Source organism: Argiope bruennichi, chromosome X2, assembly GCF_947563725.1.
Source record: "Argiope bruennichi chromosome X2, qqArgBrue1.1, whole genome shotgun sequence".
In the NCBI taxonomy this organism is placed as follows: domain Eukaryota; kingdom Metazoa; phylum Arthropoda; class Arachnida; order Araneae; family Araneidae; genus Argiope; species Argiope bruennichi.
In genome coordinates, this window is record NC_079163.1 from 51710906 (window position 1) to 52279890 (window position 568985).

General features: G+C 28.4%; 3 protein-coding genes across 4 annotated transcripts; 2 read left to right on the top strand and 1 right to left on the bottom strand.

Annotated features, from left to right (window-relative positions):
* Positions 1 to 49176: 49176 nt before the first annotated feature.
* Positions 49177 to 125114, top strand: LOC129960890 (aromatic-L-amino-acid decarboxylase-like). The gene is made up of 17 exons (XM_056074608.1): positions 49177 to 49246; positions 57651 to 57790; positions 75653 to 75932; positions 88475 to 88588; positions 99315 to 99366; positions 100780 to 100850; positions 108704 to 108838; positions 110519 to 110629; positions 110730 to 110762; positions 111027 to 111188; positions 116446 to 116513; positions 116600 to 116670; positions 119807 to 119826; positions 121709 to 121807; positions 122284 to 122385; positions 122608 to 122829; positions 124687 to 125114. The coding sequence occupies exons 2-17, from the start codon at positions 57651 to 57653 to the stop codon at positions 124963 to 124965; spliced, it is 1959 nt and encodes a 652-aa protein (XP_055930583.1). The 5' UTR covers positions 49177 to 49246; the 3' UTR covers positions 124966 to 125114.
* Positions 125115 to 134321: 9207 nt separating this feature from the next.
* Positions 134322 to 161753, bottom strand: LOC129959776 (uncharacterized). Its single transcript, XM_056072669.1, has 5 exons — positions 161684 to 161753; positions 146092 to 146671; positions 142540 to 142880; positions 140701 to 141109; positions 134322 to 134582 (listed from the first exon to the last, which is right to left on the bottom strand). Exons 1-5 carry the CDS (start codon positions 161694 to 161696, stop codon positions 134435 to 134437), a joined length of 1491 nt encoding a protein of 496 aa, XP_055928644.1. The 5' UTR covers positions 161697 to 161753; the 3' UTR covers positions 134322 to 134434.
* Positions 161754 to 225755: 64002 nt separating this feature from the next.
* Positions 225756 to 472049, top strand: LOC129960603 (potassium voltage-gated channel protein eag-like). Of its 2 annotated transcripts, XM_056074108.1 has the most exons (5): positions 225756 to 226038; positions 370175 to 370408; positions 469691 to 469723; positions 470168 to 470281; positions 470386 to 472049. In XM_056074108.1, exons 1-4 carry the CDS (start codon positions 225960 to 225962, stop codon positions 470185 to 470187), a joined length of 366 nt encoding a protein of 121 aa, XP_055930083.1. In that variant the 5' UTR covers positions 225756 to 225959; the 3' UTR covers positions 470188 to 470281; positions 470386 to 472049. The 2 variants fall into 2 exon arrangements, with proteins under 2 accessions (XP_055930083.1, XP_055930084.1); XM_056074109.1 differs by lacking the exons at positions 469691 to 469723; positions 470168 to 470281.
* The last annotated feature ends 96936 nt before the right edge of the window (positions 472050 to 568985 follow it).

A 568985-nucleotide genomic window follows, 5' to 3' on the forward strand; every position in this document is an offset into this window, starting at 1 on the left:
TTCTGATTGCGTATATTTTCACCTTATAAGATAATTAATTATTTTTTAAAAGAAATATAATTATGTTCATATATATTGATCTCGAATTATAATTATAATTTAATATTTATGTGTTAAAATAATTATAAATATAATTTTAACTATAAAAATATTTTAAAATAATTATTTTTAGCATAAAATCACTAAAATTTTAAAATTTTTGGATTTAAAAAAAAGGCAAATTATTTATTTTAACTCAACGAAGCTGTATTTATATCACTAATTAAAGAGAGCAACTGAAATAAATAAAATTATATCGGCAAATATTCTAAATGTTAATAATCGAAAAGAAAAAGAAGAAAGCAGGTTGTCGCGTGAATCCGCGATCTTTGACGAAGCCGGTAACAACTCAACTTCGTATTGAAATTAAAAAAACAAATAAACTTGGAATTAAAAACTTGATAAAAATGAAAAACGTTGTAATCAGCAGCTGAAAAGATTCTGAACAAATCTTTTGGAAATGCAGTAATTTAAATTTAATATACACATAGAATAACTTGTCTTGTCGTAAAAATAAATGTTATAGTTTATTTTATCAAGGAGAGTAGTTTTTCAATCACAGTAAAAGAACCTGTATACCATAGGCGAGTACACGACATGGCGTCCACGACAGGACTGTGGTTTGAAATTAACGATTCGAAAGGCAAGTGAATTATTTTGACGATAAATTATTTGTTATTAGAAATTTGTCGATACTTTGAAGTAAGAATAACTGTTTTAGAAAAATTATGGACGCTTTAAAGCTTAAACGGAAAACAGTTAAATCTGCATTTACTAGATTATTTAATCAATTAGATGAGTCAGTGAAAATGGAAGTAAACATTGCAGAAGATTTAGATTGTTTGGCAACCTTCCAGCTGCTTGGCGAGAAAAATAATGAACTTTTGCAATTAAATGAAGATATTTTGAATCTTTTGTTGATGTCTGAAGACAAAAAGGAAGACTATATTGAAAAGGAACCTCGTTCAGCAGACGAGTATTCACTGAATTTTAAAAAGATGAGTTTATTAGTGGATCGAAAAATTAATCCCGCTGTTAACGCTGATACATTATCTTCAGTTGGCGGTGAAAAGCGGAAATTCAAGCTGCCTCGTTTGGAACTGAAGAAATTTGGTGGTAAAATTAAAGATTGGCTGCCGTTTTGAGGACAATTCCAAAAAATTGATGAAGACAACGATATCGATGAAACCGACAAGTTTCCATACTTAGTCCAAGCAACCATCTCGAATACCAGAGCGAGGGAATTAGTTGAAAGTTTTCCTCCTACCTCCGGAAATTATTGCAAAGCGATTGACTGTCTGAAATCTAGATTCGGCAGAAATGATTTGTTGGTTGAATATTACGTTAGAGAATTGTTAAAATTGACACTCGCATTTAATCTTAAAGAGAAACATGTTGAATTATCAACTGTTTATGGCCGTCTTGAAACCCAGCTGAGATCATTAGAAACTCTTGGCGTTACTACAGCAAAGTATGCGGCCATGTTATTCCCCCTGGTTGTATTTTGTTTAAGTGAAGAAGTTTTAAGAGCCTGGTGGAGAAATGATAGAGGGGTGAATGGAAAAGATGACACAAAAGAATCTCGATTGGAAAGTTTGATGAAATTTTTGAAGAACGAAGTTGAAAATGAGGACAGGATAGCTCTTGCCATGAAAGGCTTCTCTTTGAAAGAAAATAACAAAAACATCAAGATTAATAGAGACTTGCCGACAGCTGCGGGACTTTTTACAGGAAACCAAAAATCTGTTTTGAAGTGTGTATTTTGTGACAAGAACAATCATGAATCCAAAGAATGTCATGTTGCTCGGAATTTGTATTTAAATGAGAAAATGAAACGATTGAAGAAAAGAGGTTGCTGTTTCTGATGTTTGAGTAACGGTCATATGTCAAAGCTATGCAGGGTCTAAGTGAATTGTGGGAGCTGTGATCAAAGACATCATGCTGTGATGTGCCCTGATAGAAAGACGGTTGAGTCTTCTAACTCTCAAGAAGCAGCGAACAGTTCAATATATTGGCCAGTCCCACTTATTCTACAAGTGTGTTTCTACATACCCTGGTCGTGGTTCTTCGGGAAGAAACACAGGATTTTGCTGTAAGGGCCCTTCATAGACACTGGAAGTCAGAAATCTTATATTACGAAAAAAGCTGCTGAGAAAATGAAGTATCCTGCATTAAAAGAAACAACTCTAATTCATACTTTGTTTGGAGGGATGCAAAATCCTCAGGAACATTCAAAATACAAGATTTTTGTAAGTGATTTTTAAAAAAATTATCATTGCACTTTTAACGCATTTCATCAAGAGAAAATCTGTGCCGAAATTTGTCAGATATTAACCGGATTCTGGTCCAAGGAACTAGAGGATAATAGAATTCATCTAATGGATCAAGAATGTTTACCATCTTGTTCTTCATCCACAATCCATTTGCTTATTGGTGCTGACAATGCAGGAAAATTGATGACTGGAAAAATCCTCAATTTAACTTGTGGATTAACTGCCATTGAGACTTTGCTTGGTTGGACACTTATGGGAAGAGCACCAAGGAGTTCAGACTCTATAAGCATGACAGTGACAAACTTACTTATAAAAGATTGTAATATAAGTGACTTATGGAAGTTAGAAGCCATTGGAATTACTGATCCTGCTAAATCGAAAAAGAAGACTGAAATGCATCATGGTACTTTAGATTATTTTCGAAACGCTTTGACGATTAATGAGGAAGGGAGGTACGAAGTCGCCTTACCTTGGATGTTAGAATCATCCCGGCTCCCTGACAACAGACAAATGGCCGAGAAACGACTTTCTTCTGTTTATAAAAAAACTTGTAGAATCCGAGAAGGTTGGAGTATATGCAAATGTCTTTAAAAAATGGATTGCTGACGGCATCATTGAAGAAATGGAAGATAAAAAAGAGTTAAATGCATATTATCTTCCGCACAGGCCTGTATTTAAAGAGAACAGCCTTACTACGAAAGTGAGGGCAGTTTTCGATATATCCGGACATATAAAGGGTATATCCTCATTGAATGCCTGCTTAGAAAGTAGCAATAATTTAATTGAACTTGTTCCTTCCCTGCTGAATCGTTTCCGGAAATTTCCTGTTGGAATAACATCAGACATTGAGAAGGCATTTCTTCAGATCGGAATCAGAGAGAGGGACAGGGATCATCTGCGATTTTTATGGAAAGCCAAATACAAGGGAATTAAAATCTAAAGACATCGTAGAGTTGAGTTTGGTATCATCTGCAATCCATTCTTTTTAGCGGCAACTTTGAATTACCATCTGGAAAAAGCCCCTGAAGAATTCTTGAATACTGCGGAAATTTTGAAGAATTCATTTTATGTGGATAATTGTGTCTGCAGTTTGAAGAATACAGATGAAGCAAATAAATTTATAGTTGAATCACAAACGTTGATGTCTTTAGGAAAATTCAATCTACGAGGCTGGCAATCAAATGCTTCACTTGAAATTATCGATCAACCCGACAAACACCAAACTGTACCCTTATTGGGCCTAAGCTGGGACCTAAAACAAGATACTCTGTCTTGCATTATAAACTGTCCGAAAGATGAAAACCTGGTTCTTACTAAAAGAGGTTTGCTTTCTTTGGCTCAGAGTATATTTGACCTTTTGAGTATATCTTCTCCCGTAACCATCATTCCAAAGTTTATGCTTCAAGAATCCTGGAATCTTGGATTTAAATGGGATGATGCCCTGCCAGAAGGTCTATCAAAACGATTTTGGAACTTGCTGAAGGGCATAAAGAATCTTTCAGAGGTCAAAATACCTCAGTGAATGAAACTGAGTCAAGGTGAAGAAGAAACCGTCATTCTTCATGTTTTTTGTGATGCAAGCGCTAAAACGTATGCCATTTGTATTTTCCTAAGAGTGGAGGTTCGTGATGAAGTGTTTGTTAGCTGTGTTCATTCTCGAGCTAGAGTCTCGCCTTTAAAGAACTTAACGATTGCATGTCTTCAACTGCTGGCGTGTTGTATTGGTGCTAGACTGAATGCAAGAATTATCGAAGATAGTGTGAAAAATGCAGGTGTATTTGAGGTTACTGTAGTGGATGTGGCTGGTCCATTGTTTCTAAAAGACGGTACCAAAACATGGGTCGCGCTTTTCGCATGCGCTGTATATCGAGCGATCCACCTTGAACTTTTTTCCTCGCTGTCAACGAAAAATTTCATTCTAGCGCTAAGGCGTTTTATTGAAGCGACGTGAACGACCTTCATTAATATACTCGGATAATGGAACAAACTTTCTTGGAACAAGTAGACTATTTCATTGTATTAACTGGCAACAAGTAGTAGGAGAAGGGAAAAAGAAGGAAATCATTTGGAAATTTATATCATCAGCTCCATGGTGGGGAAGATGGTGGGAGCGCCTTATTGCCCTAGTAATAGACCTTCTGAAGAAAGTTCTAGGACGAGCATGCCTGAATTACGAAGCATTAGATACGATTTTATGCGATTGCGAAGACATCGTAAATTCAAGACCGGTTACCTACTTTTCTGAACACGATAATTTGGAACCTATAACACCAGCTTTATTCCTCAGAGAACGTAGAGAAAATTGAATTCCAGATATTGACCACTTGGAACTATCTCCTGAGTATCTTCGCAAGAGGCGGCTGTATAGGTGTAAACTGCAAGATCTCAGAAACCGATTCCGACTGGAATACTTGGGACAGCTGAGGCAACAAACTAAGAAAATGATAAAACCCTACGATTTCAAGGTGGGAGAAGTGGTTATTGTCGAAGTAACCAATCAAAAACGTCTTAATTGGCCTCTGGGGAAAACAACAGAAATATTCCCTGGTAAGGACGGCTCAGTTCGCCTTGTGAAAGTAAAAACGAAGAACGGTGAGTTTCTGAGACCTGTACAGCGTCTCTACGCCCTTGAGGTTCAAATGTCTTCAGTAGAGAATCTAGAATTAAAATTAGAAGACTAGAGGATTCAGTAGAGAAGAGAGCATCTGAAATTGAAGATGAGAAAGAAGAGGCAGTACGACAGCAATATGTTGAACATCTTTAGAAGCTACCAGAATCGGACAAAAGCTCTCTACCAAATCTAAATACGATGAAAACCCATTTCGCCCGTAAGATTCAAGCTCCCAAACGACTGGACCTGTGAACTATTTGGACTAAAGAACATTTTGGGTTTTCTTGAAAAGAAAAATCCAAAAGGTGGGAGTGTCGCGTGAATCCACGATCTTTGACGAAGCCAGTAACAACTCAACTTCATATTGAAATTAAAAAACAAAATAACTTGGAATTAAAAACTTGAAAAAAACTGAAAAACGTTGTAATCAGCAGCTGAACAGCAGCAGCGGAACTATTTTCTTTCGGAAATGCAGTCATTTAAATTTAATATGTATATAGAATAACTTGTCTTGTAGAAATAAATGTTATAGTTTATTTTTTCAAGGAGAGTAGTTTTTCAATCACAGTAAAAGAACCCGTGTACCATAGGCGAGTACACGACACAGGTTTTTAGTTATGGAATGCATTGGCAGATGGTTCAAAATTTTTAGTAATATATGATATGCTTTTTGCGCTTCCTGATTTTCTGAAGAAAAACGAATAGTTTTTGAAGGAAAATGAATTTTTTTTTTTTATCTAGTAAGGTTTCTCTAGTAGATTATAATTTTTGATGAATTTTGACAGATATCAAAATATATCTATCTTGTTCGAAATGTTTTTACGATAATTACAATTATATCTGTTGTATGTAATAAAAAATTAATGAAATATTTTTATGATGGCCGTAATTTAATTAACATTTATCATCATTTAAGTTATATATGTAATTATTATTCCTGATTAAAAATAAAATTATAAATAAAGTATTAAGTGAATGACTATTTATTTTTTAGGAGGATTTAATTTTAAAACCTTAATTTTTGATTGATAAAGAAAATACATATGAATTAAAACTGGCTGCGGTTTTATTTAAGTAATTTTTTAAAAGAAAAGCTAGTGTATATCTTACATTTTTAAAAAAATAAATTGTAATTCAGGTATTAAGAGAAAATTCATTTATTTTCCCATATAAAGATTAGTATCATTCTAATTGAAACAATCTTTAAAATGTTAATATAATTTAAGAATTTCTGATTACATAAAAAAATGTATTCATACTTATAATTATTTTTCTTCTAAAAATTAAATTATAATTCACGAATAGGATTTTTATAGGATAGGATTTTAGGATTTTTCTTAAATCTTTTCACGGAATAACTGATGTAACTTAGCTCTAACATTTGTAATTTTTCGAGAATCTGTAATGTAGTATAAATAAAAAATTCATATATTGCAGTATAGTTAATATTAGGGAAAAAAATTGCCGCTTATATGATTTCGAATGAAATCATATATGCGAAGTGAGTAGTATACATTATTCGAAGTGCACCGTGAAGAAAACATTTGATAGATTTAAAAAATATTTGTTCTTATTCTTTTTAATTCTTTCGTGCCAAGAATTAAATAAGTGTATAAGTCTGTTTTTTATTTTCTATTTTAATACATAGATGGCAGCACGAATGAAGAAATAAACTTTTATCATCTCCTTTGCTCCAAAGATAGCAACCCGAATGCAGAATTTATCTGCCAGAAAACGACTTTTAACAGCTCTCGCCTCCACTACAAATATATTTCCGCAGCAAATGAATGAATGCTTTCGTCTTATTTGAATGCTTTCATGATTTAATGACATAGATGCATTGAAGACGATAGAATTAACGGTATTTTGAAGGTAAAAGTGTCTTTAATTAATAGTATGAAAAAAATTTAATTTTATCTAATATACATAGTATAAAGACAAACATTCTGATTGTGTATATTTTCACCTGATAAGATAATTAGTTATAATTTATTTTTTAAAAGAATCACCAAAAGTTCAAAATTTTTGGATTAAAAGAAAAGGCAAATTATTTATTTTAACTCAACGAAGTTGTATTTATATCGGGAATTAAAGAGAGCAACTGAAATAAATAAAATTATACCGGCAAACATTCTAAATGTTAAAAATCGAAAAGAAAAAGAAGAAAGCAGGTGCTTAGTTATGGAATGCATTGGCAGATGGTTCAAAATTTTTAGTAACATACGATATGCTTTTTGCGCTGCCTGATTTTCTGAAGAAAAACAAAGAGTTTTTGAAGAAAAATGAATTTTTTTATCGATTTTTTTTAAGGTTTCTCTAGAGGATAGTAATTTTTGATGAATTCTGACAGATATCAAAATATATCTATCTTGTTCGAAATGTTTTTACAATAATTACAATTATCTCTGTTGTATGTAATAAAAAATTAATGAAATATTTTTATGATGACCGTAATTTAATTAACATTCATCATCATTTAAGTTATATATGTAATTATTTTTCCTGATTAAAAATAAAATTATAAATCAAGTACTAAGTGAATAAATATTTATTTTTGAGGGGGATTTCATTTTAAAACCTTAATTTTTGATTGATAAAAAAATTACATATAATTTAAAACTGGTTGCAGTTTTATTTAAGTAAATTTTTAAAAGAAAAACGCGTGTATATCTTAAATTTTTAAGAAATAAATTATAATTCAGGTATTAAGAGAAAGTACATTTATTTTTCCATATAAAAAATTAGTATCATTCTAATTGAAACCATCTTTAAAATGTTAATTTAATTTAAGAATTTCTGAATACTTAAAAATGGATTCATTTCATGCTTATAATTATTTTTCTTCTAAAAATTAAATTATAATTCATGAGTTAGGAGAAGAAATATTTATTTTTTGCATAAAAAATGAAAAACATATAAAGTAAAACTATAATTTGTAAATTAAATTTTTGTAAATTGTGGAATGAAAAATTGTAACTTCTAAAATTAATTTGAAATAAATTACAAAAAAAAAAAAAAAAAAAAAAAAAAAAAAAGAACCCGCAGACGCCAGGACCGAACTCGCGTCGCCAGAATGCTAATCCGTCGCTTTACCCACTAGACCCTGAATGGGCGGTAACGATGATACATTATTAGTATATAAGCTATATAAAGAATCTGAGGGTTGTTTGCTTGAAAAAAGCTGGATTTTGTGCTTAAATATTTTCGTGAACTATTTACTAGCCAGTAAATAGTTCACTGCACTTCATGTACTAATGAAGCATTTTTAATTAAAACTCATTCAGAATGTTTTTATACATAAAAAATTTCTGCTACGACAGTGATTATTTACAAATATTTACAGGTTTAAATACATAAAATTCAACATTCACAGGAATAAGAATTCTATAAGAACTTACAATGAACAATTCCTTTTCGTGCCGAGATTACATCTGAAAGTAAGCATAATGACGCCATAAATATAATGGCGTCAGAAAAGAAATAACGTTGCCAAAAAAAAAAAAGGAATTTATAAAGATTAATTATTTTTTTAAAAAAGACAATAATAACATAGAGAGTTAATTTCAAATTATATTGTAAGGCAGCCTTAGCGATGTCTACTCTACTTCAACATCCTCCCACCTTTTGATTATAAATAATAATCAAAACAAAAAATTAAAATGTAGGCTAAATAGTTCAAAATAATTAATAAACGAATTTAATGAAAAAATGTTGTCCATTTATAAGTTCAGTCTTTCTGGGACCTTGAGTCTTCTTCCAACCGTGCTGAGTTTGGTGTCATCTTTAGAGGAAATGTCACACCTCTTTTCCGTTTCCCCTGGTTGAATCTTTAAATCACCTTTCTTTAAATCATAAGGACATTCAGACGATGTTATCGCCAATAGGTAGATTCTTTGAATAAGTCGAAGCAATTCGTGGTTCGATGTTTGCACTTTGACTAGGCGAACTTCTCCATCTTTGCCAAGGAGCAGATCAGAAATCTGCCCCAATGGCCAGTCAATTCGTTTTTTATTATCTTCTCCCACCAAGACAATATCACCGATGGAAACTGTTGGTCTTGACTGCTTCTTGCTTACTCGTTGTATGAGAGTGCCCAAGTATTCAGATCTAAATCGGTTCCTGAAGTTTTTAATTAATGCTTGCCTAATCCTGATCCTCTTAGTTAAAGATTTTTGATCAATAGTGTCAATATCAGGAAGTTTGTATTTTTGGATGTCTTGACGGAACATGGAAGGAGAGATTGGTTTTATAGCTTCATCCTCAATTATGTTAGTCAGCGACCTTGAGTTGATAATACTTTCACAATCTGCCAAAACCGTTGCTGTTTCTTCATAACTTAAACTCGCTCTTCCTAAGACTCTTTTTAGTAAAGCTTTCATTACTCTTATAAGTCTCTCCCGCCAACCGCCTCACCATGCGGCAGTTAGTGGATTGAATTTCCACTCAACAACATTTACAGCTCCTTGTTTCTGTATTCAATTCAATTTTGTTCAATTGTTCTCAATTCAATTTTTTGAAAATGCTGGCTGCTCCTTTGAAGTTTGAACCATTGTCACAGTACACAACTGAGCACCTTCCCCTATGTGCTACAAATCTTCGAAATCCCATTAAAAACGCTTCCGTCGAGGCGTTAGTGATAAGTTCAAAATGAAACGCTCTATAAACGGTGCAAGTAAATAACAGTACCCAGCTTTTCTTATTTTCCTTGAGAAAAAGTGCTCCATCCGTATCAATGCCGGTAATCTGGAACACTGATGTATCTTTTACTCGATTTTCTGGAAGAGGAGGGGCAATCATATCAAAGTTCTTCGAACAAAATCTTTTACCAATAATGTAATTTGCCAGAACTTGTTTCACAGTTTTTCTTCAGTGAAGAATCCAGAACTTTTCTATAAGCAAATTGATAAGTATTTGCACTCCTGCGTGGCAATTTTTTACATGGGAGTAGGTGATCAGTCTTTTCACTTCTTCGTGATTTCCAGGAAGGATATCAGGCTTTCAAAATTCGTCCTTATCTTTTCTATATGTTATTTTAGTTTCCAGCCGAATAATGCCCTGCTCATCTTTAAATGCTTGAAGAGTTTTAAATCGACTGTCATTTTCAGAAATGAAAGATTCTTCTTGAATCATGCGTATTATTTTCACTTCTGCTTCACAGAATTCTGCGGCAACTAATTCTCCACGACTCCGTTCTTTTGGTTTCAAACAATTTTGTTTGAAACGAAGAATCCATGCAACGAGTCGAACAATACTATTATAATTTGAAAAATATTTCTGGTACCAATTCTCTCCTACGTTGACTTCACTATTTGTTAATGTATAAGTAGTTTTTAATTTTTCATTTAGAATCTCTTGTTCATTCCAATGAGGATTCAATGTATTCATCAGATTGTTGAATTCCAATGGATCCTTTATCCATTGAGGACCGTCCCACTATTTTGAGGAAAGCAGATGTTTTGCTTTGTAACCTCTCGAGGGAAAATCTGCTGGGTTTCTTTCTCCTGACACATACCTCCAGGATGTTGTATCTCTATTTTCTCTGATTTCCTGGATGCAATTGCGAACAAATACTGACCAGTTTTCCTCTCTAAATAACCATGCCAAAACAGTGGGAAAATCCCTCCAGAAATATTTTTCGATATTTTTCCATCGAAAGGCTTCAATGATGGAATTTGCCAATCTGATACCAATAACAGCAGCTAAAAGTTCTATCCTTAGAATAGTGGCCCTTCTCAAGGAAGTTACTCGGGACTTGGCAGCTAAAAAAAGCTTCAATTTCGTCCTTACTTTGAATTATCAAATATGCATATGCATATTTGTCACAGGTGAGTCTGCATCTTGGCTTCCATTGACAAAAGTATGGATGGCACAGTTGTTTAGATTTCTTTATTAATTTGAATGTACCTTAGAATTTCTATATCCTTCAAAAGTTTCAGCTCTTGAAACTATTTCAAAAATTCGTATCCTAATAATTAATTAATTGCTTCATCCCAACCAATTCCTGTTTTCCAGGTTTTCTGTAACATATTTTTCGGACAAAGCATGACTGATGAGACGAAGTCAAATAGATCAAACACCTTGTGTTGAGCATGCTTCTTTTCGTCACCTTTTCAGCTGTAGCGGATAGTTACGAGCGAGGATAGAACCTGGGACCTTGTGGTTCTCAGCCGAGGAACAAGACTACAAGACAAAAGTAATACTCCTGGCTCGTAGCTGTTAGCTGGCTTATAAGCTTCACCACACAGCATTTATATCATTTAACCAGTTCATGTCAATTTTTAAAGCGTCGACTTCTTTATTCCAGATCAATCCCAAAACGTGAGTTTCTATTTTACCATAACTTCCATTGCTGTGTCCGTAATATTCTCATTCTTTTAATTCAAATCCCTCTTTTGATATAAGATTTTTTTATTCATGGATAAATGTCTCTAATTCTTCTTTACTTTCTACACTGGTGACAGCATTATCAACGTAAAAACTCTGGACGAGCTATTCCTTAAATGAGTTATCGTACCCCTCACTTTTCTTAATGTGGTAATCAATTACTGACGCCAAAAGGAAGGGGCTGAAATTCACTCCAAACACTACTCTGGCATGGCGGAAATACTTAAATTTCTTTTCCTTCATATTTTCCCACCATAGAAAACGTAAAAATTTCCTGTCTTCTTGAAGAATTCTTATTTGGAAAAATGCTTTTCTGATATCACCTATTACTCCAATCTTTTCTTCTCTGAAACGTAGAAGAAGGCCAGGAATAAGTTCCATCAAATTTAGCCCACATTGCAAGCACTGATTCAAAGATGGATGATTAGGCAGTCTGGCCGATGAATCAAACACGTCGTATTGGAGTCGTACTATTGCTGGATTTTATAACCGGGCTATGAGGTAGATAACTTCCATAATTCGAGATTTCAGCTTGTGGGACTTCTTCTATGATTCCTTCTTCAAGTCAATTCCAAAAAATAGCTTCATATTCTTGATACAAATTCATACTCACAAGTTTTAAAGTTGTGTAATTCAGTCGGCTTTTAGCCAAATTCAAATTATCAGGTAATGGTGATTTGTCATCAGCCCAAGGTTAACAGACTTCGTACCTCCCATCAGCATTGACAGTAACTGTTTCTAAAAATGCTCTCTTGTTTGGAGGTCAATTTCTTGTTTGGACTTTTTCTCAATAGGATCATTGAACCGATTGAATCCAATCTCCACAAATTAGATATATCAGCTTCATTCACAAATAGTGATGTAACTGTCATTGCCGAGTTTTCATTCGATGTATCTCCTTGTGGTACTTTTCCCATCAATGTCCAGCCAAGGATGTTTCAATTGCTACGAGACCAGATGATAACATCCTTTTGTTACCGGTCAGCAGTTTTCCCATAGTATCTGCTTCGAGGAGGATATGAACTGTTCCACTACTGTCACTTATGTCAGACAAAAATATATTATCATCTTCTAATTCTTTTATCCAAGAGCCTTTGTAAACAGGATGGACATTTTCACAAATTTTTTCTTGGTCCAAAATCTCAAAATTACAAGAAAAATTCTCATTTAAATTTCTTAATCGCCTTTTGTAGCAATTATGCAGAATCTCTTTGGTAGAAACTCCACCAAAAAGAGAATGTACCAGTTTTTCTTGGCGCAATAGCAAATATTTCATTTCTTTTGCAACATTTTTAAAAATATATTATTTATGTGAAGCCGAATCTAAAAGTAATCGCACATTTTTCATTATATCTTCCGATATTAGTTTGGCCTTTAAAGTATGAAGAAATACTTTTGTACTTCGTTTATTGAAACTAGACATGTTGACTTTAGTCTCACTTGGCGGATTTTCTCCTTTTTTAAGCTGAGACGTATCTAGTGAGACGATCTTATGACACATCAACGGCACGTGCTTCTTTGAACAAGCCAAACATCTTTAAAAAAAAACTTTACAAGTCTTCGTTGTGTGTCCTTGCAATAAACACGAAAAACAACAACGCTTCTCTTTAGCGATTTTCTATCTTTCAGATAAACTCATTTTTTGAGCCGAAAAGCATTCTGAACTCATATGCTTGCCTTCACACAAAACACATTTCTTGACTACTGCAGTTGACGTAGTTGTCAGCAATCTTACAGCAGTTGGTATTTTATTTCGTAAATGATCAGAAGCACAATTTTTCTTTTTGTATGGTTTACTATCTTGGCTTTTTCTTAAACCAAAACCAGCTACAGCTAAGCTTATTCTTTCTTCACTCTGAACTTCCGTTTTGAGAAATTCCATTAAATGTTAAAGACTATTCTTTGCATCATATTTCGACCTAGAAGAAGCACTGCGATTCCATGCTTTTAAAAATTCAGCGGGAAAACATGATTCTACAATAGGATATAAAATACTTGCATTTACATCAGTAGTAACACCTAATGTTTCCAACGAGCGTAAATACGATTCAAGTTTATCATATAAGAATGTCAATGAAACCTTTTCTTTAGTTTGTACAGATATAATCAATTTTAAAAGTTCTACCAAGTAACTTCTACGTAAACTTCTACCAAGATTTACTCTCTTCCAAAATGAGATTGAAGTCCTTCAATTGCTTTTGAATAATTGGCTCCTGTTGGCGGAAAACTCTCGACCTACTTCTCTCGCACGCGACCCAGCAACTGTGGCTTGGATTAAATATTGAAATTTCTCCTCTGACGGAATTTCTTCATCTTTGTAAATTTGTTCAAACTGACTCCAAAAAGGTAGCCAATCTTTTATATCACCGCGAAATTGTTTAAATTCTAATCTAGCTAATGCCAATTTAAGCTTACAAGTATTCACATCATAATTTAAATTAGGTGAAAGAAACATTTGGGCTAGAATTGTCGCCATTTGTAAATCAAGATCCATTTTAGCTTTCTGGAATTCCAACGCAGTTTTGTTTTCTTCAATTTGCTGCTGTTCTTTCAGCTTCCGATCAGCTATCGTTGTGGTTAAAAGTTCCTGCACAAAATCAGGATTTTCTTTATATTCCTCGCTGTTAAGGATAATTTTCTTTAAATCAGCTACTCTAACGGTTGGCGAAAACGTTTCATTAATTTATTCGCTACAAATTTCAGATCTTCTTTTTTAAATCCTTTTACGGTACTAAACATTTTTATATATTTCAAAATGTCCTGTCGCGGACACCAAAAATGTTAAAGCGTATCAAATCCGTCACTGGCTAACTTAGTTTTCTGATAAATTGCATGCTGACGCCAGTAAATAGTTCACTGCACTCCATGTACTAATGAAGCAGTTTTAATTAAAACTCGTTCAGAATTTAGGTATATATATAAAATTTCTGCTACGGCAGTGATTATTTACAAATATTTATAGATTTAAATGCATAAAATTCAGCATTCACAGGAAAAATAATTCTTTAAGAACTTACAACGATCAATTCCTTTTCGTGCCGAGATTACATCTTAAACTTATACACAGAATTTCTTTATTAGTGCTATTTTTCTTTTCACGCAAACAGCTGTGCCAATGATTAATTATGTTAACTCCTCACACAACTCATCGACGGACCATATTATTTACTCCTCACACCACATACATTTTGTTAATTATCTCTACTGTATTACTCCTCAAAAAACCACGCCATGTTAGATACACACATTTATTACAACACAACACAGAGCAGAGAAACATATACACAATACATTGCGTCACGTGATTGCATTGAGTCACGCGATCAGGCGGGATGGAGAAAAGCGTGCGAGAAAATTAATTTGCCCTATTTGCATTCTTTTCTTAAATTAAAATCATAGTTCTTGGGAGAATTTTTAATTATACACTTAACAAAATATGTGTAGTAATTCAACTATAATAACAAATTTGGGGAGACTCTATAAATAATCAAACCTTTATAAAATGCTGCATAATTTAATGAGAAATTTCAGCCCTATATAAGATTTCTTAAAAAAAAAAAAAAGTCTCGATAGGAAATATTTGTTATAGTTCTTCTTGCATTCGTCTAATCGTATGACTATTTTATAATCTGGAAATAAAGAAAACTGTCAGATTCGAATATTTTATATTAAATTTGTGAAATTTTCGAAATTTTTCTCCTATACATCGACTTCTATGAAGCCTATTATTTTTCAGACTTTTTAAGTGTCTGCAATTATATTCATTTATTCAATTAAACTAATTAAAATTTAATGTTTAACTATGTTTAATTATAAGAATTGATAAAATTTCGCATAAATGTTTTCTTTAAATAATTAAAGAAATTGTATTCTGTTTATGCAGTAATCATGGAAAATAATTATAAGATAAAAATAATATTTTCAATACATTTTTATCTTTCAGATTAACTTCGATGCACTGTAAATCTCAGGCTCTAAACCTACTAAAGTTAAGTATGATTACTTAAATTCGCGCTCGAAATATTACGTATGACGTGCTCTATACAAAAATATAAAGAAAAGAACTTCTGATGGTTCGTAACTTTTTCTGACGAAGTATTAGACAATTTCATTCAATCTTTCAATAGATATGCAAACAATGTTATAAACCTTTATTAAATACCTTGTTTATAGAAAAAAAAAATAATGAACATTAGATTTTGATTGTTATGAATAGCCTTTTAAAACAGCAAAATATATCTGTAACTTAATCAGCAATGAAAAACATACTAAAACAAATATTCTGAATTTGTGCAAGAAGTATTATTTTTAAATCTTTTTAGGAATAAGAATATAACATAATTTTTCAAATATAATTAATTAATAATATAATTAAACATTAAATAATGGTTAAAATCTATTTTTCAGAATTTTTAAATTTAATTTTTAAATTAATTTGCATTTTTTAGAACAATTTTACTATATTTCTTAATAACAATGGAAATCCAGTCGGAAATTTCTATTATATACCTTTGATAATAGATGGCGACACGAAAGCAGAAATCAATTTTTATTTTCCAGTTTTATCTCAAAGATGGCAGCATCTACAAAGAAATAAACTTTTATTTTGTCTTCCTCTTCATAGATGGTAGCACGAAAGAAAGAAAAAACTTTTATTCTCTCTTTTGTCTGATAGATGGCAGCACTAATGAAGGAAACTTTTTATTTTCTATTTTGTTACATAGATGGCAGCACGAATGAAGAAATAAACTTTCATCTTCTCCATTGCTCCAAAGATAGCAGCACGAATGCAGAATTTATCTGCCAGGAAACGAATTTTAACAGTTCTCGCCTCCACTACAAATATATTTCCGCAGCAAATGAATGAATGCTTTCCTATTATTTGAATCTTTCATGATTTAATGACATCGATGCATTGAAGACGATAGAATTAACGGTATTTTGAAAGAAAAAGTGTATCTAATTGATAATGTGAAAAAAAAAAAATTAGTTTCATCCAATATATATATATAGTATAAAGACAAAAATTCTAATTGTGTATAATTTCACCTTATATATATATAATTCCAATTTATATATTTTAAAAACCATTGATATAATGAGTTAAAAGTTTTTATTTAAAATTTTCTCTTTTCCTTTTTCAAATTTTTTATGATAGAATGAAAATTAAAGCAATGTTATTTACTAAATTTATATATGTACAGAATTTTTCCTTTGAATATTCTATTGCAAATTTAAATGACGGAAATTCTGAATAGTTGGAGTAAAATAAGAATAAAAATAGTGCAGAATTGCGCTAACATAGCATTTACATCTAATTAAAGTGGTTCGATTGCAAAAAACTTACCGATTACAGTATATTCTGAAAAAAAACGTATAATAATTATGGTAATGATATCATATTGCCGTCATATTAATATTATTAATTATAACATTTTTCATTATTTTTAATTCAGTCTTTGGCCTTTTCCCCCTAATGAAATGATAGTTATGGTAATGATATCATATTGCCGACATTTTAATATTATTAATTATAAAAATTTTCATTTTTCGTTATTTTTAATTCAGCCTCTAGATTTTTTTCTTAATGAAATGAATATACAGTGTAAAAATATTTTCAAGAAATTCTTTTTTGGAAAATATGTCTATAAAAGTTAATTTTTCTTCTTAAAAAATGCTGCAGTTATATCTATTTAAGTAAGGGATTATATTTAGAGTTTCCAACGTGTAAGAACTAGCAATGAATTAGCTAAGTTTTATAAGAATGAACAGAGTTCACATTTCTTCTCTCTCTCTATTGTGCATTACATTTTTTTCATTTTTTTACCTCTGATTTTAAAAGAAAATCGAAGACGAATATGAATTCTATGAAAAATGATCAGGTTCGAAAGGAAATCTTTCTTCTATCGGATATTGCTTTTATTCCTTCTTATGAATTGGACATTGGACATTTGGAAAAGATCCGTACAGAAATTTATTTCGGATCCGAATTTTAATGGTGTCCTTGTGTTTTTCCAATTCCGCGCCATGATCTCAAATAAACAAACCGATTCGAACCCGATTTTTTTTTTTTTTGCAAGTTTTGTGATTTATTTTTGGCAGCAACTGCAATGCAAATTTGGCTACTATTTAAACTCGCCTCGTATAAGTAATTTTTATTTAGACGGAATATGAAAAGTGGTTTAAGCTTTGCGGTGAAGGCGGAAGAGAAGTTAGCGGTGAGCAACTGGTTTGTTGCTTCGCCATTTTAAGACAGGTTGTTTCAGTTCGTTTAAATGCAAGACGTAAGGATGAATGATTTGAATCTGTTGACCAAGGTCTGGTAATGTTAATTTGAACTTTGATATTGACATTTAACGTATTATTTTGATTGCTCCAGTAATGAGCACATTGACTTTATAATTAATAAAAGTTATTTTAAGGAAACTGCTTTCAACTTTATGCCTCCCCGACATAAAATTTCACTGTCAGCTTTGCTGAAATTTGGGTTAGTTTACTCAGAGGAATAACAATATCGCATAATAGTTATAAAATTAGTAGTTTGAAAATAAGATTATTAAAGGATTTCAAGAGATCTGAGAAAAGCTCAAATTCTCCACAAATTTTTTTTTCCGAAACAGATGTTTCTGCATATTGCGTGAAAAATATCATACGTAGCTATCACGAAAAAAATTTACGTAAAGCTGAATTTTTCTTCATGGGAAATCTTATAATAGGCTTTTTTTTGGTTCCAAGTTTTAACTATGAAGTTTCATATAGATGTTTGATATTCTGTGCTGTATTATAAATTCTCAAAGAACTATAAGCAACATGTTATGGGAGCTATTTCGAAGGGGCATAAAGCAATTTCAACAATTAATTGTAATTAAAAAAATTAGTCAAAGGAAATGTAATCAAGATCTTTTAGTTAACATTAGTAATGTTTATAAGAAAATGTAGAAAGAAACCTTTTTAATTTGGTAATATTACCAATAAATACACTTTAAAAAAATCCATTAATAACGTCATTAGAAGAAATATGTGAAATTAAAAAATAAATGAACATATGCAAGACAAAAAATATGAATTTTTTAAAAATATAAATCCAAAATGCGAGAATAAATATTTCAACTGCGTAGCTTTAAAATTTAAATTGATTAAATGACAAGAACATATAAAGGCAGATGGGAAATAATTTTTCAGTAATCCCATAAAACCATTATTTATCGTAAAATAATACAAATGATTACCATTTCTTGCTGTGAAAGAATTTTCGTGTTACTATTCATGGGGCAAAATCATAAAGAAATAAAGTCTTCCATTCATGAATATTACCAAATTTCATTTATATAATTCATCTATATTACCAAAAATATGAAAAATTGATAACCCTCTTTTATAGTTCTGTTGAAAAAATGATGAAACTTATTTAATAAGACATCTAAAAAATGCAATTTATAACTATTAGAAATTTTACTTTAATAATTTTACGTAGGAAGCCTTCAAAATAATATTCTGCACTCTAGTTTAAAGCATTTTATTGAATCTTCTTTTTTCGGATTCAGATCTTGTTATCTTAGAACTGGCACTCATTATAAAAATTAGATTTATACAAGCATTCAAACTAAGAAAAATTAAGTTCGATGATGTATTACTTAAAAAAATTTTGTAATCGATTTTTACTTACTTCCTGATGTACTTTTGCTCAGGAATTTCAGACTGCTCTGTAATTTGCCTGATTTAATTTAATTATCAGTTACTCGATTAATTTGAACTAAATTTTAATTTTAGGTAAGGGGTGCTTGGGTGCGAGGAGTAACACCTAATAATTTATTTGAGATAAACTGATTTTAACTTCCATAATATTTATAATAGGGATTTGTGAATCGGAGATTAAAAAGTGCAAATGAAATAAAATAATTTCTTTTTTAGTACATTAATAAACGTGTACTTTAAAAGAACTTATTTTCTTCTCACGAACTGATGCAACAACAAACTGGATTTTAGAAAAGGTCTTTAAATGTTAACATTCGCATTTGGTTCTTATATTTTCTGATAGTTCTATACAAGGGCAATATCCACCTGATGTTCTATTCGGATTCCATTCTAATTTTAATTGTTTGGCAGAGAATATTTGCAGACTTCTATTTTGTTCTGAAGTACATACAATTAATCAAAATAATTACATTCAATTAATCAAACGTTCTACCAAAAATTTTGAAAAACTAAGGAGACCACATATGTTGTGAATCGGTGCAATTTTAATACTTTTTATTGGATCTAAAATATCTATTTAAATTTTCTAACTTGTATAGAAAAAAATAAACTAAATTTTGTTTTTAAATTTTTATTCTGGTATGCACTTTATCTTTTTTCGCTAATGGCTGGATACAACAGTAGACAAATTCTCTCAGATGTTCCAGCAAAAATTAAACTTTGATGAATTATACAGTTTTATCATCGGGATTATTTTAGATTAATCATAGTCATCAAGAGGACATTTTGATTCGTGGAAGTTTCTCAAAGCACTCATTGACAATATCTGTTCTGAACCCCAGTATAATTCCACCCGAAACTAGCACCACCATAATGGTGTCGCTCATTGATGTTCTCGTGGTGGTTACGGGTGCCTGGCATTCTCCATAAGAAAGTACGACATGTATCAGACTACAACTAACCCTGTACTTGTCGGAAAACATCACACAAGCCCACTTCGACGATGCATTGCATGTTGTCTACTCCTGGCAGCAGATAATGACAGAAAGTTTCCGTGAGCGGAATACTTCTGACTGGCCTGCGAGCATATAGACCAATATGTCTCAAGCGTCTATACACGGTTTGCCTTGAAACTGCCGTACCCGTAGCTGAAGATAGCTGACAAGACAGGTCTGATACTGTTCTCCGTCTACTTCTTTTCGCATTTACTGCCAAATATATCGATCGTCATTCAGCTTTGTAACTCAGGAGCGACCCGTACTGTAACGTCTACTGATATTTCCATCTTATAATTGTTTCCAAAGCCTAGAGAAGACACTTTGGGTGATTCCAAGTTCCTCATACTTCCATCTCAGTACGCCCCCATTTCAGACGACCGTTAATTTTACCACGCAAAAAATCATCCACATGCTTTCTCTGTGTCTTAACTATTCGGTTATGTCACTGAGCAGCTTACAAAATGCTTGTGAACAATTTTACTTCTTTGCCACCATTTTTAATATACCCCTCTATTACACTCTCGTCACTGTGATGTATTATCGCCGTCATCTGGTGACATGCTGTAATTTGAAAATTATTCTTGAAGATATGTGTCATAATTCGACAGGTGAAACTTTTACTTTAGAGCTCGATTTCCGTGTGATTCCGAATTATCCATAATTTATGGATATGAGCGTACAACGAAAAATTAAAAATATCATATAACTGAGCAGCTTACAAAATGCTTGTGAACAATTTTACTTCTTTGCCACCATTTTTAATATACCCCTCTATTACACTCTCGTCACTGTGATGTATTATCGCCGTCATCTGGTGACATGCTGTAATTTGAAAATTATTCTTGAAGATATGTGTCATAATTCGACAGGTGAAACTTTTACTTTAGAGCTCGATTTCCGTGTGATTCCGAATTATCCATAATTTATGGATATGAGCGTACAACGAAAAATTAAAAATATCATATAACTGATAATTTTAGTATGACTGTAAGATGATATTGTTGTTGTTTCAGATGTTTATTTGCGAATGCACCATTTGGGTTTACACCATTCTGTTACAGTTCCGAAAGCAATAGATATCATACATTTTCAATGTAAATGCTCTGTTTACATCGCTTTTCCTTTCATTTTCCTACGAAATATTTGCGTTCTTTTTCTTTTGATTGGAATAGTTAAAAAATACAATAGGTTCTGAAATTTAATAATTAATAAATTTTTATTCATCATTTTTTTAACAATTTTGAAAAAGGGATTGAATATTAGTTTTTATGCACGCAATAATTTATATAAAATACCAAAAATGGTAGAATAACTACCAAAAATAATTTTTTATATTTAATATTCAATCAAATCCTTACATCTTATTTAAATTCAGACAATATTTTTACTATTGATAATAATTACTAGGGTGATGGAATTACTCGCCAAAATTTTGAGCATACTGCCGAATCGAATTTTGTTCTAAATTCTAACCTCTTTCGGCCTACTCATTCTCATGCAGAAGAAAATATACATAAATTGAAATACCATTCAGCTAAGTTTCACCCTCAAGAAACGAGTGCATTTTTTAAGAGCTGGAAGACATATATACCGTTAACGTTATCAATTGAGCAAATATCTATAATCAATTAATTTAAATATAAAATTGACAGACTATTAGATATGAAGGGCAAAGGTTAGGTTTTTTTTATATATTAAGACGTTTTTTTCTATGATTTATTACTAAGAAATCAGAGCTAGAACTCTTCATATATACTTATTATCTTGATAAATAGAAAAAATTAGCTTTAATTTTTTTTTTTGGCCAGATCGTATTATGTATGCTTATATGTTGCCGTCTATCTGCAACTAGGAATACGATTCTAAATAAGTTTCGCTAAGCTATGAAATCACATATAAAATGAATAAATATTGTGAGTTTAAAATTTTTTATAAATGTTGTCTGTATTTTGCAGATAACTTTTACAGATATGCAGTAGTCTATCTGCCATTCTAACAAAAGTTTAGACTTCAATGGTTCAAACGAAATTAAAATAATTTTGCTAAATTCTCTATTTCAGATCACCACCTTATCTTAACTTGTGATCTCTTTTCACGATTTTTATTAAGTAATATATAGAATAGGCTAATTTGAAAATTTTCTCTAGTCTCTTGAATTCCTTTAAAATTGTTATTTTTCGAACTATTAAAGTTTCTTTAATAATTTTTGCTGATTTGTTAAAGTTACTTTATATTTGTTTCTTAATTATGGTTTATTTGTTAAAACTGATCATGTTAAAAATAAACTTTTGTGCCACATTTAGTTAAAAAATTACGGCTGTTTTCTGTGTTCATCGAATTTAGTTTTTCTTAGTTCGAATTCTTCAATAAATCTACATTTTTTATGCATTTCTCAGTTTTAAGATGACATGACTAGACTTTCTGATAACTTCTTTTTTACAGATTTTATATCTCAAACTTGAAAGAAAGCCTAATTAAATAAGGTGCTCTAAATTTGAGAGAAATAATATCTTGAAAGTTCCCTACTCAAAATTATTAAAGCGTCTAGTGACTTTAAATGGCTTTTTTTAGATGTCTTATTAAATAATTTTCAGTTGAACTGTAAAACAGGGTTATCAATTTTTATTTCATATTTTTTGTAATATAGATGACTTCATGAATGAAAGACTTTATTTCTTTTTAATGATTTTGCCTCATGAATGGTAACACGAAAATTCTATCACAGAAAGAAATGGTAATTACTTGTATTATTTAAAGAGAAATGATTTTTTTATGTGATTACTGAAAAATTATTTCCCATTGGCCTTTATATATTCCTGTCATTCAATCAACTTATATTTTAAAGCTATGCAGTTGAAATATTTTTACTCGCAGTTTGAATTTATATTAAAACAAAATCATATTATATGCCTTGCATATGTTCATTTTTTGACTTCACATGTTTCTTTGAATAAGGTTATAAACGGATTAATTTTTCTAACATGCGTTTATTGGCAATATTGTCTACTTAAATCCATTTTTCGAGTTATTGACGAATTCTAATAAAAAATGTTACGAGAACTGATTTAAACAGGATCAAATAGAACATATCAATTTATCTTAAATATAAGTGAAGTAGAGAACGAATAATGAAATTTTTTATTTCACTTTTTCTGAGCACAGTTCCAATGAAAGTAAATATTCTTCACTAGATAACATAGCAAACAACTGGGAAGTTTTTGATTTTTTTTCTTCTATCTTATGTATTCAGTACGGCCTCATTAGTGTCCTCTGTAGTAGCCATTTCCAATTACCATGCCTGATCCTGAAATAAAATCCTTGGTTACAATTTAAACTCGACAAATAAAAAAAATTAGACTTTTAAAAAAAAAAAATCTTAAACCCCACAACATTTCTGCCGTTTTCTATTTACTATTTATTACTGCTTCAAAAATGCAAGTAGAGTACTGCCTATGAAAGCATGTTGGTGCGATTAATGCTGCGATAGGTCAACTAAAAAATACATATATATTATCTGAGAGCTGAAATATATACTTTTTCGCAGTCGAAATTGGTATAATTTGGTTTGGTTAGTGAATAATTTTGTGTAGATATTGCTTAAAAAGTTGATTTTAAAAATGAATTCTGAAAAGCAAATTCTTTAAAACATCTAACATCTATGGAAAACTAAATTGATATGATTTTTAGAAATAATTAATGGTTATATGCTTTTCATTCATTTAACCGTTACCTCTCGGGCAAATGAAAATACGAGAGAATGTGAACCTTAAAGTTTCGTGAGTGTTTTTTCTCTCTTTACCCAATGTTTTAATTTAAAATTTTTCAATAATTTTTCTGTAATTATATTAGTTAATTAATTTTCATTGGTTTTATGATAGATTTTATTGGCATTAAGTTTTCGTTTGTGCTTTGTGAATACCGGTGTTCCAAAGAAAACAATTTTTAAAAATTGTTTAATGAAAAGTTTAAAACTTATTTTCAACAGAAATATCAAAATAAGTAGGCACAGCTCGGATTTTCTCTGCTGAAGAAGTAACATAGATATAATCGCTAATTGTTATGCTTGTAAATTTTAATCCAAAAATGTTTCATTTTATTTTATGATATGTCAATTATTTGCGAATATATATTTAGAGGGTATCTCAACGCCAGGTTATAAAATTCTAGTAGGGGTAATGTATACTTAAATAACGATACTAGTTCGGAAATGCTTATCAGGCATGTAAGATGGCTTTGCACGTGTGCAGGATTCCCGAGATGTTCTGACGATAATTTTCGTTTCAGCAGGCTATACCAAGATTCAGTGATCATAACCGTTCACGAACTGGGCTTGAAAATATTGTTTGTCAATTGACAATAAGGACCACTCACACATACAATGCTATCATTAATTTTTAAGGCAAATAGATATAATTTTCAAAATTGCATGAATTAAAACTAAAAGATGTAAATATAATTTCTGGAGTATTAAAATGTCTATTATTTTCAGTATCATATAAAAATAGTATAATTTTAAAATATACATTTATTTGAGTGTGCTTTGGTACTCTATAAAGTGATATTATTTCATGTATTTTTATTTTCTTTCAAACGATGTGTACAACTTATACCCAACAATAGCTGAACTAATGTGATAATAGTAGTTTTTGCCATGCTATAATTTCTTAAATTTTTGTTTACTGATACGGAAGAATAAGACAATTTGAAATTAATGATTCGTGAAAAGTATAAAGTTGATATTTTTTTAATACAAAACATAAAAATATTTTCATTCTGATTAATATCAAATGTATCAATGAGTAACTAAATATAAAAATTTAGCTTCAATACGTTGAAGTTATTCTAATGTGTTTCTAAAATGGAAATCTGTTACAAATATTATTAATTACGGTATATATATATATATTATTGAAAGTAAACAAAAATAAGTATAAGCATAATTTTTAGGACTGAAGCTTTAGTATGTTTTTGGTTGTTGTATAGCATCCTGCTTTGAGAGTTTTTAGTCAAACTCTTGCAAATTCTTCAATGTTTTAAAAGAATATTTCTTAGTCAAATTACAATTTTAACAATTTAAAAAAAAGTGTATTGCACGCAGTCCATTATATAAAGGAATCGAAACAAAAACAAACAAAAGAAAACCCGCATAAAGTCATATCGTGATTTATACACCATGAACAAACAAATACTAAGTTATATAATAATTTCAGAATAATATAATTTAAAGAGAAAGAATCAGAAATTCAACAACTGATAATGCAACATAATATTTTTTAAAGTTTATTCATAAAGTTGCTATATCTTAAAAATATTTTTCAAAATTTTTTTTTTTTGTGACAAAGTTTGTATTTTTAATTTTGATATTCTTGATCGACCTAGGTATTATCCAAGGAGACAGAAAATTGAAAATTCTGACTGGGTTTTAAAAAAGCAAGCATAATAGTTGGTAAAACACAGAGAAAAGTGTCTCAAACATAATTTCGACTATTAACTATATCAAATCGAAATAAACATGAAGAAGTCTTTTATCACTTATTTGGGTAATTAAATGCTTATTAGCTGTTGATTGCTTATTATGATTATTTGGAGATAATCCTCAAACACATGGGAAAGAAAGCATCCAAAATTCAATAAATTTTTGACAAATACGATGTTTTGAAATCTTTTAGAATAAGGAAAAGAGGTTGGAAATTTTAATACTTGAACTTATTCGGGGACAGTCTCATCAAATCGACCTGCCAGCTCATTCCCTAAATTTACAAAATATACTTTGAAGCGATTGAGATTTCCAAGACATGATGCAAAATTTTATACAGGGTTAGAATAGATTTGGAGGGTAGATAGAAAAAAGGGATGCGAATAATATTCTTATAGGAAAATCCAGCTAGTTATCCATTTCTTTAGTCATAAATGTAGGGTATCTCGATTAAACTGAAACAATATGTATTGTTTCTAACTTCTACACTACATGAATTTGAAGTCACTTTGTATATGACTCCACTACATGAATTTGAAGTCACTTTGTATATGACTCCACTACATGAATTTGGAGTCACTCTGTATATGACATCTACATCTAATATAGATATGAATTTAATTACAACACTGTTTAGTATTCCTGCTGAAGACGAATTGTCTGGGAATATTTTTTATTTGGTTCCCATTCAACACTCTGACATGATATTTATTTCTAATAGTTAGTTCAGAAGAACTTTTGAGCCAACATATACATCCTATGGGCCAGTATTGTATTAAGAGTAGAGGACTCACTTGCCACTCACTCAAGTTGGAGAATTGACCTGTCTGCCCATGATTGTAACCAATGTCTTCACAGCTGTCCACGTGAACAGAACTTGAATACAACCAATAATACAGCAATGATGCCACAGTTGACGTCAGCAGACCCAAAATTTAGATCATATTTGCTTAATTTATGTGTAGAACAACTTTTTTCATGTTTTACACATGCATATCATTGTCTAAATCGGGGAAATCTTCAATAATTTATTATTTTTTTAAATAAACAATTTGACATGCTTTTTCTCGTTCTCATTCTTTTTTTGTTTTGGAAAAATATGTGTGGTGGAAATTTCTCCATGCAGGATCTTTAATATCATCCCAGTCAAAGCATATGCGTTGACTGTGAAGATGTTCTTCTCAACTTAGACATGAACTATGCACTTTGGATCAGCTGACGTCACCTCTGACGTTATTACTATGTCATTGGTAAATGATCATGCATGCTCTGTTCAATGTGAATACATGTGTGGACACTGGTTAAGAACATTGAATTTTGAAATGGAATGCTGCAATGAAGATTCTTTCAGGAAGCTCTAGGTAAAACTGCGCATGGGTAAGGCCATCTATCATGTCTGGCAAGAATTTCTGTTCCAAAGATTTTTTAAACAAGTTAGTTTAATTTGATTTAGTTATATTAACGTCCCGTTTTAAAGCAACACAAGGGCTATTTTGGAACGGACCTCGTAATTTTGAACCACGGTCAAAGGACGAGGATGACACCTGAGCCGATACCCCCTCTCCAAACTTCCACACCACACCAGCGCGAAGACGTTTGGCCCAGACAGATTTAACGTGCACCTGGCCCTCTTACACGATGGCTCTTCGGGGGAATTGGGCCTCGAAACTGAAACTGTCTGGTTCCGAAGCCGAGACCTTTTAACAAATTAGAGACTATCGCTTTCACTGAAATCGGATGAATTAATAATAATATAATGCATAATGTTTTGGAAAATCCTAACAACGAGAATCGTGTGTCTAAAGGTATAAGAAATAAGAATGAGAAATTAAAAGAAGAGATTGCCAGATCTCGATGGAACTCAAGGAAGAAGAGTTTTATAATCATTAAAATTCCACATTAATTCAAGAATTTTTTTATTTATTTGTGATTGTTTTTTATATGTCATTTTCACTTTTTTAACATAGAAAATCAATAAAGGAAATATAAGTTAGATATAATTTTGTCCTGAAAGAGTTTGCTGATTAAAGTTTTATGCCTAACTTTGGCAATTTTCTTTTATTGCCATCACCACTTGAAATACATTAACTAGTTAACATTCATTCACTTTTTCTTTTGTTTTTAGAAATTATAAGAAGATGCTTTAAGTTTACCGAAATTCCTTTCCTCTGAAACAAAGATTTATAAAAAGTATCTATTTTTGTTTCGGTATGATTTCAATAGCGATAAACTAGCCTAACGAATAGAACAAAAATTATATAAAATCCATTTAAAACCAGATTTATGCGATCCATTTTTTACTTACTAAACCAATATCTGAGAACTTTTTAATGACCCCAAAATGCTAATTTTTATATGAGGCAACTGTGAGCTATACTAAAAACTTTTGACCATTTTGTAAACAATCATTATTATTAGTGATTAATCATTCTCTTAGTTGTATTTCAGATGTTATTTGAGGTTATGTTTCAAAGAATAAAAGAAATTTTGTCACTAACTTATATGCTAGGTAATACAAAAATTGATTAAAAGTACCCTGGTTCATGCAGTCAGGGTCGGCCTTTGGAGTGCGGGGCTCAACTAGAAACAATTTTCAATAGTACCTGGTTCTCGGCACTTTTCCCAAATAATATAAAATGAATTTAATAAAAACATTTTTTAAAAGGCCCATTTATTAGTGTTCTAAGAAATAAAATTTTTTTATTAAAATTGTTTTTTACTTTTTAATTAATTATTATTATGTACATTATAGAATCGTAGAATGAATTAGCAAACAGATAGTATTATTCACATGGAATTAATATTTAAGTAAATTGATAGATTAATTCATAAATAAATTTTGAAAAAATTAAAAATGTGTACAATCATAGAGAATGTAAATGTAATTACAATTTGGCAACTCTACAATATCAAGAAGTGAGTGAGAATTCATTCCATTAATTACTCATTGAGAATTCCGTTACACATTAGAAAGAGAAACAATTGAAGCATGTCAAATGCATGATTTATAAGAATAAATAATTTCCAGATTTAGATAAAAAAAATTTATTATTGTTAAAATGGCTTTGTAGTAAAGAGTTAAATCGTATTATTTTAGACTATCCGAGTTTCTATAAAGAAAAAAAAATAATTACTTTAATGTTTAAAAATTTGCTTTGAAATTCACATGAAACAGAATTTCTATTCATCATTATTATGCCTATGGTATTCAAATTAAGAAAAAAAATCATTCTTAATATTTGAAATATCTTCCTTTCTTTTTTTAATTTATTTATTTTGTCATGAATATCAAATGGTAGCTTCTATTTGTGCATATTTATCAGTAGTCTTCTATTGATTAAATTAAATCATGCTTTTATAAGCAAATAAGGCAAAAAAGCAATACAAAATAATAAAAAGAACTGAACATGACTAATTTGTAGCTGCCGCAAAAACTCGATTTGTCCAAAAATTTGAGTTAAGAAAAACTTTTTCTAAAAATGCAGCAAGAGAAAATGGCAACTTTAAAATTAAATTTGGCCGACAGTGACTCATTCATAATATTTAACAATTTTAATAAATGGTACTTAATGAATAATTAATAATAATTGAAATTAAAAAATAAAATAATATTTATTCATAAAAATTTAATAATTTTATAATGATAATTATAATAAATTTATTTAAATTTAAAAAAAATTCTTTAGAAATTGGACAATGAATAGCAGTGAAATATGAGAGGAAATTCTATGCCTTAAAAAGTTAATTTTCATGCTCGCTGAGGACGTAAAGAACAGCCATACTTAACTGATGAAAGCAACACAAAAATTAAAAAAAAGAAAATAAATTAAAATTTATAGTCTTGGCTTTAAATGAAACAAAATCAATTTGTCGTACAGATGATATTTTAACATTATATTAATACGAAATTCAAGGGGCTACTGACTACACTATTTTTTTTCTCTCTATTTTCTTTTCTTGCAACTACATTTCATTGCACTAAAACTGATGGCTGTAAAAAAGAAATTGAAAGGATTGGTCAAGAAAAATTTTAAAACTTGACAAAATCCTAAAATTAGTTATCTAAAATTATTTTATTTTGAATAAATCTGAGGACATTTTTTGAAACATTCTTTTGTGGGCCCTATTTGAAGCAATCGGTTTGATCGGTTAAAGGTCGGCCTTGACTGCGTGTGTTTCACATGATATTATAGCTTCACAAGAGTCAGGTGAAGTTTCAGAAATTAGACTTTGGGAAAATAAAAACGTGCGCAACTCAAAAATTGAAATAACATTTAAATTCAAGTGAACAATTTTCTTTGAAATTGCATTTTTAAAAACAGGGCGTTAATATAACTAAATTAAACTAAACTTGAAATTGCATTTGTGATTTTTCCCTTTATGCTAGAAAGTGACCACGCTCTTCGAAGAATTGACTTTGAAATCATCCCCATAAAAATGCAATAAGAGAAATAGAAAGTCCTCATACAAACATCTGGGACTTATATACTTTGCTTTTCTACTTTATTACGGACCATGAAACCATCAATGGGAATTGCTACAGCTCATATTGGAAGTGGTAATCTAATGGGATGAATATAATTATTGGGATGAAAACAGTTTATATTTGGCTAATGCTTATAAATATCATCGTCTCAATATCATGTTTATGCTGTTTTTAACTTTAAACTGATACCATTAGACAATTGTGGTGGTATCAAGGGTCGTAAAAGCCTTATGGGAGCATCCAAGTGAAAACAGAGTGAAACATCCTCCTGTAAATTTTATCAGTTGTATGAAGGATACTTAAAAATACATTCACAGCAGATTCCTATTCAAGAAATAATTATTTACCAAAGTTCATGTCCCCATATGTTATAATAAAGATATTTTCTGGCGAGACTGCATTTAACTTTTATATACTTTGTGTCCACTGTAAACACGGCCCAATAGCTAATTTCTAAGCCTTCATAGACAGGCATGTACCGATTAGGAAAAATGCTTTAAATGAATAAAGAATTGTATTTCATATTATTTGAGTCAATAAATGTACTACTAAAAAATTATGGAAGCTAAATATTTGCACAGACTCTCGATTCTGCTATTCACATTTAATAATATTTTTTTTTTGGTATTCTAACAGATACAACAAATAAAATCCATTGTTTTATGAATATAGATGACCGGATATTAGCAAGGTTCATATGCTAATTTAATTCAGGGAAAAATTAACAGCTTTTGTAAAAGTAAAATATTTGTACGAAATTAAAAATGTTATTACAACTTCTTTGTAGGTTTAAATACTTAAAAGAAGTAGATATTCAGATTGTAGCAAAATAAGACAGCTTGCACAGTAATAAAAATGAAAAAAAAAATAATAATTTCATTACAAAATGAAATATTATTTAAAATACGACTGTAAAAAATATTGTAAATGTAAAATAAAAGTAATTTTATTTTAATATATGTTCAAAATGACTTCCTCCCACTGAAATACAAGAAAGCATCTGTGGAACAAATTCTTTTTTTCTAAATATGCCACTTTGTTGGTTTACATATCGTAATAATACGCTCATTGAATTAGTGATTATTCTTTCACAGACTTTATTTTTTAAGTAACGTCAAAGGAAGTAATCTAATTGACTTAATTTTGGAGATCCCTGTGTTCAAATTATCTTGGTCAGGAATATATGTAGCTGAAAAGATTTCCGAGTTAGAGCTCTATCATGTTAAAGCCATATTCTTGAAAATTTCATAGTGAAATAGATTACTCCGAATATTCAGATCACGGTCCAGACAAAATAGCCGTATATTTAGAGAGCTTTAAAGCATAATAAAAGTTTAATTAAAAAAATTCTTCCATATTTTGCACCAAATATTCAGAAGATAATATTCTTTAAAAAGATAATTTAGCAATCGAAAATCATTACTGTTTGCCTTTAAATTCCAGTTTATAAAGATATTCATCGTAAAAGAGCAAATATCAGAGAGATTGAAACATCAGAGATACTTTTACTGATTATTTTTTTTATTCATAAAGGTCTTTCTTATTTATTAAAAACGAAACCTTTTAATGATAAAGATAAAGGAACAGTTAAATTTATCGCGACTGATAAACTTAGTTATATATATATTTTAAATACTCCTTGCATAATGGATAAAAAATTCACCCAAATATAAATACTTTTAAATGTATAACAGATAATCTGTTGACATAAAATGTAGAGTAATACCATTCACATGTCATCAGTAATTTAGTAAGCGATGTGGTGAAGAGATTAAAAAGTTTTTATTCAGAGAATAGTCTAATCAATCGGTGTCAATAAGTGGTAAATAAAAAAAAATTAATTCGAAGAAAGAGCTTTCTTAGTTAGTCACGTTAGTCATTTTTATGATATAGATATGAATATATGGAGAGAAAAATGCCTAATTTACATATTCTGGCTAGTTCTTTTCAAAAATATTTTTCAAATATTTTTGTTTATCAAGTTGTTAATCAATTTGTTATTAACCAAGCTATTGGAAATGATTTACTAAATTATATCAATAAGAATAGTACCGTTGTTAATATATCCTGGTATTCATAGGTCTTTATGCTGTCTTTTCCCGAAAGGAAAAAAAGAGCTATTTGCCCCTTTTGTCACTATCCTTTTTGTCCTTTGTCTCTTGTAGTCAATATGCGAGTTTTCTCTATGCGGAATGCAACAATAGTCCACCATAATATTGAAGTTCCACTTACCTTGATATCTAACTCCATTTTCCTGATATATATCTCCGGGCTTCTTTTTCACACATTTTCATATTACTTTTATGCACTTTGTCATTAAAAAGCTTTCAGATATCTCGACATACGAAAACCTTCCTTTATGTTTGCTTCTTTCAGTAATGAAAATTTGTTGCCAAAGTGTTTAAATCACTCTCCCTTTTTGATATGGCATTGACAGATTGTTTCATCAAGCCGAGTTTAAAATGGAGGCAAGAGGAATCTACTGAGATAAATAAAGTTTTCCTTTATTACATTTGTTTCCAGTTTTTAATGTTTTCCTTTGAAGCCACTCCTTTTTAAATTAGTGATTTTTTTTAATCCCGACAATCTCATTCACTCAAGAAGCAAGGGTACCAGGTGTATCCTGCTTGTTGCCCAAGAAATATGGAAATTACTTTTAGATCACCGCATGTCGTCCTCCACTATCTTCATACTTCAATTTGGTGAGATTCAAGGTAAATTTTCGTAACATTATTTCAGATGCACAGAATGTTCTAATGACACTGAGGCATACTTGTTGCCATTATACAGAAGCAATGCTTTAAGGTTTCTTTTTGACGAATCAATGATAAGCATCTACTCGTTCCCGTTATACTGTATATTATACATCTCAAACACTCCAGAGACATTACTGTTGTAAACCAAACCACTTTCTTAAATGAAAATTATTTTTCTCTGAGTAACATGAGAAAGAGGTACCAGGTGGCAATAAATACTTTTTCATTAGTCTTAAAATTTTGCAGAATGTTTAGAAAGGACCAAATATTTGATTAAAATATTCAGTTTCAACTGAAAGAAGGAATCGGTCTTACTACTGTCTGAAACACCGCGAAAGTCTTCTTAAAGAGTCTTCAGTGTCTTCAGGAATGTCGTCTAGTTTCTCTGTATATTTAGGTAGAGGCATTTCTGAGCTATGAGGAACATGACACAATGACGACAGATAAATTTTTATCTTATTAAATAAATTCTAAACTTATACATTACATGAACAAAAATAGCAGCTGATACTATGATTTTTAGGTTCGCTCCAGATCAAAAGAACCCCAAAATGTAAAGACCTTTTTAACCACATTCGCAATTTTTCTGCACAAGAGTTACAGATGTTTGGTAAAACCTGGACACAAGGTTATACACCAAAATGTGCATTTAATATACTTTACAAAATCTATTATATATTTATTTTATATTTCTTCACTACACATTCCCCACTAATGTAATAAAAGATTCGGGTGAATTAATACAAGCCTTTGCTGTATTTTTGCAAGATAAAATTTTAAATATGAAAACTATAAAATAAAGTGTACTCATCCGCTGCATAGAAAATGTCCGTTACTAATATAAGACCTGGAGAAAAAAAAATTATTCTGCATAGTACACAACCTTTTCACTCAAAGGTCGTATAACAACTAAGCAGAGACCAGGGAATGTGGAATAGGGGAGAGGAACAAAAGGAAGTGCAGAATAGGGGAGAACATAAGGAAGTGACATACGAACAGACGTATTTGCGGTTACGCCTAATGTTTCTGGAATTCGACTCATTATAATCACTGGAGAAGAGCATATTATTGCGAGAAAACTTTTTTTTTTTAATTCGCATTACAGACTACCCTATAAATCTCGAATATTCGCAAATAACGACGACTTATGACACTAAATGCTTTTATCCATTCTTAGTAGTTATAATATAATAAATTCTGGGCCACGAAAATCCAAAATTTTCAATTTGTGGAAATGTGGTAAATGATGAAATTTTTTTGAATATTTTTTCCGAAATATCATCCAGAAATCCATTAGAATCAGCTTTTGGTTTTCAAAGAAAGATGTTTTTGAAATATTACATTATTTAGATTTCATTTAAAGTGTGCTGAATTTTTAAATGTTACAGTTTTTGATTTAATTTTTTTCTCAACAAAACAATTTTATAAATACTATTAAATAAATTATGAAAGGGTTTAAATAGTTTTTTTTTTGTGATGTGATATGTTATGTGGCCACCCCTTTAAATGCAAAATAGAATTCGAAATTTACTTTAATTAAGCATTTATTTTCAACTTTCAGAAATTCTATTGTTTTGTATTAAAAATGCCAGTAAAGTGTTTTTATTTGCCAAAAGTTAAGTGATAAATATACAAGGCATCATTAATTTCATAAATATTTTAAGTAAAAAATGTTTTTATATTTTTACAAAATAACTTTATACTCATAAAACCCAAAAAGTATTTTAATGATGCCTATTAAACATGCCATGTAAAGGGTTACATAAAATGACTAAAAATTGAGACTTATCAAATCTTATAAAACAAAACTCAATACCTAAAATTTTTCCAAAGCAGTAGTAATATAACCTTTTATCAAATAATAATTAAAAAACATCTAAATTTAATGAGGCATCAATGTGCAATTTCAGTTCTTGAGACAGCAGAATTCAAGATTAAAATTGTTTATTTTATTGATTTTTAAACTTCCACAGCTTTGTCAGTTTTAAATTGTAGAAGAATTAAACATTTTTATTTAAAAAGTTAGTTTCTGAAGAATATGTTTGTAAATATGTCAAATAGGACCGAGGTACTATATAAAAATTTGGATTTCGTAGTTTTTCAGTAACAAATTTCCTGATTCAAACAACATAAAATATAAGCTTTCGTTATTTTGCTTTTTTCCCCAATTAAAAGTATATGCCTATCTCAGGGAATTTCAGAAATAATTATTAGGTTATAATTACACTGGACATCTGTGTATGGATTTGATGGAATAATGTTTTCTGATGAATGTTTCCATTGAATTTCTAACTAAACAATACGACTTCAGAGATTTCTTATTTTCAGAATTGATTAGTAATTACTGTTTATATTTAAACACACAATAAATATCTAAAATTCTGTAATTGTTTAAAAACTTTTATCAGATACGCTATTCTTCTGTAGGACAATATTTTCTAAAATAAATAAAGTGACTGAATATTGTGAAACTATAAAACACATGTCTTTTAAATACAGACAATAAAAACAATTAGGTCAATTAATTGAAGATTAGTGTCAATTTAATTGAAAAATTCCGTTGCCTTTTTAAAATGTTATAGAAGGACATATTTTATGTTTTATGCATTTTATAAAATATTTAGATGCTGTCCACATTATGGTTTGTATTAAAGGCAGCACTCTAAGGATTAGATAAAAAAACTTTCTTAATTATTAAATTTTGATTTTTACTGAAAAAATAAAGACAAAATAAAAAGTGCTTACAAAAAGTCAGTAAGGAGAAATCAATAAGAGAAATAAATTCACCGAATGCATATAAAAAGTATTAAATATTTGGGTGCGAAATAATAGAAAGAAAAAAAAAAGACTTAAGTGCGAAGTATTAAGCTACAAAAAACAAAAAAAGGTTTTATTTAATAAGGTAATCCTGCAATTTTAAATCACATTTACTAGTTAACTTTGAGCTATAATTAGCTTGCTTATATGCTGGAAATTAAGTATTGATGTGGAAATTTTCCGATGGATATACAGTGCACCGCATCGTGATTTTTTTTTTCTTTTTTGAAATTCAAAGTTTGAATTCTATACAATGCTGTCATTATGGTTACAGTTTTACTTAAAAAATGTTTAGTCGAATTGAAAAATGTTTACTTGTACCGGAATGAGCATAAAATTTAAATATTTTGTTCAAGAATGTAGATTTCCAATTTAACAAAAATATAGATAGGAAGCAAATGTTTGTTTTCAAATATAAATATGTTAGGTTTAGAATATTATTTAATAATAAAAATTTTATGTCATGCAAAATTTAGATATCCCGGATTAACAGTAAAATTATTAATTTTTCACAAAATAAAAATCTATTGTCAAATATAAAATGCCTGTTGTCATTTTTATAAACAATATACAAATAAAAACCTTTTTAAAATTGAAGTGTGTCCACTAGACCTGTTTTATTTTATGAAATTATTTCATGAGACCCCTTTTATTATTTTTTTATTATGAATTAATTATTTGGAATAAGAGAAATAAAACTTAATAAATCTTAAAGTTATTACTATTTATTTTACTATTTCATTTAAAAGGATTCCAAAAACTTCTGAGTACATTCGGATTTCAAACAGCGAAACGGGTTCTTAGTTCAAGAAATCAGAACAAAAATATTTTATTTTCCATAATTTTAAAATACAATTTTTTTTAAATGATGAATAATATCTGTAACCAATGTTTATTAAATTTTTTAAGTTTGGAATCGCATTTAGTTTTATTTCTCTAACTTCAAAAATAAGCTTAATTATATAAAATAATTAGATGGGTCTAATGAACACATTTCAATTTTGAAATAGCTTTTATTTATATGGTGCAAGAAATTTGTGAATAAAAAAGTAGATTGAGAAGTGATAGCAAATGATATCCCCAACAACAGAGTTTCATTTTGTGAAAAATCGGCAATTTTACTGCTGATCCGGGATACATAAATTTTACGTTTTGCAGATATAATTTTTTTTACTGTTAATTAATATTCTAAACTTTTTAATTAATATTCTAACATTTTTATACTTGAAAACAAAAACGTATTTTCTATTTATGTTTAAATAAATTAAAATCTAATATTTTGACCATAATTCAAACTTTAGGTGAAACCAGGAAATGCAAATATTTTTCAATTTGACTAAATTTTTTTGATAAACATGTGATAATAGAGACAAATTTTTATCTAATTGAAATTTTGAATTTGAAACATCCTAGTGTACAGTGAAAAATGGGATTTTTGGATAATAGAAAACGACGCTTTGTACCATGAAAATTCCATAAAACTCAGATAACAAAAACGAAGCCAAGATAGATATACACAAAGAACAACTTCTGATAACATAAGACGACAGCTAATCTCTTAATAGAAAACGGTTATAGTGCCCAACGTTAACAAAAGAGATCGCTCTGAGAACAACACTCGAAAGACTGAGACTGAATTTCTTCTCGCTTCAGCCTCTATAGGTTTCCTTCAGGGTGTAGTATCAAAAGGAATTCTTCAGAAGCCTCTTTAGATCTTGGTTACTAATAGACGTAGAACCACATTTCCTATATTTACCAGAATAATTATTTTTAAACCAAAGTCGTTATCTAATTGTCAAATATTTGCCAAGTTTGTTGCTAAAATGGAAATAATTGACATGACATCCTTTAAGCATCCGTTAAAAAATCTTATAAATTCTTCTTTCCAGCGATGAAATTAACATGGCAGGGAAATGTTATCACAGTATATGTAACAATATAGATATTACAGAAAGATTTGAAAACCCAGCAATATTGTTGAATATATCATAAATATTCTTTATGCATCATGATATATAATTATAACCAATGAAATTGCATGTTTTTATAAATTAAATTCGTTTGTGAAAAAATAATAGATTTAATCTTTTCTGTTTTTTATTTTTTTAAAATTATAGTTTTATATCCTTATTTCATTCTGTAGTGCTAAAATTTAAATTTACATACCTTATTTTTACTACACAAATAATTCTATAAATATAACCTAAATAATTAAATCTACGATTTATCCCATTCATACTTCTCCCTTTATTTTGCTGCAAAATGATGCAGGTTAAAGTACTCATTAATTAAATATTTTATATATATTTATCACAAAAAAATAAATATAGCTATAAAGCGCACTTTTTAAAAAATTTACTAGTTCTAGGAGACTTGGACGCTTTGAAAATTTATTTCAACAGTATTTCATAAGAGAAGTATTTCAAAATTTACGTACTAAAATCAATTCATTATTATTTTTTTTAATTAATCTTTTCTCATTATATTTTTTGATGGTTAAATAGAATTACTGAGAAAGAGAGAGAGAGAATATTCATGCATAATTTAAATAATTTTTTTTTTTTTTTTTGCGAATTTTCTTATTTGGTCAAATAAATTAACGTGTTCTCTCTAGTTAAAATAACTTTGACACACATTAAAAGCCCACTAACATTTTACATATTAAGTCTTTTCACAAATTTAATAATGTCTTATTAGGCGTTGTCTATTTTGGATCTTATATTAAAAGAGGTTTATGAAATAAGATGAATCTGTGAACCTAATTTTTGAAATTTTTGTTTTGGTATCTCGCTACTATTGTTTGAAACCGGGACAATGCATAGGCTTTATTTTTATTGTTCACTCCCAAAATTTTAAAAATATAATAAAAATCCCTTTCGGCTTTAATATCTTTTTAACGTATCTATAACTTGCATAAATGCTTTTTTGAAGCCAAACCGATTTGCTTCAATACTTTCTTAACTTTCTTTTCAATTCTTATTTCATTACCTATTAAATGATGTATTGAACCCACAGTTCTCTATAAGAATGCATTGAATTTGCATAAGAGAGCGGAGCGAGAAATTCAAAGCGATTTCAAATATATTCATGAATCAAAACAATAATAATCTATTAAATTTCATGGGCTTATTTATTTATCTATTCTCTTAAATTGCATTTCTTGTCCCTTTTTGCAATTCCATACAGTTCGATAAAAAATCTAGTTAGACTATTTTTGAATCGATATATATGAGGCAGGATTTTTATTGATGAATTCCTTTGAACTTTTGAAAAGGGGAGGGAGAAAAGAATTCAGGCGGAGGATTCGAAGTTAAGACGTGGAATTTCCCATCCACCTGTTAGTGGCACGAATGGAGAGCAGGGTTGCCGGTATTCCCCTTTTCTCAGAACATGCGCCAAATTAAAATGCTTGTCCTTTCCTGCCTCGCAGAAAAGCCATCAAACAAAAGCTTTATTGTTTTTCTTTGTTAGAAATGACTATTTATTGACATTTCTTAAGTTTTCACGTATAGCTTAAACAACTTTAATCAATAATTAAAGAAATTTCAAAAGCTTAAATGATGTTTTTATTAATCTATGTATTTTTAAAAAAAATTATTTAGTTGCTAAATGTTTTTTTTTGTGGGTGGGAGGGTAAGTTAGAGCTGAGGAACAATTTTCGCTGTATATTTTATTATTTTTATTCTATTATAAAGTTTTCTTGAAAGAGAGGGATAAAAATTATTATTGAAATATGAAATATAGAAAAATTTCTAATTCGTAAAATCATCAACTTCATGTTTAGTGCTATAATAAACTTTTTTTTAAAATGAAAAGTGATTCTTTTGAATACATTGCTGTTTTATTTTCTGAAATATAACGACGTATTCAATTTTAATTTTCTTCTTTTATATTCTTTTTTTTCTTCTTTTTATTTGTTATCTTTACAAAAAAAAAAAAAAAAAAAAAAAAAACTGTGCTGAAATTGAAAAAAATTGGAAAGTGAAGTAATACAAATTTTAAATTGAATTTTAAAAATAACATTTACAACATTTTCGCGAAGTAAAGGATATTAAAACAATGCTTATTTCTAACAATAATATATTGTTAGAGACCTTAGATAGGGTGATAGGGTAATATTGATTGCTATATTTAGAAGCTGAGATGTTTGACATCAGCTACACATTAAGAAATTTTTATTCACCTCATACTTTATATTTATAAATGTTTTTACTTCGCCTTACTTCAATAAGTTAAAGGAAATGATTTATATCTTCTTCGACAGAGCACATTCTAAATTCATATATATGGTAGTTTCTTTTCAAAAAGATTTAATAAACTTTAATTTCATTAAAAGTAGCTAAATCCTAAAAGTTTTTTGTAATCTTTAATTATTCTTAAATAAAGAGGAAAAGCATAATTTTTAAAATTAATTTTACAGTACTGTTATTTATAAAAATTCACACAGTTTTCAATTAAATAATTTTCTTAAGCCATTACATGAAAAATATTTCTAATATTCTAATTTGTTTTGGAAGCAAATAAATTCAGCCTACGGATACATACTTGTATTTTGAATATATTGTACAATATGTATTGTTCGATGTAGATAAAGTTTCAAGCTGTTAGGAATGTTTCTTACTTTATGATCCGGTGAAAACAGATAATTAGTTAAAATAACAAATAAATTGAATTATCCTTAGTTAAATTTTAGGAATCTTTAAAGAATACTCATGAAGTGATTCAAATTTCATGCAAACATTCATGAAAAAATTCTTTAGAGTGAATAATGTTTAGCTTTATTATTCATAGTAAAGTTAAATAATCATTGTAAACAATAAAAATGAAAAAAAAGCTACTGCTAAATAACATGATCCATGTTAGATGGATTATGGATTTGGTCTTGTGAGATTTCGTACCAATTATTAAAAAAACAAAGCTTCTACTGAAAATAATTGTGGAAAAATTTTATTGTATGCATTTAAAACTTAACAGCAGAGTTGTAGATGGATGTCTAATAAAAATAATAGGAATGAATTGAATGTAAAAGTTGCCTTAAAGTAATATTCAAGTATGAGAAAAAGTTGCCTTAAAGTAATATTCAAGTATGAGAAAAAGTTGCCTAAAAGTAATATTCAAGTATGAGAAAGAGTTGCCTAAAAGTAATATTCAAGTATGAGAAAGAGTTGCCTAAAAGTAATATTCAAGTATGAGAAAGAGTTGCCTAAAAGTAATATTCAAGTATGAGAAAGAGTTGCCTAAAAGTAATATTCAAGTATGAGAAAGAGTTGCCTAAAAGTAATATTCAAGTATGAGAAAGAGTTGCCTAAAAGTAATATTCAAGTATGAGAAAGAGTTGCCTAAAAGTAATATTCAAGTATGAGAAAGAGTTGCTTTAAAGTAATATTCAAATATGAGAAAGAGTTGCCTAAAAGTAATATTCAAGTATGAGAAAGAGTTGCCTAAAAGTAATATTCAAGTATGAGAAAGAGTTGCTTTAAAGTAATATTCAAATATGAGAAAGAGTTGCCTTAAAGTAATATTCAAGTATGAGAAAGAGTTGCCAAGAAGTATATTTTTGTTCAAGAAAAAAAGTAGGAGTTTGGTCGAAAGCGCAGTTATATACCGATAATAAAGAAAGTTCAGTGACTTGAAATGCAATTTTTTAATACTTTTATCAGCAATATTCAAATGCTTATCAGAAGCCATTTTTTTTTTCGAATAAAAATTTACAAAATAAGGCTGAAATTAAAAAAAAAATAAATTTCTGTCGAAATTTTGGGTAGTTTTGTGGTTTTACTCAAAGTTTGGATTTTTTGAGGATTATTCATTGCATTTTTTGTACTTTGCTAACGACATGAAATATATTTTTTTCATTGTTGATTTGAACTTCTAAAATCAGAATTTCAATTTTAATGAAAAATTGATCTTTCATTTCTCCTTCCCTTTTTTTTCTTTCTGAATGCTGATTCAAAATAAATATTTCTGTTTTTTTTAAGCACAATTTTTAATTTTTATTTTAAATGCGCTTTTTTTTTAAAATTCGGAAACGCTTCATATCACGATTATATCAAATTTTTTTAAATGATTTCTTCTGGAGTGTTTTAAGATAATATTTAAAAAATAATATTACAAAATAAAAATCCTATAGATTTTTATCTCCAACGAAAAATTAACCAAGTACGTGTAAATTTAAGTTTCGTAGTAAGTAATCTTTTAGAATTTAAGTTTCTGCAACAAATTTTAAAATACTTGAATAACAAAGGTAAACTTTAAAAGTATTCATATCCAATGATTTATGTTTCTTATAATATGAAAGTTTGAAATACTTTAATTATTAATTCTATAATTATTTAAGTAACATATTTCAAAATTTGTGAACTCCATGATAAATTTTTATTAAGATATTTCAAATTTTTTGGGTCGATTATGACTTTTAATTTCTGAGCAGTTGAATTCTGTTTTTAGGTTCATTCTTTCGGTAATAATATTCATTTTTATTTTTGTATGCCTTATGTTAAAAAGCCATTTTATGCCTTTAAATACTATTTCTTCAAATTCAAAATTCTCGTGAAATCTTCTTGCGAAGAATTTAATAAATTAAAATCTGGTGCATATTTTTTTTCAAAGTTAATGTAGTAATTTATCAATAAATTTTGCAGTTCTTGAACTGCAAAATAAGCAATTTGGTCCTTAAAAAAATGTGCATCTGTTTGATTGCATCATAATGCGAAAAATAAATCTGAAATGTCACATGTCATTTCCATGTCAATAAATGTTATTTGTTTAGTTGAGCAGTATTTGACGATTTGATATAATTAAAGTTTAATTTTTAGATGAAAAACTAGGTAATGTATTTCTTAAGCTGCAAAACAAATCATTTGATAAACTTTTAAGCAAAAAGATTGATCGTTATATATATTTTTAGTAAAAATAAACAAATATCATAAACATTTTTAGATTTTTAACTGAAATATTTTTGTTTCATAGGTGTTATTTCAATCTATTAAAAACAAAAAATTTTGTTAAAAAATTAGAATTTTATAATATTTTTTATAAAATGCGTTCTGAATTTAGTCGTATAGTTAAATACCAGATTTTCACCAAACAATAATCTTTCTAATCATTAACACTGCGGACAAGTAGCGTCATAAAATACATTCAACCCTAAAATTCTTTTTGAAATCTTAGTTACTCAAGATTTAGCAAAATTTATCCATGACAACAGGTAATTTTCCAACGCCTCTCTTAGTAACACCTCTACCAAAGTCACGACTTTCAAAAATAAGTTTTTAGATCTTCAGGACAATATCCTGACCGAATTATCCTCTCTCCGTCCACTTCATTTCGCTGACTTTCCCCCTTTCCTCGGTGTGAAATCCGGCATTACTAGAGCGATAAAGATTTAGCAAAGGGCACATATCCTTCGTCGGTCGCATTTAATGAGGGAGCCGCTTCGGATGCGCCCTGAATGGCGGCGTCTGGAATTCCCCACTTGTTGGAAGAGCCACTTAATAAACACCCACTCCATTGTCCTCTTTCTCACCAGCACCAAAGCAATTTAAGGAGACAATTCACCCCAACCTCCAAGAGGATATTTATTGAGCGGGTCCCCGTTACTTTAGGGACCAGTATTAAAGGCATAATTCAGTCTTATTTGTGCAAATGATAGTTTTTTAATTGAGGTCAGGGTTTATTTGACTAGGGAGTTGAAATATCTTTTATTATAGAGGTGGAAATGAAAATCCAAGGATTATTTGGACTCAACATTTTTGAAAACAGTGGTTAAAATAAATTCCAAAAAAATTTCTTTTTTGGTTTTTACTTTTTTTGCTATTTCTATTGCTATATTTTTTTATTTATATTTTTATTTCTTCTATGTATATTATTTTGTCTCTTTCAGTACAGAAATTGAATGGTAAAAGTTGAATTTCTCACTTCTGAAGGAAGGACGAAAAATAATAAATGGCAATCCATGGTTTCTTTTAAGAGAAACGGAGCAATATTTATTTGAAAATCTGCTGACTTTTAGTGAATATCTTTTAATGAAGTATCTACTGCAGTGGTTCTCACTTCAAAAAAATTCCGCAGATCTTTACCGGTCATAGTCCCTAGAATCTACCATATGCACTCTTTTTTCTTATGTTTATACGTATATAAATGAAATGCCATTTTCCTTGTAAAATAACAGGTGATGAATTATTTCAATGATAGCTTTCTTGTCTTTAGGATAATATGGAAAATATTCGGATTGTAAATTCTTTTTAAAAACTCTTTATTGGATCTGTGACCAGGTAGTGGTCTAGTCCGAATAGAAAGCTTCTTATAAAATATTTTCAAGGATCCTTGAATATACTCAATTTGTTGTAACAGGTAAATTTCGAAACAGAGCGATTTTAACTGACTTTTTGGTGAACAATAGAGTAAAATAATTCAGTAAGTATACGAATTTAATATAATTAAAGCAAACATTTCAAAAAATTAAGTTTTTGACTCCTTTTCTGTTTAAAATATTTTATCATTATCCGTTTCGAAACAACCGTTTTCAGCACAAATGCTTTTACATAAATAAATATACAGTTATATACAGAAATTATACATTTTTCTGTTTAATATAGAATAGTATAAAAATCTTTAATTGATAGGAATTCTGAGAACTATGGCTATGTAATTCCCTTTTTGCAAGGTAGGCGATTTGGAACGAAATAAAATATTATGCTGATTGTAGTTTTCACAGCTGAAAGTTGTTAAAAGTATTTCTGATAGGTTATCGTACAATTCGGAGAAGTTGTGAAATTCAGATACTAAGAATAAATAAAATTTTCAACGGATGCAGCATTCTGACTATAAATATTTGTAAATTCTATGATAGAGAACAAATCGATTTACAATTAAGTCTAATTTAATTAGATCCACATCCCATTCCGAAATTGCATTATAACAATCTTGGAAAGAATCTTGCCAGCTGACGAAGATTTCCTAGAAACACTGTGAATACTTTTTCTCACAGAGATTTTACAATGAAGTAGTGTTTTTGAGAATTTTCACGGAAGTGAAAGCTAGTTGAAAGGCATGGACTGCTGTTGATGTATTTAGGTATCAGATTCATCATATGAAATAAAAATTGTCGAAATCGGTACAGTGGTTGCAGCTGGGGAACTGCCTCTTCCCTTTTTACAATTATTTAAATTTGAAGATCGCTGAAGATGACAAGTGATAATAAGGAAATCTAATTTTAATATTCCTTATTATTTTCCTTACAATAACACGGAAGACTAATTTTCATATCAAAGGCAAATTTTTAGCATAATTTCAACTCAAATATCAATCAGATTTTTGAGATATCTTAAATAGCGCACCTCCTAATTTCATGCAAAGAATTTAAAATCTCTTATAAAGATTTAGATAAAATATTATTGGTTGTAATTTTTAATAGATATATCTAGTGTGAAATATTTCGGTATATTAAAATATATATTATTTTAGTTACCAATACTTTTGTATCCTTTTCATACATATATTGACATTGTTCTTTCATTTTTATTCGTATTTAGGAACATTTTCTGATGGATTAAGCAATTAGTACATATTTTAAATTTTAATTTTTTATTTTTCTTTTAGTTTTATATTTTAAAAATGTATCTAAATTTCAATACACATGATTTCTCATCTGAAGTAAAAATTTAAATAAATTTAACCTATTAAAATGATTCATCAGTTCCATAGCTAGCTTCTCTACTTTTCTATGACATCTATTTGGGAATATTTTGTTGTTTTGATTTTAAAGAGAATCGGTGGAATGCTTGAGATATTTATGGATTCGATGTTATTTCTGAGCTGAATTATAGAATTTAAAATGGGCTTCATTGCTGTTTATAAGTGTAAAGATGTGGTAAATCGATGCACGCATATCATATGACCAAACCAATCAGAGTACACGAAATCTTGCGAAATTTTGTACAATTTTATTACAAATTAAAAAAAAAAATTTATGAAATTTGTTATTTAAACATTATTGTAAAATATTATAGTATCTTTTAGATCAGTGTCCAAATATAATACTTATTATGAGGTTATTTGTAGTGTGTGAATCTTCTTAGCTCAAAAATATTTTGTGTATTGATATTATTTACGTTTCATTGTACTTTAAATCTGTGCACTCCTTAGGAATAAAACTTCGAAGAAATAATAAATATAAAAAAACTTTTAAAAATGCTTTTATCTGAGCATTAGAAAGAAAAAAAATTAACCAAAAATCTGTAATCAAGGCAAAATACCTAAAAGCCTATCTCTCAGATAGAAAATTAAAAAAAAATTGTAATTACCATCGTACTCATATTTTATTTTAATTTTAATACATTGTATATTTGGGTGTTTTTATGTTTCTTATGAAATTCATCGCGGCTTTATCGCATTCTCCTTTTGTTTTCTGTGCTCCAAGCTTTTGTGATTTTTGCTTTAACTTTCCGATTTTAGATAAAAACTACCTCTTTAATATTCTGATGGAAGCGAGTTTTTAAATATATTTTTTTATAATTATAATTTTACATTTCTACTCTTTGTTTTTGATCATATTCATTGTGGTTTAAAAAAGATGTAAAACATTTCAACTTTATAAAGGAATCAAATGCATCCACTTTAGTGCTGTAATAATAAACGTAAACTACTGTATCAAATCTCTGACTTTAGATTCTTAAAAAATTCCTATTTAGATGCAAAATTTGTAAACAAGTTCAAATAAATTAAACTAAGTGAACTATTATTTTTATACTACGCTATAATGGCATAATATGATTCAATACAATAGTAATAAAAGATAAAAATATTATCCTGCAAAAAACAGCTGGATGAGAAGAAAATATGGTGGCTTACGACACACAGAATCCGTGGGAAAATCAGTGAGAGGGTTAAATTGATATTCTAATATTCATTGTGAAGAAATTTATCGCGTATAACCATTATAGTTTTTTTTTTTAAATTATATATTTAATAATTTAATGAAGGAAAAAAAATGTTCTCATTAGTATTATTCATATTCTAAGTATGAGTTTTTTATTACCGTTTAATTTCTTACTTTAATCAGTTTTTATCAAAAATGTGGATGTCAAAATAAAACCATAAGAACATGATATTTTGACCGAAATACTCAAAAATGTTTTTTAGAGTTTTAGAAAGAGTTTTTCAATCACATCTATGATATATTTTAATTTTCAATGAATGGGCAAGAATTTCTTTCTTGTGTGTGCATTGTTTCTTTTTTTTATATAAATTGTTTGACTTTTGATAAAAAAAAAATCCTTTATTCTTACTTTTTATTGCACTAATATAACGATGTTGAGAACCTTTTCATTTTTATTTCTCACTTTTTCGTCTTTAATATATTTCATAATCCATGGTTACTAATATTATGGAACTTAAGAATTAAATGTTTTCAAATTAATATTAAAATTGCTCTTCCTCTGTGAAATTAGTTTAAAGAAGCAAAGGGAAGGCGATGCATCTTTAAACGTGGATTTAGCAAGTTTCTACCATCCAGGTTGATAGATTCTTTTATTCTGTTATTGTAACTAAACTACTTGTTTTGGGAGAGTTGATCTAGAGGTTTTTGGTAACCACTTGAAGTAAAAAAAAAAAAAAAAAAAGAAAAAAAATTATTTGTCGAAAAATAGAGGTAGCATTTTCTTAGCATTGTTAAATGTTTTAAAAAGCATAATGAAAGTGATTTCATGAATTTAAAAATTCAGTTAATAAAAATGACTCTTGAAATAAGTGAAGTATTCATTTTCAATCTGGGCCTGTGAGAGAAAACTAGACTAAAAACTGAAACTATTTTCCCACTTAATTCGCAATGCTTCTAAATTTTGAATTAATACTATCTAGATAATATTAACTTCATTTAACTATTTGATACAGCTTAAATCCACATGTTTCCTGTAAAAGGTACTAAATTTCAAGAAAAGCAAAAATAAACAAATCAAAAATGTTTTAGCACCTCTTTTTTACCGTTTCGATATATGTGGAAATGATTAAGCCAAAAATTAAGAAAGTTTGTGTTCAAAGTTGGTTTTGGAATATACGATAGCATGTACGTTTAGCCTTTTGAGATGCATTTATAAATACATTCACCTTGACCTTTCGAAAATTAGCTTTATATTAATATAAAAAAAGTATTTCTTTCGAAATCTGTAACTCCTGATGAATATGATCGTTTTATTGATAGTCAATTTTGGAGTCAGCCTTTCTGGTCGAACATATTTCACTTGTCTTGTTTCAGAAAACACAGAAATGGAACATCAAGATAAGAAAATAAAACATTTCGAATAAGTTTGGATTTGAATAGACGCGATTTATTTCCCTGGGAAACGCACGTGTGGTTCCTTATCTGGATTAGCACTAATTGGCCAGATGACCATACTTAAAAGGAGGGTCTTCCATTTGGCAATCTGGAGGCACTTAACACTGTGGGAGTTCGTTGATGAAGAATAGCCCGGAATGTAAATTAGCGAGTGTGGGAAAAAGGAATGTCACAGTGGTCACCCAGGAAGAAGCTGAATAATTACAATATGCTTGTTATCTCGTGAGCTCTCATCTATTTGACAATTTCATTTATTTATTCAGCGATAGTAATTTATTTACTAAGCGATACCGATTAAGTTTGAAAATCAGCTTCTTCAAATTATATGCAGCATCTATGAAATATAATTAAAATATAATTACATATAAGATAATTTGTGTCCGGAATTAAAACATGTAACTTATGCTTTCATACGGCTTAACAATATATAACTTAAAATTCATACTTAAAAAAAAAAAAAAACCAGTAACCTAACTAGAAATAGTTTTTTATGTCATACTTTTTTAATAATTTATTTTAGAGCAGAAAAATTGAATACTGGTACAAACTGAAAGCTATTATTCGGCAATAGCTGTCTTTTAAATCAGATGTTATATTACAAAAGAATACTTACATTTACATAAATAGATATAAAAAATATCTTATATTCCTACGTAAATGTGAAAGTTCATTCAGTTTCATTCAAATGCTAAAAATTTTTTATCAAAGTTTTACGCAAAAATTGATCATGTAATATATTTATACCAAAACTGACTCAGTAATTTTATTAAAATTCACTGTGAATAAATAGAATTGATTAAGGTTCGATTAACTATAATAGAATCGGATTGTGATTAACTCCATTCCAGGAATATGTAAATCAAACACAAAAAAGTTAAATAAAATATAAATATAAAAATATCTAAGAGTGATTAAGGCTTCTTGATGATTTTATAGGCAAAAGGAAAGTAATTAAGTTTTCTATTTCATTTTAATTAAAAAATATGTTTCATATTAAGTTAAAATTAATGTCAGACGTGAAACAATACAAAATCTGTTAAAACAAGAAAAAAATTAAAGTATCTTTAAAGTTGAAGGATCTGTGGTGAGGATTCATTAACAGATAACAGGAGCTTATGAATAGTTTTTCCGGTATTGATTGGATTCCTAATCGTTTGCAATGAAATCGCCAAAAGTGGGGGCCCTGGAAATTAGACAATGATCAAAGATTGTATGCCACTCACGTGCATGAGCGTCTCTCTTGCGCCTCTTCAACTCCCGACCCAACCAATCAGCATCGTCGCTGTCGTCAGCATCCGAAGGCAATAAAAAGATTGCGGGTCACTTGGACTCTCTGCTACTTCGACCGCCAACTGACACCACGGGACTCACCACAAGGTAAGTCAAGCATATTGCTGTCACTTAAACTTCCAAAAAATGATCGTAAACCCCAAATTCCGAAGAAAAAATATTAAATTATAAGAATCTGAATTTGTCATTATTTGGCATTTTACAGAATTCATAAATAAGCTTTTATCAAATAAACTTCTCGATTTTTATTCTCTTGAGGTCAGCTTAATTTACTTACATTATAAGCTCATAATTCTTTCTAAGTAGATTTTTTAGAAGAAAGGGACTAATGATTTAATAGAGAAATCGCATTACTTGGAAAATCCTTTACTTATTACATCGTTATAAAATTTATCTACATGTTTTAATCGAAAATATCTTTCTTGAAATTGCTTCACCCTGCAAAATTAATATAGAACTGTTTTTATATAATATCACTCTATGAAAATATATTATTCGATGAATATTTATTTCTTATAAACAAATAAGAATATTGAAAGGAAATTTGTTTGCAGTTTTAAATTTTCATCCTTAAAAATACCCAATAAGAATTTCTATGAGAAAGAGATCTTGAAATATGGAACAATAAAATTCTATTTGAAAACCATATCCCATTTTTTTTCTTTAAAATACCGTTCATATTCTGAGTTAATTTGTTATTTTAGAGAATCTAAAGAAATGGATGTTGTAAACATATTCATCATATATATTATTATATATATTATATTAAGAAATCTGAAGAAAGTATTATAAGAGCTCCGTATGCAACAGGTGGATTCTGATAATCGATAACGAGTACTCTAACTTCCCATTGGCTGAATTCCTGGTTCTGTACAGACATTTTAAACAGGATAAACAGGATTTTTTTTCAGTCAAAGCTTCCAAGATGTCGTTTATTTTGAGCATAATATTGAGATATTAAATCCAAGTAACATATTTTAGAATTTGAAAAAATACAAGTGCAATATAGAGGAAATATTTTTCAAGATATTTACTTACAGCTCATTTTGGAAAATGACTTGCATTATTAAGTCATTTGAACTTAAACACCTTAAATATTTTTTAAAAAAATAGCACGCCTCTGTAATTATTAAAAATAATAATAAAATGTCACCGAAATAAATAATGGTATTAAAAAATGAATAGCTGTCATTACATAGCAAATACTAGGTCTGATTTGCAGGAAGGGAGAAAAATAGAAGATTATTTTGTATTTTTTTATGGGGCACCAACAAACATTTTGAAATAAAGTTAAACTATCGGAGCTTTATTAGAAATTTCATATTAAAATTTAATTTCAAAACATCGGGTTTATTTTCAATAAATAACGAAGAATCAGTTTTAATTTAATATTCAGAGTTTTGTTACTTATTTAGCTAAAAGTAGAATAATCTGAAAACAAAAGTTACTTAGCTATTGAGAGAGATTTAGAAAAAACGGGTGCAGGAAATGAGATTAATTAACGGATGCAGGAAAAAATGAGATATTAATGCTCAACATTTTGTGATGGTCAGCATATATTTAAATTGCAAGAAACAAAGCATATGAATTTTAGAAAATATAAATTGAAAGTGAAGTGGTGGAAATTTTCCGTAAATTTGAAAAAGCATAACTCTTTTTACAATATATCCTACTTAAATAATAATAAGTTATACCTTTATAGTTATATACCTTTCATATTCATTTTTCATTAGATTCAAGAAATATACTCTCCCCGAAATCAAAATTACATTGTTAGCAAAATTGATTTTTAATTATTGCTTAATTATCCTTTCCTATTATTACCTTGTAAATAAGGACTCGTTTTAATAGTTCCACTGCTTAAATTTTTTTTTACGGACATATTACCGTCTACCAATTATGTAATTCATTTGAAGCGCTTAGCAAGCGTTGACCAATTATGTAATGCATTTGAAGCGTAACTATTAGAAGCATTTGACACCTGTTATTAGATACTTTATGATAAAATATTTTATATATTGGTTGACCTTCAACATAGCTGCATGATTTGTTACTTAATGAAACAGGATTTGAAATCCTTCGTATCCATTCCAGCCTGAAGACGGAAACATTTACCTATCTAATTTTTGACAACGCATGCGCCCTATTTGAATAACTTTTATCTTTCTGCGAGTAAGCGGTGCTGCATCTCTGCATTTCAAGAGGAATCACGATTCCTGAATATTACAAGACACTTTTATATTTAAATTTTCAAAGATAGGATATCCAATGAGTGTTTTACATAAGTATAAAATTGCGGTCAACTATTATGAAACTAGCCTTCCTCTCAAATTCTTTGATTTTGTTGTGTCTCTAATTTTCTTCCTCGATTTAGGTTTTCAGTAGAAAATTCGAAATATTTTTGATTATTTTAGTAGATTAATTAATAAGTAGAAAAAACAAATGAGATAGAAAATTGAAAGTCAAAATATGAAGAAATAAAAATACAGAGAGATGTGTACAAAATAAAAATGATCCCATGTCAGTGCTCAGATATTTTGAATCAGAATTACTTTAATTAAACCTGCGCCTTTCTAAGTCGTATTGTTTATTAATACGATTATCTGCTACTAATTTTTTAAATAAAATTATCAAAATTTATTTTATTATTGTATGATTATGTTTCTTATTTCTTTTATGACTTATTCGTTTAAATATGTATGAATTACCGAAACATTAGGCACAGTAAAATGTGGTATATTAACACAATTCACTTGAAAATATCATGTTAATTCTAAATATTATTAAAACTCTAAAAATTATAAAGATTATAAAGCATTTTAAAGTCTTTATATTTTAAAAATAAATATTATATTAAGTTTAATTTGCCAATTTTTTCTTTTAATGTGATGAAGTTACGAACTCTCCCCTTTAATATACTTCTCTGAAAACAAATTTCGGCTATTTCTTATTTATAGTGTTTTTATTTATAGAATTTTCAATATTCAAATATTATATCGGAAAGATAAAAAGTAAAAGATCAGAAATTTGGAAACTATTTTCCTGCCAGTCTTTACTGGAATTAAATATTAATAAAATAAAAATTTTGTTCGAAAAATCATAGTCATTACTGTTAAGATGAACATTAGGTAAACTAAGGGAAATCAATTGTATTGGTAAAATTACGTACAATGAAAGCAGAAGATTGTAAACAGAATCTTTAATGAAAAATGAAAATAATTCCAAATATATTTCGAGTAAGAATGTCTTGAATCAATTTGACATAATCTTTTAGAAATCACAAAGATTTACAATATATAAGTAAGTTTGCGTCTTTTAATATCAAAAATAATTTAAATATGGAGTTTTTTTACAATTTATCATCACTATTTATTCATTTATCATCACTATTTATTCATTTATCATCATTACAATTATTATACAATTATCATCATTATTATTCTATTTTTATGTATTTTTTAAATAAATTGATCGAGTTTAAATAATGCGTATCATATTGGTATAAAATCTTTCAAAAAGGATTGCCACTTGTAACACTACTTTGATTGATTAATGACAAAATACAGAAATAATATTAGACCGAAAAATGAAGCATTAGCATCCAACTACTCAGATAGGTTATTTAATTATCCTAGATCGTCATAATTTCTTAAATTCCTTTTAACTACGATGGAGAATTTTTATTGGTGCATAATCCTGTGGTGTTTTCCAAAGTTATTATATCCTATATTACAATTTAAGAAGAATAATTTATGCTCAACTTTCATTTCTTGATATATAACTTTATACACGTTACATAACATTTCGAATGGTAGGGCGAAATTCGCCTACTTAAAATTGACCTTATTAAAAATCAAGTACCGAAAACTTTCTTTGATGTGAATCTTTATTTTATTTCTAATGTTTTTTATGAGCAGAATCTTTAAGATGTCTTGCAGTTATGATTTTATTTTAAAATTTTGGAGCTTTGATTTTTCATTTTATTGTGTTAGAAAGCTTTTTCCTCGAAGGTGCGACGCAAAATCTAATTTTTAAGCAAAACTCTTTGAGAAATCTACACTGTTTCTATCGTTTATCTCTACTGTTCCAAGATACAAAGCCAAAATACAGTTCATCAAAAAGTCTCCGAAAGCTACTCATTACATTAGAACAAATTATTAGGCATTAAAGATTAAAATGTTTATTTTCTTAGAAAAATGATCGCTATAATTGTACGTAATGTGTTTTATTGAAGCCATCCTTATCCATATTAAATAATTCGGATAATGATAATCAAGCAAACCTCGCATGAAACCAATATTTCAAATAATAAATTACAATTTCGAATACAAGTTAAAAATTTCTAGAATAAATTACTTCGTATACATATATATTTTGATATTACACTGAAAATATCGATGAAAGGAATGAACAGATGAAGTAAAGTCGCATAAAAAAATGAAAGTTTCATTTTTTGATTTATTTCTGTTTTTAATCGTGATAAAGTCAGGTATATTCAATAGTGTAAAATCGTATTATATTTCGTTATATTTCTGCATTATACAAATCAAATATATGAAATTTTTTATACTTCAAAATATTATCTTTTAATTTCAATTAGTTATTTAATTCATATCTTGAAATTACTCAATGGAAACAAGCAGAATTTTGATGCCAATTAATAAAGAAAAAACAGAAACATCTGAACTAAATTTCAGCAATTTATTTCAATAATTTCGAAGATATGCAATGAAATTCCAAATGACTTAGTATTCTGCCATTTTCATACAATTTTTTTAGGGGTAGGGAGGGGAAAAATTATTCCGAAAGAAAATTGCACCGACTCAAAATTAAAACTTGTACTTTTTCTGACGATACCAATTTTATTTTTGTGCAATTTCTTTATCAATTACTATGCATTCTTTAGAAAATCTTAGGCAGACAATTTTTAAATAAGAAAGTTTAAAGCTTTATGATAAGTTAAGCCGCACTTTTTGTTTGTTATAAGCTTAAGCATGAAAACTGAATTTTATTGATAAAGGAAAAGTAACCACATAACTTTTTCAGAAATGGAAAGGAATGATGTGAAAAGATAGGCAAATGAAAAGGCGTATAAACAAAATTTTAATAAACAGCTTTAATTATCATGAATTTGATGCTGTAATTGTAAAGTAATTTAAAAGCAATAATTTAAAGTTTTTAAAAATAATCCTGATTTATAACTGCATAGTATTGAAAGTAATAATTAAATTTTAAAATTAAACATTAATGAAAAAAAAAAAAAAAAAAAAAAACGGAAATTGCAGATGGAACACTCATTTTTTCCCATTTCTGTTTCTGTTAATTTTGGACTTTTGTCTTATTCGATTGAAATTTCAATTTTATTTTCAATAAAAGTGCTTTATGTTTTCAAGATAATTTAGGTTTCAAAGAAACAGAATATCAATAGAGACAGAAAGAAGTGCTCAAAAGCATATGAATTCGAGAATGACGCACTTAGCAGACGTACTCGTTCCTTGGAATCACCCCAATCTGACCCTCTCATTATCCATTCCCCATCCTCTAACCGTGGTATATTCCCAGATGCGTCATTTATTGGAAAATGACAACGAAGGAAAAAAAAAAAAAAAAAAAAATGTTACCGCGCATACTCTCAAAGTAAAGTCCCCTTCTTAATAATAATGACTATGGAAGAAAATTTGCTAATTTTAGAAAGGTGGAAAATAACACATAAGTGAAGTTTTGCATCGTGTGAAAAAATATTTTATCTGTACAAAAATTATAACATTAGGACATGTGACGAAACGGCATTTAAATGAGAAACACCTATGATGCACAAATAAATGAGTATTACTGTACATTTAATTCAGTAATCCATGTTGCAAAAACTATTGAATTTGAAAAGTTACTACCAATAAAAAAAGGAAATAAGAATTAATGTGATGTATATTGAGACAATATAAGCATTTTGCGAGGCTAGGTTTTAGATTGAAAAGCACATTTGATTTGACAGACAACTAACATCATTTATCGCACCATGACAAATGCGATATTTAAGTAATGATCTCAAGCCAATCAGTTCATAAAACAATCAAAACGAAGAATCAGCCTCTGTGAAAATAAGACTTTCTTTCACCCTAGATGACAAAACATTCATCTAACAGACAGTTTTGTGAATTCGAGATTTCCTGTTCCTCTTATTCACTGTATTTTCGTAATTTGTAACATTTTTTTAATTGAAATGTTTAAAAACTTCACATAAGTTACGCTAATACGCTAATTTGTTTCAAATAAATAAAGGAATTATTGATTATACTTGTTTTTCAATTCGCAGTCTATGAGTCGTATGATCAGTTACAAAGTAACCCTAATTTAAGTTCAGTTATCTGTGTTAATTAAGATCACTCTTAAAGCTTTACATTTGATTACAAATAAGTTATTGAACATTTGATTTTAAGAAACGATATCTCAAAAATTCACTGTTTTTCGCTAGATAGGGCAGAAAGAAAAGGTTGCCAAATATTCAAGTTTTAAAAATTTCTTATGAGAGATTCAATCTTCCTTAAACAATTGCTTGGCAGTTTATCCTACACTGCGCAACGGTTCAGAAGTATACTACCCTTTTTGAATTTTTCCAATTAATTTTGAGTAACTGAGTAATAATTTTGAGTAATTACTCACTTATTATAATTTAGATTTAACGAAGAAAAGTTTTTTGGTACAAAAATTTTGTATAAATAATTAATTTTTAATTAATCAACTTTAATTCAAAATTAAGCTCAAAATCTGAATTTTTAATTATTTTCTTCTGGATTGACTCCGCAGATTTATACGGATTTTCTTAATTTTTATTTAAAAATGAACAATGGTACTGTGTATGCTTCAGTCAAATGTTTGTAGTTTTTTTTCTCATTTTTCAATCAAAATAAATATTTCAACAATCATTTTTTTTATTTACGTAACTTATTTGATAATTTGAAGATCCTAGAAAAACTGCACAGATTTCTGTAAGAATGTAAATAATTTTATTGAGCAAATACGATCTATCCACACTCTTCTGAAGAGAATAGAGGTTATAGTTTTCTGTACATTAATCGTACGTACACAATACATTGATTATAGGCATATATTTTTTTGAAACGGTCTCCTGTCGTATCTGACTCCTGTCTTTCTCTTGATGTTTTTTTTAACTTGTGAATTAATGACATTTAAATTAATCAACAGCCTTAATTTCATAGAATTAAGAACTTGTGTATAAGTAGAAAAAATATTTTCATAACTCCGAATAGATGATTAGCATTAATATATTCCTGTTCAGAGCACTACGTTTCAGAAAATGGGAAAAAGAAATGTCTGGTAAAATTGATTATATTCTACCTAAGAATTCTATGATGTATACATTGATTAAATTGAATATGGATGTTTATATTGCTAATATATGCTGTAACTCTGCACCATTACAAACATAATTAATTTGAATAAAAAATGGAGCTGAATTATGATTAAAACAAAGTTTGCTGAAGCTAATTTTGTTGATAATACATCACCCATTTTCTTTTAGCGTTCAGATTCGGAATTTGTATTTTTAAGTGGGATAAAGAATTTAAAAATATATTCAGTGCTATACCAAAAGTTTTTTAAAACCAAAATTCTGTTTCTCTCCTTTTTTTCTGGTATGCGAAATATACAAGGCATTATAAACGCCAAAAAAAAAAAAAAAAAAAAAAAAAATTCAGCCTCAATATTTAGATGAAAGTTCAATTTTCAGACCTCGGCAAGTCAGATTTTTCTTTTTTTATTCTGGAATTATGTCTGTCTGTCAATCTGTCGGTGAGCTAGAGACATGGGATTTTGTAAATCTTCTTTATAGCAAGTAATTGCACGTTTCTTTTAAAGATTCCAGCAAATTTGTGATTGTAGATTTCTATGAAATTTTGGACGAAGTATGTTTTCAGGAAGTTTTCCCGTTCATTTGTCTATGTTCATGACAACAAGGTACCTTAAAATGCAAATAGCTAGTAGATGAAAATTAGTATTTAGTTTTATGATTAGAATTATAGATCTTCGCCAGATTTTGAATCATGTCCCTCAAAGAAGTGAACCTTTGTCAGTTTTAATGTCTGTATGTGTGTATGTCTGTATGGAACACAATAATTCAAAAACGCAATGATTTAGAGAAATGAAATTTGGTATGTGATTATATTACACAAAATATTGCTCCGTATCAAATTTTGGACCTAAACATTGAAAAAGCAATTTTGCGATAGTTTGATTTTAATCTCCCAACATATTTTATGATTGAAAAAATGTAATAAACGTGAGTATAATTGAACAACAAGAACAACAAAAACACTTACCAGAAAAATTTTAAACTTTGGTTATATGAGACAATCGCAGGTATTGTGACTAATTGATTGAAGTTTTGCCACAGAAATCCACTATTTGACTATAATTTTTAGCTTGAATGTTACTTTTTGGTCGAAGTTTAACTGTTATTTTTTTGTCATTTCAGATGATGAACTCCCGTTTTGGCGGTTCTCCCTTAGGTGGGAGGAAACGGGAAGTTGCAGTAGCGGACTCTGGAGCAGCGAGACCAGAGATCCAGCAGAAGACGATGTGTGGACAAGTTAGAAAGCTGCTAGACTTTATCAGGTTAGAATTTATTCTATGAAACATAATCTATATAACAGAAGAGATAATTGACTAACAAGGCGGGTTATAAAATATACGCCCCAAAATCTTTGAGATTTTTCTGATTTAATAATGAAGTTAGTTTTAAAACATGTTCGTTTGTTAGTTTTAATATCAATGCATGCATGATATTCCATCCCACGAAACTGTAACACGTCTTATAGTCAGTGATAATTCAAGTTAGATTTTATGAATAACCAATCATAACTGTGGTTATTAATCGCTTTAAGACCAGATAATTTTTTACTATCCTATGTATACATATACATGCTATTAAAATACCAAATAAAAAACTCCATAAAATGGCTAATTAGCTTTATGTAAAAAAGTTTTTATTTTGAACCAAAAACATTCGTAACGAGAAAACTGATTTTTGATGTTTAAAATTAAATTCTACTTAGATATATAAACTACTAAATGTGAATTAGAATTATTTAAATGATAGTTTAATTAACCATAACAAGACAGCTTGTAGCGTTCAACACGCTTTTAAATGAATTGTCTCTGATTTTAATAAAATAATATTTTGAACAGTTTTACTTAGCATGTTTGCAATGCATCTGGTTTTTAAATATTAAATAGAGTTTATAATTAATAGTATTTAAAATAGAGATGTCTGTTAGCTTTTCTTTTCACCCTAAAATTTTAAACAAACTTTTCCCTAATTTTAATAATAATTTTCGTTTGAATTTAGCAATTCAATGACATATTCATATTTTCAAAAATGCAAAAATAAGGAAATGCCTTAAATTGAACTTTTTGAAATTAAAATTTTTTTATAGTTTTGTTTGTGACATATAATAGTTTTGAATTTTGTTTTAATTTGCTTTTAAAGAATGAAATATATACTGACATTTTTATTTGTTAACAATTATAAAAATTTATTCCAATTAAATGAAAGGCTTTTATGAGATAGATATATGGTGAAAAGTATTTCTGTAGGATTTGAAGGAAAAGAAAATGATAGCTGAAATGGAAACATTCCCGAAATTATCCACTCTTACCGGTTATGGCAACACTGGCGTGACATAAGAAGAATAATGAAATTAATGCTTTTTCTCAATTTTTTTTTATCGAACTCTATAAGCTGTTTTTAATATTCAGTATATTAAACAATGTTTTATAAAATTCTTTATGAATTTTAAACTCCAAAAACAAATAAACAAACAGTTATCAATTAAATAATCTGAGTTTTATTATAATATTAACTATTTGATTCCTCCACCAGCGAAATTTTCTATCAATGGTGCGATGTGGAATCTATGATTGTATCTTTATTCTGCCACGTTTCAAAGTTCCGAATATGTTTGTTTAGAAGTAGTCCAAAGCTAAAACAAGCTGATCTAACAAATCAAATCAAATATGTAGTTTAATTTCTATTTAACTAGGATACTTTCCAACTTTTAGATTCTAAGTTTAAGGAATAAGTATATAGTATAAGGATTAAATTTTAAGCATAAGTTATAAGGAATAAATTTTAAGTATAAGTTAAGGAATAATTTTTTTTTCATGTTCCGTGCTCTCACGACATGAACTCGATTAAATATGACCTATTAGCGTAATCATATCTGTATTGGAAACACTATGCTTGCCTAAAGATTGAGTAATCAAAGTGAATTTCGTCCTTGAGGTCAAAAAAGTTTACAGAGTATTCTCTCTAATCGTGAACTTTGGACGTGGTTGGAGTAAATAAATGTATTTGCGAAATAAAAATAAGGCCACTTTTTTTTTATACAGTCCTACTGTATTTAATATAATTTTGTTTGAATCACTAAGATTTTAAACAAAAAACAACAACAACAATATGTTCCACTCTCTTGCGATCCAAACTGACTGAGTTATAAAACTTTGAATTTCATTATTTTATGTCAATCAACGGCCTCTTGAGAAAGCAACGCACATTGATTGGTGGATCTTTCGCAAAGGGGCCATTGAATTTATTTGAAAAGGGGCCTAAAATTATCTAAAATATGTATATTCAAATCTTGATTATTGGGTCAGTTTTTGTCACAGAAGTATGGAATTTTTTTGTATTGTAGAACGACAATATAAAATTTAGATATTGTTATCTTTCAGCGGTATGTTTATTGACTCAAACAGATAAGATCTGATACATTTCTTCATTTAGAATATTTTTCCACTCGGACGTACAGAACGATTTTTAATTGTTTAAAAATTAACTGTTGGGATATTATTAGAATTGATACCTTGTATGTAAGTTCATTTTGTTTCTATTTTCTCTCGCTGTTTATGAGTTTTTAGATTATATTTTGCATGTTTATCTTTTATTCGTATAGTTAAAAGTAACCAATACATTTTGTTAGAAATTTTTAATATTCTCGCGTCTTTAATAGTTACCCATATTTAAGTTTCAATTTATATCCTGTGCAATTCCAATTTTCCAATATTCAAGAATAAAATCTGTGGTCTAAGTAGGGTTTCTAAATGACGTTATTCTAGCCATAAAGCTTAACATTAGTGCAATTAAAAGAATAAAAGGAAAATGTGTGATTTTCGTATATATAAAACCTGTCGTGGCAAAAATTTTAAATAAAATAATTTCTTTTGAATTTCTCCTCTTTCTGTGTTACCTAATTAATTTAGCGTCAACTGAACGAAGATTTTGTGATTGTACCATATCTCAGGCAAATGAATTTATGTATATATTAATACACATTTTTATTATTATTCTAATGTGATGAAATGTGATGATTTTATGTTCATTTATATTTATATGAAATCAGACCCACGGGATTCAGTAGGTCTGATTTATAAAACGCAAACCACAAATAAAGATTATCACTCAGTATAAAGAATAATATTTTGATTACCAAAATATAAATTAGCATAAATTTCGAATTTCGTAAACCTTTTTTTCAGGGTTTTTTTGTTATGATTTTTAAAAATTTCTCGACATTCTTTCAAGCAAAAAATTGATAAGAGATGCTTTCTCTAAAAAAAAAAAAAAAAAAAAAAAAAAAATTACATTTTTGCCTATCAAACATACTATTTTCATACTGGTAATAAGTATATATGCATGGCATCTTAAAATACTATGGAATTACATCTCAAGTCATTCTGATGACAGTCCTTGTCTTGAAATTTCGCTTAATGAAAACTCCGCCCATCGACGAAAAATGCTGTTGATTCGATTACTTGGAGCGAAGGCGTGGCGATGCGCAACTCAAGATGAGCACAATGTAGCAGAATTCTTCTCTAAGTTTTATTGATGAAGTTCGAAGGAATGAACCTGGTGAACAACTCTCTCTAGGATTTGTTGTGAAGTTCAAGATCGTGGGCGTTGCTTTCTTTTAAGGACCAATGAATAAGTCTTCTTTTAAAACTTAAAGAGGCACCCGATAATGACGTAGGTATGATTTCATGAATGAAAAGAATTTTCTTCATAAATTCCATACCGAACAGATGATGAACGATGATAAGAATCTATAGTATGAGTATTTAATTGTCCATGACGTCATTTTCCTTCTAACCAATGACAAAGCTGATTCCAGCTCAGAGCATGGAACTTGCGTTGTTTGCCCAACTCCTATCACTAGGATTATTGATTTTTATATTCGATATATAGAACATTATTTGACGCTCTATATTTTGAATAGATATTAGATATATTAAAGCAAATTTTTGTCTTACGGAAGCTTTGCATATTTTTATGAACATATAGAAACAGTATAAATATAATTCAAAGTATACACACACACGCATGCACGTACACACACACACACTCACACATATATTTGAAAATCACCCTAACGATGCTTGCTAATTAAATAAAATTAATCACTGTAGAGCGCAACTATTCATTTTCTAGTGTTAGAGCATTAGGGGTGTTTTGCTAAAAATGACTATTTAAGTCAGATGACTCAATAAAAATTCAGACATTGCAATTTCACCAAATGTATACACATTGGCCCAAACAGCTCACAATACAGTTTAATCGATTATTTTTAAAGGATATCATCTCTGTTAAGGTAACTTATACTGATATTTTTTAATTATTAAAACGAATTAAATTAAATATTTAAAAATGCATATACATGTATTTTTTTATACTCTTGCAGGATGCAAAGATAAAAAAAATGCTTCCGTTTTCTAAAAAAAATTATTTTTCTAAGAATATTCTTCCGTCAAGTCCATTTCATTTCCTCTTTAACTTCGCAAAGTATTTTTATAAAATCTCTGATAAAAAACAAATATAATAGAAAATCCTTACTAGATTTACATACACCAGATTAGAGCTGACAATTGTCTAGAAGCCCTGCAGATCTAGAAAACTCCGATTCAGATTCTGCTTTCAGATTTATTTTCGCAGTATTTTTAAAGAAGTATATATTATAAGACTCGTGTACTGAAACTTATACATTAAAATCAAGTTTCATTTAAAATTTGGAACATTATTCATGAAAGATTTTTATTTTCCAAATTTCTCTCTAACGTCATTTCAAATGCCGACTTACAGATTTGAAGATTTTATATTTTTTCACAAGGAATTCAGTTTAGATATGCGTACAGTTTTGAGATAACAGATTTTGATGAATTGGAATTATTGTCATTCGTTGTACAGGAAGGGGGGAGGGACTTATGTACCAGGTGTCAAGCTGTTGGCTTTGGGAAATGAAGGTAGCAGGTTCGAACCTGAAACCACCGAAAACCTATCGTGTAAGAGATCAGTTGCACGCAAAATTCGTTGAAACCAAACGTCCTCTCGTTAGTGTGGTGCGGAAGCTTGGAGAGTGTGGCACCAGCTTAAATGTCTTCCTCCCCCCCCCTACCGACCACATTTGAAAAATCGCGGTCCATCTCGAAATGGCCCTAGAGTTGCTTTAAAAATGGGATATTAATATAACTAAGCTAAATTGAACTGGAGAGGGGAAAGAATTTTTCCAACAATCTTGCCAGTTTCTCTTAGAGTTCTGCCTTTCTTCCTAAGATTATCTTCCTTTCTTCAGAAGTAATCTCATTTTCGTTCAAATCCATTTTAATTAGACCTCAATTACTCTTTTGAAAGTTCTGAAATAGCAATATTTTCAGTTTACTTAGTGAGCTTAAATAAATGTTTGCAATAGAATCGAAGTTTAATGTACATTGAATAGGACTGAAGTTTAATGTTTGCTTAGAAGCTCTGGATTTTGAAATTATTTTCGAAAATTGCTAATAATTCAATAAAATGTAATTCCTCGGCGTTCCTAAAAAATTACTGCATTTAGCAAGGTACCAATGCTGCAAACAGAAAGAGAAGAAATTATTCTTAATTCTGAAAAGAGTCATACTTGAAACAGTGCAATGCATATTTTTAAAAGCTACAAATTCGAGAGAATATTAAATAATGCTTTAGCGTTTTCTTGAAATTTAACACTTTAACCATCATACTTACATCTAATTACAGCTTTTTAAATTTACAAGTTGAAGTCAGATAATTCAAAGACACTAGATAACGATATAAAAATTTAACATAATCTACAAACACCCTATTCTATGGAATTTTGATTGAATCGATAGTACAGCATATTCCTTATATAAAAGCTGTCATCTAACTATATGGCAGAGAAAATACACTCTGAAGATATTTGCAATAGCCCCATCAAAATTAAACACGCTCCGCAGAAAGGCAAAACTGAATGACAGTCGTCTTGATAGCAATAAGGCGGAAGCTAGGATTGAGCCCTAATGACCATCATCGTCCACGATACAATCCCTTCTGTAGGAGGTACATCCAGTCAATAACAGAAAGTAACTCAGCCTCAAATCGTTACTATTCCCACAAGAGAAGCCAGAACCGACTACTGTCCTGGAAGTTTCTCACCCCATGTTTAGGGTACTTCCTGATAAGGAAAATATTTGCAGTAAAAATAAACATTATTTTCATTATTAATTAAATCTAAAAATGGATTAACAAATGAATGTAAGAAAGCTATCAAATTTTAACCTTGCATCAAATATTCTTGTGGTATCAAAAAATTATTTTTCTCTTTGAGAAGATATTTTACACAGAAAAAATTAATTACAAATAACATATAAGTATAATTGTAATTCACAGTAATAGAATTAAAGCTAGATTAATTATTTTCGCACTGAATTGTATCGAATTTATCTTCAGAATTGAAATTTCTTCATCGATGATAGAATTTTAACGCAAAAATTTTCACTGCAAAAGCTGACTCAATGTTCTCGTGCTTCTATTTTCTTTTTAGCTACTATAATGAAAGTTTAAACAAAAAAATTATATATTCGCCTACAAAAGTGATAAAGTTATCTCTTAAATCTCTGTCAGTAATAAGTGTATTACTGATAGGAAATTATCGATGCACCAGTGCACCATCAGGGCATTACTGATAGAAATTTTAAGCATTAATACGTAGTGATACGAAATGACACCACAAGTGCAAAGTAAATTCGGATTATATTGATTATTGCATAATCAGCTATTCTTAGAGACCTTTGCAAATTAAATTTTCAAAATATTTTTAAAAATTGTGATTTCATTTTTTTATATATAAATAGTTTAAAGAATTTACCTTTTAAAAATTTAAATTTTTGTTATTTTCCATTAATTACGAAATAAATAATCTGACTCATTTAAGATTTTTGAGTGACAATGCATTAATGAAGTGAAATTAAAAATGATAACTAGATGTTAAATTTTCTTTTAAATAGTCAATAGAAAAAAAAATAAGGCAACAAAATTTTATCTTAAATTCTTATTTAAGTGATCGAAATTAATCTTAACAAAATATTCAGTAACCTTTCATGGAAAATCTACCTGAAGAATTTAGTTACCCATGGTGCGAAATGAAACACGAAAAATTTCTAGCAACAGTGGAGAAAAAAACTCCCCAAAAATTTCAATTTATAAGCAAATAAAAACTCTGACGCTTTTATTTCTCATATAAGTTGTGCGTGATTTATATAAAGAAAAACTGAATAATTTTCTATTTCAAAATAATTATCATCATAAACTGATAAATCATAAATTTATTTTAAAATTGAAATTAGAAATAATTTGGAAAGATTATAGTGTGTCCAAGTGAAATTTTGAAGATTTTGCTTCAAATATAAGATTACTATATTTTTGGAGATGTCTTAGTCACTCAAGTTTCCTCAATCTTAACTGTAAATATATGAAAAACAATAAATTAATAATATTAATATATAATATTGAATGCAATTGATAAAGCAGCTTAAGTATATTGTCATTATAAAAGTGATAAATTACTTAAAATTTGTAACCTTTAAAGATGCTGGTAGGCGCTTTTCCTCGCGAAGATCTATGCAAGGCCAAACTGCGGCATACAGAGGTTAATAAAACTATTTTCTTATGATTCAATTGTTATCAAATTAAGGCAAGATAAATATCATTTCTGTTTATTTAGGTGTTTAACAATGCTAGTAAGATCTTCTGAACAGCTGGAAAGAGTCACTTCAGAACACATCATTCCAAAAACAACAATGCAGAGAATAATGTAGTGAAATCACTGCCATTAATTTAGCATTCGTAGACTAGATAGACAGTTACATTCCGATCATGATTAGCGTATAGGGTTAACAACTGGGCGCCACTTCAGCTAGATTCACATCTTTTTCTTTTCCTTCAGAAATACAATTTGCACAGAAAAATGTTGCTGTAATCGAGATGGAGCCTCAATTGTTAAAATGTTTTCAAAGGGAAAATATGAATTCTTTGCAGAAGATTATTAGTCACAATTTTCTATAAATGTGTGGTGTGTGTTTTTAGTAATTCTTTGGTTGATTCTATTTTATACATTAGTGTGCTAAATGATGACTGATATATTCAGTTAGTTTTGAATAGCATCATGTCTTAACTGCCATTGCCATGATGGTCATTTATAGTATTTCTATAGAAGTAGTCGTTACAGTAATCAGACGGTGCTTTTCCTTACTATACGCCAGTTATAAAATCATGACAGGATTCTTAATTTCTTGATAGATGGATTGTTTTACAAGTACCTGTTGAATTTCCCATTACATTACCTGATTTAACACATGTTCACTCTTATTTATCGGACTACTTATTCTTTTCTGTGTGATAACACTCTTGTAGACAGTGCAGAGCAATTTCAAGACGATTTCAAAATGTCTGCCTTGATGTCATAAGTAATGAATTGAATCGCGTGCATACAAGCATTTTAGAAAAATACAATTTCGTATAGGTTTCGAAGGTGTTCATATGGAACAAATTTGTTAAACACTTTAATTAATGTTTCATTTAATTTAATGACGGTTAGTAAATGCATTAAGAATCTGCTCTTTTAATAACCTTTTATGATATGTATATTATCCTTGAAAAAAAACAACGAATTACTCGTTCAAGCACCAGTCTGAGATGTGGGAAAATGGCTTAAATCTATAAATTTGCCTTTTAATGTCTGAACAAATTTTATAGACAGAAAAATAAATTTTTTTGTCTTGCTGCTGGATGAGAGAAAAGAAATAATTTTATTCAGTGACCCTTTTTCGCTAAGGGGTACGTATAAAAATTAAATATTTTTCCAATTTTTTTTTTTTTTTTTCCTTAATCTCTTCAGGGACAAAAGTATTTTCAAACATTTGGGTACATTATTTGATTAAATTTTGAAACTAGAAGTATGTGTCTAGTTAAAGAAATAAACGAGTATTCCACTTTTGGGGGGCATCCTGTATACAGTCGAATTTCTATTAGTCGAAAGCATAAATAAGTCGTTGAATATAAATTTCTATATGTGGAAATTGCGATAAATAGAAATACATATTGCAAATTCTTCTCATTTTATCCCCTTCCCGATAGTAAATTTTTTGCTTGATATGTCGTTTTTTAAAATTATCGAGGCACAAGTGTTGGCTTGAATTTGGAAGTTCTCGAATTCGTAGCATATTTTGTCGCTTTATTCTTAACTTTCAGCTCAATATTCGAAATACAGAGATTTGCAATATATGGAGTTTTGACTGTATATTTATGTACATGTTATATTATTTGTATTATGTAATATCGGTGCATGAATTTATTCAGAGTAATAGACCATTGGTATTACCCTATTGAAAATGAAGTTAGTATAATTTTTTATTACTTTTGAATTATACATGTAATGAATCCCGTTAAGTCATTTTTTAATTTATTCACATGCGCATGTAATAAAATTAGACAAATATGCTGAAGGAACTGTTGAATATAATGCACATACGTCGCTATCCTGTTGCAGTCATTTTAATTCATAAACATTTGACTGCCATTTCGATGGAAGAACAATAATAATATTCGATTTATTTAATTGGTGTAGAACATTTGAAATAAAATTTATAAAACAATCAGTCTCTTTTTTAAATAGTATCTATCAAAATTAATGAGGCTCTAAAAGTTTTACAAACGTAAGAATTATAGTTTGCATATTCTCTCAAAGATTTCTTTTGTTAAAAAATATAAATATATTGAATACTCTCCTTCAGAACTAACGAGAAACTAATAGCTTTTTTTGTTTAAGTCCTAGTATTCTAAATCTAGATTTTAATCAATACAATAATACTCTTTTTTTACCCTTTTAGTCAGTTTAACCAAGGCTAGGCGAGGAATAAATAATAGTGGTCATAATAATGATGATAATAAAACAAGGTTGTTGGAGGAAGCGTCGTAAATTTGCATCCGTTGGAGAAAGTATGCGGGTCAGACGCATTCTTGGGTGGCTGGGATAGAGAGTGGGACATCTCCAGCGAATTGGAAAGGACGTGGAAAATGAACTCGGGACGGGGACAGCATTCCTTGACTTTATAAAAGATCAGGCTCAATGCCTTTGACGAACATGACAGCTCCTTCCATCTATTCTCAGCTGCCTTAATTGAAAGGGATAGGCGCTTCGAGAAGGGGATTTTAATTACGTGCCCCGTTGCCAGGAGCAACCACGCTCCTGACGTCATCCAAAGCTGTTGGGAGGCTTTCATTCTTTCGATACCGATTTATTTTTCATATTTACTACTCTCTTTTCTGTCTCTCACTCCCTTCACTTTTTTTCCTTCTTCCCCCTCTTTTTGATGGTCCTCCCCACAAGTACCTACAATCGTTTTCATTTCACCTGATGCATTCGTATTCCACACACTCATATAGTCCATATTGTTCCTGTATGTTCCTGTATTTTTCTTATTTCTTTCGGGTTTTCTTTGTCTGCAAACGAGTGGGAGCTGGTCATTTTTCTTTTTATTTTTCTTATTCTTTTTTTAAAAAAGATTTTTTTTGGTCAGAGGTTAAAAATAATTTGTGTTTCGCCTTCTTTTATTCTTCTCCTGTTTTCTATGCATAAAGAGGGGATGCTAAGTTGTCTTTGTTTTTCGCGAGTCATACGTGGTTACGGAGATAGAAAAACCTTGTTAATTTTCTTCTGATTGAATAATTAAGCTACTTTTTACTCTCATTCTAAGGAATTGTGAATTAACTTAAAATAATATTAAATAATTTATTCCATTTTTTATATATTTATTTAAAAAAAAATCAGTTATTTAGTAGAGGAAGGCATAAAACACGGATTATCATCTACATTTGACAAAAAAAATAAATTTTAAAATCAGAAACTTGGATATTTGAAAAATTTCATTGCTAAACTTTTCAATGAATTGTTTACTTACTCTACATAATTTTTTCCCAGTAATTTGTGAAAAATCAACAATATATAAAAATACGTTTTTAAGTGTAAAATTTTAAATATCTAAATGGGTGTCAAGGATTAAGTATTTTAAATTTTTAAACATAAATGGGCAAAAAGCGGAAAAAAATATAATAAATTACTTTATTAATAGAAATATGATACATTTTAATATAATACACTTCAATGAAGCAACATTTATCATGAAAAAATATTAGAGCTAGATGGCAATCTCTAGAATGCTAATAAAAGATTACTGAATGCTAATTTTTACAAAAGCACTTTAACAAATTTCCATTAAAGTTAACTTCCACATTTTGAGTTAATCTATTCTTCACATAATAAGCATATGGTTTATACTTCTCATTCAAGCAAATTTCCGTTACAAAGTTCTTCATCTTCATTCAGAAAGTTTTTATTTCATAGATACTTAGTGTATGAGGTTTATCTTAAATATGGTAAAAGTTTTCGTCTGACTTTTATTAAAATCATTTTTTAATTGTTCTTTTCAGAATTCAGGAGACCGTTTTAAAGAAAAAGAGGCTGAATAATATTTTTTATTTGTCACCCAGCTAGTATTCCTCTATAATCCATTGGACATCTATCATCCTATATTCATCTATCATCCTATATTCATCTATCATCCTATATTCATCTGTCATCCGTATCCATTATTTTGGGAAATTATAAATATGAATCCAGAAATAAGAAAATGAATTGATTTTAGAGGAAAATAAACCTCAAGATGTGCCCTATTAGACCACATAAATATTTCAGAAATAAAATTTAAATATTAAAATAACCGGAAGAGAATGATTTACAGAAATGTACACATAAAAATGTTCCTTATAAAAGCATGGTGACAGCTACAACAAACAGATAGCACTAATATAATGGCAGCTTAAAAGAGATTTTTTCATTTTATTTCAATTAGGTTGCAATTCTTAATGGAGATTAAACCTATCCATTCCATTTCTGTTGGTTCTTCTAATATATTTATTACTGACTTCGAAATTATATATTTTGCGAATTTCAAAGAAGAAATGTAATCAAATAGACATTTTGCAGACGATTGAATTAGTCTTGATTGTTGTTCCTTAAACATTCTTGTAAAATTAAAATTTACTTTTCATAAATTATTTACAGAATTGTCAAATAATTTAGTAATTTCATTTCCAATTATTCTTACAGTTATTCTTTTATTCTTTTGGCAGTACAATTTATCATGGAATCTTATTGAATAGTTTGCCTTATCAATAAAAGTCGTAAAAAGGACAATTTTTTTATGTAAGAAATAATAAACCTATTGATAAATTCATGATTTTTTTTTTTTAGTACAGAATATTTTTCTGTTTTACCTCGAAAAATCATTCCATCTTTATTTTCTTTTTAGTTTAAACTTTTTGCAATTATTGATAATTTATTGATAAATTATTAGAATATTAAAGCAGAATTTCGCACTAGGTTTCAAATAAAAAACTACAGATAATGTAAATTTTTAAAAAAATGTGTTTAAATGTTTTCAGAGATCAGCTAGTTTGACTGAATATTTCCATTAAATCTCTTATGCATAAACTTCAGGTTCACGATTCTGAAAAGTAATTTTAAGCATAAAATTGTAATAAACATTAGAACCAGTATTTTTAATAACTTTACATTTGTTCCACTTATTGTGTAAATGAGCTTTAATGGAATCAAGTTCCTTGATATCGAAGTCATGGGACTTTGTTGTCTAACGTCAAATAATTGTCCAGGTAATCTATTTCCTATTCCACATCGTCTTTCGTGGTACAGTACATTAACTTTCTTATTTCTCACATAAACTGCTTAAGCAATAAATAAAATTTTACTTTTTCTTACAAAAGTAGAAGAAGGTTATGTATGATTGCATATTTGTTAAAATAATGAAACGGTTTAAATTTCTATGTAATGAAATATATTGTTGAAAATTATGCAAAAATGTATTTTTAAAAATTGAAGTCTTTAAAAAGATGACGTTTTGCATTTTCAAAAGGGGTGAAAATAATTTTTGTGATATAATATTTTAGAAATTTTAGCTGGAAGACGCCAAGAAATCTATTAATTTTTAAACACTGTTCCAAAATAGCTCTAGTTCAAACTGCCCAGGTAGTAGAGTGCTAATATACACGCTGACACGCCTTGTTAGTAGAGATTGAATTTTTTTTTAAAATTATAATCTCTGTTGAGTTAATGAACGGTGAAAGAAGATAAATCAAAATAGCATGAGATGGTATTTTCAATACATGAGTCACAAAATTAGGTTTAACTATTTTAGTGAATAAATTTACATGTTCGTATGATATATTTTAAGCATCCTATTTCATTTCCAATTTAGAATGCACTGAGAATCGTTCAAATTCTCCTTGTAACGCTAAAAGCATTTCTTTTTCTGTTTGAAGTAATTATTTATTTTTTTTAGATCTTTTTAAAAAATTTTGCTACTTATTATACTAAATTTTAATTAATTTATTTTTTATTATTTCTGAGGTTTTATATAATTTATTTGGTATTATTTTATATCTCCAGTTGATTTACCTGGTTTTATGAGCATTATTAGAGCAACTCTGATCTAAATAAAATTGCTATTACTTTCTAATTATAATATATTTAGTTAATTTTTTTATTTAATTATTCTGAAATTTCAATTCATTTTTAAAAATTAGCTCTTAAATGTGAATATCAGTGTGCAGAAGAGCATTTTATGTCTGAAATAGTAGAGTATACAGAACGATGTAGATAGATAAATTTCTTTCCGCATTTTCAAAATTAATGCATTTAATAACAGAAGATGCTCAAGAGGAAGCTTGAAAAGTGTTTTCGTCCAGCATTTAATTTTTTATTTTGCATTATAAGCTAATAAAATGCACTATACAACTTCAAAATTATGTAAGGAACAGCAACATAACAACTTTCTTTATGTAAACATTTTGGAAAAAATATAAACATTGTAAACAAAGGAACAAAACGCAAGACGCTAATGGCATGTACATCTGTTATGTATTGATAATAGAGTGGGGACACTCAGTTATCAACTGAGATTCCTCTACTAATGCAATCAACATATTCTGTTAATTAAAAGAAAACTACTCCTAATTTAATGTGATATTATCTTATTAAGTTAGATAGTGCTGTTTACAAACTTAATCAAACAAAAAAATTTAATGAAATAAATAATGCAAGCAGATCAGATTAGATCATCAATATATTTTGCTGTTCGTGAAAAATTTCTGCAAATGACATTTGTCAAAGATTACACCTAACACAATAATAAAATTTCTCAAAAGAAAAAATGGATTAGTATTACTTAAAGTGGTATTACTATGACACATAGCTACATCAGAGTTTTAGTGCCATGTTGTCAATCACCCTCAAATCAAATACATTTCAAGCATGACTTTTGAAATAAATTTCAAAAATGTGAAATTAACAGGCACTCAAATAATATTTGAAGAGTTACTATGGAAACTATGCGAATGATTGTCCTTTAAGATATGATTAGATTATAATAAAAGATTAATCAGACAATCATAAAGATTAGGAAAAATGTTTTCAGCTATTAGATAAATAATTTCCAATTCCTTTTTTTTTTCTTACATTTTTTTTGTGCAAAAAAATTATAATAAATAAATAAATAAATAAAATAAACTCTAGTTTTTAATGTGCATAATTTATCCTTTTTTTCGATATTTCTTTTGAAATAATATGCTGCCATAATGCACATAGAATCACATATCATCACCCGACGTAATGTCGTTCAATAACGGCTCTCTTAAGGACTTGGACTCTCTTAAGGAGTTGAGGGAAGTTCCCTCAAACTTGGAAAATAAAGCGAAAGTTGTACTGCTTCCTAACCTACCGATGGGATTTGAACTGACGAATGATCCGAGTCAACAGCTGACAGATTTCAACCATGTATGACCTTGATCATTCTAGTCTCTTTGTACTTCAGTCAATTGATAGCTTTGCTCTCGTTTTTTTAACTCGTCAGGAAAGCACGCTATGAATGGAAGGATTCTTTGCTCCCTCTTGATGCTATTGTGAGCGATGCCGGATTGCTTAAAGCTCCCTGTTTAATATGCCCTATTTTAAGTATGGTGAAGCTTCATGTTTTGGGTATACGTCTTAGTGACGAGTGACACTTTCATCAATTTTATATATTACATGTGCTTTTACTAGCCTGAAAATCCAAAATATAAATTTCAATTACCACAAACTTGGTTGTATTAAATAATCAAAAAACGCTGTTAACTAATACTGATATTCCTGTATTATATATTGCAGAAACTTTTACTACCCTGGAATCTCAAAATATTAGTTCCAGTTACCTCAACTTGGTTGCCTGAACTATTTATTGAAATTGAATAACCCTTTCGTTGGTTATTTATTTTTCACTAACAATAAAGTAGTCGAAAAACGCTATTTCTAAAACTAAAAAACTTGCAGTCTCACTGCCCAACTCTCGTCTGCCAATAATGGCGGGAAAGCATCACGTGATTAATGACGTAACGCAACATGGCGCCATACGGGATACGAGATCTGTCAGCGCTTCCCACACTAATAATGAATAAAATCATATTTTTACTCCTTAACTGTTTGTCTTCTTTACCATCTAATTAGATGACAACTTCTATTTTGGGAATTCCTATCGTAATGATTCAATTACCAGTTCATAGAACATTTGGATTATGTTAAAGTTTTATATCTAATTATAACATCTTAGAATGATGGAGTGTTAGTTTATCCGTTTCAGCAGCGATAGATCGATGTTTAAGGGTTTAATTAAAAAGAGAGTGTCATACATTAGAAATAAATATAATTTTAGTTTCCAATACATACCTTTGCTTAATATTAAATGAAATGAAGAGGATAAAAATGTTAATTAATTGTCTGATTTTCCCTTCCTTTTGATTCTGACATTAAGTCAACAGAATTTTAAATTCAAACTCAATAAATTTTATAAATATACAAAAATATTGTATTGATTTTGCTGATATGATGAATATTTATCATTCATTTTAGAAATCGGAAAAGTTATCCGAGTTATAAATGTTATCACATAATTTGGACTAAATATCAAAAAGCAATATTTAAATTAACTCGTAAGCTTTTCGTACCATAAAGCTTTTGATCATACAGTTTCAAAGTGAGATGGACATATGCAAATCATTGTACCTTCTTATTTCAGAAAAATCAGGCCGCATTCATGTAAATTTTCAGAGCAGATCTTAGCAATAATTATTTTCCTTCTCATCCAGGCTTTATCTTTAGTCTTAATTTTCACTTCCCGTATTTTCAATCAAACTTAAATATGGCCTGATTTATTCAGAGAAAACAATTCTGATGATTTACGTAGAACACACTATAGTACTAACATTTGTGTTTCATTGCTTAAATGGAAGGATATTAATGTTCTTTTGATGATTCATCACAATGTTTGAATGTCTAGAAAAATATACTTTTCTCTATAACATAACGCCAAGATATTTTTTTGGTGTCTTGTTACTTAAGAATTAAATTTTAATTTAAAATATTCTATCTATGATCAAAAAAGGTTATTAATCATAGCTAATTTAAACTCGCTAGTTTTGATTATAAAATTTCTAAAGCCGATGATCATTTGGAAGTTTTTGAACTTCAAATGTTATTCTGATTGTAAATAAAAGTAAAGGAAATGCGAATTTAAATCGCATTTCTCATATTCTCAAGTCAGTTTAGATCTCATGATCCTGATACGCTAATTATAGCATTAGAAGACTTAACTTGTTTCTCAAAGGTATCTATAATGTTAATTTACGTCTAAAGGTAAATCGAATGAGTTTTATCCATTTTTACTGGTTCTAAAGTACAAAAAAAGCAGGAAGCAACCCCAATTTCTGGAAAAATATCTAACATAGAAAAATATTCATCAGATACCTTATGACTTAGTTAGGGGCTGGTTGACCAGAAGTTTTACTTTGAACAACCTGACCTATGATCCTTTTTCTTGAAATAGCACAGATGCAATATATATTCGATGTTTAAAGGACGTGAACTCAGAATTTGAATTATGATGCTAGTGACGAAACTTTAGTTGTTTTCAAAGGCATATTCTATGGCAATAGTTCAAATTCTTATTTGTACTAAAATGAAATATGCAAACATTATTCTTTTTGTAAACTATTGATATAATATAAATTAAGCGATAGTATTAAAATATGTGACATAGAATTTAGCGATAGAGTGTATCCAAATATATGAACTTCCATTCTTACGGAAAAAAGATTTTGTGGAAGATTTTAGTATTTTAATCAAATTGAACCAAACAGTTCTGTTATAAAACATGCAATCAAGAGACGTTAATTATTGTATTGAAATATGCGAAGTTAAGTAAAAGCGTTTGACAAGCGGTCAATATGACATCAATTTTGCTAATAAGTATTTAAAAAATGAATGAATTACTTTCAAAATAATTACCGAAAATGGGCTGAAATTCGTTAGGGGAAAGTGGAAACGTGATTGAAAGGAAAGAAAAAAAAATAAAAAAACTTTTATTAGCACAGCTTTAATTTGCCCTTTTTGAAGCTTTTTTTTTTTTAAATCATGGAAACATTCGTTTTTGCAAGATACGTTTTAGTATATTTTACTAAGATTTACAATTTTGATTAACCTTCCCTCTGACTTATAGAAATATTAATATCTTAAAAGCCACATATATTCTTTATTTTGGAACAGCATAGCTAAATACGGCTCTTGTGCCACAAAGTACTAAATAGCTACTAATTTTAGTTAATATGAGGTCTCATAAAAAATTACAACAAATTTAAATTATCAGGAGATATTTCTGATTAATAAAAATAATTGAAATAGAAAATCTAAAAAAGACCGAATATATTTGTGCATTTGATTATATATATATGTTATCGTTAAAATGGCTATGTACTGCTTGTCTAAGCAATAATTGGGACAAAGAATTTCTAATTTTTTTCTCTAACGAAATATGATTTTTAACAGTCTTGAATGCTTTTACTCAATACTAAAAAGAGCATGATGCCAGAATTTATTTAATATGGGACATTTGTGCTCAGATAGAAAAACAAACGTTGTTGATGAAGCAGATGATCTGTTGTTTAGAATGACAAATGTTTAGTCAGTTAAATAAACATAGTTGCAAAATCTCTTGCAGCCCTGCTTGCCCAAGGACGGAAGCGGAGAAATCGGAGAGGCGGCAAGACTCGCCGAAAAAGCAATCGCGGGGCTGTGCAATGGACACCGCCGAGTTCCGGAAGCGAGGCCGCGAGATGGTGGACTACATAGCCGACTACTTGGAATCCATTTCCCAGCGGCGAGTCACGCCCAATGTCGAGCCGGGATACCTCCGAAAACTTATACCGAGCGCTGCGCCCAAGAAAGGAGAAGACTGGGATGATATCATGAAAGATGTGGAAAAACACATCATGCCCGGGGTAAGTTTCTAGTTATTTGAAATTCATTTTTAAATGAAGATAAAATGAATTAATATATTGAAAGATTGATTATCTGAATTTCTTTGTATTCTGGTTAGATGGCGCTTTCATTAGCACTGTGTTGTTATTTTCGAAATGTTTTCTGGGAATATGTTGTTATTTCCCTTCAACTAAGAGCCCACAAAAAACTTAGGATATTTATGGATTCCACGTAATTTTTGTTTCGAAATTAATGAATATGAATAATTTAATTTTAGTTCGTAAGTTTAAATTAGAAGCAAGTCTAAAATACAGGCAAATGAATCGAGTGATTCAAGACCTGAAAATGGGTATTTTATGGTAACGGATAAGAGTAAGCAATATTGATATAAAATTGATTAATAGCACTTAGCTTTCCAAATAAGATTGTCTTCTACTTCATAAGCAAAAATAAATGTAGATAACAAGTAAAACTTTTCTATAGCTGCTGCTTTCCCACTTAATCTGCATACAAGTTAATGATAAATTGGCGCATCTATAGAATTCGAATGATATATATTTTAAAAATATCATAGCTCTTGAATATGATAGACTATGCTATCTCACAAATGATATGGCATTTGACATGGATTAAAGTTTAAATAAAAATCGCAATTATGTAATAGAATAAAGCATTATTCTATTACTTACCAAATTCATTATCAGGTATTCACTATCAATGCGTCACATTTTTTCTGGATCTTTAAATAACAATAATTAAATAATTCATTTTAAACAATTCTTCAATGCATTTTCGACAAAAAAAATCAGGGAAAATAATTTTTTTCCCAAATACTTCATGAATTCTTGAATTAGAAATCTGTTGCTACTATTTTAGACAAAATATAAATGCTTTTTTTTTCGAATTTTACTCAGTTTCTTCAGTTGAAATTGGACAGTTGTATTTCACATTCCCATTGCTTTTCAGAAATATTCAATATATTTAGCTTGAAGAATTTTTTTCTTTGTTTCGGATACTCTAAACATTTAACATTTTTCTTTTATATGTAACAGTAATTAGGCATATTAATTGTTTTGATGCTGTTCTTTTATAATATAAATATTTATTTGAGAAGAGAATAAGTTTAATTTGAGTTTAATTAGTTTTTATTTTCAAGAGATTTTCATCATCAATCTATATTTACTAAATCTTAACCTATTAAAAAGCAACGAATGCTCAGAACAAGTAAAAAGCTCTGAATTTTCTTTTTGGCTGCATTAGTCATTTTCCCTTTTGTTATTGTATATAACGAATAATTCAAATGATAAAGATCAATTGTAATACATGAATTATGTTATCAGCATTAGGAGAATGAAAAATATCGATGGAGAGGAGAAAAGATGGAAAGAAATTATAACTCTCCTATGAATTAAACAGAATCCTATTTCCTCGAGGTAGCAGGAAAGTTAATGTTTTTCACTTAGCTACCAGGAAACATAAAAATGCATTTAAAAAAAATCCACTAATGGAAGTGGTCTCCCAGAAACTTTCTCGCACACTCATCAATAAAGATCTTATCCCTCCTCCACCTCATAAAATGATAGATCTTGAGTAAAACCACGAATACTTTGCATGTCATTGGTGAACGATAATTATGAAATATAGATCCTTGGCATGAATCTGTATTTTGGACATCTTTTTGGACATCGATTTCATTAATTTAAGTCATTTATGGATTATTGTGTTTACATGGATGTTAAATCTTCAGACCGACAGATGGCCAACTCTTTGACAGATTTGGTTTAAAATTTGTTAAGTGTCTATAATTAGATGCTAAACCTGTGTATTATTTCATCCACAAGCTCTGTATGTTTTTTAGTTACCGAGTTCACTTTTACTCACTCGAACAACGAGACAGACAGACTTCCTGCGATTAGATTCCGTTCAGAATATGATTGAAATCTGTAAATTTATCGTGAGTCCATATATTATATTTTATCCGTCTAGCTGAAAACGTTTTCTGTTTATCGTGTTCACAGAGAGATAGACAGACAGACTGGCCTATTGTCAAAAATATAGTTCTCGAACTCGGAAAGATTTGAAATGTTTTCGTAAAATTTCCGAGTTCGAATTTTTTGTCGATTGCAATTCTTCTTTACTTGGCATACGAGAAAGTAATAAACACAAATCAAAGGTAAAGCCATTACCTCTTAGAATCCTTTGATTCAATAGGCACTTACATTCATATCACTATTAGTTGAAAATTAATCACTTTTGTGTTTTCTAAAGTTAAGAGAAGAACTTTGAAAGATAAATAGAGGCTCATATTAATAATACGCATCAAAAGAGATACAAAAAGTAACAACAAATAGCTTGATAGCTAATATTTTCTTGTTATACAGAATTAACGAGATTCAGTTTCGGTGAGAAGTCTTGGATATAATTCATTTAAATTAAATGTGATAGTACTATGCTCTTTGCCGGTGCTGGATATTTTAGTTTCTGCGAGTCTTACTAGCCTTTTTCGAATAGATATCTGTCACAAATGGCGATTTATCATCAAATTTAGAATTTTTAAAAAGTTGTAGCTGATTTCTTTTTAATGCTATCATCACTCTCATAGAAGAGCGGGTTTCTGCAAGTTTAATGTCTGAAGTTTGTAAAAAAAGAAAGCGACAGAAATGTATTGTGGAGATCATATGATTGCGTTTAATATCTAGAAATATCAATTATGTATATCACATATATTTCTTGTATGCGACGTATGCAAAGAGGATGTATTGTAATCGCCAAAATATTCGAACTCTTGATTGACGAAACTTCACGTTTCAGATATCCCTGAGTTTGAGAAACACATTTTTGGAATTATATCTGTCTATGAACACGATAACTCCAAGCTTTAAGCTGTACGTTTCAGATATCCCTGAGTCTGAAAAACACATTTTTGGGATTATATCTGTCTATGAACACGATAACTCAAAGCTTTAAGCTGTACGTTTCATATATCCCTGAGTCTGAAAAACACATTTTTGGGGTTATATCTGTCTATGAACACGATAACTCCAAGCTTTGAGCTGTAGATTTCTATCAAATTTTGAACGAAATCAATTCCGAGGAAGTTCTCTCTCCGGTTATCCAAGAATAAGACAATATGATAACTACAAAATGTAAAGAACTAGATCGATAAAATTTGGTGCACAAGTTAAACATCTAAAATGTAGATCTTATCGAATTTGAAACCAAATACATCAAAGATTTGACCATCAGTCGATCGGTATTTCTGCATGAATGTAAACGCGATAATTCAAAAAGGTAAAAACTTAATTATATAAAATTTGGTTCACAATTTTAATTTCCAAAATATAGATTAACAAAAAGTACTAAAGGTTGCATGCTAGATTCACATAAAAGACTGATATTTTTACCTATTGTCTGCCAATACCTTGCAATTAATATACAAGTTTTCTTTCTTATACTACGAAGCGCATAACTCTAATGTATGGGAATCAGAAAATAAAAATCTGAGCTCTCATGGCATTCACGGCATTGCCTATAAAGGTTCCCAATTTTATGCGGAGGGAGAGAGAAAGAAATAATACCCTTATTATGGGAGAAATATTTGTCGAAATAACTATCTGAATTAAAATTTATGACTAAATTGCCCAAACTTTTACCCAAAATGTTGGCATATAAAATATTTTATACAGTTTAGTAATTGTGAACTTATATTTGGATTTGAATGTTTTAAAAAACCCGTTAATCCAGCAAACTGCTCTTATTAAGTTTCTTCAACAAAGAATTTGGTTATGACTAATTTTTAGGAAATTTTGTATTATCAGCTTTGGAGCTATTGGTTAACAGTTCTTCAAGCAAATTTTAATTTAATTTTGATGATTGAGTTCATAGAATGTTAACTGTAAGAATCTATTGCTTTTTAAGTTTGTAAAGATCAAATAAATTAGAATAAACATTTGATTTACAGGTATGGATTTGTCCTTAATAAATCCATTCATTATTACTAGATGAAGGAAAAGTTTAATATTCAGAATGTGTGTAGTGATGCTAGAATTCAAAGAATAGTATCCAGTCAACATTTATCCTAGTATTGCGAAACTAGAAATTTTGGATATATGTATTAACCCACAACCCCATGGTCATGCACAAACGATAATAATTTGGAGAGCTTCATTACGTTTTGGTTTTCTAAGTAATTTCTCTTATTTTCCTTGTCAAAAAAGTCCAGAATTAAAAAAAAGTAAATGCACCTTAGAAAAGTCTGATATGGATGAACTATAGACAGCTGAAGTGACATTACACTTATACAAATATACATTTAAATTATAAATGATTCAAGCCATCAGAAATTTTCAACCAACAAATAATTTGCATAAGAATTTCCGTTTAGTGTTTGTAGTATATGAGTAAATAAACTTGTCATTCTTTGTGGAGTTACATATAAAAGAAATTATACTTTCATAGCTGAAGAAATCAAAACAGATTCATTTGCAGGCTATTTATTAGTGAAAAAAGCAGAAAGTTAGGTTTGAATTGTTAATTCATTCAGATTACGATGTTATAAAAGTATAAAAGAATTCATTTACGTCGTTAAGCAATTAATTTAAAACATTTAAACATAACTAAAATAAGCGTCGTTAGCTTAGAATTCTAGTTAAATATAACTAAACTAAATAATCACGGAGACATGCTTTCAAGCTTCAAAATGCAGATTACTCAGACTTAGTACAATCCTATACTAGAATTCTTACTGAAAACTTCATTCATCATTAACATAATCGACATTTCATTATGTATGAAGATGCTGTTATCTATAGAGTTACTATTGCAAAAATCTTTAAAAAGGCAACCTAAAAAAATAATTTATAATCAGATTCTAAGAATAATCTAGCATTTAATATGTCAATAAATGATTTAGCTTTTTGATTAGAGAAATTATGCAGTCTCATTGCTTATTTAAATTATTTGTTTCAGAGCTGGAAGAATCATGCAAACATTTCATCTGAAGACCTTTGTCTTTGCAATATAAAAAAAGATAATCGCGTCTTCCTTTTTTTTCTTTCCGAGTATTAAAATAAAGTTGAATTTTGAAGTATTTATCTTGATGCAAATTATCTTATACTAATCTTTATAACCCTTTCCGTTTTCTTGAATAGAAACATTTATTTTTTCTAGTTGCTTTGAAATGTCAGTTTCAATCTCATTTTTATGTGCAGTTAGTTTTTGTTGCTTTTTAACTCTGCTTTCATATTATTGTAAATTTATGAGGTATGCCTGGATGTATTGTAAAATTATGAGATATATCTGACTGTAATTTTAAATCATTTTAATTTTAATTGTTTGTAGTTTTGATATTATCACTTTCAATGTAACTTTACACAGAAATTTCAGAAGTTCGAAACAGGGCTTCAGGTCATTTCTTGATCTGCCTTTCGTCACCTCCAACGGTTTCGCTTTCACTGCATCTTAAATCTAAAATCTAGTACCTTTTATCGCAGATTTCAACATGAGAAAAAGTCATAAGGGTGAATTGAGATGTATCCATATAAGGTGAATGGGGATGGATCCGTATCAGGCGATCAGGAGAACGGGATGGATTTATATGCAATGGTCAGAAGAATGGAGGTGAATCTATCATTCAGAGGTGATAATATCAAAATTATCCCAAAGTGATCCCATTATGACCCATCAGGTGATCATATCATACAGAGCTATGTCAAAAACATCCTTGCAAACATTGCATTATTGGCTAGGACCTTGTCTTTGTGAAGACGGTATGATTTGTTTTCAGTCGTCTTCTTCGTACTTCGTCGCGCAGAGTAGTCAGGGCACTTGTGTGATATTTTTGATTGACTGAAAAATTTTGAGTGTCAAAAAATGTCAAACTTGATTAATTTGGACATGGATGGTCACCAAGTTCTTCTTGATTCTATTTGAACTTTTTAAATCAGCCAAAAATTTATACAGGTGACAAGCACTTGTTGCAACAGTGAATGAGCTTTGTTCCAAATGCAGATTTTACAGATTGCGAATACAGATTTTTTTCTTAATTATTCCAAATTCTCTGAATCGGCGTTTTCCTTCACGTACATTGAATTAAAAAAAAAGTGCATCGATTAGATTTTTTTTATAAAATTTGTGGTGCTATCAATGTAATTTAAAACAGTTGTACCAACAACAATGACCATCATTTCCTTGTGAAAGATGATAGGAAAAAATTAAAATAAACTACAGAAGGGAACTTTAGGCTTTGTTTTTATATATAATAACCATTTTATATGCTTTTGCTTGGTCACACGTGGGCTTTTTCATTAAGTTTTCTAATTCAAGCCAGATACCGTGAAGCACGTTCTATAACACTATACATGTTATGCAAATATTATCTTAATATTTCCGAATTGATTGTTGTGACCTCATTTTAACGATATTTGTGGTAGAATTTGTCTCAAAGTATCCTTTGCGTGAAAGAGATAACGAACTAAAGAAACTCAGAGAATACTTCGCGTGGTACTGCAATGTAATAATGCATGGACTCTACCCGTGTTATTATAGAAAGTCACGTAGGATAATTATTACATACTCAGAAAGCACTTCACGCTTCCTTCTGAACTATGTTCAAAATTGTCTTTCCATCACTGTTTCTAAAGAAACTATAATAATTTTTAATCAGTACAATTTTTTGAGTAACTTAGCATTGTGATTTTATTAAATTATTTTAAAGACATATATGTTGAAAGGAATTTTCGGAACATAAAAGGTATATTTATTGATAATAGGTAAGATATCTTGATTATAAAGCTCTATTAATTAATAAGATGAAAGAAATATTCATATTTAAGTAATTGATATGTACGAAAAGCTTTCACTAGATTTTACTACTTTCAAGCTTTAGAGTTAAATGGGTGTGGTCATTCCTTTCAGTTACGTATACATACACTAATTTAAATTAGAGGAGTTTTAAAGTAGTCTTAAGCACACATAAAGATTTTACAAAATGTAATATAAACTTAATGTAAGGAGCTCGAAATTGAAATCAACATATGATTATCTTTTACCACACATTCTATATATATAAATAACTACTTCAATAAAATAGCTTCATATTATCAAATAATTAAAAACAATTTGTATTATAAGACAGTTTCCTCACAATGAATAACAATACATGCAGGGTATTTTAACCCTACTGTTATTATTAGTGAAGGGCTCTAATAAAAGAACGTAGTTACAGAGGAAAAGTTAACTAACTATTCAAAAGATTTTTATAATTTTTATTATACAGGAGAAGCCATTCTAATTTTGTATTCATAAATGGTAAAAATTGCAATAACATCGTTTTAAAAAAGAAAGAAAGAAAGTATTGTTTGTCTAATTCAATTTTTTTGAAATATTTTCTTGACCATTTTATCTTTCAACATGCTGATATTAAACTAGAATAAACTTTTAAATTAAGTATTTTACAAATACCAATTTTATAACATTTCATGTTTTTCTTTTAATAAATCTCTTTCTTATCATCGAATGCTTATTTTGTGGAGTGATTGATATTCCCGATATTATTGGTTTTCGTGCTCGTTACGAGCGCCCTTTTTTATGGCAAATGTCGTTTCGTATATCTTAATGGCATCATAAATGTTGTTGTCAATGCCATGATAATCTTTCACCTACCAAGAATAGCTGTGACACTGCATATCGCTTATTATTAAAGAGTAATTTCTAAAATGCCCTTTTAATCCACAACTATTTCCTTTTTTTTTATGAATAAGCTTGAAATTTTTAATTCATAAATATTTCTTTAATTCTTTTTCTTTTATAATGACAAATTGATTTTAATCATTTTTTTTATTTCATTCTTGATATATGTTATTTTAAGGATCAACAACAACTAATTAGATGAATTGTGTCATGAAATTGCAAATATGGTCTTCCTCCGAAAGGAAATATTTGATAAAATAAGATTTTTTGTCACATCTTTCCAAATTGAAATTAAAGCAAAGAAACTGTATTCGAAGCGTTTTTGTCGTATATTTCAATATGCTATTTATGATAGCAAGTAATAAAGAGGCGTGCGAATTTTATTTTGTTTTAAAGATGACTAGTACTATAGTATTTTGTTTATGACCAGATTCGTAAGAATTTGTGCGCTAAATAATTCTATTGAAAGTGTGGTGAAATAATTTCAGCAAAATTGTTTTGGAATTTAAAAGTATATTTATTTATTTTACGGAGAAAAAAAATCGAATCAAATTTAAATCAGATTTTAGTGTCTTTTATTCGTGTCTTTAGTCTTTAGATTTAGTGTCTTTAGCGTCTTTTCCTCGTTCAAGAGAAGGTGATGATGCTTTAGTTATAAGGTGTTGATGAGGTACTGGGGGCATCACGATTAAGACCTGAGTCACACTTTCAAGCTTAGTGGTCGAAATATTTTTCTTACGCTTTACAACTGACTTTCTCTTACTAAATGAAATCTAAAAGGCTCTCCTTGCATTAATATCTAAGGAAGAACAACTTCAAGCGTGATCTCCATCTCTTCCAGAACTAAAATAATTAAGAAAAATAAACCTCAAACTTATCTCAACAGCATCAGTATCAGCTGTATATTACTGAACTATGCTAGGGATGTTATCAGACTATTACTGTGCTATCCAATTGAGTCTCAGATTATAAATTTAAGGTCTGCGCCAAAGAATCAGGATGGCCCATTCTGAGGATATCTTGATTTTTAGGAGCATTTTAGGTTGTATTAGAGCCGATTTCGTAAAGTTTTCCTATTGCCAATGATAAAAGAAATTAAGTGAGCCTAAAAGCTTTAAAGAGACATGTTTGTGAAAAAAAATGGAAGTGACTATTTTTACAATTATTCAACACAATTTATAAAAGTGGTGTTTTATTTTAGGATAAGTTATTTTTATGAACTCTTGATAAATATTGGTCTCCGAAAAATTCTTAAAAGAAATTAAATCAGTTATATAATTGCCTATTAACGAAATACTAATAATTTGTTCTAAATGTAAATAATTTTCAAAACCACTTTTGATTCAGATGATACAATTTTTAAAATTTTTTTAAAGAAAAAAAAAATGCTTATTTTCATTCAATTATGCACGTAAGAATATTATAAATTTCGCTTTATAGAACTAGGACAAAAGTGAGCATGCACTGAATTTAAAGAAAAATAATTAGTTGTTAAAATATATGGTTTTAAATCTTTAAGTATTAAAATATCTCATATATCAAATATTTCCTTCTGCTAAACTATTCTTCTGTTCCATTTTTTATATTATATGTGCAGATGATCATAAATATGAATTCCTGATGAAATGCTCACCTGTCATAGCTTTTGAGCAAAATATTATCCGTTTTGAAATAATGCCTGCAACTCTATGAGATGGGCTCCTCCTACCATAATTTGAAGGATCTCATCGAACACTTGTGCGGAATTGGATACTTGTGAACTTTTCATCCATATATTCAAGAACGCATGGAGAAAGTGCAAACATGAATTCCCCTGTATTTTCTTGAGAAACATCTTGTACCAGATTTTAGACCGTATATTCAAATAGCTTAAGATTTTAAGAAAAGGGTTAAAGCCAAATTTAGATTAGAAACTCACCAGAAAAATTTAATAAATTCAAATGGAAAAGAAACCAAGTTAATGAGTTCTGATAATGACTGCTCCTTCATATTTTAGGACATGCAGATACTAAATTCTAAGTAATTGGTTTTTCCTTTTATAAAAAGCACAATTATTGCAATTCGCTTAATAAATTCACGATCATCAATCCTTAGCCTTGTCTGATAAGAAAAATAGTTATTTAATTTTGATGTAAGATAATTACGATAACAAAAATAGCTTTCTCATTTTGATTTTAAAATTAAGAGGCACAAAGGCAAAAATCTTAGCCATGTCTTTTCCTGATTTTATAACAGTAATTGTAGTTAGAGATAACATTTCATTTTATCTTTGTACTATTATATCACGTCTTTCTTTTCTTCTTGTTGTGGAAGTTAACTGTTTCTTTTGTAATTTTTATCCTTTTTAACAATATCAACTCAGTCTAGCAAAAAAAGTAATATAATATTCAATTGATGTAAGATTATTATGGAATTTTGTCACAAGTCTTTGAATGTGTTTTTCAGAAGGCTGTAGGCGCAGGCACAGTATTATTATTCATTTACTAAATGTAAGATATCCGTTGAAGTAAACAATATGTCAAACAATTGTATATATCTCTTGTTCAACTATTATATCATCAATTAACAACATAAATAAAAGATTTCAAATTTTAATTAGTTTATACAAACATAGAATTTTCTCATTTATCTGAATTTCCCATTATTTCCTGGTGCTACTGATAAAACCGGCTGACAGAACTGAAAATGGCACTTATATTTATGTCAGATAGTGTTGTTGATGTTTCTATGCATTCTCTTTTAACAAATACAGTAGCTAAAATATTATGCCTCAAATATTTTCAAAAAAAAATTATTGGGGAAGTATTAATGCTTCTTCATCAATTTAGACATCTGTTCGCATCAGTTACATCATGTTTCAAATTTTAGTATATCGTCCTTAAGTCGCATTAGTAATGCGGATGTATTCAATCGCGCTGGAAGTAACATTCTTAACAAACTCCTATTTTAAGTCCAGATAAGCAATCAGTAAATATTTTCAAAGGTCAAATTGATCTACTCGCCAATAAACTGCTGTACGTACTTTACGGCGGTTGATAAATATTGGCCAGTAAATTAAAAAGGTCACAATGGTGCGCTGTTGCCAACCGGAGAATGTAAATTGCCAAGTAGTTACAATTATAAGAAATGATTAAATCATTATTTATGAAAAAATATCATGATAATATAAAAAAAATGTAATTTCAATAGATGAAAAATCGTTTTATTGTTTAAAAGAATTAAATCTTCAATAATTGATAAGATTCTGCGTCTGTATTTATTCATACGAGTTGCGAAACTTTGATGTATATTATAAAGTTTATGTAGCAGTTATTCAATTTATATACTTATTATTTTGCACACTATAGTTTGTTTGAAGTTTCAGGAAAAGGAATAATGTTATCGTTAATGACTCAAAACTAGTATAGATACAATATAAAACACTGAATAGATTTCAAACAAATAGAAACTATGAATAATTCTGAGGAAACATGTGAAATATAAGAAATGCCGCAATTTACCGAAACATGAGTCTTTTGAGCATGAGTTTTCTTAGCTTGCGTGCATTTATTTTGAAAGTTTAAGTAAACTATCAGTGTCTGATGAAGTTTCAGTTATCTAATCAGAGAGTTGCTGGTTCGAAACGAAATTCTATTGTGCATAGATTAGTATATGCTGAGTCTCTTTTGGGCCAAAAACCATCGTATTAGTATTTAGTGGAGGTTTCTAGGGTTGCCGATTGGGGTGTGATACGCTTCATCTGAGCAAATCTCAGAACTAAGTAATTCATCCTTATCTAGCTGTTGCATAACAGCAAAATGTAATGTAAAAATAAATAATAATACTAAATGGAAGATTCGTCTAGTAAAATATTCTAAATCCAGTATAATAGCTTCTGAACACCATAACATAATTTAAATAGTCTAGGAGAAGAAAGCATGTAGTTAATTAAGGTGTACGTACACACTAGAAGATTTTTTTTTAAATTTTAACTTTTAAAATCCAGTTTTTTCGCAGTAGGTCATTAATATATGTTTTAACTCAATGTTTTAAAAAACCATATTACACTAATTATTAATTAATTAAATAATATTTAATGAGCTAATTAGTATATTTTTTGAAACATGATATCTTAAATTCTAATTTGTACAGACACACAATTCTAGTTGGAAATTATGCCACATATTAGTCTTCATGTTGTCTGCCTGAATCAAGTCATGAAAATATACAGTTTTTTTTAAACAATTTTTTCATAAACGTTGAATAGAAAAAACAAGATTTTTTCTGTAATTTTAACATTTAAATAACTATTAAAAATTTCTATAAATATAACTTTGATTGAGACATAAAACATCCGCTATTTCATACAGATTATTTTGATATATAAAAAATTGTATTTGGTTAATTTCTTGTTGAGTTATGATTATTTGAATGAAGCAACATAGTGGAGAAATATCATTCTTCATAAAATGTGCTTTAAATAAACCGTAACTAGAGTTTTTAATGAAAGCACCTCAAGAAAAATTATTTTAACTCGAGAAATATTTCAAATATTGACAACATCTTGGTATCGTTTGAAAGCTAAAGGATCAGAGAACATTATTAACCAATAAAAAAAATATTCGATATTCTGAACGATTTTCGAAGTTTCAAGTGTGTACATACACCTTAATCTCAAATTTTTTATATATGGTTGAATTAAGCAGAAGTATAATAACGTATAGTATTGTAAATTTATATAAAAAGAAACTTGGTATTTGAGAATTTGTATTTTTAGTTCAAGTAATGCTGTTAGAAAAACCGGTTTCAGTCGTCAGTGTATCAAATGTAAATATAATATGAGTATTAATGTTCACTAAAATTATAATTAAAGAATATATTTGTTCTCCCGTAGGTCACCCACTGGCAACATCCTCGATTTCATGCCTATTTTCCTGCAGGAAATGCTTATCCTTCAATACTTGCTGATATGCTTTCTGATGCTATTGGATGTGTAGGATTTTCTTGGGTAAGAATCCATCTTTATTTTAAATATCAACTTGCAGTAATGAATATTTTCTGAAATTTCATCACATGGAATATTTTTTTAACAAAGAAAATATGCTTATTACATCTGTTTCCCTCTCACTGTTAGATGAACTTAGATACATCTTGCGGAAATACACTTTCATAGAAAAAACTATTTTTAAGTTAAAATTGTTTATCAAATATATGAAAAAAATCTAAATCACTTTATGCAGGGAAGCAGAAGTTAATATTGTGATGAATTTCTTTGATGAATAAAGAATTCGAAATAAATTTAATTCCATATCTTATTAATTCATTGGTGTATATTTATGCATATGACACTTATGAGCACAAATCCGATTCAAATGAATTGAAATCGATAAAATACTGGTAAGTGAATATGTTCTTCATGATTAATAATTGATTTAAGTATACTCCAAGAACCATTGCTATTCAAAGCACCATGAATAATGGTAAGTTCAAAAATATTTTTTATCTTTTATTTTTGATGGAAAAATAATTCGTTCAAGAAAATTCTGATATATGGTATGTAAATGGAATATATTTGTTGAATCACTATAGTATTAATTTTTTTAATAAATAAAAGAAACAGTGCAAAAAATAAGTGTCATGCAATTTTGTTAATATATTTTTCAGGGACTAATAAGCCTGAAAACTGATTGGTTTAGGTGTTATGTAACATAACTAATGATTTGTTTCGTTTTAATAAAACTAGCTCATATGAGAAAAACTGGAAGAAATCCAGTAATATCTTAATGTCAGGCGGTAGTTCCATTCTATTGTTAAGCAGAAATAACTTTCGCAATGAATAAATAAATCACGAGATGAATAAAATTATATCTTAATGAAATATAATATGGTGATTTATTTGCAAATTGTATATCCACCATCCTTTGAGTTAAAAATTAAGTAAAAAAGAAGTTTTTGCACATTATTCAATAGCTGATAATAATTCCCTTTTTATAACTATTTCGATTAAAGTTATTAAATGCCTTTTACTCTAGAATATCTCATGAGAAAAAAAATATTTTTTATTCAGTAATTTTTACTTCGGATTTCGCATATATAGTTAGAAATATGTTTCAAAAAATGTAAAATTTTAATATCTACTCTAGAATATTCAACAAATTTTGATAAAATTGCCAATATGATTTTATTGTTGGTTGAAAATGCATATTACAAGGGGTGTTCAAATGAAAAGATACGAAATGATACTGTGGGTATAAATGAAGATTTTATTCAAAATATACACCATAGGCCTGAGCACAACGATCCCATTGATTATTGAGCCAAAGGATTCCTTGTTCGCAGAATTCTTGTGGCCGTAACGAGACCCAGTTCTTCCCAGCGTCCTTGAGTTAGCCGTCTGAGTTGAAGCGCTTCCATTTCAGATGTTTGTTCAGGGGACTAAACACATAAAAATCGCAGGGTGACATATCCGGGCTATAGGGTGGATGGTCTAGCTTCTCCCACTTGAACTTGACCAGTTTAGCGTGTGTGACCCTGTAGACGTGTGGACGCGCGTTATCATGGAACAGAACCACACCCACCATGAGTAGCCCCGGTCTTTTGTTCTTAATGGATCTGCGTAGTCTTCTGGGTGTATCACAGTACACATCGCAATTAATGGTTCTTCTGCACTCGAAGAATTCAACAAGTAGCGGACCTTGGACAGCGCTCTTTATAAGAGCATCTGCTCTCTCTTGCGCATGCGGACTCCCGCGCATGCTCCGATCTACGCCGGAGACTCCAATCGCATCCCTAGATGTCTCGCTACGTTCTTCCATTGCTGCATACGCAAATATGTTAACGGTTACGTTGTTTCGGCGTTTCGTACCTTTTCATTTGAAAACCTCTTGTAAGTCTAAATTTTGTTGTATTAAGGGTTTCCGTTATGTGCAATAGACATTTAAAAATATCTCATTAAAAAAGTTTTGAAATATTACAAAGAAATAACTTTTCCACTTCAGAGAACTAATGAATAAGTTTTGCAGCACAATAAAATAAAATTTTGAGTATTGCGATTTTATACTATGGGCTTGAAAATTATTAAAGAAATAGTTTTTGAATCTAAATTCGCCAACATTTAACTTTGCAACATATATCGTATTTATTTGCAGGAACAAGAAAAATACATTACTGTTCGTGTCTCAGTACATTCTCAATGTCATTATTCGTTGGATAAAAAGAAGTTAAATTATACTCGAATATAATTTATTGATCTGAATATCAAGTTTACCTCGTAAAAATAAAGCTTTTCAAATAGAATTTTTCTGCAAGAATAAGCAGAATTTCACTTTTGCTTTTGAAAAATTCTTCCATAAGAGACATATATGAAGATTTCTAATGTATTCAACTACTCAAAGTTATATGATGAAAAAATCTGAAAAAACTTGGGAGCTTGGTATTTTACCATGCAGATTGAAAAACCGAATCTAGTATGTTTGAGCATTAGTAATGATTCAAGTGGTCAAGGAAACAAACCAGTAGTCATTCGCAATTGCAATTGTTATTCGTATTGTGGACATGCTGTGCGGGAAATTATGAAATGGATTTTACAGCTTTATCTCTGCAAATTCACCTGTTGCTCAGTTTGTTCACCTGTTGCATAACAGAGCCTCTCGATGATTCGTAAAACATTATCTGTGTTGTTTGATTAAACATAAGCTTACGTATCTGAATATTGGTTAATTGATTATGGAGATTCTTTAACTGACCCAAATCCCTTTTCCTCAGTGCTGAAATTAACACGGACGATTGCCGAGTCTGGACAAAAGAGAATCTTCAAACTATCAATGCAAAAGGCTTGCATTTAAAAAATCAAAGTGTGATTTTATGGCTACATTAGTCATTTGGTCTCATTTATTTGAAGAGGTAACTGCAAGTGAAATTCAAATATCTTTTGTCACAGAATATTGGTATCATGATAAAATGAAAGGTTATTTAATCTTAGATCTCGAATAACGTCATTACTTTCAGAAGGTCATTTTCATGTAACATGTCCCTGTTTTATACAACTTTTAAGATAGCATTTGCACATACTTATATAATATCAGTAGAAATATCCAATTAGTTTGGTCCCTTGCTAATCTTATATCATTTTACGTGCTTATTGTAGGATAGAAGGTAGCATACAAAACCTGAAGATCTAAAAGCTAGCATTAAGTCATTTTCTGAACATTCTGGCATACATAATGCGTCTAACGTTTTCAGTAAATTGAACAAATTGAAGGGGGTGGGGGTATATGAAGCATTGATAGTTCAACATGTGAAGCATTTATACGAATAATCATATTGTTTCTTTCATAAATCTATGACAACACCACTTATTGATGGATTCTTGTACTATTTTTCTATTTAATAAATAACAGTAACAAGTATATTATTTGCCTCATCAATACTACAAATTTTATTTTATTGGAAACACTAGAGCACATTCGAGTGCTCTCAAATGCCAACATTATTTCTCATTAGTCCTGTATATTATTGTATTTCTTGTATTTATATAATTCCAGTGGAAATATTTAAATGTCTTCAGAATTTAAGAAAAATTTTTGCATTAAAAATAACTATATAGAAATGACATAGAATTATATTTGTTACTAGAAACTTCAGCCATTCCTGCGTTTTCCTTATTTCATCGCGAAATTCCACGTTTCAGAAAACATTTTCATATATCCTGGAAAAAGGAAATGATATATGTTCATTTTTATAATTTGATGAATGAAAGCACATTTCAAAAAGATTTGGGATCTATAACAGATAAAAATATAAAGATCATTTGAAATTGATCGCATTTGCACTGCACCAAACCATTCAACTGAATTTGAATTTAATTTAACTGAAATGATTTTGACAGTTTTTCTGGGAGCTATGTTTGACGACAGTATATTTAATAAAGCAGGGAAATTTTTTCTCGCTCCATTTTCGCATCGAAATGAAGTGACCGTATTATATTGAAAGATGTCAATCATCACTTAAATGTGAAATTATAGAATTTATGATGAGCTGATTCTTTATTTATGATATGCTTTAAGGAAGGGAGAAGAAGACCGAGAAGCAAATTTTCTCTTTATTTTCACTTATCCTGATAAATGATTTGGAGCTTTCCAAAATTTTTTTTATGTACAATTCATAATTCATTAATAATTTAATGCCTTTCTCAATGTCAATTTTATTTCCAATAATTCTGATCAAAACTGTCAAAATTTTTATATTGTACATTGAGAATAAGCCTTTTATATCTTTTAACTGTTAATTTATTCAACTGACTATTTCTCAAAGTTTTCACTTTCGTTTTGTATATAATACAGAATTGTTTTATAACTTAATTCGATATATACATTAGTTAATATAATATCAAACTATGAAACAAATCATAACTATGAGACTATTATGGTAAACATGCATGACTGAGTATTAGATGGTGTTTCAAAAAGAATACGACATCGATATAATATCTATTAAATAATAGAACTAGTGATGATTCGAAATATGATCCTCTCTTCCATTATATAGCTTTCACAAATTGTATTCATAAGGAAAATGACACAGATTATGATTTAATTAGTGTAATTTATTTCTCTCCTTCAGGAACGCAATTTTCAGATACTTTATGATTTTGAGTTGGGATACGAGTTGTTATTGTCCTCCCAAGAGATTTCCAGATCTGTGCTATGAGGTTTAAGTCTGGAGATCTGCCTGGCAAATACTTCTGACGAATACTTTCATTTTTCAGAAATTCGTCGTAGAAATGAGTTCTAAGCTAAATAGCATTTGTTTCCATAAAAATGAAGTCAGAGGCAACTGCACTCCAGGAAGGATGAACATAAAATTCGAAGATCTCATCCCTATTAATCACAGCAATCACGTAGCCCAACCAAAACATATATATCCATGCTTACATTCAACAGGATTCATTCTTAAAATATTAATCTACTTTGTCATGGTCATTCTTTGTCGGATGGTGAAGAGGCAATATTTCTTCTTCGCTATCTCCAGTTGAACATATTTTGAGAACAAACAGTTAGTCTCAACTAGGAATGGCCAGTGATCAGAAATGTCAAAATAACCGTTGTTTCCTAGACGATTATCTTTTGCCATGTTAAATGGGTTATTCTGCTCCCAGAAATAAGCAGAGACAAAAATACAGACTTTTTGCAGCATGGATCTCTCTTCTGTGGCTACATACAGGTCAAGAAATTGTTACAATTTTGTTACGCCTCGTTTTTATGGAAAAATATTTACTTCAGCAGCTGCCATTGGAGGTATTGTTTCCATTCCAAGGATTTGATACCTTTAAACTGTTATAATAAGGTGAATTCATCATTGGCCGGTTAATACGGTACAAAATGACTATTTGAACTGTCACCAGTTTAATTTGAAAACGAAAAGTTCATATATTGTCTTTTCAAAATTAATTGAACAAATATAAAAAACATTTATTCAATTTAACTTATCCAATTTCAAAAAAATAATGACTATTGATTTCAAAAGAAATCTGAAATGGTAATTTATCATCTATGATGTATCATTGCTGTTTAATGTGTTTATCGTATTAATTATTTTGATAAATTATTATTTAGTCAATTTTGCTCTTCAGAATGCAAAATTATGTAATCACGGGCATTGTGCATTAAAAATTATAGTACACATCTAACTCTTAAATGGTTAAAATTGTGATTGCAAATTATGTCTTACTTATATTGATGGTTGAATAAAACCTTGCGCTAAGAGTGAAAATGTATAACTGTCTATAATAAGATCGAGTTTTGCAGAAGAATAAAAATGAAATAGTTATTAAATAGATTAATATTACTTTCGTGCAAATATTTTCTCCTTTTTCTTTGGATTACGCAAACTGTGTGCTTGCTGATATGGAATATTTTTTTTAATATTTAGGTTTGAATTTTCACGTAGAAATTAAAACTGTACTTTTCCTGTAAGCTCCTATTTAACTTCTACCCTTTTATTTCTAAAATTGGTGTCACCATTCTATCTATTTTCAATTGACATCGAACTTTATTGAAGATTATACAAAACTTGTTGAGTGATCAGCTTGAGTTGTCAACTTATTGAGTGAAACTTGTTATTATAGTAGTCATTATTTTCTCCCAACTTAATCATTAACTCTGACGTGAATGATGAACTTCATTATATGTCGAAAAGTGACCCGACTTACCTGGTTCTTTTTCATCAGAATATTTTGGCGCAGTATGGTTTATTGATGCATTGTAATTTTCTTTATTTAAAATTTTTAACAGAAGTGTTATATTTATTAATCACTTTAATACTATGAGTTTGTAAGGAAGTGTCATTTTTCACGCATAAGTGAGTCTTAATGAAATAATGTATGTATTTTACATTTAAATATAATTTAACGTATTTCGTATCAATACATTGAGTATTGAGAATGATTGTATAACAAGAAAACAATTTGAACGAGTTTTATCTGAATTTTATAATAAAATCCCGTCATAAACCTGAAAGTTTTCATCATATTTGTTAGAGGAGAATAATTGGGGCATAGCTTTCTAAAGTACGAAGTCATATTGCTTCAAAGTCATTTCAAAAAAGAAATTACCTTCAGCACTTACTAAAAAGAATCTCAAAAGAAGATCATCTCGAAAATTTTGATAAATTTCAATAAGTTTCAGAAGTGTTGGCTTGGAATTATTTCGGGAACTAAATATCTTTGAGTCTTAAAAATAATGCAAAATATTGATTGGTCAAATAACCCGAAGCTTTGAAAATTTTTCTTCTAAAAAAATTCACCCTTTTCAGAGGAGAAAAACGGTTAACTTGAGAGTATTTTCTTGGTTTTTCTTTTTTAGATATATGAAAATCTGATGTATTTAATGATGACTCAGAATTTAAGTTGTGATAAAAATGTGACTTATTGATGTTTTCAGTCTAACCAACATATATCAAACATGGTAAGAAATTAAGCAATAAAACTTTATCCAGAAGGTGGATCATTCTTTAGCATAAATTGGAGGAAAAACTTAGAATCCTTCCGGGTGACAGGAAGATAAAAGTGCAATATTTACTCATAGCAAAAAATGTCACTAACAGAGCATTAAAACACAAAATTGCCTAAACATTCTGTATATCCGATCTGTCGGTCGATACATTATATTAACTGCATTGATTAATAACTCATCAAATAAACCAATATTAGACCCTATATATGTCTTAGGTCAGTAGGGGATTTTTGTCTGTCGCTTCGATGATCAAGAACCAAGAGACGGTGTTAGATACAAACAGGATACTTCTGTTGGTTTAAACACAAAATATTACTTAATTATGAGGCTCTAGGCCAATCAGTGAAACAATCTTTCCAATATTCCTTGAGTCTGAACAAAACAGTAGTGGAAGTTCCCCATACAATTATCCTTGAGCCTGAACAAACGAGAAGGTAAAATTCCTCATGCAATGATCCTTGAGTCTGAATAAAATAAAAGGCAAAATTCCCCCATACAATGAAATAATAAAGGAATCAATGATTAGCAATATTTTATGCAACTTTATAGGAATTTTGGAGGAAAATTTCAGAAAAACTGATATATTTGTTATATTAACCTTTTATCCCAACTTGATTTTGCAATAGGTTTTCTCTATAGATATTTGTTCCGTTTTAAAAGGTGTGATTGAACTATAGATGACCATGTGCAAGAAAAATATAGAAAATCTAGATCAGAGGTTCCTCATTTTAGTTCTGGTTACATTATGTAAACTCATTTAATTATTGCATCCATTTCGAATTGGTCTTGCTTTATTAGCTATAATAAACTGTAACCGATTACTTATTGGGGAATAATCATGAAATGAATTATCAGTATATACCATGAAATTTATTGTAACTAGTTATTTACTCCCATAAATAATAGATTTCCAATCATTAAAATGTAAGACATCACTTTTATTTTAGTGCTAATACATAAATAAACTGATATAGATTTTTCATTTTTTAAAATTTAAAATCATGCGCAATCAGCTGTCTCATTGAAAATTAGAAATAAAAATAATAATTAGAAATAATCTCTTCTGATAAAAATAAAAGCAAATTCATCTAATATCTTGAAAATTATGAAAATGAATTGCCTTAAAATTCCTGAATTAGTCATTTTTAAATATTAATTTGCTTTTTCTGATATATGTAACAAAATTAATTTTTATATTTTCAGTCATCTAATTTATATTTCATGCTAACCACAATACTTGAAAAGCACTTAACAAGAAGAACTGCTCATTGGCAATACAAATTTTAAAAGTAATTTATTTTCCGGCTTGAATAGTTTGTTTAGATTTATGTTTTGAATTAAAATCTAAGACAACTTTTTTCAAATGCGTTTTGATTATACGTGCTCCTATAAACAGGTTTCAAATCACCAGACAGCTTTGTTATATCCTTATGTTAAATTTAATTATATATTTTTGATTCTTAATGTAAATAAAAGGGACGAAAATAAGAAATTACAAGAGCAATATAATTCATACTAAAAACTAAAATTTAGCTTTCATTATATAATTAAATTAATATATCAAAAACATTCGGAGACACTTAACTTAACCCTTTAAGGGGCCATTTTTTTCTAGTCATATTATGTTAAAATATCTTTAGGCTTGAAATTAGAATAAGAAAAGGGATTCATTTAGCTTATTAGATAAATTTAATTTGATTAATTAATTAATTTGGTTAATTAATAATTAAGTAACAAATCAAGATACATCATTTGGTCTGAGATAAAGAACTGAAGCATCTAAGTTTCTGACTTACTAAAAACATTTGTCAGAACTTATGCCAACATACATAATTTCATAGAAAGATTGATAAATTTGGTGGGAAGCATACTCCCCACGGCCCTAGAAAGGGTTAAAAGGTATGGAAAAAGTTTCAAAAGCAATAATATAGAATTTCATTTCATAGTTATTTGTTCTTTTGCAGTATTAAAATGTTATAAAGATTCAAATCTGAAGTATTTATTTAATGCAGTTATATAGTTGTTGATATACAGTCAAGAATTTTGCTTAGAGATAGTTTTAAATCTTAAAGAAATTCTGATCTTTCGTCGCAATTAAAGGATTTTTGTTAGTGGTTTATTTTAGAATTGGGAATTAGAATTGAATAAATGTGAAAGATATTAAATAGAAATGTACAGATTGTCGATGTACTCATAAATGTGAAAAGCAACGTAATTTAATAGAATGATTTTTTTTTGTGCGGAAACTATATTTTACTCAACTGATGCTTAACTATGTATTCACTAATATTACTCTATATTCAGAGGAAAACATCTTTTGTTTCACCGATGATTTTTTTTAAGTACCTAGTGTTAAAAATATTAATAATAAATCTAGTTCGTTGAAAAAATACCTCATTTAAATCTTCAATAACGAAACAGCTTTCCTCCTCGTTAAATAAGTGCCTGATCTCCTGAAACCATCCGAACAGTCGTTAAAGAGTTAATAGATGGTATTACTTGCATTTTTTTCTCTGCGATTTTGTATATTTATCTACTTGATTTGGAATGAACATATCAATTTTATAATAACCATATCTAATTATTGTATTATACTAAAATTAAGCAGAAATTGAACATATTTCACAAAATTGCTTAAATACTGATAGGATGATATCAATGACAAGAAATGTTTTGAATTTTCATTAAATATTATATAAATGTGATCGATCAAACGATTTAGATCAGAAATGAAATTCTGAGTATTAATGAATTATTAGCTTATTACATAAGCTAATAATTATAATTAATATTACATAAGCTAATAATTATAATTAATATTACATAAGCTAATATTTTTCTGTTTGGAAATAATGCTCATCTATTTAAAATCAGGTCTTAATTGATAACAAATGATCCGCATTCTTGACCAAACAAAATTTATCTTCTTGATTTCTCATGTATTCTTTGAGGAAACAAAGAAACAGGTTACTAATTTTCCGAAGAAATATCCGTTGATTTTTATGAAATGATAAATGTATACATGACAAGCTATGCTGATATGCTCCAGACATATATGTTATGCTAACATATATGTTAGGTCAGTTATGCTAACATATATGCCAGACATGCTAACATATATGTGAGGTTAATGTGATTAAACAGCTATTATGGATAATAACCGATTAAAATGTTAAAGTTTTGAATATTTTTATTTTCTGGAGAGGTTCATAAATCCCTGAAGATTATTCCAATTATCAACAAAATTATTGTCATTTACCGTCGCTTAACAAACAATACCAAGAGTATCAATTTTTCAAAGTTCTACAAGAGTAAGCTCGTGCAAGATACAAGTAAAAACTTGTGTAATTTTTAACAAATAATGAAAAAATATCTCTGCTTTTTTTTCACATCAGGCAAGAAAGTATGCTGTGGTGCTCATACGAGACGTGAAAAAAATCTGAAATATTAATTATCGTTTGCTAAAAATTCTACTCTTTTGCTCTTGTAAAACTCTGAAAATTGAGAAAGGAAATGTTGCGTTCCAAGCGATGACATCCTTAAATTTCATAATTTAAGTTATTGTTAGATTTACTACATTGTGTTTGATAAATAATATAAAAAGAAAGAGAAAGGGTGAAAAAAGTTTCTTGAAATATTTTGATAAACCAAACTGTTTTCGCATTAATCATCAGCTGGGAAAAACTGGACAGAAGAATAAAATATTGTTTTCAACTTTTTTAGGCTGCAAGTCCTGCGTGCACAGAGTTAGAAACAATCATGCTGGACTGGCTAGGTATGTTTTCTCCCATTTTTATTCAAAATATTTAGGTTTATTTTACAAATTTCAATTAAGGTTAAATCAAAAAGAGGAAGCAATATATTTTAAAAATGAGTTTCAGTAATTATTTATTATTATACTAAACATTTCTCTAATATATTTTTAAAAAGAATACTTTGTTACTTGTAAGAGGTTTTAGAGCTTTTAAATATGCGTTGCTTTATGTTTTGCGTGCTTTTGCAGTCCAGTTTATTGCTTATTTAACAGTTAAAGAAGATTTTACACAATCATGTGAAACTATTAGCAAGCAACATATACCATTGGTATACTCTTTACGTAAGGAACTAGAGAATGCATTTAAGAAACCTTTGACTCAAGTCTTATTCTTCAATTATTAATCTCAATTTGTCTTCTTTTTTTAAAGATTTAATGAATAATAAAACGAATAAAAATCTATCACCTAGATATTGAAATTATATTCAGTCATTCAAATAAAATTAATCGCAATCAATAACTACTGAGGAGGAATTATTAAAATAATTTTAAAATTATAAAATATATAAATATTATATAAAAATATAAAAAATATTTAAATTATAATTAGAATCTGGGAAAATATTGTTATCAAAACCTAAAATTTGGCAAAGTATTTAATGCATCGAAAACCAAAGTAACTATTGCTGATTAAGGTTTTAAAAAATTCTATAGCAGTTCAGTTAGGTATGTAAGCGACGATTCTACGAATGCCTTAATTTATAATTCAAGAAATCAGAATCGACATTTTTCATTCTAAATTTTAAAGCCATGCAGATGATACAATTTAAAGCTAAAATTATCGGTCCTGAGAGTGAATAAATTAAATTGTGCAATGCTTGAAATTTTGGTATTTTTTTACTTTATCGGTTTGAAAAAGAAAAATACACATTTTGATCAGTTCTTTTTAGTTTATTACGTTTTCATTCATTTTGTATTAGATAAGATTTAGTTAAGTATTATTGTAAAGACATAGTGGTAATATTTGTGAATTGGCTTCTATTCAAATTTATAGACAGTATTTTTAAATTAAGACGTGTTCAAAGAAAAATAACATATGTATATGCTGTTTTTTTTCTTATTAGAAAATGCGAAATTATTTTGTAAGTATTTTTATATTTTTGTAGAGTTTTTCCGTTTGCTTTCATAAAATATCTTTTAACTGAAATTTTTTTCTTCCTTTTCAACTTAAATGTGTTCAAAACTAAAAAAAAAAAAAAAAATCGGTTGAAAGAATTTATTACTGAAATATGTACTGCTGTTTATTTTGTTAAAAAAATCCCCTCTCCCTTTCATTACAACCAAAACAGTTTGTCATTGTGAATACAAAAGAACTGAAATAGAGTTTGCATGTTAAATCAATTAAAAGTTATATCTACATTCAATCTTTTACAGGAAAAATGATTGGTCTCCCTGAGGACTTTCTTTGTTTATCAGACAAAAGCAAAGGAGGCGGTGTAATCCAGGTATGTTCTTTCACAATCCAAGAATTCAGATGCTTATTTTTCTAAGTCTTCATCAAAAATAATTTTAGAATGTCTCTTATCGCGAATGGCCAACTTTACTGAATTGTAAAAAAGAAAGCTAGCGAAAAAGAAAATATGATGCAAAATAAAATGCCGTAAGGTCAACTCAAATATTCAGATTTTTATTTTCTGAAATGCGTTAAATCATTTCATGTCAGCATAAATTTTTTTTGAATTAGAAATTAGTTGCATCTTTAAAGTTTTCATTTAAATCTAAAACAGTTGTATTCCGAATGACAAAATCAGAAGTTACAGCATATAATGAATGGCGAAAAAGAATTTCATAAGAAACTTTACCTATGTCACCTAATAGTATTATACGGTTTAAAGTAAAGTACCATTGCTTCAAGAATGTTTCTCCCTCCCCTCCCTTACTGCTCCATGACGTGAATATGAATGCATTTTGAATCTCTTTTTAGTTTAATTTAGTTTAACATTTCACAGTGCGGAATTTCTCGAGGATAGAGTTCTACAGGTAAAGAAATGAGCTCGTTTTCATGAAATATTTATACATATAACTTGGGAATTCAGAAGGGAATATACTAACGCATTTCTAAATTATCTTGTTTTGAAAGTACATGTAGCAATTCTATCATTAGTATCGGAAATGAAATAATGTATTCATTTAATACCAGCATAGACATGCAACTATTGGAAAGTGTAACTTTAATCAATATGTCTGATGAAATGTTATACATAAGACTAATAATAAATCAAGAAAATATATCTGATGAAATCAGTTATCTACCATGGTGCTGAATGGAAGCTCAGAAATTCGTTTAGATTGAACACCTCCTCATATTCCCGTGTCTGCAACTAATATGCATACTGAATGGTTGAATGAATATGACAACATCTCTTTTAACCCTTTAAAGGGCCATTTTTTTTTCTAGTCATATTATGTTAAAATATTTTTGGGCTTGAAATTAGAATAAGAAAAGGGATTCATTTAGCTTATTAGATAAATTTAATTTGATTAATTAATTAATTTGGTTAATTAATAATTAAGTGACAAATCAAGACACATCATTTTGTCTGAGATAAAGAACTGAAGCATCTAAGTTTCTGACTTACTAAAAAAATTTGTCAGAATTTATGCCAACCTACATAATTTCATACAAAGATTGATAAATTTGGAGGGAAGCATACTTCCCACGGCCCTAAAAAGGGTTAATAAGCACCACAAAAAACTTTACAGAGTTGTTTGCTAGTATGCCTAAGAATGAAAACTGTACCCCTCTATGAAACGAAAATTTTTGTATGGTAATGCGGATATTAATAGGTACGTGAAAAAAATGATATAAGGCTTGATAAATTATGAAATGAAAATAAACTATAGCTACCAGCACAATAAATAACTCTTTACAATAATTTCAAAAACAATAAAAATACTTTTAAAGAAAAAAAAATTAACAATAGGAAGAAAAGAAATCAAGGTAATATTAAAAATAATACTAAAACATACTGAAATTAAAAAAAAAAGTCAGAAAAGGTAAAAAAAAAAAAGTTATTTACATACACATACACAAAAAAAATGTATTCTCAAAAGCACTATTTTCACATACGTTTTGAAGATTAATCATTCATTACTAATAAAACTGTTCAGCTCAAAATCGTATTTCCTTAGTCTGAGTGGATAAAAAAGAATTATCGATAATCATCTTCTATTAAGAGAAAAGAGTTAGATTTATTTTAAAAGAAGAGAGAGTTGGAGGACTTTTGGAGAGCGAAATTTAACATTTAGGATTTATTAGTCTGTAGAGGTTGTTGACGCAGCTCTCTTCCGATCATTCTTGTGTGAAATTCGATGCCGTTTTTTCTACCTGTCATGAGATTGTGAGAATATACTCAGTGGCGTAAGGAAGTGCTGTTCCAATTCAATCTGATACAAAGTATCAGATTGATTAAGTAAAAGTATCAGGTACACAAAAATGCCTGATACACAAAATTGACGAAAAGTATCATTCTCAATTTTCAGGTATCGGTTTTAGACACTTTTGATACCGATTGGTAAGCTACTTGACATCATTTATTTTCAATGAAGTGAGACAATATAAATATGGTACAAAGTATTGGATCGATATAGCCGAGTTCGCCTTCTTGACATTGCGCTATACATTCATACATATACATGGCATACCACTGAAGAATCCCTGACTACTGCTATACTAACTATATCAGAAAAGCCTTTCTTGTCAAATCCAAGGCCGTCACTTCTTCCGAAGAAGTGAAATCCCAATCACGAATCATATTCGTATCAGTATCAGCTACAAATATCGGCTATGTTTGGATGATATTGTATCAATCTAATAAAAAGTATCAAGGCTATATAGAAATCAACACAATGCAAAGTATCAAGATGATACTTGTATGAACATAATATGAAGTATGAAGGTGATACTTGTATCAACATAAGACGAAGTATTAATGTGGCATATGTATCAAAAGGATACGAAGTATCAATGCGATACTTTGGATCCTTACAGTATCACGCAATCCTAGTCCGTTCCTTGTGCTTCAGTGAAATTATAAGCATAAATTTTCCACCTACCTTTATATATTATTTCTTACCATTGCCTAGAATAAAAGTTATTTTAGCACATTTTCTTATCTTTTTCTTGCGATGTTTATGAGAGTTATTATTATGATGCAAGATTTACGAGATTTTTGATGAATGAATAAAGGCTTTAAACAATTTTTTTATTCGAAACAACATAATTTGGTATTTGAACATAAATACAAAATTTTCGGAATATAAAGATATAAAAAACTAACTAACTAACTAAATTTGAAAAGCCTTTCTTGGACAATTGACTCACTACAAGAGCAAAAAAAGAATTTCGTTTTATTTTTGACATTGCTTTGAGCAGTTGTGCAAGATATTAGATGTATAGAGTAAAAGAAATTAAACATCCTTTCACATATTTTTAAAATACATGTATATTTTAAAATAAAACACAAATAAAAAGTCTAAGAAATCGGAAGTACTCTAATCTGCCTCTCATTTGCTTCCAAATAAAAATTTCAGCTGAACGCGATATCAAATATTATTGAGCCCATGTGTTATACAGCCATTCTTTCTTGGAAGCGCCAATTCCACTAAATATTTTTTTACAATAATTCAATTTTCCTTATCCACTGACTTTTTTCTTTTACTTTCTCCACTATTAAAATAACATATTTTAAATAGAAACTGGATAGTGGACAGAAAAATAAATTTTTTTCAAATATTATTACTGGAAAGAGTGGTAATGCATATAAAAAACAATGGAATAACTAAAAATGTATGGAACATTTCCCTCGGATGTAAGTAATAACTATACGCAAAGTTAAATATACGCAACAATTGAAAATGTACAAAGCATTTAAAGCTTTATAATATAACAAAGAAAATAATATATTTGTTTAGAAAAGAGCGTTTTATTTTTGCTTCGTTTCTTTTAAAATTCACTATCTTAGTGTTGTGACTTATAGCACTATCAAGCCCGCTGACAGTTATCTGTCAGCGATTTAAGCCGAGTGAGCGTCTCTTGCTTTTTCAGTAGCGCCAACTAGGACCAAGAGTACGACTTAGCTACTTTATGCGTCACATTTGCTTGTACAGCCCCTTTTTACTGGGGGTCAGATTCATACACCTCACAGAGAAAACACAGAAGAACAACCATGCCCGAACCGGGACTCGAACCCAGGACGCCCAGATCACGGGGAAGAGGCGCTATCCCTACGCTAGGACGCCGGCATGATTTTTGTGTATTGATCACATGCAAAACTTCACTTATAGAACTCATTAATGTTCCGAATTTTCTTGTTTACATATACACAGAGAAGCACACAAGGATACTAAATTTTAAGCCTTTTTCTCGGAGTCAAAAAATCTATAATGTAGGAAATCTTCAAAGGCTTATCGTCCAATTTATTAACAAAAACAATAGTTTCAGTGTGTTTATTTAATATTTAAAAAATAAAAGGATCTCTCGCCTCAAGTTTTATTTTCCCCTTCAACTCCAGAAAAAAAAAAAAAACCCATTATCCTGTCTTCTAACTTTGATAAATTGCGTTTTTAATAATAATATTCCGAGAACTTGAACATTAAAAATAGTTTTTTGATGGGTAGGGAAAACAGAATTAAATATTTCGGAACTAGTTTGTACTATTTTAAGATCTGGTAAATACTTTCTATCAGATTACTTAAAGTTCACATTCCCCATTGCCACATTAGTATGGGAAGTAGAAAATAGTCGCCTTGCCTGCCCCCGCTGTCATCGATCGGCAGCTGAGAGCGCTATTCCAGGAATTTCTAATCGAAGTTTATTAAATTCCTCTCAGCAACGACAATTGTGGTGCGCGAATGGTGCTGTTAAAATCGTCTAGATCTTAAATAAAGACTTTTTTCTCCATCCTAAAAATTTCTTTTATTATTCTCAGGTTATGATTCGCAACATCTTATGAAAAAGTGGAACAGCTTTCTTATAATATATACGACTGTTTAATTATGCATACATCCGAATAAATTTGTTTAAACTGCATAATTAGAAGCTAATATTTACAGTTACATCATAATGTTTCAGAAAATATAATTTTTTTTGTTACGTATCTTTATTAACTGATTGCTTTTAAAATATCGGTTTTAAAAGCCTTATTTTTTGGAAATATGAATTCTCGACAACTAAAATACTTTCTTACAATATATAAGACAGTTTAATTTTATATACCTGGGAATAAATATGTTCAAATTATGTGATTAAAGGTTAACTTCTGCAGCAGAATTAACATGTTTCAGAATATATATAAGGAATTCGTGTTACATTACTGATGGCATGTAAAGCATATGCTTAAAGTTTTAATTTTTGGTCATATGAACTCTCATAAAGATGCTTAGATAAATAAACTGAGTTTAAGCTCTGAAAATGTTAATATTATTGAGTTTGTCATTTATTTAACATTTTCAATGTCAAACTGACAAACATCTCGCAATCAGGCACATTCCGTTAATTCATCGCAATGGAAGTAATTGATTACTGTTTGATAACAATGAATGTAATGCTTTATTTTTCATTAAAATTCATTATCACGAAATTGAGAATGGAAGGCTTAATATTATATTTAAATTTTATAGTGAATTTGTTTTTGAAAGAAAATTTTCTACGTCTGTATTAATGCATTTCTTAAAAAGAATAATAAAAATTCTGGTATTCGGTATTGGATTTAAAAAAAAAAAATCACAAGATAAGAAATGCTATTCATTTCAAAAAGTCAACACTATAATTATAATTTTTGGTGTTACATCTATAAGATTACATAGACTTTAATATTATTGATTTACACATTTTGTAGCTATGCAAGCATGGTGTTCCACAAGCAAATAATGCAACATTTATAGAAATTTATTGATTAACCCTTTCTAGGGCTGTGGGAAGTATGCTTCCCACCAAATTTATCAATCTTTGTAGGAAATTATGTAGGTTGGCATCAGTTCTGACAAATTTTTTTAGAAAGACAGAAACTTAGATGCTTCAGTTCTTTATCTTACACAAAATGATGTGTCTTGATTTGTTACTTAATTATTAATTAACCAAATTAATTAATTAATCAAATTAAATTTATCTAATATGCTAAATGAATCCTTTTTCTTATTCTAATTTCAAGCCTAAAAATATTTAAACATAATATGACTAGAAAAAAATGGCCTTTTAAAGGGTTAGAAAAAGAATTGGCAAGCAGCAGTGAAAGGTTTTGAGTATTCTGCACTTTCAATATACATTACTTAAATCAAATGCCATACAGTCAAAAGATGCAGATATTTGTTAGTGCTTCTTAAAGAAGCTAGATGATAAGAAACATTTCTCTATGATTTCTTTTCGAAATCTAAGTAACATTGCATGGTTAGTACATAAATGCTGCTCGAGGATTTTCAACTGTTGAAAATCTTTGGAAATATGAGGCAGGGAAATAATAACAACTCTCAATAAATCTTTGAAATTGATAGCCTATATGCATAATTCTGCTCCACTTTGTTAAAATTTGACATTTGCAGTGCTTTTATGATAAATAGATGAAAAATCCTGCTGTAAATAATCAACATGTAGCTCTATGGAAAAATCTTTTCTTTGCACTCAAGAATGATGCATTAATTTTTGAAACTGAGAATATTCCGAAGAACAACATGAGATGAAGAAAATTCACTTCAAATGCAAATGTGTCATTCATTTTATCTAATATAGAAAAGTATATCCTTTTGTTGTTGAGAGATCACTTCTTGCCAGTCTCTTTTGGAACGTAGCCAACCTTGCTTTTCACGTAGCATTCAATATTTTTTTCACGGAATACTGTCTGTAGCTAGCTTCATTTTTTTTTTGTAATGCTGAATATTTACGTGTCCCTAATGATCATTGTTCATTTAGTAAGCTAAAAATTCAAATCCTGGCAAAATTCACTTACTTTTCAAAACCTTACAAAATTTACTTATAAAATGCATACTTATAAAATATAAATTTTTATACAACTCCTCACTCACGTAAACCATTTTTAACGAAGTATTCTTCATACACCAGCATTCAATTTTCCAGGACATAAACTGACCGAGTTATAAAGCTTTGAATTTATTATTTTAGACCAATCATTGGATGCTATGAGAAGAGGGACTTTGTTTCTTATACGATTATTCTTAAAACATTTGTAAAAATGGTCTACAGTCGTCTAAAACAGAAATATTTAAATTTAAAAAAATTCTATTTCAGAAAAGTAGAGATTAATTTGTTTAAAATGTTAGTGCATCAAAAACTTTCACTAAATATAATTAACAGGATCGAGATACTATATAAAACCGTAGATTTCGTAATTTTTCAACTGTGCATATATTGGCTCAAACTTTACAGAATATAATTTCTTGCATCATTCAAGACATTTTTCCAATTGGAAATTATGATTTTCTCTGAAGGTTTAAAAATTAGCTATTCGACACAAGTAAAGGGGATACACTATATTTTTTTAATCTATTTTTTTATATTTTATCGTTACGTAAAATATAAAAAAAATGTATAATTTTTAAATGGTTTGGCGGACTGTGAAGTGAGTAGCAAAAATTTTCTACTGATAAAATCACTCAAATGCTGTCTTCCTCTCAAAAGGAATTTGTTAAATGCACAGATGCTTTTTGAAAATAATTTTGTAGAATTTAATATTACTTAGTGATAAATACTAGCCTTTTCTAGACAGAAAAATGGAAGAGAATTTTAGGAGGAGTTAGCAATTTTCATGGGGACAATTTTATGTACTGTATTATATTCACTCGTGAAAACATCATGATGTATATTGGTTTGACATGAGTTTAAAAAGTGCATTGCATTTCTTCGGGAAATGTTACGCCATAAAGTTTGTCTTTTACACAATTGGAAAACAGTATTTTATCGTCGTTTTGTAACATATTTGATTTTCTAAGTCTCAATTATAAGAAGAATTCAAAATACCATTTTAAATATTTTTTTTTCTTCGAAACTCGAAGCTTAAGAAGAAATTTAATAGCAGGTGAACACAATTTCTTTAACTTCTTAAATTGTATATAAATAATGGACTTTTAAGTAAATAAATTGAAATATAAGTAAATAAGTAACTAATTAAGTAAATAATTTATAACTATGATAAAATTTTTGATAAATATAACCAATTGTGGATTTAATAATACAGAAATTCACCAAAATATATGAAATTCTTTATAATCTGTTACCAATCTAAATTTGACGCTATTATTTATTATGTTTTTGCTAAGTTTATCTTCATGTTAATTGCATTTTTAGGGTTCAGCAAGTGACTGCATTCTTGTGAATTTGCTTGCTGCTCGCCATTCCGCCATAAAAGCGTTGAAGCAAGAGAAACCTTTTGTAGAAGAAGGGACGCTTCTATCATCTCTCATGGCATACTGTTCAAAAGAAGTATGTGGAATACTTTTATTTTCAGCAATTAATCTTTGAAGCCTTAGTTTTAATTTCTCAATATTGTCATATTATTAGTATAATTGTTACTAATACAATTTCTTATAAGGCCGTTTGTAACTTCACGAAATGACAATTAGAGTAATTTTTATTTTTCATCTATTTTATTATTTTAGGTACAGTTAGTCACAATGATTAGAGTTATAAATTTTTTAAAAACATTTTATGTATTCACTGTTTTTTTATGTATCGGTTGAACATAGTTTAAACAGCTTCACGTGGCTTTTCAGATCAGCAGTGAAGTCATTTTCTTAAAAAATTGAAACAACAATAATATAGCTACTTTGAAATCCATATTTCTTTATTCCCTGTTTCAAAGGTGTACAAATGTAGATATAATCTTAAAAATGAGTACAGTTTGCTCACATATGTTTGCTGTTTTATACTGAGGAAACTGCAATTTCACACAAGGGTTTTAAAAGCATTATTGACTATATAATGTCTAATATTTTTTTAAAAAGTTTGTGACAAAAAATACTTTATAATGCATTATATTATATTTATATTGCATGCATATTGATAGAGGATGGTTAGCTCGATTAGCCTTTTTCCCTGTTAATTGACTATAGTTCAAAATAACGAGGTCCATCAAAAATGGCTTTTCAGGTCGCGGTGGCCTGATGGTAAGGTCTCGGCTTGCGAGCCGTAGGGTTTCAGGTTCAAGACCCAATTCCACCGAAGAACCGTCATGTTAGGGGGTCTGTTGCACGTTAAATCCGTCATGCCAAACGTCCTTCCGCTGGCGTGGTATGGTGTGGAGAAGGGGGTGCCAGCTCAGGTGTCATCGTCGTCATCGTCATCTGACCGCGGTTCAAAATGACGAGGTCCGTCCCACAATAGCCCTAGTGTTGCTTTACAACGGCACATTAATATAACTAAACTAAACAAAAATGACTTTTCAATCGCATCCAAAGCTTCAAATCTCACACTTCATATTTTTTAAAACTTTAGCTGTGTATATTGCTACGATAAAAGTAAGCAATATTTTAAAATAAGATTCAGTATAGTTTTAAATATAAATTTTTGAATAAAATTAAATAATTAAACTGTAATTGTTTGAGCAAATTTCTTTATTAAAAAGAATGTAATAAATTAAATTTCTTTAATTAATTAATTAAAGTTATTTAAAATAAATTTTATATTGGGAAAAATGTAAGCGATACAAAATACACCTCTATGCGGTTTTGTGTTGTTCCCCTTCATGTTGCTATTGCGATGGAGATTTGAACGACGACCTTCTTACGACCTTCTTGGTTGTTTCACTAAACTACCTCTTTTTCAGTGACCTTTAGGGAAGAATGAAACGAATGATTCATGCTTTGCTGCCAAATTTCATTCTTTGTTCCTTTTATCATCTTTTGTTCAGTCCAAATTTCATCCTTTGATCAATGATCGTTACCTAATATCATCTCTCCTTTACTGAACTCCGGGTTTCAAATCCTATAATTCCTGTAACGACTTTCCTTTCATCGAATAATAATAATAATAATAATTATAATATTAGAAACGTATTCTCAAATGAATGCAGCAAGGAATTCGCATTTCTAAAGGAAAACTTGTAAATCTAAAAACTCGCATTTATTTATAATTCCAACCCATAATTTTATTTGTTTTTTTCAGGCTCATTCCAGCGTGGAAAAAGCTGCTATGATAGGTTTTGTTAAACTTCGAATTCTTGATACAGATGAGAAGTTTCAATTACGTGGTGAAACGTTAGCGAAAGCTATGGAGGTACGTCTATTACTACCTACATCTTTAGTATTTTTTTATGAATAAAAAATTAGTAATTTTGTTGAAAATTTGTATTAATACCTGCATTTTTTTTTCACAGGAGGATCGAAATATGGGATTAAAGCCATTTTTTGTGAGTTGCTTTTTTTTTTTTGAAACTATCTGTTTTAATGTTCAAGAGGCTTTAAGAATTTGAATTTTTTGATGATTAGAATATTTTCTCTATATTTCATATACGAGAAAGTAAAAAGATTAAACTAAATATTACGGTATATAGATATCTAGAAACGGTATATAGAAAATAGTACGGTATAGACTATAGATACGGTATATAGAAAATTCTGCATCTTTATGAGTGTAATGTAAGAAATTTCTTCTCTGCAACATCGTTTAACAGGTAGCTGCTACCTTGGGTACGACATCCTGTTGTTCTTTTGACCCGATCTCCGAAATCGGTCCTGTTTGTGAGAAGTTCGGGGTGTGGCTTCACGTTGATGCGGCGTACGCGGGCAGTGCCTTAATTTGCCCTGAATTTCAACACCTTTTAAGAGGAATTGAAGTAAGTGCTCAGTAATAATTTCTATTTATTTATTTTCCCAAAGAATTTTAATTTAAAACATGAAATGTGCAACTAAGTACCTTAAGGGGACCCTGTACCCAAAAACTTTTTTGCACAATTTCCTATACATTTTTTGAATTTTGTCATAGATAGTTGTAAACTGAGCGGAAACGGAAATTTCTAAAATATTTTTCAGTTTCAAAAGTTATAAATTTAAATATTTTAAATTAAAAAATATTAATTCTTTTTAAAATGTTTCTTCTCGTACAATTTTAAATATTTTTTCAGGAAATTTTTTTAAAGGGTAATATATTTAACAGAATAAGGGATCGAATTTTTGATATCTGTATCAGTTTCTAAGAAAAAAAAAATAGTTGATAAAAATTTTTTTTTTGGAAAATATGTGATTTTTTTACTTTGGACATTTTTGGAAAAAATTCTAACCAAAGCTTTTACAAATCCGTCCCTAATTCTATTAAGCATGAATTTAAGAGTGATCAGAAGAAATTTCATGCAATTACAATAAAATGTGATTGACTTTTAACATTTTGCAGTAGACTGAATTTTCGAAAAAAGCAGACTGAGATAAACAGTTTTAAAGTTTTCAACACAGTAAAATTATAATAAAAACATTCCATATCAAGCCGTTTTTTTCTCAGAGAAATAATGTGACATTTGTAATTCCTAATATTTCAATTTTATTGACATGTATTATTATCATATTTATCAATGACCATTATCATATGTATTGATTATTAGAAAAATTAGAAAATTTTCACTTTTTTTTATTCGATAAATATTTTTTCATCAAAATATTTATTAAATGACCTGCAGTTCTGTTTATCAAATATCTATTAATACACAACAAAAATTATAGACTATTTGATTGAAATTCAAAAGAAATTAGTCATTTTGAAGATGATTATACTAATCAGTGAGAAATTCAATCGAAAAGAAAAACGAAAGCAGTAAAACTATAATCAAACATTTATTCGTTACAGTATCAAATAACTCTCTTGCTTTTTATTTCATTGAAGAAATTAAGCAGCTTGGCTACTTGCACATGAAATATGTTTGATGTAAACACTGGTAGTGCGCTTGGCACCTGATATCGGGTTAGACAAAATAATTCCATATCTCACTAAATACTTGTCCAATTGTTTTTGAAATTTTCATATTAATAAATCAAATGTTCAAATAATTTGGCAGTTCTATAACTCGAATACTTACTATCGCATCTTCACAAAATGAATGTTGATGGAAATGACTGCTGTTCGTTCTTGGAATCAAAAATTTCCATTATTTTTGCGCATACGTCAGGATACGTTTATTTAGTCAAAGGAGGAGATATCTATATTTAATGGTAAAGTGAATTCGGATTATTCGGGAATTTTAGAAGCGTAAAAACTGTGGGTAACTCGTAATATTGTTAGAAAAGATACTAATTCACAATAAGATACTTTAGATCAATTTTTATTCACAGTAAGACGCCTAAACATTAAATATGATGAATAAATATAAGATTTATGTTCTTAAAATTTGGTAATTCACATTTTTGCAAACTAATAATTTTTTTATATATTGAATTACTTTTTAAAAATTTGTTATTGGATTTTTTGATAACATTTTGATATTAACAGTGATAGATAATTTCGGTCACATTTAATGATTCATAATATATTCTTCGTGCCACTCCTGAAAACTTTTTTTTCTACTTGAACTAGCCATATAAGCAATCAATACGCAATTTTGAGTTTAAAAAAATAGTAAAGTCAGAAACAACACGATACCCTTGGGATAAAAAGTGTTTTATGGGGCGAAAATCAAGATAAAATAATGATGAATTCCGAAAATATGTTCATCCTTTCGAGTCTCACCCCTTAGTGAAGTTGTATCGTAGTAAAGTGATAGTCTAGGGATACTGAAACGAGCAGTTCAAGGAATAGGTCTATTCAAATCGATAAACTGATTTACGAAGTAAAACCTCTGACTCAAAACATCCATCAACAAACATCGAAATATTTTCATTATGAAAACAAGATTTCTCCATAATTTTCTATAAGTGTATCAAATTAAGTTTCCCAATTCGCAGTAGTTCACGAGATATATTTAACTTTATTTACTAAAAATTCCGGCTGCAAAGAGTCAAATTGCTTATGTCCGTATGATAAGTAGATATCAGTTTGAAAAAAAAATCATTTTTTTCGCTGACATTAAGGAAAACTAATTAAATTAAGAGTAATTGAGCATAATCATTAATAAGAATATTCATTTTTATACTCTGAGGTGACAACAGTCATGAGATAGCGATAAACAGATATACATATAATAATAGTATCGCATGCAAAATGCATAAATAGGCAGACCATTTGCAGGGTTTTTGTTTGTATTCACATGATTCATGTGAAAAAGTTTCTGACGACTGGAATTAGTAGACTTTGAACGCGGAATGGTAATTGGAGCTAAACGCAAGGGACATTTTATTCCAAAAATCGTTAGGGAATTCAACATTCTGAGATGCATAGTGTCAGAATGTGCAGAGAATTGCTAAGTTCTGACATAATATCACACCTTGGACAACGCAATGGCCGACTGTCTGCACTTAATGACCGATGGCAATAATGTATGCGTAGAATTATCAGTGTTAACAGAGAAGCAATACTGGGTGAAATAACTGCAAGAATCCATGTGGGACGTATGGTGGACGTGTCCGTTAGGATAGTGCTGCGAAATTTGGCTTTAACGGGATCTGTCAGCAGAAGTGGATTCGATTGCCTTTACTAACAATATAACGTCACCTGCAATGCCTCTCTTAGGCCCGCGACGTATTAGTTTTACTCTAGACGACTGGAAAACCGTGGCTTGTTCGATTGCGGTTGTTAAGATCTGATGGTAGATTTCGAGCGTGCCGCAGACCCCATGGACCCAAGTTGTCGACAAGGCTCTGTGGTGGCTATATAATGGTGCTACTGTTTACACATGGAATAGACTGGGTCCTCTAATACAACTGAACCGAAAATTGACTGGAAATGATTATATTTAGCTACTTGCAGCTATTCATGGGCTTCATGTACCCAATTAACGACGGAGATTTTATGGTCACCTAGATCGCCCCACATGAATCCCATAGAGCATTTATGGGACATAATCAAGAGGATAGTTCGACACAAAGTCCTGCATCGGCAACACTTTAGCAATTATGGACATCTATCGAGGCAGTATGGTTCAGTATTTCTGTAGGGAGCTTCCAACGACTTATTTAGTCTATACTACGTCGGTACTTCGCTGGGCAAAAAAGGAGTTCCAAATGGGTATTAGGAGGTATCCTATGACCTTATTCACCTCTTTGCATTCTAAATAATTTAGGATTTTTTTAAATTAAAAATTTGAGTATTTCATTGTTTCCTAAAATATTTTATAATCCAATCTCTATAAGTCATCACGCTTCAAAGGTATTTCATTAATAATCAGAATTTTTTTATTTGTGAATGAAATGCTTTTATTTACTGCTTTTAAACAAAATTTCAGTTCATTGAAACGATTTAACATATCGACATTTTAAACCAATGAATATATCAGATTTTATTGAAAAGAGAGAATTTTATATTACCGGAGAAGCTAATTTTAATCGGATAAGAAATTTGTTAAACTGAATATTTTTTATCAATAAAAATATTGCACATTTGATTTAAAATAGAGTTCAGAAGTATTTTAATTGGATTAAAGAATCCGGAAATATTAAATATTTAAAATATTTTTATAGTGAAATTATATTATTATGATTCTAAATTATGAAATAAGAAAATTAATATGATGTTACCTGGCCAAAGGAATTACTTGTGGGTGATAATCATTGCATTTTTTGTGTTATATTTAAAAAAAAATGCAAAATTTTTTTAATTGTTTGTAAATTTATTTCATTATTTTGTGCAGTAAAATTGTTATCTATAGATATTTTAGATGGAAAAAAAAGCATAAAAATTTTCGAGACAACATCAAAATAATTCGTGACTGATTGAAAAATTGTTGGTCCGGAACCATATGACCTCTCGGAATTTTCGTCAGAAGTGTATTAAAATCTATTTGTAGACGCATATCCTGATAAGAAATTGGTGCAGCTTAAAAAACCAAAAAGACGCATTGGAAAAATGTGGAAATAGTAGATAATGTTAATTAATTTGTTTAATAAGTCTATCAATTTGAATAAACCTATGCCCTTGAGTTATTTTCATTAATACAAGTTTTGTGAAGACGTGACAGTCAATTATAAGTCATAGAGGAGTCCTTTATTTGTTATTGACGACTCTACATTTCAAACAGCTGGCAAATGTGAAGTTGCACTTGCAACTGCTATTATGAAACTGAATGGATAGACTTTCATCATCATAGAAAATTTTCATGACGAACGCGAAACTGTGACTCATATTTATTTAAATGGAAGAAAAATCATTTTTTATTTTCAATAGTAGCAATAGATAAATTACAGAAGTACATTCCATTATTGAATACAACAGAGTATTACCCTCCTGAGATAGGGAGGGAAATACAAAATTCGTTTTATTTCTTAGATGATTTGTTGCAATATTGGTACAGATGTTCGGTGATCGCCCTTAACGAAACAGATTGTTTATGAATATTTCATCACCATTTTTGTTATTAATGGGCTTTAATAATGGCTTGAAGTGATGCTCTCAGATAGTTTTCATAGAATTATTCAAAACATTTTGAAAAGATTTGATTACTTACATTGATATTAGGAAAGCATGTATTAAAATAAAATGTTGGATGAGCTTACAGATTTTTCCCTTTAAGTATTTGAAAAATCAAATTGGAGTGCCAACGATAAAAACAAGCAAAAAATTCGTACTCCACTTATCATTTTTAAATACTTTATTATTTAATATACGCAAAACGTGTTTAGGAATCTGAGAAATTCAAGAGAATATAAAGTCCCTGTAGGTTGATCGAAAATCTTTTGCACGATTTTCAAACATTTTCATTTTTGTCATTTTCAATATTGCCATCCTCATTTCTCAATTGAAATATTTTCATTCATTTCATTTTGAACCAGAGAGATTAAATTATTTGTTTTAGAAAGATTTGGTAGGGAATACAAGCAATAGACGGAAATCTGGAGTAAGAAAAATTTCACGAATGGTTTTTCTTAAATATTATTTTTAAATTATCTAATCAAGAAATGGTTGCACATTTTCCTTCATCGAATAATTGATAGTATTTTTTAAATACTTCTTTTCAGTATGCAATGTCATTTAACATGAATCCAAATAAATGGATGTTGGTCAATTTTGATTGCTCCACTATGTGGTAAGTATGAAATCCTAAGCTTCAAATATGTTCAAATCACCTGAAATGATACCGAATTTTATAATTAGATATGACGATTATTTTAGGGTAAAGGATCGTTTTAAACTCACCCAAGCTCTCGTCGTTGATCCGTTGTATTTACAGCACAGCTTTTCAGGTAAGTAATCGAGTTGAATTTTAAGAAGTATAAAATGGAACGAAATTAAATAGAACGAGCTAAGGTCTAAATACTAAAGCTAATACGAGCTAAGATATACTAAAGAGAGAATTTAAACATTTTTAATGATATTCAGAAAAGTGCCGCATTTTTCAATTTGAATTAAAAAAAATAATTGGATTTCAAAAATGAATTCCAAAGTTTGAATTTTGTTTGAAGTAAAACTTTATAAGTCAATTCTCAAACGGTTGAATAGTGGAAGATTCTAGAAATGATGGGAATGAAGATAGATTTTTTCCTTGGCGTGCAGAATTAATACCCAGGAAATTTCTGAATTTCTGCTGTCAGATGAAGTTACTTTGGTGGAGTAATTGTTTTCAAATATTCAGTATATCATCGTCGTTTCAGAAGTAAATAGTTCTGTCTGAATTATGAGTGTAGCAGCCATACCCTAGGAAAAGCAATATTCTTAGATGTCCCATCTTGTGTAAAAAAGTTGACTGCACGAGGTGCTTGTCACGTAACAATTCAGCGCTAATTCTCTGCCGTCCTATTGTTGCATAGGTCTCAATAATAATAGAAGCTATTTTCATTGCGGAATCAATAACTTCCTAGAAGAAAAATGGGTCATTATTACAGAGCTGCAGTGTGTCAGGCATTGTTTTTAGAAATGGTGGAGCAAGATGGAACGACACTGTAAATCGCTGCGCGTGTGCAAAAGGCTGCTACATTGAATATTTGGATAAAATCTTATCCTTAATCAATCCCACACGACAAACATGGCCAAATATATCTATTTGGTATCGGGTTTTGATGTACTTTAAAGCCATAGTGTATCGTGACTAACTGTATTATTAGCAACAATGAACGATATTATTGGAAAAGGTGCATCTGCTATAACACCATAAATGCTTCTTCGTCTGACAGCTATAATTCAAAATGAAGGATGAGGCTCTAAACCTTCGTAAGCTGTTATAAGATATAGGATTTTATAGGATAAGATGTAAGCTCAACATAACATCTTATCCTATAAAATCCTTCATTCCATCAACTGTAAAACCATCAGTAGGTATAAATAATAGACTATATTTCCAAAGAAATGTAGTTTCATGACACACAAAAAAAACCTGTTTTTGTTTCCGCTTTTTCAGTACAAATGGAATCTTTTTGCTTTCATTTGTTTACAAATTATTGAATTTTAGAGTTTTTCCTGACTTTTGGATAATCCTGTAGTTTGTTAAGAAAATACAGCAATAGGCAGAATGCTTAAAAAATTAAATATATGTGACTGAAAAAAAATTGTTTTAAACTATTTATTAATAACGGGTTCAAGAAGTACAAAAATATACGAACGATTTTAAATCAAAACAAAAGAATATTGCTATCCCAATAATTTACCTCTTAAAATAATGACTATTATTAGCAAATTATAATTTTTCAGTGCTTTTGCTACTTTTATTGGTGTGTTTATATTACTTTGACTGCTAAATTTAATGTTATACGACAATTTTTCATATTTGTTTAAAACGCATTCAACTAATTTTTAAAAAATTTAAATCTGAAATATGAAAGTTTCGAATACATTGTTCTGTTACTGGATATTTTGTTACAATGGTAGAATTAAATGCGAATAATTCTAAATAATGTGAAACCTATGAGTAAAAGGGGATATTAAAAAACATGACAAATTGAAAGATAAAAAAATAATGAACTTGCGTAACGATAGAAATAGTTGAGATTTCTTATACATTTTAATCACAAATAGAGCATGGTTTTTATAATTTTTTACTTGAGAATGTTGCTAAGGTGTATTGCATTTAATATTAAACCAAGAAAAGATTTTCAAACTTCTAAAAACAAATAATAAAATGCACAGGATTTCCAATATATCTGTCAGTGTCGGCATCTGCATCCTCCCGACAGTGAGGTTAGTGTGTAGCATTATGGAAAATAGATGTATATGGAGAAATAAATGTGATAGTATGGGTATTGAAAACAGGTAATGAATAGGAATTTGAAAAATTTAATAAAAACAATTTTTAAATAGTTACTTTAATAATCCGAAAGCACGGAATTATAAAAGTATGTATTAAAATTCGAAAAACTCGAAATGTATTCTATTCTAATTATTTTCAATTTCTTAATGAACTTTATTGTTATTTTTTATTATAAAACATCATGGAGTTTTGAAGTCATTTTTTTCTTCAATTTCACCAACAAGCTGTGCATTCGTATGATATTAAAATGCAACCAAATTAAATGATAAATCAATAATCTAACTCTTAAAATAATAAAACAGTGTGTTATTATCGAAATTAAGTGAGTGTATGTAGCTAAATTAAATAATAAATAAATAATCTAGCTCATAAAATATTAAAACAGTGTGTTATTATCGAAACTATATAAGAGTAAAACATTTCGAACGGCTAAAACATTAAGTGGGTGAATATCGATTGCAGAATTCCATCTTTACAAATATGAAAGTAAAATTTATATTTAGCATTGATTTTCAAAGTAATACTTTGAAAATCAATATTTTTAATATATTTATTTTCAATATATTAAAAATCAGTTTAAATAAAAGTGTGTAACAGAATAATAATTCAAACAATGCAGATTTGATTTACTACAATTAGCTGCTGTTACGTTAAAAAAATCAGTACTTTCATTACATTTTTTTTATCCATGTTCGAATACGAATTTTGAGTTTTCAACATTTTTAAACGTTATCTTCTATTATCTTTGAAAAGACTCATCTTTCTAAATTATTCGTTAATTACTGCTTACTATTTTTTATTTTAAAGAAATATTGTGCTCCCACTTGAGTCCCAGTATCCATTGCAATAGTATAATTCTTTTTTAATGCCGCATGAAATCGCACGGGAAAAGTCTAAACTACTGGGTAACTTTAAGTACCACGAATTTCTCTAACCCTATAATGTATTAATCAACACAACTAAAAATTATTGCGTTATTATTGTTAAACAAACAGAAGAACTATAAGCCCACATTTCCGTTAGTTTATATAATATGGAAATATGAACGATTTTGACAGTTATTTTGAAGCAACCTTTGTATTTAATATGTATATATTTCATAAATTATTTGTTCTTATAATTTTGATTTTATATTACAGATAAGTCCATTGACTATCGGGTAAGTAATTAATTGTTCCATATTTCTTTTTGTAATGAAAATTAAAAGTGAGGTAAATAAAGAATAAAGAATTCTATAATTTTTGTATTCTTATTGCATAAGAAAGTATATTAAATATAATTTCTTATTAATTTTTTCCGATAAAGGAGGTAGGATATTAAAAGGAAGGATTTACGAAACAAAATGCTTTGACATAATATGACATTTATGTAAGAATCAAAATTGCCCCCCCCCCATCAATTCCTAATGGATTAAGGAATGTATAAGAAATGGTCTTGCGCTTGGTCTAATACATTCTCACTTGGGTTTTAAACATTATACTTGAATTAACTCCGACCTGTGGATTTGTCTTTGCGCAACAAGTATTAACTCTTTTCCTTTTTAAAAATGTCTCGAAATCCTTCACAGTTTTAATAATGCCCATATTCCTGATTATGCACATAATATATCGCAACAAAAATAAGAAGTGATTCTTCAATATCTTTGAGGGTGAGTATTTAATATTTATATTTTTTATTTATTTCATTTTCTTTGTAAGTCTGTTAAGTCTTAATATAGACAAGAGCAATTTCTACATCTTAAGTGTTTTGTTTTACTGCTATCTAATTAAAACATCTTCAGTTTCGGGAGCATAGTCCTACTGATGCAATAAAGAATCTATAAAATATTGAGGTGCATTGTAGTTTATATAATTTTTATATTGCATTATAGTATTCTTATATAGTTTAATTTTAATTTAGAAGTTTAAGGAACGGTAATTCAATACCTGCACGCTCGATAAGGGGTGATCTGAAAATCACATGAATTTGCATTATTTATGCGACACAAGGGATTCTGCTGAATTGAAATCCTCAAATAGCTGCTGCTACATTAATATTTAAAGAATATTAAAGAATGCCGAATAAAAAGATTAAAAAAACCGCTTACAAATATATAAAGAATAGCTTCCATAAGCTGAACTGATTAGTTCTGCCTATTAGTTCTAGAAATATGATTTCCATTTTTAAGAATCTTGGGCCGCATTATTCAAATTCGGTGCCGGATAAATGAAATATATAATCATATCTATTTTTTGCATTTATTTCATACTAGCCGCCTTTGGCGACAAGTCGGTTCGCCAATCTTAATGCATGTTAAAATTTTAATAATTAAATATTTTATAGAACTCCCATTTTAATTGCTTCTTCATTAAAATATTTAAAACTTCAAATTTTAATAGTCATAAATTCACTCATAATATTATAAAGGCCTTCAGCCATAACGTAATATGTATCTCTCCAATTTTCTATTAGCTCCCGTAGAATTTATGCTTTAATTTAAAGTGGAAATGATTAAACTGCAATAAATATAATAATTTTTACTGAAACGAAGCATTTTTTTTAATATGAATACTGAAAACAGAGTCGCTGAGTATTTAAACCTTATGGGCACTAAAGAATATTTTTCTTAATTTATACAATATCTCAAGAAGTTTTCAACAAAATTTTCTCAGATTCATCATGAACAGATCCATTAATTAACAATGTTTAGTTTTAAATGCAACAAAACTTAAGAAAATAAACAGAATCCTTTGAAATAATCTGCCAAAAATTTCTTAAGCCTATCCTCTTTAGCGTGGAAAAAAAAAACTGAAGCCTTACTGATTTGGCGGTGGGGAAATGAAAAGATTTTTTTTGGCGGGAAAGTTAGTTTTTAATTAAAATTCTAATTCAAAATTGAAAAAAAGGAAAGCGTTTAATTAATAAATAAGTTTATATTTTTCCATTTTGATAAAATAATCATTAAATTTAAACAAATTTTTAAGATAATTGCTGTTTTTTCAAATGAAATCTATTATTAAAACAAAATGGTGCCTTTAAATTTTAATTCACATTTACTGTAGCATTGGGGTATTCCTCTGAGTCGTCGTTTCCGATCACTGAAGTTGTGGTTTGTAATCCGAAAATACGGAGTCGAAGGTCTACAGAAATATATACGTGAGGTAAATATCTGATTTATTACTCTATATTAAAATATATATTTGAATATCAAAACTTATATAATTTTCCAGAGCATAGACAGGACTTCATATTCATTCAAATATCTACAAGGCGTCTATTCTAATAGCGACTCAACTGCTAATAATTTAATAATTACAAGATAGGCATATTATATCAACTGCTAATAATTACAAGATAGGCCTAACCTGTATGTTTCATTGGAAAGGAAAAAATATTGGTGGAGTATTGTCTCTATAATAATACAACATCGTTGATTTTTTCTAGGAAGATTTCTACAACATTTTTAAATGCTTTGATAATATCATAATTTTGAAATAATTGATTTAGAGATGCCATAATTATAATTTTGAGAATAAAAATAGCATTGAAATTGCTGGATCTATCACAGCTTCAAATGTAAATTTTTATCTGAATTTTTCGAAACCAGCTTCAAATTTTATCTTTATTTTTTTTCCAGCACGTACGCTTAGCCAAGAAATTCGAGAGTCTAATCCGAAAAGATGACAGATTCATTGTCGCAAATCAAGTTCATTTTGGTTTAGTTTGCTTTAGATTGAAGGTAATTTCTTTCATGTTCCCCACCATCTCCTTTTTATTGAAGAAAGATTTAATTCTTAAAAAGATTTTAATACTTTTACCTTTATTTATTTATTTTGAAAATGTCTCCAAATTTTTCTAAAAGTGTATTTATTTGCCTGTTTGATTTTTAAAGGCAACATTTAGAAATTTTAATTGTATACAAGCTGAAAGGTCTATCGTAATGCATAGATTTTTATTTCAGGGCTCAAACAGTTTAAACCAGAAGCTTTTGTCTTCAATCAACGCATCGGGTAAACTGCATATGGTTCCAGCATCACTGAGTGGAAACTATGTGATAAGATTCTGTGTTTGTGCTCAACACGCTACTGATGCCGACATCATCCACGCCTGGGATGTCATAACAATGTTCACAGAGGAGATACTGGAGCTCATGAAAGTAGATATGACCAAAGAGGAAACTGTTGTAAGACATTCTCTTTTACTGATAATTTGTTTTTTATAACTGTCTTTATTATTTTTATTGTTGTAGGTACAGTTATTATTCAGTTCTACAGCCTTTATTTATAGTCATCGATATGTATATATTCCTAGCTTCTCTTTACATGGATTTGCATGACACGAGAGAGGCTAATTTCTATATTTATTAATATGAAGAAATCCAACTCTTACTTTTAGTCAAAAGAAGTCGTGCTATTCACTATCCTTTGAATATCCTTTAAAACCATTTCTGATGAGAAATTCATTTTTAAAGTATACATTACCTCTCAAATCAACAGCGAAGAAGCGCGGATTTGGAAATGTTTCTTTGGTTCAAATGTCTTGATCATGTTTGTCAGTATGACCTATATATAGTTTGTTTCATTCTTTTCTGATCGTTAATAAGTCAAGTCATATTCTATAGTGAAAGAATGAAGATCAATTCGCAGTAACTACAACTTAAATTTTGACTGGTGTAATATGAAGTGATTTTCACTTTATGAGTGTAAGCATATATCTCCACATTAGTATAGTTATTCAAGGACTAATTTGAATTCTTGGAAGCACATAAAACAATGCAAACCCAAAAGCTTACAATACGTCTCTTTCTTTCAGAATTGTAATATTCGCATGCGGTATCTCTGTATCCGTGTATAATAAATTCCGGCGGAAAGTGAATATTCAATTTTATATTCATATACATTTTAACTCAAATGCTATTTTAGTCACTAGCCTTGTAACTTAAAGAAAAATATGCATTTTCTAGGGGAGGGTTTTTTTATAGACCTGTTTCATTGCTATTAAGCCTTTCTAGGATTAATGCTTCGCTTCAAAAATCTCAAATTATCTTTGAAAATATCACACGCTTAAAGTTATTGAACAAGGGTAGAAATATTACAGTCATATAAGTTTTGCTGTACCAAGGATGTCAAACTCGCGTCCAAGACGAGCATCTTAGCAACTCAATAAATTGTTTCAAAATCAAAAGTATTGTAGCATCAATACGGAAAAAAGGTGAAATTTATCAGGGATTCAAGATTCATCATATGTAGACATCAAGAAGTATAATGCAAAAAGGTAATAAAGATGGAACATAATTGAAATTTATAAAAAAAAATCAGTTTTATAAGATCGTGAGAATTAAATTAACAACAGTTCTTTGTTTTGTAAGCTATACATTAAGTATATTTAGAAGAATTACTTACATTCACGTTGGGTGAATTTTAAAATTAATTACTAAAAACAAGATATATCCTGCAAAAAGGAAAACGATAGCAGAAAAGAGATGCTAAGTGTTACAACTGTAACCTAAGGATCTGCAAATATCTTATGCAAGGTTATAGGAAATAGATATTTTAATTTGTAAAAAATGAGCATAACTTTATTAAACGCAAAGCACAGAGACAAACACGAACACAAGCAACACCACACAAATAGAAATACGCAGAAGCATCTTTCACATCGGATATTATACAATGACGTAATGACAGACCAATCAGATCGCCCCATAACATCCCTTCAACTTATCTTCGTCGTAAGGGCTGTGACGTCACAGTTGCGATTCAAGAGAAATAATGCAATGGCGTCACAACACTAAGAATCAGGGGGGAAATAACAATTTCATCGCTATCCTAGCACTTTTTGTTGTATTTTTCAAATAAATCCGTTTCTCTTTTTTATATACATCTCGCGGCCGCATTTGTTTCTCTGTCCCACATAGCATTTGAGTTTGAATCAATGGCACAACAAGACTTCATTCTCACATATCATTAATGCATGCATTTCTTGAAAAAAATGCTAATTTGTTTTTTAAAAAATGTTCCTTGCCTTTTTAACTTTTTAGCCAGAAGAAGAGGAGGAGGAGGAAGAAGAGGAAGAGATAGAAGAAGAGGAAGAAGAAAAAGAAATCAAAGAAAATGTCGAAGAATCTGTAGATGAAGTCTTCCTCCTCGAGCGTAAGCGTAAGCACAGCCTGAAATACAAGAGAAGTTTTTTCGTTCGCATGGTTTCTGATCCGAAGTTGTACAATCCAAAGATTGTTCGTGCTCTCTCCTCAACTGACAGTCGCAGACACACCAGTGATCCAGTGGATAGTGAAACTGGAGTCATCACTCCCGTTTAAAATCAAACAGGATTTGATATACAAGAATGTCATCGTTAGCTTCAGAAATGAAATGTTGTTTGCCTGCCGAGATCGCAAGGGTACTTCCCTTCTAAATGGAATTTTTCACTTTCCTGCAAAAATTAAAATTGATACGATACCTAAACCTGAAATGTAAATGCATTTATAAATATAAAAACAGAAAATTTACTTTCGCGCGAAACAAATATTTATATCTAGTTACCATTGTCAGTCAGGAGTTTCGCATGTATTATTGATTGGATCTTAAAACTAATAAAATCCTCTCTATAATATAAAAGCCTATATATATATATATATATATATATATATATATATATATATATATATATATATATATATATATATATATATATATAATTTATTTTTAAAAGTCGCTTCCGTATACATATTACCCTCTAAAGTATATTTCATAATAGTTAATAATAATATTACGAGATTGTTTCAGCGATATTTTGGTATTTAGTATATCAATAATACTAGTACTAAAAGTATTTCTTCTTATAAAAAGAGTGGCATATTAATAAAATAAATTATTTATATATGCATTGTTTGCCACCTAGCTATTGAAGGAATAATAAAATTAAGGGAAATTAATTAATGACAACTGCTAAACAAGGCTTCGTATTAAAAGTACATTTTAGACTCAAAATGTACTTTTAAACAAAATCTAATATTCTTAAATTTAAGTCCTAGTTATAAACGAATACTGGAGTAAAGCTCCAATTCGCAACATATTAAAAAAAAAATTTAGTTCGCATTTTTATACATAAAGTAAAAACAAACAAACAAACAAAACAAAAAAAAAAAAAAACCAAAAAGGGCAATTAGAAAGTTAACTGCTAAATATAATATAAAAGTCTTTTTGCTCCATTTTACTAATATAAGCAAAGAATGCGTCACATATTATAATTCTAAATGTTGAAGCTAGGAAAATTTTTCTAAAATTTCTGTATTACTACTATAAAATTGCTGCTAATATTTATTCTTTAAACAAACCTTAATTGTTGCGAATGCTACGATAGCAACTAATTAAGAATGGCTTTAACCATCAAAACTATCTACATATTTATTAAGCAAAAAAACAGTTTGCAGGAAGTGAAAATTCCACCTTTGGAATAAGTAAAAAAAATGATGAAATACTGCTTGAAGCTTAAAACTCTGAAGCTGGCTTTGATATTGTTAATGTTTTCAATTTTCATTGTTTCCCCTTCCCCTCCCTGAAAAGTTAACAAAGTTGATACAATCGCATTATCTCTCATTGATTATATTATTTCGTCACAATTCGCTGCAAGAATCAAAATTACTTTTTTCTTTATTTCGCATATATTCAGTTCCTCAGATAGTTAATGAAATTTCAGTTTGAGCTACTTAATACTTGTAATATGAATTCATAATTCGAAATCGCTATTTAATTTAACTCCAAATAATAGAAATTTAAGTTAAATTAAGAGTTTACATCTATTTATTTTTCAGCATCATTTATCTGCTGTGCTTCTTGATTTTGGCACATTAAGTTATTTTAATCACATTTCTAGTAATTCCACCAGTAAACCATAAACTTCAAGTTTTGCCTTTAGCTCACACACATTTTATAGATGTTCAATTCTCTAGAATGTATGAAAATAATTTATGGAAATGTGAATCACTACTTTCATCTTACTAGACTTAATTTAATGTATAACTATGTTTCTTCAATGGTTCGTATGAGTGACTTAAGAGATCAGAAATAATTTAATCTTTAAAAAATTGTGATATACCCTATAGATAAGAATATATGTTAACTTTAAAGATGTAAGTTTATGAAAAATATATATATACTTTTTGTAATCATGAATATTAGAAGGCATTAAAATCTTGCCTAAATTAAATATGTATTTATTGTGCACTATCTAAAGATATTCCACTACGCACTGTAACTTTTACCTCGCTGTACAATGTTTTGATATAGAGACTTGTAAAATTTATAGTGACATTTTACTGTAAAATTTACAAAGCTTTATATTTATAAATAGAATTTAAAAAAATATTATTTATCAACAAAGAAAAAAAATTCTAAATAAAATGCAAAATAAGCAATTAAAAAAAGGATTCCTAAAATATTACGTGTACAGAGAATAAATATAAATTTATTTAATATGGAATGAGAGATAAATCAAAATTGTTATAACGTGAAAGCTTTCTGGCTTTATCACGTTACTTTAGTCAGGTAGTGTTTTTTTCCTGTCACACTGAAAACTGGAACTTTCAAAAGAGAAATATTTCACCTCTATGTGTGTATTCATGTTTTCATGTATAAAAGAATAAAGGTAAATGCAAACGCTCCTATTTCTCCTCTTTCTTGCTTTCCGTTGTTGCACATTTGATTTACTCATCACATTCGCTGATTATTTGCTATTTGGGGTAAATATCTATCGATGCAAAAGGAAATGGTTCAAAGTTAGTAATACTGATTTAATTTCATGTGACTTCAAATTCACTTGATAAAGTAATTACATATATCGTATAAACCACCCGCTTTTAAAAGTAGTGTTATGAATCTATGAACGAAATTTTATTCTTGAGGCGCAGTATTACTATGGATTGAAAAGTAAAAGCGGAAAAATGACGTAATTTTCTGTCCCTCAAACAACGGTATTGGTTTCCCGAGAAAGTTTTCTCGTATATTCATTAAAAACGGAGCGGTATTATTCCATTCTTCACGCATAAAACTGAGGACTTTCAGTAAGGCCGCGAATGCTTTACATGATATTCGCGAATAATAGATACTAAATATAGATTATGTCATGCATTATCATTTTTACCGAATCTATCGCACGATCTTGGAGAGTAATCCATGGCATGAGTTCATGCACAAGTACTCGAAGACCGAATAGCATTTTGGACGATTTTTTCTCGACCAACTGAAACCAAGAATTGACATAGAACTACAATTTTAGTCAAAATATCGCGTACCGAATTTTTATTTAAATTATAGCGTTTTTGAATTATCGCGTCTAAGTACATTCCAAAATATACTCAGAAAGACTGTAAACCCCTTGACAAATTTGAACAGAGATGTACTTTAGATTTTTGTGTATTAAATTTTATCCGTCTTGTTCTTTTCATTTTATAGTTATCATATTTACTTGTATTCGCACAGACGGATAGTCAGACTTTCCCTGAATGGATTTCGTTCAAACTTTAATAGAAGTTTACGAATTTGATACAAAGATCAACTATAAATATATCAAACTTCTCTCTTCTCGTTAAAGATATTTTTGAGTTATCGTGTTCCTAAACAGCAGCGGTAAATATTATATTAAGAAGACTAGGCAGCTGCCTAGGGCTGCTTAACTGACAGGGGATCACTTTCTTTCTTTCGCCACAGAATATCCCCGAACTTGGAATCTCTAGGATTCCCTGTCGGTTGAAAGGATATACGTGGGAGTATTTATTAAGATAAAAGAAATACACATAAAAAAATCAATATACACAAAAAAAGACAAAAAATATCAATATACACATAAAATATCAACAGTACACATAAAAAGTAACTATATACAATATTATAATGATGAGGGAGGTGTTCGGTGGGGAGTATGAGTAGATGAAATCTATTGAAGGTAATATATTCTGGAGAAGAGCTTGGTTGAGAAATGAAAAGAAAATTTATACTGGGCTTGGGTCTGGAGAAATCAATTCTTCGTTCTCTTGCAGGAACCGCACAAGATTTCTAATTTTTACCTTGGACATCTTGTTTCTCATAACGTTGGTCCACCAGATATTTTCTAGGTCGTGGATGGGTTTTTTGAGATGAAAAGATGTGGTGAGAGGGCAACTAGTGGATTAATGAAGGGGATCGCCTACTTCGCCGCAGCCACATTGATCAGATCCTTTAATATGGAATCTCTTGAAATATGAAGGGAAAGGGCCATGGCCAGTTGCAAAGATAATGTCAAGCCTATTCCAAGATGATGGGTTAAAGGACACTTTCGAGATGATTTGATGGATGTTTCTGCCAGTTGAGCCATTATCCCATTCTTCTTGCCATCGCTGTAGGCTCAATTCATTTACAATATGCAGTCAGGTCTATAAAAATATAATTAACCTAGTCTAATTGTAAGAGAAAAGTTGATATGAGTAACCAAGTAAAGTAGCCTAGTTGCCAAAAAAGATTTCATCCATTAGTAAAAATAATGATACTATTGAGAGTCTTTCAAGTATAATCAGGCAAGTTTTTATTTATTTCATTATGAACATAATAATTAAATTACAGATTTTATATATACTAAGAGTCTGACTGAATAACACTGTTATAAGCGCCAACGTCTCCAATTATGAGTCTTTATAAATAAATAAATGAATAAAAATATACGTTTCAGTTTATTTGTTAAAATAAAAAAAAAAGTTAACCTAAAATAAATCATTAATACATTGTCAGAATAAAAATGCACTGAAGTGTGCAATTAAATTAGCCAATTTATTAAAAGAAGGGCCTTCATTATGCGTGCTCCCTAGGCCCACCAAATTCTTCAATCCGTTACTGACAGACAGACATAATTCCAAAAATGTGTTTTTCGGGTTTAGGAAGGGCTAAGGTCTAAAATGTAGAGATTCGTCAAAGTTTGACGAATTCGAATTTTTGGCAATTACAATGTTTTTTTTTTTTTTTTTTTTTTTGTATATTTCGTATATGACAAAGTAATAATGCAAGCACTATTTTTAAGTTGTCAGATGGACAATGCTTTAAAATATAGTAAGCTTGAAAAGTATCTAGTAGCCTAAGTATTTCAAAAAAGAGTACACAAAGATTGCAAGTGGAAAAGTTTTCAAAACTTGCTAAACATTTTTTTTATGACTTCCAACCATTTTTGCATTTGGAAGTTGCAACGTTAGCCATTCTTGTTCTTAATCGATTGAATTGCATTTATTTTCTTTTAAATATTTTTTAATTTCCGTTACTCACGTGTTATGAAAGCTACATTTAATTCTTATAATCCAAGGATTCTCTTAACTACGGAGTAAAACCCCCGGGGGGCACCCGGAAATGAGGATGAGATGCTTCTGGTATGGTGGTTGGATCTCGCCACCCTGGAGGGTACACTAATAGGTGGGGGATCTGACTCCTCTCATCGATGACGGGACGTACTTCCTTCGGGGAGGATTGTACCGTGGCCGGTGACGGCCCTTAGGACTCAACCACAGTTCCCGCCAATGTTGCTGTTGCGGCGGTCCGGTCATTCAGTTTTATGGTTTAAATCCGTGTGCCTTCGTATCGGGTCGGAGAGTTAGATGGTTGACTTAACTACGGAGTAAGACACCGAATTTGGTCGCAGAGAGCTTTGATACCATCATGAAACTTCACACTTTTTCAGACCTTTTAATATTTATCTATTAAAATCAAATAAGGAAATCATCTTGATCATTCAATTTAAAAAAAATAGCTGAATGATTATTTTAAATAAATGTATGAATTCACATGAATTCAAAAATATTCATACAAAAATGTACACATACAATACATTCAACACAATGTATACATGCATTCAGTATAAATTCAAAGTGAGAGCCTTTTCTAAAATTGAATTTCATTCAAATCACTCACTTAGCTCAATTTTCTCATTTGCGAAAGGAATTACTTTCCTGATAGTATAGTGGTTTGTACGATGTTGCATTATGCTGGCTATTTCAGGAAAGTTGAAATAATCTTTGGCTTCTTTCAAAAAGTAAGAAGTTAATCTACTTAAGGAAAGTGTTCAGAATAAGGTACGAGATAAGTTTGTCATCGAAATAGCCTTGATTTTAATTTCCAAAAACCGAAACTTTCCAATTTTTTATATGTAATCTTTATATGATCAAATTTTCTGCAAGGGCATTATTATAAAAGTCTGAACTTCTGCATCTTTAAAATTGAGCTGAGTTATGCTTAATTGAAAAAGATTGGAATAATATATTGCATTAGAAATCGAGAATCTCAAGAATTGGAAATGAAGGCGATAGTACATAAAAAAGTCATGAGAATTATACTTAGATTCGAAATGCATTTAAAAATATTGTGTATTTTCACATTTAGGAATTCAGGTTTGTAATTGAAAATTATTTTTGAACTTGATTATGATTATTTGAACTTGACTGAAATTAATTATTGAAAATGGAATTTTATTACGCTTAGGTATTTAAAAGACCATCGTATACAATCAGAAAATATTTAAAACTAATACATAAAGTAATGAAAACATTCATATTTCCTGCAAAAAATGCCTTTTTAATATAAATAGCTATTCTATTTCCGTACAATTTTATGTTCGATTCAAGTTGAATAATATAATGCGATTAGCAAAAAATTATAAAAAACATTGCTGAAGTGTAGTAATTAAAAAGCTAATTTAAAAATTTCATAAAACGTTTGAAGATATTACGTTTGCAGTGCCAAAAGTTTGAAGATGTGGTGATAAATATTAGATTGGATCTCCCAATCCTGTTTAAGCTTACTAATCTCAAATTTTTCTAAACTTTAATCCGTGATTCTCAAGAAATCGAGCCCGAACTAGATGTGGAATGCTGGAAAAACGAGAAAAATTCAATACATTGAAAAAATAAAGAAATGAAATAAAAAAAAAAAATAGAAACAATAAGACATTTAATTTTCTAAGAAATTCAATAGGAAAAAGTGATTAATGATGTATTTTATTATTTTTTCGATTAGGTTAAAACATCTTTAATTTTATTACATTTTTTAATAATTATTAAGTTTCTGCAGCAAATGTATTGAAATGAGAAGAATTAATTTTCAATAAAAAAATAAAGTAAGCAACGATTTCTTTACAGACCCAGTCTTAAAAGTTCTTGGCATATTTGTATATGAAGCTTGATTATTCCTCTTTTAATTTGTAATATCGGCCTAAAATATCCCAACACTTTCATTGATATGTGTTTTCATTCATAAATTTTAATAATAAGAATTTGACAATCAATCCGCATTATAAAATATTGATAGAAGTTTGAAAAGTTACACATTCGCAAAACAAAAATGTGAAAAATAAGATTTTTTTTCAGCTTTAGTGTTTTAAATCGAATTAGCTTAAAACAAACTTTTAAATCACCAAAACTTAAATTTTTGCAGAAATTAGGTTTATTTCATATTTATCAAGTATTAACTATTTATAGGTAATATAAAGTCGATCTAACGTTTATAGCGACTTTTGAAATTCCTCTTAAATAATGTCGGTCGTCGATCATTTACATGTCATGCTATTAGGAGGGGAAAAAGACTCTCATGATCAAAAACTAAAATGATCAATATTTCAAGATATAATAAGAGTAATTTGATCAAAATTTATACCTAGCCTCTTATAAAATAATACTATCATTGAAATTTTGAATTTTCTATACATGTCATGTTTCCAAAAATTATACATAAGGTTCTTTGTTGAATGTCGTTATTCTTAGGTAATTTAATCTTATATATCTGTATATATATCAGGTGGTTATAAAAAATTATCCCTATGACCTTAAATGTGACCTTAATTATCACACCTTTCACAGGAATGGAATAAAATTTTGGTTCAAGGTATTTTGAGGTATGTGCTCAAGAATTATAAGAAAAACAACAGTTAAATTCTAACAGTTATGGTTACAGTGACAACGGACCTGTAGCACGAAAATCATCAGCGTTAGACAGACTAAGAAAAAAAGAGAAAACAACTAATAACAGCAGAGAAGCAACAGAAAGCAAAACATTTTATTGTTTTCACAAATTTTCTACTTGACCTGCTTCAACCACGATGACACTTTGCGTGCGACAGAAGGTACCTAGAACTAAAACATGTACCATGCTGAAAGGAATTTGTTGAACTTCACGTCTCTGGTAAGACACACTACAGTTGTTTTCTTTTTTCTTCTGTCTAGCCGTGGTGATTTTTGGTCAGCAGGTACCGTTCTAACAATATTTATTGTTTTTTTGCTGTGGATAAAACATTCCAAAAAAATGGTGTTGGCATTTGAAAATTTTGGAATTTTGTCACTGTAATCACAACTGTTAAAGTTTAACTGTTGTTTTTCATATAATTCTTGAGCGTATACCTCAAAATTTTTTGAACGAAAATTTTATTCCGGCCCTGTGAACGATATGATAGTTACAGTGTCATATATCGGGATAGTTTTTTTTCATAATCCCCTGCTATTTTCAACTGAAAACTTCACGCTCTGCTATCCTTTGAAATTACTATAAAAAAATCAGCTTAGCATCAGAAGACAAAGGATAGGAATTATTGTCCAGTTCCAAGAGGTAAGCCCTTTCTAAATCCATGGCTCTGACTTTTAGGATTGTGTCATGAAATATAACATGACGATGCATATAGGTAAATTAGAGCTTTCATACGTGTATAATAGCTTTTTCCAAAATACAGTATTTTCAGGTAAAATTTGAATATAAATGTACATTGAAATGTATATTCATTAGCAAGAATAAATGATGGTGATATTTTAACAACTTACTAGCATATATGGATTTTTAAATCTGATTTTGCAGCAATGTATAATAGTAGAATAACTTATGTTTGAAGCTCCATTACTTTTTAAGGCATGCAGGATCTTTTTTAAGATTTAAGCAAAAGGCATGCAAACGAACAATTATTGAATTTTTTTAAAAGTAATTCCAGGTCATTATTCCTAATATTTGAGAACTTTCTGTCCAGTTTCCTTTTTAGAGATGTCTCAGTAAAATATTTTGTTTCCAAATTGCTGGTATTGAGAGGTTATTTGTTAATTATTCTATGTGATAAACTCCATGATTTGATGTTTTTGAATAAAAAGATAGCCCTTTTCTGTTATCTAATGCATTAAATAATGCACTGTAAATTTTGGAACAATAGAATTTATACAGTTAACAGGAAGATTTCACATGACATATTTTGGATTTCCATGAAACTTAGTCCTTAAAATTTACTCATGAAAATACATTGTAAATTGGAAACACATTAAAATATAAACTTTAATATTTCGATTGAAGCATCCACAAATATTGTATTTTCAATAATTCGACAATGAATTTATATATTAAAATTCTGAATCTGGAATTTAATGTTTATATGGAACATAATTTTTCCCTCCCCCCCCCGAATAAAATATTTTCTTAGCTTAAAAATATCTTATGGTTGATATTTTATATTAAATAAGAAATAAAAATTTAAAAATTAAAAAAATTCTATGTAAGATTTTTGTTTTTGTCTTAATTCAAATCAATAAAACATACAATTTTTGAGTTTTAAATACTCTTTATTTTAATGTTGAATATACATTTATGAAATTTAGGCATTCAGATATGATAAAATATGAATTACAATTATGATCTGGAGATAAGAAAAAAAGCTTTATCAAATCACTTATATTTATCATTAAGTTTATGTCCGAGTGAAAGTTGAATAATTGAACTGAAAAAAATGAGGTAAAAGTATTATTAGTAGATGATTCATGATTTTGCTATTGATGTGCCATTTTTGATTGGTTCATCAAACGACTTTCTATAGGCATCGCAGCGAAATTCTTGGCATTTATCTTTTCGCACAGCAAAAATAAGCTTCTTTACTCCAAGAAATTCAGCAATTTTGTCATCCAATCTGAAAAGAAAGAAAAAAAAATATTTTTATAGATGGTAATGCATATTTCTTTTAGATACAACAGATGGCAATAAACATGATGTCCATTACAATCGTAGACTGGTTGCTAATTTATTAACTATTAGAGGTGAAAATGGATTCAATGCCATACAGATTTATACAAATTATCTTTTACGTTGCTTCAACCAATAGATGTAATGCTGAAAAAATTAAGAAATCTATACTTCTATACAATCCTCGGATATTACTATTTATATTTACTAAAATATTCTTGGTATACCACCATTTTAAACAAAAATACTTTCACTTTTCTGAAATCAAAAAACACCGAGTTACAGAGTTTGGGATTTGTTTACCTATCTAGAACACCTTGGGAAAAAAGACTTACTTTTATTAAAGTATTCACTGAAATGGCCCAAAATCTTCTAAGTTAGTGATATTCAAAGTTTCGTAATTCGGTCTGTGATGATCCCACTATTAGAACTAGTTTTATTTAAAACGTTAGTGTACGAAGGATATTTTACTAAACGGGAATAATAGATAGAGGGACTGTACAAGAAATTTGCACTTCGTAATTTTTTTCAGCCCTACATTTATTATCTCAAGCAAAATGAATTATAATTCTACCGATAATTTAAACTATTTCTCAAATTAGAAGTATATGCCTATTTCCAAGGATGCAGACATTAGCTATTGGGTAGAAAAAAAGAGTGGATACTTTATATATTAATATACTTTTAATGGTAAAGAAATTCTTTGGAAAGGAAAGAATGATTCATATAATATTAGATAAAAATGAACTTATAAATTCTATGCAATTGATTTTTTTTGATTAAAATTCACTGTTTTTATGAAGAAATAAATTATTTGAGTTTTCCTTTCTTCATGAATACTTTTGCTTCCTGTAGAGTTTGGACATTTTATTTCATGATTATAAAAATATTGTACATTTTCACCTTTAATCTAAAATTGCTCATGCAAAGATAATTAAGTTATAAAGTTACGATTAAACAATAAATATGTCCCGATTCGTTAGAAAGCGATTTCTTTTTATGAAAGTATTTAAATTGCAAATGCCTGCATTTATTTTAGTTTAAATTACAGCAAATATTTTATTTTTTTAGGATATCTCTATATGTATTATATCATACGGTAGAAGGGCATTGACTTAAATATCACTTGTAATTCTACCTAATAAAATGCTCTCAAAATAAGTATCAAAAATTAATATTAAAAAAACATTAAAATTATGGAAACTTTATTTAAACTACATCCTCTTTATTCAAAATTAGGAAAAACATCAGTGGGAAAAAAGGGAAAAAATTCATATCGTTTTTCTGTAAAACGTGATATTATGCTTAAAGAGAATTGAGAATTGTGCATTGTGCCCTAATCTTAAGGTAATTCTTCGGCAAATTAATACATAGATTTTAATATAAAAATCTATAAGACATTTATAAATATATAAGAAAATAATTAATTTACTTTAACTAATATTTATTTATAACTTATAAATATAAGAGATATAGAGCTCAAATATACATTTAGCCGATTCAAATCACATTTTAATTTACTACTTGCAATCACTCGGGAGTGGTATACTCAAAAGATCCTCGCATACCCTCTAATAAAGATGTTATCCCCCCCCTCCCCGCATAAAACTGTGGCTCTTGGGTATGGTAACAAATGCCTTGTTTAGCATTGACGAACGATAGTTACGAAATTTTCCGAGAATAATATTTTTACTGAATCTATCGTGAAGTGTTTTTCTTTCTTTTTGGCATTTAATCACTAGCAAAAGGTTAATACGCAAGAATGAGAAAACCGAATATGGTTTTGGATGCTTTTCCCTGATCAATTGGAGCCAAAAACTGATGCAGAACTACAATTGTAGTTGGAAGGTGCATACGTGCATCCAAAAGCATCGGTATGCAGATGGTCAAGCCCTTGACAAATTTCCTTCCAAATTTGATATCTATGCTTTAGATTCTGAATTTATATAGCACATTTTATCCATCTAGCACTTTCGTTTTGTAGTTATTGTTTTACATTGTATTTGGAGGTAGACTTTCTATGAATGCATTTCGCTCAAAATGAGATAGAAATCTACACATTTGACGGAAAGACTATATTAAATTAAAGTTTACGCATCTAGCACAAAATGTTTTTGAGTTATAGTGTTCAAAGATAGATATACTAGATGAAATTAATAAAAAATGTATTTTTTAAAACTCAGATAGACTTGTAACATGATTCGTCAAAATCTCGAGCTTGAATGTTTCGACGATTACTATACTTTCTCTTTGTATATTTCGCATAATAGAAAATCAAAATGCTCTTAAATTCTAAGTGAAAGATTTTGACAATAAATTCTAAGCCTGATTACTATTTATTTACAGATGCAAAATTGAAATTATGATATTGAATTAAGATTTGATCTTAAAGTCAGCTAGGATAAAATTTAAAATTGTTTATTTTTCGATATGTTTATACAGTGCCGTATATTTATACCATGACAACAATTACAACGCAATTTTCTGAAACGTAAATGCTAAGATCGTAATATTTACCCATTTCAAGACATCTGTAATTTCATAGTGAAGAATTTTCTATACTAATCCAAGCATTATAGGTGCGAATTTTCTTACGTAAATAGCAAAAATATAATATTGCACTTGCAGAAATTTCTATGTATTTAATATGCCGTAAAGAATTGCACTTGATTTTCCATTGGGCCTTGGGTGAACTGTGTTGTCGAATTGATCAATAATATTGGGCTTTGCAGTCGATGCTAAATAGCCTCCATTACGAGTGACTGCGTCCACCACCGTTTGAAAAGCTTCACCCGTCATCGGCGATGAACAGAGAGAACAACACCATCATTATGCCTATTATATAGGGTAATTAGAATTTGTTAAAGGAAGACAATCTACCCATCTATTTATGCCTATGAACGATAACGTCAACCTTATTTCTAATATAACGTCATAACCTTATGCAGCTAATAACCATAAACTGAGTGTTTCTTGATCTCACTAGTTTTTCTTTCTTTTTTTTACTTGTAATAAAGTTATGCTTATTGAATTTTTAGTTTTTCTATTGTGATGCTCTCGAATTCTGTTAATGACTTACAAGTGCAAATTAGTTGCAACGTGCTGTTGGTAAAAGGATTTTTAATGGGACTCTAGGGAAATTCTTCAAATAGCAGAGCTTCAAGAGTGTTTGAATTAATATGAATGGTGAGGTTTTTTTTCTTTTCAAGAAAACAAATAGTTAATTATAAGGACTAGAAACTTGACGTTTCGTCACTTCTTATGAGTTGTACCATTTCCGTAGAACGATCTGAAGATTAATGAGTGTAGAAAGTTTAGAAGAAAAATGACCACCACGCATTGTCATTGTCAGCTGTTTGCCTACTTATAAAATATGAGCTAAAATATTGTTAAAGATTTGCATCCTTTGAATGGAGATTGCAAGAGTATTCGAATCCACTACTGAAGCCAGGATAGCAACCCTCTGAAATGCTTTCCTTAATATTCTTTTACATGCGTAAAGGCTAGAAAATATGCTCATTTTCAATATAGTTATACTTCTACCGTCAAAACGAGACAGCAAGCAGTGGCATACTTGACAATGAAATTGCGTACCAACTAATCTACCTCCACGGTATGATAATGACGCAATTCAGACGTAGCAACTCAATAATAAGTTAAGTTTATTTTAGTTATATTCAAGTCTCTTTTTAGAGCAACCCTAGGGCTATTTTGGAACGGATCTCGTAATTTTGAACCGCTGTCAGATATCGTGGACGACATCTGAGCTGGCACCCCCTCTCCAAATTTCCGCACCACACCAACGGAGAGGGTATTTGGCCCCGGCGGATTTAACGTGCACCAGACCCGCTTATGCAACGGTTCTTTCATTGAATCGGGTCTCGAACCCTCCTATCCCGAAGACGATACCTTACCACTACTTTCTCGCTATCCTAACTCAATAAGGAATGTGTGTCGAAAAAAAAAAACACGGAAATCTCTCGCTTCCGAATATGACCATCTGCAATAAAGATGTTTCAAAGAAGCTGAAAATGTACAAAATGCTTTAATTACAGAGATGGGGTTTTCTTTTTTTATCGATCCAGCAGATCTGGAGAAATTAATAAATAATTGCAAAAAACCAAGGAAGATCCAAATTTCCAAATATCCGAATTTAATTTGAAACCAAGTTCAAACTTTGTGGAACAGATAAATCGTCTTCTTTCCTGACTGGGGCTTCGTTCTCAGACAATAGCTATAGAAATTGTGATCGACAATGCGATTGCAGATATATCATGCAAAGGAAGATGGTTTTTCTAGGATTATAAATCATTCTGGATTTGAAAGTATTCTTATCTGAGGATTCTACACCTATACAGGGAGAAGGAAATATTCTACTGCTTATGTACGCTTAAGATGGGATAGGCGAACTCTTCTGCTTATATATATTTTATATTGACCGATTATGTCTAGAAGTTAAATATTGGATAGATTGATGGATGGAAGCTAATTATAGTTTAACAATAAAATGGTAAATTTCTTATGAGATATTTAACTAATAAATTATTCCTAGAAGCTTATTTAGTGGGCAAACTTTACATCATAAAAGATAATGTTACGTATAATCTAGAGTATCTAATTATACTATGGTAACGTAGACACAGACAATAATGGGACATGTACATTCCATTAATCTTTTAAAATTTAATAATTTTTCGATTGTTTAAAAAGCTGTGAGAAACTAATTTTTTTGGAGATAGGAGGGTGCAAACCTTGACTCAAAAATCATTTGATAAAAAAAAAAAAAAAAATTCGAACAAATTTGTCTAATTTAGATTCTGTTTTCTTCACTTGCATAGAAAAATAAGGAAAAAAAGTGCTAAAAAAATTAAGTCAGAAGGTTAAAATGCTCAAACATTAGTTAAATGATAAAAGTCGGAAAAGGTTTTCAGCTTAGAAAATGCATCACATGAAATTAAAATGTCTGTTAATTGTAATAATGAAAAAAACCTATCAGGGCATCCTATAAAGGAATCGTTAAAACTTCAACTAGATGTATTTTGAAATGCCTCACATGAATATATTGTGTCCAGACCCTGTAGAATCTCTTGTCAGATCCAAATACGTTTTGAGCAATATTGCTAATTATTTTCATGTATTTTATTAAAAATTGCATGTCTGACTGATTTAAAAGGCATCCTTCCCAGTAGAAAGAGATAAGGCAAAAAGATAAAATGTGTGTGAACTAATAATGGACTAGAGTTTATGCCTCAATATTTCTTAGACAATTAAAAAAAAACGGGTTCAAATTTCAACATACAAATTCTTATTCAGGGGGGGGGGAGCATATCCTTTCTACTGGACAGCTGATAATCCCGAATTAAATTTTTCTTGATCTTGCCGTTTTTTTTTTTTTTTTTTTTTTTTTTTTTTTTTTTTTTTAAATATTTTCAAAAAAGTTATTGAAGTTTTACATTTTCTCACTAAAATCAAGATAATGTCTTTTAGAACTGATGGCCAAAATTTTAAGTTGTACTTCAGTATCTACAACACTTTTTGTATCAAAGATGTATGTACATAAGCGACAATCAAAGGCCCAATCACAAGAATAGACATGAACGGAATCCTAGATTGTTACTTAACATCACTGACAGCCGTTTTTTCATAGCAAGGTGTTGAATTATTTCATCTACTTATATTTAATATATGATTGGTAGCATCGATTGAGGACTAAGGTGCATTATTGTTAAGAACCTTATTGCTGGAATTCCTATGGAAGCAGTAAGTTTTCGAAAAATGCCAGCCCTCTTTGAAATTATACGCTAACCTTACACTGATAACATGAAACAAAAACTACTATTTATGGGTTCAGTTTTGAGCTAGTATTCTAATATTTCAGCAAAGAAACGCTTATCAGTAATACGGTTTAGAAAATAGTTTGCTTACTGTGATGTTTTTTTCTCATTTTAATACATAATTTGCATGCATTTATACATTATTATTCAAAAGATGTTTGTTGTAGTGTACTCTACATTCCCTAAATGTTTTGCCGTGAATTAATTGTGAAAATTATCAAAAATACTCACGAGGACGCAATCTTGTAGTAAAACTTCTGAACTATTGAAGATGATTCTTGTTTACCATTTGTGACTACTTCGCAGAATATTCGATTCATACACCGTGGATCCTCTAGAGCTGTCATGTTATAAGTAGAGATGATGTCAAGAGCAGGATTTATAAACTTCACACTACGTTTGCGTCTCCTTCCAGTAGCAACAGCAGTAGTGACAGGGATCGTTACAACAGTAGGGACGAGTGAAGCAAGTAGAAGACCTAAAGGCAATAGTCCTAAGGCAAATGCAAGAGGACCATATTTAGAACCTTTCCTTTTATCTGGATAAGGATAAACGCCAGCATATTTTTCATCTATAGGACCTTCATAGTCGTACCCTGAAGGTGCATAATAGTCAGTTTTAGTTGGATAACCAGGGCCACCTAAAAATAAATTGGATTAGCTAATGACTTTGAAAACTACATTTTGTGTTTAAGTCATTGAGTGGAACTGATATTTTGTGTAGTATGTGCAGTATATGATTAACTGCGATTTTTTGAGTTATTATGAAATTTGGAAATAAGGTTTAAAAAGAAGTTGTTATAGTTTTATTATAAATTTTTTAACCTTCCATTGGGCGCAACTAGTCTGTGAGATGAAGTCACATATATTGAGTACTCATATATACTCAAATACTCATACTAAATATACTCAAATGTAAGTGAAAAGTTCTGTTTAATATGTTTTTTTTAACATACATTCAAAAATTGCATTAATTGAGCACATTAATCTCTTAGATGAATTGCGCCCGATCGTGTTAGGATTTGCATTGCACCCGACGGAAGGTTAAATTTTATCATCATAAAGTTTTAATTTTTCTATAGAAGAAATAAAGTTTTGAGGTAGTAAGACGAATTCCATTCTATATAATGAGTTGAACTTTTATATTGTTCAAATAAAAGATATTTCAGACCAGAAAGTTCTTTCACACTATCATTCCTGTTTATGACAAAACACATACGTTCAGTTTGTGTTCTCCGTTCATTCATGTCTATATACCTTTTATGAACAATCTTTCTTTTGCCATGAATTCAATTAAATACTGCTAAATCATATAAGGTAAAATTTACATTACTCATGGATGACACTCATTCACCATTTTATTCCTTGTTAGATCGATTTCTTGATGCGTAACGCACTGTTACACAACTTTATTTTATACATAATAATTAAATTACTCAATGCGTATTAATAGTTCGTCATCAAACAGTTTTTTTTACAAAAATAGTGTATATTCAACTGTTGGGGAAATATAAGGGATTGAACTTTGCTTGAAATTTTTAAGACTTTTAGCATTTTTTTCTGTGCATCAAATGTTGTACTATTAATCAAGTCTTATGACATGGAGTGCATTTTATTCAAAGAATTAATACCACTAATAAATAATATATTTTGAAATACAAGATTATTCTCAACATTTTGTCTATAAATAAAAAAAATATTTCCATGATTCTTGAAAATTTAAGCTTTTTTCTTTATCATATATCGTAAGAATTTAAGAAACATGACAGATGAAAAAGAAAAGAAAAAAAATCAATGCTGTTAGTTTGAAACATCCGCTCGAATACGGATCAAAACAAAAGCAGCAAAGAATTCCAATTCTATAAAACTTTCCTTTTGATACTGCAAGTTTTAATAATTTAAAAGTATTGAATATTTTCAGAATTATTTTCTTGATATTCCAATTATCTAAGTAGCTAAAATTCTGAAATTTTGAAAGCCTAAGTTATTTTATTCGAATAATTGATAAATGAAAAAAAATTATTTTTTCAATCAAATTATAATTTAATATGTGATAACTCAAAGTCTTTACCATAGCCGTCATCGCTGTAATATGATGTATCGGGTTCTCCATAATTCTTATGAGGTGAATAATGAGAGTAATAATCAGGAGAACTAGGAGCATAATTCGGATTTCCATGACTACCTCCTTTTAAGAGATCTTTAGCCTTGGAGAAAAATCCATCAGGATCTGATGCTGATGGTAGGAGACCTAGTGGATCTTTTGTTTCTTTCATTTTTGGGTAGTAGTACTGATATTGCCTTTTGGGGGGTTTGTAAGAAGGTCTTCCATTGTCTGGAGAATAATCATAATCTTGATAAAAATTATCCATATAATCGCTGTCATCGGTATCAAAATATTCTGCTGGTTTTCTGGAATAAAAATTGAGAAAATTTAGTTATTCAATTTGCAGTGCACAAAGATAGTTATTTACTAATAAAATTGAGTCTGACAAGGACAAAACTGATGAGAAGGATTGAAATTATTTCGCAGCATCAAAATAGTGTTGACTATTCACATGACTAAAGTAACTGTCCTTGACGTTTAACATATGCTTTTGTCCTTACAGTCGACGGAGATAAGCTGCTTCCACTTCAATCTGCAGGAAAAACACATTTTTCTTCCCGAAAGGAATGCGACATGTAATGATTTTTAAAAATACTCGAATGCTATAAATACGCTTTGACGAGTTGAAGACATTCAACTTCAGAAAGACGAATTCATAAGCTGAAATAGATAATAGTATAAAACGAATGTTGGGTCTCTGTGAATTAATAGGTTTGTAATAATAAATGCGAATCCGATGAAACAATGTATTCTTTTATATTTCCGTAATTAATGTTTTCAGTTACATGCTATAAAGGAGCGAAATATAGCCAGATTTGGCAAATTTTGAATCTTATTTTCCTAATTTGTAAACAAACGCGAGTAGACTACTCAAAACTTTCTGATATACTCGCTAATGATGTACTTTGTATTATTAATCGCCTGCCATTTATGAACAACAGTTATGAAAGAGTCTATCAGCGTGAGATCTTGGGCAATTTTTTTGACGATTAATCACTGAATGCGATTAATACATAAGCATCAGATTACCGAATTTGTATTTTGGGCACTTTATTCCGACTGATTGGAGCCAAACTTTGACATAGAAATACAACTGTAATAGCAAAATCACAATACAAATTTTATATATTTAAATGAAGGCGTTTCTGAGCTTCGCGTTTACATGCATATGAAAGTACATATCGACACAGTCAACCATTGATGGATTTGGTTACAAATTGGAAACATGCCTACACTTTCGATGTTAAATCTGTGCCCTAAATTTTATTTATCTAGCTGTTTTCGTTTTGTAGTTATTGAGTTAACTTATATTATGACAATTAAGATACATACAGACAGACTTTCTGTGAATAGATTTCGCAAAAAATTTGGCAGAATACACAAATTTGGAGTAGACCATTTTCAAAATTTCATCTATCTAACTCAATGTGGTTTTGAGTTATCGTGTTCACAGACAGACAGACCGATGAACAGTCATAATGCCACAAATGCGGTTTTCGGATTCTATGAGCCTGAAGAGGGGATATTCATCAAAATCTCGAGTTTCAATTTTTTGACGATTATGATTTTCTTTTCATCTACGAAAAAGTAAACATCGATTCGTCTTTTATTTCACAATTCTAACTTCACATCCTCTATGTTATAAGAGTCGGTATATAGTGGTCTCATACGTTAAAAATTTGTTCAGATGTCCGGTTAGCGTAATTATATTTAATCACAAATGTATTAATAAATATCAGAAAGTTCTTGTTGAACAAAGGAAGAACTTTGATACTTTAAATTTAGAATATATAAACTGTCCCAAAAAAGTGGATACAAGTTTCCATTTCCTTAAATATTGCACCTAGGCATATACTTCTGATTACAAAGTTTTATTAAATAAAATGAAATATTCCATGAAAACAATTTGAATTCTATTCAAGTTGATAGTGAAAAAGACCTCTTTACTCTGAGGAATTTTGTTTCTCTACTACTGTTGCTGTTAATGTACTTTATAATATAGAAAAAGTATCAGTATTCTTCTGCTGATTGCATTAGAATTATACAATGAAAAGCATTTTTTTAATTATCGTCTAAATTTATTGTTTCTAAACTTCTTTGATTATCAGCGGTCTTGATATATCCAGACAGTTTTCTTTGGTACCCAGTGAAAGAAATGTAACAACTCTGCAAAATAGTCAATAGCTTTCGTACAACTTAAATAAAAATTAAGAAAGTCTATTTTAAGCTATATAAAAAGTATTCAAACGATTTTAATAAATATAATGATCAGTTGATGGCCCATTGGTCACTTCCTATTTTCTCAAATTGTAGACTTTAAATCGACGCAGTTATCTTTTATGAAAACAATAAAGGAAAAGCCGTTTCACACAAAAAGGAAATAAAGAATGGTATTCAAATTAGTTAAGCTTTATCACTTAAGTATATTACTCCTTTCTTATAGAAAACCAACATTCAGCTAATTTTACATCATGAATTTTGTTTTAATGAATTATCAAAAGATAATTCAGATTTTTTTCCTTCTTCTGCAGCAGTGAATGCAGGTGGAGTAGCAATATCAAATAAATTTTGAAACTGCAAGATTACTGATGTTAAGGTTTTGGAATTATATATCTCACTCCAGATGATAAGATCTGATAAGACTTCTGCAAAAATTTCGCGCCTTACGAAATTTATATAAAAATTCATTAAAATTCATAACGGTTTTTTCGATGCTCCTATATGGAAGTCGTGACTGCCTAGGATGCCGCAGTGCACATGTACACTTTTGAGAATACTTTGCAGTGCATTATCACAATTATTATGTGGAACTTTATTATGCAGTGTATTGCCGTAAAAATATCTTCCTAATAATGATTTTTTTTAGACTTAAACGCAACTTTAATGTAAATATTCTAAACCAGAAAATTTAAATATTCGTATTAATTAAAATGCATACATTTCAACATATTCGAATGAAATTCTACTTAAAATTGTGCTTTGACTGTATGGTATGGCAAATATTTTAAAGAAATTCTACGAGCTTTGTTCTGTTTCTTGTTTAAACTTATTTAAAACAAATGATCAATTTTGAGTATTTATTTGACCATTTAAACATCGATTTTCCTCCATTTTGAAATGAACCCAGTTTAAAATTTCCTCTGTATACACAAGTAATCAACGTGCATATTGAATTAATCAACTTAATTTCTGATTTGTATCTATCTGTTTACTTGAACAGCAAAATCAAATACCGACACAGCTGTTTAAAATAAATTCTTATCTCGTTATGATTTATAATTTTGCATTCAAATTCAAAATAAAACTTAAAATAGATTATTGGATATTTTGGTGTTAAATCCTCAAGAATATTTAGTCATGTACAGAAATTTTAAAACAGTGCTGGCAACAATTTATACATAAGATTTAACAAATTTATCTTTTGCAAGTTTATCAGTTTGATTTATCAATTACTATAATCACATTTATTTATCCCTAACATAGACAAAATTGAAAAAAGTGAGAAAGAAAAAGTACCTTGTTGTTTGCTTTCTTCTTTCCTCTTTCTTTGTGGTTTGTCCCGTAATTTTGTTTTTCTGCAAAGGTCGGGAAGTTTGTCTTTGATAAGCTTCTGGTCTCTTTGTTTGATAACTCTGAGCTGATGGAAAAATAACTTTTTCAGCAGGCCGATTAGGAAGAGATGCACTGAACTGATTGTATTCAATCTTATGTGGGCTTGTCTCTGAAGCATGAAGCACTTTATTCTTATGAGGATTGTAAGTTGGTGAAAATTGTGTAGGAAGGGGCGTAATATAATGTCCAACAGGTGAAACAGTCTCTTTGTAAGCATTATATGAATGATGAGGATGAAGAGTAGAAGCTTCCACTAATGGCTTTTTCTGATGAGGAGGAGGTAGAAATGTATGGTTTTCCTTTGTAGCCTTCTTATGACTGGTATAGTTAGGATCCAGAAGGATATTCCAAGGAATGTGACTTATACCATTGTTTTTGTGACTGCTGAATTGTTTTTCTTTTTCTGTTCCCATTGTTAAACTTGTCATCACAAGCAAAATGAGCAATACCAATCCAGCTTGAAAACGTATGGACATTCTGAAAGCTGAAGAATTTGTCTGCATGAGTAAACATTCAGATATTAACATAAAAAATTTCTTTATAAAGAATTAAAATTTCATAAAATAATATACAAAGAATTTCAAGTTTTAAGAAGCGTTGCTTGCATTAGTAAGTAAGAATTAAAGATGCATTTAAATTCATATTTAGTGTTAGTAGTATGAAACTCTGTTACAACTGATGATACTCTTAAAAAATGGCATCTTTAAAGCTGAATTACTTAGATTTTCTTTATTATTTTTAACATTATTTTTCTGGTATTCTATGGTGAATAATTTTCGGGGCAAATTATTACAGTTGAACTAAGAACTAATTACTTTAAATACTGAAATTTGCCGAATTTCTTTTTGAAGAAATTAAAAGAAAAAATCTAGATTTAAATGTTTTCCCTTCTAAATAGTATTATATTAATAGAATACAATAAATCTATTAATAGAATACAATTAACACAGTCCTGTGCATGAATAGTAGTTCATATGCAGTTACAAAATTAGATCATTACCTCGGATCTTTTATTTCTGTAAAATATTCTTTAAAATTTTTAGCTTACATTTTTTTGCTCTTCAGAAATGTAAGGGATTTTTTTTGTTAAATTTTGTTGTAGACCAGTTTTCCAATTTCTTAATTTTTATACTAGTCTTTTTTTTTTTTAAAAAAAAAAAGCTGAATAGACATAAATAATTCTGTTTTTCACATACAAGGGGAAAATGCACGTACAATTTTCATAAACAAAACAAAAAAAATGGAAAAGCTACCTTTTATTATTCCTATATTTCAAAAATATATATATAAAATAAGAAGAAAAAGACTTCTAAAAATTACTTAATCTTTCAAAATTATTTTAAATAATTTTTTAGATACGAAGAGATCAACAAAATATAACTTGCCAAGGAAACGCACTTTCTATTATCGACAAAGCTTGGATTTTCATTAAATATCTAACAAACAACTTAAAAATAATAGATTACTCTAAATAATCTTTGAGAAGGTAAATGAAAAGTTATGGTATCACATCTTTAAGACTAGAAGAATTAGTCAATAAACTATATTACTGCATTCAATTTTCATACTTCATAGCAAATGCGATAATATTTTACGAAAATTAGATTGATTTCTCAAAACTGCATTGAAAATAGAATCTCAAAATCTGACAAATAATGATTAGAATATTCATCACAATCATCATTGAAAGTGACCATCTTTCAAGAGATTTTAGATCATCCATTAAACTGATGGAAATAAATTTTATGAAGGAAATTTTATAAAATCTTATGAAAAAAAAGGACTGTAACAAATGTAATATTCAACAGATAAATGATTCTGGCAATAAAATAAGGATTATGATTTGGATAGAAATAATTAAACTGTTAAAAATTGAATTACACTAAGATGAAATTAATTATAATAAAAATAGCTATTAAAGAAATGTAAACACCATTTAAAAGAAAGTATTGTTAATTAATATGTACCAAAAAATACATAAAGCTGACATAGAAAAGGAAATGGAAGAATTGTTAGGCAGGTCAGAATTTATGTGCATGCTTTTATATAAAGCAGAAGTGAATATGTATTAAAAATGGAAGTTAATGAAGATATGGCAGAAAAAAATGTATTAGTTTTACTTTATTAAACAGCATAAAAACTCGTTCAAAACATTTGGCGATAACTTTTTTTTTAAGAATATATGACAAAAATACGATATTATAAAATCGTTTTTGTCTAATAAAGATTCTGACTGCACAAATTTTTATTTCTGACTTTTAGTAAATATTATTATGTCAAAAAATAGAAATATTTTAATGAGTTTTAAAAGAAATGCTATTTAGATCAAATCAGGTATAAAATCTGGAATTAAATTTTGAACCCTTAATTAAAAAAATTTGATAGATTTTTTTTTATTCATCTCCTTAAATTCAATATTTTTTTTTAATTTTGAAATTTTGTACAAAAGGATATTTCTGATTACAATAACTCTCTTGATATTTTTAATGAAATTAATTAGTTAAATTATAATTAATATATTTAGATTCGCCTGATATGTAACGGTAACTGATGATGACTTTCAGAAAATATTTATTTCTAGCTCCATAATAAGTATAAGTATGAATCGCAAATCATAGACATGGAAGTACTAAATAATTAAAATAAATGTATTTCTAACTTTAGGAGCATTAATTAAAGAGTATCATTTAAAACTATATAATTTCGTTTTGGCTACAATAATTTTATTAATAGAAGAATTCAAAAGAAATTATTTAATCATAGATATTTCTCTTTCCTTAATTTTAAGTAAATCTTGATCAATAAATTAGTTAAATTCTTCAAGAGAATGTTTATTTACAAATCTTGCTGATTAAGAAATAATTAGAATTGGCTTTCTAGATTAATATAAGTATCACGCGAGGTGCTTTAAAAATATGTAGCACACACACATTTTTTCATCTCATTCCCCTTTATATAATTTCAGTGTACCATTTATTTACACATAATATAAATACGCTTTAAGTAGTTCTTTCCATGATGGGACAATTTACTACATCGCTTAATTTCAATTTCCTGTGATGCACAAAGAGACTGTTAAAGCTCGTTGAAAAGAAAAACGAAATACCTGTTGCTGAAGCGGAAATTTTTGTTACCTCGAACTTGGTCGAGTGCCTTCATCTCTCGTCTTTAGGAAACCCTTTTCTTGCTATGCGCATTAGACCGAAAATACATATAAAAGATTTCACGAAATAGATCGTGATGACCCTCCTAATGCGTTTTACACAAAAGTGGTTAAAAGACCAGCATTATTTCTAAAAAATATATTTTTGTGGCTTTCGAAGCATGGTGTTCCGTTTTAGTTTTAACCGAATCTTTTGAATGTATCTAAGGCATTTGTTCGGAACTTGTAACAAAAAGGCATGTTCTTTATTTGCGTTGAATACTTAAGAAGAGAGAAAATACTCTCGGTGATTTTCTGCAGTGGTCAGAATTATGTCAAAAGAAACCCAGGAAAGAAGGTATAAGAATTAATTACTGGACCACTAAGGCCATTTGGAAAATAATACGAATGGATGAACAGCAAAGTTGGAATTAACTGTAACTTTTCTGTAAAATTTAATCCATTAAGACATGTCAAATCCGTTGTGTTCCCATCCTAGGTGAAAGAATGATTTAAATAAACAATAAAAACTTCATATTTTTAAAATTTGATTGCAAAGGCCTTCGAGCCGAAAATTCTGTTCAATATTACTGGTCGTAGCATCATTTAATAATATTACGGTATTTGTTTACACGCAGGTTCAAAATACATGTTTGGGTATATTACAATGAATATGGTCGGCGTTGTGGCATAGAGGTAGCACGTCTTCCCCGTGATCTGGGCGTCCCGGGTTCGAGTCCCGGTTCGGGCATGGTTGTTCTTCTTTTGTGTTCTATCTGTGAGGTGTATGAATGTGTCCCCCCTGTAAAAAGGGGTTGTGCAAGCGAATGTGACGCATGAAATAGCTAAGTCGTACTCTTGGCTCTTGTTGGCTCTATTGAAAAAACAAGAGACGCTCATTCGTCTTAAATCGCTGACAGAAAGCTGTTAGCGGGCTTGTAAAGTGCTATAAATCACAACAATAATGAATGAATACAAGATTCCTTTTAGTGATATATATTCACAAATGCTACTGTCAAGAAGTATTTAAAATTAGCATATACGATTGTTAATATAATGTTAATGGAGATTCTTACTTATTATATAGCTGATATTTAGCTTGACACTGACACAAACCCTGATCTTCTATATTTGCTTTCAACACGTTAGCATAATTAGAATATACGATTGTTAATATAATCAGTTAATGGAGATTCTTACTTATTATATAGCTGATATTTAGCTTGACATTGACACAAACCCTGATCTTCTATATTTGCTTTCAACACGTTTTCGCCATATTTGTCAGCACCGGAAAAAAAATCAATAAATAAATTTCTTCCACGTGATATTTTAAACGTAGTTTTATTTCGATCTAAAAAAATCTAGAATTTAAATTTGAAAATGATAGGTGGGAAAAATCTTTGAAATCAAAATATCTGAATAAGGCTCCATACATAGTTTCTAACTTTTATCTAAATCAATCCAATCATGTTTCAAAAAGTGATTTTTAGTCTGTATTTTTTTTATCAGAAAGTATAGATCATAATGAATTAAATTTCAGTTTGCTAAAAATTGAAAAAGATATCTTTATAAAGATTGAATTAAATATTTTCTGGATTATATTGAATATTATATTAGACTGCATGTAATTCAGCCTCTTTCAATTTAAATATATCAAAGAAAAACTTTTTTACACGCAAGACAAATCCAAGCGTAAAATCTCCTTTCCGAAATATGCGCATATAATTAACCTTGCAATGCTCGATATTTTTTATAGTTTTTAACCTCTGCTGTATAAATAATCTGTACAAATAAAGAAACAAAATGTAGAAATTATTTTACAAATTTTTAAATAGATATGCGTTCTGAATCAAAATTAAATTGAGGAAATGCAATCATTGAATCAAAATTTTCTATAAAAATTTGCATACATCAAATCAAAAATATAATAATTTTTCTTAAGTTCAGAAGTATTAAACTTTAAAAAGACAAAAATGTAAGTAATTCAAATAGGCTGCAATTTTATAGGCAGAGGTTAATAAAATTTTACTATGGTAATTTTTCCTCATTTGAAAAATATTTATTCTTATTTGCAAATCTATTTTAATTCAAATCTATATATATATAATATATAATCATATGTAAATTTTCTTATTTCAGGCATTAGTAGAAATAAACAGCAAATACTTTTATGCATTTCGCTTGAACATGTGAATCGCTCAGCATAAAGTTATGAAATTTAAGAGTAAGTGCAATAATCAATGACTGCCCGTTTATTTAACATATGACTTAAATAATTTAAAATCAAGATATTACTTAAACTAATTTAGGTTGTATATTTAATTTAAGGATTAACATACCAAAATGAATATCTGAACAAATTAATATTATCTCTTCAATGTTTGTTTATATACAACGAAATTTTTTTTTTCTTATTTCAATGTTCTGCTTATGTTTCAAATTGTTATATTCTCAAACTTCTCCTTATGTTTTTTTTATTATTTTTAATCTGAAATAAAAATAACGTTACTAACCTTTTAGTCCAAATAGTTTAATACTTCACAAAAAGAGAGAAAAAATCCACAAATACGATTTGAAAACGATCGGAAAAAACATCTGTTCGAAAAAGAAAACTGTTTCAATCTGCGAAAAAAAAGTTTTTTTTTCGCTGTTCCATAGACCAATATCCATATAAAGAAGTTTCATATGAGCAATTTATTAGGTTATTTTTCGTCCTTTTTCCTCTTGTTTCCTTTTTGATGGTGGGTGTTTCCAAAGCATCGAGTTTTCAATAAATGCAAAAGAGAAACGTTCTTTATAAATATTTGAAAGGCACAGTGTTGTTTCATAATTGTAGAAAAGAAGTTCTTAGAAAATAAACAGTTTTTCAATTGTAATTTTGTCAGAGTGTCTCAAATATCCCATTGTTTTTATATAGGTCGCGAAAACGAAAATAATTAAGTAGACAATATTCATCCATCTCTCACCTATTGTATTATAGGTATCGTGGGTGAAATTCAAGTGATGCCTGTTATTCCTCAAGGATCTGGAATATAATAAACTATAAAATAAGAAAAATTTCAGTATTCATGAGATTGGAGCAATTATGCATTTGACAAGCGTGATAAGAGAAATTAAAATCGTTAACCAATTCGTATTGGTTCAAAAATTTCGAAAATATATCTTATCAGAACAAAGCTTCTGTTATCAAAAAATTGTATGACGGGAAGAGTAGTATCGAAAACCAGCGCGAGTGATCTTAATATTCAAATAATTTAATAACATTAAAACCTTTTTGAGGACAAACGTTGGCAATACGAATCTACAAATTGCCATTTGTAAATCAGTAAAGAAAATTTACGTTCAAGAAAAGGCACTCGCCAATACCCATAATATTGATTTCATGATTTCCTAAAATTAATAACAATTACTTAAAGGTGAAAAGTTACACCTGTCTTACTGCACTTTATATTATCATATTATATATAATATGTAATCAGAATAAGATAAGTCATAGTTCTGGTATTTTTTTTTATATACAATCATTGATCCCAATATATGCTCCTCTCATGTAGAGCAGCTTAAACAATTAATGATGCTATATAATTAATGATGCTTTAGCCACTAAATTAGGATGATGATAAGCAAAGTAAATGGAAAAAATTTCTTCGTTTCTTTTTAGTTTGGATTTGATGTTTGTAGATACAATAATGTTTAGAAAAATCAATGAGTATGTTCTTTTCTGTGCACTATTGCATTAAGGCACTTCTCTAATTAATTAAAGCACAATTCCAATAATCCTAAACGGTGCCCATATTACTATTAATCAGTTTACGCCTAAGTGGTTTTAAATAAAAGCTGATCGTCACGAGTCTACTCACTAAATGGAATGAGTGGTCATTTCTTTAATGCATGATACTATTCGTTTCAATATCTCAAGACTGCCACTTCCCTACGATTCTACCTCGGTAAGGAGTGGGACGTGGAAGCAGCAGCGCACTTCCTGAATTCTACATCATTTTTTGACCTTAATATTCATCCCATTAGATACTTTTTTGCTCAGTTTTTTTCCCCCACGTGTATTGAGTGCCGTGCTATGTTCAAACGTACTATTTTAATTCAAAATTGCGTATTGATTGCTTATATGGCTAGTTCAAGTGGCAAAAAAGCTTTTAAGAGTGGGATGAAGATTATTTTATGTAATAACTTTAAATATGACTGAGATTATCAACCGTTGTTAATCTGAAAATGTTATCGAAAAATTCAAAAATAATTGTTTTAACATAAAAAATTATCATTTTATAAGAAAATGATTTACCAGATTTTAAGAACGGAAATCTTTAATTCATTTAACAAAATTTACTGTTTAGGCTCCTTATTGGAAATAAAAATTTGCTCTAAAGTATTTTATTGTGAGTTAGTATCTTTTTCCGAAAGCACTACGAGTTATCAGCAGTTTCTACGGCTTCAAAATCCACTAATCCTTAGAGTTAAATGTAAACATTTCCTTTCATCCTTCCTCTCTCACCATTTGACTAAATGAAATCATCCTGACACTTTTTCGAATCCGAGAATGAAAAATACTTATTTCACTTGTATGCTTCATGTTTATAAGAAAATATTGTAACTTTTTCCCTCTTCAAATGATGTATTAATTTTAGAACTTCGTAAAGACGAATATATTTGAAAACAATATACTGTCTTAATATTTTCAGACCTTAATTTTCACTTAATTCAATAATTTCATAACATTTTGTTTTCATTCGAGCAAACCCGCTTGTCATTTTATTAAAATACTGACTTCAAAATTACATAAAATTAGTAATAAATAATAATAATTTGGAAGTTTAAAAAATAGAAAATCAAAATTTTAAAAATTCTACTTTTTAGGGCGCTAATAAAAGAAAGTTTCCCAAAACTAATTTCATTAATTATTTTCAAAACGTGAAAATTGAACGCCGAAATTGATAAGGCAATAATTTAGTTTATTTTTAAATCTCTGCTTATGTCTGGTATTGTCATTTTTAAAGTTTAATATCTGCTTTAAAACTTAGAAAGTTTATTAAACATTGTAACTTTATGAAATGAACTGAAAATAATATTAGTTTCGCAAAATGTTGGTTGCAATTAACAATTCATGAAATGCATATGTTATACGCATAATTGCTAACATATTACATTAAGTGTATGTTTATATGTTCATGAACAGTATTTAAACTTTGGTGACGGTTTTTTTAAAACCATAATGTTCTGATCATAATATGTCGCTAAATGACAATACCAAAATAAATAGAAATTATCTCAAAAATTACTTTTCGGAATGAAGTATAAAACATTAATCAGCGGAATTTGTTAATTAAACAAAAATTACATTTCGAAATGAAGTATTAAATATTAATCAGCGGAATTTGTTTTCCCAAAACTTGCTTGTATATTCACAAATAAAATTTTATATATTCAACCACATGGCAGGGTTGAATACAGTTACGAAATAATCTATTAGGTTGCTATCTTTGGCGATTTTTTTAATGATTAATAGTTGCGATGCGGATAATTTCATATACTTTAGTCATTGCGTCTACATGCTTGTGAAAGTACAGACAAACAGACGGTCAACCTCTTTACAAATTTGGTGCCCAATTTGATTAATATTTGTACTTTGGATGTTAAATCTGTGTGTCTGACTTTATTAATTTATCCCTCTTCATTTTGTAGATATCTTGTTTATATTCAGACAGCCGAACAGACAAGACATACACTGTTTGAATTTCGATCAAAATTTAATAGAAATCTAAAAATTTGGTGTATATGTGATGCTTTATCTTTATAGCTCCATGTGTTTTTGAGTAATCATGGTGCGGGGCAAATAGGCACATAAACGTGCAGACAGACAGTCTTAATTCCAAAAGAGTTTTGTTTGGATGCATGGAGGTCTGAAAAGTGGAGATTCGTCAAAATCTCGAATTCGAATTTTTCGACAATTACAAGACTTTCTCTTTCAATTACTAGAAGATAAAATGCACAGTTATTTGTATATTCTTAAAATTTTGAGCACCGAAATCATTTTTACTAATCTTTTCCATTATTATTTTCTTTCGTCAGAAGTAGGGGTATTAATAGAAGGGATGACGACATTTAATTTTCATGCCAAAATGAGTAAGCATCATAAGCAAATATACGGAGTGGTTTTGAAATAATATCCAATTAAATATTAAAAAGTACTTTTTTTTACATCCCTAATGCCATTGAACATTTTTAAACTCCTTAGAAAAACATTTAACAATTTTTTTTTTTGGTTTCTATCTTGAGACAAATTACTCCCCCTTCCCCGCCTCCTCCATAGTAAAAGAGTGACAGTAAATTAAACTTTAATTTAAGCATGGAAGTATTCTCAAAAGTGAATTTCATTATAAATTCATATAAATGATCACTCCCTTCCCTTTCCAAGTATTCCTCTACCCCCTGACCCCAAATCGATCACTCACTTTCTGGTGGTATTCTATAATCGATCGCCAATGCGAAAATCGCTTATAGTAGGTAGGTCTGGAGTGGAAGACTATATATTCAACCCATTCTAATTCCCATTAAATAATTTCCACTGTGTCATTTGGAATAGACTTTCTTAGATAATGAGTGAAGAAAAGCTTGGGTTCATAAAATGGACTTGCAATGTGCGCTAGCAAAACATTGGAATGAAGCTGGAGTGGATTTATAGGGAATAATAAGTTTTAGTGATTCTGGAGGAAAAGTAGGAAAGAGCTTTTCACCTTTTTCAAAACTTGGAAATACAAGATCAGTAGTTTCTTTTATCACAAGAAAGACAATTCTTATCTTTACTTGCTTGAGTTAAAACTTATCATCATTCATGGAATAATATCATTGGATAGCAGAGAAACTAGCCTTGAACAAATAAGCTGTGTTTCCTTTGAAATATGGATTTGCCACTTCTTATCTTTTCTCATTAGAAACAAATTTAAATATTGTATGAGGAGAGAGACATCGGATAGCGGAGAAATAAGATTTCATATGGGTATATAGATTTCTCTCTTAGAGGTTTAGGGTTTCAATAACAATTTTCATAATAATTCCGTAATAAGTTTCTACTTAAAAATCAAGAACCTTTTCTTATAAATTTGAAAATTTTTGTAATTAATCATGTTAAAATTTATGGTTCAATTTATGTTTCTTTGAAATTAAGATTTTCTGAAATATTTGGCATGAGTATTGAAGACTCCTAAGTATATTTTTAGATTTTTCATCAACTTTCCCCATAACACTGTTAAAAATACGTGAAAAAAATCTTATAGAAATAGTCAAAGAAAGTGCATTTTTAGTGCATGTACGCAAATGCCATAGCACAGAAGTGTCAGGAAACCCTTGAAATTAGTAGTCAAAAAGAGTGTAAAAACTATTTTAAATTATTTATTCTGCAAAATATTAGGACTTTCAGAGTTTATTTATTACTATACTTTACAAGTAAGAGAATTCAATATGAATAACAGTCTATAATAGGCATAAAAACACATTATTCCTAATGTTTTTAGCCAATATTCCTGGTATTCTCGGATTTACGTAAACAATGTTATTTTTCATTTATCTGCAATGTTAATAGAGGCTGCTTTATTAGTTTATTAGAAACAGGTATATACAAACTTTAAGATCAAAACATTAGCCAAACTGCAAGTATAAAGTTAACTAGTACAAGTGTAACATTACTTATGCATGAATAGCTTATTTTTGGGGTGGTGGAAGGATGATATTAAGGAATATATAACATTTAAGATCCATATGTTATAAGAGTGACTTTTTTTCTACTTGGGAGAAAGTTTTTAAGTTCTTTTTACTAGTGTTTTAATCATTGTTTACTTGATTCATGAGTAAGATATGATTTTGAAACGAAGGATATAGCAAGTCATAAAACATGTCATTATTCACAAGAATGAACTTTTTGGGAAGTATTCTCATTCACAATAAAACTCACACAATAAATTTATTTTTATTAACAATATCTGATTTCATTGACAATGTCATCATGAAATTTATGAAGAGAAAAAACCTCGGCAAGAGTGGCCTCGGTATAACTTTTCCATATGCTCTACAATAATGGTCTTATCCCCCTCCTTCAGCATAAAAACTAGAGGGTTTGGTCAAGACTCGAATGCTTTGCATGGCATTGGTGAACAATAATTACGAAATATAGATCTTCGGCGTGAATCGATCATTCTTACTGAATTCATCCTATGAATATGTATTTTGGACGTGTGTTTTCAGACCAACTGAAGCCACAGTTTGACACGGAGCTACACTTGTTGTCACAAGATGGCACACCGAATTGATTGATTTAAATTACTGCATTTATGAATTGTTGCGTTAATATGTATAGAAAATTATAGATTGATAGACGATCAATTATTTGACAGATTTAATTTAAAATTTGGTAAAAGTCTGCATTTTTGATGCTAAAACTGTTTACCAAATTTTATCTATTTGCTCTTTTTGTAGTTATCTAGTTCCCTTGTATTCGGGCAGCAAGACAGACTTCCTCTTAGTAGATTTCATTCAAAATTTGATAGAAATATTCAATTTTGGTGTTAAGGCTTTACTTCGAATTTCATTCTTTTAGCTTATAACATTTTTGAGTTATCCTGTTTACAGAAAAAAATACCGCCAAAAATGATTTTTTCGAGCTTTAGGTCCTCTAAAACATGAAAATTCGTAAAAATCTTGAATGCAACTTTTTTTTAAACAATTACAATTTCTATAAAACTTCGTATACTAAAAAGTAATAATATATATTTTATCAATGTCCTTTCTCTAGTCAAGTCAAATTTTTTTTAATTCTGTGATTTCATCAGGTTTTCTAAACCTTTGTTAAGTAAATAATAAGCGATAAAAGCTATTTAGAACGATAAAATAATGTCATACTTTATTTTTATTGGACTTTCTCTTTTGACAAAACACTAAGTTCTAGGTTCTAGTTCATTCTGTGGTAGAATAGTTGCAAAAAATATTCGATTTGATAAATGCTGTAATGGTTCATAAATTAACCATCAAACATGAAAGTGTAAATATTCTAAGATGTATATCACAGTGAAACTCGGTGAACTACAGCTTTATATTTTTGTAATTGTAATTAAAAAGAGCTCATTTAAAAACCGCTAATAATTAGACTTTACCCTATATAACGTTAAATACCAAATCCCTTTTCTAAGTACTTCTCATAAATTCCAAAAATGCTTGAGGCTCCATAAAAAAAGTTACTATCGGGAATCACTGGATGAACCTTATGGTATAGATTAAATGGAGTTATAGAAGTTATCGGTGTGTCCCATAACGGCCAACATGTGGTTTTGTGAAATCTCTTCTTAAAATAACGATTTGCAGAAGAAAATGGAAATTGCAATTCCATCTTTACAAAAAAAAAAAAAAAAATATCTTTTGACCAGTTGTGGGTTGTCTTCTCTCAATCGGAATAAACCATTATATATTTGATATAATAATGTGGCAAAGGAATAAAACTATCGACAGGTAGATTAGAGATTCCATAAATTATCTATGAGAGAGGAGCAAATGCAATGACTTAACTCCATAAATATTCAATGATTCAGTCCGTGTCTGGAAAAAAATGTTTTGGTACAGCTTCTTTTTTCTAATTGCTTTAAGGAAGCTTACAACAATCGGAAGTTATAATAACTATTATTTTGAAATAGCTTTATTCATCCATTAACTTAACATTCAGGAAAAAATAACTGAGTATTCTACTTACTCACATTTCTTTTTTAAAATTCTAATACACGTTTATATTTATTGTGCTTGCTTGATTCTCAGTTTTAAAAACTAATAATTTTCTAAATTATTTTACTCTATAATGTACATCCTTGTTACTCTAGATTTTGAGTAATCACCGTACTGAGACATTATTTTACAAAATTAATATTTTCATATTTTTTTTATGAATTAAAATATTCGATAAATGTGGAAGAACACGAAATTTTTCGGCTTCTGAAATAAATAAAAATCTTTCAAATATTCGATGTGTGTAAAATTTTAAGTCAGAAGAGTATAATTTTGAATTATATTGAATTTTTTTCAAAAAGTTATTTTAGTTAAACTGAAAATTTTGAATTTGATAATAGTTCAAAAATATAATGGAATAATTTAGTTTAAAATTACAATTTGTCTTGTCCTGTAATACAGATTTATGAAAAAATTAATAAAGGGTTTTTATAAATTTAGAAAAGAAAATTATAATTCTATGCTCATGAATGTTAGTCGACTTTTAAGGATTTATTCATTGCATTTTAAAGATTTAATTTATTATTCACTTTCTTTAATAGCTGAAAATAAGTTACAGCTATTGTATTGTTTTCGTAATATAATCCTGATATAAAAGAATTTACTCAAGAAGAAATAATATTTATTATATAGCAAAAGTTTATTGATTCTGATTATATATGTGTACATGAAGAATGTTAGTTTAATATAATTCTCCATAAGGCTTGATTATGTCCAATTCATATATCACAGAAATAGAGTATTACAACAGCTTTAATCAATATATGCAAAGAATATATGGAAAATCTGCATAGAAAATTTTGGTACAAGCTGATTGAAAACTTTTATTACACCTTCAAACTTCGCGCAATTCTTTGGTAATCATTAATCAAGTAATTGTGTGATATTTGGCGATAATTCTTGAAGCAACGCGATATGTGAATCACAAATTTATCTCTTTCCAGTACAGAATATTTGGCTTAAAACAGATCTTAGAAATCCAAAACGTATTTCTAAGAAGTCTTCGTATTTGAGAAGATGATGCAAAACATGCAGCCAGACATGAAAGAGGTTAACAAAGTGAAGCAAGTTTCAAGTTATATTTTTTACCTGTTTTAAAAGATTGATAGTTGCTAATAATATTTGACATTAAAATAAAAATGTATTTATTGAAATGCTTTAACTTGCTTGATTTCAATTTCATTCAGATTTATTCTGTTTATAGTTATCAATTATTCTTAGCAGTTTCGAACTTTATTATGGTGTTATCCGATTTTTTTTACTTATTTCTGCTTTATGGGAGAATTTTTATTTTTTAATGAAAGTTCTTAAACTATGAGAAATCTGAATTTATAATTTTTAATGTATTTTATATTCTTCAAAATCAAAGTTAACGTATTGCAATTAATGACATGCATAATTCATCCCTATAATATTTAATTCCATACTTCACATCAGTTTCATTTTTGCATTTTTAAAAAAGTTAATTTTAAACAATTCACTGACGAATTAATAAAATATTTTGCTTATTACCACTTGATTTGAAGTAGACAACGTTTAAACAAAAAATTTAATGAAACAATAAAAGTTCCTTAAATTATCTATCTTCATTTAATATTAAGATAAAAATTAATTGTTTAAGACAATTTTCTAAAAAATTTTCTTAAATAATTCTCACTGCAACCTCTTTTTTCAGATTTTCATACCTACTGTTGAAAAATACAAAATTATGCAGTTTAATTTTGATACATATAATTTAATAAATTTTCATATCTTTCAATTAAGTGTCTATTTAGTTTTAAAAATCTCTGTGAAGGATAATAATGATATTGCGATTGATGAATTGATACAATATTGACACATCGTATGTTTTACTTTCTATAAATGCTTCATTTTAATACGTTTTTATGAACTCACTTTTTGCTCTGTCTGGGGCAAATTTTACTGCCAATTTTAAATTAAATTCCCGGTGAGCTAGAGATTCGAAATTTTAAATATAGAAACTTTAGAATTGGTTGGGAATGCAATATTAAATCGCTTTCTTGTCTGTCTGCTCATTTGTTTGTTCGGTACAAATTTTTCAATCAATTAAAATCTTTAATTACTGACAGATGGCGCCATGCCAAGTCATTAGCTCATTTTGAAGTTAGTTTAAACCGATTGCAATTTCACACACACAAGACTAAAAAAAAAGAAAACATTTATTTAAATAATTTTTAAAAATATGCTACATTTTTAAAACAGTCCAAAAAGTATAAAATAATTTCTCCTAGCTTGAAACAAAATTCTAAACCCATACTGTCCTGAAAATTTGTATAAAGCTATAAATCTGTATAGGGCTAAAAGAAAATATTTTATACATTTAGTTTTTAAAAACACGGCATATTACAATTTTTATTTAAATAATTATTTTTGTCTTTATATAAATGTAATTTTAAGATCTACTTTTTGTTGAATGATGTTAAATTATTAACAAATTGTTTACCCTCCGTAATATATACTATAGCTTTAAACACACTTTATCATTGCTAAGAATATCTTTAAGATAAACAATCTAATAAAACTAAGGTAAATGAATAGCTTTTTTAAGGTACTTACCAAAAATATCCATCTTTTACAAAATCCAGTAGTTATATGAAAACCAACTGGCTTTTTCAATTTGTCTTTAAATATTTCTTAGATTATCCACATAATGCTACCAGAATTCGATGTCACCAGCAGCAAGAAAACATTGCTCTGAACTGACAGATAACTCTTAAAATTGTTTCCAAGTCAATTTTGTTCTGAATGACGCAACATGTCTTTCTACAAAACTCGCTCCGTTGGTTTTATTCATCCGTTGGTTTTCAAAAGATCTTTTCTTTGCGGAAAGGTATATGTCTCCCTCTTGTGATTTCCGTGTTTACGGGAGCGAAAAATGAGATCTTCTTCGAATCGAGAAGAGGTCAAACTGAACTAGTGGAACGAAATATAACGCATCTAGGAATACGAGACAACACTGTGCTGGGATCTAAATTGGACGCAGACATTAACCCAGCATTGCGTAATAACTTATATTTAAATCCCTTTCATTTTTGCCTCTTTACTATTTATTTCGAACAGTTGGTTTTTAAAACTATTATTACTTGCTATTTTTGTTTTGGAATAAAAAAATAGTTTTTGGTGCAGAAGTTTTTAATAAAAATTCATGTTGATTTATATTTGAAATTTCTTAATATTTAATATTCTTACTGATTTTCTTATTGTCGTAGATACAGATTCACACAACGTTTGCCGATAAAGGAAAATTAATACTAAAAGAAAATATTTCCATGCATATTTGAAAAATTCACAGAAAATAGTTAGTTCGATGATATTTTTATGATATTTGATGCATCTCGAGACGAAAAAAAAATGATAAATGTTTTCAGTGTATTTTTTAATAAGATTTTAAAGTTTGACTTTAATCCAAAAAAAAAAAGGCCATAAAGAAGTTTCATTCTGTACCCTTATATAGCAGTAACTTTTGAAGATAAAAAATTCTTATATTTTAAATTGAAAATAAGATATAAAAGTTTAATTTTTTTTAAAATTTGAAAACATTGGCATAATTTATTAGCCTAAAATCTTAATTGGATTCTTAATAAGCATGAAAAATTGCTCTAATCCTCGCTTTCTGAAAGAATTATCGTTTTTTTTTTTTTTCTTCTTTTTTTCTGTTTTATGTAAGGTGGTTTAAGTATGAATCTCTCAAACTCATATGGTTAGAACCAGATCTTTTGTCTTTTCTCATTTTTGTGAATTTTAACGGAATTAATAATTTTTTAGTAATTGGAGGATTTGCATGCTGATTTGTGTTTTTCTTGACCAGGGTGTATTAATAATTATTAATGCCTAAAAACATCAATATTTCTAATTTTTATTTCTGAAACTCATTAGCTTTAGATCGACTCGTATGTTATCAAAATGCCTTTCAGAAAAATATGTAATATCATCTTTTCAAGAAAGATAAGTGGTAGCTCTGCGGTGAGTCTGAGTAATATTAGTTCATTCAATGACCTTGAAGGTTTTATTTTAATGTTGAATTAGAATATTATCATTCTTACATTGTGCTCAAGAAAATTTTAACGTATTCAAATTCCTTAGAAAAATGATTGTTCGTTTGAGTTGTGGAGTTAACAGCATCTAAAGCAATAATTAATATTTATGCTTTTTTATTTCATTGATTTGAGAGTTTGATTATCAACAAAAATAATAATAAGTAATTAAAAGAGTAAAAGAAAGATCACGTAAGAATACGTGCATTAGATAGGCTTCAAAGAAAATCTGTTCAGAAATATTTCATGTGCCTTCATGTACAATACAAAATGGTAAATGAGAAAGATGGAACAAAATTTTGGCACTTTCGAAATTTGCAAAAATCTATAAAAGTTATAGCCGGAGATTGGAAACAGCGTATACTCTTGTAAACATTTTTATTAGACTGGTTGTATGTTTGCAACAATGCAATTTTATAATCCATTAGACTTCACATCCCAATGTGCTAGTGTCTAAAAATTGTGTATACATGAATGTTTTAGGTGACAAATATTTTTTTTATATTGGAAGAACCTACTTATTTATTAAGCGATTTATTTAATCAAATTTCCTATAAATTGCGCCACCTGTTTGTGAATTTGTGAAAAAATAATCCCATAATTAAAAAGTTGTAAGTAATCCCATAATTGAAAAGTTGTAAGTAAAGTAATTTGAAAAAAGTCTAATGCTTAGATTATTAATATGTTTTTAAAAACTGTTTTTTAATTAAACTTATTTCTACCTCCTCTCTCCTTGTTAATTTCTTAGTTAATTTTAATCAAGAATCATCTTAATATGGCCACAATGAATTTAGCTTAGTAATTATTATTGACTTTATTTTATCTTTATTCCACTTATTGCATATCATTCACTGAACTAAATATTTATCATTGATCTAAATTTGAACATCTAACCATTACTTTTCAGTACTCAAGAAAAAATACTGTTGTACTCAATGTAATATTTTTATATATTTAAGTGTTTATTACATAAAATTACAATATTATTTAGAAAAACCTTAGTTTTAGAAATTTATTTTATTGTAACTAAATTCTGGGCTGGAATTTCTTTTGTAATTATTTCATAGTGAAAATTTTTTAAAAATATTCAATAAAAAATTGTTCTACAATAAAAACTACACAATAAAAAAAAGCAATTATTGGTTTGAAATAATGAAAAACAACGCATGGTTAAATATTTTAGAGCTAATAAAGTAATTTCAGTTTCGTAATAACATAAACATGTAGTGTTACGAATTGTTTCCGAAATTTTTTAAAAATATTGTTTATATAACGAAAAGAGATACCCGGGATCAAATTTGTGCAATGATAATTTGATCATTTTAAGGTGATGTATAAGTTATTTTTGTAAACTTATAATGCTCGGAAATAACTGTGAAAAATAACAAAAACACTTAAAAAATGCACATATTCCCTCCAAGAAGAATATTTATGACATATTTAGTAATTCTAGATTCAATGCTTTGTAGAGAGCCTATAGATACACATATTCACTTTTATTATTTTTAGTGACAAATTTCTTTGGTTCGAGACTCGATTATCGTGAACACTGAGTATATTATTCATAGGTCTTTAATTTTGAATAGATGCTCTATTTTTAGGACATTACAGTAAGAAGATCAGTATGCAAATTAAATTATGCATTTGTACTATCTAATCAAGCTGATTATTTTACCATAAACTACTATCTGACCAAAAGAAGCTTGTGAATCAGATTATCATTGATTTAAAAATTATTACTTATAAACAACGAATAAGTTGGAAACTATGTATAGAATTATAAATTTAGATGAAACAATAAGTTTCATTTTTGCGAATTTTTGTTTACTTTATATAAGTGGAACGAAAATAATCTTTAAGTTTCTTATTTCAACAATAGATGGCAGCACAAATGATTAGAAAAAAAGGCAATGTCCAAACTTGTTGAAGTCGATCAGACTGGTCTTTTTCTGGGAGGAAAAAAAATGCAAAGCAGTATTTGGTAATACAGATTTTTTATTGACCTCCTGTCAAAATCTGACGTTTTTCTGTAAGCTCATATTCATTGTAAAATTCTTCATTTGAGTCGACGAAAAGTAAAAATTTTCTCTTTAACGTTTAGAGATACATTATTGCTAAATAAGCACTTATTTATTTCCCGAATATATTTTTACAAAAATTTCACTTTTATTTTAACTGATTTTATAAATACGCAGACTATATATCTTATCATGAATTGTTTAAAAAAATCTGAGCCATTAGATCTTAAAATAACATTTATTTCATAAATAGATCCGATTGAAAATTTTCGTATAAAATTAGCTATTATTAAATATTTTGTTTTTATTAGCAGATTTTGCAATTTTCAAGCCTAAATTTTGAAATGGAAATTTTTTGTCATTTAAATTTCATTTAAAATTCGAAAACTTTTGAAGAAAATCAGTAGTGCATCTATGGATAGCTATATCGTTAAAATAAAACTATGGTGAAAGTATGTTAAGAATTTTATCACTTTTTTCGAATCACTATTTTAACACGTGGTTTACAAAATACGATTTGGGCATGCTGATATTCATTAATGTTGGTGGAGAAAGAGGAAATAATTGTCATAGCTTTTAGGATTACACTTTTCAGCACATCATCAGCGTGTAAAACTAGCTGCGATTGGTCAAATACACATACGCGTAATGTTGAAAGCGAACTAAAAGGTGGGGTAGACAGTTAGTATTTCAATTCTGTATCCTATAGATGAGTGTTCGGTTTTACTTCAAATAGAAATATTTTTTTTTAAAATTCAGATACAGAAGCGTATGGTTTAATTAGGAATATGAGAATGGTCTATTGTGCAAGCACAAACCTTTTATATATTTCCCTAATTGTCTACAGAACCGATCTGCTTATTATTTGTATTGTTTTAGATACAGCTTGTTTGGAAAGTCTCTGACTATGGCTGTCTTAATAGAAAGAGGTTTTTCTATGTCCAAATATGAAAATTGCTTTCCTCTTTGAAAGGGCATTTATCATTTCGTTGTGAGGTGCACAAACCTTTAAGAAGTTGGATCTTTTTTGAAGTTGTGTGCGCATTTACATTTGTTAAAGTTACCTGCCTATATCTTTTGTAGTTTGTATGTCACATTTCTGACAAAATTAAAATCAAATTTCCAACGCTGGGGCTATAATTTCTTACATTGTTACTCTTAGATGAATCACTTGGACACATATTCTAGTACTTTTTGTGGAAGCTTTTTCATCTAACCAGGAGATATTTTGTCACATATATGAGTAATGCTTATCATAAAGAATTGAAGAGATAATTACAAAAATATCAATTTAAAAGTGTTTTCTATGCGTAATGAGAAAAATTGGAACTTAATTATTTATAAAGGTACTTGAAGTTAGACTAATGAAAAATTCCAAATATGGAGAGCGAAGGAGTTGAATAATCGAGTATCAATGACGAATGAATATATACCATTTATTTATGATTTGGATGCTACAGAAAAGAAACGGTTGAATGAGAGGATCAAGTACAAAGGTCTCAATTGTGCATTTCAGAGATACCTGAGATATAGATGCCCGAGAAATTTGAAAACTTGTCTTTAGAGAGAGAGAGAGAGAGCGCATGCGCATTACCTTCTGAGTTTTCTGTTCAGCAGTAATATCAGTGAGTTTATTTATTAATTGCTCATTACAACCAACTTCATTCCTAATTTAAATATTCTGTGCTAATTTATTTTTAAAAATCAATAATATGCCTATTACATTTATTAAGTAATAGGCATATTATTGATTCAGATCAAGTTACATTTGTAACATTCAGATCAAGTTACATTTGTGATAAACATTTAAAAATATGGTTACGTAAATAGATAACTAAAAAAGTTCAATTGCATTGCAAAGCCGAATTGTATCATTAAGAAGTTGTTAATTCACATCTAGGTGAGGAGTTGCTTATTTTCACTCATTCCTCATGGAATTGAAAAAAATGTAGTGAAATGAGAAATCGGATATAATTTCTGCATTCAAAGATACATGAAAAGCATATATAAAGGAGCGGTCATTTACAACAGTAGTAGAATTTTCATTTCGGGTGAAAAATCGAATAAAATGAAGTCTGTTTTTGAAATCTCTTTGAGATAATAGGTTGTTGATGTAGAGATTTTAGAAAATCATGATTTTTTTTCTCCAGTATTTTTATTTTTCTTGTTAGTGGGATATGTTTTCATATTTCCTTTTTCCTCTTTGGTATAATGTTTTTTAAAATCAACATATTAAATCTCTATGATGTTTCAAAAAGTCTCAAAATCGGGAACTTTAAAGTTGAGATTCTTTGAGCCCTAACTGATTGGTAAAACTAATCCTTCTTTCATATTTGAAAAATAAGAGAATTCAGTAGTCAAAACTAAAGAATCAGTTGATTTTATAACACTAGATGGTGTACATACACCTATAATAGCATCAATGTTATTCCCGAAAACTGATATCGCAGAATTAAAGTTTAATTTAATTTTTTGATGGTTCAGCCGGTTGGTTGCGTTTCGTTGAAAATATATAACACGATATGCATTTCCGTGGAAATTTTGTGTATGTCTGAATGTCATGCTGATTAACTGCCTGATTATGGAATAAATAAACTTTTATTTCATTTTATTTTCTTTAGTTAATTTTCCACTTCTCAACACTGTACAGATGACATATGGACGTAAGACCCTATTGACAGCAAAATCATCTAGCGCCTATATTGTAACCAATTATAAAAATACCCAAGAATTGAATAAATCACTCGATTTTGTCTTGTGAGTTGACTTAGTATATTTTCTTAATTGATTTAGGATTTTGTCTGATCAGGATGTTGGATTTCTTCTTATTTATTTAAGATTTATTCTTTATTGATTTAGGAAAAAAAGATTAAATAAGAAATTTGATTGAGATTTATATAAATGCGTTGATTGTTTCAGATATCACTTTATTATGAAGTATTGTAGAGTACACTGGTTTAAAATGCTTTGTGGTATTGTACGAAATATTTAATCAAAAAATATTGTAGTTATTTTGTAACATTTTACTTTGATTTCTCCAGTTACTATGAAATCTAAAGGTTTGTGACTGTGACCAAAGTACATTGCCTTTCAGATTACTTTTTTCTCATTTTGTGAAAATGTATCTAAGTAATAAAATTTCATTTCATTATTTCTTATATAATTGTTTAAAAGGTGATTTTTATATTTTCTTGTCTTATGAAATTTCATTCATACGTTATTCTATTAGATATTGACATTTATAGTTCAAGGATACCGCCATGAAGCATGTTTTGAATATCGCCAAGGAATACCCCTCTGTTTCCGCTACTTATGTTTTGAAATGCCAGTCGATCACTAATTTGCAAGGGTAATTGTCGATAGTAGCACATAATTATTTTTTGAATTTTTTTTCCATATTTGGCCACATAATTTAAATTTAATATGCTTTAATTTCAAAATAGTTGCGTTCTTCCAAGATCACTGTAAGTCGAAGAAAATCCTTCGATCGTCACTATGTAGCTACTCAGGAACTAAAGAGTAAATCTATTATATTATATTGATATCTTATTTGTCTTAACACATGCTAAGAATTTTGAAAGCAGCACGATTGTGATAACTATTATCATTTTGGCAAAATTTGAATTGCCGCCTTCTCCTTTGAAGCCCCCTCAATTCTATACTTGGATCAATTTTATACAGATCTTTTACTTTTAACCGCGCATTCACAATGCTGTATATAAAACTCTGCACTTAATCGTTCATGCTGCCATCTATTGAGGTAGTGAAGAAACTAATATCTCAGTTTATTTTTCCGTATCACTGAATCCTATGCTGCTATACATATACCTTGCTCTCACTTTCCATAATTTGGTAATTAATTAATTCTTATGAATTCAATATTTTTCTCTAACTTATTTCTGTCTTGATATTATTTTCATCCAGATTTTTGCTTTCATGAGTTTTTTTGTTTATAGTGATGATTATCAGTTTAACGTGATGTTGTTAATCGCATTTTAAAATATTGTAACGATGATAAAATATTTCATCTATAATTTTATATATTTTATTTTCATATTCACATAGTTTCTTGAAAATGCATGTGAATTGCAATGCCTATGATATATGTCAATATCATGATTGCTATCAGAGGTATATTTCTAGATATATATCTAAATTCCAGAGATATAAAAGTTCCATTAATCGAATTAAAATTCTTGCTTAATAAAAGTTCCATTAATCGAATTAAAATTCTTGCTTAATAAAAGTTCCATTAATCGAATTAAAATTCTTGCTTACTCTTTTGAACGACATACTGTTCAAACGTTAAAAAGTTTCACCACAATGTGTTAGAGTCTTAAAATTGAAAGTAATCAGAATACTCAAAATTTGTTTTTCAACATCAAATCATATAATTTAAGGAAAAGATTTTAGTATTAAATTTTTTAAAAAATTCAAATTTTGCATCTGTTAAATATATAAAGACAATTTCTGTAAAAGAAATCTCACCTTGAATCTGCAGACTAAAAAGTCTTTCCTTTCAAAGGAAGTTCCAGGAAAGCTAAATTATCAAAAGAAGATATATCTTATCGCCACAGGTGAGGATTTATTTCATGATCACGTTTTGACGATAAAGTTCGCTTTTTGCGAATTGTAACTTGAAAATATGGCGTTAGGTTGTTAAGTCTAATTAGTGATTTCATTCTCAAAATATGTTACACTATTCTTAAATAACAAAATAAGTTATACATTGCCAGTGACTATTCACAGATAATTTTGACAAACATTCATTGAAGAAATTTAAGTTTCTGAAAACTTTTTGAACTCATTCTGAAAATAGCGCACTGTGTATTTCTAACACTTCTATTTTAGGAAACTAATTTTCAAACGCTTAGTTTTGTAACTTTGTTGGAACAAATAATTCTCTGTGAACTGTCATCTTTTTTTTTTTTTTTTTCTTCTAAACACCTGAAGTAGATATTACTTCATTAATCTATGATAGTCTTATATCATTAGTTTTAGAATTCATGGCGTAAATTGAATTATTAAAATACTATTTTATATAGTATTTTAATAATTCAATTTACATTAATCGACAGAAATAAACATATCAACAATAAAGAAGTTAATATAATGTCAATATGCTTTAATATCAATTTTTATAATTTTTAAAAATTTATTTTATTCATAAAAGGCCTGGGTATGAAAATTGCTTTCCCGGACCACTTCACATTTATTTCCTAGAGAGTTACCCGATAATTCTGGGATGTATGTGACTAAAAGCGTGAAATTTTGAATTTGTCATTTAAAATTATCTGTTGTTAGGTAATAAGAAAATGAATTGGGGCTTAAACAAAGAGATAAAAGTGCTTTAATTTTTTTCGTAATCTCAATTTCTTAGTTTCTGTATGTGTGTATTTCTTTTGTCCTTCTTTTCCAGAGGTCAATCGCATTTCGAAAACAGGAGCTTTTAATTTTCCCACAATATCAATTGCTTTTCTTTCTATGCCTCTTATATTCGTCTCTTTCTGAAGTTTAAATTATACTTCTGACAAGAGAGTTTAATCTTTACCTTTAAAGATTATTTATTTTAGTAACAAGTAATATTAATATCCAAAAAATGTTCAATTTAGATGCAGCATTAAAAAAAATGGAAAATAAAATCGAACAAATTTTATGTCTTCATTTCTAAGCAGTTGAATAAACGAAAAAGCAAGCTTTCTAATAATAGATCCACATCTGATACAAGAGTGAAACAGGCAATCTTATAATGCCAGAAATAATAAGTTCGGTGGAAAGCAGAAAAAGAGTTTTCCCACCCGGAACGAAATAGCAAGTAATTTTAGGAACAGTATTATCATTTAGGTGACATTCTTTGTCTTACACTTTTATAGGTAGGCACGTCGGTATTAAGTAAAATTTATCTGAGAAAGACTCGTGATCGATGAGAAAACTCATGCATTCTGAAGGCATTTTGTAAATAGACAATGGCTGCTTGTGGTAAGATTTTAATATTATATATTAAGCATCGATTCCTCGTATTCGTACAATTATGGTGTGCATGCAGATGCAAAAAAAAAAAAAAAAAAAAGAAAAAAAAAAAAAAAAAAAAAAGCACATGCTTTGGAGACAAGAGGGTGGAAATTTAAAGAAGAATTTGTTCCTAACAGAGAATAGTATGGTCATAATTATGATTTTTTAGCAATGGTGTAACCTGTATCGGTACATACGTATATGCACACATAGCTTATAAGAAATAATCACAAATTCGACGCCTCATTCCTTCATTTTGTATTTGATTCATGTTACTATAAATAAGCTTATGTCTGCAGTTGTGCTTTGAAAATTCTTCTTTACTTTCTAGTATACGAAGTACAGAAGAAGTACTGTTAATCATTAAAAAATTCGAAATCGAGTTTTAACGAATCTCCATATTTCAGACCTCTCCGAATTAGAAAAACACATTTTGGCATTATGTCTATCTGTATATATGATAACTCAAAAATGTTTTGACTTAGACGGATAAAATATGGTATATATATTAACGATCAAATTTGTAGATTTCTATGAAATCTTGAACGAAATCCATTTATAGAAAGTCTGCCTGTCTAGCTGTTCAATTACAAGTGAACTCAATAACACCAAAACGTAAAGAGCTAGGGAGATATAATTTGTTACACAGGTTTAGCATATAAAATACAGATTCTTGTTAAATTTTGAGTCAAATCTGCCAAAGGGTTGAACATATGTCAGTCCTTTCTTTCGCATGCTTGTAAACACAAAAAGGAATAAAAGGAATAACTTTAATCAATGAAGTTCGGTATGTTATCTAATGACTATAACGATTTTGTGTCAAATTTCGGTTTCATTCCGTCGATAAAAAGGCTTTAAAAATACTTATTCGCTAGATAGAATCATTAAAAATTTTAGATTCACGCCAAAGAACTATATTTCATAACACTTTCGAATTCGCTAAAGCCTTGCAAAGCATTTACGGTCTTGCCAAAGTTTCATTATTTTATGCAGGGAGAGAGATAAAACCTTAATTGGAGACTATTCGAAAAGGTTTCGTTGGAAAGTTTCTTTCATGCTTCATTCATGCGAATTTTTTTAAAAAAAATTGTTCTCCGTTTTATATGTTACAGTATTTCATTCACACGAGAAACTAAGTAGCAGCTTCTGTTCAGTGGATAGAGTATCAGTACCAAAATTCATAATTCTAATTACATATCTATGAAGAAATATGATAGTTATGGATCACATGATGACAATAAGTAAAAATGTGATATATAACTCGTATCCTAAAAGTGGTAGATACTGCATTTCCTCATTTTGAGATAATTCAATGTAGAAATACGTAATGAAACTATAATAAAATGGGTTTGCATAATGTTTCATTTTTTATTCATGTGTGCACTTAAAAATGATAGACTAACAAAAAAGTTATTTAAAAGTGGATGAAACAAAAAGTTATGAGAAGTTCCGCTGACACCGTTTCTGATGTCATGCTTTAATATAACCACCGTTAAATATTGTGGGATACGTCTGAAAATAGCCTTGTTTTTTTCAAACGGAGCTTTTAACCAAACTAATACATTCTTGGCCTATAGTATTTTAGATATTATACAAATTTAATTCTCAAACTACGCATTTATGGAATGCTTTAGACACCATTGCAATTGAAAGTGTGGTTTTTCCTAAAATATGAAATTATATATTGCAGATTTAACTAAAGAAATGTTATTTTACCGTCCGAAAGTTTGTTGAATGGGAGCAATCTTTTTTAGCTACGGGATAAAATGTTAGTACTTCTTAAAAGTAATGAATAATGATATAGGAAAATATTACATATAACATTTTAGAAAATGAGTATACCATTGGATTTTTCCTATATTATTATGGTGTAAGATCTTGAAGATAGATCTTTGTGAAGATAGATCTTTTTTTACAGTGGTAAACTCGATATCTTTTTCTTTCACCGAAACTTCTTTTAAGAAAATATGTTTACATAATGATTGAAATCTATATAAAAAAAATTCTCAATATTTTAATTTGAAATCTTTCCCATATAGTGAAAGTTAAGTATGAGATGGAAGGTATAGTAGAATGCTGGAAATGAATTATTTGACTGAAATGGCATTCTTTGTCTTGGATGAATTGTATTGTATTTTCCGTTTTGAAATCACTCGAAATTTTCTTCAGCGGCATGTTATAACTACGCATTTCTAATTGGTTTAAATATTAAATAATGCAAACAAATTTAAATTTTATTACTTTTATCTCAATTCTGTTAAATCATCAGTAATTATTGAAGACAATCATAAATAAATTACGGTACAAAATGTTTTTAATCTCTAAAACGTCACTTTAATTTATGTTCAAAAATGTTATTAATGATTTAATGAATAAATACATATATTTTTGATTAATAATTGGGAGCAAAAAACGAAAATTTTATGTCGAATAATTTATGCATGTATCCATATATCCACAACAATATGAACTTTAAAATTATTAATAAACAAAATTCAACCCTTGTTTGGCTCTTTATTTATTTTAAAGAATAATGCGTTCTTGAGCCTTATTTTGGAATAAAGAAAGAACTCTGATATTCCTGAACAAGAAACAGTTTCTTTTGAAATTACATTCATAAAATAACTCTAACAAAAAAGACACACGATATAATACATAAGAAAAGAGGGAAAGTTCGGCCCCAGAAATAAAAATTTTATTTCCAATTTTGAAACCATCTTTCGGTTTCAGTTCTGAATTTGCTATACGCATAAGGAAGAAAGATATCAAAAATTAACAAACAAAAACACTGAAATATAAATAAAAAATTGAATTAGATGTTTTCATGAAATAAATGAAGATAACAAATATTTTGCAGTTTCATTTATTTTTTTTTTGAAAAATGGATCGTTTCTAAAATTTTGATACTTTTAATCCTCTAATAATGGACAGATCCCCTTTTTATAATTTTTTATTTGCTTGAATATTACTTTTATGAATTTTAATCGGTATTCGTATGCAGTGCCAATATATTCCATCAAATTGTATGGAGTAATTGCCCATGGTAAGAAAGCATCAAATTAAGATAATACAAATAAGTTAAACTAATGCAATATAGAATCAATAGATACATAAATATATATTTCTTTACATATGTTCTTTCAGAGTGAGTAGATGTTTCTATTTAACCTCTAAACCATCGAACTTGGGCGCCATACGGTCATTCAATTACTGCGCTTCAAGTTTATTTATTGAAACTAAATAATTCAAAGGTGTTATAATTCAATTAAAAATTACATGTAGTGCTCAAGCTAATAATGCTTTAAATATTGTACGAATTCTTAATTGAATTAATAGAACTGAAACATTTCCGAAGCGAAAGGTTTCAACTAAATAGATAATAAAAATAAAGCATTTAAAGGATTAATAGACAATCTGCTGATTCTAAGTCAACAAACATTATAAGATAATTACCGAAACATCTTGTTTTGAAACTACCACCAAACTAATAACTTTACTGAATATTTTGAGGGGGAAAAAGAAACAGCAATTCTTTTTCAAAATAATTTGCAGCATTTCAAAGGAGACTCATACCACCATTGATTCTAACGATGTATATTAAAACATCGTTCAAGTCAATGGTCAATAGAGAGCATAAATGGTCAATAAAATACATGAATGGTCAATAAAGAGCATAACATTTCCCAAATTATATCGCTCGTTTAACCGTGGTATTTTCGCTTATATAGTTATAGCTGACGATGAACTAAGATGAATGAATGAATTTCGATTCAGTTTTTTCCTCAATATTAGTTAAGTTTCAATAACAAGTGATGCAAGGAGTGTCGGTTTTGCTGTCGTTGATTTGATAAACGAATTCCAGATTTCATTCCAGATGGAAATTCATTCTGTATGAACTGGTGGAATTTACTCCATTATATTTAGCTAGGATAGCTAAGATTAATGCCAGACCTCTCTGTTGCAACAAAAAAATCTTTATTCAAAATTGAACATTCAGTAGACAAATAAATAGTAAACAGACTCTACGCAGATATAGCACAGATACTTCGTAGATGTTACATAAAAACATGTGGAAATGTATAAACTATACGATAATGATAGTTGAAATTGTCACCAAGATCTCTGCTTACCAGGAACAGACTACAACAAGCTGCTACATTGGTTAGTAAAACCTACCATCCACACATACCATCTATATTAATTGATCTATCTGCACGTTTTGATACAATAAGTGAGTTATTTCTAGAACTCGGGTAGGATGACGTTCCAGACTGAATGGTAAGATGAGGAGGACAACATGAGGATCGAAATTTCTTTCTCCAAACTTCCACACAACATTAATGTGAAAGATACACGTATGCATTGAAGTGTGTTTAACTTCTAAACAAGCCCACTTTCTGACAATTTCATAATGTAGTTGTAAAATTTCATTCCATTAATAATTGATCTTCATAAAAATTTTCTAATGAACTTGACATTTTTAATAAACTTTAAGGAATTTAAGCTTAATTTTTTGTTTGTTTTTGTTTTTGTAATTTTTTAAAAATTTTTTGTGCATTTTTTAATGCTCTTAGATTTATGTTACCGAAATTTTTAAATTATTTGTTCATAAGGTTTAATGTGATTTTCTGTAATGTGTGTGTAAAAAGTATATTTAAAAGTTAATTCATAGTTATTGACAAATTTAAAGTGCCAAATAAAACGTTAAATAAAAATGATTAATTTCTCAATTGACTTTGTTAAATATTATTTCAAAATTATATTTCTTACGTGAACTGTGATTTATGCGAAATAGATACAATAAATTCGTCGGCTAAAGAAAGTATTTCCTTTTTTTATTGTTACCAAAAGTTCAAAAAAATCAGGAGTTTGCGCTTGCAAATCACGTTTCTCGATTGCTTATCTTATCTTCCAGCAAACCATCGTTCTTCTCTTGCTTCAAAAACTATTGTTAGCTTCGATCCATCATTTTTAAAGGATGACTGGGAATAAATGATAAATATCTGGGATAAAAATAGGAAAAATAAATCTATTAACCAGCTGAGATATATTCCGATAAAATATTCCTCTTCCAAAATCTTAAAGTTTTTGCATAAATAATGCTTTGTAAGATGCTTTCTCTAGAAAAGAACTTCAGAGTGAAATTTAGATTCTGTCTCTGGCATTTTCATTTGCAGTTAGAAAATTTCCATACCTTGGAAGAATTCTATCGGTAAATTGAATTCATTTATAAAATTTCCACATTGAGCCATCCTTCGTGCTTCTTTTAGTCTTATCTTAAGATTGATTATCAATTGGTACAATTCCAGTATGATTGGTATGTGATATATTTCTTAAATCGTCGAATCTGTTATAAATGCTTTAGAATCAGAACTTTTAAAACTTTAAAAGTAGCATCCTGAGGTTGTGGTAATGGGGGTGACTGGCTGTAATTAAAAAAATATATCCGGAGATTTCATCTATGCAAGAAAACGTTTACCTCGATCCAGATGTGCATGAAAGTAGGAAAACAGAGAAGATAAGGAATCATTTATGAATAACAATCATTAAGAAAACCGGTTAAGCTTAGTTATTTCTATTATTTAATTGAATTTTTAAAAAAATCGAAATGAATTTTCTAAATCGCTTTTCTTTACTAATATTTTAAATTGTGGTTGTTATCAGGATTTTAAAAAAGCCACAATTCCACTTGTGATTTGGATTTAAAGTGTAAGAATCGTTGCAAATTTTTGGTATTTGGGACCAATGTTTCTTTATTAATTTCAGAATTACTCTCTTATAATGAATTTTAGAATTATTAATAATGAATATCAGAATTTGCCTGAAGCTGTTAAATTTGAATATTTTTCAAGGATGGCGTATTGTTTTTGTAATAACAAAATGTTCTCTTTCGTTTTTAAATTGCAATTTTTAGGTTGGATTTATGAATTTATTTCTTAACTCAAACTACCTATAATGTTATTCCACGTGCATTTTAAAGAAAGTTCTCAACTATTTCTAAAGCATCGTTTTCATTGATTGAAGTAAGAAGAAGCAATATAATATAAATGAAAGATTTAACAGTCATTTCTTCATTTACATGTAATTTCATCGTTTATCATATTTTCCTTCAAGAACACCGATTAAATAAACTTAACCATTACAAACTAAAGACATCTAATTTGATTTTAATTTTGGTGTCTTTTTAAAATATTTTTTAAAGATTTTATAAAACTGCCTATACTGCTGATTTAAAACATGGCATTGATGAAAGACATATATCAGAGAAAGGTTATGGATTTTATCCACTGGTTGAACCAGCATTGATCTAAATCTGGTAGGACAAGATGCCCTTTATCATTAAGTGTTAGGGGTGACTGCTGGAAGTTTTCCTACAAAAATGTGGACTGGTGCTACATCTCTGCCCCATGTGATATATAAAGGTTTCAAGGTCTTCTTGATCAACAAAATATAACCATCTTCGATCTTAATTATGAACACTATAATTCATGGAATAGGCTAAATATGCAAGATCAAAAAGTATTTTAGCCATTATGAGGAAGCATCTCATCGAAGACTGAATTCGTAATTTTTTAATATTTAAGATGCTTGAAAGAAATAATAAAATAAAACCAGCAGGATTGATCTTCCCGGAACTTTCCCTCATATTCTTTAATAAATATACTTCGTTATTATTAACCGTATGCCATTGGGCATCAATATTTACGAAACAGCTTGTTAGTGTGATCTTTGGAGATAAATCGCTGCGATTCAATAGATACAAAAGTACAATTGAATATGTATATGTGCGATTAAAATCAAATTTTGACTCAAAACTGCAATTGTAGTCAAAAAATTACATACCAAATTTCAAATATTTAAGCCTTCCCGTTTTTGTATTATGACTTTGGCATGCTTGTGAAAGTACTGACTGATAGGTGGTCAATCCTTTCATGGATTTGGCTCCAAACTGATACATATCTACACTTTAGATCTTAAATCTGTGTTTCAAATTTTATCCATCTAGCTATCTATGTTATGTAGGTGTCGTGTGAAATTTTAATGGGACAGCCGGGCAAACAGATTTCCTCTAAATGATTTTCGTTCAAACTTTGATAGCAATCTATAAATATAGTGTTGTCCATACGCTAAATTTCACCCATCTATACATATACTGAATTTCATCGTTAGAGTTATCATGTTCACACACATATTTGAAAAGTGTGTTTTACGGATTTACGGAGTCTGAAGCATGAGGATTCATCAAAACCTCGAATCCAATTTTTTTTTATTTTTTTTTAAGACTGCAATATTTTTCCTTTTGTATATTTCGTAGACGAAAAAGTAAAAAAAATAATTAATTCCTGGATTAACCCTTTAATCAAAACATAGTTGAAAGTACTTGAATCATTTTGATGTTCTTTTTTTTCAATACGAATAGACCATCAAACAAAAATTTTTCCAAAGGCACTTTCCCTCATTGATTTAATTGCAATCGAAATTTGAAAGTGATTTAATATATCTACAAAATTTTATGTTAAACGATTTCGAAGATATTTCTGCAAAACATTAAAAAAAATCCAAATGAAATTTCAATAATTTTACTATCCTCCTTGTAGTTTAATTATACATTATTTCTATTTATCCAATTAATCCCTTGAATAATTCACAAGTTTCCTTTTATAAACAGAGTAGTTTGATGTCTCTTAAGACTGTTTCTAGGCATCTTTGAAAATTCGATATTGTTAAAATCGTTGGCAAAGTCATTAATTCATTAAAGAGTAAGTGTGCCTCTTTTCTCCTACCTATAATTTAATGAACAAAAAGTCAATAAATTTCATTTAAAAGGTGAAGCATCTTGCCTTTCGCTGGATCAAATTTCTATCTAGAAGACTTTTAAGCATCCTTGTGCCCATTTCGGCGATGCATTAGTGATTTTTGTTGATCGGTATGGAAATATAATACACCTTCCCTAATTACTCCGGAGCAAAATGCATTATTCTTTTAAAAGAACGCAAATTGTTGGATGCAATTTTTGTCGTAAAAACCAATCTATGCGGAGCGCCCAAGGTAACTCGGTTTGGGTTGTTTTCTGTTTTTTCAGGCAACTAATGACATTTTTAATGTTAACTTCAGCATACGAAGCAGAATAATTAATCGATACATCCTGCTTAAGAGACTAATCGATGGAGATGAGTTCTTAACTAAAACAAAATTATTGCGTTTTAAATTCCCATTGTGAAAAATATTTACAATTGCGATTCATTTGCTTCAGCTAAATGGAAACGGTTTAAACAGTATGGGAATTCTTAAATTGCTTTGCGAGTTTTTGTTAATCTAGCTGAAAATTGAGCTCAGTCCATTGAATGAAGAAAATTGGAAAATAAATTATTTGAGTTTTTAACATGACTGAATCGTTTATGGCACACATTTGCATTTCTGTGAAATTGGAAATGAAGTTAGAAATTCTATGATATTCGATTGTTTGATTAAGGAAGAGTTCTTAAATACAAGTGAGAGCGTTTTAGAATGTAATAAAATTATCTATCGAATTACAGTGCGTTAATTCGATAGAGAATTAATCCTATTCACTATTTGAAATTGATATTTTGATAAGAACTGCCGGCAGTTCTTATCAAAAGACAGATACAAATGAGAATACTATACATTCTTTTAAAATTCTATGTGGAATAGCATAGCATAAATTCTGTAGAATGGAATCAGATATCCTGCTACTTTATAGACAAAATTAATACAAATAAGTTTGGGGAATATATAATAAAATCTCAATTTAACTGAATGATTGGGGTGTTCTTTAAAATATAAGATGCCTTATAAACAATAAAACAGAATATTACATTTAAAATTGTACTGTATAATTTAAATATGAATTATTTTATGTACATGACATGTAAGTATGAAATATTCTTCGCAACGATGAATTAGAGGGGTGAAATGAAAACTCAAGTAGTTAAATTTTGTCAATTTAATTCAACTTCCTTTATCAAGGGTTTATTATATGCTGGCATTTCTTCTTCTAATGAGATCGATTGTAGATTTAATCGACACTTAAAGGAATCCCTATCGGGAATTTTTCTAGTTTGCAATGCGAAGTTTTTTTAGAAATCAGATTAGAATACAGAAAAGAATGCATTTGTGTCTTAAGTATAATAATTTAACAAATTATAAAGAGAATCATATTAATCTAATCATAATGTATTTATTTTTCTTTCTTTAAACTTGCTCCTTTAATTTTGAAATGGAATCGTTTATTATTTACCTTTTTATTGATAACTCTTTGATATAACTCAAGATTAATTCATATTGAAATATTTGAGTAAATGGGAGATATTTTAAATATTAAAATAGATTTCATTCATAGAATTCCATTACCACATACAAATCTGATAACCGGTAAGGTATTGCTATCTTCTGAAAATTTAAAATTTCAAAGAAGGTCACTTTCTAGTAAAATAAAATGGAGGAATTAGAAGAAATGGTTGTTTCTAAAGCAAAAGCAAATACAAAATGTATATTTACGACGAAAGATAAGTAATTTTAATACTATAACAACTGTAAAATAAAAATAACCAATTTCCGAATATCTTTTTTTTTTCCATATTATTCTTATTTTTGGTAGTTATTACTTATTTTCGGTTTTTGAAGGTAGAAATTACTATTATAAACATTAAGGAAAGTAAAATTAAAAAAAGCAGTGAAACCTAATATAAGGATACTGTAGATATAAAAAAGCATTAATTTGTCATTATGTAAATGAAAGTATAAAATAAAATTTATCGCAATATTAAGGTTTAAATAAATTAGCGAATTCTCAAAATTCTGGGAGAACAATATTTGCATTTATAAAAAACAGTATTAGCTTAAAAATGTTAAGTTTAAAACTTTTTCAGAAACGCTGACTTATGAGAAAGGTAACGGATATAAAAACTTTAATACTTATAAAATGTTATACTGATAAAAAACCAATTGTAAGGAATTGTAAATAAAATTGTGAGCAATAATTAATCATTTAGTCAATCTTTAACCCTTTAAAGGGCCAATTTTTTTCTAGTCATATTATGTTAAAATATTTTTAGGCTTGAAATTAGAATAAGAAAAGGGATTCATTTAGCTTATTAGATAAATTTAATTTGATTAATTAATTAATTTGGTTAATTAATAACGACAGAACCAGATTAATTAATAACCCAGAAACGACAAGATTTGAGTAGGAGTTCGAATCAAAATGACTCCACTTTTCTATTCCATTTATTTGTTACTCCCAGTTGTTGTTGTTACCAGTGTCAATTGCTCATTTATGCTGAATACATTCCTGTCATTCCCAATTCTTTTGCTTATAGTTAAAACAACTCTTCTAAATCAAAAGATTCAGTCTTTTACCATTACTAGAAATGTCTTTATATGTTCTGAGAATCAGTATATGAAACTAGAGCATACAATTGAAGTAATAAGCTATCATAAGTGTATGGATAATTTGTGGAATTTGCTGAGAACTTGTAATGGAAAGAGAAGTTCCATTTTTCATGCATAAAGGGTACTAATAGAAGTTTAAATAAGAATTATTTGAAGATATTTGTATAAAATCTTTAATTTACTTTAAATTATTGTCCTTTCAGTTTTTGGGACGAAATTAATAATGTAATCCTTTTTAAATAGCTGCTGTAAAAATTAAAATATTAGTAGAAAGAGTAAGTTCTAATGTTTATTTTATATAAACGCGTTTTAAAGGTATTATCCAAGAATAACTATAATATATTCACAGTATAACATTTATGCAAACCGAATGAAATTTATTTATAAATTTTATATTGAAGCTTTTTTTGTTATCTTCAAATTAATTGTTTCATTGTTCATGCAAATATTGATAAATATATAGGATGATCATAAAAGAAATTCGCTGTTTAGACAATTTAGCAGAAATGCAACTACCAATCGTTGGGTCGATATCAAACTTTGCACACATTAATATGAGCTCTTATCTATTCAATGTAAACTCTCAACTATTGTACAATAAAAATAAGTTTGAATCTTACTATAGAGGGCCTTTTTATAATTATATACATAAAAAGAATCCTAATGTTGAAAAACACATCTAAAAAAAACATAATCCACCGTTTAATTGAGCCTTGTTATATTACCTATAATATTTCCTATTACAAATTTGTGTGATTTGAAGTCATTGCACCCTGTACTAAATCACAGACCCTGTGGCGACTATATATAATCTGATGCTTCCTCTTAGTTCTGAAATTACAATCTTTTCCAGTTATATTACATCCTATAAACATTCCTATAAAGAGAAATTAAACTGTGTCAAGATAGCAGAACGTGTTAACTAGCTAGAGAAAGTATGCAACTAATTGCTCAGTCAACAAGCAAAATGTTGATGTAGTAAATTTGTTCCCATATTTCAATATGGGGAAGTGTGCCATATTGTGTCAGAGAAGTTGAATCGAGGGACTGAGAATAGCAAAATTTTAGAAGCACACATGTCGTTTCCATGACATATTATTTCATTCTCGATAGAAAGAACAACGAAGAAATAAGGCAAACTCAGTACTGCATTAATTGAATTCCTTGACATCTGTCAGCAGCTCTTGTTAGTGACTAATCGTTAATGAATAAAATGATTTATTTCGATATCTTTCAAATTGTAAGTCAAGTTTAAATCATCATTCATAATCATAATCAAACTTACATCATTATTGAAAAGTCGTGTTATATCATCGGATGCAATTTTCCGATTAAAAATTGGAGAAGAGAGATTAATTTATGAATATGAATAAGATGGAAATAAGAGAAATTGATATAATTTGAAACTTTCCATCTTGTACATTTCTACCTCAGACAAATGTTTAATTCTATTTAGTTCTCGAGCTAAAATTTACTTTAAATAGAAAATGTTTGAATTTAATTATTAGTTTTTAATGTTTTTCCAATGAAAGAAACAAATAATGAATTTGAAAATACCACTAGTTTTCAGTAATAGCTATTAAATAGACTGTTGATGAATGGAATGCCAAGTATACATAACTAAGGTTAATCTATTCATTGTTGTTCAGAAGTAGAATTATTTTTCATAAAAAATAAAACAATAAATATCTAAATGATGAAATAAGCAAATTATTTACCGAAAAAAAAATGTTGCTTATAATGCCACTAAAAATCGTTTGATGACAAAGCTTTAACGAGCACGCAAACTTAAGGCATCATGAATCAAATTTGTAAGAGCACAATGCAGAACACTTAAAATACGATACATGTTACGATATGATACATGATGTTATTATATATTTAACAAAGTCATCATAAATCTACTTTTATTTCTAAATATTTCCAATTGAAAAAGAACAAGTTTACAAGTTTGAGCGATATTAATGAGGTTGATCTTTTTTATTTATTGAAATAGTTATTTTTTCCTCAAGATTTGAGGAGATTTTGAAATTTGAAAAATTTTACAGAAATTTGTTTGATTGATTAAGAAATAATATTTATTCGGACTGGAAGAGGAAGAAAATTGATTTATTTTGATTTTATTTGAAATATGTTTATAACAAAAGCCATCATGGCTTCAAACATCATGAGAAATTCAACTTCTCACAACAAAGTCACAGCGTAAGGTCAGGAAATTGCGACTATTCATAAGATCTTCGGCAAATCTTAAGATATTAGGTTTTTAAAATGCCTCATGTTCAACACTGGCAACCAAATGATTCTACCCTATATTATTAGAGTGGTTTCTATATGAAAGCAAAAAAGTTTTTTTTCAAATTTTCAATAGGACATATTGTTATTATATACTAATGATAATTTCTGTAATTTTTTCGAACTTTAAAATTTCTCAGGTCGCTACCAAATCTGAAATTTTTTTAATCTTGGGGAAGTTAGAACTGAATTAGCATTATAAATAAACAAATATTATTTATGAAATATTTCAATCCAGTTTCGATTTGTTACGCATGATACAAAGCTAAAAGGAACTACAGTTTGTAGTTATACTTCATTTAAAGCACTAAAGCAAATTTTGAAAATACGAATATTTGTTTTTAAAGTGCTTTACTAAGAAAAATAAGCATTGCTTTTGTTCTTCATCTTTCATAGAAAATTAGTAATGTTATTTAATCAATACCTCTTCAACTTTTGCTATATCATCTGCGGCTCTTAATGAGCCAATAAATTTTTTAACTTTAATAGAATTTCTATTTTACAACTTTTTGCAGACATTCTGTTGGTACAACCAAATTTAAAAATACCTCATTGTATTAGTGTATATAAAATCATACAGAACATTTTGAAAGGACTACATTTGAATGCATTCGGAAGTGTTTCAAAAGTTCATACTTTCCTTCTGTTTTTCAAACCCTCACTACTTTCCTTTGAAATTCATGAGAAACTTAGTCAGCAAAAAATAAAGAGGAAGGAGCATTTTTGATAGGTTCCAAAAATGTCCACGAATCTTGCTTATTGTACTTTTAGAAATTTCATAATTGATAATTTCATGCATTTTATGTTGTTTTAAAAGCCGTAAACCATTTCTTGGGGTAAACTAAGCCGTGTATTTTAAATTAACTGTCTAAATAAGATTATTTCACAAGAATGAGCGAATATACCGAATTCCAGATTCTTTTTCGAACGGCAGCGAAATGCTCTAAAATGTTCTTTCTACTTCTTTTTTGGGGAATGCATTACAAGAAGAATTTTATCCTTCCTCACCTCCTTTCAAATCAATTACATCCGGGTTACATCCAGTTACCTTTCAAATCAATTACATCCGAGAGAATAAGTATTTTTTCAAATAGCATTTATTTATTTATTTTCTTCAAGTTCTTTTTTTCTAAATGAGTCCCTTTTTTCAATAGACTTCTTCCTTCAAAAATTTTAACCTGCATTTTATCAAGTCGTCCTTTTTGCCTTCGAAAAATTAAGAAAAATCTGGGATTTTGATCATATAAAAGGTATTAACATAAGCAAGATCAGATTATTTACAACCAGTTTCCAGTTACGTTTTGAGCGTTTGATTTTAGTTTTTTGCTCTTTTTGAATGTTTTCCTTTTTGAATTATTTCTTCTAAAATGTTTTCCAATGTTATTTACGACATAACTTTTATAATTTAAAGGTAATCTTCGCTTTTTTTTCTAATAAGCACCACTTACCTAGCAATGTGATATGCTATATCTTGAATATTTAGGTTTAATTCATTTTTTTAATTAAAAAATTGCTGAGAATTTCTCTTTCAACTGGCAACTTGATTTATCGTAGTCATCTGTGAAGCAAGCAATATATCTTTAGATACCTTTGTTAAAACTTCATCCCATATTACTTGATGCCATTAATAATAATATCATATGCTAGAACATTAAATTCAAAATTGCATTACAGTTTCAAACTACTTCAGTATGAAAATATTTAAAATAACCTTTGATTATGTTTACTGTGACTGAAACACAAAACATGACCAAAAACACTCAAATAAATTGATCTGTTCGAATGTAAAGGAATGTAACTGTGACATGCACCAGTATGTCTGGATATGAAACACCGTCTCAATATAAAAATTGACTATAAGTTGTAAAAGAAAAGAGACAATGAAAAAAAGCGTAGTGTGCTCTTCCATATTACATTCATTAATTGTTACTGATTGTTATTTATATATCCTCTAGTTTGATATGAGATTTATTCAAATCTTGAAAAATTTCTAAATTTTACAAAATTTGAAAGTTTAGTACCGACCTCTAAAACATATTTTTGAAAATAGGAATTTTTTATGGAAGCCATTTTTTTTCTATGTAACAAAATGAAGAGAACCATCAAAATTTGAAAAATAGATTTTGAGGTCACGCTATATCTATTTTACTGGAATTTTTTATTCAATCCGATGCTGATATCCAGGTGTTATGAAATAAATGAAAATACCTGTAAATTAAAGTGACATTTTTGAATGCGCTTCTAAAGCTTTAAAATATAATAATAGCCACTAATTTTTTTATAAATAGCAATGTATATATTCTGGTAGTATGTGTTAACTTTATTGAAGTTTTGTAATTCTTGGATTTTTTTCAAAAGCGTAAAATGTCGGACCTCGCAGATTTTCAAAGTGGTCAAACTGTAAGACTCCGTCTAGCTGGAGCAACTGTGACCTAAACATCCCAACTTTTAGGTATTTCTAGAAGTACGGTGTCTAAAGTCATGGTAGCATACATAAAGCGCGGCAGGACAAACTCGGCAAAGCAAAATAGTGGGAAGAAACAGAAACTCAATGAAAGAGACCGGCGGGTATCGAAGCGGATTGTAATGTCTAAAAAGCGAAAAATCTTCTGCAAAAGTGACCGGAGAGCTCAGTACCCATCTGGATTCTCCAGTGCCATTGATTACAGTTAGAAGGCACCTTCATAAAAAGAACATTCATGGCTGAGCAGCTATTCCCAAGCCACTAGTTAATGGTAAACTGGTCCAACCACAAATGTTAATGGTACACGTCGTCTACAGTAGTGTCATATTCGCAAAACCTGGTCGATTGATAAGTGGAAGAAAGTAATATGGTCTGACGAATCATGTTTCACACTTTTCCCTACAACGGGACTGGTGCACGTTTGGAAGACACCTGCACAAGTGTATCCTTCCAAATGTCAAGCATGGAGGTGGATCTGTCATGATAAGGGCAGGCATGCCGTGGTTTTCTGCTGGACCAATCGTAACCGTGAAAGGAAGGATTACTGGGGAGAAATATAGAGAAATTTTAGCTGACCAGGTGCATTCTATAATGAAAACTTTGTTCCCTGCAAGAGATGGAATTTTCCAGGATGATAATGCACATATTTATGCAGCGACACATGTCCAATCATGGTTTGATGAACAGGAGGATGAAGATAAATATCTCCTTGAACCGCATAGTCACTTGACCTCAATAAAATTGAACCGTTATTGTCCATTTTAGAGCGTTAAATACGGAATCGATATTCTCCACCGGCATCTCTCCCAGAACTTTCACAATATCTACAGGAAAAATGGTACAATACTGCTCTGAACACTATTCAGCAATTGTATGAATCGATTCCTAGGCGAATCCAAACTATATTACATGCCAAAGGCGGTCATACACCGTACTAATAAAGGGTTATTTATAAATCTAAGGTGTTTCCATCATTTTGATAACCACCTGTATCAAAATAATGGAAACACCTTAGCAAACAAAGAGTTGCTGCCTCAAAAAATCCTGTAAACGGAGAGGTATATTTCCCTCCGTATATATGTACAATGTACGTTTATCTAAATGCAATGGCTGCACTTTATATAGCGGCCAATTTTAGGTTAAAAAAATTCTTTTTCAAATTTCGCCGTTTTCTTAGAAGTTACAGCATGATATAGATTTACTGATTTGTGTTTTACCCTATTTGTTCATTGTATTAACCTAGAAAATCAATGACAGGCTCAGTTATAAAGAAATATGCACCTTTTTTTTACATCATCGCGTCATATGCGCAAGCATGCTAGCATCTTGACCGAGCAATTTTCAGGCAAATGTAGCTAATTCGCACTTTTTAACCTGCTCTATGAAAGTGCTGAGGAGACATTTTTCTGAAGAAAGCTCCACTAACCACAATTTAAGTTATGTTTGGATCTTCAAATCTGAATTCTTGTGAATTTCATTTCTGAGAATACTTCAAAAGAAAATAAAATACTTAAGTCACGAAAACGTGAAAAATTTGTCAGAATTCTTTTAAATATTCTTTATGGCTTTCTGAGCTGTCGTTTTCTTATTTCTGAATCCCTCTCCAAGGAATGGCTTAGGGCATTCAAAGTGCCATTGGAAATAGTAAGAAAGTCTGCCTTGAAGACTGAGAGAGACACATCATATAATGGCTCTTCATAGTTTTGTATAAAAACATAGTATTATAGAGTTTGTTTTTTAGCTTCAGGGAGAAGGAGAAAAAAAGTGTTAGCACGATGCAGTTTTCTCTTTAAAATATTATTTATTGACATGCAATACAGTTTTGTCTTTAATTGCATATATTTTCGATAAAAATGTAGAGAACTTGATGGAATATATAGATGGCAAATGTGATTAATCGGTTATTATTAACACTAATTTAAAAGCTCAATTAGTATCAATAATTCTTGCTTGTTATTAATTTCAACCACGGTTAATATTAATAGTCAATTAATCATATGTAAATACATATATATTATATAATTATAGTTATATTATGTATTACATCGAATATACAATAAGTATATTAATAATAACCTTTTGCATAAATTTTTGTATTTAGTAATACTTTTAAACATTCGAAAGGATATAAACATTTAATTTTCCACTTCTGCTTTTGTCAAAAGGATTTTTGTTAATAAAATTGACACAAACCAAATATATTAAAAATTTTCTTGAAAAAAATTTAAAAAATTTGTTGATCATCTCATAGAAAAAAATTGCTCTACGCTTTTCTTTAATAAGACCGTATTATAAATTCTCATTTTTAATATTTATTGATTCTACTTTCCAAATTTTTGACAAAATTATATTTCTATCATGATTAATAAAAAAATTGCAGATAAATGCAATTAATTTAAATAAAAGAAAAATATCTGACAAAAATGCATTCATTGTTATTAACCCAGTATTAGAATACAATAATTATAAATTTTAATTTTTCAGATATTGGAGTTCTAAAGCTTATGACTGTATTATAAAATACAGTTTACATTATTCTAATTTGAAACTCATAATTTGTGTAAACTGAATTTGAATTTATAACCTTTTTACACAAGCTAAAGTAGTTCACTAAAAATCATAAAATGTTAAAAACTTTAAATACCCTACATTTTATATATATATGTATAATATTGTATTTTGTAACTTATCTGTATTCAGTTATACGTTTAACGTCGACAAAATGATCATTGAAAACCGCATACGAAAATTTTGTTCCAAGAAATAGGTCTGCATGTTTATGCAGTGAAAGCTGTACAATAATAAGCTTCAAATTTTCATTTCACATATTTAAACGATATGGAATGTGAATGTTCTTTGAAATGATGTCTTGAAATTATGCACCTATTTCTATTTAATTTCATTGAATTATTAGAAAGAGGATTTCCATCACTTCAAAAAGCATTCGCAAAAATGGGTCCAGTGAGTCCAATTACGAAAGATTACACTCGCACGCAAATACCACATATAGCCTTTTTCTAAAATTTATGGCATTTATAATGCCACATTAACGTCACCAAAAAGCGTCATAACATTCATTCTCCTCTCACCTGAGTTCAAAATGTGATTGAAAGTTTGTATTTGTGTTGAACGGTTCATGACATCGTATCTAGTTTATTCGCCATCATGAAACATTTCGTTTTCCAGGCAAAATACTACATTTTTTTGCATGCGCTATTCGTGAGAGAATTCCAAGAACCAATGAAATCGGCCCAAGTGGAGACGCAGATTGGAGCTGACAGAGAAATCGTTGATTACTGCCAGAGAAGGTCGGCTATAGGGCGGGGTTGAAAAGACGGATAAATAGTCCCTAGGCACTTTCCATCATTTTCTTTTTCATAAAGGCTGACCTACTTTTCATGCTGGTCACATGACCGTCGTTATCGTTTTAGAACGCACCGTCATTTAAAGAGTTCAGTTGGCCATTCGTCCTTCTCAAGTCTGATTATATTAATGAGTGACCATTACGGCGAGAGATTTTTATGGGAGATGATCGCTGTTAAAGAGGAGATTCGGATAAGATGGCGTTTTATATCTAGAAAGATTGCTGAAATATTTTAAAAGATGTCAATAATTATTGTATGGTAATTTTTGAATCTAAATTTCGAGAATTTTCTGCCGTATGTTTAGTGTTTTAAATAATTTTTACCCCTAAATCTATATAAATAATCTGTGTCTAAATAACCCATATTATGTTCTTCAGAAATGGGCCATGCCCCATGCAGGGTAACATACATTTGTTTGGGCGTCACAGAAACATTGGTAGTGATTGTTAGCTTTAGCTTCTTCGGTACTAACGAAGGAAAGCAATGAAGAAAATCATCTTAAATTGAGATGTTTCATTGAAACCTTAAATATAACTAACTATATTTTTTTTACAAATTGTAAGTTAATATTCCGTTTTTTTTCTATTCTGTTTTCCTACTACTATGTGCATTTGGGATATCAGAGAAAATTTCCTTGTGGTTGGTGTTGTGACATATTTTAGGGACCACCAATGACTCATGAAATGAAAAAAAATTCACAAGCTCCATTCGATATAAATTCGGTAAATAAAAACATTTATTACCAAACGACTTTTTATATGCAGGGAAAGAATCAGAAGATATAATGGAAGAAAGTATCTTAGTAATTTCAGATGATAGAAAATTTTTTATACATATATTCAACCATTCAAAATTAAATATTTCTAACAATAAAATGAAATTTCATCTGAATAATTGGAATTCAGAGGCATTTTAAAGAAGAATTGGTATCCCAACTTTATGTTTATACTTTATAATAAATATGTAAATTGTAGAAATCGTTGGAATCATCAGCCGAACAGGTGAATTTTAAGATAACACCAGAAATACTAATTTATTTATGGCAAAAAAAAATTATAGAGATGAAATATATTTTGGTGGTTTAAATATACGCCTTATTTTGATTACATATTTTGAAATATACGCCTTTATATACGTCGTGAAATCATAATTCTTGATATTTGTATTAAGTACTTTGAATACCATGCATTCTAAATATAATTATAGGTAAAGTCACAAACTTTTCAATATTTTGAAAATTGGAGTTCTGACGAGAGAAGATACTCTCCTGTAATATTTAAAATTCTTCTGTAGAGCACACTCTTTTAAACTCAGTGTTACATTATATAAAAGAGAACCATTAACCGTCAAAGTTCATTATCCATTTTTCCATTCCATTCCATAACAGAAAATGCCTGGATCTTTACATGGGATATTAAAATGAGATAAACTCCATATGTGTCTAATTGATAGTTGTTTTTGTTATACGCTATCGTTGCAGATAAGCTATTCACGGGTTCATAATTTTTTATAGAATAAATGTTTCTAAATTTTATTACCAAAGTAAATTTCACTGCTTTATCTTCCATATTACCAAATTTATCTAGATATTGAAATCGTAAGATAATATTGCTTATCATTACAAAGCTATCTCAAAATTGTCAAATAATTTGATTATTATCAAATTGTAACTAAATGATTAAGTTAAATTAGTATTAAAATTTCTTGAGGGCTTAAAATTACGAAGTTCATTCCATAATAGTCCTAGTGTTACTTCAAGAAAGGACTTTAATATAACTAAATTGACAGAAAAAAATACTGATTCTTTAATTATATACTTTTTAGTAAATATTTTACGCTTCATAAAATATATCTATAAATACACAAAAACATCGAAATTCTGCAATGATATCTTTAATATAAATTCTATATTCCTTAAGACATTTTCTGGAAAACAAAACTAGAACGGAAATCCTCTCCAGCAGCGCTAGTAAAGCTGCTATATTTTATGGACTGAAATAAAATTTAACTTCATTGTTTACTTGAATATTTTATTTATTACTACCATGTTTCATATACGAGCAAAGAAACTTGAAAACTTCATAATCGCTTTGTTTTGTATGAAAATATATGATAGAAAAATTAGTGGGATTTGCAAACTTTTGCAGAGAAATCTAGAATACATCTGTAAAAATAAGCATAAATTGAAATTAATGTGAGAAAAGATGCACTACAAGAGTTTAGAAAGAATGAAATTCTCAACTTTCAAAACAAATCAAACTGGCATAAAATAATTTGTCACTGTTTTTCATACACCGGACATTAGGTCATTTGTCAACTCTGGGAAAAATTTATTCCATAAAAAGTAGTTGGAAGAACTACTTCTTTATTCTTGGCTTCTTTAAGAATAAAGTCACCACTGCCATTGAAACGATGTTTTAAAAGATTTTTCATGTCTCGAAGCACATTTTCTGCGTTTTAACTTACAAGAACTGTAGTAGATAAAATGTCAACGCATTATTTGCTGTTGTTTAAAGCTTTATTATTTGTTTTGAAAATAGTTAAATGCTATGTGATTTTGATTTTTAATGTAATCTAAATATATCTTGATCTCATATAAAATATTTTGGAAAGATAGTTCTAATGGTTCTATAATAATCTTCGATCACTATAGAGATCGAAGAAAAACGAAAATAATTTGTTCATATAAGAACTTGGATAAAATGTTGGTATACTTTCACATAAAAAACAAGATAAAAAGTTGTAAAAAACTTTCAAAAAGTTAAGATGCTAAGTACAAGAGAGACAAATGAAGATATATTATACAAATGATTGAAGTTTGCGATCGAAGTGATAAAGGGAAAGATATGAAAAGGTAAGAAGCAAATAAGAAGGGTATATTGCTTAACATGGTATTTAAGTACACGCTTATTGATATTTAAAAAAAGAGTGTATAATATTTATTGATATTTATATATACGCTTTCACATGATAGTAAGTTAATATGAAATCAAGTTTTAAAAAATGAAGTAAGTCCAATACCAGAAGGAAAACATTTTAAGGGACTATTGATTGCAGAATTTCAGAATTATTTATTAAAAGGTGCAGAGCAAGTTCTTGACTTTTGCATTTATTCGTAAGATACGAGACATTTTCAGAGCTTCTGAGTGGCACACCTTTATCGTTCATGCTCAACATTTTACTGACTGTATAAGGAGTACAGAATGTTTATATAATCATATACATAATTTTCCTGGGATTGGAGGAGATTGGTTTGCAGCTCAAATGAACTTTGAACATATTCTAGAACTGTATGCATATCAACGTACAAATTTTGATAGTTGTTTCGACAAAAAAATGTTCACAGGTAAATCTTACTTCTTTATGTGCCGATGGTTACCGTTAAATTTAGTATTACATCTGTTTGTTATATTTTTCAACGGCATAACATCATAACTCATGATATTAGTAATTATAATAGCTCATTTAACCCTATTGTATTCCTAACTCTCTAAAGGCATATGAATATATTAAGTCTTGTAGATATTCACGCTTCGCTACCTGTCTTGTACAGTATTCATTGATGATTATGTTATAAATTAGATGAATAATCGCATAAAATTTTTTTGGAATTTCTGGTCAGATAAAGTCATCATTCTTTTTTCCTAGTTTTGAAAGTCTTTGGGACTTTTTGTAGGAAAACCTGTGATCTCTTTTCATTTCTATGCAAATGCCAAATAATGATTAATCTTTTCCTTACATGTAGTATAGATGCTATACCAAATTTTTTCCTTTACTTTGCACGTTGGTTTCAGGACCAGTTCTAATACATGATTAGAATTTCAATCTTTCCTCAAATCGATGAGTTTCTTTTCCAATAATCTTGAAAATGGTTTTACTCTGTCGCCTTACTGTGGCATCCTATGTGTTGGGAAAGTAAAGAATAGGAAAAGGGAAAACAGCAGACATTCAAAAGGGACCACAAATTTTGTCCCTATAATTGAAAATAGGGATATCCCATATCTTGGTTAAAATTTTCGGTTTAGAAAAATTATTTCGTGATTTATTCCCGGAAATAATTTTCAACCTAAAAGTTAATTTTACGACAGAGGCTGCTCTTGTATTGTGAAAGCGGATTATTTGCAACTTGCATTGCACTGTATAATGATGCAATTCAACCTAACTTAAAAATTTCTTTTTTAAAATTTGGTTTGAAAAACTTAATTATTAGGTAATAAAAGTAATAATTATATACTTAAAATAATATAGATAAATTTGTGGGGAAAGGCAACGACCTGCATAAAATGAAATATATTTATTAAGATTAAAGGACAAAACATTACTAAATTCACATAAAACATAAAAATATACATGAGCGTGAGCTGCACCTCTTACAGTTTCACTGCCCAATTCTCGTCTGCTAATAATGGAGGGAAAGCAATCATATGATTAATGACGCAGCATGGACAACATGGCGCCATACAGAATATGAGATCTGTTAGCAGTTCCCATAAATTTCAAAAAGGAAATTATGACCAATAAATTACTAACTTTCAATTAATTTTGATAACAATTGAATTAATTTTTTTTACTAATACGAGAATAAGTAATGGTAGAAATTTATAGCAACCTACGGAACTGCTGTTGAATCATAAAATAATCCGCGAAGTAACAGGTTAATGTATACACATGTAGTGATGTTGGTTTCATATTTATTTAAGAGAAATATTTTCAATATTTTTAAAATTGAATTTTATTTATCATGCATAGATCTTCATTATTTATTTATTTCTGAATTTAAGGCCCGCGAACAATTTTTTCGCAAAGGAATGAATAACGTTTAGAATATATCTTCTAGCATTTGCGGAGCTGAATTCTTGACAGCACCTTCTTCCTTTCACAAATCATGTAGCAGGAACTATTTATTCTGTTGAATACTTGCAGTATAAAATCGGGGCTGAGTTAAGACATGGAGAGGTTTTTATTTCTCTCAACGATTACAGATAGACCATTTTCCTCCTTAATACCCTTGAAATTTAAAAGCTCTAAAAGGAAAATAGCAACAGATTTTTTGATGAATTTAAAAATACAAAAATAATTTAATGATGTATTTTTGATTTGAAAACAGTGGGAATGATGACACCAAAAATTTCTTGAATATTCTCTAGTAAATGTCCTTGCGTATTTTTACCTATATGCCATTGATGAACAATAGCTTTACGAAAGAATCTATTAGAGAACAATCTCTGGCAATTAATCAATGAAATGCGATTAATATAGAATTATTAGAGCACCTAATGTGTATTTTGACGAATTTTTTCCTGGCCGATTTATATCGGAATTTGACAATGAAGTACAATTGTAATCGCAATACCACCTGCCAAATTTCATACATTTAGGTCATTGCGTTTTTGAGTTGTCGTGTTTACAAGATTTTGAAAGTACAGACCAACAGATGATAAACTCCTAGACAGATTTGGTTTAAAATTTGATACACATCTACATTTTAGATTTTAATTCTGTGTTCCAATTTCTACCCATCTAGCTCTGTTGGATTTATCGCTTTCGAGTTAAGTTCTTTTCGAATAACTGGGCAGACAGACTTCCTCAGAATAGATTTCGTTCAAAATTTTATAAAAATCTACAAATTTTGAGTGAAAACCATGAACCAAATTTCATCAATTTATCTTAAAAATTTTGGAGTTATTAGGTTCACAAACTGATACAAAAGTTAGTGAAAGACTGAATGTGACATAATAATGATTTATTTGCAAAGGTTATAGGAATAAAGGGCGACTACTCTAGTCGTGACACATAAGCTAATTTCCAAGTCGTGAGAGACAAGTATGTAAATATTATTAAATGATGTTAATAAATGTGTTCATACTTTTTAATTCAATAAATGTAATTCGAAAAATATTAGGAAATTTCAATTTTTATAATTTTTTTTCTGGTCGTGCTAGTCATATTTTATAAAATATTTTTGACACATTAATAATTTTAAAAAGTTAGATTCTTCTATAATAAAAACTGGCTGCTGAATGAAAGTTTTGTATTTTGTTATTTGAGGCCAATAAACGATCTTTGCGTGAAATTGTTAGGCATTCATTTGTGCGTCTTCCCTCGAGGCAGTTATTGGAAGAGTCTCAGATCATTTAAAATAATTATTCAGTTGAAAGCTTCATAATGCAGCCAAGTTTAGTCACACAGGAGTGGTGCTTTGTTTTGTTTAATATCTGGGGCTTTATTTTCAAAAGTGCCCTAAAATTTCAAGCATATTTTGCTAAACAGGACAAGTAGTACTGGGAAACTGTAGTTTCCAATTATATAAAACATATGTGATTTTTGAAGCGATAGATAAGAAAAGTGTTAATTTGGAATTCATTGAAACACTGTTATATATCTATTTGCATTTTTAGTTAAATTTTACCTTAATTATGGACTGAAACCAGAATTATATCTTGTAATACCAAAAGTTTTGTTTACTTTCCAGACAACTGTTAAAATGCTCCATTATAATAGTCGAATAAATTCAGGAATACGAAAGATCTAACTCTGAATGTTATTTAAAAAGTTAGCTTCCCAAGAAAATTAGCAATTTGTAACTAAATTAGCATTGCGTTTTTAATTTTTCTCTTATTTTCTAAGATATATTTAAAGTTAGGATCTGATATTCAAATGATATATGAAGACTTCAAACTTTTTAGTGAATCGTATGCAGGTTCGCAACATTATTTCTGATTTATTATCCTAAATTATTTATTTTCTAACTATGCAGTAACAGTATATGGAACAGATTATTAAAGTAATGACAACAGTCTCAACAAGGAGATACATGGACGATAAATGAGCAGGTAATGGAATGTTTATGGCAGTAATTCCTTGTCCTCAAGTACATACGACTAAAATATTCTAAACACAGAGAAGGAAATATATAGCATTTTTAATTGTTTTAGAAACTAGATTTTCAAAATAATGGTATAATGTTCGGTTTTAGATTTTATAGTACGCATTAAAAGTTTAACCTTAAGAATAATTGAAATCAAGCTTTTAATATTCACTCTATTTTAAATCAGTTTTCATATGTATTAAAATTATGCATTTGAAATTATGTTTGAAATAATAACACAGATTTTTTTTTCATCTATCGAATTTATAAATGAATACGAAAATAGATATGCCAAAAATAAAACGCACGAGACATTTAGTTTTTACCATCGAGTAAAATTATCATTGAGTATTTGATTATTGCTGCTTAGTTGAAATGTACAATTTTCCATTGATAACAACAAGTTCTGTATTGTTTATGGATTACAGAGCCGACAAACAAACAGACGGACATAGCGAGAGAGCGAATTAATATTGCATTGCTATTCAGTTCTGAACTGTGTTTAAGATTTCAAATCTCTAGATCATCGAGAAGCTTAAAATAAAGTACGTAATTTCACCTAGGAGAGGGAGCAGAAAGCAAAAGAATAAATATGTGTTATTAAAAAGGAACTGAGAGTTGTTTGTGGGATACAGATACTGACATCCATATCCGGTGCGCATAATGTTCAATTTAGGTGTCATGCCGAAAGAAATAGTACCGGTAGTTCGGTGAGGGACATAATCCTGTTCTAGACACAATAAACACGGAATAGAAGTCAAAAGCCACTGATAAGGTGACCTTCAGATGTAGTAAAGAATGCACATAGGCACCAATAAGAAGTGATGACATAAGTGAAATAATTATCCCTTATGCAGGACAAGGATTTCAGCAAGCGTATTATTTAAGCTTTGTTGAAGTCTATGAAAAATGTATCTACGTCCTTGGATACTTATATTAAGAAATAAATTACCACTACTTATTTATGGTTTTTAATAATTTTTCTTGAATAAATTCATTTTTTGAATTTCTCTCGCAGAAATTAATACCAATAAATCTGTAGATATTTTTAATTTCAAAGCAAATGTATAGTTTGTGGAGCTTATTTTTAAATTTTTGTCTTACAGTATGATCACATTTATAATGTTTTGTATATAATATGTGTGATCATACATAACATAACAGATAAATTTTTATTCAAATTTATTAATGCTCCAAAGAATATATATACATAATTCTAAATTGTATAGTTTTTGATAAGAAGAGATAATGTGCTGTCTGATTTCATTAATGCGTGGTGGCATTAATGAAAAATAAAGTTAAACATTAAAAAATATCCAATTAATTCAAACCTTCGGGGAAAAATTGGGAATGTTAAAATGTGTGCTTGATGACCGGCGTAAAGTGAAAAGATTTTCAAGACTTTGTTATGGAAGAATAAGAGAAAATGAGCTAAAGAGCTGTTGTGCCAACTGATCTCCATTTTTTGGGGGTTAATTTAGTCGTGTTCCAACTGCTTTTAAATATGCTATAAAAAATGCTTTTTCGAGTACACAAAATGCATCTATCGAACAACTAAGACATTTAAGCTTCACACTTCTTGCAAAACTAATTTATCTGTATACTAATCACCTTATAGACAGTTTCATACTTTTTTTTTATTGTATCATCCATTTATAGTAACGGACGAAGATTGGCGATTTCGGAATGCATAAAATCAACAAGTCTTACCATGAATTTAATTTACTAAGTGTTCAGCAAAGCTGTTAAATATTGTTGAAGAATCTGTTTAATTTCTGTAATATGGATTTAGTACACTGCCTAATCATCACAGATGCATATGCATTTTTCAAAATCTAATTTACAAGCATATTTTAAATAAGTTGCTAGTCACTACTTATTTACGCATCTTAAGAAAAAAGGAAATTCTTGAAAGAATTTTTAAATAACAAAATTTCAATTTTTTTATAGAGACTTAAATACTGTTTTTATTTTAGATCAAAAGTATTTGAGTTTCAGATTTAATAGACCGAGTTCTAGAGCATGGTTACCTGCTAAAAGCAAGGAAATTTCCTGAATAAATAAAAAATAAGACTTATTTTTAAAACAATGGATCCATTGTATGATAGAGTGCAGTATTTTAGTGAAGTTATAATATATGTTAGAGAAACCCAACATTCAAAGAAAAATTTTAAATTATTTTTCAAAACGAAGATATAATTTCATTCAAATACACGCCATAACCCAAAAGATATGAGCTTGTTCCTGACTGGCAGATTACCCTAATGAGTATAATTTTGTAAATTTATACCATTTCATTGTTCATGGATTTGAATAAAGTGCCATCCAAAACATTTGAATATTAACGATTGAAAAAATACAATAATTATCTTAAAATAATAAAGAATCATATTAGAAATTATGTGCAAACTTTCTTCCGTCTGCAGTGAGAACAATAGGTTCTTCCATCATCTACTTGAAATCATATGCATGATATTCATTATCTTGCAGTATTGGGAGTTTTACTGTTATCCTTACCTGTATATTGATTTATGATTGGTGCTTAAAAGGTTTCTTGTTCAGCAGAAGATTCTTTAATTAATGCTTTTCCGCTGAAATTTATGTTCGCTCTATCCTATGAATATTCTGAAACGAATGTTTATTTAGAATTTTCATTACCCTTTTCACTCGTGTAGTAAGCACATTCTTTTATCACTAGGAAAATATTGCATTAGCAACTGCTTTTCATTAAAAGAGTTTAAGAACAATTTGTAAACTGAAAATATTGCTGAATTTTGAAGTATAGTTATAAATTGCTAAAAATGGTTTTTCAAATATATAATAAAACTTTATACTAAATTTTTAACTTAAACTTTGAGTACTAATATTTTGTTGACTTTAAAATAGTTAAGAAGCTATAAGCCAACCTTACAGAGCTTTTTTTGAAAATACTAAGGATGTCATTTCTCTAAATTTCTTGACAAGATAAAGAAATCTGCATCATATTTCGGATTCCAAAAACTTCTTTATTTATAGCTAATTCCTTTTGATTACTTGGCATAAAACATTGTATATACCCTTAGTGATGTCCTTTTTAACCTCAAATATTGTAGAGTTACGAATGAAATGTATTTATGCAATGTTTTATTATATTAGACTTTAAATCACGATTTTAGAGAAATCTGAAACATTATAAGGTGAGAAAAGTTTTATCTTCTTTTTCAAGTTACTGAAAACAAAAGTCCAACATCATTTCAACAATACGCAGGATTTTTACAAGGTTTGTTTGAAAAGAATTCATTCGACCTCTATTCATAAAAATATTTTTGCATTGAGATATAACAATTTTGCATTAATTTCTGTCAAAGTAGTCCATTTTAATTGCCCTACATTTCTCACAATGCTTTTTTTCATTTGGGATGGAATTCAGCTTGCGATGGCATTCTTTCAATGTCTTAAATATGTCACATTCCCGTTCATAAATCGGCTTCATAAGCGGAAGGCTTGAAGAGTTTTTTTATATTTATGAAGGGAAAAGAGAGAAATATTTAAAATTACATAAAATTACTTAATTACATGAAATAAAATTCAGAAAGGTAGAATTTACTTTACAACATATGAGATCTGAAAATTTCAATAGCAAAATTATTATAGACTTAGCACTTTTTTTTTCTCGATGGAATGCCATTTAGTAGATGGAGAAGAGTGATCAAACTGGAGTTAGCCCTTTCAGAATATTTTCATTTTGGAAAAATCCAGAAGTGCATAAAGCTATGTCGAGAGAGTAGGGAAGATGACGAAACAAAAGTATATTGCATTAGATCCAAAAACTTTGTACCAAATGTGTATGATAGGCGAGTGCAAGATCCAATTCTCCAGTTAAAATAGGGTAAGCGGATCCAGTGCTGATGTTCTTTGATCGTGATTCAACGATTCTGCAACAACGGAGCCATCATTTTGTCAATGACCATATCATGTCTGTTTGCTGAGTGCTTACCTGAACGTGCTTCATTTTTCAAGGACATGGGCCAATTTTTGAAGTTGTTTTACTTCTTTATTTGCGTGGTATCCACTGCTTCATTCCCGTCATCTTTTCAGACCTCGGGGATCATTTCTGCTTGGACAGTGCCAATCTTTACACATAAGTTTGTGCGCTACCGTTGTTCAAGCTTTTCAGTCTCCTTTTCAAAAATAAAAATTCGACGGCATTCAGTTACACTCCCTAAATCATCAGCTGTCTGATTGAAAATGATAATTATTGCAGGCATGAAAATTGAAGCATGCACATTAGGGTGGCATTCATCCCTACATCATATCATGCCTTCTGAGGTTTACATATTTATACACAAAATATTATGGACGGGTACTTTTTGAAGATATCCCGAATTCTTGAGTTCCTTCAACAATAATAAATCTGTGGAACTCAAATGTGGTAAAAAGCATAAGAGGGTTAGAAGAATAATTATAAATATGATGATTAAGTCCTTCACATATCAGCACTTGGGTAGAAATAAATCTGTAGTAGCTTAGTATTCCGATAGTTGTATCAGCCGAGGGCAAAAAAAAAAAAACTTTGTTGGTAAAATATCTTAACAGTCTATAAGGAAAAATTAAGTATAAGCTGGATTTAAAATAATTGTAGAAAAGAGGTAGAAAACATCATTTGGCCAAAATAGTTTATTATATTTTGTATTCAGGCAGCAAAATAATAATAATAATTTGTTTTAATTTTTTTACCTCCATGACAATGATAATTTTTCTTACTAGATTGTGTATATAGCTATCATGGCACAGAATAAGCGAAATATCTGCATATTATTTGCTGAATCAATGAGTTTAATTCTAGCCATCTTTGATGTTGACAACTTTTGGGGGTTCAAAATATTTCTTCTTTCCATATGTTGCTGCTCTAAAATTTTTATGCATTGTAGAATTGCTTTTTGATTGCATTTTAAGCAAATTTTAGAGGATAATATAATTTACTGTGAATGAGTTTCTCTAATTAAAAAATATTAAATTAAAAGTAAAAAAAAAAAAAACGTTTACACAAACGTTATTTAAAATGTCATCTATTTGAAGAGGTAAGAGACGCGCTAGGATAGAACCTGTTACCTTTTGGTTAGCAGTTCAGTAACAATCCGATTTTGCCAAAACAGCTGTTCGGGCAGAAGCGCTGTTACTGGCTTATATGCAATTCACCACATATTCATGGTAAATGCAGATGGAAAAATATAAACAATCAAAAACGGTGAAATAAAAGTTGGCTCAAGAATTAAAATATAGCTCACACAGGCTATAATACACAAAAGTGTGAGAAGTAAAGTTTTTGAGCCAGATTTTATTGTTAGTTTCCCATTTTAACTATTATAGGTATTTAAAAGACAACTTACTCAAGAAATGAGAAAAAGCTAGTATCCCCAGCATGAGTTTCTTAACAATTGTTATTAATAAATTATTAATAGTAAATGTTTCTAGCATATGACATGCTCCATCTTCAGCTGTTATTTTGATGCGAAATAATTGAAATAACAAACACAGGAAAATCAGAATGTCAAAATTCTTTAAAAAGGTAAATGAATGCAAAATTAAATTCTTCTGATGAATCACTGGGGTGAAATTTTCCAACCTTAAGAGATTTCAGGCTTCCGGTCAGCATGTGATCTCGTGAGGTTTTCTGAATTAATTAATGCTAAGCAATGAGCATGAAGTGTGCAGATTCTAAGCAGAAGATAATGGTAGATTTCTCTCTACTCAATGCGAACTATAATGTCAATCATTTTAGGAATTCTAAATCTAAAGTTTTTACGTGGAAAGATCGTTCATAATTAATACATTTTTAATGCTAAACCTAATGATAAAATTGCCTTGATAATTTTATAATAATTAAAAATTATTATCTTTAAGAGAGAAGTTAAAATATTTTTCAGAAGAGCCTAGGGTGACTGCAAAACATTTTGTTCTTAAATGATTATCTGAAAATTTAGATTTATAAGTTTGAAAAATATTTTCTCAGCAGAAAAAACAAATATATAATATAAATGCTCAAAATATATTGTGCTTAAAATGTATATATTTTTTACATTTTTCATATTATCTTAAAAAAAATAAAATCTTAATAAAAATTCACTATTAAAAATAAAATTCATAATTTTGAGGTACACTCATGTTGTGGAAGCGTAAACTACTTTCGACATCACACAAATAGCAATTCTTGAAATTTACTTTTTCTGACTTCAGTGTGAGTACAGAATAAAAGGAAAGCAAAGCATCTTCTCATTATCAATAATACATATAACACCCGTGATAGGAAAGTTTCATACACCTCTGTCAAACGTGATTGGAGGACAAATCACCGCAAAAAGAATAAAAAACTAGAACCTCTGACCTGGCGCAGTCGATTGCAGGCCAGATTCTTTTGGAAGACAATCAGTATCAACTTCGTAACCAATCCGAAGATGAGATTCGGATTTCTATTGAACTGCGATCCAGGGTTGATTCCTTTCCATCGTTCGGAGTACTTTGGAGATGAACTCTGGCCCCATTAGTACTGATTAGGCCCAAGAAAGAAATCTTAGTATTGAGAAGGATAGGTTTATTTGTCTTTTGCGTTGCGGGTTGCCCAAATACCTATTGAACAGGCATTTATTAGCTGCGCTTCGAAGAAAGAATTCCTCCCTCCCCTTTCAACTTGCAAGCTGCCGCTTGGAAAGATCTGCTTGGCGGAGAAAGATAAGCGTTGTGGATTGTATATCGTAAATGGGGCATATTAATGATGGGATGATGTAAATATAAGAGAAAAAGTATGCTCTGATATCATGAATATTTTGTTCAATGAATTGTTACATAGTAAGTGTTTAATGGCTTCATTTCACAAGCCATTTCAAATATAAGCTGCATTAACTCATCTTACAAAACCAATTTGGCATGGTAAATTAAAAGTAGAAGTCAATTTTCTTTCATGTTGTTTCCAAAAATTATTTACTGAAACCTAGTTTCCTAGAATAATTGCTTTAAAATTGTTTAATTTTTCATTAAAAATTTACCGATAACATTTTTAACATTCGGGAAATATGTATAGTTGGCAGATATTGTCATTTAACTTTTAGTTCCAAAGCTAAATTTAAAACTTTACCTTCGTTATGTAATCATAAATGGTTTTAATAAAGAAATTTGTTTAGCTTCGTCAAATAAAGCCTTGAAAAACCACAGTTCTAAGAGATTTGAAAGCGTCTATAAATATAACAAAGGAGGATTGTCGATTTTAGATTGTCGCCTAGACTAGACCGTATAGTCATCTTAATTCTGTTAGATATTTGTGCTATAAAATAAACAAATGCCTCAACGATATAAATGCGATTTGTGGAATCATTTTTTAGAGAAAGCGCTATATGGCTGAAGTTAGAGAATAGGTATTTACAGTTATAAATCATCAATTAAGTTTTGAAACAAGACTGATATTCTTTGTGTTGATTTAAATAAAAGTGAAATGAATTATATTAATTAGATATAGGTTAAAGCAGTTTTTTTTCAGAAAATGGTAAATTTCAAAAATTATAATGATCTTAACATGCCAAATTTTATTGACAATCTCAAGCTAGAAAATAACATTAGTAAAGGATAAACAAAATTTCAAACTTACCTATTGTCCTTTATGGTTAAATTAATCATATTTACTTTTATAAGATTTCGCATACATCCATGGCTCCAAATACACACTGTATTTTCATTAAATTTAGAGCATGTTTTATAAATATATTGGGACAGGAAAAAAATTAAATTCTTGAGAATACTAAATTTATTTTGTAAATCCTTAAATAAGGCATGAATCATATATTTTTAGAAACTGTTCATTAAAAATGGAATATACATTATGAAATAATAATCAGAGTATGGAATTCTGATTATTACTATAAAATTTTTTCTTATTACAGAGCAAAACTTTTATTACATCTGATTCCATTTGTTCTGATTTGCAATTCAATTGAAATTTATAGATGCAGAAGAAGCAGATGCAAATTGGCGCAGTACAAAACAGGCGTACGCTTAGATATATTTTTCTAGAATATTTTTAAATGCATTTTTCCAAAAAGAATAGAACTTATAATAAAAAGGGAAATATCTCTAAAATTTCTTTTTAAATACAATGAATAAGCAGATATTTCTTAGATAAAAATAATCTCTTTTTAAAGAAATCGGAGAATGAATTTAAAACCTGAAGGAAGACATAATGAACTTATTGTAGAAAAATCTTTACTGGATTTCTTCCTACAAAGAAACTGCGAAAAATGGCTATTTTAGAAATGTTTCGTTATTTGCATGTCAGAAATTGTATGAATAGCAGTAAAATATTTTTATTACATATAGACAACTACAAATTGGGAGTTTTTAATTATTAGAGTAGATCAATATTAAAAATTATTAAAATTATTTGATATCAACTATGGTTGATATCACCCAAAATAAAAACTTCAGAGTGATATGAAAAGAAGAAACACATTCGGTGCAATTCTAATTTTCTTGCCTGGAAGATCCAAAAACGACTTGGTATTTTTCTAGCGAATAACCAAAATTATTTTTAAAATGCAGTGTAACGTTTCTATCAATTTCTCAGAAATTTGTAATAACTATATTTAATGTATTTGGACGTAAGCCAAATCCATTAAATTATTTTATTGAATGATAATTCTAATCAATATATCACAAGATTTGATGCACATTTCTATGAAATTTTCCAGATCTTGATGATTATTAACTAAAAGATTTTTCATTTTGAAAAACAAGTTGAAGTAATTTTAGATAATTTGTGTTATAAATAATGAAATGTTAATCAAGTAATTATGGAAAAAATTTTAACTTTAAAAAAATTAACAAATGAAGATATTAATCTTCTAATCTTAAAGAAAGCAAGAATTTGAGTAAAATAGTTTTTAGAATTTTTTTCTTTAATTGAATTATTTAATAGATACTTAAACGGAATTTATAAAGAATGCGATTTTCATATTATAAGGGGGAAACGATATTTTGCTACATTTAAATCTAAAAATTTTTAAAGCTTCCATTTTATTAAACATTTGGTACACATTACAGAATGTGCCAGAAAAAATTTATTAGTGAGCCAAAAGCTAGTAGCTATGGAAGAAAAATTTTAAATTAATATGTATCCAGAATACGATATACATATTTTTGTGTTTTACTTGAAAACGTATGGAAATAAGATTTTTGAAAGAGGCAGTATCATCAAATAAAAATATAAAAGCATCTTATAATTTTTTGTCAAATTTAAAGTCCATCAAAACCTAAAGCAAATTTCAAAACTACATTAAATTTTTCAAAATTTTATGGGATGTATACTTATGAATCTACTTTTTTCGAGTAAATAAAGAAAACATTTTGTACAATTTAAAAATAAAAAATATGGGTTTATTTAAAATATTTTCCATCTGTAACTACGGCACTAGTCTATTTGTTAAGTGAAAAAAAAACGGCTTTTCTGAAAGAAATATATTTAAAGTATTTTTGACTGTTTTTGAAATACGCGCAAGAATATTACCATGTTGTAAAAAAAAGCTACTCGTATATTATGGGATATTCAGCTTCAATATTTTTTAAAGTTCTCCACAAAGAATAATCTCTACAAGTTTGTATATGCAAAAATGTTTCCGATTCTCCTTCAAAATTTTTCCAAATAAATTTAAAATGTATTCGATGGAACATGTTAAAAGTTCCTTTTTGCTAGTTATTTTTGAATCAATTACGTTAACATAAATTTCCAAGAAATTTCTAACTTTTCTTTTGCTGTTTTATTTGGAAAAAGTAACAGAATGAAACTGGTTTAAATAAGGCTTGCAAAAGTTATACAAAAGTCGATGTTTTGATGTAAAAATAATTGTTTATACATTAAACAGATGTACTAAGTATAAATTGTTGAAGGTTGTTTAATATTTCCCAAATATAGATTAATTTGTATGCTAGTAACATTCTCACGATATGTATTAAATGAAGTCGTGTTCATATTTCTCCGTCTTCTAATATAAGGAGGAAAAAAATCTTCACAGAAATTTATCATTTAGAAAATGAGATGGTGGAAAAAAAGTGCTAGAAATACCTTCTTAGGAGTCCTTATAATTACTAACAGCATTCATCTAACTTTGTTTCAACTTATGTAAAGCTTAAATAAACCTGCTAGAGTAATTTCTTCGAAACTTCGACCCATACTCTCTAATAAATGTACTTGTGGCTTATTAATCGCATGCCATTGGGGACCATTAACCATTGCCACTCCTAATTGAGAGCTAACTTTTGCAATTAATTGCTGGGATGCGGTTAATACACAAAAACCAAATATTGAATGTGTACTTTAGAGTCATTTCTCGAAGCGATTAAAATAAAAATTTGGCACAGAATTACAATTATGATCACAATATCATATATCAAACATATATCAATATCATATATCTCCTATATATATCATATATCAATAGCAGACAGACTGTCAACTCCTTGACGGATTTAGTTTTCGAATTTGATGCATATCTACACTCAAGATGTTAAATCTGCATACCAAATTGTATCCGTCTATCTCTCTTCGTTTTGTAGATATCGCGATAACTTATATTCTGATAGCCAGATAGACAGACTTCCTCTGAATGGATTTCGCTCAAAATTTGACGAAAATCTGAAAATTTCGTTTAAATATAGCACATCAAAATTCATTCATCTATCAAAACATTATTTTTGAGTTATTCTGTTTACAGTCAGACAGATGGACAGTCCTAATTCTATGAATGTGGTTTTCGGATTCTGGGAGGTCTGAAACATCTGGATTCGTCAAAATCCCGATTCCAAATTCTTTAATAATTTTAGTGCTTATTCATAGTATATTTCTTATGCGAGTAGGTAGAAATATTAGGGAGTCTGAGTTCAGAAAACTGGTTGTCTCATTTTAGGCCTCTTCAGAAGCATTGGGTTTGCTCTTGTAGAGTCAGGAGTAGCTGAAAATCAGTGGGAGCAAGGATGGAATAAAGGATTATCTATTGGTTCCAGATCTTTTCTTCAACCTTTATCTTCGTACAGTCGTGTCTGCCGGCCTAACCTTTTATTTTGAATGTGATGAACAACCTTATTATTTACGAATGATACTTTTTTCTTCTTCAAACAAAATCCAAATAGCCACAATATGCTCCGGAATCTATCTCCTGACCACTGGGAAAGTCATAGAAGATTGTCCCATGGTGTCCCACTAGAAAAACAATAAGACTTTCTAGTGAGCCAATGTGTTTCTTGCGACTTTTAATCCCTTTCATCGGGCAAACGCCAGCTGGATTGCAAAGCTTAATGTCCATGGTAGTTCCATTTCCCATAACAGGCTTATATGTGATTGAAAAATACACAGCATTCTTCCCTGTTCAATGTTTATTGGCAAATATGAAAGCTCTTGTCCATCATTGAGTATGCCAATTGATGTAAAACCAATTTATCGAGTTGTTATCGATATCCAAGCTCATTTAGGTCCTGATATGCACATCTGGGAGTCATCCCGAGGAGGTAGGAGATTCTTGAGTTGAAATCGATGGCTGATCCTCGAATAATCGAATTATTCCCCCTTAGTTTCTTCACGTGCTCTTACAACCCGTGTCTGGTCTTGGCCCGATGCATCGCTGCCTATGGACCTTTTAAACCAGTTTTCGACTATTAGTGCATTTTCTATGAGCTTTTTAAGATCGAATTTATCGCAGTTTCAACAATGGTAATATTATGTCTTGATTTCCCAAAGACAAAATTACGTGACGAATTTTGAATTTTTTTAATAGATAATTTATACGTCTCGTATTACACCTAAAAGTAACAAACAATTAACGAAATTAACTCACTAATAGAATACACTCTAATGTTACCAAAATAATGTGATTATGCCCGCTATGCTATGAATGCGACTATTGAAACGCATCTGGCACCATTTATCATTTCTCGCAAAACTTTTTTCCCACCATAAAAACCTTTACCATTTCAAATTGGAGGGATATGAGAGTTTTATTAAAGAAAGTGTTTTTATAAGCTTTTTGAGTTTGGTAAGTCCTGTTTTGAATTTGATTTGAATATATTTACTGTCTTAAATTAAGATTTCCTTTAACACGTTCGCTGTTGTGTGATCGCCTCTTATTCACTCCTACTAAATAATTAATGTACATCTATCTAAATAGATAACCCATTTTCTACTACAGTTAAGAGATAGCGGAAACGAAGTCATCTAATTAGATAAATGATCCGAATCTCAGTCTTAAGCCATGGTAGTGAACGCGTTTGTACTCTTTGTATTGATTATCTCAATTTATCTTCGAATTAAAAATTTTTAAGTCATATTCTTGGTAAAAGGCATCTATTCTAGAGAGAGGAAAACAGATTCTGCTTTTTTAAAATGCTAATACTTATATAAGTATATATTTGAAATCAATATTTCGAATATTATAAAAATTCTTATGCATGGTGTAGTTTTATATTATTAAGTTTGAACGAAAATAAAAGTGCAAGTTTGAATATAATAAACTCATCAGTAAGAAAGTGTAATATTCATTAGATATTCAATGAAAATGTCTTTGGTCGATTTATTTAGTGCGCTCACTCAAGAAGCCTTACTTATCGTTTCTCAGAATTATTTTCTCCAATTTTATGGAACTATATGTCAGTCAGTTCATTTGTTAAGGTCAAGAAACCTTTCCTATATGGAGTCTTGTATTATTTTCTACAGTTTTTTAGGATTATATGTCGTACAATTTATGTATTTTGCTTCAAGAACCCTTTTATACATTCTTCTTCAAGCATTTCATACAGCAAGCACTCGGTATTACTTTTTCTGTAGTTTTTTAGGACAGTGATTTAATGTTCTAGTTTTATAATGCTCAAATGCTTCCAAAGCTGTATTTAACAATAAAATATGTATTATAAAATCCTTAATAGAAGTTTATAACAGTTATTTCAGAGCTGGACATTATATTAATGTAGATAATCAACATAATTAACCCTTTCAATACTAATTTTTTTATAAAAAAATTACATTCATTTGAATGTCTTAAATATTTCATCAGTTTTGAAAGGGTGACTGATTGGTAAACACAGTTGAAATAAAGAATTAAACTGGAATTTGAGAGAAAGATGTCAACTGTTTTAAATATCGATATCTTCAATCCAGCCCATATATACAAATGCATATTATTCTTTTTAAGTGCGATTTCACCAATGTGATGAAGCATAAATATTTATAATTAATAATAAATAAGATAAGTATGAGTTTTCAATTTCTATTCGCGTAAATACCACATTTGTATTTTTCTGTATTCTTGTCTTTGTTTCACCCTGAACAATAAAAGATATAAAAATTGATTTCATATTTAAAACAAACAAGAGTTTTAACAGGCTAGAAATAACCTGCAATGGGAATTTAAAAATTTTATAGTTATTTGTAGTGCCCTAAAATAAGGTATGAGCACATATGAAACTATAATTTTTCTTAATGGCTTCATTCAAATTCAAGTCCACATACAGATTTGATTTTTTTTCTTGCGATAAAAACTAAAAGAATAAAACTATTCGTAATTTAACTTATTTGAGAAGTGAAGCATGAGGGCTTTGAGAAGAATTGATTTATTGATTGAGACCCTTTCTGTGATACTTTTTACAAAATAAGATTCGTACAATGACCTCGAAGGAAAGACTGAATTGAATTCGTGTAAATCAAAGACTCAACGCCATTGAGTGAGTCTCTGACTCACGTAATCCTCATTCCGAGTTGAAAAGGCAATGATTCATTTTATGTGTAATTTGACATACGTAGAAGAGAATTAAACATTTTTAACATCAAATAGTCCACTTTATTATATTTAGAGAAATGTTAAAATATCCTTTTACTTAAATTTATAAAAAATAATTGCATTATCTGAAAACAATAGTATCTTTTAAAATTAGGGTCCAATGTAGATCAATTCTATATGCACATTGAACCATAAAAAAATAGAATGATTAAAAGCGATAACTTAAGCATAAACCTTAACAAGACAAATTACTGTGTTTTTCTGTGGTAAATTTGGTATAAAGATAAACCACCAGGTTGCCAAAAATTGATAATTCGTATATACATTATGATCGAGATACGATTTTGGGAATTGCAGTAAAAACTGTGGAAAATTCTGACTTTAGTACGCAATAAACAATTGCTAAACGCAGAGTCCCTAAGAGCAGTAAAATTTAAAATCCTGAAAAATATTCGAATTCATGTTATATGTAAACTGCATATCTTAACTTCTTACTGCACTGTCTAAAAACTGCATATGACTCAGATGGAACCCTATTTCAAATGATACAAACGAAAATGACAACGTAACATTGAAAATCATGCAATTGAAATGTAAGCATGTTTACCCTTTTCATTTAATCATTTATAAAATAATTTATTTAAAAGGTCCGATAAGTAAAAGATTTATGGGTTATTATTTATCAGTTTTCCCCAGGTGGATTGGATTTTAATTTTCCCGTGATCTGAAGATGTAAAACATTGCGATCAATAACTTAAAAACGAATTTGAATTAATTTTCTTATGGAAACTACATTCGCTTTTTAATGTGCTTAGACAAATACAGACGCTTCATAATCACATCAATGAGTGATCTTTCATGTTTTTTTTTTTTTCGTTTCATTTTTTGAAAAAAAAATTTTTTTTTTGATCAAATCTTTCAAGGGGAGTTTTATATTATTTAGATTCAAAATAGACTAAGAAATTTATTTATTAGAGAAAACTCATTTACCAAATTCAAATATTCATTAGAATATTTCTCTCAGAGCCCATTAACAGCGTTTCATTAAAAATATTTCATTTGTGTTCCATAATTTGAAAACGGATAAATTAGATTTTTCTTAATTTTTTATGGAAACTTCGTTTGCTTTTTCTGTAAACAAGACTTTTTCTGCATTGTTTTTCTGAGATATACAAGAATAGATGCTTCGTAATAGGTATAGTCAATGTTACACTGGGGTATTTATTGAGTCTTTTCACAATTTATATTTAATCAAATCTTTTAAGCATAGTTAAAATAATTTAGAAGCAAAATAAAGTAAAGCCAATAAATAAAATTTGAGTAAATATAATTATATAATTTATTATAAGGCCCTTTTTAGAATAGCTTTGTTTTACTGCAAAATCAAGAATCTTGATGAAAATGGAGATTTTTAAATAGATTTGAAAGTATTTGACTCAGTGTCTCATAAGTGATAAGTGAAAGTCTGTCCCTTAAGAGAATATCACAAGACAAATATCCGAATCGAAGTTTCTACCTTCATTCTGTATTGAAAAACGGAAACCTGCAAAGTGATATGAGCATTATGCGTTAAAATGATGGTTAAGGCTCTCATAAACTATCCACAATTAGTGGTGAACTATGGTGTAGATGACATTATCATAATTGAAATTAATATCTTGGAAAATGATGATTATAAATGATTGAAAATAATGTGATCTACTACGTATATATACAAATCATCCTGAGTATATTCATCCTCACGAAGCTTTCTAGAAAGAACAAATCGTTAGACAAGTATACTAGGTATACAACCCGATTATAAAGATGCCTTTAGATTCATAACTATCAAAACTTTTTGCCAAATGTCTGATCTACTTCAGGAGGATACATTTCAAAAGGAACCACTATTGATTCAGATGTTGCATTTAAATATATGTTTTAAAATTATTCTGATATTTATTATATTGCTTAAAAATGGAAGACAACCATTTTAAGAAAAAATCGCGTTGTTCGATGAAAATAACGGTTGCAGGAGTCAATCAAAAAGCCGTTCCGCTGTATTTGCTATCGGCATTGCACAAATTGCTTGTGCTCTTGAATTTTATCTTTCAGATACGGAACTAAAAAATAAATTACCGAATTTGTCTGCTTTTTAATTAGAACATTCAGTAACTAAGCGATTGAATTATCAGTGAATTTTAACAAGATCGGTAAGTAATATACACCAAAAGTAGAACAAGAAAGTGCAGTTTTAGTCTCGCCACAGGCTTGTTTCAATTTTTAAAATGCAGTTTCGAAATCAAATATTAACGAATAAGGCTGGGGTAAACATAGCTAAAAATTAAAATCTATGAATAGCATACTCTATTGTTATTTAATGATTTACACAATATGCCTGTCATTTGCAAAAGTTGACCTAATTAGTTACTCTTTTAAAAATACATAATGATTGAAATAAATTTATAGTTTAAGTCATAATTAAGTTAAATCTTAATTTTTTAAATTTTTTTGTAAAAATTTAGTTTTATAGCCTCTTTTATTCACTTTTATTTTTAGATGACAATCAGAAGAGTAGTATTTATTTCCTGCTTAACATTTAGTTTTGTCATCAATACAATCTCAAAATTTGATTAAATGATATTTCTATTTATAGTATCAAATGCCAATCATTAAATGAAAATATTAGTAATTAATTATTTAGTGACAACAAAAGATATTTCCTCATTTTGTAAGTTAAAATATAATATATAATAATTACATATATATAATATGGTTTCCCAAAAATGAAACGAAAGTTTATTTCTCTAAATGTTACACCTAGACATATGCTGAAAATTACAAAATTTTAATAGATGAATTGAGCAATTGCGTGAAAAAACTTTTAGTATCTGTGAAGATTAATAGTAAAAGTTAATAAATTGAATTTTCATAAGGTTATCATAGCACAAAAGGGTTAATTAGAAAATTTTCTTTTATAGCTCATTCTGAAATTGGAAAATCCTCCGCGCTTGTGCACATACGCCAAGAAACGTTTTTCTTTAAAAACGGAGTGAAAGCAGATGTTTATATTTAGCAATAGGTGAACTCCGATTAATCGCGGGAGTAGGATTCTTAATAACCGCTTTTCTTTCTGCCTACCATCCTTCAGTGAAATAAAATCGTCGAAAAGTACTATTCTCAGGATTTCAGCATTTTCTATAGCTTCATCATTATTGGAGAAGAAACAACGATTAGTTAAAAATTCATCCGAATGCCTCGCATTGCTCGCAAACAGAAAAGATAAATTTTGGACAAAGTATGTTAATCGATTTCCATATGTATTCTTTTTTAAATATATGTGAATCGCACTTGTACATGGAACTGTCTGTGCATTTATTTTCATTTCATTTTTAGATGATTTTAAATTATTTGAATGGCTGCCAATAAAAACGAATGCTTGCTCGAGAACGGAAGTTCATTGACATAAAATAATGTAATTTTAAGGTCATAAATTGGCTAGTTTTAGTCTCAGAAGATATAAGCTTTTCTGTTTAAACTGTTAGAGTATCAAAAATTTTTTATTTCATATGACTAATAGGACAAAAAAGATTGTATGAAAATATAAACTTCGTAATTATGTGCAACAATATATATATTGATTTAAACTGTATATAACTTAATACTTTACGTCATAAAAAAGTATTTTCTTTACAGTAAATATCTATCGATCTTGAGTTTAGATTTTAAAGTTTCTGAGGGTAATAAATTTTCCGATTATTGAGCCTTAACCCTCAATCTTGATTCTTACTTCAAGATTCTGATATGTAAAGGGTTTCTCCTTGAATTACGCTTTTAAAGGTTTAAAAACTTAATTAGCTTAAAGTAACGTAAAAAGTGTGGCAGGTTTGATCATCTGTAGAAATCTTGCAGTGTAACTCATTCACAGTATCAGAACTTGCAAAATGCTATTTGAAACAAAAAGTACAGACAATTTGACGCATTCACTTCAGGTAAGCTCAGAACAGTGCAAATCAATGTTAACCATGTCTTGAGAGCCCACTCCCATGTGTTAGGGATTACTTGTGAACGGGTATAAACACTGCGACTTCTAATGGCCTGATACCTGCAAATTCCACACTCACCACTTCTACTGAACATAGTCTCTATATTCAGCCTCAAAGCTCTTAAAATTTACCAGATCAAACTGGGAAAAGCCAAAGCTGCAAACGATAATCTTCATTCTACTATAAATCTCTAAGCATCTGATTCTTATTCGAAACTCTAAGTTAAAAACAACCAAATACAAGAAATGCCCAAATAATGGAATATCTTTAGCTCATTATAAAACAAAGCAGCAGCCATTATTCCCAACAGGAAACTTCAAGCAGTCTTGGTTTCCTACTAACAGAACAGGGCAGCTGTGAAAACTCAAATATGACTACAGCCGATTACTTTCATCTTACATCTCTCCATAGTCAAGTATTCAAGAAGCATGGCTGAAAATCCAAGAAATTATTATATTTTTTTCTCAGAGAAAAGATCTTTGTGGGGATGGACCTCAATAATCGCAATACCTCAACATAGCTCTTCACCAACAACAGATCAAATGCCTCCCCAAACTTCAATCACAACACCTCAAAAGGCAGGCCAAACCTCTCCACTGCAAATATTCGTAGAGATTAATAAATAGAAGTCTTACAAGAGTCTTCTCTCAGCGATTATCATGTCATCAAAATCTTAATGGATTCATATTTGAAAATTTGTATCTCTACCAAATACAAAACATTTCCTGGTAACCAATGACAATTCCTCAAAAACAAAAATGTTCATTATCACAATAGTGGAGCTTATAACAAATCCTATCTTACAATGATACAAAATTTTATTCTAGCTCCCGATACGCAAAACTTAGAAGGAGAAATAAACGAATGTAAACGCTGAGATGAACACAAAGGGCATCTCAAGATGATAGAAGTGCTCGCTTCAAAAATAATAAGCATGAACAGGCAAAATACATTCGAAGAATTCGGGTTGGAAATCTCATTGCCCAACCTTATTGAAACCCCTTATTGTTTCGTGGGAAAATAGGCACTCCAATCTATGATGCGACGCAATGTCTTTTTACCGTATCATGTCATTTGATACCGCCAGCGAACAATATGAACCAATATGGTTCCGGAAGTAGTCGTTACGATTAGATCAAGAAGAAAATTTGCGATATGCTTAATCTACTCAAAAAAGAGTCCTGTCTTTACCTCCCCCTTCCCAGCTTTCATTTAAATCTGTTTAGTTTCTAATTTGGTTTTTCGTATTTCCTCTCCCAGGGGAGTGTAGTACCTCCGACCCAATATTAAAATTTTGAATAACAGATCATCGCTCATTTTCATCATCTTCTTGCTCTTGCTATTGGAGAGATTAGCCTAATATCAAGATTTCATCTTTGATCTTCATCCCATCATCAATTCAGAGGTGATGGTAATTTAGACTAGCCTTATTCACTTACAGAATTATATTTCAAGATAAACTGTATTTCACCTTTTTTAAATTTAAACTTTTCCTATCATCAAATTCTTCTTAAAAACAATTTTTAACTCTCTGTAAACTATATATGTCTGATTTGGTTTTGATTTTACTCATGGGATATTTTTTGCCAATAAAGTATTGTTATTTTATTACTAATTTTCATTATTTGTTTTTTATGTATGTAAATATGTTTAAATGTTTTTTTTTTGCTCAGTTACTTCAATAATTAGTTGTTTTATTTTGTGTTTTATTTTTTCTGTATTTCTCTTTATTTCATTTTATTATTTTCATTTCAGCTTTATTTTAAGCTTTATTTTTTGTTTTTCTCTTTAAATCATATTTTTCATTTTAACTTTTATGCAATTTTGATTTTTTAAAATCATTTTCTGGTTTTTATTCATTGTTTTTGTCCTTTATGAGTTATAAAGCTTTTTAACGTGTACCTAAGCATTTCCTTTTCATTTCATTTGATTAATTAATTAATTATGAATCAAATCTAATTGAATTCTGATGAAATCCCAGTTCACTACAATAGTTAAAGTGAAACAGCAAGCCATGTACATTAAAAGATTGGAGATCTAATTGCGTAATTCTGCAAATGCTTTCTTTTCTTTTTTCTTTATTTTTTCATATTTCGCTTTGCAAATATTTTTTATTCTCATCTTATAGTTTGCGCTTTTATGTTTTTATTTTGTGACTGTTTTTGTCATGTGCTTTAGTGTAATTTTGTATCTTCAAAGTTCTTATTACTAACATGCTTCTATTAAATTTTCTAACACATGAGGGCTGTCTAGTCTAAAAGACTAGATACCGATAAAACTTTTAATTTTTTTTTATTTATTGCTTGATTGAAACAATTGATTTTTGACAACAGTAAGCTGGCGACGATCAAGAGAGATGATCACCCACAGGAGGTGTGATTTGTCTTCCACTTCATGCTCGTGACACTACTTAAATAACCTCGAAGTTATAGTTACAGGACCATAGAATGCTATTATGATATCTCAAATAATTTAGAAATTAACTATCGGACCATGACATAATCGGCACCCTATATATGACCGAATGTACGAAAAAAAATCCTTCTAAATTCTTTTTTTATAGTTTTTTAATCATTAAACATTCGGCATACCTAACTTTTCAAGACTAACGGAATACTGCTTGAAGAATTCATTTCAATATTATTTTGGCCCACGTCAGCTCAGTCTTTTTGAAAACTCAGTTATATATAAATGAAACACAAACTCTTGGACTGTATCACCTTTTCTTTATTTTTTACCACACTCTGTGTCTCTATTCACACACACTAAAAAGGGTTATACCATTTCACCACTTGGTGGAGTTACAAAATTAGTAGGTGGAGCGTTCCGCTGACTTATTGGCGCCAACATACCGCCACCTTTTAAATATCATTTAAAAATCTCAGAACATTACAGAAATAAATACTTAACAATTATCTTGCACAGAATACAAAATATATTACATTTTTAAAATAAAATTGAACATTGTATGCAAAACATTTCGGAAAAGAAAAGATATGCGATATTTCAATATGACAACTTGAATATGCATTATATACCATTTTAAATACTAAATACAATAATTAATTATACCAGATACACACTGATTTTATTCACATGGTAATAAACAAATCTTTGAAATTGCTCTTTTCGTGACCTCTTGTGGAGTTTCTATAAGTATTACTCTGATTTTGCCGTCTTATCCATAAATTAAATTTTGTGTTCTTCCTATTGTCCACTGGCAAGGGGGAAGATTATCATCTTTTAAAACAACCATAGAATCTTTTGAAACATTTTGTTTCTCAAACTGCCATTTGTGTCTGGTTTGCAAATTATTTAAGTAATCTAATTTCCATTTTTTCCAAATTATTTGAATCATTTTGTTCAATCTTTGCCATTCAGATAAAAGGTTGTCTTTTCTCTCTGAATAATCTGGATCAGGAATACTATTTATATGGCGACCAATTAGAAAATGGCCAGTGGTCAAAATTTCAAAATTGTTTGGATCATATGAGAAAGGTGTCAGTGGGCGACTGACACCTCGAATACCTTCAATTTCAATAAAAATAGTTAAAAACTGTTCCATTGTTAAACGCGCATTACCATCAATTCTCTTTAAATGGTATTTAAAATATTTAACACCTTCCTCCCATAAGCCACCGCAGTTAGGTGACCTTGGTGGACTAAGTTTGACTAAAGTTAACTTGGCCAACTGCAGTTCCTTGGTGGTTAAAGGCCCTGACATTTTGTTCGAGTTTCTCAAATTATTTATAAATCTGAAAATAAAGGTTAAAACTTTAATTATTTTATAAAACTTATTTGACACACTGAGTTCTATTAAAGTAAAGTTTGAGCTCTATTAAATAAAGTTTCTCGGAAGAAACGTCCATATTCTGCACAGAACTGTCCAATGGATCATGGATATCGTCGCAATTACCAGGAAATTTCACAACCAGTTCTTGGAGAAAGGTTGGACCAAACCACCATAAGTCACTTTTTTGCATTCTCGTTGGATCAAGTCTCCTTGAAATGACGGGGATTGTTCGGGAGGAACGGGATTTTATTCGGAAGGAACATGATGCCAATGATTCATTTCTGTGGATTCTTGAATAATAGCCACTCTGTTTGCAACAATGTTTTTAAGTTTCGTGACTCTTTTCTCATCCACGAAATCACGATTATAGAATCCGATTAATAGAAGACTGATGCAATATCCATTTTTAATGCATTTTTCACCTTATGCATCAATTTGGTGAGTAGAACGGCACTGCATAACTCTAAACGAGGTATAGTTACCTGCTTGATTGGTGACACACGAGATTTACTCGCGACTAGTTTCATTTTCACTTCACCCACTGAATTGACTGTTCTGGCGCAGATTGCAACACCATACGCCTTTTTAGAAGAATCATAGAATCCATGAAGCTCAGTCACTTCCGCGTTTGGAATAATAATACATTTTTCGATGTTAATGCCGTTTAAGTTTGTTTAAGATGTTATAAACTCATGCCATTCACCAGATTCTTTTCGCGGGAAGCATTTCACCCCAATCAATCTTGAGCAACCGCAATTGTTGCATGAAGATTTTTGCCTTAGTGATCACTGGCCTAAGTAACCCAAGTGGATCAAAAAATCTGTGGATAATGGATAAGACCGACCTTTTGGTAGGTTGGGCATTTTTCTGTATATCTACTTTAAAGATAAAGCAGTCAGTTATAGCCTTCCAGGCAATCCCTAAAGACTTAATTTCATCCGTAGATGAGAACTCATATTCGTTCTCCGTAGATGGAATAAGCTCAGAAGTATTCCCACACCACTTGTGCAATGACATCTAGACGGTTTTTAGAATGTCAACAAGTTGATGTTGCAAAGTTTTTGTCTCTTCCAATGTACTCGCTCCACTTAAAACGTCGTCAATATAAAAGTCATGACACAATACTAATGCAGCACCTGGAAAATTTGTTCCCTCGTCGATAGAAATTTGTGTACGTCTTCTCATAGCTAGATATGGAGCACTAATCGTTCCGTAGGTAACCCTATTTATCTGATACGTTTTAACGGGTTCATTAACTCCCTATTTCCATAAAATTCTCTGGAAGTTTCATTGACTCTCATCTATATTAGTCATATGGTACATCTGACGAATATCTGCAATAAATGCAAATATATGCTTTCTGAATCTAACAATGTAAATAGATCTTGAATCACTACGCCGTTATACTGAATTGAGTTGAGCGATTTTCCTCTAGTAGTCAAGGTGGACGCATTAAACACGGTTCATAGTTTGTCGTTTTTTGAGGCCTGTAGATGCCATGATGAGGCATGTAATATATCACTTCAGGTTCAATACTTTCGTCTTGTATCTCGCTCATGTGGCCTAACTCCTTATACTCCTTCAGAAAGTCAGAAAACAGTTTCAGATATTTCTGGTCTCTAGACTGGCGAGTCCACAGCAATTCGAGTCGTTTTAGAGCAATATCCCTTGAATTCCCTAGATATGACCAGTGCTCTTTAAATGGCATCGCCGCAGTATATTTTCCTGTCTCATCTCTTCTATGTGTTCGCGCATAATGTTCCTCACAAATAGCATTCTCTTTACTTTCAGGTAATTCATTACCTCAATCTCCCAAAATTTTCTTAAGTTTGAATTTAATTCTTCTGCCCCACATATTAAACCACAATAGTTAGAATTCAATTTATCTGAACTCGAAACGCTACCTCCTACAACATATCCAAATACAGAGTCCTGTAACTTCAAATTCTCATTTTTACCATTTCATTTTCCCGGCTTTATTATTTCATAAAAGTATTCAGCGCCAATAAAAATATCTATTTTTCCAGGGATATTAAAATTAGGATCCGCAAGGTCAATTGATTCTGGAATCAGTAAACGCGTATTTATCATCTTATTCGGTATTAAATCCGTCATTTTTGATACCACTAACATCGAAATATTTCTTTCTAAACTTCTATTCTTATTAGCCACAGTTGCTGTAACTCTGCGATTAACTACTGTGAGGTATTATTAATAAAGGAAATAGATTGATTTATTTTTTCACTTTTGAGTTGTAGCCTCTGCATACAATTCTGACTCATGAGGCATCTCTGTGAGCCGTTATTCAAAAGACACCTTACTTCCTGCCATTGCGAACATCTATCTTTTATTAAACATCTTACAGTAGACAAAACTACATTTTGATTTACGATTAGATTTGTTGCAACGAAAGACGTACTCCATTTATTGGGGGAAACCGAACCTTGATCCGAATTTTCTCCCTCCAATTGCGAATTATTTATGACTTCAGCGGTTTTTATATTCGAAGACGAAACATTTTTTGCTTCTTTCGAAAAATGTATTAATTTATTCTGAGCTTTGCCACATAAACAATTTCTATACGAACACTTTTTAACGCTGCTATTAGACGATAAACATTTGAAGCAGGCGTTTTTATTTTTCATACCTCAACGCGTTCAAGAACCGAAAGTCTCTTAAATTGAGAACAAGCATACAATGGATGATTCTCACTCTTTAGGCATAAATCAGAATTTTTATTTTTCACCTCATTGAAAAATACTTTTCATGCTGGTTTAAATATATTGCTATAATTTTGCCTTTTTTTCGTCTCATTTATGATTTTGCTTTTGGACGCAAAATACAAACCGCATTCTTTTCCTAATTCGAGGGGTGTAAACCACTTTTGGTTTTGTCTAATATTGATATGAGTTACTGTTTCTTTGTCTAGCGTTTGGAATAATTTATCCGAAACTATCAACTGTAGGGTCTCGAAATCTGTTACACCTCTTAATTTTAAATAATATTCAAAACTCTTCATTAAGCGTGACGAGAATTGCACATGACTTTCGTTATCTCTAGAAGCATTTCTAAAATTCTCTAAAACTGCTTGTGCTGTTGGTTCGAATTCTCTTAAAAGAATGTATTTAATTTCGTCATAATTATTTAAATCTTTCTCAGCAGTATAAGTTAGAATATTAGAAGCTCTTTCCCCTAATAAATTTAATAAAATCTCTGCTTTAAACATCTCGGGTACCTTTTTAGTACTAAATACTTTCTCTAACGAAGTAAAAAAGAAACCCAGTCCTGAGCTTTGTTCGGTGTTTTAATACACAAGATTCTCAAGACTTTAATACGCTATCCAGTGACTCTTCTGGTTCGGTTTTACACTCTACATTAACGGAAGTCTGAGTACTATTTTCATTAGCCCTTAATTGTACTGATTGTAATTCTATTTTAGTTCTCTCTAATCTAAAACGCTCTAGTTCTATTTCACTATCCTGATCGGATTTTTGATTTCTATTCCCTATTACTCGATCTACAGCATCTTTAACAACTTCGTTGTAATTTTTGAACACATCACTTTCCTCAATTAAACGCTTTATTTCACTCGAGACCAGTTATCAACAACATAATTCTCATTCTTGGTATTTTCACACCAAGTTCGTCATCATCGACGATATCAGCTCTAATAAATCGCACACATTTCAAATATTGAATCATTATTCAAACGCATAGTCATCTCCGCGAATTGGCCCATGTTTTGGCCCATGATAGCTCAGTTTTTAGAAAACTCAATCACATATAAATCAAGCACAAACTCTTGGACTGTATCACCAGTGCTTTATTTTTCACCACACTCTCTGTCGTACTCACACACACTAAAAAGGGTTATGTCATTTCACCACTTGGTGGCACTACAAAATCAGTAGGTGGAGTGGTCTGCTGAATTATTGGCGCCAACAAATATTATTCTAAAATAATTTTGATGTTTGAATAACATTAAATATTTTAATAATTTGCTGATATTCTAATTTTAACTCTCTTCTTTTTCTATTTGCTTTTTTGACAATGCTAAACAAATTCTTAAAAAATGTCACAGATTATCATAACGTTGAAAAATTTTATGTACATTATTTAACATGATTTGTCTCATGTTTGCGAAATTGAAATTTTTTGATTGTCTCCTGGCCTTCTGATAGACTTGAATTTCCAATTTTCTATACATTCTTTATTTTCAATGGCAGTACTCTATCTTAATATTTATAGTTTATAAACTAATTTAATTAAATTTTGATTCCATACGAACAGTGTCAATTTGTTGAGACAAAATGAATTTTAAGATGGTAAAATATTTATAATAATGAAATGCAAAACGAATCTAAGTCTGAAAAATAGAAAATTAAACAAATAAATTTTTTAAGTGCATTAATAAAAGTGTATTTTTAAAAGCTATATTTATTATGACATAATAATGTCTTATCATTAACCAAAGGCATGAGAATATCAGCTGGTATGATATGTAACGTCATTTCTGTTTTATTTTAGTCATATCTTCATTGTAACACATTTTTTCAAAAGAGTAGAAATAATGTTATAAGGATAACAGCAGTAGATGGAATCCAGAACATATTTTCACCTCTCTTTCTTTTCGTTATATATGGCGCTACAAAATGAAATAAATTTAATACTTTTTAAACTTTGAAATCCTCCGTAAGACTGGCGCCCAAGGCATATATTTATCTTGTTCCCACTACCATTCCCTGACCGCTGTGGGCAATTTTGAATCTAATTGATTGCCACTATATATCTTTGGCACTACTCGAACGTTTGAAATTTGGACTTAGGGTGATTCCAATATTTGCGTATTGATTGAGATTTATAGTTTTTCTTTAATCTTTTTGTTAAACTTTTTCTTAAGATAGAAACTTGAGAAAACAATGAAATTTATAAAATATTATTTGTATTCCAAAATGACATTGTTTTTACTTTGGTTTTTCAACACAAAACGAGCAATAATTGCATTTTATTGATTAGTTCTGGAAACTCGTATATATAGCGGGAACCATTAACACTAAAGAATTCAACTTCTACTTTTAATTCAATTACTTCTGACTCGAAATGGTAAAATTTTTTATGCATTCGAGGCAAATTAATTCGGAGAGTTTGCATTGAAATTTGTGCTATGTTATGGGAGAAAAATGAGTTCATGTGCATTTCAATTTGAAGATAATTTTTTTAAATGGACCGAAATTATAAATAATTATGGAAGCCATTTTGAAAAGTCATCGAATTTTGTTTGATTTTGATGCGAGATTCGCTATTTCTAAATAATAAGCAGTATTTAAATACTTTTAAAACAACTGGGTTTTTATATAATAGGGGAAAGAAACATAGTTGAAAATAAAGCTTAAAGATGAAATATTAATTAAAGATAAACATAGAGAAATAAAATGAGTTTATTAGAAAAAAAATTGGTAAAATGTTTTAAGTAAAAATTTTTTAAAAAAATAAATTGACCGAATAAGCTTGTCGAGTGGATATACTGAGGGAGCAGTCCCTCAGTATATCCACCTAAGAAGGCCTTGTCCATAATTAAGACAAGGGTAGCAAAACGTTCTTCGCTTCTGATCCTTTTCTAGCAGTAAAATGTTTTCGCAATCTCATTTATATCCAAACTTTTTTTATCACTACTCTATGTAAAAGGAAGAGAAGATATAAAAATGAAGTATTAATAATAGATAGATGAAGCAAAATATTATTTCATATACTTCTGCATTTTTTATTAAAACTTGCTGAAGACTTTTACATTTAGAGGACTTTTTTATTCTTTTATTTAAGAAAAAAGAATTTAAAAGAAGCGCTTTGTGTTCGATCTTCAACGACTCAGAAATTCTATTATATTATCCTTAGAAGGCTTTGACCCATAGTTTAATACATTTTATCTAGTATTGCAATCCGATTTTTTTTCTTTGGGTGGGAAAAATATGCAAAACGTGTTCATTATCAGTGGTTTTTGAAAGATACAAATCGAACCACAAATAGATTGTATATATATATATATTTCTACATAACAATAAAATAAACTTTTGATATGGATTTTTTTCAAAGGAATCTTATAAAACAAACGCACAAAATTTGTTAAAAGAAAAAAAATACTTGTAAAAATAAAAAATAAAATAAAATACAATATAATTGGTCGTTTTCAGAGAAATGTGCCATTATGTACTAAGCAGATAAATGTCATATGTTTTAATTTGAAAATATTTGTTCTTATCAATTATTAATTAATTATTAATTAAATTAATTTTTAATTAAATGGTCACATATAGAGGTTAGCTGTTTTGATTGTGGCCAACAACTATTTTCTAAATTTCTGGAGATAGGTGTATACTTCCAGTAGCAAAGCTACACTTAATAACTTAAAGAATTATCTTTCATATTGTTTTAGTCAATAAACGGACTGCTTCAAAAATTACAAAGGTAGAAATCTTATACAGACCCACGTTTTTACTAATTTTTATTAAAATATTTATGACATTTTAACGTTTTAAACAAAAATTATTTATTCTTCTGTGACCAAAATTGACTGAGTTACGAAAATTTGAATTTCAATATTTTAGAAAATTTTAAACCATTACAGCAGTCCCGAGGAAGATCCGCTAATCAACGGGCAATGCTTGTTCAAGACAGCTATTCGTTGATTTAAAATAATTCCAGGCTTTATAACTCGGACAATTCTAGTCTCTGAAATGTGGAGCTTTCTTTACTGTATAAAAATTTAGACTTTCGTAATAATACAAAATAATATATTCTGTCATAATAATACACGCTAATACAAAATATAATTCTTTGTATCATTTAGAATATTTTTTAAAAATTTGAAATATATACTTGTCTCTAACGGCGTAGAAATTAGCCATAGAATGGCCACTCTCTATACGATGTACGCAGAGACTATAATAGAAATCCTTTTTTCTGTAATATAGTGTCATATTAATGTGTAAAAAAATGTTTATTTCTCTTAATTAGGGTATTGTGGTTTCATTACATTTTATATAAATAAAAAAATAACTATGGATGTTATTTAACGTGTACTACACAATGATTCATATCTATATGCCTTGCCTTTTTTTTTACTTTGTCTTAAATTCTTAATTGAATATTATTATTTATAAGATTGTTGGATTGAAGAAGGAAACATATTTTTGTAGAGAATTATTAATCAAACATTGCTCTTTTTCTTTAATTAATTTTAATTATGAATTATTTTCCCCATTTTCCCCTAAGTCATTTATACTAATTTATAAAACTTGCGTTGAAAAATAAAAATAAAACATCAAGGTTGTGGTGATAGATTTTCCTTCGTATTTCTAGTGAAGAACGTGTAAGAATCTTAGTTTAAAAAGCCCTGGTTTTTTCTATAAAACGTCGCTTTTCCTCCTCCTTTAGACGGGACCAATGAAACGTTTCTCTCACTGACCGATTGTTGGCGACGCAGTTGGCGGTGGTCGTGCGAGTTGCGGCAAACCTTGGCGGCGTGTAAAGAAGCTCGTCTATGTGTCGGAATTCGTCCAGAGTCGGTATTCTAATTGGATTATAAGGAGGCCGTTCTCAGTCAGCATGGCCGCGTCGGATCGCAAGATTCGGCACGTGTGGGGTGTAAGACGAGAGAGGACACCCGAGGCATAGCAATGCAGAGTTGCTTGAAAGAATTAACATCGGAGGAGATTTTCGGCGGGTGAATTTTGACTGCGAACGAACAGCAGGGATCGTAATGACAAGATGCCTGGGGGACGGAGAGGACTCGTTGCTCCACAGAACACTTTTCTGGAGAATATCATACGACGGTATAATGCCCTATGTAAGTGCACACCTTTGCTCTCTTTATTACAACTCCATTCCTAAATGCATGTCCAGCTATCTGCAAAGCCGGGAGTCGATGATAAAGTGCGCAAAATAGCCTTTAAAAATAAGATGCACCGCTAAAATGGTAACGACGAAGGAATTTTGGTATGTTCCTTGCGTGCATTGACAGAGAATTAGCAAACAAATCCTATAGAGAGCCGTAGAAAGACGAATTTTGGAAATGGATAGATTTTGGCTAAATTTAGATCATAGCAGCTAAAAATAGACTCTTTTCTGCATATTTATTCCGGAATTTCAAATATTTTTAACTCATGGGGCAGTGAACGGCGAGGAAATGGGGAATATGAATCGGGGTCATTGTTAGAAAGGAACGAAATATACCCAAATATGAATTTTTAAAATTATTTTTAAGGAAAAAGGAAATATTCTGTTATTTTTTCTGAGATAAATATTAAGTTGGTTTATTTCAATTTAGAATTATAATGCAATGCGTACATTTATCTGTGTACTCTTTATACTCTCATAGAAGTATTAAGTATCTAAAATTAACATAAAAATACCGGTAAATGATTAGACTGCAGATGTAAAATTATTTCCCTAGTAGAATGCCGAACACAAATTCAGAATTTGTGAATAATATAATATTCTTTTCATTATTTTAATGAAAAGCATTAATGAAATATATGCAAATTTATTTTAAACTTTAGCTTTCCATGGAAGATTTGACATTTAAATATTCACATCATTGCATCAGAGCATAGAATAACCTGTCAGAAATTAGCATCTCCTTATTAGAGCACAGAAAGCAATGAAATTAAATATACGACGTTCATGATTATTTTCAGCCCAAGTATTGAAAATTTTGCATTCCTACAACACGGACATTTTATGATAGGTATTGTAGTTGTTTAGCTAATATTTAGTTTCTCACTTTTTCTTTATTTTTATATGAATAGTAGAAACTGTTTCAAAAGTGGTTTTATTAATGATTTTGTATATTAATTCATCCTGCTAAATATATATATTTTTTAATTCTACTTATTCTGATGAGTGTATCATCCCAGTTATTCTTTACATTAATATCAGTACTTGCTCAGAAGAGTTTATTTTGGAAGCAAACAGAAAAAATAGCATTTTAAAACAGTTTATGATTTCGTTTAGATGATTTTTAGCGTTTCTTGCAAGACATATTTTGAGATAAATGCCATGTAGATAACTTAATGTACGTTAATTAACTCGTTAGTTACTTAACTAATATCCCTACTTAGTAATTTTATTTTATTAAATATAGTCGATTATATATTTTAGTAAAATTGATAAAATTTTTAAAACTAAACAATAGTAATGTTTGCCATCAAACTAAAGAAATGTATATTTCAATTCACATCCTTAAACCAACTGCTTATTCGACATTTTACATTTTTGAATTCAAATTGTTTTAGGTGGAAGTATCAATAAATAAAAATGATTCTGAGTTTTATGATGAATATACATGATCTATTTTTAAGCGGAAGCTCTTGATGAAGTAGAGTTGATTAAGCATCTATATACGAAATAATTAATATAAAACTTTAGTCTGTGAGTTTTGTTTTATCTCACGAATTTTATTTTTAATAAAATATATATGAGACAAGGAAAAGTTAAAAGAAAAGCTATAAAAATAGTGTTATTTGGTATCATTCGAGGCTATTATGCTTGGTACCTTTGTTACTTCAATAAATAACGCTTCCCGTCTCGGGGTTATATTTTGAGGCTTTCATTTGCTTTAAAAAAGTGATCCGAATTCTGTAAGATTCCTCAGAGCTAGAACTTTAAAAAAATTATAAATATAAAAGACAAAAAAACATTTCATAGCTCTGAATTAATAGACTTATCTAGTGTGTCCATTAAAAAATTAAAATTTTATTTTATCGGGTAGGAAAAATAATCATGGAATGGTTTATGGAATGTTCGAAAAAATTACGTGAAATTGTCTTCAAATCCGCTTTAGCTTTATAAAGAATCATTTTTCAATTTTAAATAGTATATTGCCATTTGTAAAGAATTGTTCGATTTGTAATAATAAATTGAATTATTCTATATTTATTTCTCTTTGGCTTGACTAATACAAAATATGTAGACTTTAAAAAAAGGACAGTTCTTATTTTTATATTACTTACTTTTCTTTCTATATTTTATTCTCAAATAATGAATGAAAAGAAGATTGAATTTTGTAAATTAAGTTTATTTACAGGATAATTAATAATGCAAAAAAGGTACTTCTTTTATTAAATATATCAGAGCATGATGAAATAAGAAGCAAGTTCTTAATTAATTATTTCGAAAATCTATTACTGTGTTTAATCAACACTTCTATTCGAGATAATGAAAATAAATGCATAAATTTATTTCACTTTACTTAATTAAGTTGTGAATCTGAACTATATTTTTACTTAAATGTCTATTTGAATTTAGATATCAGAAAGAAATAATCTTAATATCTGAATGAAATGAAATTGATTTGCTAAATATTATATCGTCTTTTCACTAGGCTGTTAAGAAGACATTTAATTAAACAGTTTTAATACTTATGTTAGTTTTTTTTCTCCTCTCTATCATATATATCGTGTGTGCTGATGAAAAGATCTACACAATATTAGAACATCTTTGTATCGGAAACTCCTGCTGCCGTTATGTCGGATATATATATATACATATATATGGGATGCATAGAAAAGTTATTAAAATATTTGCATTCAAAGTTTTATTAGACTTTTGTGTTTTCCCCACCTTTTTTTTGCACATTTAATTTTTACTTGATTGCATTTCATTTTTTTTCCTCCATTACACAGGTTTAATTAGAGTTCAGATTTTTTCTTGGGATTTTTTATTTTTATTTCTATAGTACTTTTGAATGTTAATTTTGTTTTTATCTGGTCGTTTATACTTTTGATATATATAATTCATTTGTTTGCTTATTTTAAAGCTTTGATAATACAATTTATAAAATGAGAAATGAAGGTTTCAAGAGAAGAAAGGTTAATTTTTTAGATTTTCATTCTTTGGCTACAACCGCCTCGTAATAGAATAGTCAATGCTGCTGTTGAAAGATGAACACAGTTTTTAAAAACTGTGATGAATTTTCATTTCATATTCCGATGTGAAGCAGAATTCGTACGCATACTTTACGATTTGAAACCTTTTTTTTTCCATTTATGAAATTCACTAAACATAAATTGAAATCTTTTTATGTAACTTTTGACTAACATGCCTAAAACAAAAATTTGTAACACGAACTTGATCCTTAACTATAGAAAAGCGTCGTTAATGAATTTCTTTCTTTATTTCAACTTTGGACTAATTTTTTTTATTTGCTTTTAGGCAAATATTATCGTGAAAATTGAAATTCTGCATTTCATTCATTTTATATTCGTGTATTTTCTTCAGGGAAATTTCCGGTAACGATCTGTTAAAACATACCTTTTTCATCAGCATACTTATATGTGAATGAAAATTTTAATTAAAAAAAACAGCTCATTTCAATAATTAATCTTCTGTTTGTATTTATTTTTTATTTAAATTTTTTAAGTTTCTTCTGTAATTACTTAATGAATATATGAATATATCTATCTCCTATGATAAGTGCACAATTCCTTGCTGCTTTAGCTGTTTCTAGGGTCAACAAATTACCTAATGTTTATGATAATATCCTTTCCGATGAAATCAATCATAATTTCAACAATTTAACTGTTTCTCAGGGTAATTCCGTTAGCAAAATAAAAAAAAAATATTGATATTTTTCTCTTATAAAAGATATTAAAGTCCCTTCCTTGTTTTAAGGTCAGTGAATTTTCTTTAGAACCGTACACCTTAACTTTCAATTTTAGATGATGAAAAAAATGGAAACCTTTGTTTTTCATTTCAGTAACGTAATTTACTGGATACCCTGTATTTCAGGAAATCCTTGCTAAATTCTGGAAACTTGCCAAGCTATATCTAGCCTCAAATGCAATTTCTTCACTCATCATTTCTGAATATCACGATAGCTTTGAACTCTTAAGAAAATATTTATTTAGACATAAGAATACAAAATTTTAATTTTCACAAAGAAGAAAAATTATTTTTATAAATTTAAGAGGCAAATCCTTTAGTCAAATCTTTGAAATTTTTTTTATTAATGAATGTTTTCTTAATTCATTTCATTTCTATAACTTTGAATGACACACATTAACGGAAACCTATATTATTTTTTATTAAAATGTTTTTTTATATCCTTTATTTCGAAAAGGCTTCGTCTTGGGTAGGGATTTAGGAGCACGAATTCTTAATATCTTTAAAAAGATGAAAAATGTATAATTTTCATGAAATATAAATAAAAATAAATTATTTTTAATTATTCTCTGATTAACTTGTCACTCTTTGCATCTTCTAAAAATAATTTTCAAATTGTATGATGATTATATGGTTAATTAATTCGATCTCCTTTTTCATAATTCATAAAATACTTAATTATTTTATGAGATTCATTTATATGCCCCTTTTGGGAATTATCATACATGATATCTACTTGTTCTAAACTTTCAAATTAACCAAAAATGTGAAACTCAAGAAGACTAGCTAGATACTTGCTACTGTCTGTTGAGTTTGTTGTACTCCTGTTCGATGATAATATCCTTGTTAAAAATTTTATCGCATCTTTCTATTTCTGTTTTCGCATTTTTAATATTTCGAAAGGACAAATAGATTTTGTTCTGTTTTTATAAATTTATAAACAACGCATGAATAGACATTTATATAAATAATGTTTATTAATTATAGATAAAAAAATCCGTGTTTAGGAAATTTTTGGTATTTATTTAAATATAAGATTACTTTTTAAACTGGATCTTTAAGATCGAATTAAACATGACACTTTAGTTAATGTTAGTTTTATTTACTAGCTCAAATTTATTGAATTTAATAAGTGTCGTAGAAAAATTATAAATTGCTGTGTAGTTATTTGAAAACTAAAATTGCTGGCTAATTTTCATCAAAAATAATTACTAAGAGTTTCATTACTTAATTACCTGTTTAGAAAGTGAAGTATTAGCGTGCTTAGAAATTTGCCGTCTGTTATTGATCACATCGAAAAAAGGATTCCTTATTCATTCAGTAACGCCTTTTCTGATTTTGTTAGAATTAAATTTTCTTTCAAAACTTCTTTTCAGGGTAATTATTTTGAAATTAGAGTTCTTTGAATCAAACTTCCATTTAACTCAAAATGAAATACATTTTAATTACACCTTAAAAACAGCCTATTTCGTGGAAAACAAGAATTAATTTAATTTTCTTGTAATTTTCTTACGATAAAAGTTGTTTTTACTCCAATTTAAAGATAACTAACGCTTTCTTTTAGAGAATATCTATTTCCTTTCGTCTAATTAGAAAAATTATACCAATCTATTTTAAAGAGAGAAACTGCACCTCTAAAATGATAAAAGTATAATAACAGGTGTCGAGTGATGATTAAAGATTTTTATTTCATTCATAATGAAAATATAAATACAACAACTCAACTTAGTTAAAATGATAATTGTTCATTTAGCCTTACAGAATAGATTAGTACAAATATGTATCACACATTCCCATCATAACTATAAATTTAAACAGTTTCAATAAATTATGCACTCTTTCATAAATAATCTTGTTTTCTCATCAACTGGCAATTTTTTAAAACAGAAAGGATGCGCTATTAATATGCAAGGTGGTCGCATAGTCTTTCCCTATTTAAAAAAAAAATATTCTAAAAAAATATTACATTTAGGTATTATATGTCTGTTTCAACATGCTGTAAAGACGTTTATAAACTTTTTAATAAGACCACATATGTTAGTAAATTCCAGTGTGAATACTCTTGGTAATTCAAACAATGCCGAGCGGTATTCCTCTTTTAGCCATATATTTCCTATTTAATTTCAAAATATTTCGACTGTCACACTAAACACAGCATCTGTGATGCAAACTTTGAATGTATCAGTATTTCAACTGTCGTTGCAAACATTCTGTGCTTTATGTAATCCCAAAATTGTTATTGAATAATTAAGACCGATTTGAATTTATGGAACCAAACAGCCCATTGAACTTTTTCCTTCGTTGGCTGCATTTTCATAGCACAGGAAAGTGAAAGCACTATTTCTGCATTAGTTAAACTAAATGTTGGATTTTAAAAAAACCCCAAGAAAACTATTATTCAATAATAAAAAAGCTTTACAGTATTTTATTCAATGGTTCCTACGTAATCACTATTTATAATCAGGAAAAATTTTGTGACCGGCCTGAATTACTGTGATCCAAGTATATCGGGAATATTGAAATGCAACAAGACAGATCAATTTGTTGTTCTGTATTTATTATATCTCCTTTAAATAATACCATCTAATTGCGATGCAATTATGCCAAAATTTTTCAGATTTTTAGAAATATTTTTCAAAATATGCTTCAAATTCGTTTTCGTGAAAACCCTTCAGAACATTTTTATTGTATTAACCGATTGAAAACGGTTCAATTTCGGAATTAGGTCGTATAATGACATACCTGGTCAATACAAACATTATAAAGCCGCATGTGAAGAATTTTTTTTACAAAATATTCACGAATGATAAAGGCAATGTGAGAAGGTCTGTTATGATGATACAAAAACCATGAATTATTTTCCCACAATTCAAGTTGTTTTGATATATGAATTATTCAATAATGTCTCTGACTGCTGAAAGACAATTACTAATTCTCTGATGAGATCGACAATCGATGATTGGATGGTTTACCAGAGCGTGTTTCATTTGTGACAGATCTTATCACGCAAATACTGTTTTTGATAAATAGTCATTGCTATAGGGTTTTTTTTAATAACATTTCAAATATATTTGTTGCAGAAATTGCATTGAGAGCAGCAATTCTAACGTATATTTTTGGCACAATAACTTAGCTATTTTGAAAATCAGACATATTGAAATTTATTTCCAGAGGGTAATAGGAAATCAATAACTGAATGATGTTAGATGTTGATATAATTCCTGAAAACATTTAATAAAAGTTCGCTAACGATTTCTATTATGTATGAATATTTAAATGAAGTATTCTTGATGCTTTTTTTCTGTCGCAATAGTATGTCGTATTCTAACCTCATTGCATTTTTCAGCAAATAGGTATATAGCATTGGTTTTAAAAATTCTTTTAAAAATTAATACTAGAATTTCTTATAAATATCTTCTAATTAGTGAGTTTTTTTTAAAAAAAATTAATAGCTTTTATATGTTTGACTTTGGTATTAAATAGTCCTTATTTGTATGAATGAATCAATTTGTATAGTTTAAATATTAACATTGAAATTTCAATTAGTTTCCTTGCATCCTTTACATTTATTTATTTCAGTTATCTAGTTGATACTAAACAATAAAATAAATCGTGAAGTACTGGATCAAAATCAATAGCAACACATGCACTGCTTGATGTGAATATTTATAGACGATCTGAAATAATTTTCCATGGAAATGTAGAATGTGCTCATTCATTCAAGTTTTCATTGCATAACACCCTTCCTTCTCTGCATTTTAATTACGATATCAAATCTGTTTTAAACCAGTTTTGAAAATAGGCAATATTTTCCCTAACTGTAGTTGAAATTATTTAATTTTAGACCACAAATAAAGTCAAAACAACAATTTGGCTTTGAAAATATTTCATTTTAATGATTTATTTATAATTTGCAAACTTTTTTGACTCGTTACAAAAATTCTTATTAATGCACTTTGGAATATCCTAGAGAGAGCACCTATATAAGAGATAGCCTTACAGCACAGATTAACTGATTATATGAGAATACTTAGTAACGAGTTACAAAACTATTGAATATCGTAACATATTTCGAAATAAAGTATTTCGGAGACACTGTATTTAACTTTTATCTAAATTTTCCCTATTTACAAATTATTTTTAAAGAACTTAACAGCTGTATGAAAAAATCTTGTATTGCATTTATTTCTTGATGAATTTGAGATATCACTGTCACTATTCAAAAATTCTGATGTATAATCTTAATATTGCTTTTCTGATGATTACATGAAATATCAATCTCTCCTTCAGACACTTTATGTTGAGCAATTTGATCTTATATTTTTAATTAACGCCCTTGAGTTAATTTCTATGTTTTCAACAGATAAGCATTATCGACCATATTGCGTACTTTAAGATCAAATGTATACAAAAATGCGCAGATGTGAATGTTTGGTTTCAAACTTGTGTAGTTTACCTATTGGTTTCTTATGGTAATAATATGCTGCATTTTGCACAAAAATTCTTGAGAGGTATACCGAAAATAAATCGACACAAAAAGAACATTTTATGATTTTTATCCAAACCTTCGGGATATTTGTAAAAAGGTAGATTAAATTATGAAATAATAAACTAATCTTTTCTTCTTCTGAAAATTACACTTTTAAAATAATTATTTCAAAATTTGTCGTTTAGTATTTTTCCATTAACTTAACACATTTGGCGAATGATCTGAATGAATGAAACTAATATTTTTAGTTGTAAATCACTTTTGTACCTATACATACATGTATGTACAAAATATGTAGCTATATATAATTAGTATAGCTAATTTAATAAAATATTAATCACATTTTTGATTATGATGAATTTAATTAAAAATAGAGTTAGAAATTATTTAATATATGTGCAATATTTTATGCATTCCGTTGCATAATTTTTAATTTTCAGCAAACAAAAGTGGTAATAATGCATTGTTTCAGTACAGCCGCTTACAGAACAATCCATACCTTCAAAAACAATTTATATTTTTCTACTGACTATCGCAAAATTTTTTGAATTCAGCAATAACAGTGGTTTGGTTGATCTGCTCTTGCAGATTATTTATTTATAAATAATGGCAGTGAATACATAAGAATCTCGAAAAATACCTCTTCCATTGCAGGTTCTTTCAAATGCTCAATAATAATTCAAACTAAATTATTAAAATTACAATGCGATTTATTAATCCATTTGAAGGAAAATTTGTAAAAGTTAATTTGTTGGGCATTGGATTTAAGATTACGCAATGCATTATCTTTGATTTACTATAATTCACTTTCCATACTTACAGATATAGTTCAGTTCACTTGAATTTTATATGAGATACAATGCGTATAAATGAACATCTTGAGTCGATTGAACAATGCAGTTTATTTCCTTTGTGCTGATATTTTTCAATAAATATATCATATCGGAAACATGGCATGTCATAGCATTTGTTTATAAAATAACAAAAATGAAATCAGTTGGTGAAAGATTAAAATTCACAAATACTAATGCATGCAAAGATGTTCAGCAATGTAAGAGTAAACTAACAATTTAAATACTGAAAGTCATCAACTAATTATTTTATCCAAAAGCAGCACAAAAATAGAATAGTTTTGCTATAGAAAGCATACAAAAGTTCCATTAACGTGTATTAAAGGAACTGAAAGTCTTGCACAGGGTTGATTTTACAGTTATGTTCATTAAATGCATTTTATAATAATATCATTAACTTCGTTCTTAATTAATGCATTAATCAATAAAATAATTAGAATAATCTAATAAAATAGTGAGTAAGAAAAAAATCGCGTGACTGTGGATTTATGAATAATGTAACGTATGCATTGCATCTCGAATACATTAAATCTTAGACGCATAAAATCAATACTAAAAGGAAGTAAAGCTACTCAACAGAGATGAGTCCATTCCTAGACGTTATTTATTTGCTTTATGAAACTCAGACTAAGCATAAATGATTTAAAAATTCCTTTGCAACAATGTTTTCAATTATGGCCTGAGAGAGATAATGTATTTCTGAAATTTGCTGATACTTATTCTATTATTATTAAATGCAGTTGTTTTCGAAGCAGAATCTTCAGGAAGAGTACCTATTGTTTAATTTCGGATGGATGAAAGTAGAAAATTATAATTTTGATGGTTAAATAGATTCTGAAATTTTTCATAATTTCTGCTTTCATATAATTGATAGATTTTGCATTCATTCCTTTTGATAACAATTTATGACTGAGATAGCATTATTTCAAATTAATATCATCACATTAAGTCACAAAGTTTTTAATGACTGTATTTCCAAATTTCGAAACTATTCCCATTTTGCCTGGTTTAAGGCATTTTCTGCACATTTGTGACTTAATACTAAAAGTTTTGTCAAACAAATAACAAATTAATTATCGATAACTAAGGATTTGATATAGAGAACTCATTTCAATTTTTTTCATACAACTTCTCTGAACTCAAATCCAAATCATAAATATTAAAAAGAATAAATTCATTTATTTATCACAGAAATTTGAATAGAATGGATACTTTGCAATACTTCTAAGGATCATGTAATTGTTTATAATTGGTTAATTGATAATAGCTTAATGAAAACATTAATTCATTCCAGATTTAGCGCACATATCTTGTTAATAAATAAGGTGATTTGTGTTTAATTATGATACATTTTTTTGCTTCGAATGCTTAAAAAACACTGTGTAATAATCAGCATTTATTATTATTTGTGTTTTTATTAATTAGAAATGTGTACAGAATGACTTTCAAGAATTAGACTATACTTAAAGTGATATATGGTTCAAAAGAATAGAAACTGCATAGAAGAGACTTCAGTAATCTGTTTCTGATTATAAATAGGAAATGCTATGAATTTTCTTATAATATGACAAAGCAAGTTTAATCTGAACGAATGTATCATTGCTATGATAGAGAGAAAAAATAAAATAAAAATGGCAATCATCAGGACATCTGTAATATTAATAAAAATGATATAAATTAAATTAAATTAATTAATTTCAAAAATAATTCAGTGAATTCAAAGTGATAAACGCACTGAATATCAAGAGACTTGAATAATTATCATAGAGAAAATTCAGCAATATATTCATGAATGAGCTATTTCTACAACTCTTTCACACATTTAATAATTACTATTATTATTTATAAGTTAATTGCGTGTCATATTTGACAAAGTACGCATTCCTTAAGTGAAATATTGCATCAATAACCAAAGCCAAAGTGAATCGTATGTTAACCACTTAACATCTAATTAAATATAAGCAAAACGAAATGAATATGTTTAAGAATCTCAGGTACATTTTACTTTCTTACATGAATTGAAATTACAATAAATACTCAAAATAAAATGCAAAATAGGATGATAAATGAATTGTTAGTTCAACGCATTAAGACTTTGATTGGATTTGATCATAGTTGTGCAGAAGTAATAAAAGAAAGTGTGGTGAAATGGATCTTCAAAAAGAAAGCACGAAGCTTATATATATATATATATATAAGAAAAAATGTCATTTAATTATAGAAAATATAAATACGACATCTGTAAAATTAAATGCCATAAGTATCAAAATTTTCTTTTTATATTAATTGTAACCTTTCAGACATATCATTCGTTTGATACTTGGATAAAAATAATACCTCACGGAAATGAACAAAATCAGTCGCTGCATTGAAAGTGTTAAAATCTTCAGATCAAAATTGATGGAACAGCAAACGAATTATATGCAAAACACGTTATGAATGTGCTTGAAAAACTTTATAATATATTTAGATCGAATAAAAAAAAAAGAATAATGTTTTACTTAAACTTCAGCAGAATTGATTTTCAAAGTTGCATAATTTCAGAAGCTCATTTAATATGCAGCAAACATTCAAGTCGAATCTTGAGAGGAAACTTTTCGAGCACAAAAGAAATTCCAGACTTTCAGCTGATCAATTAAGACGCATCAATATCGCTATCTTTTTATAAAAGAAATCATTGCAGCATTATGTTAGAAATTTCATTATATGCACAAATATAAGTTTGATTAAAAATATTTCTGATTAATCAGGATTCCATCAATGAAAGTTAATTTCATGAAATCTTCTGTCATGCTAAAGTTGTGAAATATATTAAGGCGCCAGTGATTTGTTGAATTTTATTTGGGAGACGTAGAATAATGCAGACAAAGATGAATTAGATTCTCTTATAATATTGATGCAAATATTTACTAGATTTTGCAATTTTTTTTACAGGAAGTTCCTGCTCGCATAAGTTTTGAAGTTACTTCTTGAGAAATAAAAATAAAGGAAATGAATCTTAAATCAGAAAGTCTCAGAAAAAGTTAAAGCTTTTCTATCTTGTTTCCTTTCAGAGACAATTTATAATATGATATGATAAAATTTAACCGCTTGGGTACTGATGCAGACTTAAATATAGCTGCAGAAAACAACGGTATCTTTTCTTCACATTTCAAAGAGCAAATAAGATTTGAATGAAATTTTAAAAAGAGTCATTCATAGTTACTAAACCATTTATTAATGATGTGAATTATTTAAATATATTTTTATTATTATTGAGAGATTCCATGTGTTATTATTTGAAAGGTTTGCCCTAAATCATTCCTCCTACCGGGAACATCACAGAAGAGAACATCCTTGGTAGATAAATTAATGGTTAGATCGAGTTATTTCCACTCCAGTGACAGGATTTACCTCTTTAGAGAGGAATTTTATCATTGCAGATTATTGCTCGTCTTAGTTCTCGTCTCCGAGCTATCGTGGTGACTATTTCTCTTGGTATTTTGTCAGAACGGAAGTTAATCCACCTCGATTACGTTATGATATTACAACCTAGTGTTATGAGTACAAGTTATTGAAAGCAGGTCTTAGTACATTAGTTTTATGGAACGTTACTGCCATTGCATTCTAATTCGCATGCATCACTTAAATGAGTCTCAGTGTTAGGATGTTTGTAGTCTAAATCCCAATATATTAGTTTTCCAAGTTTATGGCTATTGCAAACTTTACCAAGTGTTCTTGCTCATTTTTGTTTTTCTGACTAATCCATTTTTCTAAGATAGTAGAATAAAATACTGGTTTGTTTAAATCTTTCACAGGAATATCTTTGATCACTCGTTTTGTTAGTAATAAATTAGCAAAATTCCACGAATTACTCAAAGATTCTTCGTTCTTCAAATTTATAAAAAATAATGCTTATAATTTACAATAGCGAGGGTTTCAAACGTTTATTTCCTAAATTTATCTTCAATTTATTCATTTTTTATAAATAAAAAACTTTGTAGTAAATTGAAAGATTTTTTTTCATTATTTTCTAATATATTTAAAACACCTTTTCACATACAGCTAGGAAATGAACATGATAAACTCATTAAATTATGAAACAGTTTTCTGAAAACAGGCCTTAATACTACAAAACTGTATACTTTTATAATGTACACTTTTACTGTACTGTATAAAATACTGTATACTTTTATGATAAAGTGAAACAAAATTATACCATCAAGTAAGTGGTGTTATAAAATGTACACAAACATAAATGTAGACTTAAAAGATTTAAAGATATTCACAAAAAAATCACAGAATAAAATAAAAAGATGACCTTTGCGATTTCCCTTTCCACAATAAAAGAATCTTCAATTTCAGTGCAAGTCATTTTCATCCAGAATTTCTAAGGTTATGATTCTGAGTAAAACCCCTTTGGCGAACCCTTACTTGTTATCTGATTACGTATTGATTGGAGGAGAAATATCACCATCAGGGGTGGTAAAAAATGTTCATATCTCACGTAAAAAGCTTGATCCTGGATTAATACACTGCACGCAAGGTTCACTCTCTTCAGATTCCAAGTCACGTTTCCAGAAACTCCAGCACGATATGTCCGATCCAGCCATAATCTCAAAATCCGAAATCGAGCCTAAAAATCACTTCCCACGTCGTCTTTTTTTCCACATCTCTTTTAAAATGCTTTCAATAGAAAGTCTCAAACGTTGACCAGACAGTATGGACTGAAATTTGTCCTTTTTATTTGGTTTGAATGTAGAATACGTTTGCTATTTTTAGCTCTATAGAGAAGAATAAAGATTGCCGAGCTCCTCTTTCTCAATATAGATATCCTTATTCGTTTTTCCTGTTTTGAAAAGCGTTAATGCATTGGAACAGGTGCAGTGCTTCGAATATTTATTCACTGCCATATTACTTCGGAAAAGGTTTAGAAGTTTCTTTTATAAATTTCATACTAGTACTTATCGTCGAGCATAGCGTGAAATTGAATGATACTGGGCTTTCTAAAACTTCTTTTTGTTATAGTTGAAAACATAAAGTTTTGATTTTTGAAGATTGCTGAAAGCGAAAATGGTAAAGGAATATTCATGTCATTTTTTATGCATTTGGCTCGAAAAATTATCCCTAAAAATGTTTTTATTTTTCTTTATTTTGCGTTTCATGTTTTCATATCTTTCATATTCAGTGAAATAGAAAATCTATGGTGTTGTTTATTTTGAAATGTCTTGTACTTCTGTAAAATATTTGGTTAAAAGACAAGTTTATTATACTCATGAAGAGAAAAAGAATACTGAAATTTTTTTAAAAAAAAATGTATAACTGTCATAACTTTTTGCTGCTATGCTTGTGGCTGATGCCTGAAAATTCACATTTCAATGAATAGTAATTTTTTTAAAATTAAAATTAATAGCAAATTCAGATTTTGATAAAATAATAACATTAGAAATTCTTTGAAATAATTTTGATTTTGATTAAATTTGAATTTCAAAAATTTAATTCAATAAAAGCTTTTAATTTGTGATTCGTTAATGAAATATTTATAATATCAGAATTGGATTTATTTATGTAGGACAAATTTCAAATCAAAATTAGCTGATTTATATAAAAAATTTGATTATAAAAATATTATTTTAATCAAAAGAAAAAAAAATATCAAGAAATAATCTTAAAGTCAAGGAGAAAATTTATATATTTAATATAATTATAAGCAATATATAAATTTATGCTAATTATTTGTTAACTTATTGATTTGTATAAGCAGACTTACAGGTTTAGTTAAGGTGCATTTATTATGGTTTTTGATTCACCTTTCTAAAATTTGCTTATCACCTTCTTTCGAAAATTGTTAACTGTTAAAGATATTAACTGTTTAATTATTAATAATAAATGATTAATAACTGCTGATATTAACTGTTTAAAACATTTCCACAAAAAAAATTGTCAACCTCATGTGGAAGAATATATCACAAAATAACTTTGTACCCATTTACAGATGATTCTCAAGAAATTTTGAATTTTGACCCGCAGCTTAGAAAATTATATTATTATTGATAAAATAATTTTTTTAGATTTCTATAAATAATTAATTAAATGTACAGTTATTTAGTTGACAACAATCTATCATAAATAATATAATGTGTATTTCAAAATGCGGATCTATTTTTGTAAGAAGTATAATTCCAAAATGAAGAACTCGTGAAGGATATTATGTTCCGGAAGCAATTTCTTCGCTTTTAGAATGTATTTGTCCTTCCAATATCAAAACGTATCACATTTTTCTCTAAAAAGTAACAGAAAAATTTTAACATAATTTATGAATAATATCTATTTGCATTTTTGTCCATTTTATGAACTTTTTCATTTTTCTACGAATTTCGATTTAAAAATGTTTCTGATTTCAAAAATTAGCATTTTCAGATCTAAACTATTACGAATAAGATAAGTTATTTTTAATTAGATCCTGAAGATATATTATTTTTATTTTACTTACTATATACCTTCACTTACTGTACTTGCTTTACTTTCAAAACCCTTATGGGATTATTTGTATTAAATTACATGAGCGACTTTTCTTTTTATCAGTTTCTTGAATAAGAGATGAGTTTATTTTTATACGAGGGAATTTAATCGCTTCGCATCATTTATGCCAACAAAATGTTTTTTAGTAACAAACTTCCCTATGTTAAATAATCTTTTCGGTTATATGTTCAGTTTATTTAAATGTATTTAATTACTTCTCAGAAGAAGAATTAAAACCCATGCCTTTGCTTGTTTGCTTGTTTATAATGTAAAAATGATCATAATTTTAAGTTCTTGTATGAATTTGGATACGAAATATTAATATTTCTCATTCTTTAATAGTGAAATAAACTAATAATTAAATTTAGAAAAATCCTACCATTTTTATTAGTATTTTGAAAAATGGCATATTTATAAAAATAACTTTTTTTTCTTGCAAATACACACAGATATATTAATGAATACGAAATAATAATCACTAAATTTTACGAAAAACCATTATAACCAATATAACCTGAGAACCGCATTCAATTCTATTTTTAGAAACATAAATTAACAGATATTGCATTTCAGAAATTATGCAATCAAATGTTAAAAGATTTTAAGGACATTTTTTTGGTTTAAAGTTTCTTGCTTATGTGTTTTTTGCTTAAATAAAAGTTTAAATGAAGAACTTGTCCTTTGAAATACAACATCAATAACAAGAAAAAAAAATTGCAATAAGAATTTTTCTTTAAAAATTTTTTAATACTTTAGTAATTTTAAATAAGTTTTCTATATATAAAAAAAAGGCTAGAAGCTTAATTTCAGGAAATATGTTTAAATTTAGATGCATTGCAATGAAAAATTAACAATATTTCAGTCTTTTATGCCTTACTGCTTCAACAACAAAAAAAATTATTTTTGAGAATTTTTTATATTTTATTTTTACTAGTATTTTCTTATTAATCTGCTGAGACAATGCATAGCGGAATGGTATATGAATAAGATATGCTTTTCATAATGCTCACATTAAATATTGATTGTGAAAAACCCATTTTCGCAAAATTTTCGCTTATGCATAAACAGTTCATAACGGAACACTAATTTGTCTGGAAATATTTCCCGAGACAAATACACTGATTCTAGCAAGTTCTTATTATTAGACGTCATATACAATACATACATCCCACTACAATTACAATGCATACCCTGAACAATTATGGCCAGATTGTCCAATTGACTTCAGATCTAACAACGCCCTCTAATACTGACACAGACATATATTAATTTTAAAATAATTACAAATTGACAAAACTTCTAAATGGATACTTCCGAGTTTTTTTTTCCTTGCGCGACTTCTATTTGTGAATATGTATATGCGTTTTGTTCTTCTTTTTCATTTCCTTTTGTCTTGTTTCCTTTTTTTCGGTGTTTATTATTATTATATGTATATGCATTAATTATATAAATTTTATAAAATATTTTTTAATAAATGATTATAACACTGTATTTCCTTCAGCTAGATATCTATTTTAGCACAAAATATTCATTAGTTTGTTCACTACTTAAGTGTCTATGTATTACTGCTTTTGAACTTTTTATATTTATTTATAGGTAACATTATTTTACATTGTGTAAGGTTTTGAAAATGACCAAAATATTACACTAAACATTTTAAAACCCAATCAACATATATTAATGATTTCAATTGAAACTTGATTTGCTTTTTAATTTTACCTTTGAAAAAATACATCTGATTTAAGCACACTGATCTTTAAGATCTAATTGGGTCATTAAGCTTAATTGAAGTTGCATTCATTACATGTTATGAAAAATTACTATTTCCTTAAAACTTTATTATTATTATTTTTACAGTAATTCAACAGTAATTGAAAATTGTATTGGCTTTGAAAAATTATTTGATTCTTAAACAATATACTATTTTTTTTAGATGTTTCATATGAGCTTTCTACATCATCTTCGTTTTATCCTGCAGTATGCGATAAAATTAACATGTTTGATTTAAATTCTTTCACTAATTTTATTAAAATTCATTTTTTATTAGTATTTTGTAGAATACATATTGTTGTATACATGGCTCAAAATTCAGGTCTTGTAAAAACATAACACAAATTAAATGAAAATAGAAACTCATTATATAATTTTCACTAATATTCAAAAAGTCATTTAGAGCTTTCGTGGAATAATTACAAAAAAGATCATGACTCAAAAAGCTGTAAAGGGCCAACATTTGAGAACTATGTCGGTATGTGTAAAACATTTAGGCTGCAAAGAAAAAAAGAATGAATGGAATTAAAAAAATACACTACATTAAAACCTCAAAAAAATGTATCGATTGTTTTATGTTTTCATGGGCTATAAGTATAATTTATTTCATTCAAAATACAAATCTATAGGTATACTCTTCAGATTTATGTGGATGTAAATTTTCCCATTTTTTCATTAAGGTAATTGAATCGCTAAATATAGTCTTGAATGTTTTTTCAATTTATATCTTGATAGATTTTAACAAAGACAACAGTACGACAATTTGTAACGCAAAATATCAAACTTCGTTTCTAAATATTGAAAAAATACGAGGAATAGTTAAAATTCAAAAAAGATTTTATACAAGACATATATGTTTTTATATTTAGTTTTATGATCGAAATTCATCCCTCATAAAAAGAGTTATCAAGCAAAATAGGACAGTGGACCAGTGGATTATTAGTGGCTTTAATCAGTCAGAAAACATCTTAGTGTATTATAGAAAATTTGAAAGTAGGATTATTATCAACTTCAAGTAGGGGGGGGGGAGGACCCAATTTGTGCAAGAGGGTAATTATTCTGCAAAATAGAAATAAAGTTTCTAAATAATACAAGGATTTTTATTGTCAAATATCAATTTTAATGAAAATAAATCATTGCATGCAATGAAATGTACAAATTTACACCAACGATATTGACTCAAGAATCTTCCCAATAAGAAAACATGTTGTATCATTGATAGTACCCTAGAATAAGGTGAATTCTTCAACAAAACTCTCAGTAACCAAAGAAAAACCAAACGATTTAAATATAACAAAAAATACTTCCTAAAGAATACAGTAATTTTTGATAAATTTTTAGAGCATCTACCATTAATTTATTAGCTGGGCTTCTGGAAATGGAATATATTTTATCACAGTTCATTCAGGTCATAAGACAATTTGTTTTGTTATATATTTCTTTATTTGTATATTTTATTGAGATTTTTCGTAGGGAAATGTATGCTGTAAGATTTATAACAGTAGAAAGGGATCATGTTTGAATGAGATTAGTTATTCTTAAACAAAATAGTTATTATATATACCTCATAGTTATTCTTAAACAAAATGAAAATACAACTTCAGAGTTTCATTAAAAGTATTCGAAAGACATTACAATTAATTTTTTTAGTAAACATGCACTATTGAAGAAGTCATGTTTCTTTTATTTGCTCCCCAAAAACTTTTAACAAATGAAACATAACCTTCTTCTTAAAAAAATGTGACGATTAAATTATGATATATAATGATATTCCTGCTATTAAATTAAACGAAATGCGAATGTCTGATGTGGAATTCGCAAATCCTTTAAGACGATATTTTGAAACTACCCAAAGCAATTTTCTTTGTCCTGGTTTCCAATTTCAATTTCGAAACGATAATCCATCGCTTCGAAAGTTGCCTTCCTTCATTTATTGTAATAAATATGGCTTAAGTTTCTGCTGCTGAAGTGATAAAGTCTCACGATTTTGGTAAAGCCCAAACCGTTAGTTAGAACAGATTTTAGTCGCTGAAATTTAAAGAACCAAATTCAGGAGATAGCTAATGCGAATCGTTCCTTATCTGGCTTCTTTCCAAATGCCTTACGTGCGCTACATTACTTCTAAAATTATTTGGAAAGCATTAGCGGAAGATTCGACCTCACACTAATTTAAAACAAAAAACGGTATTTTTCACTGAAAGAGTATCAATTGATAAGAAAGAAACGTATGAAAAATTACCAACAAAATAATGTGGAGTGTTTAAAAGTTTGTACAATATTTTGCTTATTTGTCCTTCACAGCCGTTTTATGTCTATTTATAGTCTTCTACGAACTCATACAAATGTGCGTGTGTGATGAATTCAAGGATAGCTAATGACAATGCTTGCCTAGGTTTTTTTTTTTTTTTTTTTTTTTTTTTGCTAAAAGGGCTAATATATGACTTTTAATTGATTTATACAGATCATGATCTTTATGTAGGCCAATGGCGATAGCACCTGCTTGTAGAAAGCTGCAAATAAACTCTTGAATTCGTCAAAAATAAAAAAGAAAGGGAGACGCCCGACTATTTGTCACTTGGAAGATTTATTTACTGATACAAAAAAGGGCAACTAATAACATTGTAATGTTGGTAAATTATTGATTGTGTTCCTGAACGAAAATCCATCGGTCTACATTGTTTCATTCTCTATTTTCGATATCAGTTCGATTATATATATACATATATATATTTTGTATTCCTACTGTAAAAGATATAAAGCTATTTTCTTAATATAACTCATAACGGTTCAAGAATTATTATGTGAAAAAATAAAGGACAAAGCAATTTACTAAGTATAATACTGATCTGTTGTGAATCATAGAGCTAAAATATGAAGATCGATCGGGTGAAAAGCAATGCTGATTCTAAAACTTTCACAATAATAGCCTGCATTATGGCAATGGTCCTTTCGCAAACCGGCAAACAGCAGGTTTGATTCTCCTCTTCTGCAATCACGTTAACTGCATCCTCTAGTCTAGTGTATCGCTGGTTTATATTAGCATCAAGTCTTCTATACCCGTAATCGAGGTGAACTTTCAAACATAATACATATTTTTATGTTTGCACAGGATAAAAAAAAAAAAAAATCAAAATTTTGTAAGTCAGCCGTTCTTGGTCATAACAAAGTGAATTTTTTTGTATTCACAAATTAATGCTTCAAAATGTCTCTTTAAAATTGTATGACTGATAGGACAGGGGGCACTGAAATGTACACATTGCAATACGCAAAGCAAAAACTAATCCAAGCAAATTTTATCTTTGTTTAACTTTGCTGAATTCATGCTCCAATCACCTAAAATGAAAATTAATTATAAGCAGTTTATCGTTAAAAAAATCGTTTTTTTAAGCAGAACAAATTTTTTTTTCTGTTAAAATGAATATTTAAAAAAAAACAAAGATTTCCCAGCTTTTTTTCATTGCTAACTATAAATGTAGACTTACATGGTTATACGACCAATGTGACTTCGACATAAACCACTGTGGAAACTGGAAAGATATTTAATAAATTCACTTCAATGTTTTTCTCGCTTTTTTAAAACCAAGATGTATGCGGTTATGTGTATTTATTACTTAACTTCATTAAGTCCCTGAAGGTGAACAAAATATTTTATATTATTTCATTCACATTTTTTATTATTATATATTTTATCCACATTATCTATTATTTCAAAACTTTTGTATGTTTTAAGCATTCTTAATTTTTGTATATTACATGGGGTTTTTTTGTACTGTTAAAATGTTTTTAAATAAGTCAAAATCAGTAATTTTCTAAAGAAACTTATTTGCATTATATAAGATTTCAATTATCAACTTATCTCAAAAGAAATTTCAGAAAGAAAAGGTAATCGAAAGCAGGTAATTGAATTTAGAATAATTCCATTCGTTTTCTTTAAAAGTATTTTTTTAACATTTGCAGATAAGTGAAATTTGAATTGATATTAAAATACACAATAGAAAGTGCCAAGTGAATAACAACAAAGTTTAATCTTTCCCTTGAGATTTCTAAAGCATTTTCAAAGTAACTATAAGCACGCGACTGAAAAAAAAATATCTAAATGAAGACAAAATATAAAATTTTAGATAAATTTAGGCATTTATTTTCATGACATTTTTGTATAGGATTCTGCTGTTTTTTAATGTATATAAATATATTCGGGATGGATATTTTTTAAATGTCATTAAATACTTATATTTCTGGATTTTTACCTAACAAATTTTAAAAAAAATACCTGTGAAATAATTAAAAGCCAAAAGTGTTTTGTAAATTAATATATATATTCTTTTTAAATTTTTAAAAATTTCTTTTGCAGAATATATTGAGATATTATTATACGAATTTTGAACAACAAATATGCATTGTATTTAAATACTTGAGACCTATTACAAGAAGATTTTACCAAAATTTAGAATTTGTGAAATTAGCATTTAAAGTTACTTTATTAAAATATAAACACAAATACAATATCCAAAGACAGAACGCAAAAATAAAATTCAGATGGTTTGATAAGGAAAATTTTTCAGAAATTAAAATTACTAAACAAAAATATTTTCGATAATTTCACAAAATATGAATTTTTTCAACATTTTATTCATCTACTTTGAATAAATGCTGGGAAATAGTTTTAATTCATTGACGCATTAATACCATATACTCATAGTTGTGTTTAATAAAGACACATTTCTTCGTTTCTCCAACGGATGCCAAGTTGCGATTGCCATATTTTTTATTTACTGCATAGGATTCGATGATTCTAATTAATCAATAAAATAGTTGCATTTTTTCAATTTATATTAGTTCCCAATGATAATTAAATATGAAGAAAAAAGAAGTACCGTTGCTATTGAAACTGGATCTGCATGAAAATCAAAATGTTGAAGTATACTCGAAAATGACTAAAGAATTTAAGAAATAAACTAAAGAAGTTTTAGCAATAAAGTTACTAAAGTAATAAATAACTTTGAAACATTATTGAAGCAGCCATAAAACCATATATTATGACCAAGTAGTCGACATATGTCATCATAAAAGGATAATAACCTGACCTTTTTTTGTGGTACGTTTTTTTCTTCTTTTTGTCTATTTTTTATATAGCCAAGCAGAGGTTTCTCCTCCTTAATTGAAAATGGCATTTTACGTGGTCGTAAAAATTACCAGAGCTTGCCACCAAAATAACTACATGAATGCTTTTAACATGTCAGAACGTAAAAAAACATTTTGAAACACTCTGCGAAACATTTTGATAAAAAACAAAAAATATATTTTTCTACTAAACAATGCCTTTTCGATTTTAATTTTGACGATATCTAAAGTGGTATAATTGTCTATACAGAAAAATATCCTTAACCTTAAAAAAAGCAACAAGATTCTAGAGATAGATTAGTAATTTTAGATAGAGTTCTGATGGTGATAGCGATATTTGAGCGAATATTTTATCTTCTTTCGCACCTTACCAAAATCAAATTAGTTACTCCATTTTAAGATTAAGTTGCACAAAACCTACAAGAAGATGGAATTTTGCCCTCCACTACTCAAAATGCTATTTAGAGGTTAGTATTAACGGAAACGTCTTTCAGAATGAGTACATTACGTGCATATTTGGAACTTTATATTGCTGCATTTTAATTTAGGATTTGATAAATTTTTACCTTGCTTAGTATTTAAACTTTGATTTTTTTTAAAATGAAAACTAAACAAACTATTGAACAAACAATTTTTTATCCAAATGCGAAGTAGAATTTTGATATAAACTTGATGATAATTTTAAGAGGATTTTCGCTCATTTCTTTTTGAGATTCAGTTGATTCAGTTTAAGATGATTCAGTTTCGCGAAAAAAATAAAACAGATAATTATATTTAAAAAAATATAGTGAAATTCGTTTTTAAATTTTTTTAAATGATACTTTTTACTCGAAATATGTTAGCACCAAGCCTGAAAATCACAATTCTATAAAAACTTATTTATCTATCATAAAATTTTCTAGTTTTATCTTTAAGCAATTATCTATCATATTATAATTTGTTATAAAGATCTTAATCTTGAAAATATATTCTGTATTAATAGTTGTCAATGTATCGGCTGTTATTTTTAATATTAAACAATAATAATAATATTCTGTATGTTCAGCTTAGAAATAAATGTTTTAAATAAGCTCACCGAATTTTCTCCATCCTTTAAAACATGGTATATTTTTCCACATTTCCGTTAACTAAACATTTTCCTGAAACTATTTCCGCACATTTGCATTTAAATTCCTTTTGAAACTCTGATGTATCAAACTGAAGAATATGCATGATACAAGATAAATCCATTGGTGGTTATTCTGTGTCTTAGAAAACATTTTCTGTATAAATATACGCAGTTGTGAGCAGTTCTCAAGAGAGCGATATATGGCGAAGAAGTTGTAGGCAAAATGTTGTCCATGAAATATAAAAACGGTCTTTCGAGAGCGTTCCCGGGACAGTTTTCAGATTAAGTACTGCACTGCAAAATTGCCACACTGTAGAAGGGGATCCAAATGGAATTTTATAGGTAAAGCTTCCCAATTTTATCGCTTCCTTCGAAAATTTGTGTGATGTTGTAGTCTGATGCGTGCTTATTAAGTTTGCTAAGTATTCATGCCAAACATATTTATTTTAAGTTATTCAAAAAGCGAAGTCCCAGTACTTATTATGGCTTGAATCGTTTACTGTCGTTTTAAAACTTGTCATGTTAAATTTTACACAAAAGATAAATAGCCTAATAATCTAACGATATGGCACAATATTTACATGATATTGTTAAATATTTACTTTCCTGTACAATGCTTAATTATGTTTTTCAATATTTGATGTACTTTTCAATAATTTCACGATATTGTTCTATATTTGCAACATTATACACAATCTCCTTAATATTGTTCAGTATTTGCTGTACTATTCAATAATTTCACGATATTGTTCTATATTTGCAACATTATACACAATTTCCTTAATATTGTTCAGTATTTGCTGTACTATTCAATAATTTCACGATATTGTTCTATATTGCAACATTATACACAATCTCCTTAATATTGTTCAGTATTTGCTGTACTATTCAATAATTTCACGATATTGTTCTATATTTGCAACATTGCACAAAATTTCCTTAATATTGTTCAATATTTGCAATCTTGTAAGAGTATTAAAAAAATTTTGTAGAAAATCTTGAGCTACTTTGATAAGTTTTTGATGCATGAAATTGAAACTTCTTAGCATATATATTTTATGTTGTAGACTGGATTATATTCCACATTTTCTAAAAATCTAATTTTTATACATAATCTTTTATTTTTAATCCAATGAAGTAAAGTGTAAGGAATTTTACTTTATATTTATGTTGCAAGTGTAGCAAATAATTTAAAAAAATACTAATAATAAAGAAGTTGGTTAGTATTAAAAGAGCTCAAAAATTATTTACACTAGTTGTCCGATTTTTCTGAAAAAAATGTGTTCAGATGCTTTTTTAAAATCTTTTCTCGCGCATGAGCTGCATTTATAGGTTATAAACACATATGAATCATATGAAGTCGTTAAGATTAGCAATACAACTTCGAAAAATATTTTCCATGGATGCATGCATTTTAAAAATAAAAGTATAATGTTTTTAATGACAAAATATAATTAAAAAAGCTTATTCATAAGAAGCAAACGCATTTTACCTATGGGTTTGTTTAATATTTTAAAATTTCGCCTAAGAACCGTGAAATTATTAATGTAGATCTTTAACTTAAAGTTACGAAGAACTGAGAAAAAAATTACCTTTTAAAATAATTATCTGAATTCTCACACAAAACAGCATTGAATTTTGAAACATTAAATACACACTTATCAATTTTTTTAGTTCTTAGAGCGAACGGAATTAAAACTATTCCATCAGGTCATAGAATCAGATTGAGCTCAATCATATTGTATAAACAGATATCATAAGTACTTAGATCCATACAATCCAAATTGATATTTCGTCTAGAATATCGAATTATATTTTGGATTTTGATCTAAGATATAAATTACTGTAATTATTTTAATCATAGTTTGAAGGGTTGGATGTTTAAATAAAACTACTCGCTTTTATGGTTCCTTCTTTTAAACGTCTATTGCAAGCAAAACAAAAACTGGATATGTTTTACTGTGTTTAAACGGTTGTATTGAAACTTAGTATAAGTATTTGCTTTATTATTGTTGTTTACTGTAGTACGTATTATCACATTTAATGCTTTTGTTATTTAATAACAATGTAGTATTATCACATCTATTGCTTTTGTTATTTAATAACAATGTAGTATTATCACATTTACTGCTTTTGTTATTTAATAACAATGTAGTAATATCTTTAAACCATAATGCAACTCTAAAGAATTTTGGCTAATTATCTCGGTGAGAATGCGTTTCTTTAAACATATATAATTTAAAATTAATTTAAAACATTGTTCTAACATCTCTCTTTACATCTGTATTATTAACTATTATAATGAATTCTGTGCTTAGTTAATTTTATAAAAAGCATTTGATAATGTTTCTGGTGTAAATTTTATAAAGAACCATTTTATGTTTCTATTTGATTAAAATTACATAAATATGTGCTCTAAAGAAAAAATTTCATTAAGTATTTTAAGTGCATTAAATTATTTAATGTTTCTAATGTTTCTTTATGTTAATATGTAATTAATTTCTTATTGTTAATATATGATTCTTAATGTTTCTTATGTTAATATATAATTAATTAATTAATGTTAATATATAATTAATTAATTAATGTTAATATATATTTCTTAACATTTCTGATGTTTCTTTGTACTAAAATGTTCTAACACCATCTTACAATCTGAAGACGTATTCTTTGTTTTTGAATGTAAAAGCTCAATAAATTTTCTTAAACTGAAAATAATTTTTTTCGCCTCATGTTAACTTTTCAAAATTAGTAAACGCCTTACTCTTATTTTGATCTATATTAATTAACCATCATTGCAAACTGACATAATATTTCAAGAACTGATGAAAAACTCGAATCGCAACAGATAGCTCTAACTGGTATCATTTTCTCTCGGCATTAAAACATACATTCAACTATCAATGTCATGTGTCAAAAATGTAATAGAAGCTGGGAAAACAATTTCCGGATTAGGGCTTTTCATCGGGATATGATAAAATCATTTATCACTTCAACTTCGAACATATTACAGCTTTTGATCAAGGAAGAATTGATTGATTCGAGGGTCTAGATATAGAAATTTTACGCTGTTCACATAGATTATGGGTTCCACTAGACAAATGGGAAGAGTACAGTGATGTTTTCAACAATGTTTTCGCAGGAATATTTTTAACAGCGTAGACCTCTTTGGATCGATATGTACGAAGGCCACTTTAACCGATTCACCTACTGTGAAAATTTCGAATAAGGGCAAGTTCACTAAAGAGGGTTTTATTGCATTCAAAGTGGTTTTTTAGGTCAACTTCCGTTATTAATCAATCCTGTACTTTTAATACCATTTTCAAAACTTGACCTATTATTCCCTGAGCAAACTTGCAGATTGATTTGAATGGGCGTTTGTACAGCAGAGTAACTGTATTGAAAGCAATGGAGATTAAAAATGTCTTCTCGCCATTTCCTACATAAAATGCATCCGACAATTCTGTATAGTTTGACTACAATAAATCTAATAAGACTATTATCAGTGCTTATTTATTGTTGCTTATTATTTATAATATTAAACTTCAAGAAGTTTTGATGCTTGCTATTATTTTCTTCCTAGGGAAAGATTCAGAAATCTTCGTTAAGATTTTTCATTATATAATTAAAACGTCGGAAGGAAATTTTTATGTACTCTCTAGTATCATTTAAAACAATTAAACAAATTCGAAATGGTAATAACTTTCTGTAAATCTGTACGAGTTGCTTTTCCGAAACTTCCTCGCATACTCTCTAAAAATGTATCAATGTATTTTTAACTGTACGCTATTGGCGAACAATAGCTACGAAAGAGCTTATTAGAATAGATCTTTCGTGATTTTTTGGTGATTAATCGTTGAGATACAGTTATTACGCAAGATCTAGAAACTAGATTTGTTCCAAATTTAATAAATATCTAAATTTTAGATGAAAGATTTGCGAAACATCTTATCCATATATCTCTATTTTTTTTTCTAGTTATCGTGTTAACGTATATTCGAACAACCGGACAGGTAGACTTTCTGCGAATGGATTTCGTTCAAAATAGTGAAAGAAATCTACAAATTTGGAGTAAGAACCATATACCAAATTTTATCTGCCTAACCGTTTATGAGGATCAAGTTCACTGATCAAGTTCACAATTCTAAAAATATGTTGTTCAGTGTGTTTTATACCTAGGCCTGAAACATGTAGATTCTTCAGAATCTCATGTTCAAAGTTTATGAGAACTGCAATACTTTCTCTTTGTTTTACTTCGTACGCGAGAAAGTAAAAACGAATTTGAGCCCAAAACGCAGAAAAATTAGTTCTTTTTGTATACGTAATAATGACCCTATGTGATTTCCTTTGATCACACAGGTTAACATCCAAAGTCTATTTTGAGGCAGACATTGTGAAGCATGTTCACAACCTTGATGTGTTTTCGATCGCATCTACACATTCTATATGTGTCAAATTAAATCCTTTGAAATTATATCCAATGTCTATGCTTCATTGGGATATAGTATAGATTGTCTATGCCTAAACGTCTTTGAATACTGACAACGAACTGATATTATGCTTAACGAATGTTTTACATGGTAATGAAATGAATTACAGCAAGAATACTGCATGTATGACGAAGGAAAGTCATATAGAGCAATTATTAAGTTAAGGAACAAAATGTTAAGCTTCCAAAAATTAGTTTGTTTAAATTTTTTCTCCGCATTGTTGTTTACAAGAAATTTATAGCCATTTCTAATCCATTCAATACAACAATTTGTTATACTAAAAAAAAACACCTTTTTTTGTTACGATTATAAAATTTAATCAAAGATAATGATGGTAGCATTTTTTGTTTAGAATGAAATGTTAGGGTGTAATTTCTATAAGGAAGGATTATTAAGGATTAAATTATATCATCGATGAATAATTACTCCAAAAGATTCTGCATTAAGAGTGCTTTCCTTCCAAAAGATTATTCAATATCTCTTCCTTTTGGAATTGAAATATTGCATTTATTTCTAATATTTCAATTCCGAATTTCCAATATTTCCAAAATTTTCACCAAATTAAAATTTCAAAATTAAATTGCATCCGTACTTATGCTCTATAATTTTTATCCCCGATTTTTTTTAATTATTTCGTATGAGAGTATCTATGAATAATAAATTTAATAAAAATTAAAAAAATTAAAAATAATAAATTTAATAATGTTAGATCCATATTTTTACATGCGTTGCTTAATTTCATCCTGGGACATTTTTTTAAATTTTGCGTCTGAGAATATTAATGATGTATTAATAAATCTACTACATACTAATAATACCAAAAATTAATGTTTAATAAAAGTAATGAAATACTCAAGATCTTTAAACCTTTTTTTTATTTCATTTAAAACACAAATGCCCTTTTATTATGCTTGGAATGATAAATACTTATTTTCAGATGGAAATTTTAATATTTCAAACAGAAGCTTTAACGAAGAAGAAGAAGCTTCTTCTTTAACAGAAGAACATAAGCTTCAAACAGAAGTCTTTTAAAGCTATAAAAATGTCCTTTCACCACAGGCTAATAAATATGGTTAGCACTTTATTAAACTATTCTTAATATTAATTTTTTGGTGTAAAGACCTCATATGTGAACTTTGAATTTATTAAATCGAGCAAAACTTATTAAACAAATTTAGGTGTAGAAATTGTGAATGATTTTATCTCCTATGTAAATATATCTGAAGATATTTTTAGTAAATGATATTTTCTTTGGTACTTTAAAATATAATCAATTGAAGAAATATACAGACATAATTATTCGCATATTACTATATTTCTGAGCTTAAAATTTTGATTAGTATTTTTTTATATCTAAGATAAGATGCTTTTAATATTTATTTAATACTGCTATATCCTTTTTTTTATTTACATGTAGTTTAAAATATATTTTTCACTCTTTATTTAAGTCTGGTTTTGTTTCAAAAATTTTATATATAAGTATTATTTAGATTTTAAAAAATGGAATTAAGTTTATCAGATTTCTCTATAGGTAACTGTAGTTGATTACATCCACAATTATATTTTAAAACATCATGAATTAAAAAGAAATATAGAGGGATTATTTCCCATATAGTTCGTAGTTTTAAAGACTGATGGTTAGTATTTTAGAAATAATAGAATACAATGCTTTTTTATCTCTAGAATTCCTTATTAAGGTAGGTATAGGTTAAAATAAATTTTTATATTTTATTTGACTCGAGAATAATTTTAAAATTCTAAGCATAAGTTTTAACCATTTTTTTTGAAATAATATAACTTTAAAATAGTTATTCTGTATGGAAACACAACATAAGTTTAAATTCAAAAAAAAAAAAATTTGAACGGAACTTTATAAATATTGATTGTCCTTGAGAGTAATTTTTTTACTTTAATTTTTAAAGTTATTTACTATTTTTTTTTTTTTTCAATTGAGCAACAAGTTGAAATCAAGTCCAAATTCGGGTAGTGTGGAACAGAAAGAAAGAGGAAAAGTAAAAAAAAAAGTAGAAGAAAGGGAAAAAACATAATTACCCATCATGAGTGTAATGACTAACTATTACTGAAGGACTGGCTTTTCAGATAGCTGTTAGCAGGTTAATGTTGCGTCAAGTGTGATAGCTGTATACTTTCAGAAGTGATTTGATTGCACATTAATGAACTTTTATCAGTAGCTTTTAGGAGCTGGAAAACGATGTAAGTCCTGAGCGCTTCTATTTATTTCTGTCTTCGTGAAATACGAGGGTGTTGGGAAGATATTTCATACCATAAGAATTTATGGAATGATCCCACAGTAAATATTTCTTGTTATTTCGTAGGAAAGTTTACTTATTTGTATCATAATGTCACCACTCCAATTATTGGAAATAACTTATCACTGTTGCTTGGAACGTCATAGAAGACTTTCAATCATTATACGGTTTGGAACGTTTTTTTTTAAAATATAAGCACGAAAGTATTCGCAATTTTTGATGAATGCATTGCTTTATGTAAAAAATATACGTTGACGTAATGCAAAAAGATTTCAAATTAAATTGTTTGGAAATTGTGAATTGTAGATATCAATGCTTACATGTATGCTTAAAAATTATCTTTCTGTAAATGATATCAAATAAAAAAAAATTCATTTCAAGTAAATATTTAAATTAATTTGGTTTATTTTGTTTTTCAAAAGTGCAATATGATTAGAATAAGAGTTTAAATTTATTTTTGGAAAAACTGTTTTCACTTATAAAATACGATTTATTTATGTACATCTTTCAACTGTTTTTGTTATTATAAAAAGTATAACTCAAAAAATATACCCAAACAAATTCGACTTTTGGAATCTCGGATAATCAAAATCTCAAATATCCTTTCCAGGTGAAGATACAAAGGAATTTCTCAACTCATTCGAAAATAAGATCTCAAATCACTTCTGACTAGCCTTAAGATCAAAATCCTGATTTTTCTTCATTGGCATTCAATCTAGTTTTCACATATGTGATAATATAACGGAACATGGAATAAAATTATCAGAAGATGATTAAAGATCCGACAGATCTACAGATTAGCTACACGAGAATATAATTCTGATGATCCGCGAAAGGAACAATAACAAGTGACAACAGAGGGACTAAATCGGCTGATACAGTATCTATATTTTAGGAAAAGTTAAACTGAATATCAAAAAATCGTATGTTTTAGCCATAAATGTATGTATAAGTATATCACATTCTGCTAATTTAAAAAGGAATAAATCTGCTGATACAATATCTATATTTAAGCAAAAGTTCAACAGAATATCAAAAAAATCGTATGTTTAGCCATAAATGTATTATATAAGTATGTCACATTTTGCTAATTTAAAAAGGAATAAAGGGATGTAAGGGTTTCACACAAACGAAAAATCAATAAAAATAGGCAATATATAAATTATTAATAGGACAAAAAACAAAAGAACAAAATGTTTTCCACTGAATACAGTAAAATTGCATTTTGTATACATTATTTTGAATTCGAAAAATAACACTAAATAAAAACATGCATGTACAACTACAATTATACTGAGGATATATTTTAAAGGTCAAGACTGAAAAGAAAAAGATTAAAATATTTTTTGGTTATTCCTCGTAAATTGGATTATTTTTCAGGAAATGTTAACAATACTTAAGTTTTAATGTATTTGTATTCGAATGAAAAATGTAGGCGAGATTAAAAATAATAGAAACAATCGTTGGCTTATTTTTTTGCATAGATTTTGCATATTCTTTTATAGTAAACTAGCAATCATGAATATGACTCCTCAATGTTTATAAAATAAATTAATTTCGTATGGTGCATTTTTAAATATATTTAGCGTGATAGCAATAAAAATAGTTGAAATTTCAAAATAATCTGGTTTGAAACACGAATGATTCATCATAAATGAGTTAAATACTATTTTAAATGCACGGCAAAATCATGCAGCTTAACATTGTTAAATACAAAAAAAAAAAAAAAAAATTAATCGAGAATAAATAAAATTATAGGAATGAAGTTAGATCGTAAATTGGTTAATTAGTAGAATCCCTTTTAATTAGCCATTATTAATAATAATCATTAATTAGTTACATAGTATATCTTATATAAATTATTGGATAATGGTGTGAATAAATATAAAAAAAACTAACTAAATAATTGGATCATTAGTATAAAAGATCTTATTCTAATTCAATATCATTATCTAAAAATATCTTAATCGGGCAAAGTAAATGTTGAATTAAAAAAAAATTAAACAAAATGCAAAATTATTCTTATAATCATCTATATTTACAATCAGCTTATTATGACAATATTTCTAACCATTTTTACTGAAAGCTTTTCAATAAATTAATGGCAAATAATTTGAAAGGATTTCTTCCACGTAGGTAGAATAAGCTGCATTTTTTCTACATTTTCATAACACCCGTATTCTTCATGAAATACTTATTCAAGACCATTGAGTATTTTATTAAACTAGAGCCAAAAAAGGAAATAGAAGGCATTTTTATTAATAATCCTAATGAGTTTGGGAAAAATCGCCATTTAAAGTTGTAAAAAATAACATTATATAAACAAATTAAAATAGTTTTCCAAATGCATTTCAAACAGAAAGATTTAATGCTAACTATTCATTCTGAGTATGATATCTCACTTCGCTAACAAAGAACCAACTATAAATATTCACACTTAAATACTGTTTCGTATAAACCCCAGACTTTCCTTTGTGCCTACTCCGATTATTCAAACTATTTAACTGAATTAAAAACTTTCTCCCTTTGAACTAAATGTGTATTATTACCTTGAACTACATTTCATCAAAGTTTCGAGTACTGTTTTAAATTAACTTTACTCCGAAATGTTGATAGGTTGCGATGTCACTATCCCCATTACATGGTAAATAGAATACTGCACGTCTTCGTATCGATTATGAGTACATCTAAAAACATTTAGAAATACTTTAAAAAAATTATTTTTTTAAAAATTTTAGAAATTGTTTTAAAAAAAATTAAAATTTTTCAGGCGAAGTAATTTTTATCTTATTAATTTCTAATTGTTACATTAAAATATATTTGGAATAAAACTCGTATTATTTTAAAATTCCTTTTAAAAACAAATTTTTGAGAACAAATTTGGTATGTCTGCTCAGAATCTTTTAAAAAATTTCATGTTTTTCTGAATTTAAATTGATATTAAATGTCTGAAAGGACTCTAAATATAAAATGCACATCCAGTCTCCTTTTAATGTTTAATAGAAATTTTTATTGCAAATTTTATAGAACCTGGAACACACTTCAAAAATATATAAATATTTACGCTTCTAAACCCAGTGATCATTTATTTAATTTAACAATACATTTTATAATACTTTTTTAGTCACCTATAAACATGTATTTTGGAGGTGAAGCTTTAGAAAAGAAAGTTCAAATATTGAGCATTTCTTGCTTATTTCAGCGTTCACCGTCCCTTTAAAATAAAGTTAATTATTTTCTCATAAGAGCATTATAATTTCTTTAAAAGTAAGATTTTTTTGCAAATCATATTTTTCTCATATTTATTATCAGCTATGGAGTCATTCTTAGAAACATTGAACTTTGTTGGACAACAGCTTGCAACTTTTAAGATCAATGCAACATATACATTAAATTTCTATATTGTACTAGAAAATTTTAGCAGAAAATTTGAATAATCATTAGTTCTCCATAGTGGTATTTTGATGCAATTTGTGGTTCTCAGTCGTTTTCATCCATACAGAAAACTAATCCTCTACCATTAGACAAAAAATCCCCTAAATATTTTTAGATATGGTATTTTTGCTAAATAGATACAAATTCTTCAATATGCATATACATTAGTTTTTTACATTGCGCTAGAAAATTTTAGCAGCAAATTTGAATAATCATTAGTTCTTCTCAATAGTATTTGAGGCAATTTGTGGCCATACAGAAAATTAATATGCAGCCTTTAGACAAAAAAATTCCTTCAATATTTTTGGATATAATATTTTGACTAAAGAAATACTAACTCTTCAAAAATATGCATATATTTATTATGAAAATAACATTTTTCTATTTCATAAATTAACAATCCCCTAATCGTTTTATTCAATAATATCTCTTAATCATGGAACGAGAATACAGCACCTAAATTAGGAAACTATATTCCAGCCAACTATTTTATCGTTCGAGAGTTGGTTCATTAATTATGCAACTACAAGTGCTAATTACTCTTTTAAAATTGAAATCTGTTTCTAAGTGCTTTTCTTCAACCCCGCTGCTAATCAGCTTATTATATTTAAGAAGACGACATGTTTGCCGAATGTTTTTATTTTCTGGAAACTTAATTAAAAGATCGTAAATTTAAAATTATGTAGACTTTGCGATGAAAAAAAATTGCATGATTTCCTTCAACTAACAAAATAAAAATTTTTGAAAAGACATCTATTTAAAAGATTTTTTTCTTTTGCTCTTGAGACAATGTTTAAAATAATTAGTTTTGCTTTGTCCTCATTTCAATATATTAAAGAGAAATAATATTTTGATATGCTTAATTCAAGATAGCAAGAAAGAAAAAAAATGATTTAAAATTTAATGTTTGCTTTCTACAGAATGACTGAGCTGGTATCTATTATTTGTTTTATTGAGAAGAATAAAGAATTGTTTTCAATGATTCTTGCTATTTTCACCATAATATTTGTATTTATATAAAGAAAATGAAATTAATCTCGAATTATCGGTCTGGATTCTGGGACATAGGATATCAGACTTTTATAAGTTCGAAAAGTATTTATAAGCTTTTTTTAGACTAATTTTTTTCTCATTCAAATGGTATCGGTAGTAGTGAAATACTATTTTCAATTAATTTCAGTTCTGCATTTTATGTTGGTTTAGTGTCCACCTTTCTAATTCACATATTTACATTAGCATTATACGTATGTGTCAGCGTTTGTGATTATATGTAATTTTAAATATTTATGTCACTGAGGAAAAGAAAAATAATTTTTTATTGTTGTTGCTCCAGTGAGATATTATTGTTTGAAAAAAAACTTTTCTATGCATCTCCTGGTATTATATTTACATCACTACTCTGAGTAAAGTATATCATGTAGGTAATATGTTCACATATAAAAAATTCTGGTTTGTAATTTTTTCCGTCCTGACTTTTTTTTGTTTATATTCTTTGACTTGAAACACAACGGAAGAGCACATCAGTATTTTTTAATTCCAAATGAAAGGGTTTTTAGGTTCCAAGAAAGATTTATTGGAAAGTTTCTCGTGATTTTCTTTTTATTCTACGAGAGTCTTTCTTTATATCTCCGAAGACAGTATGCTTCTTTTCTAAAAAATTTGTTAGGTTTGAAAATGTTACATCAGCATTTTGTATAAACTGAAAGTACTGAATGGACATACCAAAATTCCTCCCTGTCTCCTTTTAATTTATACAATATAATTTAAAATCTGTAATTACTATTTCTGATTTTCGCATATTTTGATTTAACTCACACAAGCTTCTTAAAAACATTCTAATATGTTGAAATTAATTGTACACACATATCTTCACTTCATTCCATATAAGTTTTTTTTCTAAAGGGTAGTGTTTGTACTTCAGTATCAGATACTTTTTCTATGCATACAGACTATTAAAAATGTTGAATCACTCAAATTTTAGATTTTCATTTCCCTCTTGTTTCTAATATGTGGGATTTCTAATGAACCCGTAGATAATTTTTTTGTGATATGCGGTTTTATCTGCAGTAAAACAAAAATAGATACATACCTGACTTTGAAACAACCTGAAACGGTGAAAATAATTTTTTTCTTGCAGAATTTTTTGTGCAAAATCACTGTTTAAAGAATATACTCTAATTCTTTCTAACTACGGGTTAAAGTAATGTGACATATTACATTATTAATTTATTAAAATTTCCTTATAGATAGTAGAAATACGAAACAATGAAATTTTAACTACCCTTTTACTTTATTGAAATAAAGGAAATTTCTATATTACTTTTTAAGAAAAGCTTTAGATTATACTTTAGAGTTTAAAAAAAATCAAAAATATCCTACACACAACGCATGTACTAAATTCTGAAAATTAACATAATTTTAAATTAATAAAATCTGTTGAATAAACTGGAATTTGTACTACATAAATTTTTGTTCAGCAATCTAAAGATCATCTTATGCAAAATAGATAAATATTTCAAGTTAAAATATTTTATCAATCTAAGAAATTTATTAGTTTGTGCTATATTCGAAGACAATGTTATCAGTGTATGACTAATGTTAGAACAGTGAAATGTAATGTAACTGCACAATAATTTTTAGTAAAATTTACTCAAAATATATTTAAAATCTCGAGTTCATATTTTTTTCTATTTCCATGCAATAACATCAAAGTGATAGGGAAGAAAAAAAAAATCTCGAAAATGTAGAAACGGTTAATCTTTTTTCTCTAATGTTTTTTTTTATATGTGGCAACCGTACAATTCCAAAAAAAAATGCCTTTTAAGTTTGATGTTGTCGGCACTGAATAAAAACTGCTTTAAATGGCTGCAAAATTTCAGTAAATCATATGGGTAATTATTAATAAATGCTTTGTGAGAATTAGATAATTTTTCTGAATTTAAGCTTTGAAGAAGAGTCACTTGAATATTGTAAAAAGAAGTTATAGAGCTGATTTGACTCATTGAGGAAAAAATCATGTTGAAAGGATAAATTTTACCTTTGTCTTGTTTCTTGCTGATATATGTAATTTTACAAATTATACTGAAAAATAGCAAACCTTTTACTGTATAAAAGGAGATTTTGTACTTAAATTATATGCCTCTTAAAAGGCTATTTTTCAGACCAAAAAACTTATTTCTGTACTCTGGAAAGAGAATATATTTATGAAATTGGAACATTTAGGTTAAATGAAAAGTGGAACTAGATTTTTTTTCGTGGCAAAATTTATCAAACACAATGATTATCTGATTTCACGTTTTCGAGCTATTCTATGATGTCAGGAAAACATCCTTGTCCAATTTCCCTAGTTTTATGATTGAATATCCTACTGATGTATTACAATTGTTTGAAAGTAATAGATAAAAAGAATTGAAATCAACTAAGTGTGAAATTATTATTGGTTTGGATTTATGTGTTCCGCACAACGGGTGACCTTCTGTGAAAATATCTACGAGTCACAATTGGTTAGTTGACAGACCACATTTCCCAAATTAATCCAAGCTTTTACGAAATAATTGGAGGTAATTCATCATGCCTTTTGGTACTTTTTTGGTAAACTTTCGATTACCTTTACATTTTACCACATTTGAAAACAATTAGGGAAGAATGCTGGAGGCTGGATCGAATCGGATTTTCAGAATATGCACGAATTTTATTTTCAGAGGCTACATAAAGTGATACAATTATATGAACAGAAAACTAAAATAAAAGAAAAATAAATTTTCAACATAATTGAATAATTCGCATACTTGAAATTTCTTTGAAGTAGTTTTTTTTCCTTGCCCGGAAAATAATTTTTAAATAAGAACGCCAATTTTATTAGTAAATCATTGTTTTACAGCTCAACGACAGTATAAACTTAATGAATTTTGTTTAACCAAATGTGAATGCAAAAATTTTAGTCACCTTTTAAGAAAAAAAAGTTATCTTAAATTTAAAAAAAAAAAGTGCAACGAAAATAAAATGTACGGTAAGTATTGATTTTTTTTTTGTAAAATTGTCCTGATCTATAAAATTACTACAAAAACTACAGAAAATAAATACTTTTGAATTTTTAAGGCATTAATAATTTTAAATGAATTATTTAAAAAGCGTTATTTTTCAAATTTTTTTTACTAACTCTAGGATAACGGTATCTTAAAAGCAATCTTTTCTTTAATTTATTTTGTTCAAATGTAAATATTTGGATGACTTACCTATGAAATTTTACTTGTTTCGTTGTTCTTAATTTACTCTATTGGAGTTCTTCCATTCCAAAGTTATGTTTTCATTATTTTTGGTTGATTACAATAAAATTTTAAGGATTCATTTTCCTTCTTTTTATAAAACTAATTATTATTACTTCAAATATTTTATTATAAAATGTTACAAAAACACATTTAAACATTGTGATTGTTAGATAAATAATTTTTTATTATGAAAAGATATCAAAAGCGGAATAAAATAATTACTTTTAAAAGTCAAAGCTGAATGTTTTTTTTTCGCTGTGAAAATTTCTTTCACTCTTTGTGCTTCGCTTGCAATAATGCTGCAACTGTGCATATTTTGATATTTTTTTATTTTATCAGTTTTCAACATCCATAAATTCTGCCTATTTTTTTAAATTTCTGAAAATTAATGGACTTCATACTCAGTTATCACAAAGAAAATAATATATTATCAACAGTAATGACTATCGATAAGGTTCATTAGCACAGGAATATCAAAGCTTCAGGTTGCAAAGAAGAGCATAAAATATCTGTAATAGCAGTCATGATCTCTTCTCAATGTCATTCAGTTCTCAACGCGCAATATCATTACGGAAGCGAGGCAATTTATCAAGCTCTTGTAGCAATACAGTTTCCAGCTCTTGTATATATATCCTTGATTGATATAATGAGTTGTAGTTTTCCTCCCAAAACCATCACAGATATATTAAGTAGAGTTTAGTTTGGGAGATCTTGCTTGCCAACTATTGTAACAAATATTATTTTCGAAATAAAACTGTTTAAACAAATTATTATTATGGACGGCAAATTATTATTATTTTATAATGGACGGCAAGTCGTGTTCTATGGGAATACGAATTGTCATTCCATGAAAACTGATAAACAAACTGGAGATATTCAGTTTCCACGGATTACTCTCAGAAACGTCAACAGTACTGCCCTGTTTACTTATATAAACGTGATTAGTTTATTCACCCTTTAAATAACTGAAAGATCATTTAATAGAGGATAATTTATATTTGAAAAAGATATTTTGAAAGATAAACAGAGAAATTGCGAGAAAAAATTGCTGTATATATTTTAGAAGCAACTGAATTTACTTAGATTTTCGGATACCTGTTTTAAGTTCTATTACTATTTATGTTTAAAATTTTAAAATATAAAAATTTATCTATATACAATAATAATGTAATGTACTCCTTTTATAAATATTTCCATTGAATATAGCTAGAAAATAAATAAATAAATAAAAAATTATTCAACATTATGCTATCTCCGTATGCAAAATGAAAGAAAATAAATTTGATTTTTTTCATCACCTGGTTTCAATTCTATTAAAGGAGATTTCTTTTTACCTTTGGTAAGAAAATAATATTTCTTTTAATCCATCACTTCCTTCCCTTTGAAAAAAATAATTTCGAAGCGGAGATGATAAATACGAGATGAACGATTTAACTCAATCTCCTGAAATGAAAGACTTCTTTTTCGTAACGAATTCGCTGATAAACAAAAACCTACGGATTCGCATCGAATTTTCAAATTATTTTGAAATCTCTTACTGCAGAGATAATGAAAACTTCATCTTTCCCATTGGCAATTTTTACATTAGAAATCCATTTACGAAGATTATCTTGTTTTCAAATTTGATTGAGAATCCGTGAAATGAAGAATTACAAATGCATTCGTATATTTATTCAATTCAGTTTCATTTGGGGGAATTTTTAAATAGTTTTCCCCTTAATTTTGTTGAAGCTCTCAGGATATTTCCTGCTTTTCTTGTTAAAGGAAGATAATTTTCAAAATATTATAGGAAGTTTAATCTCGGAGCGTAGGAAAATGTTATTGCATTGATTATTTCCAACTACTTTTGATTATTTGTTAATTGATAAAAAAAGATGAATTTGCCATAGATTGTTTAGATTGGAAAAGAAACTAGTTTAATGCTACATAAATATATTTTGACTAAATTTGAAAAAAAGTTTTTTTTTAGTTAAATTTTTATGCTGAATAAGCATTAACTTCGCCGACAAAAAGATAATTCAGATTATAAAAATTAAAATTTTAAACTTTATTTTTAAAGTTAGAGTAATACAATTTTTATATCAATTTATGAAGGCTTAAAGTCTATAAAATTAAATGGATGTATTAGAAAATACAGTTATAAAAAATAAGTCTATTAATTAAATTTTAGTATCAAAGCAAATATTAAGTCCTTAAATTATTGTTTAAAAGTTCAAAATAAGAATTCCATTAGATTACATTATAAATTATAAATCTCTCGAATATTTTAAGCTATATATTGTAAAAATTTTATATATTAAATAATTAATGGTTATTTTCAATTTTCTATAAGCGTGTGACACCATTCTTAAACATATGGTGCCATATATTTCCATGAAGTTGACATTCATCATTTTAGAAAAAATAGCGTTTTTTTACATTCGAACAAATTAGTAATTTCATATACATAAGCAATCAATAAAAAGTAGTGCTTAATTAAGATTATTAGGAAAGAAAATATATTTGCACTAGATATTATAAAGAGATAATTGTTTGAATATGTGCTTCCAAAATGATACAATTAATATCCAAAAATAGCATACAAATTATAGAATTGCATGTATGATGTAAAAAAAATTATATATATCTTGCTTTATAATGATGAAATAAAAAGAATTTTTGATTCTAAAATTAGAATACAAGTGTAGGACAAAAAAAAATAGTTGAAATGCAAAACATTTATTTTAACTCTAAAAGTTAGAGCAATCCGCAAAAAAATTCAAATCAAATGTCAAAAAATCCAAACAAATTTCAAAATGTTTTTAAGAGCTGAAGAATTTTTTTGGTCACCAGCTAGACTTTAATGTCCCGGAAGTAGCAAATAAAAATAATTCCTCTCCTTTAAAGTCTTTTCAAATATACTTGAAACACAATAAAAGCGTTCTCTATCGGGAAAGCACTTGAGTCTCTTCTGTTTGAAACGTGTATTCGTCATCAATTTTTGCTCCAAGGCTTTCGAAGACTGTTTGATTTATGTAGTTCCCAACCATCTCTCCAACAATCTTATCGTTCCGATGCTCATGTTAAGCGATCGATTAGTTAAGAGCTCTCATGCTAGTGTGCTTTAGAGCATTAAAATGCATTTTACGCTCCCGTAACCTCTCTTTCTACTAAGTTTGCAATAATACTTCCAGTAAGTAACTTTTTATTTCTTTAGCTACGGTATTGAATGAACACACATCAATAATTCTGCACAGGCAAGAATTCGCAGCTTATAAGATGATCAGTCATTTACTGGGTTTAATTGCTTGGGGTTATTTGGAGAGGCTTCTGCATCCAATTGCAATGGTGCGGTTAGTTGGTTGCGAGAATAAAATTACTCAAGGACGCTTAGGCAAGACAAATAACACCTAACCTTTAAATTTGCATCCGGTTTTAAGGAGAATTTCAAAAGCAGCAAGGAATTCAAGTTATCTTAGTAATTAATTACCGATGAATAGTTAGGTTAACAAATTTTTGAATTCACTGTAAAGTAAGGGTGTTAAATCAAATTCCTGGGATGGTTTAAGCCACGAATATTAAGATTAATAATTAAAGTACTTGGCAAAGAATACAGAAACGATTATCAGTTTGCGATAAGGCCCTCTAAAGGGGGAATCCAAAATTATAAATAGAAGGGAAGCGCTGTAAAAACATGATAAAAATAGGGAAATTCTAATATTTTTGACTAAAATATGAAAAAAGTTCAGTAAATGGAAAAAGTCAAATGTTACTTTTTGAAAAAAAAGTAAATATAGATAAGAATAAATGCCTTTTATTTCACCCAGCAATTTCATCATTTAAAACATCATTTTATCTAACTTTTATAGTTTCACGATTAGAAGGACAACACTTCAAGGAAGTATAAGTGAATAAGAAATATTTAATATGCACAAAAAATTCATATAAATGATTGGATTGTTTTTTTTTTTTTTTTTTTTTGGCGAATTCTGTGGCCAATTAAATAAAAAGATATTTGAGTCAGCAAGATCAAAACCTTTTTAAGAATGGTTTAGACCTTGCATATTTTAAAATTGCAGGTTTTTCAGATCAATTTAACATGCTGTAACATAAAGCTTCAAGTTTATATGATCAATATAATTAAAACTTTATTTCAAAACAGTTTTTAGAGATGTTATTTTACTAGTATAATAAGCAGCAGAACTTTTTATAATCTCGAGAAAATAGTTTGTTCAAAAACACATGACAATTGGCCGCACAGGTGATTAACCAAAATTTATTTTAATTGGAAAAAATTGATGGGTAGTGAAAATATTAAAATAATGTATTGCCATCAAGAATACAAAAGAGGGCAAAATTTCAAATCTCTAGCACATCAGGCAGTTAGTGAAAAAAATCGATTCCACAATTCTATCTTAACAAACATGGACGAGCCTAGTTAAATTATTATAGAAATAGATATCAGCATTATGAAATAATTCTGTTTAGTTTTATTTTCATCCAAAAGGACATAAAAATGATAACATTATTTCAATAATTAACTGTTTCATCTTAATTTCTAGTTACTAAAAGTCAATAAACAAAATCTGTATGTTGGAATTTGCTTAGAAACATACATGCCACAACACAGATCAATATATTAATGACACATATAATAATAGAGAAAAACCTATCGAAGCTATTTCCTAGAGAAACAATAGAATGCACCATTCACTTGTGGTTGATGTAATTGATAACAGCTTCGGTTTATGTTTGTTGATATTGAGAGAAATCCGTCTGTTTACATTTAAATTATCCGTCTCTAAGCAGTAATAACTGAAAGTGTTATCCTTCGCTCTTTTTTTTTCTCGTTAATAATAACAAAATAATTTGTTTGCTTAAAAAAATGTCAGTTTCTAGCTATTGAAGGATCTATGTACTTATAGCTATACTGTTTATTCTAAATATTTTCAATAAAAAGAATCCCAAGCGATAAGTCATATCACTGACTCTCCGACCCGCCCGAAGGCACACGGATAAATACTACTGATTGACTGGATCGCCGCTACAGCAACACTGGCGGGAACTGTGGTTGAGTCCTAAGGGCCATCACCGGCCACGGTACAACCTTTCCTGAAGGAAGTATGTCCCGTCATCGATAGGAGGAGCCAGATCCCCCACCTTTTTTTCAGTACCCACCAGGGTGGCGAGATCCTACCACCATACCGGAAGCATCTCATCCTCTTTTCGAGGAGCCCCCCGGGGACTATCCCACGCGATAAGTCCAAAGTAAAAATTTTATGGATTGAGAAGAACAAACAGAATGTAATTTGAATACCAATATAAAATAGCGGCAATGATTTCCACGCAACTTTCTAGATTTAAATAAAAGTGGTATGGTTCCTCTCTCCACATAAAATTGTGAACCTTGAACAAGGCTATGAACACCAGAAGAGCTCGTATTTTAATTTTCAAAGTCCCTTAAACAAGAATTTTGTGTTTCATAATACAGTAAAGAAAGCCGAGTATTTTTTTTTTTACTCTTGTTTTAAGACGGTGTAAAATTTACTCCGGGACTGAATTGCAATGTTAATAATAACATCACATTCCAAATTTCAGATTACTGAAATCAATCGCGTCTCACCGCATGCGAAAGTACAGACCGACACACGGTCAGCTACTGACGGAGTTGGTTCAAAATTTGATATGAATCGGCATTTTAGATTCTAAACCCATGTATCAAATTTTATTCATTTGACTGTTATCCCCCTGTACTTATCGTATTCACTTGTATTAGGACAGCCGGACAAACACCGGACAATTTCTCTTAAAATTCAGTAGGAATCTACAAATTTGGTGTAAAGATTCTGTACCAAATTTTACGCATATGGCTTAAAACTTTTTTGAGTTATCACATTCACAGACAAACAGAATTCAGTGCCACTAGAAAGCAACATTTCATTTTCAACAAAACTATAGTCATGCAAATATCATTACAAAATACAATACAATAAATAACATAAGATTTGAGTTGACACTATAAAAACAAAATATATTACTTTATATATAGCCAGCAGATGGGATCAAAGGAGCGCAAGCATATTCAATTCATACCAATTCGCCGTCTTTCAATACATAATAAATGAATAAAATACTGAAGGAGAATAATAAATTTGTTATTCAGTATTGTTGAAAAGTTGATTTTTTATTGTTGAAAAAGATAATAAGAAAATCTCTTTTCTTCCCTTGTCTTTCTAAGGATCATTCTAAAAATTCTCAAATGGTTTCAACTTTAAACAAATGCATTTTTTAGGATACTGTAATTCAGTTTCATTTTAATTGAAGAACAAAAATGATGAGAAAATGGTTAAGGAATAAAAATTTAAATATCAAAAAAATGATAAAAGGTGCATATGTACAATAGAAAAGATGAGAAGCATATTATATAATGCAAAAAACACTCTTTATTAATTTATCTGAACCTGTTAGCCTCAATGAACAGAATAAATTTACATTTTTGAATAAGTTGAGGAAACGAAAATTTACAATACTGATAAAGGAGTAGTTGGTATACATATTTAAATTAAAAAAAGAGAAAAAGCTTATTCTGTCGAATTTATCAAGTATATAAAAATAATTTGAACAAAATTACTTAAAAAATATTTAATTTTATTATATACATGAAATTACGAGAACTACAGATTTTCAAATAGAGAAGAAAACATAAAAATTGGAAATAGAAGTGAAGCTGTTAAAAAGATATTTTCCAGAAAAAATGGTAAGTATTTCCCCCTTATGAATAGACATTTGAATATGAAATGTGTTCATAACAATACCTTACTAAAAGTTGTTTTTTTAAAGAGTTTTTTCTTCTGAATTTTAAATATGACATAGGAATATATAGAAAAATACAAAATTGCGTATTATTTGCTTTTAAAACGGGTATACAGGGATTAAATTCAGACTTAACTGAGACAGCATGAATTCTTTGCTATGTATTTAGAATAATCTACCCTGTTTTATGGACAACAGTTCTCTTAATACTAAGTATTTCAATTTAACAAAATTAGTTAACAATTCAGATTTTAATACAAACGAAAGATGGCAAAATATATTTATTCGTAGCAATATTACCAAATATTTTTTTCTATTATCATTACTTAACACTATAAAGAAGTAGCAATGCATTATTAGACGATTAGAATTTTATAATGTAATAGCGATGTATTCGGTTTCTTTGATAAATTATAAAGTAATGTATTGCCTCATTTTCATGTTTTCGACTAGAAAATATATATACACTAAGCATTACAGGTAAAAACGCTTTATTTTTACGGCTTGGTAAATATCGATGTTTAAGACTTCCTTGAATTCGAAAATACATGGGAAGGACAATATTTATGCCTATGAAAATAAACGCAGAAACTTAAGAAAAGGAAATAATTATATTATTGTGTATAGTCTTCAACCAACGTATAATCCTTAGCGAAAAGGGTAAATACTTTAAGGTAGGTCGATAAAGGTAGATTAGGTACTTTTTCGACAAGAATTCATGATTTTCCGCCCAGTGAAGATATTCACTTGGCGGAGTTACAACATTTTTGTTTAAGTAACACTTATTTATCTTTGTAACAACCTTTTTTTGACGGAGTAACAATTATTTTAATTATCGTGGTATAGTTAAAAGTTATTTTAAAGCTAGTGGGAGTGATTTTGCCGAAATTTTCTCACATCCTCTTTATTAAATATACTTAATGTATTATTAGTCGCATACCATTGGTCAACAGTAGTTATGCACGATAAAGTAAAAAAAAAAAGAAGTAGAAGAAGAAGAAGAAGAAAAAAAAAAAAAAAAAGGAAAATCACAAAGAAAACCGATATCATTGAAGAGATAATTTTAGAGTTTTAAGATGGCATACAATCCATTTTCATCTGATTGTAATTTTCATTCCCGTTCTTAGAAAACATCAGAATTATGAAATCATTAAGCAACGACAAACTCCCAATTCAAAAGATAATTTTAGGCAACTTTAGATAATTTTTATTTTTATTTTTGCATAACGTCTAGAAATAATAATTATTTACTACGATTATTTGGCTAGATAATTACGTGGAAATGAACGAGAAAGTATAAGAGAGAACATTACTGATTTTTTATAATTAATATTTGATCAATTTTTTTTGTTGTATGTTGTGACAAATGCATCAATTTGTTTACCTCAGTTGATATTAGTTTATTTTCTTTAGATACTTCAAAAAGTTTTATAAATCAGGTATATATTGCATTTAATGACTACCTGTTTTGTAATATTCTTTCTATTAATATAGCTTCACTAACGACTTTTAAAAGGGATCAACTGACGATTTTCGGAATCCTTTTTGTCTCTAATATTTGTCTACTTTCTGAATTGAATTTCATGACGTTTTATTCGCTAAATTAATTGTTTTTTTGCAACTACATTAATTGCCAAATTGAGAAAAAAAAATTTAGATTTTTTCTTTAATTTGAAATTAACCTGGAAAAACAGAATAAAATTATTTTCCACCCTCCAAAAGCAAAATTAAAGCGTGAAAATTATGGAATTCTATCTTGATAAGTTCACAAAACTTAGTTATGTGTAATCGCTGATTATTTATGACGGTTTAAATCTCATTTTATAAAAATATACAAAACTGTATTATATATGAAATATTTTTTATTAAAAATTGTACAATGATCATGGTTTTTTTACAGCCAAATTTAAATAATCTCTATCATTTTGAAGCCGTTAAAGTATGTTCTAGAAACACGCAAAATTTCGTTAGTTATTTGCTATATTTAGATTTAATACGGGCGTGGAAATATCTGCTGAGAAATCTAAATTTATCACATCAGTTGGTTCTCTAATTTAAATATAAATTTTATTCTAATTTAAATCCATTTAATCTACCAAAGTAGCAACCGTGATAAATTCCATCTTCGGAGGAGTCCACTGTATATGCCAGAGTAGGCGGTTCTGGTTCAAAAGTTTCAACGGAAATAATCGTGCTAAATCTAGGCAAGAGCTTGAAGACTAAGTAAAGTAAACGATGAGAAAATGGTTCGATTAATCTAGAATTAGCTATTGATTTCGACTGTAAAACTCTTCGAACACCTCGGGGTAACTCTCAGAGGTGGGCGGAAACACCTGAATGCAGTTGAATATCGAAAATATCTCTATAAATTGGTTCCGCATCAACTGACAGATTTGCCAATTTACAAACGAATTCTGATTTTCCTATTAGTGTAGGAAATGGGGGGAAATGATTCATTTCTTGATGGCATAATCACCTTTGATGAGAGTCGAATCCTCTATTGATATATTAAGGTGAGCCAAAAAATAAAATCATATTTTTTATTTTCATATACCGTGAAATAATTAGCAATTGGTGATAAATATGTTGAGCCATCCCCCCCCTAATAAATTGATTGATGACCGATGATCATATAGTGGAAGAAATTATTTGTCATAAAAAGTGCTAAAAATTGATTGTTTTACGTTAATTAAAATTTTTTTAAACTTCTCGATGTTTGCTTATTACAGCATCAACTCAACTTATTAACAAGAATAAAATTTATTTTATCACAATCAATCTATAACTTCCGTCACACATTTCTTCCCAGGTCAACTAAAAAATTACTTTGGTATATAAGTTTTTGTTTCCAATCATCGCTATAATTTTCATGCGTCATCTTATTGATTGATTACTATAGTTCGATGTATATGCAAAGCAAAAGATTATTCAAGTCTAAAAAACTTTATTTTTTATTTATAGTAGCGTATTACAAAGCTAAGCTCCAAAGCTAGAGCATTATTTGTAAGCGAAGAAGGAATAGCAAGAACAAAGAGTAACAAAAATTAAAAGGTCCTTATGAAAACACTATAATTTTTGCAATAGCTTCACGTGTTTGGATTTTTTGCATTACATTTTAGTCTTTCTCCTTACAAGAAAATATTAACTCCGAACATTATGGGCAACAGCGCCGTTTCTGATTTCTGTCCCATAAATTTCCATTATGCTGACTGATAAAAAATAGCCTTTGGACTTTAAGGCACTGAGTAGAAATATGTAGTGACCCCCACTCCCTTCTTAAATTAATTTTTTATAGCTTCCAGAGTGTGAATTCTCAATGAAAAGAAAAATCAGAATATCAATTACGAATCAACTTAATTATTAAAATAAAGTATATATATATATATATATATACTTTAAGATTAAACAAAGCATTGTGATAAAGGATTTTAAAAAATGAAAGAAATCGCCAGTAATAGCAGTCGAAATATTCCGAAATGACTACGAACTGAAAATTTTGGTTATTTTTTCGTTGTTGTTAACGTACTGACTTTTAAAATTCGTCTAATAGATGATTTCAAAATAGTTTTTTTTTTAATTTTTTATTTTAGGGCCATCTGAGTACATCGCCATTACTAACCACCTAAAACATTTCAGGCTCGTGGATAGCAAATACTTCAAAACATTTTACTGATTTTATGTGAATTGAAGTAATGAGGACATTTTTTTTATTCGTATTATGTGTTTTTTGTTCAACATAGGGTTACATATCTATAATGCTCTGGTTTTCTCGAAAAGTATCATCGGAAGAGGTGAAGCAACAAAATGCCATGAAAAAATTTAAAACACAAAGTTGTTTCAATAACTAAACTACTTTTAAAGATGCCTTACTTTTTTCTTGCTTTCCTGCCATTCGGTCTTTGCTAACAAATGATATTCCAGTTTATTTTTGATGTTTAACCTTCTATAGTTAATGTGTTATTATAAGAAAAGAAAATAAATAAGGTTGATACTTTTTTAGATACTCTATTTAGGTGCTGCCCTGTAAGAGGATAAAATGAATTGCCAGATGCAGAATGACCTCACAAGTAGGTTCTGCAATCTGTTTGGTGCTATCACAGCAGAATTATCATTATTGAGTTTCTTCCAGGGGATGGCCAACTAACCCTAAGTATATTGTGACTATTTTGTGAATATTCAAGAGATTTTTTATCAGAAAAGGATATTGTATGTGAACAGCAAGGGCGTTCTTTATCTCCATGATAAAGCAAAGAAGACAACGATTCAGGAATCATTAAGCTTCTAGTTCACCTTCTATATTCTTTAAACCTTACTTTCGCTGACTTTTACCTATTCTTATCTCTACAAAATCATTTGAACAAAAGCAAAGCTGAATACTTCTAAAGAGGCAAAAAAAATGATGCCATCAATTTTCTCTCAACTACTCGAAAACTCCCGATTTTCTTGAACGAGCTTTCTAAAAATTAAAACAGAGATGTTTAAATATTATAAATAAGATTGGGGAGGATAAAAAAGCATTTCTTTATTGTTTTTTTCACCATTTTTCCCCCCAAGGAATAAATGTTTGGTAAGAATTCGCTTTCCATCTTATATTTTGTACAACTTATGCTTCGTTTATCATTCCAGAAAACTGAACTTTGGTATAAACACTTTTTTTAATGAAAACTTAATGGACAAAATAGTATATTAACGAAGACACTAATATGACACTTTTGTGAATATAAATTTCGCAAAATATCAATATAAATGTTTGCACTTTTTCAGTCTATTCGTGGTTTATGTAATAACCCATTAAGGATTTGTGGTAAATCATTCGTTCATAGTGGAGTAGATTTAGAAAGAATAATCCAAATATATTAAAATAGTGATTACTGTCTCAATATTACTTGAAGTCAAGTTCCTATATGTCATAATTACATGCTATCGATAAATGTAGCTTGTAGATAAAATCTAAAATAACTTAGCATTTCACATGGATAGTTCTTTAAAAAAATAATAACTTAATTGAAATAAATTAATTCTATTTAATTCTATAGTTCTCCAATTAGAAATCCTTGTACTTTTTGAAATCTCATACAGTCATCCACTGCAGATTTAAGACGATCGCTATATAGGTAGTGGGCTGACTCAGATGTTATGTGAGTTATCATATTAAAATGGTAATCACGGCTACAACATTGCGTGACTTAAGCTTTCTTGCTAATGTCATAACCACAAATGCGCATATGGGTAAAGGAGAAAAAACACAGGAAAGTCCCTATATCGATCCCCTCGGGAAGTTCTAGTAACATTGATCCAATTAGATGCTCCGCCATTTACTACTACATCTCACAGCGAATGGCACGATATTTTTTTCAGGACTTCGCCTTCTAAGTTATCAATCAGGCGACCTGCGATGGCGTGTAACAAAAAGTTTTACTCCTTGGAAAGAAGGGTTATCCAATGATAATCCTTTGGGATTGCCCAGAAGGCTTTTCAACTCTTCTTAATCTTCCTGACGTATCTCTTCAAAAGTTTTGTTGAAGTTGACTGAAATAGTTTTGCGTGCAAATGGAGCTCTTAGTAAAATTTGAGGCATGCGGGAAGAAAACGAGACAGAAAAAAAGTTTCGAGTTAGTTTGGAAATTAATCTCCTCTTGCCAAATGTGAGTAGAATTAAGAAAGCTCGATGAGTTATCTTCTTCGAGGGGAATGAGGAATTATAGGTCATATGGAAATCAATCTGAGATTCGTAGAAACTTTTCGAAAAATGGAATCTTAGAATGAATTCTAACGACAGCTTAGATTTGGGTGACATATGTGTGATAAAGTTATGAATAATGAAATTACTTGCGTATATCATGGGCAAAGAGCATTTCAGCATTTAAGAATTTGCTTACAAAATTTGGATTAATGTTCACAAGATCAGGAATACGAACTCTGTCTCAGTCTTTCAGAACACTAGTACTTATAATTGCTTCAGCCTCAATTTTAGAATCTCAAAGTTCCTCCATATCAGCTTGGATAGCTCTACATGTATTTTTTTCTTGCCTAAAAAGTGGGTAGAGAAATTTTGCGATAAGTTGGCATTATCGCAAAATTAAGAATTGGATTATTAAGAATTTGCAAATATTCTTAACAATTATTCATTATTCGTTAATTTCTATACTACTTAAACGACAAAATATAATATTCAATAACACATTTTATATTCGATAAATTTATATTTAATAGCATTCATAAACAAATAATGGACGACATTTCAAATTGTTTTGAGCACGAAATAATTTGCTGCATGTCTACTGTTATCTCAATACGATATATTTTATTTATATCTCAATAATCAATTAAATAGTGTGAGAATAAAGACATTTTAAATAATTTTAAAACTCATGAAAGAAAATGCTAAAATTTTAATTACAACTATATAACGAGATATGGTTGTAAGCTATTTTATCAACAACAAATAATAGTTGTTGTGCTATTAAATAATTAACAGTCATATGACTTTCCGAAAAATGCTTGATTTTTTAAATAAAAAAAGTGAAAATGGATAGAGATAATCTGTTTGAATTTCTTTCTTGAAAGGGGTTTTGAGTTTCATTTTGTGTAAAAAGTACTATTAGAGGCAGAAAAAAAAAATAAGATCTACCTTAATTTTTTGAACCTTATTTTATGAAATGTAAAATGACATAATTTCTTTTGATAATCATTGAGTTCACATCATCTAAAATAATAAATATAATAAAATAAAATACTTTTATATTACTTTAAAATAAACGCAAGTTGCATTACTGTCATTTATTCTATGCTTTGATTTACAAATGAAAAATCACTATATGGAAAATTAAATTAATTTTCTCTAAAACTTTCAGCAATAGCTTTTAGCCTCATATCTATACGAAAAGTAGATAAAGTGCAAAGCGCAAAGAAATACAATTTATATTGATAAAAAGCATATTCATGTATTGCATTAATTTAATTCGTTTTAGCAAACAAATTAAATAGCCCTACATATTTTTCTGTCTTCTGGCAAATCGTTTTTTAGCATGTAGGTACATTAAAATACCGAAATATGACATAGTAGCAAAGTTAATACAATTCGTTGGAATGTTGCAAATCGAATCTGCAGTTTCTGAATAAACGCGACCATTTCCCTCAGTTTCAAAATGGTATGCGTCACTTATCTCAATTCGCATCAAAACTACAAAGAAACTTTGTAAGACATCATCCCGAATGTCGCGTGAGACCGTGTTCACAGCTGAATGAATACCTTCAGATGCAGCTGCATTTAAGTAGCCTAAATCAGCTTCGCCATTCCTTACGATGTCCCTTTAACGGACGTAGATGAACCATAAGCTGTAACTCACGTGACAATATCTCTTTATCTATGGCGTTGCCAACTATCTTTGACGCCTCAGAGTGTACTAAAAGGCGCATAACTATCCGTCCCATGTAGTCTAAGAAACGAATAAATGTCAATGTCATTAGGGGAACTGTGAGGAATTGATCGGGTGCCAATAAATTCCTACAATGAGCGATAAGATGGTTCCTTTCTTTCAAATATCAAAAGTTAGCCGATCATTTTTTTTTAGCTCATGTATTTTTTTATGCTCTTTCATTCTTTCCAGTTTTAAGGTACACTAAAAAAGGAAGTCTATTTTACTTTGTATTCTTACGAAGTTGGAATCAGACTTAAAATAAGGAGGCATTAGAGTTTTAGGTAAGGATTATTTAAAATTCAGGCTATGCATAACTATATACGAATGAATTCTTAGAATTTTGGGTTGAAATAAACTATATATGACCCCAAGTTGAGTCTTGTAAAGCGATATAGGGGTCATGGGAAGTTTTAGAGAATTTGTTTCCTTTTGATTTTTTTCAGTGTTTTGGGGCCCAAAATTGTAAAGAAATTCTCAGTTGCATACCATAATTCACCAAAAAATTACATAATAATTACTTTCTTAATATTTTAATAATTAATACCTCTTTTTGGATTTTTTTTGTTTTGCAACTTTGTGGTACAAAAAAGTTTTTCAGATGAAATTGGATGTCGAAACGAATGTAAGATTTTTTAAAATTTTGGTATGATTATTTATTTTTTTACACTTTTCGGTTATTGCAGATGCATTAATATTTTATTAATGCAAAATATATATAATGTAGGCATTAAGAGATACATTCTTGTTCTGGTAGTTATGCTCAATAGTGATATCACTTCATCAACTGTGGAAAATAAGTGAAGTCCAAATAAATTTGAACTTGGAATTCATTTTTTATAGTTTATGATTCTGACATTTTATATAGTTCCATTCGTATATAAACTCATTTATAAATAAATTTGCTTGGGTTCATGTTTATCAATAAATGGAAGCTTTTGTTACATAAGAAGAATTCCATCATCTATCTTTAATATTTTTAATCCAAAAATAGTTTTTGAAACTTTATAAATGAATTTCCTGTGAGACACTTTTCCTACATTGATTATTTTTCAGATTTTTTTCCCTTTTGGAAATATAGGTGAGTTATTAGCGTTATAAGTAACTACATGTCGAGAATGATGAAAATATAAAAATTACTATTAATTATCCATTATTTTGTCATGCGCTGTCTCATATGAAGTGCACATGCTGCTTCAAATAGAATTTCAGATTTACGAAACGTATTCCACATGTGTTTGCTTGTTATTTTAATTACGGATAAAATGTTTTATAATAATAAATTCATTTATTATAATAAGCATAATATTAAAAAATTCTTGATTCGTATTTTCAAACACATCAAGGGTATGCTGAACACATTTTGAAAGATTTCAAAATACACGTTTTTAATGAAAATATTAAATTTATATAATAAGATTTCTTAAACTGCTTTCGATCATCCAAATTATGTACAGATGAAACTGTCAAACACTAACTTTCCTACTATTTAAATTATATATTTTTAAATTATACTTATTAATTTCGTATGTCTAAATCCTACAAATGGATCCTCATTGTGTTAATGACATGTTTTCGATTCTCAGTTATAATTTTAAATAGAATTCATTATTTATGCTTTATTTTGAATGCTGTCTTGATAAATTCTATGCAAAAGAACCGATTATAAGAATTTTTCTAAACTTTAAATTTTATTTAATATCTTAATATAGCTTGATGAATTATTTTCGTTTAACATAAAAGAAAATCGTTTAATATCTGATATTCTGCTTCAATAAAGTCATTAGTATTTATTTTCTCATAAGTAGATAATAAGAAATTTTGTCTGATTCATTTTTACTCACCAGATGACTTAAAAAATAGCTTCTTTGACATCATATATTGATATTAATCAAAGGAGAACATATGATTTTTCCATCGGTTTACAATAACTTTATTATGTATCCATCGAGGCAGAAGAATTTTATAAAATGCTTTTCATGCAAGTTAGATATGACAGAAAGAATTAAAATCGATATTAATATCGTGAAATAAACTTTTATTAAATTAGAAAAAAATTAAGGAAAACAACTAACTGACGTATATATTTTTGTATAATAAACTACCCAAAGATAAATAATCAGTTTTTCTCAGTAACCTCTTGTCTTCAAAACGTTTATTAAGAATCATTTCATATTCACAAAGCTTGTTTTAGAAATTCTTGAAAAAAAAATGTTTGTTTTATATTTTAATTCTAAAACACAAATACTGATAAAAATTCTGTTTTGGAGTTGAAATTGATTATTACAAAAAAAAGCAGCTGAATTTAAAAGCCGGAAAAAAAAACAATTTCCTTATAACTAATATAAATTGCATCGATTGGGATGAAACTATTTGTTTTTACTAGTATCATAGTCAAATTCTGAATTATAATGCTCAAAATTCTTTTGTCGTCTGCAACATTATCATTTATCAGAATCAGGTATCAGTCACACTAAGGAAGTTTTCATTCTGGTCTGAAAGTTTCAGAGTGAATTAATCTATTTTTAAAAATCGTCGAGAGTTATTGTTTCTATATCAACAATTTTTAATGTTTAATAAAGAAGTTAATTAAGCATTGTGAATTGCAACTTTCAGGCAAAAGTAAATAAAATAATTTAAAATATCGACGATATTTTCATTCAATAGGATTTCCAGCACTAAAGAAAATAAATTTTTTCTGCAAATGGAAATAAATTTTTTAATTAGCAAAAATTAACTTTTGTGAAACCTTTACGAATCGGCTTCGTTTACTACCTTCTTTAAGTTTCATGGTATATTAGCAGGAAAAATTTGAAAATTAAATCTATTAAATAGTTTCGTTTCTGTAGAATACAAATTATGAGGAGTTGTTATTTTTATTTAAAACTGTCACTAAAAAATATTGGTAGATCCTCATGTAACATGCATATATATATATACTAGAAATCGGACAAATTTTATCAAATATTTTAACGATTTATATAAACACCTCGCTGACATTCAATATTTGATTTCATACTATTGTTTGAAAATAAATTTTTTCTTAATGACATAAGAATTTCAACTTAATCAATTTTTCTAAATAAAAAATTGAATTGAGCAAAAACTATGAAGTAAATTTGTTTTCCTAATTCAATTTCTGCTACAAAAGTATTTAATATGTTGTTAAAGACCTCTGAAGACGATTTTTTATCCACAATAAATCTTTGAACAATATAAACGTTTAAAGATGATAAAAAAATGAGATGAAAATCAGGATAATTGGTGAATTTTGGAAGAAAATTCATTTAGAAATTTGCTCCACATAATCCTTATCCACCTGATATGGCACCGTGTGATTCCCACAGTTGAAAGTATCTCTTTGTAATCATTATTTGTCTATTGAATCGGCAAAAATATTACTTATTAATCCTGAAATGTTTCAGTAAAACAACTTTAAAGTAAGTTTCGGTAATCTGAAAACTATTAACAGAAATACATTACAGGAGGAAAAAATTACTTTGAAATAGATGCAATGAATTACCGAATAATACATTAATATATTTTGTCCGAAAATAATATACCTATACTATAATCTATCTATAGATCTATAAAATCTATGCTTGAAAACTCTGAGATGCTGACTGATAATATTTATTTTATTAAAATGAGGATAATTATTGTGGACAGTCTAGTAAGTTTTTTAAAAAAATACAGAAAAGAATTAAAAAGGATATTATTTTTTTAAAATTGTTCCGAAGTTCCTAAACGTATCTTCAATTATTAAACGTGGTAAAACAATTTGCAGCGATTGTTAATTAAAATTGGGTGAAGTATGGACTTTAATTAGTTCGGGATTATTCATCTACAAAGTCTCGTTTGTTTAGTCTTTCTCCCGTTTAATCAACTCTTTACCTAGTCTGGAGCTATTAAAAATGTTCAACAAATTTCGCAATTTTGGACGAATAAATTATTAACAAATTTCAATAACTGTGGATATTTCAAATTAAAAATATTACTTTCAACGCATTTTAAAACAATTTTTACTGAATTTTACGCACAGTATAACAAGAAGAAACACAGAATAAAATCGTTATTTTCATTGTAAGAAAGGAATAGTGATTAACTCTGTTTGTATGATCACATTTATTTCAGCAGGTTAAATTACTCTTTTAGTCTTCTCTCATTTTATAACTTTTTGTATAAATTAAACTAAAATATATTATTCAAATAGAAAAAATACATTTTTTATTTTTATTTTCCATAACGCTTTATTTACTTTCCATAACTCTTCATTTATTTTTTCCGATAGCTCTTAATGTTTACAGTTAAAATCTCTTTCTTTGTTTTGGAGAAAATTTTACCGCTATAAATAATTTCCTTATGAATGAATACAAATTAAGACAGAATTTTCTTATTAATTTAATTGCAAATATTGCTGTTTTATTCTCTATTTTTAACTGCATATCATTAATGATAACACAAAGGGTGTCATTTGTTCGTAAAATAAAATTTTGCATAGTTTGCCAATAAAAACAGAAATACGTGAAATATCATCATTTTTTTATTAATAAATAACTTTTTATGTGGGAAGCATATTGAAATGGTTTTTCAACCATGAACAATAAAAAAGTAAATTAACGATGTCATTAAAATTTACACATTTTAATATATTAATAAAAGTCTTTAAAACGCTCTAAGAAATTGCACATTATCATTATTTCTGACATTTTTTCTTTCAATAGTTTATGATATCATACCGCCGTTACTGATTACGTGATTATTTTTATCAGTACAACTCCTTTTTTGTTCATTTTTCTGCACATCTTATATCTCAACGATCTTCTTCACAAATTGCCATATTTTTATTACCTATAATGTAAACCTATTTATGAGACAAGATATATTTATATAATTACAGCGCAATTTTTTCTTAATAACGTCATTACACCGTGGAGCGTATGCATATAGATATTATCACTTTGCAAGATGATAGCATTCCAAAGCAAAATGAGAATTATAAGATTGCTTTATGTATTGTGGCCATGCAGTCGTTAAAATCCTGATTATCCTCCAGAAATTACTTCAATATTCAAAATTTATTTTCTGCAGATCATTGAAATAAAGACGAATGTTCATATATGAAGGATTTGCCCCATTTCTTTGCGTCCTACAAATAAAGAAATCAATTGAGATCGTTTGACTTTTACTTTTTCTTATCAATAAATATTTTATTTGAGCAGTTATTTTTACTACAGAAAACATTCTTTTCATTTGCGGTAATATTATATATATATATATATATATATATATATATATATATATATATATATATATATATATATATATATATATATATATATATAGTGTGTGAGTTAGACATTAAATAAAAAAATATGACTCTTTAATCTCTAATAATTAAAATGCCCTATTTAATAGATAAATTATGATGCTTAGTGTCTTATTTGGATTTCAGAAATAATTTTTAAAAAATCATTTAATAAGTGTTGATATTTAGGATACTGACCTCACAAATTTTATAATGCTCAGTTAGATTGATTATAAAAACATTTCTGTTTTGATGTTACTTTAAAACTATTCAAAAATGAGTTTTTAAAATTTTTTAACCATGATCAGATGGCAATTTATCAGAGAATAAATTCCTCTAGCTTCAACAACACACCATAGTAGAGATATTTTTGTGGTGCTTCTATCTTTACGTACACAGCGAACCTTTGAAGAAAAGGAGCCTCAAACCCATGCCTCTTCGTTCCTGACTTTCTCCACTTTTTTTTTGTCGTAGCATTAGAAAGGACATTTATAAAATATCTTTATTTAATGAAAAATATTTTAATTATTATCAATTAAAAATTCAGTATTTTCTCAGTTCAAAGACAATTAATTATTTTAAATAAATATAAATCATTTTTCGCTTCATGACATTTTCATTTTATGTAAATGCAAAGCATCATTTTTATGCAAAGCAACGCTAAATTTTCTTTTCTCTCATTCTATCAAAATAAAATATTTAAAATTAATTATCCTTGTTAAAATCTTTATTAAAATCCTTATTAAAAACTTAAAAACCTTATTTAAAACCAAATGAGTAAGCTTTTATTTCATTTCGTCTAGGGGAAACCCCTTTCGAAACTCAAAAAGAATGCAGAAATAGAAATCTTACTAAATCATAATTAAAATTGTAGAATTGTAGGTATCCAATTAAGAACTAATAAATGAAATAATTTTTAAAATAAATCAAGCAATTTAAAATAGCATTTTTTCTCCAATTTCATAAGCATGTACAATCTTTATACCCTTTGGAATTATGCTCTATTAATTAAAAGTAAACAGTAAATTCTTTTAATAATAATTGCAGTAAAATTATGAGTTTTCGTGAATTTTTCATCTAAATAAATTGCTTACAATATAAAAATAAAGCTGCTTCCTTTAATTCAAAAAATTATTTTCACGTCATGGTGTAGTATTATGACAGAATAAAAGCCTTATTCTTGTGTATCAATGCCAATTATATTACAGATAACTACCATAAAATTCGGAGCTTCAAAGTGCACAGTTTTTCTCTGGCACAGTGCGATAATTATAGAAATTTTTTAAACAAAAATGTATTCTGGAGTTTGATTTCATTTCAAAAATATTTGAAATAAGAGACATTAGAAAATGTCAACATAATTTGAAAAACCAGCAATACAGGTGAAAAATATTAAAAAACAATTTATTCTAAAAAGAGAAAAGAAAGGTTGGGATTTACCAAACACTCGGAACTCTATTTCCGAAAATAAGACCCTTTCCCCCCCAAAAAAAAAAGAAGAAAAGAAAGAGAAGAAAAGAAATGTCGAGTCGGCACATCCTTCAGATGCGTTAAACAAGTAGTTTATAACAATCACCATGCAAACAAACTTCTAAAGATCTCTCGGATAAAAGCAAGCACTTCAAATTAATAGGTTTTATTATAAAACGTACTGAAAAGAAGTCAAGATAATGTCGAAGAAAGTTGAGAGGATAAAGCTTCCAAAAAGAAAACGCCCTCGGTTAATGATGCTTAATAGTGACGACAAAGAAAACATTATTTAATACTTATTAATATGTCCCAGTTTTTGTGAAAGCTGATTTTATAGTGAAGTTTCTTTTAACTAAAAAATAAAATAACAGGTCATTTTTTTAAATTTCTTTATTCCTATTTGTCCTATTGTATTTATTTATTTATTTTTATATATAACACTTATGTTATATATAAAATTCTAATTAATCAATGTTTAATTCTACATTAATCAATTAACATTCAAATCAAACTACAGAATTGATCATATAGTCTGAAACCTCATAACAGAAAAATATTTTATGTTTGATTCGCTTCTCTTTATATTATTTTAAGAATTTAATTATAGCAATAATAACGTGCACTCAAAAAATACATATTTAACATTGTTTCAAAGAGCGTGCGATTGAAGCAATAACTACAGCAATTATATGCATTGTTGTAAAGCTTGTAAAATATTCTAAAAATTTATAAAAATTACAGTAAAGACTGTAAAGATGTAAAATTATGATAGAAAGCTAATATTTATTTCTTTAATTTTTTTTAAAGTAAAAAGGTTATCTATGGAGTAAATAATATGTTCTGACATTATTGAAAGAAAATGGCAAAGTTCGATTACTATTTTAATTAAAAATCTAACTAAAGTTTAAAAATAACTTTATTACTAGAATTTACTAACTAAAAAATGTCTGCCAAATTTGTAGCTTTAGATCGAAGGGTATGCCTTGTAGATCGTTTTGAACGATTTTTGAGTCAAACATATCGCATGACACTTTATATAGTTTACAAATAGAATCCAACAACTAAATATATTCATACGAAAATATTAAGCTTTATTTATGATCAAACAGCAACTGAATTTTTTCCTTTATAAATAAGAAAACATTCCCTAACCAACCGTTTAAATTGGAAGTATGTTTGCCTAAAAATCTAAAAGCATATTGTTACTTTAGGAATCTTTATAAGAGTTTGTTTATATATGCATTGATTTAGTGAGAGAATCACCAAGATTCATCTTCGAGATTCAGATATAATTTGGTCACATTAAACACACAATTTTCTTGAAAATATCATAAAAACAAGAATTGCAATTTTAAAATAACGCATTATAATGAATTTAATTCTAAATTAATTCCTTTTTTTAGAATGAATGAAATATTTTGTACGATAGAAATAGGTTTTGTGCACCTTAATGCATTTTTAACAATAAATTCTAAATAATGATCATTTTAAAGTTGAGGAAAAAGGAATCAATTATCAAAATTGTTGAGGAGAATGTAAAACAAATAGTATAATTATTCATTCGGTGGTTAATATTTACTTTTTCAATAATACAATATTTAAAATTTAAAATGAAATAAAAATATATTCCCTACGAACACCGAAAGTAAAATAATAAAGAATATGAAGAAAACTTATAATAAAATAAAAGTAAATTTATACTTTGTATCAAATTAAGTTTTTTTTCTGTTAAAAGCCGAGTCTATATTTATTCGTCGTTATTGAAACAAGTTAGATGCTTATCATACATCTTCATACTTATCTTCTACACATTTCCTTAGCAAAAAAACTTATTTTATCTACACTTAATAGACTTTCTTTTAAAACTTACTTTATTTTGATGTTTCCAAATAGAAGTTTATGAAAATTGTGCTGGATATATCCTTTAAAAACTAAGAAATAATTCTTTTTAATAATTAATAATTCTTTTAAAAAAGGAATTCATTATCACTGGAACACCATTAAAGAAACCTGTCTATTGTATTATCTTGGATTATCATCTGAAAAGCTGTCAAATATTCAACACGTTGTAGAAAAATCAATAAAACAAGCATAATACTGGAAGCCTTAATTTTATCTTCTTTGAAATTTCAGGCATTATTTTTTAAAGCCTGCAGAAGTTATTAATCAACACGCTTCCTATAACTTCTTTTAATCCATGAAAATTCCTCAATTGTTAAAGCAATCCGGTTAACACAAAGCACCATCCCTTAGTTTCTGAAGTCTTTTAGATTCCAGCTTTTCTTTTCATGGATATTTTATTGCTGATAACAATTTACACATTATAAGCTTGTCAGTTAAGGCTAATTTAATTCATTTCATTATTATAGCTTATTTCTGGTTTTATTCGGAAACAAATTCTAATTTTTATCTTGGGAATAGCGCTTCTTCAGCGACGAACGACTGAAAATATTTTTATTTTTGTAGCAGTAGTACAGTCATTCTTAGTTGATTGCCAAAAGAGAAATGCTTAGTAATTTATTTTTTGCATTAAATTTGGATATGCGAATGAACTTATTTTATTTCTTTTTATAGCCGAGAAAGATAAAATGCATCTGTTTAATAGATGTTTCATACTTTTATATTTCTTTAATGTTACAGTTTAGATTGGATATTGAGTCTTGATACTTGTAAAAAATATTAAGTGACTAAGATTAAATGTAACTAAATTGTATTTTGCTGACAAAATAAAACTCATTCAAAGATTATTGCTATGTTAACAATTGTTGACTTGATACTAATAGTTAAAAATTGAGTCTATATATATATATCATTTAAAAAATAACAGACTGTCTAATTATAGGGCAATATTTTTTTAAATATCATATCAAAATATCACAGCTTATGATTAAATATCATATGAAGGTATGTGTGTTATTTAAATATATGACACTTTTAAATGCTCTATTCCATTGCTCTTCAGTAACATTATTATTCGCTTAATAGATTTGAAATTTTTTATTGAATTAAATATGACTTAACATTTTCAGAGTGTGTATTAAAACTCTGTGTTATTTTAACTTTAATTATTTCAAATCGAAAGATGTTTAATATTTTGTAATTATCAGGCATTTTAGTTTTAAAAAAATTGTTATTCATTAAAAACTGTTTAAAACTAGGTCAAATTTCTCCTTGTGTTTTAATAGCAATTTTAGCTATGTTTTTGGAAAAATTGTGCATTAATATTAAAATAAAATTACTATCGATTATTAAAGGTTCAAAAGTACATTTTATTATGTTTAATCGATACAAAACCATCTCAATATGCAATGGATCGTTACTCTGTAATATCATTAATAAAGTTTCATAATACGACCCCACTTTTATGGTCGGGATTTCCGATATCAGCGTTAAAATAAATGAAATTATGAAATAAAAGAAAAAATATTCGGTTATTTTACATAGCATTTTCCTCTACTATAATAAAAAAATATTTTATCATGCTTACGAATATGATGGAAAACTAAAATATGATGGAAATCCTAAATTTGGATGTTTTCAAGAGAACAACAAGTACAAAATGAATTTGCGATTTCTTCATTTAAAATAGAACGATTAAATCATTAAGGAATACATTCTAGGGATTTAATTTTCTTCAAAACTTAAATTTGTTTAAATTGAATTAATGCTCTAATTATTTTTCAAAAATCAGGAACACTTGTTAAATAAAATCTGCATTGACAAATTTCGTATTGATGTTAGATTTCTCGAAGAGCTTAAATCATATATTTGATATCAAAAATATTTATATTGAATACTGAAAATTCTATCGAAATATATGAGAATAACATACTTAAATAGATCTCAAATAATATATCTAACTAAATAGAAATAACTGTACTGAATTTTGAGATTTTGCATGTATACAAATTAAATGAAAGGTATATTTTATAAATTCATTTAAAAAAAATCTAGTACCTCTTATTTACATTAAAGAAATAAGACACAAAAATGGAATTTACGACATTAAAGTAAGGAATAAAAAATCATGAATCCGATAAGTTTTAAAATGAAAATTCCCTAGATTCTTGAGGAATTTTGAAAACTTACTTTTTATTAAAATTGTAACAAATTAAAATAAATTTCAAAAAATCTTTATAGAACAAATAATTACAAATGTCTGCTAAAATTTATCATAAAAGCATTCTATCGCTGATGCAGTGAAATACATTCTCGCAGTCTTCAGCATATAATTTCCAATCTTTGAGATTATTTCCATTAAAATTATTCTAAAACGTTCTTTCTCTCAGTTTCCGCTTTCAGAAATGAAGTTTCTGAAATCAAATTATGAATTTGCATACATAAGCATTACTGCAAGATCATTTCCTGTATTAAAAGATGTGCTGACGCGAGTCTGTATGCAAATCCGACCTTAAAGTTCCTTTTACCCGTTTGATCCACTTTATCTCTTATCCATCCATTCATTTTCAGGAATACTTAATCAGCAACATATTAATTTCAAAGTGCCGTATTCATTCAAATTTTTATTTTCAAAATGTTCAAATATGGCCTGAGGACAAATCAATCCATTTTAGATATTTTTGTTGCATGATTGATATACTTCTTATAATTTACTGGTAATCAATCAATGTAATAATGTAATATCGTAAGAATTTGTGATCGATTTCGAATCTCAGTTATACTGTTTTATTAAATTGTTCGTTTAAATTAAAAATTTAATTATTAAATTATTAGTCTGAAATAAAGTTTTTTCAACATATGTTGACCTGGAAGATGAAAAATTTAGTTTTGGGGAATGTAGAAAAAAAAGAAAATTATTGTAACATTGTTTAAAATCAAACTGGTACTTTTGTAGAAAGAAAATGATTCAGAAAGATGCAGACTATATAAAGCCCAAGAAAGGGCCTTAATGCGAATTTATCATTATTTTGAGCAATTTTTTTCGAAGGGCTGTATTATACTGCCAGTAAATATCGCTCATTTGTTCGTTATTTGCAAATTTTATGGACCAAAAGCATGATTCTCTCTTAAATAAATCCATCTCAAATTATTGATAAAAAACGCTATTTAAAAATATTATAAAATTAATTTTAAACATAAAATAATCTTTATTAAAAGGGGTTAAATTCTTTCTTTATTTTCGGGTAAATTGGTTTTTATTAAACAGATGTCACTGACCTGAAAATATGGAAGAAGTTAACTAACAACTTTGTCAAAAAGACACGGTGTAAATTATTGTATTCAACAGTTAATGTAAAAATCAGCTTATTTTGAGGAGATAGTGAACATAACTAACAATGTTAAAAAAGCAGCAATGATATAAAAAAATAAATGAAAGCATCCATGAGGAAGTTAATTGTCCAGAAATGTTTAAAAATAAATATTCTCGCGAAAGTTCAAAATATGTATCAAAGAAGAAAAAAAAATTAACAATGTCTAATAACATATCTTTTAAAAGGAAAAATATCATCTGCTTATTTGTGGATAAATAGTTGTCAATCAATAAAGTAGCGCTGCCCTGAAAATATGCCAAAAATTTACTGATTTCCTTTTCAAAAAGAAACCGAACAAATGATATTGTTCAGTAGTTAATATGAACAGTTAATCCATTTTGAGATGATGGGCAGCATAATTCACGTTGTTGGAAAGTAACAGTAATAAAAATAAAAGTGAAACCAATAATGGTTAGAAAGTAACAATAATGAAAAATGAAAGTGGAAATCAATAATGATTAGAAAGAATAATAACAAATTAAAGTGAAATAATCTGTGATAAGATTGCTAACAACCAGAAACTATTAAAAATCAATATACTCATTAAGCGCTGAAAATGGGTATCAAAAAGGAAAATGATAAAAAATGACCACTAAAATATTATGATCATACTCACAGAAAAATGTAAGCAATTTTAAACTTAATATTAAAATACTCTAAATATTATTTCTCGAGTAAATCAGAAACTATATTATTTTCCTTTCAAAGCAACGTTTCCTACATTGCAGTTGCCGATTTGTATCCCAATATAATTGCGCAGTCCATGATCCCTACAACAAATCTGTTTTTGGAAAATATCACTACATTGAACTTAGTAAATAACATAATAGATGAAAGTTTTCATCATTTCTTCTGATATAAGCAAATAGTTTAAAATAAGAAAGCATAAAAATGCATAATAGAAATTTTCTTCGTCTTACTTTCCATATTTTTCGATCCTGTATTTAATGATGTGAAAGACAATAAAAAATATTTTTTTCTTATGAAATTAGTATTTTTCCTTGTGATGTATTATTTGTTTTATTTTAGAGTTTGCAAGGCTGGTAAAAATTTTTCATTTTGCTTATTTCCTTTTAGAGTAGAAATAGTTTTTTACTATTATGCAAGGCATTCAATTACATTGTTCCGCGTATATCAGCCATATATAAATGTCTGAAAATATTTAAATAAATCATATTGTTTTTGCTAAACCCAGAATACATTGGAAATTGTTTTGCTTTATATTTATAAAATATCTGATTCATTTTCGCTTGTTGCAACAATTGTATCACTGTATTTATAAAGAAATGCAAAAGAAGCAAAATAATCTTCTACAACATTAAATTATAAGCTTTATTAAATAAAAATAATCAATAAATCTACTTGAAAATCCATACCGCAAATCAGAAAATGATGAAGAATTTTATTTAAATTGAAAAAGATATTTAATCAACATCTTTTTTTTAATCAAATATATTTCTAAAGAAATCTCAGAATAAGTTGTCTATTTCTAATAACGAATTATTAAAAAGCATATATGGAATAGAATTTGCATGGAACTAGTAATTAATTTATATTTACAATTGTTTAAAAAACAGATAAATTTCATAAATTCTCAGTGTTACAGATAATTTTCTTTTTCAAATAAAAATAATGATGAGTTATGCAAGTTTTAAACAATAAGTAAATGAGAGTAATAAATAAAAGTAATCCGTAGTAAGTGAGTAAATAAGTAATCCGTATTTCTTTATTTTCAAGAGTCTCTTATATTCATCAAACTCTTTAAGGAGAAACATTTTAAAAATATTCTGTCATTTTATCTTTTCAAACTAATTGTCTTCTTTTGAACTCCGAAAGTATGAATGGTGTAGAAAATTTTATATTGGCGTCAGAGATGATTTATGAATCGTATTATGTTCGTTGAAAGAAAGTATTTGTTCTCGTTTTAGAAAGAAGCTGCTTCTTTATATAAACTTATTTACTTTTGAAAAGTAGTTGATGTCCTAACTATACGATTCCAAAAACTTCTCATAGATTTTTATGCAAATTAATGCCTGTAGAAGTCCCAACATACCTACTGCTTTTGTAACGCGCCTCCCGCCTTCTGACAGATTGATAATAGCCATTCTTTTTCTCTGTCAGTTACTTTAGTTCATTGCTTCTTCCCTGACATTCCGGGTTTTTATTAATGCCAATCATTTTCCCAAACTCGCCCTACTTTTTTCAGGGTCTTGCTGCTTTTATACTTACAGAAATTTCCTTTCTATTTTTAAAGATGTTATCATGTGTTGTGTTGTGATGTATCCGTAAATGAAAAGAATAATCAGTTTTCAAAAGTATTTGACTGTTTAGGAAAAATAACTATTCTAGTGAATTAGTTCATTATAGTATATATATCTACACTAGTGGCCAAAATAGCGATAATCTTTTGGAAAAATGTATTTCTGAGGTTTGATAGCTTTCAAAAACATCTATTTTTGAGATACTAGTATAATCTACAATACCTAATAACATGTTCAATTTATACTTGCAAAGCATACTTGAAAATTGCCACACTGTTTGAATACATCGTATATATTGCAAAAAGATAATATTTGTGACTTAACACCACATGCAAAGATAATGGACTCTTGATTTTGAATATGGGCATCTTTATTTAGCAAGTAAGTGTAATGTCAGGTGAATTTCAATGCCATCCTGAAGAGCAACTGCTTAGTACAAAATTTAATTTCGAATAACTAAGCAGTTGCAAAAAAAAAGATAAAAGAGCTGAAATCATTATAAGTCATCGTTATAGGTTCATTATCACCCTGCGTTATAAGTTCATTACCAATTTAGTGTAAAAATTATTTTTTTCAGCATCCTTAACATATACGTTTTTATTATATTATATATATATATATATATATATATATATATATATATATTGAGAGTTAAAAATACTTTTGAGCACCATTCACTTACGGATGGCTATATTTCATAAATTTTTATATGAATACTAGCCCCCTTCGGTCATCAGCCGTTTTCTGACCATATTTATAGTATTAATTTAGCCGTGTCAACAAAGTTTGATGAATTACATCTTATCATAACAAATGAAAGTAATGGCTCACATTATTTTCATAATAAATATAGAGTATTCTGACGGCTTGGAGAAAGTTATCCATTTGTTGAGGCTGGATTTGTAATATCTCGAAATCGAAAGAGCGGTGACTGACAACAGTATTGATGAATTATTTACGGGAAATGACATTTTTCATATAAAGCAAAAATTAACGAAATCGCTATAATGATTGGGGCGGGGGGGGGGAGGCTCTACGAAGGATTTTTCTTATAGAGTGTGTACAGTGGCTTAGTATTTTTGAAATTACTCTCGCAAACGGAGAGATTGGTTTGCAGACTCGTTGATGATATTTCAAAGGTTTATAATTTTTCATATAAAACATACGTTTGCAAAATCGGATCAGTACTTGGAGCTAGTTTTTTTTACTTATTTTTTGGGTTGCCTATTATTTTAAATATAAAGTTAAATCGGCACATTCCTTTCCCCACGAATACAAAAAGATGTTTCACTCCAAAAGAATTAATATACAACATGCAGTTTGTGCCGTGGATAGGGAGTCAACCAAATCATGACCCTCTGGTCCCCCATATCCTGTTGCAATTAGAGTACAAAGACTTGAAGTATGTTGCGAAAAGACATAGCAAATCTGAGTCACCACTGCCAGTCTTTCAAGAAACATCTATAAACTATTGAATGAAATTTTCAGAAGATAATATTTTAAAATTGGAGCATATTTTTCTATTCTAAATGATAATGAGAGCATTTTACACTATGAAAACATAATAATTCATCATTATTTTAATGCTAATAAAACGTTTACTTTACAAATAAAGTGTGGAATTTATATACAAAATAAACATTTTTATGTTCTTTTTTCACTCTTCGTAAATGAATGTTGAAATCTAGGTAATTTAGAAACCCAGATTAAGAAGCATTATTATGAATTGTTTTGGCACAGTACGCGAGTTGTTAAAAAAAATAAACAGACATTCTCCGAAAATATTATATATTTGCGTTTCTTTCTGTAATTTCATACAAAACTTTTGTTATGTTTTCACAATTCCTTTTCTGAGTTAACTTCTATATTGAATATAGCTTTGAATTGAACATTTTTGTATTAATCATTTTTCTAGTGTAAAATTTGATAATAAAAGTAAATTAAATTGCGTGTATTAATCGAATAAGAAAATGAAATAATTTATAGAAAAATTGAAAAAAAAAATTGGAAATCTTTATAAAATAAAACAATTTACTGACACAAAAGATATTGATCTGCTTTTGTTACAATATTTAATATGCACACATGCAATTTATATTTCTAAACTGTTTTTAACGCTTTAAAATTTGAATTTCTCTTACAGAATACTCATTTACATACTGAGTAATTATTATGGTTATTAATCAAAAATAATTAAATCCAGATGAATACACAATTAAATATAATTTGCACCTGTAAGATACATTTTGATTATATAAGGATGAAAATTATAACTCATAATGGAAAGTTAGAATTTCAGAAATCTATAAACAAATTAGTTTAATTTTTTTGAATAAATGTATTTCTTTTTATTTTTTAAATAAATGTTTTTTCTTTATTATTACCCTCTGTTTAATGCATTCACATAATTATTTACTGGATTCTAATATTAAATCGACTGTATTAACCACTGATAATGAAATTTAACTGAAATCAATGAATTGCTCCTTTATATATCTCCTTGATAAAAATCTCTGAATGAAAATAAAATTTAAAAAAAAAACTCTCGACCATCATTAAAGAGAAATCCCAGTTTACTTTTATCCGTAATCGAAACCTTTTGCTGAAAATTTCATCTGAATGCATTCTTAAGTCCAATACTGAGCCTAGTGAATCAGCAACAGGACACAGGATTTCGATACTATTTCCCCGTAAATATAAAAAGTGTTTTATCATTTCACTCACACAAAGGACACTTTCAACTGAGGTTTATTATATGTTTTTTTTTATTACTTTAACCGCGTCAGCAGCAAAATGGAATATATATATATATATATAGTTTCAGCTCTGGAGAAGTGGAGATGGATTTGATTACATTTTCAGGCAGAATTTTCTGTATCCTTTTCTGAATGCAGAAAAGTCCATTGGCTGGAATATTCTGGATAATTTCCAAAACTATTACTACATTTTCGAATGTGCGAGAAGTATTATTCCAAAAGGAAAAGAAAAACTGATTTTTCTTTCAAAAGCATTCTTGTGAATATTGTGTGTGTTTTTTTCCTTTCTTTCGTTTACAAGTCGTTAGGGAACCATTTGGTTGTAAAACATTTTATTGTTTCATTCAAACAAGAGAGGTGGTAGTTTGGAATGTGGTCAGAAAAAGAAACTACTGACACCCATTTGGAAAAAGACATGATTTTTTATTGCCATCATATCCGTGAAATATAAGAAATGGGACTAGGGTGACTTTAAGAAAGGCAGTAAAGAAGCTTATAGATTTAAAAGGAATTAACTATGAAAATTCACTCAGGATTAATTTTTAAGAAAATATTTCGAAGTCTTTTTGAAGATAATATATTTTTAGGGTGTATTAAAAGAACTCTCATAAATATCTTTAAATTTCAGTCATTTTGTGATGTTAATAAAAAACGTGGATTGTAAGTGGTTAAATTTAAAAGCAAAAGTGTGGATCTCACTAGGTCTTTAAGGTTGCTGATATAAAAATTAAAATCCGAAAGATGTAATTATTTTATACAAAATAAATATATTTCTGAATAATCAAAGTAAGATTTAACTTCATTATATAAATAAACTTCCATAAATAAAATAACGTTATAAATTATGTTATGTATTTTCAGGGTTAAAAGTGCGATAGATTTTTAACCCTGTTATATTTCATTTTTGACTCTTGAATGACAAATAAAAAGTCTAGACGAACTCAAGGATTTGTAATAAATTTCCAAGAAAACTTTAAAATTAATAATCTTTCTGAAATTTTTCCTAGAGTTTCAATCCACGTATCGCAGTTTTCTTTCAAAGTTATTGCTTTGACATATATTGGACATATATTGGAACCCAGACATATATTGGGACATTCATTAGGGTTCTCCGCTATATTTTGAAATGCATCTTTGATTTCTCACGCAAACAGCTGGGTATATTGGCATTTTTCTATAAATTAATTTTGCTAAATTGCTTATATAAAATTATATTCATCTGTAATTTAATTAAAATTTTATTCAATTAGTTCCATTTAGGGAAGTAAAAAATATATAAGATATTATGGGATTTATTATATTATGTATGCATTATTATATTATATATAAATATAATACAGAAAAATATATTATATATTGAAAATATAAAGGGAAAAAATAGAAAAATTCACTTCCTAACCTTGATACACTCTCCATTTTGGTTATATTAAGTTGATTCTCTATTAATGATGACGTTAATAGGGAGCTGGCGACAAAAGTACATACCATGAAATATACTCTATTGGAAGCCTTAGTATTTTTGTTTAAATGATTCTTAAGAAGATGACAGAGCAGTGACTGATTTAGATTTTTATGAACATCGAAAATCAGTTTCAATGATATTGTGTACAAACGCGGTTTGCTGGTCAGTCTGGAGTCGTAATAGATAAATAAATACAAATGCATCTTCACATGGGTTTTAAAATAAAATTTAAAAAAAAAACCTCCAGGAGTTATCTCCTTGAAACTTTCTCGAATAGTCTCTAATTAAATACACCCTTGTATAAAATTATGGAATTTGGGTAAGGCCACAAATACCTTCATACCATTGGTGAAATATTTACGTAACCTAGATCTTTGGCCTGAATCTAACATTTTTACTGAATCTGTCACGAGAATATGTATTTTGGACCCTAGTTGGCTGCCGATTGACACCAAAATTCGACACAAAACTAGAATAACATACCGAATTTCAATTATTTAAGTCATTGCGTTTATATGCAATAGAAAAATTTTCAAAAGTACAGACCGACAGTTTGTCAACCGTTTGGCGGATTTAATTTCAACTTTCATAAGTATCTATATTTTAGATAATGCACCTGTGTACCGAATTTTATTTAACTAGCTCTTGGCATTTTGTAGTTTACCGAGCTCATTTGTACGCAAACAGCTAGACATACGCCTTGTAAATAGATTTCGCTGTAAATTTGATACTATTCTATAAATGTGTAAAGTATATATACCAAAATTTCATCGGTTTAACTTATGAAGTCTTTGATTTAACATAGACAGACATAATGCCAAGAATGGTTTTTTCTTACAGGATGAGGTTTTGAAATGTGGAGATCTCGAGTTCGAATTTTTTAATGAGTACAATACCTTATCTATACTTCGTATAAGAGAAAATAATTAACTAAAATAAATCATTAATATATCAAAAATACTCTGGAATGTGAAACTAAATTAACCAGTTTATTATAAGGAGGATTTCATTATGTACCCTGCTTAGATCTGAAAAATACCTAAATCTGTAAACAAACAAAAATTATTAAATACTGAAATGAAACATTCTGCAATAACTTGTTTCAGTTTCAAATCCGCTTGTATTTATAAAATATCATAAAATTTTAATGAAAGTAAAGGAAATAAATTTAAAGAAATAATCTAAAAGGGGATTTTATTTTATTTGAATGAACTCTAAACGAACATCCCATAAACGGCAGTCTTTTAATACGACTTCGTCGTTGCCGTTATAAAATTTTTCTAACATAATTGTTTATAGAACTTACCAGCTCATGTCTTGCAATGAAATTTGAAAAAATCACATAATGCGAAATGTGTTATTCATGTTTTGAGATGCAATTTGTTGAGATTTCAAAATGCCAAATGCTTTGGTCATGTTTTTAGATGAGTAGAAGTCAAATAATTGTTGTCCTTACATTTAGCTACAGAAAATACCTGAAAATCTACAAATTTATGAGTAAACTGTTTAATAAAGGATACGTGTTTCTGTTTTATTTATAAACTACATTCTACCCCTAATATTACAGAACAAATACGAGAAGCTATCAAAATGTATCCGATTTAGCTCTCTACCATCAAATATTAAATATAAATAGTGAAGATATTTGGCCGATACTGATAATAAATCTTCCCACACATGCCCCGAAACTACAACGTCATTGCTCCCATCACTTCTATATAGAAGAATTTTGAAAAATATTTGCACTGTGCAGTCGTCACATTTGTTATGGCAAGGAATTCAAGATAATTATCTACGAATTTAAATATTCTTTTGATCACATCCCTAATTTACTCTTTGAGAATTATCTTTAGTTTTCAGAAATGCGAAATAAAATGCTGCAAAGCAACTAGTAAAAAATTAATGGAATGTTGCAATAAAATTTTATAACATTAAATAAATACAATGTGGATCACGTAATAGTTAAAATATTTCATTGACTCAAAAGTAAAAATTTTAAATATAACGTCATAAATATTATAATGAAGTGAAATATAGTAGATGAATAGAATTCTGAACAGGCATTACCGCAATTTATTTTGAAAGTTTTAAAATTTTATTGCTGATGTAAGCATTCATGAGTTCTGTATATATCTCTTATAGTATACTTTTATAATATTTTTCATATTCTTTTCTTTTTATTGAACTCAGTAAAACATATTCGCAAAGACAAACATAAAACAATGTTAAATATAAGAGAATAAATTCATTTTAAGATAACCTTCTTAGCTGTCAAAATAAATTTCTTGTGATTCTTAAATTAGCAAATTAAGCGAGTAGTACTTTTTAAAGAATCATCCGAAAAGAAAATAGTTCTTTTAAGAAAGATATTACTTTCCTTTCTTAAGGATAAATCGAGGCGAAAAATCTTGATACTTAGTTACTTTTACGACACCAAGGTGGCTCCTTTTCTCGAAAAATTCAACTCATCAAATAAATTATACAATGTTTTAAAAGAAATTCATTTCCTTAATGGTATTATCCGTAATCTACGTGATTCATAGCTGCTAAAACGTCACTTACACTTAGAATAAAATTTTTAAAATGTTATATGATGCATTTTACTAATTTTTTTTCTGAAATTGATAACCAAGCCAAATAGCATGGAAAGAAAAAATATAGAAGAGGACTAACATACTTATTTTTAATCTTTGAGAAATGCATAATCTCTAGCTGGAATGAAAAAAAAACAGTTTTAATATTGTCACTGCATGTGTAATATAAATATCAGACGAAAGAAAAAGCCGATTGCGTTTTAAAGTTGTGTAATATGTTATTAACCAACATTAGAGGCAATATTTTTTATATGAAATAGGGGGTTAGTTTTGCAGCCATTTAGAATAATTGTAAAAAGTTAGTACAAACTGAGTTTTAAGAATAAATAATATAGTTAATTATGATTTTAATTATTGATATTTACAGCAAAACTTACAAGAAACATAATTATAGTATTTAAATAAAGAAGACTGGACATTTAACAAATATTTTTTAATACATTATATCTTGAAACAGAGCTCCTTGTGCAGGAATACGTCTATCCACAAACAAGACATTATTTATAACTAAATTTCTTACATGCAACAAATTTTGTTTTGTAATATAATTTTGAAAGTACGTGAGAAAATGCCGTAACGTATAAATGGATTGAAAAAAGAATAAGAAATTTATTCCTTCATGCAAAACATAATACAAAAAAATCAGCAAATAATTAGAACTTTCAGACTCTAAAATATGTACAAAAAGTATGTGAAAAAGTACAAAAATATGTATGTACTATAAACAATCAAACTGTATGAAATATGATTTCTATGTTGCTTGCCAGAAGAAGTTAAATGAATTAAATTTTCTTATCTTTTTTTCCTCCGGATATATTATAAGTCTTAAGATAACTTCTAAGACTCATTAAATTTTCAACTGATGTTTCTTCAATTTTAAGCATTCTCAATTTCATTTTACAGAGATGGCTATTATACTCGAGGTTCAACAGACAATTTCTAAATTATTAGAAATAAGCAAGTATTTCTAGTCAGAAAGTTCCTTTAAGCAACTTAAAGAATTATATTTTATGTTATTAGAGTCAATAAATTTACAGCTGAAAAAATAATAAAGCCTAAATTTTATTACAGTTTCCCATTCGCATGAGTCATATTTAGTACAATAACTTTGGCATTCTCGCAGTTCCACTCCTTTCGAGTTGATCGAGTTAAAATTAAATTTCATTATTAATTATTCATTGTTTCATTATTCGTTAATTTCATTATTTTAATCCTGTCAACGGCTGCTTCGAGGAAGCGCTATTCTCTGATTGAAGGACCTTCGTCAAGCGATCATTGAATTGGTCAGTAATAATTGAAAATGTTGATATTTAAAACTCCTTCCATCAACTTTTGTAGAAAAAGTGTGAAACTTTTCTTGCTTAAAATGTTAGAATGCCAAAAATATTCTACAAAATATGACTAATAAGGTCAAAAAAATGTATAAAAATTTAGAGTTTTCAATTCTTTCAGCAGTGCATTTTGTGAATCAAATAGTATAAAATATATTTTTTTTCGTCATTGAAAGCAATTTCCCAGCTGGTAATATAATCTCAGACAAAGTAGATATGACTATTGGGCGACGATTAGAGTAGGCATCCTGTGAATAATAGCTATAATAATAATGAAACTAGATAATAGTATAATATATAATATAATGAAACTAGAATCATATAAAAAATAAACAGGGTTGTACCATTTCAAGCAGCAGGATAGGCATGCATGCAGACATTCAATTTACACTTTATCGATTTTCTTTTATAAAAATTTGATTTTCTCCGATGTAAGTACTTTTTTTAATGAAACAACCAATATAATGATGTGATTATTATAAATTCGTATCCCTAAAGTACTATATCATGAAGAAAAAAGAAAGTAATTCATACATGAACGCCAGAAGGAGAAAAAAATATAGTTTATATTAACCTTACACTATGTCATTAAATATATGAATTGGTATCCGATTTATAATCAGTAATATCTTGCGCTAATAATACTTGGAAAAATACCACTTTATGATATTCTAGTAGTTGAATATAATTGAATACAACTCTATATTTTATGATAATCGTTATATTTCGACATAATTAAGTTTCTAGCGTTTAAATCGATATTAAGTCTAATAAAATTTCATACAGTACTATGTAATAACAAATTTTTCTTCTGTTTAATAAAAATATTCAAGTGAAATTTGTTTATATTATGGTTAGAGTCCCTCATTATCCCATATTATCCCTCAACTGTGATATAAGATATTCGTGGCAGTTTTGAGTATAAGACAGGAAGATCAGATTCGACAGAAGACGTGTATTGTGTACAGGCTAGATGACGTTAAATCAGTCGAAAATTAAACACCCTCCGGTTAGCTGTGGCGCATAAGTTTGGAGAGGAGATACTGGGTTAAATATCGTTCTTGTTATCCAGTCCCGAATCAAAATTATGATGTCCTTTCCTAAAAACCTTATGTTATTTCTAAACGAAAGATGAATATAACGGAATTCATTTGAATGCTGGAATACAGTATATGGTAGCTGTCTAAAAATTGTCTGAGCGTGTTATGTTTACTTTTAAAAAATCTTAAAAGGAAATAAAAATATATCTAATCAGTAAAAGAATTAAACATTCCAAAGAGCAAATATAGAATGCCACAGGAAACACTTAAAAATTTCTCGCTTCTCTGCTTATTTTGAATTGCTTAGATTAGGAATGTAGTTTTTAAAAAGACATGGTCCTTTTCTCTACAGAACCCCTTTGACCTTTTAACAATGACGAAAATTCATTTCAACTTAATGGTTTTCAGCCAAAAAGGTAAACAAGGTTTCTGTTGGTTTCTTTTTTTTTTCAAGCATTAAGTACAACTTGCCTTTCAAGATGGAAATTTATTAACTCGCCGGTGGACTTCCAGAAAGAACTCCTTCCTATTCTTTTTATTGTCTGTGCACACATGACAATGATGGATTGACTTGAGCTGCTGATGTTTTTAGCGACAAACTATTCCCCGTTACTGAAATATTAAATGCAACGAAATCTTGTTAATTTCAATTAATCTTTTTAAATCATCAGATGCCATCTGGTTACAGATGGTTTTCTTTCGGGAGAATAAAAGAATGTTTCCCAATTAAACTGGAGGTGATGTTTAGAAAAAAAATGCTTTGTAATTTACCTGATTTTTTTTTTTTTTTTTGAAATTTTTTGCCAAAGTTTTTAATGAATGGTATTTAGAAGCAAAAGTCCTGAAATATCAAAGTTGAAAAATATTATTTTTTGTTCATATTTTTTTCTGAAATGGATTTCGGGAAAGAAAACAATTATCATTATCTGTTTTTTTAAATGCTTGGAATAATTTTTTGCGCCAATATCATTTTTTTCTGTGGAAATAAATAACTTCGGATATGCAGTAAGAAAAATTAGTCAAGACTTAAGGATAATTACACAGTGTAGTATAGAACTGTTTAATAAAGTACACTAATTTAAACGTCAACAAAGATTAATCTCATCGTAGAATATCCATTCATGCATAATATTATATTATAAACAATTTGTTTATTGGCAATCTCCCTGCAGATGTTTCTAGTAATGCATTTCTTTTCAAGAAATATCACCCTTATAAAAAATTGCACAAATCACTTATCACTTTATAAACAACCTTAAAAATTTAGTAAATTATTTTCTCTTAAAAATTATTTTAATTTCCAAATATTTTATCTACTGCTATACTAATAACTATGAATCGTTATAACTATTTTTTTCACTGAAAATGGATACTACGTATATCAACTAACTTTCAACTTAATTGACGTTAGCCGTTCCAAAATCGCACTCAAGTTTAACTGAGCTCAATTGCAAATAATTTATGAATAATGCGCTCTAGTTTCCTGTAACTCATAGCACATCTATGAAGAAGCGTAATGTTAAGAATGTAATAAAAAATGTTTTTCTTAATTCGTAACCATGAAATCAAATCTATATAATACACACTTAAAATATTTAGTTTTCATACTTTTAATTGAAAAAAAGGGATTATGAATAGTACAAGAATATTATTTGAATTTTAAATGCACACATTTGAAATCAAATTCAAGGAAAATATTACCTAATTATTTCGCTAAAAATAATAAATGTTAAAATACATGCTCATGTAATAATAACAGAGCTAAGAATTATTGTTTTAATCTTGAAATATGTATTTTAGTTCTATTAGAGTTGAAATTCAAATATACAAACCATCCAGTCTCCATTAAACTTTTATCAAAATACAATAGTGTAATCCGAAAATATATGCTCAACTTAAATAATTATTTCATAAACTATTTATAACATAAAACATAATTACTTTACTCAAATTAAATAATTAAATAATTTAGTATAAGAATCCATGTAATGGGAAATATTACTGAATATACTATTAAGACACGGAGGTAACACTGAGTTCAATAACCATCATCGCGTCTCACCTTTTTAATTTCTACATAGATTCAGAGTACTCAAAGTGTGTAAAATTTGGCAATAGTCCGAGAAATGAGCATCGTATATACTTCATTGACTATGCCCAGAACAGTAACCCACCTTCATGAGTTTTTTGTCTGCTGAAAGAGAGCTCATATCGGTATGAGAATTGTCTAATTGAAAAAGAATACGACACAAACAAAATAATATGCTAATTAGCATTTGCTAATCAGATGAGCACTTCTTTTAATTAACAAAATTCTACATTTTTTATTTCAGTTATATCTTTTGATGAACGTGTTTTAATGTTTTTATGTAAGCATTTTTCTGGGTATGCTTATTTTTTTTTTTGGAACATCTTGAATAAAATGTGTTCAGTCACAAGAGGAAATTTTTACTCTGAATTCTCACAACTAAAATAAAGTCAGAAAAATTTATATTTATCTAATCATGAGAATGTTAAAAGAACTTTTGATTATTTCTCTCTCCTATCCCCCAAAATAAATTCCCTTTTGGCCACTAATTATTCTGAAGAGTTTCTCTCGTGCCTTAAAGAGCCAAGAAAAATTCTTTTTGTCTTCTTTTATATTTAATATCTTTCTAGAAGACTATATAATTAATAATTCTAATTAATTTTAATATTATAATTACTATTTTACTAAAAAGAACAAACGAATTACTCATATATCTATAAATTACTGCTCAATCAATATCCCCTTTTAGTTGAAAAATTATGTCAAAAATATACTTGCTTTACATTTTTATTCTGAATATTTAGCTAAAACACGTGATTTTCGAATTGATTTTTACTCATTTATTTTAGTTTTACGGAAATTTCAAGAATTTAAACACCGTCATTAATTTATGGAACATTTTAGTAATAACACTATGCATGTTTAAGAAAAGAAGTATTAAAGAGGTTGCTATAATGGTAGATACAGATACTATAGACTTTTTACTGATATTACGTATCATATTTATTACATCAAATATACCAATAAGAACTATTAAGCAATAAGTTTTCTAAAACTCAAAGTAACGTCAGGGGATTTATTGCCTTTCTTTTACTATGAATAAAAACTTCCATTAAGTATGATAGCTATAAATTTATCTTTTATTTTATTTACTTAATAATGATTTCTATCACTTCATATCGAGGCTAAATATTTATTGAAATCTTCATTATTTAGTAAAATCTCTAGTCTTGCATGATAAATTAATTTTAGGAGTTTTATTTAATTTCTTATTTATCGAAATTTCATTAAAAACAGAAACGGTTTTCACGGTATCAAAATATGATGGAATAAGCATCAAAAGAATTTAAAAAAAGACTATAATCACGGAGAAAAAATGCTTAGAGTAGTTTTATGGGCATTTGAAATTATTTAATTTTCAAACGATTTTTTTCCTATGCCTTTCTTTTATCAAATTTCAAATTCAGTCGTTATGAGGATTAATATGTGTGAAAATATTATTTTCTACGTCTGTACATTGAGCAATTAAATGCCTGTCATATTAATTTTAGTGTATTAATTTGTTAAAAAATTAAAATGAAAAGAAAAAATGTTTTAATGAATTTAAGTTAAATTCATATTTTATTTGCTATCAAGATAAAAATAACTGAATAAAAAAAAAAATTCTGAAAAAATTCATTCATAAAAAACTACAAATTATTTTCCTTGGATCGATTAATATCACAGTAGAAAAATTTATTTATATGAAATACTTTTACTTTTAACAGAATAAAATAGTTATTTATCCTGTTTATGCGTATTGTTTTAGTTTATTTCCACATAGTTTATTCCTTACTGTCCCTGTATCATGCAACGATAAATTATTTTGTGAGTAGCATGAACTCTCATGCATGAGAGTCACTATATGTATTAAAAAGTGCATGAAGCCTCTTGTATCAGAATTATTTCTGTTTTTTGTGATTATAATGTAATGTAATCTAGTATACGCTTCTTACTACATATTTGTGTGCATTTTAAACAGGTATAAAGTAAAATGCAGTTGAATTTATACATTTTAATAGAATTAATTTAATTGATAATTCTTTTTTGAATTCTATAATTAGTGTGCAAAAGATAACAAATGAAGCAACATATTTGAAATAGATCCGATTTTATATTTTAAAACTTCAAAAAGAAAATGAAATGTAGATAAAATACTAATTGGAAATCTCAATGATTTATTGATTTTTTTAAAGAAATATGTGATAAAATATTTTCTTTAATATATTTCGAGTCTTAAAATAAAAACCCAGAGTAGGGATGATAACGTAATTAGATTCAATTTTATCATTCAAAAAATGAGAGAAAACAAAAAGTTAAATGTACATCTAAAAACAGCTGAATCATAAAAAAATTTATAAACATTTGTGGAATATGAATGAAGAAATCTGTGATATGACCTTTGGAAAGAACATTTTGATCGAGAATTGAATAAAAACAATCCAAATTGCTGAGTTATAATTACTTGGTCAATTCTGCTATATTTTAATATTTCGAATTTTGTTTCAATGCTGTTTTTAATTTTAATTCTCTTATAAAAACATCTCGTAAATAATGGCTTAATAGATGTCCGTTATATTTTCATTACTATTTATGCCTTTGGTTTACAGTTGTTTCCATATATTTTATTTTAAAAGTTTATGTCTCTTTTATTTCGTCATTTTAGAATTAACTTTTTATCAGAATTTAAAGCCGACCTAGGCAAAAAGCAGACTAAAGTGTTTTGTACAAAATATTAATGCCAGCCTTTTCATTCCCATGATGATCCATTGAAAGGAAATTGTTCCATATCGAACAATGATTATTTTCCCATCTAGATTATTGACTGAATTTCACCATCATGCCTATAGAACTCCTCTTTAATAATCCGAAAGATAACGGATCCATTATTCCGTTGATGAAGGTAACAGCCATCAAAGAAGATTAATGAAATGTGAATTTGTTTCAGTGTTCTTCAAATATACAGAATATACCAGGAAGTTGTTTTCATATTTTTATATTGAGATTACATTTTTCATTTACATTTTGTAATATATTATACATAATATATAAGTTCAAGTGGTACAAAATGGCATTTCCGAATTTTCGTATTCAGTTTCCAGGCGGACATTTTACCCTATAAAATATCCATAGTATGATGTACTGTCGATATCTTTATTGTTGCATATCGCGTATATCAAAGGAAGCCAAAATTTTATTACCATTTATTCAGATTCTGCTACCACATTACAAAGATATTTTCCCACTAAGTTAATAAAGGTAACAATGAGTGAAGAAAACATCGTTTTCTTCTTAATAACACTGCATGTGCTTAGTTTTCACCCAACAAATATTGCAGCTTAGTAATCCATTCGCGATAGTCTATCTGATTGGATAGGAATATCAAATGTATGAATAAAAGTGACCATTCTTACATCTTCCAGAATTCTTTGGAGTGTTAAACATATTTAGTCTATCATTGTTGAATGTATTCGCTTTTCACTGTTTCTCGACTTTTCTTCCAAAGACCTTCGTGTTGAATTGAGGAATTTGTTGTAGTCCTAATAATACATATCGAATTCTCTGATACATCGTGGCATAAATTTATCGTCAAAAATGTAAAAGAATCGTTTTTTTTCTTCAATACAAATAACTTAAGAGGGATAAGCAGTTGATAATTTCTTCTCATAAATAAAACTTTTGGGGAAAAATTTGCAAGATGAATAAAAGCAAATTCTAAGAGCATCAAGTTGACTTGTTCCCAGTATAGAAAATTTCGAGCTTTTGTATTCTGCTGCTTATATTTTATGAAGAGTTTGAAAATATACATTATAATTCTTGACATTTTATGAACAAAAGGTAAAAAAAAAGTATTAAGAAAGAATAACTAAGACATATATATCTATGTTACGCATATATGTATAGTAAAAAAATATCTGTGCAACAAATCTCAGAACAAAGTTGTGGTTGCAACAATGATAACCAGAAAACTTGATAAGACAGTGAGTCAAATGACATTTCTGTAATAGTAGCAGCACTTGCTACGGTAAATTTTATGTTATCGCAAGTATGGTGAGAAATTACGTAAATATTCAGCCTTTAAGCAATCTAGCGATAAATCCAATGTTTCCAAATGTTAATACGGTGATGCCACTAGACACACACTGTCTTATCGATTAGCAAGTCCTATTGGCATAACATTATTCTATGATGTTTCGGGGTTCTAAAGAGCTTATTCCAGAAGGGTTTTTTTTTTTGTCTAAGTAAGCAAATCCTAAATCTATTTCTGAACTGCTTATAAGGCTTCACACATGTTTATTAGTAATAGCAACTAATGGTTATAGATGACTGTACAGGCTTAGTTAAAAATAATGAACTGTTAGCCGAGTCATATATTTTTTATTATTAATTTACCATTTATTTTTGTTATTAGTTTATTTAAATCAATAAAAATAATATATAGATAGCGCAGAAAATGGGGTTCTATATATTTTCTTTCATGTATGGTAATTTAGAACAGATTATTTTCATAGATAAATTTGAACTGTAGTTGCCAAAATCGATATCACTGTACCATTTTCACCATTTAATTTCTTTATTCATAGATTTAAAGGCCCGATTCGTAAAATTAAAACACTCATAAATTAAATTAAATATAATTACCTTCTGCGAAATATTAATTTACAAAGTAAATATGAAATAATTTTCACTACTAAAATGAATTAAAATCTCCGCTTTTTACTATTAAGATTGCAACATCCAATATAATTTACTGTGGATTTTTATTGTAGATAGAATATTTCTCTGTTTATACAATTTCAACGAATTATTCACTGAAATCTTAAGATAAAAATTATGCAAATGTAGTAGAGCTCTCCTAATAAATAATGAAAAATTCCAAGTATTTATGTATATCATACCACTTGGGAAGTATTAGGAATTCCATGAAATACGTGAAGCAAAGGAAAATGAAGGCGAAAGGAAAGCTTTGTTAAGTAAACAGAAAAGAAATAGTGACCGCAGGGAAGATTTACAATCAAGCAACGTTAGATAAAGGTAAAAGGAAATGGTGCTTTCTTACTAATGCAGTCATTCGGGTAACCACTGTAACTCATTTTTATGTTTTTTGTGCTTGTCAACATTTCCAAAGTACCCTTGCTTTTTCTGCATCAAAGAAAATGCAAATAGCTTTTATTATGTATGTACGACTTTTTACAATACTTAGAAGAAATAAATTAATCATTTTATTCATTTCCCAAACAGAATGCCGTTCTCATAATGGGCATTTGAATCATATATCCACAAAATGGTGCTTTATTTATTGGATCATAAAGCATTTTTAATAAAATTTATTAATTTTATGTAGCTTAAACATTCAGAAGCCAATTTAAAATGGCCCTGTGTAAATATAATTTTTTTTCTTTCTTAAAATTTATTTTAAATGTTTTTTCGATAATAAATTAAGTATTTACAAAAGCTGATATTAATAATATAACAATTTTAGGAAAGTAAATATCTTATGATGTTTTATCATTTTCAATTGTTTCATTGATCATCATAATTAAATGGAGATATTTATAATTTTCTATGAACATAAAAGAAACAGTTTTGCAATGATAAAGAATTCAGAGTGTAGAAAAAAGAAAATATACTTGTCTCATATATTATGTTCAGTTTATATATAAATTCGTCTTAAAGTAAGGAATTCAGAGTGTAGAGAAAAGAAAATATACTTGTCTCATATATTATGTTCAGTTTATATATAAACTCGTCTTAAAGTATAAAGTTTTTGAACTAACTATATAAAGGGTTTAACATCAAATTATAAACTTCATCTCCTGTTAGAATCTCTAGAAGAGAGATATATTTTAAATGGATTTTTTAAATAAGCGCCGAATAGGACGACTGTTTTTAATTAAAAAAATGAAATATTTACCATAATGAAAACTTTTACTGGTATTTTACAAACATTTCTATCAATTTAGCAGACGACTGTTTTGTTATTTCACTTAAATATGGAAACACTTTACACTTAAATTGAATTTCAAAACAGATGGCAGAAGAAATTAAAAATGTTGCATGCTAAAGAGCGTCTTTCTTTACAATTGCTTTGAATTACATTAAGAAAAGGTAAACTCGTTTTATTCAGCTAATCAAAAGATCAGTTAGAAAAGAAAGTGGTGCCATTTTATTCATTTATACGATAACGTTTACTTCGGAAGGAAATATTATTAAAAGGAGACTGTGGGAAAAGAGCAAAATCACATTTTTACATTTATCGTAAGACAACGAAGAAGAAAAGTTAAAATAGTTTCTTTAAAAATAAATCAAATAAATGAATGAAAATAAATCATTGTCACAATTGAAAAAGCTTACAAAAACAGAATGAGTTGGAAGCTAAAAAATTTTAAAATAAGAAGAATGTTTTGGAAAGGAAAAATAGATATCAAAAACGGATGGTATGCCGCTTTTAGAATGTTGCATTCAGAAACAATTAAAAATTTCCACCCGGGAAAAACTGGAGCATGTTATTCAGCAAAAGCGCTTTACTTAAGAAACTCAATTCCAATGGCTGATGACTTATTTCAAGGAAAGAGTAAAATATCGACGATTAAGCTAGCAAGAATTGAAAGATACTTTTCATCATATTCTAAATTCCATTGTTAATTTCTTAGATGGTTACTTGGTTTGATATTAAGTGGATAAAGAGCCCCTTTTGGTCCAATCTGTGCCAAACATACGGTTCAATTTTCTGGAATTATAAATAAGAAACTGTATTAAAAAGGGTTCTACTTAAAATTGTTTAAATAGATATGTTTTTGCTAAAAAAAACCTGAATGTTGAAACCTTCCTTGAATAGTTTTGTAGAAATGTACCATCGGCTGTACCATATATTTGTGATTAAATTTTATCACTTCAATAAATGAATTTTTTTAATTAATTACATATCATCTTTCATACTGATTATCCGATTTCTACAATTCTGATTTCTGGTGGATTTTATACTCAAAAGTTTGAATAGTAAAATATAATGCAATAATATAATTTTACAATAATTGAATGCTAAAAGATTCAATGAAATATATTAATCTATTTTGTTTGAAAACTTTGATTTGCAAATTAAATAATTCTGATTTATAAGGTATTTTCTGAATACCAGGAAAATGTAACATAAAAACTAGTTGAAATGAAACTCAGATATTACATGCAGAATCATAATTATATTCAATCGTTCAGAATTGAACGATTGATATGCAATTTGTCGAATGTGAAAAATGCATATTCGATAGATTTGTTTAATTGTAAACACTTCCCGGAAAGCAAATGCTGCAAATTCTTCTTATTTAATGGATTCCATACTTAATCATATACACAGCTGAAGAATGACCCGTCATAAGTTTTTCTTTTCTTTTGCATACAGACAATCAATCAAAAGCTTATTCAAAAAAAAAAAATTGCACAGAAATCCATATTACACCATTTTGTTTCCATATTAGTTTTGCTAATATTCATGTAAGCGAATATTTATAATGCATTGTTAGTTTTATACCAGAAATATTTTTTCTTATGTTTAAGGAAAGATATACACATCTCATACACAAATTCTCAATATACACAAACAAATATTCTCATAAGAAAGATAAATAGAGGATATATAAAATATAGCGTAAAAATGTAGAAATGACCATATAACTGGCATACATGTTTATCGGGATTCAAATTCTATCGAAGTATGCATTCTTTTGTAATTGCACTAAAATGTCGACAACTAAACTAATAATTTTGAGATATATTAGATATAAAGGTGGCCCTTGTTCTTTCGGCAAGTTTTCTGTAAAATGATTTTTTTTTTTTAAGAATCAGAAACAATCTATCACGTTGTGCCGATTCGTAAATACTGATGCTTCAGTCAGCCATAAAAACATCCATGATATTTAAAAGCCAACACCATTCTGTTAATATAGATCAAATTAATCTTACTTCAATCATTAATACTTATTCCATGTCTCAATAAATGATGAAACAAATAAAGTATTGAAAATCTATATAATAATATATGCATGAATTCCTTCTTTAGGTAATTCGCTCATCTTTAATTCCCGTCTATTTGTTACAGGACATTTTAAATCATTTTAGGCAAGATAAAATAAAATGTTATAAGAATAGATAAAGATCTCAAAGATGCATTTGTTGTTTTTCTCATTGTACTCACATAAACAAAGAAGGAATCAACTAATAACTCTATTACAGATTTGCTTTCCAGGGAGTTAAAAAATTGTGTTTAAAGAAATAAAATGTCAAATCAAATATTTATTCTTGATTTTTAATTCAATATTTAATAGCAGAGATTCCCGCCTTGTAGAGCGGGTTCACGTAGGAAGAATGAGAAATAACAAAAACATGAGAAAGTATAGCAAAAATCTCAAAAATCTACCCATGTCCTTCTCAAAATTGGAAAAGATGCATAAAACTAAACTTAATATAAATAAAAGTTATTAGGGTTATGTGCGTGCGTGTGTGTATGTGTGCGCGCGCGCGCGTGCGCGATTTCCCCATCTCTTTCTAAACAATTGCGCTGAAATGAGCCAAATTTTGCACATTTGATGTATAAAAAAAAGAAGACTAATACTATGAACTTCGAAATATAAAATTAATTAATTAAAAATTCTATTAATAAAAAATTAGTTAAATATTCGATGAATTAAAAACTAAGCAACGTTTCGTTTTTCTTGCACTTTTTTTTTCGCTATCTTTTTAAACTTTCGCGTTATTTTAATACGTCTTTTGACAAAGCTGTTATTGGTTTGAAAGTAATGATTTAAACATATTTAAAAACAAGCTAAATCAATTAGTCACATTCATAAATATTTCATCTACTTCAGCATTTGTGAAAAATTTTTGCAGCACTAATGCAATAAATATTGATAATTTATAGGGAAAATTAGTTAACGGCATTTGTAAATAATCGCTTGGTTCAATTGATATTCTAATTATAATTAAAGAAACGTTTTAGGTCAGAAAGGATTTTGTATGTTATAATATTTTATATAAAAGGGATTTTTAAGTTAAAATTTATACATGAAAGGATTTAACTCCGAGCACAGTTGAGTATATCATTTAGTATAAAAATAGATGTCAAAAATGTTAAGTGTTAAAAGTAGGTGAATCAATGCGATTAGTAATAAAGACCAACGATATGTGACTATCCACAACAGAAAGTTCAACTTCTTCAGTTACAACAAAAATAAGATATTAGACTTCTATGATTGGTTAGAGGAATATTTATTTCAAATTGTATAGCTTCATTCGTCTGAATTTGTAAAATGTGGTTGGATTACCTATCAGTAGGAGCGAAATCTACATTGTCCATTATGAGTTTAAATATGAGATAATACATTTATAATCCATTTAACTGAATACTTTTCTAACAGCTAGGAGTAATGATATAGAATTAAATGAGCTATTGATACAGCATTATGAAAATATCAAAAGAAGTAATTTAGATACTATTTGGAGGAGACTAAAAGATTCAGAATACTTGCTCTGTACACTTAACTTGGAACATATATATATATTAACTGGTCACCACACTAGACGCAATTTTCATTCTTTTTCAATAGGCCATTTTTCTAAGCCTTCTTTTTCAGCGTGAGCCAGAGTTGATAATATGAGAGTATAATTTCATATATCATGATATAATCGCAAACTATCTCATGGCACTTGAGAGAGCGGATCTTTTTTGAAATCTTTGGCTTTTTGCAAAGTTGTTCAATTTCTGAACCTGCCGATTGTGAGAAAGTGGCTGGTAAGTTGCGTGATTATAAGAAGAACATTATCCCATTTGCCTAGAATCGCACCATGATATGTAAATATCAGATTTATCACCCACGGATGTTTTTTCTTAATATTGTAAAGGAGTCATTAAAAGCTTTTTATACTACATGAGTGACAGCGATATGGAGTTTGAAGCACAAACTTTCGACAGCAGCATCAGTGAAACATTGGGAGTTTTCCAAAATGTTCCCCATTCAATACAATGTCAGTCCTGGATTCAAGAAAACAGCATAACTTTCAGCATCTGCAAGTCCATACAAAAATGATGAAGACATGAATATTACTTGGCATATCAATTGATTATTCAATGTCGTCCTTCTTTTACATGAAGTTTACTATCATTTCTTTCTTTGCAAAATCGTATTCTTTTATTATTATATTTCTTACCTCTCTTCCAAATTCTAAGCATCAATTCTGAATCACCTTTATAATGGTGAAAAATAAACATTTGCTCACGAACTCTTGTCTTTAGAATGTGATAGTTTTTCTTTCAAGAAAATATACCTGTCTGCGACATAAAGTCTCTGAGTCATTTCCTCCCTGAGGCAATGATTGTTGTTGGTGGAAAATTCTTGAGGATACCAAGAATATATGAAATAAATTTGATAGCAAATATTTATGAAATAATGGTGCCATGAAATTTCAAAGAATAAAAATGTTTGAGCATTTTCTAATATTATGCAAGCTTCATTGTATGAATTAAACTCAAGGAAAGATATTAAACTTTGTTTATAAGCAACCTCTGTCTTTTTATTAGTTAAGAAGCATGAAATATAAGTACATTTTTTAATGATTTATTTTAAAATTCAGTTATTCGTTATATAAATTTTTCCCATGGGTTGCTTGAAATATGTTTTATACATTGGTAGGTTAAAAATAAAATATCTCAGTACTTACTTCTTTTATCACACATAGATAAATATTTGTTCTTTTATCATCACTAAAAATCAACAAAGAAGTCTTTTTTAAGAATAGAAAAGTGTAAGTTTATACCTTTCTGAATCCATATCCATATAACAAATAAATTGCATTTTTAATAAATACGTGAGAAAGTCTTTGATTTAATTGCAGTTTCTATGGGTTTAGAAGATTAGATTTTAATTAAATAGATTGTGAGATTTAATTCCGATTTTCCTATTCAAATGCGTCACATTTCCTCCTATGGTCGCATTCAATAGAATTGTCTCTTTATTTCGAATCCAAAAGAAATAAGTGAATTAACTTTTCCTTCTTCATTCCGGTATGATATGTAGAAAAGATTAATGTAACACTGGAAAGTAAATCATCTCGTCGCTTAGAAGTGCTAATGTAGATGTCAAGACCATTATTCCACTTGGAAAATATTTCATTCATCGCTATCTCTAAAGACTGATGAAGAGTTTTAGTTTTTGTGGAGCTCCTTATGGGAACCTGATACATGTATTTTTCTATACATAGCATGCTGAAAAAATTCTCAATTGTACATTTAATTTTTTATAAAATATTGCTAGCCTTCCGATTATCCTTTATATTGCAATTTTCATCATTTTTTTATTTTTATTTTTATTATTTTTTCAGATAAAATTTTACAAATATCCATTAAATGTTTTGGAATTTAAAATGACTGCACTTTTTAAGGAAAAAATTATACGCATCTTTTTAAATTAAGATCTTGTAAAACTGAAATTGACTTTCAGGTTTATTGACTTTCAGCTTTTTATGCATGGAAAACAGATAATCAAGTACACAAATATGCATGCAGAAATTTATTTTCCTTAAAACGCATCTTTTAAAAAGTATTTTAATAACCTTTTTCTATAAACTTTATAGATTACATTTAAAACTATTTGAATTTTGAAAAATATGCTAAATCTGATTATGTAGCGTTTCAATCTTCATAAATTACAGTTTTTGATTAATGCTAACTATAACAAGAAATTAACTTTTTCAACTCTAATAAATTTTTACTAATGTGGTAATAAATTAATTTTATATTTATTTGATTTCTGAAATGGAAGATTGGTAGAAATTTTTCAGATATAGATGACATATGAGCAGTAACATGAATTCAAAAGCTTCATTAATCGCCGAATAGTATCATGCAAAGTATTCAAAAGAGATATGACCAACACAATATATTTCTAAGGGAAATCACTTTAGCTTATCAAGCATACATAAATCATTTGCTAGATAAGCTTCCATCCAAAATGCGGATGTTAAAAAAAACAGTTATGTGTCTAATCTATGTCTTAATGCTTCAGGACTGTAAATTATCGATTAACACTTTAAGAAACTCCAACTTACAACGAGCATTTTCAACTGGAAAAAGAAAATGAAATTGACCCAAAACGAAATTCTCATTACAAGTTTTTGCATTTCCAAGTTTGTTGGATATTTTGCAAATTTAAAAGTCAGCTTTATTTCAAGAGGGTTTGGGGGGGGGGGAGTTTATGGTTTCAACAGCACATACTATTTACTAAATCTTTATTCAATTTATCGATTAAGTTGGTTGCAGACGTCACAAACTAGGGAAAGACGCATTCGATTTTATTTTTCTTTTCTTGCAGACAATTTACTTTTCGGAATTACCAGGACTTCTTTGGTGCTTCATTAAACGTACTAATCAAAATAATTATCCAAATATTTTGAAGTTGCTATTGCAGGTGCCTTAGTCAAGAGATGTATTTTTCTTGAAAATGAAAATTCATTACCCAGATAAATTTGAAAAGTTAAAAAGATTAAATTTTTATGTTAATTATCAAGAAGCAAGCTGATTTTTATTTTTGAATTAAAAATTTCAATGTAATTAAGAAGTTAAATTTTCCATTGACTTTGCATGAGGTAAAATAAATACCAAGTATGATTTTCCTTGTCTTCATTAAGGGACAATTTTGTATGTTGATAGATTCATTAAAAATAGTAATATAATAATTAAGTGCGATACATGAAACAGGAACTTAATTTTTCAAGTAAAATTTTAACAGTTTTTAAATTACTGTTTGGGATTTAAAAGATTTTTTTCTCAAAAGCGAAATTAATGAGGTTATTTTTTTTAAAAATAAGTTTAATATTTTTTAAATGATTTGTCTAAATAATGAATTAATGATTTACTGGCATTGCGTCACATTTTATAAATTCGGAAATAATTAGCATTATTATTAAAGTTTTAAAATAAAAATACTTTTAATTATTAAAATTGATAGAAAAATATCATAAATAGTTGATATTTACCTTATAAAGATCCGATTAGTTTTTTCAACAAGATACGCTATTTAATTGCTGAATCTCAAATTTCAAAAATTCTCAACAGGATCTCAAATTTAATTACAGGATTTCAACTTTTAATGATAAAAAGAATTCTCCATGGATTGTAGAAAGTTAGTTTCTGTTTTATTATTAATAGATTGCAACTCTTTTGTTTATAACTTATGTTTAGGATAAAAATGTAGCAATAGATTAAAATTCTGTGCGCGTACATTTGGCCATATATTAGAATACTGAAAATCAGTCAGTTTTTTTTAATTTTTTTTTTTTTTTTTTTTTTTTTTGTCTGAATATGAAATGCTTTTAGATTATACATCCTTCGCAGTGTTTCTTTATATATTGGGCATTCGAAGCTTTCCATTCCATCTAATTTTTTTTATTTGATCATCTTTCAGCATCGAAACTTAAATTCAAATTTATCGAATGAACATATATCATACTTATAGCATGTCATATCTATGGAAATTCAAGTATAAAATGAAAAAAATTATTTCATTTCTTATTTTCTAATTAGATGACATTACTATTTTTGTAATGTGTTGTCATTTTGATTTATCGTACGATTTAGATGTTTAAAATATCGGATCAATTCAATGGATGATTTAATTTTAGTTCATAAATAGAAAAATACGAACATATGATGCACATACAGTGCATCTGAAATTTTGTTAAGTTATTAATGAAATTGTTAACAGGACAGGCTTAGTCAGCAGAAAAGAAATCTCCATGAAAGGTTTTTTCGACTACTAATCTATAGGTTTTATTAAAAGCTTCGAGAAAAGAGAAATAAAATCGGGTGTAAGTAAAACCTTAATTGCCAGAGTTTCAAGAAAGAATTTGTCATATAAGTACTGAAAAATTTTATTTTTCGCTCAAAGAAAAGAATATATATTTCTGCCATTTTTTAAATCAACCCCTTTAATATTATATCGTGTTTATTTCAGAGTTTCCTTTGAATATACAAATTAGTTTAATTCCATTCATCAAAATATTCAAAATCTTAGGAAATAATTTTAACATGTACTTATTATGTACTTATTATTCTCATGTATGTAGAATGTACTTATTATTCATTATGTAGTTACTCAACATGTACTTATTATTCTCATTTATGTAATTCTTCATAAATTAGGATGTGCATACAATCAAAGCGAATTTAAAACATTAAACAACAAGAAATATTCATTAAAAGTTTCTGTAAGTTGTAACTGTTGCGTGCAGATTATTAAAGCAACTAAAAACATGAAATAATTATTGCTGGCTTTTAAAATTGATAGTTATTGCGTGTATGTTATTAGGAAGGCTACTTCTTTTAAAAATGGCTTAAAAATGAAGATAGTGGAGAAAAGATTTCTGCACTATTTAGTTGAAATTTATTACAATATAAAATTATTCCTTTGTGGAAGCAATAAATGTTTCCAACGAAAACCGATACATTTCTTTCTATTCCGTGTAGAAAATAATCAAAAACATATTTACTTGAAGTAAAAATTATTAATTATGTTTTAAGGAACATTAGCTGATCTTTTTCATGTATTTTCTTAGTGGATATTATTTCCTTTTCTATTAACTTTGACAAATAAAGCGACACATTTCCATGGCCAAATTAATTTTGATCCATTCCTTTTTCATCCTTCAATTTAATTTGTATACTCTAAAATGCTTTGAAAATGAAGTAAAAAAAGGCAATTAACGCCTTGGAATAAGTCTTCGATCCTTTAATACGGTCATTTCCCTTCCCGTTTCTCTATCCAGCTAATGGTTCCTGAGGTTTCAAGTTATTTCTCATTTAGGAGGAAACATTCCAGTTTATTTTCGACGACGCCAAGGTTAGAAAGTTTGTTTTGAAAAGACTAAATGGGTAGAAATAAAAATAGGGAATCGACTAAATTAGCGACGAAAACACTTATTTCATTTCGTAGATTACAGGAACTCGCGAAGCTAGTTACGAGCTGGAATGTAAAGGAGAAATCGCTCCGCTTGAATAGGAAATGGGAGTTAATGAGTTTTCGTAGAAGAAACGTAGAATGTACTAGCATTTAAAGCTGCTTCAAATGAGCTATCGTTGACTTTGAATGGCTGAAATGCTGGTTTCCTTTTCGCCGCCACTTTTCAATGCCACTCAAAAGAGATAAAGTATAAGCCAATAAAATATATCCGTTTAAATTAATTGAGAATGCAATGCTCGCGTAAAATGTTCTGCTTTGAATTTTGGCAAAATATATAAAAAAGAGCAAGAATTCCAGAAATGCAATGATAGTTTCATTTTGGTGAGAAATATGAATTTTTAATTAAAGTTTGTTTTATTCTTGTCCTTAGGATCGTCAAAGATTTATGCTTGAATTTATGGCATTTATGTTTGAATTAACAAAGCAACGACATAATTATACCACAACTATATAATCGTCCTTTTTATTCTTAAAATCTTCTCTTAATTCCAGAAAAAAATCAGTTATAATAAGAAAACGGGAATTATCTATCCAATGTTAGTAATTTATATCCTCAAATATACCATCATGTATCAGCCAAGGCGATATGTACCAACATGAACGATATATTTAGTAATAAAACATTAAAAATAATAAGATTAATATATTGTTTTGAAACAATAAGATTTAAAACAATAGATTTATTAATTCAATGCTCATTATTTTTTCATTGATTAGTACAATATACTTTTTTTTATTAAATTGTACTAATCAATGATATTGTGACATGTTCAGAATTTGCATTTAAAACAAACACAAGAATGAGCATTTTTCAATAATTAATAATAAATATGATAAAATATTTTAAATATGCAGCATATTTTAAGAATTTTTGTGACTAAATATATTAAAATATCCAGCAGCTTAAATTTTAATTTTTACTCAGCAGTATTTAAAAAAATATATTAAAGTTTGAAAAATATATTAAAATTTTATAGTAAAATTTGAAAAAAATATATTAAAATCAATGTAATAAACTATAAATCAATTGCATTTAAATTTATCTTTTGTTAAAATTAAGATTTTTCTGAACTAAATCAGTGAGATCAGACCTAAAAATAATTTTAAAATATGATTGATGGCATTTTCAGTAAGGAAAAACATGATATATCTTTCTTAATAAATTTATTGAAAATGCAATGCTAAAAATACATATTTTTGATGATATTTTTTGAAGTGCTTCACAATGATAAAGATTTAAAAATTTACAAAAGTAACTCAACTAAATAAAATGCAGTGTCTATTTCCGGTATATTTCTATTAAAGCGTTGTAAGCTGCATTCAATTTATGTCTCTCGAAATTGTTATTATTAAGTCAGTGCATTAAGTTTCATTGGGATTAGTGTGTTGAAAACATTTTAAAAAGGGATAAATCAATAAAAATAGAGAACAATGAAGGATTCCAGCTTCTGTACACAATTATTTGAAGCTTTTCTATTTTTTACCTCACGCATAATATTATCCTTGATATAACTTCTGATTTATGGCACAACTAAATAAAATATTAGATTTATTGTTATGGATATAATGAAAAACATTTTTTTCATAAATATTTGTACATTTACTCATAGATTGATTCAAAATTCTGAACAATTGCTAACGAATAATGCATAATAAATGTATTAAAAAGCATTTTTTACAAAGTGCTTTAATAAGTGTACGAAAAGTAAATATTTTAATATTTTCTACTTTTCAGTCTTTTATTTATAATTCATAATTATAAAAATAATGTATCAAGTAACCATTTTTTTCCCTCAGATACACCACTATGTTGTGCAATGATTACGGAATCAATTTTTGATTGAATTGATCAATTAACTGATAATTAAGTTCAGAAAATACTAATTTATTTTCAGCAAAAGCACACTAGTGTAATAAATTTGGAGACTCTAATACACAAGGAAGTGAATGAAAATCGGTTGCAAAATTTCAACTTCACAAAAATGATAAATCAATTTAAATAAAAGTTCGTAAAAAGTAAAGCTATGCAACCAGCTTAATTTAAGATGGACTACTTTTTTAAAGAAAAGTAATGGTAGTTAAGTGCTTTACGATGCTCAAGTTTATTTTTGGAAATACATTTTTACAACTGAGTGGAAAAATTCTACTTATTTGAAGACCCTCAGTGGCTTTCTAGAACAAATCAGGAATATAAGAGGATCACCAAATTTAGATCAAAATCTATCTTATATGTAGACTTTATTGATTTACGGTCTTTCTTCGATATTCAGACATCATCACTTTAATATAATATGGAATTCCGGATAATGAGGTGCTCTCTCAGATTTAACAGTCATCTTGCTACGCTTCAATATTATGATCCTCCATAATCCTTCTCAAATAGATTCAAGAAAGGTCATTATTCAAGGAAATTAAACCCAATCATTTGTAATAATACTTTTTTTAGAATAAAGGTTTTCAAAGGATTGGATCTTTTCAGCTTACTTGGTTTTCAGAGAATTGAGATCAACGTTGAAATTCAACAGGCATCAATCGCATATACTGCGATTTTAATGGGCTTCTAGGTAATGATCGATTCTGATGAATTGTGGGAGTAATCTGACGAATTATGTGAGTAATGGAGTCAATCATGAGATGTCACAGTTAGAAGACAAGACTGTACGTCTCATTTAACAACTAACTGTACTTTGTCTTAATTTGCTCTGTGACTTATGTTCTTTTCTCTTCCATTATAAAAAAGATGAGTTCCGGAACTAATTTGTTTACTGAATTTATCTGTATGAAGCGGCTTTAATTTGAATTATATTTTTTGTTTACGTTTTATGAAAAGATCATAAGACTTAAAGAAAGGAATTAATTTAAATTTCAAGAATCATATCAATATCTCATAAAATGGTTTGTGTGGTAGAAAAAAATTACATTAAACCTCCAAATAAGTCTTTTTGAAATTTACTGTATGTATATTTCAAATCCAATTAACTGCCTTTAATAATTTTTGAGGAAAAAATAGTTACCAAATGTAATTTTTTGTGTATCGTACATCAGACCGATCGAGAGATTCATCAAGTGTACATTACATCTGCTATCGATTTTTCAATATCCTTAAATTGTTTTTAAGGAAGAGGAGCATTGACTCAGAGGTTCGTCAATTTTAGGTACTCAGAGACACTAAATCAATTTTCTATAGTATTCGTATTAACTTGAAACTGAATGTTAATCTGTGAATCCATTTGATCTTCTTCCGATAATGCAACCATTATTTTTTCGTTTAATTGATTTAAATTTTAGATCTGAAGTAAAAAAGAATTTCTTGCATAAAATATCGAACCTTTAATATAGCTTTTTTTTTACCAGGATGTAATAAATTATCAACGATTGTTTGGTTATCAGTTTGAGCATTTCATTAATTGTGCACAACACATTGAGTTGATAAAAGATTCACAATCAGGTTCCATTAAGCATTGGAAAATTAAATACATCGCCATAAACTAAACTGTTGTCATTTATTAAATTGTCGTCTTGAAAGTGTATTTCTATTTATGTAATAGAAGATTTCCACTATACTTGTGTTGTAGATTTAAATTTTATGTACCATGCAATCATTTGCTCTATATTGAAATGAAAATTCTAATAACATAACTTTCCAGTTAGCTTTAAATTATACAACATTTCTAAAATGTTCGATATTTTGAATGCTGTAAAACATAGTGAAGATAATATAATAATATTGCAAGGTATTTTGCCTTTATAGGTTCAATATCATACAAATTTACAAAAAACTTTATTTATTGAATTAAAAATCAAAAAAAAGTTATTAATCACCATTTTTATTTATTTTTAATGATTGTTTAAAAGTACAATGATACTTTTCGAACGTCTTGTATATACATTGAATAATATTGCATTTAATGTTCGTTATTTCATTCAATATAGCATAATGGAAATAGATGTGTTGAGCGTTTCATGTCACGAATTTATTCTTTATTGAATTCTCATATAATTGAAATAAGTACGCACTTCACGGAAGAGAAAGTTTTCTGTCTGGACAAAGAGAAATAACACGGAATATCATAAAAAAATCAAAGCTTTTCAATAAACTCGAACAAGGGGTATTCAGGGTTCTGTGATTTTCTTTCGACAGACAAATGACGCTGATATCATCCATGGGTCATAGACACGACGGCGGACATGCATTCCGTGGAATAACTCTGCAGGGGAAAATCTTTCCCAAAGGATTATTTTCACGTTTCTTGAAAAATATACTATTTTAGACTTTAAAAATACATGCCAAAATTTTATTGAATCAATTGATAGAAACGAAATATCTTTAAGGGATTATCTTGCGCAATAAATAGCAGACTCTTCACAAATTTGCAAGTCATTTACAAAGGGCATTGTGTAAATGACTTATTCATTTACACAATGTCCTTTGTGTAAATGACTTATTCATTTACACATTTCCCTTTGTGTAAATGACTTATTCATTTACACATGATTACGCTAAAATAACATCCGTGGCTAAATCAATGTAAACTAACTTATGCAAAAATAAAATCACAAATTTCTCTAAGAGGTTAAAATATAAAGATACATATGTTGAATTGGAGTATAAAAAGACAATTACATGTGCAACGAAAACTTATTAATGAAATTTCTTCGGTTATCATACAACTTTATAAGGAAATCAGTTAGATTTCACAGTGGTTTGCTTATTGTAATTAAACATAGAAAAATATGAATCATAGAGCAGATCATGGGGACATTATAAGGCTATAATAAATATAATTGTGTTAAATTCCGAGATTTTTTTTTACTGTTTATATTTCCGATACACTTTCAATCGCATGTTATGAATGAGGGATAAGTAAATAGATCTAACAAAAATTGATTCACATCAATGTTCTGATTCATCAAAATCGAATCATCCATAACACACGATTTATACTCCTCAAACCAGTTATACACTATGCTGCGAAGATAGAACCAGTGTATAGAACTATGTTGCAAAGACTTAGCTTCGACGACGCAAACCAGAAGAGAGGATGAAATCCTTCACTGTACAACGATTCCATTCTTTCGGTCTGAGAGTTATGAAAGGGCCAAGGGATTTTTATTGAAAGTACTGGAGATTCCTCCTTTTCACAGATTTATTGGTCTGGGATGCGTTTTTTTTTATCATCGTTGGGAGAAAAAGACGAAGTCAAATTTTGTTTCTATGCATTTAAGTATCTTATAGAAGACATAGAAATATACTGTCGTTTAAAGTATTCTCAATTTCTGTAGTTTGAATTATGTGGTTAGAGATAAATGATTGGTGATACAATGAGATTACTGTATTCAATCATGAGAAATTAAGACATGGAAAATTTTTTTCTCCTACTTCGTGGTCTGTACTGAAATGGTGAAGTTACAATAATATTTGGATATTACGCGATATTTCTTTACTTATAATATAATACATAGTCTCTTGCAAAAGTGTGATTAAACACAAAACACAAGAATTTTATGTTACCTTCTTTTAGATACCTTATCTTTTTTTCCTTATTCCCTTTTTTTACCTTATTTATTTTTTCAAAACTAATTTTCAACTATTTTATATCATCTATTTAGCAGGGGGAAAATAATGAAAAAGAGAAGAAGAAGAAAAAAGCAACCACGAAAAGTTTTGTCAATTTATAGAAGAAAAATTAATTAACACATTCAATCCTTAAAGTTGTTTCTATTTTTTCGGATTAATGTTGGCATATATACAAAGAACACAAATTGCAGTTTCTGACACATTTTTAAATATTTTCTTTGCGCCTTGACTTAAACATACATGAATTGCACTATTTACAGAAGCACAGCTTTAAGATTCTGTTGAGGAATCTAAAAGTAAAGAATCTAAATATTTTACATAAACATAGTGGTCACTTTTTGCATATTATTCATAGGCTTTCTACTTGCACAAAAATTTAAATACAATTTCTTTGGGCTAAAAAGGCTTATAACATTTGAAATACGACTTTAGAAAGGATAGAAATTACTATCTAACTGAAGCGAGTTTCATTTTCCCAGAATTAATGGATTTCTAACGATATCTTAAAATGATGATGTGTGGATTATTTTTGAATCAATTTTTTAAGATGTCAAGACTTTTCCAATAGGCATTTGTTACCGAAAATAAGAAAGTTTACAATAAGAGGATAAGAAATACGATTAAAATTTCTTTTCATGAAGTGTACCTCACGCATACTATTTCGATTATACAAAAAATTTGTACTCATTAAACAAAGTAACAGTCCGGCTTTTCATATTTTTTTTATACTGTTGTAAGGGCAATTTTGAATATATTATCAACATGATCGTTATAAATATTAATTATTTACAAGTTATTGTGTATTATCGAAATTATTTTGTGTATAAGGGCAGCTATGAATGAGAAAGCATTAATAATTTTTCGGCCATCTAAATACGGCAATATATAATATTATCTGAAAGTTTACTTTTATCTGTCTTGAATCCGATGTATTAAATTTATTTATCTTTATTTTACAGTAATAATGTATTTAAAATATAAAATAAAAATTTTGGAGAAGATCTTTCCAAAATTAATTTTATAATTCGATCAATATTACATTCGGTTGAAAGATATGCTTATGTTAGTCCTACTATAGCATCTTTTAAACTACAAACATTTTAGAATCGTATTTTATATCTCATTCTGCTATTAAATAATAACTTTTGTATAAATATGCGTTAACGCAGGTAATAATTTTGTTCGCGCAAAACTTCTAGACAGAATCTAGTGCTGATCACAGCAAAAAAAAAAGTGCAGTTCACTTCTAACTACTTGGTGTATGTATTGAATGTTAATTCGATTGACGTAAAAATACCAGCATAATTCATGAAGCTGGGATTGCTCTTGATAAGTAATGAATTAAGTTTATCTGAATATTTCATGATTATTTTTTCACTTACCAGAATATAACGAATTTCCGGAAAAATTAACACCTGAACGAAAGCGGGAAGAGCAAAATGTAGTATTTTCTATTATAATTTTTTGGAAGATACTCTTATTCCAATTTTGTAGCGTATTTCAAAATATCAATTGTAGAATTGGTGCAAAAACCTTTCATAAAAAATAAATGCTTGTATAAAAAGCACCATTTCTTTAATTCAGATATAACTGCTGGGTAACAAAATAACAAAGATTTTCAACTCTAAGATATATTTCATACTTTCCCAAAACAATATCTGTCGTTAATCTTTACCTTAAATGTAAAAAAAATACCCTACAACGCAACTGTTACTTAAAAAATTGTATTCCTTTTTTATTCTGAGAACTCCAAATATTTGAAAAAAAATATACTACCAATAAAATCACCGAAATGCACCATAAAAATAGTACCCAACCCCAGAGCATATTCTGGTGATTTCCTAGACGCAAACATCTAGCTATTTGAAATATTTTCTTTTCTTTCTCTGGCCTTCCACATAGCCGCAACACAATTTGTCTTAGAGTCCTGAAACAATTCTAGAGCCCACTTAAAAGCACTTTCTAAAAATCTTTATTATAGCCGCAGCGTAACGGCCAGCATTTCAGTTTGGAAGCTCTAGCCGTTTACATCATGGAATTCCAACTGCACAAAAGCGAATGATTGAACGTTAAGGGAAAATTATTTTTAGTTACTGAGCATTTTCAAGTCTGAATGTTTGGCTTCAAAGCATCCTTTTGCGGATTTTCTCCAAGTTCTCAATCAATAGTTTGTTGTCCATTACTTTCTCAGTTTCGAGGACCATCAGTTCACCGTTAATGTCGGATCAGTATTATTTTGGGGGATAATATTGGCTGAGTTCTTTTACTGAATCGCCAGAAGGAGGTCAAGTGTGGTGTGTGCTGATAACTTTCTTTTTCTGTTCCTGTTTCTTTTTTTTTTGTTTCTAAGTCCTTCACTTCAGCAGAATTCTTCTTTCTTCCTTCAGTTCGCCTATTGTACGGCCTCTGATTTCATTTGTGCATTTATTTCCTCTCGAGGAAACCATCCACAACCGAATAGGATTAGCTCAATTATGTTTCTGCAGAAATATTTACGACTTTTTTTTCCCTCTAATACTTTTGAACGAGTTTGTTCTTCCAAAGAAGTGAGCAAGAGGAAATGTCGGATGTTTTGCAATTCCTAACAAAACACTAAACATTCTTTTCTAACAATTATTACATCATGTGCCAGAATGATGTTGTATCGGATCAGTGTTGTTTACAAAAGGACGTTGGAAACAAATGGAGATATGTAAAAACTTCTAAATTAGTTGCCAGTGAAATTTAATTCCTACTGATTTAATTTGACATTTTATTTAACATTTTTGGCGTAATAAATAATGAATTGAAATTTTATATAAAATCTTTTTTTGAAAAGTAGTTATATCATTTGTTTTCCTGAAATCTGTTTTTGTCAATTATGTTCCCTAATTAATACATGTAAAATTAATACTAAAAACAATATTTGAGGGATCTCTGACATATCATGATATTTAAAAAAAATATAGCATTAAGACACCAGTTTCATTTCAATACTTTTTTCTAGCTACTGCTGATTAAATATGTCGTATTAAGTTGAATCTGTCAAATTATCAAATGAATAAACACAATATCATACATAGCTTTGTTATTCTAGTATATATCCACAAAATTCAGTGTGATCATGATATTCAAAAATTTGATTATGTTTATATCAGCTATTATTTATATCCACTCCTAATGTTAATTTATTTGCCTATTAATTAATACAGTATTAATATTATTTGTTTTGTTAAAAGAAAAAAAATGGAATCAGATAGCATTATTCATAAAAAAAAGTTAATATTTGCTCTGTTAGTCTAGACAGAATATTTCAAAGATTATGATAATGGCATTTAGATAAGGCTCAGGTCTAATAAAAAATAATAGTTTCTCCGGAATATTTTTTAGATTTTTGAAATATTGATTAATGCAATAATTTCTAATTTAGGGAGAAAAAATTATATCTTGCATGAGTTTTAAGCACAAAAAAAATCGATAATAATATATTTCTTAATATTTTCATTATTTCCATCTCTATGAAAAAGAATAAGAAAGAAAATTACGTTTTAGTGTCATTCTATTCCGACAAAAATGGCATTTTAAAGCTTCAATGAAACATTATTTCTCCCTAGCTGTAATTAAACTACAATTTAAATAGTGATTTTGAAAGGTTTAATAATTCTTTTTTTGTACTGTGTTATATGATACTGTTCTTAAAAACATTAAAATTTTCTTATATATGATTTTATCGACATAGTAGAGTAATTGAAAATAGTACAGATTAAAAAGAACCGATAGATTTGGAACTCCTTTGTACGCAGTTTCTCTGGTTACTTAAAAATCTGAAAATTCAAATTTAAGAGAAGTGCAAGTTGACAAAAAAAAGGCTTTATGTTTATATATAAAATTTAGAAAAAAGTTCTGAAAATTACTTAAAACATTGCTGTCATTTTAGAATAATACAAACTTAATTTATTCTAATTAACATTAGAATGAACGTTAGTGTAATATTGGAATTGCTATTTTAACTTTGCAATATGAGGCACACTATATCTTCTTATTAAGAGAGGAAAAGTTTAACTTAAGGTATAAAATAATCTATTCTTGTAATCCTTTCTTATTCTATACGCCTATAAAATTACATTTTCCACAGCATTTTTTTTTTTTACAAATATCAAAAATCCATATAGTTTATGTATAATATTTTCCCTGAAGAATATATATGAAAGTACCAAACATATTTTAGATATCAATTTATCTTATGCAAAGCTGCATGATCTAATAATAAAAACATATTTTCTATCTGTTAGAGTTAAAAAACATTTGTATCTTCAAATACTGCTTCGCCTTAATGCCTGCAATACATTTTCTGTTTATGTGTGTCGTAACATGGAAAGAAGCTACGACTTTGAAAGATATTTAGAATAATGTTATTTCATAGAATTTACATGGAATTTAATAACATGCAACATGTTGCTTAATAACTTATATTAAAGAACGTTCTATGTTTTGAACTTCTATATATTAATACTGATGATTTCTTCTGATATGTTTTCGACTTAATCAAAAATTAAAAGCTGAAACTCATTATATATCATAATAAAATTCGTTGGAGTTTTTCAAAAATCAATCCTTTCTTAATACATGACAAAATATTAAAGTTTTTGACTCAATATTAAAGAATGCAAGGAATACAAGTCTAAATTTTTGATTTTATTTTGAAGTAAAGACGTGAGAATTTTCCACTCTAAGCATATGATACATTTTAAAATAATTTCTCTAATTTTTCTGTAAATAAATTTCTCTAATTTTTATGGAATAATTTTACTTACATTGGGTTTCGAATTTCAAGGCTAGACCAGCACATCTTAAATAGCTTATTTTCGCGAACTTTAATGTCTAAAATTTAACAATATTTGAGATTTAAACAGTCAAGAAAATCATTTTGACTTAAAATGTATCATTAAAATTTGTCAAAAAATGATTTTCGTTTAAATTCTTATTGGGCTATGCAAATTATTTATCTTCATATTCATTTTTTTCACCTTTTTTTCACGTAAAATTTTTCTGCGATATGCATTAGTACCGATAATAGAATGCAAATAAAAAAAATTAAAAAGACTTAATCTAGATTTCATTTTTGACAGTCACGACTGCTTCTTTTTGCGTATCAAGTTTTTGAATTTATTTCCTTTTTTTCCTGTACTGGAGAATTTTCCCATCACCGTGACAACACAATCCATTCAAAATTTTTCTTGCTGTGAACTTCTTGTGTAAAATCAGCACTTTCTTGCTAAACATGGATAGTGTCATGTTCCTAACGTAACTCTTTTCAATTCTTTCCTAATCATGAAGAAAGCCATTTGTTCAAATATACTTGTTGGACATAACCTTGACTTTATAAATTCAATAACTGAAACGTCAACCTTTTGTGAGAAGAAAGTTATTTTGATACTCAAATTACTTAAAATGCAAAAATACTTAGAGCCCGCAATGTCGCAGTTTTCAGAAATTTTCTTTTGAACATTATATCCAAACTTTTTCAATTCAAATATTTTAGCTTACTTACCTAAAATACTTTTGGTAATTATTTTAACCTTGAATTTTGTAATTATTTTTAAAATTGTCTCCAGCTTTGGCTGTCCTACTTTTAAATGCCAGCTCTATTTAATTTTTACAATGACTTAATGGCATGTTTATAATAATTCTGAACACTTTTCTTAAGATCATGAAAGCACTTTAAGATAAATATCATTTTCATCAGATATTGTGTTCTGAGCATGATTTTGCAGAAAACCTTCTTATTCATTAATGTGAACATATTTTCACCATAATCAAAAAATTTCAGCTGGCATTTTAAAGTTTGAAACAAAAGTACAGAATAAAAATATATAAATATAACTTTAGGAAACAATGTATTCCGAAGAATTTTTATTTCCGAAATGTATATCCATCAACCCTCTTACAATCTAAATTAACTCTAAAGTGCTTAAAGAAAGGAGAAAAATAATTGACTCAATTATATAAAATTGCATTGTTAAAACCTAAAAATTGTTTACAAAGACTATTTAGTACAAACATTAAAAAAAAAGTAACATTAAACAAAAACGGAAATTGAAATTACTCTAACTGGTTGAGTGTATTGATGGAAAGATACATTTACGTAAATAAGAAAACGCAAATAAAAAAATCAAAGCATACATATACAAAAATGGAAGTAAGTTATTTAGATTGGAAAAATTCTATCATAAAAGCTCGAACACTGCACCTTTTGTAATATACTTTTCAGAAAGATTTCGCATAAAGAATACCAAATAACTATACTAAGCCCACGTAAATACTATTATTGTTCTAAAAATTAATTTCTTTCCGTGAGTTGTCACCAATTGCTATCCCTTTTATCTGCTTAACCCAAAGCTAAAACTTACATTGCGAGTCATCAATTGCTATCCCTTTTATCCGCTTAACCCAAAGTTAAAACTTACATTGCGAGTGTATAGTGCTATCCTGAGGAAGCTTGGGCATTTATTATAATTTCGTTATCACTGTAGTGTATTTGATAAACATTAAAAGTAGTCTTGAAAGTAAAAGAAATCTCTTTTTTGTAAATATAAATTTTATGTCTTTTTGTTCGCAAGTTCTACAAGAAATACGTGACTTTCTTGAACTGCATGAAAAAACGTTATAAAAATCAAAATACTTCAGTTCTTCTCCACGAAAATAGAATACAACATTCTCTGAAACAGAAAAGTTAAAACAAAGAAACGCTCATAGTCTTTGTATTTTTAAGTCATGATTTATAAATTTAATACATTTAAGTGGCCTAAATTCATAATAATTGTGACCTAAAATCACCAGTTAAATTACACCAGCACCAAATCCCCAAGCACATCAACTATAACTGGAAAAAACAAGCTTTTTTTCAGTTTTTATTTATTTTGATATAAAAAGTAAATATTTTTAGAAGAAAACTAGCTCAAATATGAGATCTTAGGAAAACTATAGGTATGGAAAATGAAATAATTGTGTCGACTGCACAATTCCTGAATTAGGCGTAAAATTAGGTTCAAAATGGAAGTGTGTTGATCGTCTTTGGTAATATAAATGAAAGGCAAAGTTTCAACACTAGAAACTGTAATTTGAAAATTACACGTTCTCTTCATACTAACTTGTCTTTTATATCTGCTCTGAAACTGCATGATATCTATAGAAAATACTGATGCGAGCATTCCATTTGAATGCATTATCTTTGCTTGCTGCAGTTTTATGGCTGTTTTGAAAATATTGGTTTTCTGCGACAATTTAGCATGTGCTGGGTGTTGCTGTTTTGAAATTGTGATCAGAATTGGATGTTTTCGATTTAACACTACATATGTTTCGTGACCTAACTGGATATCTCACGTTGTATTGTTACAAATGCTTAAAAATAAATTACGAGACAAAATTTTGTTTTTTAAAAAGTTAATTCATATGAATTCTTGATTTTAACAAACTGTATAAAATATTGAGGCTCACAGTTTTATTATTTTCTATACATTGGAATTGACAAGACCAAAAGAAAAGCATAATATTAAATGTCATAGATAATGTAAGAGAAAGCTTTGCTCAAATGTACTGGAAAAATAGAATTTCCGATGACAGACATTCCCGAAAAACAGTTTTTTTTCCCAGCGTTTTTTTTTTCTTTTTCTTTTTCCTATTAAACTAAATAGCTTTTTAACTCAGGCACAACCTCAGAGCTGCACGCATAGATTTCACAGACGAAAGCAAAGTGTGCGTGATCTGCTGGTGGTCGAAATAATTATCTTGCCCATCGTGTATTCTAAACCAATTTTTAAAAAAACTACTTCTTTTTCCTTGTGTGTGTTCATTTTTTTAATGATTATTCTTCAAAATAAAAGTAGAGCAGCGCAGAAGACAATTTATAAGGGCGCGTCTTTTCCTACTTTTTATGTGGCATTTCGAGCGTGTTTTTTTTTTTTTTTTTTTTTTTTTTTCTGGAAATGGTAACAGTTTTACTTCAAGTTTTTTGCAGTAACTGCAAACTGTAGTGTCGCAATTCAATCAAAATAATTTGTTTTCTTACAGTACTCCGTCAGATGAGCATGGTATTGAACAATACATATTTGTAATTAATAACTTTAGAATTCTTTACTTAGAAATTTTACAGCTTTTAAACTTTTTCAAGATACTACATAAAATTGTTGAAACGTTAAAAGTGCAATTAGTTAACCCTTTAAAGGGCCATTTTTTTCTAGTCATATTATGTTAAAATATTTTTAGGCTTGAAATTAGAATAAGAAAAGGGATTCATTTAGCTTATTAGATAAATTTAATTTGATTAATTACTTTGGTTAATTAATAATTAAGTAACAAATCAAGACACATCATTTCGATTGAGATAAAGAACTGAAGTATCTAAATTTCTGTCTTTCTAAAAAAGTTTGTCAGAACTCATGTCAACCTACAAAATTTCATACAAAGATTGATAAATTTGGTGGGAAGCATACTTCCCACGGCCTAAGAAAGGGTTAAACTAAAAAATGAATGTATGTATATAAAATTGAAGAACTTTTATTTTAATAAGCCATGTTTAAAATTAAAATCTTTCCAAATATTTAAATAGTTAGTGGTAGCATTCAGCACTTTCAAAAGGGGGATAAATGGGAGAAAATAGAAAGTTTCCACAATCCTGAGATTTGGGGTTATCGAGAAAAAAATCTGTCTTCATATATAGCAATTTAAATCAATATAAACAAATAAGTTCATTGCAAGTATTATGAGAGCTACTTAAAATTGAAAAAAATAATAAGAATTTTCGAATAATAGAATTTATTGTAACCAATTAATCAAAATATAAAAAAATTGATCGTTTCAAGTTATCAAAGTGACTCATTGAATGATGAAATGTCTAACTTGTCTAATGATATTTCAAAGAATGATATCCATAGTACACATACATTGTAACATGTTTAACAGTGATAAGAAGGCTTGTTTCATAATCTTGCTTGTTTCTGCATATTTGCTTTTATCTGAAAAAATTATCTTTCAGTTATTTAACATTCTTGTAAAAAATTACAAGAATGTTCTAATTAATTTAATGAGAATGTGCCAATGAGAAATGTCACTTAAATATTAATGAAACACTTCAAATTATGTATACAAATATATTTTGACACTATTCAATATAAAATGGAGTTTCTCACTCTTTTGAATAGAGAAAAGAAAATTAAAGATTTCTAAGTAATACAAGAAAAAATTAAGTATCCAAATATCCTATATATTATACAACATCACATTCGGTATGTGTGACATCACATTACACCGTTCTAATGACAAATGTATCTTCTATTATGATTCGGAAAATTCCGCAGTTTTGAAAAGAACTGTGTTCATAAAGAATCAAAAATGTTTCACACACTGAAAAAAGCATTAATTGAAAAATGCAAATGTAATAAAAAGAAAATACTATCAAATATTAACAGACAAATCACACACACACACACACACACACACACACACACACACACACACACACACACACACACACACACACACACACACACACACACACACACACACACACACACACACACACACACACACACACACACACACACACACACACACACACACACACACACACACACACACACACACACACACACACACACTTCCAGTTATTGAATACAGAAGTAGTTGGCTAAGAGTTTTATTTGTTTAATCTAAGTGGAAATGATTTTTTTGAAATAATGGGGTTTGTTGACATTCATAATATTTACTTTATTTGTTTACAAGCTTGCTCAAAGTTTGTAATATTTTCATCAGATTTTCTTTCAGATCTCCATAAAAGATTGTATGATATCTTAGAAATATAAAATATTTTCTTAGATATTATATGTATAAATCCTTTACAATTTTAATACATATTTAAACCTTCTACCGATAAAATTACTGTTATTTTATCAATATTTAAAAAGGAAACGAATCAAATTTCGAAACACTTATTGTTTACTTTACTACTTTGAATTCTTATTTGCAAAGTATTGTTTTCAAAACACCTAAACAGCATACTGCATTTTTTCTTAAAGAATAAGATATTCATATGATTAATTTAAATAGATTCATCAATAATTAGGAAAGAAATATTCATAATGAAAATATACGAAACATATCAAATCAAATTTTAAATAACTTTAAACAACTTAAATAATTTTATGTGTCTTGATTTTCTTGGATATAAACTTCAAATTTTATTGTTTATTACTCAATAATATGGCAACGACTAAGAATATATCCATAAATACTTATTATTTGACTATCGGTTTTTTATACGATATTTTTCCTCGAATGATTTGAGTATTTAAACAGCTCAAATTTCTTCTTTTCAATTAAACATATTTTAATAAACACTTGTCCAAAGTTATAGTTTAAGCTTTAAACTAATGGAAATCTTGAAATATTAATAGTAATATTTGGTTTAAGATAGCTATCGACCTTACCCTTTATATGAATTGTTTAATAACACTATTATTAAAAAGAGAACAAAAAAAATGAAATGCTTAACTATGCTCCAAAGAAACAGAAGCTCGTTTAAAAAGTAATAAAGTTTGCCCTCTTTCATATTTTAGTTTCTCTTTAAAAAAATGCTTGTGAAGCTTCAGCAACGTTTTGTTATAAGGCATTTTAAAACCGGATTTGCTTTACAGTTTCCTTAATGTTCAGGATTTACGTGAATGTAAAACGCTAGCGGTGAAGGTTTTCAGGAAAAAGTGGATTAAAACTCCTCGTCACATAAGTATGTGCTTTATTTTATGATAATTATGCAGCATCATTTCTAACCTTTTATGCATAATTTTTTTCAAATATTTCCTTTCTTCTATTTAAGTCAACAGATATAAAGGGAGAGAGTGTGCTTTCGAGTAATTAAACGTTGGACATAAATCTTTTTTGAAAGGAGTTTCTTTATGAAGGTTAATAAGAGACCCAAACTTTGAAAATGTGTTTTTACTGTAAGATTGTTTTTTAAAGAAGTGGGTTGCATTTGTGTGTAACATTACCGCCGAATTCACTTTTTCATAATAAAAGAAAGCTTCAAATGCTGATGAATGGAACAAGAGTAAAAAAAATTCATAGAAATTTATAATTTTCAAAATCATGTTTTGCCTCGTTTATGAAGCTCTAACATCTTAGATGTTAGAATTAAACGTAATCAGAGGAACTTTGGCTTTAATATTTAGTCTAGATTCTTGCGATTTTAAATTACTGCATAAAGTAAGTGGCAATAAGACAAAAGTGCACGAATCAAATGTAAAATGAAAGTATGAAATCTTCTATTTGATAATATGGAAATTGTGCTGCATTTGCTTGTAACGTTACCGCTGAATTCACTTTTTTCTGCCTAAAAAAGTAAATTAAATTTTAAATTTTGATGAATGCAAGAAGAATAAAAAAACTTCTTTCATAGAAATTTATAATTTTAAAAGTCACATTTTGCTTTACTTTATGAAGCTTTAATATTTTAAAAGTTAGAATTAAACGTAATCAGAGGAACTTTGGCTTTATTATCTAATATAGATTCTTGCAGCTTTAAATTACTATATAAAAGATGTGGCAATAAAATGATCCAACACAAAACTGCACGAATAAAATGTAAAATGAAAGAATGATATCTCTAGAATGTCCCGGCATGCTTAGAAATAGCTTGCTTATACATCTAATGAATATATATATGTTGTTGGAAAATAAGACTTCTTCGAAATTGAAGTGCAACTTTCTTTTCAGTCTAAAAGGATCTCGTTCTCAAGTGAAATTTCCCTCTAACTCAAAATTGGATCACTTGAATAAAAAATCTCTTAAATTGTAAAAGTAAAGCTAAATGGATTCAAATGTGTAAGATTAAAATAGGTTATAATATACTACAATGTAGCTGTTGCTATCCCCCCCTATCCTTTTTTTTATCAATCCCTTCGCAGAGAAACAACGCAGTTCGCCAATCTATGGCTATTCCTCGTTAGAAGAATAAATAATAAAGTTTTGAGTATCAAAGAAAGCCCGTTATTGTTCTAGTCTTTCTCAGAAGATTTCTCACAACTTGAATAGCAAAATAACCCATTTCACTGAAACTGGAAGTATACTTTATACTCTACGAAAGTGGCTGAAAGCTAATAGAAAACTTAACCCATGATGTTTTTTTTTTCTTCCTTTTTTCCCCCTTTAGAATTCCTAACATTTCTGCTAGTCGTAATGGGAAAATAATTATCCTACAGACTTTTAGTAACAAAGTGAATATATTAATATTATAAATAAGTGTAATTTAAATAAGAATGCCACAAACTTATTCGTACAAATAAAAATCCTTTTATGCACTGTTTTTTAGTTTTGAAACAAAGATTTAATATTAAAGTATATACTTAAGTATTTGAAAGGTAGTTAATTAAATTCAAAATCTGATTTTTATTGAATTTTTTAGTCTTCGTGATATTTTCAGAAGAAAGCTGTCTCTGCAGAATAGTTTCGTATATAAATCAGAAACTCGATTTTACGTATTTTTAGGCAATGAAACTTAGATCATTCGTATTTGAAGGTATAATAGAAAAATTTAATTTTTTCAAAAGTCTGAATTAAAAAAAAACTACATATAAAAATTAATAAAGTAAAAGGAAAAAGGCAAATTTTGACTAAAAATGAAAGTAAAGATTTATTTTTAACATTTTACGGTTTTAATATGTAATATAAAGTTAATAAAGATCAAGTAATAATTTTAACATAAAATTCATAACGATTTTAATCAAAATTTCAATAAATTTAAAAATAATTATTTCAATATGTAAATAAGTTATTTTAATAAATAAGCAATATACATCCCTTTGTATATAAAAATCGTAGAATTAAATTTCAAATTATTCAATGCGCTCCACACCGAATAAGTTAAAAGAATTTTTATTTATTTATTTGATTGATTTATTGGAAAATACAATAATATAAACTACGAGTGAATGAAAAGTTTTAAGAAATTATTGACCTAAATTACTGAGAACCAAAATTTAATAATTAACGAAAAAAAATATTTTGTTTTGTTTTGTCATTTAATAAACTAAAAGAAAGTGATTTATAAATTATATATTAACGTTGCGTTATTTAGAAATTCAAGGATCAGAAAAAATTATAGTTTTTCATTGCACTTAATTTAGCGTAATTATATTAAATAACCTACAATATTTACAGATTCAAATTTATAAAGTTCCAATTAGCCAAGTTTCAAAAGTACTGAGATGGGAATATTCTTCTGCATTGGTTGTCCACACAAAAATGCATAAACTAAAAACAACCAAGAAAAATTTCTGAAATTTCCATTTTATTATTTAATTAATTAATCTTATTAAAATGTCCATAATTTTGTTATCAAAGAAAAGTAAGAACAAAAAATAAAATAAAATATGCCAAAGAAATGGTGCATTTTCAATTATAAAGCGACCTTCCATTACTTTATGAAATTCATTAATATCAGCGAGACTGTATATAATGATACTATGACAATTAATATATTTAATATTGGTATGAAAATATTATACGAAAAAAATTATGTGGAAATGATAGTTTCATAATGATTTTTTCACTCATTTAGGCACTTGCATAGCTACATTCTATTATTATCAGCTTTATAAATACAATATCAGTTGATTAGCATTGATATTTTAAATTTATATTCGACAAGGCAGTATTTCAGGATTACGTTCTTCATATGTTCTACTTTATAATCAGATATCTATTTCTACAGATACATGTATTAGTACCAAATCTCAAAAAAGGTTTTTTTTTTAATGTCAAATTATAATTCTGTAACCAAATCGTTTTTCACCAAACAAATTTTTTTAAAGCTCATGTATGCAGCAATAAAGCTTGAATCTGAATATCAATATATTTAAAGCATATTGAACAAACTTTTCTACATAAAATTAAAGATTTTTGTGGGACCGATTGCGTTGTTAATTCCCTTATGTATATTCGTAAATTATTATTTAGATATGAAGAATAATTATTTTTATACCAATAAAATTGCTTTCTATATTTTAAAAATGTTTATTCTCTTACTGGTATGCTTTCTTTTTATGAGTAAATTTTAAAAATTCGTTCTTCGTCAAATAATTATTTGACGATAGATCGTCATCAAATAATCATTTAGAATCGCGAGACCTGTTTCCAACAGGTAAAACTTTTTCTGAAGAACCATTCTTTAAATTTCCACTCCATTACAGTATAAAGATATTTAAATACTACAAATCTCATGTTTACCAGTCTTCATACTACAAGAAAACTCACATAGAATGCAAGTCCTAGCCAGCTACATTCCAGGAAACACTGTGACCGGAAAATACGTCATTTTTCCCCCGACAAATATTACAAGCTCTGTTGCCATACATCATGCGCTTCAAGAATCTTTAAGCTTGATAAAACAGGAACTGAATATAGCTATACAATATCATGTTATGTAGCATTTATTATTAATGAAAGACGGTATATTTTTTGTTGCGTTTGTAAGCTTGATTTATGGATTTAGTTTCATACCACACATGGGTTTCACATTTTACCACAAACACTTCCTGATATTTACTAACTATTCCACTAAAGATAACAATCTTTTTAATGTTTCACTGAAAGTTTCTTTTGTTAAAAAACTTACCTGTCTGTGATTAGTTTTCTGCTTTTCAAGCATGACTCGTTTGTCAATTTAACATTACCAAAACTATCACTCTGAAAATCGTGGTAAAATTCTTAATATCTGTTGCCAGGAAGACCTACATAGTTTGCCCTCTTTCTGTCCGTACGTGACGAGCAGACCTATTAGTTCATCGACTTATGAAAATTATGGCGTCTACACGTTTTATATTCACTCATGTCACACAGTTTTTGTCTGTGTTGGTATTAACGTAATGAAATGCAGCATTAAGAATTATTAAGGGCACTTGTATGTGAAATGAAAAAATAAGTATAGTTCCAAAAGCAAAACGCCGAAAATACAAATCAATGTGGATTTAGTAAGTAATAATTTATTTAAAACTAGCTGCCTTTGGTGACGAATTCTTTTTCCAGGTATATTGGCTGTGTTTACTTTCAATAAAATCTCTTACGATCGATATAAAATTATGCATATATTTTCGCATATATAAGAATATTTTCTTACGCATTGCGTGTTTCAGAAATGTAAAAATCGTGTTATGTTAATTACCTCGTACTTGTTCTATTCATTCTGAACCGTCCTAGTGAAATTAAGTCCCATGACGTCATAGTGCTATTAAAAACGTAGCTGTTGTGTTCATCTATCTGATAACTTTTTCAGTACTGTAACTTTACTTTTCTTATTTCTGATGTAAGATAATAAACAGAAAAATAAGATAATCACAGATATTAAACAGAGACCTTCCTTAACTTTCAAAAATGAAAAAAAAAAAAAATCCTGCGATTGAATATTTTATGATACGATGAAAATTGTTTGCATTTCAGTGAAACAGTGAAATTTTTTAATAAAAATTAAACAATATTTTTTAATTCATAAATTTAGAAAAAAAATTGATGTAATTTAAATTTTTGCTATTAAAAAGACAATCTTTCAAATGTTAAATTGTTGTGAAACCAATTTTGAGCAATAATAAAATTTTGGAGAGTTAATGCGTGAAAATGCCAAAGTCTCAATTTTTAATTAAAAATTTTAAAACGTCGCTCCGTATTGCTCATTCCCAGTCTCCAAGGTATTTCTGGATCAAGTCTGGTAGCTCTTGGTCAAGCGGTCTGTCCTGCAAGGTTCCAGCACACATACACGCATTTTCTGTTTTGTTATAAGTAGAATTGCTGATCTTGGAAAATCTTGTACAGATTAAGCATAATATCTCGCAAGTAATAATTTTTCATTTCTACATAAAGGCAATAATTTAAAATTTATTTATTGAGAAATAAATTATTAAAAGTGACGATCTTACATAGAAAAAAGTAAATTTATTTCCAAACGTAAAAAAATACATTATGGTGGGAAAATAAAATATCGCAGGCATCTGGCTAAATGCAATGTAAGAAACAGAAATTTTTTATCAGTCACACTAGAGAAAGAGCAACTACGAATAGAATATATTGAGTAGTCTGGTAAATGAAAACCCATTTTCCGCTTACATCATATACTAGTTACTACTTATAAAAGACATGAAAGTCGGAGAAGTAAGAGAACCCTATACATGTTATCGACAACTTTAGCTCCCTGACGTTTCATGCGGAATAATTCGTTACATACCAGCTTCAAGAGGCAACGTTTGTTATGGTGTATTCATCTACATATGTACAAGTTCGCAGTTTTGTTGAGATAAATGGTTATGGCAAGATTATGGATACTTAGTCACGTTAACTAGTTAATCGTGCCGTTGGTAAAATATTTAGAAGGAATTGCTCTAACAAAGGTTAATTTTGCATTTAGCCTACCACACTACATTTCGATTCAAGTGATCATAATACTTTGTAGTTTATTCTAATTGCGAAACAATTGTTGCATATGACCTTTCGCTTTCAAAGTGCCTTCGTTTGTATCCATAACTAATATTTTCTTAGTTAACAAGGATTAATTTTAGATATTTATTCGTAAACACTCAAATTAATGTGAAACTTTTGGAGTGTAAACACTGAACCGAGTAAGTTTAGTTTTGAAATAACATTTGGAAAAGCACAGCCCACTTAAAATGCGAGCCATCATTACAAAATACCTAGTAAGGCGTCATTTCAACTTACATAAATTGCGAAATTTACGTTAGATAGATATTTTCAGATAGCTTCTTTCGTATTCACTATTAATATTTTCTGCGTTAATTATGGTACATGTTGAGTGCGTATTTGTAAGCAGTAATTGATCAGTATTTCTGTCAAACTATTCAAACTTTTGAAAGTGTATTGTGCTCTTAAAACACGAGCCATCAACATAAAGCATCTAATATGTTATTTCAAGCTCTAAACAAACGAAATACAGTTACAACTAATAATTATTACGATTTTTAATAGCGAAAGGAAATATTAAGTACAACATCAAAGATAGAAATACTTCAAGAATGTCAAATTGAAAACGAATCACAAGCCAAACAGTCTAATAAGATATTTTCCAATAAGATGCTATTTCACGCACTAAATAAATGAAATATAGTTACAATTAATGATTATTACGATTTTTAATGCTGAAACGAAAAGTACAACATCAATGATAAAAAATACTTCAAGGATGTCAAATTCAAAAGGAATCACAAGCCAAATAAATAGTCTGTAGTTTCAAAATTAAAATCTATGCCGTTATGAAAAACAAAAATGTAATCTTATTATGAAAAAAAAAATATTATTGAAAAAATAAGTACACTCTGATAATAATCATCTTGAAATCTGATATCTGTTATTTATAATAAACTTTTCGCCATTGTAGGAAATTTCAGAAATGCTGGCAAATAACTATTTTCGAAACACTCTTACAAATCTTAGTTATTTCGTATCCTATAGATAAAATGTTTTTAAGAACATAGAATAACTCATAAAAATAGATATTTTTAAATTCTTCTTGAAAATTATTTTACAGACAATTTCCCGGCGTTTCTGAGTCTGATTCGCTAACATTTGAAAATCTTCACTGAAATTTGCCTTCAAACTGAAACCACGCTGAATATTAATTTTCTTTCTTATAATATCACTAGGCTTCGATTTCACGTTTCTAAAATCCTGTAAATCCTTGTGTGCCAAAAATCTATAATTTGTTTCCGTATTATAATGTAGTTTCCTGCTATAAGCCACAGTTCAAATTTCTTAAGAAGATTTAAATTTTTTCGAGTAACTTTGATATGATGCAGAATCAAATAAACATGATTAATAAATATAAGCAAATCCTAAATTTTAAATTTAATAATTAATGATGTAAATTCAGGTGAAATCAAAGTTATATGCCAAGCGGAACTACACTAATGTACACAGCAGAATTACATGTAAAGTGCAACCACGTGACAACAAAATGCATGTTATCAAATGCAGGTTTACAGGTACTAAACAAGCATGAATGAGCTCCTTGATATATTTTAAAATTTAGCCTGAAGAAAGAAATATATATTCATTAAACTTTCAAGCTTAATCATTTATAATAGCTGACTTGCAATGATACTCGCTATATAGTCTGGAAATTTGCCAACTATTGCTGTGACTTAGACCACGTGGTCTAGAGTAAATGGATATTTCCATTTAAAAAGTTCTGATAATGAAGCAGGAATCAGACAGTTTCTTTTGGTCAAAGGAACCCGAAGCACCTAAGCAACATTTGAGATAAAAATCTGACTTGGCTCTAATATATAGCAGTAAGTAACATTCCTCGAGGATTGTTCAAGAGGAAAGAGTAACCATTTGTATTTCGCTTAGAGGAAAACCAATCAAACCTCCAAACCCAGGTCAATCGAAATGGCCATCTTATTTTGAATTAGACGCATATTGGGCTACCAGCTTTAATAATGTTGTTTGAGAGCCTGTATTGAAAATACAATTCCCTACATTCTCCTTTGACTGATGTTTCTCATCAGTGATATGACTTAACATATTATGTCACTGATGGACACGAATTGAATATCCTTCTCTACTTAGAAAATTGATTTAAAGAGTTTAAGAGTTTATAAACCATAACATGTTTGAGATGCGTCGTATTAGTTTGTTTCAATATGATACGCTGTATTGTACGTCGTCATATAATTTATTACATAATAAATTATTTTGTCTAATTATGAGTCAGACGTGGTTGGCACGAAAGGCTTGTTAACCCCTCCATATCAAAACAAAGCTAAAAACAAGCATAAAAAAGTATAATAAAGATGTTACGGTTTTAGGTAAAGGCATTTTAAAGTTTATTTTTAGACAGAAAAATCAAATTATTGTCATTATAAACTGAAAGCTATGAATTGTATAAGATGACTTTATATTTGTTGCTGACTTCCATGGCGTTAATTGAAGATTATAAAATATTTTTTTAATTTAAAAAATATTAGTGTTATCCTTCTAATATTTGTCATCGATATAGGCTAAATACATATTAAAATACTGAATGCCAATAAGTTACATTTTTGAGTATTTTAATCTCAGATTATTTATAAAAAAAAGGCAAAGGCAGAAGTTATTTCAGTTAGTATCATTTTGCATTAATTCATTTGCCTGATGAGATTAAGAAATATAAACATAGCTGATTTGATTTTGAATGTAATGCTAAAATGTAATGCTACATTATTTCTTTCTATATCTTCCGAGTAAGAAGTATCTGACCTACAAAATACAAATAAAGTCATGAAGTGATATTGCGTCATCATTTTGGGGCTTTACTTAAGTAATTTGAAACGGAACTCGCAATTTTGAATCATAATAAGAAGTATCGCTAAAATTTGAAATATCTCTAAACTTTTACGGCATATTATAAAAAAGCCGGTGTACATGAAGATCTCCTGTACCCTAAATCCGTCAAGGTCAATTGTCCCTCGTTGTTGTGGCATAAACGTTTAGAATTAAGTTTGATTTAGCAGTCGACCTCGTAAACCGGACAAGATTAAAATTTGCTAAATCCATTCCAATTAATCGAGGAAGCGATTCAAAATCGGACGTAAATATAATTAAATTACGATAGCCTTGTGGAAGATGTTCAAGATTTCACTCAAATGAAATAAATTTAAAAACTTATAAAAATAACTAGCCGAGGAACGTCAGTATATTAAACTTTTATTTAATTTTACTCGTTTTGCTTGTATACATAGAATTTTATTAGGACGTTTTCAAACTTCCTTTTGTCTTGGTTTCGCAATTTTATACGCTTGCGTGTTTTTGGTGACTATACACTATTTTAATATATTTGGAGCTTCATTATCATCTGTCAGTGAATTTTGTAAAAGTTATTTTAAGATCCCAAAATGTACATAATAATGAATTATAAATTAAAAGCTAGAAAGTCGAAAATAATAAAAATATTTGCTCATGTTTTAAATATTAATAAAAATGCATTTTTAAAATCTACCTTTATTAAATTTATTTTTAAATACAACATTAAGTGACTGTAAGCTTCTCTTCGATCTATAGGTTTCGTAAATAATATTTTAAAAATAATTAGATGCAAGGCATTATGTGTACTAAAAATATTTTACTTCTCTCGGATGAAAATCATGAGCATGGGTTAATACTATATACTTCTTTGAAATGGAACGTGGTATTAATTTTACAACTATTTCAAAAATATTAAGTTATTTAATAACTTATTCGAACATTTTTCTTCAACTATTCAAAAGCAATTAAATGGAAAATATGACTGTTTTAGAATAAAATTGTATGAAAATAAAAAGATATGTATAAAAATTAATTGAAACCGAACTTTCACGACATTTTTTATTGATGCATTTTCATACAACTACCGCAATGTATTTAAACGCATTATGAGCAATAAATATATAGAAAAAATTTCCAATAATGGTTTTTGTATCTAAAAGAAACACATAAATATCTTGAAAATATATCATAGCGCCTCTACATACAGTGTATGAAATTATTTCTTCTATAAAACAAATATGAAGAATTATTGATATATACAAAATAACATTAACTATACAATATAACATAGCTAATTTTTTAACTACCAAATATGACTAAGATATTTTATTCTTTGATAAAGTCTCAAAATTCTAGTAAAAAGCATTTTTGATAAATTTATCAACAAAATTTGAATTTTAGAAATTCTGCGTCTAAGTATTATCTGCTAACCTCGATACTCAAACACAAGGAAGTTGTTCAACGTGATATAAAGCCAGCATAGTCCAACCCGTATTATGTAAATAGACAGGAAGAGGAACATTTTATGTCCGAACTGCACGATATAAAGCGTTCTGTTAGAAATATTGCCTTTTTTTTTAGGAAGTTATTTGAAAAGGTAGTAGATGCTTTAAACTAGAAGCTTTTCCTCTTCCGGTATTGCGTATCGGAGGACGCCAGAGAATACAAATAATGAAATAACCTAATTTTTGCTCACTTACATGAAAAGGAAAAATTAAAATAACTGGGTAGTTAAAAAAGAATTTTTTCTTCTAAAGATACTAAAAAAATAAGATCTACCCATTTCTTTCGAAAAGACTTCACCGACAGCATTATGCCAATTTAATTTTCATCTCACGTTTCGTACTTCCTCTGTTTTATTCGAGATTATGGTCGAAAAAATTGTATTTCTCCGTATTTTCATGATGTGATTCTCGACCTTTTTTTATTATCATTTTCTTCTGCTTTTCGTCTTTCTTCGAAATAGCACATATATCTTGGATAATCCATTTTACATTACTTTCTTTAACCATCTGGAATTATCTAGAAATTTTTTTCTTGGGGCCAGTTATTTTACTTTATTTTAGGGCGCCTTTTGGAAATTTACCATAAAAAATAGTAAAAAATATGATTTTTTTTGGAGAATTTATGATATAGAAACAACTGATTATCATCCTGATACAGAGCAGTTCTTAAATGTAATGTGTCAAATTCTTCATTTACACGTATCATTTCTTTAAATTCTTATTGATCTAAATTTCTTTACCCGATAACCAGAGAAAATTAAATTCCATGAACATCTGAATAACACTTTGGTGTATTTAAAGTAAATTATTCATTTGAATAGAATTTAACAGAAATAAGATAGAAAACAACAATCGCTGATTTTTGAAATCAGTATTTAAAAACGCAGTTAAGGATAAAATGTATGGATGAGGCCATTCGTAGTTTTCTGCATACTATTAAAATAAGTTGTCTCTGGTTATTGCCAAAATGATAATAAAATTGAAATGTAGAAAGCAACAAAAATAGAGACCATAAATGAATCCACAATAATATCTGTTTTTTTTAACAGTTGGCTGCTTAAATGTAATTCTGCTTAATTCATCTAAACATTTTTGTATATATGTTTTCGATTAAATATGAATAACACTTATTTTTCTTCATACTTGCAGCTAAGAATTCACTGTAGCAAGCATTTATTTCCATCTCCCCCATAAAAGTATATATTTTAAGTTATTATTTGAATTATAATTTTAATTTATGTTTTTAAATTATAAATAAAAATTCTTAACAGCCACTTTAGATGTTTAGTACGCCACTAAGATTAAAAAAATAATAAAAAAACATAGACGAAAATGTATAACTGAAATTTGAATAAAGCCATTTATTATTCGTATTTCATTCCTACTACTTATTTGATCCTTTTATTATAATAAATATCACATTTTTAAATTTCGAAATACATTTTATTCATTTATTCAAATATCTAACTTTATTAAAAATGGTTTTCAACTAGAGATTTTAAATTTAAAACTACATCTTTCATTAGAAAGATTCAGAAAATTCACGTATCATAATTTCTGCAAATTTAACAATTGCTATAGCTTAAATATTTTATTTACAACTAATTTCATTATTCTCGATTCATGAAAATTGAAATAAAATTCAAATTAAGTCAACATAAGTTGAGAAACTCGCATTGTTTAACTTTAAGCAGATAGGGGATTAATTTTTTTAAGAAAAATATTTTTTTAAACACGCATGCAAGTAAAAAACATTTTATATATTTCTTTAATGAATACATATTTTGTGCAGATCACATTTGTATGGATATAAAAGATTATAATGATAGAATTTGCAAAGAGTTTCTTTGTCTATAGATTTTTAGGGAACATCTCAATAACTTTTCAATTTTTATAGTCATCAAACTTGAACATGTTGATAAAATCAGATTTATATTCAATAATTAGATTTTAATAAACTACACAATGATTCTTGAATTCTTAAAATGTGAATTCCCCAAAATATACAAAAAAAAAAAAAAAAAAAAAAAAAAAAAAAAAAAAATCCGCTTTATACCAGCATTTTCCAAAATCCCATTTTTTTAACTGAAATACTTCATATAATTTAGTCACCACTTGCATATTCAGATCTGTTAAAAAAATTAATCATCAAAGCTTTTGTTTTAGTGTTAGTAATTATAATTACGAAAGTTTTACATGTTTCTTCATTCTACTTCAATTAAATGCTTGGGAATGAAGGATAAAGCACGTTTTGACGTCATTTTCTTAATAATATGAAATCATTTTTTATACAAATGTATTTGTGATTCTAAGTTCTTAACGCTAAGTTCGATATTTCGCCATTTAGCATTCTAGATAGACAATATATCTAACGTCCATTGACATTAAACCTAGAAATCATTTTTTAAATGGAGAAATTTTTTAATAGGAGAAGAATATATTTCGAGGCTAAAAATTTACTGTTTTCTTCTTGTTTTGATTCATAAAGCATTGGAATGAATTTTACAGAATTTTCATTATTGCTACCAGTTGACACAGTACATTTCGAAATTCCGAACCTATCACATTTAGACGATTTCACTTTAAAAAGGGGTTAAAGTGTTAAAAAAAAAAATCTTATTCATTGCCTATTAATTTTTTGTTAGACATGTATTTTATGGAAATATTCTTCGTGTTAATTTTTATTTCCCCCCCCCTTTTTTTTTATCATACTACTATTTAATTTTTATTCGAAATTTGTGTAACGTGTCTAATATTATTTAATAAAAATAAAATATCTTTTTCTTCATCTTCCATCTTACCCGTATTCTAACGCAATCTAAACTAACTAGCACATGCATAAAAGCGGAGAAGGTTCTTCATATCTGAAAATAGATGTTTTCAAGAAGTTTATATTAGAAAAAAATAGCTTCAAATCGACTTGAACTACTTTTGTTTACACTCTTCAAATAAACTACTTTTTGTATCAATAATTCTTTGAAAAATAAATTTTATGGCCTTTTTTCTATACATTTTTTTTTAAATTAAGAAATCAGATTAATTTAAATGTCGAGAAATTCCACAAGTAAAAATAAAGGAGGAAGAAAAAGTATTACGCACACTAACAACTTGTAGTTCATTTCTCCTACTTTTGCGTCACAACGCAGTGAAATGTGTTTTACAGATACACAATATACTGAATTCGGATGTGCATACATTCTGTAGTTAACACCCAGCTTCCTTATTTGAGGTAAGTTAACCCCCCCCCCCCAGCTAAGCCGTTTTTTTTTTTTTTTTTTTTTTCTTCTTCTTCTTCCCAGCGTGGCAATATATTTCCCCACACCACTAAACATATTTCGACTGGCATATATCATCCTTTTTCTAGATTTTGAGATCTAAGTGTTGTCATTATTTTTGTGGTTCATTAATGGAATAATGCAAGAAAATAAAAAAATAAAAAAAAGCTTATTTCTTGAGGTTTTTAATACTTCTTTTAAAAAAATTAATACATTTCTATAAAAACGGACTTGCTGAGATTTTCTATCGACTTTTCCATTATTTTTCAAAAACAAAAAAATGTAAGATTATTATTTTAGGAAATAAATGTCAATTCACATTAATAATAGTGTTTGTGTTTATAACATAATTCGTAACATTTTACTTTAATACATGTCTTGAATCAATTTGCATTTGCAAAAATGGCCATAAAAAGATTTTAAGAAACTTAAAATGCATTATCAATTATTTTAATATATTCTTTTTAGAAATAATTTCTTTATATTTATAATTCACTATGAGAACGAATTCTACAGCAACATCACGACATTCTTGTGACAATTATCGCATTCTTATCAAATCAACCTCCTGTTAATTTAAAAAATTATTTACTCTTTTCTAAATATTTTTGCTTAAGAATATAAATTGTTACATGTCAAATTATTTGAAACTTATTATTTTATCCACTTTAATTTATCCATAATAAATTCTTGTCCAATTGCAAGTCATATCACTTTTGTCGCACTTCATATTTTATCTTAAAATATCTTATATACAGGTTGATACTCGAGAACGGACACTAAAATATTGGATTATTAAATTCAAATTAGATATAGTTAATTTTTTTATTTATATTAATAAATCAAAAGGAATAATTCCGAAGTTGCTCCCTTAAAATATATGTAATCGCTTATAGAATTTAATCATAGCAAGTTTTAATACTCACGTTATTGAAAATTACAATACAATTACAAAGCTTTTATAAATATGCATGCAGGTTATCAGAACATTTTATATTTCTCGATATTGTTTGTCACAATAAAACCTAATTTCATTTCAAAAGGGTTTATTTCAAATTAATTGAATTGCTCACATAATGATTCATGCGAATTTCACTATTTTAATTTTTAACTACATAATAATGCAAAATTTTAATTTGCAAAGTTTAACTGTTGCTTTATTTTAATTATTAATTGTTATGAGTTTCAAAGTTTCTCAAAGTTATAACTTCGAGATAATATGAATTTCGAAATTAGTATCCAAATATAATTATTCCTTAAATATGATTCAAATAATGAATCCAAATAAGGTTAAATATAGCTAATTGAAGAAGAATTCAGATTCTCAAAATAGTGTCTGTAAAGAAAAAAAATTCCCCAAGTCATTTTTTCTTTAATTAGAGTTTCTAAAAAAATAAGTCATGACAAAATTCCTGAGAGTTTTTTTTTTTTTTTAAAAAAAACTTCTTGCTGTTATTGTTGCATCTAATCCATAGCTTAATAAACTTTATTGCATTTACTTGTTACTGTATCTGTTGTCCACATTTCTGTTGTTTAGGAATGCTTTTATAAAATGTCATGACTTATGGTCCTTTATATGAAGCTCAATAAATGTTGAATGCATTGCGATTTTATTCATAATGAAAATGTCAGAATATCACAGTTTAAGCCTCTTTAATTGGAGTTTAGCTCGCTTATGGTCCATTATTGTATTATTCGAAGCATAAAGGCTTGAGAATATAGTGATTTAAGCCACTTTAAATGAGATTTAACAGGCTTGTGATTTTCATCGCATTATGTGTTATAAAGTGAAGGGATAACAAGGCTTTGGATTATCTGAAAGTGGTTTCATGGTACATGTTAAAGATGTAAATACTCCATCAACATGAAATTTGCGTTATTATTTACTGCCAGGCGAAGTTTTATCCTTTATTTGAATTCCATACCTAGCTTGCTGACAAGCTCCTGAAATATTAAAACATCAATAATGATGACAGTTATTATTCTGTTTGTGTTGGGAAAAATATTTTATTTTCCCAAAAATTTAAAATGTAAAGCTTAGGAATATGTGGAATTAGTAATTTTAACTTTAAAGTGTGAAGTAAAACCAAGCACTAAATGTCTTCTATTTATTTAGGAGCGCTTTGCTTTATAGCAAAAGTCAGTAATTGTCTTTGGTCATTCCGTATTTTTATATTTACATCCAAAACTGCCAGCATTATATTTTCAAAAGTATGTTACTAAATCTGTAACCGTTGGTAAGGGCTTTTTTTTATATAAATCTCAGTCTAATTATAATCGCTATAACATAAATGCAGCATATATGAGGCAATCCAAATATAATTGCAAGTCAGCAAATTGGAATGATTTATGTGTTGCACTGCGTATTAATTGAGTTTGGTTGAGGTAACGATAATTTTAAGTACTAGTATTAAACATATTAATCTTTCCACGCTGAGAAATATTTATCATTCAAATTTAAAAGATCTTTTTTTTAACTGGATAATTAATTAAGGTTAATGGCAAAATAAAGATATATAAAATATGAACTTTTAATTACTTTTTGGAGTGACATTAGTAACAGTAGCATAGTAACAGTAATAAGCATAGTAATTGAATTCAAAATAATCATTCACAAATTCGCATTTGAATAGGAAAAGAATTTCTTCGCTCTTAAAGAATAATCTCAATTTCTAAAGTGAGAATCGGTTAAAAATAGCACATTAAGATAAAATATAACATTATCCCAATTATAATAATTGAATTCCAAATAATAACTCTTCTTCTTAATGAATTCTGCTTTAGGCATTTGACTACGAAGTAAATTATTTCTTCCTTACACAAAAATCTCATTAACTAGGTTTGAAATAGTACTCCATGAATAAAATGGGAATTATATTTTATCATAACATATAGTAACAATTTGTCTTTAAAGGATGTGAATCATTCGACTTTTAAAAATTTGTTGAATTTAAAGAAATTACGTTATTTAATACGTACAATGTTATACATCTGTAAGAGAAAAATTATTACGAAATAAAATATATTTGTAATAATTGAATTTATGCCATTATTTTTTAATCCAAGTCGTTTCTGATTGTTTTCCTCTCATTTTATGTGTGAATTTATCAAAACTTTAATTCAAAGGATATCCAGAGAAGTTAAAACTTTCGTTCAAAAGAAAAATATCGTTTTTCATGAGGAAATTTATTCAACTATTATTCAAATGCATGTAAAACATTTCAACTTATAATTTAATACAGTTTCAAAATTCACTAGTTAAGCTAATTCACAAAATTCACTAGTTAACACTAGTTCACAAAATTCACTAGTTAACATTACTAATTTATTACTACTAATAAAACCCAAGATTTACTACATAATATACCAATTAAATTAATCCTCTGTTTGAAATATTATTTGACTACTATTTTACTTAACTACAATTTATTTGTCTTTATGATTGGTATTCCAGTCAGAGGGTAAATTAAAAATTTCTTTTATATCATACTTAAAGATTTGGAATACTTTCTGATAAGATAAGTTACTATTAACTTATCTAATCTGTAACTGTTGATTTTTGAAAGTATTAGATAAATTATATTTATTTAGATCAATAATATTGTAAATGTATAAATTCACACATATTTTTTATTCCACAGTGTTTATATTATTTCTCCCAAAAATAAAGAGCTAAAATGAGCTTAAACATTATTTACTTGTAACATTTTATAACCATTATATTGTCAAATAAGCAGTGCATTATATAAGCAGTTTACGAGTTATTTGAAAAACATTTTATAAACTTAAACATATGTTTTTATTTTTAAGTCTTCGTTTGAACTATGTAATCAAAAATGAAATTCATATGAAATTCTTTCATTCTATACAAGATTTTTTTTTATCGTGGAATAAAAGAAAACTTAATACGAAATATTTTATTTGGCGTTTTTTCATACTTTTCCTACTTCAAATAATGATCTATTAAAATATTAATTACAAAATAATTGACAGTATTATATTTCGAATTCATTCGCAAGAATGAAATTTATACTTATTAAAAACCTTCAATTAATGACCGAAAAAATTATGTTACATATTTTCAGCGATTAAGTTTACAGCCTGTACTTTGAAAATCCTAAATCAAGGCAGTAGTTCCAAGGTGAGCAGGGAACGCATGAGCGTGAATCATTTTACAACTAATCCGGTAGGCATCAAACACCCAACAATACTAAATGAAGTAAATTATGAAGTAATCAGCCAACATAAAACATGGTCCATCCTTTAAATAACTCCTAAACTTCATCCTGCATGCTAACTAGCAGATAAATATCAGACAACCAATCTTCGACCTCTAAACAGGCACGTACTAATTACTATGCGGTGATTTTTACATGCTTGAGCGGCAAGAGGCCACAAAAATTGATAGCTCCAATAAGTCCTCATTAGGACGAACTTCGAATCAGAAATGTTAGGATGCACACGTAAAAAACAGGGGACAGTAATGAGAGGGAGATAAGCTGTTTTTTGGAGCAAAGCGTGACTGTTAAGACTCCTGTTTTATATGCAGCACACGTATTTGCAAAAGAGGGCACACCCAGAAAATCAGTTTGCAAAAGCTCAAAATCATCACTTCGAAATTGTATGGATGTTTGGTGGGTGTTATTCAAATTGGTTGTCTCTGTCTTTAAATTTAGAATCGTGGTGAATAGGTATTTTGCGATTGCACTCATGGGAATGCATTTCACGGTTCTATTTTTGAGTTTCGCAATAGGAATAAATAACAGTTTTCAAATGAAAGAGCTGTTAGCGAGTTAAATATTACGCGGATTGGGTCATGATTTATTCTTTTTGTTTATAAGAGATGGAAAGAGAGAGAGTTTAGGTATTTATTTACGTCTAAAAACGGATGACTATAATATGTTATTCCATAAATTCATTTTGAAAAAAATTATATGCATTTTTTAAAAAATTAAATCATAAAATGATAATTAATGTAAAATGAGATTTTATATGTAAAAAGATGACAAAAAAGTCAAAATTAGATCAACAGAAATATAATAGCATATTACCGTTTTCAGCTTAGTAAAATATATTATTTTACTTTTCAAGCATGAGATTAATTATATTGCATAGATATAGTGTACATAAAAATGCTTGTTTTATCATCGCAATGCGAGTCAGTATAAATTATAGTCACTAAAACACTGAAATATTTTGTAAAATTTACTTAACAATTTAAAATATTAAGACTAGAGAATAAATTGTGCGGAAAAAAAAGTGATGCAACAGAAAAACCTATTTTTTTGGTTTGTGTGAATTTAAAGAGGTTTAAACTTAATTTTTGTGCAATAATATCTTTGGGGTACTTTGTAAAAAACGTTGCAGATTAATTTTTAATCAAAAATCATAAAAAAGTTAGAAAATCCCATTCTTAATTATTACTCAAGGCATAACTATCTACCCAAGTTGTCGATCTATAACTGTTAATATGTAATGTAAAACGTTTTGAATTATTTTCTTTTTGTCGTAATTTACAGAGTATGCAAGCCTATTAGTATTATCATAAAATATACATTTTAAAACTCATATGTTGCCAACCTTATTTTTTATACTCAATTTTAAACTCTGCTGCAACGTTATGTGGTTAGATTTGAAACACATTTTTGAATTTCGTCACTTGATAATTTTGATTCTATAATAAATAAGAGGAATTGTGTTTATTGAAGATCTCGTGAACTTTCAGAAAATGAGAAGAAAAGTGCAGAGAAGTTTACAACAATGTCGATGTTAAATTTCAAACTACATTTATTAAGACTATCTCAATTTTCTTCCTTGTGTTTATTATACTAGTATTGCTCTGGTATAACCTCTTAACTACCCTCAATTCGACGATACGTTACTTATTCAACAAATTAAACTAGAAAGTGCATTCTTCCTTGTTTTACCAATCATCAAAATAACTTTGAATGATACTTTTTACATTATTATGTGAAAGTCATTAAATAAAGAAATTTTACAGAGCAAAAGACAAGTATTCACTTTTGCTTGAATCCAAAATTTGTTTAATTAAATAGAAGATTCAATTATTTTTTTTTAAATTTAAAGGTAGTAATTAAACCAAATTTTTAAAAAAAGTAATGTTCTCAAATAAACAACAACTTCCAAATTAACAACTAAACTTTTAATTGAGAATGCATTTATATGTTAAATCAAACGGAAGATCTCAAAATCGAATACAAAGTTACACGTTGAAAATCGCCTGAAAACTTTAAAAGTTTCGGTGAATTTCTGCAAAGTTTTTGAACAGAACCCTTGCATTGTATATGTACCTGAGACGAATAGCCTGTCTAAAATGTAAATATTGCTGCATCGGTTAAGCATCAGGGAGCGAACAATCCGAAAACTGTTACTTTTAAGAAAATTGCTTGTTTTATAATCAGTAGTCAATACTATCTCTGACATAAAAAATTAAAAAAATGTTACATCTGAATTTTTCTAAAATGACTTACCTAAATTCCCCTTCAAGGCCTAATCATGGCATTGCAAGTGAAAGTTTCGAAACTTAGCTTTGTACACTTTAACCTTTACAGTTGTAAGCTGAAAAAATTTATTATTTAATCAATTTTATGCATAATACTATGAAAATAATAAGTTATATATTTATTCTTTACTTATTAAACTACTTTCTTTTTTATTTTAATTAGATTTAAAAATTGTCCTTGAGATTGATTTCATTGTTAAAAAACAACACCTCTTTTCATCACTTATATTTTTGACAAAAAGATATCCGTTTACAGAAATTCATTTTTTTAAAGCTAATATGTTTCATTCTGTTTAGAAAATAGTTAAGGGAAACTCTCTTTCGAGGATATTTAGATGAAAAAGTTAGATTCGTCTTAATTTTAAGAAAATATCAGAAGTATAAATAAAAGAAAAAAAATCACAAGTAGTGAACAGCCTTGCTCTTAATATTGCGAGATGAAATTCTCAATAACTTTAAACATAAATTTATGACATCTTTTGCCTTTCATATTTGAAATTAATACAAGTAATTATTTAAATTTCCACGCAATACATTGATTTAAAAATGGTTAAATATTAGAAAAATGGAGGAAAAATTTATTTAAAAAATGATTACTGAAAAACTGCTGCAAAACCTTTTAAAGTTTATAGAGTCAGTGAAGGTAAAGGGCAACGAATTTCGTAGGTCTTCTTATTTTCTTCGATTTAAAATGTTTTTATGAGAAGTAGAATAAGTCAATAGTTAATAGTAGTGTCTATTTTCTAGAAGATCCATTAAGCCATATGTTGTGTGTGTGTTGTGACTTATGGCGTTTTACAAGCCCGCTGCCAGTTACCTGTCTGCAATTTAAGCCGAGTCAGAGTCTTGTTTTTTTTTACAGTAGTGCCTACTAAGGCAGTTTATAGTAGTGCCTACTAAGAGTACGACTTAGCTACTCACGCGTCACAATTGGTTGTGGCGGGGAGGACTTCAGGGCGGTTTTACGAAGCGGACTTCATTCATGCATTTCATCCACAGATCGTAATTTAGACCTGAATCAGAGAACGATCACCTCTGAACCAATACCCCCAGTGGTATTCCTCTCGACAGGGAGGGCTTTATGACCACGACAGATTTATACGTGCGCTAGCCACCACACACAGAGAGAGTCTTCGCCGGCGGGATTTGAACTCACAACCTAAGGGATGCGAGTCCAACGCCCTACCAACCTGGCTATCCCGGCCCTTTCAGCCATATGTACATTCCTACATTAGCTTATTAATTAAGTGGTGCAGCGTAGTTCATAATTACGTGGAGCCTGGAGTTACTCCAATTAGCCTGGAGACTCTGCGATAACAGGAAACACCTATTTTGACTTCTGATCATAATAAATTTATTTAAATAGAATATATTTAAAATAAGAAAATGCAGTTTCTAGCTTTAAAATTTATTTTACCTCTAAGTTCACACCCACCTAAAATTACTGCTGTTTTCTTACTGTTTTTCAATAAATGCATTATATTTCATGAAATACTACATATAAAATGTCATACCACCTTCAATTTGGAGCTATTTATAATCATTCTAGTCCAGCCTTTATAAAAAACAGAAATTTCTTAAAATTATAAGACATAGTTATTAAAAGAAGCAAATATATTATAAACTTATTTTAAAATGAATAAGGACTATGAGTTCAATTCAGTAGTAGAAAATAGAGCTTCCATTTCGAATAGTATGTTCAATTTCCAATTCACCTCATTTATCTCACGTATTTACTCCTCTCGAAAAAATCTACTTAACGATAGGATCTGGTATAATATATTTATCTAAATCTCAGCAATCGTAAACTATCAATAATCTTCAAAACTAATTTTGATTTAGTCAAGGAGGTACTTTTAAAATTTGTCACATTTGATCTTTGTCAGTTCCATCAGTCCGTCAGACGGGCAAATAATAGTAATTTATTCCGATACATTCAACATAACCGATCAAAATATAAATATTTGATAAAAATTCAACCCTCGATAGCTCGACATGTCACTTTCTTCATCTCCACAACCTCTATTTCTTATTGAAAAGAGTCAAAATCATCATATGATTATTCATTTATACACACATTTTTTTCGTCCTTGAGATCAGTTTCGTATTTTTCTCTATACTTAACATCAATCAGTATCAAATAATTATTAATCCGTGGAAAATATGTATCTAGATCACAGTGTGGATTATTGAAAAATATCAATTGTTAATTTGACATAACGTATTAAACACTGTTGGTGGGTAGAATATCCCGTGCTCCTAGACTTAACATAACTTCCAAAAATATAACAAAGTATTCAAAATGCTGCAAAAAATGGATTTTTATTAAATTAAACACCTTTTAATAACTACCCTACGGTGAAATAAGAACGATATCATGTTTTTCTGACGTAAACCTAAAAGTGAAAATTGAATCAGATAGACTCGTAAATGCTTCAGATTCAAGGAATCTATGACTTTGCATCTTATCTTGCAAAGGGAATGAATAATGAAACTTAATAAAACTTTGTTTTCATTTTTTCAAAGACCGTTGCAGCTACATTAAAAATTACAAAGTAACACTGCAAAAAGCTAGAAAATGTTATTCGTTTTCTTCTAGAGTGTCTTAACTCACTCAAGATGAGCAGTATACCATGTGTGCAAAGATATTTAATTGCAATAATATTGAACTGTAAATTTTGGCTTCTGGGGATGGTCTCCAAATAACTGCACTGTCTTGAATTAAAGAAAACACATTTCGCAACTCGCTAAGACTTCAGCAGTCGGTACTATAGTTACCGTTCTAAATTATTCCCTGTATCCAATTACCCTAATTGACCTTAAACCTTAAAATATATGCCAAAAAATTCAATTTCTGAAGTGTTATTTTCACTAAAATTGTTTAAGAACATTCTAACTCCTATTTCCAGAACAATTAATTAAGATTAAACTGAAATTCTAATAAATATTGCAGAAATAAAAGAAACAGTGATAAAGTAATTTTCAGTATTAAATAATTTAAAAGTGCCAAGCTTTAATGAACGAGATGTTTCCTGAAGAAGTGCTGCAAAATCCTTTGAATTTAAAAGCTACAAAGGATATTTCAAAAGATTCAGTTTTCCGATTATATTCTCCGAGAATGCCGACATGCTTTCTAACCAGCGTTTCTTTTTATTGAAATTGGTATAAATCACAAAGGGATACTTCAGACAATAAGCCTCTTATTTGTCTTCAATTAACTTTGATGTTATGATAAATTAAAAATTTATAGTCATTATATTTTCTCTTTAGGAGCATATGTAATATGAATATCCTAATGGGGATATAATATGAAATATCTTTTTGATGTTTTAAAGATTTAACTTCGCTCTTTGCGGTGATTTCTATTTATATCATTATAGTTTTTCATTTTTAGATTTATATTTCATAATTCAATAATTTGATGACAAATTATTTGTGTGCTCTCTATTTAGCTTGTAAAAGGAAAAGCTTTTAGTTCTCAAGATGAACAAAAGGTCATAATAAATCGATTGCTCAAACAAATAATGCATATTATATTTTGTAAGATATTTATTCTTCATCGGGAGTGTAAACATTTCTAGCTTTTACATCGATTGAAAACTGTAGAAATGTTTATGAAGATAAATAGCTGCACATTAAACATTTATCTTACTTGCTAGATCTTTTATACAGATATATTAGAATGTAGTATACGTGCTTTTATATAGCAAAGGAAATTCAATTACATTTTTATTTATACAATAAAATGCTCCAAATTTCCAAAATAAATTTCATAATTTTCAATATAGTATATAAATTTAGGAACAAACAAGTTTTTGAGCAACTTTATTTTAGTTATATATTTACTAGAAATATACCTAATTTTAAAATATATCAAAAATGTGAACATGTATTTTAATGATAGGCACTTGAATCACGCTTCTCAATGTTTATGTTATTATGAAATAGTTATTTTCTTAAAATATAATTTGGTTTCTTTTTAAATTTCCTAATGTCTGACATTGTTTTTTCTCTTTTGCTGTAAAATATGTAAATGTTTTGGCGTATCATTTGGCCAGCAAGCTAACTACAGAAAGAACAAAAATTCTACATTAATACTTGCCTTAAAAGTGCATGTCCTTGAGCTTTATTTATTGCCATTTCAAATGCTAGTTCAGTCTCATGGGCCAAGCACATACAAAAAAGAAAGCGTGCCATTTGTTGTCATAGGAATATGCGGAAAGATCACATTTGCTGACGCAGTAGTAGTTAATGTCGTTGATTCCGCCACATTTGGCACATGTTTCAAGAACTATGAATTAGACTTGGCTGAGATCACATAGCACTGAACACTGGATCGTCAGTATACACAATTCCATAGGTCTCAGTGGATTTTTGCTGTAGAACCAAATATTGCATCTTATCTTTCATTTAAAATAATGTTGCAGCAGTAATTAATAAAAGGGAACATATTTGTTTTTACTAATATTTCAGAAGTAAAAAATATACAAGATAGAACATGAAAGCCTGCCTTTTAATACAAAAAGGAAATCATATTTTATAGACTCGAAAGTCACGTTAATCAACATGGCATATGATTACACAAAGCCATTTTTCAAATGTAATGGCAATAGTATATTATTTTAGTTTCATAAATTTTATTGTTGTATTTTAAGGAACTTATTTTAATTTCAGGAGAGAAAGGGACTCATTTCATTCGATTATGTCAATAGAAATGTACTTATGTGCTGAAAAAAATAGAAAACTTTCGGAAGGGAAACAGACTTATTAAATTAAATAAAGTTATATTAAAGTCCAGTTCGAAATCAACACTAGGACGATTTAAGGACGAACCTGTAATTTTAAGACCCGGTCAGATGATGAGGACGGCATCGAAGCTGTAATCTCCAACCACCCATATCACTCCGGTAGGAGGACGTTTGGACCACGACTTCATATTTAGCGTACACCAGGCTCGCTTACATGGCGAATCTTTAGAGGAATCAGGTCTCGAACCTGTAGCTGTCCGGCCCAGCGGCCGAGATCTTACCACTAGGCCACCGTGGTTTCCAAGTTAAATACAACTATATATAAAAGGAATTGTATGTGATGATCCGGTATTTATCTTTTCAATAAAATTGTTGTATTTGCATTCATTGACATGGAAATCTTTGAATGCTTTCCTGAAAATTCTTTCTGTTATGTCGGAGGCTAGAAGGATTATTTAAACTTCAGGGCGTAGAATGCTTCATAGAAAACAATTTTAAATAAATTTTACTGTATGTTTTTCACAATTATAGAAAATAAATTTGAAATCTGCATCATAATTTCGGGTTTTTTTTCCTCTAATTACTCTTCCAAATTCGAATGGGCTGTAATATTTCTTTATTGTTGATGTAAATACAATCAATGGGTAATTATAGTTTCAAATATTGCAAATTTCACAATCAAGGTCACTTAATCAATGGAACTAGAACTTTCCCTAACACGACTTAGAATTATAAAAGAATTTTAAGATTAACAAATCTATCACTATCTGAAACAGACAGAATTTTAATCTACTTTTGCTAACTAATATTAAAACGTGAAGCACTTTCATTCAAACAACTTTCAAGCCATACAATCGAGAGAAAAATAAACAATGAGCTTGCTACTTCATGCTGTTTTCCAATTGTTGGTTTCTATTGTGAAATATTTGACTTCTGTTGTACTTAATTTATTGCTTCAGAGAACACGAAAAGATTAATTGGGAACATTTACCTGAAGTCTCTTTGACAGGCCTTCTAGTTAAGAGTTACACACCGTTATAAATCAACATTATTAATGCTCCCGTTTATATTCTAAATCAACATTGGCAGACATAAATCCTTTAGACAATGAGTTAATTTGTGTATCAAATGCTGAAATGGGTTACTCTCAAATGAAAGGATATTGTTAATTTGATATATTCAAGAAGCGAAAATAAATAAAAATTCTTGAACAGATGATAAAAATAGTCAGCATTTTGCCTAAAGATACTATATCTGAAATGTGCCTCTTTTAATTAAGAATTGTAATAGAGGATTACGGAATTTAAAAGGAGCAGTTGTTTTTATTTGTATATCTTAATTTGATTAAAATGTAATTAAATTTTACCTTTAGTCTGAAATTTTATACACAGTATTTTCTAATGAATGGAACATATATACGTTTGAGAAATTCGCATGTTCTAAAGAATTAATTCAATAAACTTGAATTAAATAAAATTATACAAATTTATGTGGAGGCAACTAGACGAATTCTGATTAAATATTGAAACTTCCTGTTAAATAGAATATCTTGAAGCTCACAAATAAGGTTTTAAGTTCTAAAAATACTTCATTCGTTTACAATTCTAATTTCGACTCGATGTCATGCTATGTATGTGCTAAAATTCAATTATCTATGTGCAACCTCAGATTATCGTAAAATGTAATCTTAAAAAAATTTTTGATATGGCTTTCATAATGCATTTATTAAGAAAAAGGGAATACAAAGTTTATTTCAATTAGTTTTATGGAGGACTTTTAAGATCTGAACTTTTATTCTATCTTTTTAGTTTTAAGTGGATTAATTATTATATAGATTACGATTTAAGTGATTCTTTAATTTTTTAGAATAAATTCAGAATAGATATCAATACATAAGTACAAAATTTTAAAATAATCTTGTAATCTTTTACAAATATGGAGAGATTTCTTTAAAATAATATATTTTCAAATTAACACTAATGAATAAAAAAAAAGTGCAGATTTGAAGAAACTGAATTTTTTTTTTATAAAAGTGGTATTAAGATGTTACTTTGCTTTGAATTATTGATATTCCAGTTTTATTAAAAATATTTTTCTTATTAGTTGTTTCCGTCGTTATTTTCAACTTATTTTATTTCTTGAGTAAGTGAGAAAACTAGTTACTTTTAATTACAGAAATAAACTTTTTTTGCATCTTAAGCAAAACACTGTCATGAAGTCATAATATCTGGACATGATAAATTCCTTACGTTTCATTTCCGAAACTGAGCAAAAATATCAATCAATTTCAGAAAAAAAATTCTTTCTTCAATTTAATAACTAGGGGAATGTATGAAAAGTTTCTAGTTTATTACAATGAAAAATTTTTAATATCAGTACCTCGTGCATTTTATTTCCATATATATACATATTAAAAGATAAATAAATTTTTACAAAAATTAAACAGAATTAAATAATTTTAATTTTAATATAGCCGACTTGCATAAAAACATCTAAACAGGAAAAAAAAATGCACAAAAAATATTTCTTATCCTAACATTTCTATAATATACAGAATCATGAGCAATAAAACATCAAGAATTTGTCCGATTCTTTTCTACTTCGAGTTGTCTCAAACTGATTAAAATGCTAAGATTTTCGATCTTTTTATGCAAATACAAGGTTAAAATCTGACTCCAACTTTTATTACTTACCAACCTTTAAATGTGATGTCCGAGGGTGATTAATGCATCGAAATATTGTATTTTCAAGCTTATATGATTATCATTTATTCATCCTTACATACACTATATCATAATTTATAAATAAAATTATTTAAAATTTATAAGTAAATAACAAATAAAATAATAATTTGCAAATAGCTAATATTCTAATCTATTTGTCAGTTTAATCAATACACCAAATTCCTAAAAAGATTTTATTAGAGAAAAAAAACTAGTTACGGTACTAAACATAGAACACACAAATCAAGAACTCATCAAAATCGTTAATGGCCGTTGCCAAAACTAAATTAAATTTGCTGCTTATAATAAAATTGATAATATATTTGGGTTCGAATGTCAAATTTGGATGTAGTGTGACTGCGATATTTGCCGTAGCAATCGGGTTCGAATGTCGAGATAGGAACTCGTTACTCAAGTTTTAAGAAAAAGGCTGGTGTTTTTAACAATGGAATAATAAACAAACTATGACTGATATTTCGGCCAAAAGCCATATCATGCTGAAAGCACCGTTCTCGTTCGACTAGTATTTCAGTTATTCTTGACGGCGATTAATAAGTGAACCGGCGGATGTTTTAAGGTTTTTATTGCCGTTTAAGCATATTTAGGACAAATATTCCAGGTGGTCTTGGCTAGTATCGCCTTTGTTCTAAGAATTTTTTGTGGAATATTTAAAAAAAATAATATATGCAAAGTCTTTTGTTTACTATAACAAAGGATTTCAAGTAAATAGTTAAGTAGTGGTGATAGTTAATTGCTATTAAATCAAATATAATATCAAAGCAGTAGGTTTATCATTAGCATAATATTTTGTATTGGATTCTTGAAACAAATGTTAAAGACAAATGTGTAGTGGCAAAAATTATCGTTCTTCTTCTATCGATGATTTTTAATTTCTTATCGATTTAGCTTTGTTTAGTCAAAATTGCATTATTCTTCATACAAAAAACTTAAACAACTTCCTAGAAGCTCAAATTCATAAGAATTCGAAATTAAGATTTAAAATTCTGTGTCTAGTCACTATTTTTATTGTGTTGTTAATAAATTCAACGAAGCACATCTTTCCTATCTGTAACTGGCCATACTTTTTTACTTTGAAAATTTTTAAAAATGCTTCAAGTTCAGATAAAGCTATCGAAAATGGTAAGCTCATTTTTATTTTATTTAAAAGTTGTTTCTATTTTTTCGCTTATACAGCCTACTATTGCAATTTTGCCCTCAAGCAATTCTTGAAGTAAAGTTTTTTCTCCTTGTAAAAAGCTTCTCTAATGAATGCAAGAATGTTGAATAAGACTATGCGAGTTATTGATTTAATCCATAAAGGCGAAACTGCATAGAAACAGAGTAAATTGAATTGAAATACCTTTGGTACTGTAAAGAATTTCCTGCTGTTTATTCATCCTGAATAAATTTACTAGAAATGATTATAGCTTTGGACTGCTGTCTGATACATCATTTATTATCTAATCAATACTTAGTGTTGTTTTCACTATACCCTTTCAAAACTACAGTGGATTTCTCGATATGTTATTTACGCATTCGCGTGAAAAGGGGATTTTTTTAAAAATAAAATCATCTTTTTTGCTAATTTTTTTTGAAAGAAGCATATATATCTCCATCCTCTGATTCTTTTAAATATTCACTCTGACGCAGGACTCGTTAGGAATTCTGAAAATTAATTCTGAAACAGAGGATCGCAACTCTAGTTAAAGCTCATCTAAACCGTTTCTTAACACAGTAAAACTAGATTTCATAGGAGGAGGTATCTATATACTGTTTCAGTTTGAGATCGCATGCATATAAATATTTAAAAAGGTATCATGAGGGCATTATATTTCATTTAATTTGTCCGATTTTCATCATATAAATACAATATAATTATATTATACATTTTGAGTATTAACTTAATATTCTTTGTTTTAACCTTCATGATACGTCACTAGTTTTTGTACAAATGGCATTCATATTATTTATTGCTGCATATCATTATACTTACATAATAATGTCTCTACCATTTTTTTAAGATTATAAATACATTCCAGTCTTAACAAAAAAATGTCTTTAAAACAATTGCTACGCTTAGAATGCAAGATTTTCACATATGAAAATTATTATTTGGTATATATAAACTGAGAATATTGCCAAATTTTTGAATAATTGAAGCATGAAACTAGTGGACTCTGAATATTGTTAGAATGTTTCAGTGTATAAAAAGGATTGGATTCTTTCTCAAGCAAACGTAGAGTCAAATTTAAAAAAATTGTTAAATTCCTTCTTGATTAAACCCCTAGCCTGTCGATTGCATCTAAATGATGCAATCGCTACAAATTCACATTACTTAATGCAGAAATCTTTAACAAGTAACATACTGGAATCAATGAATCGGAAATGAATTACTTTCTTTCATTTAATTCAGGCTCATTATTCTTTTAATCAGGAAATATAAAATATTTAATTTATATTTTTAAAACTGACAATTTTTTAACACTTTTACTAGTGCACTAGAATGTATTTTTTAATTTAAAATTTATTCAATTTTAATTGAATAAAAATTTATTTAATAATAATTAAAATTCATTTCCATTTTAAAACATTTATATTAAAGAAAGCTATTGTATCTCGTAATAATTTCTTTTTTGAACTTCTTGCCAGATGGCGCCATGTATGAAGAATCAAATTTAAATATACGGATTAAGGAATAATTATGTTCTGAATATTTTTAAACAGGGTTTTGGCATCAACAATTCAAACTAATATATGGAGAAACTAGTTAAAAATGGATAGCAAAATTCCATTTTTACAGACATGAAAAAACAAGTCAAGTTAAATAAAAGAATATATGAAGAAACGATCAATTTAAAATAAATTTTAAAAACTAAACTAAGTGTATTCCGCTTCTTCAAGAATATAAGGGATTCATTTCATGGCAAGTCTCTGCTTCGGGACTATGTAGTATGAAAATCAATTTCACAGACGAACGTGCTACGATTACCGGCCTGCTGCATGTTAAATACATAGAGATTACATTATACTTTTGGTGGTGTGGACTGAAAGTTCGATGAGGGTTATGCTGGCTGAGGTGTGAATCTCATCGTCTGACCTCAGTTCACTCTTTTCGCTCGGGGTTAGTAAAAACTTCCAAGAGGTGCATTCAATTCTTTTTTCTTATAAATACTCTTAAATGTGATTTTCGCCCATTCCGTCTTCATTCAGAGTTGCTGCGTTGATGCGTCATTTTGTAATAAAATTCAAATATGCTTGCAATGAAAAAATAATTCAAAAGGGGGTATGATCGTGTCCCTTTAGAATAAATATCGCCTAAATCGGGCAATAAAATATTTTTTAGTGTTTGTATACGAAAAATTTTTTTGGATGGATCAAATCGTGATCTGAACACAAACAGCATTTTAAAAAACTAAAAAAAGTGGGATTTTTATTTCATTCAAGTTTTTGTAAGAATTTGTTCTAGTGCTATATTAAATGTGGTTTCCAAACATATGCACTTAAAAATGTAACTTTCGTTTGTTTCAACACATACAGCACGTCTGAATACTTGTTAAAATTAGCTGCTCATATTGTTAATTCGAAAGATATTGTTAAAACTTCTTTATTGTCAATACTGATGCATATTGAAAGGGTTGTCTCAAAGTAACCCTCGAGTAACTTCAAAGCAAACTAAAAACAACACATTTCTTTGTACAGTACAAATAATGTAATGTTATAAAAGTGCATTTATTTCGCAGTACAATGTTGATACTTCATTATTTTTGATAAACTTAGTTACTTATTATTTAAGCTCAGAAGTTGGTTGTCTCTGACTTTAATCAAATGAGACTTTCTTATCGCTGTCAGTCAAGACTTCAAAGTCATAAAATTGGTCCAAATCGCCTTATCTCGACTAAGGAATGTACTGCTAACTGAAAATATTAACTGGAAAGCATAAATAATTTGTAATTTCACAATTTCGAATATATTTTGTATAAATATATCTTTAAAATAATTCAAGCAACTCTGAAATCACTGGAAATGTATTTTCATAAGATATCTTTTGATAAATTGAGGAAGCTCTTTTAATTGATATTGATTGAAAAAGTTCGTTAGTTATCAAAAAGTTTACTTAATACGCTGTTACGATAGAAAGAAAATTGATTGAAATGATGAATTCATAAATTTTGAGTATATTCATCTGCAAAAAGCTTTCAGAAAGAAAAAAAGATTACAAGGAAATGAAATTATAAAAAAAATCAGAATGAAACTTATTTGAGAAAATATGAATGAGTAGTGTCAAATATAATTTAAAAAACATTAGGCTTCATTTTCTCCTTTTCTGCTCCATTGCTGATAGATTTATCTGACGTAAAAACATATTTTTTGAAGTATAATGTTGACTTACTTTCTCTTATGAGTGATTTCTTGACTTCTATCAAAATATATCATAATAGTTTCCAACAAGTTTTAAAAAATTAATCCAGTATTTTAGTAAAAACCATTTTTTAATTTATTTTTGTTGCTATTTTCTAATTTTTATAGAAACTTCGATTCTATATGAAGAACGATACTCTTAAGGAAATTAATACTTAGCAGAACTTTAAATATTAAGATTTCTAACTATCTTTCAAAAATATTTCCAAATATAATGCATTCATCTTTCAAATATTATTCAAATTTCAGAAGCAACTATAAAATTAATAATTCACAAATGATTGAAATTGCTTTCAAGTGAAATCTAGAATTAAAACACTTTTTTTTTTTATCATGAAGACCGATTTTAGTGGTAATTCGGCAATTGAAGGCTCCATTTAGTTGAGCAATTTACGGAAGAATGTGTTATACAAGATAAGGAAATTTCTCAAATTAATGACTTTCAAATACTCCTGCTCAGATAAAAGCGGTTTTTAGTCGAGGCGCCACACTTTTTCACACAGAAGTAAACAATATTTCTATTGATCATGTTATTTCATAATATTTGTTTCCAAATTACTTGTGTGTAATGTTGTTAAAGATTTTTGAATTACCCTGCAGTTGAAATATAAATGTGACGCAGAAAATATATTTATTGATAAATATCTCTATACAAAATTAAAGTATTCTTCAAAATCGATACCATGATATAAGATTCGATAGAAATTCTTTTCGAAATTGGCAAATTTATGTGATATATTTGCGACATGTAATAAATTATTTTACTGAAAGTAATAACCGAACCCTTTTGTGAAGTCATCATAAATTTCTTTTATTTTCTCTTGGGTAAGTCCACTACGATGGCCTAGTACTAATGACTCGGTTTCTAGACTAAAGGTTTGCAAATCCGAGACCCGATTCCACTAACGATCCGTCGTGTATGCGGATTTGGTACCTGTTAAATCTGCCGTCGTTGGTTAGATACTTTTCCGCTGGTTTAATGCAAAAGTTTTCTTGTGTACAGCCGACCAACTCGCCACCACTGAACGAAGCAGTATCGACAGGATTTGTTGTGGCCGTAATGCGAATGTCTGGAGGGAGAAGTGCCAGGTCAGGTGTTGACCTCGTTGTCTGACCAGGGTTCAAAGTTACCAGATCCGCCCTAAAATGGCCTTCTTTCTACTTCGAAACAAGGCGTTGATATAACTTAAATGAACACCACTATGATTTTCTTGGCAAAAATAATAAAATGCTTCATCTTTCACTAAGAAAAGTCTGAGAAAATCATTTATATTTGTTAGTTTGATTTTCTACGATGGCGAACTCTCCTATATTCAGAATATAAATTTTTATTTTACAAAATAGTACTATTAATTGATCCAACATAATTATTTTAGTTTACGAAACAAGCATTACAACGTAGCGTTGAAATACAATCGAATACAGTATAGCTTTTAAAATAGCTCAGCTTTAATAATGTAAAAATTATTTAAACATAGCTTCAAGGGATTTCCTATTCTTGAACTAAAATATTTAATAGTAACCTTGTTTCAATTGTTGGATGAGTGATATTTCAAAACGTAAAATCTGAAGGAGCGTGACTTTCATAATCCCGAAAAGTTTGACTGAATCAGTTATTGACTTTACATTAACTATACGATATGTATTAGCATTTGAAAGGACTTTACGCCATTGCATCGCGACGTAATTTACGAATACGTTTAGCCAATACGGAGAAGTTGGAAAGCAGCATTGATAGAATGAAGTACTTACATCTGACAGAAATTTGAATATGAATGCCTTCCGTGTTATTTAGATGTATTTGCTTCTATGGAAACTTATCTACAGTTTGCCTGCTTTGATTTGATAATGACTATTTAGTACGATCCTAGAAAGGAAGTCAAAACACTTTTCCTTTTGTGTTTAATGAAAGAAGAATGCAGAAATATTTTAAGTGACTTATCTGTATGCATCTTTAGATCATCAAAAGGATGAAAATATCTCAATTTTATTTTTTCTTAGTGAACAAATCTTTCAAAAACTCTTTTGTTGTTATATATAAGATAGGTATTTTAGGAGAAACTCCAGAATAGTAGGACTTTATTAACATATTTTACTGAAAGTTTCAGTTTATATGTGAAAGTTTTAGTTTAAAGTATCAGTTTATATGTGAAATTTTAAAAAAAATTGAGACAAAAATAGCTAAGTATGTATCTATAAAATAGTTTTTCGAATTATTCTGCATTCAATTATTTAAAATAAATTTCATGGGTGATGATTATTCCAAAATAATTAGTTTAAATATAACAGCTTATGTGTAGCAGAACTAATGTAATAACAATGCCACAATGTTTACAAGCTTCAGGATTGTAAAAAATGGATATACTCAAAAATTTCGATTTCAAAAATAACTTGAATTTTACCAAGAACTCGATGATTATATTTCCTTCTCAATTTTAGAATAACTTTCTGTTGCACTATTAGTATGTAACAGATAATCAGTTTATCTCATTCATTTCAAGACAGTTTTTATTTGTAAAGGATTTATGCATTCTTTTAATTTTGAATATTTTCAAGCTCCTTAAAGAATTTATTTAATTATATCATATTTATTAAAAAATCTTAAAGCTAATATTCATAGTTTCATAGTTTTTTTTATGCAATTTATAAAACATTTTTGAAAATCATTTTAAAGTTTGTATTCCATTTTATTGGTTATCGCTAACTAATCTCGATTTAATTATAGCGTAATATAAATGGTTAATACAATAAGGAAATATGCAACCTTTTAAAAAAGTTCTTTTTAGTTAAACTAAAAGGAACCATTGTTAATTATTTAATAATATTTACTCCAGAAAAATGCTTTGCATCGAAATAAAATAAATGGTAAGCTGAAATGAACGATAAGTAAAAATTCTTTATGTAATAAATCAATATGAAACCTTACTCATAGAGGGAAATAAAAAAATATGCTATCGGAAAATATTATTTTTAGTGTGCATTTTTTCTATCCCAGAGTTTATTTAACTAGGTATATTTAACATTTACCATATGCAAAACCACTAAATGAAGCATCAAATATTATTTTGCAGCTGTCTTGGTAACGATTACCAGATATCTAATGTTTATTAAACAAACTGAGCCATAACTAAGTGCATGTTTTTTTTCCTCTCTAGCCGATTGCAGTTTCCTGCTGGCCAATGCCCAAATTGTGGACTATCCTATTGTCTACTGTTCCGAATCGTTTTGCAAGATTTCTGGTTTCAATCGAGCCGAAGTTATGCAAAAATCGTGCCGTTGTACTTTCATGTACGGGGAGCTGACGAATGAGAGTGCCATTAACAAAATTGAACAGTGCCTAGAAACACAAACTCAAAATCAATTTGAAATTCTTCTTTATAGGAAAAATGGTAAGTTGATATTTTATGGACATTTTGATTTCTTCATTTCATTTCTATTATTCCACTAATCAAAATCTCGATTTATATTTATTTTAATAATTGTTTTCTGCATATTTATGTCAATGATTACTAAAAAAAAATCAGAAGCGTCATTAATTATTCTCAAAATGGTGACGAGATTATGAGTTATTTTTCCAATGAAATTCATTAGTGATACATTCATATTAACAAACAAATGTGGAAAATGGATAAGAATTTAAAAATATATATAGTTTGTTTCTTTAAAATTCATGCTGCCAAATAAAAAAAAAATTGCATTATTAAATTCATAAAACATATCTTTAAATCATCGAAATGGTGATGAGATTATATGAGTTATTTTTTTCAATGAACTTAATAAGTGATAAGTCATATTAAAAAATAAGAGTGAAAAAAAATTCTGAAAAAATTATCATTTGTTTCTTTAAAATTCATGCCGAAAAATAAGAAATTTTTGCGTTATTAAATTCATAAAACTATAAGATTTTAAATCATCAAAATGATGTAAATGATGTATAAAATCAATTCATATGATATCGCAATAACATGGCAAAAGTAATTGCTCTTGCCATCTAAATATGTGGATAAATGTTGATGATATAACACACTGCACCAGTGCCTATCAATTAGCATCTTCTTCTGCATTTATATTTTTATAAAAATTTTATAGTACAAAAATACATTAGTCTAATCGTCTGCAATGCATATATATATATATATTCAAAGAAAAGAACCCAAAATTATTAAAACTATGGATTTCAAAATAATCTTATTTATTTTTTAATAGTTCTTTCAATCATAAACGTTTTTAACATACCTGAATACTCATTTATAAACTAACTTTATAAAAATAAGACGAAATCAATTTTTATAATTTTAAAAATTTACAAATTATCTATTTAAACAACGCAGATTAAATTCTTAGATTATGCTTAATAATACTAATGAGCATGAATGATTCTTATATAAATGGAAAACCAAAATAAATTAGACATATAATTAAAATCGAAATTTGTTTGTAATGTAAGAACTACAATTATACTACTAAATAAAACATGAAGCAAAAATTATACAGCTATTTCAAACTACAAAAGAGTTGTTCAGAACATTATGGAACAGTAAGAACATTTTCATTTGAAGATTCACAACAAATTTCTAGTTCTAAATGCGTAGCATATATAAAAAGATTTTATTGGAAAGAATTCAAACTGATAACCGAAAAAAAAATCACTGTTGAAGTTCAAAAATTTACTTCCTTCGTCAAAATTAAATAGATTATTAAAGAATTTGATCATTTGAAACCTCCAAGAGATTTTTTGTTCTCCTTTAATTACACATTTCTAGATGGTCTTCCTTGACATTCTCTATTTGTTATATCTTGAAATTTACCCTCAAAGGTGGGAAAAAATTGCAATTATTTTAGATCAAACTGAATATGATAAATGTTTTGCCTTTAATTGCTAATCATATAAATTTAATAAAAATGTTTTATATAAAATTATAATTTTTCAATTTCTTAGTTCATACTTAATTTTATCACAATTATTGGTGTGAAGAACTTAAATTAAATTTTCCCCAAAGTCTCTTAAGTGACCCACGCGAACGGAGTCAAAATTTTGATTAAACTCATCGATTAACTAAAAATAAAGTGTTGATAATTACAGAATTTTATACTGTGAGCATAAATACACTAGTGTAAAAGTTTTTAAAACTCTGACGTATTAGGAAATGAGTAAAAAAATTGATAAGAAATTTCCGTCGTTACACATAATACAAGCTACATAAAAATGGATTATACTTCATATTACACTAGCATAGCTTGTTAACAAATAAAGATTAAATCTCTTCATTTTTTTCGTAAATTAATCTGTAATGTATGTTCAAGGAAAAAAAACGCTTGAATAAATCATAATAAATAAATGATTTTCTTCAGTACTGATCTGCATTTTCGAGAGAAAAAATTTTATTATTTCAAGAACATTTCAGAATTCTACTTTTTATTATATAAAACTTAAATCAATAAAGTATATAATGATCTATTAAGATAATTTACTCATCCTTTGGTCCTTACTGTGGCTTAAAAACTTTTTCTTGACGCGATACTAAACTTCGAGGAAAGAAAAGATGGTTCAGCCGCCAAATCGGCGATTGATTTCAACATCTGTTCACCCAGAAATTCTTCAGGTGAAAGCGCGCTTTCAAATCGATTGTCCACAGTATGCTTTGTAGTCAAGGTAGTCCTTCACCCATAGGCATGCAAAGGATGAAACTACTTAAATGTCTTTATCGCACGCTATAACAGGACAGTCTCATGGAGATTCTACTAGATTCATCAAAATGCAGCTAGGAATGTACAACTGTCAAGGATGTTCAAACTCTCAGAAAGAGCGTTACAGAATTCGTTAATGATACGTTTAAATCTGAATAACGAGAATTATTATTAACCGAATAAAACTATATGAATAATTTAGGGCTAAGCTTGTATTTTTAATGACAAGTAAAAAAGAAAACTCTTTTCGACCTAAATTACCTTAGCCTATTTATAACATTTTAAATTTCCTTGGAACATAAAGGGGAGGAATCTCCAAATAGTATTTTAGACTTGATGGACATAGTCAAAATTGCTAGGCAGCAGTTTGGAGTCTCTAATTTGTTATTCTCGTAGAAGTATCATTGGGTGTTATTTAAATAGTTCTAAATTATTTTAAAAATTATGGAAATTTCTTCTTCTACATCAATTACTGATTTTATAACTTTATTCTTTTTTTTAGCTTCAGACAATAAAATGAGTAATATGTGATTATAATTGTGACATATTTTAAATATATTTCTTTTAAAAGTTTATTCATATGTTTTATAGAGTCTTGTCTCCAATTTCAGTAGAAAATTGCATTTTTTAACCTTTTAACAAGGAAACAGCTTATTTCGACGTTAAATAATAAGTATATAATCTTCTTAAACCACTCAAATCGTTATCATGAGGATAACTTAAATCTGATCATTTTACCAGAAATACTTGTAAAACTGTATTACTTCGCATACCATGCGATTCTAAAAAAATTTTCAGTACATTTCTTGAAATTTTGTTAACTATTTAATCCATACTTAAATACTTTCTTTAATATATATATTTAAAATTAACAGGTTCAAATTTTGAAACATATAAAGCATTTCTGGACAATTTACTCTCTGAAACACAAGAAATTATCCTCTCTTAAATAAAAAAAAAAATGTTTAATCGGTAAATATTCTAATAATATATTTAATAATGATTATATTTAATCATAAAGAAATCACATATTTTGAAGATTAAGATGAATATTTTTAATCATTTTCTGACAGAAAAAATATCTGAAAAATTATGCCAAGGAATTTACTTCTCTATTCAGTTTGAATCAATATACATGGTGTATTTTAGAATATAAATAACAGAAATTATACGAATAAAGCTTTTGAAAAAAAAATATTTTCAAAACCATTATTGATAAACTGCTTGTTAACGAAACATTAAAATAAAGAATTCACGATTTAAAATAAAGAAATCACGATTTCAGATTCACGATTTAAAATAAAGAAATCATGATATCAGATTCACTATTTAAAATAAAGAAATCATGATTTCAGACGATTTTTTTCTTCTTCTCCAAAGACTATCATACCTTTAAAAAGGGAGCCGTAAAGTAAAATTTAATTGCTCTTTTAATTGCTAAAAACACGATATGAAAGCTTCCAATTTATCTTTCTAATAAAAAGTGATACTAAAAACATTCTCCCTTTACAAAATGTAAAACTGAACACTAAAAAAAACGTTAGATACAAGGAAAAACAAGGGGAAAATATCTATTTCATTTTAAAATTCCCATGCTGATTATAAAAATATGTACAATCATTTATAAATCTACTTACGCTTCTGAAATTTAGAAATAAAAATCTTATATTTAATTCAACATTATTAAATCTTTAAAAACTTTTTCGTTCGAAAAAAGAACACAAATCAATCGCTTTATATATACAAAGCCATAGATTCTATAAGCCCGCCGAATTCTATGCAATAGTCAAGACCCGACTTCCACTTTGGACGAAACTCGAGAATTAATTAAAACCGGAACTATATTTAGTGATGCTGTTTTTATTTTTCCTTTTAGCTTTTGCTAAAAGGTTTCCCACTTAAATGTAGAAATGCTTTGAATGAAATATGAATTAATTTCTTTGTTATAAAGGTTCATAATTGAGAGTTCAAACTTTAACGCTCCCAATTTGTAGGTTTTCAGTGCATATCCGTAATGAATTCAGAGTAGTTTTTTTTCTTTTTGGCAACGAGTTGTATTCAGAATCGTGTTATCATAATTAGACAACAGCGTCAAAGAGTCAGAATTTCGAGTTTTAACGGAGGTCAATTACTACAGTCCAGATTGTAAGCTATTAGGGTAGTAGTAAAGCTATTTGGGTTTTCTATTTGTAATTATAATCGGTTCTTAGCAAATAATCAATATATTAAACAGATGATGGGGGAAAAACGATTTAATCAGAAAGATTAGTCGAAATAAGAAAAAAATATCTTACTGAAATATTTCACTATAGAAAAAATTTTGAAGGTAATTGACCTTAAATTATGCTATTTATATATCTTCCAACACTTAGTAAAAACTTCGAACAAATTCATGTTATCTAAGTTTATAGAGGAGTATTTTTATTTTAATATTATATAACTCAAAACATAATTGAAATATGTTTTTATTTTACATCAAGAACTTACGAATAAATTATGATAAATACTATACGTCACTTCTCTATATTTTCTTATTGTTTATATTGAATATGTTTAAATAAAGTTTGAACGTTTATTTATTGACTGTAAAGATAACAACTATGTAACATTCAGCTGCAAATTTGAGTAAAAATGAGCATCTTCCCAATCAATAACGAAAAATCAAGTGAATATTTTCAAGATCCTAAACAAGTTGTTTAACCAGTTAACTATTTCGAACTGTTCGGGAAATATGTATCTAAATTTTCATAAATATATATATAAAATAAATATTATATAAATATAATAAATAATTAATTATAAATATATAATTAAACGATTATTATATAAATATAATAATTGTCATTGAATTACCTAGCCATAACTCAAAATGTTGTACTTTTCCAATGACGAGTACACTTGTCAAAAACAGTTAACATCCTACATGTATGATGTTAGTTAACATCATACTCAGTAAACAATTGATTTAATTAAATCAATTAAATAATGCAATCAATAATTACAATTTAATCATTTAAATATACTTGAAAAATATATTCTTCTAATAAAGATGGTTAACATTTTAATTATCGTGCTCGTATTTATACATATCAAATTATCTGTTCTATAAATTAAGACTCCATTCATTTCACAGTAATTTTATGCATAAGCTATACATAATACACAAACACTCAACCTTTCTATGGATTCCTAGTCGAATCAGTAGAACAGTACCTTTCAGAGACGGAAGGTGTCATCCAATTAGTTGACACCTCTCAATCCGTTCCAATCCGATCTGAGAGATCGGATCCACTGATAAGAGAGAAAATAAAACAGTTAAGAAGTTAAAGTACTTTCAATGTGGTCGATTCCATTTTTATTCTGGTTCTTTCCTTTTTATTTCAAAAAAATACTTCCTTCAAAATGCATTTTTATGACTTGAATCAAATATATCAGATATAAATTATAATTCTTAAAATCATCGTTTAGTATATTTCATGAAATATAATTTTTTATTTAAATAGAATTGGATCCATGATATATTTTTTTCTTATTTGAATTTCCTCACACATCTTTTTAGAGCTGTTAATGTGAGTGATAGATTGTTTTTAAAATCAAAAAGATTTTAAAAAATATTAATTTAAAAAAATTAAATGAGCATTAAATGGATATGAATGCATTGGACTAATTTTGGGTTACAACAATTAATAACAATATTAAGTTTATTAGAATTTTTTAGCAAAGCAAAAGTAATTTTCAATTACTTCATAGAACAGACAAATTCTTCGCTTTTAAACTTAAAAAAATGCATTAAAATCTTTTCTTTTCTTATGAATAAGTTTAGTACAAAATTTTGCCGGTAAACTTTTTGCTGATCATACAAAATTGTACTAGTATATCCTATATAGGTATAGATAAATTGTTAATTTCTAAATTTTAATGGCAAAGGCATAAAATCAGCAACTCGTTTAAAAATTATCCTTAAAATAATCAATTTACAACATGCAAAACGAAAGTCTAGAAAAATAAAAATAGAGGACAGATCAAAAATGAAATGATATTCAACTTCAAATAACTCTTGTTGCACTCAATTCAAATGTATTTCTTTCTAGCGCCAGTACTTTGCGAGCGAATATTATATGACTCTCCGTATCAAAATAGTGTAACATAAATTGGCTATCAAGTTCCAACTCTATCAAATATAACCGCAAGTTTTTCCTGCGATGATACTGTCTATCTCAATTTTATCGCTGTAATATTAGTATTCCTATGATGGAATATCTTATTACTGGTGCTCTAGAATTCCGTAGCTTCCGGTAGAGACGCAATAATAAGTTACTATATATAGCTTTAGTTAGCATTTTTGCTGATAAGTTTCGTATATTTCTCTGAAGTATATCGATGCAAAGAGTTCATTTTCTAAAAAGAAACAAACATAGATGTTTATGGATGAACTATGGAGGAAATGAATGTTCATTTCTTAGATTAGTTATGTCTTAGGGATATTTCCATACGTATTAGTCTTTTTTATTCAAACTTTTGCTTCTATGCTTTTATTCTGTCATGTTAAGGGAAAGGTTATAAACAATTAAAACTTTTGAATAAATGTCTGTGTCTTGTTTGTGGTACTACAGTTGTTATTAAAGGAATATTATTTTTTCTGAAGAAAAATTATAAATTTTACAGATTTAAAAAAAATCAAATTAACTGATATAAAATATTATATTTGATAGTAAAAAATTAATAAAAAATCAATGATTTGAAATGGGTTTGTTTTTATTTCGTTAACATAAAGGAAAAGCGTTTTTCTGAATGAATAATTATTTCTTTTGCTATTTTTTTTGTTTGTTTTTACCTTCGATTCAATAATAATAGAGTAAAAATTTAATTTTTAGGTATATCATATAGTTTCAAAACCCTCTCCACATCAAAATGATAGTAATTGGATTCATTATCCATTTATACACTTTTCTCATAGTTGTAAAACGTTGCAAAAATTAGTGTTACGTCATTAATATTGACAGTCTATCTTTTATGTCTTTGATTAGGCTAATTAAAAAAAAAATTAAATTTCATTGCAGTCATTCTCTGATGAAAAAGCTTCTAACACGAATATAAGAAATCTATAACAATATAATGTTATGATACACTTACGAAAACATTATCAAATTACACATATTATCAAATTTCAAGCTATTGATAAGTATCTTTAAAACTCAATTAATTGGCTTTCAACTTAAGAAATTTTACTGAGGCACTACTTTTTTCTTACTAGTCCTTGTAAAAGAATTTTATAGCGCATATTTATTTTTTTTAATTTTTACTACCATAATTATTTATCAATAGCATTCAATACCGTGACGAACATTTTATAATACTTAGAAATGCATCTGATTTCTTTTGCATCATTTTTGTTACTTTTGCAATTCATCCTCCTTTCTTCTCCTCTTTTTATTATTTTCTATTCACTCCTATGATTTCTTACATTTGCGACAAAACAGTAGTATAAAGAGGGGGAAATGACAAATCAAAAAAATTATTCAAAGTGTCTTCAATAGTACTGTCCATAAAATGGAGAATGTATTATGTAATTAATGCATCTTCTGGTCTTGCTATTTGTATTCTGCTTCATACACGTGTAGGTAAATGTAAAGTGTAACATTAGTGTTACTAATTTGTCTTCTCTGCTTATAAAAAGATGGATAAAATATCTCTAAATTTACAAAATCTCGCGTGAAATAGCAGTGTTTAAAGAAAGAACCGATTCTATTTCATTTGTCATTGGCTTTACCTAGAGACATTTAAAAAAATAACACTATAAACTTTATCAGCTAACGGCTACAAATTTTTGAATTATACTTAATATCTTATTTCAATGATTATACCTAATTAGCTATATAACTAAATTTTAATTGTTCAGTAAGAACAAAAAAATGCTTTCAAGATATATTTATCAGACTATTCAATCGGTAAAAAATAACGGCAAAAATGCAAACCGCCAATGACCAGATTGTGAATTGTCTTTTTTTTTCTATTCATTGTTGACAGGAAGTTTACCCTGTAACATACAGAGGAAAAAAATATTGTGAATTAGTTTATATCTCTTACTACGCTTGATCTCAACTCAATAAGTTATTTGAAAAATAACGCACTAGGAAAGATGCCAAATTTGATTCTTTTCATCCATGGAATGAATTTTATTGAGGCTTTGACCTTAATGGTAATTTTATGGCATGAATCGTATCTTCAATATACGCCTGATGTAGGAGACTTTGCTGTATATTTTCTCAATAAAAAATTTCTTTTCTTCCTTCTCTAAACAACGAAACTGTTAAGAAGGCATTAATATTAGCATAAATATATCTGACTAAATGGTAAAAGTTTAGAAATAGAAAATAATGACATCATGCAGATGTTCTAGTTTGACTTTGAGAAGAATGGCATTTCATCAAAAGTATTTGGTAAAAAAAATAATTATTTTAAATGTGAATATTTAGTTCAAGAGCCTGTCTGATTCACTACTTATTAAATGAATAAACTACTAAATTAATTGATCCTATACTTAGGCCCTTAATTTTAGAATAGTACATATAACTGAAAAACTGATTACTATGCCTTAGTTGATTGATTTGATTTCCTCGTATAAACGATGATTTTATCAACTTTCTCTACAATAAATATAACGATTTTTTAAATAAAATGTAATTGAAAAAAATGCTTATTAATAATATTTAATAGATTAAATTTGAAAACATTTAAAAATTGACGATAGGTCTAAGAATCTGTTATTCTAAACATATATTTCACACATTTTTAGAAAAACTCTAATAGATTTTTTTTTTTTTGACACGACGCGACGTCTGCGAATGTCGTATTAGTTTTTTTATTCTTGCCTCTGGCATAAACTATTAAGCTTCCGCTACGAAATATTGATTCCGCTACTTTCCCGTTTAGAAAGAGAAGCAAGTTAAAAACTGTGTTAAAATTTTAATCTTATCATGATTTCTGAGTACTAAAATATTCCTTTTCCCCTCTTAATTTTACGACTAAAGTATAATTTTTTTTTTTTTTTTTTGAAAACTTAAATGAAATGAATGATTCTGAAGAAACTTAAAACTGAAAGTACGAAATATATATTCAGACAGACAGAGGAGAAAATTAAGATAATTTCCTCAATTTATAATACAGAGAATGTTTTAATGCTAGTGATATTTGGTACTAGGAAAATTAATTAAATTATTTTATTAAAAATCATACCCTTTTATTAGCGCCGTTATTAAATATCCTGCCTTATTGAATGTTTTTTCAAGAATTTATTTTCTAGAATTTTTTTTAATTGTTATTAATGCTATTGAACTTTTCATCAGTCAGATATGTATTAGAAAAAAAACCTTCTGAGACAAGACATTTTCTTAGATTCTATTACTAGTCAAAAGTTTAAAAAATCTTATACCTCAAAATAAAAATATTTTAAACAGTAAATAAACATTTAAATTAAATAATAAAAATAAACATTTTATCGATATAATTAATTTATATTTTAAAGTTTTGTTGTAATAAAAATGTTAACCTGACTTAAAATGAACCATTTTATTAAATCTCAATCCTGGATGTGACTGCAACACCATCGAAATATTATATTCCTAATTCCCTCTTCCTAATTTGAAGTATCTAACTAAGTAACACTTAATATATTATTAACGATGCACCAAATGTAATATTTGCACTAAATACAATAATAGATATATATTTTAGTTGACTTTATATTGAATATACTGAATTTTACACCAACTCCACCACTTTATCATATCAGCTCACTGAGTCACTTTTTCCAACAAAATTAAATGTTTTAACCCGCAGAACGAAAGAATGATCTATTAGTTATTATTAAATTGCAATCCTGAAAAAAAATTATTATAATTTTTTAATAAATGTTTTTATATTAATTTTTCAGCTCTCTATTTTATTTATTGGTACATTAAAATTTTAAATTTGATGTTGACATATTACATTATCTATTAGTAAAGACTTAATTCCTTATTCTAAGGTTTGTTTCAGATATCTAATTTGCCAAAATACAAATGAATTAAAATAAAATTAAACTTGATTAAAAATATTTTTAAAAACCATAATTTTAATAAAGTACTAAAAAGTAAAAAAAAAATATATATATTTTCTGCTTTTTAGTCGCCAATTTATAATATATTTTTAGAAACATTATGGAATCTTGACAAGAATTTTTTTCTCAAATTTAACTATTAAGAAATCGAATTTGATTAAATGAAACGATTAATTAATAATTAAATTCCAAGAAAATTCAATGTTTTCGAAAACACAAATGCCCAAAATTTCAAAACTGTGGTATATGAGGAAGTGGGAGAAAATCGATTATAGAATTCCATCTAAATAATCGTGAAATAATTCAGGATAAATAAAATTATTCAGAAATAAGGAAATCATAGCTTTATGAATTAGCTTTCTCTTTATGAATAAAAGTAAAATTTTCCAGAAAAAAAAATTTTTTTTTTTTGCTCTAGTCCAATTAAATATGTTTCGCATCACAACTAAAGGAAAATGTAGAAACAAGAATTGCCAAATTAAATTTCCATTCCAGACAATGTCTATTCAACATCAATTCAAGGCTGACGAATAATCAAAGGGCTGTCATTTCGATACTTTCATAATAGTACACTCGTATGAAATCTCGGTATTAGAGAATCGCAATATCAGTTATATATTCATTTTTGGAAGGAAGAAATTCATGATAATGAAACTAGATTGTTTTTAGATTTATATTAATTAACAGTTAATAAGGAGAATATGCTGAGAATATAAAGTAGCATTGCATGACTTTATATTTTTTAACAAAAAGGGCATAAATAAATTTAAATAAGAGTAAATGGCTCATTGAAAGCAAGAAAAAGCAACTAATTAAATAAAAAAAATTGATAAAATTATTTTTCAAAAACAATTTGTTTAGTTAAAACTTCCTTCATATTTAAACTGTGATAAAAAATGTATTAATAAATGTAGTATGATTCCCTATGCTGCTCTCTTTCCCTCGTCTGCAGATGGCAGTAGTGTTACGACTAGAGAGGAAGCATGCAAGTGAGGCAAACGGGTGTAAGTAGACGCTTGGAGCGGAAAGTGTGAGGCGTCAAAGTTGATGGAGCATGTGTTAATCAGGAATTTTATTCTCAAAACCTTGTAATAGTAGACATTCCATGTCCGCACAAAGGGCAACCAGCCCTATACTTTTATTCTTTTCTTCATGTTCGTGTAGTCCTGTGTCCGTCCATTAGAATGTAAGAAAGACAAACGTGTAGTCTTCTTTTGATTGACAGCAACCCATGGAACACTACCTTACATAAACAATTAAATTTTTCAAAATTTAAAAAAAAGACAGAAAAATAAATATTGGTTACTACAAATAAAAATGTTAAAAATTGAAGAAAAGTTTAAAAAGATAAATATTGGTTGTTATGTCTCAACTCTCTATTCTAAAATAATAAACTTTACCTATATTGTTTAAAAAGCTATAGAACAATAGGACAAAATGAAACATTATTAATATATATGGTATAGGGAAACATTTGAATTATTGAAGGGATTTTCAATTTTGTGTATAATTGAAGAGATTTTATTATCAACACACAAAGAAAAAAACTTATCAAAATGTCTCAAAGGGTCACACAAAAATTTCTTTGCTCAGATTTCTGTTTGAATACTAAGTATACTCTTTTTTTTAGAGAAAGAAAGAGAGAGAGAGAGAGATTTTGAACATCTGTTTGTGCTCTATCTCATTTTTAAAACTTATTTCTTATTAAAAAGAAAAATTTATGCTGAAAATTTTCTTTGTTTCCTTAAGCATTTATTCAAAATTCTAGAAATATTTATCAAAATCAGAAATTTTATAGTTAAATAGTTTCAATTTCGTTAATAACAGATGTCTAAACCTCGAAATGCCGTAAAAATTTTGGAATTGACGTTTAATTTATTCATACGAACAGACGAAGAAAATTCAGTATGCAGATTTGCCATCTAAATAGTAAATTCTCACCGGATTTAAAACCGAATCAGTTTAGACTTGACCGTCTGTTGGTTCTTCTGTAAAAATGCTAAATTTATGCCAAAGATCTTTCGCAACTCTTGATCGGAGTTAATACGCAAGTACCGGTTTTCTATGCTATACCAAGAAGCAAACAATTATCATGAGTAGGACTCTGAAAATAAATAGTTGAGCACTCGTGGCATTCACGGGCTTGTCAAAAATTCGCAATTTTAGACAGGGGAAGGGGGTAACACTTTCATTAGAACTTTTGTATAACACGAGCCACTGCATAGTATTTTGACATTTCTCCAACAACATGGTTTTGATGCAATAAAAACTAACTGGTTGCAATGATAAGAGCTGAATGTTCCTAACAAACATACAATCAGCAAAGGAAAATAAAGTTTGCACCAGAAATGAAACCAAAAAATCAGATCAATTGTACGATTTGTGTTCCAAAATTGCGACAACTCTTGTACAGCACGCAATTTTAGCTGCTTGGCTTATATATAACACGATTCAAAGTATTCTGACATTCTCCTTACAACATAGATTTTATACACTACAAGACGAAGTGGCTGTGGTAAAGGAGATGAATGTTTTTAAATAAAATACAAGCCATCAAGGAAAACAAAGCTTGTTTCAGAAATGAAACCATAATAAGCAGAGCCATCGTACCATTCTTAAAGCTCGGGAGGAAAGGCATCGATGAGGGTTACAAACAAAAGTACAAACTTCCAAGGTTACAAAGTTCTATTATTTTTCTAAAAGGAAAACAGGCTTGAAAATTGTATTTTATCAGTAATCAATTGTGGAAAACAGCAGTTATTTGCTGGAAGGAGAAAGCGGAAACCTCGTTTCGCAAAGAAGGCAATAATGAAGTCTGTTTTCCCCAGACTTAACTGTCTTAACATGACCAGCTTGGGAAGTATGCCATTAATTGACTTTAGCAGATTGCAAGCAAATCTACCTCACATGGTTGAAGTTCCAGAATTCTTTAATCGATCATTCTTCAAATTGTAAAAAAGGAAAATCATCAAAATCTATATTAAGCAAGAATTTGGCAGGTTTTTGCCAAAAAATTTGTTATAAGAAACAAGAATAAAATACGAAAGTTTCTGAACGTTTCTCTTTGTACTTCAAAATCTGTAATCCTATATAAATTAAAGATTTCAAAACAAAAAGAGTGGTCCTAATAAGAAAAATTCAGGTTTATTAGAGAAGAGTTCAAATATTATAGTAGAAAGAAAATAGTTCGTAGTCAAATATAGATTATTTTTAACTATTAAAAAGTTAAGTGAAATACACAAATTTTTCATATAAATTAACCAAATAAAAACATCTGGTGAAATTAAAATTTTCCTCTACTTTTATTAAGCTTATTTCATGTTTGTAAAGCAATTTTATGATTGATTTTTCCTTCACTTAAATGCCATACAAAAATTGCTAAATTACATTTCAGGTGTTGCATTTTATAACCATATCACTAAATAGCTAATTAAGATATCCAAGTTTCCAAATCTGGAAAATTAGATCAAGACAATTAATAAAATAAATTACCTTTTCTAAATTATTGATATTTGGTATCTTCTTCAAAATAAGTTTTTTTCCCTTCTAAATAATTGGTTTACAGCAATTTTACCTTCATAGATATATTTTTAACTCTTAGCGCATTAGTTAATTGACGTATGCGTTTAATAGTTAATAAATTAAGGGATATGACGGAAAATTTAACAAAAAAATCAATAATAACAATCAGCAGCCGTTGAGATTAATTAGGCATCTTAAGGAGATTTAATCTGAAACAGAATTTTTTTTCCAGCATGAAATACAGTTAAAGAGAAAGTTTTTTCGATTACCCGACAGTTAACATTGTGATAAATGGGGGTTTTGTTATAACTTATTTATAAGTTTTGGGATATTGAGCATTGATGGCAATTGTTATCATCTTGCTCTTCAGTAATTTTTACAGTTCACATTTATTGAACATTGTAACTATAATTTAATTATTACACAATGGCAATAAAACTATTACGCGAGGAACTGTCCGCCTGTCTACCTCATTGTTCTTGCTTTTAAATTATTTTCTTTCCCATATTCTAATATACTTAGCGCTAATGCTTTGGACTTTTACAAATTTCTGCACTCTGAATAAGAGTTCTTCAATTCCAGCTAGTTCGTTTTGTAGAAAATTAGAAACTATAGGCTAGTAATTCACTGTGTCATTTTTAAGCTAATATTTTTTGTTTTACATTTCTTGTAAATTACTTTTGTAATAAATTCAAATCTTAAAATATTCTAATGTATTTAAGACAGAAAAATCCCAACATTTCAAATATTATATTTAGATTCCTAAAAATGATTTTTAAAAATATAAGCACTTTTATTGCACTTTATTTAAGTGAGTTTTAAAATTCTATTTTGTATTCCACTCATAAAATATTATCTATGTGTTATAACCAAATTCAATTATATATTGTCTAAGAAAAAAAAATCAAAATGGTCTATTTTTTGATTCAAAGTAAATAAATTCAATCGTCTTTTTGGAACAATGAATTTTTAATGTAAATTTCAAAATTTCTAAAAGCAATTTCTTTTATATTACTTAATCCATACTTTTGGAGACGAATTAAATGCATTTGATTGATTTCTCAAATAAAAACATTAGAGAACTGGAAATTTAACGATAATTTATATTTTATTAATGCAAAATATAGCTCTTAGGTCACAGAACGCTAACTAATCATTTATATGAATTTCCGTTCAATAAAATGAAGTCAAATGCAAAGGGTTTATGGATACGCTCTTCAACTGATCCTGCTTGCCATTTCAAATTATAAAATCAGAATTCTAATGAAATTCCCCCATATTAGGTTTTAAATTCCAGTTATTAAAAGAATTATATATGCGTCAATTGGAATATTTTGAAATTCGATGCTAAAGCAATTTCGTATATATTTCCTTTAGCAATATTTTTAAGTTACAGATAGCTATGCAATATCCTTATTGAAGTTATTTGATGATACTCTACGAAAAAATCGGTACTATTGACGAAACCAGTTTCGAGTGCGAATTCACTTTGTGTTTGCTTTTCTGGAAATTCTTATATTTACTTGTTTATGCAGATAAAGAGATGATATAGATATTAAATGAATTAATAGAAATAATGAATTCTGAATTGTCTATAAAATTGTCTATTGATCTACAGAAAATGGCATGAGTACTGTATATGAATATGATAAATTAAAATATTTAATTTAATTGATTAAATTAATTTAAATAATTAATAAGATAATTTTTTTAAATGTGGCTTCATTATCTGATTAGTTTCAAACTTTTCCCGCAGATTAATTTTTCTATCCCTTATAAGATTTTATTAGGTGGCCTTCATGTTTCCATTTTTTTAACTTTGCAATCCGAAAGTTTTACAATAATGCAGATTTAAAAAAATTTAAAACAAAGATTAGTTTTATACAATTCGTAAGATTTGAAATTAAAAAGAGATACGAAATGTCTTATGCCTATAAAATGTAATATTATGTATGAAATGAAAATAATTGTAGTTTTGTTAAGCATTTGCATTTAAAATTGGTATTAAATTCTCAAATGCACATAACTGCATTTGATACCTCATACCAACAGAAGTAACTATCTATATTACAATATTTATTTTATTCATTGTTGATAGTATTAAAGCTTATGAAAATCAAGTCTTTTCCACAATTTATAAGAAATTTTGATTTCTTGGTATTAAGTTTCGTATCAATAAAAAATAAAATATTTTAAATATCCTGTTAAATATTCTTAAAGCCTCATTTCTTGAACATCATTTTTTGCACCTGATTCAACTTGAAGGCTAGAGACTAATTTTATAACTTTTGCAAAAAGTTACTCACAAATTTTGACACTTATACATTTTTGTTTTTATTAGTGTTAACAAAAATTGTGAATATGATATTATATTGCCATTTGCAGATTTTTTTTCTAGTAAGCACTACCAACCAATTTCTTCAATATGGAATAGATTATATTTATTTCAATGGTACAACATCCCCATTGAATTTAAATCGATATTCAATATAAGAAAAATATATTATCTTCAATTGCTAGAAAAAGAAATAATCAAAAATGTTAAATTTTTATTCAAACTCGGGATAAGTTCTTAACATCCAAATACCTTCTTTTCGTTCCAAATGTATTCAGATGATACAATAAAACTCTTTGATCTTTTATAATTACGCACTTTTCTATTGACGTCTCCTGCATCCAAAATCTATTCTTTAGGGCTTTTTCGGCGCATAGGTAGTTGAAGAGTTCATCCGTAGAGCCCATGTTTTGGGAGACTAAATATCCATGAGCAATAAAAAAAGTCGTATTCTTCAGAGAAAGCATGTAACATTTCTCTCTGTTACTCTTCATCACTCTTTATTTCCTTCTTTACTTCTTTGGTGCTATAAAAACTTCTCTCTGGCTTTATTTCTTTGCCTTTCTTCCGTACTTCAAGGATGCTGTGTGAGAGGTTGTTATCATTCAGTCCAAGTGATGCTTGAATTCTTTATTGGAAATATTCAGATTTTAAGTTGCATTTCTTGTTTGGTTTGGTCACATCAAATTCATTTGTTCATTCTTCATTTATTTTAACTTTCTTTCAGAATCTAATAAAAGCATCAAAACTGAATAGTTATTTACTAAAACATCTAAAAGCTATAATATCTATTATGAGTAAAATTAAAATGTCAAAAATTATATAGTGAAACATTCCAAATTTCACTAACTTCAATTCGATATGGTAAATATAACTTCAATTCGATATGGTAAATATAACTTCAATTCGATATGGTAAATATAACTTCAATTCGATATGGTAAATATAACTTCAATTCGATATGGTAAATATAACTTCAATTCGATATGGTAAATATAGCTTCAATTCGATATGGTAAATATAGCTTCAATTCGATATGGTAAATATAGCTTCAATTCGATATGGTAAATATAGCTTCAATTCGATATGGTAAATATAGCTTCAATTCGATATGGTAAATATAGCTTCAATTCGATATGGTAAATATAGCTTCAATTCGATATGGTAAATATAGCTTCAATTCGATATGGTAAATATAGCTTCAATTCGATATGGTAAATATAGCTTCAATTCGATATGGTAAATATAGCTTCAATTCGATATGGTAAATATAGCTTCAATTCGATATGGTAAATATAGCTTCAATTCGATATGGTAAATATAGCTTCAATTCGATATGGTAAATATAGCTTCAATTCGATATGGTAAATATAGCTTCAATTCGATATGGTAAAAGTTATAATAAAGGAAGAAAAATATACAGCAACAATTGAAATGTAGTGTATGAAATCTTTTTAAAGGAAGGTGTTCCGTGATTTTAATTAGATAACAAGTCTTTAGATTTAGATACTATGAATTAAACATTTTAATAAAAAATTAATAATTATTACGCTGTTTTAAAATAAACAGCAACTTTTGTTTCCATTAATATATATCCCTATGTATATCTTCAGATCGGAAACTATTTTGAAATCTATTTACTATGGTAATTTCATAACAACTAAAGATAATGAAGATTATGTTTCGGAAGTTTTTGTTTTTGTCTATAAGGTGCTTAGATTGTACATGAAACAGATACCTAAAATAGGCTGTTGAAATCAATTTAACTATTATTTCGAACTAGAGAAATAGTCTAGTAAGCATTTATAAGATTTGCTGATCCGCATAAAAAGTAAAGCACAAAAAAGAATAAAAGGACTTTAAAGAAGTCAAATTATGTGCAGTTGAATATCAAGTAATATGAGCTCTTACATTTGTCAGGTCTGTGTTATCACGTAAAATAATCGTCTACAAATACAATCATAGAATATACTTGTAAATAATTATAATTTAATCTTAATGTATTCATAATAATATTTTAAGCATTTTAGAATCAAAATATTCATTAACGGAAAGTGAATAATTTGAGGTGTGTCGCGCTCTATGCTGTTTCAGTTTATTTGCAGTGGATATATATAATACATTTTAAATGATATTTTAATCGAGCCTCGGACATTTCTCATAAATGTGATATCAGACGTAGAAACGCTGGACTAGCAGAACTTAGAAATATATAATGGATTAGACAGCAATAATGGAAAACAAACCCGAAGTTTTCGTGACATTAATGTCATTGAATTGCGTGCTGGAATGCATTCTTTTTTAGCTCCATTTTTCTAATACATTCTGCCATTCCGTTTCTTGTCGGACTGCTCCAGATAATTACTTTTCTTCAAGAAAATAGATTATTTACCTAAACCGCCGTAACGGAAGAAATCGTTGCAGTTATTTTCTCTTTCAATGGAAGAAGCTTATAAATTCGTTGTTTGTTTGAAGGATTTGTGTAAGTGCTGGAAGACGAATTTTTGTCTTTTATTCTGTAAATTCTACACTTCTGTACAATAAAATAGAGTAAACGATTCCTCAAATAAACTAAAGGTGTTGAAATACTTAGAGAAATTTACTCAACCAATTTACCAATAAGCATTTAATTTAGCAATTTATTTATTCAAATGAAATAGTAATAGATAAATAATTTAATTTATTCGTATTATATCGTCTTTGTGATAAACTTTCTTTGAATGCCTTTCTTGCGACTTTATTTTAATTCCATTGTATAAAATATTGCAGTTATCCTTTTCTCTTGAACGCAGAATAATTTATGCTAAATATACTTCATCTAAATCTATTGCAATGAAATGTAAAACATAGAAATATATTTTTCTCACCTGTACTTTAGAATAAACGACAATTCAATCCAATCATCGACAGTCAGAATGAAGCAATTATCATCAAATTTGATGCTAGCATGCATTTTAAGCATACGAATTCAAGAAAAAAAAATTTAAAAAACTGTCTTTATCAGAAAATGAATCGGCTTATCAACTAAATTTCCAAAATATGACGGTGACTCAATTTCAAAATGCAGTAAAATACGACTTTCAGCAACAAAAAAAGACCCTTCAATTTTTCAAACATTTCTAAAGATCTTGTATCTAAAAATAAACCAAAAACAGTAAACTGAAATTCATTAGTTTTACAGATACCCCCCCCCCCAAAAAAAAAAAAATCATTAAATCACGTTCTAATGGAGCGAAGGAATAAATGACAATATTGTTTGCTGAAATTGAAATGTTTTATTACGTTGTTTCGTATAATGAATGAAAGAATATTATCGAAATAAAATTACGTACATGTTTATGATTTTGAACAATGCGAAAATATAATATTGCATTAAGACTGTTCTTTATTCGCTGAAGTTTAGCTGAGAAGCTTCATCGCTGTGCTTGACATGCTGTTTCCCTTGCCTTAAGAAATGAAATACATAGATTTTGAAAAAGTTCGAGTATATTAATTTTAAAAATCAGGTGAAATAATCAAAGCAGTCAAAGATTTACGCTAGCAAAACTACAAAAATTGTCTCTATATTAATCTAATGAAAATAATTTTAAAACTACACTATTATACATGTAATAAAATATAGAAATATTTAATTTAATTATTTTCGACTTTTCAGTCTTTAATTTAAAACTCATTATTTTAATATTATCGAATCTTGAAATCAACTTTTCTCAAATTATCCATTAGATGGCACCACTGAAATAGAATAGAATTTAATTTACTAATGATCACTTTAATATAAGATGTGCAACAATTAAAATGTGTAAATGTATAAAATTTCAATGTTTTATCGTATTAGAAAGAAAGTGAAATCACAATTACAAAATTTCATTTTTAGAATCTTGAAGCAAAAGAGTCAGTCAATTTAAATAAAATTACGTGGTTCTCTTTTATTTGAAATATATTGATCTTTTTGAACTTTGCTTTGCCTTTCTGATCATTTGAATCCTCAAGAAGTAGAAATATATCAGGATATAAAAAATATATACTTGAAAAATGCTACTTTATTGCCTGCAATCTCAGTAAAATTTAAGTCAAAACAAAGCAAATTAAAATGAGACATGCAGAAAATATATAAATAAGTTTACAAAATGTATATAATTGAGAAGTACTAATGGAATAATATCAAGAAGTATCCTCGTTAGAAGAGGAAAATATTTCATTCTTTTATATTCAAAATAAAAGAGTAACATGCCTTTTCTGGGCAAACAACTGCATTTTTCTCCGAAATTATTACCAAATCCATACAGAAATCCTTAGTTGAAATTAATTAAACAAAATCAGCAGGAAGAATAACAAAAAGAGCTTAATAAAGCAAAACGAAATATAATTGATTCAAAAAATATAAAAACTTAAACAGAATTTGCTTATTTTAAGAAAAAAGCTTTCGAAAGATGTGTCACCCTTTATTTAAATAATCTCGTTTCATTTATACAAACGAATCTTTCATACAATTTTATTATGTTTTGTTTCTTGTTTGTAAAACTGGAATTTTGCAATCGATTTTTCATTCACTTCCTTGTATGGTAGATGTTTGAACTCTTGTGTTCAAACTCTTGTATAAAATGTTCAAACTCTTGATGTTTGAACTCTTGTGTTCAAACTCTTGTATAAAATGTTCAAACTCTTGATGTTTGAACTCTTGTGTTCAAACTCTTGTATAAAATGTTTGAACTCTTGATGTTTCAACTCTTGTTTCTCTATGACCATACACATTTTCATGCTTACAGAATTTAATTGTTGGTTAGTCATTTGATAAAACTAAAATTTGATTCCGTGAGAGTGAAATCACCAGAAAATGAATGCTAAAATGTTAATTATAAGGTCCCGCAATGTTTATATTAATAAATTACAATTTTAAAACTAAAATCAAGTAAATAATTTTTTAAATTTTATTTAAAAAGTGTCGAATTAAAAGTTTATATTTAATTTTTTTTTTATTCTGCACTTGTTACCTCAGGCGAGCGGCTAGTTTGCCGGGAATATTGAATCGTGTATTTTAAGTGTCTTGAATTAAAGTCGATTTATTTTAATTGTCTTGCGTTCTTTTTATTCTGTACACGTAGCTTTCTAATGGAGATAGTCTCATAGCATTATAGCTCTATTAAAAACGCAAAATATCCTTTTCAACTGTTTCCCAAACTTCGAGATTTTATAACTTCACTTTTTTTTTATTTGTCTTGTAAACTGTGCAGGTATTGTTTAAAATCACTTTTCGTTTTCAATAATAGAATATAGCGGGCTATAAAATATTTGATGAAAAAATGAAACGATTTGAATTTCAGAGAAACTATGTAACCTATTGTTGGAAATAAGGAAAAGAATATTTTAAACCATTTCCAAAACTCAGGAAAAATGTAAGCGAATATTAAATTTGTTGTCAGAAAAAAAAATATTTTTTTTTAAATTAGGAAACAGTATAAAATGTATTTTTATGCAATAATATTTTTTAAAGTTATCGTGGTAAAACGCAAAATTTAACTTGATTTTTAATTGATTAAAATTTTAAAAAATTAGTACGAAATGCATATTTTTATTGTCAAAGATATGTGTGCCAAATTTGGAGCTGTAGGTAAAAAAGTCGGGTTTGTAGAATGCAACACACACACACACACACACACACACACACACACACTGACATTCATCATTATTGTTAGTAGAGATTCAGTTCTTCACTCCAACACAATCCTTTGTAATTTTGGAAGTAAGATACCTAGATAAATCGTAATGCCTGTCATAGGGAAAGAAAGAAAACAAAATTAAAAAGTAATTTAGTAAAATTCCCTACATATATTTTTAAAATATAAAATAAATATATGAGAAAAATAAGATATAAACTTTTAACTTAATTTATCAAAGTACAGTTTCAGAAAAGTTGCACATTATTATTTTTTCTATTTTTAATATTGCCGTACACAAGTTAGAACTAAAAGTGGTCCATATTGTGAGGGTCAAAAGTAAAAATGTTGGGAATGGGAAAATAACTATTTACACTAGCCATATTAAAACTCTCACTGGCGATTTCTGCATTCTCTCTTGAACTACTTAGAGGATTACCAATTACTTTCACATTCGCTAAATTAAAAAGCATTTTTCATTTGACAAAAGTGAAACACGGTAGGGGCGTTTTATTTTGGAAGGGAGCTCTAATATTAGGAGGGAAAATTGAATTTTAGGCACTATTGGAAAAGGTTTTTGTGGATCGTAAAAGTTTAAATTAGATTAATGTCCCGATTTAAAACTATTCTCTGTCTGTTATTTCGTAAATTTGAATTCCGATCTGCCTACCAAAATTAATCTAGAAACGGCAATTCAGTCTACAAATATCCGCATCGCATCAACGCTTGATAATTCACAATAAGCTGACTAAATTAGTGTGAAACCAAGCTGGCATATACAGCAAATATTTGGCAGAATCGGAGCTCGAAATCGTGACCTTATCAAGGCCACAAAGGTCACTGAATATCGGAAATGAGCTAGTCACACTGTGTTTAAAGTGTATAACTACTGCAATACATTTGGTATACACTCTGATTGTAGCCCGATTGATAATTTCTATACAATTAGAGAGAGGTTTCCAAAATAAAAAGTGTTTTTAAGGCTGTAAAGTATTAATTTTGTTTTTTGAGTCAATAAATACATTGTTGAAAGAAATTATTTATAAATTTTTTCAGTGATCCGCTCTTATTAATCTTATTTAGTAAAATATTCTTGACATTAACATTTTAAACTAAAAATATCCTGCTCTCATTTATCTAAAATTAATATAGTTTTGAAGCTATGTGTAACAGTTTTAGACCATTTCAGTGATCTTGTGGTAACTATCGTCGTATAATGAAATTCTATGCACCCTGAATCGGTCGATGATTCACCTAAGAGAATAGATATCAAATTATCATAAATTTTCAGTTTTAATCGCACACTAGTAAGACTTTTCTTTAAAATAATTTCATTTAAATTATTAGTGTGTTATGAGTATTAGACTAATTATGCTTAATAAAAATAGGAAACTTCATAAAAATTCAGAAACGACGTTTTTTTACAGCAATGCATGTATTGACTCAAACAATAGATAAAATAAAGCTTTAAGTCGTTTAGAGCATTTTTCCAACATGAAGTATATAACTCTCTAAAATTTAATCAGTAGCAATAGTCTCCTCAAAATTATCTCTTTTACTCTCTATTAAAGATGTCATTCCCCTCTTTCCACATAAAACTGGGGTTCTTGCGTAAAGCCACGATTGCTTTGTATAGCATTGGGGAATACTAGTTACGAAATATTAATCTTTTTGTTGAATCTAATATTCTAATGTGTGACCTTTGTCGATTTTTTGGCGATTAATCCCTGGCATGCGATTAACACACAATACCTCACCACTGAATTTGTATTTGAACACTTTTTTCCCGATCGACTGAAATCAAAATCTGACATTAAACTATAATTGTAGTCACAAGATCAAATACCAAATTTCATTTAAGTTGCGCTTTGAGTTATCCTTTTTACATGCATTCGAAAGTACTGACGGTAATTTTTTGACTGATTTAGTTCAAAATTTGATATGTCTACATTTTTATGCTAAACTTGTGCACCAAATTGTCTTTATCTAGAACTATACGTTTTATATTTATACCCTTGTACTCTTACTGGTGGGCAGACAGACTTCCTCTGAATGGATTTCGTTCAAAATTGAATGGAAATCTAAAACTGTGGTGTGAATTTCATCCGTCAAGCTCAAACAAATTTTGAGTTATCGTGTTCAAGCTCAAAGAAATGTTGAATTATCGTGTTCACTGATAAACACACATAATTCCAATAATGCGTTTTTCGGATTAAAGAAAATCTGAAATATGGAGATCTCAAGATCTCCAGATCGAAGTTCTTGAGGATTACAATGTTATTTATGTACATCGTATCCAGGAGAGGCAAAATTATTTATAGAAACATTACAGTGGGTGTCATTACATTAGCTTGTAAAAATATTACAGGCTATTTTGTAAGATATCATAGGATATTTCTTTTATGTTTTACTAACTATTGCTTTGGGCTTTTTGCCTAAAATTTAAACTAACTTCGAAAATTCTCAAGTACTATTCAACTGATTCGATACAGGAAATAAATGATACAAGTAATCTCAATTTTTTTATTAATCGTATATATTTTTCGTGTAATGCAATAAGGCCCTTCATGTTCACGTGATATGATGCGTCAAGGGAACAACGACACTTTCATTTATATCCAGTAAGTCTCCTGAAATAGGTAAAGGAATGCCCCATTGCAGTAAAATGTCCAACCAGTTAGAAATTTAATAGCATTCATAATCACATAACTTTGACTTGATTTGATTTAATTTATTACAAAATTTCCAAATTCTGATAAGTCATTCAATTGTGCAGGATTCAAATTTAAAAAAAAGCACATTTCTTTTGTAGTAGCCCTTCTTATATTTTCGTGTTCTAACCAATAATACCATTTTATCCTCCAAACTGTACAATCATGATTTTATCTCTTTCCATCTAAAAAAAATCGTATTTTATTTTACGTTTCATTTTTTATTTCATAAACGGTATTTCGTTGCTCTATTCTACTAAAACTCATTCATAGGAACTAGTCAAAGAATCTTACATTATCTATTATTCGGATGTCTAGTCTTGTACTCGTACATTTAGGATTAATGATGCTTCCTTCTTGGAAAAACGAAGCGATGTTCTTTGTTTTCCAAGAAGTTAAAAAAAAAAGTTTGCCTAAAGGCACGTGAAGTAGGTGCTTGCATTTTTTTTAAAGGTCAAGCATTTTTATTCGATGTGAGAATTGATTTTTCTGAGGTAAAATATAAAAAAAAGAAACTGAACGTTTTACGTGAAGGTATTTTGGTACGAAAGAATAAAAAACTGAAATTTATTCACCCTAAAAATTATTCATATTCTTTTTTTTTATCCTTTGAATATGCGGACTTCCTTCTAATATCAAATGGATTATGTTCTTTTTACAAATAGCTATAGAAAAAATACAAAATTAACAAAAGAATGTGCACATAAATTGTCTCTTTATGCCATATTTCTACATTTGCGATTAAATTGCCGACATTTAGTGGAAAAACCTAAAGTGATTTAGGATAGACCCGCCCTTAAAATGTTGAACAAAAATATTGTAAAGTAATAAATATATTGTAAAATCTGCGTTTTAGTGAGACACGGATTTTTTAGTGTGTGTGTGTGTGTGTGTGTGATATGCATTGTAAAACATATGTGGACCTGTATTTTTTGCTTCTTTTTTAGAGATTATGAAAACGAGAGCAGAAAGATGCACTTATTATTTTTATAATGAATGACCTAAAAATATTTATTTCATGTCGATTAAAAAAACAATTTAAATGCTTTAAGCAATTTTTTCACATATTAAAGCTTATTCTACGGATGGAATATATTTCTAAAGCAAATGGATAACAAATGTAAAAAAATAGGATTATTCTTTTTTTTAAAAAAGGAATTATAAATTGAAAATGGCATTAGAACATGTATCTTGAAAATTCACTCATTTGTTTTATTAGATTAGCATTCAGTTTGAAACAATTTATTAGTGCGCATTGTTATCTTGAATCTGTACCTCAAGTTCCCTATTTCTCTAATTCAGACATCACGAGAGCGGGAGGATATTTGTCACCTCACATAAAGTGCACTAGTTCTCTAAACGATCCACCATTTTGTGCACCAAGCCGTGCACAAGGTGGTGGATTGTTTAGAGAGTTAGTGCTTCGAACAGCCATCCTCAAAGCCAAGATGCTGTCGCTCGGCCACTCTCATAATAAATGCAAGAACATTTATGTCATAATATTTGCTCTTATTATCTAAGCAATGTAATGACGTCTGAAACTTTAAAAGGTAACTACTTAAATATTTTATATCCTCTTGGGTATAGAATTTAAAACAGGAATTAAATCGGGAACTTTTTTTCTCAAATAGTACACGTTGATAGGAATATATATATATATATATATATATATATATATATATATATATATATATATATATATATATATATATTAGCTTCGATTTAAGCTTAACAATTTTGGTAATATATTTAGGTTTATAAGGTCATAAATACACTTCAAAATTATCTTTAAAAGCTGTATACCAAATTAAGAAAAGAACCTCGTTTTTCTTTTCTTTTTTGGAAATTATATACCCCCATGCATCTTAAATTTCGATGTTTTACTTCATGAAAATTTTAAAAAGTGACCTATCAAGTAGTTATTTATTTGTGTACAATCTTTGACTACAGAACGTTACCATGTGGGTTGAGTTATATGGTATTGTTAGTAAAAGGGTTTTGAAAAAATTTACCTAATTCCAAATTGCGCGTCAAGTTTTCGATAATCGCAAGTGATCAGATAATAATTATTCAGCCTTCTTTACATTCTGTAAGTTTAGTTTAATTATATTAACGTCCCCTTATAAAGCAACACTAGGGCTATTTTTGGGACGGATCTGGTAATTTTGAACCGCGATCAGATGACGAGGACGATACCTGAGCTGGCACCCCCTCTCCACACCACACCAGCGAGAGGATGTTTGGCATGACGGATTTAACGTGCAACAGATCCCTTTACACAACGGGTCTTCGGTGGAATCGGATCTCGAACCTGAAACCCTACGGCTCACAAGCAGGAGACCTTACCACCAGGCAACCGCGGCCTTTACATTCTGAAAGATCTTTTCAATCTTAAAAATGTTACTTCAAGAACTCTTATAATAAATAAATGAATAAAGGTATAAGTTAAGATCTGAATTTGTAAATAAGTTGACGCTATTTCACTGATGAGTAACATTTTGGAGTAAAACCAAGAACAACTATCTTTACTTCAAGGGGAATTTAAGGAATTTCATAAAATAAGAATAACAACTTTTTTATTTTCAATAGATAATAATTATTTCTATTTACATTCTTCTTTCTGAATGCTTGCCTTCAACTATAAAATTTTCATTCTGACAGTTAACCTTAATATGTTAAGCTCAGATTCTTAGTCTCCCAAACTGACTTCAATAAAAACAAAATTTTCTTGGTTATCTCGAAATATATTTAGACTTTTTGTCCGAAAGTCCTTCGCTTATTTGCTTATTCACCAAAGCTAAATTATGTAAAAGACTTTTTCCCAATTCTTTACATTGTTAACTTCGGGCAGACATTTTGACTAAAAAGGTCAAGGAAACGCCCAGCTTATCAAAAGAACGATTGCCTTTTTCAATTTATTGACAACTATATTAGCAAATGCGAATTTGAATTGGGGAGCACGCAAGCTAATTTTTTGATCATCTTATATTCGCTTTCCTATTCAAAGTAAATAAAGTATTCAAAGTAAGTTCGATTTCCTTTCCAAACGTAAGAAATATACTCATATAAAATTACCATAGCAAATGGTCTAAAATAGAAATAAACTTTGTACTATTCATATTTTACTTTTATGCATAAATAAAATTCTGTTTAAATAAATATATGGAATATAGTAAATACATAATAAAACAAAACATCTATCAAAATAAATAAAAAAAAAATGCTCTAACAATAATTTAAGCTTTAAAAGATCAACTTATGAAAAACGATATTCCTTTAAACTTGATATGTTTTTATTTCAGTCTATGAGTAATGTCATCTTTCAATTTCCTGTGGGAACCATCAAGAGCATTTATAAATAGAAATAACTTGTCAAATAGATCCGATAGATTCATTCAATTATTTTTGTAACACATATATTAACATATATTACACATATGCAGATTGCCATGCAGATTGTGGTCACTTTTTTTTTTATTCCACTTGTTCTACAAAGAATTAGATCTTGTATATTTTAGTTTATATTAATTATTAATACCCGATTCTATTCTTATTATCTTGAATAGTTTTATTTTTATGATGCATCTTTTTCAAGGAATCTTTGCCTTTATTTAACATCAATTCATTGATCATTACACAGAAAAAAAAAGATTGAACATCGCTATGATATACTCTGTCCTAAAGAACAATATTCTATTGGAATTTTTTAAATAATTCCTCCCCTTTTTGTTCTTGCGCGCGCGTGTGTGTGTGCGTTTGTATTGAAATTAGGTGTCCGCCTTATTTTTTTTTCTTTTAATTTTTATTTCCTTAATTTGTGTTCATTACTTTGTATTTTCTTTATATTTGTGTAGTATATATAATTTTTTTTGCATATGTGGCAGTTCTCTTTAATAAGTTTTGCATATATAAATCGGTGTTAATTTCTAAATGGGTAAATTTTAGACAGAATTTTAATTAATAATTGCTTTGATTTGCCTTTATAAGTTGGGGATGTTTTCAAAAGAATTTTACATTTAATTTACATACATTCTATCAATTATTTCTCAAGCAAAAAAGTACTACACAAACCAGGCTTCTTAAAAAGCAAATACTGTCTAGCTGGAACTATATATTAGCATGATTTGATGAGAAAACAGGCTATTTTAACATTCTGAAAAAAATTTCATTTAGAGCGATGCAAATCACGAATTATACGACACAAATAAAATGGATAATAGGACACAAATATTACAAAATTGTGAGCTTTTGCTAGTAACTTTAATAATTTTGGTAAAGTTTAATGTCATTAATTTTAGGAGAAAGAAAATTCGTTCAAAGCATGCAATTATTATGATTTATAAAACTATATTTGAATGAGTTTTTGAACACAGTTTCTTCAGTGAACTGAAGTGCTGGCAGGGTTAACGAGAAAAGAGGAGCACGTGCACTAGAAGTAGAATAATTCTTGATGTCCATCTATCAACAAAAAAATTATTTTAGAAAAGTTATCGTTTTATATTAAAGATATTGCAAATTAGTTATTTCATGTATGTTACAAACGTTTATTATAAAAAAAACTGCTTTCAATATTAATAATCAAAACATAATGTTACGACATGAAATATGCAAACTATGCATTAAATTCCTGTAATATTTTTAGAATTCTAGATTATATTTCGCTTCTTTTATTATTATACGTTTGTATTTATTTTGACTTGTTAAATAATCAATTCAAATTTTCAGTATACTAGAAATATGAGATTTAGTACAGTTAGTTATGTACTTTTTAATATTTTAAGAACTTAATTATCATTATATCTATTAATTTTAATTAAATTTAATTACCAAAAACGTCATCTTCCAGTGAAAAAAATCGAATAGAAGAATTCACAATATTTATAACGATAAATTATGTAATATATTTCACTATTAAATGTAGAAAAAAATAATTGAATTTTTATTGAGTCATTAAAAGCAGAAAGTAATTTTATATCAGAAATCAGAGTTCAGAACAAAAATATAAAACCAAGATGCCCTGAAAACAGTCCAATAAAGGAGTTCAACTAAATAAAAAGAAAATTCCTACACATTCATTAAAAATTAAAGACTCTAATTAATGTAATTTAAATTCTAATTTATAACATTTCAGCTCCTCTCGATTTTACGTTTTTATTTTGATATCTATAGTTTTAATTAATAATTTCTCATATTTAAATAACATATTCTACTTTTCAAAGCGATAATAAATGTGTTTATAAAATTTTTATTTAAATAAATTTTAACTTATGATGAATAATTTTAAGAAACGGTACTAAATTAGTTTTGTTGGCTAAATAATAAAAAGTTAATATTAAAGCTTCAAATGCTTGAATAAATTTTTTTTTCTTTCATAAATTCTACAACTTTAGTTTATAGTAATAATAATATATTTTAATGACATAAATTTAAATTACAAACTATGTATTGAAATTGGTTTGGCATTTTTTTTAGAAAAATGTTATAAGCGGTATGAAAAACAAATTTTCTCATCGTACAATCTAAAAAAACTTATCAGTATCCATTATCATTGAAATAAGTCTACAGCTCTAAGAAATGCACTTCAATACAAAAAAAAGTGGAGGTCTTTTTAAAAGTTAACTTTTGTATTTGTATTTTGAATATTTTACTTGATCATGCTTCTTCAATTGTTTTATATCATCTACTGTATGTTTCTGTTACTATGTGAGCAATTTTGTTTCATTTTTGCTTTTGTTTGTGTATCTACTTGTTTCCCCTCATTTTTCTTTCTTTGCATTTGTGCCTGCGTCCTTATATTTGAAATTTATTCTTCTGTGAATTGTGTACTGACTTGCATCTGTAAGCCTTGTGGTATACCTGTTGGCACACAAAGAGTTTATACATCGAGAACCAAAAAAAAAAAAAAAAAAAAATCAGTGATCCAACACGTATTTAACGAATATTTTCTAAGTATTATAAAATCTTTTCATATGAACTTGTAATTTGATTTTAAGACTTTCGATGATCAAAAATGTGTTTAATTTAAAGAATATTAGTAACTCAAAGCCCATGTTGATCATTATAGATAATTTCATCCAATGCTTAACAAAATGTGAATATTAGAGCAGATAACACCAAAGTTATGCTGTGAAGTTGGCGAAACACAGTATCGTTTGCAGCTGTGGTAAATTTTTCGGACAATTCCTCTATTGTTGAGCGTGCAGAAAAACACTGAAAACTGTTGAACATTAAGTCCAGTACTTTGAAAAACTAATATAAAATACTTTTCATTTTCGTTTACAATAATCCAAACAATAATTTTAATATTTTTAGATTGAAATTTATTAACTGCTTGAGATAAAACATATTTCATGTAAACTTATCTAAAACTATGGATTAAATTTAAATTTTTATAAGCACATAATTTTACTAATAAATTAAATTAAAAAATAACCCTGGAGATTTCATTTAATTTCAATCTTCAGAGAGTTTTTCTAAAAAAAACTTATATTTTCTAACGAAAGGCTATGAATTAAGTGTAAGGCTAAACTTTAAAACACTGCTTCAACATTCTAAGAAAAAGCTCTACAGTCTGATACGTACAAGCCATTGTTGAATTGACAAAATTTATATAAATTCGAAACGTAATAAGGTATTATTTCCATATAAACACACTATCAATTTAAATACAGTTAATAACAAAGTAAATTTTGTTGTGATTGAAAGTAGCCTATAAAATTAATTTCGATAATAGCTCGCAAATAGTAACAAATTTAAATCCACAAATAAATAGGACTAACTGCACAAGATATTCTTCCTTAAAATGTTTGTTTTTTTAAGATATCATCCAACTTTTTGATAAAATTTTTTTTAATATTTTATGAAAAAGTAGGATGATACCCTTAAAAATGTGCCTACTATTATCTGTTACAGAAATGTACCTACTATTATTTTTTTGATATCAGCAAATTTTCATTAAATGCATTCTTCATTAAAATGCTTGTTTTTTCAAGGATATCCTAATTTTTGATCAAAAAATTATATTAACATTTACTGTAACTGAAAAAAGAATAGAAGATATATTTTCGTAAGTTCTTGAAATTAGAATTACAAAATGTATGAAGGTCATGGTGGCATTAACTAACTTCATAATCATGAAGTAAATTCCCCTCTTCCCGCAGTTGCATGTATTATGCTCTTCTATGATATCACCTTTTTTTCCTCATTAAAATTAACTGTTTAGTTCAAAACTCAATATAAGTAATCTCAAGATTTATTCAGGTACATTTACACACTAACTTATAAATTTCTGACAGTTTGAACTAATTTTTTTTTCATTTTTCCATCGTGATTTTCAAACGATTTTATGAAAGTTAAGGAGAGTCATTTTCTTAAAAGACCTCTTTCCAATTCAAGATTCTTTTTTTAATGGTAACAAATGATAATTCCTCTAACTTCACACTTTGAAAGCACCCTTCACAAATCGCTCTATTCTTCTCGATGTTTAAGGAGAAATCCTCATTTCAAATGCAAATGATAATCTCATTTGAAAGTACAATTTCCAAGACTTGTTTAAGACTAGAAATAAACTTTTGTTTCGGTTTATCGTCTTTTAATGCTCCGATTTCTTAAATGTATAACAAAATTTAAATGCTTCTGTTGGCATTTTGAAGTTTGACTTAACGATAGAAATTGGACTTTCATGTAAATTCTACCTCAGGTGACTGTTTATCAAAGTGCTTTTACATTTATTCTGGAAATGTAATTGGTTAGTTGATGTAGAAGGCCAAATCATGACTCGTTTAATTAGGATTTATTATATCAATGGAAATTAATTTATTTTGTTTGTACATAACAAATGAAAAATTCATTTTCTTCCGTTTAAAGCGTCTTCAACAATAAACTAATTAACTGTGTGCCATCAAATCTCTGTCTGGGAGAGTTGGACTTAAAGCTATCAGAAACGAAATCATGAAGATATGAAAAATGTGGATAAATTAATCTTTAAAAATGAAATCATTTCATTTATTTATTGTGGCATTTCTATTATCATTGCATTAAAATATATTACCCTATCTTATCTTATTCTATCTTATCACCTTATCTTATTCTTATGCAATCACCCTTATTTATCTTATCAGTCAAATTTCATTTTAAAAATTCATACTTCTGAGGTTAAAACTGATATAGAAACTTTAATATTAGTATTTTAAAAGATTTTGGAACATAACAGTGATCGTCTCCAGAAAGAACCTTCAGTTAACTCTCGACATTTCCTCTAGGCATTTCTTTAAGACAACCTTTCATTCTCTAAAATTATATTTCAAAGCTTGGTTAATTTTGATCGCAGAATAGTGAAAATGTTAGTGTGTCAAGAATATTTTGCTAAATATGATTAATAAAACCGGAGGACAGTTTAAAAATTATTTTTTCTGCCGAACATTTATTGATTCAAAACAATATATTATAATTTTTTACTTCCTATTCAATATTTTTCCAGTTGGACCTGCATACGTGATTCGTACGGCTTAGAAAATTAGTTGCTGGACCAAGATTATAGCAAAAAGTCTACATATGAATTAAATAACACTAAATATGTTTTGATATTAATTGGTTAGAAATATAAAATTCGTTGAAAGTGCGAATAAAAAATTATTTTATTGAAAGTTATTGTTTATTTAGTTGCATATGTTCTGTGTTTTATAATATATTATTTAAGGATTTATTATAAAACGTGAGGAGCATTGGGCTCAAAATAATAAAAGGTAAATAAATTGCTAATTTTTTAATACTGAATGGATTTTAAGTACATCACAGCCAGCTACAAACAAATGATATTTAGAGATATTTTAACAGCATAAATTATCTCTGCTGAATTTTATTTCAAACCTTTTATTCATATATTTCTATCAATAAAAATCTGTTATTTACAAAATTCACAACAAATTCAATCCGCAGCCTTATTTTCTCCAATTTCTTGCACCAAAATTTACTTCAAAAAAATGTTTTCGAATTATATTTTTGCTTTCATATAGCAAAACAGAATTGGTTATTTAAAAAAATGAGGAAAATAGAAAAACCCATTTCGTTGTTCGACTTCTTTTAAACCCCTATGCCTTCTTCTATTCATTCTCTTTCCACCTATGTTTTTGAACATGTTTGAATTATTATTTCGAAAATTATGATAAGAAAAGAAATCAAAAAGTTTCAACCTTAATTAACCTCAGATGTTCCTTCCAGATTTCAAATATTCCCCCTGTACTGTCTTTCAAATTCTTGACAACAAATCCATTCTTCAGACTCCAATTTCGTCTCGGAACACAAAGTGTTTCTTAATTCTTCATTACCTTCGACTAAGGCTTTCGTGACACTAGTGTGTCGAAAGTGCTATAAATCACTTTGAACACTTCTGGGACTCAGTAGCCAGGTAATGGTTACTTCTCTGCATAGATACTTGAGAGACTCTTTTCTCTCTCACTTACCCAATTACGGTATAAAATACTAGCACGCAAATGCAATAGACTTCAGGAAGCCCAATAACTCTAGCAGTTAATATACGGCAAGCAATTTATGACCGTAATGGCAGGCGATTGGAATTGTTCCTGCTGAGGATCATTTTGATACGAGGATCAGCATACTGCGCTTCTCCCGACACTCTAAGATCTTGTCCTTAATAACATTGAAAGACCTGTAATGCCTTTCTTTGGGAACGCCATTTGTTCGGAGATCAACTGGGATAGTTCTCATGGCCTATTTAAAAGTTTTGAAGTCTGGCTTAACTTTGTATTTTGTGATAAATATCTTCTCAAAGAAGGTTACAAACATGTAGAGTATGATGGTTTTGCATTGCAAATCGAAATGGAATTAATATCATATAAAATAATTGTCCATTTTAACCGTGCCCAATAGCTAATTTACAAACCCTTAGAACTAGGCATTATATTATCAGCTAGAAAAATGCTTTAAATGTACTAAAAAATTATACTTTCTATAGGTTTGAATCAATAAATATACTTATGAAAAGTCGGAAAACAACTTTGTATTTTGTGATAAATATTTTCTCAAAGAAAGTTACAAACATGTAGAGTATGATGTTTTTGCATTGCAAATCGAAATGGAATTAATATCATATAAAATAATTGTCTATTTTAACCGTGCCCAATAGCTAATTTACAAACCCTTAGATCTAAGCATTATACTATCAGCTAGAAAAATGCTTTAAATGTTCTAAAAAATTATACTTTCTATAGGTTTGAATCAATAAATATACTTATGAAAAGTCGGAAAACAACTTTGTATTTTGTGATAAATATTTTCTCAAAGAAAGTTACAAACATGTAGAGTATGATGTTTTTGCATTGCAAATCGAAATGGAATTAATATCATATAAAATAATTGTCTATTTTAACCGTGCCCAATAGCTAATTTACAAACCCTTAGATCTAAGCATTATACTATCAGCTAGAAAAATGCTTTAAATATTCTAAAAATTTATACTTTCTATAGGTTTGAATCAATAAATATACTTATGAAAAGTCGGAAAACAACTTTGTATTTTGTGATAAATATTTTCTCAAAGAAAGTTACAAACATGTAGAGTATGATGTTTTTGCATTGCAAATCGAAATGGAATTAATATCATATAAAATAATTGTCCATTTTAACCGTACCCAATAGCTAATTTACAAACCCTTAGAACTAGGCATTATATTATCAGCTAGAAAAATGCTTTAAATGTTCTAAAAAATTATACTTTCTATAGGTTTGAATCAATAAATATACTTATGAAAAGTCGGAAAACAACTTTGTATTTTGTGATAAATATTTTCTCAAAGAAAGTTACAAACATGTAGAGTATGATGTTTTTGCATTGCAAATCGAAATGGAATTAATATCATATAAAATAATTGTCTATTTTAACCGTGCCCAATAGCTAATTTACAAACCCTTAGATCTAAGCATTATACTATCAGCTAGAAAAATGCTTTAAATATTCTAAAAATTTATACTTTCTATAGGTTTGAATCAATAAATATACTTATGAAAAGTCGGAAAACAACTTTGTATTTTGTGATAAATATTTTCTCAAAGAAAGTTACAAACATGTAGAGTATGATGTTTTTGCATTGCAAATCGAAATGGAATTAATATCATATAAAATAATTGTCCATTTTAACCGTACCCAATAGCTAATTTACAAACCCTTAGAACTAGGCATTATATTATCAGCTAGAAAAATGCTTTAAATGTTCTAAAAAATTATACTTTCTATAGGTTTGAATCAATAAATATACTTATGAAAAGTCGGAAAACAACTTTGTATTTTGTGATAAATATTTTCTCAAAGAAAGTTACAAACATGTAGAGTATGATGTTTTTGCATTGCAAATCGAAATGGAATTAATATCATATAAAATAATTGTCTATTTTAACCGTGCCCAATAGCTAATTTACAAACCCTTAGATCTAGGCATTATACTATCAGCTAGAAAAATGCTTTAAATGTTCTAAAAAATTATACTTTCTATAGGTTTGAATCAATAAATATACTTATGAAAAGTCGGAAAACAACTTTGTATTTTGTGATAAATATTTTCTCAAAGAAGGTTACAAACATGTATAGTATGATGTTTTTGCATTGCAAATAGAAATGGAATTAATATCATATAAAATAATTGTCCATTTTAACCGTGCTCAATAGCTAATTTACAAACCCTTAGATCTAGGCATTATACTATCAGCTAGAAAAATGCTTTAAATGTTCTAAAAAATTATACTTTCTATAGGTTTGAATCAATAAATATACTTATGAAAAGTCGGAAAACAACTTTGTATTTTGTGATAAATATTTTCTCAAAGAAGGTTACAAACATGTATAGTATGATGTTTTTGCATTGCAAATCGAAATGGAATTAATATCATATAAAATAATTGTCTATTTTAACCGTGCCCAATAGCTAATTTACAAACCCTTAGATCTAAGCATTATACTATCAGCTAGAAAAATGCTTTAAATATTCTAAAAATTTATACTTTCTATAGGTTTGAATCAATAAATATACTTATGAAAAGTCGGAAAACAACTTTGTATTTTGTGATAAATATTTTCTCAAAGAAAGTTACAAACATGTAGAGTATGATGTTTTTGCATTGCAAATCGAAATGGAATTAATATCATATAAAATAATTGTCCATTTTAACCGTACCCAATAGCTAATTTACAAACCCTTAGAACTAGGCATTATATTATCAGCTAGAAAAATGCTTTAAATGTTCTAAAAAATTATACTTTCTATAGGTTTGAATCAATAAATATACTTATGAAAAGTCGGAAAACAACTTTGTATTTTGTGATAAATATTTTCTCAAAGAAAGTTACAAACATGTAGAGTATGATGTTTTTGCATTGCAAATCGAAATGGAATTAATATCATATAAAATAATTGTCTATTTTAACCGTGCCCAATAGCTAATTTACAAACCCTTAGATCTAAGCATTATACTATCAGCTAGAAAAATGCTTTAAATATTCTAAAAATTTATACTTTCTATAGGTTTGAATCAATAAATATACTTATGAAAAGTCGGAAAACAACTTTGTATTTTGTGATAAATATTTTCTCAAAGAAAGTTACAAACATGTAGAGTATGATGTTTTTGCATTGCAAATCGAAATGGAATTAATATCATATAAAATAATTGTCCATTTTAACCGTACCCAATAGCTAATTTACAAACCCTTAGAACTAGGCATTATATTATCAGCTAGAAAAATGCTTTAAATGTTCTAAAAAATTATACTTTCTATAGGTTTGAATCAATAAATATACTTATGAAAAGTCGGAAAACAACTTTGTATTTTGTGATAAATATTTTCTCAAAGAAAGTTACAAACATGTAGAGTATGATGTTTTTGCATTGCAAATCGAAATGGAATTAATATCATATAAAATAATTGTCTATTTTAACCGTGCCCAATAGCTAATTTACAAACCCTTAGATCTAGGCATTATACTATCAGCTAGAAAAATGCTTTAAATGTTCTAAAAAATTATACTTTCTATAGGTTTGAATCAATAAATATACTTATGAAAAGTCGGAAAACAACTTTGTATTTTGTGATAAATATTTTCTCAAAGAAGGTTACAAACATGTATAGTATGATGTTTTTGCATTGCAAATAGAAATGGAATTAATATCATATAAAATAATTGTCCATTTTAACCGTGCTCAATAGCTAATTTACAAACCCTTAGATCTAGGCATTATACTATCAGCTAGAAAAATGCTTTAAATGTTCTAAAAAATTATACTTTCTATAGGTTTGAATCAATAAATATACTTATGAAAAGTCGGAAAACAACTTTGTATTTTGTGATAAATATTTTCTCAAAGAAGGTTACAAACATGTATAGTATGATGTTTTTGCATTGCAAATCGAAATGGAATTAATATCATATAAAATAATTGTCTATTTTAACCGTGCCCAATAGCTAATTTACAAACCCTTAGATCTAGGCATTATACTATCAGCTAGAAAAAAGCTTTAAATGTTATAAAAAATTATACTTTCTATAAGTTTGAATCAATAAATATACTTATGAAAAGTCGGAAAACAACTTTGTATTTTGTGATAAACATTTTTTCAAAGAAAGTTACAAACATGTAGAGTATGATGTTTTTGCATTGCAAATCGAAATGGAATTAATATCATATAAAATAATTGTCTATTTTAACCGTGCCCAATAGCTAATTTACAAACCCTTAGATCTAAGCATTATACTATCAGCTAGAAAAATGCTTTAAATGTTCTAAAAATTTATACTTTCTATAGGTTTGAATCAATAAATATACTTATGAAAAGTCGGAAAACAAAGCCAAATCCTAGCTACTTAGAACATTATCAAAAATTTTTTGTCATCATATAATTAAGAAAGATTAAGTGAAATCTATACTTTTTGGAGGTCGCGGTGGCCTGCCACAAGGTCTCGACTTCGGAACTGGAAGGTTTCAGGTTCGAGGCTAGATTCTACCAAAAATCCGTCGTGTAAGCGGATCCGTCGAGGCCAAACGTCCTCCTGATGGTGTGGTGTGGAAGTTTGGAGAGAGGATGCCAGATCAGGTGTCGTCCTCATCATCTAACAATGGTTCAAAATTATTATAACCCTAGTGTTGCTTTAAAGCGGGACATTAATATAACTACACTATATTTTTTTTGGAATAAATAGTCAAATTGCAATCACTTTTTTATTCCTTTTCCGAAAAAGATTAGTTGAAAACTTTTTAAAAAATTTTTGTGGAAACAAAACTTGTGAATATGGAACTGTAATCATCCTAGTATAAAATCACGGCAAATCATTTCAGTTAAATCAATCAAATCTTTTGATTATTTTATAATTTATAATATAACTTTGAACTGCTTATGTTTAAAAGCTTATATATATTATAAATTGTTTTCCTCATTCTAGCTGATCACTTTAAAAAAGTAAATGGCAGTAATTTTTTTAAATTTTCAAAGGTATGAAAGTTTATATGTGGCAATATTTCGATAAGCTGACTTATCATGTTGATAAGACTTGTGTAAAATGCTGAACTCTGTAGGCAACTGTAAACTATAAATCTTTGTGATAGTTTTACGTCTTTGCAAAATTTTGTAAAAAAATATATTAAGTTTGCCGCTCTAGCCTGGATTTTGTTATTGTCAATGTCGCAGGTTGGCACAATGTACATCAAAAATGCATTTTCAGTTAACTCGTGCCATAAATTTTCCTACTAAAATTATTGATCATAACGTAGCTAAGAAAACAGATGGAGGTTTTCTTATGATAACTGAAGTGAACGTTGATATTTATATATGACCTTAGATAAAACTTTAATGTATGATAATAAAAGCACATTTTAAGCTACTTATTCATATCATACATTATACTTTAAAAAATAGCTACGTAAGTATATAAAAAATCATAAAAGCGTATGCGTGTCTGTAACTCTGTGCTTGCTGTTAAAGGAGACAAGCTATACTTTCAGTGTCATTTATAACTTCAAATCATCTTTTTATAACAACAATTCGAGCTGCATTACTGTCAATTTATGTATCTTCACATTTTGAAACACACATAAAAAGAATTTGAATACAGCGCTTGTAGAATAACAATGTTATTCTTTCAGAATTTTGTAATATTAATATAAATAACGATATCATTTCTTCCATTCACTATAAATCTTGGTTAGGTTTTAGAGTTTAATGTCTTTAAAAACTGAAATATATTTTCGATAATTCTTATTTCGATTTCAATTTTCAGGTACGTTTAAACAGAAATCAATTATGTTTTTACTTTCTTTAAAATATCTTACATTTTATTTCATAATTGTAATTAAGATTCATTACTATTGATGTACTGAGAGAATTTTATTTTTTTATCTGTTTCTACAGAATTTTGATTTCAATAATTTTTGATTAATAAAAAGAAATGAATAAAATATGTAAATTGCTAATGAAGAGCAGTAACCCTGCTTATTAGATTAATTTTTTTGTGAAGTAAACTTTTTTTAAGAAGACGTGTTGTAGAGAATTTTAAATAATCATATTTTCCTAATATAAAGTTAAATGAGCAAAAATCTTAACCCTTAACAGTCTTAAGAACTTCTGAGGTGACAGAAATGCTTTGTTGTCTATGCCATTAATAAAAATCTGATATCCAATGGGATTAACATAAAATAAATAAAAAGAGGTTAAATAATTGTAAGTCTTAATTTATTAAGTAGTGGTGGTTAAATATAACTTCGATATTGTAGCCATATGGCTAGAATACAAAGCAATTTTAATAAAAGGATTTTTTTTTTAAAGTCATTGTTTATTCGAACTGCCGTCCTAAATTTGCCATCTTTAAACATTAATATCCTTTGTTCAACTGTCAATCTCTCTCTCTCTTTTTAGAACACAAGTTAGTATCTAAATGGTTAAAATCTGCAAGAAAAGGTTTAAATAATTGGATGCTAGAATAGTCGAGAAAATATATTTCAAAAAGGCAGTCTTACATGAAAGCATTACGTAAGAAAAATTATCACTAATTGCAACAGCAAGGATGTTCAATGCTTAATATCTTAGTCAGTTTTTAGACATTAAGAGTGACTTGGTTAATAGTTATGCTATAATGAATCCCAATGGACAAGTTTGTAGTGGCCATGATGCCATCAAGTATCCTCTTAAATTTTCCTGGCAATCGATCAGATATACATTAAAATCATTCCCTAACTAATTCTAACTATCAATGTCAATAATGTCCTGATAAACTGAATTCTGTTTCCGTGACGCAGAAATAGCTGTTTCGAGTCGCGATTTCTTTAAAAATCCACAACGTACCTTGGTCTATGAACTAAAAATCTATCAATAGGTGTGGCGTGGAAATTTGAAAGTATGCATACTCAAGTGGGGTTCGCAAAAAACATTTAAATTACGAAAACCACACCCCAAAAACTCATTAGAGTTTTAAAACGAGACGTTAATCTTATAACAACAGAATGCAAAGTATATAAACCATTTCTAAACATTGATTAAATTAATAAAGGTGCGCCAAGTTGGGATGTTTTGAAAGAAAGAGATTAGCTCTGTTCTGATTGTGCTTAAGACAGTCCTTAAATAGATGTAATCTCATCGTAGTCTCACTGATTTGAATGTTGAATAGTTTTCAAACGAAATGAAAATTCATGCATGCTTCTAGAACTCATTAAAAATAGTCTCTTGTGCATTCTTAAGAACTTAACACCTATTCTTTGGACTCGTAAATTAATCTTGATGAAACTGAAGCAACTACAACAAAAACATTAAGGCGAAGAAAGGTATTAGTTTTCTTGGATTGCAATCTCGTTTGATTTTGGAACATGCTTTTAATTACTTTTTATGTACTAATCCTTTATTCGAAAACGTAGGTTTTTGTTAAGAGTCAATGGTATTTTATTTAGTGCTGAAAACTGTACTACAGTTTCGCTTTAGTAACGTGAAGATATTGCTTCAGATATATCAATTTTTTTCAGGTGTGTGCCTATACTTTAGTTAAGAAATCTGATATGATTACAGTCTTTCAGCATTAAACTTATGAAAAGGAGTATTACTTAAAAAAAAAAAAAAAAAACTTTTGAAATTCTAACTTGAGGGCGCATTAAGTAATTTTAAAAGTTAATAAAATTTGAATGTAGAAACCGTTATAAACATGTAGCTTTTAAAAATGAAAGCGCAAAAATCTTGCATCAAGTGTTTGAAAGCATTTGTGCATTTTAATCAAATATTATATGCAGAAAGTTCTTTTTTTCATTTATTTCTGAATGTTTACTACATTCTAGTGTTCCAATTATTAATTGAATTAATACATGTGAATCATTTCTGAAAACAGAAATAAAATAATTTTTACATTAATTTTTGTGTTACTCAAAATTCGGTAATAACTAATTTCAAATTCAGAAATTAAATCCTTTTTTTTTAAAAATGACTGATAGTTTGGTTTTGAGAGTTCTGGATTCTTTTTGCATAAAATCCATCTTGAGAATGCTTTTTTTCCTTTTCAAGTAACATGAAAAGTAAACATTCAAACTTTTATTTTAATTCAAATAAATCTCATATACAAACTGTCCTTCAAGGAGTCTTTGTTTTTTTATTAAAGTATTTCATTTAATATAATCTAAATTTTATATCAGAGTGTATTTGTTCTTGGTTGTTATTACGTTTGAAAAAATATTAAGTTTGTTCTTGTTTGTTAAAAAAAAAACTGTTTACTTGTTCACAATAATATAAAGTTTTGGGTTCTTTAATACAAATTTTAAAAGAATTTGCAATTTTACATCCTAAAAAAGCAGTTTAAACAAAAATCTCGCTTTTTTTTACTTTGTTAAACAATGAACCTTTTTATAATTCTTTGTAAAACAAAATAGTGACTGAAGTTCTTCATTACATTTCTGTCATTCAAAATTCTATAAAGGACGATTAGCCTTTTCATTTTTTTCTTATCTAAAAGTCTTTCTAAGTTTTGATCACTTAAGTATTTTATTTTTCTTATCTTTTTCCATTAGTACTTGTTTATTCAACATAAAAAGCAATTCCTCAAAATGCCAGGTACTTGCGATCAAAATGAGTATTCGGTTCTCCTTTGAAAACGTTGCTTTTTAAATATTGTCTTTAGTCTTGAAACATATTTAAAGTTCGTTTCGCGGTTCAAGTTGAGATATTCCTTTTTCAAGGATTTGCAAACTCGTACTCGTATTTCTTTAGAGATACTTGAAGTAGGGTGATTTTATTTGTGGATAAGAAAAACTCTTATTCTTTTTGTCAGGAATCGAAAACTTTCTACTCGAGAAAATCTCCGACTTGTTTATGTACGTTTCTGAAACTTGTCGAAGGCTGTTTCCAAAAAATTGTGGATAGTATTCTTTTTGAGTTAATGTGTATAAATTAAATATACACAATTTGTCCGAAAATTTATTTAAACATATAAACATATTTTGAAAATTTATCCTAATTTTCATTTTTCTTATGTACAGTTGCAGTATTATTGTGGTAATCAGTGCAGAAACATTTGTAAAAAGTTCATTTTAGTTTTTGAACATAGGGGTTGATATTTTACATTATTTGTATATAAAAACTTGAGCTATTTTAAACAAGCAGTATTTTAAGTAAGCAAAGCGATAAATCAAAATGCTTCATAAATGAAATGAATTGCGTTGTATATTCAATGCTGCAATTACGCCATCCATAAAATTATATTAAAAAACTAAGACACGATTTCATGAAGGTCTAAAGGAAGAGGGTTAATTAATCTAAAGCTGTCGCATAAAAATGTGAAATCCTAATAAGAAATTATATTTATTCCAAAGTGTCGGCTACTTTTCTTTTTCTTTCTACATGCATAAAACCAGAATCAATCAACTGTATGAAAAAAATCTGTAATTTCAGAGAATTTTCGAAAGTATGATATATTTTTTTCTGACGTAGCTTTTAATTAGATAGGTCAATATATTAAAAGAAAGCTAAAGACTTTAAAATTTACAGCATTAAAGACAAATTTACAGTATAAGTTGCACTAAAAGTAATATTTACATTGATTCAGTAATATTAGGTGCTTTCATGTATTTTGATAATTTTTTTTTACTTTAAAAAGGCATTTATTGAGAAACATTGATACAATAAATATCAATCAAAATATCTTCCATCATTTTCTACAACTTTTTCCCCTTTTCCTCCAATAAGTCTTGCAGTCTAATGTCTTCAAATTCTTTTGGTCCTCCATGCAGTTTTTTGTCATTAACATCGAAATCACCCCTCTTAATTGTTAGTTGTTGCTCCGACAATTGGGATATAACTGAGAACCATCACCATAAATTTCTAAAATTATGGTGATGATCTTGGTCTGTTGATCTTCTGCAGCATATTTCTTCTAATCAAAGAAAAAAAAAGCAGTGAATGTCGAAAATGCAATTTGGAGAGTTCCATGATTGGGTTCTCTATACACAGAATAACTCAATAATACTAAATAAAAAAATTTCAAAATGATAACAATAAAGAAATAACAAATTGGTAAAACCTAAAACCATTGTCGTTTATATAGATACTTCGTGTGTTTATCAATAGATGTCGCTGATTAAAATGCATGCAAACACCTAATATTAACAAGGCTATATATAGTCAATTCAACTTTCATTTTTTAAATTTAAAATCCCGAACTTTTTACGAATTAAATTTTTTTCAAACTATATTGCATATTAAAATGTAGTTTTAAACAAGACAAATAAAAAAAAAATTCCTGGGAAAATAAAGCAAGATGATTTCATATATACGTAATGATATTTAATAATCGCTTAGCAAATAAATATTTTATCATGGAAAATATCATTTGTAATATTCTCAGTCAATAGTACCTGAAATTTTGCTGTGGTGCATCTCATAAAGAATTGGGTTTCTTCATATTTTATTGGCACATTTTATTTCGTTATCTTTTGCTTTTATATTGGAAGAATTTATGAATATGCATATTTTGCAAACTACGTTAATTAACTAAGTTTAGAAAGCAGAAACACTCTCAATAAATATGGAAACGCATATTTATTCAGTCAGTGGTAATAACTCCGTTGTTTTAAACATCATATGAATAAATACGATGAGATTAAGTGAAATAATTTTCACTCCATTAACAAAAAGATAGAAGAATATTAAGCTGCTTTTATGATAGACGTGGCTTATGCTCCAATTATTTTTATCCATCAGTGTCGACCTTAATTAAAGAGAATTTCTAAAACACACAATATTAATAGAAAGTCAGTGGTGTTAAGGATGCCATTTTTAGATACTATAGAAGAAAAAACATTAGAAAATTAAATGAAATAATTCCAACTCGTTGACAGGCTTAAAACCGAATAGGCCATTTCTCTAGCAAAAATCGATAGAAAACAAGAGAGACATTTACTTTACAAACAAAAACGGTCTTTCTACAATCTTCCTGGCATTTTCTCAGGATTTATGAATGATGAATTGTTTCTTAAAGCTTCTACTGCATATTAAATCAGTCTTGGGCGCGTCGCTGTCGTTCTTTTACGATATGTTGAGAGCTAAAAATAAATTTAACCACAAAAAGAACAAACTGAACGTTTCATTTTTCAAATGTCGCCCTTTTTTCCCCATTTGAAGAGAATATTCTCTTAAACAATGAAGATTTTAAAAAGGTTTAATCTTCAACCTCGTGTAACACTTTTTGAAGTCGCTGTCATTGATAATAATTCGAAAAATAATAAAAAAATTTGTACAAACTCAATCCTTTCTATTCATTGTGTCTTCATGAAATATTTAAGCATTTTTGTTTAGTGTTTGTACAGTTATTTGATCTGGGATATCTTTCTAGTTGTTGTCGTGTAAAGCATTCTGAATTTATTAGATCAATCATCTGTAGTTAACAATACGACATATACTTGTTTAAAATTCTGTTTTTTTTTTTTTTTTTTTAATTTGCTTTAATAAAAGCTTGTATTAGAAATCTTTCACATAGATAAGCGTTGAATGCTAATACTTAAGAATCTTTAAAAGGTTTCTTTCATTAAGTCCAGGAATCTGTAAGAAGGTAATTCAAATACTTTCATCTATAATTTCAAGGTTTTTTTGAAAAAATAATATATTTTGGTTTCGAACCATTAATTATTTAATCATAATATTTTCATTGGAAACATTGGTACAAACAATAAAAATTTATCCAACTTTCAGTATCACGTAGTTTTGAAATATGAATGTGAAAAATGTTATCATATCACATACAATCCGAAAAACTTTGGTAATTGCATATCTATTTAATAAAAGATAAATTTAATAAAAGACCAGTAATTATTTATAAATATTTGTCTCAGTTTTATTATAGAAGAGCATTAGATTTCAATTTTTAAATGCAGGATTTTTTTTAAATTGATTTAAAATGTTTTTGAATTTTATTTCTTGAATAAATCACAGGAAATGTATGACTTACAGGTAAAAAATAGTTTCTTTTCAAATAATAACTGGGTTTCAGTTCAGTATAAAATATTTGCGAAGAGTAATAAAAATAGATTTAAATACCTTACTTTTTATGTAACTTTTAATTCTACATTTGCAAAATAAATTATGGCATTCTCAATCGTACAAACAATTCTAAAAGAATATGCATTAAAAAAGGTAAAATATCATTTTTTTCCATCAGCACGTGTGCTGCCACGTATATATTGCAAATTGGTTGAATATTTTTAGTATGAATGCCTTTGGCAACTGCTGGTATTAGAGCATAACTCTTATTCCTGTAATATTTTAGAAAAAAAAAATTGGATATACTGCTTATAGTCATCACTCGTAATTTAAGAATTTAAAAATTGACAAAAAAGGCATTTATGGGTAATTTTCTTCATTCATAAAATTACTTTTGTTCATGCAGTTCTTGAGATCGCTAGAAGAAACAGTGTGTGCATATTTCAGTATATGGCGCTTACATTTTGAATAAGTTTATTTCAAGTACATAAGCTATTATTACTAGAAATGAAATTTGTACATTTTAAGTGGAAAACAGAAATTAGTTGGAGGGTAATTTCTTCTGAGTGTTGAAAAATATGAGAAATTTACATATTATTGCGTCAAGCAATTAAAGCTTTCACTTTTTATCTTAAGAGTAAGCACAACATAATGCTAGAAATTTGAACAAGTTTAAAATCAAAGTACTATTCGTTTCAGTATCCCAAGATTTCCACTTTTTGACGATTTTACTTCGCCTAGGGATGGGATACAAAAGGATGAGCGCATTTTCAGAATTCGATCTTGATTTCCGCCCGATCTTGATTTCCGATATTTTTCGTGAATATTTTCCATGTGTATATAAGAGTCCTGTCGTTTCTTACCGTACTATTTTAACTCAAAATTGCGTATTATTTGCTTATATGGTTAATTGCTTATTATTTGCTTATATGGTTAATTGCGTATTATTTGCTTATATGGTTAATTGCGTATTATTTGCTTATATGGTTAATTGCGTATTATTTGCTTATATGGTTAATTGCGTATTATTTGCTTATATGGTTAATTGCGTATTATTTGCTTATATGGTTAATTGCGTATTATTTGCTTATATGGTTAATTGCGTATTATTTGCTTATATGGTTAAATGGCAAACAAGCTTTCAGAAGTGGCATGAAAATTATTTTATATATATAATATCATTAAATGTGGCCGAGATTATTTACTGTTGTTAATATCAAAATGTTATGAAAAAATTCAATAACAAAAGTGTTTAACATAAAAAATTATTATTTTGTAAAAAGATAATTATCAAATTTCTAGAACAGAAATCCTCCATTTATTCATCATAATTTAATGTTTAGGTCCTTACAATAAATAAAAATTGCTCTAAAGCCTTTTATTGTGAATTTTTCCGACAATATTAAAAGTTATCCTCAGTTTTAACGCCTCCTAAGCACGTGTATGATCTGAGCTCTCCCTATTGTTAAATGTAAGCATGTTCACCTTTTTTCTTTCCCTTCACCCCTACTTTGACCAAATAAACGCATCTTGACACATGCTTAAAAGCGCGGAGTGTTTTCGAATCCGTGAATGAACAGTATATTACTTATACTAATAATTATATTTTATGGAAAAATATAGCCATACAGTATGACTAACAAACCTTATCTGTTACAATTTAGAAACACGCTTTCTATATAAGTATGTCCAACAACAATTTACCCTAAAAGTCTTGAAGTGATGAGGATCAAAAGAAACGACTCATAGTCTTTCATGCATTTGACAACTGATATATGCATCATTAAAACATTGGAAAATTCTTTTTGTTATTAAATTATTACTACAAATTTTTGTAATATTTTCGAGGGTTTCACATCTTTAAAATGCACTCAAAAGTGTAATCACATAAATTGATCTCGTGCTTGAAATGAAATCTCGATTTTTGAATTTTCCCTTTAATTTCTCAAAGTGAACTCAGAAATTGAAAAATGAACTGAAATACATGTCTATTCTGTAATGGAAGTTGTTTCGTCAGTCTCCCAGAAATAAGAGCGAGCCTAAAAAATTTAAGCCGCTTGGCTTCAGAATAATTTTCAAAAACATGTCACGTTTTATTAAAAGTGGTATTCATAAATGTTTTGAATAGATACGAATAAAAAATTTTGTAAAACTTAAGGTTATAACCTAATTGCAATTGCAGACTGCTCAATCACTTATAGCTGGATTTTTTATAGTGTTCGCATAATAGAAAATCTCGCTAAAACCCCAAAAAGTTTGGAATTTTTAAAGCTTATGAAAGAATATATAATCCTAATAAAAGTTGGAATTATTGAAAAATAAAGCGTCATAGATAGAAAATTACTGAATTGATGCTAAAAACAGGTTTTCCTTTTTAACTAAAGCAAAAAATTGGATATGGGTTAGAAAAAAATAAAATCTAGATGTTATCTATATATCTCAAAATTATCAAGCACGTTCTGTGAATCTTTGAAATAGCAGGTTTTAAATATACCTTAAATTGTAACTCAGCAAAATAGCTCTTATAAATACCTTTATTTCTATATTGATGGATTTTTCTTTCTATCTTAGACATATTTACTGCAATGGAGGATTGAAATGAAATTTATTTTCGTCCTATAAATCAGAAAACCTCGTAAAAAATGCCTCTAAGCTTTTTAGCAGAATCTTGACATTGATCCTTGGAGCGTCATCCTACAATTCAATGATGCGTTTAGAATCAAAGATACTTCAAGCTTTTACTTCAGAAAAATTCAAAATATTCTTTTTTTAAAAAAAGATTTTTGCGAGAAACCTTTTACCCATAGAAGTAAAGGAGTGACATTTGACTTCCTTGTGAGCATATACATGCACATTTTTTGATAATTTTGAAGGAAAAAAACTTCTGTAAAAGTTATAATCCAGAAAGATGATAAAATCCAGAAGATATCTAATTTAGCTAATTAATGGTAAATTCTGTTTGACAGGCAGAAAAGGCGGAAACTGTGACAGATAACAAATAAAAATAATAAAATCATTATTTTGAAGGAATTAGATGAAACGTAATCAGTTAAGCTGAAGTAAATTAAACAAGAATGATGCTGAGGTAAATTAAACAAGAATAATGAATTTAAAGTACAAAACAAAATTTATTAAATAAGTAGAAGAAAACAAAATATAAAAAAGACAGGACTACCCGGAAGGATCTCTGAAATTTTTTGTTGTACTGCATTAAGAAGTTTTTCAAAAAATTTCATATTATAATTAAATTTTGATTTAAATAATTAAAAGAAGGATAAACTATTTTTTTAGTGTTTAGATAAGATGATCCGAAAGTAAAAATAAGGTTATAAAACTCGCTCATATATTGAATAAAATTGGATGAAGTCCAATATTTACAACAAATTCTTTAACAAATAACAAAGAGCTATAATGGACAAGAGTATATAAAAATATTAATCTTAAGTTCCAATTTATATATCTCTACCTGTACTTTAAATGTTATGTAAGTTTATTCAGATTTATTTTTACAATTATTTTGAAGTAACTTATGTTTTATTGTTGGTGTTAAAAAGCATATCTACAGATTCTGTGGAGGATTTGAATATAGGTGTTGCTCAAACATGTGTGTGAACTCCTGGAGGAGCAGAGTATTGATCACATAGCATTATATAAAATAGGGTCATCATTTAGTAACTCAAGATAAGAAATGTTTCTATTTTGTTTTAGAGTGCATAAAACACATAAAAACACTTATATAAACTTATATATTTCACATGATTTTGCACTTACATAACGTTATAAATTTCACAATTTAAAATGACGATTTAAGTTTGAGAAGATCAAGTTAGTTCAAGTTTTGAAGTTTCAGTTTTTCAAAATTAACTAGGGAAATTGAATATTATTCAATATCCGAAGACTCTATTAGTCTACTTGTATTGTAAGACTAATTTTCTGGAAAGTAGGATTTTCGAGTGACAACTTATGATTCTCCAAAAACTTCTGTAGATAATTCAAGTACTATTTATTATTCGTTTAAATTAATAAATATTGTTCAACGATTCCCATTATTTTATAAAATTAACTTTCTATATATTTAAAATAAACGGTAAAACCAAATAAACGGTTTCCCAGCCAAGACCACTAGTCCACTCTCGATCATTTTTCTTTTATATATAAGTTCATAATCCCAGATGGATATGTTCTTAGTGGTCGCCTACCTTCCGTTATTCTCCAGTTTTGAAATAAATCGCGAAAACACTAATTCTCTTTGAGAAAAATATTGACATAAACCCCATCCACCGTTTTTGTTGGGGTTTTTTTTTCGTATGAAACTTGGGACCTCTATATATGCTCACTTGTTCTCTAATTTCGAGAAATATCACACAATAAAAAGTTGAGAGTCCCCAACGTCAATATTTTTCAAATAATAATTAACCAGAATCATGTATGTTTTATTGTGCAAGTGCAGTCTAAAATATTATTTTCTTTAAGAAAAAATTTAGTTCAACAAAATCGGTTCACAGGATTAAATTAATCCTTTTAATATGACAGGGAAGCAATTTATTGCTGAAAAAGACTTTTGTAATTACAAAAACAACAAAGACATAGGGAATTGTATTTTAGTTCAAAAGAATCCTTCCCTTCCATCACCGCATCATTCTGGTTTCTCCTATAGGTATTCCATTCACTGGAGACAAATAAAACCAAACTGGATGTTCGTTTGGAGAAAGTTCATAACATTCTCTCTGAACGTGTACTAAAACGAAACATTCCGTACGAGTCATGATATAAAGAGAAAAAGATAGCCTCTTGGTTTTCACGATACACTAAGGCTAAGACTATCATGTGAGCTTCTTTCGCCTTTCCTTGTCAGTCTTAATTTGTGGGAAAAGGATTTTATTGTTTTGAAGGGGGAACTTGGATCCCTCCTTTCCTTCTAATCAAAGTTAGAAAGACTGTTCGAACCATTCAAGAAGAATGAAAGGAGTCGATGCTATTCCAAACATTTCGTGCCAGTTTGCATCGGACTTAGTAAAGAAGAGAACAAACGAAACATTTCACTTGGGATCTCGAAAAGGATAATAGTTCCGCAATCGAAAGGTACTAAATTGATTTTATTTTCTTGTTAGCATCACAATCTATTTTCACTGCTTTCAAAATATTTTGAGATGTTGAGCATTTCTGATAGTTATTTCTAACCAGCGGGAGTGGACCCTCAGAAACTTTCGCACCTGTTCAATAATAAATATACGTCAGTATTATTAACCATTGGCGAACAATAATTACGAAAGAGCCTATTAGCGTGCGATCATCGACGATCAATCGCAAGCACCGGAACATCAAAAATGTATTTTGACTCATTTTTTCTAAGCGATTGAAATCAAAATTTGACACACAATTACAATTGTGGTAACAAAATCCCATACCAAATTTCATGTTTAATCATCGAATTTTTTTATTTGTTTTGTTTGCATGCTTATGAAAGTACAAACCGAAGGATAATCAATCTCTTAACAAATTTGTTTCCTTTGAGACATATTTACATTTTAGATATTAAATCAGCGTATATTGTATCCATCTAACTTTCTTTGTTTTGTAGTTATTGTTTTCAGTTGTATTCGGATATTCAAATAAACAAACTTTCTCTGAATGGATTTCATTCAAAATTTGACAGAAATTTATAAATTTGGAGTTAAGTCCATGTAACAAATTTCATCTATCTAGTTCAAACTTTCGAATTCTCATTTCTACAAATATCCAGACAGACGGAAAGATGAACATAATTCTAAGCACGTATTTTTCGTACTCAGGGTGTGAAACGTGAAGGTCTCAAGTTTGAATTTTTTGATGATTGTAAATATATATATGTAATACTTCGTTATATATATATATATATATATATATATATATATATATATATATATATATATATATATATATATATATATACTTTGAAATATACTAAGAATATACGAATATATATACTTCATATTTTTATATATAATACTTCGTATACGAGAAAGTAAAAATGTCTTTGAATTGTTTGTCTGTGCTGAGAGTTTTTATTTTTAAATTCTAATAATATCGTAAAATGTTGATTCATAATTACACAATGATAAGCATCGTGTATCAAAGGCTTTCAAAATGCTCATTAATTGCTTGAAAGTCATCAAAAATTCACTGTAATTAATTACATGTTTATTTTCATTTGGCATACACATGCTCTTGTGTCTTACTTGTTACATAAAATGTTTTCTCCAAATCTACAAGCACTTTGAATAACTATTACATGAATAAACGATAACATTCATCAAAGTTTCCTGACTCACATTAACTAATGCAAATATATAATCTTTCCCGCTGTTGAAAGCATTCGAATTGTCAACTGCGATTACCCAGATATTTCTGGTAATACAGACATATGGACTAGCAAACATTTCTGAACATATCAATTGGTATTTGGACGCGTTCTCTTTCAAGGACTGCTTTAAACTTGTCAATAGATTATAAATCTGGACTATAACCATCAGGAGCTTACAATCGTGTTGAGATATAATCCTTATGCTCTATGTATCCTCATGAAAAGAATTATGATAGTACGACACCTGGTGAGCGTATATGGAGAAAAATTTCATGTATGCTAATCATTTGTTTAACATAATAACATTAGCATGGAGTTTCGAATCGTAATTGTTATTAATGAATTAAGTAATTTGAGTAATGAAACTGTGATTCATTTTAAAATGCCATATAATTTTGAAACACCCTGTAAAATGAATTATAAAAACATAACTTGGTCAAATATAAACAGTTGTATCGTCGCACAACCAGCGAAAACTGTGCTACTATCATTGATTTTTGAATATCATCGATTCAATCTGAAAAATAATTTCCATGCATCTTATTTGGAAAATTCGTAGAAGGTAAAGCTCTAGTGCATTATTCTGTGTAGTACGAGCTGAATGTATACATTATAACTTATATCTTTTTCCTGGATTTAGTTAAGACCACGAACTAATATATATAAAATATAATGTTTTCCTATATGTAGTTATAAAGACTAAAATTTATTTTTATAGATTCAAGTTTGTTGTAATGAGCATCCGTTTCTATCAAAATATATAAACGTAACCTCTTAGAATAATTAAATCTAAGTCAACAAACACAATTTCAAAATACAATTTGTGTAAAGATTATACTTTGATTATTTTTATCACATCATAATCCATACATTTCTAAAATTTATCACCTAAAAATCTCTAAAATAGCAGAACTTTTGAAGTTAGAAACTATTACTTGAATTTTATGTAATATAATCTATCACTTGAAGGTTTAGAATACAAGAAGTTAATTTTTGGCAGTTTTTTAGAAGTAAACAATTTAGATAAATCATTACGTTGGCCTATCCAGATTTCGCTCCAATCAAATTATGTTTCCTACAACGTTTACACTGCTCAAATCATCTGTATCGAAAGTAAGGATTAAGCATAGATTTGGGCTAGGAAAATTAACCGCCGTTAACCGTGCAACCACTAACCGTGGCTACTCTCCAAATTTGCAGACTCCCAATTTGCGTCATGTAATATCTGAAGCACCTTTATTGAGAAATGCAATTTAAGTTAGATGCTGCAACGCGATATTCTGTCCGCAGATTGCCCCATTTGACATCTAAAAGCACTTTGAATAAATTTAGAATACCGTTTATTTTAATAGGGAATGTGTAAACCATACTCCTCCTGTCTCCTTCGATCTGCTCCCTATAACATTACATAAAAGCGTTCTTAACGTAGAGTGCTGTAATACAAGCTGAAAATTAAGAATATACATTGCGCCTAATAATGTTTTAAGCTTTCAAATTTACTTGAAGAATAGCTTTCAATTTAATTAAATTTTTAAGATTTATTTAATCCAAACACATATTTTCTGTGGAGATTACTTGTTTATTATGTTAATTAGAGCACTGGAATTTCGCATTATTTCCAAATAATTATGGATTTTACAAAAAAGTGGAAAAAAGTTATTAAAAGTCGTAGCTCTAATTTGCTTACAATGCTTTTTTAACAGTGTATAATGCATGCTGACAATACATAATTCTTTTTTTAATTGGTTTAATTAAGCAATTCCTCTGAGAATGAATAAAAAAGATTTGGAGGAGGAAACTCTGATAAAAAAAATATAAATAAATAATTCACATCTTTTATCACTTTGCAATTCTTAGTAAAACTTGCGATAATTATCAGTTTCATCAGTATCTCATTTTCAAACGAGAAATTCCTCTAATTTAAAGGCCATTCAAAAATGATTCTCGAAGTTGTGACTCTATATTCTCTCATAATCAATATAACCTCTTCACTTAAAAAGTAAAGTTTATAATTCTGAAATTTTAAACAAGAATATCAGGTGTTGCATCGAAATAAATCTTTAAAAATGTCATCCAGAAACAAATACCTTCATGGTAACATGAACTAAATATGAAACGGAACATAATTTTTGGCGAATACTGCAGAACTCGGTTAGTTTTGGTAGTAAAAGAATGGAGCTTTTTATATTTAAATTGTGTATCAAGAATATTTTGCTAAATATATTTAATATGATCATAAAAATTTAAAATGTCATTACATTTCCAGCAGTACACTTATTGACTCAAATATCAAAAAAAAATAATTTTTTTATATTATTTAGAACATTTTCCAATCGGAATCGGTATATTTTTAACAATTTAGAAAGTAGCATTTCGGCACCGATTAGAGTAAACATCCTGTATAACAGACATAAATAAGAAACGTCCCTTCATCCTCTTAGTTTAGAATCACTTGTACGAATATTTAAATATTTCAATCAAAAATATGTGATAAATTTGAAAAATCTCGCTATATTTGTTTAATTATTATTTATCTTAAAAGTAAACAGATATTTGTTGGTGCTGAGACAGGAAATAATGTATTCATTTACCGGTGCAAATGCTAATTAATAGCCAACTTTATATTATTCAACTTAAATGAGTAGCTTAAGGAGCAATAGTTAGTTTCTTATTTCATTTCTCAAAAGGCATAATTGAGACAATTTAAAGAAAATAGTTTCCGTTTCCTTTGAAAGAGTGTGTATTAACATTTTTCTTGCCATTTACTAATCGCCTTGCTCGTGGATAAGTTTTTTCTTGTTTTACTCTATATCCCTCATAATTCCTCTTCAAATAATGAGTGCAGTACAAATATTGACCATTTACGGAAAAACTTTCTGCCACTTTCTACTATCTCCTTCATAATCCTGCTTGAAACAATGAATGTAGTGCAATAACTGAAAGTATTTAGTGCAAAAAGCATTGTCCTAAATTTTCTTTCTCAGAAAAAAACAGGATCATAGACAAAAAATGGGTTTCGCATAATAATAGTTCGACATTAAATGAACGATTCAGTCCAAGGTCCCTTCAGTTTCAGTGCCAATAGCATTGTCAATGGGCGTTGGCCGACCATTGGTAATAGCTATGTTAGAATTCTAGGACATTACAAATGTCTGTCCTGATTTGGTCTTTAGTGAGAGTTTGATAGATACTGTAAGATAAGAAACTGATAAAAGATAAGGAAAAAAATTGGGGTGACATTAAATATGCTGTTTAATGAATCTGATGTGCATGTTGATTTTATGATAATTCTATGTTGATTTTATGATAATACAAAATCATTAAGAATATTTCCCTGAAATGGAACTAATAATAAATATTAATGAGGTGAGTGAAAATGGTTTGAAGAAAAGTTACCCAAAAAATTAGTAGATGAAAAGATGGAACTATGCTTATATAATTAATGACTTTCTTCTCAATTAAGTCGGAAACGTCTAAGATTTATTGTTAAAATGCTTCTTTCCTTATGTGCCGTGCGATTATAAGGTCTCTCTTAAACTGTAATATCCTGTCATGCAATCATGAAAATGTAATTCTTCAGAAAAGGAAGGAAAATTAAATATGATATAGAAAGAGGAAAAAAAGATTTATCTCAAGGTTCTAGAAAAGATAATCATATTGCATCTGATGTCCTCATATCTATCTTTCCTGCCATATTTGCTGTGCTGTATGTAACATAAACATTTTCTTAATAACTGAAGTGTGAGAAAAGATGTTTGTTTGTCTAGAAAAATCCGTATATTTTTAGTACTTTTATTTTTATAAGTTAGAATATGAGAATTTTTTTAGTATGATATAATTCAAATTGGTTTAATGGAGAAAATTCTTGGGGTATTCCCAAATAGTTGGCAAACGTTAACTGCACACATAATCTAACTGGATATTACCTTACAATGTGTTATATTGCTACTTCCTATTTCATTTTGAAAATATGACTGCATTCTAAAATTAGATTGATTTTACACATTTATCGGGTACCATGTGGGCATGAATTGATTCTTTAAAAATAAATCTAAGGAGTATACAATTCGAGATATTTCAGCGAAATATATTAATACATATTCTTTTTGTCTTAAAATATATTTTAGTATTGGCGTTTTAAGAAATACTTTATAAGCTTCAAATCAGCATTTGTTTTCTTATAGGACGATTTCCTTGTAAAGTCTACACTGGAAATCTGTTAGTTTTCTCTTAAAAAATTCGAACACATTTGAGTTAAACTATTAGCCTATTCTGTATTTAATTTCAAAAATATAAAGTTTCCTTTTTTTATTTGCTAACAATTTATTTCTTTTTTTTTATTTGTTTTCGATCAGTGAAAAGAATGTTTCATGTAGGATGGTTATAATAATTAATGTAGCCTTACTCAGACTCATGTAGAGCACTTTCTAATTAACATACTTCATTGAAACTTGGTTTATGCGTCACCTGGGCCATATTAAAAAATATTTCAAAATAATAATAGTAGAACTAGCTTCAGCTTTGATCCCTAGATGGCTCTTTTCGTGCATTGTAGAAAGGTTGTTATGCAATTTTTAAAATGTTTAAAAATGCTAGTAGTTAGTGCCGAATCATTCTTCACCATGCCTTTAGAAAAGAAAGATTGATATTTACTGGTCAAATCGTTTTATCAGAACTACAGCATTGGTTTAACTGCACTACGAGAATATCGATGTTTGAAAATATTGAGGAAAGCGCGGAATTCCATGTTTAAGAATGGTTTGAAAAAAAAAAATGATTATTAAATTTGGAGGCTTGGGAGTTCGAATGTGTTGCCAGGAAGAGGACGGATTGCAGGTGAAAATAGGGAAGAAGTCAATATTGTTAAGGTTAAAAGACCATTCGGTTCTGTAATATTCTTAGACAGGTGTTCGAGCATCGTCATGTGCATGTGAAAGGTTCAGCAATCCCTTTTAAAGTGGTGCAAGATCCAATTGATGCCAAAGTCTCTCAAGTCCAGGAACAACGCATTGATTTTGCTCACCGGCTACTGGCCAGAATAACCGTTGATAGTGCATGGCCTTGGAGAATTGTGGTCAAATGATGTATATTTTACTCTGGAAGAGGCAATGAATATTCAGAACTGTATGGGTTCTAATTAAGCTAGCAATCTTTTCATTTTGATTACATTACTCTATGGTGCGGTTTTAATGTTGATTTTATTCCTTGTTTCTTTACTCTATGAAGAGAACACTCCTAAAAAGTCTAAAAGTGTTCCCTCAAGGGTGCTCGTAATTGAACAGCGAAATAGCAGATAACCATTGCTTCCTTACAAGAACACGAATTTTAAGGACTACTGCCTTCATGCAAGATGTTGCAGCACCCCCTGTTGCCCGACAGATGAAGGAAATGCTTAGACCCCACTTAAGAGATGATTCGGTAATTTCGATACATTTTCTGACTGCATGTAATCCTCTTTCTGGAGAAATGAATTCCTGTGATTTCTGGAAATAGAAATTCTAGAAATGTCATGTGACTGGAGAAATCAGAGTAATCTACCTAAATTGAAATCAAGAAAAGATGCTGTCTTACTGCAGTCCTTAAATAAACATTTCACGTTATTGTTGAACACAATGTAGCACGTTTTGAACACGTAATGGGTGTAAATGAAATTCACATTGAACAAATGATATAATAAAATGATTTTAATTTGGTCATCTTGTTCTTTATGTGCCATCGTTTCACCGGTGATCAAAATCTGAAATAAATTTTTAATGTAGATTTCTTTTCTACATGTCCCAAATAACGCATAACACAATTAGTCACCAAAAATGGTCTTTAGATAAATCTCGCGCTAGGACCACTGCAATTATTGCCATCCTGTATTTCACAGATAGTTTTAACCACATTTTACTCTTCCGAAAATATTACTTCAAAGTACAATGAATTACAATTTCAAAAACTGCTCAAACCAAATATCTTAAACAGTTCAATATAAATAACATAAATGTACTATTTTAAATTCGCAAATCTCCACTTTCTGTTTGGGACAAATTACTTCGAGTAACGATTTTTCTAAGGGGGAAAACCTTTAAATATTATAATTCACTCAACAACTTCGCTTACAAATCTAATAGCGTTTATCACATAAGGAGATAATTTAGGTACTACGTCTTTCATAATTATCAAAAAATATTATTTGCCAGTCTAGTAGAAGAAATACTTTTAATTGCATATTAAAGATCAAAATAAAATAACAAAAACAAAAATAAGCTATTTCACAGTACCTTTAAATTACGGTAGAATAAAATTATTAAACTGTCTTTAAACTGAAATTTAGATAAAATTACAAGAAAGTGTTTTTATATTTTAAAGTCCTGAAGAGAAAAGATAGTAGTTCCATTCTTTCAATTCTCATTTATACTCTTATCACACACTTAACGATAAAACAGGATGGGAGAGTAAAGCTATCAGCAGGATGTTTAAAATTTCTCACAGATTAGCTCGGTGAAGGTAAGAAATTTCAATGACTTAATGACATGAGATGTACTATTCCACATACAAAGGGAAGAAATCGGCTGAAACAATACATGTAAGGGTATTAAGGAAAATTCTTGCATTTTATTGTTTACATTCTTCTTAAAAATAGCAATAATTATGCCTCATTATTAGGGCTTGAAAGAAAACAGTTTTACAGAATTATATATTCAAGTTTTAAGTAAAAATATAAAATCTTCCATCATTGACGCATATTGAAAATTTGCTAGTGAATAACTAAAAAATATCTATAAATAAAGCGTACTTTCATCCAATGTAAAAAATTACACCCATTGCTTTTTTACCTTTCTGTTGTCAAACGTATACGTAGTTGGATTTCCTGAAACTAGAAACTTTCTTCGATTTCTTTCGCCATAGTTCCAGACATATTGATTGTTTCTTTTTCCATGTATACATCTTAGGAGGTTATAAGAACATTTTAAGATTACTTAAGACATCAGGAGCCTTATGTAAATTATTATTTTCATATTTTGAAATGTTTGTTATAATTTCTTTATTTATAAAATATTTAGCACTTAATTATCTTAATTTGCTGAAATTTATACGTTTAACATTTTTATAACATTCCTTAAGCCAAAGGAAAATACTAAAAAGGCATTGCGTTTATTTATTCTTTATAATATAGTCAAAGAAGCTTTTAATTTCAACCATCAAAGGCGGGCACAGCATTTAATTGGGAGCTGAATTTGTTAGATCTCTATAAAAATTTATTACCTAACATCTGTTTCGTCTTTCATTTATTAAGAACTTTTGAGCTTTTATATATTCATTTTTTATCTTTTTAATTAAGTGAAAATAATTTTTATAAACATAAATATCAAAGTTAATGTTGGAAACAGCGATGAAATAGGATATTTTAAAAACATTACCAAAGATATGAATTTATTTATAGCATCATGAATTAAAAATAAAACGAATCCAAATTTTAACAATTTTTTTACTACGCTTAGAAATAACGTGTAAACGATTTTTTAACTTTTTCATCTTAAAAGTAGGTGTTATGCTGATTTTACAAAATTATTTAACATCGTTTTGACTTTATGGTTAAAATGAACTATATTTTTCACAAGCAATAGGTTATAAATCCATGTTACGTGAACATGTCGCCAATTTTGTTATTGTTAAAATAATCTCAATAAAAATGTTTAAAATATCATCCCACATACCCATTCCCAACTAAGATCTAACAGCGTTGCCTGAGTAAATGAGACTTTATCTTCCAGAAGAAATCATGTTCTTCTTTTTAGTATAACTCGTTATCTCTAAGATACCAAAACAGCCCACTCTTCCTGCTGTACCCTACAGTATAGTGAGAACTACAATCTGCAGAAAATAATAAAATATCCTTAGCGAGATGGGTAACATTATATTAAAAGAAATTTCTTCATTCAATAGTTGTTGACAGGTTTTCGTTATATAATATATTCAATAAAAATTTAGGTTAGACTTGCACTTATTCGTGTGTTTATTTATTGAGTAAAATTGGGTTTCTTTTTTACATTTTTAACATGATTAGAGTATTTAAAATAAAGTGAATTTCAGTAACTTCTCGCAGTTAATTATGAGTAGTACAGTAATCATCTGAACAACGAAGATTCATAAAAGAAGACAAATGTTTTTCAGAAAGTTAAAATCCATTTATACTATTTTAATGAGTTTATAAACAATGGGACACATAAATTTGTTAAAGATATAGATCAAAGGTATGCAATTAATGTATAAATCTATGATAAATGTTTCTTCGTAATTTATTGCTATTCTTTACATTTCCACAGAAATCGAGTATTCTTGTTTGTCATTGTTCACGTGTAATTCCAATAATGAGATAAAAATTTTCAAAGGTTTAGATATCAATAAAAAACCCATATTTTTAAGTTCTTATCATAACTATTTATAGAAGATAGTAAAAAATTGTTTTATTTATTTGTATTTTTAGTCATTTTGCTTTACTTATCAAATGAAATTTAATGATTACGCTGTCGTTGTGCAATAACATACATTTCAATCTTCTGGACATAATGTATATAAAAAACCTTCAATTTTCTAATTCATATGCTATTGTCATATGACAATGAAGCTGGCAAATATTATTGTTATATAAATCTTCTATATCTTAACCCAAGCATGCAAGAATCCTGATGAGTTATCCTTCCTGATGCTGATTCTGTTATCTTAATATCAGGCTTTGGATTTTTTCTTTAATCTATATAAAATAACATTGTTTTGATAGACCAAAATCTCACATTGAATCCTTGAGCTCTCCTTCAGAGAGCTGTTGTAATGTTAATAATCTTACTTCTTATACAGTTAAATTCAGGCTCCTTATATCTTTTTTATTTTATTCAACGAAAAAAATATCGGGCAATTATGAAAAAATTGGCTTAGAATTATCCTCAATGTGTTGCAAAATTATCTTTCTGATTTCAAATTACGGTACTTCCACTTTTTTTTTACAATTAGGGCCTTCATTGCTCATAAGACAAAACAATCATCATGGTAAGCAGCAGGCTCTCTCCATACCACTGGGGAACTAAATTTAAAACTTCCCTTGTGCCCTTTATTCACTGCCATAAACGCTCTACGCAATTTTTAATCACTGTAAAATTTAGAATATGCATTATTTCAAAAATTAAAGACAGTTAGACAAAATTAAAATCAGTTTTGAAATCAGCAGCCACAATAAAATCTAAAATTGTTGAAGATTCCTTGGTAAATGAAAAAATTTATTTTTCATCAGTGTTACTTTGCTATTTTATTTCGACAAATGTATTCCTTAGATGTATTTAAATTTTCAAAATTATTAAATTTCGACAATACGAAATTATTTTTATTAATGGAGTCAATGAGAATTTGATAAACATAATGTATAATTTGAATTTTGTTAAGTAAATCCCTAATGATAACTTTAAGGGCATTTTTGCTATTTCAAATCTTTGATAATATAGTTCGAGCATTTACCATAACACTATTATCAAGACTTTTGATATTTTCTTTATGGAAATGAACTCAGATTGGAGAAAAATATCTTTAAAACGCTTTTTTTATAAAAATTAGACAAAATTAATTAGTCATTGCTTCATGTGTTCATTTTGAGTATCAAAATAAACATAAGCCGCCTACAAAAGGCGCATCTGTTTTTGCCTGAAAAATAATGTTCACATTAAACCTCCCTTTAGCTTAATATTTATATGGAGTTTAGTAATATCTGGTAAGAAAACAATGCATGCAATAAGTCGTCATTTTGTTGAATTTTCTTAAGAGTTTTAGGAGTTTCAAATCTAAAAAAAAATCTATACTAAATTGACCTTTAGGGTTATCTTATACAGCAACAAGACGTTGAATTTGTTAATAAACAGTATACAGAAAAGTTTCCCAAAGCATCCTGAAATGTTTTGGCATGCTCGACGTCATAAAGAAAATTGAAATACATTTTTAACTATGTCAAATTATTGCAAAATATAAGAATTTTTTTTTGAAAAAAAGTCTCTTCTTGACATAAACTTTAAGCAAACTGTACTTATTATGTTTCAATACTTCTTTTCTTCCTTCTTTCTTATGAGCTTAATTGAAAACAGGGTTGTTGTTTTTATTTTCAAAAGACTGAGAAGAGCCTTTTTTTTTTTACGATCTCTTAAAATATCTCAACTTTTATTCGTCAAATCAATTATCTAAACAAACAATAAAAAAAAATTAATAAAGGATTATCTCATTTTGTCCCCCATTATAAAATGTCTACCAACTCAATATTCTTTTTTTTCCACAAACGAGTTTATTTTATACCTTTTTCATCAATTATTTTCTTGCCGATGAGTGTATAAAAATATTTTTTGCCGTTATATGTACGATAATTATTAAATTATTGAAAAAATTGACAATCTAAATTATTCGATTATTTGTTGTTAAAAAAATAAGTCATTAGTGTCAATTCACCTAGTATTGTCCAAAAAGTATTTCTTGAATCAAAAAAAGTTTAACGTAATTGTTTTCAGAAATTTGAAATGATGCATTAATTATTTTCATATGTGTATCTAACGGGCTCTTAAATTTTGTAAAAGAATATTATCTAAAATGCACATTTTCAAATTATTTTTAAGAAATTAGAGCAAATACTCAAATTGTTATCAACTCATTAGTTTACTTTTTATTAATTTATATACTTTCTGGAGGAAAGAACTTTTCCAAGTTTCAATTTATATTATTGTAAATCAAGAGCATTACAATTATAACTTTAAGTCTGGAAACAAAACTAATTTCATTTAAAGAAAATAAACAGTTTCCTAAATTAATCCTTTATTTCATTTAAGAGAATTTTTACTTCTTGTAATAAATTAAAACGTTTAAACTGTTTTCTTTAAAAGCAAGATTTTTGCTGATTAAACCAGCGAAATAGTAATAACATCTATAAGCAGGTGAAGTCAGTGCAGGCCAGTCATGTAACTTAATAAGGTTTCAGCGACTAGTGGGTTGCTTCCTTTTTTTCTTCAAAGGTCCCGAAATTTAATTAACATTCTCCAAGAGTGTTAATTAAAATAAAGATAGGAGGCTTTGTGTAAGAAAGATGCTTTGCAAACTGTATCACAAAAGAATATTTTTTTATCATCTTTTCCACTAAACTTGCTTACCAGAAGTATCCATTTGGGAGATATGTGTTTCTTACAATAGAAGACATTATTAAAAATATTTTTCTTTATCTCAAATACTAAGTAAATTATATGTTTTTGTATAAATCTTATCTGTAAAAAGAATTGATTTTTCCTTGAGAATGCTTCAGATTTTGTAATTCTGCATGAACTATAAATTAACTAAATCATTTCTGAAATTTTTTATAAATTTTGATATTCAGGTAACTTACTGAATCCCCTTTTACTCAACATATTACACTGCTAGAATTTTTTAACCCTCCATATTCAGGCAATTTCAGACATTTTTTTTGATGTGGTGGTTATGAATATGCTTAGATACTTCGCCAACGGAGAGAATTGTTACCTATATAAAGCTCTAAATTTTATAAAATTCAACATTAAACTAATCCAAAATAATTATTTTCCATCAATTCACAATAAAGACCATAAAATTGTATGGAATAAAGGAAATGGGATATCTGTTTCCCAATGAAAGCGGTTAAAGTTTGGAATTCAATCTTATTATATCATATTGAAATTGAGTTTTGAAATAAGACATAATATATGAGTATTGTTTGTTTTTATTCTTGTAATCATAATAATATTAACTTTCCATATTTTTATTGCCATAAAAAGTCGAATTAAAAACTATTGTCTACTTTCTGCAACATTTAAATACAAGCAATCAGTGATCGTGTACTCTGTGTATTAAAGATCAATTTAACTCATTTGTTCAGTCGTCTTCTGATCTTATGAAGAAAAAAAATTCAAATTTTTATTAATTAGATTTTTTTAAATTTATTTCTGATACAACAGATTTGCTCTCTTCGTTAATTTAATGCAGGAATGTTGAATTAACACATAAATAATACTTTAGTTTTGAGATCTTGAGTTTGTAATTTATAAGTTGTGTATCAAACGAAAAAAAAATCTTTTATCTTATAAATGGTTAAAATTAAGTTGGTACTCTTGAAACAGATATCAACAAGTATTCATTTCATTGAATCAGACTATCGAATGATGAATTAAAAGTAAGATTTTTCAATAACTTTTCAACTAGATTCTTTTTAAACATATTCCTATCGAAATGGTTTCGATGACATAAATTCGGAGGATTTTTGTATATCTTCTCCGTTCTTAGAACACAAAACCACCCTTTGTTCAAAATTATATAATAATAATAATGCTTTGTCCTTGTTATCATGTGAACATGATAACTAGGGTAATTTTTGAGTAATTGGGAGGAATCCCCCCCCCCGAGTTCGTAGAAAGTCTATCAGTGTCAAAAAGAGTGAAAACCGGCGAGATGAATTTTTTAATTTCCTATAAGTCATGTTACAGGGAATTACATATCCCTACAGCTCTCATATGATTAAATATAGAAAGCTAAATTAGAGTAATTGTCCTAACAAACAACTTTTAATTTGAACTGAGAAAGGATTTTTAGTCCGTAGCATAGATTACATTTTAACCTGTATATATTACCTCTTGTTAAAAAGCTATCATCAATTGTATTCCCTTCCGTTCTCTTTCATCTTCATAATTTTAACCCTTAGAATATTATAGGACGAAACGGTGAAAGGGGGTAAAATCTTTATTTCCTACTATTTCTTAACAAAAAAATTCTCCTTTGTTTTCCAGCTTGTTGACAAATAATTTTGTTTCAAAGCTTTAATGAGCCATTTAATACCAAATTTTCAAAGAAACTATCAAATGAAATTCCTGCAAAATACTTAAATTTACAATTTAAACCAGAAATAGAAGAGAGATTAATAACTTTTTTCTTGATTTCTCGAACGATTTTCTCGTTATTTTGGATTGATTCGCTTGTGTTTTGTATGCTAACCTTCCCAATGCATTCTTTAAATTACAGTGCTAATATAACTCGAATTAGGTAATGGAGTCTTGCTATAGATTGATGAAATAAAGCATTTTAATCATAGAAAATGAGATACAAAATAGTAGAAGAGTGGTTAAAGAAGTATATACACTCAAAGGAAAACAATGCAAATGAGCAAAATTTAAGCTCCCTGGTTAAAGAAACGAATTTACCACCACTACCTTTCCAACATTCCTATAAATAAAGACCTCTTTGTAAAGAAAAAGAACAAAAAAAATATTTATTTTTGTTTTGTTATTATACATTGCATCTTCCTGTTTACCATATCAAATGCTTGGGCTTATTATAATACTCTGAAGCCTGATATATCAATGCGCTAGGGAAGTTTGTTGAGTGGGACGCAACTTATGTATTACTCTCGTCTTCTTATTATAGAGATCCAAAGTGATGAGATCCACCCTAGAATAACCTTCGTATAATTCTAAGCAGCATATTTACCTAACTAATTTAAATTAAAATAATCTGAAGCTTGTGTGTGCACATTTCAGTGGCTTTCTTTGCAGTTTGAAGAAAAATTGCATTAAAAAGATCCTGTTTATTATTTTTTGACATAAAATAACTTTGGAAATGAGCTTAAAGATGAATTCTTTATTTGAAGGATGATATGATAAAAATGTTCGTAATTACTGATAATCAGAGTCGTATGATATTAAGGAAGTAATTTATCAATTTCGCAAATAACTTGGATGATGCACGAGCCTTGTTTGAAAAATCTCAAATCGGAGTTTTACAAGTTCGGAAATAGAATCGAAACATCGAATGTACACTGTGAACTAGAGGCTGTTATATTAAATTTGTCGAAACCTATTTTTCTTCCCTTGGTGTCAAGGTTTGGTGAGGAGTTGCTTCGTTAAAAATAGTTATAATTAATCCAATGAGATCCATTCCAAATAGTAAACTGAAACTCAATTAAACCGGCGGAAAACAACCCTCGAGTAATTTCAAATTGGAAGAGTAATCTAACAACTCAATCTGTTTTCCTACATGTTGGTTGCATTGTCTGATGGCAAGGATTCAACTTCGAGATCTGAGGGTACAAGGGTTAGGCCCTCAGGCCTTAGAAGCCTAGAGGTTATTTCATAAAAAATTAACCGTGTAATTAGACCGATTACTTGCTAAATCATATGCCGAAGTTTAAACGTCCTACCGCTTTTGTGACATGGAAGAAGCACAAACTTAGATGTCTTTGCCATCAAAAATACCGAGCTTTGCTCATTTGCTAACTGCATTAAAATTTAGATTTAGTTTATAGTTTTATCAAATAGATTTATTTTATTTCAATGGACCAAATTCATATAATAAAATGATTTTCAAACTTTGAGCCCAGAATTCTTTTTTTTAAATATCAATGTGTTTCTCTTTCCGAAGTTATAATCTGCATGAGACATATATGTTGAAGTATCTTGTATCAAGTTATATATGTTACATAATTATATTTTAATATTTATAATTTGAACATTGATTCACATTGCCTTTTTAAAAGTTAAACTCACATCATTTAAAAATCTTTTTCAATTTTCCTTTTTAGAAGAAAACTGTTATAAGACGTGACGTAGCTATTTATTTCTTTTCAATCGCCAAAGTTTCTGAATTTCTTCAACTTCTTTTTTGTATTCTTGTGTGAGCTCAATAGCATCGAGCAATTCCCTAGGATTCTTGGGACTTTTCTCGAATAGATCTATACTGCCAAGATTCCGATGCATTAGTTTCAATTACGAACCAATCCGCAAATATCTGGTGTAAAAATTGAGTGTAGCTTTTTCTTTTGTGGCGACCTAAAGACTTGGCTTGAAAAGAGCCGAAAAAGAATTATAGATATCTTTTCTATTGAAGTATCCCGTCTTATATTTGGACGTTAATTAACTGCTTTTGAGATGTAAAGAACATGCCGTTTCTTCTTCATTGAGAGAGGAAAAAATGTAGTGGTTTGAAACGATTCCAGAAACTATCCACCAGGAAAATATTTTCAACTTAAAAGGGCTTATCTTTTCCTATTTTATTACTTTTCTTTATCTAGATAAAGCGGCTTGCTCTAAAATAAATTTTATAGATTTAGATACTTAACTTTTAAGCTTCAAAGACTAACTAAAAATGCAAAATTCTTTAACCTGATATAATGAATATTTTGATATTTATATGTTGTAATTTTTATTCTTTCAACTTTATTTCCATGCAAGTTTTTTTTTCCTTAAGATAATTTTCTTAACGAAATTTAAGATATATAGATAAAAAAATTTTGTTGCTGTTATAGTTTAAAATTAAAATCAAATTCTGATAGGAAACGCTATTTTTGATATTTATTACCTATTCTGCATATACTATTTTTTAATATTTATTTATAATAAGAGGGAAATGTCTTTAATTTCAAATTATTTCTATCCATTTCTTGTCATATCATTGTTATTTTTCAGCAATTTCTCCCCAATCCCTATGTCCTATCTCTTTATAAGTAAGGAAGGTTTCCTTTTTCAGACCTTTTGCCAAAAACACCCCGAAAATCTCTGTGTGATTTATATTTAGAGATTAATTAGGCCATTTTATTCGCTAAACATTTTTTCTTCTCTTAGATAACATTTTTCTCTGGTTAATACTTAATGCAGAATACTTACCATTTACAATGTCGCAATGGCAAAATAACTTTTCCCCCTGCTTTTTGCTGTACTTACTTGGCTTCTTTTCGTAGAACATGTGTTCATCATAATTCATGAGGAAATATGTCAGTTCCCCTTAGTTTTTATGAATAACTGCATCAATTTTTGCTGTCAGCAGAGTAAAATTGTGAATATTTTTGAGTGAATTATTTAAACTTATATCGATGTGGTTTAATAACTTGGTTGCACAAATATATTTAAATATTTACATATATCTTTTACAGTTATATTTTAAATATTATGGGCAGCAACAATAAAACGAAACAAAGGAAATCGAAATTATTCGAATCGATATATATTGAAATTCGGTTTTTAAAGCAATTCACAATTACTGAGTATTATCTGAATGGTGTTTTCTAATTTTTTAAGCTTTCATTTAATTTGTAATATTTCAGGTTTATAAAGATGAAATTTTTAATCTATTTTTCACTCTTTTCCTAATGAATTAGAGCCTTCAATTTTGTAGATTCATATGTTCTCAATGCCAATTCGTAAATTAAATATTTTCGGAGCTTAATTATCAGTTAATCATTGTTTAAGTTAAATGTTTCTTCCATGCTAGGACACCCCGCCCCCGACAGTGGCGATAGTCTTTATTTTTTAAGATAATTCATGTTACAATGATATTTTATAAAACGGCTGGGAATTCAGCCGTTTGATATTAGAGTATTGCAGTGGAAATGATGATGAATAAAAAGTCTCCAAAGATTGGGTCCGACAAAAGGAAAGATTTAATTTAAATACAATTTATTACGAGGAAATAGAATTGAACACATGATGAACTATTTACAGATATGACGGCGAAAACTTATAAAAACATAAACGGTCATTACAGGACCTGAGACCAATACCGAACCAAAACATCTTACAAAAATAACGACACGTATTTATCTCGTGTCTTAATTCTAAAGTTTTTATATTAGCTACAGTTGCTAGGTTACATAAATATCAGATGCGATACCGACTAAATAGTTAAATGTTTAATGTCACGTGAAGTGATTTATTCATACCAATGACGCACAAAAGCAGGTTCAAAATGCATTGCATCATTTTTTTTCAATAAAGTACGGGAGACAAAATAAATTTGGAATTTATAACCTTAATGCCGAAATTTTCTAACAATTCATACTTCACTTTAGTGCTCAGATTATCAATGACATTATTCCCCATCAATAGTTTGAAATTCATATCACACATTTTACAATTAGAGTATACTGCCGTTAAAATCTTTATCAAAATACTGGTAGTTGGGCTCCAAAAAATAATAGCTCCAAAAATTTTAAAGATTAGTGAGGAAATCAAATTAATATTCATTTTTCTGTTAAATATGTACTCAGAAATGCTACTTGAAGACTATAGAGGAAATTGTTGGCAGCACCCCATAACATGCTGCATGGAAGTAAGCTGTCATTTTCTGCTGGAATGTACAACAGTATGCGTCGTTACCAGTAGATGCATAGATATCTACCTTATGTATGAACTTGCAAACGAAAAAGGGATAAACAGCCTTTAGGTTGTACAGTGTAAGTTTCCCAACTAATCAAGATGCTGAATCGGCAAATGTATTGCTGAAAAGAGATCTTTCAGCTTCGGTAGAATAGATAATCCTCCACTTTAAATACATGCATTTTCTGTAAATAGAATGGATAGAGTTTTTCATCATATAAAATATACCTAAGATTGAGCTTCTCAGATCCATCTTAAGTAAACCAGTTCTTATACTCGTAGATGAATTTCTTTGAATTGCACAAAGGACAGATTCTTACACTCGAAGAGTTTTAGAAAATTTCGCTTAGCCTATATTATGTTTGTTAGCACTGAAAAAATTATTTCACAAAGTGACCAATACACATCTCCGAACGTTCACTGATTCGGCTTGGGAAGCATTAATCGCACAATCTGAGCAGTTCGTCCATATTCGTTAGCAATCTCATCGATCAAATGGATATCTGAAATTTTCCGATTCGTGCAGAAATACATGCTTTGCAACTCCCACTGGAAATTGACACCTAATCTCAATGCAAGAAGTTATCGACAGTCCTGAGCAGTTCATAAACGCAGTGTATCTGAACATATTCTGTAGTAAAAATTTATCATTTTGGCTCCCTTTACAACTGGGCTGATATTTTACGAGCACCCTGTATAATTTAACTTTGATATAAATTAAACATATTATTCTCAGGACAACAAATCGTTCATTTTAACATCCTCAGTTTTCAAATAAAAATATTTTGATGATACAAATACGAAAATAACTAACCAAACTAAATATACGGTTACTGGAAATTTTCTGATATTTCATTTACATTCAATTGTTGATTGTGCACGTTTGATTATATAGCTTACAAATTAAACATTTACACTCCATGTATAAATATTAGTAAAATATAATTTGCACTGCTTATTTACATACTCTTTTCGGTTTTTCTCAAAGGATAAATAACTTTTAAAACATCATTTGTGTCCGATGTAATTAAATAATAAATATATGATAACAATTATTGCTTCACATTGTTTGAAACCAGAAACTAGGTTCCGCCTATCCAAATATGGCTCCGCCCAATAGCTAACCGTCATATAATTTATTCATATTATTAATTATTCCTTATAACACTAAAATATTTGAGAATCTTTTCGTATTTACGTAGTCACAAAATTTTAAGAAGGGACTACTTACATGAAATTGCTATTAAGATGCAAACGAGTGAAAAATAAAATTTATGAAAATACAGATGGTAATTATATCTTATATACTCTAGGGAAATAATGTTTACAAAAGTGTCTCGTACAATGAAGAAAATAATTTAACTTCTTTTTTGAGAGGATAAAGATCAGAGATAAATTCAAATACAGCAACAGAAGGCTTAATATTTAAAAATTAATCTTACTAATATATGTGGAATTAAATAATTTAATTAATATACAAAATATGGAGAGATAAATTTAATTGTTGAAAAAGATATTAAGATATTAAAATAAGATATTAAAAGTAGTTTTCTATTGTTAAAACTATTTGGTAACATCCATCGTATGATAACCTTTTTTTTCTGTTTCCATGCAAAAGTATATATATAAATAATAGATATTTTTTTAAGTCGGTCATTAAATTTTGAAACAACTTGTTGTTCCTAGAAGAAAATAAATCCTTTGATTTAAGAAAAGACCTAAATAAATAATATAGATATATCATCATCACTTCAAATTCTACGCTTCTGGATTCATGAAATAGTCGATTTAGCTTTTTATTTATTTCAATCACGCTGTGACATCTAACTCTTTGCCGGTGTGGAAAAGACATTTATCTTTATGTTTACGCTCCAAGATAATTTAGAGTTTCTTCTGGAATCCACTCGGTACTCAATCCCTTATGAGCTGTTAGTTATCCCCGATCTTCAATCATGAGATAAAGACAAATATATCGGCTAAGAAAAAAGATTATTTTTAGTCTTTTGCCAATGTATTGTCTGGAGGAAAATATTCTCACTGATTTAAGCATTAAACATAAAATTCCTGTATGAGACTTAAATAAATTAGTTTGTCATTGAGCAAGAATATATTAAATGCATGAATTATACTTTTATTAAAAGAATTATTGAACTTTTCACAATAAAAGATACAAAAGCCGTATTAGTAGTTTCCCTCAACGTTGAAGTGTGATTCGGTTATGTTATTCCCTGCAATTTGTTTCATTTCTCTTTCCTGTTGTAGTCTGCTACTGATTTTCTAGAATAGTAACTAATAAGCAAAGGCAAGAATGGTGGAATTATTCAAATAAGTTTCACCAATTATAAATGGTTGTCACTTCCTTCTGAACAAAAAGAATCTAATAGAAAGGAAATTTTCTATTAAATTGAAACTTAATAATTTCCTGCCTGCGTAATAATTTCTTTATGGAGCTTCCACTTTCCATTGATAACATCCAAGAGATGGCTTATTTCACTGCTGGTACTTTGAAGCAAACTTACTGTCATTGACATGAGCAATATAGTCCCATGCATGTTCTACATGTGGATATCTAAATTTTCTAAAATAACATCATGCGTCTTCATTTCATTGAAATATATCGATAAGTGTAACATAAAGTCTCCTTTGCCTGTATAATAATGAATGAGTTAAAAATATACATAAAGAATGCATCGCTTGGTAGTGAAATGAATGAATTCTTCGTTGATGCCAGGTTGGTAAAAGGAAGTCATACTGTGCAATTATTACGTTTGGCTTTGAATTGAAAAACTCCAGATGATATATGTAATAATATAAATAATAACATGATACGTAATTTAAATGGTATGTCATTAATTTGCACAAAACCGAGCATTCCTTATTACATAGCTATTGAAAATTTCAGCCTTATTTTTTAAAATTATTTATGGAAATTTGTTTGAATTATAAAATTAGCTTTAAAATATTAACTGGAAATTCCTGTGTGTGCCATTTATCAAAACAAATTAAGATTATATCAATTAATATTCACAAAAACAATTTGAAATAAAAATAATTAAATTGAAATACTTTTAAATTTAAATTTTATATTTAGAGGTTCAGTTTTTTTTCCTTCCCATTGTTTACTAGGAAATTTCAGCCGTTTGCCATTGGTGCAATCACTTTAAATTATGCTTGTCTCGATCATTTCAGTCTATAAAATTAATTTGTGGTAATACAATAAATCAAGAGAGTTAATAGAGGAATTGGAGATCCGTATTGTTAGCATACAGAGGGAAGGCGCTACTTGTGAAGCAATTGTGCTACTCATTATGAAAAATTTAATAACCCAACAACTACAAAAATAAGTTTTGTTCCTATAATAACTGAGGGAATAAAAGGATAATAGTTTATGGAAAAGGCGAGAGTAGACCTTATTTTCTTTGGAGTGGGGGTTACAGCCATTTTGACAGAAATATCTTCTCTCTTCTAACTAGGCTTGTATGGGTCTCATATTCCGTTTTCAAATGACTTCTGCCCTGAAATATTGAATCATTATATGCGACTAGATACATTCTTAATATAAAAAATAGGAACGATCGTTTTGATCGCAATCTAAAGGAAGTCAGGTCATAACTGTCAAAGACATGAAACCAAGTACAAAAGATTCTTGTTTCCCTGGCAAAACCTCAGTCATTACTACTTAGAAAATACTGATATCGTCTTGTTGAGTATATTTAAAACTGAAAAATGTTTTTTGTAAAAATAATAATGAAGCACTATTAAATAAAATCTAGTTTTTCCTTTCAAACTACAAACTTCATTACTACAAAAGAGTATAATTTTTTTAAAAAGCTAAATATTTTGAGTTTGATTATAACTTTGATCACTATATTTTTGTTCCTTTTTCTTTTATATTCCTTAAAAAAAGTCTCTTGGTCATCCGTTAAAAGTTAAGGAATTTCAAATTGCAACACAAATAAAAATATTTTTTTTGATAATACACAATGCTATTTGTAATCAAAGAATATAAATTTATTATGTTATGAAAGCACGATTTTGATGGAATAATATCTATCCAAACCTCATTTTTTGTATTATTCGAATAATTATTCTGATTGAGATATTGCATAATTTATTTTGTCTTAGATTTCTTCTTCAGCATTAAGGTATAGGATTATTTTATCTTTTAGGTTAGAAAGACGTTACAAATAATTTTTCTGAGAGAATGTTTAAAAAAAACTAAATTTTTCTACTTGACTAAATTATGCTTTTTTTTATGATATTGTGTTTATTTTTAACTTTATTAAACCATGTTTAAGAAATTACTGTTTTCTCATTTTCTTTTCCCCTTTATTAATTTACAACTTTAAGATTAGATTTATTCTCAAAACTTGCTAAAATGACATATTTTGAATTAAAAAAAAAAAACTTCTGCAAATTAATTGAGATTTTTTTTGGCTTTATTATTTGAGTAACTAATGTTTTATTTCTACAAGTAAAAATCCATTTTAAAGTCCTAAGTGGCATTCAAATCATCAATTATTCGAAATGATTCCATATTCCATTAAATTTCACGTTTTATTGTTCTTAATCTGACCTAAGATTATATCAATCTGTCGTGACATCGCTTAAGCCTTTATGCATAGTACAGAAAAAATACTCTAATTATTGTTTGTTGGACTCGTTGTTTTTATAGAACACTACAAAGCTATTGCACAAAAAGGTAACATACTATTACTTGACACATTTGATCAATAAATTCTACCTAAATTTTCAACTCTACAAACAGAAAAAAAATTAGGTAATATGAAATTTCATTCATTAAATCATTTTAAATTTATTACATCATTTTAATGAGTATTATTTAATGACTCATTTATTACATCATTTTAATGAGTATTATTTAATGACTCATTTATTACATCATTTTAATGAAATTTATTTATTTACTCACTCATTTTAATGATGGTATGAATGCAGAAGTCTCGTTTTGTAAATTGCTTATGGTGTCGAATTTCTCATGCAATAAATGTCCCAAGATGGAATATACAAATATTTATTTCAACAAATGATGAATACAACATACAATTCCCTCCGTTACACTGACAGATAAAATTTTAATATAAATTTGCAAAACGTTATGTGATTCGATTTTCTGTGTATATTATATGCTAGGATGTGATCATAACATGTTGCCAGTGTAAGCTAAATATTTAACAAATCATTATATATTTTTAATAAATGATTACATATTTAAAATAATTTTATATCATGTTGATCAATCCTATATATCATACATACATAATGCGTAATTGTTCATATATAACGTATTGAAAGAGACGATATTGTCACCAGCGGAATATTTAACTTCTAGATTTTGATGAATTTCCTCAATTTAAAACCTTTAATTAATCAGTAAATATCTTTTTAAGGACTATACCTGCCTTTCTGTATGTATTCATTAACAGAGATAAGGGCAAAATTTCTCAAACAGAAAAAGAAAGATCAACATATGACCTTTACACCGAAACTGTAAATTTGTATTAAATTTTTGATAACGGAACACGAGGGTGAAGAGCTCGAAACCTAGTTCCATCAATAATTAGCCATAGGTTTTAGAGCCCTTTAAATAACGTCTTCCCCTTCGTTGATGTGGAATTTTGAAAGAGGAGATTCCACTCCAGTGTTGTCTGCATAATCTGATGCTAATTCAAAAGTGATAGGTCGTTTCTAAAATAAATCGCTTGTATCTTTTAAACGAGTAGTTTATCTAGCTGAACTAAACTAAATCCTTTATGATGCCTCATAAATTCTTTAACCACAGAAAAACACATGCCACACATGATGAAAGATGTCTATGTTCTTAAATTTCTCTTCCGCTGTATAAAACAACGGCCCTAGAATGAAATAACAGCAATTTTTATAACAATCGATCAAGATGAACTATTTTAATGTATAGCGCACTAGAGAAGAAACAAAAAGAATGTTTTCGTCCATTTCATGGGTAGTGAAAATCGAAAATGTTCGCTTGTCTGCGGGCAGGAGAATGTGGCTAGAAACAGGTATTCTAAGATCGATGATGAGGGAAGACCACGTGTGCAAACACAGCACATGATCAATAACTTGAGCATCCTCACGGATCACAGCTCTAGAATAAAAAGGATTAATCAAGAATGCGAAGAAAATAATCGGACTTAACTCGCTTCTCTCGTGGAAAAATACAATCAATTTTATCGTCCGGCAACTACAACAAAAAGAAATTTCAGATGAGCTATAAAAAATTGCATTTAAATAAATATATTTCCAGCAGTTTGAATGTTTCTTCTGCTATGAAAGGGGAATGTTTGCGTGCTTTTTTATCAAAGGGGTATCAGACTCGAGAATGTAAAGCTCGTAATATTGAATGGGATCGATATATCAAAAAGATTGAATATTAAATTGAAAATTATTTTAGTTTTGTTTGTATAAATATATTTTATTAATAAACCTCTTTCATTTTCTGATGTGTTGCTTTCTTAAGATAAACAGCTAGCCATCATTTTGGTACTCGGTAGAGTATACATATATATATTCGTTTATTTATTTACTAAGCAATTTTATTAAATTTTTTGCTCTTGTGTTCTAGTAAATTTTAAGGAATTTTTTTAATTCGGATTTTGAATCATTTTGGAGTTGAGGTTATGAATTATCTAAAGTGAATGGTATATAAGACTAAAAATCACCTTTTCAAATATTTTAATTTTAAAAAATGTAAATGATATATTTTATATCTCAGTATATAAATAGTTACAAAATTTAAATTTATACTTTTCTAAATATTTGTAGTGCCCATATAATAATAAATATTATGTTTAGTTATTTTTCAATTTAGCTCATAAAAATGACCTGTTAAATATGAACATTTAATTTAAGCAATATTAAATTAATGTTAATATCGGATTAAGATTACGTCTATTTTTATGTTTAATTTATAAATAATTATGAAATAAATCTAATTATATATTCAGGCAATAAAACTTATTTAGCACAAATATTTTCTCTATCGATTCAATTAACACTACTAATGTTGTTTGTGGAGTTAAACAAGGAATATAATCATTTACATGAATATGTTTCTCTTTAAAAGCCTACTCTTCTTATGCTGCATATTTATTTTGCTGCTTATTACCTCAAATATTTATTTTGAAAACCAAATTTTAAAATAAGCTTTTTGTTGACAATTGTTTTGAAAGCATTAGTGTTCTTTAAACAGAAAATTCAAGGTATAATCATTCAGTCCTCTTCTCCTATTTCAATTCAAAAGAAATACTTATCAAATATTTGTTGATGTTTTTTATTATTTACGAAAAAGATTCAAATCTCCCAAAAAAAATTTCAGTTCTGTTCCCTATCTGCATCGTTTCGAATTCTCTAGTCAGATTTCTTTTTTAGAAGCATTTTTGACTATTGTTTAAGTTTATCATTATTTAGCTATTTTTTACTTATTATTATTTAGTTATATTTAATCAAATTATAAAGGTCAAAATCTATGAAGCTGGATAAAAGGCATCTATATTGAATTTGGTATTTCAAAAATTCTAAATTTTTTTAATCGTATCCTTCTGAAGCGATTTATAAAATAAATGATAACTATTGGGAAAATTTCATGAACATCTGTTGTTGTTTTTAAAATACAAAATGAAAAATGAAGAGGAAGGTCATTCTACCCATTTTTTTTCAGTTGCGTAAAGTGTTTTTAGTATAGATGTCATGAGAAAATTTTAGATCTCCATTTTGGAAGATTTTACGTATGAATGAGAATTTTCCCATTTTCCATGAGATTTTCCAATTCTTATTTATATGAAACTTATTTTTAAAATTTCTGAGTCTTTGAAACCTAGAGGAAAATACTTTTTCCATTTAGCATGAAAAATTCTGAAACTTCTGAAAAATTCTGAAAAACAGAAAAAAAAACTTCAAATTAATTATTTAAAAAAAATTTTTTAGCTATCTATAAAAAGAAGCAAAGCTTCTTTTATTTATGAATAATTGTCTTCATATACAATGTTTTAAAAAATTATCAATTGAATGAATTCAAATCTCTTATTTAAATTTTAGTTTATTTTGAATTTCCAATAGAAATTCAGCATTTTAGTAATTTGCCTTATGGTTAAATTCCCTGAATAGTCATAGAGCTCTGATAAAATTATCAGATTTTTTTTTATGCTTGAATACTCTAGAACTTCCACAGTTGAATATTCCAATACTTTTTTCGGAGAATATAATAGTCGCTTTTTTACTTCACAAATATAATGACAGTACATTGCAGAATTTACCAGAAATAATAAAATCGCACGTCTAAAGCTTTGAATTGTAAAACTCCAGCTGATATATGTAATAATATAAATAATATGATACGTAATTTAAATGGTATATCATTAATTTGCACAAAACCGAGCATTCTTTACTATATAGCTATTGAAAATGTCAGCTTTATTTTTTAAAATTATTTATGGAAATTTGTTTGAATTATAAAATTAGATTTAAAATATTAACTGGAAATTCCTGTGTGTGTCATTTATCAAAACAAATTAAGATTAAGTCAAGTAATATTCACAAAAACAATTTGAAATAAAAATCATTAAATTGAAATAATTTTAAATTTTAATTGGACTTTACAGTTGCTTTAAATCTAAAGGCCTGAATCTACAATATTTTGAAGAATAAAACTGCACTCTCTTCAGTATTTCTGTAAGCAGACATTTAAGTAGTTTGACTCGCTTCTAATTATAAGAGTATGAAGCATAGAAAAATACCAAAAGTGAAGAAAAAATTAAAGAACATCCTTTCCTCTTATTTGAAATAGCATGATAATGTTTTAGGATTAATTCATCTGTCTTTATGTATTTTTAAAAAAGTTTACTCTTAATTATAGCAGTGATAATGTGCACACACAAAAATAAATGCATTTAATATTACTGCAATGTGAATTGATCTAGAAACATTTATTAAAACAAAATAAGCATTATGGTAAAATATACTTACAAATTATTTTGAAAACTTTCTCAAAATTAGAATAAAACACTCTACATTACTAAAACTGGTGTCACAGAAATATTATTTAAAATTTAAGCTTTTAAAATACTGTGAAATTATTTTGTACAAAAAGGAAAATATATAAAAAAAATATTTTTTAGTAAAAATAGAAAAAAAATGTTTGGAGGGAAAATTTGTATTAACTTCTAATTTAAAAAATTTAGGGAGCAATTATTACTCTGAAAGCAACTGCTTTCCGTATTTGATAGCTGTATGTCTAGCCATCTTCCCTTTAGAACGTTTTCCACGAATTTAATCCACGCATGTTTAACTTCGCAGATAGTATGGCAACCGGTGAACATTTGATGTTAATTAATTGTAATAATACCGAACGTTTTCCTAGAAGAGTAATTGAACAGAAATTGATGGTCTTCGTTTCATAATAAGAGTTACGTTATATTTTCATTATTAAAGAATGTTTCCTCCATTTCAAGAAAAAAATATTTCTTAGTACATTCCACTATAATTTTTGTAATATTTTAATTTCTTCATTGCACTAAATTTAATCTTAATTAGTATCAAATTTATTTTGCTTCAACTCTGCTGATATTTTCTTACTTCATTATTAATGTCCTCTTATTAATTATTTATAATTATATCTATCATTTTCATTCCATATTTTTTTAATTTATGGACACGTAGTTTTTGTTAGTGAAAATCAACAATTATTATTTCCCGTTTCTTTATTATTTGTGCAACAATAATTTATTCCTATTATTTCCCATTTTGATTTTATATTTGTGTTAATTTCTTTTATTATTACTATATTGTAACTATTCTTTTATCTCTATTTTTCTCTTTAATGCTTATAATATAAAAGAATGCATTACATAATGCCATTCAGAAAGTTCTTTCTTATTATATAAAAAGCTTAATTATCTCGGAACCATGATTTTAAATACTGTTCTTCAAAGATGCAGAGATGAGAAAAAGGCAGGGGAAGGTTTATTTACTCAACTTTATAAACAGAAATTTTTAAAAGCTATTTATTTTAGAGTTGTAAGTACTTGAGGATGTTAAGTCAAAATCACATTAAGAGCAATTTAGACCAAACTGATACTGGATAGTTGTTTAAACACTATAATCATAAAGAAAATATACACTTTCTATATTTTGACCTTAAACATTTGCGTTCTATCACACATATATACAAAAGAAATCCCTACATTATTCCAATGTTTTTATTTTGAATTGTTATTATACGATATTTTACCCTTGAAATCTTTCCAGAATCGGGAAATCTAAAAGTCTTTGAATATAAATCCAATCGAAAGTTTGGCCGCATCTTCAAACTTCAAAACAAACATGTTGTCCCTTTTTCCACAAATTCCACACTCTCTTAGACCACAGCTCTCTCATCCAAACATTCATGTCTTGTCTTTTAGCTTGAGGTTTGTTCCTAGGATTTTTCCTCCGTCACAAAATCCGTATAACTCCAAGCCTTTCTATTGCTTTATTCTTTTCAACACTTTTTCTGGTTAAAACATACTTCCTCCGTCATTTTTTTCCAATACCAAACACCTTGCTTTACTAAGCGAAAAAGGGAAATTGAATTGGTATACTTTTCCAACATTCCTTACGAGTAAAATCCGGATAGAAAGAAAAAAAGGTAAATCTGTGAAGAAAACACTGTGAAGTAAGTTCCTCTCTTTTTTTGGCTCAGTCCATGAAGAAAAACTTGTAACCATAAAGAATAAAAGAAAAGGAAATGTGATGTTTCTAAAAGAATTTCTTTTCCATTTTTGTAGCTGATTTTTCTTTCCTTATTACTTATAAAAGTAGTTTTCTTAGAAAGTAAAAAACCATAAAACTACCTCACTCTTAATGATGTTTCACATATAGCACCATTACGTTTAATAACAATTTTTTTGAAAAAAAAAAGTATAGACACAGCTTTTTCTATAAAAATATTGCTTGTTATTAAAATGCAACTTTCATACTTTTTAGTTGATTAACTTTTAGATATGACTCGCATTATTAATTTGAGTGAATAAAAAATATACTTTTTAATGCATTTTCTCTGTAAGCAGATAAATTTAAAATAATAATTTATAGGGCGTAACGACTTTTATTTTATTTAAATTATGTTTATATATTATAAAAATATTTTCCAGCAGTGAATTCATAGAATTTTATGTTTTCATTTTCTTTTTTTTCCTCTATTCTTTATATTCCAAGAACCATAAAGAAAATCCTTAGTTGTTTAGTAGGTATAAAAAGTTTCAAAGGTTATCCAATTGTTAGGATATAACATATTTTAAGTTTAATGACATACATTAGAGATAAATATATTAATAAGAAAGTAAGCACTTAAAATAGAAATAATTTACATTTCTGAATAATTCTCAGAATAACACATCAATCAAACGGTGGAGATTTTTCATCAAAATATGGTGATGATTTAGTCGAAGGAAAGAACTCGCACTGTTTGATACAAAGATTTTATGAAATGAGATAAAAAGTAATTCTAAAATAGTTTTACATGTCATATAAAAAGTATTTTCTTCAATCAAATGAAATGCTTTTAAATTTTTTTTTTAGATACGAAGAAAATGTTTAATTGTGCTGTGCAGTTGTAAAAGAAACAAAAATAAACATTATATTGACAACAGGAAAACTCGAAATTTTTGGGAGCCAATACGAAAATATGACTTTGAATTAATAATTTTCGTCTATATCAAATTTCACTAAACATAACTGGGAATATGTAAAAAAACATCGCAAATTGGAGATTATTTTTCTTGTGGGCTTTTTTGCCATAAAATTTAAATAGTAGCTCTTTAAAATCCATATTTTTACTTCTTCGTATACTAATTATAAAATGAGTCGGTGTTTTTGATTCTTGAATTTTTTGAACTAATAATAACAATGTTTTTTTTTTTTTTCATTGCGTTGCTTCTTATATCAAATATTATATTCACAAACAATGATTGAAACCTTGACCTTTCTTGTTTCAGGTTTTGAAGGAAATATCTCGCAAGCTCCTTATAATTCCCAAATAATCGAAATGTGATCGCACTGAGTTAAACGTTAAAAACACTAATATGTCTATAAGTGGCAGAAAAGCTATATTTCTACTACTTTTAGTAAATATTTGTATGTCTGTCCTGCGCACACTAAATATTTTTCAAACGCACGAAACAATAATAAAGGCTAGTTTTCTAGATTTTAGTTAAATTATTAAATCATAAAATATTTGAATAACTGAGCCGAACTGGTATTGAATTAAAATAGTTTTAGATAAAAATGGTTCAAATGGCTTTTAACATCTTATTTAAATTTCAAAGTGATTCCATATAATGTATTTAAGAATACGTCACTAGCATCCGTTCGTTGGAAATTTTATTGTACTTTAAAAGGTTGATATATTTTATTATATAACTCTGATGTTTTACACATAATATGATCAAAAAATCTTACATATAAATACTTAAATCGTAAAGCTGTAAATCATATAACACTTTATTAAAAAAGATATAAAAAATGCTTTTTTTAAATATGTATTTCTTGTCCTCAGTATATCACAAGTGATCCCAGGTTTATTCCGATCTCTTCAAACAGCTTTATGATTTAAGTATTCTTATGATAATTCGTTACTTTTTTTAAAAAAAATATAAATATAAACATATGAATTAATTTGGATTAATATTCAGAGAATTTTCCAGTGATAAATTATTGACGTTTGCTACGAATATATGTGAAGTTTAAAAAAAATTATTGAGACATAACAAAAACTTCAGCTCAAAAATATATACCAAATATCTGTTGGATATATAAATAATTCATTTACTCCATAAGCAAAAAATAAACCTAATACAATGACCCACGTGATTTTAACATAAAAACGTTTTTTAAAGAGTTTCAAGCAAAAAAGAGCAACATATTTTCTCATAATAAAACTCGTCTGCCTTTTTGATTTATAAAAAAAAATTATTATTCGTGAAGTTATTTTTTTTTCTTATGTAGTATATCTAATCTGTAAAATCTTCTTATTCATTCAGTTAACCTTCGCAAATGTATCTCTGATATGAAGAAAAAAGTGTAAGATAAAAGATTTCTAAAGTTTTGCATTAAACTTAAGAAAACTTTAGAAAACACTTGTTTCGATTCATGGGAATGCATTTAAGTTCTCTTTCTAAGACTCTTTCACAGGATGAAGTGAAGATATAAAAAATGATTCTATCATTCATGAAGTTGACACAAGATCCTGACATGGCAGGAAAATCCATTAATCACAAATTTTGGTTTTTGGACGTTCTTATCTTCTCAATGAAGGAGCTTTTGGTTTTATAGAAGGAAAACTGAAGCATAGGAGATCATTCTTTACTGAGAATTTAAGTGTAGTGATGAGATGTGCTATGGTTCGAAAATCATTAGCACCGAGAGTTGTTTTTTCTGCATATTAAATCTTTTCTAAATTATTCAAAAATTTAAACATTTTCTGAGTGTCTTTCTGCATATTAAATCTTTTCTAAATTATTCAAAAATTTAAACATTTTCTGAGTGTCTTTCTGCATATTAAATCTTTTCTAATTTATTTAAGAATTTAAAAGTATTCATTAATTTTGCTCACGACACCTTGTAATGGAAAATCAACAAAAAATTAAACTAGTATAACAAGTATTTTATGAGAAGATTTAAACAATTTGTGTTTCAATTTCGTTTGCATACAAGGGTTAAAAAGATTTATTTCCTCACAAACTGCTATCAAATGAAATTCTTTTTATGAAAATTGCATAATAGCAAACGTCCCTGTTTCAACGGTATTATTCACAATTTTAATACATTTATTCATTCGTTTGCTTATTTTCTAATTTCAACCTTCACATTTCAGAATGTCATATTAAATTATTTAATGGTCCTATATGCTGGGAACAATTTCAAACTTGGAATCATGATATTTGAATTTAAAATTACTAAAAATTAAGTAAATGTATATTAGTTAGAAAAGGTTCAGGAGGCTTCATAGCAATTTTCTCTGTACTTTTTAATTTTCTCCGTGCTTTTTAGCATAAAAAATAGATCTTGTCCTTCATTCTTTCTTTTCCGAATATCATTTAGAGACATTAGATAAGTAATAATATTCATTTTGGAGCCGATGATATTGTTACAAATCTGTCAATATTGCTTGTATTTGTCTTGAAATATTTCAGACAGATCTGAAGTACTCAGATTTTGGCGAAGAATCGAGCAACTTACGTATATTTTATATTAAAGGTGGCATTTCCAGTGATCTGGCGACTTTTTGGAGAGATTTGGCGAAAAATAGATATTTCTGGAAGGCTCAAATAAATTATTTTGCACTATTGTATTATTATTTTAATTGCTTTTAAACAATAATGAATATCAATAATGAAACTTTAGCTTTTATGATACTTCTTGAATTTCAAAATGCAGTTCGAATGAATTACCTTGCTTTTTCAAAAATTCTGTTAGCATTATAATTATTTGTTTTAAACTAAGCTTAGATAGAAAAAAAATCTCTTTGAACTACTTAATAACAAACATGCCTTTATTTTTTGTAATGAAAAGATATATGCGGCTGTTATATACGAGGAAAGGTTTTAAATAAACCATCCATGGAGTTTGTCCAAGTACATTAAAAAAATATAATTGTATAATTCTTCTAGTTTTGTATCTTAAAGTTTTGTTTTACAAGCTTTATATAAAAAACTGTCATCGCATGAGCAGTAAAGAAATTAAAATTATGACTGAAAGATGTGCATTATATTTCATGTTTCAAAAAGTAACATTACTTCCTTAAAATTGGTTAGAAAAATTACACATTATGCGTTGAAATTTAGCTTTATCTAGGAAAAAAGGCATCTCGATTAATTTTGGTTACAGAAGTATTTCCTTTTTTTTATTATCATTTTACTCGTTTTATATTTACATGCTTTTTTAAAAACTTTTGTTTGTAAAAAAGAAATTTCATGATCGATTTTTTATTCACTTCTTGATGTTAGATTTTTCAAATTTCATACGCTTTTATTTTATCGATGACAATACACTACTTCAGTATTTTCAGAAATTACCAATTAATTGATTCATTTAAATACATTTTATACCATATGTATGGCGTCACTTAGTAGTGAATTTGATTTTAAAAAATCTTAATATTAATTAAGATTTCATAAAATTAATAGTTATGGATCATAAATTAGAGGCATCGAAGTCAAAATTTATTAAAATAAACAATTCTACTTTTCAATAAAATTCTTAATGTGTTTTCAAAGCATATTTTTATAAAATTTATTTTATTTCTTCAAACATATTTTAAATTTTTAATAATGCAGCATCCTTTTCAAACATTTTTACAAAAAATGTCATCAAATCGGAGATTTTTAAATCATTTTATCTCTTTCTTCAGTGTAAAAGAGTGATCTGTGTTTCATATTTAATATAATTCTTTAGTTGAATTAATATTTTTAGTTATGAGAGCTGAATCACCGCGCACTAGCTTCTAAATTAAACCATCACTAATCATCAATGTTTTTGCACTTTATCCATCAATGATGTTGCACTGCAAATTCTCTTATCCTCATTAGCAACTAAGCCTTTTGGCATTCTCGGCTTTATGATTGGAGGGTCGAATGTCGATTCCCCGGAAAATCCACAATGTGTCTGATAAATTTGCAGTGTAAAAATGTTCTTTCACTACTGTGGATCAAATTTAGATAATGAGGTTTCGGCTTAGGTAATGCTAAGATAATAAAAGATAATAGTCTGATCAAGTTTAAAAATTATAAGGTTCGTCCCAACATAGTTCTCGTATTGCCTCAAAATGGTGTGTTAATCTAAATAAACTGTTAAAATTTTCTAGAATCTCAAATATTCTTTTAGTTTTTATTCAGAGATATTTTACAATAAAAACACTTTATACATTCAAAATTTGCTTATGCTTATTTAATTTTTCATATTCTGATTGAATTTTTCCCATTTAATCAATCTGGAACTTTCTATTTTCCAAAATTATTCTATATTTTAGAAGAACATTTTTTTCTTACAATGAAATAAAAATGTCCTCTAAACTAGATCCAATCGAGATCATTTCTTTACATGGGATAATTCAACGCGATGTTCACGCGTCTTTTCCAATCACATTTGAAAAACATTATCGGAAATGTATTAATTCTTTAAAGATAATTTGTGTATGAAAAGTTTCGAAAATATTGAAAAGCTCTTCATCTAATAAAGCTATGAATGAATACTGATAGCGAAAAATAAATAATTCTAAGTTAAATGTCCTAAACTTAATTTGCAAACCAAATGACCGGAAACTTTGGCTTATTAAAATCTATTCACTGCAAGAAAAGAATACTTGCACGGAAACAACTTTTACAGACCTACGGATTCAATAATGACTTATTTCTCTTAACACAGTGACTACCAAATCTATTTTGAAGAAAGCTGTCAATCACGAGTAGTCAATGATTACACGGTAAAGAATTTTTGCTATCAACACGGTAAAGAATTTTTGCAATTTCGTTCCTGATTTGCAACTAAACACTATCTCCAATGTTCATAAGAAATTTACTATTTTTAAAAATGACAACCCTTTTCTTTCTAATATAATAAACTCGAAACAGCATAAATAAATTCGTGATAAATCTAGAATTCCTGAGTTTTTTCAAAGCAAATTTACCAGGAATTTCCTAATTGTTTATTATCAACTAATAGATGAATGTTACCTACATATTATGTTTATTTCATTCCTTACTTTACAGAATGTTTATCAGAAATTTCTCATATAAGATAACAATTTTAAACTTAAAGAATCCATTCGGATTAGCATTTGATAGATAACCCACTAGGTTCATTCACTTAAATCTTTCATTTTTTTACATTTCTCTTTCACTCTAATGCAAATGCTTAAGAAAAAATATTTATTGTTATATTTTCTTGTGAAATGGCTGATCATCTAAATCTGAATCCACGAAATCTATTCATACTATATGCAGTTATTCGATGCATCAATTGTTCTTATGACTTGGTTGCAAAAATGTGGCGTTTTTAATTCTCTTTCCGGTAATTTTTCACTTCTACGTATTGAAATTCTCTTTATTTTTTAAAACCGTTCTCTTGTTTCATTATGCTATGTTTTCGAATATTAAAACCGTTCTGCTGGTACTTTTTCCAAGTGAAACAGTTAATATTTTCAAAATATTTTTGAACCAAGCAAGTTTTCTAGTAAAATCTTTATTCTGAAAAAGTCTGATAAAATAAAATAGATTTGAAAAGCATAAAAACAGTGCATTTATTATACGTATGAAATTATAATTTTACTTTTTGTATCTCTAATTAGAGAAAACTAATTCTAAAGTAATGAAAAAATCAAGAGGTTGCTCGTATGGATATACAAAACAACGCAACAGTTTGCATAGAAAATTTGGGATAGTGAAGATACTTTGCCGTCTTAAGCTTAAAAATAATCCGTTTTGATTAAAATATGTTAAAAACTTACTATTTTCTTTATTTTTTAAATGTTATTTTTATCCTTATTTGTTAAAAAACAGTTGCTGTCAGTAATCCGATAGATATCTGACTAAATACCTGCAGAATTAATGGATGTTCACGAAAGCGCACTTTATGCTTATTGCGTATTTATGTTTATTTCACAAACCATACAAAATTCAGTGAGGAATATTGCCAGATATAACAAATATTACAAAATGTAATTCCAAAATCTGAGAAGCTACCTATTGTTTACGTTATATCTGACCCCACTCCCTTGCTGAAAGTGCCGGACTATTAGAAAGGTCGTATTGGCGCAGTGCAGTATTATTCAGAAACTAATTTATTGTCAGACCCCCCCCCATAAGTACATGAGATGCTATTTACAATGTTTTATATTGAATGTAAACATCTTTACTTCTTATTATAATGATTACATTTTGTGGTCTTTTCTTTCTTTCTCTCAGTCTAGGACTCCTTACTATTGTGACCGTTAATTATAAATAATCTATTTGAAAAGGAAGGGAATTATTTTCAATCAATTAACTACATTAATCAATTAATACATTAATGAATAATGTATTAATTGGTTTAGGATTGCCTAAAATGAAAATGTTTATCCAATCTTTCTAAAATTTCATTTATCAGGCATTTTGAATCACGTTTGTATCTTCTATTAGTTTGTTTGGTATGTAGCGAGTTTCGTAACAGGCAAAATTGATTTAAATTAAGTGTGCTTTAATATTTATTCCCTTCATGAGGTTTGCTACAGTAATCCTTTTATGGCATAAAATGTTTCTTGGAAATCCTATTCAGATGAATAAGTTAATTGCTCATCCTATTTACCAACTTCCCGGGAGGAGGAGGAATTATCTCTACTCGTTTATTTATATGCATTGCTCATTCGTTATCGTAGGCACTTACTTATCCCCTTATTTAGATATTTCGTACTATCTACGAAATAAATGACCATAAATGGCATGGGTTTTCGATAAATTATTTAATCATTTCAATAATGAGATATGCGGACTAGCTTTGCGGCTTATATTGCATTCTTCATTCAGTTATTTAAATAATATTGTTAAATAACATTGTGTAAGAGTTGCTTTTTAACTAAACATCTAAATATGATTATCACTAAACATGGTTAATATCGAAAGTGCAGTCATATTTGGTTTTCGTTCTATTGTCCATTTTTACAATGTTTCTCTTCTAGGTTTAAGATATTTCTTGTATTGCCTCGTAACGTTAGTATACTTATCCTTTAGTATACTTATTGTTATTATTATGTATTGATATTAAGAAACAGTGGATATCACCCAAATATATATTGCAAGCATCAACAATCACATAAAACTTTCTTATATATAAACTAGTATTCTTTACCTTAGTTTGTTAATTTCTAGCATTTCCGAAGTATTCGAAATATTTTGAATTCACGTAAAATATTTACCTGCCTTCTCTTGATCCAGTGTAATCAATGTCCAAATATTATCAGAATATGTAACCCAATTTGCAGAAGGAAGGTGTCAATGTCACGGGACTGCGAAAGATAAAGAGCAGTTAAATGGTGAAATATATGCTTAAACTTTTTATGTGACTGATAAGTTGTATTATACGATTTTGTTACATTCACTTGCCACCTTCCCTCCCTCCAGGGGTACCCCAAACACGGGGATGAAAGGTACTGTATATCAGGAAAGCATATTGATGGTGCTGTTACCTGGTTAACGGATTTATCGCCAATGAAGGTAACGAGATTGTACCACTTTTTAAAGGGTCGTCACATATGCCCTTGTAGTGAAAGCTATCAAGCATCGGCACAAAGCATGAATTTGTCATTCGCAACGACTGGGTTTTTCTGTCACCATGAGCACTTCTGCTGGTTCTATATCATCTTCAAAAACTAATATCAAATGCCCGTTATTTCTTTACGTATCAGCTATCTTCTCTCGCATATAATTGAAAAATCTTATTTCCATTTGTCTATTCCTACGCAAATTGCCAATAATATAAATGGAAATAATATTTCTATTCTCTTTCACATGTTCGCCATTTTGTATTCTGAAAATTTGCTATTGTTTTTGGCTATGTTATTCTAAGTCAATTTTCCTAAAAATTCCATTGGCAACGATGGTATTCAAATATTTTGACAGGGCATTCACAAAAATATTGATTTCTTCTTTTTTTTTGTAATTATATATACTTTTTTTTCCTTTTATATTGAATGACTTTTATCAATAATCAAGAGAACGTCGTCTAATTCCCCAATACCATTTCTCCGTTTAAGATAAATGCTTCCTTATTTCACTAAATTTGCTCAATATAAATATTAGTTGGATTTTTTTCATATTCATTCCACGTAATTTTTATCATGAACATTTCATTTTCTTAATTTTTTAGGTTAATGTCAATAAACTGAGGGAGAAGATGAACCTAAGTTTTCAATTTTACAAATCCTCAAGGAAGAAATATCTGAAAATATACGTTATAAAGTTGGTATATGAAAATATATTCTAGAAAATATGTAGATAAAAACGCTAGATAAATATGTAGAAAAGAAATTGTAGCGAACTCGGATTACGTGGGAGTCGTCTAGTACGCTCAATTATTGATATTAGAATAAATTTTTGTTTGAAATACAAGAATGTTTGTTTTTATTTGAAAATAATTGTATAAGCGTGAATTTATAGACTTTTTGTAAACAAAAAAACATCTTTCTGTACCAATAAAAACTAAAGAAACACATTTCTTTCAAATTTTAGACATTTTCTCATAAATCAATATTTATTTTAACAAATTACCGAAAAGTAGTTAATGTACTTATAAATAAATATGCTGATTAGGATTCGCGTCCTTTAACTTTTTAAGCATTGTAGTATCATGAACCATCAATATATTGAATCCAGTTTGGTTTTACCCTCATTTTTCAATTCATATTGCTACATATTTCTAAATGAGATTTGCATTTATATGGTATGTTTTTAGCCACATGTAATGTGCTTGATGGGTTTGAGCTCAAAATTACACTTAATAAGATACATTATTTTATATTTACTTTTAATTACTACTTGTACTCCAAAGAGAAAAGCAGCAAAGTAGAAAAGCACGCCGTGATCATAATAGATAGAATTTGAAGTGATTCCTTGTCTGCTAGAAAGATTAAACTTTAAATTGCCGTCCGAGCGAGATTTCATTGTACCTTAATCTTATGGTTTTGTCCACCTTCATTATTAAAATTTAAGAATGCAAGAACTTTTCTCTTGTCAAATTGCCCCCCCCCCTTCAGTATATAGTTTTGTGTAATTAACGTCCCTTTTTTAGCTGTTTGAGGGATATTTTGAAGCAAACCTTGTAATTTTTAGTCGCACAACAAGAACATGTCATTATTAGGCTTTTTAAATTTTAACATGATGCAAGAAACTCAACTATCAAATTTTTTGTCCACCACTCTTATAAAAAGCAGTTATTTAAGAAAATTGGGTTTCGAATATACAACCCTCGAATCCCGAATCTGATGCTTCGACGCTATACCACAACGAAGAAATTTTCATTTAAGAATAAAGTTAAATTTGAGAAATATTTTGATCTATTTGATCTCTTCTATACACTTTTATATCAAAATTTCTTAGTTCTTCATTACCATTCATTTCATACCTACATTTATTCTAAAACAAACATTTTGACAGGGCATTCTCAAAAAGATTGATTTTTTTAAATTCTATATACTTTTTTTTTCCTTTTATATTGAATGAATTTTATAAATAATCAAGCGAACGTCGTCTAATTCTCCAATACTATTTCTCCGTTTAAGATAAATGCTTCCTTATTTCACTAAATTTACTCAATATAAATATTAGTTGGATTTTTTTTATATTCATTCGTAATTTTTCATCATGACGATTTCATTTTCTTAATTTTTCAGGTTAATGTCAATAAACTGAGGGAGAAGATGAACCTAAGTTTTCAATTTTACAAATTCTCAAGAAAGAAATATCTGAAAATATACGTTATAAAATATACGCTAGAAAATATGTAGATAAAAACGCTAGATAAATATGTAGAAAAAAATTGTAACGAACTCGGATTACGTGCGAGTCGTCTAGTTCGCTCAGTTATTGATATTAGAATAAATATTTATTTGTTTGAAATACAAGAATGTTGTTTGCAGTTCCCAAGTAGGAATTCCTCCTATTCAGAAATTTGAATACATACAAATTCTCTCGGCTGAAGGACCACTGAACATATGTTTGGTCTAAGTTCTCTAAAATCTGTTTGAGGTCAAACTGTTCGCTCACATTTATGGTTAGGTAAATTCTAGTACCAATTATAAAATTCCCTCACTTTTGTCATGCATTACCTTCTACACTCAATCATTCGATCGCCAGAGTCTCCTTTCACATGTGGATCGCCCCTGTAAAAGATCTGTAAGAACTATTAACATTTTTCTTACCAACGAGAGTCAATTGAAAAAAAATAGTTTATGTACATTATAGGGTTATTTTTAAATTACAAAGTTCGACGATATATTTTTGATACTATTTAATAATAATTTACGTAAAACTGTTTTTATTTGAAAATAATTGTATAAGCGTGAATTTATAGACTTTTTGTAAACAAAAAAACATCTTTCTGTACCAATAAAAGCTAAAGAAACACATTTCTTTCAAATTTTAGACATTTTCTCATAAATCAATATTTATTTTAACAAATTACCGAAAAGTAGTTAATGTACTTATAAATAAATATGCTGATTAGGATTCGCGTCCTTTAACTTTTTAAGTATTGTAGTATCATGAACCATCAATATATTGAATCCAGTTTGGTTTTACCCTCATTTTTCAATTCATATTGCTACATATTTCTAAATGAGATTTGCATTTATATGGTATGTTTTTAGCCACATGTAATGTGCTTGATGGGTTTGAGCTCAAAATTACACTTAATAAGATACATTATTTTATATTTACTTTTAATTACTACTTGTACTCCAAAGAGAAAGCAGCAAAGTAGAAAAGCACGCCGTGATCATAATAGATAGAATTTGAAGTGATTCCTTGTCTGCTAGAAAGATTAAACTTTAAATTGCCGTCCGAGCGAGATTTCATTGTACCTTATTCTCCTTCCTTACTTCCGTACCTTACCTCCTTCAGAATATAGTTTAGTGTAATTAAATTTACGTCCCTTTTTGTAGCTATTTGAGGGATATTTTGAAGCGGACCTTGTAATTTTTAGTCACACAACAAGAACATATCATTATTAGGCTTTTTAATTTTTAACATGATGGAAGAAACTCACCTATCAAATTTCTTGTGCACCAGACTCTTATAAAAGGCAGTCGTTTGGGAAAATTCAGTTTCGAATATACAACCCTCGAATCCCGAATCTGAGGCTTCGACGCTATACCAAAACGAAGAGATTTTCATTTAAGAATAAAGTTTAATTTGAGAAATATTTTGATATGTTTGATCTATCTTCTATGCACTTTGATATCCAAATTTCTGAGTTCTTCATTACCATTCTGTTTTCTTTCTAAAATAAAATTTCTAATCTCCCAAATCATAGCATCTATTATTTTCATAGTTCCTGTCTGCATAAATTTAAGAATACAAGTATATTTCTTAAATTATTCCTGCAATAATTGCTTTGCTTATGCACCAATACATAACTGAAGCATTCCTATCCAAACTCTCCACAAGTTACTCTTATTCTTCATTCTGCTGGTTTTAGTCTTTTTCGCTTTTTCAAATTGGTGATTTAAAATCTCAGTTAATCTTATTCATCCAACAGATGATAGATCTTTCCTATCTTTTGTTCAAATAATAGTTATCTATCTATATACGTGAGATAAAATATCAAATAGATAATTTCGCAAAAGCTATTTTTTGTTGCTGGGCTATTAATTTGTTACTATACTTTTAAATACAACTTTATGCGCAACTACTTGTAGTTAAGACCCACCCAGATTATATTTAAGGATGTCTCATATTTAGAGGTCTTCTTCAGTGTTTTTCAACAATTTACATGATAAAAAGACATTTAAAAAACATTCTTCGTTTTCTTCTTATGGAGACATTCAAACGTATTGTTTGCCACTTTCATATTTTATTTCAATCGAAAATTCGTTTCAAAACATGAAAAAAACTTGTTTTGATTATTTTTTACTTCCTTGTATACGAAATATTCAAAGAAAAAGCATTGTTGATCCTTGAAAATTTGAATTTCGGATTTTTTTAAATTTCTACATTTTAGACCTTCTTAGCCTGAAAAACGCATTTTAGAAATTGTGTTCTATCTGTAAATATAAGAAGTAAGAAAATTAATTGAAATAGAGCAATGAAATATCGTATATGTTCCTAACACCAAATTTTAGGCAAAAAAACATCTGAGGAAAGTCTGTTCTTATGCATCTGAAGACAACTCAAAAATGCAAAGAGCTACATTAATAAAATTCAGCGCATAGTTTTACTATCAGAAAAGTAGATATGAACTAAAATTTAAACAAAATCCGACTTCGGTGTGACAAAGTGTATTTTTTACTGCTCGTGAGCCTGATAACTCAATAAAGTGAAGGCATAAATAAATGAAGTATGTCTTTGCGACTCAAATTCTAGTCACGTAGTGTGAAGTGATTAAAATTGTAGGCATATGTTAAAATCTGTACTCAATCAGGTGAAAGAAAGAGATCGCTGCAAATTTCATGTGAAAGTGGTCTTCGCTTGCGGACTTTGTCATGACATTCGATGGTTTATCATTTCTTTCCCCAGTCCCTGTGATGTATTCAAGGAATGTAGACTTTTATTAAGAGAACCAAAAGTAGGGCAATATTACTGTCGAAATATACAAAAATATTGATGGGAGAACATTCTCGCTCATTAGATGCTATATCCAAGAAAAAGTTTTCAATTATTTTTTTAGCTTTTATTTGGTTTTCTATATTTTACTAAATACAATTATTAATCTTTCAATTCCGATTTATTTATATATCTATTATGTAAACGCTTCTGTTCTGAATATGCACGAAATCAGTTTTCGAACGGAAACCTATTATTTCGTACGAGAACCTAAGCGAGCAAATCTACTCTCCAGAATTTCAAATCACAATAACGTGAGAACATTTGACCTTCAATAGATAACGCATCATACACAGATATATGCACGGTTCACTGATGAAATTCTTGCGCTTTTAACGTTGATGAAATTCAAAAATTAGAACTAAAATTATAAATCTAAAATTTTATACACGAAGATAAATCAAAGGAAATAAGCAAAATATTATGTATCAAATAAAATTAATCATCCTTTAAAAAAAGCAATAATGAAAATTTTTTACTATTAAGTATGCATCTATGAAAAAAAGGAAAAATAACTTATTTTTCTCAACTTCGAATTTCCATTTGAAGAAGTGATATAATATTCAAAAGGTGATTTTCTGAAATGAATTAGAATATTAGGTTATAACAGTAAAATAAAAATGTGGTTCATTTTTGTGTGTGTGTGTTTTTTTTTGTTTTTTTTGATAAATGAAAAATATTTCGAGTATTTAACTGCGTCACATCATAGAAGAAAAAAAATATTCTGCTTTTAATGGGGAAAAATTAATACTTTTGATAAGTTTTATGTTTAAAAATTACATTTCCTACCTTCAGGGAGTAAAAGATACTACTAATTCAGTTATATTACAAATAATGTGATTTCGAAGGTTCTACTAGGTCTTTTTTTAAGTCACTAGAGGATTTTTTTTTAACTACTCATGATTTTTTCCTTCTTTATATTGCATTTTATTGTTCAATTTATCTTTATAATAATGTACTATAATCTATATTTATATAAAAAAAATATGTGCCATATTACACTATATACAGAGAATGGAATAGCCACTCTAATCATGGCCCTACAGAAAAAGTACCACTCTTTTGAGACCAAACTTGATCTAGATACGAGGTTTTCAATATCCCTATTTTAGTCCATTTCAGACCATTTCAATGACCGCCTCAAGGAAGATCTGTCAATCAAAGTACTGTATTTCCTCGAGGAGAAAAGCTGAATGGACTAAACTAAAGAAATTCAAAGCTCTATAACTCAACCGGTTATAGTTGCAGAAAAGTGGAACACTTCTTGGTTTCATATAAGAAAAATGGTCAAGAATACCTTGCTGAGTATGAATAATAGCATAGAGGGACTGAATAAAAATTTATATTTCGTAATTTTTTCATATATAATATGCTGACTAAAAAAATATTTATATTATTTACATTTTTTCAAGCTGAAAGTATATGGCTATCTCTAAAGTTTTAGAAATTAGCCATTGGCTCCTGATTTGAGTGGACACTCTGTGTTTCTTTATCATTCTTAACTAACTATTTACTTCAATTTATAGATTACATTTTTATCAGCATATCATCCATTGAAATATATTCCGCTTCAAATTATTTATTTGTAATACGTCTGTCTCTTTAAATGTTTCATGAAACATACTCTGATTTATAAGATAAAATATTTTTATAAGAAGTCCATATACTGAAAAATCAAAAATACATTCAATAAAAAAATTTTGGAATCTAGCCATTCGTATAAAAAGTTTTAAGTCACACCGCAGGGGCCATCTAAAGTAAAGCGACGAGAAGCTTCCAATATGGTGTTTGATTCTCATTTTAACCTGATGGGAATAAAATGGTGTGGGTTTGAGCTACTCTCTACCGATGAGGGGACGTGCCTCCCTACTGTAGAAATTGCACCCTGACTGGTGATACCCCTTAGGATTCAGCCAGTTCCCGCCTATTGCTCTCGCAGCGTTCAGATCATTCAGTATGCCTTCGGATGGAGCGGGAGAGCGCAATTATGCTTATGAAATTGTAATAAAGATTAGTCGTTCCGATAAATATTTTCTGTTTTTATATTAAAGTTAAAGCAAGCATTTTTCTCTCTTAGTATTGATCAAATGTTTAGATAAACCAATGATTTTAAAGATAACAATTCTGACACCGAAACTCTATTTAAATTTAATTATTCATTTCATCAACCAGTAAAGAGGTTTTTTCACAGCTATTAGCAATGTTTTTCCTTTATAATACTATTGCCAGGGAATTGTCAGGTACGGGAGGGGCGTAACGAATGTGAGAAATTAAGTCATAATTACGAGTAAAAACAGTTGATTTGAGGAATGTAGCTTCAGTTCCTTAGGTTTAAAAAACAACGAATAGGATACAAAAATAAGCTGAGGAGACTAGTTATACATAATTCTCCTCTGACTGCATTTACATTATATACTGTACAATATTTTATATACAGTAATAGAACAACCTAGGATACACTTTTGAAGAAGGCAAAGGATAAATATTTAATAGCTTTAACGCACTGTACGGCAAATAATTGCAAATCAGCTTAGTTTATCTAAGCTCCTTAAATTACTCCTTTAACTGGCTTAAGACTTTTAATCATCTCAATTTACTGTATTAACTTTTAGAAAAATCCTAATGAAAGCAATCATTTCTCTCGTCATGAACTCTAGAAATACTTTAATGGAAACTTGCATTAAGTTCTACATATACGTCTGTAAAAACATCGTCTAGACATATTTCGTAACCAGTTGACAATGGTGTAGAATTTCGATTTCACGGCTTGTGGTTTATGGCTAATTCAATATGGAAGTTTCTAGAAAAGATTATTATGCCCCTTTTTTCAGAGCAGTCAACGGAGACTCAAATTTGACTATTTCCTTATTTACTTTAGCAAATTATAGCGTCTGTTTAATACTTAAGAAATGGAATTGTTTAGAAAATGCTTTAGAAATAGAATACAAAAGTTACTGTGCAGTGAAAAATGAATGCTAATAATTATCTGTGTCGATATAATAATACTTGATTACAGATCAATGTAAAGATCTTAGCTTGCATCTAGAAAAAAAAAATATTTTTATTGCATAAATTGTTTAAATTTAAGAAGTATTAACTCAAAAGTTTAGCAGAATAGAGCTATTGTACGTAAAAAAAATCCCTCGCCCTTTCGTATATCTCATACATTTTATTCTTAAAAAAATTCATTTTTTTTTCTTTTATTTTGTCTTTATCTCACTGTTTTTGCTTTGTAGACTTCCCATGAGTTTAAAGCCATCAGTAATTTTAAATGCCTGTTCCTGCAATGAAAAATTAGGGACCTGATTAAATTAAACAATCTGGAAAAAACGTTTATCAAAGTACTGAAATAGTGATATTAATGGTTCGGTAATAGACCAACGATAACAGCTTATTAGGGCATGAACCCCAAATCGTTACGCTTTGATAATTTGTGCCAAGCTACCCTAATAAAAAAAAGTATTTTTGTTCAATGAAAATAAAATTAATTTCTTTTGTCCTGTTTCATTTCTTATTACGCTATTTTAACAAATTCAATTTATTTTCATTTAGTATACACTGGCGGCAAAAATTAGACAAAGTCATAAATAGACTTTTCCGTTAATTGTATCGAATGAAATCCGATGAAGCGAAGTTTTTTATTTATGAATTTTAACATGTTTTTTTATTCATTATCATATAATCAAGTAAAATCCATTTTCTATAAATGGAAATATGCAAACTTTTGAACACATTCTTTTGGCAGGTCTTGAAAAAAGTTCAAGCGAATGTTTGAGTATCTAATTTTAAGGATTTAAAAAGTAATTGAATAAAAATTTCTCATGAGGACGATGGAAAATGTCTTTGAGAAAGCATACGGCAGATTATGAGAAGTGCCGTGCGAGTGCGCAATTTAAAGCAAGGTAACAAGTGATAACGTCTGGAAAAACCATTAAGTAATCTAAACCGACAATCAGAAATCTGAGGAAGGTTTAAGCCATTAATAATATATTTAGAAAATGAATTGGAGTTCAAAACGTACGACTACAGACTGTCATGACTGATATTTGGCAACGATAGTTCAAAGAAATTAAGAACAGGTGTTAAACCAGGCTGGAAAAGAGGTGGATGTAGTTACGGTAACTTATTTAGCAAGTCACACCATGAGTATGAGGTTGTATAAATGTGGGCTTTCTGTAAGGACAGATAGTTTATCACCATCTATCTATCCATGTACTCATGCTCCGACATGCATCAAGTTGATATAGTAGGTAAATAATAGTTATTGGAGAACCACAGTTTAAAGCTGTGTAATCTTTACTGATAAATTGAATTTCTGCTTTCAGTGCTATTTCGGTCTGAAGGAAGCGAAACACTCGCAAGGAACATCCATGAAAAACTGCGGTATAAGAAACTGGGATCATAATGTGGGCATACATCATTTTGAATAGTAGCGTTAATATGTACTTTTTTTACCGGTGTTTCTGAAATATACAGATTCTTGATACTTATTTCCAGTTGTTTAAAAGTAGATTTGACAACAACTTCTTTCTAATAAATGAGTATGCGATAATGCATATTCCCACTGTTTTTCTCTGGGGGCAATTATCTTGAGTGAAAGAATCTGGTTCATAGAATGTTCGGCATATTTTCCAGGTTTAAATCCGATGGAACATAAATGAGCTAGTCGTATACTTGCGTCATTGCATTCCCTCGTCATAGTACGCTAAGAACCTTTAAATTGCTACTGATCTTTAGTGCCCTATGTTCCTGCATGCACCCCTGGACTATTCAAAAAGTAGAATAGTATCGTTGTTCAACGTACAATTTGGTCTGGGATAACCAAACACTTTAGGGCTAAATTTTTCGGCACCTACCTAAAATCATATTTACTTTTACAGAAATAGGCAATTCTGCATTTTACATATATGTTTACATGAGAATAAAGAACTTGTGGAGGTTTCTAGTTCTTGATTTCGTAATATTCAAGTTCAAGCAATATAGTTGCTCTTTTAATTTTTCCTGCCAATGTAGTAAGAATACAGGAAAATTGAGAAATCTTGTTAATTGATAATTCTAAGTTACTAATTGTTACTCATTTCTATGAAATGCTTTTTATAAAATCGAGCGTGTAAAATCATTCCTATTTCTTTTTTAATGTTGATGACCTTTTTTTGTACCAAAATCTTTTTTAGTAATATTTTAATAAATTTGTGTATTCTATATTCTGAAATTCTTTATATTGTTTATTCATTGCATATTATGTATGTTACTTTGGTGTTCATACCGTATTACTTACGGAATTTTTATTCCAGCAGTTATGCAAGGGAGTCTTCCCCATAGCCCCGGTAAGTACATTTTTTTTTGTTTCTATTATCATTTATTTAAAAAAAATTCCTGCTTTTATTTCGCAATAAAAGTGAAATCAGCTTAATTGAAAGTAAGTAAGAAAACGCTGTATTTAAAATGAGATAAAAAAAATATTAGTTTTTAGTCATATAGAGTCTGAAATTAGTGTAAAAGCAGGAATTAAGTTGCTTTATGGATTGTTTTAATAATATGTATGAACATTTGATATTTTGAATCAAAATAATGAAATCCTGATATCTCCTTCCCCAGTTTGTTTGATAGAAAAGAACTTTATTTCAATTCAAACATCTTTACCGTGATAACTGTCATTTGATTAATATGAAAATAAAAATCCTTTTTGTGAAATCTTTAAAACTTTTCATGACATTCATGTGTGATTCATAAAAACACATAAAATCATGTGATTGCATAAATAATTTCAGACTCGATCGAAAATTCGTGAAAGGTAAGAGGGAGATTTTATAATTCAAGATTTCAAAAAGCGTATTCAAGTCTTTCTAACTGGAGCAGTGAAACTGAAATAATTAATGATTTAGGTAAGTATCTGCATTTTATTTTTCTTTACTTTATTGATTCACTGCGTGCTTAATGATTAATATATATTTCTTTGATACAATAATGAATATTATTTCTGTTTCAGGTATTTGAAAAGAAATTCGCTCGAACAAGATTAGAAACTGAATATCAAATACGACAGAGATTAGAAGAATAAATTTTGGCCAAAAAATTGATACAATTGGATTTAGATGCTTTCTTGACACTGCTCAACATAGACTCTGCCTTTTCAACATAGAAAGATGTACTCTACCTTTTCAACATAGAAAGATGTACTCTACCTTTTCAACATTGAAAGATGCACTCTACCTTTTCAACATTGAAAGATGCACTCTGCCTTTTCAACATTGGAAGATGCACTCTACCTTTTCAACATTGAAAGATGCACTCTGCCTTTTCAACATTGAAAGATGTACTCTGCCTTTTCAACATTGAAAGATGCACTCTGCCTTTTCAACATTGAAAGATGTACTCTGCCTTTTCAACATTGGAAGATGTACTCTACCTTTTCAACATTGAAAGATGTACTCTACTTTATAAAGATGTGCATTATCTGCTAGAATAATTTTTTTGGAATAGAAAATAGTATTTGTGCTTTTTACAACTACCAGTAACTGCTGCAAATACTAATAAAAGAAAATATCAGAGAAATTGGATTTACAGAGATAATGCACTTTTTTAATGCCATTTCTCTCCATGGAACTTTTATAACACTGCGGCATGGCTCATATTTTCCTCAGTTTAATGTTAAATTCTTTTTAAAAGTTTTTACGAAATTTCTCATAGAAAAAGTCACCTCCTAGGCAGAATATCAAAATATTGCCAATGAAGCTATTAGTATCGGTAATCAAATTTATAAGCTGGAGAAACCCTAATCTGTATACCTTTTCTTAACACGAATTTGAACTCAGTTGGAAAATGCATTTGAATTCAGAAGAATTTTAAAAAAATAACATAGACATTATTACAAAAATGAATGGAAGTCAAATATATTGGAAGATTGAAATAGTTTATCCAAGATTGTTCCACAAGAATGGCATTTTAATATAATATGAGTGTTGAAAAACCTTTTCCTTTCAAAAATTGCTTCTTATTTACAGATCGCAAAAATGAAAATATTAAAAAATAAGCCAGATAAAACATTTACTTCAATCTACTTAACGAATTAGAAAAGAACAATACTGACTTCAAACAAACATTAAACTTGACCTTTTTGTAACAATAAATATGCTTGGAAATCCTTTGATAAAAGAATTGTTTTATGATTGTTTAGCAACAAGATCGTTTCAATCTAGACGGACAGTTAAGAGAAATTTTCTAATTCTTCTAACGAGATATGTATACTTTATTACTTGAACTTTTCAAATTCACAATAGAAAAAGAGAGATAATCACCCAAATATAACATCTGCCCTCATCTATTAAAACATCTACTTCAACCAGATTAAATTGAAAGAGAAAAGAAAAGCTACAAAGAAGCATTGAGAAGCATATAAATTTTCTAGGACACGAAGATTTAAATAAAAGAGAAAGGAAGTCACAAAATTCACAAATGAAATTTCATGAATATAAAAGAATTTCTCCAAAAAACAGTATTTCTCTTCTGTTGAATTCCACTGGAATATTTCAATTTAATGCTGCCAAGGAAATAGTCAAGAGTCACAGACTTGTATTTCCGCAAACAGTGATATTTCCAAACTGTTTTCAATCTATTTATAATTTTTACCGATATAATTATCAATACTTTGTATAAAACAGATGTACGAAAAGGAATAAAGCAATTATTTTTATAACACACATTCTTTTACCAAACTGTGTAATTTTTTTATGCTAAATTTTATTTCACAACTTTCACATAACTGTATTAGTCCTTATTTATACAATTCACAAAATATTGATAAGGTTTCTAATTGAATTTTTTTCTGTATTTAATATAACGCTATTCTAAGGGAAATATTTATTAACCATTTATATTAAATTTCAGAAGGTTTATCCTAAATAAAATATACTACTTCTAAAATACATCTTACGTTAATAGAGCTACAGTTGCTTTACTTTTCAAATGTGCTATTTATAATCCCAAATTAAATGTATAAGTTTCAATTGAAATAAGATTCTTTATAAAATTTAATAACTATTGTATTTTCCAATAAAAAAAAGAGAACATCAAACATAGTAAATGCATTTTAGCATTTGAAACTAAAACACAAATTGCAAATAATATATTATTAATATAAGATATATGAGACTTCATAATAATGCAAAAAAAATGTAAAAATAATAAATATGGTAATGATGAAATTCTTTTAGGCTTGAATAATATAACATCCCAGTAACAGACACTAATAAAACAAAACAAATAATACAAAGTATGCAAATTTTGATAAAAGTTGAACACATTTTTTAAAAATAACCTATAAAACTTGATTTTCTAAACACACATGAGCTTTGTTTTCTCAACCTCAAAGACATAAATTAGTTTTTATTTATTCTGATTGTGAGTTTATGTATATGGCTTGAAAGCATCTCCTTAAAGTTGAAATAATTTAAAATACTTCTCTCTTGAATGATTCCCTCCAATAATAGATAAATAATAATAAATAATTAATAGATAGACAAGAATAAGTGATATCCATTTCTCCCAAACTCAGGAGATGAGAAAACAAAAGTATTTTGCAATTTGATAGAGATATTTATTGAATTTATAACTTTTATAAACTCATTTTCTCAAATATCATAACGTACTTATCGAAACTTTTTCTGCCCGTAAATGTGATTTTGAAGGAAGTCGCATAAATTATTCATTTTTAAAATAACATATTTCTCTCGGATATTTTTTTCTCAGAGAAAAAAAAAAAGAGATTTTGAAGTAAACGCTTTTCGAAACAAATAACCAGAATTTTAACCTCTTGTAGTATTTATTGAATAAAATATCTTTTAAAATAACTTTGCTTCTTTTTTTGTATTAGAAATTATTTTTAGTTGTAAAATAAATGTTATGTTTAATATATAATGTTATGTTTAATCTAAATATTAAAAAATTATAATTTTGTAGATGATAAATATCTGCACTAAAACGTATGCTTTAAATTAACTTCATGTTTCATCCTATTTCTTAATAATTACAATATAAGCAAGAGCACCAAAGGCTTTCATAGAAATAAATTTGTTAGAAATACTTTTAACATTTCAGTTCATTCAAACAAGATAATATTTCAAAAAATATGCATAATTTTTCCTTTCTTATGCAATAAGTATAATTTTATAAACTTAGAAAGAAACATACTTCCATACATAGCATATTCCCCAATGTGCTCGTTGTAATGGGGGCGTGAAAGTGAAGAACTGAGTCGCTGTTCTCATTAGTATCAATCGAATGCTAAATAATAACTGGCCGTGAAAATGATTTCAGTGTAAGAAGGAAAGTGCATGATATTGTCTTTTAAGTATCTGAAAAGTGTCGGTTCTCTCTATAAGCACATTTCGTCCAGTATTGTGTGCATGTATGTGCGAACACGAGCACATATGTGCGTGTTCTTCAAGTCCAATTATATCAGTTCCATTCCTCTTGAAATTTTTAAAAAAATATTCTGAACCTTATTTTTTAACATTTATGTAAGTGTTGGTGCTAAATCCGTGTTGATATGGTAGAAGCCAAGATTTATATTCAAATCGTGGTATTTCGAGCATAACATTTAGATTACCTTAAAAAGCATGAAATCCCCAAATTAGCCTTCCCTAATTGTTGAAAGTTTATTTTCAGGCATCGTTGTATCTCTCCAAATGAATTAACAGGTGATTGTGTTCTCAAAATAACTTTCATATTCTAGATATCTTGAAAATTCTAACCTTAAAAACTGTTTCTGTGTGACTTTTTCCAGTCGAAAACTGTTTCTGGGTGATGATTTAGAGCGTTTTTTTTTTGTGCAGATTTCTTTTGAACACGCTTCAAAACATTGTATTGATTAACCAGATTAAGAACAAAAGGCTAATTCAATATTGAACTCGTTGTCTTTTATTTCATTAGATGTGAAGTGTCTTTTAATGGAAGATAAGCAATTAAGAATGCATTTTGTATTTTTTTTTTGTAATCTTTTTTGCCTTTTATCTTGCAAATTTCAAAATTAACTCAACTGATAATGACTTCATTTTCTTTCAAAAATACAAATCAGAATCTTTGCTGAAATTAAGAGAAAAAGCCACCAAAGTGTTGGGCTTGAAACGTAATTGAAATCAAATATAGATTGGAAAAGGCATGAAGTGCAAATTACGATCAGTTTTAAGATTGAAACTGTTTTCTACGTCGTTATTAATTCTAATACTGGTTAATTTTTATGATAAAATTGATTAGTGCTTTCGAATCCATTTTATATAAAAAAAATAATAATAATTAAACATAAGCATGTGTCCTTTCCCTTGTGAAAAAAAATAACTCTTTTTTCGCCTACTAAAAATCCTTTTAGGGTTAGTATTAGGAATGAAATATGGTAGGAAAAGGCATTACAAGTTCTCGGCTTTAGAGGTGGTAAGAATATTTACACTAAGTAAAAATAGTTCAGTATAACGTAACAATAGCTCCCCACTATCCAGTATTTTACATTTATGTAAAAAAATAATCATTGAAAGGCAATTATATTTTCGCAGGAAACCGAGACACAAATAGTGCACAAATAAAACATTTTTAACTTTATTGAAGTACAGCCAAGAAAAGAAATTGTTTTACGTTTCAAAATTATTTTTTTATAAAACCAAATAATTATGAATTTCGCAGTTTAAATTATGGATAATTTCGGATACTTTTCAAAAAAGCAATTCTTGAAGAAATCCGATATTTTCCATTCTTCCTAATATATGCCATAATTTTTGTTTCTTTTCGGAAATAACAGGTAATTATCTTCATAATAAAATTTTTTTATTTGTAACGATTGTTTTAAAACTTTTGCAGAGACGTCAGGGAAACTGTTCTAATGAAAACAGTATTGAGTATTTTATATTTAATTGGTATCGGGGTTTCTTAAAGATTTTTTTTTCTGATTCGAACTTACATGAATTCTTTTTTTTAAAAAAAGTTTTTTATAGCGAGGTCTACAATAATTTTCAAGAAATTAATTGAAACATTTCAAATGAGATAAAAAAAAAACTTTCAGTAAAATAATTTTTTTTTAAAAATTATGGATTATATTCTGTAAAAAAATTTTCTCTAGAAATTATGACCTGAGGATTTCGCGGGTTGTGTTTAAAAAAATTTTCTTTATTGCCATTAATAATTTAAGAATTTTCAAAAATTTTCAGATATTATTAATAGAAATAAAGAAATAAGATACGAATTTTTATTCTTATTTTCAAATCATAAATCACTCTAAAGAGCATTTAAGAATGGATAACTCGTTTTCAAAAAAGTTAAAATTTTTATTTCTTATTTTTGATTATTTAATGCAAAAAAATCATGAAATTACATTTTTAAAATGTGTATGTAATTAATTCTTTAATTCTAATGCCAGCTTAGTTGCATGCTATTCTTAGCTCAGTCTTAATGCTAGTTAAAGCATTTTTAAAAAACTGTTCAAAAAAAGTTTGTATAACGATATTATAGTTGTATAATTTCAAAGAACTGTCGCTATAATTTTCATTTCTTGTATTTTAAACATTACTTTAGGAACATTTCAAAATAAAATTGCTGACGTGTCAAAATATGAAAAATATCTAATTTTAATACCTAAAATATCTAGTTTTACTTTCTTCTAAGCAAATAATTCTTTTATTCACTGTAATATGAATAAGACCCACATAATTTTTGTATATTTCGGGTGAATCATGAATTAAACATTCATTACTGACGGTATTTCTTACATTTTGCCGTTCCAATGCTATATTTATCAATTTTTAGCATTATTTATTAAATTGCCTCCTAAATAAAACACGGGAGTTCTTCAAACATGAACATCATATATACATGATTTAGCAAAATAACAGATGTCTTTTACGAAGCTCTATTAAAATGGAAGGAAACATTTATTAATGTAAATGGATAACATTTATAATCATTTCTTATAATTTTTATAATAATTTTATTATATTTCAACCTCATTGGATATTTCTATCGAAAAAAATATTCAAAATTATATTTTCAATTAGCAAATATTTTGCATATGTTCATAAAATATCTCTAAAAAAACTTGCTTCTTGTATCCTTGACTCAAAAATGTAATGCTAATTAAATTTGCATCTAGAAATAAAATTTTCATCTAAAGATTTCTTATGTCTCATAAATAATTTCATACAATTTTAAAAAGCAGATTTTATGCATTGTCAACGCTAGCTTATTATTATGCTTATTTCATTTGTGCTGATTATTCGATGTTAACAGTGAACTTATCTTAAAATTTGATATTATCGATCTCTGCAATTTTTTCATCAGAAACTTCTAAAAACATAAATTCTTATACCTGAAATTATATATATTGAAAAATTAATAATTTAATTTACTGTAATTTATTGAAATCTTAATTTACTGAGAGTTACAGTGACATGATAAACGCAATTTTGCACATTGTCGATCAGCTAACTGGTCATTATCTTATACTGTGTTATGACTATGCAATTAACTCGTCGAAATCTATTTGGTGTGTGTCAGGTGAGAATAAATCGATCCCCTTTTCAACTACTACGACTGATGAAATCATATCATTAATTCAATAATGATCATTATCATAGCTATTGATTCAAAGTACATTTTAGTTTTATTATTATTCTAAACTAAATTTTTCCTTGAACAGTGTTTTTTCCAAATCCTGATTGTGGGTGGAAAACAATTGCGACTCCCTTTGGGTTCGTAAAAACGTTACCGATGCTATGAAGTCGAATAATAAATATAAAAACGCAGTAATCGTATGAAATAAATTAGAAAAGTAATTTTCCGAGAAATCGGGTTACAAACCTGGTGAAAACCGATCTAGATGCCAAGATTTTACCAACTGGCAACGCAGGCCTTTGAAATTTGAAATAAAAATATTCCTTAGAAGCTTTTGTAAACCCGAAATGTTCACAACTTAATAATAAACAAATGTAGGATTATTAATATTTTTTATACATTCACCACTGCATTCACTGAACCACAAATGAATCAGCAAAATCAGAATGAAGGTTTTTGAATTAAAATGCTGATTTTTCTGATTAACAAAATAAATTCATATCTGTTAATGCCCAAACTTTCAAACCAAAATGTTGAATTAAAGCCATGACGCGTATATTTTCGAACAGACCGTTCGTTAACGGAATTGAGGGTGGTTTTTATCTTAAATAAGTATATATTGGACATGGTGTATTTTCTGTTTATCAAAGCTATTTCTTTGATAAAAGTTCGACTTGTCAGTGTGGCATCGAAAAAGGCTTTATAAATCACGTGATCAAAGCTTGCGCATTATGGAGAGAACACAGATTCAGATGGCCGAGAAACTGGATGTTACTGGACGTCGTATAATTCTTAAAAATTCTAGTCATTAAATCTATTAAGGACATTTTGTCAAAGCTCTTGTCTTTAATTCTCTCCTAATGTAAAAAGTTAATGTATTTGATGCATTTTAAATGTTTCACAATTTAATATGTAATGTAAAAATGTAAAATGCAATGATTTTCGTTTTTTTTTTTTTTTTTTTTTTTTTTTTCTGGGGCAATATGCGTTATCTCTATAGAGGGTCCTTTGTTGTTGTCAAGTACCCAGTAACATCAAGCGTCGTTTGTTCCTTCGTGCTACGTGGGTCTGGTATTCGGCGTCCCCATCAAGTTTCCCGCATGATCTTTGGCTATGTCGGGGTATTGCTTGCGTATTTTCGAACAGACAAAATGCATTGTTTTACGTTATTTCATTCAAAATATTTTACTTCCAAAATTTTAACTGCGTCATTTAAAATTTTGAATTCACACCATTTCAAAATATTCGTAGTCATAAATTCATGAATATTTTTTTTGTCAAATTAAATAATTTGGTTATTAATTTTTTTCAGCTGATGCGCTTTAAATGAGTTTCAACGATTCCTTCTAATGTAACTAGTATAACTGGGACATAATGGATTTCAAAAATATTTAAATTATTAAAACTCTCATGAGAAAAATGCTTTATAGATTATATAGACTTTTATCTATTGAAGATTTTTGGAGCAAAGACATTTAGCTTTTTCTTTATGAGCAGTACATATGAAGTTTTTTTTTAACCTTTTAACAGAAATGACTGCAACGTTTATACCATTCAGTAATTATTGTCTCGATCTCCTCGTTTTGCTAATCTGTGATGTCTTCAATCACCCAGTAGTTAGTTTTACTTCCTTAGTCTTATTGTATTACTCTACGTATAACAATTAGAATGATTGTTAATGATTGAAGATATGAATAGTATCGAAACGAAAAGTTGAAATTGATAAGTCTTTATTCTTTTGTGATTGAAAATAAAAAAAAGTATTTTTCTCTTCCATCCTCTGAAGTCCTAATTTGAAACTTTTAAGTTTTCATCTAACCTGAACCAAAAAGTTAATAAAGCAAAAAGAGACTTTATAATTTAATCATCAACAAAAAATGTTACTAAACCAACCTCAATACAAAACTTAATAACCAAACAAACTAATATAACTTTGAACTCACTTAAAAGATTTGTAATTGTGAATAACAAACATATCCAGTATAAAAATGTAGTACACTAATATTCAGGATATCTGTAATGTTCTGGCAGTCAGTACATTCAGTATATAAAGTATACATTCAGTATAATGCCGTAGTAGTAAGTTCTGCTGCTACAACTTAAATATCAAATTTTGCAGTAGTGCAGTACAAAACTGTGAACGGGATGGGAAAAATTATAACAGTGAAATTCTTCCAAATAGTCTGATAAAGCAATCTAAAGAAAACAAGTCTAATCCATAATGAGCTCCCAAAAGGTTTGGATTTATCTCCCTGGGTTGTTTTTCTGTAGGATCCTTAATCTCTTCTTGTTGATTTGGAAAAAATAAAAAATAAATAAAAAACAGCCTCTCCCACAGCACTTGAGCTGGATAAAACGAAATAGATTTCCCGATAGCTAGAAAACATGTGTATGTTTGGATACACAACACATTGATAAGCTTCATTAATAATGTAGCAAGCTCTTCTTAATTCAGTTAATGATATGCCTTGTATTAATTTGATCATATCTTATCGATTAATGTAAATTCGGGCTTCTTAATAATTACAATTTATAATTAAGAAAATAATTATTGATTTGAAGTTTCGTTTCTAAAATTATATCTCAGCTATTGAAATTTTAAAAGATATCCTCATGAGACAGGAATTTTGAAGAAACAAAATGCTTCCTAATATTTTTGAGTATTTAGATCAGTTCAGTGTTCCCTTCGGTCAATCGCGGGTTACCAATTTTGTCGCCTTTCATCTTCAAGATATTTTGCTAACCTCGTAGAATGGTGCAAAAATTAAAACTTTTTGTAGGTGATTAGGTATCCCGCAAATAAACTACAAAACTGAAGTGAAGTGAAGCTCTAAATCCTTATGAGACTTAGATCTTACTCTTTTCCAGACTTCGCACAAAAGGCAAAAATTTATTATTGCACCAATTGTATTGCTACTAAGGAAATAATTAAGATAACGAAAATTCCCCTTTTTTTGAATTTTATAACGAATATATCAATAAAGGATAAATTTGTTGCCAGATTAACAATAATGTTATTTTGTTTCCTAAATTATTGTTTTATAAGTAATTATTAAATCATTTTTAGAATCTAATAGTTTTTTTTCCAATATTTATCTGAGCAATAAAACTTCCCATTATTATTTGTGATTTTTGATTTTAAGAAAAAGTTTGCTTTGATTCAAAAACTCTAAAAGTTTTTTTTTAATGCTTTTTTGTTCTAAATTCTGTGTATCTTTTCTAATTATGATGGCTCATTTATAAAGCTTTAAGATATAAACCTCAATTTTTAAAGATGCTTTAAATGAGCTTAAGGAATTATATTCTATGTTGAGTCAATAAAAGTCTAATGCTGAATAAATTACAATGCCTAAATTTTTAAAGAATTCTCAGTATTATTACTCATATTTAGTAAAAGTTTCTTGACACATTCACACTCTGGCTACCTTAAGAATTACCTGTGATTCCCATCTACTTTCTAATTAGATCGCCCCTTCTCTACTACTGTTAAAAAAATAGCAAAAAAGAGGTAATCTAATTAGATTAGATCTCAAATTAGAGTCGTGGAAGTGAACGTACCAACATTTCAAACAAAAAAAGTTCCAATCTTTGTGATAATAACTGATTGAATTGTGAAGCTTTCAATTTCAGTGTACAAAGTCAATCAAAGACCGATTGGTGTAACTGTTGCATGTTGAATTGTGTTTTTTTCAATTGGTAATGAAAAAACCTCGATCATTTTAAATATTAATCGAAATCAAAACTTAATAGCTCGGCAAATTTTTTCGGAAGAGAGCTTGGTTTTTTCATTGTTAGAGTGTCAAAAATATTTTATTAAATGTGACTGACATCATCTGAGAACTATATAAAAATATAAATTACGTCATTTATTTCAACCATACATTTACTGTCTGAAAAGGTGCAAAATATATTTATATCATTTAAAGATGTTTTTCAAATGAAATATATATATATATAACACTCTATCTATCTCTAAGTATATATCTATCTATCTCTGACTATTATTCTTAGAAATTAGCTATTGATTGAATAACCCTTTATACTTGTGGTATATTTTTCGTATCTCGAAAGAGAAATTCGTGCATACTCCTTCAGAATTAATTTTAAATTAGCATTAAATTTCCAAACTGACAACGCAAAATAAATAATTGTATTTAATTAAATCCCAAAGAAAGGAAAATTTACCGACCTCACAAATGATGGAAAATTACGGAATGTTGAATAATTCATGTGATAACTAAACAAAAAATAAGCTTTAAAAATGCAATTAAAGATTAGTCTGACTATTATTCTTAAAATTATGATGAGGTTTCACTTGAGAAAAAAGTAAAATAATCTTTTGCTTAAAAAAAAAGGTGAAATATCTTTTGCTAACTCATTAAAATCTTGACGATCAAAAAGATAAATAAAATGAAAGGCACTTGTAATTTAATTTAAGTTTCTAAAGAAAAAAAACCCAAGTAACAAGTAATTACAGAAAAGAGTCGGCAGAAATACAAAACGATAAAAGGAAAAATGAAAAGTTAATTAAATGATAATGATTTTTTTTACTCCTCAAACTGAAACGAAATATTCATGCGAGTGGTAAATCCCAGTTTATACCTGTGCTAAATAGTGCCGTACTTGTGACAAATCAATATGTTAATTTGATTGAACAACCTCTACACTCACGCAAAGTAATACGAGTCAAATATTCCGCATGTTTGCACACAACTGCTTTCAACCGTGAATCTGTCCTAAAAGTCCAATCCACGAGTATGCTAAGAAAATTCTTTAATTACAACTTGAAGAAAACTCGAATTTTTAAAACTGTTTCTAGAAGCAAGTATCGATCAATATTTGGACATTTTAATGGAAACTCGACCATCCAAACATTTTCTAATTATCTTATTTTTGCGAAATACTGTTTTATGTTTAGTAAAATGAATCTGAGGCTTATGAGTGGGATGTGTGCGTTTTCGTCAAACTACTCGCAATTTTTTTTATATTTGTTATCGTTATTTCACGGAATATAAGTTATTTCTTAAAATAACTAGAAATTCTATGAAAAATGATAAATTGCGACCATTTGTATCAGGGAATAACTAGATATTTTATGAAATAAAGGAATTACATCTTTAACAGTAACATTTATATACAAAAACCATATTACCGTTAATAAAAAAGCTTGCCTGAGCATAATAATAATTCTGATTCCTAGTTGATTCAGACCATTTTTTACAGTTCACTAAATAGGCTATTAATCTGATATAAAAAAATAAACAAATATTTTTTTTATAACTTCTGAGAATGTATGTATATATTATAAAGATTGTCGTGATAAATTCCCAAGAGCTGTAGATATGAAGAGTAGTTTTACACACTAAAGGATTAATAAATAACCTATAACATTGTACAACGTTGAGTATTCATGGAGCATGAGTACTCAACATGTACAAGATCTCCTGTTTCATATATGGCATTTGGTACTCCAGCAAAAGCTTAATTTATGACATAATTTCATTATTGGGAAAATGCAGTGAGTCAAAACCATGATAACGGTATATGGTAATTCTTTACAAACTAGTGAAGAGCTTCCATGCCCGGGAAACCTCCATATCGTGCAAATAACTCCCCAAAGTAAGCTTTATTTACAAACCAAAATAATAGATTTTAATTTTGATTTTTTTGTGGTTGATATTTGTTTTACTTTCATTAATTATTAAATGTTTGTAAATGCTTTTAGTAACCAAAACTCTTTTAAACCCTTTAGGAAGGAAGCATTGATGAAGTCCTACGAAATTCCCACAAACCACAATTAATATATTTGTGTTAAGGCGCAGCGGTTTTTTTTAATTATTTTTTTTATTTATTTAATTCTCTAACTAAAGGCAGAATAGTGGTTGAAGCTCTTAAAAAGAATTCAGTTGAAAGAATTTTCGTTTAGAAATTTATTGTGATTTAAGTATACGAGCAATTTTTCAGAGATTTCTCAGAGTTTGAGATATTTCTCAGACAAGGAAGAGAATATCGATTTGTGAAACATTTAATGGAAAAGGCCTTAACTTTTTTCTGTGAAGAGTGTAAATTTTTCTTAAAGAATTTAATCACCCTTTTTAAATAACGTATACTTCATTCAAGGAAAAGCGAAGCCCTTCTTCTATGGAATGCAAAGAAGCATCATCAGAAAACAATATAGACGAAGAGGGATTAGGATTGCAACAAAAAGTCCTGATAATAGATTCTAGTCATGAAAACACTTAAGATGACGATATTTCCTTAATTTTTATTTTAGGTTAAATAGCCATTTTATTTTTTGTCCGATGCTTTCAATCATAACTGTAAATATATACCTTGTATCATATTCATCCATTTCAAATATTTATTTTAATCTATCCCAATCGAGAAAAAAAAACGTTATCACTTAAAATTATTAAATTTCAAATATTTTCTTTATGATGTGTGCTTGTATATTTAAAACTGAATTTTCTTACTTTTAGTCTGACTTTCCAGTTCTTATAATTCTTAATGAAAACTTCTATATTTTTTATATAATATTTGCGATAAATAATTAAATATAATTATTTATCGCAATGATTTAATTCAAATTCAACGATATAAACGATTTAATTCAACTAATATCCGAATTAAAATTGAATTAAAAGGATATTTTCTTTGAAAAAATATATTATTTTCTAATAGTTATTTAAACCTGATATCCATGTGGATACCCCAGGGAGTGATTACATGATTTGCATTCAAACCATATATTCATTTCATTTTACTTAGCTACACTTAATCTGAAACGCACTTTGACTATTTATCACTTTAAAGCAATTTTAGCAAGGTGGTAAAATGATTCAGATGCTGTTTTCTTGCAAATAACCTAAATCAATTTATTAAAATTATCATTATTAAGACTGAAAATCAGTAGAACATTTATTTATTCGAAAATATTCAATAAATACTAAAACCAGTATTCTTCGAAAACCGATTCTTTTTCGTGTTTTTAAGGAATTTTTCGTTATTCGGATATCCATTTAACAGGAGTCTCTTTCATTTGCAACTCGTATTTGATTACAAGTGCGATTCCTAATTTTAGGCATTATATCACTCGAACGCTTACATTATCAAATTCTTTCTCCCGCACTGTAGGAATTTGGTATCTTTCGCATCAAAAGCCACATCTTATTGCGTGCAGCTTCACAACACGAGGGTTTCAAATAGAAATTTAGTTTGTTTATATCCATTTGACTGTAATGCAAATCCAACCCATTTAGAGAATGCTGTAATTATAATTAGACGGCGAAGCAACCATTTGGACATGTTTGATAAAAGCGTAATTAGTTGGAATGTCAATATTTGCTTGACGTAAATAGATGAGTGTTTGTATAACTAAAGGAATGCAATCTCGAAGAATTCTTATTTCTTGTGGAGTCTGGCAAGAAATAAATGTAATATGTTGAAAGAGAATGTATATTTGTCCAAGGTAATAAAGGTATAGTCAAGAAAAGTTTTCTCAAGTGACTGAAAGCTCCAAGATGCTCAAAAAATAGATGATTTTCTTTTCTTTAAAAATAAAAATTTAAAAAAATTTTAAAGCTAAGTGCGTAAATATATGTTGATAAATTTATTTAGCACTTACATTCAGTAACTAATCAACAAAATCAAAATCCTTCTAAAACACATAATTCTGAATAGTTTCATCATTCTTTAAAGATTCATTCAATTATTTATACACACCGTTACGCGTTATTACTTTCCTGTATACGAAGTGTAAAGGAAATATAGTAATCATCAAAAACATTCGGACTCAGGTTTTAGACGAAACACCACGTTTCAGACCTTCCCAAGTTCGAAACTGCCACATTTTTGGCATTAATGTCAGTCTCTCTGTGAGCACAATAACTCAAAAATTCAATAACTCAAAATAACAAATAACTCAACTTTTATTTAAGCTGGATGGCTTAAATTTAGTATATGAAATGACGGCTAAATTTGTATATTTATATCAAATTTTGAACGAAATCCCTTCAGAGAAAGTCTGTTTGGCTGTTCGATTACATGAAGTCGATAACAACGAAACGCATAGTGGTATGTAAATGAAATTTGGTACATAAGTTTACCATCTAAAATATAAATATTTATCAAAATTTGAACCAAATACTTTCCCGACTGTCGGTCATTTCTTTCGCATACATGTAAACTCAGTAACACCTAAATGCACTGATTTAAATCAATGAAATTCGGTATGTTATCTTGTGACTACAACTGTAATTTTGCGTCAAATTTTGGTAGACAAAAAGTCACCTAAAACACAATAGTTCAATAGATTCTCGCAATAGTTTCAGTAAAAATACTTGATTTTATATTTAGTAATTATTATGGCCACTTCCATGCAAGATATTCGAGGTTTTACTCGAGGTCCGCAATTTTATTGGGGAGGGGGGGGGGAGTATAAGACTTTTATTGAACAATATGTGGTAATGTATCGGAAAGACAAAACCCTCTTATTATAATTATAAAAATGCTGTTTGAAAACATCATGTAATGTGACCCTTCCTTATTTATATTAATCCTGTGATTTTTTGATGCTGCAAAACAAAGTGGTTTGTTCTCGTATAGAATTGAGTTTGCTTTGACGTCGTTATTGGTAGATAGATTTACTTTACAATTGATAGGGTTACATCATTATTTAAAAATAATGACGTTCTCTTTGAAGAAAAAAATATTGAGAGGGGTTTTGTAACTTTTAATAACTTGCTTCAAATTAAGCAAACAATGGACGTAGCATGCATGCGAGAGTTCTGGAAGCCAGTTCATCTTTAATCATTCCTTGTTCATTTGGATATTATAAATCGGTGGGAAGTTAAATTCAGTCTTACTTTTGTTATTTACATTTACAGAATTAAAGAGAGAAATATTCAGAAGCATTCCTTAATTGGAATTTTATTTTCGGTATCATTTTACATAAACTAATTAATGCTATAATTTTAAATTGTATGCATCCAAATTGAGAAAATGTTCCCTATTAATTTCCATTAGATGCAGCTGATTAAGAAGATATTAGCATTAATAAAATTTGCCAATGCCCGGAAGAATAAATGCTTGTAAAGGGAAAAATAAAATACTGAATCGTTGGTCTCAAAATAGTTCCCTCGTTACAAAAAAAAAAAAATATTCCGAAACAATCATTGAATGCAATAAAGTGGAATTTTTATCATGGAATGGTTGTATTCTTAAGTTTTCAGTCCACCATAGGGCATAACTATTGCAAAAATATTGATTTTATATTCGATTGCTATCAAAATGGCTTTGATGAAGTCTTAACAAAAATGGTGTCAATGATATCCACGCTCGCCCGATATTGCTCCACTAGATTTTTTTTCTTTCTTTTTACAAAAAGGACAGCGTATTTGCACCGCCAATTGGAAATATTGATACCTCACTTCAGATGCTGTGTGTAGTAAGACTGTCGAAATGTTTTAAATAGTATATAGTAAGAATGGGAATACTACTTTGACATTGGAATCACATTGAAATTGACTGATAAATTAGGTCTTATTAAACACTTTATAAACATCTTTACAATATATTGAAACAAACCTATGTCAAATAATAATTTTTTACAATAATTTTTTTAATGAGGGAAAGACTTTGTGTCCGCCCTGCATTGTGCCCGGTAATTGACTGTATTAATGAATATGCCTTTTGATAAATGCAAGGGCAATTACTTCTTTTACGGAGTCATAATTTCTGGATGTGTTTATGACGCAGCTCTTTTTTACTTTTTTCTAATATGAAGTGTAGAGAAAGTATTGTAGTTATCAAAAAATTAGAACCCGAGATTTTGACGAGTCTTTCGTTTCAGATCTCTCTGAATTCGAAAAATAAATTTTTGGCATTATGTTTGTTTGTGAATAAGATAACTCAAAATCGCTTTGAGCTAGATGGATGACATTGGTCAATTCGTTGGCTTTCAACTAAGTTTGTAGATTTCTTTCAAGTTTTGAACGAAATCCATTTGGGAAACTCTGGATGGCGTTCGAGTGCAAGTAAACCCGAAAATTATAAAACGTACAGAGCAATATAGATAAAATTTAGTACTCGTGTTTAGTATGTAAATTGTGTATTCTTATCTGATTTTCAATTAAATCTATCAAATGGTTGACCGTCTATAAGCCTGTATTTTCGTATGTATGCAAAAGCAGTAACTCCTAAACGCAAAGTTTTAAATCAATAAAATTCACTGTGTGACCTTATGACCACAAGTGTAGTTACATGTCAAATTTCGGTTTCAATCGATCATTAAAAAGCGTCGAAAATACATATTCACACGATAGATTCAGTAAAAAGTGCTTGATTCATGCTAAAGACCTCTATTTCTCGCCTATTGTTCTCCAATGCTTATCCAAGGTCCACAAATTTTTTCGGGGGAAAGGGATATAACCTTTATTGGAGAGTATGCGAGAAAGTTTCAAGAAGACCATTCCCTCTAATTTTAATTGTGTTTAGATATTTATTCTATTTTTATGTTTTGTTACTGGGATTTTTGTCGCAAGGTTTTGGTGAGAATGTCATTGCTCCTTAGCTATTTATTTTGCTCCCTTTCTTCATTTTGATGACTACTATTAAATTAAAAAAATACATTAATAATGTTTTAATACACAAGGCACGTCATCGCTGTAAACTTCAATTTTACACAAAGGGTTAAATGAAAGTGTTAAAACTGAAATCTGAAATCTGAAAATATCAAAGTAAATTGAATGAGTCCGTTAGTTATTTTCTTTCTTTATTTTCAAGATGATATGGAATACTGCCCTGTTTTGTTTTATACTACATTTTTTTTTCTATATAGAAACCAGAAGACGAGTAAGTAATTATTTTTTATTTTAATTCTACTCCCCCCCAAAAGGAAAATATAAAAATGTATACTTCTTAATGGACTTACTTTTAATTATTCATTTAAAAAAGGAAAAGGAATAATTGCTTTCTCAAAGAAAATTTTTTGTAACTGCAGAGAATTGTTTTTTTAATGTAAAATTCTTTGGCAACTTTTTTAAGGTCCTTTTTTTTTATCAGATTATGAATTAGGATTTTTTTTTCTTTACTTTTAAAACAAAATCCGAGCATAAGTGTAACTTTGCTGCAAATTATATCAATATTTGTGGATTTGTGGCTATAGAATATCATCCGTAATTCCATTTTTTCCCATTATTTAATGTTTCTGTAAGAAAATAACATCTTTTTCTCTTAAGGAAAGAATTTTTTCAAAAAATATTTCAATAGTGAAATATAGAAATAATTTCTATTTTTAATCTAATTTCTCACAAATTCCAACACACTGAATATTTTTATAATTTATTCCCATCTTTTTCACAAAATAATTTAAATCTTCTACTTAAATAAATAAATAAATATTGTACTTTCTCTTAAAAATGTATTCAGGGTGGGTTTTCCTCTCTTATACTTAAAAAACACAATAAAATAACAAACTTATTTAAAAACTAAAACTTGACTTATTCTTAACTAAAAAACATAATAAAATGGAAATTCCTCTCTAAATTTCGAACAATCAAATGTTAGAACAAAAATATCATTTCATACTTAGAATTTTTTTTTCTATTTTCTACTTTTTTTTTAAAGAAGTATTTCAATTTGTTTTTAATTACATATTTATAAATGTTAAATAGCTATTAAAGATGTATTGGTAGAAATCTTTGGTACATATCTTTGGAAATTGCAAAATTTTCTATAATTAGGAAACTCAAGCAATCAATCAGTTAACTTCGATAACTTTTAAAATGCGATTAAAACACAGTGGCAAATTATTTATAATGCATTTTACACTTGCCCATTTCAGTAAGAGAAAATTAACGGAAGGTCTGTAATGAAGATTTATTCTTTTAATTAGAATTAATAACACGCTTATTTAAATTTAAACTCTTTCCAAAGTATTTTTGCTAAATTCTATTTAAGAGAAAATTAATTTTAGGTCTAGCTCTTTGTGTTTATTCCCAAAAAGGATTTCTTTATTCCCTTCACCATAATCATGTTAGTCCTTGATACATTAATGCAACGAATGGATCGTACAAATGGAGGAAAAGATTAATTAATAAATTTTATTGTTAAATCCATTCAACGTCTTCGTTTTCAGCATGGATAATTAATTAGGGAACTGGCGTTGTAACCCGAGGCATTTCGAAGTGATTGTTACGATGGAGGAAGTAGGAATAAGTTATTAATATGTACGAGGTAAAAGAGATGTAAATTAATAATTTAATCTGACACGATTTGGAATAGGAAATGGCTATAAATATACCTCGTAAAGTTGATGCAACGTGTACATTTTTATGTAGTTCTGAGTATTACGTAGTACAGAATATCAATAAATACCATGCGCATGTTAAAATAGTAATTGTAACTTTGTCAGAATATATGATATAAAGAAAATAAAGAAAGAAAAAGAAATAGAAACTTTTTCACCTCTTAATTTTCTTCTTTATCCTGCCAGAGTAGTTTCTTTTGTAGATGTAAAAGTTTTTTCATTAGTGCGTGATTTACTAGACCGTGCTTTTTCGTTACTCGAACCTGTTTCTTATATTCTTCTTCCTTCACTTAGGTTCGGAATTTCTATGAGATCCTTTTTTTTTCGTGTGATGGATTCTAAATCTTTCTTTGACAAACTTTAGTTCAGAGAAAAAAAGAAAATACAATTTTTCCCTCTTCTAATAATCCTGATTCTAGAAAATAAGTGGATTTCAGGTTAAATTTTTAAAAATAAAATTAGTGAAGACAAAGAATTAGAAACATATAACTATCTAATCTTGTTTATAAATCATTTCTATCACGTTCATTTATAAGGTTAGTTACAAATATTTTAAACTGAACATGCACTTTATGGACATTTCGTATCTGAGAGAAAAGTCCAAAAATATTTTTCTAAAAAAATATTAGGAATTTGCATGCCATGCAAAAGATAATTTGAATTCGTCTTTTTTACAAGAGTTGAAATATAAGAAAAGCTCAATTTCAGATTTTAATGAAATGTCTAGAATAGAAAAATACAAATCAAAAGGAAAGTTTTAATTTATTAAACTCTATTATTGGTGACAAATGTAATTATGGAAGGTGACTTAAAACTGAAGAAAAAAAATTTGAAGGAATAGCATAAGTTATAAAAATTCGTCCTGGGCACAATTACCAGAAATATATATGAACGAAACTATAAATTCATTTGATAACAGCAACATTGACAAGGATCTTTGCAACAGTCCCAATAATAGTTTAAAATTACCTCTACCAATGTTAAGATATGTTTGGAAAAGTAGTTGGAGTAATTCTCGAACATATTCCAAGATAACACTGTGTCACACCGAATATACAAACAGCGAGTTCTTCAAGAGAATCTGTACAAAACTGTAATCCAAGTAATTAAAACTTTGTTTCTATGTGTATACGAAATTCCAAAATTGGCATCGATACATTGAATTCATAATGTAACATATAAAAATATCTTAGTATATAATCATTTTGCAGATGCCATCATCTATTTTCGAAGTTTGTCGCTATTAAGCCTTTGGTAACAATAATGATAAGCAAACGATTTTATGAACTCGTTCATTCGAGATCAATTGGCTAGTCGTAGCTGCAGCGAGATAGAGCAGGTGCATCATGTTTATAAAGTATTTTTGTTGCTGTTAAAGATTATGATGCTTTTAAAATCATAAATCCATTGCAATAAATGTAGATATTTAGGATTTTGTGTCTATCCTTTTTGTTTTAACTACTTCAACTAAAGAGGAAGTATATATACCTCTGCGTACACGATATTAATACGCAGTACTTCTTGTGTGATGTATACATTTCTATAATTCATTATTTTTCAGTATATGAAAGAAAGTTAGTGTTTTTTAAATGCATTATATTTTTAATACACTCCATTTGTCTTTGAGAGAAGTTTATAGTTTCTTGAACAGCTGTAAGTGAGAAGCAAAGAAAAGGACGGATTGTATTTCCATTCTTGGGTAAAAATTGAAATTTTTTAAAACCGAAAATTTGATAAAAATTTCGATTTTTTTTAAATTTATTATAAAGAGTGGAGGTTTTTTGGAAAGCACATATTTCCTCACAAATTCAGCAAAATAAAAGAAAACATTTTTTAAAACCCTTATTCCCCATTTATTTATGAAAAATTACTATTTATCACGTTTAAAAATCCAAAACCCAAAGAGATGAATAAAATTTTTCAAAAATCATTTATTTGTACTGTAATAAAGTCTTATTAGTGCTAATTTAATGAAATGTGGAATTTATTATCTAACTTAATATCTAAAAAAAATTCATCCCTTTACAAGCAATTCCGCCTATCCTAATATCACAAATTTTGCAAGAAGAAAAAATCTGAATATTTTGTTACAAAAACAAACAGGATTTTCTTTCATATTTTGTATGAGCATGAGACGGTACATTATGTCCAGATGCAAATAAAATCCAGTTAGGCTTAAGAATGGAGTCCAGTTTTTTCGCGAAACACTCTAAAATTGTTTCTGCTTTCCAAAAACTGATGAAAAAACCCCAAATTTTAAGGCCATGAGGTTGTCTGGATTATCAAGTTTGGAGGAAAGTCATCAACAAAAATCCAACTTTGTTTACGGGCTCTATTCTTTAAATCGGGTCAAAACTCCTCCATATTCTTTATTGGTTAGGAGAAACTCAGTTTTCCCTTTTCCTTCTCGGAAATTCAAGAGAGATAGTATTTCTTATAAAATGACAAATCGAAAAAATGCATTTATTTTTAAAAATTTTCAACTATTTTAAATCAAAAATCATTTTAAATGCATGGTTTTGTAGCACAGGCATTTTTCACACAATTTAAAATGGTGTCAATTTACATGCAACGGATTTCTTTCTTAACTCGAGTCAGAAACATTCGAATGAAAGAACGAAAAACGCATAATTTTGAGCATCTCCCTTGCTTGTAACAAATTCTTGGACTTCCTAACGTTTTTCGGTTTCACTTTACCACGAAAGTCATAAAACTTTACACTGCATACTTGGACTTTCACTGAAGTTTATTTTTACAATATTTTTATTTTTTCGCAAAGTTATTTGTGAATCTCTAATTTAGGCCACCAGATTTCTACCGATACCAAAAGATTGAATTTTTATTGCGAGCCATCCTGCTATTTTCTACGGTCATTCTCTGCGTAGTATTTTGAATTTTCGTGGTTCTATACTAGTGTAGCTTTCCATGACCAGAGAAATAAATTTTTATACCCAGGATCAGATTTATATATTCATGAGTTTTTACGCAGGGAGATGTATTTTCGGGAATGTGGACGCCAAGTTCAATAAAAATGGTCATCTTTCGACTTACGTGTTATGAGTTGATATGTGTGATTAGGGAATTCCAAAGTCTGAAATTGATTGCGAACAATTTCAGATATTTATGTGAAATGATAAAAAGAAGTAAAACGATAAATATTTACTATTATTAGAAATGTATTCCTAGTTGAAATGTGTTTTCAAATTTCAGTTATCTCGGGATGCAACGTTTTTGTATAATTTTTTGAATTAATTTATGCTTCAGCGAATGTAGATAAAGTTTATAAATGGTTTGGAAAAGACTTTTCTAAGACATTTCAATAATTGTTTTGCTCATATTTTTGTTTTAAACTAAATAACTATAAGCAAGAACTGTAAGCAAAAAATTTATTTAACTATAAGTACTATTTATTGTATGAACTAGCTTCTAATCCTTATTTTATTGATTTAGAATTCCTTTTTAAATGTTTCACTTAATTTTATTTTCGTTTCGTGTTTAAAACTTTTATGTTTATAAAGATAGAATTTTTTGTAATCTTTTTTTTCAGTCATTGCAGTATTTAAATATTTTCTAATCTTAATTATCAGTTAGTTTTAAATAAATATTTATTTTCTTGTCAAGCACGCCATCTAGTAAGGAATTTGAGAAAAAAATGAATTTAATGTTCTATAATATAAATAATAAGGAATTATGAGATATATGATCAAATGTAAAAAAAATAAAACAATAATAATTTTAACATTTTTTTAACAATATACTGAAAAGTAGAAAACAGTATGTATTTTATCAAAAATAAACAAATCGAAACAAAATTTTAAAAGTAAGAGATACTGGAAAAAAAGGTATAAAGTAATTATGCCACAATAAATATCATACAAAAGGAAATGTCCAAATATTTTTAAAAATGAAAAATAATTTATAAATATGATTAAAGCCTTATTTTATTCAAAATATTTCAATCAGCTCCTCATACTTTTTCAATTTTGTTTCGGCTTCCATTTTTTGATTAAAAAAATTATATTCTACTTTTAGAACAATTGTAAATGAGTGGTGTTTTTTTAATTCTTAATTTTCCTTTTTTCTAATTTATATGCATTGCGATGTACAAAATTCCGAGTTACAACATTTATTCATACTTTTTTACATTGGAATCTGGAAGTATATATCCGTTTTCAGGACCTCCATAAATGTTAACCTAAGTAATTTTTAATGTTATGTCTTCCATTATGCCAATTTTTCTGGGTTTTTAGAAAAAAAAATCGAATAAAAGACGTTCTTTTTGCTCAATTATAATTAATTATTTCTTTTATAATGCTTTCAGGATATTAATACTTCGGTTTAATAAATTTTTCATAGAAAGAAATGAGTTACGAGTTAATTAATGAAATTAAAGAAAGTAAAAGTAATAAGGAAAAAATATTCATGAAACAATAAATTACTTGCTATTTCTCCTTAATTAGATCTTATTAATATCCTTGACGCTGTTTCAAAAGTTTCCTTTTAATATAGACATCGTTTTAAGCTTGAATAAAACATAGTTTTTTTATGAGTTGATTAAGTAGATCTCAATATAGATTTTTAACAGCATTTTCTCTGGAGGATGCATTTCGACTCCTTATTTTTATTTACTCGAAAAGTCAGGCATGAAATGTTCAACTTTAATCATTCTTGCTGTAATTTAAGGAATAGCAGGATAGCAGTCAAATAATAAAAGGGGAATCATTGACTTCTTAGTGATATATGTTTGTATCAGCGTAATAAAAATGATTATTCAAAGAAAATGATTATTTCCAGATATAGATTGTAAAAAAATATTTATTTAACTTTCAATCTGAATAACCATCAAGGAATTCTCTGCAAATAACAGTTAGCACATTATTTTTTGGATTTATATTAAAAAAGAACAATGCAAACTTTTAGACTTTTTAACCCAAGGAAAAAATACTAAATGGTTTATAATGATTTACTTTTACTCAAAAATCAAAATACTGTCAATTTGCAGTTTTAAAAAAAGTAGATACTTCACTTTTAGATGAAAGCAAAGCGAAACCACGTACATTATTTCCCAATGGGGTTTAAGAAATAACAGGAAAGTTCTTTCTTCGTTTCGATAAATTTTGAGGTTACTTGTTTTAGTCTGTTCTAATGAGTAGTAAGACCTTATCACACATGCAGGAATTCAAGGGAGCAGGATCGTAAAATTATTTACATCGCATTTCGGAATTCCTCTAATAACATAAATTTTTAAATATATGGAACAATTGCTGTATCATTCATTTAATAGCGATCTTTTGATGCAGCATCCGTATCAGTCATAAGAGATGGGAGACCATCAACTTAATGCATAAATTTTGCTTATAAAGAATTTTTATTGAATAAACTAAATGGTAAAATAATTAATGTGTTTGCCTCTCTAAAGAATATAAAGAATATTTATGTAAATTCAATCGCTATCCATATTACTTTTTTTCTTGAATTTTAAAGATTCAGAATAAAAATGATGGCTGCTTCTGTCTAGCTGACAGGAAAGGGAACTTGGAAAAAGAATCATTTCACGCAAACCTCCGAGAATAAAATGAAGTAAGCAGATCTCTACTGTTTGTAATTTGTTGAATGGAATCAATTTCCCTCAGAATAGCAGACGCTTCAAGAATAAATTCCCTTTATACTGCTTCTCTTCCGAATAGAGCCTAATATAAAGTAGAGATTAATCTTTTAAATTGCTCGTGCGGCTTGAATGAGTATTTTAGATGACCGAATAAAGTCCAACTTGCAACTGCGTAGTAAGATTAAGAGCTTTAAATAAGTGCACTTAACTTCTACACTACTCTTCTACTCCATGCAAGAACAGTCTTCTCTTCAACCATTGGCTTTTTATTCATTCTCTTTAAATGTTTGGAATTCACTGTGAATGACATTTGTTGTGATGCAGACTAGGAAGATCCTATAAACATAGAATAAGCCTTTTCTACTTAATAAAGCATTTAAAGCATGATAGTTTCATTTTCTCCTATTGTTTTTTTCAATTATTTGATTTTCATAAGCCAACCATTATCCTGCTTTCCAACTAACAGATAGATGACAAGATTTGTGTTGCTTCCAAGAAGGGAGTTAATCTAGCCCAACCTAAACTAAAACAAACCGTTTTTCGTTTTATTTTCACGAGTTCATGAAAAAGTCAACTTTTAAAGTTATATATAGCAGTATTCATTTTAGTATACTCGTATTCTTTTTAATACAAAAGGATATAGATACTGTCGAAACTATTTTTATGTATAATATTTCAACAGAAATTTAGTTACTTTTTAACTCCTAGAAATAATGCATAAAATTGAATAAGTTGTAAATTAAATCTGTTTGCAGGCAATTCCGTGTTTAAATTAGATCCGATTCATTGTCAATTTGCTTCTTTCTTTCTTTGGGAAATCCGAGAACGTGCGGGTAAAAATACTTCGCTTGCCTTGTTCAGATAATTCGGATGATTGAGTAAATGAGCACATTCTGCAACGAAGCACTTTCCAAGTTCTGCGGGCATCAATTAGATTGTTTTTCCCTTGTTGTCGGTAAAACAGAGACGCGTACTTTTATACCGTTAACGCGAAACTTTGATTAAAAGAAAATGGAGAAAAGGTTAAAAAGCAAGTATAATTTAGAACTAATAACTAAAAGTGTTAAGTGCCAAAAAATATTCAAACACCATTTTTCTTATTTAAATGTAGAATGAGTAATATTTTATAATGCAATAAACGTGAAAAATGTCTGATGGGCTTCTAAATAGTTCGAAGAACAGCGTAAAGAGGTCGCTACGGTGAATTTCCTGTGGGTTGATTTGATGAACAATGGATGTGCCAAACGAAGCGACAGCCTTACCTTCCTCTTAAACAATTTAATTTAAAATGTCGGGTATCAGAGCGATTTCGCAATAATAGTGAGGTAAAATAATGTTTTAGTGCAAGATACGCACTAAAATAGCTTTTTTGAGATTTCTCAATATTTTTATTTTTGGCAGTTAATCAATTTTAGCCCTCAATTATGAGGCTGAATCTCGTTGCTTTATTATATTACCTAGATCAATTTTTCACCTAAGTTCCAGTGAGATAAATATCGACTGAGACACAATCACGAATTTCGACCATTTCTAAAGGTTTTGGAAACCATTGGGTTTGGACCATTGGGTTTTTAGAAAGAATACTGATAAATAAAATGAATGATAAAACATTATATCTTATATGAGCGATTAGATTTTTCAGATGGTTTTATTGGGTTTTTAGAAAGAATACTGATAAATAAAATGAATGATAAAACATTATATCTTATATGAGCGATTAGATTTTTCAGATGGTTTTATTGGGTTTTTAGAAAGAATACTGATAAATAAAATGAATGATAAAACATTATATCTTATATGAGCGATTATATTTTCAAATGGTACTATTATACATCTAAAAGAAAATTGATCAAATTTACTGGAATAAACAACGGAAAAAATTAAATTTAAAAATATTCAGGAGATTCTTTACAAAAAACTTTCTTCTCCAAATTTTCCTTTAGATTAACGTTGTGATATTTTAAAGCATATATTTGAATCCAAAATCTTGATTAGAATGAAAGCGATGATTAGCTTTCTTTAAACACATTCTATACTAACCAAAACTTAAGATTTAAAAGCTCATTAATTCTTTTGTAGAAAAATAACTTTATAATGATTGCTTTTAACTCCCAATGTGCTCATTCAATGTGTAATCTTGTTACTTTTGAAATTCCCGTTTAGAATTTAAATTCAAGTTTCAATAACCGATGATTTCCTATTAAAAAGTAATTTGCATCTCGTTGGGAAGAAAAGGTGAAAAGTTATTTGATCGTGTTTTGAATTTCGTACTACCTATTTCAAAATAACTACTTTTGGATTCTTAACAATTCGTTAGAAAGCGAATTAATTCTAGTTAGTTAAAAATTGTAATCGTTTAATTCAGTGCCTTATTTAAGTACGGTGCAGAGTATCAGTGACTATGAAACAATATCTGAATTTAATTATATTCCAAGTAGATTTTCAATCAATATTATTCTCAGCTATTGTAGGGATTTTTTTTATAAGAGAAACTCATTTTGATGTCTATAGAACTATTTTCTTTTAATATTCGAAAGAATGCAGATATGTAAAAGGAGAAGCAACTCCTAAATAAATTAATCTTTCACAGTGCAAACTTTTTCTAGTTAATCAATAACTTAATATTTTGAACGCTACCGACGATATATCTCGTCTTTCAGATACTTCCAATTACAGGTTTCTGTGGGCAAAAATGTGTCTCTTATGCCAGTTTAGATAGGTTAAACTTTCTAATACATATCTGAAGAATACCTTTACTTTTTTCATTTTTTTTTTTTATAAAAAATGTCAGCAGTCAGAAGAATTGATATTTGTCTTTTCATGGAGTTTTTATCTAATTCATCCTTAGCGATGAATGCATTAATCATCAAACAGATTTTTCATAGTTTGATAAAGTGTATATAATTACGTTTTACATAGAATTATCACTACTAAGTTAATACCTGAAATCTTGCATATGATTTGTGTGATGGGAATTAAACTCGAGATTTATATAAATATTATCAGTTAACCCAGCATATTTTTCTTTAGAAACTGGTTAAAAATTTTACATAAAGGTTAGTTTTTTTGTTAAAAAATACTTTTGTAGAAAAAAATTCTTTAAAAAAATCTATAAGTAAACCAACTAATTGAGAAGCAAATTCTAAAAATATTCTGTTTTAGAATTTTCTTTTTTATGTTTTTCACTAAACTTTATGAATCATTCATCGGGTAGAACCGAATTATTTTTGCAAAATTCAAAACTTCCATGTCAGTAATGAGAGTATTTCTCCAAAAAAATATTAATTTTATTGATTTATTTAAAAATTCTGATAGTAATTTCAGTCATTCTCGTTTTAGATTAATAACATATAAATTTCTTTCATCACATATACTTCAATGAAACATTTTAATAGTGAAGAAAAGATTGATATCATAATCAATTTATATTCAATGTTTTCTCTAAAATCCTTAAAACCCTCGTTAATTGTATACATTTCTTATCAAATAATACTGATAATAATGAGGGTAAAAAAACCGCTAACTGTTAGAAATAGCCGCTTGTCAGGAAGAAAAGAGCAAGGATCTTTCTATCCAACAAAAACTCAGTTACAAAACTTCTGTCAGATATCTAGGACTTTTTGTCTCAAGTTCATGAGGAAGAAGAAAAAAGAAAGAGTTGGCAGAAAGACACGATTCAATTCTTTTTCCTTCTCTCATCAATATCAGCCATTTTTATTAGTCAGAAATCTTTTTTCTAAAGCGTCTAATAAGATGATTTACTACACGTAGTATTAGCTAAAAAAAGAACCGGTGCATCAGTTATTTATATTCGTATCAGTCGGAGAAACAATGAAAACTTCTAGAAATACAATAATAAAGCATTTGTAAACGAGCAGCATTAAAAGCTTTAAGCAATAACTGGAAAGACGATTCCTAGGAATGAATCGTCTGCATATTTGAAAATAATGGAGTTCCAGACTAGGAAATTTAATCAATTATCAAAACGATTTTTGAAACGGTTATTTATTTTTAACAAATTATACCATTTCCTTTTTACAAAATTACCAAAGCGCCCTATATTTTTGAATAATCTGCATACTTTTGATAAATCTTCATATATATATATATATATATATAATATGTTTATATGTTTTGAATAATTTTTTATTGCTATCTCTTAATTAATTCAGACTTTTCAAATCTATAAGTAGCACTGATTTATAAATTATCAATTTAGTTGCTGAAATTTCATCATTATTCATTTGGCAAATCAAAATTTTCTAAAATTTCATCCTTACCCCTTGTATACATGCCATTTTATAAATATTTAACTAATTGAATCCAAAATTCGCAGAAAAATGAGCGATTGCGTATCATTTATTTCAAACAATTTGACTAAAATAAAAGGAAATCAGAATTAAGTATAACTTTTTTTTAATGTGACCGTATTTTTATTTTCGAAATAAGTTGTACGAAAATATTTCCCTGCAGTTATTTGGTAACGACAACATGCATTTAACCCTCTATCTACATGATATTCGAATTACAGAATTTTATCTTACAAGCTTCAATAAATGAATCAGAATTTTTATTTATGCGTCATTTGAATTACAATTTTATATAATCAATTAAATGGTAGTGTATAATCATTTTGAAATCACGCTTGAATTGATGATTATCTATTGAAAATATATTATTTGACCTTTAAAAGCATATACACTACTTTTTCATGCAGATGTCTATGTATTTAAAATGATTAGCAAAACCAACGAATCAGTGCCCAGTCTCAACCACTAGTTCGATTACGATAACTTTTATTTCGTACTAAAACTGGTGACTTCTAGAATGTCATTAGGAGTCACATATCCTATCCACCAATTGTTAGAAAAATCTCAAAAATACTTTTCACACTGTGTTCTTTATGTATAAAAACTTTGACAAAATCCCTTTTTTCAAAAATGAACAATTTCTCCAATTGACTTCGCTTAATTGACTTATTTAAAAAATTTTGTAAATACAGTTAACTAGTCAGAATACTCTATTTATTTGACATTTTTAATTTAAAATAATACTTTCTTATAATAAGATATACATAGTTCATCAGTGTTGGCGGATATGAATGAAATAATGCTATGAATATTGTGGTCGTATAATAAGTGTCGTAGATATCTAGTATTGCGTTCATTTCATTCCTATTTTCACATTGAAATGAGAATGCGAGCTGAGCGATTTTAAATTCACTTGTATTTCTAGGAATCACTGCTACGTGAATCAAAAATTATTTAAATTATTTATTATTTAAAAATTTTAAAATGCTTGTACGTCGTAATTTATAGTTGGTCGTATAGTAAAAATGAAAGTCTGGCTAATACGCAAATTAAATTAATCTTCATTACCTGATGATTCTATATCATTAAGGAGAATTGTGCTTTAAGAATCTTTAAAAAAAGTTACTACTTTAACCTTTGAATTACGAAATAAACCGAATCCCAATTACGATCTTAAAAAGTGAGTTTCAATGAAGAAATAGGAAAGACGCATCTCCTTTTTTAAGTCGTTTAGAGATAAAATCTGTTACCCCTTTTGACTACTAGCGGTTTAATTTTGCTTATTTTCCTTCATTGTCAATAAATCTAACTATCGTGCATATATCCATATATTTGAACAATCGAATGATACTATGCACTGTGTGATTAGAAACCTCACAGATTAGCCAGATGAAGGTAGTGATTATTTTATCCTTTATTGCTAAATGAGTTTCACCAGCTCCTACGCAAAACTAAAAATATGTCCGGTAGTTCAGCAAATGTACAGTCCGTAAAAAAATTCTGCGAACTTTCTGTTTTTTCAAATATTAGCAGTGTTTTAAGAACATTTCCAATGATTTATAGCTCGAAAGTTTTTTTTTAAATTCTGTTTAGAAGCAAAGACTTTCTAATCTCTGATTTAGTTTGCTCGGTTCCCTGATTTAGTCTGCATGGTAATATGTAAACAAAACTCCTTCTGCAAGTTTTCTTTCTCACTTTTTTTTCTTTCGCTCAATACAACAAATGGTAATTCGTGGGGACTATTTTCATTCTTATTTTGAAATTCATTTTATTGATTAAATAATTCGAGATTATCGCGTGGTATATTTATGCATTATTTCAGCTTTCTAAGTGCTTTTGTCACTTGTAAAGATTTTTTTTCTTCCATCCAAAGTAAGTTTAATAAATCGTTTTTATTATAGTAAAGAATTTTACAGCTTTTAAAACAATGCATTCTAATATACATATAAAGCATATGGAGACAATTTTTGCCAACTCAAGAATATTTAAATAAGAGCATTATAGTATTTATTACTAATTTAAAGAGACACGGTACGTTTTCCACATTTTTTAATTACTATCAAAATAAAGACTATTTTATATATTCCAGCTTAACATTCAAATTAGATCAGCTTTATGAGGAAAAAAATTTCCTTATAAATCTTATCTATTAAATTTAAAACTGAAATGTAAAATAATTTTTCATTTTTTAAATCTCACTATTTTCTCAAATTCCAATATTTAAATTTCAAATTTCTTTAAGATTTATTGAACAACATTGCACAAGATTAAGATACTTTTATTATTCAGTTAAATATAAATATTTTTAAGTCAATTTATAACGATAAATGAGAAAATAAAACTACAAAAAGAAGTAAACAACAAAATGATTATTGAATCATTTGTTGTTTACTTCTTTTTGTATATGATAAAATCAATTTTATCATATACGTATATAATAAATATATTCCAAAAATAAAAAACTATTTTAAATAGCAAAACAATGTAGTATTTTTAAAATATGAAAGTGAAAAAAAAACGAATATGGGGAAATAACCATTTGAAGTGTTTATTTGTGATTATATATATTTATCGTGGTAAATAAAAGTCCAAATAACTACTGAAAGTTATAGTTTTGAGTATTTTACTTAATGAATTAGAGATTTAAAGTAAGTGAAATTAGACAATTAAAAAAATGCGATATTTTTGGCCAATTTTGGGATAACGTAACAGAAAATTATACATAAGGTGCTGTACAGCTATGGATATAAATTTACCATTCCCTGTTTAAATTTCATTTGATCCTAATACAATAAGTCCATTCTTCATATAATATTTTTTATGCTATGTTTTAGACAGAAAGTCCATAATCATCAAAAGTTGTAATGAGGAGCCCCATTTTCACGAAACATTGACTCTGAATGTCTAGACCTGAAAACACATTTTGCTGTAGCAACCAATCGTACGAGTGAAAAAAAACAATCAAAATGATTTAGAACTGAGTCAGCCGGACTCATGCCGTTTACGGCCCTTGATAACCACTTACTATGTGACACCTGTGCTTTGGGAATATTTATTGCCTGTCATAAACACCGCAAGTAGTTACAATTGTTTCAAGGGTATCCCCACGTGTAAATTTGCATAATTATACCTCTAAGTTCAATTTCTAAGTGGAATTTCAATCAAATACTTGATCTATGTATAAACTACAATCTTTTTAGAGAAGGTTTTGTGGGAGACCTTGTTATGGTCATCTGATGTGAATTATTATTCAGAGCACGTTGTTTGGATTTCGCTTGAAATGAGGCTGGAGTTAAGCACTCTTAATTTCCAAAACTTTCTCTTTAGCATTTTCGTGATGAATCATTATTTGGCCTCTTTGAAGATCATAAAGGGCTTCTTATCTGTGTCAATGTCATTGCAGCCTTTTTTTCTTGCAAAAATATTCATTAGGTGTAATAACATTGAAACCTCAATTTCTTTCAGACTAAAGTAAAGTTGGATATGTTAAAACGTTTGAATTTGAAACGTTTACATATATTCTTGTATTTTTGACTCCAAAATTTAAACAGAATGTCTCATGAACAATATTGCCGACTTTTAGAACAGGTTAAGAGTACAAAAAGAAAGAATTTTTTAAAAGAACATACAATTTGTTCTATGACAAAATTTCCTTTTTAGTAAATTCCTAGCCTATCTTCAAAGTTTGTGCCTCCGTTTGTCAGATTCCTTGAAATCCAGGTTTAAATTTAATTGCATCAGGAATTTATAAAAGGTAGAAAAGCCATGTAAAAAAATTATACTTTTAATTATATTTGGAAAATTTAAAGGGTTTTTTCCCATTGTTAGCATTCTATGTATGAGTACTGAGTTACCATCATGTGTTCTCATATACAATATTCTTCTTCTTTCGCTTCGAAGTCATCCTTTTACATCATTGTCTCAAACTGTTCCAATATTCACATAAAACTCATTCAAATCAAAACTGATTAAATTTAAAAACAAAACTTTCTTTTGTTTCTGTAAAAGCCATGAAAGTATACACTTAATAACTGTACTGTTACTCAGAAATCTACATCATACCTAGTATAAAAATAACAGTTACTTGTTCAGGTTATATTCATGAATTTCTAGAAGAGATATTGTTGCCTAATCTAGGACATGTTGTTTGAAGGCCTCAACTTTGAAAACCTATTCCGATCCTATTCCAAGATATACGAAGCATGCGGATTGATGCACATTGAATTCGCTGAGATCAAACATTCTGTCGTTACAAGATATGAATTGGAGGTAGCAGCTAAGCAATCGTCCTAGTCTTTCAATTAAAATTCGAATCGTGAAGTTCGTCCTAAATAGCTCTAATGTAACTTTGAAAGGAAAAGGGAGCGCTGGTTAGAGCATTCATTGAAGCAGTTGCAACTTCTGAAATCAAAGTTTTCAAAACTGTTCTGGCATTCATTTCAGAGCTCATGTATTTTCGGAAAAATATCGTCAGTAGTACATAGAACCAGAATGTTTTCCAATCATGAGAGAATCTCATTCTTTCAAAAATTACCTACTGAAATAACAAAATTCTAACAGACCCCATAATTCTAATTTAAACTTCTAACAGACTCTAATAAACAATACTCACATTATCGATTTAGAATAATGAATATGCTTATTGCCTATTTTAATGAAGGTTTAAACCCAGTGAAAACATTTTGGTTGAGTGCGTTTGCAAAATTTGTAGAAAGGTAAATTAGTTTGTGTTTTTTTAAGTTCAAAACAATAAAAAAAATAAGTAGAAATAAATATCAATTATATTGGACTAGACCACGCAAAAATTGATAACAGCTAAATTTTTTTTCATTGCAAAATATTTAAATACCTTTTTTTTCTTTCAGAAATTTTATTAGTAATAACGCTTAATACAACTTATCGAAAGAATAATTACTAAAAAAAGTCATATGATTTACTCACGGTTATCATAAATCAATAACCTAATAAGTTTTGGGGGGATTTACGCATTTATTGTTTCTTAACTAAAAGTTTACCACTGTCTATACACTTTTTCATTACACCAAAAAAAATTCGACAATACAGCTGATATAAGTAAGCAATAGCTGCTTATTTCTTTGATACTACCAAGTTTCGTGCCAGACTCCCGTTACTCTGAGCATGAAATGAGAAACCACATTGATAAATCATCAGATTTCGATTCTTTCGCTCAACTGCGTAATTCTTTTTTTTTAGTGATGAGGTTTTTTCGTTTTCATTGAGAGGTTTTATTTCTGATACATCATCAATTACAGAAAACAATTTCAGGGGCAACCTTCCTGGCTTATTAAATTAAGGTAGTTTTATTGTATGCCAAAATAATTTTATTTTAGTTTGTTGGAAATTACATTTGATCATGTGTTTCCATTTTTAAACCCAACAACAACAATAAGGATTTTGTGTAATGTTTTGTATAAAATTACAGATTACATTTTATCGTAATCTATACACAAAGCTTGCAAATGCGTTTTATATACTTTCGTAACCAAACAACTCGATTATGTGCAACGTGCCTTAGGAAAAATATAAAATAGCAATAGGAAAAAAATTGTCCACAGTATGGATTGAAGCTTAAAGTTTTATTCTAATAACAGATATATGATATACCTTGGTGATATGGGTGACAATCATGTTGTAGTGCATTTCATCATCATGTGAAACATTCTCATGCTTAGCCTCAGCTCGGTCCCTGCGACGAAGCGAAACAGGCATTAAGACAACAGCATTCTATGACCTATGCCTTTCAAATAAAGATCTAAGAAATAATCTCACGCCAATCAATGGGCCGCAGTGGCCTGGTGGTAAGGTCTCGGCTTCGGAACCGGAGGGTTTCAGGTTCGTTACCCGATTCCACCGAAGAACCGTCGTGTAAAGGGGTGTGTTGCACGTTAAATCCGTCATGACCAAACGTCCTCCCACTGGTGTGGTGTGGTGTGGTGTGGTGTGGAGAGGGGGGTGCCAGCTCAGGTGTCGTCCTCGTCATCTGACCGCGGTTCAAAATTACGAGGTCCGTCCAAAAATAGCCCTAGTGTTGCTTCAAACGGGACGTTAATATAACCAAACCAAACCACGCCAAGCATTGCACAGCATATTTGTAACTATTAATGCGCATTCGATTACCTTAATCATGATCTGCACATGGCTAAATGTTCTGAAATTACTTCCTGTGTTTTCATTTCTGTGGAATATGCCACAGAATCCCGCCGTCTTAGCTCCTATTTTGTATATAACAGTGACCGAACAGAAGTTTAACAAGATAAGTAGAAAGAATACTTCACATTGTAATGAAATTCACTACCGCATGAAGGCTGCCACTGTGCCGAAGAGACGACACAAACAACAGTTAATGCGTACTTAAACAAAATTTTAAATCTCCTTTTGTATTGTACTAAAATTTGTTTGTCTTGTCGTTGTTCATAAGGAAGTTATATGTAATTCATGCAATTGTTTTGAATAATCTTTACTTAGATATAACATATTTTTATACCATTGGTATAAAATTTGACAAATTATAAAAAGGACTTATTTAATTCGCAATATTGCTGAAATTTAGGCGAAGTTTAAATAACTCCATTTAAAAACATATCTTCAATTGAAAATTTCCTAACAAAAAAATTGCTTCGTAAATTCCATATATTGACGTATTATTGTGCTGTTTTTTTTTTTTTTTTTTTTTTTTTGTTGTTGTTGTTGTTGTTTTTCCATATTTACAACGGAAATGAAATTCAAGGTAGTTAATTTCTTGTAAATTTTCTGTTGAATGTACCTAAAAAATTATTTATTAAATTTAAGTGGAATCGGCAGCAAAACTGATCTCTCAAAATGGATAAAAAAACGCGGGTAAAAAAAAAGTTTGATTTTTGATTCTTCAGAAACAAACTTATCAATATCCATGAAACAAATTATAAAAAATTAAATTCATTCATCTCATATCCATTAAAAAAAGTATAAAAAATTAAATTAAATTAAAATAAATATCATTCAAATACATCATTATATATTAAATATTGTTCGGTATCTTTGATAAATTTTTCACAAACTAAAATTTATAATAAATTCAGTTTAGTAAAAATCTAATTATTCTTTTCATTTTGGAAGTTTTGATTTTCATTTGGAAGTTATTATTTTCATTTTCAAAGTTTTATTTTGCAAGTTTTGGAAGTTATCTAATTATAAAATCTTCATTTACTGGGCAAGTAATTTCTTCAGAAAAGCTATTTCGAAACTAGTATTCCTACTAAATAAATTACGCCCTTAGTTTCATTCTCCCCTTTTATAAGAATATTCTTACAATTCTTCGCTTCATTGGATTGGAAACATTAAATTAAAGAATGAGTAATATATTTAGATAATTTTGTTAATTATAGTAAGAATTTAGTGCATTTATAGGCAATGCATCGTCAAATATTTTTCTCTTAGGTGTTATAATTTTATTTGGAACAGTTATTGAATATGTGATTTCTCTGCAATCATTGATACAACCAAGAATATGAGCAAACAATTAAATCGAGAATGTTCTTTATATATTTTAGTATCATTTTGATTTGCTTGCCGATTCGCATATTGGTTGTTTCATCCCATATGAAACGTTTAATGGTTTATTACAATACCTAAAAATAACCCTACGTTGGGTACAATAACCGTTACTGATGGCATTTATTTAATTTTTTTTTCTCTTTTTAAGGAAACTGGGACGTTTTCAACAATGGAAATATTAGAAATTTGAATTTTGAATAATAGGGGTTACAAGAAAAATTATATCTGATACAAAATATTGCATATATATAGCAAAAATGTAATGATTTTATTACTAAGCAACATAACAAATATTTATTTCTAAAAGCATTAGTTTTTAATAGAAAAAAAATAGAATTAGAAATTAGAATTTTTATGTGGTTGAGATGCAATAATCTGTAAATTATTAACCTTTAATAGTTTCTCTCAGAAAAGTCAATTCTGAATAAACTTATTCCAAAATTTACATAATATTTTATTAAAGGTTCAATGATTACAATGAAATTTATATTTAATACAATTAAAATAATTTGGTAAAATAGTGTTTCGCTAAATAATTTAAAAAAATACTAAAATATAATAAGAAAATCTTAAAAATACATGACATATTTCATCATTAAATAGCATCTTAAGAATATATTATTCCCCGAATATCAATAAAGTAGGTTAAAAGTCGCATATACTTTATATAAATATTATACTGTAAAATTTGATACCAACGCAATAAAAAAAAAATTTGCCTATGCGAATCTTAATTTGTCAAAAACTTGTTTTGAAAAAGATGCAAAGAACTGCTCATTTTTATTATAAGTGCTTATATGTTTATAATTTTAAAAATTGACCCCATCTTTTTTCCCCACCTTTTCATTGAATCTATATCATTTCAGGAATCGATGAAATGTTTCCTATTTTATGAGACTGAAATTGAAAAATCATTTTTATTGGTTCCCATGGTTGACTATTTCAGAGTTTATATTTGAAATTAATAACTAATTATTAAAATCTGTGTACGTTCTTTTTTGCTTGAATCAACTTTTTGATAACAAAGCAGTTACAACATTTTATTAATTAATTTTTATTAAAAACCTAAGATAAAAAATATTTATTATTATTTATGTCTTGCATACATTTGCCATTTACATACATTTAAACAATTGAAGCCGAAAAATAAAAAGAAAGTGAACAACGTAAAGATAATTGTTTGATCATTCATCAGTTTAACATTCCTTAAAATATATTGTCTTCGTGTGTTATTTGATATCCATGCTCTTGCATCTATTTCTCAACTGGTTGTTATAAATCTCCTGCATATTTGTTAATTGCAGTGGTTTGATGTCCAAATCTCAGCTTCGTGAAGGATGATTGTTTCGAAATCTGATACTTTTCCTCCAAAACCCGCGCAGGTCGCATTTGTTATATCTGGTGAAACCTTTTTCTTTTTGAGAGTAGAGTATGGAGCTGACTTTAATTCAAACAATCCGATCATCATTTAAAATCAAAAAGTGTGGCTTTAAACCTGAATGAATACAACTTCTGCATTTTTAAAAAGGGATGATTAATCTAACAAATCACCTCAATCAAAATAGTCAAACTCATGTTCCTTGTTCATCACAGAACATTTCTACTATAAAATCAAAGCTATTTGATTACTTAACTTTCTTCTTGGGAGAATTGAAACTGTCTTTTATTTTTCTCCAGATGGCTTCTGGTGTAAGAATGGCCATAAAAAATTACCCATTCCCTGCCACAACACTTGAGGTGAGCTACATGATAGAGTGATGCGACGAATAGCATTAGGTTCTGTAATAGAACGCAATATAGCCCCGTTAAGAAAGACTCGCGCCTATTCTTTATCGGCGACGGATCCGGAGAGCTATACCCCCATTATTGTACCCACCAGAGAAGCTGAACCTATTTATTGAGCAACTTTTCTTCTGCATATCTGAAGTGACCCTCGATGGTTGAATAAGCATGAAATTCTTATAAATTTAAAGGAATTCTTTTGAGAGTAGGAAAGTTTCAAATTGTTGACAAAATGGAGGGTACACTTAATTGTATTTCTCTGTCCTGATGTTAAATATTTGAACTGAGAGAAATTTCTTACAAGATTCGAAGAAATTCCGTGGGAATATTTTCACTTGATAATCTTCGAAATTTCCTCCCTTTAATATATATTTTTTTTGTTTAGTTTGGCAAAACTTTGGTTTGCTGTTTATGATACGTTGCAGTCTTAATACTATGCTAACAGGTAAAAGAATCTAACTCAACAGTGTTAGGACATCAAAGATTCTAAGACAATAAATTGTTTCTTTGATTGTTTCTAGTTATATCGATCATTCTGCCATACGGTCAAACAGATTATTTACAATGGCCTTTATGTGCACAAAATAAAATCACAAATAAAAGAAGAGAACTATTTTGGTACTTTGATACAAGAAGAAGATTACTTTGGTACAAGAGGTACGATAAATCTAATCTACTTTCCTAACACGAATCTTTCCTAAGCTCCCGTCATCAAGGAAAAATAAAGAGTTTGCTCGCGCGAGAAAAACTGGTTGGAAGTCGATGAAGCTATTCATCGGACGAATGTAAGGCAAACGCTTCGTAAGGAAATTTTTTTTCTTGCCTTTGCATCTCTCCTTTCTTTTTCAGCTGACTTCTTTGAGAAGAGCCCTGGAAGGCAAACCAGACGTCTGCGTCTACATAATATTTCAATTTTCTTGCACAGAGGAGCAGAACATTTTTATTTAATATCATTTTTTCCCTCCTTCTGGCCAGAAGGAGAAAAGAAGACTTGACGTTAGTTTGAGGGGAAAGAAAAAATATATAATTAATTTTCGAGGGGGAAAAAAAGGTTAAGACTTCGTGACTTTGAACAAGGTGATTTTGAAGATTCCAATGTTATTTAATTTTTAAATTGATTATATCTCACTTGCCTGTATCTCACCTGTTACATCCTCAGGCAAAAGAGAAGGTTATTTTTAGAATCTTTAAATGATGAGTTGAACGCTCTCATAATCTAATTCCAAATTGAAAGAAGTTCGGTATTTTCAATATTTTTTGTATTATTTCTTATTGTCTTGTTGTCTAGTATCAAATTATCACTGTTACTTATTTACTAGGCAAGGTGACCTGATTGTACTCGGCCTGATGGAATGGCCACGATTGCTTTTTTGTTATTATCTTAGAGTCAGAGCATCGAGAACTGGTAAGGGTTCGAGTCACGATTTCACCGAAGATACTCTGTGTATGTTGGCCTGACTCGCATTAAGTTTTCTATCATAGATCAAATGTAATGAAATTGTACAATGTAGAAATTTAGCCAGGTATCGCCCTTATCTTTTGACTATGTTTGAAAATTCTGATGCCATGTACTTTAAAAAGCTGTTAATACTGGATAGATAATGTGGAAATTATCTGCATTTAAATCTTCCGTTGTTACAAAAAACAGCTACTGAGGCCTTTTACTACCTTATTTCTTTTTTTGTTACAAAAATTTGTGAACTTTTTTCAATAGCCAATCTAGAAAATATCTTACATTTCTTTTTATTAGAAATTTATAAATTTTTAATTAAGAAAAATATGATAACTAGTTTAGAAACGCGCCCTTTTTAAATGCATATAAATCGCATTTGCTTATGGTGGTGTCTGCATTGTTCCTTCTTTAAGCAATTCTACTCACTGGGATTCCGACAAGTATGAAATCCTATGTAATTCGCCTCAAAATAACTGGAGAAGAGAAAGGATTTAGGGACTCTCTCAATATTCATAAAAGTAGAAAATAGATTGTTCGTGTAACAGATTTTATCACTTATTACACATCGCTGGTTCATTTGACAACTTTATACCGAGTTTTTAGCTGTTTTTAAGAAGTTCACTGATAGATTTAAGCAAGGTTTTTTTGAAATATAAATCCAAAAACTACATTTTTTTTTTCCTTTCATGCTCATGTTTGTAAAGGAAGTTAAGAAAAATATAAAAAATACAATATTAATTTAAATTTTTTATATTTATCTCCATATCCATAACCAGCCTTGGATATATTACTTGACCACTTAATTGTCGATATGTAAAAACAGATTTATCAAAACTGATGACTTTGCATTTCTTAACATCACTTTTAGTAGTATTGCTTGGATTTAAAAAATAATAGAATATCTTGAAAAAAAGTATATCATCAAGATTATTTTTACAGTAAATGAAAAATGATAATAACGTGGCTGTTTTTAAAATAGTCAGTAAAATATAATTTTCATGATAAAGTTTCCACTTAACAAAAATTGCAACCAGTTGTGGAAAGCTTTAATAAGACATTTTATTCACTCTTGCATTGTCGCTTTTTTTACCAAAAAAAAAGTAAATTTTAAAAAAATGAAAAAATTATTTACCTTTAAATATCTATTTCATTTTCAAAAATGGTACATTATGGAAATATAAAGATAGTATTTAATGCATTCGTAGATTTATTATTTTACATTTTTCATTCGTATGTTACTTTAAACATTTTTTATCTCTTTCTTATCCTTTTTTATCTATTTTTTATCTTTTTCTTTAAACATTCTGTTATTATATTCATTCATATTTTTGAACCAATTATTCAGGATGTCAAAATTTCTTTACTGTTTTATTTATATATTAAAGATTTCTCTAAATTTTGATATCCATTAACCATTTACCATCATTCCTAAATCGGTAGTTTACTTCTTTTCTGATTTTCGTATTCTAATTAATTTGAAAAGAAGAATATTTATACCTGATAATTATTCTCCTGTAGTAGAATTAAAATCAATTTTGTTTTCTGTTCCATTTAACATATTTTTTCCTCCTAATCTGAATTTTAAGTTAAGACTTTATTCAAAAGCAAATACTGCAAATAGTGGTATTTTGAACGCTTTAGAATTTATCTGTATATCTCCGGAACTAAAAAACGAAAAAAGATAAAATCTTAAGCAACAGCAGGATTTCCGATTTTGCTTTTTACATTATTTTTATATGTTTCTATTAATTTATTTTTAAGGTATAAATCCAAAAATTTATACAAATTATAAAATATTTTAAAATATTAATGCAAAACAAGAGGTATCATAAATGATTCTTTATATCTAGAGATATGTCAAGAAAACGACAGTCAGGGACTGTATTTTTAATCAATATAATTTTTCGGTGGCCTCTTTGAAATGATTCTGTATGTGTGCGTGCTAATTTAATAAAGAGAATTTGAAATTATGATACAAATTAGGTATTGCCATTTGAAAACCTTAAGTTAATGCGGATTTTGGTTTAAAGATAAATGCTTTCATGAACAAACAATTCATACATTTGCAAAAATCATTTTCAATACTTGATTCTTAGATTATTCGATTATTAAGAGCAACGGCCAAATATTTTTTGACCGTACTAAAATATCTGATAAAAAACATTAATGATAAATGCGCTACATTTTGAAATCATAGAATCACAATCACCTTCTTTTTTTTAACACTATTTTAATTTATCGGATTTGTCGTTTTTGTTTCATTTATCATATTTTTTAGAAAACAAAAAAAAAGCAAAAAATATCTTTTCAATTTCTACGGATTGTTTTCTGAGACTCCGGTAGAAATTATAAACTGATTTGAAGAACTAGAATTGAATACTCTTTTTTCATCGAAATTGCTTTATCTTTTAAATAATATTTACCTCTTTTAATCTGTTTGAATTGAATCAGATGAATTTTGAATATTTGTTTAAATTTCATTTATTGTATTGTTAAATTCTTCAAAGTTATTATTTGCATAAATTTATTGTTTTTTCTTTGGCATTATGAATAAAAGGGACGAAAAAAAAGCTCAAAAGTTATTCCATCAAGTTTCAGAATACTCATTTCTCACCACAAGTTCTGTAATTCTCTTAAACTAATTCTATACAATATTCTTTGCTAGAAATCCGATAACAAGAAATATTGGAAATGTTTCTCAAAAAAAGTCTATATCAAAGCTGTTTCCACTTTCATTAATCACCCAAAGGAATATATGTCAAGTTTAAGGAGTTCTGCCAAGAAATTTTTAATCGATCTGCTCAAATCCTAAGATATACATAAAACTTACTTTGATCTAATTTTATGTTTCTTAATTAGAACTGACTTATAATAATTCTAAAGTCTCTTAGTAATATCGATTTCAAAAGTGTTCCATAAAGGTTTAATAATGAGAATAATTTTCAGCTCTATCAAAGAATGGGAGAATCTGATGGAAACTGCCACCTTGAAATCAATAATTGCGAGCTTATTCTTTTTTTTTAATGTACTATAAATTTACGTTTGAATGTTACCTTTGAACCTTACCTACTTTGTTACCTTTGAAGTGTTTTAACTCCAAGCTAGAAAAAATTACATTAAATCTGATAAAAACTATTTTTTAAACACACATTTACTGGTGTATTAAATAAAAGAATTTTTTTTCTTCTAATTTTAATTTTTAATCTAGTACTGCGAGTATTATAGAAACGTGAGATTTATCTTTTCTTAGTTTCACATATGAAATCAAAATTTAATTTAATTCAACGATTAACTGATGATTAAGTTTTGGTAATATTAAAATAGCGTATTATTAATAAAAGCTCAAAAATGAACAAAATTTTAAAATTTCCACATTTAAGGTGTAAAACTAAAAGTCAGTTATAAAATTCCATCTCTGCTAACATGAAACAAGAGAATCTAAAAAATACATAAAATTATATTTATTGTATCATTGCATTAAAATATTTGCACTCATTATGGAAATAGTAATAGATTTCTGAGCGAAGCAATTTAAATTTTTACTCCTCATTTTCATTCTGATTAAAAGTTTTTTATAGAGAAGGAAAATCAGAAATTACTTATAATTCGTAACAATTATTCTACGAAAATTAATTAAGAGGATATTTATTGCCAAGTATATTTGTAATTTAGCCTTTTTGCTTGGCTAAATTTTGTGCTGACGCAAAAGATAAGAATTATTTTATCTTTCGCCAGCATCATTATCATTGTATATAGCATTACTAGAAATTAGAAAAAAAATCGTCAAAAACTGACACATTAATAATAGTTCCAAATCGGTTTTTTTTCTGCAATTATTTACGAAATTATGAAACAATAAAATAACTAGGATTCCATTCTTGATGGCCAAAATAATCAAATTTTCAAAAATAGTCAAAGCAATTTTAAAAGTTGGTATTCTCACTTCAAAGCATTAATTTTGAATCCTCTTTTTTTACTCTCTCGTATAAGAAGTATAGAAAGAGAAATGTAATCGTCAAAAAATGCGAATTCAAGATTTTGACGGGCAGCCGTGGCCTGGTGGTAAGGTCTCGGCTTGTGAGCCGTAGGGTTTCAGGTTCGAGACCCGATTCCACCGAAGAACCGTCGTGTAAGGGGGTCTGTTGCAAGTTAAATCCGTCATGCCAAACGTCCTTCCGCTGGTGTAGTGTGGCGTGGCGTGGAGAGGGGGTGCCAGCTCAGGTGTCGTCCTCGTGATCTGACCGCGGTTCAAAATTACGAGGTCCGTCCAAAAATAGCCCTAGTGCATTATATAACTAAACTAAACTAATCATGATTTTCACGAACTCCATATTTCGGATCTAACTGGGCCTTAAAAAAGTCATTTTTGGTATAATGTCGGCCTGTCAATTAGTATATCTGTTAACACAATAATACAAAAATTCTTTGTTAAACATAAGTGAAATTTGGTATATGGTATTAAGATCAAATTTGTAGATTTTTAGCAAATTTTGAACGAAATCCGTTCTCAGAATTTCTGCCTGTATGTTCGAGTACAAGTGAATCCAATAACTGTAAAGTGCTTAGAGCCATGTAAATGATATTTGGCACATAGGTTTAGCATCTAAAATATAAATACTTACCAAATTTTAAACGAAATCATCCAAGCGGTGAACCGTCTGTACTTTCGCCTATATGTAAATTCTGTAAGACAACCGTGACAAATTTTGGTTTCATTTAGTCTGCAATAAGGCATTCAAAATACACATTCACACAATAGATTCAGTAAAAGTAATAGATTCATGCCGAAGATTTATATTTCGTGACTATTGCGCCATAATGCAATACATGGCATTTCCGGCCTTACCCAAGATCCATAATTTTAGAAAGAGGGAGGAGGTATAAATCCTTAATTGGAGAATATGCGAGAGTGCTTGAGAGAGATTACTCCCATTGTTTTTATCAGATTTTGTGCAGCCAGTAAATTTTGCCATTGCTACAAAGTATAAGAAAACATGTATTCTTGTCACATGTCACAAAATTGCTTATTTTATTGATTCCCTTTTGAATTATTTGGTTGCGACAATACTAAAAAATTTTAAACACTTTTATTTAAGTATTACAAACTCGGTAGTTTTTAATCAATCTGTCTCTGTCTAAATGTCGCGTTCAGGGAGATTACATTGATTTATGAAGAATGAATACAATATTTAGATTTCAAAACTTATTCATAAAGAGATAAAACTGCAGGCAACGGCTCGAAAAGTAGCTTAGTTTTCCTTAATGGCATTTCTTTAATCAGTTATTGGGAATCGATAAAATAGTAAAAGATCGATAGAATAGTTAGGAAGTGTAAAGAATGTGAAAAGTGGATTAGAAAGTGGATAAACATTATGTAAAAATTGGAAAGCTACTTCTAGAAAACACGAAATTAAATCGTTTTTAAATAATTTAATAACTTTCTCTCTGAGGAAACCTTGAAAATGGGAATAAAAGAATCTGAATTAAGAATTATATGTATAAAAGGTATCATAAAATCCCATCGAAAGATAAAAGGTGACAGTGCAGAAACTTGTATTTCATTTTTTAATTGATTTCAACTCGGTTTTTCGTTTATTTTTAAGTGGATTGAAGATCTAGCACTTGGTAAAATGAATCGCTTCTCAACTAAGCAATTTATTCACTACATTTTGGTGTAAATGCATCATCTGTAAATTCCGAGAACATGGGTTTGATTATACAATAGAAAAGATCGCAAACTTTATGGCCTTCAGAGCATTTACTTCGTTATTTTAATATTTTAGATGAATACCACCAATTTTAGGAACATTTTTAATGTATTATTATATTATAAAATCATCCGTAAGCTTTTTTTAATTTTTGTTGTGCAAGATAACGAAGAAACTGATATTTTCTAAATATGTGTTATCTTCTACATCTAAGGATTAATCAAGATATCATCACGTGAATATTCACCACCATAGTTTTCAGATAAATGCTATAAATTAAGTCTGCTATTATTTATAAAAAATTAAAAACTTTTTTCTTGGTATCCTAGCATTCAGCATTATTCAATTGAAACTTGCATCCATTAAGATAATTATGGTTTATTACTGTTTAGTACTGTTTTAAATTATAATTTCACAATAAACGCGGAAAATCCTGAATAGTTAGAGAAACTAATAGGGAATAGTAGCGTGAAATAGGCGAAATTGTCATAGTTGCTAAAGTTGGCTGTTCTGTCAATATTTTATTTTGAGATATCTCTCAAAAATGGGGAATGGTGAAGGGCATGCGACCGCTGACGATATATTTAGAGGTCATGATCTTTCATATGAAATAAAAATTGGCGAAATTGGAACACTGGTTGTATCAAAGAGACTTTGCTATGGTTTTCTAACCGTATTAAATGCACAATGAAGTAATGATTAAAAGATTACCATCAGAAATGGAGAATAGTAACGCAGACGTCCATTGGTGAGAAATCAAGTGGTCATGAGCCTTCATATAAAATAAAATTTGGAAAAGTTGGGTCGTTGATTGTAGCTGAGGAGATGATTCTTTATTTCTGATATTTCTTCTAGCATATCTAGATATGCTAGATGTTGAAATATCTAGATATGCCTTTGTTTTCGAAATGTGTTATAACATTAATTCGTGAGCTCCACTTATCTCTCAAGCATTTTGTTTCTGTTCTACTATAGGACAGTGGTGAATTAGTCGGATATTGGAAGGGGGGAGGGGGCTGAAGATAGCGAAAGAGAAATCTGATTTCAATAACAAGGAGAAGTGTTCTGGAAGATGGATAATTTGTAGGATTTGTAGAGGCAAGAACCAATTTCACCACATTGCGTCATCGAATTCTCGGAGGAGTTTGCTCGTAACCATAACTTGGCCACTCCGACCCGCTACTAAGGCACATGGATTAATCTGAATGGCCGGATCCCCGCAATAGCATTGGAGGGAACTAAGATTGAAAATTAAGGGCAATTACTGGACATGGTACAGCCTTTCCCATGACAAGCACGTCCAGTCATTGGTAGGAGGTAGTCAGCCCTACCTTTTCTGTACAAATCTGGATGACAAGAACCAACCATCATGCCGGAAGCTTCTCATTCTCAAATTTGAGGTGCCCTCCGGTGGGAGGTATTTTGTTCGTAAGCCTTGCACAGAAATAGAATGTCATGTTGATATGATTTGAAGCTTAAAAAGTAGATATCATCGAGTTCATGATAAGCCGTCGCTCTCAAATAGTTCTCGTGCAACAGCAAAACGACTTCAATAAAAGAATTTATTCATCTTACTAAATAAACCAACAGTTAATTGTAATTAAATTTACACTAAACCCTCTTTACGTTAAAATTCTAAATTACGTTGTGAAACAATTTTACTGTAATTTAAACTAATTTTTCCTTAGATTTACATTTGATATGAAAGTAGATAGGTTAGTTAAATCTGACATTTATTTTTGAAAGAGATATGTGTGCTAAGGTGTTATCGAAATAATGGGAAAAGCATTCCTCTTCCCTTTTAAGTACACAAATAATCTTTACTAAAGATGGTCAGAAAATCTAGATCGCTGCCAATTCAGACTGATTCAAGACTGTTAAGATTAAAAACTGTTTCCATCAAGGCAATTTATAGAGAAGTAAAGATGTTGTCTGGAACGAATTCGATGAAAAGTGGGTGTTTGCCAGAATCCTAAAAAAAAAAAGACAGGATTCCATTCGATTGTTAATCAGTCTTTATCTCTTTAGCCAGCTCTTCAAAGTATTTTCCCGCTTCGTTGCTTCTGTTCTTTTTTTTCCGGTCATCAGTTCCTGCCGAATATTTTTTTTTCTCTGCGAAGTCGAGCAGAAAATATCTTTAATTAATTTTTTATCAGTTAACTTCGCTTACCAACATATTTTTGGAGTATAACGAAATAATTATTTCTAAAAGCGAGGAAAATCTGGAAGCATTTCTTTGGGGCATAAACAGATGAAATATTCTTGCAATTTGAAGAAGGAAGATTAGCAAAAAGAAAATTGATTTTTTACTTTCTCGAATACAAAATGGAGAAAATATTGAAAATAATCAAAAATTTCGAACTCGAGACTTTGATGAATCGCTACGTTTCAGTCCTCTCCTAGTTCAAAAAACTCATTTTTGACATTATGACTATCTGTGCCAAAGATAAATAAAAAAAAACACTTTGAGCGAGACGGATGAAATTTAATGTATGATATTTACACTATATTTGTACATTTCCATCAATTTTCGAACGAAATCCATTTAGATGAAATCTATCTGTTACGGACAGCCGATATAAGTTAACACGATAACAAAAATAGAAGAAAGCTAGATGGATAAAATTTGGTTTAACATCTAAAGTGTAGATACCTGTCAAATTTGGAACCAGATCCATCAAGGAGTTGACTTTCTGCTGATCTGCACTTTCACAAGCATGTAAACTCGATAAGTAAAAAAATTCAGTGATTTGAATAGATTAAATTTCGAATGTATGTTTGTCATTACAGTTATAGTTCTCTATCAAAGTTTGGTTTCAATCGGGTGGAAACAATACGCCTAAAACACAAATTCGACTTTCGGATACCTATTGCTAAATACCAGGGATTAATTGCCAAAGCAGTCGACAAGAATCACACGATAGATTTGGTAAAAATGCTAAATTCTTATAATTATCAATACTTGTCTTTCTCGTTAATGAAATGCAAGTATTCGCAGCCTTACTCAAGATAAAAAAACTTTATAAATAAGTAAGTTTAATAAATAAGTGTAATAAATAAGTTTTGGAGCGATCACTCCCGCTGGTTTTACCTTCGTTACTTACCATTTGAAGTAAAATATTCGTCCAACAAAAAGATATGGAACAGAGTGGAACAGCCATTCTTTAATTTTCATTTCTATTGATAGCTTTCATTGCATGCATTTTCATGCTTGACTGGAAACAAAAGTAGAAGTTTGCCTTAAGTACCAAGCATCAAAGCAGGAATTCAAAACATCTTTAGAATATAGCAATATAATCATACGAAATGGCTGTTAATGTTTTTCTCAACATAGATTTATATTGTCATCATAGATTTATATATCCATCGCTTTATATTGTGGATCAAACTTGCAAAATTCGATGTTTTAACTCTGCATAATAGCTTTACGGCGATTTGTCTTCAAGAAATCAAAAATTTTCTGACTGACAGGAAGTAAATTTTAAAATAAAAATATTCCAATACATCCGCTATCTTACAATCTAGTAACTGATGAATGGCCAGTTTACAAAATGTTAAAAAACATTTGCTCATAGCAGAGAGGGAAGTAAGTATTGGAAGGGAACTGCAGGAAATTTATCTGCCTTATTTTGGAAAGAATATTGCTAAGCCAAATGATAAAGCAATTAGAAAGGTGTTATATCCAGAAATGGGGAAATAATAATTTCATTTACAGAATGAATGAATAAGAATAAATTGTTTGCTGTATATATTGTTGAAAGCTAGTGCTGTTCTCTGATTATACGAAATAATTTCATCCTGTATTGCTCATATTTTTCAAGGAATTTTTGAAAATTCCCACATTGATTAAAGTCTTTTTTAATCCTCCAATCTAATTAATATAATATATAACATCTGTAATCTATAAAAGCATTTAAATTCTATTAAAAATAAATGTAACCCTTTCACGAAGATGTCATATCGATAATTAAAATGTGTGATTGGTATAAAATTTAACTAATGAACATGGTAATTATTGAAGGCAGATTTCACTGGATATTTTAATCAAGCTTCTGTAAACATTGGATAACTTCCAAATTAAACTAGTTGAGAAATAATCACAATTCTTGAATGTGGTTTCTTGACCACATGTTCATTCTGTTAATGCAACTGAAATGATGATTGAGATAGATATCATGATTCTTTACCATCTGAGTGAAAATGGCAAAAGTCCAAGTCGCTTTACCAGAACGTTAACAAGAAACTCAGTGTTTAAATCATTCTGTTGTAGCATTTAGCTAATACTACAAGCATTTGTAAGTAAAATTACGACAGAATGTTATAGATATAGATCAACAAGGACATATCTGATAAATAGTGCTATTTGATTCTGCCGATGAACATCACTTCAGAATGAATACCCAGTAATTTTGAGCGTATTTTATTAGAATTTAACTGGGCAGATTGTCACAACAAGAATAAATTATCTTAACTGGAAATGGGAACATAGAAATATTTCTATGATATAACAGCTGTTTTCATCTGCCTTATGTCAAGCCGCTAAAGTTAGATTCAGAAAATGTCTCTGTTCTTCCTATCTTCCTAATTATGTAATTCCTCATTAACTACAAAGTTGCTTGGATGGACAAATTTTTAAACTTGAGTAAGTGGCTTTGATAACAAAACTTTTGCTAGTAAATAATTAGAGCTCTTTCCAAATAGAAAAAAGAGTTAGAGAATTGGTAAAAAAATTAACTGAATAAAGCTCTGAATTATTCATTATAGATTAGTTAATTAAGTTACTAATATTGTTTCAGATGAATTGTAAACCATTAATATTCGGCGTTAACTGAATAGAGTACAAGTTTATTGAATTTAGAATTTACACAGTCAAATTTCACTTTTGCATAGAATATTATTTTTCTTTTCTTTTATGTATGCTTATCTGCAGGACACCTTAGTCAGAAAAAAAAAGGTATATGCATTTCTCGCAGTGTTCTAGACACTCTTATTTCAACAGCATTCTCTAGAGAAACAGAAAACAGGCTGAAATGAAACTGACAGAATTTTACTGGTCTGCTTTTTTGCTATACTTTAAAATGCACCTCGCTTTACTGTTTACACTAGAAATGTTTCTATCGAGGAATAAAAAATTTTAGAAACGATGTAACATGTTAAAAGCATTCTCTGGGAGATACACAGAGAAAATATAAATTCTTATGATGCTTGAAGTCAATGAAACAGTTTTATTTAGTAGAGTGTATTCAAAGAACAAATAGCATAATTTATGAAATCTCAAAAAAAAAAGTTCTTTTAAGAAAAGTAAAAAATAATAAATATTTCATTGTCGTTTTATTTTTAGAAATTCAGAAGTCATTCTAAATACCATCATTATTTTTTTTCAAAGTCGTAAGCTTTATTTTTTTAATGTTTTTTGGTTTTAGCATTCTTTGCTTGAAACTTGTTTAAAGATAAGAGTTTGTGAATTTTTTTAAAGTGTGCTATAAAACTCTCATTGCATTTCTGGCATTTAATGAAATCGATGTATTATTTTTCCTTTCTGAAAGTTTTAAAATATATAAAAACTGTACTGAATATGATTAAACAGTTAATATTTTCATATATATTCATTTTTGCACATAAATTAATTATATTAAATTACACACAAATAAAATGATAATTTCTTAAACCAAGCTAAATTCATTTTAAAGAATGTTAACCCTTTAAAGGGCCATTTTTTTCTAGTCATATGTTTAAATATTTTTAGGCTTGAAATTAGAATAAGAAAAGGGATTCATTTAGCTTATTAGATAAATTTAATTTGATTCATTAATTAATTTGGTTAATTAATAATTAAGTAAGAAATCAAAACACATCATTTTGTGTAAGATAAAGAACTAAAGTATCTTAGTTTTTGTTTTACTAAAAAAAATTTGTGAGAACTTATGCCAAACTACATAATTTCATACAAAGATTGATAAATTTGGTGGGAAGCATACTTCCCATGGCCCTAGGAAGGGTTAACAAGCTCAGGACTGATTAGGAATAATTTTTATAATTATGTCTGTCTGTCCATGAGCCACAAGTAGTATTATTGTATTACCTGAATTAAAGATTTACATAAAATTTTAAAACACCTTCACCAAATATTGAAATATCGATTAGTTAGTCTACTCGTGGGTTTTTGAATACATTAACTTAAAATTGAAACAACCTAGTGCAGGAATGATCAGCCTTTTTAAATTTTATACCGTATAATTAAGGATCAAAAATATATGTATCAGCATAAAAAGCACTTTCTAGTTAAATGTCGAGGCATTCAAAATGTAGTGCTTATAATTAAAGAATAAAGCATCTTAAATTCATTTTATTAAATTATATTCGTAAACGGAATTTGTACATCGAAATAAAATATACCATGTATTGTAGTAAATAATGGGTAGATTATAATACATTCTAATAAATAATAAAATATATTATTTATATTATTAATAAGAATTAATAAAGCGACATAGCCTGTTTCATTGTTACTAATTTCAGTAGATCAACCGTTATTTTCTTTAACTACGAGTATAAGTCAAATTCAAGTTATAACTATGTACTACATTTTTTAATTTATAACATGGTTCAAAAAAGATTGTTGGAAAGTATATGTTAAAAGATGCTTAAAAAAAATTATAGCTTTATCAGAAGTATACCCATTTTCTCTTTTTAACCAAAAATTGCGTAAATCATAATTTATAACTCATTGATGAGATTTCTGCCACATAAAATATCTAGAAGCAAGTTTCTTTCTTAAACAAATTTTATTTGGCACAGTATCCGAAATAGAAAACAGATCACCCATTTCCCTTTTCTAAATTGTCTGGAAAATGGGAATGAAACTAGTTAACAAATCCTATGCAGTGTTTTTTCTGAATTTTCAATTAATTGCTGAGTCAGTGACAGATTAATTTCCTGGAAAGACTTTTCTTATATTGGTCGTGAAGCAACTTTCCTTTTCTTCGCAATCTTTATTATATATATTATACTTTTTTCACTGCTAAATTTATTTTTTCATTTACAGTAAAAAAAAGGTAGATTGCAACCTTGTAAATTAGAATCAGTTCATTCGTTTTTCCGCTAGTAAGGCAATTATGCTAAACATGATAGTCTGAGTTGATCCGTAAAAAAGAGATTAAAACAAAATGTTAAAAGAGGGGCCATTTGACATTCATTTTAAAATTAATTTAAATACTTTGTGTAAAAACTGTACGTCTTCGAAAATAATATAATAAGTAGTACACGTACAATAAGTTGAGAGTCTCTGAACTGGACAATGTGAAGTTTTAATTTTTATCTTTACATCAAATGTGTATATCTATATCAAATTTTTGGTCCAATAGGCTCAAAGGAAGAGGTTGAAATACAAACTCAATGATTTTCCTCTTTCTACGATTCTTTAAAATGTCTCATTATATATTTATGCAAAAAAGCTAAGAGAAGGGTTCCACAAGATTATTACAGTCAAATGTCTGAAGAATAATGTCATTACAGACCTTGTTTAATCCTCTAAAAGAGACGCACTAAACTCTCATTTTACAATAAATAAATAAATAATAATGATTTTCTTTCAAGTCAAATGATGTGAAAGATATTATGAAGGAAATTTATTAAGACCGCTGATGGGTATATATGCTCCTTCATCGTAATGCTGAATCGAGTTAATTCAAATTTTTGAATATTTTTTCAAGCTGTTCTGATTATTCTTAAGGCATGTGATTTAATACATAGTGATAATTCAAGGATTTCATAACTAATGCAAATCAATTTGCATAAAGGCAAACTTATTAAAAATTCATTTCTCGTTTTGTTAGAAATAAGTTTTCTAAAATATAACGTTGTCAAGGGGGAATTTAAAATGTTCTTAATAATAATTAACATCGTGAATAAATTGAATAATTTAATTTTATATATGATGATACTTTATACCATGCTTGACATGTACGCAATGAAGGTTTTATACCGTGCTTATAAATGTGTGCATTGTTCCTTTTCTGCTGGCAGAATATTATCTCTTTGACTGAAGGTTTGCATCAAATGACAGATGATGCATCCCTTCATGCATATTGCATGTATTATCTCATCTAACATTTTGTTTGGAATCTTTGTCCATTATATTTAATGATTAGATAACACAGTGGTCATCCCCTAACATTGTAACATTAAGAAGTATCATTGCATTCCTCAAGGTATATCCTTTCAAAATGAGATCATTAGAGGTCCTCAAAGACGTCAACATAAGAAATCCTCTATCTCCCTCACTGACATCTTTTGTTATGACGGAAAGAAAATGTCACATTTCGGTATACAGTCTCTGTCCTGCAGGGATAATATTAAGACCGAATATCTTTACCAAAGATAGTTTTCTCTTTCATCCTATATATCCTCAGTGAATAAAATCGTCTTTATAATGCATAAAGATACTTTAAATCACTTACTTTTAATCACTAGGTATAGAAAGGTAGTTATATTTTTTTCTCACTATTGCCAGAGATTTATTTCAATGCATGCTAGTTGAATACAAGCACAAAAGTACGAAAAAAATCGAAAATTTTGCAAAATGGGAAATGTATCTATATTTCCGTCCTAACATTTTTAGTCTTTTTTTAAGATTTCCGAGAGTTGTTACTTGAATTATAGAGTAAATTACTCATATAAAAATAATATGATTCAGAAAAAAACAGGCAAATAATCTATATTTTTTTTTTTAATTTTTGTAAATAATATGATGTTTACAGTCTTGGTTGATCTAATAAATATTTACCTAATACACTAGTTTGAAAAGAATACATAATATCATTCCAAACAGATTATGTTGAATTATCACATGTCTGTTTCCAATGTGAAATTTGAACGCGACATAAAAGATTTTCGTTTACGTACCTTTATTTGGGGGTCATCTGTTGCATTAATCTAGGGTAAAGTGTACTAAGCATCTGTTTCAAGTATTCGCATTAAAGAAATTATGCATATGTAAGTAATTACGAAATTTATTCAAATAAGAATAAATATTTTTTTTATTTTACTCTACTTGCTACTACTACTTGAACAACATGTCAGAAATATATGACACTAAGTTTGCATATAATCTCAGACAGGGAGTATTAGTATTTGAGTCTATCGTATTTCTAAATTACATCAAAGTTTTTCTTATTGTATTATTAAGCCCCCATTTAATCTTCCATACAAAAAAAAGTATTTTATATCTCTATTTACTCTTTATAGTTTTCTAGATACTATCTGAAATTCTAAATAACTTAATATTTTATTAATTAATTATAATATTTCCATTTTAAAACGCCTTAATCTTTCGAAATTTTAAATAATACTAAGAATATTAAGTTTGAGAATAACAGTTAATAAGCTTCGTGATTTGCAAGCAAAGTACTTTTGTTGTGCACTGTAAGGATTTTTTCACTGCAATGAGAGCTATAACAAAGTAAAAAAAATTATTGTTAAGTAAGGCATTAGTTAATAAATAACAGCTACAAAATTGTTCTATGTGATGTAAAAAATCATGTGATATAACTTGAACTGCGAGCGCAGTATAAATCTCTCTTGAAATAATATAAATTTAATTAATATACCTTAAGCTTGCTATTAGTTTTTATGATTTGTTTTCTGTTTGTAACATTTTGATGGGTAAGAAAATTAATTGAAAGATACAGAAGTCATGCTGGGCTTTGAAAGCAGCAAAAATAATAATTAATAGTAATTTAATTATTTTAATTATTATAAATTAATTAAATAATTCATCTAATTATATGTAATTATTTTATACATTTATTTTATTAAAGATGCCATCTGATTAAATTGCAAACCGATTTTTTACAGGATAAATTTTGAAATGGCTCAAAATATTTTAGCCATTTTCCTACTCAGAGTAAAAAAACAATTCTTAATTATATTTAAATTGCAGTACTATTCTTTTGGCACATGTATAGCAATAGGTTAATTCCCAAATAAATTGCATGTAACTTTAATATTTATACTGAATGTATTATATGTTTTGAATAAAGTTTCATAAAACACTTTTTATTAACAATTTTATATCTTAGAAATAAAATAATTACTTGTATTAAAAAAATTAATAAATTCAGCGTTTTCATGTTTTAAATATTAAAGTTGCCTTGTCCTCAGTAAAAATAAAATTTATAACTTACCTTATTTTCAAATTAAAATTGCAATTTATATTTCAAGCCAAAAATTAAGACCATATTTATATTTATCTATTAATGTAGCCATTTATTTAAACATTTTAAATATTTTATACCATTATATGACAACAACCATTATATAAAACATATTTTATACCATTATATGACAACAAAAAATTTATATTCCAAAGATATTTTTTCGCATGGTTTTATAATTTACATGTCACATAGTTAGCCCGTTTGAGTTTATGTTTTTAGATAGTTTGTATTTTCAGCTACCTTTTGTTTCCTCTGTTCCTTATTTATCATGTGCGTGTAGAAATATCATATACGAATAATCCAGTTTAATACATAAAAGGCATTGTAGAAACTTAAATAAAAATCTTTGAAAGAAAGTTCAAAATAACGTCGTAGCGAAATTTGTTTCGTGGCTTTAGACGAAAGGATTTTGCATAAGACCGAACAGAAAAGACGATACACAAAGCTTGAAATGGCTTCATAAATTATAAACTGTTTCCGTCCAAATTATTCCATTAATTTTCTCATTACATCTCCCGTATCCCTAGAGATGGCTCGTATTATTTGCAGAATTTTAAATAATCGAGGCGAACTCTACAAATCCCGCTCTTATTAAAGTAATGCACACTCTTCCCCTGAATGCATTAGCTTCATTCACAAAATAACTTTTGAAATAAGACTTGATGTGTACAAGGAATGAGAAATATTCTTTTCCCCCGACTTTGATCTTTGTAGAGATGCAGGTAGTAAAATAACTTCGAAACATGGCATACGAAATTTTATTGCGAGTTGAATACTTTCTTTACATTCATAATCAATACTTTTGAAGGGTAATGAAAAGTTTGAAATTTTTAATTTCTTATTTTGAGAAAGATATAGAGTGGCTTCAAAATTTTTATTGATTAGTTTGATATAAAGAACACTGTTATTCATATTTATAACACAGCTGTGTCATTAAATGGAACTTTTTTTATTCATTTATTCTTTTTATTTTTTAGATATTAAAAAAATTGTCGATTCAAGACACATCCGAATTAACTAAGATCCAGTTGTGTTTTAGACAGGCAGCTAGATTTAGAGTTAAAATATTTGCAACAAACATGCTTGAAAAATAAAAATAAGCACTTAGAAGCTATATTTTTGTAGCTTTAACTAAAAATCAACTGAAATTTGGGCGTGTTTTTGTTTCTCAATAACTACCGGACATACATAACACGTAATAATTTTTCTCCACGGGAAGATTTAATAAAATTATCATTTTTACAATTATTTAACTATCATACATTTTTTTTTTCTAATTTAAATAATTTTTTTAAAATATTTTAGGTTTTTTTTTACAATAATAATTTTCAATAATTACAATAATAATTTTATTTATTATTGTAATTTACATTTTATTTATTATTGTTTATTTTTCAATAATAAAATTCTTATCCTTTTCATTGTTATTACAACTGTTTTATCCTGGGTTTTATCTTTCATTGTTGATCAGCAATGCATGAAGATTTATTTTATTTAAATAGGTTTTCTTTTTGATGTAGAGTTTTAATAAAATATTTGATTAGGGGAGGGGCCTATTTATAGATAATACTTATCTTGAAAAATAATAATGATGTGAAACTGTCATTCTTTTGCATTTCTAAACACTACATCTCTTTTCTGTTATATAATGTGTATGAAATATGCCAAACATGTAAATAAAATATATTATCGTCTCTTAAGTTTTCAATTTTCTTTCTTAATGCAGTCAGTGCATTAAAACTTTTTATAAAATCAGCATACAAGAATTCTCTAAGATAATACAAAAGATCTGAAATATTTTCGGCTTACACAAAAGCTCCAATTTTGAATTATTTTACCTGTTATCTTTATATACTTTATGTATATTAAGATACTAGGTAAATATTTGGATTTGTCAAGTTACTGAGTAAGGTAAAGCTTAACCGCTTTCTAGTTGCAACTTAAACCTTAAATTTTAGTCAGATGAGCGAAAGAGAGAATTGAACGGGGACACGCACAATAAAAGGAATGAATGGAAGGCTTCTAAAATAATGCGAGTTGCATGTCAATAAAAATTTGAAATTTAAAATACTTTGTCGAAAGAACCATTAAGCCCAAGATAAGCTTAAAGTTTTATTGAAAATTTTCTCGTTCAATAATCCCTCCAAGCTAACTGTCCTTTAGTTAGTCTTTAAATAAAATTATTTATTGTTATATTTCTGACTTAAGGTTGGGAAGATTTTGATAAGGAAATTTTTATTTATTAATTAATGTTTTGATTCATTCTAATCAAACTGAAAATTCATAATTAAATTCATTTATTTTCTCTTGTCTGCCTGATCTATTCTTATATAAATAGATTTATTAAAATTTTGTTGAAAAAAATAATTATATAAGGTACGGTTATATCTGATATATATATATTCTTTTTCTTGTCTGATAGTGGGGATGATGTAAGCAGAGAGATAATTGCAAGACTTGTGCCAAATTTTTTATCAAGATAATGCTTTCTTTATGTGCGAGTATTTAGTAATATCCTTTTTAAAAGATTACTTAAGGAAAAATGCATAATTTTAAAATATAGAATTAATTAGAATATGCTGATTTTTTCAATGTAATTTTTTTAATTTGATCCGCTTGCAATATAATTAACAGAATTACCTTTAGATGCACAATGTACTTAAATTAAGGGACAACATCATTATGTGCCAAAAAATAATTAGTAGTAGTTTTTTGTTAATAAAGACATAAATATGAAATCCAAATAAAATTAAAGAGAAAATGTAATGTAAATAACAGATTAATAAATATATACAGGGAGTACAAGGCACACAAATAAAACATACTAGTTCGAAGTTTTTAAAAGGATAACAAAAGAATAATAAGAATTTCATTACATATTCTTTTATGAAACCTTAGTTAGGTATGTGTCCATTTCTCATTGTAATGCACGCATAGCATAGATTGCACATGCTCATACTTGACCAGATTATCGAAGAGATTTGAAGGTAAATTCCTCCATTTCTGCTTAATGATCACAACAGGGACTTTTTTGCATCAATTTTTATATATATATATCAAGGACGGCTCTGCCATGCATCTCCCAAGTGCATATTCCATATACTAGGTGATTTAGGTGGATTGTGGACGTACGCTATTCTTTTCGATATATTTCTTCATTTTGAAGAAGATCACAGATGAACTGTCAACGTAGAATGATAGTGGAACTTGTCGATGAAAGTGAAAAGATTTCGAATAATTCCACGAAGATTGCATTCATAAAGCGCTATAAGATCCTACGATATCTTCATTACTACCCTATGACAATAATGAAGATATTTCTAGATTCATAGCTCTCATTTCTATGATGTGAAATTGTGTATGTTCGTTAAATATCAAACCTGTCCAGATATTAACATCACCATTCCTCTAATAGGTGGTTTACAAGATGCTAGTGGGAGAAGAGAAGTTTTGCATTCGCACCATATGTGCAGATGCTTTGAATAAGACAATAAACAAAATCTGTTTCATATGGGAACAATATACTTCCCACTGCTCATCAGTTTAGTTCATAGTTTATCTGTTAGGTGTGTGAATGTGCCTCCCTGTAAAAATGGGTTGCACAAGCGAATGTGACGCATGAGTAGCTAAGACGCATAAGTAGCTCTTAGCCCTAGATGGCGCTACTGAAAAACAAGAGACGCTCTCTCGGCTTAAAATCGCTGACTTCGTCAGCGGGCTTGTCTATGACAAGTGCCAAAAGAAACAAAACAACAAAAGCTAACTTATTTTTTTTAAAAACAAAATGTGCCAACATATCAGGATAAATTTCATTAACAAATCCATTTACTTTTTATGAATTTGTTTTAATTTATATGTATAAGACAAACAGTTAGTTTTTTACGCAGCAAAGTTCATTTGTATTTAAGAAATTTGATAAGAAATAGAATAGTATTCATTGCATCCCTTATATTTATTCTAAGTTAAGAAAGATCACCTATCATGATCAGTTTGCTTCAAATAAATAAAGTATGCTGAAGTTATTGTCTATAAATTTTTTAATAAATGTCATTATGCCTTATAAAATTTTTGATAATTTGATGGCATAAATAAATCATAATTAAATTTATGCGTGAAACAACAGGGTCTAGGAAGTAATCTAGCAATTAATTTCATTAATGCAAGTACCTAAGTACTTCAAGCAGCATTGTTTATTACTTTTTTAAGCAACCATCTATTTCTATCCAGCTGTGAAGAGGATGTTCGCATAATAAATGGAGATTTATTCAAAAGGTCTCTTGAAGAGAAAACATAAGACAAAGAGATGTCAAGTGAACTTATATATGTACTTGCCAGAATATATATAAATATGTATATAAAGTGCTCACAAGGAAAGAGGCCTAATGAAATAAAAATGGTGTCAAAAATTACCTTGTGTCCAAAACTCTTTACAATCTAATTACTTAATTAATTTACCCTTTAATTTTTAGCGTTAAGATTATCCCCTAGAATTTGGAACTTCAGAAATATGAATTTAATTTTAGTAATATATCTCCCGTAATAAAAATCAGATGCTTCTAATAAACTGAATTGTTCCTTGCTAATACTTCAGTTTCTTGTAATAAAGCACAAGGTAGCCATAAAATAACATTTCCTGTCAGAATATGTTGTACAAAGGGAATGTCAGAATATTGACACATGAGTTCTTGCACATGAGTCCTGGACCCTAATCTTGATTAATAAAATATTGTGCTTTGAGAGTTTAATATTGTAAGTAATTCATCCATTGATTTTTTTATCACTTGAAATCATTCAAATTTTATGTAATCAGTTTTCCATACGTTGATTACAATTATTGATCCATTTTGAATTGCAATTGAGCCAATATTTCTCTTACAGGTGATTTTTGTAACTAAGTTTTACTTACGGAATTTATTTTCCCTTACCTTAATCACTGTGCATATGAAATTTGGTTTCATTACGTTCGTTTGGTTTAACTGCATATACCTACAAACAGAGAAAATTATTTCATGACCATCTTGTTTTATTTTAATGTGAAATAGCTATTATTTTAGAATTGTAATTTGGAAACAATGGATGATGATATTCATCACCTTATGTGAATTGAATTAAATTATTTGTGCATTCTATCACAATTTATATTATAATATTTTAATTTGTTAATTTTTTATTAAGTGTCTAATTTTAAGATGATTGTTTTTAAACCTATCGAAAGAAAAACTATAATCAAAACTTATGGCTTTAATTCTTTTTATAAGATTTTATTTCTCAATAAAATAAAAATTCTTTAATTTCTATAATATTTTCCGAAATACTGAAAAAATTTAAAATGAAAATATTTCCTTTTCATTTCATCGCATGATTGGTTCAATATATTATAATTGGAGGTATACTTGTTCATATTTATAAAGTTGTCCTTCATTTCGTGGGATAATGTCAAAATATCTGGTCTCAATATCTGTTCTTTAAAACATTTTCATTTGATAATGAAAATAATTGCATGCATCTATTAATAGCGAAATATTCGTACTTCTTTTAGATTCAGTGAGTTTTTAGATCGTTTAAATATTCTAGCCATGTGAAAATCCCATTAAAGAAGATTTATTACATCTTTGGCAGAACAGTTAAATGACATTTCTGGGATAAATGACTATGAATGGAAAACTTTTAATAAACATGCTACGCAAGACAGGATACCTATTAGAATAAAATATAATTGAATGCCACTTAGTAAATGAAATCTTGCATTGTATTTTGGGTAAACAAATAAATGATTATATATCGAACAAACACGCTTCCCAATTTATGTAAAGTGTGATCTAATTTATGAATGCAACATTGAAATTACTGTAACACTAATGAATCAAACGTCTCGAATCTATGAGGTTCAATGAAGTTAATGCGCAATCGGAATGAAGGCTAATTAGTTAATGATTAACTATTCCTATATTTTAAGTACAATAAATATGTATGTGAAATAATGCTTCGTCCATTGGCCTTGTCAATTATATCAGTTTAAACATTCCTTTCAAGATTAGGGAAATGGAATATATTTCTTTCACGAAAGAAAATTATTTTAACATTTCAGAATAATACAGATGTAGCATTAGTTTACAGCATTCTTTTTTCATGATTCATTTCTCTTACACAATATAAAGCCAATCAATATTCAGTCTTTTTATTGGTATCAAAACATTCACGTAGAATCAGCTTTATTGAAATGTGGTCAGTAACTAAGAAGTGGCAGCGATATCAAGTACAAAGAATTTTTCTCTCCCCTCATCATATTTAGCGCTATAAAGTGAATTAAATGCACAGTCCATCAAAAAAATATCCGAACATTTCTTATTGTTCGTAATCTAGAAAAACTAGAATAAAAAAAAATATATGTCACACAACTTGGAATTATGTCTTCTTTAAAAATATGGAAACTATATTCACATAAGGGTATATCAGCACAATCTCCAAATTTTCTATAACTCTCATTTTTTTCTTCTTTTAAATGATTCTGGTAATGAGAAATCCTCATATGTAATGATATTTCAAACTCTTAATTTAACCAAATTAATTTCCAAAACTTTATCTTAATTTAACCCATAGTAAAATATTGTCTTATTTCTTGATCTAATTCCACTTTCGGTTTAATTAATTCTTTTGTAAAAATAATGCGCCATCAGTACTACATATCAAGTGAAAGTGATACTTCCGTTGCCCTTTTCAAGGTCAACACATGTATTGAATTGGCACGTGGCCGGAAATCCTATGTTATATAAGACTAGTGATCATTTGTTTCGCGCTCTTCTTTACTTCTGCTTTTGTGCCGTGTTGTGGCGGACGTGCCTTGTCCGCGTCCCTGCTTGTAAATAATTATGCTTTCACGAAATAGGTATTAAAATCAATTTAAAAATATAACATGTCTCTTCAACGTCTTCGAACCTGCATTCTGCTTCAACCAAAATAGTGTTACATATATAAATGTTAGACAAATCGGTTCAGAATAACTGAAAATATGCAAGACAAATTTTCGGGCCTGTTTCAATAAATATAAACGTAGCAAAAATGTCACTTTATCAATACTTTCCATTTTTAAAGTTTTCTTTAGTCGTTAATGAGATAACTTTGCTCTAAGAAGAATTAAAGTTTTTTCCAAAACATTCTGTTAGAAGCGATTAGCCATCTAACTAAATGTAGTTATAGATAACCTATTTCTACAACAAGAGGTATTCACATTTTTATCGTTTAATAATTAGTGTCGGAATAATGAGTAGTGTCCGGGTATTTTTTTTCAACAGACAGTACCACAAAATTTATCTTTGCATCACTCCCAATGACAGAAACCTTGTATTGTTGAATGTTAGCTCATGCTAGTTTCAAGTAAGTAGGCAATATTGATAGTTTCTCGTTAATTAGAAGAGAAAGTAACCTCAGAATCATTTCCTGTTTTTTTATGTCATTCTTGGATTAATTGCAAATAGGAAAAAATTGCGGTTCCTTTGCCCAGATTGTTAGGTTCGAGACTCAATACCTTCAAAAATTCATCGAATATTCGAATATAGTGCGCTTTAAACTTTTTGTCGATCGAAGTTTACTCATCTTCTTGCTGGAAATGCAGAATTCTGAAGAAAAGGGATTACCAAATCATGACTCGCACGGCTGAGCCTACATTCGCCTTTTGTAGTTTCGAAACGGGAAATAAATCGTTCAACCAAGATATTATTCGTCCTTTTCTTCTCGTTTATACCAAACAAAAAATATCCTCAAAAGTATTTGTTGAAATTAAATGAAATAGGATTTTTTTTCCTTCCTGGAGAGAGACAATCATTTGCCAGTTTGAAGATTTGTCTAATTTGGGAGTTCAAAGTTTCTCATTCGCAAAAATTCAGCGTTCAGATAAATGATCTTCACAGTGCATAAAGTAATAAAATTATTAATTCATTCAACATTTCTACCTATATGAGAAAATTAATCTTTTCAAGAATGTGTTGCTGCTTAGGTCGGAAAATCTGATAGTGAATAAATGTTCTGCTCATAAGTAAAAGGTCAGTTTTGAATAAGATTCTAGTTCACAATTGTATTACGGAATATTTATAGAAAAACGTATATTAACTAGAAATGAAAAGGTGTCATGCGTTTTAACCTTGCTGAAACTATTGCTCCTAATCTCTACAGTTATGCATTTTCGTGAGCAAATTCATCTCAAATGCCAATCTGACCAGCAAAACAAGAGTCCTTCTTCACGACAACGCACACGCACCCTGATTGCAGAACACGCACCAAAAAAATCAAGCTGTTGAATTGGAAAATTCTGCCTCATCTATCTTTCATCTCCCATCTATCATTTGTTTTGATAACTGCTGAATTTTACAGTAACTTTTAGTAGATGATTAGATTCACGATAGTAACGAGTTCCTTTTTCTACCATGGCCTAGAATTTCTGAATAGAGGAAAGCCTGCAATTTAAGAGTGATTTTGGCTGTTTCTGATTAAATATCTTTGACTTTGTATTCCTCTTTTCTGTGAAAAAAGCTGAAAAAAGGACCTGTATAATTTTTTATAAAAAATGTAAATGCGAAACACACTTTATAAAAAAATGTGCGTCCTTTACTGTATAATCACATTTTGAATCTTAAACTTTTTAAAAAGATGTTATCTGCTGCGAAAAATTTTCTATTATCATTTAAAAATTACAACCGATTTGTGATGTATTTAACAAAGGAATTAGCTGTTGCAAAAGGCAATTATGAGTTTCTGTATAGCATGACTGATATTTTCAAGTTCCATCTATTCTCGGATACAGAAACCCTCCACGCTTTTGCGCAAGTGCCGGTAACCGTTGATTTCACCAAAATAGGAGTCAAATGAATGATGAAAGAGCAGTTTACATTTATTTAGCAATGTATTAAACCCCAATTATCAACGGAATTGCAGTAACCGTGGATAACTCTCAAAACTTAAAAAGCCATATGAACAATAAATGCTCAACTTTTGAATTTAAGTCATAAAAAAAGTGCGGTTCAAAATGGGAAAAAGGAAAAAAAAAAAAAAAGAAAAGAAAAGCAACGAAAAAAAAATGAAAGACAAAGGTCAAAGCCTAATAAATAAATTCTCTCAGCGTACTCACTGCGTATTATCCCTTTGCTGGGTAAAATCATCTTATAATGATAGCCTCAGGCTCCTCAAACGAGCTATTCCAGACCCAGTAATAATCCAACTTTCTCTTTAGTATTTTCAAGCTTACTTTATTATTCCTGTGTTCTTGCAATCATTGTGGTATAAATCCTTCTATAATTTTTTCAGTCATTTCGTGCCATTATAATATTTATATGCTGACATAATGCCTTCAAATTATCTGATATGACATCAAGATTTAAAAAATTGCCCAACACGCTCAAAAGCAGATTTTTGAGCTTAGAGCTACTAAATTTGGAATGTAAGCATTTTTCAATAGTAGCTACACTAAAAAAGAGTTTTTCAAAATTTTAATTAGATTTTTAATTAAAAAATAATCAAAATTATATCATTTCTCCTCTATAACTAAAGAACGTATTACTGTAGAAAAATTAGTTTTAGATTATTTTAAAATTCAAAATATGTATATATATATTTTTTTGTTTATATCAATTTTATTTCCAAGTGATTTTTTCCCTAAATTTATTATTGTTTTATAAAATTTTGAAGTACATCTTATTACAGAGCTTTTTAGTTTCATTTATGCACAATGCAGCTGCTATAAAATTAAAATTTTAAAAATAGAATAAAGATAAACAAATCGAACGTGAAACTTAATTATACTATGTTTCAGATTAGAAATTTGTGTCATCTTTTACAAATGAAGAACGATGAATACAAATTCCTTAAGCTGATTGGGTTTAACAGGGGATTTCTTTTTTGCCTTTTTACTTCAGCTTGTTTCAGCCATAAAAACATAAATTTGTTTCTAAAATATGAAAATTAATTTGACCATATGTATGGCGCAGTATAGCCTATTTTGGCTCTTGTGCCATTAAAACTAACAATCCAATCCAATATGAAAATTAATATTCAACTTCAATAATTTCTTAGTATAATTTTAATTTTAATTTAGTCATATTAAAATTTTGTTTTTAAATAATGTCAGGGTTTTTCCTTTTGATTCCTACAAACTTCCTTTTTTTCACATTTTTAATTGTTTCACATAGATTTTTAAATGATTTCATAGGTTTATAGAAAATAAGCATAAAACTCTTAAGTTGCCCATATCTATTGATTTAACCAATTGACATTTGAGCAAACTTATATGCATACGTCATACATACTTCTCTGTCTTTATGCTAGATGAAACGATTAGAAAAAATTTAAATTCTATGTATTCGTCAGTCGTTTCTCTTTATATTTGCATAAAGCATTCTTAGATCACTACTTTTATATCCATCAGAATTCTTTGTTTACTTAAACTTTCTTTATATCTGTTTCATCTCAATTTTCAAATTTTTAAGAATTTGAGAAATTTAGAAGTATAACATATGATAATAATCATTCATGTTGGTTGTTATGAGTAGTTTATTATTAATAGTTTGCATTCTTTTGCTTGAAATATTTTCAAAAAATATTTTTTGTGTCATATAAAATCTTGTTACTTTTCATCTGATAATATTTGGTTATATTATGATTTAATCTGTTTGAATTCTCAATTATTCGTAACTAACAATTACTCTGATTGGATTCTGTCAATATCTGCTAGCGACTAATGTCATTTGTAATTAATCAATATTAAAATCAGAAAAGTGATTCAAAGAAATCTTACTGAAAATTATGTGATAATAATGTATAAACAAAAACTTTTTTGTATTTAAAAACTCGTAAGAATTCATTATGTAGTTTAAACATTGCGCAGAAAACATAATTCTAAAAACTTGGGGCTTTTTAAATAAATATTGAAACTATAAAGGTTTTTTATTATACATCTTTCGGGAATTATCAGAAATAAAAATGAATATTTTCTTATGAATAAAACACCTAAAGTTCTTTTTTAAATTTCCTAAATATTTTGCATATATAATATATAGATTACCGCCAATTATTAGTTGTACAATTTTGATTCGATGGATGGCTGAAGCTGTAATTACTGGTCAAAATAAGCAAAATAAAAATGTCATAACATAATATAATAAGCTTGGACATAACAACGACAACACATTAATGAATTTGTGTTTGCATCATAAATTTATTCTCCATCGAAGAAGTCAATTTTCGAGCGAAATTCTCGTCATTTTTTTTTTCCTGTTATATTTGAAGAATTGTGGCTGAGGTACATTGAATGCTCTCAAGTACTTACCGTGAATCTCCTCTTCGTGAAAGAACTTATCGTTAGTAGTTTCAATGCTTCAGACCGAATGTTCATGGTGCCGAAGTTATGTTCTGTATTTGATGGGTCCAGCTCGGTGTGATATATTATAATGAATCATATGAAACCAACTTAGGGGGTTAGTATTGAACTCGAATGGTGCGTTTCAGCAGAGTATTGAAAGAAAAACGACGACAGTACCAAGAGAGAAGCAACGAAGTTATCCTCCAATACGATAATGCTCGCATACATGACTCAAGATAGTTCAAAGCACACTTGGAAATACTAAAATGGGAGATCTTACCACACCTACCGCACTCTCCAAGCGTTGCTCCTTCAGATTACCATTTGTTTCGACCGATGGCACACGGTCTAGCTGATCAGCATTTTCGCTCTTATGAAGAAGCCCAAAAATGGATCAATTCGTGGTTCGCTAAGAAGATGCATAATTTTGTTCGAGATTATATCCGCCAATTTCCAAAAAGATGGAGAAAATTTACAGCTAGCGATGACCAGTACTTTGAATCATTGATAGGTAAACACTTCTTAAGAATAAAGTCTCAAATTTTGGGAAAATAAACGGCAGAAACAAAGTTGCACACCCAATGCGTCACCGAATGTATCTTATTTACGCTTTGAAATGAAAAGCTAATATTATTTGGTAAATTAAAAGATTATGAACATTTTCCTAGCTTATCATGCGCACAACACTACTTATTTATCTCTTATTATTAGTATTCGCAAATGGTGCTGAAGAAAACTCACTTGATTTGCACCCAATGATTTGTTTCATTTTTGTTAAGACTTCTAGAATTATTTGGTGCTGAATTTTATATCTGTTTCTGGTGACGACAATAAATTACCCTGTGTCACTCAATTTAAAATCTTTCTGGATCACTTACGGTTCCTCCTTAACCTTCTAAAGCCATGAGATCCATTATCTATTTATCTTGTAAGATGCATAGTTAACGGTAGATTATATCAAAGCTTTTCTTGAATTTGCATTTCACTGAACTCATCCATTGAGCTCTTGGCAACGTTCCAGGATTAACGTCTAAGGAAACAGCTGAATTCGTATTATATGATATCCGAGTTTATCTTTTTAGTTAAGATTCAGTGGAGACACTGGAGACATAACATTCCTAGAACCCGAAATTGTTTTTATTCATGGTTGAAAGGCTTTATTCTTTTTTATTTATTTTCTTCAGAATGTTTATTTCATTCTTCTTGGATATTTTTGAGCCTGGAATTCACAAATGGAAAAAAAATATTTGAATAAACTATTTTCAAATCGAAACTTTGCATAGCACTTTATAGATAGATACAAGCGTTATATCCAACGCGAACAGAAATCAATTGGTAGGTTTCAGTCAACAGGTTTAGATGCATTTTACTACGAAATATGCAGGTGATTCTTTATTTTATATGGGAGTTTAAAATCAAACATAACCAATGCATTTTCTAAAAACTTAAAATAAAAATTTACTCTAAATCTTGCTTATATTTTTTTCATGTAATTTATAGATCAACGGTTATCATAGAAATGGGAACTAATACTTGCTACTTTTTATTTTTATTTTATTTTTTTCTACTACACCATTCATGTTTCAATTTTATTTTTTAATCGATAGCATCGAATCTTCGTTTGGGCGACCTTAGCCAGTGTTCTGGAGACAAAGACTTCGAAAGAAATATTTACTTCTTGTGATGAGATTTTGTTTTTAATTTTATTTTTTAATTAAATATTTCCTCGTTAAGGCTCTGAAAATTTATTTCAATCTTCAATCTTGAGATATCTGCGGAATCGAGGGGGCATGTCTGTGAATCATACTTTCTATCTTACTATATAACCCCTTCTCTGTTGTCTACTAACTGTAGGAGAGAAGACGTCGGCCTGTCTCAGGAGGTGTGTCAGATAGCGTCAACGGCAGCTAATGTGTTAAGGAAACATACAAGAAATTGCTAAAAAAAAGGCATTTTTAAAAAACTTATTTTTTCAAAAATGCAATTGATCTGAATTAAATGCTTTTAAGTCTTGTAATATTAAATTTTCTAAACTTGTCTTAACCTGCTATTTTACTTTTTTTTTTTCATTTCTAAACAACAATTATGTAAATTCATGTAAGTTAGTGTGAGGAATATGCGAAGAAATGCCTAAAAATAAATTTCAAATTTAAATCCTTAAATTAAAGAATATTTAAAAATTTAAATTAGTTCATGATTTTTTTAATTTGTTTCAAATCATAAATTTTCTATAGAAAATGCTTTATTAATTAATCAACAAGTAACGCAAATGAGTATCATTACAGAGTATTATTTTATGTCAAATATATATGGTTAGATAAGAGTTATTCTTGAGAATAATGAAGTAACTTAAGGGGAAACTTTTCTTCCAAAGAATTAATATTCAATATCAGCGTTTTGCAGGTAAATACAACAAATCCGATTGTATCTGGTATTTTCATCACAAACAATTTGTCTCTTATTTTCTGAAAGTCACTTGTCAAACTAGTACCTTGGCGTAAAAAAAAGCCATTTTCATGCCAAGGATCCATTACATTGCAATAAGTTCAAGGCTACTGTGCTATTAAATGAACCGTTTCATAGTTATTTGATAGTTATTGGATAATATTAAGCTCGTTCTTATGTTCTCTAAACGTTCAAATCAGGATAATTTATCAGCGCAACAGTTTTTTTGATCTCCTATCTTTGTGAGAGCGCGCAAGTTTGTATTCAATTTATCCACGTTCTTAAAATTAATTATTTTCTAACCGTTTAAATTCAAAGTTCACTTGTGCTTCCAGGTAGCGAGAATTTCTGACTTTACATATTTCTCAAGGACTAATTCTCGTAACTTTAACTGTACAACGTTAAGCTAAAGTAGCATTTGAAAATCAAGCTTAATTGCGAAAAAAAAAATATTTTCACTCAATAAAAGTTTTGAATGAGTTCCGACATTCTTTTTTGTCTGTTTGTTTGTTTGTTTCTGCTTTGGTGTAGTGGGAGTGTCAGTCCTTGGCCATGGATCTGTCAAAGAGCTTTCACATGCTGGAAAATATTAAATGTTTCTTAAATCTAGAAAATCAATCTAAAATTGTCATTTAAAGTTAGCTCTTTTCTGTTCATTAACCAAAAGTTATATAATATGTCTATAGTTCTTGTTAGAGACTATGGAATCACTGAATTCCCATGAAATAGCTAACACATAAAAATATATCATAAGGCTTATTCATGTAAGAGAATTAAAGGAAAAATCACACTTCTAAATAAGAAAGCAAAAGGATTAAATCCTTATTTAAATAAACTTTCTTTGTGAGCCATAGAAAGATGATTAGTTACAGTTCGAGAATAAGCGGAAACTGTTGTACAATTTCGCTACCTAAATAAGATTTACTGTTAATATGGATCGAAAACAGGGGGAATTCGTGAATCATGACTTCTTTGAAAACGGTTTCGATCTCATATGATTTGAGGATAATCTATGAAAAAACGCTGTATCTTTAGACATATTTTCACTTCAGTACAAGAATTTGGGAATTCTCTATATGGTTGTCAAATATATCCACGAACAATAGATGGAAGGGGAAAAAAGCTAATTTGGTGGGGAAAACATCTGAAATAAGCTAATGTAATTCGAGATGACACCACAGGTGCCGACGAAAAGATTTTATATTTCACTCTGAAAGGAGGGGTAATGAATGCTCCAGACAACGCTAAACGTTCAAGAAGGGGGGTTTTCCCACCTGCTACTGTAAAAGCAAAGAAACAAGTAGTTTAATCTAATACTATAAAATGAAGATTTTTAAAGTTATTTTTTTGAAATTATTCGATCACATTAATAGACTTGTTTAAAAAAATAAATATGTCCAATTTTTTCAGAAGATGAGAAAATCTTATCGAATATCTTATCTTAAGAAAATGCCCTCACTTATTTATGGTGCTTGGTAAAAAATGACGAAAATGCATTATTTAATATTTATTAATATATTATACTTTTGGGCAAAACTGCTTTTATAGAAATAATTTTTTGACTTATAAAAATTATTGCAGTCCGTTTCCTTAAATTGTGAACCCCCCCCCCCCTCTTCCTTTTTTCATGTAATGCGGATTCGCAGAGCACGGTAATTCTTGGGAACTTAAGTACCGTACTATGCCGGGGGGTTACCTGTATACGGGGATTAAAAAACCGAGCTTCCCGCCGGTGTGAGAATACCTCATAAGGTTTCTATGTAACTCTAAAGCTCAAACCAGCTGCATTCTCCGGTAATATTATATCAGTAGACGTAGTTGCCCCTAGCAACCGTGCGGGGTACATTTGACGTCATAGGTCACGTGATAGTTTCCTTGGCTGTTTTACTATTGGCGCGCATCGGGCGATAACGCAGTTGTAAGATCCCGCTCTCTTTACCCAGAGAAAGAGTTAAAACGATCTATCAACGCTCCTGAATTTCTCAACAGGACACTCGCTTTCAGTTACCTTAGCAACTCAGCTGATCAGCAGCGATCATCTGGTCTCGATTTCGTTTTATTAGGGGGAAGATCTCAGTTCCGTGAGGAATCAAGCCATATGCGGGATTTGTCTCGCAATAATTTCAGATTTTTTCGTGTTTGCCTAGACAGAATATTTTTTTTTTTTTTCTAATCGCGTCTGGAAGAGTAGTTTGTATTTTGAAGATTCTTGATGCAAATTTGTCCCTAAAACTACAAGCATGTCATTTTTTTTGCTTAATTTTGCCTCCTGCTATGTTACCCTTTTGTTTTGTTTTATTATCGTGTGTCATGGGATTTAAACATGAAGTATATAAGAGGGAAAAAAATTTTATCATTATAAAATCTAAAAGCCTAAACCATGTTATAAAATTTACATACGGCTAAAGTTTATTTCATTTTAACAGCATGAAATCTTAGTAACATAATGGTATTCTTTAAATGATATTGGAATACTCGTCAGCCTTCAATTAATCATGTTGGCTAGTATTTTCATACAAAGCACATTCTTTTCAACATTATTAATAAAACTTGTACTTAAATTATCAAATTAAACATTTTTCAAATACAGATAGTATTCTTAGATTATTATATCTTTAATTAATTACTATTGAGAATTTCAACAATTCTACCCAGATGTACGCACCCATTCATACAAAAATATAATATTTTTAATAGTTTACTGTATAAATATTGGTTATTAGAGCAATAGGAAGATCTAGTTGTGTTACAAAATTATTTACTTGAAAAAATCTGAATAAATTTGAAATAATTATTAGCACCTACAAAAACAACTGGATTTTTAAAAAATGCATGCTGTAATTAATTTATATACAAAGAATATAACCTCTCCACCAAATCTTAACATTATATATTCATAAAAATAATATAATAGCAAGAAATAGGAATAAATTATTTTATTAAGCCTTGTGACACTCTGTTTTATAAGATTCAACCTACTGCAATGAAAAAGTGTTCTCGTACTTCAAGAAAGTTTTATAATTGGTTTTAATTAACTGACATGCATCAGTTTTCTTTGAATAAAAAAATGAAAGAGGTTTTATAACGAATTCAAAGAATAAATTCATTATTAAATTTCTTATATAACAACAGAATATGAAGTCTTTTTATAGTATTCTGGGGTTAAATTTAAAATGCAGAAGCTTTTACATTATTTTTGAGACTGTCGGAGTCTTTCTTTGTTATTTCTTTAATTTGTCAACTTCCTTTAATTGACCATTTCAAAATTGTTTCAGTTTAAAACAATTTGATCAAAAATAAATATTTTATCGTGTATGAAATCCTAAAATATGATGAATCTGTTTCGATATGACTGTGCTGAACTGGCTACTTTCCATTATTATATCTGAAATGAGTCGAAATAGAATTCCTCGAATTCAATTAAATTAATTTATTCTAAAATAATTTGTTTTTTATTCACATTTATTTGACTTGACTTATTTCATATTTGTAAAGATGAAATTTTGAAATATATTTTTCACCCACTTCCTTATGTTCTACAGTTTTGAAACTTCGTTCGCTTGTGTATTATCAATGGCAATGCACTATTTAAATAATTTTGTAACTTAATTAGAATTTAATCGGTTAATTTAATTTAATTTTTAATCCAAACAACTGTCCCATCTGGTGGTGAATTTGAAAAAAATATATCAGAATTGCATAATATTTTAATAATAAATTATGAACTAATGACTAAAAAATATATACAGCAATAAAAAGGATTTTTCAAAACTATTTTTATTATTGTTTGTATAATATTCCTCTAAACATGAAAAAATTCACTCTCTACGTATATAGATTTATAAATAAAAAATATTATGGGTTTTTAGAAGCTACTTTCTCTAATTTTCTAGTTTTCTGTGGTTGTGTAAGCATTTTTTTTTTTTTTTTTTTTTTTGAAGCAGAAGGCAGGTTCGAAGACATAGAAGAGACATTTTACATTTTTTAATTCTTTTTAATCCATCCCGGGAAGGCAATTTATTTACAAGCAGGCGTGGACAGAACACGTCCACAACAGCGCAGAACAAAAACAGAAGTAAGGAAGGGAAGAAACAAATGATCACTACTCTTATATAACATGGGATTTCCAGCCATGTGTCAATTGAATACTCGCGTCCACCTTGGCAAGGGCAACTGATGGCGCAAAATTTTTACACAGTTTCAGTTGAATTAATTAAACAGAAAGTGGATTTAGATCAGGAAACAAGAGAAGATTTTAGAATGAAGTTACTATGGTCTAAATTAAGATAAAGTTTTGGAAATCAATTTGGATCCCATTCATCCCATTGTCAATGGTTTGATTAAATTGCGAATATGTTCGATATTCAAATTTGCAGTCAAACAAAAAATGGCGCAATTTTGGATTTTGCAGTAAGTATTGTACGTCCAATAATCATAATACCGTTCTGTTAGGTAAATCTAATATTAATTATAATTTAAATCCCTTTCTTGGGCTAATGCGAAATTCTCCTCAGTTATTCCACACACTTTAGAATTCATTCCTATTATAACGTTGCATATGAATGACAACTGACGTCTGTATAAAAGCTTTCGAAATTACTCGAAAGAGAAGCAAATTTAAAGCGATTAAATAGCCTATGATTTTATACAGAAAAGAAATTTTTTAAAAGCCAATCGGATTCATTTGATTAATACTTATTTATAAATAATTTCTTAAAAGTTTTCTAACAGGTGCCTTTGTTCTTTCATCAGAAAAAATGTTAAATCACATATTATCTCTTTCCATAACAATTAACAGAACAAGAAAAGTTCACAAAACTGATAAATTTACTCTATGTAAATATAAATTTAATAAATCATTTCTCTGTTCTCGAAAAAAAAATTTAAAATTTTCCTTTCTATCTAATACTAATGGTTTTATTTCATAGTGAAAGAAAATTTTAAAAATTATTGAATGAAGTAGGTTTTCAATTATATTTTTGTCATTTGAAAATACTGGAGCGCAAATGCAATTCATTCCCCTATTAGTAATTATATTACTCCCAAATTGTAAATAATAAGACTAAATTTCGTTAACTATTTTTAAAAAGATGTCACCATGCTTAATATTTCTTAACAGATTCATGCTCCTGTTCTTGAGTGATAAATATTATAAAATGCAGCAGTCTTTTAATGAATATTTCATGTATTTAAATGGTTATTTTTGTATATTCAATTAAAGATTTAAATCTAAAATTTATGCTTTACCTGAGGTTTTGTATTTATTCTACTTTTCTTATAATTTGATGCTTCAATAACCTTAATTAATTTGGTTTTAATATCATAAACCTATATAGGAGAAAACATTAGGCGGTAGTAAAATGACCTTATCTTTTAAACTAGAGGCGATTTTAACTTATTGAATAGTATAAAATAGTTTTCCATAATTATAATAACCATGGTATATCGTTAATGCATTTTTTTAATAAATAGTCTAAATAAATTGAATGAGTAAAATAAGAAGAATTTGAAAAAAGTGTCACATTTTTCATAGTTATCGTACCAGAAGACAACGTGCATAAAAGTTCATGAAACTTCTAAATACAAAATTTTCCCATTGAAATCAAAGCAATTTTCAGAAACATCAAATATAAAAGGTTCACACATATCTTTACAGCTGTTGTTTATATGTATCCAAAATAGCAGAATAGGAAATAACTCTGCTTCTACTTTCTAAATTTCGCAGAAGAAAAATTTTATTTTATATCGTTATTTATAAGCAACTCCTTGTTTGTTTTGTCTTGTTTTGTTATAAGTAAACTGAGAGCGCACAGTTGGAATCAATATCAATTTCCATTTACATATCTCCAACAATGTTCCGAACAGATGAACAATGCCAGCTTCACCTGCCTCGTCAAAATAAGGGAACCACAGATTGAGATAGAACTGATAAAAGAACTCATGCGTGCATCAGTGTAATGATTTCATCTCCAATACTCAAAACAATCGTATAAAATAAAGCAATACTGAAATCAATACCGAAAAATTCCTCTTCGTAAAAGAAAAGATTTTCTTGACTTTCCATAACATTAGCATTTCTATTTTCGGAGTAACTTTTTTTTCTTCTATTTTTCATTTACCCGCGGCCTTCAACTCTCATGTCAAAGTCTCATTGATTCAAAAAACCGTCAGTTCATAGTGGCAGCTAATCAAAATCACATCAGATCGGTTTGTTCTTCTCTATGTTTTGGCATAAATAATATTTCTTCTCCTTTCTTTTTTTTTTTCCCGCGGATGGAAAAAGATATCACAATGTCGAAAAGGAGAGAATACATTTGATAACATTTTATTCAGTAGTTCAATCAGGACGCAGAGGTTGAGATTTTTTTTTATTTGTAGTTTGGCTGCAACCTCCTGTCTTTTATTCGCTTTTCTTGAATTTCGTATCAATCCGCGATTCTTTTGGGGAAAGGGAAGAATGTAGAAGGCGCCAATAAGCTTTTATTTCCGTGGGTGGAAAAGCTAAACTAATGCAAAATGCTAATGAGCTTTTTCTTGTCCATGGGAAATGTAAGCATTGAAAGGAAAAGAATAATGCCCTAGAGTAGAGTTGGTAAAAAAAATATTTAGTTCTTTCGCATTTTTCTACAACATAAGGTAAACGTTAAAGTCGTTTGCTTCTGCATTTTACTTGGAAAAACATATATACATCGCTGAAATAAATATTTTTAACCAGAATCACTGGTTAATACTACATTTTATTCTAATGAATATAAAAAAGGCTTAATTGATTAACAATAAGATGAGTAATTTGATTTTCATGATAACTGATATCTTTCTTCATTACAAGAATTAGTATTTTTAAAGCATATGACTTTTTAGATTTTAAAATTTAGTTTCTGGTACACATTTACTTTGAGAGTAATTATAAACGTAAAAGTAACATTTTTTAAGACACTAAAAGAATTCAATCGATAATCAAAAGTAGTAAATTTACATCTTGTATTATTCAAACAAATCGCATATTTAAAAAAAAAAAGGCTTGGATTTGGAATGATTGTAAAGTTTACGGAAAGACTCGAAACTTAAACATTTTCCCTTCATGAAGCGTAGTTTAACCATCGTAAATTTAACATTAATAGACAATTTTTATATACATTCATTTGAACTTGTTATTATTGATATTGTTATAGCCTCATCGATGTTACTTTCCTCGATTTAGCTTCATTTACTTCATTGCTCAAAAAATGAAAATTTTTTTCAATATCTAAAAAAAATTATTCATCACATTACGGTATTTTTTTAAGAATGAACAAAAAATTTTGATAAAATCAAATATCTTTTCTGCTTTTATAATAATTGGGTAAGCCAATTCAGATGCAGAGAATCAAACAGCTTGCATTGAAAATAGTGCCTTATTTACTCATAAGCACCTTTACATCTTCAAAATAGATCATTTGTTAAAAGTCCTTTAAATTCGGTTTTTAATTTGGCACTATTTCTTGGCAGTATTTCAATATATATTCTCCACATTAAATTCCGTGTTTTACTGTAAATATATTGTGATAAATTATATTTTAATTTAAATAAAAGAGTTGCTACTGATAACCTTTTAATCATGGCCTTGATGATTCGCCTAATGAATTCATTTCGTGTTCACATAATAAATATTCTACGAATTATTTTTAGATTCCATTGTGTATTATTTAACAGGGGGAAAGGAAATGGGATGTCATATCAAATCGTACGAAAATGTAATTTTATGGTAAATGACATGTCCTCAGACATTTATCATTTAACTAAGACATCCCAAAAATTGAATGCATTGAAATAAAAATAGTAGCAAGTAAGGAATGTATTATGGCGCGACAACATATTTAAATATACACTTCCATTTCTTCGCAATATCAATTTTATAAAATACTTATTTCAACAGAATTTTTTAATTTTTTTTAGTTTACAATATATATATATATATATATATATATACAATATTGACTTCTTATGCATATAAAGCAAGCACCAAGGCATTACGGGAAACATTATAATTAATAATAACATTTCAAACTTGTGAAATGTTTTCAACTATAGTTGTAAATTAATTTCTGATAATTTAACCATACTAAATCTTTATTTTTATTCGCAATTCAGCTGATGAACATCATAGAAGTGCATTTTATCTATGAATTATTAATTAATCATACATTAATTTATAGATTCATTATGCGGAATTAATTCACTGTACCTTTATTTAAAACAAACTGTTATGTTCTACGAATTAATCCAATATTCATCATTCAAAAGTAAATAAATTATAATTTCTCAAAACTAATGTCTGATTGTTAATTCATAAAATACGTTGTAACTTATTTCGAGACTTACAAAGAGAAATAAACGATTGTTTGTATTTTAGAGAAATTAATCCGTTTTAAATATAATTCTTGTTGTATACAATTAAAACAGTATATTTAAAACAGTTAAGCAATGTTCTTTTTTATATTAAAAAAGTCTTCTAAGACTCTTTACAATTAAAGAACACTTTAACTGATTTTAGATGAAATTATTTAGATATGATATTAATATTGTTTGTATTTAATCGTAAAAAAATCGGATAATAGTGCCCACCAAGAAAAAAAAATCTGCCTCAAAGAGGAATTCATGAAAGTCCTCAGCAAGGGATAAAGAGAATTAATTCATTTCAGAATCCACAAAGAGGAAAAAGGCTTGACGTCGCAGCAAAGGATAAAATAGCTTGAATTCGAATGCTTCATGAAAAGTGCAATTATGCTTGTCATGTGATTGCGAAATCACGTTTAATGACTCTGATAAAAACATTGAATCCATTCGTAGAATTAAAAAAGTTATTAATATATGCAGTAAAAAATTGGAGAAAAAAAATTAAACGATAAATATTTTCTGACAATGACATATGTATTTGTTTTTATCTAATGCGCGAACTAATTTTCTTAATTCAACCAAATGAAAAATTATCTTCTGTTTTACAAGAGAATATATGAATAGAGTATACAAATAATCTAGATTTAAAGATTACTAATGAGAATCACCTGATTTTGGCTTGAATTCTAATCTTAGATCTTTTGAATTATTGTTAGATGAGTCACTAGCGTGTTATCAAACATATCTCCATTCATATTTCCCTCATTAAATTTGAAAATCAGTGACATTTTATTTAAATAATGATGTGATTCTCATAGCTGTATTTTTCTGGTCCAAGGAAATTGTTAACATTTTTAGTGAATTAATGAGAATCCACATTTTTGAAAATTCTTGAAATCTGAAAGTAACGAGAGATCAAAATAGGACTAATGATTTTTCATGACTCTAATAAATTCTTAATTCAACGATATGCACTCTTGTCAGCTCATTTATTCAGTTTAAGTTTTAATTAGCACATTCAAGTGTAGGATTGGTGATAAGTAATAATCTGGAAGATTCAGTGGTGTTGGGAACCTTTCAAGATTGAAACACCTTCCAAACATTCATCGGCAGACAGTGTCAGACAGTTATTTCTTCTGGTCATTCATCATCAGTATTAGATGAAGATAACTCACTTGAATGAATCAGGAAGTACATGGTTCTTTCACTTGGTTGAATTGATTACTCGCCCTTCCATCACATGAAAGCACCATGGTACTGTCAGTGAGCTCTTATATACTGTTCACTAAGTATAGGATCGTATTCAGAGTATTGATTCAGAACATACTTTTATAGTACTAATTAGTAAAATATTTTGTACTAATAAATTTTGTTTTTTACCAATAACAAAAATCTGTCGTATTATCTATTTAACTGATGTTTTTATTACATATTTACCCATTATCACTATCTTATCTCTCCTAAAACACATGAAATACTCATTTTCTCGTATTTTGATATCTTATTACCAGTCTGCTAAATGAAACTTGCACACAAAATATCCATGCCGTGTATATATATATATATATATATATATATATATATATATATATAATAGAGTAATTTTAATTCTTAAAATGTTTTTAGTATATAGACAGTTAATTTAATTTCTATCTGCTCTCTATTTAGATAAGAGCATTGCGCAAATTTTTGGTATTATTTTTGGATCATATTTTTAGTTTGCTGGTTGAAATTTGTAGAAGAAATTATTCCTCAAATCATTTCTTAGTATTATTTTTTAATAAAACCTTTTAAATTATCGTATAATCGTAAAGTTCTGAGCTCTATTTGAAATAATTAACAAAACGTTGTCGATTATTTAATCATGAAAATTAAGTTTGCAAAATTTTGCCTGCCAGAAAATTTTTATTTTACTCTCACAGTTAGTTCAATTAAAAACTTGATATTTTTAAGGGTCTTAAAATCATCACTAATCCTCAGAAAGCGTTAAAGCCTTTAATTAAATAATTCAATTTTAGTTTGAAAATATCATTCTTCCAATAAAAAATAAGGAAAAATTTTGTATAAAATAAATCGCATCACAAATAATTTTTATCTTAAATTAAATCCCTAGGTTTTAGTTCCATAACTGAATATTATGCTTCTAATAAATAATCGAACAATTTGAAACTAGATGTTTTAATTAAAGACTAAAAATAGCCAAATAAAGAATTAAAATATCTTTATTATCAGGATTTTAGAAATCCCCTCTAAAAATTTACTCTATGTAATATTTATGTGTATTCTGTGAATCTTACCTTTTACAATTCCGGAGAAGCTCTTTGTTTATTATTATTCGTAATTGTTTGTTTTATGGATTATGAACTTAAATTTTCAAGTTAACTTATTAAATTAATCCTTAATCTATTTGCAAAGTAATCATTTCCCCATAATTCGGGAAATAAATGATTCAGATATCACATAATTATCCTCTGTAATCTCTTTAAATAGCTCAATCATGGAGAAATAATTTAGTTTGCTGGGTTCCACACATTTGGGGTTCTGAATTTGTGATAGTAACTCCTAAGAGTTAATTACAGAATTCACTTTTGGAAAGGAACTCATAAACATTTGCATCGGTGTGTCGGTAGCTCATCAAATAAAATGATGCTTACAGAACCGAATTCCTGCTATTCCATGCGCAGATAGCGGTTATTTAGAAATTTCTTATTGATAAAATCTAATCTTTGAATATACATAATGGGGAAGTAGTTGTAAATTGTACTACTCCACGATGCATTACACCATCTGTCTATCTGTTTTTACAGCCGTGTGGCTGATTCCCTTCTGGTTTTTTAAAAATGGTGAATTTTATTCGTTTATCTTTTTCGTTAACAATAGACCTATGACAGGGACCAAAGTGCAATAATGAAATATACCAACACAAAAAAAATGTGCAAACACAGAAAGCAAAAAAAAAAAAAAAAAAAAATAAGAAGAAGGGAAAAAAAATAGTAGAAAAGTAAAAATAAATTGGCGATAAAAAAAATCGGAAAGTTTTAAGTTGCTGGATTTCTACGTCAGTTCAAAAGGATTTCAGCAAAATGACATTTCTCTACAAGGAGATTGTTCTCATCACACATGAAGCGTATTAGAGGCCGAGGTCAGAATCTTGACAAATTATTTGTGAGGAAGTTTTTTTTTTTAACCAATTTATTTATTCTGTAGTGAAGCAGTGTGAAAATACCAGGAAACTGTAAGCTGACATTTTGTTGTCTAATATATTGGATCAACTTTTTCTCCTCTAGAGTAGTTATGATGTGTTCAAATATTGAAGCTAAGAAGGTATGAAAGAAAGAGCCCAGCACAAGTTAAAAAATTGTTGGAAAAATTTAAAAACAAATGATTGAGCTATCGGAAAAACATTTAATTTTCTTTCGTTACTATGCGATTTCTTTTTTTTTTTCTGTCTTTCTTGGTAACAGCAATCTTATGGAGGCTTCTATGATCACATGATTATATCTCAGATTTAATATCGGAAAATATCGTATTTGATTATCAATTCTGTTGAAGATTCGTCGTGTCTATGGGCCTTGTGCACCGGTCTTCCAGGAACAAATGTCCTGATATGTGTGGCATAGAATTTTGGATAACAGGGAACTAGTTCAGGTATCGTTCTCATCATATAGCCACAATAGCGAAATTTGTCCAGAAATAGCCATCATATAAATGGGAAATTCAACTACTGAACTAAATTCGAACTAAGAGATGCAAAAAAAATTGAGAAAGAGAGATGTAATAGCATAATACTTAACGCGATGACGTGCAAAAAGACAAATAGTCTAAAATCTATTTGTTCCATCACGAAAGTAAGCTTCCGGGAGGACACAAACAGACAAAAAAATAAAATTATTTGGAAACATTTATTGAGACAGATAGAGAGCTCTCAACAGAGAAACTGCAGGAACCGAAACACGCGTCATACCGTGAGACCAATTTTTATACTATACTAGTGTCGAATAAATTCACCGACTGACAGCGGAGGCAACGTGTAACAACCATCTGCACGTCGTCATCACTGGGGAAATGCTGCCCGGTGGGGAACCTTTTCAAGTGACAAAAAGAAAGGAACTATGCATTCTAAGGTAAAATAAATAAATAAAATTCCACGCTTAAAAATAAAAGCGTATTTGACATTTTCCATACCGGCAGCGTAGATGCTGATTTTCCTAGGAGGACTTTAGAATTAGATTTTTTTTTTCCTACACTTTCGCAGGAACAGATGTACCAATAAGCCATGAAGTTATCTCTCCCCCTTACCTGGGAAACGAATCTGTCTGTTTTCTGAACATTCTATTGACAGCTTTATTCCTCCATATCATTGTATTGCCAGTATGGTATTTATTTGTAATGAAGATATAACTCTGCTAGTGGTCGGATGGGACTAAAAAACTTTTTTTCTAAAATCTTAGGAAAGAAAAGTCTTTTTACCATTTCTTAAAGCGAAATTCTATTTCAAAAGGATATTCATAACTTCAGCTAACCATGATTTGGCAATTACTTAAACTATCTTGATGTTGATCACATAAAATTATAAATTTATTCAGTATGAACATGTAGGGAATTAAGCATTCATCGGAAATGGATCGAATAATACTGGTATGTAGAATTAGGCTCAAAGAATTAAGAAAATCAATTTATATTATCTGCTCTGACTCCATGCCTAGCCTGTATGTCAAGTTTCTCTCTAATCGAATTGAAGAATTATGTATTAGGCACAATCTGATAGTGTTCCTAATGAATGCAGTTCATGCTCACACATGGTATACACGTTTTCCGGGCAGCGCCTATTTAATTGTAGTATCTATTGCATTTTTTCATGAGGGAAAGTTGTTTGATGTGACAGCATAGCAAAAATCATTAGGAAGATAGATATTTAAGATGATATATCAGGTGATATAAACCGTATGACTCAAATGTCATAGGAATTAATCTATTAGAAAATGAAAGAAAGTAAGAATTGGTACTCTACTATCGAGTTAGTAGGTAGAAAAATGTTATATATTGAAATAAAGATGTTGACCAGTTTGCTTTGTGAATTCCATCTGAAATACATACCTTCCTTGATACTTGATTTTAGTCTAGTTTAGTGTAAAGGTTTTAATTTACTTTAATTTAAAAGCAATAAACCTAAATAGCTCTTATCTTTGAAGTTTCCTAAGCTTTATACGACCAAAAAGAAACATTACACCTTGATATTTGACAGCCCTTTGTTATATACATTCTTTAATATATTCAGGGCCAATAATTTTGCATATAAAGTCAATAATATGTATAAAAAGCCAATTATATATATTGGTTGATATATAATAACTGCTGATTAGTCATATTTAATAATATTTTATTAAATATGACTAATCAGCCTTATGGTATATATATATAGACTCATTCAGTCGATAAATGTACTTTTGAAATAACAACAGTCTAGATTTTTATACACTTCACCAGCTGATTAGTCATATTTAATAAAATATTATTGGAGTACAAATATTTCAAATAAATAAGTTGTATTTTTCTGCAACTAAAACTGCCCGAGTTATGAAATTTTAAATCGGCTATTGTAGACCGGAAATCCAATTTTGGCGGAGTTTGAGCATTTACTGACTTCTTCAGGTCTAAGAGACTTCTCTTGTGCGGTTCTAATGGTTCGTAGTACGTTCTCCAAGTCACATATATCGACTCGTTTATCATTTATTTAGAATGCGCACTTCCAAGGTTTTTCAGGCTGAAGACTTGATATTTTGTTAGAAAATTTTTTGGGTACTTACTGCATTTTCCATATCCAGTCTTCAATTATAATTTTAACACTCTGTTTTTTATAAAGCATATTTATTTAATAAATGTTTTGAGTAATTATTAGAATGAGTTATTAGAAATTAGTTGAAAGCGTAACCACAAAAAATGCACTTCTGAAGAAGTGTATTAATCGTTCTTAACCAACTGACTTTGGCTTGAAAATATAAATTAGAATTCTGTGTCCTCTCTAAAATATTTATAACATGTTGATCTCAAAATGAAAAATTGTTGAAGTATTTTTAGAGACTCATTTGACTAGTGGAAGAATTTGGTATTCGTATTTGGAATATTTATTATTCATAAATTATGGCATGAATAGGTTTGGAAAATGGTGCCAAAATCCGCAGATACAAGAATATTATAAAACTTTTGTCTTAGAAATACTATCCATTGTCTGGGAGATATGATAGCCGCGTTATATTTCTTATTCTTTTAAGTATAAGGATGTCAAACTTACTTTGTCAACATGATTGATGGTAATCGATGAAATAGCAAAGCAAATAAAAAATATCAAGTTTTAAAAGTTTCTAGCGTAAAAATCCTCTTGTGCAAACCGAAATGGTCAAAAATAACCTTTTAGAACCCTTTGTATAGAGGAAATATGTCCAAAAAACTTTTCTGTCGGCATATAAGGTATGAAATGATAATTTTGGTATTGTTCGGAAATTTGCACTATGCAATATTACGGTGATATATTTATCATATATAATGGATCTTGCTAGATACTAGCATTGATGCAATATGATTGGATTGGGAAATTTAATTGGTTATCAGAAAATGACTTTTAAAAAGTTTTTATTAAATTCAGAATAATTTAAGTCAAAATAATGCCATTCTTATTTTAAACTAAAATTATAGCAATCGCTGTAATGTTGGAAAAATGAAAAGCATATGAATATTAGAATATCTCTCCTCTTTAAAACTTTTAAAAGAATTTTTGTCTTCGCTTTATTTCAGTTCAGAAAAGGAGCATTGATAAAAAGGTACAGCTTCTTTATTTTTATGTTGAAATTATTTCATTATTTCTATTTGAAATAATTCAAATGCAAAAAAAAAAGAATTCCGAAAAATCGAGAACTTTCCAAAAGGATCCCCGATATTCAGCTCGCGCAAAAAACGTTGAAACTATTGCCAGAAGTATATTAGACAGGACAGAATAAGTATTTAAACAACAAAGCTCCTGAATTTTAAAAGAATAACTGCAATCAGGTATTAAAGACATAAGCAATCATATTTGTCTACAGGAAAACTTATGAAATATCTTATGATTGAAGCAAGAACCAAATCTATTTTCTTGCATCATTGAACGGCATTATAAATCCTATCAGATACAACCGACCTAACATTCCTTCAATACTATTACTGCTTAAAAAGAAGAATAACTTACGAGATAAGAACGGTCGCTCTGAAATACAAGCAAATTCACATTTCCTTATCAACATATTATTGACAGATTTCAACAGACATAACGACTTTATTGAATCGATGTAGCTTGCTTTTCTGCTGGGACGTCTTAACTTTCTTTTCATTATAGAAAAATTCATTCTTTAGTTAATGTTGAAAATAACGTTAAAAATGCCTAATAGTCATATTAGCAGCACTGGCCGCATTACATCCAAATTGTATAAGACTTTTGAAACACAATTTAATTCATACATTGCAGGAATACAAGTGAGTGAAAACTACCAAGTTACTTATTTACATTATAGTAACTAAACCAATTGTTTCAATCTTTCGTCAATTTCTTTTGGAGTCATGTTTTGCGAAAACAATCAGAATCGGCATGAAAACAAGCTCAAGTTACCAAGGGCATTACTGTGATGAAATTATACGAAAAAAGTGTGCTTGATATTTGATTATTTAGACTTATTTGGTAATCGACTGAACAAAATTAGTTACACACGTAATTTTTGGGCACAAAAAGTAATATCTAAATAAATAAATTTTAATAACAACTTTAAATATATTCGAATCGTCTTCAATTTAAAAATAATATAAAAGAAATTTAGTGCAATATGAACTAATACGGAACAATCGCATTGTATGTGAGGATATTTCCGAAAATATTTTTGACTATAGAAGTTTGAATATGTATTATATATTATATATAATATGAATTATGTATATTATAATTGAATAATATACATAATTCATATTCATATACATTCATATGTATAATATGTATGAATTATGTATTATATATAGCATGAATATTTTTTGTGGTTTACATTTGATGTGAATCATAAGATTAACTTTTCCACCAATCTCAAATAATTCCTGAGTAAGATGGAAACTGATCAAACATGCAATAATCATAACTCATTTCTCCAGGCATATACAAAATATCCACTCTCTAATTGGCACATTTGCAATTCGGCATGTAGTGCGATTTCCATTTTCTGTTTTCAATTACCTGAATTCAGCATTAACTGCACTAACCATTAAGATAAAATATAATTTTATTTTAACATTATATTATGTTCATGTGTCATTCTTAATAGCATAAGTTTAATGCATTTTTTCACTAATAAACTAAATAATGACGGTACAAATAAGTTTTTTTTAATACGCTATCGATTTGTATGTGTGAGCAGTAGTTGAGAATTGCATATTTTTTATACCCATCATTAGCAGTTTCAATTTCTTTACACAAATTTCTTGTCCTTCAATTTCGGAGGAAAAAATTAAATTCACTCTCAAAATTTATTGATGTATTTAAATCCCTCTCGTGTTTTTAAATATTTGAAAAGGAACATGGTTTGCTTTGATTTTATAGAAGGGTAAAAAATTATTTTATTTATGTAAAAAATATGAATTTTAAAAATATCTGAATTTTCTTAGTTAATTTAAAATTAGAATTATTTTATCCGTTTTGTGGATGGGAAACTTAATTCAATTTATAATACAAGCTTTCGTAGAAAGACGTAAATTATATGGAATAGATATCTTTCGCTGAATATACATTATACTAAGCGCCTTTAGCGACCAGCTGATTCACCCGAAATATTAATTGTGTTTAATTTCAATTAATTCTCTCAGACATAACTTAATACTCATTATTTACTCAACAAAATGTTTTACGCATCAAATTATGCCAGACATTACAGCCGTATTATTTCAATGCATATCCTCACACCTATTCTGTCTATGATGTGCGCTAACTTTTGTAATAGAATCGATTTTCATGACGATTTAGTGCTATTAAAAACATAAGTGTCTGAGTAATGCACATTGTATGGATAATGCACAAACTGCACATTGTCTTTATCTGTTTTGTAATTTCACTTTGGGGTTCCTCGTGGAAACTGCAAAAATAAAAAATAGGATTTTAGTTGAACCTGTTATTAAAAATTAAGTAAAAAATTTACAAAATTGTCATACTTCAGAAAAAAATTGCGGAAAGTCTTAATTACTATCATGAAACAAATAATATTTTCAAATTTTAAAGTGATATGAAATACAGTTTTGTGCATTTATGTTTCTGAAAGTTATTTCTGGAAAACTGCAAAATATCGCTTAACTTTTAATTCATTAAAATTCTAAAAACTCTCTCCTAGTTTCAAGCTTCCACTCTCCAAAGTATATTTGTGCTAAATTTTGTAGTTACAGATTAAATGGTCTGTTCTATAGAGAGCACATAAACACACACACGTTCTTCCTTCTTAATAGTAGAAATACAGCTTTTGAAAGACCAGATAGAAACACATATATTTCAATAATGAACAAAAAATATTTCAACTTTTAGTAGATCATAATAAAAGATGATTGAATGTTATTACTGATAGTACTGCTTTAATCTTCAACTAATTTGAATTATGAAAGCAACTAAAATTTTATTTGTGATTGTTTTAATTTCGATTGATCATCAGTAATAATTATGAAACAAGAATAATTACCAGCATAAACTCAGAAACTTGTGGTATTCAAAAACGAACTCTAAAGTTTGACACGGAAAAATTTAGGATCTTCCAACGGGCAAACTAATGATTAAATTTCTTATAGAAAACTAAAATATTTTCTATTACATCTTCCAAAGAAAGTAGTTAGGAAATCAGCCCTTATCTTTAAAAGAAAAATCAAATATTCTCAATTAATGATAATAATTGTGTGCATCACGCTATTTTTGTTTTATTATGAAGCTTTTAGTTCCTCGGTGGCTGAACTATTGTTTGCTGTCTATTGTTGTCCGATGAAAAAAAAATGGCGTCTTGTCAAAGAACGAAAGAATTTATGCTTATCACATTTTATTAAGAAATTAATCTACATAAGTATGTAAATAAAAAAAAATATTAAAAGAAATATATAAGCAGACACTGAAAAGCAGGCATAAATGATTTTCATTTATAATTCTATTCCGAGACAGAATCATTCGTGAAATCATGTTGATTGTAAACACTGAAAATTTTTTTATTTATTTTGTCTATTGTAAACACTGAAAAAAATTTATTTATTTTATTTCCCAAACAGAAAGCAAATAAAAAATGTAATTTTTTTTTTTAAATTTAGATCATACTAAGACTCTATAAATGAACATTTTTTTAAAAAGAAACGAAAATATTGTCATCTTAAAAGCTTAACTCTTTTTTTATAAAATTTCACATAAATCTACTGTGTGTACAAGCTCAAAAAGTACTATCCTGAATTTCTAGCTGAGTATATTGAATTAATTGATTAAGAGTAAACAGAATAAGATGCTTGAATTTGATCAGAAGTACAAAGATTCTGAAATATGCTTTGAAATTATAAATAAATGTGTAAAAACAATGAAAGAAGAAAATGCTATCTAGCAACATAATTCTAGAGAAGCGAGAAACTGCTTAATGTATGGCAACTTTTTATCTTCACATTTGAAGTGAACTCCGAATGGCTCATGTAAAAAAGATAAAGAAAAATTAAGTTTGCATACTTTAAATTAATTGAAATAATCTTCGGAAAACTATAAATGGAATACAAGACACTAATTAGATATGGCATTCAATAAAAAATTAATTTCATTCGGAAACTTCGTTATTGGTATCATTCTTAAAAGCGTTGCTTTAAATAGAAAGTGTAATAAATTTAATACCTTTATTTTCAATTTTACAATAAAAAATTTCTGTCACACATTTGTAATAATTGCACATTAATTTCTTTAATTCACTTAAAAAGAATTTCTTATGTAGATATCATCAGGAACTTATTATTGATCGATCATTATTTTTCTATAGAATGTTTTTCATAAAATATTTCGATGGAAAATTATTTTATTTTGTTATGTGAATAGAATTATATATTTTGATCAAAAAGTATTTTATTATATGAATAGAATTATATATTTATTTTATTATATTATTTTTGATAACATATATATTCTTTTCATACATGTGCTGATATTTTTCACTTAGAATCATGAATGTGATGCACTTAGTAGATTGAACTTTTTAAGTTATGTTATAATCCATTCATAAAATTCTATTAGGAAAATGTGTATTTCAAAATTCGAAACACTTAAAAACCTGGAATAAAAATTCAAAATTTTCTCCTCAAAACACTATCTTATTAATTTGTATAATATATGTATTCATTTTGTAATGGTGATATACTCAAACTTACTCCGGATTAAAATTCTTTAATATATAATATTTTTTAACGTAGAAATAATGTTTATATAAAATATGTTAATATACAAAACCCTTTTCAAGATGTATACCTTTAAATAGAAAAAAATTAATAAATAGTGGTAGAGTAGTTCCAAGTCTTGTCCTTGCCCTGCAAAAGAGAGCCTATAGATTTGTTTATTTCAAAATCATCTGCGTTAACTTTTCTAAATAAGTAATAACAGTTAAAAGAAACATTGCACCAAAAGTAAACTGGTATCGTTGAAAAGGTAACACTTTTAAATTTTTTTTTTTTTTTTTCGAATTTCTTCCGAAATTTCTTTGGAGGAGGCAAAATAATGATTAATTTCTTATAGCCTGAAGCCGCTGTTGCTGTCGAACATCTGTTTCATATACTCGCAAGAGCTTTACTTTTCTTGCCTGTGTTTGAGCCATTGGTTTATACTTATTAGACATTGTTGAGTCACTACTATGAAACAAATGGAAACCTTGTAAAAATGTATGTACTAAAATAAAACTAATTTTAAAAAATAGTGGTAGATTGACTCAAAGTTAGTACTAATTTTAATGTGCTCAATTTTTTAAAACAAATTAATAACAATTGAAAAAAATATTGTGTAGAAATGAAATTAATATCGTCGAAACTATAAAATTTTGAATTTTAAGATGCTTTAAAAATATTTGTTTTGGATTAAATTCCTCTGAAATTACTGAGGGAAAAAAGCGAAATTTTGGTTAATTTTTAGTAAACTACTCTTATATAATAAGTGTGCAAAATTTGATCGAATTCGACCTAGTTATTTAGGAGAAGTTTTAGAGCATACATAGATAAGCACAATAACTTTTACTTACACTAAGATAAACTATATATATCTGAATCCATCCATCGCTATTCGCGTTAATTTCAGGTAATCTTGAAACTAATCACTAATATTAAATTTCAACATGCGCCTTATAATTTATATTTCCAATATAGCCTGAAACGATTGTTATTGGGTAAGTTTGGGGATTTCTATTGATTTTCAACTATAGATATACTATACTATTGAACACTCATATAAATAATAAAATTTCTTGTCCTTTTAGCTCTTTCTATTATCTTAATATTACCTTAATCTTACAAATATATATATAATATACATAGTATAAAATGAAGTCCTGAATGCGTCTGTATGTTTAAACCAGAAAAACTCGAGAAATAATTAACTGATATTAAAGATATTTGTACCATTTTGTAGGGCATTTATTGAGGAATGTTTTAGTATATTGAAGTCATATTAAAGTTAAAAAAGGAGTTTTATAATTGCGATTTTAATTATTTTTCTACTACGATTCGCGCATGCGTAATACACTTATCCGCGCATGTACGAAAACTTCAAATTGCGCATGCGCAAATAGCCAGAGTCGTGGTATGCATATGCGATACATTTCTTTGTTTACGTCTTGTTACTTTATTTCTTTGTTTTAAACAGAGATTCAAAACTCATTATGCTCCCAAAAAATTAACTGATATTGGAGATATTTGTACGATTTTGTAGGACATTTATTGAGGGAGGTTTTATTATATTGAAATCATATTAAAAAAAGAGTTTTAAAAGTGCGATTTTAATTAGTTCGAGGACAAACGCTTCACACTGCTAGAATTGACTTAAGCGAAGAATTTTTTTCTCATGGACAACTTTATGTGGCACTTTCTTAGAGTTGCATCCAAACAAAATCTTTTTGCATTGGCACCAGGAGAAAAAACAGCCAATATAGTTTACAAAGAAATATTACGAAGCAAGCTGAATTTAATTTTCATATCAAATTATACAGAGTTGATAAAAAAGTGTACAATGAGTTATTTGTATATTTTTAAATTTCAAAATCGCTTTTCTATTGTATATTTTTAGTGTATAGTTTTGTCAGTGAACATATCATACTTTTACCTTTTTAACAGCCTATATATTTCAGAACAGCTTTGATATACAGTCATTTTCGCCAAAAAAATAATTTATCGCCAAATTTTAGAGAAATGGCAGAATGCGGCGCGAACGGCAGTAATAGTGTAATGGTTGCAAAAGCGCCACCGAAAAATTGCCAACCTTGCAAGATGCCAAATGACTATATATTAAAACTTAACCAATATTTCTGAATGCATGCCATAAAAAATTGTTTTGTAGTTATTTTTGATTATTTCTAAATATATCTTTATATTTGTTTAATATTGTGTGACATGGGCATGTCGGGTGGAGGTAGACTTAATTTTAAAGCTATTTTTTCCTGTTGGGAGTTATGCCACGGGCAACGCTGTGCGGGTACTGCTAATATATATTATAAACGTCTGCTTAAATATATTCCCTCCTTAATAAATGCAATTGTAATAAGAAATATAATGTAAATAAAAACGTTCTCGTGGAATTTCGATGCATTTAAATCCATGCTACAATATAAACATTTTAAGACATTTAATAAAAATCTATAACAGATTTTTGCTCAAGCATTTTCCATATCGACTTTTTTTTTCTCCTTTTTCAGACTAGCGAAAATGCTTTTTATATAATACAAGGTTTATAAATGTAAGTAAATACTCGATCAATGAGAAAAAGAAGTTGAGAGACAAAATGATTCAAATACATATAAAGAAAAAATGTCGGAATAAAATGCTATAATTGCTCATTTGTAAAAGACAAAAGAATTTGTTGGATAAATACTGTCAAAATAAATCTTGCTTAAATTAACTACATAAAAACGTTCATCAAATTTTGAACAGCAAGCAAAACTGAAAGGGACAAATCCAAATATATAAAATAAGCAGAAAAAAATTGTTAAAGTGTGGAATAGTGTTAAAATAAAAATATATATACAAACAAAAGAACACAGTATTTATAGTTTTAAATAATACCGGAGAAAAATACTGTCAGTGCAAGTGTGAAACAATGCAAAAGATATTTTTTTTTCAAATAAAGGTGAAAAAAGGAATACGCTTGATCATATTGATCTTTTATGTATTGTTTGTTAATGAATAAAAGCATTTAGAGAGCCAATTTAGTGCATACTAGCACTAAGTGTTCGAATTTCTGAGATTCGCTATTAAAGTAGGAACATAAATCATAAGAAGAAAATTTCATGCCCAGTATATTTCTATTATAACTGCAAAAAATGTTAAATTAAAAAAAAAACTTTAAACTGAACATGCTCTACATAATTTTCTTACGTTAATATCATAAATATATTAAGATTGACAAAAATTATTCAAGATTGTCATGTATTTCTCCATATTTCAATTGAATTTTTTTTTTTCACAATTCTAAAATTTAATATCACAAAAATAAGTTACAATATTTTAATTCATTTTCAAATAATTTATTTACTTATATATATGAATAATAAGATAACTTTATCAAATATTTTCTCCTTTCCTTAAATATGCCTAAATAGAGTATTACTCGGAATACGGTATGGCTCATTTCACACTTTACATGTGATGAAAAGTGAAAAAAAAATTACTATATAAATTTCGCGTAATAATTTAACTATTTCCTGTGAATTTTGTGCTAAGGTTAATTATTTCCTATGCCTTTTAAGCAGTTTTGAAACAGCAACTTTCAATTAATTCCTGTAAAATTAATTGAATAAGAATTATAATTGCACAGGATTAAATTCCTAGTAAAATAAAATACAACATTCATCCATATATTTTGCTATTATTTAACATATTATATACATTGTAGGGACTCCTTTAACCAGTTATATGCAGTTATATTTATTCCTTTTTAGGGACTCTACTACGTATCGATTCATATAGATCTTTTACCCTTGTTAAAATTAAAAAGTTGGCTATTAAGTTTTATATTTTAATTATATAAATTCTTTCCACGATGCTTTATGAAGCTTTAATATTTGACACCTATTAAATTTTACAGAGACAGGATATTAAATTTTTCAAGTGTAAGCCTTTTCAATGCTTTTTATTATTTAAGGATGTGTATTAATGATGTATCGATAAGCTCTAGCATCAGTTCCGAGAAAAACTCTCTGATTCTAGGATGCTGGTGCAACTAAAAGCAGGAGAAGATCAGCGCCATCTCTTGCAGAAATAAAAAAACTCTATCGGTTTATAAAATTCACCGCCATTAAAATTCATTTGGAGCATCTTATAAATATGTTACATTCTTTATGATTATTTAAATATCTGAGCCATTGTTATTTAAATATTTGATTAAATTTACTGGAAGATTTTAATGAGACGAGACTTTTCTTCGAATTTAATGAAGAGAATTGCACCTTTTTGAAAAAGAATTTTATGAAACAATTCATTTCATTTATATTAACGAAACTCATTTTTAAGAAATTTTAAGGGAAAATAATTTTATTTTTATGGTAAAATATCTTGGAAATATGATGTAATCAATAAATTTAGACTTTAATATTTTACACATTTTCCTTTTCCTGCATTGCTAAAAATATCTTGTGATTTTTTTTTAATAAAAACTCACACACAAGCAAATTTGTTTAATTAGACAAATTTATTAGCTGGTCAATATTGAAGAAACATTTTTAAAAATTCACGTTATTTTCCTCTCCCTATATACAGTTTAAAATTTTATTTCCGTTTCTTTTTAATCTTAACCATAGTCTTGTTTATCATTTAAAAATAATATTTTGGATTGAGAAATTAAATATAAGTTATAATTCATCGAATTCATATCGATTTTGGGATGTTCTTATCATTCAAACCTTTGTTTTCATCAAAAATTATCATAAATAGATCAGCCGGATTTCATTGTTCCTTCTTCTAAGGAAATTCACCATATAAAAATTATTTGTGTGACTTACCGACCCACGTGACTGTAAACAATCTACTACCCCTGCAACGAAGGGTCGGTGTAATGTCGGGATTACACGCGATTCTTCTAGGCTAAGTAGAAAATCTTCATTGAATCAACGACCACCCTATGTCAGCACGAGATAGAAAAGCATCATAAAATGCTTCCATTTGGTAAAAGTGCATTTGCACTGCGTTCTCTTCTCTTAGAGAAAAACGTGCTCTTCCTCAGAATTTTATATTAAGTCTTTAAACTTTTAGACGATAGAAAAGGAAAATTCTTATTAACTTGTTTTTTCATATGGTTATGTGTTTTAATACATAATACACTAATATAAACACAGAAGTTTTTTTTTAATTATGATGAGTGATGTCAAAGTTTTCATCTGCAATAAGAGTCAAAAAAGTAACTTTTTTAATAAACATTACAGAATTTAGTACGCTATAATTTGCATTGTTTGAAAGTTAATATAATATTAGAAAGAGTTACTTTTCTGCTATGTTATTTATAGATATAGTTACTTCCCTGTCAATTTATTTATTTCGGGATATAACTTTTGAATTCATTTCTTTATGTTCACGAAAACTCTACTTTTAAAATAAGTATCTTGTGGTGTTAGTTTTTCCCCCTTTAACAAGCACCGATATCGTGAAATTGTAATAAAATGGCACTAACATCTCATTGCATATTTTTTAGCACCCCAAAATTTAATTTCAAAGAAATGCCATTTGCTTACACTTGCGTAAATCTACGAATAAATACTTGAAATGCACTATGACATTAGAAAAAATTTTAAAGGAAGTATTATTTATAAATGATATTTCCCTGTCAATTTATTTATTTCGGAATATGGCTTTTTTAATATTCATTTCTTTATGTTCACAGAAAACTCTTCTTTTAAAATCAGTATTTTGTAATGTTATCTCCCCCTCCCCTTTAACTAGCACCGATATCGTGAAACTACAATAGAATGGCACTAACATCTCTTGTATTTTTATTTAGCATCACAAAATTTCATTTCAAAGAAGTATCATTTGCTTACACTTGCGTCTGTGAATAAATGCTTCAATTGCCCTATAAAATACGGAACAGGAAGTTACTAATCCAAACATTTCGATTGATGGAACTTAGTTGCGTTTCAGAAATGCCAATACTCATAATTAAGAGGTAGCAGGTTCAAACTTGGTTCTGCCGTAATCTTTGGTGTCTTTTGAATTAACCTTTGGTAGTACCCCCGAGGGGGGGCACCTCGAAATGAAGATGAGATACTTCCGATATGGTGGTTGGATCTCGCCATCCTGGAGGGTACACAAAAAGGTGGGGGAGCTGGCTCCTCCCATCGATGACGGGACATACTTCCTTTGGGAAAGGTTGTACGGTGGCCGGTAATGGCCCTTAGGACTCAACCACATTTCCCTCCAGTGTTGCAGTTGCGGCGGTCCAATCATTCAGTTTTCTTTATCCGTGTGCCTTCGGGCGGATCATATCACTTCGGAGAATCAGTGATATGACTAGTCATGCGTTCAGTAATCTATATCAATTAATTAATGATTCTCTGAGAGTCGAATTAATCATCATCTCTTTAGAAAGAGAAAAAGAGACTAAACTTACTTAGTCTTATTGGGAGGAAAGCTGATTATGATATTATTTATTGGAACAAATTTAAAAGTTTAAAAAATTGTTTCTTTTTGAATTTGCAGGTACAACGATGCCTCCTCGTTATATAAAATATTAAAGATTTATAGTTTTTCATAAGAGCGTTAAAATGCTATAAAGGGGGGGGGAATTCATTTAACTCTATTTAAAACTTAATTTGAGATGACATGAGATGCTTTTATTTTATGTATGTTTTGTAAATTTTACACTTTTTAATATCCTTTCTCTGCCTTTTAATTGCTACTATGAAATTCCACTGATGAGAATTTCTACCTGAAATTCGAAATTATAAAATGTAAGTAAAAACAATGTAAGTATTAAGCATATGAGTTGATTGATTACTTATAACTAAAATTTTACAATTAAGTTTAGAAAAGAATCGCTTAAAATTTAGCATGTGTGATAAAAAAAAATCCAGCTTTAAACTTAAATATTTTTTTTAAAAAAAACTAAAAACAGAATATTAGAAAAAGGAATTTCAAAGCATGATACATAAAGGGAAAAAAACTGCTTTTTTAATAATTTACTGCTCTATTTATTCTCTTAACAAATTTTTACATTCCTTACTATCTTCTAGTAATTTATTAATTTATTCATTTTCAGAATTTCTTGCACTTTTCCTATTATTCCCCCCCCCCTTTTTTTTAGAAATTTTTCCTCTTTCTTACGACTTTTCACTTTTCGCTATAATTATATATTCTATTTTTATCAATTTGTTTCTTTATGTCATTTACGAATAATCTAATGGAGCTATTATTCTAATAATTTAAATTTTTCAACATTTTTAAAGGGTTTACAGTAAATCATATTTAACGATGTTAGACTATATTTTTAATTCACCAATATAAATTTATCCAGTTGTTTTAAGAAATACATTATTTTGAAATTTTCTAAACACAAAACATGTGTACAGAAAAGGATTAGAAGATCATTAATTTATGAATTACCGAAATAGGATTTCAAAATGAATTAGTTAATTTACTATTTAAATTCCATCGAACATTTAAACATATTTAAATCGAAACAAATTGGAGAAACATTCGATCAAAGTAACGTGAATATTTAATATTTTAATTATTATATTCGTTTCTGAGTTTCGGTGGTTTCATATAATTAATATGTATTTGGTTATAAATGTATTTGATATTTCGTATAATTCCTGTCTATCCGACATCTTTTGTATATTCATCATATACCTTATATATATCGTGTATCAATACCATATGCTTTGCGTTGAAATATATATACATTATTAAAAGGACTCATTATAGTGGGAAGTTTTAAAAAAGTACTTGAAAGAATAAAACTACAACTTATTTAATCTAATTAAAATTGTTTCTCTTAATTTATGATTAGTAAGATATAAAAAGTATTCATTCTTTTCCAATAATATTTCAAAATTTCTTATTAGTAATTTGATATTGTTCTTGATCACGTTTGGGCACAAAAACAATAAATTCGTAAAGTCAAGCTGAAAATAAAACATGTATTTAATAAATTCAAAATATTAAAAAAAAAAAAAAGACATAACCACTTTGATGGCCAGAACGAAATGATATCACAAAATCATGTAAATTTTGTATATGCGTTTACAAAAAATAATGTATATCACCTTTAATCAATGATATTTTCACTTTTTCTAGCTATTGTATGAGCGAATTCAATCGAATTTTCTTCCTCAAACACGTAAACAAATGCAAAGACAAATCACAGAGGTAGAAACATTTAAAATACCAGATCGTGTGATATATTGTATAATCTAGGAAAAACAAATTGATGAATGAAAACCAAAACTGGATAAAAGTACTAAGCAAAATCCTAATGACAAGAAACATTTGAAAATTGTTAGTAATTAGAGGATTTACTAGAACACACCACAAAGTGAATATACACAAAATTTAACATTTTATGTCAAAGAAGTCTTAAATAATTTAATCAGTTTTGCTCAAGTTTGAAGGAAAAATTCAAGATGAACATCAACAAACGAATACAAGATCTATAATATATCTACATAAGTGTGATAATTCAAAATGATTTCATGAACTGAAAAAAAGTTTAGTGCTAAATGCAAATGTAAGGATTGTAAGTGTTTAGAAAAACATGTAAAATAATAATGAATTGAAAAGTATAATTTAATTAATTATAAACAAAATCTGAAAAAAATTATATTCTGAACTTCATTATAAACTAGCCACCTTTGGCAACCAGTTTCTCCGCCCAGTTTGACTTTATAGACTGTAAAATATTAATATGGAATGAATGTTTGTTTGTTTTTAAATTTACCTTGTTATTTGATGAAATCGAAAAACATAAATTTAATTAAATAAGTCAAAACCAATTTTGACGCGTGTTTATCAAAATGTGTACTACGCAACAAGAGCGGAAGAGAAAATCCTATTTTGGAATTAATGTCCAAAGAAAGTGGGGTTTTTTAAAAATTAAATTACAACATTAGCAAAAATAGGCGATTGAATGTTTTGATGAATGAGTTCGAATTCCAATATAACATTAAAAATTAATTGTCCCAAATTTTGTATTGCATTTAAAAAACTTCATTGGAACAATGCGCAGAAATGAAATTTATATCATTAAAAAATAATTTTTTGAGTTTTATTAGCAAAAACCATTTTGTGAAATACTAGTTTTCAAAGATATAGTCATCAGTTTCCCTAGATAAGTCGTAGTCATTACTCATCTGGCAATGGTTAAGCCTATTTTTGCAATGTTTCATTAATTAGCAAAGCATAGAACTAAGCGCAGCTGTAAAAATGTTCAATCCAGCAACTTAAAATGTTCCTGTAATGATTTGCTTGCATCTGACTGTTGCCATTCCACAATACGTAAAAAGAGCAATTTCTGTACCACGTACCTTTGCACTTCATAAATACAGGGTGGTCCAAAAAAAACTTCCCCTATATATGAAACCCTAGCGGCCTATCCGCTCAACCAATCAAACTAAAATTTCAGACATGGTTGTTTGAAGGTATGCGCT

What these genes read in the sequence shown, in the direction of transcription:
- LOC129960890 (XM_056074608.1), top strand. Translation starts at nt 57,651, where the DNA reads ATGATGAACTCCCGTTTTGGCGGTTCTCCCTTAGGTGGGAGGAAACGG. An exon ending in GATGTGTAGGATTTTCTTGG is followed by an intron (nt 88,589 to 99,314) that starts GTAAGAATCCAT and finishes CAACTTTTTTAG; the next exon opens with GCTGCAAGTCCTGCGTGCAC. An exon ending in ACCTTTTAAGAGGAATTGAA is followed by an intron (nt 111,189 to 116,445) that starts GTAAGTGCTCAG and finishes ACTTCTTTTCAG; the next exon opens with TATGCAATGTCATTTAACAT.
- LOC129960603 (XM_056074108.1), top strand. Translation starts at nt 225,960, where the DNA reads ATGCCTGGGGGACGGAGAGGACTCGTTGCTCCACAGAACACTTTTCTG. An exon ending in ACGACGGTATAATGCCCTAT is followed by an intron (nt 226,039 to 370,174) that starts GTAAGTGCACAC and finishes TTTCCTCTCTAG; the next exon opens with CCGATTGCAGTTTCCTGCTG. An exon ending in TCTTCTTTATAGGAAAAATG is followed by an intron (nt 370,409 to 469,690) that starts GTAAGTTGATAT and finishes TTTTTATTCCAG; the next exon opens with CAGTTATGCAAGGGAGTCTT.
- LOC129959776 (XM_056072669.1), bottom strand. An exon ending in TTACAGCGATGACGGCTATG is followed by an intron (nt 141,110 to 142,539) that starts GTAAAGACTTTG and finishes ATTTATTTTTAG; the next exon opens with GTGGCCCTGGTTATCCAACT. An exon ending in TACTACAAGATTGCGTCCTC is followed by an intron (nt 134,583 to 140,700) that starts GTGAGTATTTTT and finishes CTTTCTTTTCAG; the next exon opens with ATTGGATGACAAAATTGCTG.